At 40.9% G+C, this 576,716-nt stretch overlaps 2 protein-coding genes and 2 long non-coding RNA genes across 5 annotated transcripts; 1 reads left to right on the top strand and 3 right to left on the bottom strand.

The window, feature by feature from the left end:
• The first annotated feature begins 16,691 nt into the window (after positions 1 to 16,691).
• Positions 16,692 to 444,049, top strand: KCNQ1 (potassium voltage-gated channel subfamily Q member 1). Its single transcript, XM_089523097.1, has 18 exons — positions 16,692 to 17,137; positions 77,392 to 77,482; positions 123,454 to 123,580; positions 127,770 to 127,848; positions 127,995 to 128,091; positions 132,564 to 132,704; positions 146,766 to 146,876; positions 149,640 to 149,735; positions 150,946 to 151,074; positions 154,584 to 154,728; positions 155,915 to 155,941; positions 158,196 to 158,261; positions 163,347 to 163,467; positions 296,797 to 296,872; positions 312,307 to 312,401; positions 314,033 to 314,079; positions 317,583 to 317,644; positions 438,749 to 444,049. Exons 1-18 carry the CDS (start codon positions 16,692 to 16,694, stop codon positions 438,941 to 438,943), a joined length of 2,151 nt encoding a protein of 716 aa, XP_089379223.1. The 3' UTR covers positions 438,944 to 444,049.
• Positions 227,602 to 265,595, bottom strand: LOC149314382 (uncharacterized). Of its 2 annotated transcripts, XR_016281120.1 has the most exons (4): positions 265,454 to 265,595; positions 244,211 to 244,295; positions 243,506 to 243,667; positions 227,602 to 227,858 (listed from the first exon to the last, which is right to left on the bottom strand). It is a non-coding gene; the product is annotated as an uncharacterized LOC149314382 (long non-coding RNA). The 2 variants fall into 2 exon arrangements; XR_016281121.1 differs by lacking the exon at positions 243,506 to 243,667.
• LOC149314383 (uncharacterized) lies at positions 367,049 to 372,573 on the bottom strand. The gene is made up of 3 exons (XR_016281122.1): positions 371,297 to 372,573; positions 370,548 to 370,714; positions 367,049 to 369,280 (listed from the first exon to the last, which is right to left on the bottom strand). It is a non-coding gene; the product is annotated as an uncharacterized LOC149314383 (long non-coding RNA).
• Positions 444,050 to 539,075: 95,026 nt separating the features above from the next.
• Positions 539,076 to 543,908, bottom strand: CDKN1C (cyclin dependent kinase inhibitor 1C). The gene is made up of 3 exons (XM_089521005.1): positions 543,135 to 543,908; positions 540,773 to 540,902; positions 539,076 to 539,820 (listed from the first exon to the last, which is right to left on the bottom strand). Exons 1-2 carry the CDS (start codon positions 543,763 to 543,765, stop codon positions 540,778 to 540,780), a joined length of 756 nt encoding a protein of 251 aa, XP_089377131.1. The 5' UTR covers positions 543,766 to 543,908; the 3' UTR covers positions 539,076 to 539,820; positions 540,773 to 540,777.
• Positions 543,909 to 576,716: the final 32,808 nt, after the last annotated feature.

A 576,716-nucleotide genomic window follows, 5' to 3' on the forward strand; every position in this document is an offset into this window, starting at 1 on the left:
TGAGATGCAAAGAGTTGGTGTGATGAGTATCTGAGAAATTCAAACATCTACAAGGCCAGGCACAATTAACAAGGTGAGCCAGGAGTTTCAAGGTCCCATGCAGAATATTTTAATATTTTGCTGGCACATGCTGAAATAGTAAAGGCCAGCCCTGATTATAAAAAAGATAAAGGGAAATTTAACATGAATACAAAAAGTACACAAGAAAGTACAATGTAATATTTCTCTCAGACATAAAGAGCAAATTGATTTGTTTGGCAATGAAGAAAGGATATGACCAGATTTTGTAACAGTACATAGAAACACCTGTAACTTACAATACATCTGTGGCACTGGTAAAATGTGTTTTTAGATTCAGGCTTGTTATTGCAGAAGTAGAAAAATCTCAAGATAAGTGGCTAATGTAGGTCAATTCATGAAATGATGGGATGGATCAAGGCTAAACACAAGCATGACTGGAGTTCATTTCATAAAGTGCCCCCATAAGTGGAAGGGGGGGGGGAGAAAAGGTATGTTTTGCACATTTCCAACCGCCTTAAAAATGCAAAGAAAGGCAAGGGAAGAGGCAGGAGAAGGAAGGGAGGAATAACAAAAATTGACCCTTCTTCCCTACTGAGTCTCTATTGGGACAGAGTCCTGTCTGTGAATTAAAAAAAAATCTTTCTATGTGTAGAAGGGTATATCTGAATAATCCAATACATTATATTTCACATGGGAAGGAAAACTTGGACATGTACATATTTTGTAATTCTGTGTAAATCTAGAAAATTTACTGATCATGACACTAGTTGGATTTTAAATTATTATTACTGAGAATGCTGTGTCCCTGTAGCTGCACATGCATGAGGACAAGTTGCTAGTCCTTGTGCAAAGATATCCTTCAAAGGATATAGAGATAAGTAACTCCTTGTTTCTATTGTGAAACATTTTGGCAGAGAAGATGATGGTCACATTCCATTTTTCCAGAAGTGTATTATAACATCTGAAATGGATTATGCCCAGATACGCTTAAAGAAACACTGCATGCTCCTAAGCCTGTCAAATGACAAGAGATGGTGACAACAAAGGGGAAATGTCATCAGCATTCCAAGGTTGTGCTGGAAGCCAGGAAGCATATGAGGTGACTTATCTAGCACAGCAATGAAGTGCTGACAACCACACCATCTTTTCAACATCAACCCTTTGTCATGCTAGAGGCCTAGGTGAATCCATACAGATGGCTACCTATGCCGAAAGTGTCAGCATGTGGTTGGAGTAGAGTGCAGAATACATTCAGGATTCCACATTCACCTTGAATTGTATGCACAGGACAATAGGGAGCTTTTACATACATTGGTGCATAATGTACAGGATATCTACAAAATGTTTCTAATTTGTATGAACAGATACTTTATGATGCACAAGGAAACAGGAATTGAAATATAAGATATTACATAAATAAATGTTTGCATTTTAAGATACTGCATAATAATGAATGGAACATTCCATGTTATTAATAACTGCTCATTATAATTAAAGTCATTATTCCTTTGACTCAGAATGCTTATTATATTGTCACAACACAGTATTACTACTGTATATTGTAATAGGTCATTGTAGTTCTCAAGCCACTTACCCCAGAGTAATCTCTTTGACCTCAGTGATACTATTCCAAGATTATGGAATGGAGATTTGATCCCAAATACTACTTTCAATACCTCCTATGTTTTCTCCTGTACTTCCTGCATGAATTAGCAGAAATACATGAGCAGACTTGTTGACTGCTGGTATCCATTTTTTGACATATATAAGCTTTAAAATGTATCCTGGGAGTGTTCATATGAGATTTGAAGATAACGAGGAACAATGCAACAAAATAATTATTGAAAGAGAGTGATTACAGACAAAAATGTATGGAAGTATATTTATGAATATGGAGTCAATTGTTAAACTTGTCTGGTTTACTTATGCAATAAAAAAAATTAAATGTATCTTGGGAGTTTTCATACTCACTGTAACAAAATAGTCAATGCTTGCGTTAAATCTACCATGAAGAGAAAAATAAATTCAGTTATTATTCTGATAAGGTCTGAATTGTGTGCATACATCAGATCATATGGATCTATCTTTGTGAATGGAACACAATATATTTCACATATATATTAGTATATTGCATATTACTTTCACACAATAAAAAACTAAACATTAGTAGGAGCAGTGTGGGCCTAAATATCCTAAAGACACCAGATCCTGTCTGATCTTGGAAGCTAAACAAGGTCAACTCTGGTTAGTATTTGGATAGGAGACTTCCAAGAGATACCAGGTGCTTTAGGCTAAATTTCAGAGAAGGGAACTGGCAAAACCATCTCTTAGTATTCCATGCCCCCCCCCCCCAAAACCCTATGAAATTTATAAGCCAACAGGTGACTTGAAAGCAAGTGACATGTTACATTGCTGCTCATTGTAACTCAAGAGCAAAAGTACTTTTTGTTTTGTGCTTCTGACCAAACTCCAGCAGTTTTGCATAGCTGTCCAGCAGCATAAATCTAAGTGATACACAATAAGTAAGGTGGCACTATGGAGGCAGGGGATAATCTGTTTGTGCAGTATGTAAGCTTTAGAAGTAACATTAACTCTTTTATCAAGAAGAGGAGGAGTTAATTCCCAGCTGAATAGAAAACAAGGCAATTATTAATATAAAGGCAGATTAGAATCGGCCTAATCAGACTCCTAGAAAGCAATACAATGGTACAAGTTTATATAACACATTTGGGAAATCAGTGGCAGTAATTTAGCATAAATGTTACTCACAAGCCATGGGGGCAATATGATAACTCTCCAGCAGATTTCTGCTAGTCTAAATAGCCAATTACCAAGTATTTGGATCTGTGTTTTCATTTGACACAAGCCAGAACTGTCTGAGTTACAGAAAAGCATAGCATAGAGTTGCTATCTATTTCATTTAGCTTTCTCCCCCATTTTTGGTCAAATGTGATTCTTCTGTTGGGGTTAATTTAAACAAGTTCTCAAATGTTAAACTCCAGTGCTACAGGGCTCCAAGAAGATCTTCACATGCATTTTCTCTTCATAGTCTTTTTGCAACAGTCCTACAAGGTAGGCAAGTACTATTGTCTCCCCATATTGCATGAGACTGACTGAGAAAACTGTAACATGTTATGATGTAATGAGTACAGAGTTGGACTAAGGACTTTATCACATGGGGACAATTGGAAGTATAAACAGAGATTATCCCATGAAAATCATGCATTCGCAATTAATATTTTCACACAACATCGCGATTAAAGAGCCATTATCCCAGGAATATCATGCAATTACGATAAAGGTTTTCACACTACATCATGTTGAAAAGCGATTAAAGTGCCATTAACCCATGAATAACAAGGCAACAAACAGCAACAAATCATTCACAGGAAAATCCCCAAAATGCTTTCTTGCTGTTTATTGCTTGGTTATTCCCTGGTTGTTCCTGGGATAATGGCTGTTTTATCACACTGTGTCTGAAAATCTTAATTGCGATTTAATAGTAATTGCGCGATTTTCACGGGATAACCTCCATTTAAACTTCCAATTTTCCTCCATGTGATAAAGTCCTAACACTGAGTAGACTCAGGCTCAAATTCCCATTGAGCCTATAAATCTAATACAGTCCATCCTTGCCTTACACGGGGGATCTGTTCCAGATCCCGCCGCGTAAGGCGAATTCCGCCTATGCTCAAGCCCCATTGGAAACAATGGGGCTCGTGTGTGGTGGCGCGGCGGCGCGGGAGCGCGCAGGGCGCAACGGGGGCGCGCATCCATTCAATTGATGGCGTGGGTGCGCTGTATATGAATAAACAAATATTGTAGGAATTCCTTACCAATGGGTAAGTGAAAGCATCTCATCTTAACCAACACTGGGGCTGGGGAGTGACATATATTTTCCTCACAGATATCTGTCCTAGATGGTCCAATATCTTGACTCAGTGTATGCAATTTGCTCTTCCTTGCAAATGCTATAAAATAGATACCGTATGTGTGAACAAATTACATACAATGACATTTCTATGTGCAATTTTTTATATGGATCTAATATGTTGCTGCTGCTGCTGTTGCTGTTATTACTGTGTCTGCAAGACATTTTTTACTTATCATGATCCTAAGGTGAACCTATCATGGGATATTCATGGCAAGATATGTTCAGAGGAGGTTTGCCATTGCCTACATGCCTTCTCTTGAGGCAGAGAGTATGAATTTGGGGAAAGCTATGAGGATTAAAACTCCCATTTCCCTGGTATCAATTTATAGTGTAAACTGGTTTCCTCTTCTTCCACAAAGAGCAATTATGAGGATAAAAGGAGATTAGAATCACACACACAGGCACTCCTATGTAATTGTGCTAGTATGTGTCCCTGTGATGTCAGTATAATACAGCTCTGATTGTGATGTAACGTCATGTTTTGTTGGCACAGTAATTGTCCAGCATAATTTGCAGTCCTTAACTGTTCCATTAGGGTTCTTCCAGATGAGATTTTTATAGTGCAATTGCCCTGTCTGAGTCCTAGAATTTTAGAGCAGGTCCTCCCTTGGTAATCTTTCTGTGTTTTCCAATAATATCTTCTACTTTCTTATCACAAAAATCTATTAAAAGCAGGAAGAAGAATAGTTATAAAGTGCCTTTTGATGAGTAGCATTATGAGATGACTGGAAGCTAGGGATAGAAAGAATATTATATTCATTCTTTCACAAGTTGAAAAATAGGTTTTCTAACATGTGGGTAACTCTGTCATGAAGAATATTAGACCAGTGAGAGTTGTGCACAATTTTCTCCCTGTCATTGACATTCTGCAATGTTGTGGAAGAATTATTGTGTGGAGAAAAACATGTGGGGGTTTTGCCCAAAAAACTTTTCTTTTTCAGAGAATAGTTTTCCAGGAAACCTGTTTTCTGTGCAGAAAATACCTTTTTGTGCAAAACTCCATATTTTTCTATGCAAAATAATTCCTCTGCAACACTTTGGGTTTTTCAAATATGGGAAGAATATTATGGAGGAATATTCATTTTCTCGCAGAGCATGGAGAAAACTACCATAATAATTTGTCCTTTCATGTAAGGATAAAAGAATTGAGGATTTACATCACTTCTAGAACAACTCATTTAAATTTTTAAGAATGACTAGTATAGGTCTTACTATAACAGTAACAAAGGCCTGAATCTTATTGTTAGTTCCACCCAGAGTAAATCTGTTTAAGAAATTGGATTTGCAAAATTATTAACTCACAATTCAAGAGCTGATTCAGTGGAACTTCTCAAGTTCACAATAACAACAGAATGCAACCAAAACCTAATATTTTGTGAACAGTTGCTTCTCTGTCAGAAGCAGTCACAGACAAAGCATCTAAAGAACTTCCAAAGCACCTTTGAATAGAGCTGAAAATAACAAGATTGTTTTTTAACTTTATATAGCACCTTATCTCCCCACAATATTTTTGTCTAAGCACCAGTATAACCCTTGAACTTAGCACAGCTCTGGGAAAGTAGCTTGTTAACTCATTCTGTTCTATATTGAGCTCAAAAGGAAAACAGGATTTCTTCTGATCAAAGGAAATTGGCTCCTTCAACTCTGGGAGCAGAACTTGTTAGCTAATTGCTCACTGTCCTGGAGCACATGTATCTTATATCTAAGGTGTGAAATAATTTGTTTTATTAGAAACCATCATTGCTCTAACTATTAAAGCACATTACAACACTGCTCAGTCCCAGACCTTGAAAAAGCCTGGCATACAAGTTTAGCTAACGAAATGGAAGTTTCCACAAAAGGAAAAAGTACATGAGGAGGAGGCAGTGGCAGCAGCAGTTTGGGGTACCAATGTTTTTAAGAATGTTGTCACTATAACATTGTTCTTGGTGTATGCCTTCATGGTGTTTCCTACTTATGGTGACCTTAGGATGAACCTATTGTTGCATTTTGTCAGAGAGGCTTTGGCGGGGTCTCTGCAGTTCAGATCCGGGGCTTCTGCGGATCGGGCGATTCGCATTCACGTGATAATGAGAATGTATTTCCATACCTGGTTGCTGTTCTGTTGCCCTTCCGAACTGACGGGGGATCGAATCGAAGGAAGTCACGTGATGCGGATTCAGGCAAAGCAGAGTGAGTGCAAATTGTATTTCCACACCGGTGCATACCATGGGGGATTCAACGATTCGAACTGGGACCCTTGCACATGCTCAGTGGGGCCCTAAAGGCATCCTGAACCTTTGCACTTCTGGGGCTAAGAAGGGAGCCTGGCTCTACTTTCATGCGAATGCTAGCCTCACCTGAATGACAGCTCCCCCTTTTTTCTTCCTCCCTTCTAGTTTCCCTTCCCTGGCAGCCAAATTCAAAGGATCCTCCGTGTCAGAGCCCCGATCCAATTCATCTACATCTACATCTATCCCAGTGGTCCCCAAACTGTGCCCTTTAAAGGATCCTGGACTTCAGCTCCCAGAAGCCTCAGCCATGTTGGCCAATAGCCTGGGATTCTGGGAGCTGAAGTGCAAAAGCCCTTAAAGAGCTATATCTATATCTATATATATCTACATCCATCCTCCTGTCATTCAGTTGCCTTCTCTTAGGTTGCATCCACACTGGGGAGATAATCCAGTTTAACTCCAGTTTAACTGTCCTGGCTCAGTGCTATGGAATTCTGGGAACTGTAGTGTCCAGAGACATTGAGCATTCTCTGTCAGAGAGCTCTGGTGCCTCAGCAAACTAATAACCTAAATTATTATTATTATTTTTATTATTATTATTATTATTTTAAAATAATAAATTATTATTATTATTATTTTAAAAATAAAATATTACAATTATGGGAGTTGGAGTTTGTTGTGGGGTCCTTGACTCGAGGCTATGGAATTCTGGGTGTTCCATCTTTCCCTCCATCCTCATGTTTCATTTCCTTCACGAATATTTCAAAAACATTAGTATACATCCTTAGGATAGATGTACATGTGGATGAAATGGATGGGGCTCTGACATGGAGGATCCCTTTGAATTTGGCTGCCAGGGATATGTGTGTGTGTGTGTGTGTGTGTGTGTGTGCGTGCGTGCGCGCGCGCATATATGAGATAGATGAGGAGATTGACAGGAGGATAGATGTACATGTGGATGAAATGGATGGGGCTCTGACACTGAGGATCCCTTTGAATTTGAATATGTGTGTGTGTGAGAGAGAGAGAGAGAGAGGCAGGGAGGGAGAAAGCGCTTGCTGGACAGGCTGCTCTGCAAGGGAAGGAGAGGGAAGCAGAGAGAGAGCTACAATGGAGCACCGGTTGCCCTGAAAGTGAAAAGAGCCACCGGAAGAAAATGGGGCAAATTGCAGCAGGGCATCATGGGAGATTTGCAACCCAGGGGTCTTGCGATAGTGTTCAGGAGCACAAGCAAATTGGGATTCCACACCAGACCAATTCGCAGTGAGATCGAACAGAGCCCCAATGTGAATCGCGTCAACCCCCTTATTTAGCGCACTCGCCAAAACGCACCAAAATGAGGAGACAGTGAGGATTCAGTTCGCAAGTCCTGCAGAAGGGGTTCACATTTAAAGCTACCAGGTATGAAACTACATTCTCACGTGAATGCGAATCGCCCAATCCACAGAAGCCCCGGATCTGAGCTGCAAAGACCCCGTCTGATAAACGCCTTTGCCTTTGCCTTCATCTGAGGCTGAAAGAGTGTGATTTGCTTAAGATCAATGAGTTTCCATGGGTGAGCAGCGGTTCTTTTGGTCTCCAGATCTGTAGTCCATAACTCAAATTGCTACACCACACTGACTCTGCCCCATAAGATTATTGAATAAAACAAATTCTGTCACAGGTGGGGAGAGGGAATGGTTTAAACCAAAGGCCAAGATCCTGCCTTGTCACTGCCACTATGGTAATGGAGCACTGTCATTATATATAAAACTCACAATTTAGAACCTCATCCCCAAAACATACTTTCATAGCTTGGCAGAATTCCAACCAAAATGTTTCCAAGGTCCTGGGGATGGGGATGCTGGGAAATAACAGCCACAGTTCTTTCCTGGTCTTGAGAACAGGCAGATGGAGAGAACTCATGAGACAGGGACATAGCCTGGGGGGGGGGGGGCATGGGGTCTGGAACCCCCTCCATTAGAGACAATGAATGGTGTGTGTGACTGTGCCGCTGCGCCCTAGCCCCATTATAATGGTGGCACTTAGTCTGGACCCCTTCCCAAAATCTTGGCTATGTCCCTGCATGAGAGTCTGCCACAATTACTTGTTCCAAGGCACCCTGCAACCAGCAGTGCACTGCAGACATTATTTCCCTGGACCTTAATTTCCAGCACCTTGGAAATGCTTCAGCTGGGCTGCAAAGGTATGTTTTGGGGGGCACAGTTAGTCATTTATGACTTAAACATAAAATTGTTAACTGCTGAACAAACTTACATTGCACATTTTGTATTACTGGGCAGATGTCTTATTTTTATCACCTTTGCCAGCTTTGGGAATCAGCATTCTGAAAGTATAGTTAAAACTCCAAATGCTTGCATTTGTTGTGTTTCTCCAAGTCATTTTGACTTATGGTGACCCTAAGGAGACCCTACCTTAGGGTTTTCTTGGCAGGTGTCTTCAGAGGGGTTTACCATGACCATCCTCTGGGGCTGAGAAAATGTGACTTGCCCAAGATCACCCACAGATAACTTATATATAGCAATTGGAAGCTTATTTTGAAGGTACTTACAACACTTTGATTTGTATTATTTGTAGGGCTATTTAACATCAAAAGTTCTCAGCTTACTTTGAAGTCAGAAACTGATTGGTTTAGTATAAATGTCTAGGTCTGCCATCCTATACTAATCTGGGAGTAAGCCCCATTTTGCTGAATGGGATTTACATTTGAATTGACATCTGTAGGACTGCATTGCAAATGCTTGTTTAAAAAATATATGAATTATTTGTAGTTTGATGTGTAAGCAGCAGAATAGGCTAATATTTATAGAAATCATTCTGGGGCTGGGCATTTGACTTCCTCCTCCTCTTTTAAAAATGCAGCTGCACATCTGCTGTTGTCTTCTAAATGTTTGGAAGATAGCATCCACAGGCTAGAAAGGTATGTTACAAGCAGTGGCAAAGTGGCCTCAGTCTCCTGTTCAGATACACTTACAAGATCAGTGGCTAGTGTATAAATTGCACCATCCTGCTTTTTTTACACAGACATTGCTTGTGACTAGTTCAGATGGGTAGGTGGTGCTTACCTGCAACCAGCTATGAGTAAGCACCCCAGTTTCAGTTTACATGATTATTATTTCTTGTGATGTCTCTTCAGCCCCAGGCATGAAGGGCAGCCTGGTTTCTTATCAATACAAAGTCTAAGTTCCCTGCTCAATAGAATGATGCTTCTTGGTCTCTCACTGGTTCCTTTCTCTCTCCCCCCCCAACCCAAGCCAGCTCTGGATGGATGGATGGCTCCACCGTCTTCCTGTTAACAAGAGGCTGCAACTTCACAGATCAAAGTTACCTATATAACAAGCATTGTTCAATGTGGTTGCTTGAAAACTGTGTAGAATAGACAAATCTAATCTCTTGTTTTCGGACAGGAAACAAGCCAGTGAGATTACAACTCTTGCCTCACCCAGCATAGTTATTGGCTGGTGGCTGCTCTGATTGGGGATGATGATGGATGTGTGGTTGGGGAATGCTGTGATTAAAGAGAAAAAAATAGATGTTGACACTTTAAGGGATTATTACTGTGGACTGTATCATCTTAGAATACTAGTATACTAAGTGACTTCTCCTTGCACAAGCCTCTCAAACCTGATGGAAACATCATTCACTCATGTGCCAAACACTGGCAGAATGGATCTCTTTGTTACCATGCAGCTGATGCTTGGTAAAGTAGGTTGGGGTGGTGGTTTATATAATCATGACAATAGTGTCACAATCATGACTAAGAAAGGGATCATGAATACAAAGCAGTTAGCTAGGTTTACTTATTCGTAACTGTTTCATATTCACGATTGCTTGTTAATCATGATTCTGCCATGATCATCACTCCCTCCAAATCTACATTACTGGGAATCAGCTACATAAGGAGGAGGAGACCCATTCTGCCAGTGATCAGAGCATGAATGAATGATGTTTCAGTCAGGGTTTTTTTTTTGGGGGGGGGGGGGGTCATGCATGGAAAAGTTACAATTGGCCTTCTGTATCCATGGATTCTTCACCCACAGATTCAACCAACCACATTTTGAAAATATTTACAATCCCCCCCCCCCCCCAAAAAAAAAGCAAATCCTGTCATTTTATATAAAGGACATCATCTTACTATATCATTGTATAAAATGGTACTTGAGCATCCATAGATTTTGTTATCCATGGGATGTGGGTGGGTGGAATCAAACCCCAGCAGACACTAAGACCCACTGTATGCTTAACTAAGTAACTGGTACATGATTCTGATAAATGATTTTTACTGCCCTGTACAATGGTCAAAAGTATTTCACACCTTATTTCAGCAACTCTAATGAGGACATGAGGGGCACTGGTAGCAAGTCACATGGAAGAGGGTAAGCATGCTGAAAATGAAAAGTGTATATACAGGACTGCAGCCCTAATGTCTTTGTGGCAGAGGTAAGATTTAAATGGAGAATATTCTGATTTTTAGGAAAAAAATGTATTTATTTTTAGCTCAACTATCTGTTTTGCTCTTAGGTCTGTGACCCTTTCCCAGTGATGCTCAGAAATATTATGTGTGTATTGCCTTTCAAAATTGAATAACAAAAAATAATCTTGCACTTTCAATCACTCTATGAAGGGAGTGACAGACAAGGAAAAATGTAAGAATTTGGACTGTCGTTGCATCTCAGTTTGCTGTCACTATCTTGCAGTGATATTATGAGAGTAAAAGTAGGATACTATTAATCAAATCTAATGACTTTTTCACACGGGAGAAAATCAGGGGTTTAAGCTAACATTATCATGTGAAAATCACACAATCGCAGTGATTTTCACACACATCATGATTAAAGAGGACTTAATCTAGGGTTGCCATAATTCTCTACTAAAAACCGGGACAAAATGTAGGACAAAATTTAGACCAAAATATAGGACAATTGTAGGATAAAATTTAGCCCAAAATGTAGGACATTTAAGAAAAATGGAGGACCTTAAATGTCCTACATTTTGGGCTAAATTTTATCCTACAATTGTCCTATATTTTGGGCTAAATTTTGTCCTACATTTTGTCCTGGTTTTTAGTAGAGAATTATGGTAACCCTAACTTAATCCGGCAGTACCAGGTAATAACTAGCAACGAATCATTCACAGGTTATTGCCGGGATAAGTCCTCTTTAATCGCGACATCGTGTGAAATCTTCACTGTGATCGCATGATTTTCAGGGGATAATGTCCATTTAAACCCCTGCTTTTCCCCACTTTTCCCCATGTGATAAAGTCCTAAGTCATGGTTGATTAGGGTCCCAGCCACACTATTTATTATTATTATTAACCTTTATTTATGAAGCGCTGTAAATTTACACAGCGCTGTACATGCAATCTTTTTAGTTAGACGGTTCCCTGCCCTCAGGCTTACAATCTAAAAAGACATGACACAGAAGGAGAAGGGAGTGGTGACGGGAAAGGGTAAGAGGTCCAGCAGTTCCTCTCTACCTCCGAGGCCTGGACCAAGGCAGATGGACTGGAGGGAGGGCTTGGCTCCAAAATGGAAGGTTAATCATTATCCAGGGAAAATACATACTCACAAGTAGGATAATACATATACAGTACATAGCAATACAGGAAATGGATCGATAAACAGCCAACAACAGAACATCAGATAGTAAGCGACAATTATGCGATGCCTGGGAAGGCTTCTCTGAACAGGATGGTTTTCAGCTCCGTTTTGAAGCTGGTTAAAGAAGTGATGGCTCTTGCTTGTGGAGGAAGAAGGTTCCAGGAGTGAGGGGCAGCAAGTGAAAAGGGGCGAATCCGAGATGGGGCAGAGGAAATCCTGGGCTGAGACAGGAACCCTTGACTACCAGAACGGAGGGCCCTGGTGGGAAGGTGAGGAGAAAGAAGGTCTGATAAGTAAGGAGGGGCCAGTCCATGGAGGGCTTTGAATGTCGACAGCAGGAGCTTATACTGAATGCGGAAAGGGAGAGGGAGCCAGTGAAGGGATGCCAACACAGGAGAGATGTGGTCAGAGCGGTGGGTGGAAGTGATAATGCGTGCAGCTGAATGCTGGACAGAGATTAAGGGACGGAGGTGAGAAAAAGGAAGACCAGCCAGGAGGACATTACAGTAATCAAGTCGTGAGACCACTAGGGCATGGACCAGGATCTTGGCAGTAGAGGCGGAGAGATATGGTCGGATTTTGGCAATATTGTACAAAAAGAATCTACAAGCCTTGGCTGTGGTCTGGATCTGAGGGATACACGACAGAGAAGAGTCAAAGATAAAGCCAAGACTGCGGGCTTGCTGGACTGGTTGAATGGAGATGTTGTCCACAGAGACAGAAAAGGAGTGTTGAAGGTTGGGGTTAGGAGGAAAGACAAGAAGCTCCGTCTTGGACATGTTGAGCTTCAACCGCCGATGGCGCATCCACTGCGAGACAGCTGTAAGGCAAGACGGGACTTGCTGTTCAAGCCTTGGAGAAAGGTCAGGGGCAGAAAGATACAGCTGGGTGTCATCAGCATACAGATGGTAGGAAAAGCCAAAAGAGCTGATGAGTTTTCCTAAGGACAGTGTGTAGAGAGAAAATAGAAGGGGACCCAGAACAGAGCCCTGGGGAACTCCAACAGATAAGGGAACAGGAGAAGAAGTCTGACCCCCTGCAACTACTGCAAAAGATCTGCCAGACAAGTAAGATCTAAACCAGTCGAGAACAGAGTCTGAGAACCCAAGGTCAGAGAGTATGTCAATTAGGAGACAGTGATCAACAGTGTCAAAGGCTGCAGACAAATCGAGAAGGATGAGAACAGAGTAAAGGCCATTAGCCTTGGCCTGTAAAAGGTCATTCGAAATCTTAGTGAGAGTTGTTTCAGTAGAATGCCTTGGGCGGAAACCAGACTGAAAGGGATCGAGAATGGAGTTGGCTTCAAGAAACTCAAGACAGCGCGAATAGACAACCCGTTCCAAAACCTTAGAAAGAAAGGGGAGAAGAGAAATCGGACGATAGCTAGACAAAGAGGAGGGGTCAAGAGAAGGTTTTTTCAGAATTGGGGAAATGAGAGCATGTTTGAAGTCCGAGGGGAAGGAGCCTGTAGAGAGAGAGAGATTGAAGATATGGAGGAGCGAGGGCAGAAAGGAGGGAGCTATAGAGATTAGAAGACGAGTAGGAATAGGATCAAGAGGACAGGTAGCAGGTTTGGAAGAGTTCAGAAGTGTAGAGAGTTCATCCAAAGAGGCAGGAGGAAAGACAGAAAATTTGTTAGGCGAAGGCGATAGAAGATTAAGAGCAGAAGAATCAGGAGGGACTATCTCAGAGCGAATAGTGGTAATCTTAGAGATGAAATAGTTAGCAAAGTCATTAGGAGAGAAAGATGAAGAGACAGGAGGAGAGGGAGGTTTAAGCAAAGTACTGAAGGTGGAGAACAAACGCTGCGGGCACCTATACAACTATATCACTATCATTCCACTTTAACTGCCATGGTCATGTCCTAAGGAATCCTTGCTTTTGAGGGAAGGACATTTAGAATTTGCAGTCACAGAGTTCCTCTAGTGCCTCACCAGACTATAAATCCCAGGATTCCATAGGATGTTGCCATGGCAGTTGAAGTGGAATCATAGCGCTGTAACTATGTACTGTAAATGGGTTTCAGGATTCTTCTTAAAAACAGTAATCTGAAGGATAATTCTTTGCATATTTACTCAAAGCTACATTCCACTGGTTGGTGAGCTTTACTTTGAGTAAATATGCAAAGATTTATGCTTCATATTACTGTTTTTAAGAAGAATCCTGAAACCCATTCACAGCACACAGTTACAGTGCTACGATTACACTGCAACTGCCAAAGTGCAGACCTTCAGATGTTGTCGGACTGCAAACCCTTAGGCATCACAGCCAATAGTGAGGAATGCTGAGAGCTACAGTTCAACAATATCTGGAGGATTTCAGCCTCTATAGGATTTGAGCCTTTGAGAGCCAACTAGTAAGGCAAAGGTGTAAGAAAATGCCCCCCCCCCCCCCGCACCATTGGTGCACTGCTAGATGTAGCAACGGCAAAAACACCTGGCTGAAAATTCCCTTTTTTCAGTGAAAAATGTAGCTTTCATGGAGGAGCTCACCTCTGAAAGATGCCAGAAATAAGAGACCAAAGCAAAATTTTTGCACAGAATGACTTCCATTTATTTATTAAATAATAATACAGGTTTTATTTCTCCTCTGCAGTTATACAGAGATACTTCAAATGAGATCTAATACACACCAGAAGATAATTGGCAAATAATGGAAACAGAAATAACATACACTTTTCTAATATATATGGTAGTAATAGATAGCCAGCATGGTGCAGTGGCTTGAGTGTTTAACTATAACTCTGGAGACCAGGATTTAATTTCCAGTTCAACCATGAAATCCACTGGGTGACCTTGGACAAGTCCCATGTTCTCAGCCTCAGGAGAAGGCAATGGCAAACCTCCTCTGAACAAATCTTGCCCATAAAGCCCCATGATAGGTTTGCTTTAAGGTCACTGTAAGCTGGAAATGACTTGAAGGCACACAACAACAAAACATATAGTATATGTAGTTACAATATTTATACATTTATGTAAATATTATAAACAAAGATGATTCAATGTTACTTGTGTTCTTACACAAACTAAAAGGCAGAATTTATTTGTTGTAACTGTTGAGAACTTCTCATTCTTTTTTCTTTTTCTGCAAAAATTCCTCAGTTGTGGTTTGCAAGTCTCTACTGACACACCTGAAAGGCTTGTTAGGAGGATAAAATGAGGCATGAAATAGCTTTGATTTAGACTGTAGTCCTCCTGGTGGCAGGCATCCCCTCCATTTTGCAATACAGTGCCTGCCAGACTTTGAGTACAGATGATAACAATAACATGTGAGGAAGTAGACTCAAGTCTAGGAAAGTTCATGAGACCAGCTCCCCCCCCCCCCTTTCTCCCAGTTACAACTTTGACAAATCAGTGATACATGCCCGCTTCAGGGCAGAGTGGGGGGCATGATGTCCAGATGATGCAGTGCCAAAGGAGCGCTGAAAAGCTGTGGCTATGGCGCCCTTTCCGCAGCACAAAAAAGAGCTGCTTTTTGTGGCTCTTTTTTGCACGACAGAAAGGCCAGATCAGGGGTGCGGCATGTAGTTGCTGTGGCCCTGAAAGGGGTGGTCTGTTTAGCCTCTGAGTTTCCCTTTGCACTCTGGTTCCCCAGACAAACATGGCTATGGCTTTGAATAACCATAACAGTAGTATGTAAAGGGAGCCTTGGAAGGCCCCAGATTAACCTTTGGTTAACCTTCCAATTTTTCCTGTGTGATAAAGTCCATAGCCTTTGGAGAAGCAGGATGCCAAAGGATGCTGTAGCCTTCTCCAAAGGCTATGGACTTTATCACACAGGAAAAATTGGAAGGTTAATCAAAGGTTAATCCGGGGTCATCCAAGGTATTTCAAACAATGTCGTACAGAGATGGAAGGCAATCCAAACACAAGTGTGAGACATCCTAGGAATAGCTGAATTTGGGGAAAATATCACATTTCCAAATCCTTTTCCACTCTGAATTCACAGTCAGTTTGCATTTGTGTTAGTATGAAATGCATCTCCAGTTCCGCCATGGGATTACTGTTGGCCGTGGGATCCTCTCCTCCCTGCGCTTGGGCAAACATGCCAATCTGAAAGTGAGAAGCCGATGGGTATGTACTCCTGCCACGATGCCATCTGCATTCACACTGCTTTCTCTTTCGGACGGTGGCTGTGATCGCCTTCACGTGTGATGAGCGACCACGTCATCTCTGGTATTTTCGGATCCCCCCCCCCTTGCTTTCTTCTTCTTGTGGGTGATACATTCCTGCGTGTGGGAAAGCCCTATGTCTTTGAGTCAGGGTAGTAAACATTCAGGGGGGGGGGGGCTGTGTTGGCCATTTAACAAATCCCAAGAAAAATCCACCCAACAGTGATACTTTCGTGAAGTCAAAGGCTTTTGTGGCCGGCATCCCTAACTTTGTTGTGGGGTCTGGGGGCTCTGTGGCCGTGTTCTGGAAGAGTTGATTCCTGGCGTTTCGCCAGCATCTGTGGCTGGCATCTTCGGAGGATGCTGGCATGGAAGCCTTTCCTGAAGATGCCAGGTAGAGATGCTGGGGAAATGTCAAGAAGAAACGGTTCGGCACAGTCTGAAAACCCCACAGAAAAGCCTCCGGTGAGACCTTTATTGGCCACGGGAAGGATGCGCAGGGACACCTGTCGCAAGCCTCCCAAGCTCCATGGGCTCAAAAACAGCCCTAGCAAAAGGAGGAGGAGGAGGAGGAGGATGCTGATGCTGATGCTGATGCCATCCTCCTCCGTGAATCCTGCTGGAGTGCAGCCGGGCCAAGCAAGGGAGCCCTGAGCGGGGAGGGCGCCTTCCTTCCTTCCTTCCTTCCTTCCTCCCTCCCTGGGGCGGAGAGGAGGGCCCTTCCCCTGAGGGGGCCGGCCCAAGGAGCAGCCTCTCGCCTTCTCGCTCGCTCGCTCGCTCGCTGCCTCCAGAGCAGCCCCGTCGGGAGCCATGGCCTCGTCCCCGCAGCAGCAGCAGCAGCAGCAGCAGCAGCCGCCCTCCTCCTCCTCCTCCTCCTCCCCGGAGGCGCCGGGCAGGCAGCGCTGGCCCTCCTTGGGGCGCCTCTCGCTCCTCTCCAAGAAGGGCAGCATGAAGCCCTCCGCCCTGGAGCTGCAGGAGGGCCACCCCAACGCCCACTACGCCCCCTTCGCCCCCGGCCCCAAGGCAGCCGCCCCTCCGCCGCCTCGCCCGGGGCCAGAGGAGCCCAAGGCGGCGGCAGCGGCGGCGGCAGCGGCGGCGTCCGAGCCCTTTCCCCGGCCCTCCATGAGCCTGGACCCGCGCGTCTCCATCTACAGCGTCCGCCGCCCGCTCCTCAGCCGCAGCCACCTCCAGGGCCGGGTCTACAACTTCTTGGAGAGACCCACCGGCTGGAAGTGCTTCGTCTACCACTTCACCGTGTGAGTCCGGCCCCGGGAAGGAAGGAAGGAAGGAAGGAGGGCAGGGGAGGAAGGGAACCCGGTCTGGCCCCGCTTTAGCTCCTGGTCTGGCTCTTTGCTATGGAATTCTGCGAGTTGGACTCCCAGAATGCCATAGCAAAGAGCTAGACAAAGCGTTAAAGTCGTGCCAAGCCCGGTTATTTCTTCCAGTAATTTCGGGCATCTTTTTTCCTCCTGCTCCAAAAATGGAGGACGCTTTGGAAATGTCCTCTTGGACAGAAGGCGGAAAGGGAGGACAGGCCCCGGGAAAGGAGGACTGCCCGGAGCCGGAGCTCTTCGACCCTGGCTGCCTCTGAAGGCGAGCACAGCTCTGCTCCCAACACCTTTCTCTTCCTTGCTCTCAAAGGGGCTGCAAGAGCCCTTGGCATACTCTGTTGTCGTCGTCGTCGTCGTTGTTGTTGTTGTTCAGTGTCTTCACGTCGACTCTGACTTAGGGGAACCTATCCTTGGCATGTTGCTTCCTGGGGGGGGGGGGGGAAGGTTACCATGGCCACCCTCTGAGGCTGAGAGAGTGTGACTCGCCCAAGGTCACCCAGTGGGTTTCAGGGCCAAACTGGGACTCGAACCCTGGGCTCTCCAGAGTCGCAGCCCAGCCCTCTTCAAATGACTAGACCAGGCTGGTCCCCCCTCCAGTCTTCTCATACACACCTTCAAAAGAAAAAAAGGCAGGAGAGAGGAAGCTTCATTCTTGGGGATCCTGGGGCTTCAAGCCCTGAGATCCCCAAGAATGAAGTTTCCTCTCACCCTGGAGGGTAGCGTGGCTCATTGGTTGGAGCCCCAGTGAATTCCCTTTCCTCCTGGGGATGCTTTGGGTTGCAGGCAGCAGAGCCACTCCGCCTCCCATTCCCTGACAGGGGCATCTTGGCCTCACAGTGAGGCAACTGCTCAGCCTCCTCACACGACAAGAGGCGAGGGATGGCCCCTTGTGTCCCAGTGCCTCATGCTTCCTCCTCCTCCTCCTCCTCCTCCTCCTCCTCCTCCTTGTGTGCATTCAAGTCATTTCCCACTTATGGCAACCCTGAGGCGAACCTGCCATGGGCTTTTCTTGGCAAGTTTCCTTCAGAGGAGGTTTCCCGTGGCCTCCCCCTGAGGCTGAGAGAGTGTGACTCACCCAAGGTCACCCAGTGGGTTCACTTGGCCCAGCTGGGAATCAAACCTTGGTCTCCAGTGTCGTGGTCTGACACTGAAACCATGATGCCCTTTAGCAACTTTACAAATAACTCTCATTCTCTCTCCATAGAAGGGGCGTGTAAGAAGAGGAGAAGCCCAGTCCCTGTTGTGCTTGTTTTAAATGGTAACCTGGCTTAAGCCCCTACTTTGGGGGAAAGGCAAGATAAAAGTAATGCTAATGAACAAATAAAATAAGTGTGTCCATATTTAGAATTAGCTTCCATTAGGTTCGATAGGGTATTGTTGTTGCTGTGTGCCTTCAGGTCATTTCCGATTTATGGCAACCCGAAGGTGAACCTACCATGGGGTTTTCTTAAGTTTCTTCAGAGGTGGCTTGCCAGTGCCATCTTCTGAGGCTGAGAGAGTATGACTTGCCCAAGCTGAGATTTGAACCCTGGTTTCCAGAGTTCTAGTCCAGGGCTCACACCACTACACCACATTGGCTCAACTTCCAGGAAAATATCTGTAGGATTACAGACTAAACTGGGTGTACAGTAGTTCATTACCTAGATCCACAGATACGGTCGTCACACAGTTCACCTTATTCTCTGGTTTGTGATGTGTGCCCCACATAACATAGAGTGGGGTCGTTTCCAGTAATAACACCAGTATATGCCACATGGTGGGAGAACAGCTCTGTTTGATAGCAGTTGTAGGTATATCCCCTTCAGATGTGCACCTGTTATGCCTAGTGGGCATCTTCATTGTGGGTTGCTGAGGGCTAAAGGTCCATGCAGATGGAACTTGGAAACATTCCTTTTTTGGACTGCAATTCCCAGAATTCTCCTGAGAGAACTGCAATCCAGAAAAGTAACATTCCTAAGCTCTGGATCTGTTTGATGACTTGTGCCTTAACTTCTTTGTGTGTGTTCCATTCATTCATAATGTGTTTAGCAAAGCAAGGCATTGTGTGCCGAGAACTTTTTATGCTGGTTAGAGTACCAGAGCCCATAAATTGTTGTTCATAAGAGAGTACTTTAAACCAGTCATCTGTCAGCACCCTTTGATTCATTGTTTAGAGCTAGGGCCTAACTACATGCTGTACACAAGCATGTGTAGCAAAGGTTTGCGTGCTGTTTTGTTCCAGGTAGCAAACAGATTTTGAGGGAGACTCAGAGAGGAAGAGTGGCAGAGGGGAATAAAAGTCCTTCTCCCACCACTCTTCTGTCACTACTCATTTTGCACTCCCTTTCATGCATTTGAAGAAGCAAAATGTGTCTGAGCGCCCAGACAGATAGGCCAAAATGAAGCTGCTTCAGGTCACTTTGGAGGTATGCTGTTTAAATGATGCATCCGTCCTAAGAGTCCAGAAGCCGCACCAAAACCACACTCCAGTCCTACAACAGGAGTGTGGTTTTGGCACGGCTTCCGGACTCTTAGGACACATGCATCATTCAAACAGCATACCTCCAAAGTGACACGAAGCAGCTGTATTTTGGCCTGTCTGTACGGGGTCTGAGTTACTGCAGACTAGGAGGAGACTTGGAGTGGAAAAATGGTTCTTTTCTCACTCACTACTTCTTAATTCTAAAGCTCCCATCCCGCAAGTTTCCAAACATATGTCTGTCTTACATCATGTATATGTACATAGGGAGCCGAGAGATGATGTGCAATCTGGAGTAACAAAGTGGCCACGGAGAACCACTAGCTTTTGTCAGCTTGTGTTTGCATGTAATTGGAAGCTAGGCCCTAGCTTTGAATAGTGAATATACAGGCACTAACAGATCAGTGCTCTTGAAAGAGTACCTTAAACCCTTCCCTTTTAAGCTGTACTGTTTTATATAATCATATGGACTAGTACCTCACTCTTTTGACAGCAATTTATTTGAGGTAAGTCAGAAGTCAAAAAGGCTTTGGTAATCAATCAAGCTGAGAATACTTTTTATGTTAAGATCACAGGCCTTAACACATTTATGTGATCATTGGACTGTGACTCTGAAGACCAGGGTTCAATTTCCAACTTGGCCATGAAATCTACTGGATGACCTTAGGCAAGTAACATGCTCTCAGCTCCAGGGGAAGGCAATGACAAACCTCCTCTGAACAAATGTTGTCCAGAAAACCTCGTAATAGGTTTTCCTTAAGGTCGGCATAAGTTGGAAACAACTTGAAGGCACATAACGCATACATACAACTTCCACTTAAACTAAATAGATATTAACTTCTGTGGAGCATGCTTAGGATTATGGGGTAATACTGTCATTCAAAAGGAGCATTAATTGGAAGTAATTTCCAGTGACACTAACAACACATCAATGGCACTAACAACACATCTAAGCACACAATTTTAACCCATCAAAATGGCTGAGGACCAGATAACCTGCCATTAGGCCAGCTGAATCTGTGTTAAATCCATACCCTTTTCAGTTTAGGAATGTTGGAAATTACTACCCTGGTTCTGTGTACCACTTTGTACCAGTGGTTTTGTCCCTGGATGGCAGAAGCCTGAATTTGGCATAAGATGCTTCTTCTTTATTCTGCCTGCCCTCATTTTGGTTGTTTTGCTGGACGATCTCATCTGACAAAGTAGTTGCGTCTCATCTAGCTATGCTAGCTGGTCTCTGAAGAAAGGGGCTATGTGGCATAAAGGAGATGAGATAGCAGATAGCCTATTCAAGTGGCATACAAGGCTTTTGACTCTTCCTAACCTCCTAAAGCTGGCAGATCTTTGAGTTAGAACTGCACTACCCATGAGTATGTTGTTGCTAGTTTTTTTTTTAAATAGCCTAACTATAATTTATTTGTATGTAGTCTAGAGTGTGGAAATCCTTTCCCCTAAAACCAGTCTTGGTTTGCATATTTTAGTAGCTAAAATGGCTCTTGTAATGCATTTTCTAAAAAGAAAGTATGTACATATATGCAAACCAGTGTAGTGTAGTATAGTGGTTTGAGGGTTGGGCTTTGACTCTAGAGACCAGAATATATTTCTCTGGTCAGCCATGGAAACCCACTGGGTGACCTTAGGTGAATCACACACTCTCAGCCTCAGAAAACCACATGATAGCTTCACCTTAGGGTTGACATATGACAGAAACAAATTGAAAGCACATAACGACAACAACAACAACAACACATATACATATTCATATACATAGTGATCACCCTGTTCACCACTAATTAATTATTTTCAGACTCTTGTTTTATGGTTTCTTTGGTATTGTTACAAGTGTTCAGCACACATAGTCTAGTGGACATTACTGAAAATACTTTATTAATACAGAGATTATAATGAACCAAGAAAATGTAAGTATACATACTGGAACACATAGCATTAATAGCCTTTATCATTCTTCTTGGAATGAGCACAAATGAGTTATTTCCTTATGCTGGCATGTTTAGTGTAACATAATACCGGTTTCAAATCCAGCAAAGCTTTTCTGAGCCATGATTTTTAAAGTAATCAATGATAGCTATAAACTAAAAAAAACCCCAATAACTTGGGTGTATTATTTTGCATTTTGTTTAGTTTGAACTACTTTTCAAAGTGGAGTCTTGCATATCACACAAAAACAGAGCTTGTCTTTCACAAAGTAGTTTTTAAGCTATGATTTTATGAGCAATAGTCTTGTACTGTGGTATGATACATTATTTTTACGGCTTATGCTGGCACTTAAAGTTTGCTTTAGATTGTTCTAAGCAGCACACTGCTCAGTGGCTCAGCAGGTGGGACTTGTGTGTTCCTCTGCACCATTGCAAATGACTGGTGGAAAGATAAGTGTGTAGTAGCTCAGTAAAATAATGCCTGAGCTGTGGGGGAAATCTTGAAAGTTGTTTACAGATGGTGTCTGTAACATGTAACTAGACTTTATTCAGAAGTTATATGTTAAAATGTGTACAAGTCTTTGTTTCAGAACAGTGTCCAAAGGAACAACTAGGCCTAAATACCCTGAAGCTAAGCAGGGTCAGTCCTGGATAGTACCTGGAAGGAGGACCTCCAGGGAATTCCAGGTACTATAACCACTATTTCAGAGGAAGGCAAAGGCAACTATGGGTCAGTATAAATGTGCGGCTGGAAACTGCCCCTTCCTGCCCTGGGTTGGTGCCGCACCAGCCGCATGCTGCGGCACTGACCTGCTCCCTAAAAGAAACTGTTCTGAGCAGCTTCTTGGAAGGGCTGTCATAGGCATGCTTATGTGCCATGATGACGCCTCTTCCGTCCATCACCGTTTGGGCGCTGCATGCCTCAGATGTTATCATGGCACACACCAGGTAGAGAGGCTCGCCCCATGATGGCAGCGGAGTGGCAGAACTAGGGTTCGGAGCATGTGGATGCTTCGCCCTAGTTCAGCTGTCAAGCCGGCACAAAGTGCTGGTCTGTACTGCCTCGTACTAACTCTGCATAACCCTTCTCAATGCATACTAAAAAAAAAACCCTAAGAAATTCATGGTGTCACCCCGAGTCTACACACAATGTGAAGGCACACACACACACACAACATCAAATATAAAACAGAATGGAAAATATCCAAAAGGCAGTGGCGACAAACAATTATAATTAAATAAACAAAAGGCAGATCCTGCAATGATGTAGTTCACTGTCCTGTTTTGCCCTTAGAATGACTTGCACCCTGATCCTAACCATTATTTGGAACCCACAATCAATCCTGTAAGGTAGGGTATTAATATTCCACTTACACATATGGGGAAATGGAGCCCAAAAGGCTTACCCTTCAGCAAGCCAAGAGAGAATGACCAAATGGAGATTAGAGCTGAAATAGACCCAGCCACACTATTCCTGGTCTAAGGGAGCATCTACACCATGGAAGTAATGTATTTTGACACCACTTTAACTAGAATTGCTCCATCCTACAGAATGCTGGGACTTTTAGTCTTGTGAGGCACCAGCATTCTTTGGCAGAGAAGGCTAAAGACCGTATAAAACCAGAAAGCCCAGGATTCCATAAGATGGAGCTGTAGCATTTAAAGTAGTGTCAAACAGAATTATTTCTACAACGTAGATGCACCCACTGTGATCCCACCATCTACTTTGCTTTGCTTTGTCCTGCATTTTAACAGAAGTGTTTGTGAACAACTGAACCTTTGGGATTTGTTAAGAACTGAAATATTAAGGTAAGAAAAAGTGATGTCAGAATGCAGTTGCGAGGGCTGGCTCTGTCACGAGGCAGGGTCAAGAATCATTCCTCTCAGGCAGCAGATGGTGAGAGGTAGCAACAAGAGAGTCTACCACAACATCATTCCTGTATACTAATATTGAGTTTATTCTTCAAGTACTTATCCTTATGTAGCCAAAACAACTGCTTAAGATTGCTTTGAGCAAGTCTGGGGGATTGCCAAGATTTTCAGGACTTTTTTTTTAAGCCGAACAAAAACTGAGCATGCTGATGGAAGGAAAGTGGAAAACCATGGGAAAAAAATATCATGGAAAAGGGCATGACTGGTTGTCTGTTACCCTAATAATGAGTGCTCTACATCAGGGGTGTCACTAAGGGGGTTCAGGGAAGTTCAGAGTGCTCCAGGTGACAGCCTAAGAGGGGGAGGTGACACCGCTGCTTCCCAAACACCTGTCTTTTGACAGAAATGTGATGTGGCATTTGCCTGCGTCCCTTTAAAATGCTGGAGCTCATCAGAAGTGATGGGGTGAGTGGTGTGAGACTCATTGGGAGGAGAAAGGAGAGGCCTCAATTTTTAAAAACAATTTAAATTTAAAATTTCAAAATTTTCACATTTTTTACAATTTTTTTAAAATTAAGTTTTCTTTAAAACATCACCTCTTATCAGATTTACACTGTAACCACATGAAACTGTGTACATGCAAATACATTTGGGCTATGGATATGATATTGTAATTTAAAGATATAATTTTAATTTTGCTAGTTGCTTATGTCATAACTATTGTCATTACACCCAATAATATATGGGGATTACATTTTATGAGTAACATTAGTTCAAAAATGATTACTAAGAATTCTGCATGTTGTAGTAGGGGAGGAGGTCAGTGGAGAGGGGTGTCATCATGAGTTGCTGCATCAGGTGACACCAACCCTAGCGTTGTAATGTGCAATGCTACACTGCAATATTTGCATATCTACTTGGTAGTAACTGGCAAAGATACATCCACATTGCAGCTTCTGGCATTCTAGATCCATTGTAGTTGGATATGCAGGAACCAGAACCAGAAAAAACATAGCTATAAACTTGCATCAGTTTTTCCATATCTTTTATGTGGATTGCATCACTTACTCTAAGCTTGTAGAAAATACAGGAAGCCACCTTTTACCAGGTCAGATAATTTAATTGGCAGTGACACCCTAGGGATTCAGGCTAATGCTTTTTATTGGAGATGCCAGGGACTGAATCTGAAGGTGTACTTTACTCCTAAGTTATGGTCTCCCATTTCATCTCACCTGAGAATTCCTGTGGCAGCTGCCACATTGCAGAATTAATGCAGCTTGACACTGCTTTAACTGTCATGGCTCCATCCTGTGTAGTTTATTGTGGCACCAGAGCTCTCTGACAGAAGCCTAAATATCTCACTAAACTATAGACCCTAGAATTCTATAGCATTGAGCCATGGCAAGCAGTGTCAAACTGCAGTAATTCTGCAGTGTAGATGCAGCCTGCGGGATCAGTGCAGATCCAGTAGGGGTTTAGGCAGTTTTTATGCACTGGATTTATTGAATGATTTGCCCTCAGCATCATATGCAGCACTCCAAAAGTCTTCTTGTAAATAACCAAACTAAATATGAGTGACTTTTTCCCTGATGAAAGAAAAACTTTTCAGCTTTTAAAATAACCTAGTTAAATATTCACTAGTATTCTCCATCCCCTTTTCCATCCTATGTGGACCCTGTTATAAATTTCTTACAAATCTTCTATTGATTTTAATTGTTATTGTATACTATTATTTTAATGTCTTTCTGGTTTAATCTCTTCTTAGTATTACTATGTTTTTATACTGGGGGGGAGGGATAGTGGTTTTTAGAATTTTTAACTGTATCTCATTTTATTGTTGTAATCCACTTGGATTCCAAGTGATTAAGCGGAATATAAATAAATAAATATATTTTTCGTAGAAATCTCAAATTATAAAGAAAGGTTGTACAGTGGATTGTATATTTGTATCTTTCCTTGTATCATATTGTTGAAGTGTAGAGTTCATTTCAGCCAGTTCATTCGATTCTTAGTCTTTGTCCTTGTGCCCCAATCTGGTTTCCCATCCTGTGTCCCAGAATTCAAACCACAGAATTCAAAACCTGAACATCCAAAACAGAAGAAACAATGAAATCTGCTTCTGAATATAGTTAAACTTGCATTTAAGTCAACAAAGAATTGTTTCCTTTATGACAGCTTGATATGACTCTAGGACCATACAACACTGAACAGAGGAAGTCTATTCAGCTACTACTAGCCCTTTGAAGATGAAATGCAGATAGAAATATGGGAATAAATCCAGAATTTGTCACCCATTGACAGAAGAAGGCTTCTGATCTAGTAAAACAAATGGGTTAAGGAATCATACATATATTAATTTTTCATTTCCTGCTGCATCTTTTTTTGCCCCTTGCAAATCACTAAAAGGTGGGGGGACCTTCTGGAATGGGGATGGATGTTGGGGAGGGCATTCTGGGAGCTGTATAGAAAGTGAGAATTCTTACTTTTCATAACTGAAGTGTTTTGAGCAGCACTCAGCTTAAGGGACACTACTTGTCTTTCTTCCATAGCAGCTTTTAGGAATGAAAGGGATGGCTGATACAAATTTAGAAAGCAGCTCTAACAAGGAAGGGGTTAATTCCCCTTTCCCCAGTCCCACTGTTCTGATCAACTTTGGAATCCTATGAAATATTTTTTAAAAAACCTTTATCATAGAATCATAGAGTTGGAAGAGACCGCAAGGGCCATCCAGTCCAACCTCCTGCCATGCAGGAAATCTAAATCAAAACATACCTGACACATGGCCATCCAGCCTCTGTTTAAAGACCTTTAAGGAAGGAGACTCCACCACACTCTGAGGAAGTGTGTTCCACTGTCAAACAGCCCTGACTGTCAGGAAATTCCTCCTAATGTTGAGGTGGAATCTTTTCTCCTGTAGCTTGCATCTGTTGCTCCGGGTCCTGTTCTCTGGTGCAGCGGAAAACAAGCTCGCTCCCTCCTCAATATGACACCCCTTCAAGTATTTAAACAGGGCTATCATATCCCCCCTTAACCTTCTCTTCAGACTAAACATCCCCAGCTCCTTAAGTCGTTCCTTAAAGGACATATAAACTTTTTTTTTAAAATGTTAAAATGTGTGATCCATTCATGGATTTCCTATGTCATCTGTGGTTTGGTTCCATGAGTGGGTGATAGGAAGTCATGGGTTCAAATCCCCCCCCCCCTTTGCAATATGGGAATAATGATACTGACCTCCTGAGATGGCTGCTTTAAGATTTAGATCATGCACGTGAAAAATACTTGCAGCAAAATACAAGCAGAGATAAATACAGAATTCTGGGACTCGCTGTGGACAATTTCAGGCCACTGTCCTGATCATTCTTGTGATTTCACTCTCCAGTACTAAACACTGACAGAAACTGAAATGTTGTTTACCTCTACTGGTTTCAGCACATCTTAAACACCCTCTAATTTCTCTGGGCTGTATTTATTATGTAAAAACATTACTGTTGATAGAATTGGGACTTTCCATCCAAATACTAGCTCTAGTCTACTTCATACTGAAGCAGTAATAAACCTCCCATTGATTTTACTGGATTCAGCTTGCATTTAGTGTGTAAAGGGGCCAAGAGTTTTTTTTAAAATGAAACCTGGATTTTAAGGCATCTGTTGTTTAAAATACATTATCTGTGCAGTCGCTTTCTACTAGTCACCCTTCAGTTGGCCCAGAAGTAATCTTAGAATAAGTAGTTCAAAATGATGAATGTATCAGATTGAACTTGTCTGTGCCTTATATTATTTGTTTTATTTCCTGTCTTTTGTTGTTTGCCCTTATAGCCTACTATAGGCATCATTTCATAATCCCATCCATCCTCATAACAAGGTTGGGAATGAACGCTATGAGATGATACTTTGTCTAAAACATCCCAATGAGTTTTGGGTGGAACTACATTGTAAACTCAGATTTTGCTCTATTAGAACTCTTGCCTATGCGACTTGCATGTAACTTCTGCCAAAGAGAGAGGATTCTGCAAAAGTTGCTAATGGTACAGCCTTCAGCTGTATTGGGTCCTGAACTGAATAACTGCCTATATAAATGTCTGTCTGTCTGTCTGTCTGTCTGTCTGTCTTTCTTTCTTTCTTTCTTTCTTTCTTTCTTACTTTCTGTTTGTTTAATGCATAAACTGACCCTAAGGAATCCTGGCTAGTTTACATACAATTCTAAAAAGAAGGTATACAGAACTTGACAGAGGAAAAACAGCTACAGTACTGCACCAACACAATGGTGGGGAGATTCTGTTAAGTAGCAGCTTACAGATGTATGCATGAAAAATTAATGTGTTGTAATAGAGATGCTGAAAAAGGCTTATGAAAACCTTTCACCTGTTTTCATATGTTGCATTCAGGAAATAAGATTGAGCAGTGGTATACGGAATATGAGTTGTCTAAATAGGTCAAAAGTGATTCAGTGGCCGATTGCAAAGTTGGTGGCAGAGTGTCACTAAAACATTCTGCTGCATAACAGAGGTTTATTTGCCTGGTTTGGTTTAATTCCAGATAGGTTATCTGGCATTTTAACAGGACAGTAACTTCTTGTTTCCTTGCACAGAAGATCAGGGCCACTATAGTTATATATATATGCTATACATTTACATTCTCATCTGTAAAGTCAAGCACTATCTATAACTTTCAAGTCACAGTGGTTACTGAGTAATTTTAGTGACTTTGGTGGACTTAGTCTGCAGTGGATATTTGAAGAATTGCAGTTTAATGAATTCTGATGATGCTCCTGCTCTAGACCACCATCCTGCAAGGTTTTATACAGAAAGTAAGACAGTGTGTTTTATTTGGTCCAGAAACTATGTATAATGTGCCAGAGGTACTCCAAGACAAGAATCCCAAATCTCACACTGTTATGCTTGTAGATGGAGCCTTAGAATCCCTGCTCCTGACTGTTGGCTTCTGTACCACCAAAAGAATCTCTAGGACTGGAGTCTTTTGGAAATACATGAGACAGCTAAGCAGTGTTAACCATGGTTAATACTTGGATGGGAGACTGCCAGTGAATACCAAGTGCTGTAGGCTATATTTCAGAGGAGGAAATTGGCAAACCACTTCTGGCTAGCAATGCTTGCCTAAGAAAACCCTTTGACATTCATGAGGGCACCAAAAGTTGATAGGCAACTTGAAAGCATGTACACATACACACACGCCTTTACAATGAGATATCTCTCCATGCATATGTGGAAGTGCTTTGATTTGCTAGGCAATTTATTCAGCTTCAGTGAAGATTACTGCAGTAAAAAGTAATCTTAGTTTACAATACTTGGAGATACCGTGAATATAGAGGAAGTTATTTCCTCAAGTGGTGAATTTGCCTGGTGATTAAAAAGTAGTTGTGGAGTAAATTTGTTACATAATTGGGCAAAATTCCATCAAAGTTTAGCCAAGCTTGGATTTTTTTTTTCTGGCCAGGAAATTTTGGAAAACTGTTCTCTAAAAAGACACTTTCTTAATCTCTTAAATTAAACATTTTGCAGTCTAAATAATTTTATTGGGTGAGAGTTAAAAATATGCTTGATTTGTATATTGAAATAAATTAGGTTAGAAAGTGTATAACACTTGGCAGCCATAGTTTCTGGTGGGAATACATGCTTCTTTGCACACAAAGCACATATCTAGGGTTGGGGGTAGGGAGAATGATGCTAACGTTCTCTAGTGGTGAGTAAATTTCACTCACACATGATTTGGAATGGGCTAACTAAAATGGACAAAGTAGTTTAATTCTGATCAAGCCCAAATTAGCTACATTTTAACTTTGGTCTATACATCTCTTGACCCTGCTTATGCATAGACACATGTGAAATGGTCATAGAATGAAAACAGAGAAACCTATGCAGCTCTACTTTGAATACTCCAATTCTGAACTTGGAGCACTGTAACTAATTTTTCTTTTCTCACTTTGCACTCCTATAGTGGAGTGGCCCTCTTAATCCCAGGATGGTTTTTTCAGCCCACCAGGGACCACTGCCTGAAATGGAAAGTTGTAGCAATCATGAATTTAATCATTAATAGCCCTTTTGGATTCTAGCCTTCTAGTTAAAAAAAATATCTGAGGCTGACAAACTTTTGTTCAATAAGATATAGAAGATATAAAAGCCTATATATGTTTCAAGAATGTACTAGAACAGGGGTCGGCAACCCCCGGCCCGCGGAGGCGGCAGGACCGGCTCCAGCCCAGTCCTGCCGCTGCCTCCTCCTCCTCCTCCTGGGTCACATGACCGCGCAACCGCGCTGCCCTCCTCCTCCTCCACCGCGCGGAGGAGGAAGAGGAGGGCCGTGCGGCCTGGGGCAGAGGAGGCAAAGGGGGAAGCCCCACGCTGCCCCTCCCCGCCTCCCCGCGTGGCCCCGCGCCTCCCCACCTCCCCATGCGGACCCGCGCTGCCCTCCCTGCCTCCCCGTGCGGCCCCACGCCGCCCACCTCCTTCTCCTCTGCCTCCTCCGCCCTGCCCCCAGGCCGCACGGCACATGGAGGGGGGAGGAGAAGAAGGAAGAGAAGGAAGAGGAGGAGGGAGAAGGAGAAGAAGGAGGAGGGGGAGGAGGAGGAGAAGGAAGAGGAGGAGGGGGGAGGAGAAGAAGAAGAAGGAGGAGGAGGAGGAGGAGGAAGAGGAGGAGGGGGAGCAGGAGGAGGAGGTGGTGAGTGGCCAGAGCCCTCAAGGTTTTTTTAATTTTATTTTGTGTGCTTTAAGTGCTAACAAGTCTCCCTTGCTTTGACAATGATAGTGTGATGATGATGATGATGATGATGATATGAGTCAGCTTGAGAGGCATGCACGCACTGTTTCAGAAGTCGAGAGAGTGTCACCTTCCAAAGTGTGTTTTGGGTGCTTTTAATGCTAACAAGTCTCCCTTGTTTTGACAGTGATAGTGTGGTGATGATGATGATGATGATGATGATGATGATGATATGAGTCAGCTTGAGAGGCATGCACGCACTGTTTCTGAAGCCAAGAGAGTGTGACTTTCCAAAGTGCCTTTTCTGTGTGTTTTTGGTTCTTTAATGGTGATAGTGGCCTGTTACAGACTGCCAAAACAAAGCTGCTTCGGGTCTCTTTGAAGGTATGCTGTTTAAATGATGCATGCATCCTAAGAATCCGGAAGCTGCACCAAAGCTGCACTCCAGTGCTTAGGAATGGAGTGTGGCTTTGGCGCGACCTCCAAACTCTTGCATCATTTAAACAGCATACCTCCAAAGAGACCCAAAGCAGCTTCATTTTGGCAGTCTGTAACAGGCCATTGATATCAACAAGCCTCTGAGGCAAGGCCAATGTAAATAGCTGTGATTTTTACAAACTAACGTGCAGTGAAGAAAAACCAAAGTCCCTTGACCAAGTAAACACTTCTGAGAAGTACACATGTTCAGTATGCATAGCCATGTTAAACCATGCTAAGTGTTAAACCCAAGGGGTTTGGTTATGGAATAAGTCTCTGAAATATGCAAGAGGCCATGTTAAATAAAGCCATGTCAAATGCCCCAATGTGCTGTTTGGAATGGGGGGAGGGGGGTTGGCCAGAAAGGGAAGTCCATTTCTGCCATCTGTCTAGGAATAATGCCCAAATGTCCTCCATTTTGATCATGCCTAAGAAACATGCATTTATATTAACATTTTTTTAAACCATCATTTTTTTCCGTGTGTCCTCCATTTTAAAAAAATGTGTCCTACATTCGAAAATGTTGTCCTACATTTGTCCTACATTTGTCCCGGTTTGGAGGTCCTGACTTATGGCAACCCTACCCCCAGGGCCCTTGCGGCCCCAGGCCTCTCCCTCCAGAGGGAGGCTTGGGGCCGCATGGGCCGAGAAGGGGCCTGCGGAAGCGGCCTGCCGCCTCCTGGGCTCCTCCATGGCCCTTGGAGCCCTTTTGGTTGAAGGGAAGAGCCGAAGGGAAGGGCCTGGGATGGGTGCCCAAGCCCTTCCCTTCGGCCTCCCTCCCCTTTGGCCGAAAGGGCCCCTTGGAGCCCTTTTGGCCGAAGGAAAGGACCGAGGAGGAGAGGGCAGGCACACGCTTCCTCCTCCCCGTGGGGCTTTGGTGGAAGCTCTGCCCCAGGTGTGCAGCTCCGCCCTTGGAGGGTGGAAGCTCCATCCCCGGCACAAGGCCCCGCCCCCGGAGGGTGGAAGCTCCACCCCCCTGGCTTCGGCCCCCCAGTTGTCTGAGGGGCAGCAACCCGGCCCCCGGCTCAAAAAGGTTGCCTACCCCTGTACTAGAATGTCTTTTCTATTCCATTCATGTTGTGAGTGAGGTATCATATTTTCCATTAACAACTAATCTTATTGATTTATGATGTTGGCTTATTGTTTTCTTAAAGACTTTTTCTTCTGAGTTCTGTATGTTGGTTTAGCAGCTAAATCCCAAACTGCTGTCATCTGTAAAATGGGAAATTTTTATATGTTGTGGTCAATTCTCTGTCATACCTGCGATATTCTCATAACTCTGCAGGGTGCCTGTTCACAGTTTGGACAGTGAAGTCACATTGCCCCAATTTCTTCTGGAAAAACAAAAGGCCTAGATTAGTGGCAGCACTGTTTTGGCTCTAATTACCAGTTCACCCATTATAAGAATGGCAAAGCTTTGTGTTTTGGTGTAAGTAGAGTTCTTGCATATCTATGGATAGAATTCTTTCTCAATATATGTTATAACTGCATTTAGTAAGAGACACAGTTCATGCTTGATTTAGTTTCAAGTGCATTCTATCCATTTGTTGTAATGTTTCTAGCTTTAGTTAGGAGATGATAGTTGGATATAGGCCATGTTAGTAACATTTTTGTTTCATTGAAATCAATAGACTAAGTTAGATATAAGGATCTTCCAGACTACAGCAAAGAAATGAAGGCTCTCTCAACAGACAGTGCAGCTTATTATTGGTATCTCTTGATGCTGCTTTTGCTTCCGTTTGGAGTCTCCGGTTCCTGTAGAATCTGGCAGGGATGATGGAAGCTCTATGACATGACTGGCAATTTGGTCCAACAGTCAGAGTTCATGACACTGTAAGCAATTCTAGCTAATCATCATTCAGGTCTTATAACACTACAGGCAATTCTAGCCAATCATCATTCAGATCTCTTCAGTGCCCTTTGCTGACTATTGTGTCTGGACGTTGTAAGACCCATATGGGCACTGTTTAGAATAAACAGTCTTCTAAAAATCTTAAGTGCTGTAATATGCCATCTGAGTTTCCTTCCTCTCAACTATCAAGTAGGAGCAGAAGGAATGGCTAAGAAACCTGGTATGAATCACAAATCTTGAACTGCCCCCCCCCCCCCCCCCCCCCGTAATAATTATCTGGAACTAAAAAGCCCTCACTCTCCAAGAGGGATAAAATGTTGCTGCCTGTGCTGGGAATTGCCACTGAATGCTCCGAGACAGCAGAAGTGTTGTCTGGTTATTTAAAAAACAAACAAGATCTAAAGCAACAGATACAGCAGCCAACAGCAACATTAACTTTGTGTAGATATCTCCATAGTAGGGATGCAGATATGAGTAAAACGTAGATCCAGCTCAATAATTGTATATGTATTAAAGTATATCTTACATGCAGTTTATACTGAATAGTTATTGAACTTTCATGATGAGCCAACCAGCTACATTGTATTGGAAATGGGCTACGATCTGAGCTGTAGGGAGGAGGTGTTCCTCTTATTATAAACTAAGTAGACATGTGTAGCCATAGGCTTAAATACAAATGCTATTCTTAACAATTCTTCAATGGTAAGACAAACACTTATGGAAGATAAATCAGATTCATTCAGTGGGTCTATTCTAGTTGGGACTTCTAATTGGGTGTAGGCCACAGAAGGCAGAAGGAATACATTGGTGAGAATCTTTAGCCCCATCCAGGCAGTACTCACTCAAATAGACAACACTGATACCAGTAGAGATTCAGGGCATATGCTTTACTCCCTGTCTCAAGATGTGGGGTTCTTCCAGACCCCTCTGGGGTCAAGGAAAACTTTTGTGTTGCAGAGGTTCTTCCATGTATGGAGGCTCCCTGTGGAATTAAGAATCTTAGGAAATCAGGATTGTGGAGTTGAAGGCTTTCATGGCCAGCATCCATAGTTTTTTGTGGGGTTTTCGGGCTATGTGGCCATGTTCTAGAAGAGTTTCAGGGTTGCTTTGGTGATTGCTCAAATAGGTTGCTTTACCCATTGAGCCCTGTTAACATTTAGAGCTGCTTGGAATCCACTCTGTTTTCTTTCCAGTAGAAGTTAAAATGCGAATGAAATAATGTTTAGTTTATTATGTTATTACTTGTAGAAACATAGGTAGCTGTAATAGGGTGAGAAAAATGTTTAAAGTGTCAGCAGATTGTGAAACTGCAACAAACATACATAAACCTTTGCCCCTTTCTCGGTTTTACTACTACAAATCAAATCAAAGGAAACGCAAGATGTGGCTTGTGCCTAATATAGGAAACAAGTTGCTTAATGTCTTGTTTGTGCATCCACATGTGTTTGTGGAGTGTTTGACACTGAAAATATGGTAAATAATTTTAAGTAAGTTATGGCTCTCAAGGGAGAAAAATAAACTATTTACCCTAATCAATGTTATTTTATATAGCTTTTAAAAGCTGTAATTTAGTGTAGGAAGCTGCCACTTAGGCCTTGTCTTCACTTGCCAGGATATCCTGGGAGCAGTATGAAGTATCCTGGCACGACAGCTACCTTGACCTGCTCCTGTTACCACAGCCTCCATTTCCGCACAGTAGCAGCAGCTGCCAGGGATTGCTCACTTCTGACATCAGAACAAAGTGCCCCAAGATGCGCACAACACTGGGCGCCTTGTTCTGACCTCAGAACAAGTGACCCATAGTGATGGATGACGTGACAGGTGGCTGAGCAAGACACCCATTCAACAGCTGCCATAGCATGGAAACAAAGGCATGCACCCCTTTACTCCATGGATTGGCAGCCCAGAAGCACCTATCTGGTGCTTCTGCCTGGTCTCAAAAATGGGTGTCCTTGGGGCTTCATGCCCCAGGACACCCCGGGAGCCGCAGCCAGGGGAGAAAGGGGCCACTTGGCCCCTTTCCCCCTGGCGTTGTTCCCGCAGCTGTTTGGTGGCTGCGGGAACGAGGCGTGGCCTCAGAAGGAGCTCCGTTTGGACACGGTGTGTGTGTCATGTAATCATGGCGGTCCTGACGTGGATGAGAGGCCGCCATGATTATGCCCCCGTCACGTGCTAGGGTTAGGCCGCATGTGGCCAGAGTGCCCTGAGGCAACCCTAGCACGTGATGACGTCATGTAAGGCCGATCTGTACTGGGCCTTAGTGCTCCAGATCTTCCCAAAGACTCAGAGTAACAGAGTATCATCCTGGAGAGAAGTGACCAGTGGTGTTTCACATGCTTGGCTGGCAAAGAGAGGAAGGCCTCCAGCATTGGCGGCCCCCGCTGGCTTTTTTGCCGGCCTCTGACGGGGCCTGGGGCCCCATCAGGGGCCGGCAAAGAGGGGGAGCCGGCCTCTGAGAGGGCCTGGGGCCTCATCAGGGGCCGGCAAAGAGGAGGAGGCCTGGCCCCCAGAGGGTGGAAGCTCCGCCCCCGGCAGACGGCCCCGCCCCCGGAGGGTGGAAGCTCCACCCCCTGGCTTCGGCCCCCCCCAGTTGTCTTAGGGACAGCAACCCAGCCCCTGGCTCAAAAAGGTTGCCTACCGCTGATCTAGATACTATACTTTTACTGATGCAGCCTAAAATCGCATTGGCCTTGTTAGCTGCCACATCGCACTGTTGACTCATGTTCAATTTGTGTTCTACTTGGACTCCTAGATCCCTTTTACACGTAGTCTCGTTCAGCCAGGTGTCCCCCATCCTATATCTGTGCATTTTATTTTTCCGCCCTAAGTGCACTACCTTACATTTCTCCCTGTTGAAGTTCATTTTGTTAGCTGTGGCCCAACACAGCTGGAACATTCATCATCTGAACAAGACAATGCCAGAATAGTGAGAGATGGGCCTTTTGCCCTGTGCAGACAAGACCTAAGTTAGATTATTTCTTCAGCCAGGATCCCAAGCAGAGATCTTTCTCCTCACCTGCTGTCTTCACTTGGGACTTTCATCTGATTGTAGATTGTGGTAGGTGATGATCCAGATACTGAGAAGAATAGGTGTTCCCAGTCTGGGATGCAAGAAGGCTGGCAACACTTTAAAAAGATACATAGAAAAAGATGAGAGAGGAATGACATTTCGAAGGCCCGGTACATACTTCCATGAAGCAACGTTCTTGGGCCGATTCTAGGGTTCTGGGAGTGCGCAGCAACTGCACACACCTGAACCCTAAGACGTATGGGCACTGCCATGACTGTGCGGCCCCACCCACATGGGGCATGCGGTTTGATTGCTGTGACACCCCTGGGGGCAGGAAGGGGTGGCTGAAGCCGCCCCTTAGTTTATATGTGTGATGTCTGCAAGCACATACCAGGTTCTTTACTAGTTTTAAAAAACTGTGAGGAAAAGGTACTTAAAAAACCGCAGTGTTGAAAATATTATTCTCAGATTTGTTAATCCTCAAGGATCATAATGTGTGTGCATGTGCTTGTGTGTATGCTTGAAAAAGAGAAAGGACTGCAGCTTTCTAGCAGAAGAGAAGTATATTTTTCCTCACATACTTGGATGGCAAACCTGAAAGAAATAATGCAAGATATCCTCTTTTCCCTAAGTATTTTGATTCTGAGTCTAGAACAGGGATGCCAGTGTTCATTTGTTCTATTCTTGTCACAAGAACAAATAATTTCATCAATTACTGATTTCAGCAGATTCAGTAGTTTCAGCAGCTATCAGTACTTTCAGTAACTTCCTCCCCACAAACAACCCTGTGAAGTAGATCAGGGTGAGGGAGGTAATTGACCCCAAATTACCCAACATTATGCAGTGAATTTCCTGGCTCATTGGAGGCTATAATCTTTTTCTCCCTCATCCCAGTCCAACTTCCAGACTAATAATTCTTCTAGCAGAGTTACAAACATCAAAACATTTGTAAAAAGAAATAAAGGTAGGATGCTCTTTTGCTTCTATATATCTTCTGAAATACCGGCTCTGTTAGAGTCGAGGATCTTCATACTTCAGTCAGAAGTGTAAAGCAAGTCAATCTTTGAGCAGATCAATTGCTTGTCAGTCTTGCTTAATACAATATTTGCACACCTTTTGTCTCTGTGTGCCATTTATAATTTCAGACCCATGGTGGTGGTGGTGATGGTTGTGTGACTTCAAGTAATTTCTTACCTATGGTGACCCCAAGGGGGCCCTATCATGAGGTTTTCTTGGCAAGAATTGTTCAGAGGAGTTTTTGTCCTTGCCTTACTTTGAGGCTGAGAGAGTGGGATCCAAACCCTGTTCTCCAGGGTCTTAGTCCAACGGTCAAACCATAACAACACACTGGCCTCTGTAGACTCATGGCTTGATCCCCCCCCCCCCCCTTATATGATGATGTGAAAGAGCTTGCAACTTTGTCTTGGGAGTTGCAAATGAGCAATCATTTTATTTCTGGCACAGTCATCATAGCCCTTAAGAATGTATTTTTACTCAAGATTCAAGAAATCCTATGTTTCTTTTTTGTCTGACAAAAAAGTAGGCTTTTACTCTGTATTGAAGCTATGCTCCTACCACTGTGTGTATAAATTATAACCAGGACAACAGAGACTCAGCAAGAGAACTTGAACCCAGGACTTAAATCTCCTGTATCTCAGTGGGACCTCTAGTGGCCAAATGGTAGAACTTAATAATGACATATTGTATCAGGGACATAGCCAGGATTTTAGGAAGGGGGGGTCCAGACTAAGTGCCACCATTATAATGGGGCTTGGGTGCGGTGGCGCAGCAGCACACACCATTCTATTTTCTAATGGAAGGGGGGGTCCGGACCCCAAGATCCCCCCCCTTGGCTACGTCCCTGATTGTATATAGGGTTACACAGGTTCAGGCCAAAGTCATATGTGTGAGTTACTGGTATATTAACTGCATGTAGTTGACTTTATTTTGCATAACATCATATTTAATAATTTTTAAAATGTTTTATTTTCTATATAGGAAATGGGCATGTAAACACACATGTTGTTGGTCTTGTTGTGTGCTTTCAAGCTGTTGCCAACTTATGGTGATCCTAAGGCAAACTTATCATGAGGTTTTCTTGGCAGAATTTGTTCAGAGGGGTTTTGAAGGCCCAGGCGGGGCAAGGGGGGAAGAAGAGGAACAAGTGCATCCCTTTTCCTCCTCTTTCCCTGCCCTCTGTGTGCCACGAAAAATGGCTTTGCATGCCATCTCTGGCACACGTTTCATAGTTTTGCTACCATGGCCCTATGCCTAGAAAACTATTAAAGCAGGCGTGGATTATGCATGGCCCATCAGATGTTCTAGGACTGCAACCCCCATCATATACTCCCAGGAAGTATACCAATGTCAAGGCATAGGAAACTGCAGTCCGGAAAGATTACCCACTCCTGCTTTATAAAACCGGTTAGATATTGTCCACTGAAACATAGTTCAGGATCCCCAAAAGGCTGTGTGTGTGTGTGTGTATGGGTACAAAGTATTTGATCACATGGACTGAGAGGCAGTGAGTATTCACTTCTAGGTGTAGCTCCTCATGCTACATCCATGTTCCACTCTGAAGGGATTCTGACCTTCAGAAGCAGTCTCTCTCTCTCTCGTTCTCTCTCTGTGGTATATGTAGTGGAATCAGTGTACCACAGTAAAAAGGATGGGATAAATAGCTGCCCTGTGTGTGCTAAATATCACACAATTTTCAGACTTTGTTTATGGCAAACCTATATAATTTGAATGCTTAATTTTTAATAAAACCATTCCTTAAATCTTAACAGGCACAATTCAGTTTTTCATGTTTGCTGCCTGATCAATTTGTGGTGCTGACAAGAAGTTGTCTTTCAAAGACTTAAAACTTTTCAGAGTTCAGCAGCTGTGCAAGTCAGAGAGATGTGCCAAATATTATTAAAAGTACAATTAATTTGTAAACTTTGCTTTTCAAGGTAAAACTAATCAGCCTCTTATTCTGATAATAAAGCAACACAGTTTTTATCCATTCAGCATGTTTTGCAAAACCAATACACATTGATCTTTATGGGGGGTGGGAAAGAAAAATCTGGTTTCTATGTACTTATTTATTCAGATAACAGAAAATGTTACACAGCTATACATTTATTGTAAAAGCAATTGTGAGTTTCATTTTAGTGAGTGGCTGCTCTGCTAAATTATAAATTATTTCATATATGAAAACAGACATCTGCTTGATTAAGAGTTCTTGTCAATGGCAAATTCATTGAGGTTTTGAAACAAACATATTTATTTAATTTAGCAGGTGAATTTATTAATACATTGAAAGACCAAAAAATGACTATAGAAATAAGAGGCTTAATAAGAAGTATAAAAAATGTTGGCATAGGTCAGTTAACCAAGCCTTTGACAAACAAGTCATTTTACATCTGTTCTCTATTCTAACTAGAACTTTTTTTAGCAGTTTAGGCATTGGGAGAATGGTGAAGGATGGTTGGAAAAATACAGATTTTGGGTACTGGGTTGCAGCACTGAGTCTGCAGCAAACAATGCAATAAATGCCTGAGATGTGAATGCGGTTTTATGTTAGCCAAGCCTATGGTAATTGAGTGTGTTTGTATACAAGAAACAGTGTCTGAACCCAGGACCCATTATGAATAACAGAAAAGAGAGAAAAGAGGAAAGCAGATGACCTATTTCTCCAGCTGTACCCACCATGTTAGAAAATCATAGATCCATAGGTTTGACCACTAAAATGGAAATCATAAGAAAAGTGGAGGCTGGTGAAAGAAAAATCGATCAAATGATCTGTAGAAGGTTCAATATGTTTTTGTCTGCTCATGCAAGGCTTTCTTGACCTGGTTGTATCATTTCACATGTGCATATTGTTAGTTTTGAATAAAAAGTTTTTTGTTGAAACATATTGAATCGCTCCTCTTTTTGGTGGGGTAGAAGCCTATCAGAGTCTAAATACCCTAAAGGTACTTACTCTTAGCCTTCCCATTTGCACTGATTTTTTTTTATCCACTGATTCAGTTCCACAGTTTGAAAATATTTTGATTTTATTTTATATAAGGGACACCATTTTACTATGCCACTGTATTTAATAGGACTTGAACATCCATGGATTTTGGTATCTATGGGGGGTCCTGGAACCAAACCCTATCAGATACCAAGGGCCCACTGCACTTGGATGGGAGACTGCCAATGAACACCAGGTGCTCTATGCTATGTTTCAGAGGAAGGAACTGATAAAACTACATCTCAGTATTCCTTGCCTCAGAAAACCTTATGAAAGTCATGGGGTCATCATAAGTTGACAGGTGACTTGAAGGCACACAGTAACCTATCCCTACTGTTTTACACATTATTTCTCCCTCTGGTACCAAAACGTTTTATAAGAAAGAATGACCAGGAACATATTCAGTTCATTACCTGAGGACTAACTGTGTTTACTTTTGGCCTGATTAGAACTTTTTGAAACTTAAAAGATTTATACTGCAGTTATATGCATGATTACCTTGGAATAATCTCCACTTAATACAGTGGAATTTATGTTAAAATAGTCTTGTCCTGTGAATGGATAAACATCAGTAATATCACAGAACTCACAGCCAAGTGTGTTATGTGGTTAAAATTTAAAACACACCTGGCATGACTTGCATTATGTTTGCTATTCATTCTTTATATCTTGACTCCCTTCCCTCTTACCCTCCTATGCGTGTTGCCATCACAGAAAACAAAGCTGCACTAGTACATAAAGAGATTGGTGGAATCGCAGCAATGTGCGATTCAATGAGAAACTAGCACCTCTGTGAAAAGTGTTGGAATGTTCCAGGGTGTCCTTGGGGATTAGTTGATGTCTTTCACAACAATGAACCCCCTGTCAACAGTCTTGGTCATGGGCAAACACCAGCCAAGCATACACAAGCTTCTTATCAGCTCTAGTTAGACTGCGTTCAAAAAAAGCAATGTCATAAAAACCTTCAGTGGCTGGCAATTCCAGAGCTCACTCCTGGAGCTGAAAAAAAATCCCATACTACATAGGCCTCTTATCAACTTTAATTGCTAGGCAGTGGAGAATTGCTGTTTGTTCAATGTCATCTAGTATTAGTAACTCTATGATAGGCTGTGTTATAGTGACATAGAATTGCTTGGCTAAGAGTGTTTTCAGTGGAAATGCGGGAAATGCTGTGTTAATGATAATTGCCTTTATAAATGCATAGACTTCCATTTGCAAACACTGCAAATTGTAGTGTCCTCGGTGACATCAATAGAGCTAGGCTCATTTTTGGAAGGCAAATATGTTAGAATATGGAGCTGTACATTGAACTTGACAGGAGAAATACATGCCTGTGTATTCTAACCAGTAATAGTTTTTGGTGTTTTCTTTTTACTGGATACTCATTAAAATTTATAAAACAAAAGCAAAAATAAAATAAGCTAGGGTAAAGCTTGTTCCATAAAAAATTTATTAATCATAACAACATACTGTTGTTTTTTTTAAACTATGGGGCTGTTCAGATTGCCTCTGAGGGGCAGCAGGAGGCCGCCCCTTTCCTGGCCAGATTGGGGCTGCAGCAACCTCATGCTGTGGCCCTTATCTGGCCTTTGGAGGGCGCAAAAAAGGAGACACAAAAAGCAGCTCCTTTTTGCGCACTCCAAGGGGTAGCATAAGCACAATAGTGCAGCTCTATGGTGCCCCTTCGGCACTGTGTCATTTGGTGCCATGGGGCGGAGTTAGGGTGAGCATCATCAGAACACTGAGCCCTGACTCCGCCCACAGGCCACTACAAAGTGCCAGTCTGTACAGGCCCTTAGTGGAGCACCTTGGAAGGGAACCTATATAGCCTTATCATGGCTGACTTGTGCTTTATTGATCATTTTGTTGTGATCAAAATATCACGTTTGTTGTGACTGTTTGGGAGAGGGGTATCCAACCTACGCAGAGTAGTCTACCTATTCTAGTCATCTAATTTAGATAGACCTCAGGTCTGGGAGGAAAACAAGAAAGCATTATCATAAATATCTTCAGTGTCTAGCTGTCCCAGAACTCACTGCTGGAGTGAAATGAACCAGATATACATTTACCAATCTATATTGAGCACCCATGCTGATGGGTACCAGCGACTTATAAACAAAAAGTCATGGAGGAACATTTATTCATCTTTGAATCACAGAATCATAGAGTTGGAAAACACAGATCACAGAGTAGTCTTTGGCAACGCTGGCTCCATCGGCTTAGTAATGGAGATGAGGACCACCCCCTACAGTCGGGCACAACTAGACAATCCTGTCAAAGGGGAAACCTTTACCTTTTACCTTTTCCTCTGAAGCACCCATTGGTTGCATACATGATTTTCTCCTTCTGTCCTCATAATAACTCTGTGAGGTGAACTAGACTGAGAGATAATTAGCCCAAGGTCATCTAGTAAGCTTTATGGCCAAGGGAGGAGGGATTTCTCAGTGTCTGTGTTCTCTACAACACTGGCTGTCATCTGCAGCTGCTATGGGTTCTCTTTATACCCAGCTGTATCCAGTTTATTTTTATTGAAGATAAATTATTGGGAGTTGGAGGCTCAAATTGTTGCACGCAGTCTGTGGTTTGGTGTGTTTAATTTTAATATTTTTGGGGGGTACAGTCTCCTTTGCAGAAAGTGGTATATGAATTAGAGTGTAATCCAATGTAATCCTTCACATGACTACTAGAGGTTGGTGTACAAAAGTTGTAAAGAGTGATATACCTCTGTAGCAAATCCACAGAACTCCTGTCATTGTAGAAAGTTTGAAACCTGATGTCAGATTAATCTCCATGGTGAAGGAGATTCTCTGGATTTTTTCAGAAGTGGAAGGAATCCATGTTGGAGGTATAATCATTGTGCCAGCAAATGAAGGGAGCAAAAGTGTTTTCCGGGTGGGGAAGAGATATATGTGTACAAGATGTGGTGAGATGCACTCGTTTTGATGGTTCTAAAGGGTTAGGGAATTTGTGGAGGATAAGGCTGTGAGTCACAGCGTTTAATGTGATCCATCATATTACCACTCTAAACAGCTTTAAAAAAGCTATAAAGACGGATCTCTTCCGGCAGGCCTTTCCTGAATAGTTCTCTGGCCATCGGAAGGAAAATCTAACTGCTGAACCCTGACTTCACCACGGTTATTGTATTGTTTTTTAATATGTTCTTTGTTTTTAATTCCATACTGTTTAATTGTATATTAAGGGGGGTGGGTTGCAGGTTTGGATTGTATATTTTCACTTTGTAAGCCGCCCCGATTACTTTTTATAGAGAGGTGGGATATAAATAAATTTTATTATTATTATTATTAATGTTGTTTTGTTCTGACCTAAGGAATAATTTTCCCTGTTTTTATTTGTTTTAAATGTAATGTTACTGAACTAAACTCTGCATTATTCTAATGGGCAGAAAACTAATAAATAAATAAAATGCACTCATCCCTCCATATTTGCGGCTTTTGTATTTGCGGATTTGATTATTCACGGATTTGATTAATATGTTCTTTCTAGGAATATCTAGGTCCTCCAGTGCAACTCTATGGTCAACTTTAACTAAAAGTTGCACTGAAAGACCTAGAGATTCCTAGAGTGAATACTAACTTTACTAGGCATTTGTATCTCCTCCAGTGCAGTTTTATGGTCAGTGTTTGTCGAACGTTGACCACAGAGTTGCACTGGAAAACCTAGAGATTCCTAGAAAGGTGTTCTCTCAAGTAAAAACATGGTGTTTTTGTTATTTGCGGTTTTCCCATATTCACGGGGGTCTTGTGCCCCTAACCCTAGCAAATATGGAGGGACAAGTGTAGTGAAATCATAATCATTTTCACCATCATCATCTACTGGCAGACACATGCAGTAAGCCTCTGAGTTAGCATTTATTAGGGAACAATAATGGGGGAGGGAAGATGTCTGTTGGCTTTGCCTTTTATTGGTGGACTGTTTGGAGGCCACTGTAGGAAACAAGGTGCTGGACTAGATAGCCCTTTCATTTGGTCCAGCATGGCTCCCTCTTTATGCAAAGCAGTCTGCAGAGTTTCCGTGGATATCTGATACCCCCAATTTCATGGAAATAAAAGTTCATGTTCTACACATCTCTGTTTTCATTTGTTCATGGCATTGTGAACCTAAGGAAGGACTGGATTAATTAAAAAGATTGCTTCAATTTTTCAAAAAACATGGATGGCAAATGTTCCATTTCATTGAACTGGGCTGCTTTTGTGTGAAAGCTGCCTCTCCCTCCTGTTGGATTAACAGTTATACCACTTGTGCCTTACTGGGGCCCCAAGTGAGATATAATTATCTGGTAGCTTCCTGGTATGAAGAATGTGCCGGGCCTGTCCTGTTGCCTATGCTTTGTGTTCCTTTCAAATTCCTCAGTGTTCAGAGGATGAGAATGATTCTTTTCTTTCTTTAAAACAAGGGGTGAGTAGACATTTAAGGACATTTGCTGACTAGCTTGAATATTTGAGCTAGAATGTACATAGAAATTATTTTTAAAAATTTAAATTGTTTGTGTTTCACTGTCTTTAGAGGATTCTTTAGAAAGGAAAATGGAAAAAGTATAGCCTCAAGCACGGACATTACAAAACACTGCTGCCAACACACCGCACCCCTCACACACTGTGTGCCTTATTCTAGCTGTGGTGACTGACAGTTTGCTAGATCAAAATGTTAATTACAATATACATTAATTTCTGCTTATATTTGTAGGGTCTTTCATCTTAAACTTGCCTTTATTATTATTTGTTATTACTTCTCCTACCTGTATCCTTCAACATGTTGTGGTCTCTCATGCATATGCTGATTCCTTTCCTTAGCCTCAGCATTGCTCCTGCAACATCAGAGGCTCACAGGCCATTTGTTGGGTCTGTGCCTGCCACAAGATGGGAGTTTACATCACGTTCAGTGAACTCAGAGAATGCGATATCATGTTCTCCCATTCTTGACAATTAAAGAAAGCTTAAAGAAAGCTCACAGTGTAGGTAATTTTGATGATGGAATATGCTAATTAGCCTATAACAGCCAATGTGATGGTTTCGGATACACAATGGTTTGCTTGCATATTAAATGTCATGTTTTGCCTAGTTTCTTATAGCTTTGGCATTCTTTACAGAACTCTGATAAGGTGGAAATATCCACAGAAGGCAGCAAGTTAATCTCAGTTACTGGCATATGCTCTCTGTCAAATATACAGCAACCAAAGATCATATAAAATATGCTGCAGAAGTGCTGAAGTCTACTTAGTCCCCCCCCCCCCCTCTCTCTCTCCTTTCCTAAACAGGGTCATTGCTTTTGCAAGACCCCCTCCCCACTTCTCTGTTTATTTAGCAAATTTTAGATTTTTTTAAAAATAATAGGAAACTAATGAGACCACATGTATTCTTTGTTCATCACAGGCTTTGAAAATTCATAAAGTTAACTTTGTGTACTGAGTCCTTCAGTGAATTCCTAGACATATTTATACATAAGTGAATCTACTAATAACATTTACTCCCTAGTGAGCATATTTACAGTTACATCTTTAAATAGTTTTTCATCTTTAGTTAATTGTGTTTAAGAAGTAACTTGCTGCTAGCAGGCAGCCTGCTGTTGCATCAGTGGATGCTGTGTTGTATGGTAACCCTAAGGTGAAGCTACCACAGGATTTTCTTGGCACAATTTTAGAGGGGATTTTCTCTTGACTTCTTCTGAGGCTGGGAGAATGTGACTTGCCCAAGGGCACCCAGTGGGTTTCCATGGCTGACGGAGGATTTGAACCCTGATCTCTTAGTGTCCTAGTCCAACACTCAAACCACTATGCCGTGTTGGCTCTTCTGCTAAAAGTAAATATTTTAAAGACATAATTAATTTGTGTGACAAAGAAACTGGACATGGCTACATATTGCTGGTTAGCCTCAATTTCTAGTCACTGCTGATTCTTTTGTAATAAATATGGTTAGTGCAAGAATTAAAATATTTTTAAATAGGTACATCATTGTAATGTAAAATTCATATTTTATCCACATAATCCATTTTGTACCAGAGCTCTTTTCTCCTAAAATTATACCACTGGTTATTAACTTTTTTACACACTTACATCTAAATTCTGCCCTTCCTACAAATAGGTGAAGGCAAATAGTTTTTTGTGGGTTTTTCGGGCTATGTGGCCATGTTCTAGCAGAATTTCTTTCTGATGTTTCGCCAACATCTGTGGCTGGCATCTTCAGAGAATGCTTTGCCTGGAAAAATTGGGTGTATATATACACGGTGTGAGCCTGGGAATGCAGGAGTGATTTGCATGTGTATTGTTCTGTGTTGATGGCTGGCCTCAGCCTGGGAGGCTAATGCAAATGAGAATTAATGTCTGCTAACTGGTGATCAATTATCTGCTGGGAAAGCCCCTGACTCTGAATGGTTTCCCATTTGCATTTGCCGAGTCCTTATTTTGCTCAGGACTAGTAGCCAAATTTTGTTCACTTTAAGGGTTTCTTCTTTCCAGTTGAAATTATCCAGAAGTTTGTGGATTTCAATGGCTTCCCTGTGCATCCTGACATGGTAGTGGTTGGCATGGCCCAGAACTTCAGTGTTTTCAAACAGTATTTTCTGCCCAGGATGGTTTGTGGCATGTTCTGCTACTGCTGATTTTTCTTGCTGACCCAGCCTGCAGTGTCTCTCATGTTCCTTGATTCATGTTTGCACACTGTGTTTGGTGGGCCCTATGTAGACTTGTCCACAGCTGCATGGTATGTGGTAAACTCCTGCGGCTGTGAGAGGGTCTCTCTGGTCCTTGGCTGAGCGAAGCATTTGCTGGATTTTCTTTGTCAGTTTGTAAACCATTGGAAGGTTGTGCTTCCACACCACTTTGCCTATTCTGTCTGTGACTCCTTTGATGTATGGTAAAAATACCTTCCCTTTGGGTGGCTGCTTGTCTTCACTTCTTTGGGTATTCCTGGGCCTGGCAGCCCTTCTGATGTCTGAGCTGGAATAACCATTGGCCTGTAGAGCCCGGTCCAAGTAAGTGCTTCAGTTCATCTTCCAAGAAGTGGGGTTCACAGATGCGCTTTAGTCAGGCTACCAGTGTTTTGATTGTGCTTCTTTATTGTCCTGGGTGATGGTTGTAGTTCTTGTGCAGGTATTGGTCTGTATGTGTGGGTTTTCAGTATACTGTGTGACGCAAACGTAGGTTCAGTTTGCGGATGACAAGGACATCCAAAAATGGCAGTGTTCCTTCCTTTTCTTTTTCTATGGTGAATTGGATGTTGGGGTGGATGTTGTTCAGATGGTTCAGGAATACAGCCAGGTCTTCTTCTCCATGACTCCAGATGGTGAAAGTGTCATCTATGTATCGGAACCAAGTTGTGGGCTTTTTCAGTGCTGTTTCCAGGGCTTGCTTTTCAAAGTGTTCCATGTAAAAGTTTGCTATCACCGGGCTTTGAGGGCTTCCCATTGCTACTCCATCTCTCTGTTCATAGAATCCATTGTCCCACTGGACATAGCTTGTGGTGAGGCAATGTTTGAACAGGGCTGTGATGTCTTCTGGAAAAATCTGTTGGATGAGTGTCATGGTGTCCATTATGGGGACTTTGGTGAAGAGGGAGACCACATCAAAACTGATTAAAATGTCTTCAGGTTTTAGTTCCAGGTTCTTGATTTTTCCTATGAAGTGAGCTGAGTCCTTGATGTAGTAGGGGGTCTGCCCTATATGGGTTTGTAATTGTGTGGCCAGAAACTTGGCCAAGTCATATGTGGGGGATCCAATGGCACTCACTATGGGTCAGAGTGGAATGGAATCCTTGTGGATCTTGGGAAGTCCATAGAGTCTTGGTGGGCGAGCCTCAGATTTGCACAAACTTTGTCTTGTGGTTTGCTGAATTGAGGAGTTTTTCATCAGGGTGTTCGTTTTACTGGTGATTTTGCTGGTTGGGTCTTGCTTGGGTCGTGAAGGCAACATATACATAACCCTTTCAGTAAGTCTAGATGTTAGTTCTTTTTCCATTGTGTACTGTATATTCTTAATGTAATTCAGTGTATAGTGTATATAGTGTATAATGATGGATAAGCCACTCTATTTTGCTTATTTAAATCTTTAAGCACTTCTTTTTGTTGTACAAATGTGATTTCCAAAGTGAAAGATGCCAGAGCTGAAGCCTGGCTTACGCTGACAATCCCAGATTGGTTGTTGTTATTGAGTATTAACAGAAAAGCACAGTGCAGGCTTGCAGAGGTTGTTTCTCTTTAAGTTACCTCTCTTGCCTATAGTAGAGTCTTACACTGAAATGGATTACCAGCTAGGTTTTGATATGTTCTGCTTCAAACTGAGCTCTGGTTTTAAGTGATTAAAAGGGCAAATATTGTCATTACAAATCCAACCTGTGTTTGAAAGAGAGAGAGAGAGAGAGAGAGAGAGAGAGAGAGAGAGAGAGAGAGAGAGTGTTTTGTTGAAAGAACAGGAGCTGTAGTTACTGTTCCCTATCCAAGATCTAGAAGCAGTGCAGTTGCATAAACTATAGGTAGTGCCAAGAAGATAATAAATATCACAGTGCTCTGCCCAAAGAGAAAGAGCTGTCAACCAAGCCATGTTTGAATTTTTTTTTTTTTTTTAGGTTCTGCATACATCTAATCTAGGCTGGAGGTTTAGTTTCAAAAACCTCTTTCATAAGTGAGGCAAATAGAGATTTTTTTTCCCCCACAAGTGAATTTGCTGTGCAAATACCTCAGCAGATGCCAATCCTTTCCCCCCAGGATACTTGTGAAATGAAATTAACCATGGCCTAGAGCAAGGTGGGTGGATAAGAGTCATGCAGCAGTCTTGATCTTATTGAATTGCCAGTTCCATTATCCCTCACCAATAGCTATGCTGGCTGGGGATGCTGCTTTTGCAGTCAAAAAATATCTAGAGGGTTACACAGTTTGCAATACTGATCTGAAGAAAGGTTGATAGGTATAACTGTTCATAAGAAAAGGATTATTTAGTCTGAGGATTAGCTTTATGTGAGAAAAGTTATTCTGTATAAATAGTGAAACGGCAAGATTATTTATTTTGTAAAATTACATTTAAATTACTGGGATGGCTGGAGTTCAGCTGGAAAAAACAACTTGTGGCAAATTTGAAGTTCTTGTTTGGAGATTTTCAACCATAGTTCTCTCACCCTCATTACTAGGTCTGTATTTGTTGACTTTGTCTGTAATCGTGGATACAGTTGGATTTCCTATGTCCATTGACTTCAGTGGGTTTAAACAGACTAACTTTGAAGAGGTCAGGATGATCACTCATTTGCCACATTTAAAATAAGAAAGGCGCAGTAAAAACCATGCAAATGCGCTGTGCTGGCACCAATTTTAGGGTTAGGGACTGTGCGGCAACTGCAAGGTCCCTAACTCTAGCAATGTGTGGCGCTGTAACAATGGCAGCGTCCTGTGTTCATGGGCACCGCTATTGTTACGTAAGTGCAACACAGCACCTGCACATCACCATGCGTCGCTTACATAACGAGTGCGCCAGTGGCGCACTCGTTATATTGGCCCTGCGGCACAAAAATAACCCAGTTTTTCTGCATTCTTTTTCCTCCGGAGGGAAGCCGCATGGTTTGGCATCTGTGGCTTCCCTCCAGAGGAAATTAGGCCACTGGCAGGCCACCCTTTTCAGGTGGCTTGTCCTGCACCATAGTTAGATGTCTAAATGAGAGAGAAAGAAACTGTTTTTCTTGTTCTCCTGATCATGTTTTGATAATATTAACTAATACTGGTTAATTCCAACTTGGCCCAATGTCATGCACAGATTTACTTGAACTCAAATAATTACCATGTGAAGCTGTCTGAAATGGCTTCTGCATGATTGGTGATCTACCTGGCAGTTTGCATGGATATGGATAAAAAATATAAAATGATAACTTTAAATTACATTAAAAAAAAGTTTGACAACCCAAGTTCTTTGGTTGGTTGTTATTATTGTTTGCCATCAAGTTGACTTCAACATATGGCGACCCTATGAATGAGAGAGCTCCAAGATTCCTGGTCATCAATGGCCTTGCTCAGATGTTGCAAATTCAGGGCTGAGGTTTCCTTGGGCAATACAAATAGTAAACACATCAAAGTACTAAAAAGCAACAATGGAAAAAAAGAGTTCAGATAAAAACCAAAATGAAACCACCAGAATCACATAATAAAACAAGAAGTAAAAATAGAAACAAAGATTAAACAATTCAGAGATGTAAACACACTGGAAACAGTTCCCAAAATGCTTGGGATAACAGAATTTCCAAATTGTTGTGGATGTCCTGCCTTTTACATCCAAACTTATATTTCATATCTTCATTTAAGAAATGTAACCAGTTCCTCCTTAAATTTTTGTGCAATACTTAAAAAAATTGAAAGGAGGGAATTTGAGCTGATGTTGAGAGCCAGTGTGGCATAGTTTGGCCATGAAACCCACTGGGTGACCTTGGGGAAGTCAGATGCTCTTAGCCTCACTGGGAAGGCAATGGCAAATCTCCTCTGAACAATTCTTGCTGGTGATTGGGGGCCTGATCCTAGGGTAACAAAGCTATTGTCAGAACAGAATATGGAGAAACAGAATTGTTCCCAACTGGCAAAGGGGTCAGGCAAGGATTCATTCTGTCACCATACTTGTTCAACTTGTATGCAGAAAACATAATAAGAATAGCAGGTTTAGACTCAGAAGAAGGAGGAGTGAAGACAGGAGGAAGGAACATCAACCATCATAGATATGCAGACAATACTATATTACCAATGGAAAACATCACAGACTTGGAACAATTATTAAAGAAGGTCAAAGATGAAAGGTCAAATTAGACCACAACTTAATTCTGACCTTAAAGAAAACAAAAATGATGACCACAGAAGAAATACAGGAATTCAAGACTAGGGATGGAAAGGACAGCTATGAAAGAACTAGATAAAATCCTAACGAGTAAAGACATACAACTGAGGACTAAAGTCAGAATTATCCAAGTCGTCGTATTCCTCATCACCATGTACAGATGTGAGAGCTGGACTGTGAAAAAAGCAAAAAGGGAAAAAATCAATTAATCTAAGATGTAGTGCTAGGGAAGAGGCCTGGAGATACTGTGGAAACTCAAAAAGACAAACAAATGGTCCTTGAACAGATCAAACCAGAACTCCACTCGGAAGCCAAGATGATGAAACTGAAGCTATTGTACTTTGGCCACATCATGAGAAGGTATGACTCACTTGCAAAGACATTAATGCTTGGAAAAGTGGTGGACAGTAGAAAGGAAGACTGCACACCAGATGGCTAGACTCAGTTAGGCAGGTTGCAAGGCTAAATCTACAGGACTTAAACAGAGCAGTGGAGGATAACGAGGCTTGGAAATGTCTCATCCACAGGGTTGCCATGAGTCAGGGCTGACTCAAGGGCAGTTAACAAAAACAACATGAAGGCATAGGATTAAAGACTAAGGAACTGTACAGTCAGATCAGGGCTGTGGCAACCGCATGATCTGGCTTTTCCAGGGCTCCTTTTTGCACCCTGGAAAGGGTGCAATAGCCATGGTGCTGTAGCTTTACAGTGCTCCTTTGATGCTGCGTTGTGCTGACACAGCGCCATAGGAGTGCCATGACATCATGCACCATGCGGTGCAGCATGCAGTGTCATGCTGCTCTGGGGGTGGAGCTAGGGCATGCATTGTGTTAGACGCTACATCCCAACTCTGCCTCCAAGCCAGCCTTTAAGGCCTGTCTGCATGGGGCCTTAATCTCTGGCATCTTGCATTGAATATGTCTGTAAAGATTTTATTTATTTATTATTTATTTATGGTATTTATACCCCGCCCTTCAGCCCTAAAGGCTATCAGAGCAGCTTACAATTATTATTTTTAATTAAACGGTTCCCTGCCCTCAGACTTACAATCTAAAAGACATGACACAAAAGGAGAAGGGAATGGTGGTGGGAAAGGGGTGAGGTCCAGTGGTTCTTCTCTCCCTCTGAGGCCTGGACCAAGGCAGATGGACTGGAGGGAGGGCTCTTCTTCTTCAGGCTAGCCCTGGTGGAGCTGGGCCTGCCTGTTCATTCCTTCACAGGCTGAAGGATGACAGTTATCATGGAGAGAGGGCTCTCTATCTTCAGGCTAGCCCTGGTGGAGCTGGACCTGCCTGTTTACTCCAAGAAGGAAGGCTTGATCCAAATATACATGATAATTTATCTTATAAAGAGTTCTGCGACCCAACATGGTTGTTAGTTGATCCACTTAATTCAGGGGTTGGTGTTGGAAAAGATTGATGCAAACTAGTGTTAGGAATCAAATCATGGATACATCATAGTTTATTGGGGTTATTGCTTTCAACTATAGCTTCTGGAATCCATCAACTACTACTGGCCAATGATATCAGAGATTTGGGGAATTGTAGTCCAGAAAGGTAAAATTTCAGATTATTAGTTTTCTAAACTGCATTTTCAAGTTTATAGTATGATGCTTCAAAAGAAATCTACCCACCTGTAGTGATACCCCATGGCAGCCAAAAAAATAAAAAAAAAATCTGTGTTTAGATATGTGTATATGTTTAGTGTTTGGGGGATAATAGATGGCTGTACTGTGAGTATGGACCAATCGTCACCTTTATGTGCCATTCTTTAGTTCTTCTGGAAATATTCCTCTGGCTAACTAAGAACAGTTTAGGATGTTAATATAGTCATTTCCACAGTTAGAAGAAAACATTTCTTGTGACACTTGAAGAGAAATTTGCACAGACTGTGTGGATGGAGGCAGAACCCAAGATCTTACATTGCCCAGTGTAGTGTACGAGTTTTGAAGCTGAAACTCCATTATGACTTCCTGTTCACCACCCCCAGGACTCATGGTTTTGTTATCATAACAGCATCCATTTCTTGGCTGGTGGAGAGCAGCACAGAGAAGCATCTTGCTGTGCCTTCCTGTCAAATGCAGACAGATCCTTTGGTGGGTGTGGGGGTTGGTTATTATAGAGGGTGGAAGAGAATACTAACCTCAGCAGTAACAACAACAACAACAACAAAAAGACACATTCAGACATAATGTGGACTTATGCTTATGTTTGTCACTAGCAGGATGCTGGCCAGTGTGTGCAAGTTTCTTATAAACAATGGGGGGAGTGCAGGGAAATGGTGTCAGTCAAATATGGAGTTCTTTGGTAAGGATCATTCTATTTAGATTTTCTGAACTTTTCTTCACTGTGGTGCATTATAATTAATGAAGAATTTCTGATAAAATGCCATGTTGTTGTAGGAAGAGCAGGACTATATCATTCATGTGCTGTCAACCAAGCTCAGAGACCTGGCTAATCAGAGTATTTTGTTCTTTTTCTCAGATGTGACATCAAAATCAGTACTGAGTGAGTAGCATATGCCCTGTAACACAATAAGAATATACGTAGATTCCGGGGATGTTCACATTCATACTCAATCAAAGCCCAGGAAATATTTTAATCTCATCTCCTATTCCCTTAGTAAAATTGTTTGTGAACTTTATATCCTGTAGAGTAAAGTTCTCAGACAGTTTCAGGCAAATGGTGATGATAGCAGGATTTCCTTTCTCCTGAATGAGTGCTGGCATACTGCCCTCTGATGTTGTAGCTTAATGGGTACAGTTTTCAAGAACAAGTTTGCATAAAGGTTGGAGAGAATCATTCTGCATTTTTGCAAGGCACAGCCAACATAAGCAGAAATAACACATTTGTTTGGGCTTCCAAGTAAAGATTTATTTTAAGATAAGACAGCCTTCAACTGTGTAACTGTCTGTATGTCTTCAAACAATATTATTAATTATTATTTTAATGACTCATTCTGCAATGCTCTTGTAAAAATTATCTATTTTACCAAAAACAGAGAGTAAACCTGCAAGGATACAGTTTGTCAAAGGCTACCTTGCAAATATCTCTGAGCTGGAATTTGAACTCAAGTTCTTCCAGACTCAGCATGGAACATTCTGTTACTGACCACCTTGCTTCTTGAGTCCTGGTTCTGTACATGTGAAGAGTCAGAATGGGGAATGAATCCAAATCACCATAATCTCTCAAACTTTCTTCCTAGCAACCCCCATATCAACTTTAATACTGAAGCTTATGAGGTCTACATTGATTACTGCAGGATATGAGGCTTTATTCCTGTTACCAAGCATTTTTTCTCTCTCTTCCCCTCACAGCTCCTCTTTGTGTGTTTGTGTATGTATGTGTGAGGCACACATGTGTATTTTAGTGTGAGAAAAGGGACAAAAAGTGGGAGAAAGGAATTTATGCTAAGAGGGAAGAGACGTGTAGGGATGAAAAGAGTCTGCTGATACAACATGACAACATATGTTTTTGTACCAGAGTTTGAGCTAGTAAAAATTTTGGTCACCAACCCACAGTAAGAGGCTTGACACACTGCCCCTTTTAGCGCTGGATTGGGGATGTAGCAACTACATGCTGTGGCCCTGATCTCACCTTTCTGCAGAGCAAAAAGGAGCCACAAAAGGCGGCTCCTTTTTATGCCCTGGAAAGGGCGCCGTAGTCACTAGTGTGTGACTTTTCTGTGCTTCTTTGGCACTGTGTCATGTAGATACAGCACGAGAAGAGAGCCATGATGCCGCATGCTGTGTAATGCGGCGTGAGGCATCACACCGGCCTCATTGCAGAGTCAGGGCGTGTGTCATATGGATGCCACGCCCCAATTCTACCCCCAGGCCAGCCTTAATGGCCAGTCTGTACAGCCCCTTAGTCTTCAAATTAGGAACGAGCTGCCTTGGTGTAATTTATTGCTGTTGTTGTTTCACACCTGATCCAGAATACCTGCTTTATAGAACAATGTTTTTTCTTCATTATCCAGTTTAATAGTAGGGTAAGAACTAAGGATGTAGGCATTCCTGTTGAAATCATACAGACTATTGAAATTATTTTTTATAGAATCATAGAATCAAGGGCCTCAAGGGCTGTCAAGTCCATAATCAAAACACCCCCAACAGAGGGCCAGCCAGCCTCTATCTAAAAACCACTAAAGAAGGAGACTCCACCACACTTAGAGGAAGTGTGTTTCACTCTTGGACACCTCTTACTGTCAGGAAGTTTCTCTAATGTTAAAGTGGAATCTCTTTTCCTTAGTTTAAATCCATTGCTCCCTGCCGTGTTCTCTGGAGCAGCAGAAAACAAGTTTGCCCCATCTTCAATATGACATCCCTTCAAATATTTAAACAGTGCAATCATATCACCTCTTAACCTTCTATTCTCTAGGCTAAACATAGCCAGCCCTCTATGTCACTCCTCCTAGGGAATGGTTTACAGACCTTTCACTATTTTGGTTGCCCTCTTCTGGACATGTCCAGCTTGTCCACATCTTTCTGAATTGTGGTGCCCAGAACTGGACACAGGATTCCAGGTGAGGCCTAATCAAAGCAGAATAGAGTGGTACTATTACTTCCTCTGACTTAGACCCTATATTTCTATTGATGCAGGCTAGAATCGCATTGGCTTTTTTAGATGTTGCATCACACTGTTGATTCTTGTTCAATTTGTGGTCCGCTACGACTCCTGGATTCCTTTCACGTATACTGTTGTCAAGTGATCCATATCACATATGTTGTTCTCCCATCCTATATCTATGCACTTCATTTTTTCTCCCTAAGTGTTTATATTCATTTTCTGTGTTTATATTCATTTTGTTAGTTTTGGCCCAGCTTTCTAACTTATTAAAATCATTCTGAATTTTGATCCTGTCCTTGGGGTATTAGCTACTTCTCCTAATTTGGTGTCATCTGCAAATTTGATAAGCATTTCTCATGAACATTCTTAATCCTTCCACTAATAATAAATAAATTAAGTACTTGAGGAATATATTTACCTGCTCATTTACTTTGTAATTGTTGACTCGCAAAGTCTTGGAAGCTACCCTGTTCAAAATAGTTGTGTTTTCTTCAATAAATAGTAATCCATTCCTAATTCTGATTTGAGGTACTCTGCATCAGTATTGTGAGCAACAAACAGAAATCTATAAATAGCTTCTGTCTTAAACAGGATGGTGAAAACTTGAGTTTTGAAGTTTAGGTTCCTCCACTTAAGCTCCATATCAGCAGGGGCAGTAACAATGTAGCAGTGCATATGTTTACTTCAGTGACAAAAGGGTGGTTAAAATAAGGTGCACACGTACTTGAAGGTAAGTCCCATTAAATACAGTATAGTAGGACATACTTACAAGTAAACAAACACTAGGAGGAGGCTCAAGATTTCCTCACAAGTGGAATTATTAACGAGAGAAGCCCATAACCTCAAATTAAGTGAATGCTCCAGCAGCATATACTTGCTAAACAACACTTCTCAGTTTGTGAAATTGTTCCAAGGTCTGTGAGGTCTAAAGGCAAGTTTGTCTAGGTCAACACTATAAGTATCCAGGAAATGCAGGTAGGCATAGAGAGTATCTCCCCAAGATTTCTACATTTTCATATGGGAGAGTATGGAGAACACAAGGAGCCCTGGTGGCGCAGTGGTTAAATGCCTGTACTGCAGCCATTCACTCAAAACCACAAGGTTGCGAGTTCAAGACCAGAAAAAGGGCCCAAGCTTGACTTAGGCGTGCATCCTTCCGAGGTCGCTAAAATGAGTACCCAGACTGTTGGGGGCAAATTAGCTTACTTGCTAATTAGCTTACTTGCTGTTCACCGCTATGATCTTTAGAATAGCGGTATATAAATAAAACAAATTATTATTATTATTATTATTATTTATTGTCAACTTACACAGGATCTGGCAAGGGGAAGTGATACAATGCAATTGCAGACTGCTTGAATTTCACACAACATAATTGTATTATTATTATTATTAAACTTTACTTCTGAAGCGCTGTAATTATACACAGTGCTGTACAAAGTCAGTAAAATTAAGGAATATATAAAAGCCTGCCCGAGGTGTACACTCTAAAAGTAATAACAATTGGATAGAGGAATAGATAAAATTACAATATAAGAAAGGAAAAAAACAAGTTAAAAAACATCAGATATAAAAGCAAATCACATCAAACATTATCAGACAGCCAGATGACAATCACTAATTCCCTGAGAACGCTTCCCTAAACAATATGGTTTTCAGCTCAGCCTTAAAACTGGTTAGGGAAGTGATGAGCCGTGCATGCAGAGGAAGAAGGTTCCAGGAATGAGGGGCAGCAAGAGAGAAGGGACGGATCCGGGACGGGGCAAAGAAAATCCTGGGTTGAAAGAAGAGACTTTGGCTACCAGAGCGGAGAGTGCGAGTAGGGATGTAGGGAGAGACAAGATCAGTTAAATAAAAAGGGGCCAGCCCATGCAAGGCTTTAAAGGTGAGTAACAGAAGTTTGTACCTGATGCGGAAAGGAAGAGGGAGCCAGTGAAGGGAAGACAACAGAGGGGAGACATGATCATAACGGCGAGCGAGTGAAATAATGCGTGCAGCTGAATGCTGAACAGAAATTAATGGGTGGAAGTGAGAGATTGTAGCACTGTGTTGCCTTTTTAACTGCCATAGTTGTATCCTATGTAATCCTAGGATGTGTAGTTGACACTAGAGTTCTCCGGCTCAGAATCCTAAATGCAGCTCTTGGTTGTTCAAGTCCCAGGATTCAATAAGAACCAAGACACTGAGTCCCTCACAAAGGGACTCAAGGATGCAGTTTTATTTCAGGTGATAGCCAGGGTGAAATAGTGGTTTGAGTGTTGGACTGTGACTCTGGTGACCAGGGTTCAATTCCCTACTTGGTCATGAAAGATACAAGAACAAGAACAATCTGATACTTGACTGAAACAAACTTTGAAATTCAGATTTCATCAGACTGTGACTGATCCAGGATATGCCCTCAATGTGAGTCAAGAATGCTGGTTCTTGGGAGTTGGCCCCCAAAGTATTTTGACTCCATGCAACTACATACTTTCATTGACTCGGGTACTGCCCATACCCTATTATGGAGGAGTAATAGCATGCCACAGAATGTAATACTTCATCTTGCAGGAGTGTTTGCTCTTTTCTGCTTGATTTTTATTGGTTGAAATTTCTGTTTTAGCATACCACTTGTAGAAAAAGAAGAGTTAAGATGCATAGTGATGTTCTGCCATATGGAAAAGACATTTATTTTCATGGAAGCTTTCATTCAAACTGGAACCCTGGTTGCAGATGCTTCCATCTCACATGGAAGCTGTTGTGTTCTGTACCCAGACAAGCAGAGGGAAGATAAACCATTTGCACAGACCTGCTCTCTCCTTGCCAGTTAATCCATATAAGAACAAGGAACACTGGGAAAAGATTTTATAGTGTGTTAATTTTACATTTGTCTTTATTGAGGCTTGGTTTTCTCATTGTGGGTTCCATAATAACTTGGTTTGGCCATAACATGTTTCTACTGTAATGAGTAGTGTAAGGAAGCATAGTTCCAGTTTCTGAACATTTAATTGATGAACTGTAACTTTAGGTCTCTCTTGGTTCCTCTTTAGAACTAGATCCTAAAAATAGTTATCTTGCTGTACAACATACATAAGTTATGAAATAGGTCATTAGAGACAGCTGGTAATACTTGACAAATGGTACTGGTAATGTTCTCCCAGTAGTAAGGAACAGAGCTATTGTCAACTATCTTACATGTGGCTTAATTATGTATACCAGTGCAGGATTCATATAACATGACAGCAAGATGCAAGATGAACTTAACATAATGGTCTGTAGCTCACAGTGCTAACTTGAATACCGATGTTCAAATTACTACATTTGCATCTAGGCTACACTGATCACCTGAGCATGGACAATACTGAGGCAAAGAATGAAAGAAAAAATTAATATAGTGCTTTATTGCCATGTCATATTGTCAACTACACCTTATCATTTATTTTGCTGTTCAGAAAAGAACTGGCTGTGTGATTTTTCCAAACTTGTTGCCAATCTTTTGCAAGAGAAAGAGGAGAACATTGCTTGTACTGTAACACAAAAGGTGAATTAATAAAGGAAAGGGTTATTCCCTGCTCATATGGTTGTCCTTTCAGTGGCTTGACTGAGTCCTTGGCCAAAACTGAGGTAGTCACTAGAATCTGTAAATAGTACTTGGTTCACAATATGAATTTCTCCTTCTTTGGGATCCTTCTTTGCATTGTGAAGCAAGATTCATTCCTGATGCCTGATTTTTCTTGGCTTTTGATTATATGTACCTCCCCACCTCCCCTAGCATCCTGAATGCTGCAAGGGTAGAGCCCCATGTGAAAACGTGGCATTTTCTAGGGCAGTGGTTCCCAACCTGGGGTCGCAACCCCTTTGGGGGTCTCCAGGTTGGGAATCCCCCCGCCTCCCCCCTCCCCTTTTCCCCACGGGTGCCGGCGCTGGAGCAGGCATCGGTGGGGAAAAGGGGAAGGGGACGGGGCTCCCTCCTTTCCCTTTCTCCCTGCATGTGCCCGCGCTGGCGCGGGCACGCACAAGGAAGAAGGGGCGGGAGGGTCGCCTCTTCCTCTCCCTCCCCATGGGTGCCCTTTTTATCCTCCGTGAAGAGGAAGGGACGGGGGACCTCCTCCTCTTATCCTCGGGGCTGCCAGGCAACTGCAGGGAGAAGGGGACGGGACTGCAAGCCCCAGTGGGCTTTGCAACCAGAAGTCCCACCCCTTTCCCCTCTGCGGCCTCCCTAATTGGTTGGGAGGCTGGGAAGGGGCAGGACTTCCGGCCACAAAGCCCGCTGGGGCTCGTAGGTGGCCGAAAGTCCCGCCCCTTCCCAGCCTCCCAACCAATCAGGGAGGCCGCGGGCGTGACTTTCGTCCCCAATGGGGGTTTGTGGCCCAACAAAGGTTGGGAACCGCTGTCCTGGGGTATTTGATGCTCGGGATGTTGCCACTAAAACATTTCAGGTAGCAGAGAGCAATGATGTTGCTCTAACTAAAATTGTAAGAAATATTGAATTACTGGAGAATTGATCTTGAAGCAGGATGAACCTTTCTCGTTTGCACTTGTCCTGCCTGCATGCTCCTAAGTGCTGATCAATGGAGCTGTCTAGAAAGTGTGATTAGAATGGTGCTCTTTCCTTTCTGGTGTGGGCCTTGCTGTTTGCTTAAGAAAAGAGTAGATGTATTGAAACCCACTGGGTTATTTCAGACAAGTCACATGCTGTCAACTTTAGACGATGGCAATGGCATACTCCATCTGAAGAAACTTGTCAAGAAAACTCTGTGATTGTGTAACGCAACAAGATTTGAAAACAACAATAGAACAATACTATCAAAAATTATATACAGCAGATAGAACAACACAAGATAAAAAGGAAAAAAATACAAGAATATATAAAAGCTAGCCATCTTACATAAATATTCAAAACTCAATTAGAATCACTTAATTCTCCCATAACTTTGGCAGAAGTAGAATTAGCAATTGCAAATTTGAAGGAGGGAAAAGCCCCAGGTCCTGATGGATTCTCAGCTAAATACTACAAAGTATTTAGAGAAGAGTTGTTGAAGTAGCTGTATAAAACCATTAAACAAATTGATAGCAGGAAAATACCCAAAACCTGGGGTCAATCTTTGCCAGTATTAATACCTAAAGAAGGAAAGAGCCCCAAATATATATCTAATTATCGACCAATTACACTCCTAAACCTGGATTATAAAATATATGCATCGATACTAGTAGATAGGCTAAAAAAAGTTGTAAGAATTTGGTCTTCTGAGGAACAAACTGGTTTTGGGAGATATCAAAAACAACAACATATGAACTTATATGAACTTAATAAAGAGTGTAAATTGGGGGCATTGTTTTTGGATTTAGAGAAAGCATTCGATAATATAGATTGGGAATATCTGATGACCCTTCTAGAAGAATGCGAAATTCATGGCAGATACTTAAATGGGATCCAAAATATTTATAAACCCCAAAAAACTCAGATATTGGTAAACGACCAAAGAACACAATACTGCAACATCAGCAAAGGTACACGCCAGGGATGTCCCCTATCCCATCTCCTTTTCATAATGGCTATGGAAACCCTGATAAAAAAAAATCAAGAACGAGAAAGAAATTAAAGCCCCAACTATCAACAATCATAAATATAATTTGAGGGCCTACGCGGATGACGTAGTAATTTTTCTTGACAATCTGATGGTAAGCATACAAAAAGTGGGGGAAATTCTGAAGAAATTTGGGGATATTGCTGGGGTTAAAGTAAATAAAATTAAAAGTGGAATCCTAACCAAAAATTTAACGACAAGCGAAATTAATATACTTAGGACAAAAACCAAGATAAATATAGTGAGAAATTAGGAATAATAGTTACTAATCAAAACCGGGATCTCTATACAAATAATTACGATAGTACGTGGAAGAAGGTTAGAAAAGATTTAAATAATTGGAATAATAAACACCTCTTGCTTTTGGGTAGAGTGGCTACAGTACAAATGTGTGTATTACCTAAAATGCTTTTCTTATTCTAAACACTGCCTATACTCACAAACAAAAAAACCTTTTGCGACTTGGAAAACAGACATGATAAATTTTATCTGGCAAGGCAAAAAACCTAGAATCAAGATAGCAGTTATGCAAGACAAAAAGGAAAAAGAGGGGCTAGGACTCCCCAATCTTGAGCTATACTATAATGCATGTACTCGTATGTGGATAAGAGATTGGATTCTGTTGGAGAATTATCAATTATTAGAAGGAACTAGGTTAAAAGCACAGTTATGCTATGATTCCCCAGATAAAGAATTTAACTCCTATTATTTAAGGAAAGCAATATTCAGAGTATGGAAAGTATTTAAGAAATTTCTCTATTCCAAAATCCCATGATGGACTTCCCCACAAGAGGCCTTCCATAAAAGTGAATTTCAGGCATATATGGATATATGGATTAAATATCAAGATTTATTAATAGACATAAAGGGAACATATAAAGTCAAATCTAGAGAACAACTAGAACAAGAAGGGTCCAAAATAGACTGGTTTCACTATATACAAATAAAGGAAGACTTCAATAAAGACAATAAAAGTGAAGGGATAGAGACAGAAACTAAACAATTTAATATAATTCTTAAGGGGGGAATTAAAGGCTTTATTAAGAAAACTTACAAATTACTATTAGAGATTGATCTGAAGGAAGAAACCATTAAAGAGTCCATGATAAAATGGATGAAAAATAGAGGAAGACCAATACCCCTAGAAATGTGGGAACAAAATGAAATACATTAAAAGAAAATTATCTAAAGATATTTCATAGATGGTATCTAACCCACTCTAGATTAGTCAAGATGAAAAAACACTCGGAGGATAAATGCTGGAAGTGTGGCGAAAAAACAGGGACCATGTTTCATATATGGTGGCAGTGTGGGGGAGTCAAAAGATATTGGAGAAACATACATAAATCAATACAAGACATTCTAAAAATAAATCTCCTGCTCTTTCCAGAGTTGTTTTTATTAAATATAGTGGGTATAATATAAGACAAACTGACACAAAATCAGATTAGTGTTATACTATATATGATAACAGCGGCATGCATGGTATACACTAAACACTGGAAATCAAAAGAATTACCCACTACAGAAGAACGGAAATTAAAAATCGATGAAATGATAACAGTTGATAGACTAATTATGTACATAGCCGGGGAAACTAAGCAAAATTTTGAAAAGAAATGGAATAAGGCCATGGAAATGTGGTATTAGAACATGATAGAGGTGTGCGTGCCTCTATTAAGAAAGCTACAGAGAGGGGTATAAAGTCTGTTACATAGGAATCTATGTACTCAGTGTTGTAATAGGAATAGCCATACAGCCTTCTAATATTAATTAATGGTGAGAGACAGAAAGACAAAATGAGTCAATTATCCTTCCCCTTTTTTCTTTTCTAGGGCCGGTCCCCCCCCCCCCCCCCCAGTATATAGTACCCCTTAATGTTCTTCCTCTGTTTTTTCGTCCGTTCTTCTTCATCTACCAAGACAATAACAATGTATCCTACAATAATGTAGACCTTTTTGTATTTTAACTTGCAAAATTAAATAAAAATAAAGGACTGGGGACAAATACCAAAAAGAAAAGAAAAAAGAAAAAGAAAACTCTGTGATAAGTTCACTTTGTGGTTGTAAAATGGTAACTATGGGGCTGAACAGACCGCCCCTAAAGGGTGGCTTGCAGTCACCCCTTTCAGTGCTAGATCAGGGCTGCGGCAACTGCATGCTGTGCCCCCGATCTGGCCTTTCTGCAGCACAAAAAGGAGCCACAAAAGCGGCTCCTTTTTGCACTGAAGAAAGGGCACCATAGCCACCAGCACCATGGCTTTGGGGAGCTCCTTTGGCGTGGAAACATCTAGACACAGCACCAGAGAAGTGCTGAGGTGCTGGCCGCTGTGCGATGGGGCACGCGGCATCACACCAGCATGGGGGCAAAGACTGGGCATGCGTCATGCAGATGCCATGCCTTCACTCTGCCCTGATAATGGCCTTTCTTGCATTAGTCTGCACTGGAAAGGAGTCTGTTTCTATACATTTCCTTGGGCATTTCATTTTTAGTTATGTGGCATCACAGCATCATTTGGCTGCTGTTGTACTTTTATTGGTGTCTCTCCTGTGTCACCAACATGTGGGTGTCATTGGAAAGCAACTTCATTACTGAGGTGGTAAGAGAGTTATAAATAGTGCAGTGCAAAGGGTTGTTGGTCACAACTGTTTCTGTATTACCATTTAATTCTGATAATATTGCATTACTAATGTTGCTGGTGGTGGCACAAAGGCTTATAGGTGTGTAATGCCAGCACTTGCCCAGATGTATTGGGGCAATATAAATGCACACATGACACTGAATTCCCTTGGGTTCCCTTCCTATTCTACAGTTCTATGAGTTGAGAATCTGCTAGTTGTCCTAGATAAGCTCTTTGTCTTGTTAATTTGTCTCTATTTGAGGAAGTTTAGATGAAAGGATGCAGTGGCATTCCTTGTGTAGTCACAGCCCCACTTTGCTTGCTGTCATAACAGACCTCCATGTGTTATACTTTTAAAAAGCTTTACGGATACATTTTGGAACTTTTGGATTCTTCCAAGTATAACTTGGAAAGCATATATCTTAAAGCATAATTAGTTTACATCAGGAACATGTGTTGCCCAGATGGATGTTTTTGATAGGTTGGAAGATCATTTCAATACATTTTACCAACACTATCTAAATATACACTCTGAAGTAGCAGCTTAATCACCAGGACTTTGAACTTAGACTGAAACTGACATCTTGTTTTTGCTGATAGCATGCACATGGCCATTTGATTTCCCCAGGGCAGGCTGGCAATGCTGTAATCATCCAAAGGCTTCTTAAATGGCTTAATTTATTATAGGTATCTTCAAGTCTATTCAGAGAATAAAATGCATGGCCTAAAGTATTCCATTTGCAAAAGTTCTTTTACCTCATGTTAAACTTGTGAAGTACCAAATTAAATATGTAGTGAATTTTTCCAGATTTTCATTTTTATATTGAAGGTCAACATTTTTATGAGGGAGAACAATATGCCTTCTGTATGTGAAAGAGTGTGAGTGAAAAGTGATGTCTTCTTTGTGAGTGGGTGTTGGTGGGTGAGAAAGACCTGCAAAGCCCAAAGAAGATAGAGCGCCATGCAAATTCCTAGCTCACCTTGAATAGAAGCTTGCTAAAATTTGCAAGGCTGAATTTATTTGTTGCTGTAACTTACAAAATCTCCCCAAGGTGTGCATGTCAGTCTTAGTACTACCAGGACTCCCCCTCTCCTCTGGTCTTCATCCACCTTCTGCCTGGAAAGAAGCAGGTGAAGTTAAATGTTTCTTACCCCATTTCTCTAGGAAGGAATAATACCCTAATTTTACCTTGACATGGGAACAATCCTTTTACCTATGATTTATGTCTTATTTTCCAAGAAAATATGTTTTTCCCTCTCCCCCATCCCTCTCTGAAACTGTGGGGGTGGTGTGGGATGGGTATGTATATTTGAATGACAAACTATGAGCAACTAAGGTTGATACTTAATGCATAAAGGCTTAATGACATCACCAGGGACCATAACAGGTTTTGACTGTGATTTTTAGAAGTAAGAAAAAACAGTCAGTGCAAGTCCTTAAGAAAGAATGAAGATATTCTGGATCTCTACCAAAAATATACCCTGCATTACATATTATCCTGATTACTTCTGTCAAGCAGGACTTAGATCTCAAGATCAACCATTAATGAACTAAGCAAACTAGTTCAGAGTCATGTTATTATTTACTGAGAAGGAAGGATTCTGAATCAATATGTCTTGAAAGAAAGTTAGTTGGAAGTCATATTATTATTTACAAAAGAGGAAGGAATCTGAATCAGCAGATATTGAAAGATATAAGCAAAGTCTTTCTGGCTTGCTCTTTAGCAGTATGTATAGCTTTCATGTTTTCTTTCTGTGAAGCTAGCTTTGAGATTTTCTCTCTCTGAATATTGTTTACTTTCATATATTTACTCTTTTTCAGGGAGTGGAGGAGAGGGTATTTTTGGTGTAGTTCTAAGTGTATTGATTTTAAAAATATAAAGGCACCTAAAAGTGTTATTCCAACATGTTTCAGAAACAGGTGCCAGTGTACTTAGTGTACAGATGTTTCTATATTCTACAATCAGCTGTATGTTTTCATGGGATGTAGCATGTATTTCTGTACCATGTGCAGTATGTACTTTTTCTACTGTAGGACAGTTTAGGAATAGCTATGAAGTTGACAACACATTGAAAATGCTCTGCTTTTAACATACCTCCCATATTCTCCTTGATGAGCTTTCTTTTTGCAGTTTTTCCCCCCTTTTGCTTTCATATTAGCTTCTGAAGTCTGCAGATATTACAGTCCCCTGTCCAGGATAATCTTGTCCTACAGCTAAATAATAGCTTTTCCTACATTGGGTGGAAGGTCTTGCCTGATTAACAAAGACTTGAATATAAAGAGGGGAATCCAAAGAAGTAACAGACCTTCTTTGTAGCAGGACTCCCAGATGGATTCATCCAAATGCAATAATGTTAATAATAATCAAAACATAGTTCACTCCTTAAGAACCATACATTATTTTGTATGAAATTTTTCCTGCCACATGTCTTCCTATCTCTCAAAATCTTTTCCATCACCATATACTGCCACCCCAAGCTGGGTTTTTTTTTTCATGCAGGGAAAAAGATGGGAGGACCTGTATCTTTTGCATCTTTGGGAGGAAAGGTAAGCTGCCAGGACAATTTTGAGAGAGGGAAGGGTTAAGCACTAACTTCTCACCTCCCTTCCTTCCAGTTCAAAGATTCTGTGAAAATGTACTGTAGGTTTTGTAACATTTCCTTCAAATAGTAACAACATTTTTCTGTTTTGATTCCCTTGTTAACTTTGTCCTTTCTTTTATGGAGATCTCCTTCTCCGCTATAATTGCATTCCATTTGGTACTGTTCAAGGTGTAAAAAAAAAGGTTTGTGTACACAGGTGCACATTTCCTATAGCTGGATGGTTCTGGGGGTTTATTTCAGACTTAAGTGTAGTCTGAAGCTGGTCATCATATGTATACTAAGCTCTTGTAACTCATTTGCAGCTCTATGTAACTTTGTTCCTCCTCATGCTTATATTTAGGTTTTGTTGCAAGAGATAATTAGTTTGAGCATTTCTTCACTATCTAACCTACATTTAGCAAACTACATTTCTCTCCGTACCTACTGAGAGCTTTGTGCTATATTTGCCTTTTATTTTTAATTTATAGTTAAAATTTATCTGAAGAGGTAGGCATAAAAAGGTATTTTTTTCTCATCCTGCTCTCATCCTGTCATGTTGGGCTACAGTTCAACAACCCAGTTTGTCTGATCTCTGCCCATGATGTCTGCATATCATTTGAGCTAGCCAATGTATTCCAAGGGCTTGAGATTTAGCAAGGCTATAATGATTCATGCTGGTCAAATGGGTAGAATCTGTCAGTGACAAACACTTTCATAAATTCTGCTCTTTCTTCAGTATTAGTCTGGTCCAAAATACACTGCAGAAATAATCCAGTTTGAGACTGCTTTAACTGCCCTGGCTCAGTGCTAGGGAATTCTAGGAACCTTAGTTTTGTGCGACATTTAGCCTTCTCTGTCAGAGAGCTCCGGTGCCACAATAAACTACAATTCCCAGGATTCCCTAGAACTGAGCCAGGGAAGTTAAAGTGGTCTCAAATGGGATTATTTCTGCAGTGTGCATGCACCCTCTGTAACCAGAGCTGTGTCATATGTATGTAGTCCCACTCTTGGACAAAAGGCAGAATATAATCAACATTGATTGATTGACTGCCTATATAGCTATAGACATTTCTGAAATGTGGAAAAAAGAATTTTTGCCTAATGTGTAACTGAGTCACAGTTATACTGCTTTGCTATGCAAGATGGTACTAGCACAGCATGCAATATGAATGAACAAGACTGTACTCTCTGTTCAGAAATTGGAGAATACCATTTGACCCCTATTTGTAAACTAATGTATGACATGACATAGCTTTGCTTTACTCAGGGGCCTACAGAGCTCTTTGCAGATGCCGAATAGTTTCTGGATGCAAAGCAAAATGGGTGTACTTGTCAACTGTCTCAATTTATAGTTTTTGTGGGTTCTTCGGCCTATGTGGCCATGTTCTAGAAGAGTTTATTCTCGACTTTTTGCCGGCATCTCTGGCTGGCATCTTCAGAGAATGCTGACTTGGAAGAGAATGGTGTGTGTGTGTGTGTGTGTGCGTGCACACACACACACACACACACACACTGTGTGATCCTGGGTAAGGAGAAATGATTCCCTGTCCGGAAAACAGATCACATCAAGTGTATTTACCTGACCTTGAAGCCTACAGACAGTCTAGGGATTCTATTGGTCTACCGTCCACCCCGTAGCCTAACAGACTCCCTGGCCAAGCTGACACAGCTGGCTTCTCATCCTGGGGGACCTCAACATCCCCTTCGAGGCCAGCTCATCAGATCTATCAGGTGCAGCTCGGTTGTTCATGGACTCCATGAAAGCAGCCATGGGCATGTCTCAGTTGGTATCGGGGCCAACACATTGGGTGGGTAATACACTTGATGTGGTCTTTAATACGGATCAGGAACATCTGTGGACAGAGGTAACTCCAACCTCTGCCCTGTCATGGATGGACCATTTTCTGATCAAGGTGGGACTGAAGGTCATTACTCATGCTCCCCTCAGGGGTAGAGGACCTATTAGAATGGTCTGCACTCGAAGGCTGATGGAACTCAAACGGTTCCAAGAAACCCTAGAGGGTTCTATGGTTGAGAATGATGACGATTCTGTCAAAGCCTTGGCTGATACCTGGAATAACAATCTTTCCAGGGCTATAGACATTATCGCTCCTGAGCATCCTTTCCGGCTCGCTTCTAATAAGAAAGCATGGTACACTCAAGATCTTTGGAAAATGAAGTGAGCCGCGCAACGACTAAAGCGCTACTGGTGGAAACATCACCGCTTATCGAACAAGACACGCCATAGGGCTCTCCTTGACTCCTATGGAGTGGCAATCGACACAGCAAAGAACTCGTTCTATGCTGCTCGTATTGCATCAGCGGAGTCTCATCCAGCAGAGCTGTTCAGGGTGGTTAAAGAGCTAACCCAACTTCCTCCCAATGCCGGTATTACAACAGAAACTATGGGAAAGATGTCCAGTGACTGTGGACTATGTTAGACTGGATCACTTTGAGTTTGTAAATACCGATGAAGTGGACAAGCTTCTTGGTTGTGTAAGGAAGACAACATGCCCTCTCGATCCTTGCTCATCCTGGTTGACCGCTCAACATTATTTCAGCCTATAATCAATGCATCCCTTAGGGAAGGGAAATTTCCATCTAAACTAAAACAAGTGGTGGTTAAACCACTTTTGAAAAAACCCTCCCTGGACCCTTTGATAAGAAATAACTACAGACTGGTCTCCTTACCACCATTCTTGGGCAAGGTGATTGAGAGGGCAATTGCTTTCCAACTACAAGCCGTCTTGGATGAAGCCAATTATCTAGACCTATTTCAAACCAGCTTCAGGGTGGGATACGGAGTTGAGACTGCCATGGTATCTTTGGCCGATGATCTCCGTCTGGGCATCACCAGGGGAAGTGTGACTCTGCTGATGCTCTTGGACATCTCAGTGGCATTTGATACCATAGACCATGGTATCCTTCTGGAACGCCTGAGGGAGTTAGGTATCGGGGGCACTGCGCTCCAGTGGTTCCATTCCTACGTCTTGGGTAGATTCCAAATGGTTATGACATGCCCCCATGCTGTTTTAATATTTATATGAAGCCGCTGCGAGAGATCATCTGGAGGCATGGGGCGCAGTGTTATCAGTACGCTGATGACACCCAAATATGTTTCTCTATGCTTCCGACTCTTGAAGTGACCAAACATGGCATTTCTCCTTTGAATGCCTGCCTTGAGTCGGTAATGGGCTGAATGAGGGAAAAGAAACTCAGACTGAATCCAGAGAAAACGGAGGTACTAGCGATAGGATCCCTAGGCCCAGGCAGGGATGTTTGCCAACCTGACCTGTTGGTACCAAGCACTCCTAGATCCATCTCTGCAGTTGTCATCTCAAGTAGATGTGACGGCTAGGTGTGTATAATTACAGCACTCTAGAAATAAAGTTTAATAATAATAATAATAATAATAATAATAATAACAACTTTGGTTGATACACCAACTGCATCCTTACCTGGACCAAAAGGACCTTGAAGCAGTGGTACTCGCACTGGTAATCTCTCATTTAGATTTCAGTAATGCGCTCTACATGGGGCTACCTTTGTACCAAGTTCGGAAGCTTCAATTGGTTGAAAATGCTGCAGCCAGATTGGTCACCAGAACATCTAGGTTTGACCACATAATACCAATATTAAAATCTCTTCACTGGCTGCTGATCAGCTTCCGGGCCCAATACAAAGTGTTGGTTATTACCTTTAAAGCCCTATATGGCTTGGGCCTGAGTTACTTGAGGGAATGCCTCTCCCTACACAATCTGCCCCACATTCTCAGGACATCTGGGAAGAAATTATTAGAGTGTGCAAAAACTAGGTTAACAACAACTTCCCACAGAGCATTTTCCGCCATAGCCCCCAAGTTATGGAACGATTTGCCGAAAGAGATCCGCCTTATTACCACCTTAGATGCCTTCAAGAAGGCACTCAAGATGGATCTCTTCCGGCAAGCCTGTCCACCAAATTTGCTGTAAAATATCCCACCTCCATTAGTACTGTATGTTTTATGAAAGTTAATTGTATTTTATTAACCTTATTGTATTGATAATATGCTATTGTTTTTACTGAATGTATTTGATATGTTTTTATTGCTGGAATAATTTGTTTGTTGTAATTCCGCCTCGATCTGCAGGGAGAGGTGGGAAATAGAAATAAATTATTATTATTATTATTATTATTATTATTATTATTATTATTATTATTCTGTGTCAGGAATAAACTCTTCTAGAACATGGCCACATAACCCGAAAAACCCACAAAAAACTATGGATGTCGGCCATGAAAGTCTTCGACTTCACAATGTCTCAATTTAGCAGGGATAGTCCTGGTTAATACTCTGCTGTTCTAATTTTTTAGTTGCTTTTAAAATGTCCCAGTTTTTCTCTTTTCCTCCCACTTCCCCATTTCCTGCCCAGCTTATTTCAACTACTGTAAACTCAGTGCAAAGTACAAAAGAAGTTTGTACTCAATTAATATACTCAATTAACTAGAACACAATTAATGGATTCAAACTACAGGAAAACAAATTCCACCTAAACATTAGGAAGAACTTCCTGATGGTAAGAGCTGTTTGACAGTGGAATATTTCATTGAAGTGTGGTAGAGTCTCCTTTTTAAAAGGTTTTTAAACATGGGCTTGATGGCCATCTTTCAGGAAGGCTTTGATTGTGTATTCCTGCATGGCAGGGGGTTGGACTGGATGTTCCTTGTGGTCTCTTCCATTTCTATGATTCTAGTGCAGTGAGGGGAGAGGAGGGGATGGAAACCTGTCCTTTCCAGTAGGCTCAAGCAAGAACAAATGTCTGCAGTCTCTTCTAGTTTGTGTGTTCTTACTCATTAATAGCCTTTGTCATCTTAGTCCCACTGATGTTGCCTAGACACATGTATCTTGATTTTCATCTCTGAAAGGTTGGTGGTTATAGAATGTGTACAGGTTAAGTTTCTCTTATCCAAAATTCTTGAGACCAGAGGTGTTTTGGATTTCAGATTTTTATTTTATTTTATTTTATTTGGATTTTGGCATCATTGCATATACAGTGCACCTGCGCCATACGCGGGCGCACTATACGTAGCTTCCTGCTTATGCGAAAGCCATGCAGTAATAAAAACAATGGTGTGTATGCCCACTCGCATGTGCCGCATCGCCGCTGCCGCATGCACATGCCCCATTGTTTCCTATGGGCGTGAGCATATGCAGATTTTCCCTTATGTGGGGGAGGGTGTGTGTCCGGAACGGATCCCCCACGTAAGGAGAGGGCCCACTGTACATAATGAGATATTGGGGATGGGAGCCAAGTCTTAACATGAAATTCATTTATGTTTCATATACACCTTATAAACATACCCTGAAGGTAATTTTATACATAATATTTTTAATAATTTTGTGCATGAAACGAAGTTTGTGTACACTGAACCATCAGAAAGCATATGTATCACTGTCTCAGCCATCTATGTGGACGATTTTGGAGTATTTTGGAGTAGGGGAGACTCAACCTGCACTCGGTTTTCCTGATCCGTAGGCCAGGTGTGGAGAAAGTGCAGACTGCAGGCTACAGATCGCCTCAAGACCCCCACTTTTTCAGCTCCTGAAGCCCCCATCTATCCTTCAAAGCCCCACAAAGCCTGCAATTTAAAAAGTGTGAGTTTTGAGTGAAGATTACCTGAAAAATCATACTGCGAACACAAAAAATTGCATCCCTAATCTCCCAATTCCCCATGGAAACCCTACCTCTTCTCAAAAACCTTCTTTCCCCTTCATTTCCTCTCCAGAATGGAGGAAAAGAATATATTTTGGTAAAATTGTGTGTGTGTGTGTGTGTGTGTGTGTGCTGCAATAGGATTGGGAAATAAAACATTGGCCCTGATCCCATGTTGTCTACTCCCTGATTTAGACTATTTAACTATTCTGCTAGCAATCGGAGCCTGGAAGTACCATGTTATCTATAATAAGTTACTTTGGTAACTATTCATTTTTCGCAGTTAGCAAGCTGGAATGGTGGTACTTTTTTGCCTTTTATGACCAGGGCTTATAATTCACTCTTTTTCAACGTAACATGATAAAAGACAGATCTGAAAGGCCGTCTGAAGGATGGAGTCAAGATGTAGCATCTACACGAAGCATGTCCCAGCTTTGCCCTCAGGGCGGCATGACACTGTGTCTACATGATGCAATGGTGCTGTGTCTACATGACACAGTGCCGAATGAATGCTATAACGCCACAGCGCCACAGCTATGGTGCCTTTTCCATGGGGCAAAAAGGAGCTGCTTTTTCTGTATATATTAGGACTTGAGCATCCACAGATTTGGATATCCACAGCGTGTGTGCATCTTGGAATCGTAACAAAGACCAACTGTAATGAATAACATAACTCAGTTCTTTCCAAACTTATTCTAAGGTCTGCTGGTTGTTAACTACTGTTAAGTGGCAAATTTGGGCTTCCTATTTGTCTTAATCAGATACTTTGATGTTCAGTGAATTGATTTTTTAAATTCATATTTTCAAGTAACATATCTAGATGTTAATCTGTTTTAAAGATGCACAAAAGCAATGTCAATTGGGCTTTTATCTTTATTACTAATTGGCAGTTACTAAAAGGGTAATTTCATATGTGTACTTTTCCCATTTCAAGTCCTCTTCCTTAGGACAAAATTGAGGGTTCCTTAAATTATTGGCATGGATGAAAAGCAAGATTACTGATTTTCATATGGGGAACTCACATATCAATAAAATTCCTTTAAAGTGCATATGTAGCTTATATGAGACAGGACGGTTTGCTTAGTCCAGCCTCTTTCATCCACAGTATCTATGGGAATATTTTTAAAAAAATAATAAATATTTTTTTAAAAAATGAATTTTCCACAATAGGTGCATTAGCTTCATAACAACTATGTAATTTCCCCATTTTATTACATGGGGGAAACAATCTGTGGAAGTGCATGCCTCTTCTCTACCTTTCCCATGTTTTAAGCAACATCATCCTCAAATTACTGTAATTGCTCGGTCTAGAGAGGCTTACATTAGGTATTATTTGCAGTATTCACTTTCTTGAGTTGTGTAATGTCCAAATGGTTATTGGCTATAAGTCTAGAGGACTTCCAGGAATAAGTGTAACTTCTTGGGGAAAGTACAAAAATTATAACCTATGGATAACAGCTTCTTCCTAAGGTTTCAATTTAAATAAAACTCTTGTATGTACGCAAAGTTCTCGGGAATGCTGTACTTACACAACAACAACAACAATAAATAATAATATTTATTTATATTTTGCTTAATCACTTGGAATCCAAAAGGATTATACCAATAAAATGAGATACAGTTAAAAATTCTAAAAACCACTATCCCCCCAGTATAAAAACATAGTAATACTAAAAAGAGATTAAACCAATAGTATAAAATAACAGTTAAAATCAATAGAAGATTAGTAAGAAATTTATAGCAGGGTCCAGATAGGATGGAAAAGGGGATGGAGAAAAGGGGGGGGGGCAGGTAAATAGAGGTAGCCTTAGTCTGGAAAGGCCTGCTGGAAAAGATCAGCTATACTTTTGACATTTTGATCAGTTGTTTACTAATAGCCACCAAGTTGCTTAGATATTTATCAAGCACTCACATAAGAAAACACTTTTGGACTTAGTTGCTTTGAAATAATTGTATAATAATGCACTCTAGAGCCTTGAAATCAGCTGCATTGTGTTCCTTCTGGAAAACCTGTTCTACCAGTACAGCAGCCTCAGATTGCTTACCCACACACCACTCCCTATATCTTTTAAAATTACAGGTAATCCTTTATCAACTGATTATACAGTACTATGAATGTTGCCCACTCCTCACTTCTTATGAATTGTCCTTTTTCAGGTGATAGTGCTTCTTTTATTGGTCATTCTAATTTAGCATTCATAAAGATGTACAGTCAGCCATAGATGTTTTATCCATGGATTCCAACATCCACAGTTTGAAAATAATTTAAGGATATATAAATTCCAAAAAGCAAAGCTTGATTTGCCATTTTATATAAGGGACACATTATATTTAATGGCACTTGAGCATCCATGGATTTTGGTATCCATGGGGATCCTGGAACCAAACTCTAGCAGATACCAAGGGCCCGCTGTACTTCTTTTTGGGAAAAATATGGGATATCCACTGAAAACCTAGATCTCCAATATGATATTTCTCTCCTTAGCATAACATTAAGGACAGAATCATTTAACAAATAACTGCCAGCTGAAGGACTGTAACATTTGGCAGAGGTCCTGCTACATTTCTGGTGATATCTCTTTGAGGAATTATTACATCTTGGTGGAAGGACTCCAGGAGGCCAGTTTAGGATAAGGGAGCTGCAGGAGGGGGACAGAGGTAATAAAAGTAGGAAGCAGGAATTGAGTAGGTGAGAGAATAAAGGCAATGACATGAAAGATTACCATTATTTCTAAATAAATGTGTATAACTAAGTAAACTAGACAACTGAGAAGACAGTGAGACAGAACATAACAGTGATGGAATGCAGTGTGAGAGATGGGCCAGCAGTACAGACTGACAGAGCCATGGCTATGCGAATGGAAGAAAATGGCGCTGATGACGCAGAAAGAGAACAAAGAAGGTGACACCCCCAGGCCAGCCCTTTGAGCGCTGCTCCTTCCATCTCCAGGTTCCTGAATCAGACACCCTTGTCATTACCATTCGGATACCGCGAATCGGACCCCGGGAGCAAAAATAATCCGTTTTAAAACCTACATTTTTTTAAAGCGGTTTATAGGCTTATAATCCTGATTATACAATAAAACCCGATTCAGATTCGAAACTGAATGGGAATGATTCCGGGGCAATGGGGATCAGATTTGGGGTTAAATGAGAATGATGCCCCCTTAATTCGCATCCTAATCCACGTTTTAGGCCAGTGGGAACGCCACCATAGAGAAGTATATTTGGGTGTAATCAACGTACTGATAACACCCCACCCCATGTCTCTGGATGATCCCGCCCAGCTGCTTCATGTAAATGTTAAATAGCATGGGAGACAGAATGGTGCCTTGAGGGATGCCAAATTTTAACTCTCTCTGTCTCCCAGCATCACCATCTGCCAGTGTATCTGTGCAGCCAGTGTATCTGTGCCCTGCTATAGCTTCTAGTTTCTGTATTCTTCCTCATTAATCACTTTTGCCATGTTGTTCATAGTCTGATGTTGCTTTGTCATACATATCCCAGTTTCCATTTATGGAATTTTGGAGGGTATCCTACATGGTTCATCACCAGTTGGTCATAACAAATATTAGGGGCACAGTTCTCTTTTTAGGAAAAGAAATAGGCTCTCCTCCTGCATTGCACTATTAGGTTTTTCTGGTAAATGGTTTTTTTATGCTTACTTCATTACTTTGGTATGGACTATGACAGTGATGGTGAACCTTTTACAGACCGAGTGCCTGAACTGCAACCCAGACCCCACTTATTTATTGAAAAGTGCCACATCCCTCTGGCTTTCTAGTAAAACTCTATGCTAGTGTGACAGCATATGTGCCCACAGAGAGGGCTCTGAGTGCCACCTCTGGCACGCGTGCCTTAGGTTCACCATCACTGGTCTATGATTTTCAGATACATTTAAGATGAAAAAATAATTGGTTTTTTTGCCCCATTTGTCTTCCTTTAAGTCATGAAGAAAATTCAGATAGTATTGACTTGCTGCCATCTGGTGGTCAGTTATAGTGGGTGGCCCAAAAGTAGGTAGCAACAACTGTCTGTGGCTCCAAAATTGCTCTGTGTCCAGCTATCTGTGCGCTGTGTGTTTGCATGTCATCCCAGCAGTTGGGCATCGTGGTGTGAATGTGAGGGGTAAGGCCTCCTTTGCTGCTAATTAATATGTGTTTAATGCAGAAAACAGCATTTTCTGCTCAGAAAAAAACAGGAATTAATATTTTTGCATAGAAATAGTATTTTATATACATAAAATGCCTATTTTCTGCACAAAACAACCACATGCAATTTTGCAGAAATTAATTCCAAAGTGGTCTGATTTTTGAAAATTTTCTTGCAATGGGAAGAAAATTGCTGGAATTACTGATTACTTCCTTCGAGAAGAAACTTAGTGAAGAATTACTGTACAACCTAATTTACATAATTGATGCAACAACTATAAAGTCTGTAGTGGATCAGGCGCATGTCAGTCCATCTATCTGAGCATTGAAGCTAAACTGAAAATAGGTCGTGCAACATGACAATTATCCTCAGTTAATTCTTGGCACACACATGCATCCTGTTTGTGCATCTTCTTTTTTGTTTTCATAAAAAGTACAAAGATGTTTCATTGCTTAGAGCTGTTTCAGGAAATCCTTTTCACAGGGGGGAGGGGACATTTGTTTAAGCATATCTTTTCTTAAACCTTTTCAATGATAGTTTTTTATAAGTTTTGGGGGCTATGTGGCTGTGTTCTAGAAGAATTTATTCCTGACATTTCGCCTGCATCTGTGGCTGGCATCTTCAGCCTTCGACTTCACATCCACAATAATGCTTCTGTTCTGAACAAATAAACAGATGAGAACCAAATTGGGACATAATGTACAAAGTTATTGCATCTGGACTGGTCTTATTGTCTGAGCATTAGCAAATTTCTAGCATATTTCGAATCAAGATAGCCCAATCACATAGGCTGAATAATACCTTCTGGCATACTTTAGCCAGCTGGAATAGTTGCAACAACTTTCCTCTAGGAGCTTCAAGCCAATAGCATGGCAAGTGAACTGGTGCTGGCTGATAAGTGCCATGCATACCAGGCTATGTAGCATCTATGTATGCCTATGAGTTGCTGCAGCTTAATTACTTGTGTGGGGCAAAAAAAGGGCCTTGCTAGTGCCATGCAGCACTTTTGTGGTGGATTAATAATAATTGTCATTCAAAGGTTTGTCAAAATTAATTTGAGCACCTCTTTATTAACCCAGCACTAGTAGTTGGGCTGGAAAGTAGAATTTAGAACCAGGCATTTGTTTACTCATGCAATTCTTCATTCACTTAGGAATATTGCATGGACATCCACATCCCAAGCTGTGTTAGCACCATAAACATAGGTTTGGGCCAGTCTTCCAATACCCCTTTAACAAAGTTCTTCCAAATTATGAAAAAAAATTCCATACCCTACATTGCACTCTAGCTGTTTTAAATGTTTAATACAATTGTTTACTTAATGCTTTTTTAAAAAAACCTTTATATCATATATTGTTTTACTGTAGTTTGTTTTAATTTTATGCTGTAAACTGCTTTGGTTTTCATATTGGGAGAAATATGGGATATATATTAAATAATAATAATAATAATAATAATAATAATAATAATAATAATAATGCCATAATAAAAATAGTCATAGAGCCAGAGAGGAATTACTGCAGCTCTCCAGAGGTTGTTGGACTGCAACATTAATCAAGAGTAACCAAAATCAGGGAATGCTGGGAGTTACATTCCCACATCTGGAGGGATACATGCTTCCTACCCTTGCCATAGAGGCTTGAATTAGATTCCTGATACCCTCCAAGCTCCTCTCCTAATGAACAACAACCTTCATTTCCTGTCATGGTTATCTCAGCAGTGGAGGACTGAAAGTTCTCTTTTAAAAACAACAACAACAACAACAACAACAACAACAGTTTCTTGCCCTTAATTTCTGTCATAACAGATAGCTTTTCAAGGAAATATGTTTGTGATTTTAAATTTTGTTTTGTTTCTTCACAGCTTCCTCATAGTGCTGGTCTGCCTTATATTCAGTGTGCTTTCCACGATTGATCAATACGCAGCTCTGGCTACAGGGACGTTATTTTGGATGGTATGAATATGAATATTTACTTAACACAGATATGATTTTATGTATATTTCCTTGGAAGACGTAGGGGCTCAACAGACCACCCCTTTGGAGTGGCCTTCAGCCACCTCTTTCTTTGCTGGATTGGGGCTGTGGCAACTGCAGCTGCGGCCCAATCTGGCCTTTCCGCAGCACAAAAAGAAGCTGCAAAAAGTGGCTCTTTTTTGTACCATGGAAAGGATATTCTAGCTGTGGCAGCAGCGGCTTTTTGCTGCTTCTTCAGCGCAGCACATGCAAAGGCTGCGCTGAGGATGTGGCATGATGCTGCCTGCCATCTGGTCAAGCAGGCAGCATGGGAGTGGAATTGGGGTAGCCGACATTTGTATGCCACGCCCTCACTCCACCCCCATGCCAACGTGTAACACCGGTCTGTTGAGCCCCGAAGTAAGGAATCTTATTTTTTAAAAGTAATATATTTGAATCCTTCTGATTTGCTAACATATCTAAACATGGAATCTAAACTATTTTAAAACTAAAAAGGTCCCCCATGCTACGTAAGTGTGTGTAGGGGGGCAATTTTGGCATGATTTTTACCTTAATCAACTCCTTTAACACCCAGATAAAGCCTTTTTAAAATTAGGAAGTAAACTTGAAGTTGACATCTTGTCTATTTCCTGGCTTTAAAAGGCCTTTCTCAGACCTGCTACTGTCACTGAGGCCCAGAAACATGGCACAATTACCCTACACACTCTGGGACAGAGATGGAGGTTGTGTGGCCTTGTGCATGTTGCTGGATTGCAACTCCCAACATTCCTCACTCTTGACTCTGCTAACTAGGTCTGCTGGGCCATGGTATCTGCCAACATCTGTAGGGCTGCCTGATTCCCAGTTAGGGTGTAGTGAGTGTAAGGAGCATTTTAGAGGGAGGGAGAGAGGGTTTCAGTAACAAGAGTAGGCTGCAGGGTTCCCAGGTAGGGTTGCCATAACCTGGCTGCAACCGGGTTTTTCCCGGTTTTGGCGGCACCTGCCCAGTCACGGCACGGGTGCAGCCAAAACCCGGGAAAAGCCCAGTTGCAGCGGGGTTGCTAGGCAACCCTGGGGCCTCACTGCCCTCCTCCTCCTCCACCGTGCATGGCTGCGTGGAGGAAAAGGAGGGCAGCAAAGCCTGAGGCGGAGGAGGCTGCAGGGAGGCGGCGCCTCTTGGGCGCAGCCGCGCCAACCTCCCCGCCTCCCTGCAGCCTGCTCGCCTCCTTCCTGGTCTCCGTGGGGGCCAGGAAGGAAGCGAAGCCCCGGCAATGGCCGGCGCTCTCCTCGCCTCTTTCCTGGTCCCTGCGGGGGCCAGGAACGAGGCGAGGCCCCGGCGATGGCCGGCACTCGCCTCGCCTCCTTCCTGGTCCCTGCGGGGGCCAGGTACGAGGGGAGGCCCCGGCGATGGCCGGCGCTCTCCTCGCCTCCTTCCTGGTCCCGGCGGGGGCCAGGAACGAGGCGAGGCCCCGGCGATGGCTGGCGCTCGCCTCGCCTCCTTCCTGGTCCCTGCGGGGGCCAGGAACGAGGGGAGGCCCCGGCGCTCGCTGGCACTCACCTCGCCTCCTTCCTGGTCCCTGCGGGGGCCAGGAACAAGGCGAAGCCCCGGCGATTGCCGGCGATCGCCTCCCCTCCTTCCTGGTCCCTGCGGGGGCCAGGAATGAGGCGAGGCCCCGATCCTGGCCTCTGATCGCGGCGAGGCCCGGGGCCCAGGCGGGGAGGGAAAGCCTCCTTAAGTGGAGGCTTTCCCTCGCCGCTTGGCCTCCACTCCCCGCCACGATCGCGAGAGGAAATGTAGGACAAAATTTTCAAATGTAGGACACATTTTTGTGTGTCCTACATTTTCCCCGGTTTGGAGGTCCGGCACTATGGCAACCCTATTCTCAGGTCCTGCAGGGAGTCAACCCAGCCCTCCATCCCCTGACAGTTGCCTGTCAGATTGCAGGATCACAATTATCCCAGAGATCAAGAGATAATCATTTGTAATGTCACAATGGACTGTGCTTGTTACAAGGGCAATATTACAAGAGGCATGTAACATACGTGAGACGTTAAGTATTACCACAGATAGACAGAGTACATCATTCAAATACAAAAACATGAAATCTAACAACTGAGAAAAATACATGTACAATACTTTATAAGACAGTACTTTCACCCTGGGATTTCTCCCCTTTGCCCTGAGGACTGGAGACAAGGGGCTGGACCTTGAAATCTGGGAACCCAAGTTGTCCACCCCTGCTCTAATATCTGCAAAAATTTGGGGGTATCATTCTTGCATGACCACATGCCTTGGAAGAGTACTTACAGTGCCTTACATCCTCAAAGCATCCAATTTGAGAGAGGTATTCTGTTGCATGATTCAGTCAAATTGGAAACTCATTTTCATATGAGCAAACCCCCTGCTATTCTTGTTTTGTGCTCCCTTTATGGGCAGATTTTCCTTTGATAGTTTATACATTCTCTCTCTCTCTCTCTCTCTCTCTCTCTCTCTCTATATATATATATATATATATATATACACACACACATACATACATACATACATATATATATAAAATTAAATCCAGTGTTCTAAAGCAATCTGCTAGTTTATATATGCATTTATTTATGGTGTGTATTTTTTAAAACCTCAGAATGTATCCATTGGTCCTGACCAATACAACAATTCTAATGGTCTCGTTTGCTTAGCATCTGAGCATTCAGATACAAGTGTGTTCAGTAGAAAATTTTGCATTCTCTGAAGTAAACTGCTTGATGTTTATGAAATGCCTCCTGATAGGCACACCAACAGCCCAGTCATTCTATTCCTAACTAGCATTTCATCAGGAGTTAATGGTATTGCCTTACTTGACTCAATTTCTTGGGGCAAACCAGCATGCATATTTTATTTGAGTGGCTTTTCTTTGGGTACTTAATCCTGCAGTTGCTTTTTTCATGTTGGGAATTCCCCATTGTGTGTATATTAATATTTAATGTTGGCAAAACCTTAACCTCCTTTTTTTTCCAGAGACTCAGCTTTCACAGTTAATATGTTCAGTAGGGCCAATGTTTTTAAAGTCTTTTCAGATTCAGTTTGTACAAGGTTTGCTGTCTTTGTTTATTACCACTTGTTGAAAATGAATTATTGTATAAGCCTAGTAGTGAACTGTTACATGCACTGGATGAGCAAGCAGGAATATGCTCTTCTGTTTTCATCAGAAAAGAGATTAGACACATTCACAGTGAGGCTGGGAATGGATTCCATTAGCAGATCAAGGTGGCTGTCACTCTCACCCTTACAGAGCCCCATCAGAGAAATATCAGCTGGCCACTATCACACCTGGAGGTCGCACTGCATTGCTTTCACTATGGAAGAAGACAAACACTTGAACCAAAATCCATGGTCCAACAGAATGCTGGCAGAGTGAAAATCTCTGCTAACCCATTTGTGTTGGTTGTCCTGGGTGGAGCAGGGATGGAAAGAATATTTGAAAATATATTTTTAAAACATGCTTTTCAAGGGCTGAGAAACTCTTAATGAGAAGAATCCATGACTAATGTAAGTCTTTACAGTTTATTACTTATTCTGAGCAAAATTTGCATGTGGTGCTTTACACAGGAAATAGCATTTTCTGCCATAAAACATATCTACAGCTGGTCATCTATTCTGTATCCATAGATTCAATCATCCATGGCTTGAAAATACCCCCCCCCCAAAAAAAAAAAACCATTCCAAAAAGGAAATCTTGATTTTGCCCTTTTATATAAGGGACACCATTTCCCTACATTTTACTGTATAGAAAACCATTTTACTGTATGGTTTTCAAAGATTTTATTGCTGTGGAAAGACAATTGCTAAATTTACTTATTGTGTCATTTGAGAAGAAACTTAGTGAAGAATTACATTGCTGGGGTAGAAGGCGTCCTTTCCTTTCCAGCTCCTTTAGTTGGTGTGCAATAGCAGCCAGGAGAATCTTGCACAGAGCTACACCCTGCTGGCCACCATTCAGTTCTGGGGGACATTTAGGTGTGTTCTGGCTGCCTTTGTGTACCCAGTTAAAGAAGGAATAACCCCCACCCCAGTGTAAAGCCTTCCTTCACCTCCTCTTCAGATGTGAACAAAGCTGAAGTGTGTCCAGGTGTACTTCTACAGGTGAACAGTGGCTGAGGAGATAGAGGTGCACCTGGGAGCTTGGAAGCTGCTTTTTCCACCCCTGGTACAAGAGCCCTGTGCATGGAGTTACTGAAAACCTCCTTCTGTAACATCTCTAAAAATACATAAACTGGTGTAACTGTTCTTCTCAACCAACACAAGAGAGAAGGGTCTCAAATTCAAGAACTCATATCTAACAAGACCATAATAAATAAACAAATATCCCCAAAACTAATGATAAAAAACAATATGCAAAATGTCAAACCATTTTAGGTATTCACATTAACATTGTTTGAAAGATTATATATTGTTTCTATTGTTTGTCTGATTAACAATTTTTTGCATGGAAGAGTAGCTCTGGTGTGCCGACTGCCTGTGGTTTCTTTTAAAACGGGTGAACAAAGTGTGGTCTTCAGGTCCTGCCCAGGATCCAACTTCTTTGGATTGTTTGCCCCTAAATGCCTCATATAGCCTGCAACAGGCGGGGTGGGGGAATTGTCCATGTTGTTAATCCTTCTGGATCACTTCCACTTGTAAAAAATGATTTCTTTTGAGGCTAAAGTGGCCCAAGACCCATCTCTCCAAACATGGTGAAATTGCCCATAAGCCTCCTAGAGGTCATTTCAGGGGAAAAAGTTGGGGGTAATGAGACCTCCTAACTCCCAAGAGTGGAGCACCCTTGTTTTATAGTAAGGATTAGTGTAATGTTTAAAACAATAAATAAGATTTTCCCTGCTGACAAGAAAAAAAATTAAGTATTTGGAAGTCACTAAAGGTTAATGAAGATTCTTGAAAATACCTGGGACACGAAACAACTAAAGTTAATCAATTATTTAATGAATTATTTCAATGGGAGAATTAAGAACATACCTTAGTCTAGCTCATTTAATCAATAAGATTTCAGAGTGCTTAATTTTGATTGACATGCATCCACAGTTCTGTAATCATGAAGCTTCATAAGTAATGACTTCTTAATCTCTCCCCACCCGCCCCCGCCCAGTTCTGGGATTGACAAGAGGCTGTAGGATTAATTTAGTTCCACTAGGTGGTGCTGCCAGAAGGATTTTGGCTCTCAATCTTGTGCTGGAAATTATTCAACATAAACTGATGTTGAAGCCAAACCTATGAGTGGATCATCATGCTGCAGAGTATATGTACACTTGGCATGTTTAAGATATTAGTGTAAGAGAGTCTGGGCCATGACTCATAAATGGAATAAAGCTTATTTGAATAATAATTGTTTCTGAGAGTTCAGTATTTAAACGACGGAGAAAGTAAATTCACAGATGTATTCCCCTTGTGAAACTATATTTTTTTCTTTTATTTTCATAAGCAAGTTTTTATGCTGCCTGGACATGGCAGAATGTTGTTATCTCAGCATGATCTAAGAAAACCCAAGCACATGATCCAAGTGGATTAAACATTCTAACACACAGAGGGATATTCAGAGTGTCTGAAAAAGCCATTTTCTCTCAGGAATCTCATATTGTTGTCAGTTTTGGTCCCAGAATTATAAGGGTACATTTTTGCAAGCAATATATAATCTATGTGCAACATCACAAGTGGTGGATTACTTTTCCTCTCTTCAGCCTTAATTCATGCTTATACTGGAACAAATCATCATCTTGATTTAAAACGTGTGACAGGTTCTTGCAGATTTACTTTTCTTTGTTGCTTTACTATTAATGTATTTTGTTAGGAGACAATTGTATGAAGTTGGTGGGTTGAATCTTTGGAGTGTTTCTACTCTGTCTCATATTATTTGTCCATCCTTCCATTTACCAGATAATTTATATTATCAACAATAATATGTCTCTCTTCTGTATTGTAATCTTTGATATCAATCTGCAACATTTCATTTTTAAAAATGGACTAAAGTATTTATCTGTTTATTTCTGATACTTGTATAGCATCTAATCTAATGTTATTACTAAGTGATTTATATAGAAAATACATAAAATCACAGCTAAAACACATGTAAATACAGTGTAAATTAAAATAATACACAGAGCAACATCACAATCAGTTTTGCAAACCAGAGAAGGTTTGTTTGAACAGCTTAGTTTCCAGAAGGCCTCAAAAATTCTCCACATTTTCTGTCCACTGATCTTGATGTGGAAAGGTGTACTAGACATGAGGGTTTCATCTGTACTACAGAAATAAAGCAGTTTGACACCACTTTAACTGCTATGGCTCCATCCTATGGAATCTGGGGATTTGTAGTTTTATGAGGCACTAGTACTCTTTGATAGAGAATGCTAAAGACCTTATAAAACTACAGCTCCTAGGATTCCATTGGATGGAGCTATATATCAATATATTGATGATGCTGTGCCCCAGCAGATTCAGATAGATGTTAAATAGCACTGGGAGGGGCAAGATAGTGGCCTGTATCATCTCACAGTTCACATACTGGGGTGTTGTAGCACAGGCATATCTTTTCTCTGGAAACAACTCCATAAGTAAGAGCCAAATGACAGTAAAATGGTGACTCCATTTTCTAACTGAAATAGGTGACCCAGGATCAATGTTATCAAAAGCCCCTGAGAAATTGGACCTCAACCCATACTGGACGGATCAAGGTAGTAACCCTACTAAGTTATTTAGGAAGTGTGTTAAATCAACATGGAAGTAGGGGAGTATGCTAGCTTTGCCCCTCTGCCATCTGCACTTCTGACTTAATACACTTCCTAAATACCTTAATAGGGTTACTACCTTGATCCATCTAGTATGGGATGAGGTCCAATTTGGGTACAGGACTGGTGCTGGTCATCCATTAGGAGCAACTCTCAACAAGTAAACTGTTTTACTTCTTCTCTGTTTTTCAGTGGCTTTTGAGAACATTGATCCTGGATCACATATTTCACTTAGAAAATGGAGTCACCATTTTACTCTCGTTTAATAAGTGCAACATGATCAAAAATAAAATAAAATATTCTGTTTAAAAATCTCCCAGCAGGTACTGATTTTCAGAAAATACTGTTGTAGAAGAAGAGACTACTAGGACATAATATTGAAAAGAAGAAAGATAGTTTAGGGGAAATGTTAGTAATACAAGGTAAACAGGGTGGTGGAAGTCTGTGTAATAGCAAAATAAGCATCTAATAATATTTACTTAAAAGCCACTCCACATGTACTTTGTATGTGTTGTATTTAAGCAACAAATAGGCACAGGGAAGGAAGTTTTCATGTGCACAATCTTTAGGGGGCAGTGTTGAACTGTATAGTAAAGCACATAGAATATAGGTTAAATTTAAATGGCTACACAGCAAATTTTCATCACTATTGTGTTTTTTAAAAATCAAGCAATCAAGACAAAAGTGCTCTACAGTGAAATTATAAAGAGTAATTCTTGTATATCCCTACAATATTTGTAGTATTTGAATTTTATAGTGTCTTGGTAAGGCTGTCAGGTTCAGGAGGACAGAGGATGAAGAAAGGTGGCAGACAGTACCTGTATAAAACAACTCCTATCCAGAGTGTTTATATCCCTCCTGCAGTGCTCAGTTAGTTCTTTCAAAGCTTCCTCATAACTGTATTTCTCATTAAGGCCTTCATTGTGAAAATCACCCTAATATTGGGCCATCAAAGCTACCTGAGTAAAAAGCAGCCATATACATTTTGATGTAGTGATGGTTAGAGTGTTGAAATAGGCCTAAGGGGACAAGTTAAATTCCCTGGTTGTCCACCATGAGGTTTACTGAGTGACCATCTCTCAGCCTAACCCACTTCACAGGGTTGCTGTGAGGATGAAATGGCAAAGGATATGCATAGGCTGCCCTGAGTCAATGGAAGATAGGGTACAAGATTAAAAGAAAATAAAAGAAATAACAATATTTAAAATTATTAATAAATGAGTCAGTAAGAATGTATGCTACACCTTACTTCTTAATGAAAGTACTGTAGTAAAAGTGTATCGCATTAGAAACTCACTTTCCTCTTTACAATAACCTTCTGCTTGAGTTTTTGTATTAAAAAATGAAGTAAAGGATATAAAATGAATAAATACGTAAGTCTAATTGTATATGGGGCTCTGTAATGAGTGGCTCTGGCCAGAACCCTCTAAAGTGACAGATTGCAATCCAGCACAGACCAGTGGTGCCAAATGGTTGTTACCATCTGCTGGTGGCTTCATGGCCTATATGATATGACATGGATAATCTCACTGTAATGACTGTAATGGAGCATCTGTGGACTGCCATACCTCCCCCAAAAAAAAAATCTACCACCAATGCTAATATCATTGTTGGCAAATGAAAATGAATGGGTGGAGATTATCTGTTGGTGAAAAAAGAAAAGAAAATCCTTTCCATTATTCAGATGGAAGAACAGTTGGTGGTACGCATTGGGCAGAATGATAAGGGAAGATGAACTTGTATCAGGGATGGGGACATCCTGGATATTGGTGACCTGTTTTTGACTCATAGCATTTATGGGATAAAATGTGTTTTGTGTGTGTGTGTGTGCGCGCGCGTGCGTGCGTGCGCATGTATATGCATGCTGGAGTCTATTTTCAAATTTAAAAAGTGTTTTTGGCATTTTGGGGTTTTAGGAACATCTGGAGATCTGGTAGCAAGACAAAAGCCACACTAGATCCCTTCATGCAGCCTGGGCTGCATGTAGCCCACAGGCCACACAATGCCCAACCCTGCTCTAAATTGTACAGATTGCAATGTTCAAACAGAAACTGTGTTTTCAAACTGAGTTTTCTATTGACATTTATTGAGAATGCTTTTTGAATTCTGTGAGGAATTTCATTCTTTTGAAAGGTTCTACGTAGCAACTGAACCTTTTGCAGAGGTATTTGAGCTGTTAATGGGGAATTAATATCTAATTATTAAGAATATTGAATTTTTAAGAAGGAATGTTGCCGTGAATGAAACAATGGGTCTATATTTGAATGTGTCATCTGTTGATACAGATGTAATCTATCTGCCCGAATTTATCTTTATTCAGTGGGGAAGAATATTTACTTAAATATACATAATTTGTCTAAACTTTCTCAATATAGAACTCTGAAATTCATATATTTTGTTTCTCCTTGAAGAAATCCTGCCAGCAATATGAATTTTAATAACCATTTGCAGTTAAGTGTGCAACAGCAATTTTTTTGTTTTGCAGAGTGTCTCAGTAAGAATGTTTATGTAGATTTCAAATTCTTATTATATAATTTTTCTCTTGTTGAGGAGGGGAGAGGAAAGCTTAATTCTATTGAAAACATGGACAGATAGCAGAATTGAGCACAGAGTAGGATTTTTAAACTTATCAGGATTAGCATGTAACACTTGCTGTGACAGGTGTTTCCTTTATGTCTTGTCCAAAAAGTCTGGGAAGTAGTTTGTCATTAAGTGCTACATTCAGTGTGTATCTCAATTTCAATATAACTGGAGGGCCCAGGCTTTGTTAGGTCCTTGTTTTTACATCTGACCTCAGCCAGCTGGGGTCTATTGTCTTAAGCGTAATGTAACAGCTGACATAACATAACGGATATCAAGCTGAAAAGCCAAAGCAGCGTAGTGAACTGATGAAAATGAGAGGAGAAAGGAATTGAGAGGCTAGGGCGGGTATTACAGCATCCTGACTCAAAGTGGAGGGCTGATTTTTTTAAATTGTTTTCCCTGGGGGAATTAGCCAGGAAATAATGAGATGAACCTGCTGATGCTCTGTTTGCAATTGATTGCATATGATAGACTACCGGAGGAAGGTTTGGGTTTGCCAGCTGTCATTCGCTGGTAGCTATTGAATTGCTTTAAGTGGCCCTTGGTGCGGAAAGAGAGTCTGAAATTGCAGGTGTGCTATAATTGCATTACTGCAGTGAATACTGATGGATGGGCTTTCAAAAGCCTGTGAAATGCATATATTTAAATGTCTTAATTTCCAATATGTAAAATGCATATTGCGTATTGTTTTTTTATATACATAACATTGTTAGATTTATGAGGATGTTGTTATGATAGCTCAAATTTATTTTTGCAATTTTGGGAGCAAGATCAGAGGTTACAAAGGAAAGATAGGTCAGAATCCTATTGTTGCACTGTATAAGGTTGCAAGATCTTAGGGTCTGGCTCTGAGTCTCCAGTTTTTATGGATTATCTCTAGGCAGGAGATAAAGGTATAGACTCTCTGGTTTTGGTGGGTTCATCTCCATGAAAGAAAGGGCTCTGAACTCTGAGCTCAGCTATGAAAGCAGCAGTTTGCAAGGTTTAACTGACTCTCCAGATTGTTGTTGTATTGCCAGGGCTCACCCTCTACTCTGCTCTGCATCCACCTTCTGGCTAGAAGCATGTAGGCTAGATTAAATGTTCCTTATACCATCTCCATAAATAACTAAGAAGGAACAATCCTTTCATTTCACCTTGATGTGCGAACAGCAACCTTAGCTGTGTATGTTTGTGTGTGTACCATATATGCTCATCTATGGGGCTTGACAGACTGCCCCGAATTGGCAGCAGGATAGTGCCTATTTCCTAGCCAGATCAGGGCCCCTATCCGGCCTTTCAAGTGGCTCCTTTTTGTGCCCTCAGAAGGGCACTATAGCTGCATTGGCGCTGCTATATGACTCTCCTTTGGTGCTGTGTCATATGGATGAAGCGTCAGAGGAGCATTATGATGGCGCACGGCATGTGGAGCAGTGCGTGGCATCATGGTGCCCTGAAAGCGAAGTCGGGGTGTGTGTCATCCGGATGCAATGCCCCGACTCTGCTCCCAGGGTGGCTTTTCAAGCTGGTCTATACAGGGCCTAAGTTGACCTCACATATAAAACAAGGACAGGTTTTAGGGGCAAAGTTATGGATTTAGATATGATCTGAGGATAGGTGAAGGGTAAAACTTAGGGGCACGTAGTAAAGGATCTAAAGGATGAAACAATGGAAAATGAGGCAAAAGAACTTACAAAATTCAAGCAGACATAACTGTTTGTGTTCACACTAAAGGCAGGACAGATGAGTGTGTGGTTGTGGGATGGGGTTGAGGCTCAGTGCTTCCAGGACAGATTACACTTTTGCCTTTCACCAGGGCATGGTTCCTTTTTAAATAAGAGTTAAAATACAGAACTTACACTGGCTTGTAGATATGTCAACTCAGGTTCTTTGATCATTTTTTGACTAAAATTTTTAGATTCATACACGAGTACGCATATGCAATAGATATTAGGGTTTTTTCCTTCCCCAATTTTTCCAATTTATACTCTTCCTCCCCAGCCTCAAAATTTCTGTAATCCCAAGTGGCATCCATTTAGCACTGCATCTCCAATTACAATTTCGTTATGCCTATTCCCCCTCAAAAGACAAGAGGAATAGCACATTAATTTATGGCCTCACAAGAAAATCCCATTATGTATACACAGATGGAGTTTTCTAAAACATCAGTGGTGGCAATGATGTGTGAGTCAGACATGCTGTAGGCAGAACATAGAAAATGACTGAATCTGAATTACTGATATCACTGAATTACTTTTTATCTGTTACTTTTATGCTGTTAAACTTGAATTTGTCATTAATTTTTGCAGTCTTATAAAAGTAACTCTCTTCATTGTTCAGTCTGTGTGGATTTTTTGTTGTCATTTTTCATTACGGAGGGTGGACCTAAGAGAGATTGACATAAAATTTGGAAAAAATCCTGCCAGAATATGTAAAAAAACAAAAAAAACCCTTTTTTAAAAAACTAGAAAACTCTTGACATTGGTAAATATTTATAGCAGCATATCAGCTTACAGGTAAATGTCACACTTTGCCATGTGACAGTAATCTTGTCCCAATCATGGCTGTTCATAAATGGCATTGTAAGCGTTTTGATCCAGCAAGTTATGTACTGTAGTAGAACACAAACTTTGCTACTTGAAGTTGGTGTTGCCCTATTCAGTACTACTTTTTACCCACAAAGATTATTTCAATATTTGCAACTTGCCTGTTTTTAATCCCCCCCCCCCCCCCCAATATCACAGTCTACTTTTCCCCAAGTGGAGGTCTCTTGGTAGCTCTGTTAGTTTTGAGGAATGCTTTGTCTGGCCTGGGTTTTCAGGATGAGCTCCGTCCCAACCTACCCACTGCCTCACTTCTGCAACTGGAAGTCAATTTCTTAACTCTCTTGATGACTATATCAACTCACGTACTACAAGTTTAGCTGTGCGTTGTGGCACTACCTCATATAGTGCCACAATGCTCCCCAGTACCCAAAGCATCACTGGCTTGTAATAAAAAAAAGTGGGGTGAGCTCATTCAACAGTAGTACGATTAATTGTATTCCCCCTCTGCCCAGATTATGGGGCACCCCTGCCTAAAATGCAGAGATTAAGCTCAAACATGGCCACAATTGATTGTTTACTACCTGGATGTCACTACTAGACATCTTACACAATAATCCAGTTTAATGCCACTTTAACTGCCATGGCTAAATGCAATTTTGGGAACTGTAGTTTGTTGGCACCAGAGCTCTCTGACAAAGTAGGCTAAATGTCTCACAAAATTACACTCCCCAGAATTCCATAGCATTAAGGGATGGTGTCAATCTTGATTATTTCTGCAGTGCGGATGCAGCCAATGAAACCCACCATTTCATGTGGGCTGATCATGGTAGACAATGATCTTCTGGCTATAGTTGCCCAATAGTTACATTACTAGTAGTGATGATGGCATAATAAATATAGCAGCTTATCTTTAGCTACTCCCAGTACCTCACAAAAGTCCTCCTCCTCCAAGGGTAGCCCTGTTTTATCGAGCTTCTGTGGTTGATCAGTTCATGCTCATCTGGAATTTTTAAAGCACTAGTAAAACCTGTTACATCTCCCAAGTTTGTTTTGGTTTTCAAGGTGTGCTGGATTTTATAGTTTTGCTGCATGTTTTAAGTGTGCGGTTCTTTATCATAGCATCTTACTTAATTAATGCTATATTGTTCAATCCAACTGTGTGTAGGAGGACACCCACCAGTATAACAGAATTTTTTCTTCCTTTTCCTTTCATCAACCCATCCCACCACAATTTTCCCTCCAGATCTTCTCTGGAAAATTCCCAAGACTCTAGAACAGAGCTTGACAGCACAGAGGGCTTTGAGGGCCATAAGAGAAAAAGCAGTTTAGCCTGGAAAAGAGGTTAAGAGGTTAAGAGGTGATATGATAGCCCTGTTTAAATATTTGAAGGGATGTCATATTGAGGGTGCAAGCTTTTCTGCTGCTCCAGAGAACAGGACCCAGAACAATGGATGCAAGCTACAGGAAAAGACATTCCACCTCAACATTAGGAGCAGCTTCCTGACAGTAAGGGCTGTTTGACAATGGAACACGCTCCCTCGGAGTGTAGTGGGATCGCCTTCCCTGGAGGTCTTTAAACAGAGGCTGTATTGCCATCTGTCAAGGATGCCTTGATTGAGAGTTCCTGCATGGCAGGGGGTTGGACTGGATGGCCCTTGCGGTCTCTTCCACCTGTATGAATCTATGATTCTAAGTGGAAATATAAATAAATGCTGTTGTATATCCTATTAAAACATTCGTATTACGTACAGTAAGAAGGAGCTGTAGGGAAGCAGCCTACAATGACTTACATAATAAGACATTTACAAGGTTTATAAGAATAGGGAAATAGATAAAGATGTTGACAAACCATTATGCCCTTAGAAGCTGGCAAGTTGAGAAGTATTTACATGGATATATTTAATACAAAGAATAAAGATACAGGTTGAGTCTCCCATATTCAAAATCCAAAATATTCCCAAAATCCAAAATATTTGTTACCAAATATTGGCGATTTACAGACCGCCCCTTTGGGGCGGCCTGTATCCGCCCCTTTCCTCGATGAATCGGGGCTTCAGCTGCCACAGCAGCAGCCCTGAGGCCCCAATCCACCACTTTTCCAGGCCGTGGGGAAGCGGCAAAAGGCCACTTCCCTGCGGCCTGGAAAGGGGTGTCCTTGGGGCTTCAAGCCCCAAGGACACCCCAACAGCGGCGGGGAAAGGAGAAAGGGGCCACTCGGCCCCTTTCTCCTTTGTGTCGCTGGCACAGCCGTGTAAAGGCTACGCCAGTGACACAAAACTTGGAAGAAGCTCCAAAATGGAGCTCCTTCCTGTGCCGTGGAAAGGGCGCTACAGGGTCCATGCCGCTCCGTTTGGAGGCAGTGCGGTTGTGACGTCCCAATGGCGGCGCCCATGTAGAATGGGCGCTGCCATTTTGTACATGCTGTGTACATACTAGGGTTGGGGGCATCTGAAAAAGACTCCCCCAGGCAACCCTAGTACGTACACAGTACGTATTAAAAGTCTCGTTTGGAAAGGGCTATTGTTACAAAATAACTAATTGAATTTACTTTTCACTGTTCTAAATTTTTGTTGCAAGAGAAATTTCAAGATGCTGAAAATGAAATGACTAGGAAAAAAGATTTTTTTAAATCTGAGTCATTTTCTCACCTATCACTGTCAGAACTTTCTGCTTCTTCTGATCCTTCATTTTTGACCTCTTCATAGATATCTAAAACTGAAGTTTTAGCCAGACTAAGGTATGTTTCATGTGTCTATTCAGATGGTCCATTGCATGTCTGTGTGTATTTTTTAATTTGGTGTATTTTCAAACACGCACCAGAATTTTTCACACGGTACAGATGATGGAGGAATCTGAAGCAAATGAATAGCAAGAATCAGAGGCTATGCAACGCAAAGGCCTTGCCATGGGTGTATCTACATAATGCAGTCTGATGCCACTTTGAGTGCTGTAGTTCTCTCCTATAGAACCCTGGGATTTATAGTTTTCCAAGGTCTTTAGCCTTCTGTGCCAGACTGCACTGATGCTTCATTAAACTACAAATCTAGGATTCTCTAGGATGGAGCCATGGCAAAGTGCTATCAAATTGCATTATTTCTACATTGTAGATGCACCCTATATTACATTGTAGATGCACCCTATGTTTGATCTACAGGAAAGGCGGTATAGAAATCAAGTTGTTGTTATTATTATTATTATTATTATTATTATTTTATGCATGGTAGAATCCTGCAATGTATTCTTGGACCAAATACCCAATAGATATTGCACACTTTACAAGATCTGAAAGTTCCTTTCCAATACCAAGTCCTGTATGTACTTACAAATAATGTTAGAGAAATAAGACTAGTAATATATGCAATATGTTTAAGGCCCGGTACATACCTTCCTTAATGTGCGGAGCGATGGCAGCCTTTTTTCCACCAGAGGGAAGCCGCAGCCAGCAAACCACACAGCTTCCCGCTGGCGGAAAAAGAACCCGCAAAAAGCAGGTTCTTTTCACGCCGCCATTATGATGCCATTGGCGCACTCATGACATCACAAGCACAGTGCGATGTGCGAACGCTGTGCGTCCGTCACATAACAATGCCAGCGCCCATATACACGGGGGCGATGCCATTGTTATGGCACCACACTGTACTAGGATTAGGGACTGTGTGGTTGCTGCGCGGTCCCTTAACCCTAGTACGCCGCCAGCATGGTGCATTCAGTGCATCTCTGCCACACCAAAGACAGCTTGTCTTAAACTTTTTGCTCATCATAAAATAAAATCTTTTATAGATATTTTTTCTATTTCTTTATTTTGTCAAAGGAAGGCTGTGGGGGGATTCAAACTATCCCTCACATTTCTGTTCATTTTTTTTCCCTCTGGGTTTTCACACATCTAAGAACTGCTGTTCCCTTTTCCACTACTAGGAGATTGTGGAACAGCAACCTCTACAATCCTTAAATAGCCTTTGTGTGGAAACAGACCAAGACCTATCATTTAGTGGTGGAATGTACTTTAAAAGTCTTGTCTTCAGTTCCAAGCACTTTTCAGATATGGCTATAAAGGAGTCTGGAGAACCAGTATGAGATAGCATACTTTCCAATATTTCACAGATCAAAACCAGGACAAGCAACATCAGTTTGAGGTGAATAGAGCAAATGTTATTAATAAGGAAAAATACACCAGCTAGGAGAGGCTGCAGCAGTTTGCTTTTGACTGAGCCTACTGGGGAGGGCAGTACTCTTTCCCTTCCTCTTTTTTCCTCCCCTGCTTAGTTAACTCAGTGCTAATTACTTTTGCACATTGAAGTCATCTTGCAACCAATTGAAGTAAGCTGAGAACAAAGGGGGAGAGTGGGAGGAGGAGAGTAGCAATTGCAAAATTTTAAAAGTAGATGAAAAAAAAATGGAATGACAGAATTAATGAAGACTGTCCCTGCCAAATTGGGATAGCTGGAGGGTATGAGTCAGTACTGAGTTGGATAACACTGAGTTAAATGGACCAATGGGGTCTTTGTTGTTGTTAACTGCCCTCAAATCCATCTCAACCCATGGCGACCCTATGGATGAGACATCTCCAAGACCCTCTATCCTTCGCTGCTCTGCTTATTTCCTGCAAGCCCATGCCCATAACAGAGTCCATCCATCTGGCATATGGCCTTCTTCTCTTTCTTCTTCCCACAACCTTCCCCAGCATTATTTTATTTTCCAATAAGTACTCCCTTTTCATAATGGGAGAAGTATGACAGCCTCAGTTTGGTCATCTTGGCTTCCAGGGAGGTTTCCGACTTGATCTGGTCTAGGACCCATTTTTTTGTCCTTGTTGCTGTCCACAGGATCCTCAACCTTCTTTTCCAGCACCAAATCACAAATGAATTAATTTTCTTCCTATCATCTTTCTTAACTGTCCAGCTCTCACATCCATACAGGGTAATAGGGAATACGTTGGCTTGTATGATTCTAACTTCTGTATCCAGTTGTATATTTTTTGCATTTTAGAATCTTTTCTTTCATGGCTGCCCTCTCCATTCTTAATCTTCTGATTTACTGACTGCAGTCCCCATTTCTATCAATGTTTGATCCCAGGTATGAGAATTCTTTTACTATTTCTATTTCTTCAATGATTACAGTATAAATTACTTCTCTTTGTTCCTAACAGGAAACACAGCACTTACAAAAGTAAACTGAGTGGCTGTAAATGGCCTTTCTTCCCCATCTTGCTTGGTGAGTCATCAGATAATCTGCCTCCCCAGTCACCAAATTCCCAGAAAACTCTAAACTGTTTTAGATTTTTTTAAAAAAAGTTTGTACAGTGAAGAACATGTTGATTGAACAGTATTCTTTGCTACTTTGCTCAAACTATAACATGTGTGGCGAAAATAATCTGGGAATCTGTGTATTTCACTTTTTAAAACTTTTTTTAAAAAATGAAATGCTTTTATACTGTGCTGATTTTACCAAGAATAATCAGAAAAGAAATCTAAAGTAAAGGCTTCAGTATGTAAACGTTTCCCCCCTCCACCTATTGTTCATCTGAAAAGAAAAGAACATTTAAGAAATCAGTTTCCAGTTCAGTCAATAAAGTATTAATACAGTCCTAAGTAAGGTATACATATTTTTCAAGTGAGCCATTAGATTTTAAAAGACTCAAAACACTGTTGGCTGGGTATTTTCCCTCCAGATTTATTTAAATTTAGTTTAGCCTATTGTGCCATTAAATTGCTGCAGGACAATTAGATATTGAGCATTAGAAAATATAATCTATCTGTCACTTGGTATCAGCTAATTTAAGAGTGATGCCACTACGATCACATTGTAGCATCTGGGTCCCAGACTTGAGTGTTGCTGCAGTAGCTTTAGGCTCTCTTCCTTCAAGGCTTTCTTGGTCTTTTTTCCCAGCCATTTCCCATCTGCGTGGTGGCTGCCCCCATCCCTGGGGGCTGGACACCAATATGGCTGGTGCTGCCAGCAGGCTTTTTGCTCCTGGGAAAATATATCTTACTGTATTTCAGTAAACTAATAAATCTCTGGATGTTCTATCCTCCCAAATAATAAAGTAACAACTGGGGGAGGGGGGTTGAAGTGTGGCATCTGGGATAAAGCACACCATAAATTATAATGCTTATGATATAATAGGCGTTGGTACTTTTTTCGTTTAGGTGTTCCTTCTCTTTTTCTCAATTTTATTTGTATGAAATTGTATGGATGTATTATGTAAAATATAGATTAATTTAAAAATTTTTTTAAAAAAAACAACAAACCCTTGCTTCTCTTTTTCAATCTGTTTCTTTTGACCAGCAAAGGGCACAATTTTTGTTTGAAAGCTAACTGACTCAGTGCAGACAGGTTGCCAAATTACATGTAATATGTGAGGTGCTGTGTTTTAAAATGATCACAGGAATGCTTTAAGAGGTGCTCAGGGGTTTGTAAAATGTTATCTTTGTAGCTGGGTTAATATTATCACAGAAGTTGTGGTTCTGTTCCTTTCACACACAAACTTTGTCATCAAGATGAGGAAACCATGAACCGTAAAACAAATTTTTGGAAACAGAGAAACATACTGTTCAAAATCTTGTTGTCAGGATTGTTAATTCAGCAGCAAGTATATTAAAGAAGAAGAATAACGGAGATACTACTATCTCATTTGGATTTATTTTTTTTGTTTCTAGCAACTGTACAAAATGAGCCATGTGCAGTACAGTACAGCTCACATCTTGAGCACTTGAAGCAAGTAGGAGTGTCAGGACCAGCAGTGATAGCTATAATTCTTACTGTAATGCAGACAAAAATAATAATGCTGAACTAATCTAACATCTGTACAAGAATTGTCCCTTTGTGCTGTCTTTTAGATTGCCGTCATTTTCTTTTAAGTATTGCGTGGAAACTTGTAAGATGTTTTTATTTTAAGGTATGTGTGCTTTATATTTCACTAATATAAAACAAATATTCAACATACAGTTAAACCTTGACTTATGCAGGGGATCCGTTCCGGACCACCACCACCCCCCCCCCGCGCATAAGGTGAATTCTGCTTATGCTGGAGCCCCATTCAAATGAATGGGGCTCGTGTATGCAGCGGTGCGGCAGCGTGTGCATGCCATGGGTGTGCACCCCATTCATCTGAATGGGATGAGCCACTCCTTGTGCCCGGCACGCTCCCACGCGGCTTGAGCACATAAGCTCAAGACCGCTTATAGTTCACCCGCATATAACACGGGCGCACTGTATATAGTTTCATGAATAGATCTTCCAGATCCAGATCCTGTTTCCATTGTAGATGCTTTAAAAGGCATTATTAAGGGGCTTTTTAATCTCACTGCATGGCCAAACAGACAAATTATGGTAATAATGTATTTTCCAATATATTAATTACATATATCCAGATTTAATAGGAATAATAACTAGTAAAAATTATTGTTTTCTTGAAATACATAAATCATGTCAAAGCCTAATGGCTATTAAAGTTAGAAAGTATTAAAACAAGATTGATCAATCTTTCTAGTACCTAAAATAATGTTTCCCAGTATGAATATAATAAGTAGGATTCAAATATTTTTATTTTTTAAAAAATCATACAACATGCTTTAAACAAAAAAAGTGTTTTTTCCTAAAAAAATCCTAGTTTTTTTTTAAAAAACCCTGTTCCACCCCCCCCCACCCCCCATCTTGCTCAGTAGCGTCACCAGGGGTGCAGGGGATGCAGACTGCACTGAGTGACACCCCAGGAGGGGGGTAATACCCAGTCATCGTCCTCACCATCCCACATACTCCTTCCCCACATGCGTGCACTCTGCCCCCCGTATGCCACTCTGTTATGTGTGTGCCACTCCATGCCCCATGTGTGCACTGTTCTGTGCGCTCCACCCACCACATGCTCCAACTCCAAGGAGCACACTGGCGCGCATGGGTGTGTGTGGAGTGTTGCACGTGGGGGCAGCATGGGAAGAGGGAGTGCACACAATCCAGGAAGTCCCACCCACTAGACATCCTATACTGGAAGTCCTGCCCCCCATTAGTCCTACCCCCCTGCACCATGGTGAGACCCGGTGCGGGAATGCCGCTGACCTTGCTTATTTAGTGGACCCTTGCTATAACCTGGGGTTTGGTTCAAAGGTCCCCTGTGGATAACAAAATCTGTGGATGCTCAAGTCCCATTAAATATAATGACATAGCAAAATGGTGTCCCTTATCAAAAATGGAAAAATCAAGGTTTGATATTTGAAATTTATACTTTTTTTAACCATTTCAAACCATGGATGCTTGAATCCGTGTATAAAAAATCTGTGTATAAGAAGGGCCGACTATAACTTAAAAGAACAAACTGAAATGAACTTATATATAACATGGAATCTTTTATTTATAGGCCAATGCAGACCAGCACTTTATGCTGGCCTGGGCCTGAGCTAGGATTGAAATAGGGCTGAGTGTGCACACTCTCAAAGTCCTTCTGCCAGCATCCGGGCACCATCTAGGTGCACGCCCATCCATATGGGCACACCATGATGATGCATGTGCATCACAGCACCCAAATGATGCTGGCCAGAAGGGGCGTCATGATGGCATGCTAGCGCCACTGTGGCACCTTTTCCAGGAAGCTGCTCACAGCAGCTTCTTTTTGCTTCCATGGTTAAAAAAGGTGTCTCTCAAACACACCCACTACATGTTCCCAGTCCTTAAAGAGTAAGTTATTGGGATAGCTGTCAAATTAGTGTGTATCCCATATTTATCTTGAATAGATCTAACTTTACCCATCTTGACTTTAGCTTTTTTATAGGTCAGTTTCTTTTTCATATATGTATATATTCAGGACAAAACAAAATCAAAAGAAATCCCCAAAGGAACTGACTGTTTACAGTCTGGTGCTGCCTCTCCCTTTCTTACTGTAAATTACACCTTGCTTCATTCATGTTTACATATGGTTGGTACCTTGTCTAGGTGATGTGTATGTTGTGCTGTCTTTTAATCCTTCAAGAGGCTTGGCTTGGCAATGGTTTCACTGCATAGTTGCTGGGGATGATCTGTGCAGTGTGTGTGTGTGTGTGTGTGTGTGTGTATGTATGTTCTCCTCTGGGGGATGATGATTGATGTTTGGAGTAAAGGAGAATCAAAGGAAGAACTGGGGAGAAGAGAACTGTGGTTAGCAAGAATGTTGAAACATGAAAACATACTGAATATAACTGGTGGTCCAACCCTTGTTTATAAAAAAATAAATCTTATGAAAGATGCACTTATTGCTATTAGTCGGCAATGTATATGTCTAGACTGATGAGGCTATTTCCCCGCCCCCCCCCCCCCCCTTTCAATAAAAACCACTTGAAAATAGTAGTTTCTTCAAGGTGACAGAGTTTAAAAATCATGAGTGCAAAAACAAACATTCTGTTTTAGGCTGGTAAAGGAATCTGTTGTATTTGCAAAGATCTATGATTTATGAGACTGCTTCAGAGAAGAGGGCAGTTTATGAATTAGGGAGAAAGAATTTGCTTTTATAAATTCAGCCCTGTATCCTGCGCTGCAGTTACTGTTCACTTGTAGTGGATAAATAGTTATTTGGGGAGTAAGAAGATAGCTATGATTGTCTCAAACTGCAGTTAAATGTGTGGTAGGAAGTGTGTAGTAGTCAGTAGTGAGTGCTTTCTTATTCCATTATGGCTGTTAGATTGTGTTGTTACAAACTACCACTGTTAGTTACTACAGTATATTAATTTTGCATGTATTTAAGCTTTAGTTGAATTTTCACACTGTTTTTAAAATTTTGATTGCCATTTAATTCAACTACCCCTTCCACAAGTGTACTTCTGCTAATTGAGCATGCTGTACCAGTTCTTTCATCCAAAAGTACTCCATGTATGTGGTAATGAAATAAATGTTTGTCTTTAAGGTGGTAGAGGGCTTTTTGTTATTACTTTGTAGGCAAAATGTTGTGCTTGCTAGCTTGCTTGCTTGCTTGCTTATTATTTATTTATTTATTTATTTATTTATAGGATGTATATCCCACCTTTCTCCCACAATGGGATTCATTGCTTCTCTACCAGTGGTGTCTAATGTCTCCAATCTGTAGGTACAGCCTTAAATCCCCAAAGGCAGAATATACTTATGGCACTTCTCACAGAACCCAGACTAAACTGGAATTCAGATCTCCCCAAGAAGTTATGTAATGTTTCATGCTCCACGTTTCACATGGATACTTAAAGTGGCTTTAAATTAATAAAATCCCTGCCCATAAAACCCTAACACATAATTAGATCAGAGCACGGTATAATTACTATAATAACAAAAGGAGCAGCCTGTGAAAACAGACTTGGCTTACTTTGAATACCTACATTATTTTGTGACATTTTGAATGGTCTTAATTAAGCATCCATACACAAGGGCTATCCAGCTATGCTGGTGGAGTCCCCTACCAATGCAACAGTCCCTCCAACCCACTTAAAATCCTACACAGCATGGTGAGGAAGCCTGATAAATTTTTGAGTGGTGATTCATGGGATATAGAGGGTCAAGTAATGTACATCTTTACTTATTGTGTTCTCAAAGAACAACACTTTCAAAAGTTTTCTTGTTACTGGATTCGATAATGGGTTTTTGTGCATTTTTTATGTGTTTTCACATTTTGGAACATTTCTGCAAAAGTTTCGTGAAGCTTTTCTTGTAGAAAAAAATATTATTTTGTGATCAAAATTCATTTTGTGCAAAAAGCACAAACTTTTGTGTAAAATGTAATGGTAATACAATGTAGAGAGCCAGCATAGTGTAGTGGTCTGAGCATTGGACTACAGCTCTGGAAACCCAGGGTTTGAATACCTGCTTGACCATGGAAACCAACTGAGTGTCCTTAAGCAAGTTACATTCTCTCAGCTTCAGAGGGAGGCAAAGGTAACCATCCTCTGAACAAATCTTGTTAAGAAAACACTGTGATAGGGTTGCCTTGGGGTTGCCATAAGTCAAAAATAACAGCAACACAATGTAACTCAAGTACTGTATTAATATATTATTACTGATTTTAAAATTACTGGTCATATTACATGATAAAAAAATGAAGCAATTGATAGTTTGGGTAGCTGGTTAAGAAGGAAATAATCAATAGGATGAAATGTTCAATTCATCCTTCATATGAGAGCGAAGTCTTTCAGTGATATGTATTGGGAATGATACTTTTAAATTTGTTCATAGTTATTTTCAGTGAGGTGTAGCAGTGAGGGCTCATCTTACTTATTTAGAACCATGAGACCAAATTAGATTGTAAAGCGCTCCACATCAGGAGGATTACATGTTAACATGGCAAATGAGATTAAATGTAAACAAGTATAGAATGATGTGTATTGGCACCAACTATCCATATATGCAGTGATATAAACTGAACCAGCAATGATAGAATAACAAAATCTGAGGACTGGAGTAGGTAGCTCAGTGAAAATATCTACCTAGTGTGTGGCTGCTGTAAAGAAAGAGGCAAATTCTTTGTTGGGCATAAATAGAAAGAGAATAAAAAATAAAATTGCTAATACTATTATTGCCCCTACACAAATTTATGGTGTTACTGCATGTGAAATATTATCCACAATTTTGGTCCTACGCCTTAAAAAAGCACTTAATAGAACTTAAAAAAACTGCAGAAAGGGGCAGTCAAAATTTGGAAAAATTAAACTATTTGGAGCTGTTCAGCCTAGACAAAATGTACTGCTTATCTCACAAACAGCATGCCCAAAGATATGCCTTGTCTTTTAGATAGTGACACTGGATCCAGGATGAAATCCAGAACAAAATTTGGGTACCACTAGCACCCAAATCATATAGGTAATCTATTTTAGTTTTGTTGGGATTGTGTTTCTGTTTGTTCACTTTTTTCCAGTTGATCATTTCCTCTAGCCATTTGTTCAGAACTTTTGTGACCTCATTTGGCTCTATTGACAAGGAGAAAGAGAGCTGATTGAAATCACCATAGTATAGATACCTCAGTCCTAATTCCTGGATATATTATAACAGTTCCAGGTGGATGTCCAGTAGCATAGGAAGGAGAATAGGAAGTTTTTGCGTTAATCCCATATAATAAGAGGCAATGTAACAATTTCCCAGTACCATCTTCTGGTTTCTGCCTGACAGCAATGACTAAAAGCACAATACTCTGATACTTCCAACCCCATTCCTTCTGTACAGCTGAGAAGGCGATCATAGGCGGGGTACAGACTACCTCAAAAGGGTGGCCTGCTGATGCCTGGTTTTCCACTGGAGGGAAGCCTCAGTCGCCAAACAGCGAGGCTTCCTGCCGGTGGAAAAAGAACCCACAAAAAGCAGGTTCTTTCCACGCCACAGTGGCAGTGTAACAAGTGTGCCACAGGCACACTTATTATGCAAGTGCCGTGCGGCACCGTGCGGATGCCACACAGTGCTTGCATAACAATGATGGCACCCATGTGTACAGGGCGCCGCCATTTTGCTGCCCTCATCATGTGCGAGGGTTGCAGGGCATCTGGAAGTGCCACCCCGAGGCACCCCTCGCACGTGACGAGGGCATCCTTTCCGGCCCATCTGGACCGGGCCATAGTTGACAGTATCAAATGCTTCTTAAAGGTTCAGGAGAATCAAAAGGGCCTCATTCCCTTTTTCTGTCTTCTAGTGTAGGTTATAACTTACTGCTTGGAGACCGCCCCTTGAGTTAACCTGGAATTAATGAGGCCATAATCAGCATGGTTCAGAAATGGCAAACCAGTGTTTGCTGGTGTTGTATGTACTTCATTGGATCAAGGCCAGAGCTTCAGTATGTGCTGAACTTTATTAACTATGGAGACATCATGCAGCCTCCCCACCTTTACAGCCTATTCTCTCTAAATTCCTTGTGGAGTTAACACTGTAACCTCACTCCCCCTCCATCTCCATCATCTGTGGCTTGTTGTTGCAGCTTCAAAGACTTTCTAAAGCCTTTGTTGAATTGATCATTAACTCTTCAAAGTTATAATTAGACATTTGAACTTGAGCCCATTTAAACAGAACAGTGCAGGAATGAGAAACATGGCCACAACTGTTTCTAACCCCTCCTCTTGTGACTCATAGTAGGAACAAATGAATCAGTGGACTGAAAGAAAATCCAAAGCTTTAAAGGAAGTGTAGAGAGTCACTAATCTGAAAGATGCCTCTAACTTCTCTTCCCCTGTGGAATGAGAATAATTTGAAGAACAAGAATTCAGCAGTGTCTTGAGGCAGAGTTGTATTGGTACAATCCAGCCTAAAAGTAAGCACTTTTTAAATATCATTGATTTTAGTGGGAAAATATTAAGCAAATCTTGCACCTTCCTACTGAAATCAGTAGTATTTAAGTTTGTTTAATTTTGACTTCTTCTTCTTATCTAGTGACATCTGCCACAAAAATACAGTGAACACTTTATCTCTTATCCTCAAATTAAAATGGCCATGCCTCCTGCATGATTCTGGGAGCTTTAGTCCAGAAGTATGTTTTCCCAAGCTCTGGGTAGTAGACTCACATATGTTAAGGGAGCTTTAATAGATATAGTTTGTTATCTACAGTGGCTAAAGGGGCTGGAAACTGTGATAGAAGAATCTATGAGAGAGGCTGGGAGAAGTTCAGCTTTGGGTCTCCCACTTTGGCCTCACTTTCTTCAGATGGAGTATTTGACTAGACAACAGCTGGTAACACTGCTGCACAGTGGATGGGAAAACTCATCTCTATGGTAACAGCAAAGGCATTGGATGTGCCTCACCCTCCTTACTCTGGGGACCAGCTAGCTAAAGACATCTGGTCAGTGTAGATAAATCTCAAGGGAAATTAGCTCATTTCATCTGATAGTAACTACAGAAACATTTGGCCCTGTTTAATAGTGTGACAATGAAAATAGGAGACAGGAGACCAGCCCAACAGTTTTGAATGTCAAAGGTGATCTAAGCTGAGCTGTTTCTATAGAGATTTTAGATAAATGTCTCCCTCAATATATCTTGAATGTAATTATTATTTGATTATTTTGAAATAGTATTTCTATAATTCCTAGAAATTGAATTATATGAGTTTGTGAAATTACTTTGTAACTTTGTAAAAACCAAACAAAAAACCTCTTGAATATTTCCCCCCAAACTATGGATCTGCAGCTTCCAAAATTTAATATGCATATTTCTTTTAAAAATTTGTCTGACCCTGAACATCTTTTGCCAGCTATTATCCACCTGTTAATCTACAAAACCTCCATCAACTAGTAACTGATCGTAACTATTTCATATCTAACTGTAACCTTAAGGACACATGCACAATTGTTAAAGTTGCTATGTGGCCTTTCTGTTTTACCTGTCTTACCATGCAGGTACATGAATGTACATGTATGTTTCTACAACATGGCCCACAATATAGAAACCTATTACATTAATAAACTAGATTAGGTGTAAAGTAATATTTGATAGGGCAGAAGTTGTTGTGCTGAACAATTTAGATTTCTCAGATGAGGTGAAAGGCTTTAGAGATTTCTTAGCTCCAGTATTTTTATTTATATGAATATAAACTACTGTCTGTATGACTTTAAGATTGTAGTATGAGATTCTGGAATAATAAAACATAATGACCTGAAATAACATACCGCAGCATCTGTTTCCCACCCCCCTTTTCCTTATTTTCTTTTCTGCAGTTGTGAGTCTCTAAGGAGCGAAAGCTACTGGACTGTATTACACAGCTTGCTTGCTAACATTCAAAGAGAAATAATATACCTATGTAAGGCTTTTATTATGTCTCCAGTGGCTGAATATTTTGTCACGTGTGTCATTCTGGTGACACATGCATTGAGGTTTAGCATGAACTTGCATATGATACATTAGTCTCTAAAAATAAGCAGAGTGTGAATTGAAGGCAAAAGGAATCTGTAAATAAATTAACTGATTTGCAAGATAGATTCAGTGTAGTGATATGAGTGGCTAAATATACAAAAATCTCATGTTTTGCTGCTTCAAGAGTGCATATGTGTATGAGTGTGGGTGCATGCATTCATTCCAACCTTCAATTCCTCCTTCTGAAGCAAATCCATACAATATTCAGTACAGGGGGATAAAAGTATTTAGCTTTTAAACATTATTCTTAAAAATCTGGCAAAGCAAAATCATATGGAGCTTCATACTGTTGCTAACGTCTTCTCCTATATGAAACACTTACTGTTTCCTGATTCTGAAAATAATATTTTTCTCTCTTGTTCTAAATGTCTCCAGTTTAGAATAAATTTTGCAACATGGTAAATGTCTATTAGCTGCTTGTTAATTTATTTGTGTACCTATACAAACGTTGAAGGGTAAGCCCTAAGCATTTGTGACTTTCTAAGCACCAGGATCCATGTTGTATATAGGGATGCAATGTTGCCAGCCAGAGGAATTTGACCTTTTGAGACCAGTGAAGTGGTGTCATGATAATGGAATGCGATGATGTAACACTATGACCTCTGCCAGGCCAAGGGTCAAAAGCACAACATGGTGTGGTATGTGTGACTGTAGTTCAGAAGAGAGTACAAGATCTGTTTACCATTGCTAGCATAAGCATCAAGTAGTTTTGGGTTTTGTTCTATTTTTCAGGTTGTACCTCCACATAATTTAGGTTTTTAAAAAGTTATTCACTCAGTCCTTTGTTTTGGCATATTATTAGAAATTAGTTTCTTTGAGTGAGTGAGTGAGTGAGTGAGTGAGTGAGTGACGGGGGGGAGGGGGGCTGCACAAACAGCCTGATATATTTTATTGTAAAGCCTTTATTGAAAATTTGAAAGAGACTTCTTTTCAAATTTTACTGTCATCTTTATTAATCAAAATGCTTCAGGGTTTTTTTTAAATCTTTATACACTTCAGCTAAAGACCCTCTTCTGTTAAGCCACTTCTGATATCTAAGAGTACATCTACACTAACAGGAAAATCCCATTTACCTTTGGGTTACCCTAGAATCATAGAATCATAGAGTTGGAAGAGACCACAAGGGCCATCCAGTCCAACCACCTGCCATACAGTAACTCTCAATCAAAGCATCACTGGCAGTTAGCCATCCAGCCTCTGTTTAAAGACCTCCAAGGAGGGAGACTTCACCACTCTCCAAGGGAGTGTGTTCGAATGTCAAACAGCTCTTACTGTCAAGAAGTTCCTCCTAATATTGTGGTGGAATCTCTTTTCCTGGAGCTTGCATCCATTGTTCTGGGTCCTGATCTCTGGAGCAGCAGAAAATAAGCTTGTTCCCTCCTCAATATGACATCTCTTCAAATATTTAAATGTATCATCTATTAACCTTCTCTTCTCCAGACTAAACATCCCCAGCTCCCTGAGTCTTTCCTCATAGGGCATGGTTTCCAGACCCTTCACCATTTTAGTTGCCTTCCTTTGGACACGCTCCAGTTTCTCAATGTCCTTTTTAAATTGTGGTGCCCAGAACTGGACACAGTATTCCAGGTGGGGCCTGACCAAAGCAGAATAGAGTGGCACTATTACTTCCCTTGATCTAGACACTATACTTTTATTGATGCAGCCTAAAATTGCATTGGCCTTTTTAGCTGCCGCACCGCACTGTTGACTCATGTTCAACTTATGGTCTACTTGGGCTCCTAGATCCCTTTCACATGTAGTCTCATTCAGCCAGGTGTCCCCCATCCTATATCTGTGCATTTCATTTTTCCGCCCTAAGTGGAGTACTTTACAGTACCTGATCTGCAGCAACCATGGGCTTTGTCTACACACACTGAGAAATGTTCAAGAGAACTGTCCACAAAAATTCTCCCTTTCAAACACACCATGGTCTGATAAGTTGCAGTATGCGCAGGCACAAGGCCATGGCCAGTCTGGTCCCCCCCCCCCCCCCGGCATGGTGGCAAATGCTTTCTGAACTCTTCCTCACAGCCTCCCATGACATTGCTATGGAGTGCAGTCCACATACAAGCATGGATAACTTGTTTTTCTGATCAAAGCTAGGATAAATCATTACCTTTTCCACTTTGAATTACAGTCCTGAGGCAATGAAAATGCCCAGATTCAGCCTCAGTTATTCCGTACATCATTTGGGTATCTTGCTGTGAAAACTAGGTGAGAATGCTTTATTCAGGCCGTATAGATGGACCCATAATGATGGCAAAGGATAGGCAAGTCTCAGTTGTGGCTTCACAGTTCCACAAATTTATAATCCCATGATTCAGGCAAATGGCCAATAAAGCAGCAAATATAGGCTGAGCTGTGAACTCAACTGAATTTCCATTTCTAGAGAAGGTGAGTTTAAATTTCTTCTTTTTTTCCTTAATGAATTTTCCTTCCCTTTCTGCTTCCACATATCACATATGAAGTAGAACTTGGGAGGGGTGAGGCTAAAACAACTTCTTGAGGATGGAATAAATGTGTCTACCATATGAAACCTCAGTTTCAAAAACTGACAAAAATTATCAGCCCACTGAACATAACAAAATTGGAAGCGGAACCTGCCACTACAATCCCACTCTTCCCTTTGGTGAGATCATTCTAGAGTTTAGTCAAACAAGTAAGGCTACTGAGTATTACTTTTTCATTTCAAATATAATCTAATTCCCGAAAAAGGAATGTATTTTTAAGTGACAGGTAGATTTGTTGTTGTTGTGTACTGTACTTTCAAGATGTTTTTGACTTATGGTGATTCTAAGGTGAACCTATCATGGGTTTTCTTGGCCTATTTCTTCAGAGGGGGTTTGCCATCCTTTGAGACTGAGATGACATGATTCACCCATGGTCTCCCATTGGGTTTCATGGCTGAGCTGGGAGTCCAACCCTGGTCTACATAAGTGTAAAAATGCAGAGCACCCTTCCTCAAACTGGAGCCCTCCAGATATTTTGGACTACCACCAGCCTCAGTGGTCATAGCCAGCAAATAGGCATCATGGAAGCTGTAGTCAAAAATATCTGGAGAACATGAGGTTGGGGAAGATCATTCTAAAGTTTTCTTTTCCTCAGGCTTATCTTCCAATTCTTTATCCCATTGTTTACACTTGTTAATAGCAGTGTAGTTTAGAGTAGCAGACCATATAGGAATCTTTATTGCTTTGATAAAGCAGACTTACTCCAAAAACGTGTAGACTGAAGGCTGATGATTTACATTGGAGAACCAGTTAATGCCAAGTAAGTACAAAATTTATTATGTGCCAGATTAACAAGTTGCCTCATTGAGATGGAACTACAGACAATATAATGTGTGAAAGTTATTATGTGAATAAAGAAAGTTTCAGAATTTTATTTTCTCTCCTAATTTTGGAGAAAACATTTGTATTTATAGAGGCAAAAGCACTTGTACTTGTAGTAAAGTGTGAGCTATTTTCCCAGCAGGATATGCAGGCATTGTATCTTACTAATAACACAGAAAATAGCTGTGTCTATAAGTGGATCAAACTTAAAAACAAATACAGGTAAGCATGGCCTGTTTTTTTAGACAAGGGCTATACTCTCAGTTTTCATATGTGGTTTAATCTCCACTGCAGAAATAGTGCAGTTTAATACTGCTTTAACTGGCCTGGCTGTGGAATTCTGGGATTTGTATTTTGTTGTGGCACTAGAACTCTCTGACAGAGAAAGCTAAATCTCCCAGAAAACTACAAATCCCAGAATTCTATAGCACTGAGCCATGACAGTTGAAGTGATATCAAATTGCATTATTTCTGTAGGGCAGATTATACCAGAGTCTTATCACTCAGAGTCATGAATATGCAAAAGAGGGCTACCTTGGCTGTGGTGGCCTACCTGAGGAATACACTCTGTTGGAGGGCCAGTGGCATGAACTATGTACTCATTTTGACACCAAGTTAAATCTTGACTGCTGTCCCTCCAAACTTCTGGACTCAAAATGGTGATTTTTGTGTGAAAAAGAAACTGGTTTCCAGAAATACATGGATTTTTGTGTGTGCAAAAATCATGTTTCTTGCACACATACAAACCCCCCATTATTTTTGTACAGAATAATGTATTTCTGGAATTGTTATACTTCCCCCCCCCTTTTTTTTTAAATATTTTTTATTTCTTACCAAAAAGGCAGAAAACAATAACAAATACAAACAAAAACAAGCTAAAATACAAATCTTTAAAAACCAACTTCAACTGGAATTGTTATGCTTTTTCAACCCCCTTCCCACACAATGTTTATGCAAGATATAGACATGTATTTCTAAACCAAATAATTTCCCAAGACACTTTGGTAAATATAAGTACTGAGCAGAATCTGCACATTATTATTATTATTTTTCCTTTGAAGTTGGGAAGAAGCTACAGAAATTATTCAAACTCACATACAAGTATGAAATAGTCAAAGATTTGCATCCATACATTGTCCCCAAAATCCATGTCAGACAACTGTCTTTCTACCCCTTTTTGCATTAACCATAATTATTGAACACTCTTCGGGGGCAGCTCCATAAAGCTTGCAGAAAAACATATGTGCCAGTAGTACATTCCAGTAGTCTAAATCATGAATCCCTGTGGCCATATCTGCTTTCCCAAGGAAAGGACACAGCTGGCTCACCAGGTGAAACTAACCACAGCAATACCTGGCCTTAGAGATGCTACTAGTCTTTTTTTTTCTTAAAGAAATAAATGAGTAATTTTAGCAATTTTCTTCCCATTGCAATACAATCTTCAAAAACCGCACTGTTTTTGAAGCCTATTCATAATTTCAGTTCTATTCTGTGCAAAGTTCACACATGGTTATTTTGTACAGAAAACAGCATCTTCTGTGCAGGAAATAATATTTCCTGTTTTCTGCACAAAACAACAACATGTTGATTTTGCCCAGAATATGTCCCCAATTATTATTATTATTATTATTATTATTATTATTTTATTCATATTTTCCCGCTTCTCCCAGGTGGATCGAAGTGGGATTACAACATGATAAAAATATACAAAACTCATCAATAAAATACAATACGATACAATAAAAAGCAATAAGCTTCGTCAAAACTAATTAGACTAATTAAACTAATTCTATCTGAGTGACAGTGGGGTAGAATTGTTCCAGTCTTACTGAGGTACGATGGGACAGTGTTTCTTAGATGAGGTCGGGTGGGTAGGCTCGTCGGAAGACATCTGTCTTGACTGCCCCTCTGAAAATCTCCAAGGAGGCAGCCAGACAGATCTCCTCTGGGAGACTGTTCCACAGTTTAGGAGCTGTTGTGGACAAAGCTCATTGGGAAGTTGAGACCAGCCTGTTTTTTTGTATTTCCATCTGGTACTTCCCAGATATTCTGAGAGTGCGGGGCGGATTGTGTAGGAGAGGCATCCCCACGAGTATCTTGGGCCCAAGCCATATAGGGCTTTATAAGTAATAACCAACACCTTGTATTGTGCCCAGAAGCTAATCGGCAGCCAATGAAGATCTTTTAAGATTGGTGTTATATGGTCAGACCTTGTCGACCCAGTAACTAATTTGGCTGATGTATTTTGAATCACTTGAAGCTTCCAAACTTGGTACAAGGGTAGCCCCATGTAGAGCGCATTACAGAAATCTAAATGAGAGATTACCAGAGCATGTACCACCACTTCAAGGTCCTTTCGGTCCAGATAGGGACACAGTTGGCGTATCAACCAAAATTGATACCAAACACTCCTGGCCGTCACATCTACCTGAGATGACAACTGTAGGGAGGAGTCCAGGAATACTCCCAAACTGCAAATTTTGTCCTTTAGGGGAAGTGTGACCCCGTCAAGGACAGATAAATTTCCTTCCCCAGGGTACCTATTGCGAGTACCTCCATTTTCTCTGGATTCAGTCTGAGTTTGTTTTCCCTCATAACATTTTATGCACAGAAAATAGTACTTCCTATGCTGAAAATTCTGTTTTCTTTGCAAAGCAACCTTATGCAAATTTCCCCCAGAAACAATCCTGTACAGCAAAGATTCTCATCGGTCCAGGATTCTTCTCAGAAACTTTTAAGGACATATGAAAAACATGTGTTTTGACCATTTCAAAACTATTTTTGAATATTCTTTTCACCTCTTTTCATGTGGAACAGTTACAGTTTTGTGCCTTGTAGGCTGTTTTGTTTGTTTGTTAATAGTTAATGAGTAGATTATCTGTATTGCATAAATTGAGCACATAATTATTTTAAAATTGTTTTAAGACTGTTCTGTTGATTGCACCTTGCTCTGAGATCTTGTGATATAGGATAGGATATAAATATTAATATAAGTTAATTGTGATACTCTGTGAAGCTCCAATCATAAATCAGCTGAAGAGGGGTCTTATTTTTCATGAATAGCTGAATCTTACCAGTCACCTCTTAATGCAGGATGAATTGCATTCAGCTTAGTATATTTTGAATGGAAATATTTTTGTACACCTTGGCTAACTTTAGAGAGGGAACATTAAAATGTTGACTGAATGAGCTTTACGCATTTGTAGCTTGAAGGAGAATTTTTCCTGCCTTTCCTTTTTTATTACCATTGGTGCATATGTTTTTCTGCAAGCTGTATTAAGTGCCCATGGACTACAACCTTAGTGTGTAACTGTTATTGCAGCTGTGTGGAGGAGCAAGATCACTATTCCCTAGAGCAGCTTAGGAGAGAACTCAAATACATTGAGCCAAAAGCAGATTGTGTTTATGTAAATGTCAAACAGAAATATGGTACCCGAATGCTTATCATACTGGAGTGTGATATCAAGAACAGTTTAGGGATTGTCTAGATGTGAGGGGAAAGACCAATTATATGGTAGATTTATTTTTAATTTCATAACTGCTATTTTGCTTGCTCATAAGGGTTTTTTTTCCCTTTAAATTCAGGAAATAATTCTAACTGCTGTCTCATTTGGCTGCAAATTGCTAAGCCTTACAATAAAGGCTGAATGTTTTTGAAATCTTAAGACTTCCTTATTTTGGATTACATTAACAGTTCATTACAGAATTTGAAAGGCTGAAATGTTCTGAAAAATCTAGATACCAAGTTTAGTTCCATACTCCACTATGTTTTTCAAAAATAATAATCTTTGGTAAATGTCTGACATTTGTCAGTTGCTTTTTCTTCATATGTAAAATTAGCTGCACTTTATTCTTGCCAGTGAGGAATAAATATGTAATCAGTTTTTGAATTGTTAGTTGTTGAATTTTTTTCTGTGAAAATGCTACAACCTGCAGTGCTGAAGAAATAAATGATCTTGTTGGCATTTAGACCACCATGTTTCTCACAGTAATTATTTCTCCAACAATCAATTTATTTATATTTATTTAGCCTGGTCTATGAATTTAAATTAAAAGTTCTCATACATTTTCAGCCATTTTGTCAGCCAGCTTCCATACCCTTCTTCCCTAAATGCCCTTGTTCTTACATTGTTATGGATAAGAGTTAGCTGTCCATTGATGGAGCTGGGAGAGAATGATGCCACTGCACAACTGAATAGAGATTTTGTCTTCTACATTGCAATTGCTGTTGATGCATTGTTTACTTACTTGTTTTGGTTACATCACAACTTGTTTCTGCAGGTGTGGCAGACATTAGATTCATTGCTGGGGCATAAGCAATGGATATTAGAGAACCTGTTCCTCAGCATGGGATACTGGCATTTAGCTTCAAGATGTCAGCCTAGCTTGGGGTCCAGCCTTAATAGCTTAGCCTTCATGATGAGAAGGGCTTGTTACTGCTGCCATTCTCATTATGATCCAGCATATGGGATAGATGCAGATAGTACTTCAACAGTTGGGCTGCCTCAAAATGGGATCTTGACTTGTGTGATCTGTTCAGTTATCCATCTTAATGCCCCTAATTGGTACTTTTGACTTTTGGAAATGTTACCATCTTGCTCCATTTGCAAAAACACTATGTGCTTCTGTATGGTGGATCAGATCCTTAGTAATGTGAACAATGAGCTCATCATTTCAGAATAAATAGCAGTGTTGCTCATAGCCATGTCTGTAAACAAGTATAATTTAGATTGAAGGTACAAACTCTGATTTAAAGTGTAAAGGATAATACTGCATTGATCTGTGCAATTTGATGCAACACAAATGTTAGGTTTGAGTAAAATGTTATATATTGTCTAAATTCAAGAGCCTATCTCTAATGCAATGGTTGGTGCTTTGCTAGCTCGTATCTAACTAGTTCCATCCCCTCCCAAATGATACTGTTTGTTTACATTTAAGGTTACATTTAAGTTTAGCATTATTTGAGCAACAGGATGAATATTAGAATCCTGATGCATTTTGAAGCATGCGAAAGCTTTTTTTTTTAAAAAAAGATGCTCTAAACCAGTGATCCCCAAAGTGGGTGGTATGTTCCCCCCTTGGGGGCACTGGAAAAATCCAAGGGTGCAGTCTGGGGAAAAGGGGATGGCAGAGGGACTATCACTCAGATTATTGATGCGCAAGAAATACAAGGGAAACCAATGAAACCTAGGACCATGATGGGTTGCATGAAATTTCTTTTCAGGGTCCCTTTAAAACACTGCACAGCAACTGTGGCGGGATACAAACGGGCAGGGGAAGACGTCTTGGAGGTGTATTCTGCTGAATACGGAGCCTCCAGACCGCCCACCCCGGGGACGTGGCTCAGGAGATGGGGCTCCCACATGGGGAGCAGTGAAGACGCCTCACCTGGGGCCGTTTCTGACCTGCAGTTTCCAAACCGCCGCCTCGGAGGACGCTGCAAAGAGAGAGGCAGCTTCCTCACGGGCGGCCAAAAACGGGGCTTTTTTTTTTCCTTTGCCGGCTGGCGGATGCGCAGCTGCGCAGCTGCAGCGCTAAGCAGCGGCGGCAGAAAGCCTATGGGCACATTTAAAGTGCCCAAGCCCCTTTAAAACTTTTTTCCCCACTCTGCCCAAGAACAATGGTGGTCTCCTGCCAGCTGGTGATCAGCTGGTGTTGGCATCCTTGCCCGCTTGCACTTTGCCAGTGTCACCAGCATCATGGATGCCTCCTCTCCTTTGGTCCCCGCGCTCCTGCTGAATCTGCAATGCACAGCCACAGCTGTCGCCGCTGCCACCGCTGTCCCCCTGCCATCCCCCATCACCTCCCTTGTACATATGTAAATATTTACAGTTTTAGCGGTTTTTATTGTTAGGTGAAAATGACACAGGAATGTGTGTAGGGGCTCACTTTAAAGTCCAAACTTTCCAAGCAGCGCATGCGTACATGTTGCTCTAGGGTTAGGGTTAGGGTTAGGGTTAGGGTTAGGATTACGAGTCTTAAAATGCGCTGCAGCTGTGCTGCAGTTTCCACACCTGCATGGCAGCTGACGCTGCAATTAAAGCCTGACTGCAAACTGCGCATGTTCCAGGACCCCGACTCATTATGCGACGCAGCAGACACGGAGCTTTTAAATGGGCAACTTAAATTAGCGGCGTAGCAATTCTGGCGTACCGGTGCAGCAGCTTACAGACGGAGCTGCGCAGCTGTGCATCAAACGGAAAAGAAGCGGAGAAAAGCAGCACCTTTTTAATGCCGCCTCTTCCCGCTTGGGGCGTGAGGGGGGCGTGTTCATGGCGGCATTCAGGTAAGGCCCGTCTGAAGGCTCTACCTTCATGACGTCATGAATACACCCCTTTTTGCCCGTCTGTATCCCGCCATTGATTGCTTTGTCTGGTGGTGTCTCCCACTCTTCACTTCCCCACATATAAACTCATTCCCTTAGTCACGTATTTGACTAGTAGAGGTGGTTAGGAAATTCTCACAAGGCTTGGGTGCAGGGTATTGCTTTTGTGGTTTGGAGCAATGCCATTTTGGGAAAGACTGACTGACTAACTAGTGAGGTGCTAGCGGTGCTTTGTGAGCTTTGCCAGGATGTGGCCAGATTAGCTGGCAGGACTGGAGTTGCACTGTTGTTTCTGCTTTCTTTTGTCAGACAGACCAAGTGAAGAGGTAGCAGATGAAACAATGTTGTGTGTGTGAACAGTTGAAGCTGTGTGAGGAAGGCACATCTCTGGGCAAGAAGGAGGAGGAGTATTTGGGGTCAATTCTTGGAAAGAGTTTTTGTCTTGGAGCAGCTCCAATAGTTAAAATCTCTTCCTTTCCCCATTCATGCAAATCTCCAGTCCATAGCATGTGGCCTCTGTAAACCCCGAAGCACATGCTGGCTGTAGCCCTCTCCACCCCAATACCCTTCCTCCCTAAGGAGAACCTTCTCTCTTTGCGCCTGGTCACCTTGGAAGTTGCAGCTAAGCAGCTGACTGAGCAGTGACCAAGAAGCCTCTTGCCCACACTGGCCTTTGCCACAAGGCAGTGGTGTCACTAGGATTCTAGAGCAATAACTCATGGTGTCACCCCCATTAAACTCCTCCCCTACCAGACCATACAGAATTCATAGTAATGTTTTTTGTACTCATGTTTGTACTAATACTTCCATATATCACTGAATGTAACGGCAATAATTGTGACATAAACTACTTCTAAACAACTTCTTTATCCTCCTAACTCCTGAAGCTGGAGGCTGCTATCTTCCATTTACACAAGAAACTCCAGGTTCATTAGTGGGATGCAGGAAGAATCCAGAGATTCTTCCCCCTCTTAACTCCTAATGCAGAAGGCTTCTGTTAGAATGGGAGACAGCAGTCTCTAGCATTAGGAGTGGAGTGCAAAAGGAAGCCAGGGATTGTTTGTCCTTCTAACTCATGAAGTAGAATTCCTGAACTCCTCCTTCATCCCACTCCTGAAGCTGAAGACTGCTGTCTCCCATTCCAATAAAAGCCTTCTCTTTTGGGAATTAAAAGGAGGAAGAATCCCTTGATTCCTCCTGCACCCCATTCCCAGAGTGAGAGGCTCTTGTGCCAATGGCAGACAGCAGCCTTCCTCACACTCACTCACTTCCTGATTGTCCTGCCTGATTGTCCTGTCTCATGGATAGGGCCAGGCGATACCAAGAGGATGGAGAAGCCCAGAAAGCCCTGCCCTGTCTTTTCCTCTTCTCCCAGAGGGTGTTTGAAGCTCAGGGGTCAGAGAAAGGAGAGGCATCATTTGCCCCACTATCTGGCCACATCTGAGCTCCTAATGTCTTACAAGATATGTTAATACTACACCCCCATTTTGTCCAAAAGGCAAACATTTAGGGAGCAATAGTAATGTTACTAGGATGGTGGTCATGGTGGCATCCCACTTATGGTATCACCTGCTGCAGCCTGCAGCCAGCATGCCCCCTAGTGACACCTCTGCTTCAAGGTCAGCATGGGTGAGAGGCTTGTCAACCACTACTCAGCCAGCTACTTGGTTGCTGCTCCCAGCGTGACCGGTAGCAAAGGGAACAGTGGCTGAGACTCATTGTTTTGAAAGTGTGCAGTAGAACAGTAGACCTCATATCAAGAAATACACATGTGTGTCCGGGGGAGGGGCTAGGGTTGTCATCCAAAAGGAAAGGTGGCAGTAACGCCCAAAAACCACTGTTCTAAACTAAATTGGCCATTGCTATTGCAAAATATGTTGTTTGTTAGCTTCTCTAATCTTCCCTTCTTCTCTCTACTGTCCTCGTTGTCCTGGAGGGTGCTCATTCAGGGGCTGGGGAGGCTGGGGTAGGGCTTGTTGGACTGAAGCCCTCCCTCCTAGCTTACTCCTTTGTCTCTTCTGTCCTCATTGTCCTGGAGGGTCCTCCTCCAACTGTCATCGAGACAAGAGAGGAAGGTTAGGGAAGCTAAAAAACAACAGTGGAGGCATCACATAGGGAGGAAAACAGCTACTGGACAGCAGCAGTAGTAGTGGATGTCACTGTGAGAGAACAGCAGTGACACAATAGCTAACACTTGTTAGTACTGTGCAGAGAGAGGTGGAAGTGGCTCTCTTTGGGTATCCCCCTCACCTAGGAAACCCTATGATGAGATATACCAAGTGAGACACAGACAAAATCAAAGTACTAATAGGAAGAAATAAAGATGGTGATACAAGTAGTAAGAAAGACAAATGCAATCCAAAGCAGCAGCACATATAAAAAAGGGACATGGAATTGGGAAGCATGAGCCAAGGGAAGCTAGAGATAGTAAAAATGGAAATGGAACGCATGAACATAAGCAGTACTGGGGGTGAGTGAGTTAAAATAGACAGGAATGGGTCACTTTGATTCAGACAACTACAAAGTATTCTACTCTGGGCATAAAAAGACATGAAGAAATATTAAGAAGAGAGGACTGCAGCCAGCAAATCGGAGGAAGATTAAGAAGGGGAGGGTGGCTATGAAAGAACTGGAAATGATCCTAAAATGCAAAGCTATACAACTGAGCACAAAAGTTAGAATCGTACAAGCCACTGTATTCCCTATTACCATGTATGGATGTGAGAGCTGGACAGTTAAGAAAGATGATAGGAAGAAAATCAGTGCATTTGAAATGTGGTGCTGGAGAAGTAGTGCTGAGGTTCCTGTGGATGGCCAAAGGACAAACAAATGGGTCCTAGGGCAGATAAAGACAGAAATCTCCCTGGAAACTAAGATGATCAAACTGAGGCTATGGAATTTTGGACACATCATGTGCAGGGGCAACTCATTGGGAAAAAAAACAATAATGCTAGGAAAGGTGGAGGGAAATAGAAAGAGAAGAAGGCCACATGCTAGATGGATGGACTCTATGAAGGAGTATGAATGTACAGGAACTAAGCAGAGCAGTGGAGGACGGGGGGAGATGTCTCATCCACAGGGTGACCATGAGTTGAGATCAACTCGAGAGCAGTTAACAACAAATTGCAAAATACAGGGCTTAGTATAGTTTGCTTGCAAATTCCAACCAAATGTCCTCTAACTTAGGCGCGTTACAGATCGCCCCTTAGGGGCGGCCTGTAGGCGCACCTTTCCCCGCCGGATCGGGGTGTCAGCGGCCAGAGCGGCAGCCGCTGAGGCCCCGATCCGCCGCTTTCCAGGCTGCGGGGAAGCGGCAAAAGGCCCCTTCCCCGCAGCCTGGAAAGGGGTGTCCTTGGGGCTTCAAGCCCCAAGGACACCCCGCAGCGGCGGAGAGAAGGAGAAAGGGGCCGTTTGGCCCCTTTCTGCTTTGGTCCGCTGGGCGCAGCCGTCTGAAGGCTGTGCCCAGCGGACCAAACCAAGAAGGAGCTCTGAAACGGAGCTCCTTCCGGGGTCGCGGAAAGGGCGCCCTAGGCGCCCTGCCGCAACCCCAATACGTCACAACTGCGCCGCCTCGTTTGGAGGCGGCGCGGTTGTGACGTATCAATGGTGGCGGCCGTGCGGAACGGCCGTTGCCATTTTGTGCACGCACAGCGCGCACTAGGGTTAGGGCGGTGCAGAAGCACCGCCCTGCCTTAAGCCTAGTACGCGCTCTGGACTACCTTTTAGCCCGTGTGTAACGGGCCTTAGTCAGAAGTTCTAAAATATTACCACGGAGTCCTGTGCCAGTAATGACTGCATGTGAAATTTGTCAGGCACAGGTGCACTATGAGCTTTTATTGGCAGGCATGGCTTTTCCTCAAAGCAGAGGAAAAGCCATTAGCCCAACACTTGCTGAAGTCAATCTTCTCATTTGGGACTGGATTTGAGATTAGTGTTGGTGATAACCAAATTATGGCTGCAGTTTGCAGTTGACTCCTGAAGAACTGATTGACGTTGCCTGCTTTTCCTGATGTGTAATGAACTCAGTGATGTAGAGTTAGTGGATAGCTGGCTGGTTCTGTGTTTGCTTTTGAAAATAAAGAGCAAGCGTCTCACTCTCTCTCTCTCTTTCTCTTTCTCCCTTTCTGTGTGTCCCACATTGCTCTTTTCAACTTATCGTTAATGTGCTGAGGGAATTCCGGTCAGAGCTTATAGCCTCAGAACTTTCCATTCAAGGGAAAAGAGAAATTGGGAGGTACTAGCCTGAATTGTTTTAAATGTTTCTTCATGGTAGAGTTCCTCCATTATCAGGGATAAACCACTTGATACTTTTTAAGCCTTAGTTCCTTGTGCATAAAAAGTTGGTGTGACATATTTATCCTTAGTAGCGCTGACAACATGGATATGGGAACAGGGATGATTTGTTTATTCTGTCTGGGTCTATTCCTGTTTTGGATGAAGTCCAGCAGGATGGAGGGCTGTAACACTGGGATTTGTCCTACAGAAAAGGGGCTTGTTTTTAAAATTCACTAGGCAGGAGGATGTGATGGATACTCAAAGAGCTAAATGGACTTCAGGATGGGTGATTGCTGGAGTTTTGGCATTATGAGGTGCTCAAGGATAAAGCATGGATACCTGCTAAAAGGAGAGGAAAGGTAAATGGGAAAGCTGGATCAATCAGGTACCAGCAAAGACTAATAGCACAAGTGACTGTCTATATGTTTCAGCTGGCCACAGATCTGTTGAGATGTCTCCCTACAATAGTGTTTTGTGGTTTTTTCAGACTATGTGGCCCTGTTCTAGAAGAGTTTATTCCTAATGTTTCACCTGCATCTGTGGCTCCCTCCCTCTAATAATTTAGGATATTTATCCTTGCAGAAGTTAATTGATATTGCAATATCACGACTGTACTCAAATGTTATCATACATCTACACATACATTCTTTAGCCATCTACTGTGTCTCCTTTCTGAAAAGGCAATTTATATTGGAGAAGGATTTGTATTAGAGAAAGGTTAGCTCATTTTTGTTCTGTCCTTGTGGTGGCTTCAGTTAATAGTTTAATAAATTACAGATTAAAGTGAAAAATTTAAATCCAGATTTATACTTATCATGACAGTTCTAATTCTCTTTTAGGAAAACATGTCACACACCCAAGACTTTGTCCAAATATTACCAAGTCCACATATGAAGCTGACTCCTGCTTTTCAATTTTTAGAAGTCCAGTACAAAGTCAAATTTGTTTGAGCAAGTTACAGGTTTCTCCAATTAAAAGGAGATCAAGCAGCTTAGATACCATGAATATTTTCCTCTTTGAAGTGTGGAAGTGACATGCCAGTATAAATAAATGCACTGCAGGTGTGTGTCCCAGACCTCCTATTTATCACTGTATCTTTCTTCAGGCAGTGGTTTCCTCTTTGTAGCTGACTGTATAAACATTCGATTCTGAAGGCATACAAAGATGCTTAACTTGTGTCATACAAATTGAGAACATCTCATACAAAGACTTGAAAAAACAGGCATTGATTACCACATGCACAGTTGGACACATATGCTATGAACATCATATAAATTTGGGAGGAGAGTTTCCATACTCATGTCAAACTCTTAATGGAAATGCTGGCATGGAATATCCTCATGCCAAGATCTGAAGACTAGTGCTACATATTTCAAACCTGATGTCTGTAGCATATGTCCATATAGCCTTAGTTCCAGAAGTGTAGGTAACAAATGTCAGTTTTTTCAACAGTGTTGTGTAGCACCTTAAAGATTACCAAATGTATTTATATAGTATAACTTTTTGTGAATTGTAGTCCACTTTGTGAGAAGTATGAAGTATTATCCTGAGCTGTAGACACAAACTGCTGCAGTGTATTGCAGTCCATGAAAGTTTCTGGCACAACGAATTTCCTGGATATGTGCATGAATTAGGTTGCCCAAATTAAGAAATATTGAGATGTAAAGAAGGAATGGATTTTTTGTGCAGCAAAGAAGCACCACCTCCCTTTTTCTAAGTTTCTGCATTTTGTTTTTGCATTTGTTGGTAGGTTATGGGAATATAGTATGTGGAGGGAAACCACACTATAGTTATATATTTTATTCTTCTGATAGTATAATCAGACTTTATTAGTATCTTTTCCCTCTCTTGCTTTTGCTGATCTTAATGCTTCCCTTTGCCTTTTGCTTACGGTCAATTTAGCTTGACTGGGATGCTTATTCCCTAATAGATATGTTTAGGATTCCACTGATAAGCAGGTCAAGTCAGTCTTTGAGGACTTAGACTGGACTTCATTAGCAGATCAAGTGGAGGACTCTACTAGAAATTTATCTGTGTGTTTTAGTGCTTAGCTTGCTTCTGAGAAGTTGTTGGTCCAACATGACAATGGCAGAATTCAAAAAGGATCTTTGAACTTAATTAGAACTGTTTTTGTAAAAATAATAATAATAAGTAAACAACAGAATTACCAAAACTCTAGCTCAGTGAGGAATGGTACTAAGCATGGTATATTGAAGTAGTTCATGAGGACTTGTTTGTTTGCCTTTCTAATGACTCTCTCAACTTATTTTAAATGTAAATAGCATAGCCTTTTGCCTGTCTGCAACTGCTCTGGCAGCTGTGTCTAAATGTAGTGACAAAAATCAATCAGCTCCACCCCCATTACTTATTGAGTTTATACAAGGCAAGATATTAAAAAACACTTTTGTTCGACACCCAGCCACGGGCAGAGGAGGGGGAATTTGCCAGTTGCTAATGGATACCTAGCATTTTTGTGTATGACCATGAAGAACAGCTTGTGCACTTTCACCTCTGATGTTTCCTGAATAACATGGGTCTCATTTAGGTCAATAAGCCTTTATCAAAACGTCAGGAGTGAAAAATGTGTCTTGGTGTAAGCCGACTGGTTGTTCTCTCCAGTTGCAGGAGTCTATAGAACAATCAATGTTCTCTAAGCTTGTCTGCATGTCATGCAAAGAACTCGATGACAGTAACCATTGACTACATGTCTGTTTCATTGTCTTTAGTGCAGCCCAAATTTGCATATTTGTCAGTGTTCCTGTTATCCAATGAACCATGGAGGGTATTAAAAAACACACAACTCTCATGCAAATTTCACTCATGCTCCCCCCTCCCAAAATTGCAAATCTGAAAGCACCCATAACTTAGCCTTTTGTTTCTTTCTGTTTTTTCTAGTCTGCTTCGTCTTCCACTCTTACAAAAATAAACTCCAATTTGCATGTGTGGAGTTTTTGTTCAAAGCGTACACATCCTTTTCCTTTCTCAGAATTTGATTTTGGTTCATCACTATTTCCTTGTATTTTGATACAATGAAAGATGTTAGTTTTTGTAGCACATATTTATCATGTATTTATTTACTCTCTCTTTTTTAGTTTTTAATTTTTTAAAAAGAGCCTTAGTGGTTTTGCGGTTTGCCTTCATCCAGAATTCTGGAGAACCTAGAGATTTTGTACATATATGCACTAAGCATCTAGATTATAGAAAAACAAATACAGTTATTTTCAACTCGATAAGAGATGAGAATGTATCTTAATATTTTCACGTGTATAATTGTATCATTAGCTGTCTATAGCTAGTAAGTCCTATTAAATTTAGTAGTATTTACTCCTAGGAATGTGCATGTTGGAGTGCACTGTAATTCAGTAGGGTGTTTTTTTAAAAAAATTACAGCACATGTTTTGTTAAATAAAAAAAATAATGTAATGAAAGGAAAAACAGATGTCCTATTAAATAGAAAACTACAATTTGTCTCTCCCTTATCCAAATGCTTGGGACAAGAAGTGTTTTGTATTTTGTATTCTTTTTGTATTTTGCAATACAGTGGGCTGAGGATAGCTGCTGAGGTTTGTTTCCAGGATGCCCCGTGGATACCAAAATCCATGGATTTAAGTCCCATTAAATACAATGGCAGAGTAAAATGGTGTTCCTTATATAAAATAGCAAAATTGAGGTTTGCTTTTTGGAACTCATATCTTTTTGGAATATTTTCAAGCTGCGGATGCTGGAATCTATAGATAAAGAATCCATGGATATGGAGGGCTGACTGTACTTATATTTGCATATACATGCATAGAATCAAAGAGTTGGAAGAGACCACAAGGGCCATCCATTCCAACCCCCTGCCATGCTCTTAAAGAAATCCAAATCAAAGCATCCCCGACAGATGGCCATCCAGCCTGTGTTTAAAGACCTCCAAAGAAGGAGACTCCACTACACTCCGAGGGAGCGTGTTCCACTGTTGAACAGCCCTTACTGTCAGGAAGTTCCTCTAATGTTGAGGCGGAATCTCTTTTCCTGCAGTTTACATCCATTGTTTCGTGTTCTAGTCTCCGGAACAGCAGAAAACAAGCTTGCCCCCTCCTCACTATGACTTCCCTTCAAGTATTTAAACAGGGTTATCATATCACCTCTTAACCTTCTCTTCTCCAGACTAAAAATCCCTAGCTTCCTAAGTCATTCCTCATAGGGCATGGTTTCCAGACCCTTCACCATTTTAGTCGCCCTCCTTTGGACGCGCTCCAGTTTCTCAATGTCCTTTTTGAATTGTGGTAACCAGAACTGGACACAATATTCCAGGTGGGGCCTGACCAGAGCAGAATATAGTGGCACTATTACTTCCTTTGATCTAGACACTATACTTCTATTGATGGAGCCTAAAATCGCATTGGCCTTTTTAACTGCCACATCACACTGTTGACTCATATTCAATTTGTGGTCTACTTGGACTACAAGTTGAATATGAGTCAACAATGTGATGTGGCAGCTAAAAAGGCCAATGCAATTTTAGGCTGCATCAATAGAAGTATAGTGTCTAGATCAAGGGAAGTAATAGTGCCACTGTATTCTGCTTTGGTCAGGCCCCACCTGGAATACTGTGTCCAGTTCTGGGCACTACAATTCAAAAAGGACATTGAGAAACTGGAGTGTAATAAGGTGTCTTGGAAATGGGACCTATGTCTAAACCCAAAATTCATTTACATTTCATATACATATACACATAGCCTGAAGATAATTTTATACAATATTTTGCATAATTTTGTGCATGAAACAAAGTTTGTGTACAATGAACCATCAGAAAGCAAAAGTGTCAATATCTCAGCCACCCATGGTGACAATTTTGGATTCTGGAGAATTTTGGATTTTGGAATTGCAGATAAGGGAGACTCAACCAGTATTATGTGATGTGATGTATTCTTTTTGGAATTATTTGTTCTAAATGGATTTTCAATTTTTGCAAAGTTTTACTGTGAAATGAAAAAAAAATATAAACAGTATCTTCCTGCTTTTTTCTCAGTAGATGTGAGACACAAACCTTTCCAATAGAAAGTTGGTATTTACACAGTGCAGTGACATCTTTCTTTTACGGTCTTCATCACATCTCCTAAGTGAGCATTTGATGAGAATTTGGGAGATGTGATTACTAGTTGATTCTAATATGGAGCTTTATTTTATTTTATCACATGTCCAGATTCCATGTAATAGGTATAAACTGTATAATTTTTCACCCAATTATTTCTTCCTGTAGATCCTTGCCATATAATGTCTGCCTCGCATATAGTTTAGCTTCTCTAAATATGATCTGAGAAGTATTGAAAGCTTGTTAAATTAATCTGGCTCCCTATTTGTTTCCTCTAGGAAATTGTATTAGTGGTGTTTTTTGGAACGGAGTATGTGGTTCGATTGTGGTCATCGGGTTGCCGCAGTAAATATGTTGGTTTATGGGGAAGACTTCGTTTTGCTAGAAAGCCAATATCTATCATTGGTGAGTATGCATAGCTTTGAATGGAATTTCTTTTACGTTCAGTAAAGAAAATTGTTTTCTTTGCTTTATCCAAAAAGAACTCATTGTTTCTGTTTAGTCCTCCTGTAATCCAATGAATTACAAAAGATGAGAGGATATATGCTGTTTAAAGGGATATAAAATGGACAAAACACACCACAAAAGGCCCTCTTCTATCTGGGAATAGCTCCAGTTTGGGATGCTGGATGCAAGCAGTTATATTTGTAGTGTGTTGCCAGTACTGTCATTGATTTCTCAGTCTCTTTGCTGTATGGGTACTAAAATGGGTAGGACTTACATGTTCCCCCAAATGTTGTTTTAATGCCCCTCCATCAACCCTATCCAGAACAATTGTGAAGAACGATGGTAATTGCAGTCGAGCAACTTTGGGAAGACTGCATGATCCCTGGCCTTATGCTAGAAGAACTATTTCCCACTCCAAACCTGATTGTTCTGACAGAGCATGGGCTAGTGGGCTGTATACAGTAACAGAACTGCTCTAGAAACCAGCACATTTTCCAAATGCAAATATTCACAATGTTAATACATTTGGATTATATGGTCTAGCAGTGTGCCCTGTTAATGCTGTTTGCAGAGCAACAGAGCTGGAATCAGGGATTTTCTGAAAGTAGAATTTTATTGCTAGAGCAGCATAAAATGGCACTTGGCAATGTAAAGGTTGCAGACTGTCCCAGGGATAGAAGGCAAAGGCGAGGATTGGTTTTTTTTTTTTTTAAATAAGTTTATTGGTTAAAAACAAGCATAACACACATAACAAAACATAAATAAACATAAACCGTATCATACTATCCATCACATATATATTACAACTATACATACAGTTACTACAACATACTACATTTAAAAACCCTTCCCCTCCCTCAAATCAAAGACAGCTGTCTATTATGTACTTTCCTTATTGACTTAACATTTACTTTATACTTGATCAGAAAAAAAGAAAAGAAGGAGAAACATATATATATATATATATATATATATCTTCTTTCGCACACTTCTCATCACCAGTATTATTATTTCCTTTGTGTAGAATCTGTCCCATCTTTGTGACTAAATGTTGACTTATAAGTTTATATCAGCGAGCACCTTGTATATATCCAGAACTCACGTTACATTTTACTTTCTACTCAAATCCCCTTATACAGATCTATTTTGGTGCTTTCTTTATTTGTTCTTCACAGTGATTTATAATAGGTGCCCAGATACCCTCCCATCTCAATTCATCTCTACCTTGCAATGTATTTGTGAGTTTATCAGATTGAAACATATCAAATATTTTCATATACCAGTCCTTTAACAGTAAAGCGTCTTTGCTTTTCCATTTTTTTGCAATTACCATTCTTGCGGCTGTAATCATGTAAAAAATAATTTTACCATAGTCCTTTTCTAATTTTGAGTCATTTACCATCCCCAACAGGAAAAATTTAGGCTCGAATTTTATTTTTGTATTCAGAAGCACCTCCAATTCCTTATGAATTTGGTGCCAGAAACTGTTTATTTTTTTACACTCCCACCACATATGAATATAATTTGCATTTTTATCTTTGCAATTCCAGCATTCTTTCCTATTATTTTTGTCTATCTTGCTTAACTTTTCAGGCGTTATATACCATCTATATTGTAATTTTAAATAATTTTCTTTTACTTCTGTACTCAATGTATATTTCAGCCTAACCTTCCAATTTCCAATAAATCTCCAGGTCCTGATGGTTTTACAGCCCTGTATTATCAAAAATTGTCATCTAATTTAGTGGTCCCTTTACAAAGAGTCATGAATGGAATTTTAATTGGAAAAATACCAGATACATGGAAATCATCATACATTACGCTGATCCCTAAACAAGATAAACAATTGGATGACCCAAAAAATTATAGGCCAATAGCACTATTAAATGTGGACTACAAAATCTTTACATCAATTTTAGCTTCAAGATTAAAAACTATATTGAAAGATTGGATTGATAGAGATCAATGCGGGTTTTTACCAAAAAGGCAAATCAAAGATAATATAAGAACTCTAATAAACCTAATTGAATATTGTGAAAAAAGACCTGACAAACATGTGGCCGTAATACTATTAGACGCTCAAAAAGCTTTCGACAATCTGCATTGGGACTTTATGTTAACAGTACTAAAGAAAATGGAATTAGGAGAAAATTATGTAAAATGGGTAAAGGAAATCTATAAAGACCAAAATGCCAAAATATTGATCAATGGTGAAAAAACTAAAAGTATCCAGATAGAGAAAGGGACCAGGCAAGGCTGTCCATTATCCCCCTTATTATTTATTACGGCATTAGAAATCTTAAATAACAAAATTAGACAGGATAATAAAATTAAGGGAATAAAGATCAAGAGTTTTGAATACAAAGTTTTAGCATATGCAGATGATTTGGCGATTATCTTATCAGACCCTGTGAACGATATCTCACAATTGCTAAACACAATAGACGAATATGGAAGATATGCGGGTTTAAAGATTAACCGAGAAAAATCGATTATATTACCCTTAAACATAGATCAGAAAGAGTGTGAAAAAATTAAATCTATTTCCAACTTTGAAATCAAAAATAAAGTTAAATATTTGGGGATTAACATTACCAGAAAAAATTCAGATTTATTCAAAAACAATTATATACCCTTATGGAATACTATTAAAAAGGATTTAAAAAACTGGGGGAAACTGCAAATTTCTTGGTTAGGGAAAATAGCTGCAATACAAATGTGTATCACTCCTAAATTATTATTTCTATTCCAAAATTTGCCCATCATAACAAATGATAGTCCATTCAAAGAATGGGATAAAGAGATAACCAAATTTATATGGGATAAAAAGAGATCAAGAATCAAACTCAAAATATTACAGGACAGTAGAGAGAGAGGAGAAGTAGGGTTGCCAAATTATAGATTATACTATCATGCGTGTTGTCTTGAGTGGATTAGAGACTGGGTCCAGCTTAAAAAAGAAAAAATTCTACAATTGGAAGGTTTCGACAATGTGGTAGGTTGGCACGGTTATTTACTATACGACCAAATCAAAATAAACAAAAACTTTAACAATCACTTTATCAGGAAATCATTACTAAGAATCTGGCAAAAATACAAACCTTATTTTGTAACTAAAATTCCCATCTGGGCTTCGATAAACGAAGCCTTTTTTAGAAGAGAAAGGATGAAGGACACAGACTGGGTAAGATATAAAGATTTATTGAAGTTAGAAAATGGGCTTTTGAAAGTAAAAACAATGGAGGAAATGATAGAAGAAGGTTTCAACGTAAATTGGTTTTTGTATAGACAAATTGTAGAGTGATTCAACCTGGATAATAAAAAATACCAAATAGAAAAAGAGGATACAATATTTGGAAGATTAATGACGGACGATACCACACAGATTATCTCCAAATTATATAAATTGTTATTAAAATTGGAAACGGAAGATGAAACGGTTAAACAATTCATGGTAAAATGGGCACAGGACCTCAAAACACCAATCATGATGGAAGAATGGGAGGATTGGTTTTGATATGACTCCGTATCTATTGATTGTTTTATCCATGGATTCACCCTCCTATGGCTTGATTTTTCATTTTATGTAAGTGACAGAATTTTACTATGGGGCTGTACATATGGGCAGTATGCAGCTGCCCCTTTTTGCCTCAGATCAGTGCCATAGCAACCGCATGCAGCAGTACCAATCCGCTCCATGGAAGCAGCTCCCTGGAAGGGGTGTCATAAGTGCTGCAGCATGGCATTATGATGCCCCTTCTGCGCTGCACCATTTGGGTGCTGTGCCACAGTGGTGTCATAGCACATGCTGTGTAAACAGGCGCATGCAGATGCTACACCATGCTACGCCGCCCACAGGCCAGCCTTTCAGCCCACTCTGTACAAGCCCAGTGCCACTGTATTTAAAGGGACTTGAGCTTTCATGGATTTTGGTATCCACGGGGGGTCCTGGAACCAAACCCCAGCAGATACCAAGGGGCCACTGTATAATTTTTTTTTAATATTGATGACTTCTTGGACATAAGTGTTAGCAATTATTGGGATATGCACATGCACACAGAAGCTCAAACTGATTTCTGCATAAAACATTATAAATATATAAGCAATTTGCAGGAAGTTTCTAATTCAGTTTTTTTAAATCTTTCAGATCTAATTGTAGTTGTTGCTTCCATGATAGTGCTTTGTGTGGGTTCTAAAGGTCAAGTTTTTGCCACCTCTGCTATCAGGTAAATATAATATCATTAACAGTTCCCTTCATTTTATCGCTTATAAAATGGATTCCTCTCCATCCTCCTCCTCCAGAATCACTTCTCTACTTTCAGACCTGTCCAACTTTTACAATTTCACTTTCTTCTAATGAAAATTCTTGCAGAGGCATTCGGTTTCTTCAGATCCTGCGTATGCTTCATGTAGACCGGCAGGGTGGCACATGGCGGCTGCTGGGATCTGTAGTTTTCATACACAGACAGGTACGTAAAACCTTAGAGGGGAAGTGGGAATAACAGGGTGGTTAGCTTCTCTAAATTGTCAGCATTTATCTTGACATTTCTAGGGCTGAATGAAATCTCCTTCTCTCAGCTTCAGCACAGTACCAATACTGGCCAGAGGTCCTGGCTGGAGAGTTACGCAGTGCAGACGGTAGTAAGGCCTTCTCTGCCTCTTTATTAAACATGTGTTTAGCTTTTGCTGCTCATTGAGGGACTGGAGGTTTGTGCCAGACTATAGTTAGGTGTTTCTTAGGAGCAAAATTCAATGACAGTCTTCATTGCCAAGAGCAGGCTGCAGTGTTAGCTATAGTAGTGCAAACCAATTTATGTGCCAGTGCAGGGAGTGTATCTCCATTTGATTGATACAAAAATTACTGGTGTTGTGACTTTGTTCCATTCACCATACAGATGTGTATATATGTTTATGGGTTTGAATGAATATGTTAACTTATTTAGCCAAGGTATTGATGAGCGTCTTGCATGTGCAGACAGCCCCTTGCCACACATTTCAGTTAAATAGGAAACTTCTAATGAGACATACTATCCTGTTTTATCTGACAAGGGAAGTTAAAGATACTTAAAATACGGTATAAAACAAGTACCGTTTTAAAAGAAGCATCCCCTTTTCTCTGTTACACAGGAAGGAATTGTGATGTGACCCATGTGGGCTTCTTCGCAAAACAAAATATATCTTTCAGTTCAGAACTACATACAAAACAGTTAATGTACTAAAACACATACATTTGGCCCTCCATATCCATGGATTATCCATCCACGGATTCAAATAAATGGCTTAAAAATATATTTTAAAAAAATATATCCAAAAAGCAAACCTTGATTTTGCCATGTTCTATAAGGGACACCATTTTATTATGCCATTGTTTAAATGGGACTCGGGCATCCATAGATTTTGGAATCCACATTGGGTCCTGGAATCAAACCCTACCAGATGGGCTGGATGAGGGAAAACAAGCTCAAGCTGAATCCAGAGAAAACGGAGGTACTTGCGATAGGAACCCCTGGACCGGGTGGGGAGGTTTGTCAACCAGTATTGGACGGGGTCACACTTCCCCTAAAAGACGAGGTTTGCAGTTTTGGAGTGCTCCTGGACTCGTCTCTACAGTTGACATCTCATGTGGAGGTGGTGGCCAGGAGTGCTTGGTACCAACTTCGGTTTATATGCCAGTTGTGCCCCTACCTGTCTCAGAGAGACCTTGAAGCAGTAGTGCATGCACTGGTAACCTCTCGCTTAGATTTCTGCAATGCGCTCTACATGGGGCTACCTTTTTACCAAGTTCGGAAGCTTCAGTTAATCCAAAATGCTGCAGCCAGATTGGTCACGGGAACATCAAGATCGTACCATATTACACCAATATTAAAATCTTTACACTGGCTGCCGATTAGCTTCTGGGCACAATACAAAGTGTTGGTCGTTACCTTTAAAGCCCTACATGGCTTGGGCCCGAGTTACTTAAGGGAACGCCTCTCCCTACACAATCCGCCCTGCACTCTTAGAACCTCAGGGAAGAAACTGCTGGAATACACAAAAACTAGACTGGTCACTACTTCCCAAAAAGCATTTACAGCCACAGCCCCAAAATTATGGAACAACTTACCGGAAGAGATCCGTCTTTTTACCACACTAGAAGCCTTTACGAAGGCATTAAAGACGGATCTCTTCCGGCCGGCATATCCACCCAATCTGCTATAGTTGAATACTCCCACTCTGATTTGATAATATGGAAAACAGACGACGATTCAGATGCTTTAATTCCCTTATCGCAACACTGCTGGTTGATTAGTATTGTATTGTATAGTATAATATTGTTATATAATGTTGTTTTTAATCTGTTATGCACTTTGCAATTTGTATTCTCGATATTGATGTGATCCCGCCTCGATCCGTAGAGAGAGGCGGGAAATAGAAATAAAAATTTATTATTATTATTATTATTATTATTATTATTATTATTATATCAAAGATCCACTGTTTGCTTTCTTGGCTAAGAATTCTTTTACTGGGTGGCAGACCTAATAATTCTGTAAAAAGTGTTACGGAAGGGGAGAAAATGAACAAAATGAACAAAATAGTTTCTTAGGGGCTATACAGACTGCCCCTAAGGGACGGCCCGTAGCTTCCCCTTTTAGTGCCAGATCAGGCCGCAGCAACCAGCCCTGGTAACACCAGACCTTTATTTACATTTGGGCTTTGCACACAGACCAAAACAAGTCAGTCTGTTTGCAGGATTGTATACATTTTATCTTTTTAATTCTTCTCGCATTCCATCATTTCATTTTTTCCTAATAAAACTACTGTGTTTTTATAGTTCTTTCCCCTAGACTTTCTTGCTTTCAAAACCATTGGCACTGATGCCATGGCTTTTTGGCACTCCTTTGAGGAGCCCCACGCCAGCCTGGGGGCAGAGTCAGAGCATGTATTGTGTGGACGCCACACATTGACTTCGCCCCCAGGCTGGCCTTAATGGCTGGTCTGTACAGCCTCTTAGTTCTCTGGTGTATTCTCTTCAGGTCTGTTACAATCTGCCCAGATCCACCCCAGTACTTCAGTTTATGTCAGGGTTGTCAATCAATCAGCAATTTTAAAATTCAGACTGCAACCCTATATGTGCTTACCTGGGAGGAAGGCCAATTGAATTCAGAAGGTCCCACATTTCAACAGAGATGTATAAGATATGCTATAGATGAATCACATTTCAATCTATGTTATGAGAATATGATTGATGCATCATTCCTCCAACTTTACTTGGTTATTCTGAAACATGATAGCTACCTTCCATCCACAAAAAATATAATAATATCGAGTTTGGATCAAGGTGGGTTACAACAAACAGAATAATAATAAAATACAATATACAGTACAAGTAAAAGTCACATTTCTAATTAATCCCCTAGCCCAACCCCCTCCCAATCATAAAAAGTAATATACTAAAAACAATAACAATATAAAATAAATTACAATATAAAATACTAATTAAAGGAAAAAAATAAAATTAGTTAAAATTAATTGGAGGCGAAACTTCTATCATTCTAAGGGTAGATGGGGGCCATCAATATCAGTGGAGGGAAGGCTAATCTGGAAAGGCCTGCTGGAAACGATCAGTCTTAACAGTCTTTTTAAAGGTTCTAGAGTGGTAATGTGATGGATCTTCTCTGGCAGGTCATTCCATAGCCTAGGAGCAGCAGATGAAAAGGTCCTCTGGGTTACTGCAGCCAATCTAGTTGTCTTAGGCTGCAGCAAATTCTTCCAAGAGGACCTGAGTGCGTGAGGTGGATTATGCGGAGGAAGTCGCTCCTGCAAGTAGTCTGGACCCAGGTCATGTAGGGCTTTAAAGGTTATAACCAACACCTTGTACCATGACTGGAAACTAATTGACAGCCAATGGAGTGACTTTAGGACAAGTATTATATGGTCGGTTCTAGATGTACCTGCGACCAACCTGGCTGCCATGTTTTGCACCAATTGAAGTTTCCGAACTTGGCGTAGGGGTAACCCCATGTAGAGCACATTGCAGAAGTCAAGTTGAGAGGTTACCAGCACGAGTATCACAGTTTCAAGGTCGCCCAGCTCATGGAAGGGTCAAAGCTAGTGTATCAGCTGTAGCTGATGACAGTTTCATCCATAACCAACGTAATGCTAGGGTGAAATGGAGTTGGTGGGGCTTTCCAGACTGGTGCTTTGAGCCGGCCTGGATATGTGCTAGGGTTGCCTGAGGGTGGCACCACCACATGCCCCGCAACCCTAGCACGTCACAGCAGCATGCTAATAGTGGCGCCCCGTATACACAGGTGCCGCAATTATGTCGTCACAGCTGCACCGCAGCCAAATGGCATGCCGTGGGCATGACATCTCCGCAACGCTGCAGGGCGCTTGGGGCGCCCTTTCAGTGTCATGGGAAGGAGCTCCAAAACAGCTCCTTTTTGCCACACGCATCACTGGCACGGCCTTTACATGGCTGCACCAGTGATGCGGAAGGGAAAGGGGCCGAGCAGCCCATTTCTCCCCTTCCCCGCAGCTGTTGGGGTGTCCTTGGGGCATGAAGCCCCAAGGACACCTCTTTCCAGGCCGCAGGGAAGCGGTGGATTGGGGCCTCTGGGGCTTCCGTTGCGGATGTCCAGGCCCCAATCCGGAGGGGAAAGGGGCCGGTGCAGGCCACCTCAAAGGGGCGGTCTGTATCCCGCCGGTGTTAGCTTTCAGTTTGAATCTTTATGAGAAATATGAACAGATGTGTTGGCAATGGATGATTAAAGTTCATGGTATTTGAAAAAGATCACCCTGGATGTGACATAGTTGATCATTTTCAGCAGAAGACTGAACCCAGTGTAGGAGCTGAGTGTACGAATCAGTTGCTACCTTTATAAAATAACACCACGTAACTTCAGTTTGTTCTGATATCCCATACTATCCATTGATTTGTTCTTACTTTTCTTTCTAGGAGCTGATAACCACCCTGTACATTGGATTTCTAGGTCTGATTTTTTCTTCCTACTTTGTGTACTTGGCTGAAAAAGATGCTGTGAATGATTCAGGAAACCATGAATTCAGCAGCTATGCAGATGCCCTTTGGTGGGGAGTAGTAAGTATTACTTATTGTAGAATATAAAAATGAGAACTAGTATTTTGTTCTAAGGAGGTAAATTTCTAGTACAGTCCCCCCCCTCCTAAGTCCGCGGACTTCAAATGTGCAGGCTTGGAAATCCGCAGTGGGGCAATTTCCATTAATGAGAGTGGGGCATGCGCCTATGGGGCTTGAATATGCACAATATTTGGAAATGGGGGGGGGGCGGAATGGATCCCCCGTGAGTTCCAATGGCCAACTGTATACTGAATGCATCACCACATATGTTAGGGGGGAGAACCCAATTTGTTTTGTAGGTTTTCACTACAACTTGTCTGAACCATGTGTTATGAAAATGACTCCTAGAGTTAAGTGCTCCCTTGTCCAACTGCAAAACATTCAGAAAATTTTTCTTCCCTTTTATATTAGTTGTATCTAAGGCCTGTTACAGACTGCCAAAATAAAGCTGCTTCGGGTCTCTTTGGAGGTATGCTGTTTAAATGATGCATGCATCCGAAGAATCCGGAAGCTGCAACAAAGCTGCACTCCAGTGCTTAGGAATGGAGTGTGGCTTTGGCGCGACCTCCGGACTCTTAGGACCCATGCATCATTTAAATAGCATACCTCCAAACAGACCCGAAGCAGCTTTATTTTGGCAGTCTGTAACAGGCCAAAGTCTGGAGAAGCTGATTTTAGTCCCAACCTAGGAAAAAGGCATGATGCCAATAAAGTGATGGATGCATGGAACTGTTTAATCTTAATTATGGTTTGTTTATGGAATTATAGAAGCAATACAATTTCAGACAAATCTTAAAGTTGAACACATCCCAACATTTGGACAACGTAGTTTTATGTAAAATAGCAGGACAAGTTTCTGATCTCTTCACTGCTGCACTGAAGGGGAGACAGAAGTACGGAAGCCAAAGGGTAGCTGAAGCTCACTTTTTCAATTGTGAAATAATAATAATAATAATAATAATAATAATAATAATAATAATATTTATTTATATATATCCCACCTCTCCCTGAGGATTGAGGTGGGAGTACAGCACAATTTTAAAATTACAGTTAGTTAAAATACATTCTCATAGTTAGAGTACTCATGATAAATATATTCTCCAGACATATGAGAGCAAAATGACTTTCTTGATCTTAGATCAAATTCTTCTACTTTGTTTGGTTCAGATCTATTTCCTACTTTTGCATTCCAGCCGCATATGATTATCAACATGTCCTGTTTCTTCTTTGATTATTATTTCCAGAGTAAAACACTATTAAATTATCTGACTGAAAATGTCCCATTCCTGTTCCACTTTAGACCTTTATTTCACTATGTGACTTGCAGTGGCGGCAGTAGCGATGCTTCATCTCCCTCTCCTCCTCCTTCCCCCTGCCAGCTCTCTTGCAAGCTGGCCTGAGACCTCCTTGCCTGGCTCCACTTTAGACCAAGGGGTTGGGAAAGGAAGACGAGGAGGAGGAAGGTGGCAGGGAGGTAGGTAGGAGAGGAGCCAGGGAGAGACCTCCAGAGGAGCAGGTCAGGCTGAGCCAGCTGAGCGGCCCTGATTTGTCTAAGGCGGCCGCTTGCCCACTCCTACGGGGGTATCTTCCTTGCTCCTCTCCTCCCTCCCTCCCTCCCTCCCTCCCTCCCTCCCTCCCTCCCTCCCTCCTCTTCCTTTTCCAAACTCTGGGGTTGAAGTGGGGCCAGGGCAAGGTGGGGCCAGCTTGCAAGACAGCAGGCAGGGGAAGGAGAAGGAGAGAGAGATAGAGCACTGCCACCACTGCTGCTGCAAGTCATACTCTCTGGGCAAGTCACACTCTCTCATTAGTCACACTCTCTCAGCTGGACAGGTGAGGAGGAGGAGGAGGCAAAGAAGGGCCCAGGAGTGCTCTGGCCAAGCTCCCTGGTGAGGCTGCTGAGGGCAGGTTGGGGTCAAGGGCCTGGAGAGGCAGCTGAGGATGAATTGGGGCAAGGAAGACAGAGCTCTGCCATTGCTGCCATGGTGAGGGGCACACCACAGGGCAGCCCATCTGGAGGAGGCAGAGGAGGGAGCTGCCAGGGACCAAACTTTCCCACCATGCCACTGGCCTGCAGGTTTGTTGTGGGGTTTTCTTTGGCAAGGATTGTTCAGGAGTTTACCTTTTCTTTTCTCCTCCTTCTCTCTGTGGCAGCAATTATCCCCCCCCCTTAAGTGTGAACAACAAAGGGGAGCAAAAGGGCAGTAAACAGCTCCAGAGGGATTCGATTACAAAATAATCCAGTTTCCACACCAGATTATTTTGTAGTGGGAATGAGCCCTAAGTGTTTTATCAGCATACTTGGTTATGGCAAAGGTCTTCAACCGTACATCTTCCATCTGTTTTGTCCACATGCCTCTGAAAACATGGCCAATGATGACAGATTATGGGAGCTGAGGTCCCAAACACCTGGAGGGCCAAAGGATGAGAACCACTAGTCTATACTAAATCAGAACAGGATAGAAAGTTGAAAATTTATCTATTACATAGTTTGTTACATAAGCTCCTCTATGTTTCTGCCTGCAAATAGTAAATATTAAACAATCTCATGAAAGAGCAAAAAACTTTATATCTTTATAATCTTAGAAACCTTTTTAGAGAGTTAGATAGGACCATAATATGTTCATTTTTCCCCCAGGGGACTGACTCACATTGACTCATAATTAATGGTGGAAGATAAAATCACATGCCAACCCCTCCCCCCAAAACAAAAAAGCACTGCTCTTGATTATGACACCAAAAGTATACTTTTATTAGACCTGAGTGGTGCTTTGTAAATGTTGCAAAGCTTTTCTCCATCGGAATGGGAAAAAATTAGGCTATAAAAAGAAGGCAAACCAAAAGAGAAACTACAGACCCCACTAGGTATGCACTCATAAACACACAATTTGAATGTAATCACCATTGCTGAATACTCCCAGGCCAAGAAATATAAAACAGCCACCTATACGTCCCAGTGATAGACTGCTACAGATCAGTTTGTAAAATGAAGGCACTTGAAAATAATGATTACTTTAAAATTATAATTATAAATAAGGTTGTGATATTAATTGCAGGTATATAAAAATTAGATAAGAGGAAAATATTTAGAGTCTATTAGGCTAAGTAAAAACAGGGATAATGAATAGTCATTAATACGGAAGGTTATGAAGAATATTTTATTTAAGAAAATTTGAAAGAATCAACAGAAGTAATATGATTATTTAGAGTTCAGTAGGAAAAATAGTGGATAATGTTAGAAATTAGTCAGTGGCCAAGGAAGTTGGGAAGGAGGGGGAGAACACTGTAATGCTTATATTTCTATTTTGGATTATATTTGGTATATGTATTTTTTTGTCTTTATTGTATGTTTTTAATATTTAATAAAATTTATTTTAAAAAAAGAAAATAATGATTTAGAACAAATTTCAAGGTAGAAATTTGACAGAAATAAACTTGATATCCTGGAAAGTTTATTTATTTACTTTATAGCATGTTGTTGGTTTTTTTTACCTCTCAGCCCACCAGGAACCCCAAGGTGATGTACAGGGATAAAAGCATTCAAAGCAGTAAGTGCATGACTAAAACACAACTAAAAACAACCCTAAAACTCTACTCTTTAAAATAGATTTAAAACTGCAGACAATTAAATATAGCTAAAAGCAGACAGAGCAACCATCTTTAATTTTAAGAACCAAGGGCTACCAGAAACTCAGAAGGGATGCAGCCAGCCTGACCTCCTTTGGGAGGAATTCCATAGTTGAGGTGCCACTCTGTCTTTTGTACCTACCAGCCTAAGGTTGGAAGCTGGTGGGACATGTACCAGGATCCCTGCTTAGGAAATTTTGGGCAAGGTCATCTACGTTCTGTGGATGTTCAGCCAAAAAGAACTGGAACCAACTAAAACAATTCCCCCATTGTGCAATTGGAAAATGGACATCTAAGCACCACGCTCTGTCAAAAACCAATTGATTGCTGCACATACTTACATGTCTCCAGTTTCCACCAGAAGCCTTCAGATCCAACCACATCTGCTCAGACCCTCAAGACAGAGACTCAAAACACTTGGATTTACAACAGGCATCTATCAAATTACAATACCCATCTAAGGGGGTGAAGAAACAAATCAACAAGGCAAGTTTAATAACCAGGAACCAGCTACAAGATGGGGGGGGGGGGGCACAAAATGACACAATATCCCTAGTTGTCACCTACAACCCCCAGCTGAAACAACTCAAATGCATCATAAACAAACTACAACCATTTCTGGAGAATAACACAGTCCTCTCACAAACTCTGGGAGACAGACCATTATTAGCCTACAGACAGCTTCCAAATCTTAAACAACTACTCACTTGCAATAGTTCACAGAAACAAGATCCTGCCACAACTCTGACTCCACATCTACTCTGGGAGCAATATTACAGGGGCAATAACATCACCATAACAAAAGAAATGCATTTACTTGCTCTTCCTCCAAATATGATATCTGCCATCCTATGCCAACAATGTCCCTCTACACTCTACATTGGACAAACGGGACACTCTCTGTACACAAGAGGATAAATTGACACAAATCTGATATTAAAAATGGCAGTACACAAAAAATATTGCAGAACATTTTAATCCTTGAACAAGGAAATTAAAAGAAAGACTAAAAAGAAAAACAGCTGGATTGAATTAAATTCACAATTTCCAATCTGGTAGCAGAGGTTTGAACAAAGACAATGGATTTATGGCACACTACAAGAGTTCTCACCACTGCACATATAACAAAAGGAATCTTCTCAGAGATTTTTGAACCCAGGGAAATTGAATTTTGATAAGCAGATTCATTGCTTTCACATATCAAGAGTAACTGAGCATTGTAAAGATTTAAAAGACCTGTATCGCCTTGCAAAGCACGTAGAAAACTTAGGTACAAAACAGATCGGCAGTAAGCACCGGCTTGGAGGCAGCATGGGGGCATGGCATTTAGATAATACATGCCCCAAGCTGGTGTCCTGCTGCCTGCCCACCCAGATGGCAGGCAGTGGTTCAACGCTCCGGCAGTGTTCAAACACTGCATGGCAGGAATACAGAAGAGCTGCCGCTGTGGCGGAAACGGCAGTTTTTTTCTGGCCCAAAAAGGAATGGTATTTTGCCACTACTTTTTGGTCCGGAAAAATGATGGATCAGGGCCACGGCAGTTGCTTAAAGCCCCACTGCAGTGCTTAAAGGAGTGGCATCAAGCTACCCCTTTAGGGCCATCTGTACTGGCCTTTAGTCATGATTATCATCTTTCTGTGTTCTATCACATTTGATCCCATCCTCACAACTGTGGCTGTTGTTGTTTGCCTTCAAGTTGTTTCCTGGTTATGGCAACCCTAAGGTGACCCTTTCATGGGGTTTTCTTGGCAAGATTTGATAGAGTGGGTTTGGCTTCTCCTGAGGCTAAGAACGTGGGATTTGCTCAAGGCCACCCAGTGGATTTCATGGCTGAGCTGGGAATCGAACCTTGGTCTCCAACTCTGGTCTCATAGTCCAACACTCAAACCACTATGCCATACTAACTGTGCTTTATACCTGCACATTTATTACACGCTGTACTTCACCTGAAGAAGTGAGTTTATATCCACAAAAGCTCATACAAAAATAAAAACTATTGAGTCTTAAAGGGTGCTGCCACATTCCTTTTTTTCTCCCCCTTCCTGCCTCATTTTCATTCTTCTGATTCACCTTGTACATTTCCCCAGTATTTTAAGAGCTAAGTGGCTTTACCTGGGATTACATTTTACATTTTTGTAGTTCCATAGATGAGAAAACCAAAAAGATAACTCATGATCTCTTAGAAAATTTGCTCGTTTCTTTTTTTATCTAAAAAATTAAAAGGAATCATGAAAGACGTATTCATAATAAAATAAATATTTAATAGAAATGTGGATAAAGCTGTCTAGACACACATAGGCAGTTTAGAATATTGAGCAAATTTGCTAGATTTTAATTTTTGTATTTTCACATTTCAGTACAAGAGAGACAACATCACTGATTTCAGTGAGTGAATTTAACATATTTTGAACTTTCCCCCATTCATTTATTTAAGCGGGATTCAAAAGTGCTTAATTGTGACTACAAAACCTGTATTGAGTGATAATGTATAGCCAAACTTCAAGGGTTTCTGGTGTATTTAAATAGTGAACACAAAGGCTTTCCTGTACTATTAAGCTTTTACTGTGTAAAATGTAGCCAAATGACAATAAACTAATAATCATACTTGAAATCGAAGTGCATATTGCATCAAACAATGCTGCTATGAAACTTCCATGCATTTGACTATACTTCTCTTAGATTCTTATGGAAATCTGAGTTCTGTGCCATATTAGTGCAATCATATTTCACACATGGGCACATAAAACATATTTCTCAGAATTCCCAAGAATGATTGTCTGAGCATATTGCTATAAGAGACTGAATTTTTTTCAACTTTTGTTTTGCATTGTAGGCCTTTGAGGGAGAAATTTGTTTGCATAAGAAGATGATACTTTGTTTCAATATATCCTGTTCTGTGCAAATAAATAAGCTGTATTTGCACAAAAGTCTGGGCAAAAATGCACTATTTTGTGAACAAAAAGTCAGTGTTTATGCACAAAACAACCCTCCCCAAAGTGCAACAAATCATTTTTAAAAATTGAAATGCAATCCTAAAATATCACCTCATGGGGAGATTTTTAAAAAAATTAAATGTAATATGCCAGGATTTATTTGTCGGCAGAGCCAGTGTGATGTATTGGTTTGAGCACTGGACTATGACTTTGGTGACCAGGGTTTGAATCCTTGCTCAGTCATGAAAATCCACTGGGCGGCCTTAGGCATGTAACACTCCACCTCAGAGGAAAGCAATGGCAAGCCCCTTCTGAACAAATCCTGCCAAGAAAACCCCATGATAAATGGAGTCACCATAAATCAGACATGACTTGAAGGCACACAACAACAAATTAATCCATGCATCATTTCTGTACCTTATTTTCTTTTTGTTACTGTTTCCAATGATAGTCTTAATTTTTCTGTACTTTCATTTCTGATTATTTAAGCAGGGTAAGATTAGTCATACAACCACTCTTGTGATGATCTGTACTAGATCAAAACTTTGCAGTGAGGAATGACTGTGGGTGACCGTGCTTTTAACTGAAACATTTAATATATCCTGTTGAGTTGTAATTAAATTTTAATGTGATAAGTCATGGATAGGTGTTTGTTACATTCCACTATATTTTCAAAGAAATAGCAAGAACAGTCTTGATCCTTGTCCCAGAACTTGCAAGTCCACAATTGTAAAAATGAGGTGATTTGTTCTTGTTGTTGCTCTTATTGGAGTTAAAATACCAAGAAGAAAATAAAATCATCCACAAGGCTGGGTTTCAGGCAACATGTTAAGTCTTAAAATGTCTTTCTTCCCTTTTAGGACTACATCTCTTAGAATAGAAGTAGGCAGCACAATATTTAGACAATGTACTTTGAGATATTCTAGTTGAGTTTGTGTTGTTGTTGTTGTTGTTATTGCCATTATTTCTGCTATTATTATTTTTTTCAAGACAATGATTAAGTTATTTTATTTTATCTTCTTTTTAACCCTTAACAAGCCCTTAAGGTAGTTTACAAAATTGATTTTAAGGTCAATTTTAGAGAAAGTGTGTATGCTCAAATTTACAAAATGTTATGCAACATTAAACATATAAATCTTTAAACATAAGGGGCAACTTTGTTATATTAACATAGAGTATATCTGAATGGCAATGAGCACCCATCAACAGGGTTGTAACATTTGAATTAAATAGCATAATTATTTATTTACAAGTGACTTTTCATATTATTTCACAAGTCATATTTGGCTTCCCTTTTGGTTTTTCTTTTTCTTTTTCTTTTTTTCTGAGCTGCCTTCCTACAGCTCTTTGCTAAGTTGGCCTTTCCTGAGAGCTGACATCATCAAAGTTTTTACAATGCCAAATGCCAAGTCTTAAGTTGTTGGGATAGAAAGTACATCATTACATAGTGCTGTAAAACTATCCAGCTGATCAAACAAAGCTATGCAAATATTGTCTCCTCTTTTCGAGTGTTGCTATTCTAATTTTGAAGCAGTAAATGCAGATGTAGAAAAGAGACTTTTAATTGTAAACAACATCTAATGAACAAGCCTCTTTACTTACACTTTTTCAAAACATACAAGTAATTTTGTGTTCCAATGGTATAACTGTTTGAAATCAGTTGAAAATAAAATGGCTGATTGTCCCTCTTTTAAAGATTGAATAGTCATTGGCACAATAATCATTTCTGCCCCAGTTCTGTTGACATTGACAGGGAATTGAACAGCAGACCGCTCAAAACACTCTGGTTTACTCTCTTTCCATTCCTTGCCAGTTTTGTATGTGTTCCTTCACAATTTTTTTCTGTCCTGTTTCCATATAAATCTGCAGTTTTGTAACACTGCAGTTTAAAAGCAGTTTAAATTGTAATGTGCAATTGAAAAACATTTAAATGTATTTAAGTATACATTTTGAACATATCTTTCTCACAAAGTATGCATTATTCAGAAGATGCTAAATAATGTAAATCAGTGATAAATTAAATTGATGACTCAAAATCTATCCCTTGTATATTTAATATCTTTATAGGGATGCTGCCACATTGAAGAATTAATGCAGTTTAACACCACTTTACTGCCATGGCTCAGTCCTAGGGAATCCTGGGATTTATAGTCTGTTGTGACACCAGAGCTCTCTAACAGAGAAGACTAAATTTCATAAAACTACAATCCCAGAAGTCTGTTGCATTGAGCTATTGCAGTTAAATTGTTATCATACTGCATTAATTCTGTAGTGTAGATGCAGCCTAGAACTTGATCATATCATACCATGGCTTATAGTGGCTTTTTTCATATCCATTGATTCCTATGGGCCAGGGATGGGAATTATTTACCTCTCCAAATGTTGTTGGGAAATTGAGCTAGGAGGGCTTATACTTGCAGTCATAAATGTATTCAGGGCCACAAAGTTCCTGTCCTTGGTTTGGGGATAGTAGTCATATATTCAAGAATACTTTTTTGGCTGAAATATTAAGTACCGGTAGTGATACAGCATTTATGTTGAGTTGGCCTGGTACAATTTTCCCTGAAAAGAAGAGTAGGATTTGGGCAGGTTGCCCATACCCTAAAACCTCATGCACTGTAAAAATTTCCAAGTCATGGAGGCCTAAATTAATGGTCTGAGTTTATAGCATGTTAACATGAGCTATGTTGTAATTCAATTTCCTGTTCTCTTTTCTTTCTCCTGAATTAAGTTTCTTCCATACACAAATTCAGTATAGTGATAGGTTTCTTTTTTATAACATGTATTCTTGTATTTGTGGAGGTTAAGAAAGTAGCTTTGATACAACAGCTGTTTAAACATTTCTAGTTGTACGAATTAGATGCTGACACCTAAGGTTGGTTACTTTGGCTACTTATTCTGGTTGCAGCACTGGGCACACAGTCTGAAATATTTGGGCAGGAATAATAGGAGTCAAGAAGAAAGTGGGCATGAACATCCTGGCATGTTGAGATATTGTAAGAGGTAGGAGACAGCAAGACAGATTTGTGTGACTATATAATAAATGAATTCAGCTCAGGATGAGACCTAATAATGTGCAGTCTGATGCCAAGAGCTGTCTTACAAAAGCATTCCAATTTCTGTGTTTTGAGCTTCCTGGAGGTTATACAAATCCCTGTGGGAATTAAGAAAAGAACATTCACTCATGAGAGTTATGAATAAGTCCCTTAAAAGACAGCAACATGGGTTGTCTGAATTTGGATATTTCGTTAAAATAGCATTGGAAACATTTGGCTCACCATGTAAAATTTTGAAGAACCACACCCATCATTATTGGTGTCATATTCCAAAACACTTGGACAAATGTTCCCCATTCTTTCCCTCAACTATATGTTAATTTAGCTCCGATCCTACCTCTCGGGCAGGTTCCAGATGGTGAGGCTGGGGGACAGTTGCTCTTTTAGAAAAGAGCTGACATCTGGCATCCCTCAAGGCGCCATTCTGTCCCCCATGCTGTTTAACATTTACATGAATCCGGGGACATGGGGCGCGGGGTTATGAGTATGCTGATGACACCCAAATATGCTTCTCTATGTCCCCGACTGCTACAGTGACTAAGGATGACTTGTCCCCTCTGAATCCCTGCCTTGAGTCAGTAATGGGCTGGATGAGGAAAAACAAACTCAAGCTGAATCCAGAGAAAACGGAGGTACTTGCACTAGGTTCCTTAGGTCTGGGGAGGGAAATTTGTCCACCACCCCTTGATGGGGTCACACTTCCCCTGAAGGATGAAGTTCGTAGTTTGGGAGTACTTCTGGATCCATCTCTACGTTTGTCATCTCAAGTAGATGCGACGGCCATAAGTGCTTGGTACCAACTTCGATTGATACGCCAACTGCGACCCTACCTCAACCGAAAGGACCTGGAAGCTGTAGTACACACTCTGGTAATCTCTGGTCTCGACTTCTGCAATGTGCTCTACATGGGACTACCTTTGTATCAAGTTCGGAAGCTTCAACTAGTGCAAAATGTGGCAGCCAGGTTGGCCACTAGCTCTTCGAGACTTGACCATATAACACCCATTTTGAAAGAACTACACTGGCTCCCAATTAGCTTCTGGGCACAATACAAGGTGTTGGTCATTATCTTTAAAGCCCTACATGGCTTGGGTCTGGGTTACTTACGGGAATGCATCTCCCTATACAATCCATCCCGCACTCTTAGAACAAGTGGGAAGAATTTGTTGGAGATACCATCATCAAAACATGTTTCTACTTCCCTGAAGGCATTTAGCATAGCTTCTCCCAGACTTTGGAATGGACTCCCAGAGGAGACCTGCCTTATTACATTTTTAGAAATCTTTAAGAAGGTGGTAAAGACAGAACTCTTCTGCTGTGTTTATCCTCCTGACCTCCTATTAAGATCACTAGTATGAAATGAGACCAGCTGACCCCTTGATTGATTGATGTTACTGTTTTTAGATTCTTATGTTTTTATGTTTTTATTTTTTACTGTGGTTTTAATGGTGCTGTAATTTTAACTTTGTAATTTTAACCTTGCTGTGATCCCGCTTCGATCCATTGGGAGAGGTGGGAAGATAGAAATAAAAATTATTATTATTGTTATTATTATTATTTCATTTCATTTTTATGTTGTCATTCTCCCAGAAAGGGACCCAAGGCAGCTCACAAAATAAAAAAGCTTTAAAAACTTTACAACAGAAGTTTAAAAACGATTAAAATAATCCAGTTAACATAAAATTAACATTAAAAATTTATAAAAGATACAAACTTAACCAAAAACACACCCTATATAAAAATCACCCTGCAAAACCTGCCTGCCTTCATAAAAACCTTTTTACTTGCTGGAGAAAGGAAAGCAGGAGGGGGCCAGTCTAGTTTCCTGCAGAGGTGAAGTCTAGAGAGTGGGAGCAACCACCAAGAAGGCTTTCCCTCATGTCCTCATGAAGCGAGGCTGTGATGGTGGCGGGACCAAGAGAAAACCTTCTCCTGAAGATCTTAGGGCTCTAACAGGTTTGTATGTGAATATGTGGTCTCTCAAACAGTCTGGACCTAAGCTGTTTAGGGCTTTATAGGTCATGACCAGCACTTTGAATTGTGCTTGGAAACGAACCAGTAACCAGGGAAGCTGTTTCAACAAGGGAGTTTTATGCTCCCAACAACTGGCCCCAGTCAGCATTCTAGCTGTGGTATTTTGTATTCACTGAAGTTTCCAAAGGCACCGCTATGTAGATTGTGTCATAGTAGTCCAAATGGGATGTAGTTAAGGCATAAATCACCATAGCCAGATCTGATGTCTCAAGTAACGAATGCAGCTGGTGTACTATTTTCAGCTGTGCAAATGCATTTCTGGCCACTGCTGAAACCTGGGCATCCAGGCTGAGAGTTGAGTACAGGAGCACACCCAAACTGTGAGCCTAAGATTCTGGGGGAAGTGTAACCTCGTCCAGCACAGACAAAGTCCCTATTCCCTGATTTGCTTTACGACTGACCAGGAGCACCTCTGTCTTATCTGGCTTAATTTTCAATTTGTTTGCCCTCATCCCCATACTGACAGCAGATACTGATACTGATACCAATAGCAAAATTGATTGATACTATCACCCCCCTCCTCTAGGGGAAGACTCATTTCTTGCGCTAATCTGCCCGAAATTTCAATTTCCTATTGAACAGTCTTAAATTTTTCGATGTTTAATATCTTTTTATGGGTTGATCACTGTTTTTATGATGGGGGGAGGGTTGGGGTTTGGAGGTTTTTAAACTGTAATTTTTAATTGTTGGATGTTTTTATACTGTTGAAATCCACTTTGATTCTTTTGTGAAAAAGCGGAACACATTATTATTATTATTATTATCATCATCATCATCATCATCATTTTGCTTCAGTACAGCTTCCTTGGAATCAGATCGAAAGGAGAGATAGTCAGGGGTCCTCCGCATACTGGTGGCATTGCACCCCAATGTGATGTGAATGAGCCTAGTCTAGTCTCATTCTGGTCTCATGAACCACTTCCTTCCCTTTTCTCTCCCATACAGCTTATAATGCACATTTTGCTTTTAGTTAACGGCAGCTTCCTGTGTCATCCTAACTGAGAATTGTTAATTTCAACAGTTGTTATTTAATATTAAATGTAGTTATTTAAAAGCAAGCACTGGTTTGAAATTGGCCAGTGTTTCTTTTATAGCTTCCAGTGTGCTAGAAAGGCAGCTTCTTAGTTCCATAAGGGAACATTGTCAATAAATTTTTCCAGGCTTTCTGAACAAAACCCTAGAACAGTCCAAATTTTTAGAGGCTTAATTGATTATAGGTATAGGTCATCTAAGAAAACAACCTCAATTTTATTGTAAGCATCTAAATACAAAATTATTTCACCTACTATATAAGTCTTTTAAATATAGTTTGGTTCTGAAAGATCTGTTTTTGTCTGGAAGGAAATTATACAATACATTTTTCCTGATTTTTTTTAATTGAAATTTGAAACTGCAGGCAAATCAAAAGAATAAATGGAAGCTGTTAAAATGACCTTGTAATATACCAGAACAGGAGGAAATTGTATAAGGAATTAGGAAAAGGGCATTTGCCAAATTAAATGTTTGGAGGTTGCCATAAGTACTAATGTCTTATTAAGCCTGAAATCACCCTCTGTAACTGACAGATTCTTTAAAAAGATCTGACCATGGCTTCCATGGACATGTATTCTTTAAAAAAAATCTGACCATGGCTTCCATGGACATGTGTCTCAATGCATGAGAAACACAAAACTTTTTCAGTGTCAATGTGAACTCAAAACAAAAATTGTGGTAGAAGTTGATAATTTTTAAAATAAACAATAATAAAATGCATACCTGTACTCAGGTACATGCCTGCCCATCCATCCATCCTTTGACTATATAACATGGATGAGCAGCATTAGACCCGGAGGTCCCTGGGACACCCAATCTGGCACAAATGGTGCCACTTCTTTAACCAGTTTCAAAACTGAGTTTAAGATTATATTGTTCAGGGAAGCATTCCCAGGCATTGTGTGACTGTTTTTCTGACTGTTATCTGATATTTTATTTTATTTGATCTCTGAAGTTCTCAAGCTGTTGCCTCCTTATTTTATCTAATTGTATCTTGTATTACTATCTATTGTTTTATATGTATTTTGTAGAATGTACGCCATTGGCAGGTTTCATTTTTATCAATTTTATTGTCTATATGTACAGCACTATGTAAATCTACAGCACTATATAAATAATGTATAATAATAATAATAATAATAATAATAATAATAATGGTGGTGGTGGTGCTGCTGCTGGGCCATTCATAGCTCCCCCATTGCTTGCTGTTCTCTAGGTCGGCATTTCAAAGGTCTCTGGACTGTAAGGCCTTCGGCTCCAGCCTTGGCTCCCTGGTTGCTGCTAATTATAGCACATTCCGTGACTACAGTCTCAAGTGAGAGGCTGAAAAATTATTAAAGTTACAAGCTTGTGTTGCAATAATGTTTGCTTCTTACTTTCAGGTGACTGTTACAACCATTGGCTATGGAGACAAAGTGCCTCAGACGTGGATAGGAAAAACCATTGCATCTTGCTTTTCTGTATTTGCAATTTCATTTTTTGCCTTACCTGCGGTAGGTGGCTTATCTTTACACTGTTTTCACATACTCATTTCATTACCATGCTAGTTTCCTATATATACTTAAAATGAAGTAGGTTACAATGAAATCAGTGCAACTTACTGCAAAAACAAATTATTATAGACATCTATGTACTGGACTATGTACTAGACTCTGTGCTGGTGTGAGCATTTTGGATGCTCCTCATCAGCATGCACATTTCCTGTCATTTCATTTCAGTTTTATGCCTTTGTAATCTTGAGAGTCACTGTCATGCTCTTTAAAGATCTTGTTCCTTTCAAAACTGAGGGTTTCAAACCAATACTTTTCTGGAGCTCCAGTATAGTGCAAGCATAAGTTTCTTAGTCTGTTCATGTCCAATATGATGTATTCACAGTGTCATAGTACACTGAGCAGATAGAGGTCTTGATACTCATCACTGAGACATTGTACAGATAAGTCCAGATACTAGTCCAGTATTTGTCTATCATCACCTCTTACCTGTTCTTGCTGCTGGCAGTCAAGCAGTTATGCCTTTTTTGTACTCCATGCATATTCAGTCTCTTGATTCTGCAGGAGGTACATGTCCACCTCAGATACTTTGCAGTGCTCAAGATATTGTTAGATTGGGAGCTAAAGTGTGCAGAAATGCTAAATGTTACTATTATCAAATACTAGTGGAAAGGTTTAATAGTCCTGGGATATGATAAATATATAGCCAAATCAATAATTTGTACTCAGGTTTTTAAGAAAAATTTGGTTATGTTGTTGAGTTGTGGAAACAGTTCCTTCATGTAATAACAAAGCAGAGAGGCATTATTTTCTTTCCCTTCTGCACTTCCTATGGGCCTCCAAATTCAACTCCAGACAGCTAGGAATCCCTCTGGAGCAGATTTTTGGAGGAGGCAGGGAGAGGTCCTATTTTGTGAGAGGAAATTTTTAGACTCATAAGCAGTACCGCCCATTGGATTGAGGGCCTCAACCTGAATGAAAGGTCTGCCTCACCACAACATGACCATCTGTTTAGAGTCAGCTTGAGACTGGTTCTAGACATTTGATGGAATGGGGTTGGCTGATTATTCAATATTGCACTCAGTCCAAATCAATTATCTCTATAATTGGGAAATGGGGAGTTGGGAAATGGGGAGGCATTTTATTTTACATGTTGTTATGATTATTTTTGTTTTTAACTTTATTTTACTACACCACGGGTCTCTTTGAGAAAAAGCTTGCCAAGAAATGCAAACTATAATAAATATATGCCGATATTCTAGATTGACTACTTAGTTGCATATGTGTAACCAAGGCCCTGAGCAGACAGGCAGGATAGCACAGGCCAAACCCATTCTATTCTGTCCCCATTCCTGATCCAGATCTGTCCCTGGGTGGGGACAGAGATGGACAGGTGTTTAAATGCATACATGCCACCGCATCATAGACCCACTATCATCATGTTCCCTGTACCTGCCTTTGCCATTGTGCCTGCTGAGAAGACTCTCGTTGCAGCCCATAGGATAGAAATGGGGATCTGGCCACTCTCATATGGCCAGGTGCCACCATCTGAGGTCACAGGCTGTGACAAAGGTCTCCTCAGCATAAATAACAGAGGAGGCATGTATGGGACATACGGGGCATGTCTAGTTTGCCAGCTGTTGCCAAGGAATTTCCTAGAAACTCCACAACAAGCAGCTGGTCTTTTTTGATCAGGTTAAGCCTCCTTTGGGCCAGGACCAGGTCAGATCCACCTGATCCTCATGTAGTCTGTCTGATCCCATCCCAGAGCTAATGGCATGCATCATTCAGACAGGACAGTGCAAGGCCAGGGTGGACATGGACCTTTTGGCCCATGTGTGCAAGCCCTAAGTAATGTTTCCTGGGCCAATTTCACGACCCCCCACCTCCAGTCCATCATAGCCAGCAGCCAGATCAGCCAAATGATGTCTGTTCAGCTGCCAGTCAAGGCACAATGAGGATGATATTTCCAATCTCCTGCTACCAGCAAGCAGGACTATAGCCATCACAAGCTGGACCCCGGTTGCAAGTCCTTGTCATAGTCTTGCTTGTGTGCCCTAACTAACAACTGAGCAGACCACCTTCATTAATTCCAGCTGCTGGCTATTAATGTGTACTTGGTGGTATTTACACAGTTTTACCTTCTTACATAGCAGTTACAGATCTGTAACTCTGGTAATTGCAGTACTGAATTCCAGGCAATATATTGTTTTGTAGATAAAGAGATTTACAGTTTTTTATGGGTTTTTCGGGCTATGGGGTTGGCCGAAGGTGCACCGCCCGTACTGGCCTCACCCCTAGCATGTGATGGGGTGTCAAAATGGCAGCTCCCTGTACACACGGGCACTGCCATTTTGATGTGACGGATGGTTAGGTCCTGGTTCGTTTGTGACGCTGCAATTGTGCCATTGGCGCACTGCGGTGTCACAAATGCGCCGCAAGAAGAACCTGCTTTTTAAGGGTTCTTTTTGCTGCACAAGGGAGCTGCGCGGTTTGTCCTCTGCGGCTCCCTTGCACAGCAAAACAAGGTGCGGATAGACTGCCCTTTTGGGGCAGTCTGTATCCCGCCTATATAATCTAAAATGGAGGAGAGATGGCTCCTCAAATAGGATTAGCTGAAATCTGACTAGAGCAGAAGATCAGGCCCCAGTTGTGCATAATTTCATTCTACTCCAAATTTTATTTCCAGAAAATTACATTAAAATAACAACTCTACAATACAATTGAGTGATTTTCCCATTTAACACAATTTTCTCTGTTCCTCAGGGAATTCTTGGTTCTGGGTTTGCTCTGAAGGTGCAGCAGAAACAAAGGCAAAAACACTTCAACCGACAAATTCCAGCAGCTGCATCTCTCATTCAGGTGACTAAATTCTTCATTGAGTTAAGTGATTCATAATCGTTATGCTACCTTCCTTCCCCAAACATTAATACACAATGGTTTAATGACTGTTGGTCATTGAGTCCACAAATTGCTCTGGGAGATGTCCACATATTTCTCAAGAACTGTTTGGGGTGTCTTTAATATTCATTAGTGGGAAAGCCCTATGGAACTTTCATCTTAGAGCCAATCTCAAGTCTCTGCCACATCTCAACCCAGGCATGTAAACATTTTAAAATCTTCTTCAAGCACTTCGGACTTGAACTGATGTAGTTCTACATTTTACATAGCTAATGTGCATTTTTACTGTTCCCTCTTTCTTTGCTTGATATCTTTATTTTTAAAGAAGCACTCTCATTCAAGCAGTTTTTCAAGTTCTTCGTGGTTAGACATAGCAATGTGGGTGAATTTGTATGTTCTGTTCTTTGTTACTTTCGATTTCTCGCCCTCCGATACATATGTACATTACTTATTTTCTTTTTATAAGAGGCTGTTCCTTTTCTTTTTTTATTAGATAGGGAGTTGTTAAAATTAGTCTCAAGAAGTTTTAGCGGATGGTTGGAATTAATCCATATGAATTTTGGATCCAGTTTGGCGCTCTACGGATGGGCGCAATGGGATGCTGTTGTTACGTGCAAGGGGCGGCACTTCCATACGCCCCTCGCCCCTCGCATGTTATGAGGGTGTCAAAATGACGGCGCCCTGTATAGATGGGCGCTGCCATTCTGACGCAATGGACGCTTAGCGTCTGCACATCTCAGCGCCATTGTGATGTCGCGAGTGTGCCATTGGTGCACTGTGGTGTCACAATCACACTGCAAAAAGAACCCGCTTTTTGTGGGTTCTTTTCACTGCGCAAGGAAGCTGTGTGGTTTGTCCGCTGCAGCTTCCTCACGCAGCAAAACAAGGCGTGGGCAGGCTGCCCTTTTTGGGCGGTCTCTACCCTGCCATAGATTCATTCTAAAAATAAAAGTTTGACTTGCCTCATAACTGCCACAAGATTTTTGAAGTCTTGTCTCCATTTCAGTTTTGAAAAGTCCAGCATCCATAGATTAGATGCATATTTACAAATAAACAGAAATATGTATCATCTTGTATAAATGAATATTTGCAATTTTGACTGTTTTAATGTGATCCTCATTTTTTTTAGTAATTCAGTTCTTCTTTTGTGCACTTCTAACAAATATTTTAGACTGCCTGGAGGTGCTATGCATCAGAAAACCCAGATTCTTCTACTTGGAAAATTTACATTAAGAAGCCTTCCAGAAATTATCACTTGATGTCTCCTAGTCCCAAACCAAAGAAAACTGGAATGGTGTCGGTAATGACTTACATTTTTGTTTTCCTGTCACATTTTCCATTTGATAAGTTAGTCTTTAAAGCTAGGTTGAAATTGCTTTTCCATTGAATATGTTTTCTTCTACACAGAGTAACTTTTCAGGGAAATACATTTTCATATCTCTACAAAAAATAAAATAAAAACAATAAACAGGATTTCCATAATAAGTTATACCTCAAGGTGCCATACCTACATCAGAGGTGAGTAAATACCCCTAGGAAACATAATTCCCCCACATGACCTGGAAGGGCTGTTCACATAGAAACACAGAAGCATAGAATTGGAAGAGACCTCAGGGGCCATCAACTCTAACCCGCTGCCATACAGGAATACACAATAAAAACACCCTCAAAAGATGGCCGTCCAGGTTCTGTTAAAAAACCTCCAAAGAAGGAGACTCCACCAAACTCCAAGGCAGCATATTCCATTATCTAATACCTCTTACAGTGAAATCTGTTTTTCTGTGACATCCATCTATTGTCCTGGGTCCTATTCTCTGCAGCTGCAGAAAACAAACTTGTTCTATCTTCAGGGTTATCATATCACCTCTTAACCTTCTCTTCTCCAGGCTAAACATACCCAGCTCCATAAGCCTCTCATCATAGGATATGGTTTACAGACCTTTCATCATTTTAGTCATTATAGCTATGATTTTCTGCCTAAGTACAATACCTTACATTTCTTTCTGTTGAAATTCATTTTGTTAGATTTGACACAGCTTTCTAATCTATTAAGGTTATTTTGAATTTTGATCCTGGTATATTGGGTACTCCTCCTAACGTGGTGCCATCTGCAGATTTCATAAGCATGCCCTCTATTCCATCATTCAAGTCACTGATAAAGATATTGAATAGTACTGGGTCCAGGACAGAACCCTGTGGCATCCCACTGATCACTTCTCTCCTGGATGAAAAAGAATTACAAATCCCCCTAATAGTAGCTTTGCCTAGCCCACATTTTACTAGCTTGTTTGTAAGAATGTCATGGGGGAATCTTGTCAAAGGCCTTACTGAAATTGAGGTGTGCTCCATCCATGGCATTCCCTTCATCTACCAAGATTAGTGTGACATAACGTGTTTTTGAGACCCCCCTGTTGACTTTTAGTGATTATGACATTCTTTTCTAAATGTTTTCATACTATCTGTTTAATGGTTTTTTGTGGGGTTTTCGGGCTATGCGGCCATGTTCTAGAAATTTTTCTTTCTGATGTTTCACCAGCATCTGTGACTGGCATCTTCAGAGAATGCTTTGCCTGGAAAAAGTTGAGTGTATATATATATTGTGTGAGCCTGGGAATGTAGGAGTGATTTGAATGTGTATTGTTCTGTGCCAAGATGATTACATTTAGTCTGTTGTACTTTGGCCACATCATGAGAAAGCATGAATTATTGGAAAGGCAATGATGCTAGGAAAGGTGGAGGGCAGCAGAAAGAGAGCTAAACCATGTGCCAGATGTTTGGACTCAATTAGACAGGCCATGGGCCTGAACTTACAAGACCTAAGTAGTGCAGTGGAGGATAGGGGAACTTGGAAATGTCTCATACACAAGGTTGCCAATTGTCAAGGTCAACTCGAGGATAGCTAACTACCACAACAAGCCTATCCTTGCTTGCTACTGTGTGCGCGCACTCACACATGTGCCTTCAAGTCACCTGTCAACTTATGGAGAGGATATTAATTCCATATACAGGCATGGGAAACCATTGTCCTACCAGATGGTGTGGACAACAGCTCCTACAGTTATGTACTGTTGGTCCTGCAGACTGGGGCTCCTGAGAATTGGTTTAAAACATCTGGAAGGCCAAACCTGCTCATCTCTGATATATCTGTTTCTTTCTCTATTTGGGGAATCCCTTTCATGATTTTGAGCTGGTCATGCTCTGTTATCATTAGTACTTGCCACCAAAGTGGAACAATAATCCCATTCCAGAACTTTGTATGATGCCTACCTTTGAAGAGTTAAGATCAGCTTTAAGATCAGCTTTAGCAAGTCAAAACCATATTTTGGTGGCAGGAAGGAAATGCTTGCAGGCATCTTTTTCAAATAAGTTCATATAAAACAATTCTGTTCTTTTGGACTCCTAACATTCATGTGTAAATATCTGTATTTAATAAGTGTTCTTTATATCTTTAGTTCTGCCTGTTTTAGTTCTGTCCATCACAGTGTACAATCCCCTCATCAGAATTGTTGCCAGGCTTGATGGTTTGCTTGTGAGAGACACAAGATCCTTATAGATGATGACAACTGTCATCATGCCCTGGCCCTCAAATCTAATTTTCTGCTGTACTGAGTAACAAAGTGGATAAAGTTGGAACAGTGCCATCCTGCCCAGTTCAACAACCCAAAACCTCTCTTTGTTGCCCTTTCATTGTCTCTTGGTTGTCCCTTTGGGTCTTATCCTAGGATTTGACCTGCTGCTGGTGACCATCATCAGTTTTTGGCTCTGCTTTATGTCTCCACACTACCCAAAGAAATCCTAGGATGGGAGGAGCAGTCAGCCCTAGTCAGCAAATCTGTCCTGGGTTTCTGCAACAGCTATCACAGAATCTCACAGCCAGCAAGTCCACTAGCAATTGTAGTCCAAAAAGTTTTTCAAGATCAGGATAAGACAAGAAGCTCATATAAACCAGTGTCCTGCTGAAAGTGTCATTTAAGGTTCCCTTAATATGTGTGCTTGCTTACTAGTGAAAACTTTGAAGTGATACTTCTTTTCATTACAACTCCCAGAATTTCCTAGATAACATGCTCAGTAGCCATGATGACTGGGAGATTCTGGGAGGTGCAGACCAAAAAGGTAACTTTTCCAAACTCTGAGACAAAGTCCAAGCTGGTTTAAGTCAACTTTTCATGTTTCCAGTGAGGAACTTGATTCAAAATTGTGTTTACACCATTACTCTTGAATTAAAGTTTTGACCATTGAAGTGCTTAAATATAATAATATATTGCAAATACAGTATAATTAGAATTCATTTTAGTCCTCATACCATAGGATGTCATCTGCAACTTACCACTGAAGATGAAAACTAGTATGCCGGATCTTTATCTCATGCAGATTCTACTGAAGCCAGTAGTCATTGGCATAAATAGCTGCAATCCAATGAATAGTTAACAAATACAGGTACCATGAAAATAACATTAACAAAAATTATTAAACAAATACCCTTTTTTTGGACTGCACAAGTTAAGATTCCCTTCCATCATCAAAGGAATGGAAAGGTAGGGAAAATTACAATATTGGTTTTTGTGGGTTTTTCGGGATATGTAGCCCGAAAACCCCACAAAAAAACATGGATGCTGGCCATGAAATCCTTCGACTTCAAGTTACAATATTATTTTCTTCTTCAATAAACTGTCATTCTAATTTTCTTTCTATTTTGTCAGATGTTTTCATATTTTAAGTTATCTTGTTGTGACAGGAGTAGCTTCTTATTAATGTGGTTGGTTTGTTGTTTTTTAAAAAAATGAAGATTCAAATACTTGTTCTTATTAGGTGAAAAAGAAGAAATTCAAGTCAGAAAAAGATAATGGATCAACATCTCCTGATAGAATGTTACCTGTTCCACAAATCACATTTGACCATGCTGTGGATGATAGGAAATCTGACAATTTTCACTTGGATCCCTATGATAATTCTGGTAAGAATTACAGTTAGCATTTCTATGAATTAAAGAAGACTATGATTTAACCAGACCCTATTGATATCTGTACGCTAAAGTGATACAACACCTCAGTTGGCAAGTTTTTAGTGGATGTTTTACCCTGCTGCCTATTCTTTTGAGCTCTCTTCTAAGACATTCCATTCTGTGTGTGTGTGTCTGTCTGTCTGTTTGTGTGTTTGGGTGAGTGGGTGTGTGGGTGTGAACAACCTGTTTCAAAATATTTTAGTTCTGATAACAAAAGTCTCTATGATCTGGAAATACTTCCTAGAGATAATTCTTCATATTTGAGGATTTTAGATGGTGTAAACTTCTGGATTTGTAGACTTAACACCTTGGTATATTAATCAGGAAGATAACACTTTATCTCTACCTGTTCTTTGGGGATTCTCCTCCATCCTTAGCACTTTTTAATAATCATCTTTGTTTCTGACAACTTTTTAAATAATGCTTACTTCCTCCCTATGCTTAAAACTTCCAGCATTCATTTGAAATCTGTGAAACTAAGTAGATGGAAGCTAAAATGTTTTTTGAAAAAGTCTTAAACCTATCTCTGCTTGACAGTATCCCCCTTGTTTGTTGTGCTGCTGAGTTGTTTTCTGCCCTCCTTGATCCCTCAACAGTAGCTTTCATTAATGAATTACATTCTGATTTTTTGTTCTTGTGATGCTTTTTACAACATCCTATTTAAAAACACCTAAAGAACATTTGGTGATAGAGACATCATATATGTAAAATATTTGTATTTCTTCCTGTATAACTGATACTTAGATATTCTGAAAATTCAGATCTGTTTACCTTGAGAGCCTGTTTGACAAGTGCTCCTGCAAATAAATGGTAATTTTACAAAATGTGTTGTAGGAAGCAAATATCAATGGGAAATACCACATCTGAATGCATATCAGGTAGAAAGCTCACATGCAATTCTAGGCTTCTCAATAGATGATGTAGCACAAAAGATGTTGTAACTCTCTTTCACTGCTTTCTATGCACAACTGACATTAACCTTTAACTGTGATTTTCACCATTTAAAGGGCAATGTAATCTATAAGCAGGTACTAACTCCAGATTGTAAACAAAGGGTTCCTTTTCCTTCTGACATCTATTCTCTTTTCCTCCCCTTCTCCCTGTGTTCTGTTCTCTCGAAACTCTTACAAGTATACAGGACAAAAAGGAATGTTTAAATTTTTTGGTAAGTTAAAGAAGCTCTGTTTATCTACAGCATGCAAAACTCCAAAAACTTAGCAATTGTTTGTAGTGGTTTTCATATCTTCCTCTTGGCTGTTAATTCCCTATGCTGCAGTAGTAGTGAAACAAATGAAAAGGTGCATCCTTTAACATCTGTCCATTATCACAATTAAGTTACTATGGCAGAAATGTAGGAAATCGTTATCTAAACATCTTGTTTCATTAACATGATTTATGTTTAATATTCTGCTTTATAGTTGCATTATAACACATGAATTAATCTACAGTCTTTACTCAATGCTATTTTACCCTTTGCTTATTCACTCACATTAGAAACTATATAAACAAAATAATAGTAACTTGTTCTGTGTTAAATTATTTTTATTTGATAACTGCTCAAAGTATATCGTGCATTATGCATGTTTATTTGGGAGTAGGCCCCACTGTTTTCTACAGGGCTTACTACTATTTAAATGTTTACTAGATTGCATCCTAAAAATCTCAGTTTATTCCTCTTTTCTTTAACTTATTTAGAATGTTATTCTCCTATTTTTGCTATGGCAGAATGAAAAGGGAAGAATATTAGCGCCTGGTATAGCCAAAGCTTAGCTTTTAAGTCTCATGTATGACCTGGAGAAGGTTAAGACTATGTCCGTTTTTCTCATTGAAATCAGTGGGGAAATTATTTGGTGGAAAGTCCCCTTCGTGTGCATATTTCTAAATCATTTAGTTTACTGGAACTGAGAAGTATATCTTACCTAATCAAAATTATATACCATATATTCTCAACTATAAGTCGACCTCATGTATAAGTGGAGGGCAAGTTTTGGGGCCAAAATTATGGACTTTGCTATGACCCGTGGATAAGTCGAGGGTAAAATTTAGGAGCATAAAGCAAATGATCTAAAGGATGAAGCAAAGCAAAACAGTGTAAAAGAACTTATAAAATTCCAGCAGACATAACTCTTTGTGCTTACTCTTAAGGTTGGATGGATGAGAGAGTAGAAGGGGTCAGTGCTTCACACATTATGCTCTTGCTTTTCATTGGGAGATGGTTCCTTCTTTTAAATAAGAGTTAAGATACTGTACTTACATTGACCTGTGGATAAGTCGAGTCAGTTTTTTGGGTTCAATTTTTTGACCTAAATTTCTAGACTTATACATGAGTATATACAGTACATAGAGATTCACTTTCATAAGATTCAGTACCTTATACATGGCCTTCAGTTCTATTTAGGGGGAAATGAATGGAAAAGTGAATAGTTTGTTTAATTTAGATTTACTGTAATGTACAGTTCAGGCATAAAATGAGTGGCTAATGTTATATATAGCTGGAAAGGTTTTTTAAAAAAACCAAACAAATGCACACAGTTAAATAATAAAGAATGCTTCACAAAGGCCCTCCTAGACCTTCACAGATCTTGCCATGGGTGACATCTCAAACCTTTGCATCGAGATTGACCAATTTGAAGCTGGGAATGAAGTTTAAATTTTGCCCAGAGGTGAATTGTTACACATTGTTTATATGTCGAAACCCACTCACTGCTTTTTTTAAAAAATCCATTTATGTTGGTGTTTTCCTCCCTCTTCCACAATTTGGAGAGGCTCAAATTTTTTTTATTTGGGATAATAAGCCAGAGTTTTAGAAGTGGCAACTTGGGGGACTGACCCCTCTCTCTATTATTCTCCTTATCAACTATGATGCTGTTCCTAGGGAAAGGAGGTGGATGGAAATGGCATGAGAGTAACATAAATAGACAAAACAGATCAGCATACAAAGCTTTTCCTTCCCTGATTAGCACAGAATAAAGATATCTAGGCAGTCATGAAAATATTACCTTTTGTACAGGTATGGGGGACTTCTATGTATGGATATAGTATTTACCCCCTTCCCCACTTGGCCCTCTACCATCTCCTCAAGGTAATATGAGCTATTTGATTCACTGATATGGTGAAATAAAACTGGTACAACTTTTGAGTGTTGCAGAGTATAAAAAGGAGACCCTTTGTTATCATATAGCACTGAAAAACTGTTATGTCTGATGGGTAGAGTTCAAGGATGCAGAAATCCTCTGTTGTTAGTTTAGTTTTAAGTGATATGAAAGAGAAACAGGCCATGTATTGTAGTAGCATTTATGTAATTTAAAAAAAATGATTGATGCATTTATCACTTCTCTAGTTGACTTTCTCCTTTTCTGTTTCTCTGTCCTGTGCCTTCTGTTTTGTTTGTTTTTCCCTTTTCACGTGTTGAATCTCAGTCCGACAGCATTCCTGGTCATCTTTTTCTACAGAGCAGCCGTCTCCCAGTTCTCCCCCTTCTCCAGGTAGAACTTCAATCCCTTTGAGCTATTTCTCTTAAACTCTGAACTGTTAAGGCTGGATTTTGACTCTGATGTAATTTATGGGATGTTTATTTTTTTCCCCCTGTCTCAAAGGTATTAAACAAATATGTCTTTACCCAAACATTGACCAAATTTTAATTTTAAGCCATAACAAATAAGAACAACATAATGTCAACAGTAACGTTGTAACAGAAGGATACAAACATGTTGTTATACAGTATGCAAAGGGATCTTATAGCCTCTTTGAGACTAACTGAAAGAAAGAAGTTGGTAGCATGAGCTATTCAGAAATTCAGAAAGGACATTGAGAAACTGGAGCGTGTCCAAAGGAGGGCGGCAAAAATGGTGAAGAGTCTGGAAACCATGCCCTATGAGGAACGACTTAGGGAGCTGGGGATGTTTAGCCTGGAGAAAAGAAGGTTAAGAAGTGATATGATAGTCCTGTTTAAATATTTGAAAGGATGTCATGTTGAAGAGGGAGCAAGCTTGTTTTCTGCTGCTCCAGAGAACAGGACCCGGAACAATGGATGCAAGCTACAGGAAAAGAGATTCCACCTGAACATTAGGAGGAACTTCCTGACAGTAAGGGCTGTTCGACAGTGGAATGCACTCCCTCGGAAGGTGATAGAGTCTCCTTCCTTGGAGGTCTTTAAACAGAGGCTGGATGGCCATCTGTCAGGGATGCTTTGATTTGGATTTCCTGCATGGCAGGGGGTTGGACTGGATGGCCCTAGTGGTCTCTTCCAACTCTACGATTCTATGATTCTATGATTCATAGACTTTAGCCTACTTCCTCAGATGCATGTTTGGACTGGAGAATCCAGAGACAAACTTCTATAAGCCATTTGTGTGTGAGAATGTCAGTTCAAATTCAAAACCTTGTGAGACACCATCACAGGACTCCTGAAAGTTGCTTATCCAACCTCTCTCTCTCTCTCTCTCTCTGTGTGTGTGTGTGTGTGTGGCTTATTGACTTATGGTGTCCCTATGAATTTCATAGGGTTTTATTAGGCAAGGAATACTCAACTGTGGTTTTGCCAGTTCCTTTCTCTAGAATATAGCCTACAGCATCTGGTATTCATTGGCAGTCTCCCATCCCTGCTTAACTTTAAGGTCAAATAAGATCTAGTGCCTTTAGGGTATTTAGGCACTAACCTCTGTTTAAAGACCTCAAAAGAAGGGTAGTCCACCACCCTTCAAGGCAATCTGTTCCACTATTGAACAGTGCTTACAGTAAAGAAGTACTACCTAATGTTTAGTTGGAATCTCTTTTCTTGTAATTTGAATCCATTGATGTGTTCTTGTTCAGTACACATCAGATGGACCCAGTTTCCAGTCACTGGTATATGTAGATGTTCTAAATAACAGATAACAAAAGGAAACTATTATAGTAGTCAGTGATGCACAGGTGATCAACCACAAAACTTTCATCCCATTCCTGATCCCCCCTTCCCTTCCAAAGATCTCTGCAGCACCTGAAATACAGCGCTGGAGAGCTTAGTATTGCTCTGAAGCAGGTTTCTGAGTGCACAGAGTGCTAGAGTAGAAAGAGGTGATACCCCTTCCAAGTTTTGCTGGTGTAAAAGATCTATCTGTGCAACCAGTCCCTTGGATTTTGACCAATGAAAAATCTGGATAGAAGAGACAATGATGGTACTTTCACAAGAGATAATTGTACCTGTTCCTGAAAACACTACTTCTAAATTACTGACAAATTAGTGCCAATGAGACATGTGCCTCAGAGTTTATAAGAAAAAAAGGAGGAGGCAGTAAAAATACAGTATCTATGCCAGGCACCAGAAATGGGAAACTGTAACACTCTGACTAACCATAATCTGCCACCAATGGCTGTGTTGGTTAGAGAGTTGTTAAGTCATCTGCATAAATAAATAATCAGTCAATCAATCTGGAGAACCACAGATGCCCACCCTCTGCTGTAATCCATGTAAAATAGGATTTCATAACTGAAAAAGACATTTCCATAACTTTGTATTGAAAATATGTAATTGATTTTATGGCTCCATAAATCAAACACACACACAAGCTGTCTTGTAAAATTTCAGCTTGTTCTCATTTTAGTTTTTTCCATTTTCTGATTCTGCCCATCCTTTCCCCCTTTTGCAGGGCTTTGTTTTTTTCCTTTTTACAAAGTAACAATTGCATCATTTTTGTTCCCAGCTTTTGACAAGAGAAATAAAATTGTCAGCGGGATGGAAGCCCAATAAACTATATTCTCCAGTGCTGAAAGGCATTCCTGCCTTAATGCAGGTTGTCTCCCTTTCAGCATGTTTCACTACCTCTTCCTTAAATCTTCCTATGTAGATCCTATGTACATCTAATTTCCATTTATTGATGATGACTAGAAAATAAAATAAAATTGTATTAAAGCCACACTTTGCAAGATCATGGAAATAAAAAAGTACTTTCAAGGATTTTTTTCATGTGTCATTTCCATCACTTTCCACTTCACATGAACAGTTACTAATTTTTTGCTGGGTTAGATCAAGGTTTATTCATAGTTAGAGAAGACCCACTAAAATCATGAAAAAACTGAAATCTCATTGATGCAATTCACTGATTTTTAAATTCATTCTGAGTCATTACAACATGGTGGCTCTCTTAGGGTATTTTAAGTATATCTAAATTAGGTACTATTCACAACAGGTTATCTGTTGTGGATGGTACCTAATCTAGGTATACTTAAAATACTCTGAGAGAGCCAGCATAGTGTAATAGTTTGATGATAGGACTTAGCCTCTAGGGCCCAAAACAGATGGGCCAAATAGTGACTTCCAGCTGCTTCGAGGGCGTGGTCTTTAGGACCCCCCCCCCCCCCCCAAAGAAGCTGGTAGCTCCTTCAATGCTGCTTCAGTCGCCCTGAAGCTGCCAGTAAAAGGAGCTAATTTAATCACCTCCTGCCAGTGGCCTGTTTGGGACCACTGCGGCAGCTCACTTCAGAAGCAAAGCATGCAGTTGTCATAGTCCTGGAGCAATTGCAGCTGGAGCAGCCAGAGATCACTCCTTCCAAGCTTTGGCCCTTGAGATCAGGGTTCAATCCCCATTGGGTGATCTTGGGCAAGTCACACAATCTCAGCCAAAGAAAATTCTGATAGCGTCACCTTAGGGTTGCCATAAGTTGGAAATGATTTGAAGGCGCTCAGTAGCAACAACAACAAAATACTCTTAAGGCATGAGATCCTGCCTAATTTTGGAAACTAAGCAGGAACAGCTCTAGCTAGTACTTGGAGACTGTACTGACCAGAGACTGCCCATGAATACCAGGTGTTCTAGGCTATATTTTAGAGGAAGGAACTGACAAAACCACCTTTGAGTATTCCTCATCTTAAAACAACCCTATGAAATTCATGGGCTCACCATAAGGCTATAGGCAACTTGAAGAAACATACACATGCACACAATGAAATAAGAGGTTATCATAAGCCAACAAGCAACCTGAAAGCACGTACACAGAAATGAATTAAGGGTAAAAGATGAAATTGTCAGGGGATTGAATTTACATATCACTTTGTGTACTAATAAGAGATAGGCACTTTGACAAGTAATAGGAGCAGGACAAGTAAAATGGTGGTGGGCACCTCAGGGTGGGTGGAAGGCACTGAAAGTTAGTGATCTCAGGAAAGACATCCCTTTACACACACTCCTGTGGTACACCTCTGCAAAAACGTACCTATGCTTGAGTATCAGACAATTATTCTGATGCAAAACACCCAAGAGGATTCCAGTCTTGTATCCTATAGTACATCTTATACTATTAGAGTAATAAGACCTTAAGGCAATGTATATCCAGATTGCCTTAGCCACCATTTCATTGGCATGACGTAAGACTCTGTGGCAATCATTTCCCACTCCATCCCATCCCTTTCTAGCACAGAGCTTTGATTAAGGACGGATGTGCAATGAGAAGGACACATTACTCATGAGCACTTTCTCTGGATAATTCTTACCATGAAGAATGTAATGCACTGCCAGTAGTGCATGAAGTATACAACTTCTGCTTGAATGAAAAGGGATACTTGATATCTTGTGTCCACTAATTTGAGGAATTGTACTACAGTCGTCCCTTCTGAATCGTGGGGGATCCATTCCGGACCACCCTCTGCAAGAATCTGAAAACTCTCCAATATTGTGGTCCCATGTATTTCAGTGGTTGGGTGCGTGCACGATTTTTCCCCTCCCTGCTCACCATCTGCAAAGAGCGAGGTCGCAGATCCCAGGACCTCAAAAAGGGTGGGATGACTGTATTATATTCTGTGGCTTTGGAGCAACTTCAAGGTCCTTTATGTCAACCTATGTTATTCTTCATCTAAGTCCACAACGCTAATAGGAATTAGTGGAAGATCATCTCTAGTCATGCAGTCCAAGGAATGGCTTTTCCTCTTTTCCATTGAAGTTTTGTCAAAACACCATCCATTTTCTACTTTCACACTCCTGCTTGGCTGTTGCATTCATAATCTGCTTTCCAAGCTCTATGTAAAGAGCTTGGACACCATCTCTGTGAGAAAAACACAGAGGTTATCCTTCATGGCCAAGGGGAGATTTGAACTTGGGTTTCGCACAGTTTAGTACACTGGCCATACCAAAAACACGGTACAGTATTTCAGGATAGTTGTATTAGGTGGAAATGTCTGGCATACCATCAAGATAGCATTCAATATTTTTTTTAAAAATATATATTTTTAATATGTCATTGCTCATATAAAATAATGTTTTTGAGGGTTCTTGGTTCTGCTTAATATTTTGAGTATGCTTCCATCCAAGTCCACAAAATGCTACTTTCTATATAAGAAGAGATCATTTTTATCCCTTAAGTATTATCATATCAGATTTGTTAGGGGAAAAGCAATAAATCCCATAATCTTCTGTTCTTTGCATATACCCTAATCCCATTTAACATACTTGTGGCATTATAAGCTTTTTTCTGAGTTTGCCTTTTTGTTATTTTACTCATACTTTCCATTGAGGTCTCTGAAATATCTTAGGTATTGCCCTTAAAATATATATGCAACAGAATGATTTAACCCTTACCTGCCTGTTTCTTTTCCACAGTGAAAAGGAACTCTCCATTTTTAGATGCAAACACAGGACCATTCATTAGGACTAATAGCTTTGCTGATGAACTTGACCTGGAGGGTGAAACACTGCTGACCCCAATAACACACATCTCACAGTAAGTCTTCCAAATTCTTCTACCATCAGACAAGTTTAATCAGTATGTGCTAGAACAAGCAAATCTGTAATTCAAGAAATACTTCAGTTATTGGCAAAACATGATCCCAGGTTATGGGTTATATCTAACATCTTGATAGTATTCATTTAAAAATATTCTTGAGTAAAATGAATGATCATTCTGCCTGTAGAACTAGTTTGTTTTTTAGGTAATGCCTAGCATTAAACCTGGTGTTCCACATTTCAGTGAAAGGTCTTCTTATTCATTACTGAATAACTGGATATTCTTTTCATATTTATTTTATAATGTAGATAGAGGTTGAGTCTTCCTTATCTGAATTGGGTGAGACCAGAAGTGTTTAAGATGCTCCATACACATAATGTGATATCTTAGAGATGAAACTCAAGTCTGAACGTGGGAATTCATTTATGTTTTCTTAAAAATTTTATACACAGAACCAGCAGGTAAAGCAGAATGTTTTCAATAAATTTGTGCATGAAGCAACATTTGTGCACACCGAGCCATCAGAAAGCAAAGGTGTCACTATCTCAGCCACCCATGTGGACAATTTGGGATTTTTTTTTTAATTATTTTTTTTTAGTATTAGTACTGTACTTTGGATTTCGGAATTCCAGATAAGGGGACTCAACTTGTATCCAAAAGAAGAGTGTTCAGGGGCTTTATGCCCCCTCCTGGGGGTGGGACTTGATTGGGCTGCCAAAAATGCAATAAAAATAAAATAAAAATGTTAAAAAGAAGAAGAAAAAGAAAACATCCAGAAGCAGTCAGAAGTCCATTTCAGGTTTTGTAAAATGGATGTTTTTTTAATGATGAACAATGAGTGAGACTTATAGGAGCATTACTTTTCATTTCCTTGTTTGAAAAAGAAAATGGAAGATTGCCAAATAAGGATATTCTGTTAAGTGCTGGAAGATTAGAAATAGTGAAATGGAAAACATTAGAAGGTCTTCCAGTACAAAAGTAGATAAATAGAGTGTGGTCTATAGCACTATTAGAAAATCTGACATATAAAATGATATTAGCAAAAGGAGAAATCATATAGGATAATTTTGAAGTGATCTGGAAGGCCTTTGTTACGCTGTGTGAACTCTAGATTTAAACCATTATTTAATTAAACTCCCCCCCCCCCTGAAAAAGTGTTTTTTGATTGTTATTGACAATATACATCCCATTTGTGAATCCTCTCAGCATGATTTGGAGATATGGTGATAGACAGTGAGGGTTATTAATGAAGATTATTAAGGTGGGGGGAGAGGAAATTGAGAGATACTATAAGGTAAAAGATATTTGTCATGGGAGAAAATTTTAAAAATAGGGGGGCATGCAGTGGGGCTTTGCCACCTTTTTAAAAGGTGAATTGCCATTCCACAGGTTGCCTAGGAAGGGCAATGTAATCCTTGTTTGACTAGAAAAGAAGGGATCTGGGGAGTCTAAAAAGCTCATGGGTTCCAAAGACAGTAGTGGCACATGGCCTCAAGACTGTTGACTGGTTTAGGCTGTTCTTCTGTTGAGCAACATGTTATGTTGTGATTGCATTGCTGATGTCCCTCTTAAAGTGTTCAATGGAAGAGAATAAAACAATTCCTTCTAAAGCATCAGTGGCATTGCAAATCATGTATGTCAGATGCACAGACACATACAGTTTATTTCATACAATTGTGTCTTAAGCATGATCAGTTGAAAATCCACCTCAACGTTCCGTTAAAATATCTGTGCAATATTTGATTTAAGTTTGCTACATTTTGTATGTATCCTTATCAGCATGACAGTCTATCTATATATCTATCTCTCTGCCTATCTAGCTAATACACAATCACAGAAGTGTAGATTTAGCACAGATTGCACAATTTGCAATATGATAAAAACCCATTGCCTGTTATTAATCTTTGGCTAAAGAAAGTCTTAAATTGTCATAATAAAGAAAGATTATTTATTTTCAAAGATAATCCATAGATGAATGTTTGTGATGCTCTTGTAACTTTGACTTAGAATATTCCTTTTCCCCTCTTTCCTAAATAGCTCTGTGAACCAATAGCTCTTCAGAGTTAATAAGCTAGGATGGTAGAACTCATGATACAAGTATTTTAAAGCACTTTTTTGGCAGGTCCCAAAAATATTTAACCAATCCATATAAACAAGATTAAAATATTAGATCAAAGGCAGCTTCGTTTCAGGCTGGAAAATTGGTTCATGCTCTATAAGACACATATAAGCATGGAGAATATTTTACAGCCCAGCTGTATAATACAGAAATGTTTAGTCAGAGAGGAAGGACTGTGGAATCAGTACGAATAATGTGCTGTTGAATCTTGGACTGTAGAACTGCATATAAATTAATTTGCCCCAGGGACCATGAAAATGAACACGTATATGTATATAAAAAACACCCATGCTTCCATAACCACAAAGGCATGAGTAAGGGCCACTGTGTGAATTGGAGGCATGCACTTGGCAAAATACAGCTTTCACCTGAGAGCATAAAATTACTTCTCTTTGACAAGCTACATAAATCACCTGGCAAAAATATTGGTTACCTACTGTACTATTAGGAAGCTTGCCTGGTAAGAGTCAGATTAAGGAATGTGTTTAAAATCTCTGTTTCCACTTAGTTTGGAAGGACAGAGAAGCTTTTGCAAGTGGTGCTTGTTTATTTCATCACAAGTATGGCAGGAACATCCTATGGAACCAGGAGCCGTAAACCAGCAGCAGGCTGCATCTGAATTAAAGAAAAAATACAGCTTGACATCAAAGCAGTGGAGGATAGGGAGTCTTGGAGGTGTCTCATCCACAGGGTCACCAGGAGTCGGAGTTGACTCAAGGGCAGCTAACAACAAATGATTCATTTTCCAGAAATGTGCTAATTTCCTGTTTGCAATGAGGTTTTCATCCCCCCATATATTCTTTTATACATTGGGGAATATTCTAATGATACATCTCTTTATTTTTCTGTATTCTGTCTTGGTATTATCCTTTCTTGCTCTTCCCTCTAGGGCAGGAGTGAGCAAAGTATAGCCTGTGAGTTCTTTCAGCTTTTTGACCCACCCAAATAGGGGAAATACAAAATTGTACCCCCAGAAGCCTCTATGGTGCATGTTTTGCAACTTTACATAATTTCTTCCCAATGTCTGTTTTAGGCCAAAGAGAACATGAGTGATCACTTCCATTTTCTATTTAAAAGAAAAAAAGAAAAGAAAAGAAGAAGACATTCTCAGGGTGGCACAGAGGAGCAATCCACCATGATTGGGTTAATCCCCACATGCCTTCCCTACTAGGCAGGACCCCACTTTTTCTTTCATTTACAATTGTTAGGACTCCTTCCTTCTTCTGTCAGTTTTACATTTCCTGCCCTGCCAACCTGATGTGGTTTTTCCCTTCTCTTATTCTGTTAGAGTAGTATTTAAAATGTTTAGAAAGTAAATTAGTAGGAATAAACAATGTAAAAGAAGGCTAGAGAAGAGAATACACAGGAGGTTAAACAACAACAGGCAGAGATTTTAAAAAACTCCAAAGGGTATTCCATTTCCCAGTGGCCAGACCAGCTAACCAGGGGATGTGAATAAATAAAAACCACTTCTGCCCAGATGACCTCTGCTGAGCAGATCTCTGAGGACACAAAATAAAAACAGAGTTCAGAAAGATATTCTAATCCACTAGTGAGAGTGAGGTGGAGGATTTGAAATTGACTTATGAGCATTGAAGATGGTGAACATAAACAAGGCTTTGAAGTTAAGGACATTTCTGATCTAACACAGCAGTCTAAGAGGCATGCTAATCATGAAGACCACTTCTGTTAGTTTGGTAAAACAGGAGAGGAGCTCTGTAACAACAGCAAAGTCTCCAAAAACCTCTTTGGACTGACAGACCCTTAAAATCACTACTGCTGACCATTTTAAGTTAGAGAAGAATGCTGCTGCAGAAGAGGAGTCTCCAAGGGTTGTCTTAAACCGCCATTTTGAAATTGCTGATTCCAAGCCAAGGGCTGTAGCTATGTCAATACACAGCTGCATAGTTGGAGCAGGCTTGATCCCTATGGTGTCAAAGTAAGTTGATCCTCCAAATGGGGACATGGGAGCGAAGGAGCTGCCTAAGGGGAACTGTTTAAGTTACACAGTAGTTCTCCATATTTCTAGTGATTTTATTAGTTACTTAAAGAGAATGTTTAGAGATGTACTAACTGTAAGTTATATTGAATATGAGAAGCAAAAGGGAGTTGCATTGTCATACTGAAGAGAAGTCAGGTGATATGCTACTAGAGTCAAGTGAATTAGGAGGTCTAAGATATATCTCTCTGAGAATATTTCTAGGGTGGGGGTAAATAAGATAACCACAAATATTACAACTTCTGATCTTAACAGCATGGTTAGAGGGGCTCTTAATAAAGAGGTGAATGCAGTGCTAACCAGTTGCAGCAGCGAGGCAGGGGCTGAGATTAAGGAGTTTAACAAGATTAATCTAATGAATTTGAATGTAATGAATTTTATACCATTTGATTGACAGTCACATAGAAATACATTAAAGATGATGAATTTGACAGGTCAAGGAATTCAGCAGCACAGCAAACCAGTCCTACAAGGCAAGTGTGATAGGCAGAATTTTGAAAATGTAAGGATTAAGAATGAGAATTTAATGGGTAAAAAGAGGAAAATTACTGAAGTAGACTTTACAGATTTCTTTACAGAAATAGTGGGCAGTAATAACAACTGGGATGATAACCTAGAATATGAAGATGTAGTGACAGAGGAATTTAGTTATTCTGATGGGGAGGAAAGAAAGGAAGTAAATTCAAATAGATTATTTCAGAGTGACTCATTTAGGAGTTTATTGAGGAGAGTGTTGTAGACGTTAGGATTAAATGACTGAAACAGGAGTTCTAAATAAGATGGCTCTAATGGTAAAGGCAACAGGATAGCATCAGTTCTCAAGAGACAGGTACATCTGGGGCTGAGGTGATATACCTTTATTGGAGATGTTAAAAGAGTTAATTGAAATGGAATGTGGAACTTGATTAACACCAGGAGGTTTTTAGGATATAGTCAGAAACGTTATTCCTTTGATAAGGCAGAAGTGGAGTTTCTGAAAGTCCCAATGATGGGGCAATTCCAGCTCTTGTTTATGGAGCCGTTGTCCCATGTGAAGAACATTGAGTTCTTGAGGAAGTTGCTGAGGAAAGAGTAAACAGAGCTCTGAGAAAGGCTCATGAGGCCTTGGCATTAACAGTGGTGGGGTACAGCCACGCCACAGCAACCAAATTGTGCAATGCGGCTATGTGGGAAAAAAAGGAGCACTGAAAAGTGGCTCCTTTTTGTGCCATCGCAAACTGCTGGCGACGGCACAAGTATGTCGCTGCTGCGCGGCTCCATCTGGAGGCTGTGCAGCAGGGACATCATCATTATGCACACCATCTATTCGGCACCATGCAGCAAGGATGCCCTCGTCACGTGCGAAGGGTGAGGGAAGTGTGGGCGGGTTGTCCCTCGCATGTGACGAGGACATCCTTCAGGGCCCATCTGTACCGGGCCTATAAGATCTTCAGTAGCAGCATCAATGCTTTCTTGAGCAGCTGGGTTATGGAGTGTTTGAGACAGGGCACACAATATAAACTATCTGGAGATAAAAGCAGTGTAGTTGGCTCTGCTCAATTTTGTGTTAGTAGTACATGTTTATGTTTAGGCAGATAAGATGACCATCCAAGCACATATCTGCAACCAGGGAGGTTTGTGCTCACTCACTATGTACTTGAAAGCAAAATCACACAGATTGTTTAGATGAGCTGAGAAAAATCTCAAGTTAATTTCAGCAGTGTATCTCAAGAGCAAAGTAAATGTTCATGTGGATTGCTTAAAACAGAATAGAGTGCATCCAGGAGATTGGACACTGAATTATGCAGTTTTTGAGCATTTAAACAATTGTTTGGGGCCATTTCAAATAGCCTTGTTTGCTTCTGCAAAGGATTTCAGATTAAGGCCTTTATTTTCAATCAATGGAAGCAAAGATGCAGAAGCTATTGATACACTGGTGGTTCTGTGGCCAAACAGCTGCTATTATGCTTTCCCACCTGTACAGATACTGCTCAGAGTACTTCTCAAATGGCAACAAGAGAAACCATTGGTGGTACTGATAGCACTGTATTGGCCCTTCAGGCCATGGTTTCCCTTACTAGTACAAATGCCAGTGGTGCCTCTGTGGAGGTTGCCAAAACATCCAGACCTATTAAATCAGTGATCAGTCAGTCACCCAAATCTGGATTAGTTAGACCTAGCTGCTTGAGTTTTGAAAAGAAAACTTTAGAGTTGCAGGGTTTTTCATGAAAAGTAATTGACATTATTTTGTCATCTAGAAGAAAGTCAACTCAAAATATTTATAGAAGGACATGGAAAATGTTTGAAAATGGATGTACTTCAAATAATTTGAACATGAGAGGAGTAGATGTGAAGCATATCTTGCAGCTACTACAAGAGGGCCTATCGAAGAGGTTGAGGCCAGAGTTGTGAGTGTTTCTTTGCATACACACTCTCATGTTAAGTGATTTTTAAGGGGTGCAACAATTATAACATATCCTACTGCACATTGTTTCACTACATGGGATTTAAATTTAATTTTGAACAGACTTACCAAAATTTGAGCAAGAGAGATTAATACTGATTTTTACCTAAGTACATTCCAGAAAGGGGAGTAATGAAAGCAATTTATTTGCCTACTTTCTGTCCATGTCCATAGCATCCAGTGTAATATAAATGGCATACTTTGGATATAGGAAGGGTTTATATAAAAAGATATTTACAATTTAAACACATAGGAGCTTTATTTATTTCACGTTACTGTATTTACAAATGATAGGTCAAAAAGCATCTAAGACTGTGCTTGCTAGATGGATTAAAGCATGTATTCATTTGTACTGTGATTATGACAAGTCAAGGCTATAGTCAGTTTGGCTTCATTCAATGAGGTCTGTGGCTTCCGGTATTTGCATCTGGTTGGAAAAAGCCAATGACCTTTATTAGGCATTTTAGGTTGGATAGATATACATCAGCTCACACTACTTTTGGTAGGACAGTGTTCTGGTGATAGTATCATAGAAAGTTTTAGTCCCACCCATTATTAGAGTCTTGAGTATGTTACTTCTCTGTGCCATCTCAAGAATGAGAGGTTGGCCTTAGTCATTCTGAAATGGCAGGGGGAGCAACCCACATCCACCTAGGATAAAAAAGAGAGGTGAGAATAAAAAATAAACAAATAGAAGTAGGAATTGCATTTATAGACTTAGGCCCGAGACACACCAGCCAAAAGTGGTGTGCCAGTGCTGAAACTAGGGTTCCAGAGCACTCAGCAACCACACGCTCTGGAATCCTAGTCTGTACGGGTGGCGGCATCATGGCAGCATCCTGTCCACATGGGCGCCGCCATGATGATGTCACTGCCGCACAGCATCTGTACATCACTGCACGTTCCGTACATCATGAGTGCACCTTATTGCAGCTAAGATTTTCTATTTATTTAGTTACTCTCTTTTACCTGATCATATTTATTTCTGTTGGCATACAGTTGTCACAGCTGTTACCACAACTGGGTGGTTAATGTTACTGTGAACACTAATCAGATACATTGTAAGTGTTGCTATGTCCTTACCTTGTACAAAAGAGTATGAACTAGGGAGCATCCCGTAAAATCCATAAGAATAAAAGGAAACCCATCTCAGGATGCTTTAAAAGTTGTCATTTATTGGTTTAAAATCTTACTAACCTTTTCATCCACCAAGGCCTGAAAGAACTAGGCCAAAAAATGCAGAGCACAGCTGTTCTGGCACCAATTCCTCCAGGACTGCAGCAACCGCATGGCTCCAGCCTTGATCCGGGCTGCCACCACGGTCCTGAGCTGAGCCAGCAAAAGAAGAGGATTTTGTTCTCTCCTTTTGGACCCAGTTCTTCCATGAAGACATGGCCTCGGCACTGCTTCTGGCTGCACTTGGGGTGTGCATCATCTAAACGCTAAGCCCCAAATGCGGCCGGAAGCCCCATCAAATGCCCTTCTGTTTCAGGCCCTTCTGTTTTCAGCACCTTGAGATGGATCTCCTTTTCTCTTGTGGATTTTCTTTGTGTAAGCCTCTGAGTCTGAACATTAGACATTTTGCCTTAAAAAAAATAGTTAGCTTTTTAAATAACAGCTTTTTAAAAAAAGTTGACCTTTTTGTGTTTTGTATTTCATGTGTAGTCATTTTAGATAATTAATAAAATATATGCTATTTAATATAATACCAAATGTTTATAAAATCTCACATCCAAAGAGATGTTGGGTTGGTGACAACTATAATAACATACTTTTTTTGAATATTTCATCCCTGTTGTACTCTTATATATTCATGGCAATTTGATTATTAAAGGAATCTCTTTTATTTCTGTGATGTGGAGTCAGCTCCTTGGTTTAAAGGGTTCATGCTGTCCAGAGCAAACATTTGTACTCAGCTATGTTGTGGAATCCTTATTTACATTGACTGGATGGCTCATATTGTAAATGATTCCTGCTTTTATCTTCCTGTCTTATTTCTAAAGGCCCTTGTAAAGTCTGAACAAATACAGGTTGTTGGGTTTTTTTTTTACTTTCAAGTGGTCAGATACAAGGACTGACCTGCTGTCACCACATCTGTGTTTGCATTGTAGCAAACATTTGGCAGACAACCTTATCATTGATTGCAGAGGGGATTTGAATAGTAGTTTTCAATGGAAGCATATAGCCAAATATCGGGGAAGAGAAAACAAACAAACAAAAAAGCCCTGTTTTCTTACATGTTGAGATGTTCTGTGGAGAAAGTGTGATTCTCCCTCCTTTTGCATTAAGTAATTAGAAAATTTTCACATGAAAAACAATTCTTACTGGTTTTTCAACAGTTACCGCCCCCCCCCCCCCCGCTTTTTTTTTTAACATTCACAATATAGCAAAAATGAAGGGGATAAAAACAAAACTGTCCTCCAGTGTTAGTTACAAATTAGTGTTAGACTGGCCTTATTTTTGCCCCTTGTGTCCCTTTTGGATTACATTAAACAGTAGAATTAATATGATTAATAATTTCTCCATATCCATAGAGGAGGAAAGGAGGACATCTTTAAAAACTGTCTGTTGTGTGGGTTATTTCCATTCATTAGATGTAATGAATCAGCAGAGGAGAGGCTGTATCTTTAAAAGCAGGTCAGTCTGGGAGAACTGACAAGAAATAGGAGCCCACCCTATAATCTGCCAACAGAATTGTAGTAGAATAATCAAGATACGATTGGTTTTCATGCTTTTAATTATTTATTCTAGTCACTGAAATCTATCCTGTTGTAAATACTGTTTTTGAAAAGTATGGAGCAACAACAATGAGCAGGAAGAAAGCAGTAGTTTCACAATCCAACAGAAGAGAACAGTCACTTTTTTACCTATAATTTTAAAAAAATACATCTTGTAGTGCAAACATACATTTGTATGTTGATTTTCTGCTTCCCTCAAGTAGCCAAGAGATCTGCATCTTTCCCATTGTAAATTAATATTAATATTAGGTTCCTTGTTCTCCAGGAGTTGTTATACAGCTTGACTGATGTTAAGTAATTAAAGTAGACTCCAGCTGCTTACTTATTGAGAAGCACAGGGCTCATCTAATGCAAGGACAATGAGCAGCTGCCTATGCACTGACTTACCAATGTTTATTTTGGACATCACACAGAGGGGTATGTGCAAACACTAAGGTTTGGGAAGAGCGAGGAGAAGGGACATTAAAAAAATTGCACTGAGCTCATCACTGTTGTCCTTATCATCATATTGCTGTACTCAGAAAATGTTTTTAAAAATATGTGTGTGTGTGTGTGTGTGTGTGTGTTGGGTATAATATATATATATATATATATATATAGCCTTTTATTTCAAACATTGCATATAGTACTATTGGTCATTAATACTCCAAGAAACACTTCGCTGTGACAGTTTATTTTTGGCTTGATATTTGTTTCTTAAAGATAGTGGATTTAAAGGTGACAACGGGTCATGCTCTCCCTGTCTTTTATTTCTTTCTTTTCTTTTCTTTCACTTTTCTCTGTGCTTACCTCCCTCCTCCTTCCCCTCCTCCTTCTTTGAAACTTCAGTTTTGGTCATACAATTACCCCAAATATTTTTTCCTAGCTGGGCATGATATTTAAAACAATCCAACAAATTCTAAACTTAGTCTATGCACCCCATCCCCCTCCACATGCATGGTTGTCCACATTAGACACATCCCTATGAATTTAGTTGAGTTCCTCTTTTGAAATTAATGGGGAAGCTCATGTAGGCAGGTGAGTTCTGTGGATGCCGAACTCCCATATCCCTGAGGTGAAGTGCATTACTAACTTTGGCCCGGTACATACCTCTCTGAAAGGGACGCCACAGCAGCCAAACTGCACGGTGTCCCTCCACCCCAAAAAGAACCCAAAAAATGGGTTCTTCTTGGGATGCCGCATGGATGTCACAAGTGCGCCATGGATATAAGCGACACACAGCGACATCTATACGCTGTTTGTCACTTACATCATGATGGCAACCCCCGTATGGATGGGAGGCCACCATTACGCCACTGCCATGACATCCTAGGGTTTGGGACCATTCGGTTGGTGTGCAGTCCCTAACCCTTGAATCGCCGTCTGAATGCTGCTTCTTGGCAGTATGTACCGGGCCTTACATTTGTTTTCTGCTTCAGTTGAACATGAATTATGTGATTTTAAAGGTGATCATTACTCCATAGAAGGTGAAAAAAATCAAGTTATGGGAGAGCTCAAGTGAGTAATTTGTTAGGGTTATATTGCTACATTCCTGAATACCTTAAAGAAGCTAAAATTGTTTAACCAGTCCAGATGATAAGCTTAGAAAGTCTCTTTTTTGCATCCAGTTTCTAACCCAGAATTCCTCACTGAATTTAGTGGGAATGAGAAAATCATTGCAATGAGCAGTTGCACTCCTGGCCCTAATTCCGTTGGCCTGAATTGCAATAAATGAGGAGCAGCTACTGAGCTGTCATAAAGCTCTAGTGATTTTAGCAGTTATTCTGAAACCATCTGCTCTTCATTTCAGAAATCTAAACCAAACCTGCCCATATCAAATTTGAGGCACACATTTAAATAGTAACAACGGAATGCAACAATCTTGCTGTTGTGTAAATCAGGTTTTTTTTTTAAATTAAAAACACAATTATTTCTAAAAAAAAAAATTAAGTAAGCACATTAGGACTTTTTCCCTCTCCCCAGTCCTGCTAAACCATTTTGTGAAGGGAATGAGAAGGAATTCATCTGACATTTTCCACAGCTTTCTAATGCTATCTCCTGAGACTGTAAAGTACCACCCATTTTATTTTTGAAATAATCTGAAAACACACACACACACACAGAGTTTTTAAAAACTGGTATGCACTGGCCTTCTTGAACACTTTGGAATTCTTCATAGGTTGTACATCATAGTTGGAAACAACTTATTTACTATGCTAGTAAATACACAGGTTTCTCTGTAGAGACGTGGGAGGAAGAGACCCATGTGTGCCACTGAATTTTTGTGGTCATTTTTAAAGCAGTAGTTGAAAAGGGAGAGGGGGGCTGAAGTTTGAAAAAGAGAAACAGAAATCCTGTTCTACATAATAATCCCTACCACAACTGAAAAATCATTTAGTGCATAATGGTATTTATATAGAAATAGACCTATGGTACTACACCACAGAATTTCCCTCTTCAGTTTTGTTCTTGTGGCTTTTCTCCTTCCTTATTTGATGGAGATGCCAGTCATGAATCATGTGGTGAATGCTGTAATGTCACAGCTCAAAGAGCCAATCAGATTTCACCTATGGTGACAACATCACAAGAAGAAAATCAAGCCAGTTGCATGACCTGAAGGAAGAATGGACATCTCAGACTGGAACATATTTCATTGCTATGGCAATCAGGCTGATGCACACTATCTTAACAGTGGATTAACACTTTCACATACTGGCTCAAATTGAACAAAAACCCTGGAGGGTTGATCAAATTTGTTTTGGCGGATACCTATAAATTTTCTTGGGAAACAGCAATAAATAAGAAACTGAGCACACTGGGTTTTTCCAGGGACACCATCCTGAACCTAAATTTAGATCTTGCAAAATTGACTATTAAACAAAGATTGCTAGATATTGAAGGCCAGTTGGAAACTGCTGCTTTCCCCAACTATATTGTAGCTGATAAACAAATCCGGGTCACTTCACCTGCCGCATATCTGTTCCAAATTACTTTGCCTAAATTCAGGAGAGCTTTTTCCCTGGTCCGGTTCAATGCCTTACCTACAGCAGTATTGGAAGGCAGGTTTAAAAGAGTGCCTTATAAATCCCGTCTTTGCCCATGTGACACAGGTGTAATTGAAACTATTGAGCACGTTTTTTTATATTGTCAATTTTACAAAGATATCCGTCTCCAGTTGATTGCCCCCTTGCTGGGAAAATACCCTGGTCACTCCGACGCTTTTTACATCAGCAACTTACTAAATAGCCAGGTACCCGAGGTGGTATTTAGGGTAGCTAAGTTCTGTTACATTGTATGCAAACTTTGACCCCAAATGGTAAATGGGAACTAACATAGGCAAGTCTGTAAATCTGTTAGGTTAAGACATTTAGGGAAGAACCTAGGAAGTAACGAAGTTCGACCTAGGACATGTCTGAGTTCAATGTTAGTCGACAAAAATTGGGATCATAATATTTTAGAATATGATATCCGCTGTTTACCATTTAAGTTGCCGCCTTACTTTGCTTATGCCTCAAAATCTGTGCATACTATAGACATAAAGTTTTAACGCAAGGGAACTGGGAACTAACAAAGCCAATTTTGTATAGACCGTATGATTTTAGGAGAACCCTAGGAGAGTTGGCGGTTGGCACCAGATTTGCCTTAACTATTTTTTGAAATGGTAAGAGCCCTTGCTTTTATTTATGATTTTAATGCTTGTATAATTGTGTATGATGTTAATGTTCATAATCGTGTATAGAAATCTATGAATTTCTATTGTGACTTTCCATATTTATATGCTGTGATTTTGTTGGTCAATGACCGAATAAATTTTATACATACATACACATACATACATACGCACTGTCTTGTCACACTTTGCTGAGGCACTTTCTATACCAACCCTTGCTGTTTTCTACATTCCATTGAGATAATCCATCCCAAAATCCATGGCCAGGATCCCCTTGGTGCACTAACTAGAGACATGGTCCATTATGCTAACTGTTCCACTGTTTAGAGTGTTGCACAGTGGTGGTGAGGAAAGGAACAAAAAGTCATCATTGCTACTATCAAGAGAGAAAGCTTCTGGTTATGAACCCCTCTTGTCTCTATTGCCTGGCTTTCATGTGGGTCCCCTTAGCCAAGGTATTATGATCAGGCTGTCTTGGAAAATTCTTTTTGTCAAATAAGAGGTGGTCATCTAAACCACCTTTCTGAGATCAATCATGGTTCCATTGACCCACCCAGAAGTCCAGCATTAGTGAAATAACTTGCTCAGAGCTGGTAGTCTTCATTCCTGCTTATGCTAGCTTTTACTGCCTGATTTCACAGCTGCTGGCCTTTTCCTCCTTTCCACCACATGAGTATTGTGTACAGTGGTATAGCTAATGCTAGCATAGTACAGGAATAGAATTGTGGTGTGTGTCAGCAGCGGGGATACTCCTTCACACAACCCATCCATAAAGAGTGAGTTCTGCCCTGCCTAATGGCAAAATGCTTTTATGCTATTTCTCAGATGCCTTAGGAGAATCACCAAATATCAGCACACTTTTTAGAGGGGCTGAAAGTATAAACCTAGCCCCCACCCTACTTAAGATTGCTTACAACTGGAAAGTGGACTTTTTTGGATGTCCCCCTCCCTGCTATCATAATCACTGAGATTTTGGGAATTGCAGTCCAGAAAAGTAGTTTCTTATTGCTGATGAAAGTCTGTGGAGTTGTTTGTTACCACCAGTATGCATTGGGCATTAGACAAGGGCAAAAAAAGTTACAATCTAAATTTTGAGACAGAAAAAAAAAATCACCCCAAAAGAATGAGGAGGGGGAGACAAGGTAAATGAAGCCCTGGTGGTGCAGTGGTTAAATGTCTGTACTGCAGCCACTCACTCACAAACCACAAGGTTGTGAGCTGGATTCCAGCCAGGGCTCAGGGCCGACTCAGCCTGGCATCCTTTCAAGGTCACTAAAATTAGTACCCATCTTGTTGGGGGCAGTTAGCTTACACATTGTAAACTGCTTAGGGAGTGTGTAAGTGCACTGATAAGTGGTATAGAAATGTGCTTGATATTGGTATTGCTAAATGAAGAAATATATTTCTATATGTATTTAGATTTGGTTGCAGGGTTATTTTAAGATTATTTTAAATGACTTTAAGTTGTCTGGTTTTAAGTGAGAAATTATTTAATACATTTTTAGTCTTTTAAAATTATTATTACAGCCATTCCTCTGTATCCATGGATTATACATCCACGGATTCAACTATCCATGGTTTGAAAATATATTTTTTAAATATCCCTAAAACATTTTTATCTTGTTATTTTATATAAGGGACACCATTTTACTACTTCATTATATATAATGAGACTTGAGCATCCATGGATTTTGCTCTCCATAGAGGGTCCTAGAACCAGACCCCAGTGGATAACAAGGACCCACTGTTTTGTTTTTATCATCTGAAATTGATCTTATTGTATTCCTTCCTGAGACTTTCAAATATAGGGTAGGTTATAAACATTTGAATAAATAAAATAAATACTATAGAACCAGCCTACTGGAAATAATGCCCTAACCTATATGTTCCACTACCATAATGGGTTAAGGAGAGTTTTGAAGTAAGCAAGAAAGTAGAGTCCTTTGAGGTGGAGGATGGAGGTGGAGTAGAAAAGGCTGAAGGTACAAATATATTGGTATATCATAATAGAGAGATGGTGGAGGGCAGGGGAGACCACGTAAGGCTTTGGAGGTGAGAATAATAGCTTTTGTGGGATCAGGGAGAAGACAAGATCAGAGTGTAGTGATTCAAGGAGGGTTGGCATGCAATCAGAACAGCAAGGCAGGTGAACAGTTGTGTCAGCAATAGATCTGGGAGGACCAAGAAGAGACAACAAATATTGACAGAGGAGAAGGTTGCAACCATCTAGGTGACAGATGAGCAGAATTGAAGGTACAGAGATGAATAGATGTGTTTCCGTAAAGGGAGAAGTGCCTGATGTACTCATAGGGAACTTCATTATGTAATTATTCAGTATGCCATCATCTGCAAAGATTTTCTTTAAGATCACAATTACATTATCTATTTTACAGAAGTGACATATTAGCTGAGATCCAATTAGGTGCATCTGCTAACAGAAGTGCTTCCATCAGTAATACTGGGAAGGTAGTTGTCTCCCCCTTTCCTCACAGCCTGTGCAATGCAAAACAGAGGCCTGTTACAGACAGCCAAAATAAAGCTGCTTCGAGTCACAGTGGAGGTATGGTGTTTCAATGATGCATGCATCCTAAGAGTCCAGAAGCCACACCAAAGCCACGCTCCAGTCCTTAGGGCTTTATTTTGGCTGTCTGTAACAGGCCCTAGTCAAGAAGGCTATAAGGAGGAAGGGAGGGAACGGATGCTCTGTTGCACTGATACTATAAGACCAACACAACATTAGTGTCTGACTAGTATCTGGTTTTATTTGATTTTGCTTTCATCATGCAGATGGAGAAATATACTGCAAATTGTGGGGGATATAACTATTTCCTGTAATAAACAATTGCTCTCAAAATGCAATTCTTCTTCATATAATTTTTTCCCTAGTACAAAATTATATAGTGTCCATGGAGTGGGAAAAAGCAAAGGGTTCCTAAACAATGGTTGTGAGAGCCTCTTCTCACCTGAAACCGAACTCGGTGCAATGTAACACTAGGGGGCAGTAATGTCATGCAAGAAATTTTTACCAGTTTATATTTAAGTGGATTTCATCAAATAAATGAATTATAGTAGTAGCTGGATAAAAATATACTTGTTAATCTTTATTGATTAGTGTAGACTCTTAAAGCACAGGCCAGCCAAAGTTCTGTGTTTTAGTTTAGACATACAAGCATGATAAACTCTTCCTGAGAATGGGGCATATTTAAAATGTGTACCTGTGCTGCTACAAATATGAGTACAAAAGATTTTGCTTTTTTATTTTTATTTTTTAAAAAAAACAAAAAAACCTCAAGCAGCATGAAGAGTGTTGACTTTGAGAGGATGTGCAGTTCAGGTTGATCAGGATATTTCTATTTGTATAAGTAGTATAGTAGCCCTAGAAAGGGCTTGCTTCTGTTCTTTTCATCATTTTTACCACAGTTATATTTTTTATTGTTCAGATAAGGCTGATCAGGTAATCTTGTGGCATGTAGGAAAGAATTTTAAAAATTGCTCTGCCAGCCTCCAAAATTATGTTCTAGGATGTGTGACCATAAGATTTTACCTAGACTGTAGTCCTACAATGCTTTAGTGCAAGTGTGGACAAACTGTATTTTTCTAAATTAGATGTTATTGGACTGAAAATGCCATCATCTCTCACCATGTGATATACTGGATAGGTCTGGTGGTAGCCGCATTCCAGCAACATCAGGAGGACCACATGTTGCCCACCTAAAAATATTAAGGCTTTGGTAAACTTGGGGTAGTGTGCATTAAATGTGCTTTAAATCATACATAGCTTCAGTTTAATCTCTCTCTCTCTCTCTCTCTCTCTCTCTCTCTCCCCCTCCCCCTCCCACCCCAGTTGAATAATTATGTTTATGCATTTCAGTAGTATAATTATGATATTACTTGTTTCTTGTTATTGGCACTGTAATATTATCTGGGCCGTTGGAATTTTTAAAGCAATCACTTCTTGGAGGAAGGTTAAAAACAGTTTTGAAACAATAAACAAGTGTGTGGGGTGGGGAGTGGCTTTTAATTGTTAGTCAAAACAAAGCTGAATTCCCAAACTAGATGCCTTTTAACAATGTAGTGAGATACCTTCTTTGCAGAAGTAATGGCTTGCTAAGTAGTGTGCAGGACCACTGGTGGGGTGATGAGATAATGCATACTTGCCTGGTCACTGCACCCTGGGGTTTTAGACCACCTATGATTTATTCCTCAGGGGCATGTCTATTTCTGGTCAGCTCACTAGTTCTATACATTAAGTGATTATTTTGTATAAAGTGTGCATGGGACTGCCCATAAAGTCACTTTTCAAATGCAGATAGTTAAGAATGTGGTTTCAAAACTTCTCACAAGGCTATAACCTGTTGTTGTTGCTGTTGTTGTTGTGTCCCCTCAAGTTGTTTCTGATTTATGGCAGCCCAAGGCAAACCTATCATAAAGGGGCAGTTCTTGGCAACATTTGTTCAAAGAGGAGTTCTGTTTGCCTTCTTCTGAAGCTGAGAAAGCATGACTTGTCCAAGGTCACCCAGTGGGTTTCCATGGCTGAGCGGGGATTCAAACCCTTTTTCCAGATCCTTTTGGAAATGGTGATGCCACAGCACTGAAAAGACTCTTGACTCATTTTTCTTTATTAAGTGTATCTTGAATCCAGAATGAAAAATGTGATTCTGAAGTTTTGTGTGTGTGTGTGAGAGAGAGATTCTAGTTTTGCACAGAGGAGATGTAAAGAAGACTTGGAAATTTTCTTGTGCATGGCAAGAAAGGATTTATTTTCTGACATACTGGGACATCCTGTCAAAAAAAAAAGATCAATCACTTGGTGAGATTTTTGCATTTTGGATTCCCCCCCCCCCACTGAAATTATTGCAAAAAAGTCCCAAAATGTGAAAAATCATCAAAAATGTGCAAAATCCCTTGTAATCTTGCTGAGTAAGAAGAAAACTCTTGAAAGTCTTTCTGTAAGATAAATGAAGATTTACATCCCTAACACACAAAATTTTCAGGAATGCTCTTTTGCACTGAGTTGCCATAGATCATTATGAGTAGCAATGAGTGTCTCTAAAGGGGATTTTAATTAGCTCAATTAATTAATAGGTTGTGCTACAAGCAACCCTTATGGGAAAGCTTCCCACCTGTATACTGAGAGAAAGGGAACAAAGAAACGTAGCAGAGGCAGAATTCTCTAAATGAAGTATTTCTTTATTAAGGGGGGAAATTACACAACAATCCATGTTCACTCACACATACATGCCAGGACTAAGGAAATCAATAGTTAGCTTGGAATAGTTGGAGGCTGAACTAACGGTGATACTTACACAAAACAAGGCTTGACTCTGAATCCAATTGAGGAAGATGATGTGGGATATGGCCATTTGGGTGAACAGAGGGGGGGGACAGACATACTGGGGCTGGTCAGAGTTCACAGTGACAGAGTGTCCTCATGCCTTCTAAATAACCCACTAACACAGGACTTTGGAGATATTTGATAGGCAAAAACTAGCTGAAGGCAAAGGTGTTTGTCCTACATCAAAGGAAATCAAATCTCTATTGTAAAGGTTTGCTTGGTCTGGCAATGTCCAGGGTGAGAATGAAGTTGTAAATCAGCCTTATTAGGCTTGTCCGACAAAACATCCTGCCTCAATCGCCTGTCTTCCTGACTTCGGAGGTGTTAAAGTTTCTCATCTGCAACTCCCAAACTATCCTATTTGATCTGCATATGGGGCAATGTGGATGTGACAACTTGCCTCAGAGATTATGGTTGCCCAGAGTATAGTGTCCGTTTGGGGCCATAGGGAAAGCAAACACATCAAAATTCAGCTTAGTGTAACAGTGGTCTATGATTGTATGGATCCTGTCTCACTGTCTTGCACTGATCATTGTAAGGTCATTTCATTTTTAGTGCAATGAAAATTCTTCCTAGAGTAGTGTGGGTGTGGGTTCAAAAGCAAGATGAGTTTAAAATAAAATAAAATACCTCCTACTCGTTTGCACACCTAATCTTAAATTCATGTGCCTCAATTTCCATATTCTATGGTACGGACTTCTGGGGATCCAAAAGATTGCTCTGTTTCAGTGGCCACTGAACTCTAGTGACCCTGCCCTCCTTCTTACCAGCCCAGTGGGTAGCAGCTGCCAATGACTGTACTTAGAAGATCTCCACTTTCTCATTGTTTAAGAGGCTGTTCACTAGAACTCGCTGCCTGGCAAGGTGCAGCATGCAGCTCTAGAGGAGAATGTCATCTTGGGAGAGCTTCCTCTCCTTTCAGAGGAATGGATGTTATTGTTCGTCCCTAGACTATAAAATATCTTGGGAGTCTTGCTAATTTGTGTTGTGCTTTTTGCCGGACAGATCAGTGAAGAAATTTTACTGAGACTAACTAGTGATGCCTATATATGGTTTTAATGCTTTTACTGCAGGGCTTTTTACTACAGTCTGGGACATATAACAAGTCTTTTAGGTGTAAGCATGACAATTTGAGAAGAGGGACGGGTGGGAGAGACAACATGCCTCAGAGTTTCCCTACTGTTAGGACATGCCAAATGGTAAGGATAAGTCATCCTGTACTTCCATAATTACCAGCAGTATAGGGAAAGCAAAATTGCTGAGTGAGATCATCTGGAGATTTGGGCTAGGGAGGCACCAAAATGTGAATTTGTCATCTCCAGCATTCATTTCTGTTCTCTGATGTTAGGGAAGCAGAAGTTCTGAACCAACAACTATCAATCCAGTTTGGGATTGGATGTGGGTGAAAAGGGCTGAAGCATAATCTAGTTCTCTGATGTTAGGGAAGCAGAAGTTCTGAACCAACAACTGTCAATCCAGTTTGGGATTGGATGTGGGTGAAAAGGGCTGAAGCATAATCTAGTAAAGACAGAGGTACTGTTCACGACGAATTCACATGATCTAAGATTAGGTATATTACATGGGTTGCTAAAACTGAAAAGCATCTACAACCTAGAGCTATTATTGGATCTTGCTGTGCTCGTGGCAGCTAGAAGTGCCTTTCAGCAGCTTTAACTTATGTTCTAAATGTGCCCTTCTTGGAAAAAGTGGATCTAGTCTAAAACATTCATGTTCTAATGTGAAGTCGAAGTCTTTCATGGCCGGCATCCATGGTTTTTGTGGGTTTTTCGGGCTATTTGGCCATGTTCTAGAAGATTTTCTTCCTGACGTTTCGCCAGCATCTGTGGCTGGCATCTTCAGAGAATGCCAGCCACAGATGCTGGCGAAACATCAGGAAGAAAATCTTCTAGAACATGGCCACATAGCCCAAAAAACCCACAAAAACCATTCATGTTCTAGTCACTTTGAGGATAGATTATTTTTAGCTACTTTAAGTGGGGCTGCTTTTGAAGACAATTTGTAAGCTTCTCTATTAAAAATGCAGCTTATTAGGTGATTTTCATGCTCAGCCAGGCTGAGGATGAGGAGGTTGAGTTAGAGTCCCAGTTTGAGGCTGAGCCGGGCCCTAGCTCTACTATGCCAGCTCCAGATGAGTCTATGCTATGTCAAGAGGCTAACCAGCCCAGCTTTCAGGCAGCAGAGATTCCAGGCACCAGAGATATGGAAGAGCAGGATGCTGAAATGCCTACCTTTAGCCAGCAAAGTTCAGAAAGGGCGTGCCTCTGCCAGTTATGGAGATTTTATGAGAAATGTTCAGCAATCAGAAAGCACCTGTGATCATGAACTGGGAAATATAAACAGGTGCAGAACTGGGAAATATAAACTTGTCAGAGATTATCTGAGCTTCTTGGTGAAAGCACATTTCTCTGACTCCCTTTGTCTTCTTAGCCTGAAACTTTGACCCTTAGACTGCTGACTGATCTGGACCCCCTGGTACCCTTGACTTTCAAACCACCTTGCTAAACCTACCTTTTCAGAACCGTTGACGCTCAGACTTCCTGACCAATCTCTATTGGATGCTGACTTGGTACTTTGAAAGTGTGCTTTGGCGGGTTATAGACCGCCTGTTTGGGGCAGGCTGCACCCGCCCCTTTCCCTGGTGTATTGGGGCCTCAGCAGCAAGACCGGCAGCTGCTGAGGTCCCGATCCGCTGCTTTCCAGGCTGCAGGGAAGCGGCAAAAGGCCGCTTCCCCGCAGCCTGAAAAGGGGTGTCCCTGGGGCTTCAAGCCCCAAGGACACCCCGCGGCAGCGGGGAGGAGGAGAAAGGGGCCGCTTGGCCCCTTTCTCCTTTGATCCGCTGGGTGCAGCCGTGTGAAGGCTGCGCCCAGCGGACCAAACCAGGAAGGAGCTCCAAAACGGAGCTCCTTCCTGCTCCGCGCTATGGGCGCACTAAGCACCCTGGCGAGGAGCGAGGACGTCACATCCGCGCCGCCCCGTATAGAGGTGGCGCGGTTGTGACGTCCTCATGGCGGTGGCCGTGTGGAACAGCCGCCGCCATTTTGTGCGCACGGAGCGCGCACTAGGGTTAGGGGATGCAGAAGCACCGCCCCTTTCTAACCCTAGTACGCGCTGCGCGCGTACTTTCCTGCCCATTTGTAACGGGCCTCTGTTTCTTTTCTTTGCAAAAAAAAAGAAGACAAAACAAAACAAAAACCCCTTTTGTTTTGTTGTAAATCTCTGCCAGTCTGTGTGACCTGTTATGTGTTCCAGCATCCTTAGCCAGCATAGCCATTGGTGAGGAACGATGGGATTTGCAATTCAACAACATCTGGAGGGTCACATGATTCTCTTTCAAAACAATTCTTTGCACTGATCACCAGGGTGTTTTTAAGCTGAGTTCTAAATGCTGGTTATGCATGTTAAAGCTTTTAGTACTCCACAGTCTAGGCGCCTGAACAGACTGGCAATAAACGCTAACCTCAGGGCAGAGTGCGGTCATGGCATCCACATCACACATAACCTGACACCACCCTGACGCCTCCGGCATGCCATGTGCCCGACTGCACAGCAGGCAGCATCACGAACCTCCTTTGGCACTGTGTCTAGATGATGCAGCGCCAAAAGGAGCACCAGGAGGTGCTGCGATGGCAGCAAAGGTGGCCTTTCCATGGCGCAAAAAAGGAGCTGCTTTTTGTGGCTCCTTTTTGCACCGTGGAAATGCCAGATCAGGGCTGCGGCATGTAGTTGCTGCAGCCCCGATCTGGCGCTGAAAAGGGCGGCAGCAGGCCGCTCCAAAGGGGCAGTGTGTTCTGCCCCTAAGTATCTCAAGAAATCCCTGCCCTTATTTGTGCCTTCCAGAGTTCTTTCATCTGCATTTAGGGTCCTTCTGTATAGAAAAAAAATATTAAAAACAAAAGTTAAAGTGGCAACTTGTTAAATGTCTCCGTTTCCTTGGCTAACAAATCCATCTTGTTGGACACAAGTAAAGTTGCATATATTTATTCAACTTCTTTCCATTATCAGTTCTTTGTTCCAACACATATAAGTAAAACTGTCCATGTAAAATTTATCAAGGGACATATTTCTAAATACTGGGGCTTATCGTTTCAGAATCTGGGAGGGGTTAAATGCTGGGTTTGTGCTCATTTAAAATGTTCATTGGACAATGAATTTGTTCTCCTCGACGGTTGAATAAGGAAGGGAAAGACATTTTGAAAAATGTGTACCTGTCTTTCTGATCTCTGTGCCTTTCATTGCTGAGAGAAGAAGCCCTCAGGATATCTTGAACGGTAGCTTCTAAAAAAGAGATGGATACCTGACTAGACTAATGTTTTGCTGAAAGGTCTCAAGTAATTTTTGTGTAGGCTTACTTTTGAGACATTTGTCAGCCAGTTTTAAATACACTTCAGCTGTGAAACCTTTTTAGAAAGCCCTCACTTTTTTGGTAAACATAAAGTAACTTATCTTTGTTAAAATGTATAATTGATAAACAATAAGTATACAGTAAGGGAACACTTAGGGAAAGATCATCCATCATCTAATAGATTGTTACAGTTTGCACAACAGCAGATAAATAGCTGTATTAAAAAGTGTTAGAGCTTAATCCATGTTGTCAGGAGCTACTGCAAATCATTGTAGTTTTTACACTTAAAAATATTAAGTGCTGTACTTAAGTGCAGTAGAGAGAAAAAATAGCTTTTGAAATCCCAGAAGAGGATAACTAGGCTATTGTTTTGTAAGTGGTTTGCTGTATATATCTGGCCTTTCATTGTTCATGCTGTGTTTTCACCTACAGGCTATCTTCTTGTCTCTAATTTATTCAGTAGATGTTCACTACAAAGGTGGAGTCAGCTGTGATTCTCATCAACATTATTGCACTGTGAAAGAAATTGAAATTTCAAATTTGATAGGAAAGAATAAAATGCAGCACTACTATGCATTCTATCTGATTTGGTATGTAGCATTTGCCCTGCTGTTATCCATTTTTTCTGAAACTAGAGGTGTGGTCATGAGAGGGTCTCTCCAGTCCTTCACTGAGCACAGCATTTGCTGGGTTTTCTTGGTCGGTTCTGTAGATCATTGGGTGATTGTGTTTCCTCATCAGTTTCCCTATTTTGTCTGTGACTACTGTGGAGCGTCATGGCCAGCCACAAGGAGGACTCGGAAGACGCGGAGGAAGACACGGCTCCTCAGGTGCAAGAGGAACCTGAGGCTGTGCCAGGCCCCAGTTCTGCCCTGCCAGGTCCCAGATGTGGTCTCCCAGCCCCAGTGGTTGTGGCTCAGCCAGACTCTAGCTCTGTGGGATCTCCTCCAGTGGAGTCTGAGGCTCAGCAGCCCAGCCTTGCCCAGTAGAAGTGCCAGACTTGGGAGACATAGAGCAGCAGAGCATTGAGGTTCCTCCTTTTAGCCAGAAAAGATCAGAAAGAGCATGCCTTCTCCTTCCAAAAGGCTTGCAGAGAAATGCTCATTAGGCAAGCAGCAGCTGGGTTAAGGGAGTTAGATATAAGCTACCTGGGAGACGCTGAACTCTTGTCAGAGACTATCTGTTCTATTAAGCGAACACTGCTGGACCTGACTTCTAGATTCTTGACTGCCTTGGAATCCTTGACCTTGGACTGGACACTTGACCAACCCTCTGGTATTCTTGACCTCAGACTGGACTGGTAGTGTGGCTCTCTGGAATCCTGAATCTTGGACTGGCTAGTGGCTTATTCTGTTGGACAATGTTTGTGCCCTGAGGAGGAATTGCTGCTGGGAGCTCGGCATCTTTATCTCTTATCAGCCGTGTGAGTATCTGTGTTGGTAGCATTCCTGGACATGGAGCCCTGTTTATGTGCTTCAGTTCATCTTACAGGAACTGGGGTTCGCAGTTCCTTTTTGTGCAGTCTACCAGTGATTTTATTGTGCTTCTTTTTTGTCCTGGTTGATGGTTGGAGTTCTTGTATAGGTATCTGTCTGTGTGTTTAGGTTTTCTGGATATACCGTGTGGCCCAATTTTTGGTTTGGTTTGCAGATGACCAGGACATCCAAGAATGGCAAAGTTCCTTCCTTTAACTGAAGCAACTAAAGTGAGCTCTACAGGCTAATGGTTACTCCAGCTCAGTCATCAGAATAGCTACCAGACCCAGAAAAAAACATAGGAGTGAAGAAAAACAACCACCAAAATGAAGGTATTTTTACTATACATGAAAGGAGTCACAGACAGAATAAGGAAATTGATTAGGAAACACAATCTCCAAATGATCTACAGACCAACCAAGAGAAACCAGCAAATGCTGTGCTCATTGAAGGACAGGAGAGACCCTCTCACAGCTGCAGGAGTTTACCACATACTGTGCAGCTATGGACAACATATTGTATGGTGGCCTCCATGAAAACTAAAGATAATATAAGATTGAAGTTTGTGAGACCAATTTTATATAATTATTGTAGTTAACTGCCCTTGAGTTGATCTTGACTCATGGCAACCCTATGGCTGAGACATCTCCAAAACCCTCTGTCCTCCACTGTTCTGCTTAATTCCTGCAACCGCGTACCAGTGATCTCCTTAATAGAGTCCATCTATCTGGCATTTGGCCTTCCTCTCTTCCTACTTCCCTCCACTTTTCCTAGCATTATTGTCTTTTTCAATGAGTTCTTCTCATTATGTGTCCAGCTCTCACATCCATACATGGTAATAGGGAATACAATGGCTGAATGATTCTTACTTTTGTTCTCAGTAGTATTTCTTTACATTTTAGAATCTTTTCTAGTCCTTTCATAGCCATCTTCCCCATTCTTAATCTTCTTCTGATTTCCTGACTGCAGTCCCCATTTCTATCAATGTTTGATCTCAGGTATGGGAATTCTTTTACTATTTCTATTTCTTCATTGTCTGGGTTGAACCTGTGAAGGCCTTAATGGTCATTATCTTGATTTTCTTTGGGGCTGTACATACAGACCCTAAGGGGTGGCCTACAGCTGCCTTTTCTTAGTTAGATCGAGGCCACAGCAACCTCACACTGCAGCCCCGATCTGGCCTTTCGGGGCACAAAAAGGAGCAGCAAAAAGCAGCTCCTTTTTTGCACCCTCGAAAGGGTGCCCTAGTTGCGTTGTTGTGGCTATATGGCGCTTCTCTAGTGCCTTTTCCTTCCCTAAATCCCACTTGAACCTCTGGGATTTCTCTCTCCATGTATGGTTGTAGTCTATGTTGCACAATTTTGAGCATGATTTTTGCTTGCATGGGAGATCAGTGCTATGGTCCTATAGTTGCTGCAGTCTCTTGTGTCTCCATTCTTGTGGGTGGGGATGTATATTGATTGCTTCCAATCTGTTGGCCATCATTTTGTTTTCCTTATCTGTTGACATATGTTGGTCTTTATATAATGTTGGTTTTATATAATGGTCCCATATCTTTATAGTTGTATGGCAGATGGTACTATATGGGTTGTAATTTTTTCTTCTTCTTCCCTAACTAGTGTTGAAGAACCTGTACTTACATTCCATGATCATGATGAGTTTGTTTGGGTATTAGGCAGAAACGTAGCTACCAGGTTGGGGGGGGGGGGGATACATAGATGCTACCACATAAGATTTCTACCCCCCCCCATGAAATTCTCCTTCAGTTCCTAAATTTCTAGCGTTGTCAACAGTGAGATGTTGAAAATTGTTCACCCCTAGAATTCTCACATTTGCTGCATCCACATTTAATTAATGGTGTGTTATGAGGTCATTTGCATACTCAGAGGTATTAGGTATCCAGCTGTACATTGCACTTTTAAAATAGGTATCTTGGTTACATTCCACTTTTAAAAATTTGCCACATAACACCTTGCAACCATTGTTGGCCTAAGACTTATGGTATATATATTTTTGTTTTTGTGATGTTGTGGCAGAGCAATTTAAAAGACACTTGGCTACTTTAAACTGCTCTAGAATAATGAATGGCAAGGGATTATATAGCCATACTACTGAGAAGTCCTACTGGTTATCTTACCAAACACTTGAAGTTTTTCAAATTATTACAACCTGAAATTAGGCGTCTTATTAATAAAAGGGAAATAGAATGTAATAACAACAGATATCCTACATATGTTTGGGAACTGGTCTCTCACAGCATATATTGGTATTGATTAAACAGTGCTATCATGTTAAAAACTGCTTTAGGCAGTTTTTAAAGCCTAGTGAGATGGGATCAAAATTCACACATAGAAAACAGATGGGATTCCAGCTGGGATCTGATTCCCACATCTTCTTTTTAAAAATAAAAATAAAAATAATCTGGACTTTCTACCTAACTCTTGTTGTCTACTTTAGCATCACCTGGAGGCAGCAGGGGTGAACAATTTCCTTTCTAGCATCTCTATTTTATGTACACAGATTCTGTATTAGAAAGAATGCAAATTATTGACAGGGGAACTTCAAAAAGACCTTCTCCCTCCAGGAGGAGGAGGGGGAGGAGGAAAGAAAAAGTTTCAGTATGTACAAATGTTTGATTTCATAATAAAGATTGAAATAATTGATGCAACAGATAGATAATGTACATATATAGTAATTACAGGTTGCATGCTACTTATCCAAAATGCTTGGGACTAGAAGTGTTTCGTGTTTCAAATTGATTTTGGATTTTGGAATACTTGTATTTGTATGTACATAATACACAATACTCAACACAAGTAGCATAGGACATGCTGTATTTGCAAGACTGGAGAAAGACTGAGGATCTGTGAAATGGCAGAAATCCAAATGTAGTACTCAACATGAATTAATGCCTCCCATTTCACAGATCCTCATGTCTCTCTCCAGCTTCAAGTTTCTTTTGTTCACTATTTGTCTTGTGTATGAGACACAAGGCTGGAGAGAAACTGAGAGTCTGAGAGATGAATGAGAAGGGGGCTACAGCTTCTGCCTCAAAGATGGAAGTTGGCAGCTGGTAGCAAAAAGTTTCAGATTTTTTAAATTTTCATATTTTGTATTTCTGCAACCTGTACTGTTAATACAATGCACCCGCACTATACGCGGCTTTCAGCATATGCTGGAAGCTGCGCTGGAAGAAGCATCACTGCGCACCACCATGCACCACTGCGGGCATGAGCCCCATTATCTTTAATGGGGCTTGAGCATCTGCGGAATCTCCCTTATGCCGGGGGGGGGGGGGAGATTTGGAATAATACCCTCCAACACTGGCTATATCTAGAGGAGGGTATAATCCATGAATAAAGAAGGCCACACTGAAATAAATAGGTTTGTGCAGCAGAGCCTCTCAGTGGATTGGATGCCAACACTCTTTGCTGTTGTTGTAGGCTCTGTTCTTTTTCCAGTACATTTGCTAAACTCTGTTTTTAAGCTGATTTATTCTTCATAATTGCTGCTATGCTTTTGGTAGTTTAACTCTCCTTTGCACAAAATAAATAAATCTGATTCTGTTCTGCCTCTAATCTTTGGCTTTGGTAATTAGCAAGTATATTAGGAGGGCAAGGCAGCTAAGGCCTTTTCTAGAGTGCTTTCATTCTCTTTCATTGTCAGCTTTCACATTTAATGATCTATTTCTTTCTGAAGGGTCCCAGTACCATTATGTTTACACCAGAGTGTGTGTATGTTTGTTGTAAGAGAGAACACAGGAAAAAATAGAAGGGAGAAACTAGCAATACACTAAAGTGTAATACGTCAAAGGAATAAATGTGTCCTAAGAAGAAAACCACTATTCTAACATATAAGTAATAATACCTTGTTTATATACAGTACCCACATTGTAGTAATTCCGAAAAACAATAAATACACAACCAAAGTAATATAGAGAGCAATATTTCCCAAACTAAGGGGCTGTATACACAGCCCCTAAGGTGTGGCGGGACTCCTCCCCTTTCCTTGCTGGATTGGGGTGGCGGCAACTGCATGCTGTGGCCCCAATCTGGCCTTTTTGCACCATGGAAAGGGCACCATAGCTGCCAGCGCTGCAGCTTTTCAGTGCTCCTTTGGTGCAGCACGTGTACATGCTGTGCCAAGGGAGCACTGTGACACCTCCTGCCATGCAGTGGGATACACAACATCATGCTGGCATGCGGGGTGCAGGGGGTGAGTCGGGGGTGCGGTGTGTGGTCGCCATGCCCCCACTCTGCCCCAATGCCAGCATTTATCGCTTGTCTGTTCAGGGCCTTACTCCACATGTTTCCTCAGGTCCTAACAATTGCTGCTGCAGTAAAGAAGTTTCTCTAAGTGGAGGCTGGCAAAAGATTCCACAAATGGTAGATTAGTGCTGTGCCTGTGTCTGGAACTCCCATTCTTATTCCCACAGCTAGGCCCAACACCTACTAATAACAACAACACAAAACAACAGCAAAAAATAATATCAGTGAAGTCATAGAATCATAGAGTTGGAAGAGACCACAAGGGCCATCCAGTCCAACCCCCTGCCATGCAGGAAATGTATAAAAGATTGAAGTAATAATGCAATAATAAGAGAAAAACATTGTTTTAAAGAAAATGTTTTTAGCTAATGTTGTGAGATGTTTTCCCCTTGAGGCAGATTCCAGCACAACTATTGGAGAGAATAAAGTAGCCATTTAAGGTAGCAAGGCTTTAGGAGTGACAATCTGTGCCGATCCCCCTCAGGAGAGTCCTGTTGAGCTCCTGTTGCTGCTTTGACTATTTCACTCCTTTTGCAGAAGACTTCACACCGCATCTTGTGACCACCACTGTGTTTCCCTCCTCTGGCTGTGCAGCTTTTCCTTGCCACCACTGTCTCCCAACTGGGCTCTGAAACCAGCTTGGCACAAACATAGACTTCTACTGATATGGGACAGACAGACATAGGGAAGAATTGGCATGTGTGAGATGGGCTAACCATTCTCGTGGTTTCATCTATGAAACCATGACAGTGTATTGCCTTTATTAGAATGAATATGAGATCACATTGCAGAGTGAGAATTATCTTGTTCTTTGCTAAGTACACTCATCCCTCCATATCTGTGGATTTGATTATTCATAGATTTGATTAATATGTTCTCTCTAGGAATATCTAGGTCCTCCAGTGCAACTATATGGTCAACCTTTACTAAAAGTTGCACTGAAAGACACATTAGAGATTCCTTGAGAAAATACTCTACTAGACATTTGTAGCTCCTCCAGTGCAGATCTATGGTCAGTGTCTCTGGGACGTTGACCACAGAGCTGCACTGGAGGACCTAGAATCATAGAATCGTAGAGTTGGAAGAGGGAGTTTGTTCCACTGTCGAACAGCCCTTACTGCCAGGAAGTTCTTCCTAATGTTGAGGTGGAATCTCTTCTCCTGGAGCTTGCATCCATTGCTCCGGGTCCTAGTCTCTGGAGCAGCAGAAAACGAGCTTGCTCCCTCATCAATATGACATCCCTTCAAATATTTAAACAGGGCTATCATATGACCTCTTAACCTTCTCTTCTCTAGGATAAACATCCCCAGCTCCCTGAGTCGTTCCTCATAGGGCATAGTTTCCAGACCTTTTACTGTTTTAGTCGCCCTCCTTTAGACACTCTCATTTCTCAATGTCCTTTTTGAATTTTGCCCAGAACTGGACACAGTATTCCAGGTACGGACTGACCAAGACAGAATAGAGCGGCACTATTACTTCCCTTGATCAAGACACTACTATTGATGCAGCCTAAAATTGCATTGGCCTTTTTAGCTGCCGCATCACACTGTTGACTCATGTTCAACTTGTGGTCCACTTGGACTCCTAGATCCCTTTCACACATAATTTCATTCAGCCAGGTGTCCCCCATCCTATATCTGTGCATTTCATTTTTCCACCCTAAGGGCAGTACCTTACATTTCTCCGTGTTGAATTCCATTTTGTTAGCTTTGGCCCAGTTTTCTAGTCTGTTCAGGTCATTTTGAATTTTGATCCTGTCCTCTGGGGTATTAGCTACTCCTCCTAATTTGGTGTCATCTGCAAATTTGATAAGTATTCCCCCAATTTTGTCCTCCAAGTCATTGATAAAGATGTTGAACAGCACTGGGCCCAGGACAGAGCCCTGTGGGACCCCACTGGTCACTTCTCTCCAGGATGAAAAGGAGCCATTGTTGAGCAGCCTTTGGGTTTGGCCGGTCAACCAATTACAAATCAATGTAACAGTTGTCTTGTCTAGCCCACATTTTACAAGCTTGTTTGCAAGAATGTCATGGGGAACCTTGTCAAAGGCCTTATGGGTATCCTCTCAGGTAAAAACATGGTGTTCTTGTTATTTGCAGTTTTTTCATATTCATGGGGGGTCTTGTGCCCTTAACCCTAGCGAATATAGACAAGTGTAATCACATAGTTCTGATTTTTGATGGGTTTTCCCAGTTACCCCCTTCACACCATTGTTAGATTTTGTGAAGTAACTTAGAACATTTTTTAAAATGTTCTAAAAAATAGAACACTAAATGAAAGAATAACTGTTTAACTCTATGGTACAAAGTCACATATAGATTCCTCATTTTATTAGATCCTTTGTGTGTGTGATGATCAATTGCACAATTATTCCTCCAAAACCATTTTATATTACACCTATTTTGTCTTTCCTCTTTTCTAATCTGTTACTTTTTCCTTGTCAGCATGTCACAAATCTTGTTATATGCTGTAGGACACAATGTAACAATGCTACAGACAGTTTTCCTACTAGACTGAGGATTAACTAGTTTTTACAGTCCTTGGACTTTCCTCAAGAGAATTAGAAATTGGGCCAAATAATTATGAAAAACCGCAATAATTTTTAGAAGGCATACCAGAGTTTGGGGGGGATGGGGGGTGGGAGTGTGTTCGAATGACTGGTAACAAAATCTAAATTTGTTCTTCCATACTTTTATTTGAAGTGGAGATTTAATACAAAACAAAATACAAGCATATATGTATTTTATATAGAATTCTCCAAAGCATAACCTCATAATACACAAAGGCAAAATAATATCTTAACTCTCCCAATTAGAATGTTTTCTTGTGGTGGAGTCACTTTGGTAGAACGAACATATATTTTCAAGTGTGTGGTGTGTGCGCGCACTTGAATGAGTGAATCCAAGTTTTGCTGCTTGTGTATTCCTTTGTCCATTGCATCTAAAACTCAAAAGATTTTGCTCAGGGAGCAAAGGATACAGAAAGCTGAGAATAGAAATGAAATTAAAGAAATGAATACAAAGGATGTGGCTCCAAAATATGCCACTGCCCTGCTTCATTCACTGAATTTTATGGGGGCTTCAGGTGGTGTCTTCCTCTAGTTACAATTTTCCTTCTTTTCCCCAACCTTCTTCTGTCTTTTTTCCTTGCTGTAGAAATTCTGTGAAGGATAAAGGATAGCCCGTTAGTCTGAGGAACCCTCTGATAGTAGCCATTTCCACCCTCAACCCTAACATTCCATTCAAGGTTCAAATGGCAGTGTAACAGAACAGAAATAGCAATAGCAAAGCAGCAGCTTCCCCAGAAAGGGGAAGGAGTAACTGTAAAAAAATAATAATGGTGCAAGTAAATTGGAGAAGGCTTGGTACAACTGAGCAGAGTGAATTATATTTTTATATATACATATATACAGTATAGCAAAATCTTTTCTTTTCTTTTCCTTTCTTTCTTTCTTTCTTTCTTTCTTTCTTTCTTTCCTTTTTTTTTTTTTTTTTTTTTGCATGAGATATCACATTTAAAAGTCATTGGAAAGATTGTTTCCTTAAGGGTGAGAATTAACATTGTAGCTCAGAGCTATCACGTGTAACGGAAATGCACATTTAAAAAAAAATAAAGTCTTTTATGTGATGTTGAAAATCATTGCACAGTTCATCAAAGGATGATAAATTTCTAGAAATAGCTGATGGCAAGCTTACTTTGACTCCTTCCTTTTGACAATTAAGATTTGATGTCTGCTGTTTGTTGTGTAATGCAATCTGGTCTAATAGCCTGTGAGAAAGATCTATACCTGAAGCTTTTCATGTCAGTTAAAAGGAATTATGAATTATGTTAGTGTTGGGTGGACCACATTTCAATTTTGTAGAAAGCAATTTTATAATCAAGTACTGCCGGACAAAATTCTGTCCATTAAAATGGTGAGAACTTAGGATTTCCTAACCTTATCCAATCATGCACATTCAGATTTGATTTTGGCTGTTTCTACTCTGTTCTCCAGAACCCTGGGCAGAATTAATTACAATTCCTGCTAGTAGGAACACTAACTATATTGTGAAAATGATGAAATTCTTCTTGGATCACCCAGTGTTATTGTCAGTTTTTAGCTCATCAGAAATACTGTGTATACTATTTAATTAGAATGTAGCTTTCCTTATTTTCATCCACATATGCCTAGCTAGTTTCTGTGAGTTTGTACCCACTGCCATAATGCTTAGTTTAGAATAATAGGCATGTTCTAGACTAGCATTTGTCAAAGTTTATGATTTCATACCCTCTTTGGAAACTTCTATACTCCTCTGTTCCCAACCCTCCTCGGGTGCTTCGTTTCCAAAATAATCCCTGATCATCCAGCGCTGGCATCCTGTTTGTTACTCTCTGCTCTGAATAGACCTGTTTAATTGGTTGTTGAATGGTGAGTTAGCACATAGATAAATCTCATTGATTCAGTGGGTCTGCTCTAGTCAGGGTTAACAATAAATCTGAATCCAAAATTTCATTTCTTCCTCTTTTTCAGCAATTCCAGTAGGCCCTTCAACCAAGTTATTTAATTACCTATAGGTACTTACTTCTAAGACTAGTTGGAGGAAGAAGTCTCCTCCTTCCCTTGCAGCCTCAAAATCTGTTCCAGAATCTTGGAAACCTCCAGAAAATATTTTCAAGCAAGAACGGGGGGGGGGGGGGGGGTGGAACCCATCCCATTGCAAGTGTGGTATACATTGGATTCCAGCCCTTGTATTATTCTGGGATTGCTTTGAGTGAATCCACATCCATTCCCAGATTGGTTGGGGATTAAATATATATTTTTATGCATGAGATGGAAATAGAAGTTGACTGATCATAAATTAATCTGGTTGTTCACATCCATGGGAGTAGGTGGTTCAGGGCATTGCCCCTTAGATAAAAATTCTGTCTGTCAAGTGTTTTTTTTTCCTCCAACCCCCAAATTTCTTGCACTTCAGAGTGAGATGCTGAAAACTGTTCACACCTATAATTCTTCTATTTCCCTGTGTTCACATTCCCTTGGCAACTCTGCCTGACCTTTTTCTTTGGATACTTAAAGTGTATCTTGTAGTTCATTGTAGTGTATCATGTAGTTTAACTGAAGTTTTAATTACTGCAATGGTAGAATTTGGGGGGAGGGGAGGGCTGAAGGAAAATGTCTTATTTTAGGGGACAGTGCCCTCATTTTACCCCTCTAGCCTCCTCTAGTAGAGAAATAACCCAATTCCAGTTGTTATTTCTCTGCCCTTTCTTGTATTCTTCAGCTGGTAGCTGGGTATGTAAAATCAGAATTTAGCTGGTGTATGTCTGTCGCACCTGTCTTATTGTTTAAAAGTTTGACTTTCAACCTACACATGTTTTGTTCTGTATAATATCAAACTAGAAGAAATCTCTGGTGTTTACAAAAGGCTTTGTTACATGGAGAGATATTTGAATAACCCAGGACAAAGGCCAAACAGTTAAACACAAATTACATTGTGTTTATTTTAAGTCATTTAAAACCATGTTCTCTAACAGAAATAAACTATAAGTGCTCACCCAGTTTACTGCTGCTGGAGCAATCACCAGAATGCAAGAATACTGTCATTCATTCCACATAGAGAGAGCTGTAAATCATTAGTTTATCGTTAGTTGATCATTAGTCCATTAGTGCTGAAAAGGTTAGGTGGGGATTTTCCCTTGTAGAGTGATAACTACTGTTAATGTTTATTCCCCTTCTTGAGTAATAACTACTTTCTTGGACAGGTATAGCCTGGACACTGGTTCAAGAATTTGGTAATTTCACATTTACATTATTAGAATGCACTGTATGTGGGTCCAGAAGTTGCATTACGTTTAGATTATAGTGGCCATGATGCTGTCTGCACACACGTTATGGAGACAATTGCACCAGCTATTTATTAGCTTCCGAGTCAAGATCAAGGTCTTGCTGTTGACATACAAAATCTTGAAAAATATGGGACAGATTACCTGCAGATCACTTTCCCTGATACAGATCTTTGGGGTAGCTGAATAAGAGTTCTTGCTGGCTGTACTGTGATATAAAGACGAATGCTGCCTGGTACCAGCTATCCAACATCTACCTTTTCAAATGCCCTTTCCCCTGTATTCTGGATATGCCAACTCCAGAGTGCCTTTTAAAACATGTCTCTTCACCCAGGCCTTCTCTGACTTGCCTGTGCCACTCAATTTGTGAAATGTTTGTGTTTTCTCATTTTAAAAGTTTTAATTGAGATCATAGTATTTTGTACAGTTGCCCTTCCTAACTCGCGAATCTGTGGAGGAACGACCCCTCCTATTTTCAATGCACACCCAGCACACATGCAAAGACGCACACCTCATTCAAGCCTGTGGGGTTTGAATATGCGTGAGCCTCCTTTTTCACTGGGGGGGGGGGGAGGTTCAGAATGTTTCTCTCACAAAAACTGAGGGCCAATTGTATTTTACCTTGGGCTCATTCATACTTACCTTTTGTACCAAGGAGATTCAGGTCTCCTTGGTGATGCCATTCCAATTTGACATTCCCACTATGTTTGCCACTATCAAATCTCTCTGTGGCATTTTATCCCTATTGGCACTTGAGGGAGGAGTGGCAATAGGGATAAAATGCTATGGAGAGTCTATCATGGCAGTGTGGCCGGGGGGAAGAGGAAAAGGAGGATGCAGCAGCGTGGGGGGGGGGGGAGAGGAAGAGGAGGAAAGAGGAAGAGGAAGGAAGAGGAGGAAGAGCAAAGGCAGAAGCTGCGACAGCGGCAAGATGCTCTGAATGGGATTAGCAGCTCCTTCAAAAAACCCGGTGCTTTTGAAAAGAAGCGGTAAATACCTTGGTTCAAAAGCGCTGGTTTACGTGGGTTTTGTGCCCCCCCCCCCCGATAATTGTATCAGAGTCTATTGGCGAGATGATGAACAACCCCACTTTAAACTGGTTTCCACACCAGTATATATTGTAGTGTGAATGCAGCCGTTGTATTATGACCTTCTTCTAGACCCTCTTTTCTTTTTTAATATATTGTAGGAAGCAGTCTGTAAAGCTAATATAAAGAAATAGTGCTGCCCTTTCTGGTTGTTATTATGACCTGTAGCTTGAAAATAATTTGGGTTGTTGGTTTTGATCCACCACTGGCAAATGAGGATTGACTTAGAATCATTCCTCTTCATTTTCTACATGCAGAGGTTGTAGAAGAGATAAACATAAAACTACAGAGACTATCAGACGATGAAAATCAGGGGATTAAAAAGGCATTTTCCCAGGAAAGTTGTGCAGTCACAGCAAAGCTTTTCAGACAATGTCATGATCTAAGAGCCAGGAATGCTCCAGCAACAAACTATCCATGGGATTTCCCTGTGAATGGTTTGTTGCTGGAGCATTCCTGATTCTTCCCAAGATAACACCTCTCAGATTGCAATGTTTGTGAAAATCTTCACTGTGATCTTGTGGTTTTCCTGGGAATATACCTTTGTAATCCCCTGATTTTCCCCTGTGCGATAGTCTCCTGCCATGTGTTCATCAGAAGGAGAAGGTGCTTTCCTGCCCTTTTTTGTAGCAGAGTGAGCCAGGGGACTCCAACAAATTTGGGATGCTATTACAATGCAAATCAGCATATACAATGCAAATCAGCAAAACAGCATATGTGTGTGTGTGTGTGCACGCGTGTATATATAAAAATCTTGAAGAGAGCATCCTGTGGATTTGTTGCCTCAGCCTCCTCAGTGTCTTGATCGAGTCCTACATATTGACTGGTTATTGAAATGCAATGACGCATCTTTGGGATCCTGACTCAGGGCCCAAACAGACAGGCCAAAATAAAGCTACTTCGGTTCACTTTGGAGGTATGCTTTTTAAATGACACACACATCCTAAGAGGCCAGAAGCTGCGCCAAAGTTGCACTCTAATCCTTCATTATAGCGATAAAAATGGATCTCTTCTGGTGGGCCTTTCCTGACTGACCCAAGAAGAACATAACTACTCACTGTCTGAACAAACTCCCCTTCATAAGGCCACCTCGCTTTAATTTTTATAACTTCTATTTTTTCTTATTGTAATTAATTGTTATTGTGGATTACATGATTTAATTGTATTGTCTTATTTTTTGGGAGGGAGGGAAGGTTGATGGGATGAGTTGTTTGGGGAATGTTTTTATTATTGTTTTTGTAATTTGTCATTTGAATTGCTGTTACCCGCCTTGATCCTCAAAAAGGGAGAGCTGGGATACAAATTTTTAATTATTATTATTATTATTATTATTATTATTATTATTAGGCCCTCAGTCTCCCTTATGCAAATGCAATATATACAAATGTAAAAGGTACTATAAATCCACCAGAAAGCACAGCCCTTAAAAGTGAGTGACATTCACACAAGCAATACAAGTGTGAGAGCAAAATTCTGTTTTTCAAAAGGCCAATGTAGTGGATTGGAAAGGCAGAAGAACAAGAGACAGGCTTATGGTTTGATCAGATAGGCTCTTTTTATGTTCCTAAATAATAATATAGGAAAATAAGTGATGAAGATTGGAGGTTTAAAAATCAGAGGTAGTCTTTTTCTGACAAACACTTCCTCATTGGCTATAACTGGAACTTTTTGTGGAGTTTAAGGTCAGATTGTGTACTTGGTGTTATTCCCCACCCCACCCCATCCTCCCACCCCCCATTGCAATTGATTCTATCTCCTAAATGTACAAAAGGGAGAAGGGCCACTGTTGTGTTGGAAAGAGGGATTCTTTGGATAATGTTTTAACCTCAAGGGTGAATAAGAGAACATGGTACAATTTTCCTTTTGTCTTGACTCCAAGTGCTGGCTGAAACAACTCATCATAATTAGAAGCTTCTCAGCAGCTGTGGATAACCTTGAAGGTTGCTCTGGGTCCTTTTTATTACCCTTGGCTCTCCACTGCATTGTAAATAATGTCTCATTAAAAAATGAAAAGCTTTGTCTTCCAGAATTAACTTTACAAAAAGGTTACACTCTACATCCTGAAATGTATCTCTGGCTGAACCCTGTGCTCTCTCCCTCTGCCCCTTTCCACTTTTTAAAAACTATTATCATTATTTCTGAGGAATTTGTCAAAAGCTTTTAGTAGAATCAGTCTATTTAGCTTAGCTCTTTCGGTTTTCTGAAACCAAGTCAGAACCCATATTTAATGACAATAATATTTCTGGAGGGGAAAAAAATCAGAAAGCAACTGAAATTAGAGTGAAGGGGAAATATTTATTCAGGAAAAAGTGCAAGTCTGCAAAGGCTGAGCACATGCTGGAACATGTTAGTGAGTCGCTACTCTTGTTACCCCTTGCTTGCATTTAGCAGTTTTTTCTTACCAGTCTTGCAGATTTTCATTCTTTTATCCCCCTTAGTACAAGGTAAATGGACGGTGCTAGAAGAAATGGCAAGGTACTAAGAGAGTATTGTTTTTAAAGCACAAGATCTAGAGGGAATAAATGAGTTTATATATAGCCACATTCCTACCTAGGTACACAGCCAGTTCTTTAGTTTTGCAAATTCTTTTGCCCGGGGACGTAGCCAAGGGGGGGGGGGTTCTTAGGGTCTGGACCCCCCCCCCCTTCCATTAGAAAAATGAATGGTGTGTGCTGCTGTGCCGCCGCACCCAAGCCCCATTATGGTGGCACTTAGTCTGGACCCCCCCTTCCTAAAATCCTAGCTACATCCCTGTTTTGCCTACCCTCTTAAACAGAGTATTGCAGGCAGCCGTCAGTCATTCTTTGGATGGGAGTATTGTTTATGGCTTGAAAGAACTGACCAAGAGTTGGCTGAGAGTCTGTTTTTATTTTCTGTGCAGAGTCTCCTCTTTGGTTAGCATAGCCTAGTTATGACAAGTGATTTTAGCAGAATGCAGTCAGTTCCATTCTGCTTTTCTACTTTCAAAACTAATTTAATATTTTATGCTGCAACATGTCTTGTACCAAAGAGAAGTAATGTTATGTAGCAGAATTTTACACAAAACAATGAGAGGGATTCTTTAAAAAGGTCTGTGCACATTGCAGTGCCGGGCTCATAGATAGCTTGCCAACTGTGCATTGTGCTTTTCTTGGATTAAATCCTCATTCTTTGTGTCCTCTCTGTTTGTCATGCATTTCATTTTGCACCCGTGGCTCACATTTCATGACTGGTGGGCTTATCCAGACCTGCTAAAGAGGTTTACAACTGTGTCTAGGAAGCCTGAATCCAAGCAATCTGTTGATTCCTGCTTCATGTCCCATTTATTAGGAATGAGTGAGAATGAGAGCTATGGTTTCAGAAACTGCCTTAATTTTTCTTTGCAACCAATAATAAGAATTTGTATTGCACAGTCTTAAATTTTTTTAGTAAAAGGGTACCATAAAAAGTACTGAATTGTAATATTGAGTATAAAAAAATCAGTGCTAAATCCATTTTTTCCCCTGTTTCTCCACCTGTATGCAGACAATTACTTCTTCAGTAAAGGGATATTTGTGCAATAAAATAAAGTTTTAAGACTGAGTTTAAAAATTTAATGTTGTTAATGGCTTTGGAATTGGAGGAAGAAGTAGAAATAGAAGGCTGAAATCCAGTATCAGAAGACATACATATACATAGCTACTTCTCCAGAACTACATATCCTAATGCTTGTGGTTTATTGTTAGCTGCCCTCAAGTCAACCTCGATTCATGGGGACCCTGTGTATGAGACATCTCCAAGTCCCCCTGTTCTCCACTGCTCTGCTTAGGTCTTGTAGATTCAGGCCCATGACCTCCGTAATTGAGTCTAGCCATCCAGCATGCGGTCTTCCATTTTTCCTAGCGTTATTGTCTTTTCTAATGAATCATGTCTTCTTATGATGTGGCCAAAATACGACAGCCTCAGTTTGATCATCTTGGCTTCCAGTCAGAGAGACTTCATGTCTGATCTCTTCAAGGACCCATTTCTTTGGATTTTGGGCTGTAAACTGTATTCTCAGTACTCTTCTCAACTTCTTGTTGTTATTGTTGATGTTGTTGTTGTGTTCCTTCAAGTCCTTCCCAACCTATGGTGACCCTAAGACAAACATATCATGGCGTTTTTATGGCTACATTTGTTGCGACGAGATTTGCCATTGCCTTCCCATGAGCCTGAGAGAGTGTGACATGCCTCAAGTCATCCCAGTGGGTTTTATGGCCAAGCTGAGAATTGATCTCCAGAGTCATATTGAACCATTTCCTGTATTGCTATGTATTTTATATGTATTATCCTATTATTTCTTAGATTGTACACTATAGGCAGGTTTACTCTTATATATTTATTGTTTTTATGTACAGTGCTGTGCAAATCTACAGCGCTACGCTATATAAATAATAATAATAATAATAATAATAATAATAATAAATAGGCCCGAAACAAATGGGCCAAATAGAGAAGCTTCTGGCCACTTTGGGGGCATGGCGTTCAGTTGATGCACACCCCCAAAGTGGACAGAAGGTGCTCCAAGGCCGCTTAAGGGTGCCCTAAGCTGCTGGCAAAAGGAGCTGATTTAATCTGCTCCTGCCAGCAGCCCATTTGGGACTGAGGTAGAAGGCCACATCATGAGCGGGCCATCCAGTCACTGAGATCACTCTTTCCAGGCTATCTGCTTTGGCCCATAGTCCAACACTCAAAGGCACCACATCTCAAATGAGTTTATTTTCTTTTTATCCTCTTTTTTCTTTGTCCAGCTTTCACATCTGTACATAGTGGTGGGGAATACAGTGGATTGGATGATTCTAACTTTAATACTCAGTCATATATCTTTACTCTTTAGGATGTTGCCTAGTTCTTTCATGGCTGCCATTCACATTCCTATTATTATTATTATTATTATTATTATTATTATTATTATTTCTTGATGGCAGCTTCCTTACTGATCAATGTTTGATCCAAGGTATGGGAAAACTTTATTTCTATCTCCTCATTGTCTATGTTGAATTTATGCTGCACCCTCCTAAAAAACTTAACTTGTAAGCAACACAGTCCCCTCCCCTTGCAATACATACATTTCTTAAGAAACTGTAATTCTGAATTTTAACTAGAAGCAAACAAATAGCTGTGAATTTCCAATATCAGCAGGCAATGTCAAAAATGTAAGTTAGATTTCAATATGTAAAGGTCTTATTCTGCAATGCATGTCTAAACATTTCTATCTCACCTGCGTATTTCTGACTATCACACCCAGCCACTGCTAAAGACAAGAAGGGCGGATTCATATCCTGCCCTCAAACGGAAGTGGCACATGTCATCAATACTTTCTGCATTCTGCCCAGAGTCTTTCATCCCCAGGTAACCATTATAGGCAGGGCTGGCTGGAGAACACTTTGAAGTGCATATTATTCTTCCCTCCTCTTGTGCAGGAAGGAGAGATCCACAGATGTCACTGCCTCTGTTTAGTCATCCTGCACTAAGCTGCCTTCCCTGCAAATAGTTTGCTAATTCTAGTAGCAGCTGCTCTCCATGGAGTGAATGGGTCTCCCTCTTTCTCCCCCTCCCCACATTTTTTACAAGTCTTGGGTGGAAGGGGAAAGTGGCTTTTATCAAGATAAGAGTAATGCTTGATATGTGCTCATTGAAAGACCAGTGGCATGACTAGATATATTTTCTTATTTGAGCTGGTGAAAACTGAAAATGTCATGGAAATGGTACTTGGTAAATTTGTCCACAGAATTCCTGTTTTAGATTCTTCCCATCCATCACCACATTTCTCAAATAAAATAGCAGTGTTTCCTTTAAAAAAAGAAAACAACTTGGAAGAAACTACATTCACTTTCTTATGAAGAAATCTAGTAATTAAATGTTGCTTTGTGGGTTTTTAAAAAGAACAATTTAAAGTACTGCTTTGGTGTTTTTACTTATTCTTCTATGAATCTCCAAGCCTTGACTACATACAATCATAACATATGGCTATAGTTATATGATTGTGATTTCAGGGTGTGTGTGTGTATAATGAAGAAGGAAACATCTGGGTTGGAGAATACTGTAAAGTGAAAAAGATTTTGCTGTGTAACTGACCATAGTATTAAAAGGTATAAGAATAATTTTTAACATATGGGAAATATTTTTTAAAGAGTTTTCAGACCTCAGCTCTCCTTTTAGAGCTAAGACTTTTTAAAAAACCACTAAATTAATGAGTTACCTTGATCTACAACAAATGTTCCCTAACTGATTTAGATTTATATAATCTGTTTTGTACAAGTAGGATATAGATGTATATTATAATTAAACAGTATATAATAAAACCTTTTGATTAAAGCATTATATTAATAATATAAATAAAGAAAATTATAGTTAATTAACCATGGAATCATGTTGTCCCTGGGAAGGTACTCCATGGGGCATAGCATATCTCAGATTTCTTTCTCCCACCACCAGAATAGAAAGATAAGTCCAATGTCAAGAGAGGGAAATTCAACCTCAGAACCTCATTCCCAGTCTTTTGCAGAGATTTCTGCAGGTGGAAATTATCCACTGTTGTCCAAAGAGAAATGAGTGTGTATGTGTTTGTGTGTGTGTATTGGGAGAGGCTTTTGGGTCTAAACCTTTAAAAGCCTGAAACTATGCCCCCAACATGGAGGATTCACACCAACCCTGGAGCTGCCATAAATATTTTCCTTTCCACTGCTTGAAGAGGGAAGGAAATAGCTCAGAAACAGAATTTGGATGGAAGAGAAGATGAATGCCACTTTTCCTTCACTTTTAATGTGCAGGCTTTAAATGTGCCCTCAGGGTGTTACATGTCTTGGAGGCTCTTACCAGAGAACACTGTGAATCTTGTCTTTCTTCTGAATTAATCATCATACTTGCTGACATATACCAGAAACTCTAAGAATATAACAGACTGTAGTTTTTGGCATGTTCAGACCAATGGGTAACATTCCCTTTCTGCAGGTTGAGTCTATGAATCTCTGAATGGTCCCACAATGCATAATATATCTAGGGTTATATATATGTTCATCCCTCCCACCCCAGCTTTCCATTTTGGTCCCAAAGTCCTCGCACCTTGTGCCCATTATTTCAGAATTTTCAGAAATATTGCTATGTCTGGATGTTCACTGAATGCATACCATATCGGTTGGCTCTGTGCTCCTTATGGACAATTCACTGCTCTAGGTGCTAGCCTCATATTTTAGAGTTCCCTAGTTTAAGTGAAAATCCCACATCTGACAAGATAGTGAGCGTCCTGTTAATAGTTATAGCCAGTAAGTGATAGTACTTTGATTCATTAAATTGATTGATAGTAAAAGTTGTTACTTTTGGATCACACAAGCTACATTGTTAGTGATGCTTCCTCCCCACCCCAGGACCCCTTTTTCTCTTTCCTTAGCACATGTTTTTCTCATTTGATCCCAGTAGAGCTGATGAACTTTTGTTTGTACAATGTTCATAGGTGCTACAAGCAGCTTTCTGCCCTCAGGGCCATCAGTCTGCCTATTTTTTTTTTTAAATGATTACTATTATCAATAGCTGAAAGGACTCGGGAACAACAGTGCTTTTGTCCTGGGTAGTACTGTATACATCCATCTGGATGGATTTGACACATGTTTCTGGCTATTCTGTACTGTGATAGAGATCCGTGCATGTGAGACAACTTTCCCTAAGTGGCATTGATACCATGAGTGCAAATGAACTGTCTGCTACATTGGGGAACAAGTGATTAGCTCCTCTTGAATTTTGATGATACTGCCTTTTTCTTCCCTATCTGCTGAAAGCCCCTGCCTTAAGCTGGAGGCAGGAAGTCCATTTCTGAGTTTGCTAAAAGGAATTAAAGTGGGTTTGTGTTCCCATGGTAGATGTACTTACTTATTTTTGTCCCACTTTCACCTCTGGCCAAATGAGTTTGGCAGTGTATTTAAACAACAGTGACACTTTGCCAAACACATTTACCACAGTCAAAAGTAGACTGAGCACATACATCCCAATGAGCAATCTTTCTTTCAAACTACCCAGCAAAAAATGTGTCAGTCCTAGAAGTTTATCGCACTGGGGTTAAAATGTTCCCCAGTGTGTTCTAACGTGCCCGTGTGGGGGCACGCATGGGACATGACGGGAACACGATGGGGCCAAGAACCCCATTTTACTGCACACTGGAATGCCGCCTTTGCCGCTGGGCGTTCCAATCGCGTTCCCGTTGCATTCCAGGGGACGCCATTTCTGAGAACGCTTTGAAACAGTTCTCAGAAATGGTGTCCCCTGGAATGCAATGGGAACGCGATTGGAACGCCCGGCAGCAAAGGTGGCATTCCAGTGTGCAGTAAAATGGGGTTCTTGGCCCTATCGCATTCCTGTCACGTTCTGTACATGCCCCCACGTGGGCACGTTAGAACACACTGGGGAACGTTTTAACCCCAGTGCAATAAACTTCCTAGTCTTTGGTTTCAATGATCCCAACTTTGAGCAGTAATATAGGTATCATTGGGTCACATTTAAAAAGAAGAAGTAGTAATAATGACCTCTGAAGGCATTTATGTAATGGTGGTGAAAGTGAGGTCATGTTGCATATTTATTTACCTGTTTCATTTGTATCCTAGCTTTACTCCAAGATGTACATGGTTGTCATTCTCTGTTTCTATCCTCACAACAACCCCGTGAGACCTGACAGGCTGACAAGAGAGTAGCTGGGCCAAGGTCACCGATAAGATCCATGCCCAAATTGGGATTTGACCTTTCCAGTCCTGGCCCAACAGTCCTACTGTTTGTTTTCTGTTGCAGAGAACATGAGAGGCAGTGACTGTGGGTGTAATATCTAAAGGTCTTAACTTTCCACAAACTTATTGCATTCTACTTTCCTGTTTGCCACGATTGATCTCATCAATACGCAGAAGGGGGGGGAAACAAAATTGTTAGCTGTTACTAACTCGCAAGAAAGTTATAATGTACATCAATGAAATCCTGTTCTACAAATAATGAAAGCATTTAAAACATGTTATTGTTATTGGTGTGATTTTATGTACATGGGATATTTATGTACAACCTATATATTTGTACATGAAGAAAATTACAAAGAATGATGTCATACGCTATGTATACGCAGTGGACCCTTCACATTTGCTGGGGTCAAATGATGCAGGGCCCCAGTGAATGGGGAGGGAAATGCAAATTTAAACAAAGACTTTTTTTTTACCTGAGAAAATACCTCTCTATGAATCTGTAGGTACTCTAGCACATCTCTGTGATCAACATCTGAAGGAAGTTTGCCATAGAATTGTGTTGGAGGACCTAAAAATGCCTAGAGAACTATTCTCTCTAATAATCTTTAGATCCTGCAGCACAACTTCTGGTGAAAGTTGGTCATAGGGCTTGCTGGAAGACCTAGAGATTCTTAGATAGAACATATTAATCAAATCGTTAAATAATCAAATCCGCAAAAGTCAAAGCCACAAATGTGGAGGACTGACTGTACTCCACATTTTTCTGTCATCTTTGTTGAATCAAGAAATCAACATGTATTGGCTTGGCTTACTATCTATTTGTCTGTCTGTTCATCTATCCAAAGATATTTAACTCCACCCTTCAACCAAAAAGGCTCCTAAAAAGTCCAAAAAAGATGAAAAAAGAGAAAGCCCCTATGTTCAGCTTTATAATACTAAAGGGAATTGAGTAGGGAAGTGGGGCAAAAACAGTAAACTTTGGCACTAGTTCTTAAAGATAAATAGTAATTCTTAGAAATGACCATCTGGAAAGAAAACATTTCAGATTAGACTATTGAAGCCAGTTTTTAACAGATATATTGAAATGGCCCTGTTTTCACTCTTCTTTTACTACAGCTAGATAGAAAGGCTGTTGTCGTGATTTGTCTTCTTATATAAAATATGTCTCATTACTTGATATACTGTTAGATGTGGGAAGCAATATAGGCGGGGTACAGCCCGCCAGAAAGAGGCGGCCGGTGTCCGGCTCTTTTTTCCGCGTAACTGCGCCACAGCATCCAAATTGCACAGCACAGCTACGCAGAAGCAAAAGGACCGCTAAAAAGTGGCTCCTTTTAGTGCCGCCGCAAACTGCCTGCACCGGTGTGAGGACATCGCTGCCGTGTGCGCCTGTCTGGAAGGTGCGCGGCAGTGACGTCACAGCTGTGTGTGCCGTGTATACGGTGCTGCACAGCTGTGACGTCCTGGCAACATCCTAGGGTTGTGGAGCATCTGGAAACAGCGCCCTGAGGCAACCCTAGCACGTCGCCAGGACGTGCTAAAGGGCCCGTATGTACAGGGCCATAGAAACTGATTAAACAGTAGTAAAATAAGCAGCAATAGAAGCATCATAGGGCTTTAATAAGAATCAGGGGTTTCTCTTATTTTTCATTGTGATAGAAAGAAAGCAGGGGTCTTTCCTCTTCCTTTTCTTTCACAAGTGGAAAGAGAAGATAAACAGAGAGGGCTTGGAGGAGAGATGGAATATTGTTTAATGGGTATAAAGAGCTGAGTAAGGGAAGAAACAGCTAGAGAAATCATAGGACAACTGCGAGGCTGCTTCAAGTTCTTCTGTTTAATGGGACAGAGAGGGATGCCCCTGGCAAAAGATATAGATGCCTGGTTAGCCAGCTTCATTCACAAGTTCAATGGGGCCTCATCTGTGGGGTTGCCATCTGCCGATTTAAGCATCTGCAGACAGCAAGTTCAGTTGTCCCTGATGGCAGTGCACATGCACATTACACCACCATTAGGGATGACAGGACTTGAGGCCTCTTGGAGTATTTTGTATCCACGGGGAGTCTAGAATGGATCCCCCATGGATACCCTAGATTAGACTGTATTGAGTAGGAAACAAGGTACCTTTGAGAATTTATGTTATATTTTTACTGTTTGTTGTTAGACATTTTTGTATACTCCATAAGAAGGCAGAAATGTGAACACCCAACTAGATTTATAGTGGATTTAAAATAATCATGATCTACCAAAATAAATTTTAAAAGCATTGAAAATCTTGGCTGCATTTTGTCTGTGCAAGAATTAGTGATAGTGTACTGTCTGCTTGTTTCTTATCTGTTTGCGAAGTACAGGGCCCTTCTATTTCTAACCCCATTAATTTGTCTTAAGTATATGAAGAAGCATTATAAATGAAATTTTACTCCAGACTAAATGCAAATTGTGTTAATTATTTTGTGATCCTATGCTTTTGCTGTTTGTTTTTATGGAATATAGTGATAGATGTGTTTGCTTCACATTTTTTGTTTATATAAAAGAACATTTTTTAAAAAGACTTTAATTCTCAGATAATTTTAATGTACTAGCAAAGATGTTGGTCACATTTGGGTGGAGTGGAGAAGCTGTTGTGAATTCTGAAAATGGTAGATAACTGCTTTCATTTACTGCTATGGAAAGATCTGTATTGTGTGTCCAGCATTACCTCTTCCAGATTGTAACTAGATACATTGTGTGTTATGTTACATTTCAGGCAGCTGTTCTTGATGTACAGCCAAAGAGTACAGGCTCATATGTGAGACAGAAATGGAGCTTGCATTGAGTTTGTCTGCTTTTGCTTCATACAGAAGAATTAACCACATTTACTCTTTAGGCATGAAACAGTATTCTGAAAGTTTTAACTATTTTGTTGCTTGTTTGGAAAAAAAAATTGGTTCATGATAGCATCACATGTTTGACAACCCTTTGGAATGGAGTTATTTCATGCTTCATCAATGGCTTGTAGGCTAGAAATCTAGTTTCTATTTTCTCCCCAACCCCCTCCACTTTCTGTCATAAGAAAGGGCAGAAACGTCTTTTGAATTCACTTTGCTTCATAGCTGGAACATAGCTTTCTTTTCTTTCACAGATCCTTTTCTTAGTGTGTCAGGGTTTGTCTGCTAGATACTGCTAAGGAAAGTAAAACTGTTTACTTGACAAAACTGAGAACTGGTTCAGTATTTAGAGCTGCTCCCAGGGGAAGAGCTGGAGAGACGACAGGAGCACATGATAGGCTCTGCAGATTCTCTTGGGAAATGCAGCACAATGGACTTTTTGAGGACTCCTTTACCACCTGGCATTACCAAGTGACAGTAGAGGCATCAAAAGAAGCTGATAGCTTAAGAAGGGATATCAGGTTCTTTCGTGACTTTTTAAAAAAATTTAGGGTGTGAATATGGATCCCCTTTCCCTGCACATTGAGTTGACCAAAGCTGTGTGCCCTGCTCTCCCTGTCCCCTCTACCAAGGCCTAGCATCTAACAAAGGAAAAGCTGGGACAGGGGACTGAATACCTTGCCTTTTCTTTGCTAACCAGCTGGTGTGAAGCACCCAGAGTAAACAAAACACTTCTTTGTCTTTGCTGGATGGTTAACCTTTTCTTGAAACACAATGGTTTAAATGTTTTTGAGGATCCAAAAATAATTTTCTTCTGCTTTTGTTTTTTATGGCAGGGATCTTGTTTGCCCTTCCTTTTGTTTCTTCATCTGAAGCTTAGTAAAAGGATGTTACTGCCAGATTCTTTGGACTTTAGGCAGGGATCTCTCCTGGCCATTTAATCTATCGTTCGTTATTCTGTTGAAGCTCATTCTTGTGATTTAGTGCCCTGGTTCATTTCTGAAACTTTTATAGCACAGTCCTAGGCTTCTGTATTTGGATCTAAATCCTACTGAATTCCCTGGGAATTGTGTTTACCATTGCAACTTGTGGCAAGGATGGGAATCTCTGGCCCATCAAATGTTATTAAAACACAATTTCTATTAAAATAAAATAATAAAACTTTTATTTATATACCGCCCTTCCATTGATCAGGGCAGTGAACAACATGGTAAAAACAATACATACATACGACAAATTAAAAACAATATAAAAGCCCCCAGTCAGCCGTCTGTCTTGCCGTCAGCGGAGAGAGGGAGGCCATCTGGGACTTCACTCGGGGAATGCAGTTTGAAATAGAAGGGTTTTTAAATCCCTTCTAAACTGGGCCAGGGAGGTGGCCGAGCGGAGCTCTGTGGGCAGCGTGTTCCAAAGGGTCGGAGCAACGATGGAGTATGTCCTCCTCATAGTAGAGGAGAGTTTGGCCCCAGGGACCCTAAGTAATTGCTGCCCAGAAGTTCTGAGGGTGCAGGGCGGAATGTATGGGGAGAGGCGGTCCTTCAGGTATCCTGGGCCCAAGCCATGTAGGGCTTTATAGGTAATCACCAACACCTTGTACTGTGCCCGGAAGCGAATAGGCAGCCAGTGTAGCTCTTTAAGCACTGGTGTAATATGGCTGGTCCTGGAAGTACCAGTGACCAGCCTGGCCGCCATATTCTGTACCAACTGTAGCTTCCGAGTGTGATACAAGGGTTGCCCCATGTAGAGCGCATTGCAGAAATCCAATCTAGAGGTTACCAGAGCATGTACCACCGTTTCAAGGTCCCTCTGGGCCAGGTATGGGCGCAGCTGGCGAATGAGCCGAAGCTGATAACAGGTGTTCCTGACCGTCGCATTCACCTGAGATGTTAGGTGAAGCGACAAATCAAGAAGCACCCCCAGACTGCGCACGGAGTCCTTCACAGGAAGCGTGATCCCGTTCAGGACAGGTGGAACCATCGCCATTCCTGGACCAGGGGAACCTATCACGAGTACCTCCGTTTTCTCTGGATTCAGGCTGAGTCGGTTTTTCCTCATCCAGCCCATTACTGACTCCAGGCATGCCACGAGAGGAGAGACGCCATCCTCGGTCACTGCATCAGTCGGAGACATAGAGAAGACTATCTGGGTGTCATCAGCGTACTGATAACCCCGCGCCCCATGTCTCCGGATATTGTCCTTATCCTGTGGCTGATGGGAGAGCCACAGGTCATGCACCTCTGACCTACAGGCTGAACACAGCAGATTTATATCTGAGTAGATATTTTATGGTTTATACTATTAAATCTTACTGTCTCAGTAAACCTTGACCCAGCACTGACTATACACAGGGCTTCTCTCATCCCTTGTAAACTAATCACAGTGACCTCACCTTAAGGGGTTAAGAAATATAGCTTCTCAGTCAACTACCACTGACTTCCCAACATTTTCAATCTTGATCCAAATGCATTTCTTTCACTACACCTGGCTTTAGGTTTTCCAGAGGAAAGCGCAAGGTTTCTAAGTGGCTTGAACTGATCCAATGAAGAATAGCATTAGGCCTTTCTCAAAATTAAAATGAAATGTGGTCATTAGGCAATATCCCATTGCCCTTTACATATACTGTAAGCTGTTATTCCTCTAATGTACCACCTTTCAGCTAATTATTAAATGTTCCTGTTTCTCTCATCTCCTTACAGTTCCCCTTTTATCCTCAGCTTATTTCAGTTGCTGCAAACTGAGTTCAAAGTGCAACAGTAGTTTGCATACTATTAACTTTGGGGGGGGGGGGGGAGAGAGAAGAGAGGGAAATTCCTATTAGTCTTAGGCCAGGGACGTAGCCAAGGGGGGGGGGGGGTCCTTGGGGTCCGGACCCCCCCTTCCATTAGATAAAATGAATGGTGCATGCTGCCGCACTGCCACACCCAAGCCCCATTATAATGGTGGCACTTAGTCTGGACCCCCCCTTCCCAAAATCCTGGCTAGGTCCCTGCTTAGGCAAAAGCAAACTTCTGCAGCCTCTTATAGTTTGTCTGTCCTTCCTCATTAATAGTTTTTGCCATCTTGATCACACTCCAGTGTTGCTTCGCCACATGTGTCCCAGTTTTCATCTGTGAAAAGTTGGAGGTTATGCAAAATGTTGGATCTTAAAAAATAATTTGCAAGTAATCCACACATAGATGATATGCGGTTCAAGGAATGTTGTGGATCTACACAACTCATTTCCATACCAACTTTTTACTACCTTTTCTCCTTGAGGATTTTTGTACCATCAACAGCTATAGACAATACAGCAATGGATGCAAGCTGCAGGAAAAGAGATTCCACCTCAACATTAGGAGGAACTTCCTGACAGTAAGGGCTGTTCGACAGTGAAACACTGTTCATTGGAGTGTAGTGGAGTCTCCTTCTTTGGAGGTCTTTAAGCAGAGGCTGGATGGCCATCTGGGGGGTTGGACTGGATGGCCCTTGTGGTCTCTTCCAACTCTACGATTCTATGATTCTATGAATACAGATATTCAACTCATTCAGACTTTCCAGGAATAGGGATTCTGCAAAAACTAAGACTGTAAAACCCATTTCAGAAGACGGAAAGTTGTCAGACTCAGAACATTGTCACATGCAGTAGCATCACTGAAGCAGTGCAGGGGATGTGGACCACACCAGGTGACACCTGAGAAGGGGGATGATATCCAGTCAGCCCCCCTGCATCATCCCCCATGCTCTGTCCCCTGTGCACTCTCTCCATCATCTCATAGTCTGCTCCATGCCCCCCTGCATGCACAGCTCTATGTCCTGCACACACTCCATCCCCCATGTGCCATTACTCATTGTACATGCAGAAGTGCATTGTCCATTACAGTTATGCATTTTACATTTACGTTGACATGCCCAGTGTTGCAATTTACTAATGCACAATCATCACATAATTCTACTCTGTGAGTGTAAAGTTCCACTGCATCTCCTTGATGCTAGATCTCAGCCAAAGTGATCAAGAAGATCATCCAAAAATGAGTTGCACAAACATTTTGATGTGAATCAACTACTACACATAAACATTTATACCATTTGTTGTTGTTATGTTCTTCCACGTTGTTTCTGACTTATGGCCACCCTAAGGTGAAACTATCATGGGGGTTTCTTGGCAAAAGGAGGTTTATCATTGCCTTCCTCTGAGGTTGAGAGAGTGTGACTTGCCCAAGGTCACCCAATGGGTTTCATTGCCATTCATGAAACCCTGGTTTCTAGAGTTGTAGTCCAACACTGAAACCACTATATCATGCTGGCTCTAATTATTTTTAGTGTATATATATATATATATATATATATATATATATATATATATCATGAGAGAGTATGGCATAGTGGTTTAAGTGTTGGACTGTGAATATATGTATCTTTTTGTATCTTTTGAGAAGGTATAAGCAGATGAGAGAGAATGCAAGAGAGAAATTAGAGAAGTGGTAGATGTGTACATTAATGCTGAGGGAGAATGCAAGAGGAAAATTAGGGAAGTGGCAGGGTCACTGAGTCTGGGAAGTGGGTGAGTTTTTAGTGTCAATGAATGGACAAGAGCATTTCCATGACTCTGAAATGGGGTTTCTAGTAGAGCTTGCTTCACTGAACGTAGCACAACCTTCCCCACCTGATACCCTCTAGATTCATTGGGTTGCAGTTTCCATCAATTTTTGGGCATTATGACATGAGATCTATAACTGAACAGAAAGAAGTTGTAACATGAGCTTTCATAGATTTGAGTCTATTTCCTCATATGAATGATATGAAAGCTCAAGCTACAACATCTTTTGCTTAGTTTATCTCCAAGGTGCTGCAAGATCCCTCTGCATACTGATATTCTAGCCTAACCTGGCTGTGTCTCTGAAGACTGAAAAGTTATTTATATAGTAAAAGTTACTACCTTTGAATTTGTAATATTTTTAAATGTCAGTCTGCAGCCAGTGGAGTTTAGTTTTGAGCAGACATGTATAGAATTGCACTGTCAACCACATGAGTTTAAAATCAAATATAAATAATTAACCTGTCTAAGACCTTTACAGATCTTTTAAATATGGCATCAAAATGGTGTGTGAGTTTTTAATAATTACATTTATTTTTCATTGTGTGTGTTAAGGTCTGTGGACAGTTTGATTTGAGCCAGTTTGCATTCTTTAATAAAAATATTTTATATAAATTGAAAAAGAACAAAAAGAAATAGCTCTACAATAATGTTTTTTCTCCTTCCTGGGAACTTTTTCAGTTTGTTAAAAATTTTAAATTTTTAAGATAATTATAAAAAAAACTTCTACCAGAAATTTATTGCAACATGGATAACTCATTTATGAAATTTAGTAGTGCTGAAATGATGCCATGTGTGGTTTGTGTTTAACAGTCTTCTGCAGTATTTCTGTTAATCCAAAAGCCAACCTCCTCCTTTAAATTCGTATTTTCCAGATCATATTTGGAAGAAACAAAACATAAACTGAAGGAGAAGACTTGGCTTTAGGAATAAGAGGACTATGTCCTCTTACTGTACTTTCTGTATTTTATAGTCTAGCAGCCTAGGATTTCTGGACCAGAAATTATTTTTCTTGGGTGCTTCCAAGTCATTTTTGACTAATGGCTACCCTAAGACGAACCCTAAGGCTTCTTCAGAGTGGGTTTGCAATCTAGCCAATGCCTAAACAAACTGATGTCCTCCAGATCTTTTGAACTACAATCCCAGGCCTAGGCATCATGGTGAATAGTCAAAGACTATGGGAATCTAAAGCATCTGGACAGCACTAGGTTGCCCACCCCTGCACTCCTCCTTTTCCAATTGTATGGGCAGTACATCTAGATACACAGAGCATCAAAATTCTTCTCTTTTCCCATTGAGATGTACAGCATTCCTGGCATGGGAACTGTGCAGAGGAAGCACTACAGATGGTGTATGGGTGCCAATCTTTGTAATGTATGAGAAGGCTGGAAGGCGCATACAAGCTGCTTTTCTCCTTGCTTAGCCTTTTATAAGAGAAGGAGGACAAGAAAAAAGGGAAGGCCACCTCCTTCTCCTCTTGCTCATTTTTTCAATTGCCTATGCCTTGCCCTCTGCAAAGAAAATGCAGGATTCAATACTAAGCAGACACCTTAACAAGGATGAAAGACCTCCAGACTTTATATTTTCACTCCTTTACATCTCTGTCTAGTCATCTATCTGAGAGAAGCCAGACCTTTCTTTTTATGCTTTTTAACATTTACATGAAACCGCTGGGAGAGATCATCCGGAGACATGGGGTGCGGGGTTATCAGTACGCTGATGACACCCAAATAGTCTTCTCTATGTCTCTGACTGCTGCAGTGACTGAGGATGGCATCTCTCCTGTCGTGGCCTGTCTGGAGTCGGTAATGGGCTGGATGAGGGAAAACCGACTCAGTCTGAATCCAGAGAAAACGGAAGTACTCGTGATAGGTTCTCCTGGCCCAGGGATGACGGTGGTTCCACCTGTCCTGAACGGGATCACGCTTCCTGTGAAGGACTCGGTACGCAGTCTGGGGGTGCTCCTTGACTCGTCTCTCCACCTTACAGCTCAGGTGGACGCGACGGTCAGGAGCACCTGTCATCAGCTTCGGCTGATACGCCAGCTGCGTCCCTTCCTGGACCGGAGGCACCTTGAAACGGTAGTACACGCTCTGGTAACCTCTCATTTGGATTTCTGCAATGTGCTCTACATGGGGCAGCCCTTGTACCATACCCGGAAGCTACAATTAGTGCAAAATATGGCAGCCAGGCTGGTTACTGGCATATCCAGAGCCAGCCACATAACACCAGTGCTCAAAGACCTGCACTGGCTGCCTATTCGCTTCCGGGCGCAATACAAGGTGCTGGTGATTACCTATAAAGCCCTAAATGGCTTGGGCCCAGGATACCTTGAGGACCGCCTCTCCCCATACAATCCGCCCCGCTCTCTCAGAACATCTGGGCAGCAGTTATTGAGGGTCCCAGGGGCCAGGCTAGCCTCTACGTCTAGGAGAGCCTTCACCATCTCGGCCCCGACCCTCTGGAATTCTCTGCCCATTGAGCTCCGCTCGGCCACCTCCCTGGCCCACTTTAAAAAGGGGCTTAAAACTTTCTTGTTTAGGTCAGCATTCCCTGACACATGCCCCAACTAGCTCTTCCCCCCCTATGCCAGCAGTGGCAAGCTGGTTAGATTGTTTTAATTCTTGTTGTACTGATGTATTTTAACTTTAATTGTATACTTTGTTATGGTATGAATGTTTTATAATGTTGTACACCGCCCTGATTATATAGAAGGGCGGTATAGAAATAAAATTTTTATTATTATTATTATTATTTCTGCCAAAAAATAATGGCAAATAAAAGCTAATAATGAAATCTTTTCATTCTTACTGGTTTGAAGACAATAGGCACAATCCACAGGAGATGAGACAGTTTTTCCATTCCCACTTTAGTCAGTGTAATTTAAGCAAATAGTTAAGCATTGATGAAGGTGATGATGATGATTTTCAGTGGGCCTGAAGCACATCCAAGTTTCTTTGAAGGCTTTGGCTTCACACTTCCTTTATGAAGTGAAATTACCCTCTTGTATATGGTGAAATGTTGCATCGTATGCAGAGTATTTCTTCCCTCCTGCAAAAAGGAGGCCTCTGAACACTAAGGGCTGCTTGTGCCCAACGAAGCCTTTGGAATATGATCAATGTTAGTGACATGAATTATTTCATTACTATTTAGTCTCTTAGGGTGCTGCTCTCCTCCTATTCAAATTGACTTGGAAGAAATCCCCTACCCTTAAATTCAGTAAGACTGGCTTCTGGATAAACATATGCAGGATCAGACTGTAAATCCCATAAATGCTCTTAAAAACACACCTTAAAATCTTTATTTAATAGTATTGCACTGGAATACAGCCTCAAAACACAAACAAACACTCCTCCCTCTACTTTATTGGGTATCTTTTCCTGGCATGGCCACAGGAAAAGCTGAGGTCACGGCCAGGGCATGTTTTTCTCCAAGGAACACATTGCAAATCATTTCTTCTTCTTCTTCTTCTTCTTCTTCTTCTTCTTCTTCTTCTTCTTCTGGATAAAGGAAATGTTATTAGACACTTAGTTAATTAAGTTGGATTACTTGTGCAGCAACTTCTCACTGGTTGATTCATTTTGCTGTATTGCTAGTGGTTGAGATAAGCCAGGATAGTTTGGGGGGGGGGGGGGGGATTACAGTGTACATAACCCTCAAACGGGTTTCTACTTCTGTTTATTTGGATGGGCAGAATAAGTATTGTAAGGAGGTCTAGATTTTATGATAAATGATCTAGCCGACTTGGCTAGATCAACTTTCTGGGAAATGGAATATGTATGTGTGTGTATGGTGGTGAGAGAGAAAGCAAAAAAACTTAATGACCAGCATCTAACTACTTTCTGAACTTGTACTACAAGAGTTTTATAGTGCTTCAATTCACCCATATTTATCCATGTGTTTCTTAATGTTATATGTTTTAATTTACAGGTGTGCCACTCTTTAGTGGCTCTTTTGCAATTGATGAGAAACCAGGAAACATTCAGCCTTTAGGGATGGGGTGAGATCTGTGTGCATAGTTTCACCGAAGAAGCATTAAAGTCAGTCTTTAGGGACTTATTAGCATATGTCCTCAACTGTAGGATCCTAAATGATCTGTTAGGACCTTTGCCCAGCAGACACCATATGTAATTGGGAAAATAAACAAACCTTGGTGGGGAGGGACTAGAGAAAATCAAGTAAAGCTCAGGGTACTTTGAATATATTTGTTGTTGTTATGGCCTCAAAGTCAGCTCTGACATATGGCAACCCTATCATGTTTTTCTCTTGGCAAGATCAAGAGGACATTTACCATTGCTTTCCTCTAAGACTGAATGAGTGTGACTTGTCCAAAATCACCCAGTTGGATTCCATGGCTTAGCAGGGATTTGAATCCTAGTTTCTGTAATCCTAGTCTGAAATTCAAACCTACCAGCTTCTTTCTGTCAGTCTCAAAGATGCTACAAGGTCTCTTTGCATACTGATCCAGACTAACATGGCTATGTCATTGCATTCATCTACTAGTATATGCAAAGGGATATTCTAGCATCTTCAAGACTAACTGTATAGAAGATGTTGTAGCATAAGCTTTTGTAGACTTGATGTACTTCCTCTGGTGCATCTGAGGAAGTAGACCATGGCTTCAAACAGATGGTCCAAAAGGGCCGCCATTGGGCCAATTCAGGGGCAGGGCATGCACATGATGCATGCCCTCAGATCACACAGAGGCTGTGCTGGGGCCACCTAACATGGCCCAAACCCAGCCACAAAAGGAGAGGTTTCTTACTGCTCCTTTTTTCTACCTGTTTGGGACCACAGCAGTGACCACTCTCAGGACCATGGCATCTGGTCGTCACATTCCTGTGGTGATCTTTCTGCCCCATCTGCTTCACCTCCAAGTCTACTAAAGCCTATAGTACAAGTTTTTCTACACTGTCACAAAGATCGCTTTGCATACTGGTATTCCAAACTAACATGGTTGCTTCTTGTATAATCCACTAGTGTGGTGAGGAATTTACTCTATTGTTGTGTTGGCAAATGAATATGCCTGCTGTCAAGTGACATTGACAGTAAGGCTGGAGCAACTAAGAGAGAGATAGAGAGAGATAGAGAGATTTACTACAATGTTTTTTTTTTAAAAAAAAAAAATAGGAGCGGTATCAGAAATATGCAGCTTAGGGATCACATGAAGTCCCAAGAATATTTCTGTGGCCTCTGATACCTACCCTCGGGTTTCCATGGATTGTCTTTTTCCTGGCAAAAAGAGAGGATGAATTGCCTCTTTGGGGAGTTTCCAGGAGCAATGACTCACCTTTCAAATAGGCCACAGAGGTTCCTTGAATTGGTTAATTTTAAAACTACAACTGCTTTTCAAAAGCAGAAGTACACTTCCTACCACTTCCATTTAGTTTTGGGGTGTTCCCCCCCCCCGTAGTATTTGTGTGGGTGTGGGGAGCATTTTGGCAGTCTCTGTAACCCTCAGAGTATCAGGGCAGAGGATTGTCCCACTACCATCTTACCAAAGCTGCTGACCTCTAGCAATAGGAGGTAGGGGAAAGAACATCAGACTTTCTAAACAACTGGAATGTAGTATTCTCAAAATTAGATTGACAGCATATGGTAACGTTGACAGTGTGGTTCCAGCTTATAGTATGACTTAGTTCATGTTACTGTGTTGTGGATGTAATCCTTTTTTTGGAACAGTATCTGGAAAAATTGAACCTACTGTAGTACATCAGCTGTTTATAATCAAAGAAACATATGTTTGAAAGAGCTACAGGGCATTTATAAACTATGTGTGCAAATTACCTTTGGAATTGGTTTATTACATACAGTTGTTGAGGCTATTGCTTTGGGTAACAGTATGAAAGCATTGTTATGAATTAATTGCAACCTTTTGATCCATTTAGCTTTGCTTAAGCCAGTTAATCAGAGGTGCATGTAAGTTATGCAGTCAATGAGCCTGCAGTAATTAATGCCTATTGTTGCCTTTGTTTGCCTAGCAAATATTCCTTCTAAAAATAGAGCATGGCCTGACTAACAGTAATAAGATAATATGGTTTTTGTTATTCTAGCACTTCTTTGCTCCTTTTCACTTCTACCCTCCAGCAAATAATATTTGAATGGTCCAGGAGACAGCAACAACACGTCATTTGTTAATATGCATACTATTTTGGATACAAGAAAAGTGCCAGCCCCATTGTGTTTCTCTGCAATCAAATAAGAGCATTGTAAACCTAATTAGTGATATAGAGATTTAGGTGCATATTTATTAAGACTATTTATCTACAAAAAATATCAATTTACTTATACAGATGTGTATGAGACTTCTGAGAGTCTTAAGTGGAGGGCAACTAGCTCTACTTTTATGACTCTAATGTTTTCCTTCATATATGTGTGTATCCCATGCTGGGTGTGCAATGATACTTCTCCAGCTTTTGACTATTTATACAAACAGAACGTATATAAAGAACAAAGTATTTTGGCTTCTGCCTTTTTCAATTGCCAAAGATGAAACTGAGCTATATAGCAGGGACATAGCCGGGAGGTGGTGGTTCCGTGGGGTCCAGACCCCTCCTCTTCCATTAGATACAATGAATGGTATATGCTGCCGCGCCGCTACACCCAAGCCCCATTATAATGGTGGCACTTAGTCTGGACCCCCCCCCCCCCCCTTTTTCCAAAATCCTGGCTATGTCCCTGTATATAGTTGGTGGCAGTGAAGAACACTATTCAATGAGCATTCTTAGTTGATGATGATATCTGTCATGTGTGTGTGTGTGAGAGAGAGAGAGAGAGAGGGGGGGGGGAGATTGTGTATCTCATTAGGCACCTATCTGGGCTACGTTCTATACAGAAGGGGTTTGGAAAATCAACCAGCCTCCTGAATCACATGGAAGTGAAGTTCTCTCAATGTCTGTAGAACCAACTTCCAAGCACTGATTTCTCCTATGTCCACTCCTGACATCTTTTTCATTTCTAATTACAAGTTGAGTATCCCTTGTCCAGAATTCTGAAATCCAAAGTACTCCAAAATCCTAAACTTTTTGATCTACAAAACAGATAGTGTAGTATGTATCTGTACTATATTTGCAAGGCTGTGAAGAGACGTGACTGGAGAGAGATGCGAGGATCTATGAAATGGTGGGAATCCATGCCTCCCACCATTTCCTAGATCCTCAGTCTCTCTCCAGACTCATTGTGTCTCGTTATGCATATGCAAATACAGTTACTCAAAAATCCTGAAAAAATCAGAAGTACAGAACAATTCTGTTCCCAAGCATTTCAGATAAGGGATACTCAACCAGTGTTTATCTTCTCATATGAAACTTTTTTTTCCTTCCTAAGACCTTGTTCTGTTACTTCTTAGCCTTTGCTTGTGCTTTCTCTCCCTCTGTCTCTCCCTCCCCCTCCCTCCCTGTCCCCCCCCCTCCTCTACTCCACCCAGCAGGCACATTCCACATGATAGATTGCTGGTGGAATCAGTCTTGTTTATATAAAAGAACTTCATAGTCCTGCCAGACAGCTGTGTTGGCAGGTCGCTTTGAAAGACCATTCATGTGTATTGCAACTGAAGCCTTGGACCCTGGTGGCAGCGAACCTGAAATTAAATAGTTGCATGTGCCTCTTCAAAAGTGGTAGAATTTTCTTTTAGCTGTACCTTCTCTATTCCAGTTACAAAGTTTCCAAAAAAAGAAGAAGAGGGAGAAAATGCCAGAACTTTCAGCTCTGAAAACATTTGGGAACAAAGACTTAACTCTCCAACTGCTTACGTGGCAGCATATTCTTGAGTTGAAATGTAGATTTATTTACTCAAGGCCAGGAGAAAAGAGCTGAGCAAGGACTTCTCTAAGGGGCATTGTATCTAATATCAAAAACATAAGCTAACTTAAGTTTATTTACGTAAATCCTACAGCATATCACATAAATGAAAGTTAGCATTTCATATTCTAGACTCAGGCTGTATCATGTGGTATGTTAAAGCAAGTCTTCAGAAAATTTCACCCCTCAGCAGGATCACTCTAAGGCCAGCAGCAGCTAATACTGTGCAAAGATCAAAAGGTTGGATTCAGGGTTTTTTGAAGGCTGAGGGTGGTAAGAATCGTACACATGGAGATGAGATCTATATAAGAGCAAGTTGGGTTGTGCTTTATATATTTAGGTGCTACATCTATCGATTAGTAGAGGCTACATTATCCCATAATTCTGTAATTATTTGAAAATGTTTCACAGTTACATGTAAATCTAATCTTTGTCTTATATGTGTTCCTTCATATCTCATTTGGTCTATGATATTTTATTCTTTGTTATTGTTTCTAAAAAGAAATTTCACTGCTGCATTTGGAGATTTATGTATTCTGGGATGCATTCACTCATCCAAAGCACTTCTCCTTTTTTGCACCAGAACAATTGTTGTAGAAGTGACTTAACTCACACGTGTTGCATAAACCTAGAGCAAAGACCTTGGTGAGCAGGGATCAGAGCTCAATCCAGGTATTTGAGGTTGGAGGGTGGGTGGAACAAAATGTCATCAGTGAGGACCCCTCTAACTCTCCACAGTTGCCCTTTCCCATTCACTTCTTTTGCTCCCCTTGGCCAAAGCCTCGAGGCTACAAGAACAGCATGATCAACAGAGACTGTTGCTTTTTTTCTTTGCTTCTGTCACATGATCACCAATAGAAGGCTCATCTACACCTTCCAGAATACTCTGTGATGTCCCCAAAGTATTCTGGACCCAAATTCATCCCTTACCTGCTTCACAGTGATGAACCTGCCTTCACTCAAGCAGTGTTAAGCTGCCTGCTGCCTCCACTGCTGCGGGTGCAATACTCTGAGGGCAAAACAACATGCCTAGCCATGCTAACAATGTTGGGTGCCTCATTCTGACCTTAAACGATGTGCCCACAGTGATGACAGTGGTGGGTGGCTCAAGACCATATGAGTGAAGGCATCCACCACCGTCACCATGAAGAGACCAGAAAACCTGCAGCAAAAAGTGAGTTAAGTAAATGCAGTTTAGGGGATGGAAACCCCAAATCGGGTCCAATCGCCATGTAAACAGCCCAGACACCATGTATGCACACCATGGCGTAAATCCACTTGCTAGTGGTTTGGGATGTAGACACCATGCAGCCAACCTGGGAGGAATTCAGGGTATAAGGCTAAAAGAAAGAAGTTCAGAGAGAGGGGGGAGGGAGAGATGAACAGGCAATGACAGTAACAAAGGGGATGAGGAAGTACATCTAGGACAGCCTTCTTTAAGATGACTTCCATATGTGCTGGACTAGAACATCCATCAGCCCATTGACACCATAGCCAGTGACCAAGGAGATGTGATCCAGCACAAATGGAGAGTCAGGTTGGAGAAGACGGCTCAGGGGATCTAATATAACTGTGTTTGAATCAGAATCATACATCTGACATACAACTGGAAGAAATCCATTGTCATGTAAACAAAGAATCTCTAAAACATTACTCATGTGAATTATTTATTTTCCCATGGTCATTTCTTCTAATGTGTTTCTTTTTGTGGGGAGAATTCACTAACATACCACTGTGACAGCAAAGGTTGTTCACTTTACAAATGTATAAAAAAATAATCCAGTATCTACATGTCTGGTATGTTTCACACAGTTGTCAAGCAAAATCTACCTGATTGGACTGAGAGATGTGCAGGCAAGGTTTTGTTCACCTTCAGTACAGTTGTTGCCTTAGTTGGGTCAAGCGGTTGTTGTGAGACTCAAAAATTTTCACTTGGTGAGATTATGCATTTATGTGCCTGTTTAGTGATCTTTTTTCCATTTTTGCATAAAAAAGTATTTTGCACAAAATATATTTTTACACAAAATCTAGTACTGGGGCAAAAACTAGTAGAGAATAGAGTGAAAAGCACTGGTCCATTCACTTCCAAATGGGTGTAAATTACTACAGATATTGATAATTTGTCATAATGGGATTTTTTAGAGATGCTTCGAGATATTATCAGTGTGCTCTTTTTCAACAGACTTCCTTGGTGGTCTTGATGGGCAGAACTGCAAGTCTCTATGTACTTCAGTTATTAATTGGCATACTGGAAACAATAGCATGTGTCTTGTCTTGCCGGTATTTTGGAGGATAATTACATTAAAAATATTATGAGTAATGGCATTCATAAGTGCTGGGCCACAATAACAGAGAGCATATAAATGCCCTGCAGACATTTTCTTACGACTTCCCTAAAGTTTGTATTTAATTTGGGAATGCTGCCATTTTTGTACTTGAAAGTATAACTGGCAGAACATGTGCCTTATCAGAGATGTTCATTCTTTGCCAAAGAAATTAGAGATACTCCAGCAAGGAAATTCCAAGTTATGTAGCAGAGTATATTACACAAATTAATACAGTGATGGGAAAAAACCCTTAATTGTATTATTCTGCCTGAATGAGTTCTGTCAGCATATTTTGCCAATTTTTCTTGCGGGAAGGAAGTAGAGAGGGTGTCGTAAGGTGTAATATTAAGAAGCTGTGATTCAGTAAGTAAATGAGGCACATACTAGGTAAGCATACATGAGATAATTTATAGTACAGTGGGACCTCGATATCCACACACTTGCTATTCACGGATTCGAGCATCCATGGATGGCAAGACTGCATTGTCCCCAGTGGTGGCACATGCATGTGGCCATGCCACATTAAGGACCACCCCATTGTCCCTAGTGGCAGCGCATGCATACAACAATGCCACCATTAGGGACAACAGGAATTCAGGTCCTGTGGTGCATGCACCACCATTGGGAACAACAGAAATTGAGCTGCAGATTTTGGTATCTGTGGGATGTGTGTGTGTGTGTGTGTGTGTGTGTGTGTGTCAAGGACAGACCTTCCATGGATATCATGGGACCACTGTATTGTGTGGAAGAATCTCCTGAGTTCAGTTCATTATTGGTCCATCACAGCAGACTGATCAAAATATGGTGAGATTGTTAGGTCTCAGTGCTCATAAATGATGGGAGGATACAAAATCCTATAGGTTGTGCTTTTCCCAGCTGGAACTGAGCACTACTCACCCTCACCCCCATCCTCATCCCCACTGCCCTACCTCATAGGACTCTCAGGAGGCAGGAGCAACAGAGAAGCCTCCATTCCTGCAAGTATGGCACAAGTTGCAGTGAGGCATCATCCTGTGTACATGCAATGCACATGACAATCACCAAAACTACAACTATAGGGAGGGTTTTCCTTTTATATGATTCAGTAATCTCTTCATGCTTGAAAAGTGTCAACTGCTGTACATTTTCACCAGAGTTTGGAAAAATTATTTTTATGGCTCACAACTCCCAGAATTCCCTGGACAGTGACCAGGGTGTCTGTTGGTGTGATTTATTGACCTGCAGTCCAAAAGGTAACACTCCCAATCTCTTAAGACATAGCCATAATAATCTAGAAAATATCAGTATTCAAAAGGATCTTGTAGCACCTTTGAGACTAAGGGCCTGTACAGACTGACAGTAAAGGCCAGCATTGGGGTGCCGTGAGGGGCATGGCATTTAGATGATGCCACCCCAATGCCAGTGTCATGCCACCTGTCTGACCTCACAGCGGGTGGTGTTGTGGCACTCCTTTGGTGCAGCATTCACATGCTACATGCCAAAAGGAGCGCTGAAAAATGCTGCCATGGTGACAAAGGCACCCTTTTTCCGGGCCAAAAAGAAGTGGCATTTTGCTTCTTCTTTTTGCTCCCAGAAAAATGCCGGAATGGGGCTGTGACTTGCAGTTGCCACAACCCTGATCCGGCACTCAAAGGGGCAGCAGCAAGCCACTCTTTCAGGGTGGTTGGTTTCACCCCTAACTTTGCAAAAGATGTGGTAGTATCAGCTTTCATAGATTTAGTGCATCTGAAGAAGTAGACCTTGGGCCAGTATACACTATGAAAAATCTCCTGGTAGAATGTGTGTAGAATATGATCTGGCCATACATGAGTCAAGCATATTCATCCCATTGTTGGAGTGGGGGGGGGGGGGAGTGAAAAAGTGAAAAAGCCCTCAAACTCTGAAGAAAAAGGTATTACATTTTTTACAGTAGTAACCTGAAGGATGCACATTATTGTGTGGATGTCCTTTTCAAATGCCCTGGTGGCACAGTGTTTAAATGCCGGTACTGCAGCCACAATGTTGTGAATCTGTGAAAGATCCTTCAGAACTATACCATGAAGTATTTTAAGTTCCAAGTGAAGTTTACCCAACAGCTTAGGTCAGTAGACCGCATTCGCTTATTTTCAGATGTCTGTGAATAGATCTATTGACTGTTAGCTTCAATATACTGCAGATCCAAGATTACATTTGAATCCTGATTACTCACAGCCTTGCCTTGCTTACTGCTTTTCATATGAAATAGGCATGTAGAAGGCCCACTCAACCTTCCATCCTTCCATAGGTCAGTAAAATGAGTACCCAGATTGTTGGGGGCAATTGGCTTACACATTGTAAACCACTCAGGGAGTGATAGTTCACTGATAAGTGGTATAGAAATGTACTTGCTATTGCTATTATTATTATTATAAATTCACAATTCCCAATAAATTTTAGCTTTTAGTCAGGATGGATGGAGAGAAATATGGACAAATGTTTTTACCTTTTACAGTATATAGTGTAGAAAGGGGGATAACAAAAAAATGGTCTGAAAAGGCAGAATGAGAAACTTCATTTGTTATAGGATTTTAGTTTTATCTGTCATCCTTGGCCACCAGCTTTATTTTGCTAGAGATGTTGAACATACAGGTAATACTTTGCATAATCTTTCAGTCATAATCTCCAGAAAGAAAGATGTGCTTCCCTCACTTCAGTAATGCTCCCATAGCTTTATGTCTTCAGTGCTTTGTGCTGTATAGACAGGCATGAGTGTGCATCTGTCATTCCATGGGTGGTGGAAGGTAATTAATCTTCATTGTATCGTTGTGGTCCAAGTTAACTTTTCTGATTTCTTTCTGTTGTTGGATAGAATAACATTAATAAGTTTTAAATGGCCATTCCTGAGCTGGGCAGCTGCTAAGATTACAGTATGGGGGATTGCCTTCTGGCAAATTCATTGAAGGGACCATTGCAGAGCCAAGATTACATCACATAGGCAGTATGTAATATAGACATATTCCAGAATCAACACAGTACATGATGCCATATCCTACAGAGAGTGATCTGCCATAAAATAAAATGTTAAACTATTTACACACTAGAGAAAAAATCTTAAATGTGTAATGTAATTTGGTTTAAGGGAACAAGCAAAGCATGATTGTTGCTTACCTAATATTATAGAAAGCAGCATGCAGCATGGCATAGTGTATGATGCTATGCTAGGCTAATAAAGAAAATAAGAAAACATGTGTTCCATATTAAAGGATCCTTCAAGATATGGAGCAGGAAATGCAAGGATACAGTATAGAAGAAGGGAATGCACTAGAAAGATAGGGTTGTCAGACCAAGTAGCATGTTATGCCTATGTAAATAAATGGAAAGATATTCATTTATTTGGTCTTTGTTTCATAGTAAGTGTTTTGTTTAATTATGCCTGAATTGGTGGTGGAGCATTACAGGAGACAAACTATTACTCTCATTACAGTTCTCTCCCACTCACGGGCCACATTCTTTATTGAGCACAACAGAGTGCCAATGTTGAATATAAGGCTTGTTCTTCAGCACCCAAACCTCAAATTGCCCTCCTATGAAATCATAGCTGACTGAATTAAAATAGGCCTAACGTAGGGCATAATTGTACCTGGCCTGCCTACCAACATCCTACTCTACATTTTCTCATTACCATAATAGACAAGCCTACCCCTGAAATGAAAGCAAAGACTTATTTGACTGTGAACTTTTCCCTTCCCACCAGTTGTCTTGAACTTTGACAAGATCGAGACACTGGCCAATATTGCAATGTCACAAATGGGTTTTTGGAAGATTCTTTAGATGCCTGGCTTACTATTACAAAAGTCTCCTTACAGTTCTACGGAAATCAGACTGCAGAAAGGCCTGGTGAATGAACACTGTGATGATTGTTATCATTATGCTAATGTTTAAGTATTGTGTTTTCATAATTTCTGTATTTATGTCCAATAAAAGTCCAGTGTGTGAGAGCAGCAATGTCTTAGCACACAGAAAAAAGATAGAAAGGAAAGAAAGAAGGGAGGGAGGGAGGGAGAGCTGGCATTCCAACTAGGCCTCATCAAAACCTGGAGAGGTTCCGCAGGAAAAAAATCAATTTATATGTTTAAAAATGTGTATGGGGTTTCAAATTATATTAAACATGAACACTTAAGTATGTGTTCTATATGTTGGTATGTACTGTAATGTGGTGCAGTAGGTTGAGTGTTGGACTACAACTCTGGAGACCAGAGTTCAATTCCCAACTCAGTCATGAAACTCACTAGGTAACTTGGGCAAGTTACATGCTCTCAGCCTCAGGGGAAGGCACTGGCAAACCTCCTCTGAATAAATCTTTCTAAGAAAACCTAATAATAATAATAATAATAATAGTAATAATAATAATAATAATTTGTTTTATTTATATACTGCTATTCCAAAGATCATAGCGGTGAACAGCAAGTAAGCTAATTAGCAAGTAAGCTAATTTGCCCCCAACAGTCTGGGTACTCATTTTAGCGACCTTGGAAGGATGCAAGCCTGAGTCGAGCTTGGGCCCTTTTGCTGGTCTTGAACTCGCAACCTTGTGGTTTTGAGTGAATGGCTGCAGTACAGGCACTTAACCACTGTGCCACCAGGGCTCCATACATGTTAGATACATGTTAGTATCACCATAAGTCAGAAATGACTTGAAAGTATGCAACAACAAACAACAAAATATAATTTCTGTATATGAGCAAATGAAAGTAGTTATTTCAACAGTTCATTGCTCATTAGTGGTACACAAGATCCTGGTTAAGGCTAGCTCAAAGTTAGAATAGATACTTGGCATGCCTCTACCTACAGCTGCCCTGTCACAATGGGACATGTGTGGCCTCAGTTCCTATGTCTTATCCACCCACCCCTTCATCTTATTGGTGTTGGCAGTCATAGATGAGTAGTGAGGCAGAGCCTCCATGTATTCATCTGGGAACCAGAGAAGGCTGGGGCAGTAGCACATCCACAGGATGCAACAGCATCATTACATCCCAGAAGGAGGTGATGCCAAGCCATAGGCCAGCTGCCTCTTTTGACACAAGGTCCCCCTAGACTCAATACCAACAGGTTTCCTGACCTCAGGCATTTTCCAATGATGATTAGTCTAACGAAAAAGTGAGAATCAAGCAGTCCTCCAAATCTTACTGGGCTGCAACTTCCAGCAGCCCTAGGCAATGAGATGTTGGATTAAAGCTGGAAGCTTTAATCCAACATCATATGGAAGACAATATGATTTGCCTCTGTAGTTCTAAAGCATCAGATTAAGAATCCAGGAAGCTTTACTAAATATACCAGCAAGGTATAAGAATAAATACAGAAGGCTGTGAAACGTAAATGTAGAAAGAGGGGAAGGGGAAAATGCTATGGCCTTCTAAATAAATTTCCCTTAAGAAAATTATTGAAACCCCAGACGTTTTTAATCCATGAACTTCAGGCTGCAGTTCATGCTTCGTTTAACTTATCAGTTCCAGTACTACATTGCCAACCCCACCCCAAATTACAGTTTTGGAGGAAAGCAATTTAGAGGAAACCAGAAAAAAAACAAAAGCTAGAAGAGGCCATGTTTCCAGAAAAGACTTTTTCATCACAAATATCAGGCATTCCTTTCTTGGAGCAAGGTTATACATACGATTGTATATAGGCTTCCCATATGATGCTTTCTGTACAAAGTGGTAATCACAGTATATAGAAAACAGAGTGTAAATACACTGATAGAACAGTTGAGACAAGAAGCAGGTGTTCAGCTGGTACAGCTGTGGCAGAAAAGAAGAGCCTGCTGTATTCCACATGTTTACTTACTTATAATTGTTTAAAGCATTTTTACATTGTTGCTGACTGGAAAAAAAATGGCCAGTGTGTGTGTGTCGGCACACACATGTATATAAAGAAGGAGGAGATCTTGGGAATGGACTTTTGTCTCAAGCTTTTGTTGCTCCTGGCCCTATTTATATGAGTGAAAGTAGAAATAAACAAATAGACAAGAGAGTTGTGTTTTTATATGTAGGATCTCCTCCGATGGATGGATGGATGGATGGATGGATGGATGGATGGATGGATTCACTCACTCACAATCTCACTCACATTTCCACATAATCAGAGGAATGAAGAGCGTAGGAAGGAATCACAGTTTGGCCCTTGATTTCTCTTTGGAATCCAGAATGAAAAGGGTGTGTTAGAACTGTGTTTTGGAAATACTATAGATATAAAGTTTCCCACTGTATGAGTTGCAGGATGTGATTTGGAGATCTGGTGTTTCCTAGAGCTATGCTATTGAATGGCTTTGTAGTGGTTGTCTGTGGTGGGCACAGTGTACGGGGGTCCTTGGTATGTGTTGTGGTTTGGTCCCAGAATCTCCTATGGATACCCAAATCCACAGGTATTCAAGTTCCATTATATATAGTTGCATAATAAAATGGTGTCTCTTATATAAATGGCAAAATCAAGGTTTGCTTTTTGGATTTTTTTTTTTTTTTTTTTTTGGGGGGGGGAATGTTTTCAAGCTATGGATGGTTGAATCCATGGATCTATGGTTATGAAGGGCTGGCTGTACTCTTAAAAACATCTGCTCAGCTGCAAATTTCAAGAACACTACAGACAGTTTAAAATTTTCTCTGAAGCCGTTTGCTGGAGTCAAGCAGTGGTTAGGAGAAGGGAAAACAACCCAGCTTCCCACTGGTACTTCTTCCCTGCACACTCACACACATATCTTGGAACTGGCCAAGACATGGAGTAAGGAACCCTACATTTAGCTGGTAATAGGGCCCAAACAGACAGGCCAAAATAAAACTGCTTTGGGTCGCTATGGAGGTATGCTGTTTAAATTACACACACATTTTAAGAAGCCAGAATCTGCGCCAAAGCTGTGCTCCAGTCCTTAGGATTGGAGAATGGCTTTGGCGTGGCTTCCAACCTCTTAGGACGCATGCATCATTTAAAAAGCATACCTCCGAAGTGACCTGAAGCAGCTTTATTTTGGCATGTCTGTTCAGGCCCATCGTGTTGTATGCTTTTGACTGCATAGATCATGAAAGGCTATGGAACACCCTTAAGACATGGGAGTGGCAACACATCTGATAGTTCTAATGAGGAATCTGTATTCAAGAGGCTACTGTCAGGACAGAACACAGAGAAACAGAATAGTTCCCAGTTGGCAAAGGAGTCAGACAAGGCTGCATCCTATCATCCTACCTATTCAACTTATATCCATAAATATTGTAAGGAAAGCAGGCTTGGACATGGAAGAGGGAGGAGTGAAAATAGGAGGAAGAAATATCAACAAACTGAGATATGCTAATGATACCATAATACTAGCAGAGAACCTCACAGACCTGGAACAATTACTAAGGAAGATCAAAGAAGAAAGTGGAAAGGCAGGCTTACTGTTGAACATAAAGAAAACAAAAGTAATGACCACAGAGACCTGACACATATTCAAACTAGACAATGAAGAAATAGAAATAGTAAAAGGTTCGCATATCTGGGCTTAAACATTGATCAGAATGGGAACTGCAGCCAGGAAATCAGAAGAAGATTAAGAATGGGGAGGGCAGCTATAAAAGGACTACAAAAGATTCTAAAATGCAAAAAATATACAACTGAGCACAAAAGTTAGACTCATTCAAGATATTCCTAGAGAGAACATCGTATTAAAACCCGTGAATAATCAAATCTGCAAAAGTTTTGGACTTCAATTCCCAGAAGCCCTAGCTGACTTGGCAAATAGTCAGGAATTCTGGGAGGTAAAGTCCAAAACACCTGGAGGACTAAAGTTTGAGAACAACTGCAGTGATCCTGCATTGAGGAGGGGTTGGACCTGACAGCTCACAGGACCCCTTCCAACTCTGTGATTCTGTGGAGTGTCTATCTGCAGAAAGCAAAGAGTTTGCACTCTCCCTTCAATTGTGTCAATTCCTGTGAAAATTTTTGATGCTATCTACAGTATGCAAGCCCAGCTTTCTTTCCTCATTTATGCCTGCTTCTATCAAAAGCCAGATGGTGTATTGTTTCTAAGTAGTACAAAGTGTGATAATGGATTACTTCAAAATCTGTTTAAGTGGTATTAAGTATACTTCAGTTCTGCAAGAACCTTTAGAACAAACTGTACTTTCTAACACTAGAACAGTGTATGCGGAGAAGTGTTGAACAGGTCAGATCAGTCAGAGTGCTTGTTGCAGTTTCAGGATAATAACTGGGATGTGGAGCTCTGCAAAACTACTCCAGTAAAACTGAATTAAAATTCACTTTGCAAAAAGAAAAACCAGAGCATGTTTGTGCAAGTTGCATGAATTGGAGTATGGTTCCAATTGAAAATCCTATGAAGTTAAGTGCCTTGGCAATTGGAGTTGATCTCTCTTTTATTGAAAGCTTGGGTTCTTTTTAACCTGAAACTCCAAAATTGTGCTTCTAGAAAACCAAAAATGGTCAGGTGTGGGAGCTCAAGCTAAACCTTGTACACTTAAGCTGCCAATATTAGTCCCTGAAATTCTAAATATGGATAATCCATCCAAAAGCCAAAGAAGTTTCTGACTCTTGGCTTAATTAGACAAGGGGGCAGGGAGCCACTTGTCTATATCCTGTATGCATCAGAACCCCCTTCTGCTGCATCATATCTCTGTTTTAAAGTTATCCTATGAACTGAAACTTTTTCAAAATTGAGAAAACAGGTAGATTGCACTGGCCTTTCTGGAAAGAATACAGAGGCTTTGGGAAAACCAGTAGTAAGTCTGCTTCCCTTTTCAATAGGACCCAGACTTTGAATGTAGTCTTGGCAGTTCCCTTTCGTTTTGCAAATGGAGCCATCTGTACCACAGCCACATCCCCTCCCTACCCACAGAGCCTTCTCTTCCAAGACATGTGAAGAATGTGCCTCTCATTATTGACAGAAAGATGGCAATCCAATAACAGCTGGGGAAGATAATTCAAGAATATTAATTTTTGATAGTATAGTATAAAAAACCATGTTTCTTGAAAATCAAGAAAACTTGATGAGAAGAATTCTAATGAATATCTTCTCAGTTCACGACTTACTGTGCACAAAACTCACACATGGTTGAGTTGTGCAGAAAACAATACATTCTGTACTGAAAATACTATTTCTGTACAGAAATACTGTCAGTTAGTCTGTAGATGCACTTTTCATCTTTACAAAATAAAGTGCCAAGTTGGGGTCTGATAATGTTGGGTTAATATCCCAAAGGGTGCCAAATACCAGGGGGTTTGAAGTGCATTCTCTCTTTAGTGACTGCAACAGATTCTTCCTATTGTTGCTTCTGGGATTTTTCTTAAGGTTTCTACCCAGTTCAGAGCGTATTGTCCTGGCCCGTATTTCCTCATCTAGGCAGGCTGATGGACTGAAACGATGAACATCTGTTACAATTCTGGTCCACTGATTTATACTGCTCCTGATTGAGAGTTCCTGCATGGCAGGGGATTGGGCTGGATGGCCATTGTGGTCTCTTCCAACTCTAGGATTCTATTCTAATGTAGCCCAGGATGAAAGATGGAATTGCATTTGTGCATTTGTAGTTGCTGATGCATTTGCTTGTTATTTTATCTCAGGATTCTAGTGAATGTTGGGATTACTGTGAGCAAATTGCAGGCTGATGCATACAGAAGAATCATTCTGTGTTCTGCTTCTATTTTGAACAGCTAAATAAATGAACAGTTTGAACAGCCACCTAAATGAGAAATTGTTTGCCTGGTATATCATCTAAATCTGGGATTCTATCTTAGGCCCCATTCTCACTAGCCCATTTGCACTGGATAGAACTGGGCAGATCTGATTGTCCCCATACTGAATCTCCCCAGGTAGAAGTTCTGACTACCCTTTACCTTGATCGATGCAATTTGCCCCTCTGAAGTTCATGTTTGCAGTACCGCTTTAAAATGGAGCCTCCTTTGTTGTCAATCAGATTCACTTCCGCTTTCATCAAAGGTGACATATCCTACAATCATGGGCCAACGGAATTGGTTCTTTCCCCCCTCCTTTTTTTAAAAAAACTGGTGGCAGTGTGCACATATTCTGTCAACTTGTCAAATTTAAAAAACCTCCAGGTGTGTGTGTGTGTTGTGTGTATTTGGGTCATTACAGATTATAGCAACCCTAAAATGACCCATCCTGGGTTTTTTTTGGCAAGATTGGTTCTGAGGAGATTTGCCATTGCCTTTCCCCTGAGGCTGAGAGAGTGTGACTCCCCCAAAGTCATGGGTTTCCACGGCCTTCCCTCTGAATACCAGCCTCTAGCTTCTCCTTCGCTTCCAGCCCAGCATTTCCTCCTCTTTGGAACCTCTTCCCTTCCCTTCAAGCCCAATGCCACCCCCAAAGCCCTTGCCTCCCCCCATGCCATCCTCTTCCCTTCCTTTCCAGCCCAAAGCATGTGCATAATCTGTCACAATAATAATAATACTTCACCTCAGAATGCCATCTCTGTATCCTCTTTCTTTGCTTTCCCTCTGATTGTAACACAATGCCATCTCCCCTTACATACATATATGTAGCAAAAGCATTCACACATTGTATCAATTTACCAAAAAGGAAATACAAGCATTCACATATTCTGTCACATACACAAAAAAAAATAATTTTTAAAAATGCCACTTGCCAAGTGACGTGACATGCTGGCAGCAAGCAAACGAAAGGGAAATGTGGCACAAGCAGACACATTCTATCAATATGTATCAACCTGTAGCACAAACATTCGCATAATCTGTCAAAAATAAAACTACAAAAAAGAGAGAGAGAGAAAGCTGCCTGCAAGAAGGGAGGCATGTTCTCCCCTCTAACCTCCCTCTGACCTAAATCCCCCCCTTGAACTTGACCCGATTATGACCAGGGCCATGTTCACATTTGCCAGCAGCAGGGAAGAAATGGGTTTTCCTAAAAGACATGGGAAATAATCCACTTTCGGAAAAACCAATCTAAGGGGGATTTGCCGTGGATCGGGTGTGCAAGACCCTAATTCCGGTGCCAATTGGAACTTCCATCTTTTAATCCAGGTTACAATTCAATACAAAAGGTAGTCTGAATGGCCCCTTAGTGTACGTAAATAAACCAAGAAGTTAACTAATAATATCACAAATAATTAAAAACAAGAATAAATAATACATGGAAAACAAACTGCTTTGCAACAACAGCTTGTCAAGAGTATAAACAACTATGACCATTGGTTTGACTAGCCCACTAAAGAAAACAGTTCTGGTTTGATTAGCTGCTTACAATGGTGTATTAAGAAAGCAGAAGTAAATAGGCTGCATGTGCATATATGCAGCACATTCACAGTTAGTTATAAGTCACTGTTTTTTGTTTGTTTGAAATTCACAGTTAGCTATACATCACTGTTTCATCTTCATATGGGCTTTGGTCCATATGGCCCAACAATTATATGTTTTCTCTTCATGGTGTTTGGTTTCCCAAGTGGCTCATTTGTGTATTCATGGCTCCACTCATATGTATTTCAAGTTTATTTTGGGTTTTTGTTTTTGTTTTTAAATCAATCAAAGCTAGGCAGATGTCAAATGGTGTCTGAAACAATATGGATGCGTGGTAAGTTCTTCTATTTCACCATGCTGCTTTGAAAATAAATGCATAAATAAATGCATACATACATAAATAAATCCCCCAAAAAACCCTTTGTTTAATTTTCTGAGCTGTAGAACATTCCATTCCAGGAACTGCCACAAAACTGCTAACAGACAAGGATCTCCCTTCCTCCCCTTTTCAAGTTGAAAACTGTCAGACTGTATTTGTTTATGGATGGGATATGTGAGTGGAGTATGTTTATTTTAGCACATTCAGTATATGGCAGACCCACCTAAATTACATTTAACTAAAGCATTTTGACTGCACTTGAATTAAAAGCCCAGCTCTGGACTTTGTCCAAGAGGGAAATGAGGGTGTCTTGTTTGGTGCAAAGTCCATTGCAACAAAAAAGGAATGTTTTGGTGTGCCTGCATATGCCCCATTCATTCATGGCATTTGAGTTTACAGAAGAAAATATTTCCCATGGATTGTACCATAGTAAATAAGTAGATCACTGTCTTAGGGGCGAAACAGACCTGCAGTAAGCGACGGGTTGGGGGCGGTGTCTGAGCATGGCATTTAGACACCGCATGCTCTGATGTAGCCCCCACACCACCAGGGACTACATGTGCAGTGGCTTCATGGTGTGTTGGCGGCATGGTGTTTACACATGCCACGCTGCAGAAAAGCCACTGTGGCAAGGACACTCTTTTCCCCTGCATTTTGCAGCTGCTTTTTGGGCTGGAAAAATGCCAGATCAGGGCCGCAGCATGTGGTTGCCACAACCCTGATCCGGCACTCAAAGGGGTCCCTTTAGGACCATCTGTTTCAGCCCTTAGATTCTCATTACATTGCTCTCATTTATTTTCTTTCCACAGGTTTTTTTTTTTTTTTTTTTTTTTTTTTTGGTTTTTTGAAATGCAAGTTTGGCAGAGTAACACAGTATGAGTAGCAAAGGTGATCTTGTAGCACCTTTGAGACTAACTATGTAGAAGAACTTGTAGCATAAGCTTTCATAGACATGATTTGGTTCCTCAGGTTTATGGAGTGAAATGATGTCCATACATCTTAGAAAGTAGACCGGGGCCCGTTACAGACCGCCCAAAAGGGGCGGTCTCAGGCCGCTGCTGGTTGCAGTGCGGAGGAGTCGCAGCAGCCAAACCGCGCAACTCCTCCGCGCTGCAAAGAAGGAGCGTGAAAATCGCACTCCTTCTGGCAACCCAGAAGCGATGCCGCAAGTGCCAAAGCGCGCACTCACGGCATCACTTCTGGGCCGCAACGTGCAGACGCAAAGCATCCGTTACATCAATATGGCGGCGGCCGTGTGGAACGGCTGCTGCCATTTGTTACGGACTCTGTCCAACAGGGTAAGGGGCGTCTGGAAGAGACGCCCCTTTTTCAAAATGGGATGTCCTAAGGACATCCCTTATGGCGGTCTGTAACCTGCCCAAGTCTACAAAAGCTTATGCTACAACTTCTTAGAATAGTTAGTCTCCAAGGTGCTACAAGATCGTCTTGTAAATACTGATATTCCAAGTTAACACTGCTTTGTCTCTGAATTCTACCACATTATGTGGAAAAAAAATTGCTCAAATTACAGCTCACAACAGTAAAGGAATAAGAATAAGGCCACATTGAAACACAGAAACAAAGCTACTGTGTAGAGAAGTTATGTTGTAAGTAAAATTCCATGTGGACTTTGCTCGCTTACAGTAAGGGAACTTAAAGATATATGTATTTAAATATATTTGCACAGTGTAACCATGGCATAAACATAATATGTAAAGTAACTTTATTTTTAAATGAAGATATCATTCTATGCTGCTATTATATTTTAGCTCTTTCATTTTATTAGAAGTAGGCGTTTTTCAAAAATCTTTCTAATAATTACTGTATGAATATATTATCATATGAGCAGCATTTTAATGTTTTTGACAGACCTATAGTTAACATAGGAATTATTATGTCATGGTTACATTGTGTATTTCTGAATTTGAAAGCTGGACGGGGTAGAAAGCTAACAGGGGAAAAAAAACCTCATTTGAAATATGGTGCTGAAGGAGAGTTCTACAGATACTGTGAACTGCCAAAAAAGACTAATAAATGCATCTGAGAGCAAATCAACCCCGAAGTCTCCCTAGAAACCAAAAGTACTAAACTGTGAGTATTGTACTTTGGACATATCATGAAATGACATGACTCACTGGAAAAGACAGTAATGCTCTGTTAAGTGGAAGGCAGTATGGAAAGAGGAAGACCATATTACAGGTGGATTGATTCAATCAAGGAAGCCACAGCCCAAAATTTGAAGACCTGAACAAGGTGGTTGATGACCGGGAATGTTCTTGGAAGCCTCTCATTCATTCAGTCATCCTACGCTAAAGAACAGCTTGGTGGAACATAAAAAACAACAAATATATCCCTGATGAAGACTAGTGAGATGCATGGGGAATCGCTTATGAAATAGCAACTGTACCTTATTGGCTTTGTGTGATGCATTCTTTTAGAAGAAAATATTGCCAGTTCAGAATTTGACCTGATAATGGGCATTTCTGTTTTAACCTATTTCTTTTAAGATATTGTTAATGAGAACATGAGAGGTTGGAAGATGCTCTCTTTTGTAATGTTACATACTGTTCAGAAATATGTCTGTCGTAAAAATAATCTGAGAAAATATAGACATTCAAAAATACGAAATTATATTTCCAGCGAGAAAATTAGTTTGCATTTCATAAATCAGGCCTATGTGCAGGCTGCACTCAGGAAAACAAAAATAAAATTTTACACTAAGAAAAGTTGGACCTCTAAGTAATATATATTAAGCACATTGATCTGATCCCCCCCCCCCTGCAAATGTATGCAGTTTGCACAATTTAACCTGTTGATGCAAGTCATGAGGATGGACAGGGATATTACAAGTTGCTGAAGCAAACTTTGTACAGCAACCCCATTGTCTTCTGAGGTCTTATAAATAGTTTGTTTTACAGGGATTTTCACACACACACACACACACTTGCAGTGCAGAGGCCAGAAGCTGAAATGCATACTTGAAAGCCTACTTATGTTTTTTCTGTGTTTATGGGAAATTGCTGCGTGCACAGATAGCTCTGCACCTAAAAGACTTCAGTAGAAAATTGTTGGGTAGCTAGTATGGTGTTGTGGTTTGAGTTTTGCACTAGTAATCTAGGAGACCTGGTTTGAATCCCCTGCACAGCCTTGGAAACCCACTGGGTAACCTTGGGAGAGTCAGTCTCTCAGCCTCAGAGGAGGGCAAGATAGCAAATCACCTCTGGACTAATTTTGCCAAGATAATCCTGTGATAGGGCCACCTTAAGGTTACCATAAGTTAGAAATTACTTGAAGGCAAATAACAAAAATGTGCCTTGAGCAGAGTGTAGGGAAACACAGAGAAAACAGGCCAAAGGCTAGTCATGTAGTGGCATTGTAGCCTCCCCTGGCAACAAGTTACCTAGATTGTGGGAAGCAGCAGAGTGCTGTATGGTTGCTACAATACTAAGGAATTATTTCACACCAGAAGCCAGACTGATAACTATCCTGCAGGTAAAGACTTTTTTTATTTGAACAGGCATTTGGTGGCAGATTGCACAGAATTGTTTATAATTGTATGTGTGTGTTGCATATTCATTTTTTATTGTTGTTTCTAAAAGATTTTGCACTGGTTGAAAGTACAAATGTTTTAATAGGATAGTTTGTTTAATTGGTGTGTATATCTATGTCTGGGGATGCAGTGACTCAAGTGGTTAAGAGGCTGACTTTGTTGATTACAAGGCTGGCAGAACTGATACTATCAGTGAATCAAAAGAGATATGATCTCCTTTTCTCACTGCAGCCCCTTCTGCACCCTAAAATGCTTTTCATTAGACCCTTTTAGGTCCTTTTTCAGGTGATTCAGATTAAGGTGAGAGTTCCTGCAAGGCAGGGGGTTGAACTGGATGGCCCTTGTGGTCTCTTCCAACTCTATTATTCTATGTCTATGATTCTGAGAAGTGCAAAGGGGAGGGGAAGAGTGGTCTGTAGCACATGTATTGCAGCATCCTCATGACATTGGCTCAGTGTCCTCTTGTTTGGTGATTTCTATTTGGAGTATGATCTCCACAGACACATTTTATATGAAGTATGACTTTTCCAAGACAACCAGGGGTGAGTCCCTTCCTGATAAACCAGGATAGGCACTGGTCCAGATGTATAGTAGTGATGCATTCCATTTAGCCATTATTCTTTGCATTGTGCCTGGTGCTCTTGAAAAGGGAACAGAAGCCAATATTTGTGTGATTATGGGAAAAGTGAAACAAAACAAGTACCCAAAATTGTGGTTTATTTGAATAGTTTAACATTGACCTCACTTTCCACCCACTGAAATTACAGTACAGTTAAAATTATAGTTGGCTTTAAGTCTTGATCTAAGTCTTTTGGAAAGTGCCTCTTTAACACAAATGCCCAATTGTACTGACATTCAGTGGTAGCCAACATTTTCCAGAGGATACGTAAAATAGAAGCATCTGTACCAGTTCTGTTTATCTCTGCTCTTTGCCAAAACCTAGGGGCTTTTCTGCTGTGTAGCACTCCAGTACGCATTGCAATGTTGAGATGCATCTTAGCAATGGGACCCCAACTAGGTATTCCCACCTTTGGATAATCCTTGTTGCATATATTAGAATATATTACATATTTACATTGCTTCTTCCTAAAAATAACAAACCTGACATTTCCTGTATTGTTATGTATTATTTATATATATTATGCTATTATTTCTTAGATTGTATGCCATGGGCAGGTTTACTTGTATCTATCTTATAGTTTGTATGTACAGTGCTGTGCAAATCTACAGCACTATATAAATAAAGCATAATCATCACCATTATCAGAGGTACAAGTAGGATGTGCCACTGAGATAATGCCACATTTGCAGATTCACATGGAACTGAAGACATAGTTTCAAAATCACAGTAAACTGAGAGGTTACATTCTTTGTTAAAAATATTGACAGAAGGAAACAAAAATGAAATAAGCTCCATATATTTCTACAATGTTATTAGTAACCCCTTGGGCTTTGATTTATTACAATGGCTATAATACCATTTTCTATAACAAGTTGAAGAAATAGGGGCCCTTTTCCTCCTCCTCCTCCTCCTCCTTTTTCTTCTTGTTGGAGACCTAAATGTTACATGCAGTTGTGTTCCTGTTAGTCTTTAAGGTGCCAGAGGACTCTGTCATTTGTGTAGTGTGTAACAGAAACAACCACTGGAAGGTACAGTCTTGAGATGAGTACTAATAAAGATGGAGAGGCTGCCTAATCCTTTGTCCATTGGGGCCATTGTTCCGCTCATGCTACTTTTCCATTAGTGGGAAGGGGGGGGGCTGCTTAACCCTTTCCTTTGGACAATACTTTTTATATTCAGAAATGGAAGTAAAGAAATGGGGAGTTGTAACTGTATTTTAGATGATGATTTAGTTAATGTATTGCATTAATAGTAATGTCACTGTTTTATTGAACATATTTTATATGGTACTGTAGTGTTTATTGTTGTAATGCTGTTTTTATTGCTGTAATCCAGCCTCAATCTGCAGGGAGAGGTGGAAAATATAAATAAAATTATTATTATTATTATTATTATTATTATTATTATTATTCCCAATGGGAAAATGACTTAACAGTTTTGAACAGTCTCTGCCAATCCTCTGCTCAAAATTTGAACCTCTTACAACAGTGTTTTAATAAACAAAACAAGACTAACATGTCAGGGTCAAAGCTACATGCACATAGAGTTTTGTACTGAGATTTAGTTTGTGAATTATAGCATTTATATCTGCTTCTTACGTTGATCTGGAAACATCCGAACAATAAAAATAAGGTGGGCATCATTACTTTATACTCCAGTCTAATGTGTTATTGTACCAAAAGATCAATCTGTGAAGTCGAACTGAACACTTAAGAAGTGTTTGTTTTATCTTCAGGACTTTGGTGATTAATGTTAATGATAAGATGTTAATTGTTACATGGGTTATCCATTCATGGAAACAATACCCTGTTATAGTTCTCCCCCAACTGAGATATAAGAGTGTTTAAAGCTTTCGCTTCTGTGATAATAGCCCTATTTATTACATTATGGTCAACTGCTAAAGCTGCCTTTTAGTTCCTGGTTTACAATTTATTTTAAAGTGTACACAAAGCAGCAAGATGTTCAGACGTGTACAAAAGTAAAAGCTGTGTGCCATTAAACCTAAAGCACCATCCTATTCCTAAGGGAATGGTATATAAGAAGAGAATAACTACAGTAATTCCAGAATGAGAAATTATGGGAATACATGGTTCCACAGCTTTAAAATATATAAAAGAACTTAATGGGCCAATCAAACAGGTTCAGCATCTGAGGAACAGCACTTTTAGAAACAGTGGTTGGATGGATTCGTCGAATGAATTCCTTATGCAAAAGCAAAACTAGAACACACTAAGTTGGAACAAAAATCACTTAAATTCAATAGGGCGTTTTGTAAAATCTTAAAATGGGAAGGGCCCACAAGTTTATCTAGTACAACCCCCTGTCATGCAGGAATGCACACTTACAACATTAATTCTTCATCTGTAAATGAAATTCTTCATCTGTAGTTACAAATACCTTCTTTGAGAAGGGGGCAGGAAGAAATCTGTGAAAAATACTTTAAATCTGCATTTACGATGCTGAAGACAAAAAATGTATGTTCTCAGTCTTCAGAAACTTGACTTATAAGTAAATGGAAAGGATGCTTACCTGGAATATAGTGGTAAAACCAACATAATCTGGAATCTTCCCATGTCCAAGAAATAGAGGACACTATGTTGGTTTCTTTCTGTGTGCAATTCAAATTGTTGGCTTCAGCCTTTAAACTCCTAAAAAAGCTCAAGGATTCACTATTTTAGTGACTTTTTGTCTTATTATGTACCTGTCCAGATGTTAAGACCTTCAGGAGAGGCTGTCTTGAAAACACCATCATCTGTGGAGATCCACTTGTTATGCTCATGGGAGAGAGCTTCCTACTGTGTTGTTCCACACTGGGGAATGCACTTCTCTCACAGTTGCAGTCAGTTCCCACCTTTGCTGCTTTCTAGAAGGGCATCAAGACTCATCTCTTGAAATTGGTTTTTACATGTTCTGAAATTTTACATTTTAGGGAACTAAATTCTTGATTAATTTATCCTTGTATGTGTCTCCATGGAGTAGTTTCTCCTTTATGCATAATCCCTCCATATACAGATTTCTCAGTGTTATCGAGGACTTATTCTGACATTTGTTTTCTTTGCCCCCCCCAAACTTGTTTTCTGCATAGAAATAGAATTTCTATATGCCACCACCTCATGTGTTTTCCCCCTGCAGAATAATTCCTCTAAATTGGAAATGTCAAATACCAGGAATAAATTGCACATAATTCTTGCTGATATATTATTCTCCCCAACTGTCAGGAAAACATTTTTGACCTGGAAACAAATAATTACAAATATTCTTTCCATTCCTAGCATTAATTATAGTGATGGTTTTATTGTTTAATGTGTTTTTAATTACATATTCTAGCCATCTTGAACACTATTTTCCCCAGGGGAAAGTGGCAATAAAATGCAGTAAATAAATACAATTTAATTCATATCTTCACCTTCAGGAAACATTTCTTCCTTTTGATGCTAAAAGAAACTTGCATATTGGCCTGCAGCAACAGCAATAGACCTGTTGAGTAGTCACTGTAACAAGTAAATAATGAGTTCCTTTTAAGAACTAATAATCCACATCTGTTATTATTTTATAGTTTCCCATTTCCAAGAGAAAAGAGACCCCTTTCCTATCAATCCTGTTCTCTCTGAGAAAGATTTCATTTCTCTTTCCAGAAAATGGACAGGAACTATTTTTAAAATAACAGTTTAATTCAGGGTTTTCCCCAACAATCTTCTCCTTTTCCAGCCCCAACAATCCCTTCTCCTTAATACCTACCCAAGTGGCTATATGGTTGCCCAACCATAACCTTTCCACAGTATAACTGCTGGTATTTCCCCTAGGTTCAAATAAACTACAATTATTTGCTAAAAATATCCTATACTTATTTGTACTTTAGATCTGATAGACAAAGAAAACAAAACAAAAATCAGACCTGAACTGAACCCCTTTTGGTGTGTCCACACACGCATTTTTATTTTGTTTTGGTTTTTTACTACTACTACTACTACTACTACAACTACTACTTCCTACTCATACTCCTCTATTCATTTATATCCTGCTTTTTCCCCAATGAAATTCAAGGAGGTTAACAACATCTTAGAACATATTGGTTTAGTTCGCCAGACCACACACGCATTGGGACTATCCCCATGGCAGTCCTTCCTAATTTAAATGACAGATCAGGACCTAAAACTATCAGTGCACAAGTCATAGTCCTAAATGGCTACTGTTGTCCCTGTACTCCTGAAGTGGCTGGTGCTTCTTTGTTGTGCTATCTTTTCTCTCACATAAAATATGTAGAGGAAAGCCTGCCATATGGATGAACCCTTAGCAAAGTAGCTACATTAAAGTTACTGCAACCTGTTCGGCTACCCTTTTAAATCTCAAACAATCCAGATGTGTAGACCACTGTGACATACTTAAACATGATCTTATTACTCAGACTTCAGGAAAGGAAGTGACTGTCAATTAAATGTTGTGTATCTTTGGCAAAATGGGAAGGAGCACACTGGGTTTTTTAAAATATTGATAATAGTTTTGTTAGTTTAAATATGTGGTACAATTGCTGTTTAATGCAACATTTATTTCTTTTTAACATGCCTGTTCTTGCTTGATAGTTGAGGGAAATAATGGTGGCTTTGGTAGTATATATGTGCACTGAAGTCTAAGGAATAACAGTTACTTGCAAGAGAAAAAACAACTTCTTGAACAAATTTGAACATAACTCAGAATAAACTGAAATAAAAAACTGGTATCCTCCACTTTTGCTACTGCTGCTGCTACTGCTGTTTTTAACTGGTACAATTTTCTCTGATGAAACTATGCACTGCAATGCAAATATGATCAGGGTACAGCATACTCCCAAATAATGTTGGCAGTACAAAGCCTTTAATCTTAGCTTTAAGAATCACAGGAGTCTGGCAGTTAAACTCCAGTCGACGGTAGATACGACGCTAGAGAGCAGTGCTGTAGGAAGCCAAAGCAGTGCATGTGGAATGAAGCCAGACTGGAAAGAAGCCACAGGAGAGGGTGGAATACGGTCAAAATAGCAGGAGTAAGATGACTCCTCAGGAAATGCAAAGATAAGTGTGCAGAAGAGAGGAACAGGCTGTGTCTTTTAAGACTGATGGGAAGTTCTCTTTGGTTCCAAGCTAGATAACCTAGTTAACAGAAAGATTAGTGAATGTTGGGTTTTGAAAATTCAGTTCTTTTTAAATCAGTTTTGAGATTGGGAGTCAGCATTTGCAAACCACAATATTAAATTGTGCATCTCTTTTATTAATTAGAAAATTAATAAAAGAAAATATTTCACTTTTATTATTTTTAAGAGAGTTTGCTTCACTGTTGTATTTCATAAACTATGGGCAAAACACAACACAGACATAATACATAAAATTGTGTGGGGAGGATGACTTCTCTGTAATCTAAACTGCAACAATTGTTTTCTGTACATTGGATCTACAGATGATTTAATTACATTTCCTGTCTTCCCTGAGGAATAATAATAACAATATGCATTATTAATCCATCCTAATGAATGCAAATTCTGTACAATGTTCATGTTCAATAATGATGTAGAAATTCTAAAAACAAAAAACAGAAACCACATACCAGTGCATATCAGTCAGGGATGCTTTGATTGAGAATTCCTGCATGGCAGGGGCTTGGACTGGATGGCCCTTGTGGACTCTTCCAACTCTATGATTCTATGATCTGATTAAGAATAAGATAGCTTGGGCATCCTTTTGTCTATTTGGAGCCACATTACCTTAAGAATAAAATACTGATGACCATACGTTGGCAAGAGATGAAACTATTGGTAGAAGTAAGTAAAAATGTTCCTTTTTCTTTTTTGTACTACTATCCTCCCTCTCTCAATATCCCCCTTTCACCTAGTGGGCTGCATGGTAAAGGACACATTTATTTTGTAGAGACCTGACTTATGGAATAAAACTGAAGCCCACATACCATCAGGCCAAGGACAACTTTTTGCCTTGTGGCTGTGGGTTGCAAACCCCTGGTATGGATGGGTATCCTGAGTTGTATCCTTTCAGGGGGGGGGGGGGGGAGGGGGCTGGAACTGGTTGTTGTTGTTGTTGTTGTTGTTGTTGTTGTTTTTAAGATGGAAAGTGCAAGACTCAACATTGACAGGAAGGTTATTAATTTTGCTTAGTTACAGATATTTCCAGAGGAGGGTGAATTACTTTCCTCCACCATTATCTTTCAAACATACAGAAATATGAAGACTTTTACTAGCACAATGTGTACATAGAAGTGTCCTCCAAGTATGCAGTAGTATACTTTACTCTCAAGTAAGTAAATGTATAGGATGAATTACAAGCAGCCTTTATTATTCTTGGGAAGGCTCAGTAACAATCACAGTCTTAATAGTTTTCATTGCTTGATCATGTATTACACTTGGAACTGATTACTCTTCAGAAGGAACAACTGTTTTGGTGATCCAATTTTGGCAGATTAAGAGGTGGCTCAGTCCATCCTAGCCAAATCTTAAAGAAAGCTTGTAAACCTCATCTTGGTCTCTTGTTCTGGAGTACATATAACTCTCATGTCTCCAATTTAGCATACTGTTGTTACCAGTGCTGATGGTTCCTCTTTTGATTCACAGTATAGTAGAAGTTGCAGTGGGCCCTTGGTATCCATTGGGGGTTTGGTTCCAGGATCCCTCATAGATACCAAAACCCATGGATGCTCATTAAATACTGTGGGATAGTAAAATAGTAACGCTTATATAAAATAGCAAAATCCAGGTTTGATTTTTGGAATGAATGAGTGTGTGTGTGTGTGTGTGTGTATTTCAAGGCATGGATGCTTGAATCCATGTATAAATAATTGGTGGCTACAGAGAGCTGACTGTACTTTCTATCTTTACTGGTAAAAGAGCCAAAAAGTCCCTTTTGGTTTTGAGTGACCAGTTACCAGTAAGTCCAGATGTTTTGCATTTTTTAAAAATGAGCAGCTAATGCTGTGAAATACAAGCATTATTAACAGAGCAATGAGGTGTGATTCCAAGATAAAGAGTTTATATTAAGAAAATTATCTGCACACTAGCATATGTTATTGTATTTTCATAACTGTTTGAGGAGCCTTTGGCTAAAAATGTGGTATACAAAATATAAAGTTAATGTTACCTACTACTTGTAGTAATGGTAATATTTTAGAAAGGGGGAAAATTGGTCAGTACCTGTCAGAATATTATTCGCTATCTTCACTTACCAGTTGTCAGCTTATTGATGCCCCATTTTGTGTCCCACCATCACTGGAAAGGCAGTTGATGGGAATGCAGGCCAGGATATTTTCCACTGTAGTCTGTTGACTGTGAAAGCCCTTACCCTACATAGCCTCTTTGGTGCCCCTCTTGGTTAGAGTTTCAGTGACTCCAATCCAATGTCAAACAACATGGGACTGGGACAGAATTCAGAGACATAGCCATGTTAGTCTGGAGTATCGGTATGCAAGAGGATCTTGTAGCACCCTCGAGACAAACTGTATAGAAGAGGAAGTTGTAGCAAAAATTGAAGCTTTTGTAGGCTTAGGGGCTTGACAGATGGGTGGCCTGCAGGCACCCCTTTTTGCTCTGGATTATTGCCAAAGTGGCCAGACACCACAACAATGATCCGCTCCCTCTCGGAAGCAAAAAGAAACTTGGAAGGGATGACATTATTGTGCAGAGCACCATTTGGGTGCTCCGTCCACCATGTGGCAAAAATAGGGCTGGGTGCATGTGGACGCCCAGCCCTACTGAGCCCTACTTTTGGCCCTGGCCGGCACAAAGTGCCGGTCTGTTTAGGGCCTTGGTCTATATCTGCATCTGAGGAAGCAGACTAAATCGATGAAAACGTATGCTACAACTTCTTCTACATAGTTAATCTCAAAGATGTTACAAGATTCCCTTGCAACATGAGATTGGCAAAAGTCAATTTGAGCATTTTTCTTTTTTCCACTTGTGTTTCAAGGTTAACATATATGAAAAAGATTTCATACTTAATATATATGCGCTTGTGTGTTTGTGTGTGTGTGTGCATGCGCACCTTCAAGCTGGTATGGCAGCCCCATGAGCTTTATAGGTTTTTCTTAGGCAAGGAATACTCAGAGGCCATTTTGCCAGTTCCTTACTCTGAAATATAGTGTACCAGGTACTGATAGTTGCTCTCCCATCCACGTACTAAGCAGAGGTGACCCTGCTTCCCTTCTAAGATCAGACAAGTTCTGGTTGCCTTGTGTTTTGGTAGTTACTATCCAGTTATGTAATGTAACAGTCAAAACCAAATCATAAACAGAAATCACTTGCCACCTGCCTGCTAGCATAAGTTTCAATCTTATAATCAAGCCATCTAAGCAGTTTCCCTTGAATTGTATATGTGGAGGTTGCATGGCTGGAAAAGTAACATCACAAAATGAATGGAAGGACTTGTGCACTGAATCTGAAAGATTATTTTTTTCTCTCTCTCCAAATCAAGGTATCTTATTTATTTGATGATAATTCCCATATGTATAATAATCCACTATTTCTATGGTTTTCAATTACTTTATGATTATGAATGCACAAAGAATATGATACTAATAATTTTATGTTGTTAGATAATAGATATAACCACACACAAACCCTTGCCTGCCTTATGACTTTTAAGTCACAAGCATAATGGATACAATTAACCATTTTGCTTCAAGAGAAGAGTACCCTTATATTTTTATTTTCATTTTCATTCTCCTTTCCTAACTCTACAAATAAAGTTAATGCTTTCTTTAGCTCTGCTTATTAGGTGCCTCATTTGGTATCTAGCACTTCTTTCTCGGCTTTTTTCTGTTAAAGGTCATCACATTTTAAAGGTGTTAGAGTGATGTGGTCATTTCCTGCCTTTCCACAATTGAGACGTAGATTCCCTCCCCATCCTTTTTAAATCTTGGTAACTATGCATAGTAGCACCAGGTCTTTTAAGAACAAACAATTGAAAGACACCACTGAATTGTGTTGTTGTGGAGGTAATAGAAGATGACATCATTCACTTAAGCTAGACAGTGACTCATAAGCATTTGACCTGAGGTTGAAACTCGGTGACAAGGGTTAACATGATGTCATTTGTGGATAGCATAGGGTTTTTCACAATTCCCCCTTTTATCATCTCAATAACTGTAGGGAGCATGATATATCAAAGTACAGCTGTATAAGGGTAAACATAGCTTTGTTTGTTTTCTGATCAAAAGCACTGGATTTTGCTCTTGAACTTAGAAGCAGCACAATTGTCCTGTGTATAAAAATCCTTCAAACATAGCACCCCTATACCTTTTTGATTCTTCAACAGCTGCTTTTCTCATTTGAAATATTTTCAATGCTAAGATTTTGGGGGAGTTTTAAATATTTTATTTCTGGATACAGAACCTGTGCTTACATCTTAGCTGGCTGCTTTCTTCTTCTTCTTCTTCTTCTTCTTCTTCTTCTTCTTCTTCTTCTTCTTCTTCTTCTTCTTCTTCTTCTTTTCTCCTGATCCTCTTTGTTCTTCTGAATAACTTTATTTATCCTTGTGTTTATTTTGAATTTTAACTTAATAACTCTTGCCTTCTGCCCATCAACCAAACTTGTTTTGGTTCTGATTTTATAGATTAGTAGCAGCTATACATTGCACAGAATGTAAGTTAAACAATTATATACAATATGAAAAACTAAACAGAGAGAACATTGGGTCATATAATTAATGTTACACACTGTTGTAACAGTTTTAGCAAGTTTGTAACATGCTGTTGTTACAGTTATAGCAAAGTGTATTTAAAACTTTCTTTGGTTTTTGTGCCTTACTACAGCTGCCTTCCTTTTAGAAGGCATTTGCATGACTACTAAAAGTAAAGCCTTTGGAGCCATAGCTCCTCACTTGAAATTGAACCTTTCACAGAAGAAAACATTAGAATGTGGTCAAGAGAGCAAAAGCTACTGATTAGGAAGAGCACACAAACTAGGAAAACCTTGCAGCAGTTTGCTTTTGACTGAGCGTACAGGGAAAAGCAAGACTCTCCCACTCTTCTTCTCTCTCCCCACCGAGTGAAGGGCAAACTATTTCTGCACTTCTGCACTAACAGAATTAAGCTGAGAACAAAGGGCAGGAGTAGGAGGAGGAGAGAGAAAAGCATCTGAAAGGGCAGGAGTGGGAGGAGGAGAGATAAAAGCATCTGAAAATGTGGGATGATCAAGGATTAATAGGGGTTGACTCTGCCAAATCAGCACACTTGGAGAGTATGTATTGTCCTCTTTCTTGACTTTTGCAGATTTGGCTAACTGATACCACTAATCATTTGTTTGGCATGATTCTGTGAAATACATTTTATTCTATGTGCTGGAAGCATTTTTCCCCCTTGACTGTAATTTCCAATAGGTTTGAGCTATTTTTAAGAATGTTATGAAACAATTTTAGACATTCTCATTTTTATTGCTAGTATGTTACTTAAAACTATTAACCCCCCCCCAAAAAAAAACCCACTATTAATAAATATTGGGTTAGAAATACCCAGTGGCATATGTAGCATGTTGTTGTTGTTTGCCTTTAAGTTGTTTCCATGTTATGGTGACCCTAAGGTAACCCTATCATGGGATTTTCTTGGCAAGTTTCATCAGAGTGGGTTTGCCATTGCCATCCTCTGAAGTTGAGAGTGTGACATGCCCAAGCTCACCTAGTGAGTTTCCATGGCCAAGCTGGGATTCGAACTTTGGTATCTAGAGTCACAGGCCAACACTCAAGCCACTACACCATGCTGGTCCTAGATATAGCATATACATGCAACCATTTCACTGCTCAGCCGTGACACAGAGTACTTTGCAAGAGACAAATCTGCAGTGCTGGTGAACCAGACACAGATTGAGCAGGAGCTTCATTAGCCATTAATGTGCTAGCCTCTCATAACCTCAGCTAATTTATTTCATCATTCATTTCATATATATATATATATATATATATATATATATATATATATATATATATCCCCTAAACAATACAATGGAGAATGTGCTTTCTGAAGTGAGGATGGGTCATAGGCCATCAGAATGAAAACTGGAGAGGAATCCTGTACCTTTAATGATTGTGTGGAAGAGGAAATTTCAGCAGATATCCCAGGTGTTGCCTCTTAGTCTTACACAACCAGGTAACAATTCCCTCTTCTACACAACCATTAAAAGTACAAGGGTCCTGTCCACTTTCCACTCTGGCAACCTGGGTAGGGGGACACTGCTGGACACATCTGATGGTGCCAAAGTCATCTATAACAGAGAAACAGCCCTTTTCAACGGACTTGTGAGGTAATCTAGCCCAAATGAGCACAGGCACCAAAACAAGTGGCCTTGACTGGCTGCCAGATGCAGAGATTCCTGCTTGATAAATAGCTACTCCAATGAATAATAAGATATTTGTGGGAAGAGCACTCTTAATGGACTTCTGAAGGCTTAGCCTTAAAAATCCTAAATTCTAGGCATTGGACCTTGGTATTAGAATTTGGATTTTAATGTTAACTGAAGACTGTTTTACAAACAGAACAGATTTCCCCACATATAGAAAGGGCCCACTGTAGTAAATTTTATTTTTTACTATCTGTTGAGACATTGAAAACGATACCAAGAAAGGGAACATCAGATTTATCTAGTATTTTATTTCTGTTTTTATTCAGATTTTACTTACAAACTGTTTACTATTAATAACTTCATTAAATAGATGGACTAAAAATAACTGTTTAAAAGAATATGCTATTTTTTACAAGACTTACAGTGTGGAATGCAGTGTGCTCTTTCACAAGTTTGTTCTGCAGTACAGAGTCCTGTAAATGTGTTTAAGGACTAAACCATATGTTTCACTGAATACTGTACATAACACACAGTTTTCTAATTTGCTTTTAGCTAAGCATCCATAGTCCTGATCGAGATTGAGACCAGTTTTGACAGAAGGCTTAAGCCATTCCCCAAACTAATTTTTATTTCAAAATTCACTCCATCCCAGTTAGGAGCTTTAAAAAAAAACTCCGGGGCTGTACAGACCGGCCATTAAGGCTAGCCTGGGAGCGGAGTCAGGGACTGGCATCCATATGACGCATGTCCCTACTCTGCCCCAGGCTGGTGTAACACCGCACACCACACCACATGGCATCACAGTGCTCCTCTGGGCCCACTGTATTCTACTGACACCAGTTGAATCTTCCTGTGATTTAATTACTAAGTTTACAACTTTAAAACAAAAATAGTGGGACTTTCAGTCTCCCCCCCACCCCCCCATTCATGCATGTTCAGGCCAGCCTAGGCCAGTGTATATTTGGTAGAAAGTAAAACAGAAAGTGCTCTTATATTGCATGTTCTGTATTTAGCACTATGTGTATAGGTTAGTCCCAAGACTGTAGACCAGATTGGCCATATCCTTCTCCCACAACCTGTCAATACTAACTGCTATTTCCTAGGATCAATTCATTTATTGCTTTGATGGGTCCTTATTTCTACAACCCCTAAGAAAATGGTTTCCTCTGTCATATGATCATAGAGTTGGAAGGGACCTCATCAAGTCCAAATCCTGCACAGTGCAAAAGCCCCAGCAGGTAGCTGTCTAACCTCTTTCTGATGGTTATGATGCAATCTCATATTGACAAGTTTTCTCATTAATACTTAGCAGGGAGTCCCTCCATATTGGTCACTGTCACACTACACAAATGTAGCACTTTGAGACCACTTTTACTGCTATGGCTTCACCTGATAAAACTCTGGGATTTATCGTTTAGGGAGCTCTAGTGCCTCTCCAAACTACTAACTACATAACATGCTCTTTGGAATTGAGTTAAAGCAGTTGTGGCAAGCTTGGTTCCTCCTAACTTCACATCTCCACCCAAACTTCAGAAGAGCTGACAGCCACAACCTTTAAAAAAATAGCTAGGAGTATAACATGCATATCCATGCATTAATTTATTATTTTATTGTCTTATTTAGTTTTTTTTCCCTCCAAATGAAACTTTTATGAAAGTACAAAAACTACTCCAAGAGTTTGAAGATGGGTAAGAAAAACCCATCTTAAGCTGTAGTTCTTCTTGGAAAACTCCCTCACTATGTTCAGATAAAAGTCCCATTTCTTTTCAGTGTGCAGCTCATTCAGTGATGCATTGAGGGCAAGATTCTCCAGGTGTCAAGGAGAAGCTGAGTTTGCATAGTATTGATTGAAAAGCTCCACTCTCATTTTACACCAAATAGTTTTCCTGGAAGAAGGATAAGTAATAGCCAGTCAGCACTGTGCACAGCCAGCTTCTCCTTGGCACTTGGAGAATTTTCCCATCCTCATCCCATCTGCACAAGATGCTGGATGGCAGCAGGATTTTGACTGGAACAAGATAATGATACTGTTCAGAAAAAAGTTATATATGCTTCACTCTTACTCTAAGTTCTTGCTTATTTCTTTCCAGAAGCATAGTTCATTTACACTGGCAGACTTTGATTTGCTAAAAGATAATATGCTTAGCATATTCTTCTTCCCACATCTAGTATTCCGCTCAGAAGTTACTGTCCAGAGATTAGGATGCAGTGATAAAATATTGTTGAATGCAAAAGTTATGAATGGTCTTCTGGCATTAAGTTGACCACAAAATAGGGGCAAAATGAATGTCTTTTGCATAAATGTGAGCTGCCTCTAGGCATTACTGACTCCTTGAAGGAAATAAATCTATGTGCACAGTGACCTTGGCAGTATTATGGGGGCAGTTATTACGTAAGCATGAACAATTTTTCCAATGTATTAAGTGAAAACAGGCTTTTCTTTGACGTCAGGCATGCAAGATTCATTCCAAATCTGTGTTCCTCAATTTTAAAAAAATCACTATAAGAAAAGCACAGAAATAGCCTCCTCAGTTCACAGCTTTGTAGACATTTATTGCAGATTTTCTTGCCAGGGTAATCCATTCTTTAAATTTATATTTTCATCCACCCGCCCATCCATCCATCCATCATCTATTATAGTCTTCCTGCAGGAAGTTCAGAATAATGTGCGTGACACTCCAAGGCAGCCTTACATCTCAGCAAAGAGTCCTCAGATCAGGGCTATATCAATGCTACAAAATTATCACATTTTGCTATCACTTTAACCAATGTGGCTCCATCCTATAAAATCCTGAGATTTAATTTGGCAAGATACTTCATTCTCTAGAGCTCTCCCATGAACTACAACACTGGTGCCCTCTAGCAGAGAATTCTAAGTACCTTGCCAAGGTACACATCCCAGGATTCCATAGGATGAGGCCAGGACAGTTAAACTGATAGCAAAGTGCTATAAATTATGCAAGGTGAATAAACCTCCATCTTATAACATTTAAAACATACACAATTACTGTTCTGTCCTTTCAAGCTTGTTCTTGGTAATCTGCACTATGTAGTAACAATACAAGTTGAATCTCCCTTATGCTCGGGACTGGAATTGTTTTGGATTTCAGTTATTTATTTATTTATTTATTTATTTATTTTATTGGATTTTGGAATATTTGCATATATATAAGGAGATATCTCAATGATGGGACTCTAAACAGGAAATTTCATATGCACTTTGTAATCATAGCCTGAATATAATTTTATACAAATTATTTTAAACAATTTTGGGTATGAAACAAAATTTGTGTACATTGAACCATCAGAAAGCAAATAGTTCAGTATCTCAATCACCCATGTGGACAATTTTAGATTTTAGAGTGTTGCAGATTTTGGAATTCCACAAAGGAAGACTTAAACTGTAACAGGTTCGATAAAAATAATGTATGTGCAGTGGTGTTACTATATTTGGTGTCAACAGGTGCGGTTACTCATGGTGTCACCCCCCATTACCACACCGTAGAAAAGCTTTAGTAATGTTTTTTGTCCTAATGTTACTCATAAATCTTAACTCCTGTATATCCTGTATATATTTCTGTATATAACTGAATGCAATGGTAATCATTCTGATGAAAACAACTAGCAAAATTAAAATTAGACCTTTAAAATTATACAACCTAAATGTATTTATATGTACATAGTTCCATGTGGTTAAAGTGAAAATTGGGTAAAATGTGATGTTTTTAAAGAAAAATGTAAAATAATATTTTAAAAAATATATTTTTATTAAAAATTAAAATTTTAAAATTTAAAAGAAACCTGGGGCCTCTCTTTTCTCCTCACAATGAACCTCATCCCACTCACACCAGCTCTTCAGTGTTTTAAAGGGACACAGGAGAGTACCAAAGCCCATTTTTGCAAAAAGGCAGGTGTTTGGGGAGCAGTAGTGTTACCCCATCTTAGGGTGTCACCTGGTGCAGCCCGCACCCCATAGTGACTCCACTGCACATGTATAGTTTGTACAATGAAGATCATAGGAGGATCAGCTAAAGCCCTATCTAGTTCAGTATTTTCTTTCCTAACTAGCCAACCAAATGCCTCTGACAATTGTAGAACCAAGGGTATAGTGGCAGTAGGACATTATTTCTGTTCAGTAGCTGGTATTCAGTTTCATATTATCTGATACTCTGGATCCATATAGCCACCAGGAGTACCCAAGGACAGATTGTCCTCCATGATTTTCTCCCACACTCTTTTAAAGACACCAGTATTAGGTGCTGTGACCATTAGGTAAGGCACTTTTAAGGGCTGATGTTGATATAAACACTGGTTCCTTCTTAATTGCAATGAAGCAATTAGGAACCAAGGAGCAGCATAGTATAGTGGTTTGGGTGTTTGACTAGGAGTCTGGGAGAGCAGTCCAAATCCTTCCTTGGGCATGGAAATCCACTGGGTGACCTTGGGCAAGGCACACTCTCTCATCCTAAGATGAGGGCAATGCCAAATCCCCTATGAACAAATTTTGCCAGGGAAACCCTATAATACATTTGCCTTAAGATCGCTGTAAATCAGAAATGATTGGAAGGCACACAATAATAGCAGCAGCAGCAGCATAAACACTAAGAGCCAGATAATTTCCTGATCATTGCCCACCTCCTATCCATCTTTGAAAGAAACTGCCTCACATTTTAATAGAGAATGAAAATCCAGTGTCTATACAGTACATGTAGTATTTCTGTTTTTGTTAAAATGTATCTTAGCTACAAAATGAAAATGAGCTTTCATGTCTTATAATGATTTAAAAAAAAAAAATCAGACAGCCAAAGTTAACTCCATTTTTAACTCCAGTCAGAAACAATGGGGAAATGTTAAACTGCAAATTAAACTTTTTCATTCAAATCATTCAACCCTTATTCCTAAACCCTAACCCTAGGGTTGGGACTTACAACTGCTTCATTAGACTAAATCACAGTCTTGAAATTCTAATATCCATTAAGATGAATTTCAGATAGCAGCAAGTTAAGTCAGAGTATTCAAATCAATCCAAATATTGTGCCATTTGAAAATAGATACCTCTTGATAATTACGCAGTGAATTCTAAAGTGCCTCTGGGGGCAAACAAGAACTATTCTATTAGCTCTGTTTCAAAAACTCAAATGGCTATAATTATCTTGTCTAATATTTATTTTAGCAAACAGAAAACATTGGGAGTCCAATTACATTTTAATATTACGTTTATTAGAACTTGTATATTCAAAATTTCCTATCACATAAGCATGAAGCAGGGCAGAACATAGTTCAGACTTCCCTTGTGGCTTTGCTCCTAAGGCCTCATACTTACCGTACATCTTGTCCTATAATTTTGTCAGACTGTAAGACGACTGTCTAGGTATAATTGCCAAAGAAAACAAAGACAGAACTATTTTAAGAACAGAATTGTATTTCCAGATCAGAATGAGAAGCTTCCAAAAACCATGCCCACTACTGCATTGTAATTTGCAACGACAAATCTAAACTCTCTTCGACATATTATTTTTTTCCCTTAATTTATCAATGAAAAGCATTATAATTCTAGCCCAGAGATTGGAAAATTATCTTTTAAAAGTTTTTTAGTGTTTAACTAATTTTAGAGGAGACTGTAAAAGTAAATTTTTTGTGGCCAAAAGAGGGTTGTTTGGTGCGGGGGTGAGAAATATCCTCATGTTACTTGCTACTTTCTCTCTTCCTTAGGGATAATAAGAAAATGACATAGAACCTGAAAAATTTTGCTCAAAATGCCTTTTAAAATGACCTTTATTGTTCTTGTTTCAGTTCACACCCACCCACCGCAAAACGAAGGAAAGTACAGCCTTTCATTATGTTGCCTTTGAAATATATTGTTGTTATACCCTTATTACCATTTTTTTTGAAAAAGGTAGTTTGTTATAACTTAAGTTGAATGTATTTGCCAAGGTTCATGTTTTGTTTATGGACACCTGAAAATGGGTACTAGTTGTATGCAGAACATTCTGCCACTAATTGCAGTAGCATTATCAGTTCTAGTGTTGTTTACATTTAATTGACTACAGTATATATTCTGAACAGCATGTGAAGAGCTGCTTTGAGAGTGTCCAAAGGCCACTTAGTGGTCCAAAGACCACTAAGGTATGCCTTAAGATAGCGGGTTGCCCCCACTTCAGTGACAATCCTTCTCCCTCCCTTCCCCCCCATTTGAAACTGCTTTTGAAATATATCTCAGTTTCTAAAGAGGTCTGCGGCATTCATGGTGCTACATGTAGTTATACTTATTTCAGAATGAGTTCTTTCTGTATATGTCTTATGAAGTACAAACACCTGTAAAATGTAGAGTAGTGATATACTTAAGGATAATTTTGTTGTGCTTTGGAAATAGCTATTATTATGTTTTAAGAGGGAGTTCTCTATTTTTTCTTGAGTGGGAAAAGGGATATCTTTAGCACTTTGAAGTTCAGAGACATTGCTCAGCTTATCTCTTAAGCCTGTGTTTATACTTTGCACATGCATGGATATGTTGGTTGTCTAAGCATCAGTAGCACACCAATGCTCAGTGAGCCTGCACAGTCTGTTCTACACAAGAATCTTGTTGTTCCATGGCCAGCACAATTAGTTGTAAAATTGCCTTTCTAGGATCCATGTTGCATCTTCAGTGTTGCCAATATTCTGGATTTCCCCATGTTTCATAATCAATGTACTGTACATATTGAAACATTTGTCTTGGAGGAAGCCGATTATCTGAACCCATTTCAAACTGGCTTCAGGGTGGGATACGGAGTTGAGACTGCCTTGGTTGCTTTAGTCGATGATCTCTGCCTGGGCATCGACAGGGGAAGTGTGACCTTCGATACCATTGAGCATGGTATCCTTCTGGAATGCCTGAGGGAGCTAGGTATTGGGGGCACTGCACTCCAGTGGCTCCATTCCTACCTCTCAGGCAGATTCCAGATGGTGATGCTGGGAGACAGCTGCTCTTCTAAAAGAGAGGTGACATCTGGCATCCTCCAGGGCGCCATCCTGTCCCCCATGCTGTTTAACATTTACATGAAGCCATTGGGCAAGATCATCCGGAGACATGGGGCACGGTGTTATCAGTATGCTGATGACACCCAAATCTATTTCTCTATGTCTCTGACTGCTGCATTGACTAAGGATGGCATCTCCTCTGGATGCCTGCCTTGAGTAGTAATAGGCTGGATGAGGGAAAACAAACTCAAGCTGAATCCAGAGAAAACGGAGGTACTTGCAAGAGGTACGTCAAGTCTGGGAATGGAGATTTGTCAACTAGTCCTGGATGGGGTCACACTTCCCCTAAAGTACAAAGTTTGCAGTTTGGGAGTACTCCTGGACTCATCGCTACAATTGTCATCTCAAGTGGATGCGATGGCCAGGAGTGCTTGGTACCAACTTCGGTTGATATGCCAACTGTGTCTCTACCTGGACCATAAAGACCTTGAAACAGTGGTATGTGCACTGGTAATCTCTCATTTAGATTTCTGTATTGCGTTCTACATGGGGCTGCCTCTGTACCAAGTTCAGAAGCTTTAGTTGGTTCAAAATGCAGCAGCCAGATTGGTCACCAGAACACCTAGGTCTGACCATATAACACTAGTACTAAAATCTCTTTATTGGCTGCCGATTACTTTCCGGGCACAGTACAAAGTGTTGGTCATTACCTTTAAAGCCCTACATGGCTTGGCCCCGAGTTACTTGAGGGAACGCCTCTCCTTACACAATCTACCCCGCACTCTCAGAACATCAGGGAAGCAACTATTGGAATATGCTAAGACCAGTTTAATAACAACTTCCCACGGAGCGTTTACTGCCGTAGCCCCCAAACTGTGAAACAACTTGCCAGAGAAGATCTGTCTTATTACCACCTTAGATGCCTTTAAGAAGGCACTTAAGATGGATCTCTTCTGGTAGGCCTATCCACCCTATCTGTTATAAGAGACTTAGAAATATTCTACCTCTATTTGTAATGATATGTATTTTAAATGACAATTTAGTCAATACATTGTATTGGTAAAGGTATATTGTTTAATTGACTGTATTTTATATGACATTGTAGTTTTAATCTTGTAATTGTTGTTTTTATTGTTGTAATCCCACCTTGATCCGCAGGGAGAGGCGGGAAATAAAACTAAAAATTATTATTATTATTATTATTATTTTAGTTGGTATGTACATTTGAACATAGCACAGCAAAGTGGTTTTGGTTGTTGAGCAAGTTGCAGTACCTAGGTTAGGATGGAAATTCCAAATGGGGGCCTTTCCTTGAAATTATTATATTGAAAAGGAGGTAACAAAATCACTTTCTGCATTGGGGGTCTTGTTTTCCACAGAGGAATTTTGGGTGGAAATGCCTACCAAAAGTACCAGTGTCCTTTTCTTCGATTGCTGAAGTCTTTTTTTTAAAAGGAATTCATGTTTAGAGCTTTGCTTCAGGCATTTAGTAAGGTGAATTCCCTTGCTATGAAATTTATAAAAACACACCTAGCTCATCAAATATTCTGTATTTTTAAATTTCTCTTTCTCATCTCTTCAGAATACTTAGCAACGTGCTAGATATACTAAAGAGTGAGAAATCATATAAGCCCTTTAATATTGCTCAATTATAACTCCCAGCACTTCTTATAATTCGGTAAGATGCCCAGGGAAAATGGTAATTGCAGTTCAACTTCACCTAGAGCGCCACATGATTGTTTCTACCCCTGCTATAGTGCATGGTTATAAACTGGCAGTAGCAGTAAAACAGCAGGAAGACTCAGTACTTAAATTTCTGCTTCTGTAAATAGGTCTGCTTGTAGAATGGTGGGCTGGAAGGATCCTTCAGAGCATCGCATGGTGCAGTAGAAAGTAACAGTAGTGAATAATTACAATATTCACTCCATATCTGAGAAGAACATTGGCTTATGCTGGAGGCAGTATTGTTGGAACCCACAAAAATCTATTAGATATACTAGTATTTACCTTTATTATGCAGGGTTCACCATGCTTTTGATGTAATAGAAAATTGGCTTTTTAATTGTTCTTCCCCAGTTATCATTCCCTTTTATGAACTGCTGATTGCAAAGTAATTGCCAAACTGTTTGGAGTTTATTTTCCTTTGATATATATTAGGATGTAGTGGAGAGATGAGGCAGTACAAGTCTGGTAATCATATAGCCCTTCAAATGTTAGACTGCAGCTCCCAGCATTCTTCACCAGTGGCTTCTGTGGCAAGTGGTAATGGAAGATCTCCAAAGTCATAGTCCAATGCTCAAACCACCAAAACATGCTGGTTGTTGCTTAGATATATACCCTCCTACATTTCATACATATCTAATATAATGTAATAGTATACCTGTGTAATAGTCCACTGAATTACATATGCATGACTTTCTTATTGTTCATTGCTCTAACAAAACCATGCACGACAACTTCCTCTCCTCACCATACATATACTTAAAGTCTGTTTCAGAGATCACAAAGCGATCCCCATTTTTCCAGGTGTCACCTATGAATCCTTTGTGCACCTTTTTCTATATTGCTTCTGCAAAAGCTGACTATTGCTCTTGCCTCCCTAACCTGTTTATGTGGTGGTGGTTGTGTGCCTTCAAGCCATTTCCAACTTATGAGGACCCTAAGGCAAACCTTGCATGAGGTTTTCTTGACAAAATTTTTTCAGAGGTGGTTTGCCATTGCCTTCCCCTGAGGCTGAGAGCATGTGACCTGCCCAAGGTCACCCAGTGAGTTTCATGGCCAAGCTTGGAATCAAAGCCTGGTCTCCAGAGTCATAGTCCATCACTCAAACTACTATGTCATGCTACTGGCTTTAAAACATGTGTGACTGTATTTTATCATCACCAAAAAGTTCCTTTTGTGGAAATATATATATATATATATATATACTGATTTGTCATTTACTTTGAGATCCTGGATAGTTGGAGAGAGAGTCCCTCTAATTGGGCTCTGCTTCTGCAGTGCTACCCCTTCTCTGATAAGTTTTCTGGCTGTTAGTATGTGGAATGGTGAGAGGTGAAAGAACATTTCATAACTCTTCAATTTGGGAAGGCTTTATTTTATTCCTGCATACCCTCCAACATTTCACAGATGAAAACTTAGACATATGTGTCCAAGCAACATCATAGTGTGATAAATATGGCAATAGTTCATTAATGAGGAAGAACTGCCAAACTAGGAGAAGTTTCAGCAGTTTGCTTTTGTCTGAGTCTACAGAGTAAAGCAAGATGCCACCCTCAACCCCTGCTGAGTTAAATGAGTAGAAACTACTTTTATACTTTGAATTCAGTTTCCATCAATTGAAGGAAGCCAGGAAGAAAGAGGAACAGTGGGAAAGGAGAGAAGGAACTGGGACATTTTAAAAGCAGCTGAAAAAATGCAACGAGAGAGGTTTCATTTTAGGACTGTCACTGCCAAATCAGGACAGTTGGAGGTACAAAGCTATTGACTACAGATCTCATTTTTCTCTTTGCACAAAGGTTTACAGAGTGAGAAAACCAGCTCTGGTAATCTCTGAAGCATGGTTTACAGATATGTTGTGCCCCATCACTGCTAAAAAGCACAGCACTGCGGTAGATAGTTAATGACAAAATGAGCACTTAAGCACTTAGAGGGTGGAGGAGGAAATAGTGGGATGGTTTAATTTCATATTGAGCCACACTTAATTTAGTCTGCACCAGCCTATTTAGCCTATACACATTCACCTTCTTTGTAACCATTTCAACAACTTGTCTCACCCAGCCTAAAGCTCTTTGTGAAGATGAGAGAGGCAGCAAACATGATCAGCAGTGTCAGGCAGGCTCTTGAACAGACAGTTTCTGCTTTCTCTGGACCTTGGCCTAAGGAAGGGTCTCCTGGTCTTAGAGATGGGATTGTTGCACAAAAAGGGTGGAAATTGTTTTTGCATGTGTCTGTCTCTAGCTTCAAAATCAGTAACATTTCACCATTCTAGGATGCCTTTAAAGACTATCTAAAAGAAGGAAGATGCATTTAGGTCCACCTAAATGCACCCCATCTCTCTTCAGTTACTGATGCTATGCAGATGTTTAAAAGGTGTACATAATTCACTGCACATTTAAATATTTGATATCAGTAATTTCTTTCTAAAGTGCAAAAGACACGAAAACATACTGAAATGATTTATTATGACTATACATTCACAGAGAACAGTCTTTGCTCTTGTGGATAAAACACTTGGGATAGTGAAGATATTTGAGTGCTACAAATAATCCATTACACTCAAGCAAATTTAATTTTCTTTAGAATTTTTTAAAACTGCTAGTCATCCACAATCCAAGTCACAAAGTTCCATGGAGTCAACTGCTCCCAGTCAAGGAAGTAAAGGAAGTATTAATTAGTTGAGATGGCAAACACTGAAAAATGCTATAATTTAAAACTCTCCTTTCAGGTTCTCACATACAAATCCTCGAGTGTCATGTAGAATAAGGTTTGTCAGTTTAAACACATTTTATTGGGTAGTTCAATTGAACCCAGATGCTTTCTGAAAGAAGTTTTACAGGTGATGACAAGATTCCACTCGCTACATATGATTTTCATTAATGCACATTTCTGGCAAATTTTATTCTAGGATCTTAGCTTTTATTGAAGAATAATACTATGAAAAATCTGAAAGGTTAGAAAGAAGAAACTGAAATATATTTTGAGTTGGATCCCAACTAAATTAGGTTCCATTTAAATCAATAAGCCACTTAAGTCAGTCATGGCTTAAAACACATTGATTTAGCAGGAATTAAATTAATCTTAATATGCATCTCTCTCTGTTTCTTTCTCTCTCAGTGTGTATGCAGATCTAACCTGATATTTATAAAGACAGTATGTGTATGTGTCCATGTGCTTTGGATCAAATAATTATGTTTCAGAATCGTTGTGCTTGTTAATCTAAATCCTGAGAGAAGGAGGAAGTATGTTTCTGTTTTGAGGAAGTGGATAGAATGGGGAAAGTTTATTATACTGTACTGGATAACTAATGAACTGGCAGATAGATTTGTGACTTTCTCTCCTTTGCTCTTAAGGGAAAGATATTGTGGTATTAGTTGACTTAATGAAAGTTAAAACAGTTCATGGTTAGTATGCAGCTCAGTAAATGAAAAGTACAAGATCTCATTCTCTCCAGGTACCATTATGTAAACATTAAACCTGGGATGAGGAATATGTTGCACTTCCTTTACATACTGTTGGTCTGCAACTCCCATCAGCCTTATCTAGCACAGCCAATGGTGGGGAACAATTAGAGTTGCGGTCATATACATATTCCCCATTCTGGTATTAAAGTAAACAGAGTTTTAAAAGCTCAGTTACTAATGGGATTGACACTATTTAGCACCTTACCTCTAGACTTGAAATCCTATCCCTATACTTTTAGTTCTGTCAGTTCCCCCTAATATTTCTTCTCTCCCTTTCGGTAAGTTAGAAAATAAATTTCACATATCTTGTCTTAATATCTTAAAAATATTGTAACTAATGTTTCCATGATCCAGTAAGAATGAAATGTTCAGGGAATCTTCAGATCCATCTTGGTTAGCATGTAAGATGAATTAGATGGTTAATATATAATTCTAACAGCTGCTGCATCTGATGAAGTGGACAATGTCAGCGAAACATATGCTAGAAATATTTTCTTCCCCGTTAGTTTCAAAGGCATTATTGGATTCCACTAAAACACAGCAGAACAGGTATCTCTTTGAATACTACTGTAAATATTTTATTATACTGTACTTATTATCATGTGGAATTCTTCACAAACTAGAATCCATGGCCTGTTACAGACAGCCAAAATAAAGCTGCTTCGAGTCACAGTGGAAGTATGGTGTTTCAACGATGCATGCATCCTAAGAGTCCAGAAGCCACACCAAAGCCACGCTCCAGTCCTTAGGGCTGGAGCATGGCTTTGGTGAGACTTCTGGACTCTTAGGACTCATGCATCATTGAAACACCATACCTCCACTGTGACTCGAAGCAGCTTTATTTTGGCTGTCTGTAACAGGCCCATGTGTAAGTTCTGTATATTCACATAAATGTACAAGCGTGTATATTTATTTTGTGGGGCATGAAATTAATTATGGACACTGCATGTCTGTGCAAAAGCAATGCAATGATTTGTTGTTGTTTTTCCTGTCCGCTAACAGTTTAAATTACTGTTGATTTGCTCAAGTATTTTGATTGCACGGCCCTATGATATCCCAATAGCTCGATGTCCTGAACAGCAGAACACTGTGCTTCATCTAGCTTTTTGTGCACTGTACAAAAAACTTTAATAAACTTTTGGCAATTACTCATTATTTGTCAATGATCCCTTCCCCTCCCCGTTTCCATAACCATCCTACTTACTGAGAAGCAGCAAAAGACTATGATCTGTTCTTTGTTTAGCTTCATTTATAACTCCTTTCTTGGCTTCTCTCCAGAGAGGTTGATGTCTGCTTGGTACATCTACCAGCTCCTCTACGTCTTCCATAGAAATTTTTTTTCTCTTTCTCTTTCTCTCTCTGCTCTGCTCAAACCTTTCTTATTTCCCTCCCCTTTGGCTTATGCTTCTTGTTTCTGTAAATCATTTTGTGGTTTTTAGTGTTATTGACAATGTAAGAGCACAAAAGTATTGGATTTCATTAGGCATTCAGCTCATAAAAGGTCTACAGTGGAAAGTGGTAAACATGTCCCAGACACCATTAAGAAATTAACTAACTTTGAACAGTACATATATATATCACCTATGAAATGAGTGCAGAAAAGAATGTTCATCTTTCCCAAATGATTCATAAATGAATTGAAAGCATGCAGTAGTCACACTATAGTGGGGGTGGGGTGAAGGTGTTTAAGACTATTCAAGTCAAAACCGAATTCATTTCCCCTTTATTCATTGTACCTTTTTACAACTTACTGATTGGTACCAAATAGGATAATTTTAAGGTTCAAGCAAGAGAGGGTTTTACCCTAAAAGGTTTATAAATCTTTTAAAGAACTACATGATGAGAGAGAGAGTGAGTGCTTGAAAAAAATTTCGTATGCACTACAGTTTTCAGAGGCCCTCAGCCAGCAAGTTTTCAAAGTTTTGATTTACTTCAAGCCTTCTTGCCCTATGGTGGCGAAATACTAAGACAACAAACCATGATACTATCCTTACCCAATAAAAACTGCAATAATTGAGCAGAAGGATAAGGAATAGAAAACAAGACTGGCATAAGCTCATCTCATAATACAAACCTAAACATGTTAAAACGTAATATTGTCTAATACTAGCATCATAAAATACCAAGCCACTTACAGACTGATAGAAAGAAATATAACGAAGGGGGGAAATACAATGGATGTGTTAGACTCCATGGGTTCTTTTTGAAAGTAATAACTTCTCCCATAGACATGTAGACCACAGTGAATCATTAGTGTGAATTCAAATTCAGCTATAATGCAACCAGAATTTAGTTGTGCGAAAGCAATTTATTTTACTGTATACATCTAGAAATTTTAATCAAAAAAATTGACTCAAAAATCTGAGTCAAATTATCCATAGGTAAGTACTGTAACTTTATAAAAATAGAAACTATCCCCTTGTGAAACACAAGATGTAATCTGTCCTCTACTCTTTCATCTATCCATCTTCAGTGTGAACACAAACAGTTATGCCTCCTGCAATTTTGTAAGTTCTTTGGCACTGTCTTCCTTTGCTTCATCCTCCAGATCCTTTGTTACGTGACCCTAAGTCTCTTGACTTATCCATGGGTCATATCAAAATCCATCATTTTGGCCCCAAAATCTGCCCTTGGCATATACATGAGGTTGACTTATAGTTGAGAATATACAGTATACTGCAATACATTCTCCAACCTGACTTTGAAGCCTGGCCCAAAAGCATAAAACATTCAAACTTATGGGACTGTCCCAACATAGAATCAAGCCAATGTCTTTCTCTGGAATGATTTATCACTAAAATGTAAGTAGAAGGCTCTCCCATTAATAAATGAAGAGAAGTTAGTGCTGTGCCTTATTTGTATTTGTTTTAGGCAAACCTGTTCGGTGCTATCTGAAATGGTACTCTTAAAAAGTAATGGAAAAAATAGAATCATAGAATCAATAAGAAAAACACCTCTAGCAGCACTCAAGGTCAGACTAAGACTTGTCAAGGCCTTAAACTATTTCAAGATTGAGATGTCCATAATATTACATACAACTTGAATTTAATACTAATTTTTGGTATGTTGTATTTGAAGGCCTCTTATAAAAAAGGTATCTTTCATGTAGCTTCTATCTAAACCAGGTACTGGGAATACCTATCGGAGGGGGAAATTTTCAGGAATGCTTCTGAAGCGTTCCTGAAAATTATCCCCTAGGGAACACACCCAGAACACGATGGGAATGATTGGTGACAGCGGCGTCGTTCTTACTGTGTGGTAAACAGCGTTCTTTGCCGCCTCCTGTCCCCATAACTTTCCCTTTTAGAACGTGACAGGCCCATTCCAGGACCTGTGCGATAAAGTTCAAAGAAAGTAGAGAAAATTTAAAAGCGTACTTAGGGCACTTCAGAATAGTGAGGAGGGGATGGAGGACATTGTTATTGCATGCCTCAGAATCATAGGGTCCATTCACACTAGAAAATAACCCAGTGTGGAAACTGGGTTATTTCTGTATATTTGCCACAATCGAATCTCTCTATGGCATTTTATCCCTATTGCCATTCACATTTGGGAAAAGCGATAGGGATGAAATGTTACTGAGAAATTTGATTGTGGCAGGAGGGGAGAGGAAGAGAAGGGAGGAGAAAGGGGGACAAGGAGGATGTGGGGCAGCAGGTGTGGGGGGGGGAGGAAGAGGTGGCAGACATTCCTGGGGTGTCAGATTGTTTTGAAAATGGAGATGCCTCTATTTTTAAAATGATTTCCTGCACAATCTGGATCTCTCCAGATGTGAGTTCTCATTACTGAAGATCCAGATAATTGCAGTGTCGCAAAAAAGACACAGCAGGTAACCCAATACAAAATGCACCAGGTCACATGGGTTTGTTTTGTTTGTTTTTTGACACACACACACACCAAAAAAGTGAACCAAGTTCAGTCGGAGGGAGTGTGAATGCCATGGAAATAACCCAGTTTCCACACCTGGTTATTTTCTCATGTGAATGGCCCATAGAGTTGGAAGAGACCACAAGGGCCTCCCAGTCCAATCCCTTGCCAAACAGGAGCACACAATCAAAGTACCCTGGACAGATGGCCATCCAGCCTCTGTTTAAAAACCTCCAAAGAAAGATAGTCCACCATATTCCAGAGAGTGTGTTCCATTGTCAAACCGCTCTCACTGTGTGTAATGGTGTTGTTCTTACCAGAGAAAGCTCCTTTTATTTGCTTTTTGCCAACTACACCTGCAAATGGCTCTGAAATATTAATCTAAACAGTTGGAACTGTGATCTCAAGCACAGTTCAGGAGGAAAAATAGGGAATGTTTTATGTAGGATGGTCTGAAAGCAAGGTGCTAAAGTGGACATGAAAGTGATAGGAAGGAGCTACATATAATGTGTTTCTTTTCTTCTTTCTTTCATTAAAATGCTGAATTGTACCTCCTTCCCTCACTGTGCTTCTAGGGAAACCCACATTGGATCTTTTCAAAGGTAACAGCTAAGGGGAATACTTTGGACAAAATTACACAGTCCTTTGGCAAATACGCTTCCTAACCAGACAATGGCTCAAAATAATAGAAATAGAGGGAGAAGGAAATATCGGTAGGGGTAGGGGTAGCATGGGTGTCATTTCCACCCATAAATACTTCCTAAATTGCCTATTTTTTAAAAAAAATTAATTTTATTAATTTTTTTATTATAAAACATAAAATCGTAACATCCATAACACACCTACAACAATACAAAAGATACAACCTTACTAAACATAAATTCCTATTCTAAAAAATAAAAAAAACCTAAATTGCCTATTTCTAAAACTAAAACAGGTAGAGAGAACCCATTGGCTCTCTCCCACAAATCCCTAGAGTTTGGAAAAGTTATTTTATGGACTACAACTACCAGAGTGTCCCTAGATCATGGCCATGCTGACTGCAGGCCATGATCAAGGAGTTGTACTTGGGGGGGAGGGGGTGTCATTTTTTTTCAACTTTACTCCTATGAGCCCTGTGTTTGTCTTGTTTGCCTAGCTCTATCCTTAGTCTAGAGACAAGGCACAAAGATGGAATAGTTAGTGAAGGGTATAATGACCGATTGTGTATGCACACATGGTTGCTTCACATCAGACTAGTTTGAGAACAAAATGAACCATTGGCCAGATCATAGGTGAATGGTGAAAGTGTGCCTGCCACAGCCAATGATCGTTCTTTCGAACCCCTGTCAGCTCTAAAACATATTTTAAGCACTTTCTTTCTCTAGCCTTAATCATGCAAGGAGAACTTGCTCAGTACATAAACACACTGTGTGTTCTATGGTATCTTAAATTGTAATTCAGAGCCTCACGGCCTATGAAGGGTGGGGGTAGAGAAGAAAATAAAACTGTGAATTGGAGTTAAGGCAACATTGACTTGCACTCGAAGTCATGTTCAGTTTAAAAAGAAATATTTGATTATGTAGGAAAAATAAGGAATCTCCTCTCTCCAGACCCACTCTCTCACACACCTTGAACATGTTTTGTTTCATTTAACTGGAGGAGAAATGTCATTCTGTGCCTGAATGCGTGCAGGTGTGCCTTGTGAACTGCCTAAATAAACTGAATAAATAGATACTGATGTCAGTTGACACAGGTGCAGACATCATTCAGTAGAATGCTATTTGCACACAAACACTCTGGTGTTTACCGTCTGTACTGCAATCAGAGCAGTGCCAAGGAGGGACAGAGGCAAGACTGAACACAGTTTCCTTTCTGCCATACGTTTGCTGCCAGCAGACTTTCCTTAAAAAATTGCCTTCCCAACACAGGGGCTAGGAACTGGTTTTCTTTACTGAAGTAGCGTGCAGTCATATATTCAAACAGCGAGAGTGAGACAGAAAAAAGGAGAGAGAACATTTCTAAGTATTTCTGTGGTGTAAAAATGTGAATATGCAGCAAGTTATGTTGTATTCACCTAGTGACCTTTTTAATATATTTAAAGAAGGATTAGTGGGAAGCATAAATCCTGTGGAAAAGGTCTGCAAGGATATATTCAGTTCAAGACATATGTTACTTTTTCCCACCCTAAAATAATATCCACATACAAATATTGTAATGTTGGGATGGTGGTACAAATAGTTATTCCCTTGCCCTTCTTAATTGCAATGGGCATAATTCCTATTTGGAATATGAATCACCAGAACGTTTGATCACTTGACCCTGTAGTTGGCCTAGTAATTAAGCAGGTGCTAAGCTGGAATTTTTCTGCAATTGTTTACATTATATAAGTGATAAAAACTAGTTCTAGTCTCAAACATCAATTAAACTAAAAGTATAAATCAACTTGCTAGTCTCAAGTGCAATAGTTGAACACAAATGTAAACTTAGGCTTTATGTAACTGTTGCCTTACCATAATTGCTGGTTCAATGAGTCTGAGTTATTTGGGGCTAGCAATTAGATTTGCATCATAAGATCACAGAGAAAGTGTCTTGTTATAGTACTGTTGTTGAAAACTCTCTGTTTGATGCACAGCGCAAGTGCATTTTCTTTCAAATAACAGCTTGGAGACATTTTGTAATAAATTTGTTATCCCTTTCATACTTATCAAAGCATATGAATCCATATCCTGAATACCACCAAAGAGATGTGTACAAGTAGGTTCTTTGAAGGAGATTTTGAGTCTAAGTGAACTCCCGGCTCATTATTTGCTGCCACACACTAGCACAGTAGAGGGAATGGGCAATTCTCAGGTCACCTGTGGCTTCCAAGGGTGTTAGCAGCTGAAAACCCATTCCCAGAGTTGCCTGGACCACCCTTTCTCTGGGAAAAAAAGAAGGAGAAGAAGGTGAATTCTCTCACCTGGAAGTCTCCAGGAACAACAGTTTGTTTTTTAAATATGTTGTAGGGGTTGCCTTTACTGCTAAACATTTTTAACTTTATTTTTTAAAAAATCAGAAATTTATTTCCTGCCTTTTGCTGTTTTGTTTATTTTCGGGAAGTTTTTGCAGGCCAAGGAGGGACAGAAAATTGTTCCCTGTGTCTTCTGAAGTATGCCACCCATGTGTTAAAACTTGGGAAAGTGTTTGGAGTGAGGGTGCTACAGCATCTAGAATCTGTCAGCCAGAATGGCCATTGGCTATCCTGTCTGAGAGGGGGGGATTCTGGGCACTATAGTAAAAAGAAAAACTTCCAAATGCTCTTCCAGCCTGCCCCATACTTAGGTTATTGCCAGCTCCATCAACTCCAATCACTCTGGAGCAAAGGAGGCCTGCAGTGGATCCTTCCTAGGATCCTAAGGATAAGCCCTGGTTAGTTTTCATTCCAGAAAGTATGAGTAAGTAAAAAAGATTTGCCCAGATTTGCCCTCTTCCTTTTCTTCGTCTTAAAAATATGAATTAATATAGTCAAAGGTGGATTAAGGGCAGTTGCCAGGAGGGGAGACTTCCAAGGATGTGCCTCACACATTTTAATACTGGTTATCCTCTGAGAATCTTATTTGTCATCTCTCAAGTCATGTGTAGCATAATTCCTGTATATTTTTACCTCTCTTTAAACCCAGAAAGGCAACACCATTACTTTTATTATTTTTATGTATTTTTAAAATTTTATCCAGCCTTTCTCCTAGCATGGGACCCTTTCTTCTTTTTACAGCTATTTGGCATATATAAAACTGCTTTCCCACACATATACAGCTTCCCTACCATGATGGCTAACAAGCATGTTGACTGACAGCTGCAGAACTAAGCTCTTTGCCTACTATAGCTTTACTTTACACGTAAAATAACTTTACTGTAACTTTACATGTAAAATAAGACCTTCTGACTCTGACACTTAAGAAAGCACACCAGGTGAGAGGCAGAAGGTACATAAACATAACAAAACAAAAAGTAGAAATTAAGAACAGATGGTAACTGAACAGTATTTTAAACAAGGGAATAATAATACTAATGTGGAATAGGTTGCCATGAAAGTTGTTAACACTGACACCAGGGTCATGTAAAGTGCACTTCAGTCAATATCCAAGGAGATGGAAATGGAGAAGATTAGAGCTAGATGAGCCAAATTAATTTTGTTTTGTTTTGATCCCTAAACACAAAGGTCAAGATGGTCTTGGAGCATATATATTAAAGCACATTTGTCCCAATCATAGAATTTAATATGCATTTTAACCTATTAAAAATACAGTCTTCAGGGATAGTAATACCAGGTGTCCTAACTAGGTAGAAAGGAGCAGGGTAGAAGCCAATCAGCTGGATCCATTTTTTAATTAAAAGAGGCTTATGGAGGCAAGCTGTAAAGCATGATAATTTCTGTTGCAAATTGGGGGAAGGGATATGTTAGGACAAGAGTATTGAATTCTCATTCCCTTTTGTAGAGGATACTTCTACACATATACTTCAACACATACGGAATGCTGTTGTAGAAACAACTTTAGTGACTGTAAGAGCCAGGGTGGTATAGTGGTTTAGTGTTTGACTATGACTCTGTATTGGACAGGGTTGAAATCACCATTCAGGCATGGATATACACTAACTGACCTTGGGCATGTCCCACTCTCTCAGCCTCAGAATCAAGCCTTGGGCAACCCACCACTCAAACAAATCTTGCCAAGCTGACCCTGTGATAGGTTTGTGGTAGGGTCATATTGTTTGAAAACACACCACAATAAAAATGTTAGTGCCTAGTGACAACGGAAAGCTTCCATTTCAGTTACCCACCCAATTTTGTTCTACTGTAAAGCAAAAAATGTTTCCATATTGTTGGCTTATAAATACCCCAGTGCCGCCTTCAGGCAAGAGCTTTAACCTTGTCCTTACAAAATGGTAAAGTAGCTGACTAAGAGATATGAGCTTCTCTTTTGACTTTGGGGTCCCCAGAGCCTTATAAAAGACAAGACTTTTTAAATGTATCCTGAGTTGATGTTTTATGATATATTATAGTGACCCATTCAGTTGCTAATAGCCACTCTTATAAAAGACAGCCCAAAACAAGGATTTATAAGGGATGTCTTGATGATGCCTCATCGAGGGAATGCACGGGAGACCACCTGTGTGTATGTGTATACATGCAGATACTTTGTAGGAAGAGATGTTTTCTTGGCAGCTTAAAAAGCAACTTCCTTTCTTTGTGCAGTATCACGGAAAAATCAACATATAAACTGCCTGTGTTTGTTTGCACACCCACACATTGCAAATATTTTCTGTCTAAGAAAGAAATGAAGACTGATAATTGAAAATCCTCATCCATTTTTGTTTAGCCTAGAGTCTCTCTGGTGAACCTTTCTTGAACAAGTTACTGTCTCTGCCAGGTACTTTGTTGATCTTAATCTCTTTAGCTCAACCAGGGCCCCAACCTGGTAAGCCATAAATTTCATTAGGTCAGAAAATAGTCTTCCAGTGTCATTGCTAATTGCCCTCTGGGAGGTGAAACTGGATTAGGACATAATTGCCTGGCCTTACAGTTCCATAAACACTGTCTCCTCACTCTCCTTTCTCCCCACCAAGCTTCATCACTGCTTAGTAATAAATTGAACTGCAAAGCTGTTATAAATTACAGTATTTCTGCTGCTTTTAATCCCTGGTCTAATTGGAATGGAAAATACACATCCAAACAGTTTTCTATTCCAGACAGGGGATAGGGTGAAGACTTTGACAATATTTTGCCATGTAACTTGGAATTTGTTAAAATATGGGATCCAAGTTCTCCTGGGAGCAATAGGTACAAAAAGAAAAAAGAAAAACCTCCTCCACAATTGTAGGTGTGTTCCAGCAAAGAAGACATTCAGCCAGCAAAGAGGTATTGTGTCTTGGAGCCAAAAACAGAAATGTTTCAAGGCAGAGTCTGGGGTGGTCCCTTGCCTTTCAGGTTTCACTGAATGGGGCCTTTTAGTAAACATGCTTCTAAGGAGAAACCAACAGCCTTTAAGACAAAGACCTAGGCTGTGATTAGAAATTCTCAAACAATATTGTTGACAAATACTCATAGCCTGTAACAATTTTAGCTCTCTAGCAAAGATATTCAGAAAATGCATGTTTGCAAATGTTTGATTGTCAAATGGAGAGGCAGCAGATTGACTTCTCCAGAAAGCTTCAAGATGTGTTTGCACTCAGCATTTTTTCCATTATTACTGTAATGATCTCTTACTGTGCATACCATGCTATGTGTCCTCTCTTGATTTCATCCATTCTTGCTACTGCTGTGTTTGTGATTTCTACCTCTAATCCCTCTTTAAATAGGTATAATGTTACTTAGCACTATACCTTGATATCAGAGCCCATCAGCCACCACTCTATGCATGAACTAGTGAACCCTCCATAAATCATGCTTTCTTCCTATGATTGAGGACAATGGGCTTTGCTGAATGGCCACTCTGTGTCAGTAAAGAGAAGGATGAGGTAGGGGGAAGTGCTTTACTAGTTTGTTATATAAGCAAACAAAGGAAAATGCTACATATATTCCATGCAGCTTTTGCACAGTGGGAATGGCTTATTCATCAGCATTGCTCTGTTTTTCCTGTACATCTAACAAGAAAGAAGCAGGCAGAAAGAATCATTTAACATTTCCCCAAAAATAAAGATTGTGATTCTCTTTTGGTTTATGGGAGTAATTTGTAGTTTTGCATAAAATACTAGATTTTCCAGTAAGAAGTGCTCTGTGCATGCAGTGTTACTTTTTCCATTGTAGGTACTGTACTTTAATATTATTGGTAACTCAACAATTATAGTTAAAATTAAAAGTTGGTGGGGAAAATGTTTTGAATGACTTTTAGAGTTATTTCCTCAGAGCCAGAAAAATATTTGTGGGGTAGGAGTTAATATTAGTTTAAAAATTAAACTTTAAAGCCATTATTTCTGAATGGAAGCTCAAAGTTCTCAATCTATAGATGCTGGATATCTGTTCTTTCTGTTAGGTTTCTCTCTATTGTTTTGCTGCAGGGGAAGATATTGGTTAAAGCACTGTCTCAAGCCCCCAAATAATAATTTGAAGATACAGGGCACTGTGAAAGATCTGTATGAGTTTGTGGCCACCAGGACTGCAGTGGTAGTGGAGCAGAGGTGCTGATGAAAGTCATAATAGTGCTGTCCACTCAGGATTTTTTTTTATAGTGGTAGGATTACCTGGCATTGTGACCTACAATATGTTCTTCCATTATGATACAGGATGTCCCTCACAATCCACCTGAATTTGCAAACAATGAGGGACTTATATGATATTGCTTAGCTTGTTCACCTGTAGTCTTTCAACTTGTTTAAATTTATGATCAAACTTTGAGGTTCTGTTAACAAGTAGCACCATCAGGAGAGAATAGGTAAGTTGGTTCTTGTGATAAGACCTTTTTGGTAGCACTCTGAATGTAGAACTGAAGAAGACAAAACTAACTCCCTACCATTCTGCTTTAGCTAGACAGTAAATGCCACAAGTTGTCAATGTTTAATGTTCTTTCACTCTAATTTTAACATTACTCTTAAATTTTATTTGTATGGTGATGTTTCTGTAGGGGTGTGTGTGTGTGTACCCATAAATGCACACACACAACTTTAATTTTTTTTAATTGTACCTTCCACTGGCCCTTAAGAGATGAGTAGGTACAATTTATACAATAAGAAAACCCTTGAAAAGTCCATGATGTGTATTTTAAGTCATTAGAAACATTAGTTGGCATTGTTCTGGGTGCCTTTTAGGATGAAGTGACGTCACCCACACGCACTGGCTTTGCCCTTGATCCCAGTGTTTGGGGAGGAAAGAAGTCTGCTTCCTTGCCAGCTTGCTTGCTTGCAGCTTGCTTGCTTGGCTGAAGTGACATCAAGCAATGTAAATAAAATAAAATAAAATGCAACTGTATGTCTACATTCCTAGAAATACTCACCTAGAAATAAATTCCACTGAACTCATTAGAACTTAATTCTGAGTAGATATGATCATGCTACATTGTCAGTTTTCCTTGTTTTAAAGAATGTTTGACCACATGGTTTATGTTGTAGGAGTAGTTGCAGGCATCTACAGTTATCTCAGCTTTTAAAAATTCCTTCTCTATATATTTCTATACTTATATTTTGTTTAATAAATAGGTGTTACCTTTTGAAAATGTATTTTTCATCATATTACTGATCTTGCTATTATATCTGTTAATATTTTAATAAATTTTGTTCAGGGGTGTATTGTGCGCAGGTGCAGAGAAGAGAAACTTCCTCATTTTTCCTTTTATAACTTAGAAGCTTAACATGAAAGTCTTGTTTTGTAAACATTATGAATAGCAATCAATGAAAATCTTGATTTTGTTTCATTTTTAGCATAATTTGTTCTGCTCTGGAGCATTTTGAGAATAGGAAGAGATTGCTTCATTCACTATTCATTTGTACACAAAGTTCATTAAGAGAAGAATCAGGGGAACCATACATGTTGGACAGGAGTGAGTGTGTGTTATTGTGCTCTTATGGGCCCATCAATGCAAACCTTTTGGTTGTTAAGAATGACTTTTGTTTAAGAGAAACTGCATGTGTCTTTGGTCATTCCCACATTCTAGGCTAACCGTAGATGAAGGGAGTTTTTCTGTGCATTTCTTAACTATAATCTCGCCAGGAGCTGCCTCATTGTATGCGAACACTCTGGTAGATGTCTGGCTCTTTGGGAGTTTACAATTGGAGGAAAGGATGGTGGCATTACCTCGAGCATACTAGGCATTGTGCCAGTGTAACTGAGCAGATGGTGACCTCTTGGGTCATGGGACTATATTTCTGAGCTAGATGGGAAAGGAAATTCTACAGTTTGCAGACCAGATGGGGAGTTCTCACAGCACCAATGAGAAGGAATGTATACACATATATGGGTGTGCAAGAGAATGTCAAGGGAGAGTAAGAAAGCCACATTGTCGAATTAAGTAAAAGCTAGCTCTGCCTGCTTCAGAAAATGTGTGAAGTTGTAAAGGTGTTTTATATGTGTACCAATCATAGCATCGGTTAGGTGCACGCTTGCCTCACTAAATTTAGCTTATTGAGTGTTAGTCAAAATAACTAGCTAAAAATACCAGGCATAGCTTTTATTACCAAGCTTACTGACTAGATTTGCTTGCTTTGAAAATACTACTCCTGCTCAGAGTAGTTTGGGGTTGTTTCCTCCCCCTCCTCCCTTTCATTTAGCTTTGATCATTGAGAAATCATTAATTCTGTGTCCTTAAGTGTGAAGTAGAAAAGCAGAGTGTCCTTTTCGTTGGAAATCTAATGGTGAACGCCAATGAGAACAACTGTTTATGACAAAGTGCAAAAATGAGCTTGCGCTCCTGTGCCCTTTTATGGGGCAATAAACTGTGAGATTCACTTTCAAGTGATCATGCTTTTATGATTTTGTTGTTGGAATATTCTGCTAGGCGTGATGTTATTTTCCTTTGTTAGATCATTTGTGGAAGTATTATTATTATTATTATTATTATTATTATTATTATTATCCTGTTCTTTTCCCAGAACTGGGACCCAGAGCTGCTCACAATTTTAAAAAAACAGTACAATTAAAACAGAAAAAGGGTACATTAAAATAGAATTAAATTATTACAATATTAAAATATATTATTTGTTAAAAGAATAAAATACAGTTTAAAAATAAAACTGTTTAAAACAATACAACAAGAATCTTTGTGATTTAAATGATGCAGAGCATTTGAGTCTTTACCAAAGAAGTTGCCAAAGTGCAGCATCCTCTGAGCTATATGAACATGTGGAAAATGTGTACTGCAAATATAGTGTGGCGAGGGAGTGGGATTAAGGGGAAGAAAAAAGTAGGTAGAACTAATTTAAGTTAAGCTTTCATGAGACTGAGAGGGAGAGCATGGGATTCTAAAGCAAGCAATAAAGCAAATGCACTGGCTAGGCAGATGTTCCAGTGTGAAACTGATACATGAGATGAATGCACTAGCATCTTCCCAAACATTTTCCCTAGCAAGCAAGCAATATCAAGTACATTTCTATACCACTTATCAGTACACTTAAGCACTCCCTAAGCGGTTTACAATGTGTAAGCCAATTGCCCCCAACAAGCTGGGTACTTATTTTAGTGACCCATGGAAGGATGTAAAATTGAGTGGACCTTGAAGTCCCTGGGATCGAACTCACAACCTTGCGGCTGTGAATGGCTGTAGTACCGGCATTTAACCACTGCACAACCAGAGCTCTCAGGTTCCCTGACACATGATAATTACTAGAGGTGATGGCCTATAGCCACTGATAATCCTATCCTACATGAATTTATTTATTCCCTTTTCAAAACACTTCAGTTTGTTAGCCATCCCTGTGAAAATGAATACCATAGTATGATTATGTGTCACATGAAGAAATATTTAATTCATGCTGCAGTCCTCACTGTCATTGTCTGCTCTGAAGTGAGATGCTTGTTGTGTGCAGGTACACTGGATGACAAAATGAGGGAAGGGTAGAATCACAGAAAGTCCCTACATATGGAGGGGAGAAGCATGAAAGACTAAATTGGATTCAATGTGGTTTTGTTAACAACCAGTTTAGATCCAGGTAGCAATAGCAATAGCAGCTTCATTTATATACCACTTCATATTGAACTAAGCAGTCTTTAAGCAGTTTACAACTGTAAGTTAATTGTCCCCAACAAGCTGGGTACTCATTTTAGTGACCTCAAAAGGATGCAAGCCTGAGTTGAGCTTGAGCCCTGGCTAGTATTGAACTTACAACCTTATGGTTTTGAGTGAGCGGCTGCAGTACAGGCATTTAACCACAGTGCCAATAGTGGTACTAAATAAATAGGAAAAGATGCATATTTTTCCTGACCCCTCTATCCAAATTCCCTGTGAAATGCACAAATCTTCTTGTGAATGTTTGGAGACTATCCAAACCATTGCCCACAGTGGTACAGGAAACCCAAGCTACATTGGGTAGCCAGCCATGCTTCTAGTACCTATTCTGGCTTTTTTTTTTTTTTTTTTCATTTCCATGATCCAGAAATGGATTGCAGAAGTGCAGCTGTGAGTCTATGTTGTGTAAAACTGAATCAATCTTTCCCTCTTAAATGTACAATTAATAATGTGTCCATCACAGAAGACAGCTTGGGGTCATTTTTTGAAAAAGCTCTCCCTGCCTATCTGTCCTGCTGGTGTCTTATTAAAAATGTGTATTATTCATGTGGCAAAATACACTGGATGCTATCCCTGCTGATAGTCAGAATGGAATTTCTGGTTGCTACTAGCTACCAGGTGCCATATGTATGAACTCCTGTTGATAGACTCTTTGGAGATGCCAAGAAATAGAATCCTGTCCATTTTGTTTCTCGGGAATCCATTTCAAGCACCATGAGCAAATGGGATACTCACTATAGCTCTGTGGTCAGTTGGAAAATGCAGTCTACGAACCTGTGAAGCTACTGTGCTTGTCTATCCTTCCCAAATTAATAAAACATGCATAGACACTACCAATGTTAAATGGAATAAATCTGAATGAGTGAATGAAATATTTAGTTATTTTAAGGGGAAACCCCTCAAATATAGATCAAACTTTCTGAAACCATGTGAAAGAATTATTTCCCCAAACTACTGTGTGACTGGAAAATCCTTAAAAATATTGTTTGCTCATACCATAAGAAAACACTGCTTCTGAAATGAGTCAGAAATAGTTTCTGTGCTTCTTACTAAACTGAAATATAGATCTAATTAGCCTGGCACTCAAACTGTTTTAAAAATAGGAATGTGACCCTATAAATAACATGCCTTATTTGGATGAAGAAACAGATGGTATATATTGACAGAGGTCTAGTCTGTTATGATGCAGAATACCATGAAAGGAGTGTTAATTGTGTATTACATCTCCAGTCAGAAAGGGGGGGGGGGGGCAGATATTTTTCTCTTGCTTTATTATTTTTAAACTCATTTATATCCCACCTTCATCCCTATAATCATGTTATGGCACTGTTGAAACAAAAAACCCTGCTACAACAGTTTATAATAAGTGTTAAAAACCAATTGAATAAGTAGTCACATTGAAAACACTAATCCAAACAGTTTTAAAAATATTTAAAACATAGTAATGATGATAAAAGTACAGCACCCCCATTGAGAGATACTTCTGCCACAACCAGTTCATGGCAAAAGGCCAGTCTAAACAAAAAGGTCTTTGCCTTTTCAGAGCAAAGACACTAGCTTCCCATGGGAGGAGTTCTCCAGGATGGAAGTAGCTACCAAGAAATTGGGGGGGTCCAGGATGTTCTTTCGGGCGGTCTTGGGCAGTGTCGGTCCCATGCGGCATATGAGCCTCCAGGCCCCGCTGGTTGGCTGGCTGGTGGTGCTCTTGGCCCATGTGCTCAGTGGATTTCAAATGTCAACTCCCAGGTTTCCTGGGAGTGGAAGAATTGAGCCGCAGGGCCGCCAGGCCACTTCCAGGGTGTCGAATTTCAACTCCCAGGCTACCCTGGGAGGGCGGACGTGGACTGAGATTGGTGGCCCTGGGATTGTCCAGGAGGCCGGGGGTTGGTCCCACCCCAGCTTCCTGGCTTCCTATTGGCCAGCCGGCCTATTTTGGCCTTTCCTGTGTCGATGTTGAGTGCCATTTTGCCAGCTCCCCACCCTCCCTCCCTTGTTTCAGGGTTGGTGATCCGCTGTCACAACTTTTCAAGGGTGACGATAGCATAGGTCTCAGATCTAGTGGGTGTGGTTTCCTATGCTGCGGAGTACTGTATCGGGAGTACCACTGGGACCCAGAGGTGCTGAGAGTTAGCGATGTCACCAGTGTGGGGGCGGCATTGATTCAGCGTTCCCCGGTGACATGTGGCGAAGATGCGCATATGCACATAACCGGCTCCCAAAGTGGTGGGCACACTTAAAGCCATTTACCCCTGTCATCCTGAAGCTTGGCCATGACCAGGCTGTTTGTTTCTTTGACCAACATGGGTTGGTGCATGGCAGATCCAGACCTGAATCTGCTTTCGAGCCAACCCTCTTTTTTCTTGCCTGTTACATTCAATAAAGTTGTGGCCATTTTCCTTCCAATAAGTTGTCCTCTGTGTTATTTGCACCTTCTTTCCTACCTCAGCACTGCCATATCCTATGCCCATCCTAGGTCAAATGTTGAAAACAGGACTAACCTACTTGCACAGTTTTCATAGCTACTGGGGTGAAGAGCCATTTAGCCAGCAATGGAAATTTTGACTGTCAGCCAGGTATAGTCTGGGTAGAATTAGTTTGGGGGCCCAATTCTAACATTGAGTGTGAGGAGATGCTGGACTCCATCAGTGAAGAGGCTGGAATGTTTCTCTGTTTGCTGCATCATTTGCCATCAATAAAGTTTATCTTATACCAATAATGTGTCAGTGTTCAGCACTGAAAGAAGTCCTCGGGAAGCCTGAAGTTGTTCTAGAACAAAACAGTGCTATGTGCTTAAAGAAGAAAGAATGGAAACAGTTCAGCCTGTGCTTCATTAATTTCTTCATTCTTTAACATCCCATAGTTGGTGGGAGATGAGAGAAAATGAAGAATTTAGTCAGCTAAGCTGGTGCTTTAGGAGGCAACATCGTTGTTTCTGTTCTGGAAAAAAAGTTCTAGGGCTGTGTTTCCTATTCTAGTATACAGTATAAGTATATGGTCTAGTATAAAGCAGTATTTTCATTGACATACATCATATTGTACAATGCACTTCTGTGCATGGTCCTTTTTATTTTATTCTTAATTTACACATCTCTCTTTCTTTCTATGTGTTACATTTATGTCCCATCTCCTTGGGTCTAAAGCAGCATTCATTGATACCTTACATGGTTTCTCATTCAGGCACAGAGATAAAACAAAGCAATTTAGTTTTTTGTACAGATGCTACATTGTGTCATTTCAGACAATGTGCTGTGTATTATAATGTTCATCTTTTACTGGACTTGTATCAGTTTTCTACAGAAATTATTTTAAAAATACCTTAATGACATCTATTTTCATACTGATATCATTCATTTCTAACTGGTTGCTTTTTACACATTTGCATCTAAATATGTATTATTGCCATTACCAAAAAGGTAAACAGGAATTGGACTGTTTTGCTTAAGAGCAAAATGGGAAGAAGATTTCTTGCCAAGTGGAAATAGATGAAATCAGCATGGAAACAGTTTATTTGCATAGTTCTAAAATTACAGAAAAAAAAATCAAAATAGAAAAATAGCTCTTTCAGAAATATGTATCCTAATAGGAAAGACATTTTTCTAACATGACTGGGGATGCTTACCATAAGCAAAAGTAAGGACATAAACCAGAATACTATTCTATGTTTGTGAGGCATTATGACCACTGTCTGGGTGGGTGACATGAGACAGAATGAACACACACACACTAGTGAAATCCTATCTACAGTTTACCCACTGAGCGGGGATAATTTATCTATTCAGTTCCATATACTAGCAATATATGTGTAGCCAATGTACAGTGCAAGTCTATGCAAGTTTACTCAGAATGATGTCCTGTTCAGTAGGGCTTGTTCCTGAATTAGCATGCATGGAATTATAACCTTACCATAATGTAACTTTTAAAAAAATCTTTTGTCAGCCTCTGTCTGTTCCAGATCATCACATCTTGCAGCATTTTCCCTTTCAGAATTCCAAATGTATTTTTGCTGTTTTGTTAGATTTGTTAGCATGCATTATATCTTTAGTTCCCAAGTATGCATCTTTGGAAAAAATGAAGTGCAGAAACTGAACCATGTTTGACATTTTTGCTGGCCCAGATGTCTCTTCAAAGAGTTATGTGTTAGTGCAAAAATGCATACTTTTTCACATTTGGTTTAGCTGGTTACTGAAGTTGGCTTGTTGTGTGTTGAAATCCTAGTAACAGGATAAAGCTTCCATTCATAAGAGGAGAAACTAGTGTTTACTTTTTTGGCAGGATTCACAAATCAGTCACCAGTAACTGCAAAGCAGAAACAGGCAGATTCAAATATTAGAAGTAAGGGTGGAAATGGAAGAGGATTGGGTAATTTATCTGAATTTGTCTCTGGCAAGAAATTGAAGGCTTTACTACTTGAAACTAGAAAGATGAGAAATGAAGCAGTGAGTTTGTCCATCTAAGACTGCATCTACACTGTAGAAATTATGCAGTTTGATACTACTTTAAAGTACTATAGCTCAATTTTGTGGAATCCTGGGAATTTACAAGCTCTTTAGCCTTCTCTTCCAAAGAATGCTGGTGCCTCACAAAACACAAATCCCAGGAGCCATGGCAGTTAAACTGGCATCAAATCACATTATTTCTGCACCCCAACTTTTTAAATGGCATATGTCTGTACAGGGACGTATCCAAGGGGGGGGGTCCATGGGGTCCAGACCCCCCCCCCTTCCATTAGATACAATGAATAGTGTGAGCATTATAATGCTCAAGCCCCATTATAATGGTGGCACTTAGTCTGGACCTCCCCCCCCCCTTCCCAAAATCCTGGCTATGACCCTGGTCTGTATCAGGTATGTCTGCTTCTCTTTAGTGACAATCTTAGCAAAAAGCTGGATTTTTTTAGTGTTACTCCTTCTCACATCTGAAATGTTCATAGCAGTGTGTTTTTGAAAACTTTAATGGTTAGATCCCTCCATACTGCAAATTATTCCCCAAAATGAGAAATTGGTGGCAGCTATGCATTTTCATTTTGCCGTGGTACTGTACGTCCTACTACAGACACACAAATATATACTCTTGCATACATTCACCTCAGAATCCTGGCCTAAAACAGAGTTCTCAGATGTAGCAGATATGTTGGGATCATTGTTATAAAAGCACAAATGCACATATGCATACATTTTATGTGTTTGCTGCATAAACCATTGGCACCATATTTTATGCTGATAGGCTCAGTGTTTGTGGTATTACATATCAGGGCCAGTGCATATCAGAGCCAGTGTATATCAGGGCTGTACAATCCTCCTATCCAATGGTATCATCTCAGTTTCAGTAAGGAAAGATACTTGTTTCAAAATGGTTTTCAGTGAAAATTGTGCCTATTCCAAACCATGTAATCTATATCTCTTTCCGGTTGCAAGTTTTAGGGTGGGATGGGATATCTTTGATAACATTTAGATTAGATTACTGATATAAAAGTTCTATGATTTAACACTGTTATACTATAGCATATTTTTGACTATGCACTATTTATTTTAAAGATTTTTAAAAAACCTTAGGAACAGTTGTCCAAATATATATATATATATATATTTTCCAGGCAAATACCCCCTTTAAGAGAATGCCTCCTTATACAAATAAAGTTTGCCTCAACTATTGATGTTAATCAAGTGAAAATCAGGATATCCAGATTGTATACAGCTGGCAGTCTAGAACTAAGGATAGAGAAGTTTTGTTAAGTTGTGCTGTCTTTTCACTTGGCAAAGTAAATAGCTTTGAAGAGGTGTAAGTACTGAATGTTCACCTTAGTGGACTATGCCCAATTTCACCACAGCTACTGGTCTATTAATGAAGTGCATATAAGTACCCATACACTCCCTCCATGAAGTATACTCACTAGGTCAGATTCATGGTTCCTGAAATGGAGGGAACTACATCTTCATAAAATGAAAACAAAAGACAAATTGGTTTAAGGGGTGGTGAGACTAAGGGCCAGTACAGACGGCCCTTAAGGGGCAGGTTGACACACTGACACACCCTTTGAGCACTGGATCAGGGCTGCGGCAACCTGCCCAAAAAGAAGTGGCAAAATGCTACTCCTTTTGGGGGTGGAAAAAAGCCGCCCTTTCTGCTTCAGCAGTGGCTCTTCTGTGCTCTTGCAGTGCGCGGTGTCTGAACACCATGCCGCCAGAGCACTGCAAAACTGCCTGCCATCTGGTCAGGTGGGCAGCGTGGCACCAGTTTGGAGGCAGCATTGGGGCGTGCATCATCTAAACCCCATACCCCTACACCGCCCCCAAGCCAGCGCTTACTGCCAGTCTGTTTTGGCCCTAAGCCTTCCCATCAGTCTGTGGTAGTCAAGGCTGATTGGTATTGTAATAAGGATGAATCTATTTTTATGTTGATTATTAACTACTTATTAGTTGCTTTTTCTTTTTAATTAAAAATAATTTAAATCAAAATATGTGTGACTGTGATAAACACATTTCACAATTGCTTGCATTGGGTGTACTAGTTCATAATGTGATTCTTTGTCCATTTATGAAAGGGCTGTTATCAACAGCAAGGGCTGTTGGGAAATGTTTATGTATGACTCAGGCATTTAAGTCCAATAATCAGTAAAGTTACCATAGGATTTTAACTCTGCAGAAAAGTGGTTCCCAACTTTATACTATTCACAGATTAAGCACCAATAAAAGTAATTTAAGACAACAGTCAATACTTTTGGTAATTACTAGTGCTTTTTAAATATGATATGTAAAAATTTCAGACTGACCAGCTGGCATAACAGCTAGTCTCTTACATTTCTAATAGTTATGGAGATTAGGAAGATTAGTTAATAGTTAGGAAGATTCAGCAGATGATGGTCATTGTATTGCAAGAGTGAGAAAAGAGAGAGCCAGCATGTGTAGTGGTTTAAGTGTTGGACTGTGACTCTGGTGATCAGGGTTTGAATTCCCACTCAGTCATGGAAGCCCACCAGCTGATCTTAAACAAGTCACACTCTCTCAGCCTCATAGGAAGAGAAAGGGAAACCCCCTCTTAACAAATCTTGTCAAGAAAACCCCATGATAGGTTCACCTTAGGGTCATCATAAGTCGGAAGCAACTTGAAAGCACACAGTAGTAGCAGCAGCAACGATAATGAGAAAAGAGTCACCTGCTGAAATTTTGTCAACAACAGAACCATTAAAACTTTGACATTTCAATCAAAATGAGCAAAGAAATCTGTCCAGAGCTGTGGAACTCACCTCCCCGTCCTCATTTACCCTTTACCAGAGGAAGAGAGAGAAATAGCCAAGCCAGTCACTGCTGTGTTTTCACATCAGTGCCCGTTAAGAACAGAATCAAACTTCAACACACAATTATAGCAGGACCAGGCCAGCAATCTGCCCTGCACAAATACTTTGTTTCTTGCATGTTCACTGAGGGAGCTTTTTTTTTTTTTTTTTTTTTTTTGGGGGGGGGGGGGAGAGGAATAGGAATTTTCTACTAAAACCAGTAGAGAGCTTCAATAATTTATCGCAAATGAGATTGTGTTCTCTGTTGCCCTTTCTGTAGTTTGCCTCCCTCCCATTTTGCTCAAAACTCCTACATAAGGATTCAGTCACAGAAGCATTTCCATCATACATGATGACTCACAGGTGTGCATACACATGACCTCCATTTGAGGTGATATCAGGTGATGCAAAAATGCTGTTTGCTGATTTCTATGTGACACTCACTTAATGTAGTAGCAACAATGAGGAACATGCATGTATGAAATTGGCCTGTCGTTTCACAGCAGCCATTATTTATAGCTAATAATCTTCTAGAACAGCCAAGATGAAACTGGATCCCCTTCCCTCTTTAGCTGAAACCCCTTTTCTTTCTCCGTATGCTGGAAAGAAGCCAATTTACCAGTTCCATTAACTTAATGAGGTTTGACAGCCTGCAGCAGCTTTTCTCATAATCTTTCTTGGTTTTAAATTTGGTGCTCTACAATCAGCTGAATAGCTTTTTCTGCTCCTTTTGTTCTTAGAAAAACAAAATTCTTATCCTTGTAGCAAAATGTAGAGGCCTCTCGCTTTCCTTTTCTCTCCCTTTCTTTCTTTTCATTTTATTCAGTAAACTGAGTGCCCAAATGATATATTTACTGATGCAGTTGTTGTTAAATTAGTAAATACATTTAACACTTGCAGGTAAATGACTTTCTGTGTTACTGTTAAAGACTATGGTTTTCAGTCATTTAACACTGTGAAACCTGAAACTTTTAATTGTAAATGATAAAATTCAATAATTATGTTTTGTAAGATTATAAGATTTACAATGTCTAAATAAACATTTAGAAAGGTTCCCAGTGAGCCAACAGCAGTTACAATGAAAAGTGAATCCTTTGGCCAAGTTTTATTGTCTGATTAGTGGTTGCTGTGTGCTCTGGGTTCCATTGTACTGCTAAATTCACATAAAACCACAAGGCATCATGAAGTTAGGTAAAGCCTTCTTGAGTTCTCCCAGTTGCTGAAAGATGGTGGTGCTGGAGTAGGGGAAAAAGAGGTCTAAACCACAGCAGTCTTTCTTTCACATATGTTCTCTCTCTCCAAGCTTAGGCCTGTTACAGACAGCCAAAATAAAGCTGCTTCGAGTCACTTTGGAGGTATGGTATTTCAATGATACATGCGTCCTAAGAGTCCAAAGGCTGCACCAAAGCCACGCTCCAGTCCTAAGGACTGGAGTGCAGCTTTGGTGAAGCTTCCAGACTCTTAGGACTCATGCATCATTGAAATACCATACCTCCAAAGTGACTCGAAGCAGCTTTATTTTGGCTGTCTGTAACAGGCCTTAGACAATTAAAGTTCAGTTCACTTTGCAAACTGAAATTCTGAGTGCTGCTGTTGGTACTAAGCATCAATAGTGTACTAGCGTAATATGAGGTCTTTGTTGAGCCAGTGTGCAGATATATTAATATGACCTGAAACCATAGATCAAAATAATTTTGTTGCTGTTGTATGTACTAATTTATTTTATCTCAAGGGTGGGGAAAGTGTATTCTGTGGGCTGCATGCAGTCACCTTGGCTTAATTTTGGCTCCCAGGCCCCCCTCTCCCTCCACACACACACATACACACACAGCAAAAAACATTTCCCTCCTCACCCCAGAAAATGCTCACTAGGTGCATGGGGAACGTTTGCCATGGTTTAGATCCATACAACCCAGGAGAAGCCTGTTTAACAACAGAAAGTGAACTGGGGGTAACTTTAAAATGCTCAGTGTGCTTTAGAAGGCATTGCAGTTTTTTAAAAAGTTTTTTGCAGGGGGTGTAGTAAGAGGACACAACACACCAGGGTTACCTGGAGGGCTAATGTGGCTTCCTAGCCTATTACAATTGTCCATTCTTGATTCATATAAATACAAGATAGACCCAATAGCCAGTATGATGTAGTGGTTTGAATGTTGGACTAGGAAACTGCAAGACCAGGTGAAATCGAAGGCTTTCATGGCCGGCACCCATAGTTTTTTGTGGGTTTTTCGGGCTATGTGGCCATGTTCTAGCAGAGTTTCTTCCCGATGTTTCGCCAGCATCTCTGAAGATGCCAGCCAAAAATGCTGGTGAAATGTCAGGAAGAAACTCTGCTAGAACATGGCCACAGCCTGAAAAACCCACAAAAAACTATGCAAGACCAGGGTTTGAATCCTCATTTGGCCATAGAAGCCCACTGGGTGACCTTGGGCAAGTCACACTCTTTCAGCCTAAAAGAAAGGAAAGGGCAAATCCCATCTGAACAAATTCTGTCAAGAAAACCCCATGAAAGGATTGCCTTAGGGTCACCATACATCAAAAATGACTTGAAGGCACACAACAGCAAGGTAGTCCAACTCTCACTAGCAAGAGTAACGAACAGTCTCCATCTCTTGCTGTCAGGGCTGACATACTCTGAGTTGTACAGTGTCAACAGAATTGGGGGGGCAGTAAACACAAACCAGTTACGTGGGGCTTTTTCGTTTGTTCTTTCTTGGTGCTTAGTAAAATGTACAGTGAGGTCCTATCACAGGTTTTATGTCTTGTGGTAGTAGTTGTTTGAAAATAAGGGTACAAACTGTGCTGCTGTACTTTGACAGTCTTTTCTGAAGAGAAGTAGGTAATTCTGGAGATCAGTAGTGGGTTCCTAATGGTTCCCCTGCTTGCCGTTTCTACATCCCATGTACCTCTCTTCCATACTAGGTTGCCCCCTGACGTTCTGTTAGACCATATGTGTATGTAGTTGCATTGTGTTGTGTGCCTACAAGTCATTTCCAATTTGTGGCAACCCCAAAGTAGTAGTAGTAATTTTTTATTAATGCTTAGACCAAAGATCATTCACATACAAAGTATTAAAATACAATACAACATGTAAGAGCAGCATTATAAAAGTACTAAATAAAATAAATAGCATAACAATCTTGTATACAAAGAAGAATTTAAAATTCAGTTCAGTTAAAACACATAAAATATAAACAATAATGCTATAATTAAATGAGGGCATCCCCAGAACAATCAACAGTAGTATCAGCAATATGTTGTGCCCAAATTTTCATTGCTGCCAGGGCAAAGAGAGAAACCTTACGAGTTACCATAAAGTCAATATCAGACAGGAAGTAAAAAAAATCTTTTCTGAAACAGCAAGCCTATAGTGAAACAATCACACCATTACATCACAGCAGTTATCTAGTTTCTTGCTATATATCATTTGGTTAAGTATCTACAAACCAGTACCAAAATGCAATTGCTAGTTCTAAGTACATTAGGTACCTGAATGGTGCAGTGGTTTGAATAGTGGACTAGGACTCTAGGAGTCAAGGGTTCGAATCCCTATTCAGCCATGGGAACTCACTCAGTGATTTGGGGCAAGTCATGTTCTCTCAGTCTCATAGGAAAGGGAAACCCCCTGTGAACGAATCTTGCCAGGAAAACCCCATCACCATAGCTCCGAAATTACTTGAAGGCACACAACAACAAGATTAGACTTCCCTGAATCAATGGAAACCTGGGGCTGAAACAGAATGGCCCAAAGGGGTGGCATGATGCCGTCCCTTTGAGCACCCGATTGGGGCTGCGGCAACTGCATGCTGCAGCCTTGATTCATTCAGTTTTTTTCCTGTGCAAAAAGAAGCGGCAAAATACTACTCCTTTTTGAACCAGAAAAGGGGCTCCCTTTCTGCCACCACAGCTTTTCGATGCTCCTGCAGCATGCACGTCTAAATGCTGCACTGCATGACCACCAGGAAGCTGCCACTGTGTAAATGGCCAGGTGACTTCAAGGCGTCTTCCTGCCAACTTTGGGGAATGCATTGTGCATACGCCATGTTCTCAAGCCACCATAAACTGCTTAACCGGTCTGTTCCGGTTCTTGGTAAATCAATACTTAAAGTATTTTCCATTGGATGAATAGGTCTACCCAAATTGAGACTAGTACTTGTCTTTCCATCTTGTATCTTTAAAGGCATCATGTTAACTGAATAAAAAGTCAGAATAATAGGATGGGAGCTTCAGGACAATAAACAACCTGCCTTTGGATCATCCCCAGTACTAGAGGAATTATCTCTAATGTGTTGGCATTAGTTCTCCTGTTGCCTGATAAAGATTATGTTGAGAGAGCATTCTGCCATTCAGAGCCTCTCCCATTCTTGCTCCTTCATTGAAATATGGCCTGACATTCAAAACCAGAGGCCTGCTTTTACCTGGTATTTCTTTATAAAAGAGATCTTAATCTCAACAAGATAAACTGCTTAAATAAAACTTGGTGAAAGAACAGGCTGAATAGTGGATTATGCTCTTAACTATTTTAAAATACTTTGCATTATTACAATTCTGTACTTGTGTCCTCAGGGACAGTTGTGGTTTTTAGACCATTTCAGGGATGTACTGACCTTGGATTATATTTAGTCTTTATTTGTATAATGTATATATGTGTGTAGAGGAGTGTAATTTTTGTTTTGTTTGTTCTATACATGGAGAAAACTGACATGGAAAAGGTAAATAGAGCTTGTTCTTCATCTTTTTTTGAATCCATTAAATTCACACCACTGTATTGTTTGTTGGTTTCAAATTACACATTCTGATTTATGGATGAAGCCTGTTCTTTGCTAGATGAAACTGCTGTCATTTTGAATCACTGTAAAATAATTTCTTTGAATAGGACAGCTTCCTAGAATATTTTACTTCTGACACAAATGCATAGTCAATTCTACCACCATAAGAGTGACAGAGACAGCTTTATTGCTCTATAACATATGTACTTCCCCACTCCCAAGGTAGTTCTCTATTTTTAAAGAGGTCTAGATTTTGAGGTAGCTGAATCAGCGCAAGATATCAGACACTTGAGGGTACTTATTATCTGGTAGTTCTGTCATCTTTAGCTCCCAACTAAATATTTTTAACATGTTTCCCTTTGTGTTGATTAAGAGATCAGTTTATTATTCAGCCATTTCATTCTTGACATTTTACATAGACTTTTAAAAACTAAAATGTAAAAATGCAGTAATAAGCATAAATAGGTGATCAAAATTTAATAAAATAACAATAAAACAAACAGTAAATAAGAGAGCAAATGACAAACCATTCACCAGCCTTAATAAGCCAAAATAAGCCTGATTCACCAGTATCTGAAACTGGGTTGCCAAGTTCCAACAAAGGATAAAAAGAAAATAAAGTAGGGTCCATGGTATTCAATAACTAGTTTACTCTGATTTCAGTCCTCCAACACTGTGGTCACTCATTTCCTGTTATGCAATATCTGAAAGTGCAACTTTATCCACATCAATCCATTGCATATAAGACACAGCTCAGCAATGATAGGCTGTATCATGAATACCTTCCTGGGAATGACAGAATGTGTGAAAAGATTAGACTAACCTTGGACTACAGCAAATTCAATACCAAAATTCTCAGGAGACCAAATGCTGAAAGATTTCATTAGGCTTAAATGTACTAATGAAATGGCTTCATGTGGGTGTTCTGAAACTCTTCCACTAGATTTTGTTACAAGGGAGGAGATTTCACAGCCTGCCTGCACAGAAGATGTAGTTGCAACATCTAACATTAGATTATGGGGTATTAAAATTAAACAATATGTAAACAATGTTGCTTTCTTTTTCTCATTTAAAATGTTTTATTGCACTACTTCAATCTGTTGAAAAGGGCAGAAGGTGGCATGAAGATTCTATTTAAAATAACTTAAAAGAACTAAGTGGCAAAATAAATGACTAACTTATATTAACTGTTAAAATAAACAAATCAATAAATTTGAGAAACAACATAATCATACTAAATATTCAACAACAAAAAAATGTGAAGTGCTTAGTTCCAGGCAATTGGTTAGTCTCAGTCTTATCAAATTAGTCTCATCAAAATTAGTCTCATCAAAATGAATAAAATTGAAATTAGTGATGACTAAATTAAATGAGTGGGATACTTGTGCTTCTCTTGTGCTCCTACATATCTTATGATTTCAGTGGCCCAAATCCAGTGTTGTCGACAACAGTACCAAGCAAGCATTATGGAAATGTTTAGCTCCAGTTGTGCATCTTCAAGTTGTTTCCTGCTTATGCCAACCCTATCACAGGGTTTTCCTGGGGCTGAGAGTGTGTGACTCACCCAACATCACCCAGTGGGTTTCCTTGGCCAAACAGGGAATCAAACTCTGGTCTCCAGAGCTATAGTCCAATGTTCAAACCACAACACCATGCTGGTTCTCCCTACAGAATAAGAAGGGATGAGTAGATTAATACCGAAGCAGGTATTCTCCAAAGTATACAGTAGTTAGGCTGTTTAAGATGTGAATACTAGCACCTGAAAATAACCCAAAATAGCAACAAAAAGAGAACATACTCTGTTTGTATTCAGGCTTAGACCAAAAATCCAGAAATTGGCAAGTAAAGAAGGATAAATCTTATTATCACCCACAGTATAATGATATTTTGTAAATATGTTTTAAATCTGTTATTAACTTCCCTGGTCAAGTGTCATTATGAAAATAATATATGAACTGTAAATCTATCTCTCTTGTAAAAGACTGCAAAAAGTACTTTGCATGTCAAGGACAAGAGAAGGTTCTAGAACGTTTTACTAATATCACTATTTCAATGGCTTCACTGGGGGATGCGGACCACACCAGGTGACACTCTAAGGGGGGGAGTGACACCACTGCTCCTCAGACATCTGTATTTTGGCAGAAATGGGCTGTGGCCTATATCTGTTTAAAATGCTTAAGAGATTATGTGAATGGGGTGAGGCTCAGGGGAAGGAGAAAGGAGAGACCAGGGTTTTTTTAAAAAAAATATCAAATTTTAATTTTATTTTTTTAAAAAAATTTTAATCACATTTTATCAAATTTTCACTTTAACCACATGAAACTATGTATATGTAAACACATTCATTCCGTGTGTATGATATTGTATTTTAAAGGTATGATTTTAATTTTGCTACTTGTTTATGTCACAACTATTACCATTATATTAAATGATAAATGGGAATTATGGTTTATAAGTAAATTAGTAAAAAAAATTACTAAGAATTCTGTATAGTGTGGTATAGGAGGAAGTCAATGAAGGGATAACACCATGAGTTACTGCACCAAGTGACACCAATCCTAGTGATGCCACTGCACTATATCAAAACATATTTGATGCCTAAATAACATTGAACTCTTTTCCTGGTTGGAATGCATCTGTTGCTGGTCATAATGCTAAACAAATAAATATTAACAAAACAGATGCATCACAAACACAAAACGAAAAGGAAAGCAAACTAGACAAAAATACTAAATGAAAACATAAAAGCAAAGAATATATGTTCTACATAATTTTCACATGCATTCAGACAATGATTCAGATCAATCAAAGGCAGGATATTCAAACTTTAAGCTAAATGTAGACTTGACATTTGGAATTTCCTGTCTTTGTTATAGATGTGACAAGTTTACTTTATGAAGTAAGAAGTAAAAAGTATTTGTTAAAAGTTATTGGTTAATAGTTTTACAAAGCAAATTCTGGTTGTGTCACGGCACTATTGAGTTAACTCTGGTCAATAAATTTTATATATTGATGAAACCATTTAAAATAAGGCACCTATATAAGGCTTCCCTAAGCTATATATGCATTGCTATTGTTCCCTATTGTTCATTGCTCTAAGAAAATCATCCAGCACACAGGAATGCTATGAGAGCAGTAAAATAGCACCACTTCCTCTTTTCATCATTGTTGTTGTTAACTGCCATCAAGTCAACTTCATATGGTGACCCTGTGATTGAGAAAGCTCCAAATTTCCCTGTTATGAGCAGCCTTGCTCAAGTCTTGCGAACTCAGGGCTGTGGCTTCCTTGAATGAATCTGTCCACCTGTATTTTTTTTCTACTGACTTCAACCTTACTGATCTTTGCTGTCTTTTCTTAACAAATTCTGTCTTCTCATGATATGTCCAAAGTATGATAGCCTCAGTTTGGTTATTCTGGCTTCTAGGGAGAGTTCAAGCTTGCTTTGCTCTAATACCCATTTACTTGACTTTTTGTCAGTCCATGGTATCCTCAGAAGTCTTCTCCAGCAACCAAATCCAAATGATTTGATTCCTTTCCTATCGCCATACATATATTTAAATTTGTGTCAGAAGACAGAGAGTGATCATAGTTTTGCCAGGTGTTCACCTATGAATCCTTTGCTCATTTTTTTCTGTTTCTTCTGCAAAGGTTGGTCATTGTCTTGCTCTTACTAATCTATTTATACTGGCTTTAAATACTCTTTGGTAGCTGATTATATTTTATCCCCACCCACTCACAACTTCCTTTTGTGGGGAAAATTTTTATACTGAATGGTCAATCACCCTGAGCCCTTCAAAACCTGGAAAGAGAGTCCATATAATTGGGACCTGTTTCTGCAGTATGGAATGCAGAAAGTTGAAAGAATAGGCTATAACTTTTCAGTTTAGGAAGGCTTTTTTCCTTTATGCATACCCTCCAACATTTCACAGATGAAAACTAGGACATTTTTTGTCAAGCAACATCAGAATGTGGTCAAGATGGCAAAAGTTTGTTAATGAGGAAGAACAGACAAGCTAGGAGGAGTTACAGCAGTTTGTCTTTACCTAAGCATACTGGGAAGATTAAGATTACAACCCTCTCCTCTCTTTTCCCTGTTGTGGAGTGAATGGAGTAGAAATAACTTTTGCACATTCAACTCAGTTAAAGTAAGCTGAGAAAGGGAAAGAAGGAGCAAGAGAGAGAGATTGGCTGAAAATGTTATCTGACAAAGGATTAATTGGGACTGTCCCTTCCAAATCAAAACAGTTGGAGGGTATGCTTTTTAAATTTGCTGTCTTAAATAGTGAAATTGATTTATCATATTCTCTTGTAGTTCTCTTATATTTTAATATGTGTTTAACTGTATGGGGTGTATTGGGGCCCATGAATGGTCTACAAATAAACTACTGAATAATAATAATAATTACACCAATGTACACAGCAATTGTACACAGCAATTGAAATAATGCAGACAGTTACTGTATTTTCACTGTTGAACACGGAGACGTAACTTAACTTTGGGTGTAACTGTGGTACATATAAATGTTAAGATCAGTTTAAAGCAATGCATTTATGACTTGTGATTTTGTATTTGGAAAAAACTACTGTCCTATCTCATAATTTTACCAGGATGTATTCTTAATATATTAAATAAGGGTCCATAAATTGCATAAAACCTTAGCTGAAGAGCTACTGTATGTAATAGAAGAACATTTTCCCATCTCTTTAACATGCCACTGTATTTCAGATGAAATTTATATTTCACACTTCCACCAATATGACTTCAAACTAGTGTCCTCAATCCATTCTGCACAAACTGTTGTCCAAAGTGGCACTATGTGGGACATTTCCACTAGTCCTGACTCCAAATAATAAATGGGAGTATGCCATCCTCCCCAGCTCTAGAACTGAAGAAATGTGTAATATGGCTGCTGTGACTCTGTCTGCTTAGTGATAGAACACAGTTGCCTGTCTCTCATCTTTCACTAGCATTAAATTGACTTTGCTGAAGCTATTAATTATTGTCTTGAATGAAAAGAACAGTCTTGCTTGGCACACATCCAACAAAATTCAAACTGATGTATCACACAAAGGCAGTTTTCTTCTGTTGAAATTAATGTGATAGGTACTGCTTGTGGCCCAAAGTGTTTGCAGTCCTCTCAAGCCACATGCTCCAGATCAGTTCTTTTAGCAATCCAGCCGCATTTACTGTGATAGAGTTTTACTCTAGCTTTATACTTCCCTACTCAAAATAATTGTGAAACAAACATTTATTCAGATTCTTAGTATTATTTCTGCTTAACTTTTATAACATTTATGATTTTTTTAAAATCCCTCTATTTGTCAAAAATTTCATAATTGACTAATTTTCTCCCATCCTTGGATTCCAATTAAATGTGACCATTTTGATCATTTCCACCTCATGTTCTGATTTCTTCCCCAGGATGGTTTACATATGTAAATACTGTATTGTCTTTTAGCTCGTCTTTCATTCTTTCCAGGCAATATATATTTTCTGAAAAACAAGGTGGGGCAAAGAAGCACTTTTAACGTTGCGGCTGTTCTCTATTAATTGACTTTATAAGGGGAGTCATAAAATGTGTGAGGTGTGCTTGTTTTCTAGAGGTACAGAAATCTGAAACCTTTACTTTTCACCATGAATTACTGTGACTTTTGAGGGAAGGAGAGTGGGAAAGATAACTGGATGGATTCAGTTGAGCTAGGGGTAGGTTTCATATGCTCTTGACTACTTAATACTGTGAAAAACATTAAGCCTTAGCATAAATTGCAGAGATAAAACTTTAGGTTTTAGTTGCTTTGTTCTTTGTACAATAATAGTTGTGTGTTTTGTCCTTAGAAAGAATAATTGCCCCTTGTAGAAACATTCACATGTTACCAAAGCACTTACTCAAAGGGTCATTATCGTTATTATCTGAGCAGAGATGCTCTTTTTCACCTGACTCGCCCTTCTCATTTTTCCCACAGCTTGCGAGAACATCACCGTTCTGCCATTAAGGTGATACGTCGAATGCAGTATTTTGTGGCAAAGAAGAAATTTCAGGTGAGTTAATGAATAGAGAACTACTTTTTTTTTCTAAATAAAGCCCTTTATTCTTGTGCTTATTGTTTCTTTTATGGGCTTAAGAAAGGAAAGGCCAGGGCAATTCATTTTAGTAGTGGTGAGCTACACCCACCGTTCTCTCCCTTCTTGAATAGGGTGGTTGTTTAGCAGCAGGTTAGCCAACACTGGATGCATTGGGAATAGACTAAGCCCCTAAAATGCAGCATGAATTAAAATGTCATTTTCTGCTAATGGACTTGACCTTTCACCTTTTGTTATCTCTGTCGCCTTGCAATGCAAACATTCTCATGTGTCTTCATTAATTCTGAGCTGTATATTATTGTCAGACTGACTAAGTGGGCCCAGAGATTAGAATACTACGGTAACCTTGTTTTTATCTCTTACTTGCTGAATGTTCCAATAAGAAACTGGCATAAAATTTGCTAACACACTGGAAGGGTTCTACCACTTTTCTCATGCACACTCATGGGAAAGCCCATTTTGAGAGGACCACCTGGCTGTATATTGCAACATATTGTTCATGTACTTCCAGTGTCTGTTTCACTTGCTGAGATTCTGGCATCTCAATAGGCTGCCTTCTCAAATTCACACAATAAGCTTTTGGCATTTCTGCAGGATACAATGCCTTTTGTGCACTGTTTATATACATATGTCAGATCTCAAAATGTTGCCCACAAACAAGGTTAGTGAGATAATTGACAAATTGTTGGAAATAAAATCATAGTTACCTGTATATTCCATAGACTTTGTCACTAAGGGGCTTTACGGACCACCCCAAAGGGGCAGCTTGCAGCCGTCCCTCATGCTGTGGCCCCAATCTGACTTTTCAAGGGAAGGGAGCCTCAAAAAGTGGGTCCTTTTTTATGCCCTTGAAAGAGCGCCATTGCTGTGGTGGCATGGCTATGTGGCGCCCCTTACTGCGTGATATGGACACAGCACCAAAGGCATGCCATGATCAGGGCACCCTGGGGGGGCAAAGTCAGGCATGCGTCATCACGACACTATGCCTCAACTCTGCTCCCAGGCTGGCCTTTTAGGCCGGTCTGTAAAGACCCTATGTCACAGATTCAGAGACTGGAATTGACTGGCGTAGACAAGGCTGCATTTAATCTATATTGAAGTAATAAAATATATTTTATTTAATTTATAACCTGCCATTCTCCATGCCCAAGATCCAGTGTGGCTTGCCATGGAATTCTGTATCAAGACACTCCAAATTCTAATTTTTAGAAAACTGAGTTCTGTGATCTTTTACATTTCATCATTTGTTTTCCTTCTTTTTTAAAAAAGCAACTATCTAGCTTATTTGTTCTGATTTTGTCAGTCAAAGAGAAACAAAAGATATTCCATTGCGTCCTACCCTTCAGTAGTGGAAATTTCATTCAGCAAGACATTAGCACCATGATTGAAAACATACCTTCTCCTCAGTCATAATGGATACATACTTGTTATAAACCATGACAGTTTATTCTGCACTTAATGCCACCACCGCTGTTTCCTTGACCCTCTTGTCATTAAATTTGTGGCATAAAATGGTCCTGTCCAGAAAGGGGAGCTTTCAGAAGAGTAATTGTTATCTATGTAATGGTACAGCAACATCTTTACAAAGCTGGGGAGAAGACTCTACTCTAAAAACAAGTTTTGTAGACATGTCCAAAGTAGGGATATACAGGGCTATGCAGTGGTGTGTAGCAAATAAGGGAAGCTTAGCTCACGTCTTGCAAGAAGATGGCCTCTTGTGAGAGGTTCGGGTCCCTATGACATCTCTGATCTCATGGGAGCCTGGAACTCTCACAAGAGCCCTCCCTCTTTTCACAAGATGTGAAGCAGGTTTTATATAGACTTGCCTCCTATTTACAATAAACCTGACTTTGCACTTTCTTCTTTAATTTTCCTTAGTGATTATTCCAAGTCTATGATGTTTTTCACTAGTAATTATAGTGTAATCTACATATCTTAGATTGTTGATGTTCCTTCTGCCTGTCTTCACCTCTCTTCCGTCTGAGTCTAAACCTGCTCTTCCTATGATATTTTCTGCATATAAATTGAACAAACAGGGTGATGCTATGCAGCCTTGCCTGACTGCTTTGCTAGTTGGGAACCATTCTATTTCCCTATATTCTGTTCTGAAACTAGCCTCTTGTCCTAAGTACAGATTTCTCATAAGGACTATCAGATGTGGTGGCCATCCCATTTCTTTAAGAGCATTCCATACCTTTTTGTGACCTATGCAGTCAAAGGCTTTGTTGTAGTTTATAAAGCGCATGCTAATTTTCCTCTAGAATTATTTGGTTCACTCCATTATTCCTCGTGCCTCTTCCTTTCCTGAACCCCAATTGCATCTCTGGGATTTCTCTCTCCATATATGATTGGAGTCTATGCTGCTGAATTTTGAACGTAGTTTTGCTTGCATGGGAAATTAATGCTATGGTCCTACAGTTACTGCAGTCTTTTATGTCTCCTTTTTGTGGACAATGTATATTCCTCATTTCCAGTCTGTTGGCCATTGTTTTGTTTTCCATAAAGAGATCTGTCCCATATTACTGTTACTGAAAAACGCTAGTTGCAGGAGGTATTTCCCAAATCCACTCTCAACAGACCTATGTGAAGTAGGCAGTCCCTGCCCTCCTTTAGTGTTTCTGTCTCCTTCCATATATGGAGGATAGCTTTCTAATTAGTAGAGTCCACTGTGTTCATAGAAAATCAGTTTTTCATATGACAGGATGTACCTTCATGGATACAGCAGGCTGTCCCAGTCAGAAAGTCATCTTCCACATATAGAGAGGGTGAGTTTAGCATGCATACACCCTATAACACAAATAGTCCTTGTGATGAAGCTTCCATATATTGCTAATGCAATGTAGACCTATCCCAGCTCCAAGAATGCATACCATATATACTCAACTATGTCGATTTCATATATAGGTCGAGGGCAGGTATTTGGGCCAAAATTATGGATTTTGATATGCCTCATGTATAAATCAAGGGTAAAACTTAGGGGCATGTAAGAAAGGATCTAAAGAATCAAGCAAAGGAAAACAGTGCCAAAGAACTTACAAAATTCCAGCAAGGATAACTCATACTAAAGGGTGGATGGATGAGAGAGTAGAGGGGGGTTGGTGCTTCGATAACAGATTACACTGTTATCTTTCACCATGAGTTGGTTCCTTTTTTTATAAGAATTAAAGTACAGTATTTACACTGACTTGTAGATAAGTCGACTCAGGTTTTTTGGGTCAGTTTTGTGACGAAAATTTCTAGACATATAATGAGTATATAGTTGCCTCTCCAAGTCCATGAACTTGAAATCTGTGTACAGTGGTACCCCGGGTTACGAAATTAATTCGTTCCGCCGCCGCTTTCGTAACCCGGAAACTTTCGCTAGCCGAAAAGCCCATAGGCTTTAATAGCGAAAGCCGCGATTTCGTGCGAAATCGCGCCAAAAAGCACCAAAAAATTTTTCGTAACCCGGAATAACCTTCGTAACCCGGAAACATTTAATTACATTGATTTTTTTCGTAACCCGGAAATTTCGTAAGGCGGCGCATTCGTATCCCGGGGTACCACTGTACTTGATGATCTGCAGAGGGGTGACCCTCCATTGAGGTGAATGGGGTGCGCTCTTGCAATGCACACCCTATGCTTGCGCGCAGGAGCACACCCCATTCATTTCAATGCAGCTTGATTATCTGCGAGTCTCTTAACTCATGGGGGGTGGGCCCAGAATGGATCCCCCATGAGTTAGGAGGGGCGACTGGATACAGTAAGTAGGATTTGGGTGGCAGCTCTCTCTACCACACCAGTGAGTCCTTGTGAGAGGAAGCTTTAGTAAAAACATAGTTTGAGTCAGTTAAACTAATTGTTAATTTCATCATTGCTATATATACACCAAATTATTCTTAAAATTACATTATGTGATAACTGATATGCTAATTTTGTATCTTTGCATTATTTTTATTTAAAGCAAAGATAGATTCAAAGTGGATTACAAATGTTTAAATACATACAGATAGAAAAACTCACATATCTAAAAATAAACAAAAAGTTATTCTTAACCAGTAATTAAAATGCCATCATGGTGTAGTGGTTTGAGTGTTGAGCTAGGACTTGTAACTATGGGCTGAATCCCTGCTGGGCCATGGAAACCCACTAGGTGACCTTGGGCAAGTCACACTTTCTCAGCCTCAGAGCAGGGCATTGTAAACCATCTCTGAACAAACCTGGCTGAGAAAACCCCATGATAGGTTAGCCTTAGAGTCACCACAAGTCAGAAATGACTTGATGGTGTTCAACCACAACAGAATTTAAAACATGTCATTAAAAAGGAAAGAAATAAAAATAGTATTGCACACTATCAAATGTCCTTTCCTTGTATATTTTAGAAAATCACCTCTCTTATAAACATTTTCCAAATGCTTCCAGCAGACAGAAAGCAGAGTGGGGGCAACTTATCCGCCACCCCACCCCCATGAGAGGGAGCAGTCACTGAGAAGGTTCTTTCCCATAGTACCAGCAAATATGCCTGAGGATGATGAGGCTGAGAGAAGTACCTCTCCCGAAGATCTCATAGCCTGTGTGGGCTTGTATGGAAGGAAATGGACATTCAGACAGCCTGAACAAAAGCTATATTGAGCTTTATCAATCATAACCAGTAATTTGAATTGTGTCTGGAAACAGCACAGTGGCTGCTGGAACTGTTGTAACAAGGGAAACATGTGCTCCCTGTAAACATCCATGGTGAGCAATTTCACTACAGCTCTTTGAGCACTTTTCAATGGAAAGACTACTTGGGCCCGTTACAGACTGCCCGAAAGGGGCGGTCTTGGGCAGCTGCCGGTTGCAGCGCGGAGGAGCCGCAGCAGCCAAACCACACGACTCCTCCACGCTGCAAAAAAGGAGCGCGGAAATCGCGCTCCTTCAGGCAACCTGGAGGTGCCGCCATCTTGACGTAGTGGACGCTCTGCATCCGCACGTCCCAACCCAGAAGAGACGTTGCGAGTGCGCGCTTTGGCAGAGCGTCCACTACGTCAAGATGGCGGCACCCATCTGTATAGGGCGCTGCCATTTTGACGTATCGATTACGCGCGAGGGGCAAGGCGTGTCTGGAAGCGCCGCCCCTCGTGCGTAATCGCGGCACGATGACGGCGCCTCTTGCGCCCGTCTGTAACGCGCCATAGTTTGCATTCAAACAGCATGTAACTAAGTTATATCACTGTAGCCAAATCAGATGTCTCCAGAAATTGACACAGCTTGCACACTCACTTTATCTGTGCAAATATGCTCATAGCCACTTCACAGAAGCCTGGACATCCAGGCTCAGGACTGAGTTAGACAGTATCCAAGACTGTGGAGCTGCCTTTACAGTGGGAATGTAATCCCATTTGGTAGAACCCGAATCCATATTCTGAAAGTCTGCCTTTTAAACAACCAGAAGTATCTCTGTCTTATCTGGACTGACCTTGATCCAGTCCATTACTCATGATAGACACTGAACATAAATCTAGCATTTGCATGGTGGCTGCCACCTTTCTAGGGATCCTGTTCATATCTGGGCTGAACAACCTGAAAGGTATCTGTCATTACTGGAGAAGCAGTGAACAAAGTTCCTCCCACTGGGACTAAATCAGCTTTATCATCCATGTTTGACTACATCTGCAAAGTACAGAACAAATTGTTCACGGTGGACTTCTGAGTTATTAGAATTTTTTCTTATGGGCCAGAGAATAAAAGACCCCTGATCACTCAAGGCAGGATGGCTCTTTGGAGATGCCATGGTGGCTGAGAAGGGTGTGTTTTCTCCTGTTCGTTTGTTTTAGGTTACCCACATTGTGACAAAGTCAACCTATAAGTAAGCCATGTTTTGTTGGACTTGTTTTGGGAATTTTGCCAATATTGTTGTAGTCACATCTCACTCGTTTCATCACCGACCGGTTGCCTAGAAAACCAAGAGGCTAGTTTGGCTGCCTCAAGAACTATTATGTCCACTACATGATTGTTCCCCACTGAGTGGGAGACCATGATGGAACTGCCTCTCCGCAGGGCCAATTGACGGACTGATTTAATTTCATCTGTCTTCAGCAGAAGGAAGGGAGGGGAGCAGAGCCATTCCATCACCTCTGTTGAAAGACCCACTTCATCAAGCTCCTTATCAGCTTTCATCAGGGAGCAGCCATTCCAGTGATTTAATTGAGCAAACTAAAAATCTTTGCAGGAACATTTTTTTATTAGCTTTCTTCCTATCAGGATTCTTTCCCATCTTTCTAATGAAAATCAATGTGAGTTGGGAACGCACAGTCTCTGATTGTGCAGATGCTGTTCAACCAACACAACTAGGTAGTGGAGGATTGATAGTGATAGATAATAACAATGATGATAACTGAGTAATTGCTGAATTAAAAAATGGGGAAAAAATGCCTTTGATGGCCACTGATTCACTGGTAATGTTTCAGTAGATCTGCTCAGTAACAGAGGACCTTATCACACGTAGGGCGAAACGTCATGTAAGCGTTGCCAAAGTGCCAGGGATGTGATCATCCATGGCACTTCTAAAGTGTAATTGAGGCATCCCACTATGTTTACGTCATGGAATCGTTCACGGGGAAACCAAGAGGAGCCATTTTCTGAATAACAAAATATCCCGTTATTCAGAAAATGACTTCCCCACAAACGATTCCATGACAGGAACATAGTGGGATGCCTCCATTACACTTTAGAAGTGCCACCAATAATCACATCTCTGGCACTTCAGCAATGTTTCCATGACGTTTGGACCACATGTGATAAGGTCCATAGCATTGGGCCTTTTGGTGCCTCAAGAACAGTGGAGTTCCATGGAGTCCTTTGATCTTCAGGTTCATATAGTATTGTGATGCATTTGATCCATAAGAGAATTCTGCTAGATTAGACCAAAGCCCCATCTTTTGCCTCATATTCCTTCGCACAGTGACCGGCCAGCTGCTTCCATGGAACCCACAAGCAGGGTAGGAAGGCAAGAACTTCTCTCTTGTCATTGTTCCCCTGTAGTTCACACTCAGTAAGCTCCTGTCTCTGAACCTAAATGGTCCATAAATCCACTAAGGGTAGTAGCCATTGATAGATGGATCCATGAATTTTCCTAATCTTCTTTCAAAGCCATTAAAGCTAGCAGACATCATTAGATCTTGTGGCAATGAATTCCATAAATTAATTGTACATTGTATAACAACTTTGTTGCTGTGTGCCTTGAAAACATTTACAAAATATGGTCACCCTAAGGCAGGGGTAGGCAACCTTTTTGAGCCGGGGGCCAGGTTGCTGTCCCTCAGACAACTGGGGGGCCGAAGCCGGGGGTGGAGCTTCCACCCTCCGGGGGGGCGGAGCTGCATGCCAGGGGTGGGGCATCCACCCTCCAGGGGCGGAGCCACATAACAGGGGTGGAGCGTCCACCCCCGGGGTGGAGCCGCATGCTGGGGGTGGGGCTTCCACCCTCCAGGGCAGAGCCACATAACAGGGGTGGAGCTTCCACCCTCCAGGGGCGGAGCTTCCACAGAAGCATCATCATAATCATCACTACCACCACCTCCACTGCTATCATTGTTACAGCAGACCTTTCAGCAATAAATGCACCAAAAATACACAGAAATGCACTTTTGAAAGTCACACTCCTCCTCCTCTTTCTCATTGAGAGGGGATTTTGCACATAGAACACCAAGGGCAAGTGAAAATAATAATAATAATCAGTTACAAGCATGGAAACTACTAAAATGCAATTCAAAATAAAAGGCAGGAAACATGCACTCTTTCAACCCAGAAAAGCCACAAGGTACTACTGAGAGGGCATTTTGCAAAGAACACCAGGGCAATTAAATAATAATATTAATATTAAAGTTACAGGCATGGAGATTACTAAAATGCAATTCAAAATAAAAGGCAGCAAGCAAAGAAAAGCCAGAAAGTACTACTGGGAGGGCATTTTGCAAAGAACACCCACCTAACCCCCTCCCCCAATGAACCAACCTGTGGCTGCAGCTGCTGCTCTGGCTCCGTTTCTCCCTGGCTTTGCCCTCCTTCTGCTGCCTCCTCCTCCTCCTTTCCCTGCTCTTGGGAGGAGGAGGGCGGAGGGCGAGGTGGAGCCTGCTGCAGGCCCACTGCAGCCCCTGGAGCCCTGTTGGAGTGCTCTAGGGGCTGCAACGGGCCTGCTACATGGGCGCCGCCATTTTGTTTTTCAAAATGGCGGCGAAATCTCGTGTGACATTTGCCATCCTGAGGTCTCGCGAGATTTCGGCCGCCATTTTGAAAAACAAAATGGCGCCCGGAGCAGCAAAAAAACGGGGGAAATCAGCGGCAATCGGCGGCAGGAGTGCTCGGGGGCCGCTTGGAAGGCCTTGGCGGGCCGGATCTGGCCCGCGGGCCGCAGGTTGCCTACCCCTGCCCTAAGGTGAACCTGTCATGGGGTTTTCTTGGCAAGATTCATTCAACCATTGCTGTCCTCTGAAGCTGAGAGAGTGTGACTTGCCCACCATTACCCAGTGGCTTTCCATGGCAGATTGGGGCTTTGAACCATGGTCTCCTGCAGTGCTAGTACAGCACTCAAACACTAGACCACACTGACTCTGGTATAAGAACTTTATTTTACTAAATGGATGACTGAGCTATTGAGTGGTTCCAGATGAGGCTCTTAGCAAGCCATCACCCTACTTCTGAAATTTATAGGGATTTCTGACATTTTCATTCTCTGTTCATAATTCTCCCCTGGTTTTCTGCTGCTTCTTTCAGTTTCCCCCCTTACCATGAAATATCCATTAAGGAGAAAACCATGGAACAGCCACAGAGCGCCTTCTAATTGCTAGTCTAAAAATACCCCTAGATTTGTGGAGCACAGAAAAACAGCTTTGTTGTACTTTCCCCACACCATGCATACTTTTTTGAACCTCAGTCTTGTTCCTCCTCTCCCACCTTCTTTCTAGACTAAAACAAAACTGAACAACCCCAAATGTTGTAGTCTTTGGGTAGAGTGCTTTGCCCCACTGATGATTTTGTTTGCCATTTTCTGCACTTTTTCCAACTCTATCAGTATTATTATAATTCCATTTTCAAATATTCCCTGGTATGGAGTTCACTTTTTCCCCAGCTGCCACAGCTGGGACTGACTTCTTTATTGAGCCATCTGCCACAAATCCAAGATCTCTGACCACATTAATCATCACCGTCTCAGACTTCATCCATGCATATGTGAAGTTATTACTGTTTCGCTCCAATACACAAAAAGATAATGAACCTGAGCTGCCATTTGGTTGTCCATTTCCCCACAGAAAATTAATTTGGTGTCATTTTCACATGTGCCATTTCACTCCTCACCCTGAATACAAATAGTATGATTGATATATATTATCGTATTTTATTTCTGTAATTGCTGAGATTGGTAGTTTTGTAAAATACCCTGGTGTGTGTTTGTCATATATACAGCATATGCGGATTTTTAATAACATATAAAATGAAATAGTTTTATACGGAAAAGTAAATAGTTTCTGTCCTTAGGGGATTCTTCTTCATCATCATCTCCTTCTCCTCCTCCTTTTATCAGTAGAGTCCACTTCATCAGCTGTCTGGAATGTTATCCTGATCTGTAGACATGGGTACATGGCTGGGGAACAGGGAAGTAAACTGTTAGATCAGAGGGGAATATCATGCTGAAAGTAAAGACACTGACAGTTCTGTTATTGACGTGGGCTACTCATAGAACAGTTGTTGCTGATGAGATAAACATCTTGGAATTTGTGTGAGCTAACTGGCATCTTTAATGGCCACTTTTAATAATATAACTGTCTTATATGATTAACCCTCCAGAATACGCTTACTCATAAGCGTACCCCCAGTTTTCAGTTCACAGTTCAAAGGTGTATCTGTCTATTTGTCTGTCTATCTGCCTCTCTTATTGTCGTAGTGCATAAGAGACGTCACCACGCTGTTCTAGGGCACTAATGGCGCCTTGGCAGTGGTGTGGAAAGGAGCTGCTTTTCACGGCTCCTTTTTGGAGCAGATCATTGCTGAGCCAGTGCGGTTACTGTGGCAATGATCTGAGCAGAAAGGAGCAGTGTCTCGGCATCCCTTCCTGTCCATCTGTACCGGGTTTTAGTCCTTGCCAAAACAGATTTTTGATATATCTGAACATTAAAGCCAAAATGGCTCGAGTTTGCTTCCAAGACCCAAAATATGTGGATGCTCAATTCCCATTAAATACAATGGCATGATAAAATGGTGTCTGTTATATAAAATAGCAAAATCAAGGTTTGTTTTATGGAATTTAGTGGATGGTTGAATCTGTGGATGCCCACAATGGAAGAATGGTTTAAAAGAGTATTGGATATGAGAGAATCAGATAAATTATCCAGAAAGTTGAAAGAAGAAAGGGAGGAGGAGGAGGAAGAAGAAGAAGACTGGAACATAGTTATACAATATTGGAAAAGTATAGAATCAGAGTGAATCATGAAGGGAAAGAGAGAAAGTACCCAGGTTTATGTCTGTTAATGTACTATGAAGAATGAAGTGGAGAGAGAGAAATGTATTTATATCGGGTATGGGGGGAGGGGAAGAGGGGGGGAAAGGGAGGGTTATGTTTGTTAAGATATGTTATAAATGACATGAAATATGTAAGTGTCTATATATTGGTTAAAATAAAAAAAAGTAAAAAAAAAAAAAAAGAATCCATGGATAGAGAGGGCCAACTGTAATTGTACCATACAAACTTACATAAAATGTACGTGCATATCCAACATGCAACAAGATGCAACATCTATTGATGGACAAAGAATATACATGTGACATTTGTGTACAATGCACACCTGCATGTACATGTGCAACTTTGCTTCTGCAACCTTGAACTGAATGTAAATAATTTTAAAAAGATAAAGGTATTCCCTGTTGACAAGGTTGTCAAGTCGTGTCCAACCATGGGGGAACGGTGCTCATCTCACTAAGCCAAAGAGCCAGCGTTGTCAGAGACTACTCTGTGATCATGCAGCCAGGATGATTGCAAAGAACGCTGTACATTTAATAAATTTAACAAAAATATCAACTGCTTCTATATGGGAACATCTTGTTTTAAAGTAATCTTTCATGGTAATGAATCTAGCATTTCATAAAAAGCTTGTTTTATAGCCATATACTTCATATTACTAAAATGACTGATAAAATCTGCTTTTATGGTGAAGAAAACTAAAAATATAGTTTGGGATTCCACTAATGTTAAGAGAAACTGGCATGTCTGTTGTGGCTTGCAGTGATGTCACCAGATGCTCTTGATGTGTTTATAGCTTTAGATTTCAAAGTCTTAACCACAAATTGTACAGTGCTTTTCACGTAATACAGTTACCTTACTATCAATCATGAATTGTGTATGTAATTTTCTGTAATCACTTCAGAGGGCTTTCTGGCAAACAAAATAGTTCAAAGTTCTTTATACTTCAAAGAATGCTATATCCACTTGTACTTAGCCATTGTTTGCTGATTCTGCTCAGAAATTCTTGTAAGCTTGAAATTTCTTCTCTTTTTTCCCATTTTGACTTGGAGTAAAACATTGGGCCTGTGGCTGCTACACTTATGCACACACATATAACCAAATGGAAAATACTAAAACTATGCAACAGCTACGTACATCTCTAGTGTATGCCATCCATTATCTACTGTGCCTTTTGCAAACAGTTTTCCTGTATAACAGGCAAAAATTCTAACTCATTTAATATAATTGTTACCATCAGCCATGTTCTTAATTAGAAAAAGTACCTGGAAGAATGCAAACAATAAGTAATGGAGAATAGCTAAACCTAGCACAGAAAGCTGGTCTGCATCAACAGTTAGAAGCAGAACATGCAGAGTTGTATAGTTTCACACACACCTTAACATCTTACTTTATTTATTTTTTATGAATACAACGTATTACCTTACATGTCAACCAATTATTCACATCCTATATCAGTGCTCAGCTATTAACTAATCCTTCATATACAGTATATATGTAGTATTTCCTTTATATATTTCCCTTCTCCGCTCCCACCCACACACCCCAGAAATAGTGTTTCCTTATTAATTTCCTTTTTCTCTCATATGGAAGATCACTTTAACTGTTTTATTTACATTCTTATACCTCTTCCTCTCCTTAACAAACTCAATCTCTATTCTCCAATTACGAAGCCAAACCTCATCTTTCAATTGATCAAAACTGTCTCTTTTTTTCCATTATAAAGTCAAACATCATACACTCCAATGTATTTTGCCTCCAAATATTACAGTTCCACTTTGCTTTATCCTTCCACCCATATGTAATCACTGCTTGTGCTGCTATAATTAATTATTTAATTACATATTTCTTCTCCTTCTGTAATCCCATATTCCTAACATTACTTGTTATACATCTTTCATTATTTAATTGAAATGTTTCCCTATCATTTTATTAATTTCTAATTCTGTTTCTTCCAAAATCTTTGTAATTTGCAACACTCCCACCACATATGAATATAGATTCCTTTTCTCCCACACTCATGCCAACAAGCATGTGATGCATTTTTATTGATATATGATAACTGTTGAGGTGTTCTATATCATCTTCCTATTATTTTCATTTATTGTTCTCTAACCTCATTAACATCTTATTTGGTCAGAAGAAATTTCTGGCCATAGATATTTTTGGAAATTTTGGACAGTCGTGTGCAAACTTGCCCAATAAAAGTTATATTTCTTCAGGATATGATGATGATCTGACTATGTTAAGGTGCATGGAGCCAAAACAATTTATTCTCACATTCATAATGAAGTGAAGTCATTTTGTGATCTTACCACATTATGAAAGGTCTGTGTAAATTATCCCAAACTTTCATGGTTATATATAATTTCACACTATTCATTCTTTTCAGGTAGAGGTGCTGTGGTGCCAAAGATTTATAGGATTGCAAGTTTGAGGCATACAAGGCTTTTTATGTTGCTACAACATTCTGGCCAAGTAAAGTACTCCCAAGTCCCATTTATTTCTATGACTTTCTGCAGTACATTGGATCCTTGGCATCCATTGGGGTTTTATTGCAGGACCCGCTGTGCATACCAAAATCCATGAATGTTCAAATCCCTTTATACACAGTGGAGTACAGTTGGCCCTCCCTATCTACAGATTTTTTATTCACAGATTCAAGCATCCACAGTTTGAAAATATTCCAAAAAAGTATAAATTCCAAATAGAAAACTTTCATTTTGCTATGCCATTGTATTTAATGGGACTTGAGCATCCATGGATTTTGCCATCCATGAGGGATCGTGAAACCAAACCCCAGCAGATAACAAGGGCCCACTGTAGTAAAATTGTGTTCCTTATATAAAATGACATAATCCAGATTTCCTTTTTGGTTTTTTTTTTGGGGGGGGGGTGGTGGTGGCATATTTTCAAGCCATGGATGGTGGAATCTGTGGATGCAGAATCCATGGCTATGGTGGGCTGACTGTAATTAGAACAATAACTATGGTAAGATAGGGAGTATACAAAGTCTCCAAAGCTCCTGACTACACTTAATTTTATATGTAATTTGTTGTTATTATGTGCCTTCAAGCAGATTCCAATTTATGATGGCTGTATCCTAGGCAAAATTTATGCAGAAGATGTTTGCCATTGTCTTTCTCTGAGGCTGAGAGAGAGTGGCCTGTCCATGTTCACTCACTGGGTTTCCATGACTGAATGTGGATTGATCTTAGCCTCTCAGTGGTCCTATGATCAAACCACTACAATACTTTGGCTTGTGATTAATTTATATCACTGTATATGACTAGTCATACCCTGTGTATCTCCCTTCTTGCCCCCACGTTTTCCCCTTTCAGTTTTCTGTTTATGATTCCAAAGAAAAGAAACAGAAAAATAAAATGGGAAAAGAGGGGGAAGTGAGATTTGATTTTGGCTCAAATTTGTCCTGCCTTTCTTTCTGGGTGCTGAAACAGCCAGTTAAATGAGAATCTCATCTTAGGTTTTTTGAATGTGACTTGCCTAAGGTCACTCAAGGGGTTACCATGACTAAGTGGGGATTTGAACTCTAGTTTCCCAGATCTAGACCAAAAAATCCTATGGAGATCCTTGGGCTTCCAAGTGGGTTTACAGAATCCTTGGGCTTACAGAAGGATTAGATTGGGCCCTGATTTAGTATTAAAGATTAACAGCACTTTTAGGCCTAAACCATTTAAGACTTGTAGACAAGGCAGACTTGTAGCTTTCCAGATGCATACACAGTGCTGGTTTCTAGCACACGAAACCTGATGTTGGTGCACTTTAATGTATATAAAGCTGTTACAGTAATTTTAAGAGGTGTTTTATATGCATTGGTTTAATTTATTTTTTCATCTCTGATCTATGTACAGTATTTATGGTTACTAGGGCACTTAATTTGACACACACTCACCACTTTTAAAATTCTTACAGCGTTTATAAAATTCTGAGTGTTTTTGAAATATTACTAAAACCACCTTTCCCAACCACATGTAGCATGTCAAAGCACACTCTAGCATAGTGTGTTAAATTTGAATGCTTCAGCTGATTTTGGTACTGTTCAAGTGGATCATGCACATTCCAAAGGCACTGGGTTTTATAAAGCACAGTACATTGTAGTTAATAAAATGAGATTTGCCACCAGAAGAGGAACTCACAGGCTCTGTACTGCAAAAACAGGGAGCAACAGACCCCAGGTACAATCATACCATGGCTTTTGTTGGGGGCGGGGGGCAGCAAGTGGAGAATGGGCAACAGTTTCTGTACAGAACATCCACAGATGAGTGAAAACACTAGCTAAGAAACTAACTTTTTCTTATTGGAACATACAGTTCCTCAATTTGATTGGCTTCCACTGTCTTTGGACTCAATTCAAAGAATGTGTTGCTTCATTAAAGCACTAAGTAGCTCAGGACCTGGATATATTTGTCTCCTGTTCAAGTCTACCTGTCCCCTCAGTTCACTTGAGGAAACCCTTCTGTATGATCTCCCACCATCTAACATACCTCTTTGGGAGTAATAATAAACATGTTTTAAGAAATTAGTAAGATTGGTAGTGAACCATGACTGAAGGGCTGGGTTTGAATCCCTGCTCAGCCATGGAAACACACTGGGTGACTTTGGGCAAATCACACTCTCTCAAACGCAAAGGCAAACTCGCTCTGAAAAACTTTGCCAAGAAAACCCCATGACAGCTACACTTTAGAACTGACATAGTGGGAAATGACTCAAAGACACACAGCAACAAGATCACACACATTCGTCATTCCTAATTCATTTTTTCTTTTACCTGTATAAAGTTGTATGACAAATCCTAGGGAGGAAAAAATTAACTTTCAAGTGTTTCTGAGCAATCAGTTGATGTGTTATCTATGTATTATGGGATTTAACAGTGTTAAATTCTTTTCCTTTCTTACAGCAAGCTAGAAAACCTTATGATGTCCGTGATGTCATAGAACAATATTCCCAAGGTCATCTCAATTTAATGGTGCGAATAAAAGAGCTTCAAAGAAGGTGAGTAATAGAATCCTCCTGCCCAAACAGATAAGGAGTAAAAAAGAAAAGAAAAGTATGTACTGAGCACTTAACATCTTTGGCAACCGCAAATTCTGTACTGATAAACATGTAACAAATGCATTACCCATTGCTCTAGACTTTCATTTTTGAACCAGTGATCTATAGAATATACTAAAGAAATAGTGTTGGCTTTGGCAATTGGGATATGTAATAATAGAGAGAGAGGTTGAAGTGGTCAAAGAGAAAGTGAAAAGGGGAGAGATTTTTCTCTTAGGAGATTTTGTTTCAAGAGGATGGGTTAAGATTCATTTAGATGACTTGTCTTGAGAGTTACTCAGTCAAGGTGAAATGACACTTTAAGCTGACAGGCATTTGTTTGATGGCTAATACTATCAGAAGAAAGAATCAGGAGGTAGAACAGGGGATGCTCAATTTTTCCCACCCAGAAATTCTCTGCAAAAACTCCTTTGGCCTGCTTTCCAATGTCAGAGCTGCCTGAGGTTGTGGAGAGGAAAACTGTGTTGAAGAAAAGAGTTTGGGTAGAGATGCATCAATCAGTGCCCTCCTGCCTACATTTTCCCCTTCACATGTTCTTGATGACCACACATTAAGCCTTAGGAGGCAAGCATGAGTTCAGGAATTCTGCATTTGTTTTAGATTGTTTTATTCCACAAGAGTAAGATTGAATTGTATTGGGCAACAGAAGAACAATTAGAGAATTTGACAATATGCACTGGGATATGCCATTTCAGTCCCTTGTGCCTTTTTTCTTCTGCCCCCCCCCCCATCTTTGATTTGTGAGTCCATTAGGATCAAGGAAGTATTGAATAAATATTTTCTTTCCTAGGCCTTTAGGTATGGCAGAACTATAATAATTCAGAAGGGAACCGTGAGTCTTTGTGGTGCATTTTCAGTGGGATGCTATTGGGAGGAGGAGCTGGTGAAGCCCCTTTCCCTAAATCCAGATTCACATGTCTAAATATGATTCCTATTCAGTGTTGGATGCAGGATCTGTCGGGTATGGTGCCTGCATGTGATTTTCAGAAGTCCCCCCCCCCCCTTTCATCACATCTCACCCTGTTCAGCAGAGTCCCCTGGTTTTCTGTATAGGCTCCTGGAGGGATTGTTGTGGGGAAGAGGGAATGAGGAAGTATTCCTTCACCAATCCAGTTGTGCATGGCTTAATTTTGTCTAAACCACTGATTCCGATTGTGCAAAAATAAAATTAGAAAAATTGTTTTATTGCTGTTAGCAGACTCTTTTTATATAAACATTTCCATTCTTTAAAAAGAAAAATAGATCAGAAAGAGAAAAAAAAATCCAATACCTCACATTTCTTTGTTAAAAGCTGAATTTCTTCCCAGGTGAAATCCTGCCAGTGTACTGTTTTACAGAGCATGGGAGACTGCAATAAGTTTTAGGAGACAAATGACTTCTTCACAAATACCTATTTGGATTACACAGTCTCCATACATTCACAAATGTATACATTCAAAGGAGTGTTGCCAGTGAGCCAGTAGATCTTCCTGTGTTATGGCTGGAAAAGCAACCGTTGTTGTTTAGTTTCTTTGGTGGAGTCTGAGAAATGCTGTATCCTGTTACTGATTCACAATTTTCTTTCACTTTAGATTGGATCAGTCTATAGGGAAGCCATCACTGTTTATTTCTGTCTCAGGTAAGTCAACATCAATAAAAAATTAAGAAAACTAGTATTTAGGTGTGTGTATATATATCTACATCTGTTTGGATGTATAGATATGGTCTACATTAGATACTGCTCCTGTTCTACATATTGCCTGGAAAAAGAGCATAGTACTTTATAATATATCAACAAATACCTTATTAACAATATTAGTTTTGCTAATTGTTTGTTTGTTTTATTTATATTATTCTTCCAGAGTGGGACCCAAGACAGCTCACAAAAAGAATTAGCTTGAAAACAAAATACATTTTTACACAGTTCAAATTGCATTAAAGCAATATATTATATACAATATAAAATCATTGAAAAGCATACAAAAGTTAAAATAAAGTGCACATGCACACCACACACATGCCATAAAAAGCTCCCTGTAGGCAACTACTAATTAAAAATTTGCTTGAAAAGAAAAGATTTTGCCTGCTGGCGAAAAGAGAGTAAAGAGGCGGCCAGCCTACCTGTCCATGGAAGGGAATAATAGAGAGTGGGAGCAGTCAATGCAAGCGCATCTACACCGGTTGTTTAATATGGGCCTAAACTGAACAAACCACAATCATGACCACATGCACTGGGCCAAATCCATTGAACTTCTGCATCCTTATGCACACAGCCCAGCCAGGCCAGCACCACATCACCCCCACAAAAATCCCCTGTTGCCTCAGATGCTGCTGCAAATAACCACACATAACAACAAGCTTGGAAGAAAGGCCACAACTTTATTAGCAAGCAGTTGGTAAGGGTTGGCACCAAGCATGAGGTCAGGATCTGCAAAATCAAACAAACCCACGTTTGTCTGATTATCCAAAAATCTGGCACCCACCACGCACTTGGGATGACCTAGGGGCTAAGGAACACAACTTGACCGCAAAACATGCCATGCGTTCACATATTCACTAAGCCCCTAGTCACCGGGAGGCGCTCCCGTGTTATGGCCCCCGCAATGGCCATACGCCTGCCCTATTCACCCCCGGGTACCTATTGACTCCCAACCAGAGCTCCATAGCCCTGGTACCACACCGTGCAGATCCTGGCCTATGCTGCCGCCCCAAGTTGTGACAACCCCCCCACACACACACAAAACAGTGGTGGGTGGGCAAGGGAAGCTGCTCCTGTCTTCCTCCCTTCCTAGCTTGGCTCCACACCGTGTGAAGCCAAGTGCCGACTGGGGGACGGGGCCTGCAGCACAGCCTTATATAGGCCTAAACCCCGCCCCCCACAACGTGTGCTGTGGAACTCCTCCTCCAAGGCAGCCCAACCAATGGGCTGCCCTGGAGGACCAGAAGCTCCGCATCACTGAGCCCGACTCCCAGAGCGTCTCGGGGCGGAAGGACCGCCCCTTCCGCCCTGCGCACCAATAGGGAGCCGGGGCAAGCCCCAGTGCATACTGGGGCCTGTAGTTTTTGCCGCCTCTAGCGGCAAAATGGTCTGCCCGGCTAGCAGGTGACAGGGGTTTTTTTGGAGCTGCCACCGCCATCACTGTCAGGAGCTCTATGTAAAGCCTACCTGGTGTGCTGCCACTTCTACTAAGGTTAAAAATGGTTGTCCAGACACATAATCTACAAGGAGTCTGGGTAACCATTTCTGATGTTAGCAGAAGTCGAGGTGTGCCAGGCAGACTTTACATGGAGTTCCTGTCTGTGAGGAAATAACGGTGGTGGCTGCTTCAAAAATAAGCAATCTCCTTTCCCTGTACTGCTCTGTACAAAGAACAGAGACGGACCAGCTTTTTGGCATATAGACAACTGGATCAAGCCAAATCGGACCCGATCCATCTGTCCACAATGTCAAAAGAACCCAAGGTCATTTCAGGGTTTACCCAGACTTTCCTTAGTTCAGAGTAATGTTGGTTTAAAGACAAAAAACATGGATCCTTCTGGAAAGTAGCCATATGACATCAGGAATGCCAGGACTGGCTTTGGGGTGAGTATGGTGTTTTTCACCTGTGTAGACAAGCCCTGAGAAGTCTCTCTAACATGTCCTCACCAAACGAGACTGTGGTGATGGTGTGACTAAAAGAAAGCCTTCCCATGTGGATCTTAAGATTTTGGTAGGTTCATATAGGGAGATAATGGATATTCAGTTAGTTTCGACCTAAACCATATAGGGATTTATAGTATGCACTTTTAGTTGTGCTGAGAAAGTAGTTGTGAGTGAAGCTGTTGAAAAAGGCTATATGCTCCCTTTCCCTGGCCCCTGTGAGCATTCTGGCTGCTGAAGTTTCCAAACATACAAGGGCATGACCAGTCACTCAGTGCGGCAATTGTAACTGATGGGCAAAACAGGCCAGCATAATACGCTGGCTTGGGGGCAGTGTGGGGACTTGGCGTTTAGATTATGCATGCCCCGACATTGCCCCCAAGCCAGCATCACGGCACCTGCCCGAATGACGGGCAGTGTTGCGGCACTCTGGCAGCATGCCGTTTATTGCCACATGCCGCAGAGGTGCCCTAAAGTTACTGCTGTGGCGGAAAAGCCACCCTTTTTCTGGCACAAAAAGGAGTCACATTTTGCCGCTTCCTTTTGCAACAGGAAGCCATGGCCCTGATCCAGCACTCAAAGGGGTGGTGTCAAGTTGCCCATATATGGCCATCTGTTTCGGCCCTGAGTATCCGTTCTTTCCTGTAATGAGACTTTTAGTGACTTGCACTCATACTTTATTTCCATAAGTTACAATGCAACTTCACTATGTGTATACTTCACCTATATGGGAAATGGTAAACACCATTTTTGTTTAATCATAGACATATGACAGGGATGGTCTTTTCATTTTGATTTCATTCTTTGACCCATTCACCAGATGAAAATTTCATTTTTCCCAATAGCAGATTTCCCTCACTGTATTTTGTGTATACTTGTCATTTAAAGTCTGTATATACAATGTGCTCTGATTTTAACAATGTAGAAATCAAAAGACAAATTAGAGCAGAATACTTAAAAAATAAGATCAGCAATGAAATCTCCAAATCAAATAACCACCAAAACAGAAAACTGTTTGAAAATATCCCCCAAAAATACAATTGACAAGGCATATTATTATTCATATTCCTAACTTTCATTTGTCAGGATTATTTCATTTGTTAGGATTATTCGAATTCCTAACATTCATTTTCATTCATACATTCTGATCTCCTGCAAGTTCACAATGTATTTCCTGATGCACAGCTCTTGCAGCAGCATATTTTTAAGCTAAATGATTCTAAATAAACTCAACATTTGTTCAGTTGAATGTAATTTAATTCCTTGGATTTGAAGCATAATATGAAGTCAGAGTGTACTGGGTTCTTGAGACCGTTAGAAGGCAAGGCTTCAGCTGATACTATTAAAGTAATTAAAAAGCTTCTCGTAATGTAATAAAATTACTCATCTGTCAGCAGCATTCAATTAAGTAGCTCTTGTAGAATAGTTAAATGCAGTCACATGGTTTCATTCTATACTATTCTAACACTCGATATTCATCTAAAAATGTTCTTTCTATGCAGAAAAAAACAAAGACAGAGGGAATAATACAATTGGTGCCCGTTTGAACAGAGTTGAAGACAAGGTAGGCCTGAATTGAATTATCAACGAATGACGTTTTTCCTTTTCTACATGATACAAAAATGAGCACACAGATGCATGCACATCCTCTTTCCTAATTATTAAAAAACGATTTTAAAGCAGATCTTAGGTAAGACACTGCAGTGAGAAATAAAAATATCTATATGTGAAAACATGAGCAAGGATAACAAGTTTCTGCAAATTTGAGAAAACTGAAAGAAAGAAGTTGGCAGTATGAGCTTTTGTAGACTTAAGTCTACTTCCTCAGATGCATTTAGTAGAGTGGAAAGCCGGGGACAGTCCCATATATGCCATTAGTGTGAGAGAGCAGAGTATCCCTTTCTCACACACTATTGGCATATATGAGTCTGTCCCTGGCTTTCAACTCCACCAAATGCATCCGAGGGAGTAGACTTAAGTCTACAAAAGCTCATGCTGCCAACTTCTTTCTCTCAGTTAGTTTCAAAGGTGCTACAAGATGTCTCTACATAATGGTTTTACAAACTAACACAGCTGTATCTTTAAATTTCTGCAAAACCACTATGGTTTTGATGGAGAGCAGGGTGGTGTAAAAAGATATTTCCAAAGTCTATACAGTATGAAACCCCAGAGATACATTCCCAAGCTTACCTTGAAAACACAAAACACAGATAAAGCTATTGATAATACTGAACCCTATTGAAATCAATGACTTCTGAAGGAAGTTGACCATAGTGTCATGTTGGAGGATCTAGAGATTCTTTGAGAGAATACCTTTCTGGGCATTTCTAGGTTCTCAGCACTTCCACCAGAGGCATACCATAGAATCATGCTGGAGGACCTAGAAAATGCTTAGAGAGACCATATTTTTTGGATGAGAGTAAGTGAAACTACTGGTACCCATCCAACAAAAATGGAGGCTGTGCTGTATATAATTGCAATGAGATGATGACAGATTTCATTAATAAAAGACCTGCACTAGATCACATACCACTGATACACTGTATTTGGTTGCAAATGCAAAGGGCCTTAAATGATTTACTGAGTATGCCAGAATTAATAAAGCTTTTCTCATATGTTAAAAACACATCAGTCTACCTATTGGCTTTATTAATACATTATTCTTTTTGCAGTCCGATTTTCATAATGAAACTGTGATTCAGTTATAACATATAGTTAATATGTCGCAGACAATATGAAGTGGAAATACATTCTATTATCTCAGTCTTTTTATATACTGTTGTCCTAATTATTGGAATTCTTCTGATTATGGTAGAGAAATACTTCATATTAGAGCAACCGGCTAATTGAAACAGTAACAGATCTTGCCAGATGTGGAATCAAACTTAAATGCAACACAGAATGCGAGGGAAGAGAAAGGAAACTCATACTTAGCACACCAAACAAAGTAACTGAAAAATTGTCAATAGTAAATTAATTAATTAATTAATTAATTATAGGATATTCACAAGGATAAAAGGGCTCAGAATGAGCTATTAATTTTGAATGTTCAAACTCACTCACTTGTTAGCATTACCGTTTTGCTGTACCCTGTTCTCTTGTTTCCTCTTGCCTTCTCTCCTCATTCCTGCTTTTAGCTCCATCTCTAAAAGCAGAAATGACAGGTGTACTACCAGAAGGAGGGAGGAATAACTGCCCACTTTGTTTCAGGACTGTTGATTGGTGACAATAAACATCCAAAAAGTACTTAGACATACTGGGCAAATTGTATAATCTCTGAATCTTGATTCCCAAACTGTCCTCTTTTCTATCTGATTCAGGTTATGTGCATTTTATCATTGTACTGAAAAGTTGGAGATTGATTAAGAAACAAAATGTGCTCTGCCTCAAAATGTTGTAATGTGTGTATCCTCATTCTTTAAGACAAATCTTTCTATCTATGGCTGTAACCAGCAAGAAACAGGAGTCATGTACTGTATTTCTTGACTCTAAGGATAACCAGGGGGGCAGGGGGGAACGGACCTTATCCCCACCACCACTGCAGCCTTTCTCTGCTGAATAATAGAGGGCTCAGCTGAAAAACTGAGCACTTTATCGCTACAGAGTGAGATGAGAAGGTGTCTGGGGGTAAGAAAGGAGGAAATTGTAGTTTTTATATTTCCTTCCTCCTGAGGTATCGCTGAATAGAGCTGTAAAGGGAGGTTTCATATAACATGGTGTGGTTTCGAACAATCATGATCCTACTCCCACCTCAGATAATTAACAAAGGCTTGGAAGAACTGGATTAGAATCAGGCCATTTTTTTCACTCTTAGGTTGTTTTTTGCTGACAATCTAGCATCCCATGCCTCAGCTTCTCTGAATTTAAGGGCAAAACAGAAGGTCAAAATAATCAGGTTTCTGGCCAGCTTCACAGTGGGGCATTTAGATAATGCACACCTCAAAGCTGACCGGAAATTGCTCCCAAGCCATGCTACAGGGAGAAAAGCCAGACTAAAAAGGAGCTGAATTTTTCTGCTTCTTCCCAGAAAGTGTGCACCTTCACTTTTATGTCTAAATGCTGCGATGACAAAGCAGCTCTAAAGGGGTGTTCTGTCCCAAACCCTAACCCTACTTGTGCATATAAATGCCCTGTCACAGGAGCGCATTTAGAAGGGATAGAGGTACCCAAGCATGGGGGTGGCAATGCCCAAAAGACAAACCATGGCACCTCTCATGGAAATAAGTAAAACATACACAAACCAGACAGTCAAAGAGGAGGCATGGGGTGAAGGGGGGCATAATAATAATAATAATAAATAAATAAAATCTTTATTTCTATACCGCTTTTCCAAAGAGATCAAAGCGGTTTACAAATTCGAGGAAAAAATATACATCACATCATATTACAATACAATTACAATCAGAGATACACTTCCATAAAACATCATATAAAAACAGTTTAAAATTTCACAATCACAGGTTAAACATCTTGAGGTACACTTCAATTAGGGGATAACTTTCTCTATAAAGAGTCAGTAGGGTATGCTAGGCGGAAAAGATAAGTTTTCAACGCCTTCTTGAAAGCATACAGAGAGGAACTGTGTCGGATCTCTTCAGGGAGTTTATTCCAGCACACAGGAGCTATTGCTGTGAATGCTCATGGGTGAGTTACAGCCAGTCTCACCCTGGAGTACTCAAGTAAAGTACTTTCCTGTTGTTCTGAGAGTGCGGGGCAGATTATGTAAGGAGAGGCGTTCCCTCAAGTAATTCAGGCCCAAGCCATATAGGGCTTTATAGGTTATAACCGACACTTTGTATTGAGTCTGGAAGGTAATTGGCAGCCAGTGAAGAGATTTTAATACAGGTGTTATGTGGTCCGACCTTGAAGTTCAGCAACCAATCTGGCTGCAGCATTTTGAACTAGCTGAAGTTTCCGAACTCGGTACAAAGGTAGCCCCATGTAGAGCGCATTACAGAAATCCAAGCGAGAGGTTACCAGTGCGTGTACTACTATTTCAAGGTCCTTTCGGTCCAGACAGGGACACAGTTGGCGTATCTGCTGAAGCTGGTACCAAGCACTCCTGGCCATTGCATCCACTTGGGATGATAACTGTAGGGATGAATCCAGGAGTACTCCCAAACTGCGAACTTTGTCCTTTAGGGGAAGTGTGACCCCATCCAGGACTGGATGACAGATTTCTCTGTCTGGATCTGGGGTACCTATCACGAGTACCTCTGTTTTCTCTGGATTCAGCTTGAGTTTGTTTTCCCTCATCCAGCCCATTACTGACTCCAGACAGGCATCCAGAGGAGAGATGCCATCTTTAGTCACTGTATCAGTTGGAGACATAGAGAGATAGATCTGGGTGTCATCAGCATACTTATAACACCGCACCCCATGTCTCCGGATGATCTCTCCCAGCGGCTTCATGTAAATGTTAAAGAGCATGGGGGACAGAATGGTGCCCTGGGGGACACCAGATGTCAGCTCTCTTTTCCAAGAGCAACTGTTCCCCAGCCTCACCATCTGGAATCTTCCTGAGAGGTAGGAATGGAGCCACTGGAGCGCAGTGCCCCCAATACTTAACTCTCTCAGGCATTCCAGAAGAATACCATGGTCTATGGTATCAAAGGCCACTGAGATGTCCAAGAGCACCAACAGGGTCACGCTTCCCCTGTCGATACTCATGATTGTACCTTGCCATCATCTGCATGGGCACACCTCTGCTCCCAATGCCCTGTCCTGGCAGAGCATTGCACATGTGTCTGTGTGTAGGTTCACAGGAAAAGCCATCTAGTGGGATGGCAGTTGCCAATGATTTGATCCTGCAGTGGTGTACAGGAATGGGGGGGGGGGGGGGGGACAGTTAAAAAAAAACTGGCTTGAAGCCATGCCGTGCAGTCAGGACATGCACACTCCAGCCACATTGCAAGCCAGCAGTGCAGTTGGTGGGGACTCAGATCACTTTCAGAAAAGGCAGCTTCAAGACACTTTTTCCTGTCATCTGTTTCACTACATACTTAATAAGTGCATGCAGCCTGTCCAACTCCTGGTTTCTTTAGACTTGCTTTTCTTCTGTCATTTGAGCAGAAGTGAGAGATATCCACAGCAAACAACAGAAACATCAAGAATTTATGACTGGGCTGAAGTATGCCATTTTTAATCCCTTCCATTCTTCAAGGCAGCAGCTACCTCCAGTAGTTCAGTGTGAGGTTGGAAGTTCATCTCTAGGCAGTTTTCTGACTGGATCTAAATTTATTATATCTGTAGGCTCAATTACCTTTAACATTCCATAGGTCTTGGAATTCTGAGCCTTTGATGCCTGAATCCTATAGGTTGTCCCAACCAACATAGACCTATTGAAACAATGGGATTTACATAAGTGCTGGATCATCATTCAATATTCATTTATTTTTTTAGATATTTTTATTGATTATTTACATAATTATACACATACAATATCATACATACTGTATTACAATAAATTTCTTTCTTCATTTTCTTCATTTTTAATTTCTTCTTTCTTGTCTCGCACTTCCTGCTTCAAATGTACTTTTTGCGTTACTTGTTTTCTTTTATCTTCTTGCTTCTCCCTCATAGAAAATACATTCACACACACACACACACACACACACACACACACACACACATATATATATATATATATAATGTCTCTGTTCTTACTATACCTAGAATATAATTCTTGATCTCTCCATAAGTGCTGGATCATCATTCAATATTCATTTAGTGTGTATAGTCTAACTGGGAGTAACCAGTAGTATTCAGGCCCTAATCGTACAGTTGTAGGAAACGCTCAGGGAATGACACTATTAGTGCTTCTGTATGGCTTTTCATCAAGCTGTAGGGCTTGGATTTTGGCTTTCAAACAAGACTGGTATAGAAAGACTATAGAAAATACATATCAAGTTTTGATTGGTGCAGAGTGGGAAATTGCCACCATTCTCAAGAGCGTAGATTTAAGGAGGCACTGTTTTGATTGAGAGGTAACAATGTTTAGTGATAATTATACTGGAAATAAATTCATATTACACTGTAAACCATTACTTCCAAGTTCTGTTCATGGCCATTGATAATACACTCTGTTAAGATCATCTGTTTATTAAAAACTTTGTAAATCTTTTAAAAATTCTCAAACATGAAAAATCCATAGTATTCATATTCAGTTCCCCAGCCATATCAAAAATATTAGTATCAGTTTCTTGAATTTTTCAGTTTGTATTAATATTATTCTTAATATTATTCTTAATATAACTGTAAATTACCTGAACTCATATTTACAAAATCCCCTTTTCAAAAATAAAGTACAGTATATTTCTCTGAAGATGCCAGCCACAGATGCTGGCGAAACATCAGGAATAAACTCTTCTAGAACATGGCCACATAGCCCGAAACCCCCACAAAAACTATGGATGCCGGCCATGAAAGCCTTCGACTTCATACAGTATATCATTTTATAATCCCTGGTACTCGCACTGTTGTTTTACCTGAGTCTTCTCCACCCACAATCTCCTTTCCTCCAAAAGCAGTTGCTGTTTTTGTTTGCATGGCTTTGATCATTTAATCATTTAGTAACCATTTCATCAACAAAAGCACCCACAGTCGATATCAGTCCCCATGGTTTCCTGTGTGGCTATGATTCATGCCTTGAGATTGCTGTGATAAAGGAGCAAAGGAAGGAAGTTATAAAAATTAGCAGAGATACCAGATGAGGCAGCTAGGGTGTAATGACCACAAGAGAGACTGTCTCCTATACAGTTAGGTGTGTGTGTCACTAGTGATGGCAGCAGCCAAAAATGGTTGGAAAACACACTGTTCTGCTGAAAGAGTTGTATCTCAGATGTGTTTCACTTTAGTGTAACCATGGTGGGTAACATGGCTGTGATTCACATTATAATTGCTGCACTGCAAATATAAAAACTTTTAAAAGAAAAGATCATTTTTAACCATATTTTTGTCCAGATGTCATAAAAGCCTACATGCATTTAGAATGCCAAAATTAAAATGGAATGGTATAGGAAGATACTAATAATTCAAATAAATTATGGTGGAGGTGTTTAAAAAAAAAAAACAATACTACTATTCTGAGAATGACTTGTTTGTATTTTTCATAGTTAACAGAGCAGGCAATAAGACCTACAAATCTGAGGTAATTCAATAGTCCTTTAAATGATGCGATTCCTGTTTTGTCTAGCACCGTAAAGATAAACTGATGACGATAACAGGATTTGAAGCTAAGCCCACACCATTCTTGTGTGTAATCTGCAAGAATGGAGTGGAGTAAAAAATGTACTGTGAATATGCAAGAAAAATAAGTATCTAGATAGGATCATGACATGGTGATGGAGGAATGCAAGGTAAACTATCTATCCTTCCATGTCCATGTGTTTACATATACAAGAGACTTCAAACGCCCACACTCCATGTGTTGTGCTGGAAACTAGTCCATTTAATATGATATTGAGATAAAATGCAGCTGGGCACTATTTGGTTGAATGATGTACAGTGGGCTCTTGGTATCCATTGAGGTTTGGTTCCAGGCCCCCTGTGGATACCAAACTGCATGGAGGCTCTAATCTCATTAAAAACAATTACATAGTAAAATGGTATCCCTTATATAAAATGGCAAAATAAAGGTTTTCATTTTGGAATATATATATTTCATCTATGTAGTTGGAAAACCTCTATTGGATCAAACCTAAGGTCCACCTAATCCAGCATCCTGTTTTGCACTGTTTCCTAACAGTTGCTGCCTGCAGTATATAAGTGCAGCTTGAAGGCAATAGCCCTCTCCCACTGTTATGCTCCAGCAACTGGTAATATAAATTTTATATTTATATTCATATAAAAGATGATACTGAGGGTGAAAGTAATTAAATCTTGAATGCACAGAAGTGCAAATGAAGAGACATTCATTTGCCATTGCACATCACATACATATGGTACTTGACTGAGTTCTTTCAGTGGAGCAGAGCAATAGACATAGCCTCTGGAGGAGCTGAGAGAATATTCCTTTGTCAAGGCTGGGATCAAGTGTTTTGCTCAATCAGAATGAGAGTCCCCCTATTTGTGTGTCCTGACCCCAAAGGTAGCCAGCAAGAAGCTACTGGTGGTCAGTAGTAGCTAGAGGCTTCCATATCAGTGAGATGGTGAATCCACCCTGAGTTTTAGTCCAGAGTTTAAAGGAGCTATCTAAGGTGCTGAGCCTTGTTTAGTGGGAGTAGTGTTTAGCACCTTTATACAAGTGTTGATAGCAATTAGCTTCTAAGAACCTACACCATTATGGGTCTAATGCAGTCTTCAAAGAAATATTTTATTCCCATCACATGTTCCTTTCCATGGGGTATGTGAGTGTGTGTCTCTGTAAGTTTGTAAGAGGAAGACTGCCAGAGGGATGGAGAAGGGAAAAAATGGCATTGGAAACTCAAATGCTGTTACTGTGCTCAGGCCAATAGGCTAGTAGTGGCTTATAGCCGCCTTTTATTTAACATCTGGAACTATGCCCAGCAGTTTTAAGTTTCATATATAAAAAGCAGCCTGTATTCATTCAGGAAGTTACCAGGCTTTATACATGGAGTTTGCAGGGAGGAAGTTTTTTAAAAGGAAGGAGAGAACCTCTTTCACCAATTAAATCAATTTTGTTTTTCTTCGTTTACAAAATTCCACTTGTTTTAAGGCAACCCCGACCCTGCAGAAAATTGGAACAAGAATGTCAAGTTTTATCTCTATGTTATAAAATAGATCTGGTGGAAACAATGTACTAAAGAAAGTCCCTTTGGGATTCATATTGCTGTGATGGGACTGAACTAATCTTCTACAACTGATAAAAACTAGTGTTTGCCACTCTTGTCTGTGGTGTGAAGGGGAGTAACATGTTAAAAGATATGTCCCTTGCCCCCAGCAACTCTTTGATCCAGGTTTTAAAGACTAACAATTATTGTTAAGTTTCATAGACTAAAGTCCACTGTTTCGTAAATTTTATAAAGTTGCATCTTAAATTGCAGGTGTACAGTCAGGTGTGAAGGAAAAATGGAATTGCAACCAATAAGGGAGATTATCACATGGGGTAAAGCACATAATGCTCCCGTCCTTACACCATCCTTTTGCTGCAATTGCGCAAAAGTTATCAGATGCTGTCTGTCCTTATCCTGTCCTTCAATCATTCTTATCTCACAGTCGCAATAAGATTATTAAACAACGTTGTGCTCCTTCTCCTGTCACTGAAGTGGCATGTCCCTGTCACTTTTTGTTAACTGTTACTCCTGTTAATACAATGATGGGTGCCACTGACGGGAGAAGGAGAGGATAAGTGTGGAAGCAAAAAGGATGGGGTAAGGACTGGAGTGATCCCTCCATACCCCATGTGATAATCTCCAAGGTCAAAGGAAAATGAAATGCAGAAAGTAAAAAGAGTGACAATACAAAGTTGGTGGATAGTTCTGCCTTTCACAGAAGGTGGTTGTGTTGGATAGACTTTTTAATGTCTTCCAGTTTTGTGATCCTGGGCAAGAGTGCCATTCAGCCTCCAAGTAGCTTTTCCACCTCTTTGGCTTTTTTGCATAACTAGCAGAGGCTGCAGGTTACAGTGAAGTTTTCTCTAGAGAGAGTGAAATCTACCTCTTTTTTTGTTGTTCCTTTTCCTTCATTGTTTCTTGACACTCTTGGGTAACATAAATATCAGAGATGCTGGTCTTCAGTATACACAATTAATGCTTTTGTGCGGCTGCACATTGCCTATGTAAAATTAATCATACTTTATTTTTCCCATGCAAAGCAAAGAGCTGGTGAGGGAGAGAACAAAGTCAGAATCTTGAACGTGGGCTAGGTAAAAGGTATGACGCAATGTCAAGTGGTGTCATATAATCTCTTCCAGGAACAATAGGCTATTGTTCAGAGTTATCATCTAGGTTAGCTGTTACAAAGCTGTTTCTAAAAACATGTTTGATTTGTGATGACACTGCTGGCAACAGCCTTTAGCTGCATTTTACAGGGTGCATAGTCAGCACTTTAATTTTCCTATTAATCTGATACTTTAGATTCTCCCATTAAGTCATCTTATTTGCTGTTCATACAACCATGTTCTATCCAACTTAACACTTTGACTCTGCATTGTGACAGTTAAATCAGAGAATTTAATAATTGTATTTATTTGTCTTATTAGGAAGTATCTATTGAGAGAAAAGAAATAATGGAAGTTTAGAGGAAAATATTTATGGAGCAAGTTGGTTTCTCTCAGCCCACATCCACATAGAGGTTCCAAAAGGAAAGTGTATATCTGTAACCTGCAGTTGATGCCTAGATGCTTCCACCCGGCCTAATCCCATGCTTGCTCATGCTTGTCAAAGCTACAGGCTGTAGTGAGCATGCAATCAGTGCAGTTCATTAATCATATGAGAATATCAAGATTCAGTGGTAGTTACATCGGGAAATTGGTTCCATATTTTTTACAGAGATTTCTTTTCCTTTTAAAATTTAATTTGCTGCACTGTCCATTGCCTTGGGGTTTTGTGCTGTTCACTGAATCCATTTGAGATGGTACTAGCTGCATAAAATAGGATTACTCTTTGTCATGAAAGAGGTGAGATGGAAAGTCATCTCCAAATGTGTCTGTTCTCAGCCAAGGTCAGGCCTCAGGCAGTGGGCTGCTATGACTGAAGAAGGTGGCTGTCAGATCAAATGGGCTAGAGGCAAATGTAAAATAAAATTTAAGCAGTTGAGCTAAGATCCAAGGTGGCAGATGGCAAAGGAATGGGGTTACGTGGTGTTCTCACACTTGTCAAATAACAGACTTTGACACCAGGACTTTATAGGGGTTATTGGAGATGATTTACCATATATACTTATGTATAAGATGACCTCATGGGGCCAGAATTACAGATTTTGACTCAAGGGTAAAACGTAGTGGCATGTAACAAAGTATGTAAAGGAAGATTGCCTTTTGATATCCTTTGTTCATCTCCTTCCTTTGGAAAAAAAAATATTTCACAGGCAAACATGCACATACACTCTCCCTTTTAACCCTCCATAACAATAGTCCCCCCCCCCCACACACACACACTGTTTTCCTTAGGGGGGTAATGGAAGAAAGAAGAAAGCCTCTTTCCCCCCAAGAACTAGTCTCTTAATTTAGATTACACCCATACTCACAAATCCATATTTTAATCTTTCTATTTCGTTCCCTCCACTGACCTATTTCCCATCCTCCAGTGAGGACTATCCCACAAAATCCCCACCCTTTGTCACAACCCCCACACTTAAAAATTGTAGAGGAGAATGAAGTATGGAAGCCATGATCCTCCAGGCTCCTCTTCCTTCCTTCCACATGGGCATACTCACTTGGCTCGGTCCAGTAGCAATAAGATAGGAAGAGAAGAGGAGAGCCATCTCCCTCCCAACTCCTCAGATGACCCAGGCGGTCATCACATGTTTATGGCAGCTCTTCATGCCCTCCCCTCTTTCACCCTTTCTTTCTTTCTTTCTTTCTTTCTTTCTTTCTTTCTTTCTCCCCTTCCTTTGGACCTATGATGGTGAAGCAAAAGATAGTGGAGGAAAGCAGGAGGAGATTAATAATGGCAGAAGGACAAAGAAGAGGAGGAGGAGGCAGAAAGAATAGAATGGGGAAAAGGCTCTGCTTTTTCTCTCAGCTGAGGGTTTCTTTCTCTACCTCCCTCCCTCCCTGCCTGACACCACCACCATCTATTTACTGCTTTTCTCTCTCCTCACTTTTCTTTCCTTTGCATCCGCTCCAGGCCCCTCTCCCTCCACAAAGTCAGGCAATTCGCTCCCTGCTAATAATAATAATAATAATAATAATAATAATAATAATAATAATAAATTTATTTGTATCCCGCCCCTCTGAGAACAATCGGGGCGGCTAACAAAGTTAAAAATACAGCATATATAAAATCCCTGGTGCCCTCCCCTCCTTAAAAAAGTATTAAATCCAATGCAAAATTAAAAACAAACAAACAAACAAACAAAAAACATACAAGTTAAAAACTGACCAGAAGGTCCACAACATCACATCAGCAAACAATCAATGGGAGCAGCAGTATCTTATTCCCAGACGTTTTTCTGAGGCCGGGTTCTCTATTCTGGGAAGGCCTGCCAGGAAGGCCTGCTTCTGTCCCCCACACCTCCTTCCCTGAACCGCCCCTTTCCTTCCAGCCATGGAGATTGCATTGGAGAAAGGTGGGGATGGGAAAACCAGGAATAATAATAATAATAAAAACTTTAATTTATATCCCGCTTTTTGTTTCCACAATCAAAGCGGCGTACAACCTTTTTAAAAAAAACCCAATATATACAATTCCCACCCCCTTAAAAAAGGATTAAACAGTTCCATCCATTAAAATTACAGACGATAAAAATCTAAAAACAATACTACAATAATAAAATAACAGTGGGCAGAGTCTTCACTTGTATATGACTGTGGGGGGAGCATTACATGGCTGGGATCTATTCCGGGAAGGCCTGCCGGAAAAGATCCGTCTTAACAGTTTTCTTGAAGCTCTCAAGGTTGGCAATTTGACGGATCTCGTCCAGCAGGCCATTCCATAAAGTGGGAGCGATTGTGGGAAAAGTCCTCTGGGAGGTCGCCATCAATCTGGTCTTTGTGGACTGCAACAAATTCCCCCCAGAGGATCTGAGGGTACGAGGTGGATTGTATGGAAGGAGGCGATCCCTTAAGTAGGTTGGGCCCAAGCCATGGAGGGCTTTAAAGGTAATGACCAACACCTTGTACTGTGCCCGGAAACGAATAGGCAGCCAGTGGAGTGATTTCAAGATAGGTGTAATATGGTCACTCCTAGTTGTTCCTGTAATCAATCTGGCTGCCATATTCTTCACCAGTTGAAGTTTCTGGACTAGGCACAAGGGTAGCCCCATGTAGAGCGCATTGCAAAAATCAAGTCTTGAGGTTACCAGTGCATGTACTACAGTTTCTAGGTCACCCCGTTCCAGGAAAGGGCGCAGCTGACATATCAGCCGGAGCTGATAACAGGCACTCTTGACCATTGCATTTACCTGATTTCTCATCTGAAGCGACGAGTCAAGAAGCACCCCTAAGCTGCAAACACAGTCCTTTGAAGGGAGCGTGAACCCCTCTAGGACTGGAGGTTGCGGCCCGATACCTGGTTTGGGGGCCCCTACCGTAAATACTTCCGTTTTGTCTGGATTCAGCTTGAGCTTGTTTTCCCTCATCCAGTCTATTACTGCTGCAAGACATTGATTGAGGGGAGAAATGCCATCTGTCATCATTGTTGATGACCGAGACATGGAGAAGTATATTTGGGTGTCATCAGCATACTGATAATACCCCTCTCCATGTCTACGGATGATTTCTCCCAGTGGCTACATATAGATGTTGAATAACATTGGGGACAGGATGGCGCCCTGAGGGACGCCGCAATTAAGCTCTATTTTTGAAGAGCAACTGTCCCCGAGCATCACCCTCTGGAATCTACCTGAGAGGAAGGAACGGAACCACTGCAAAGCAGTGCCTACAATTCCTAGCTCTCTCAGGCATTCCAAGATGATGTTGTGGTCTATTGTGTCAAATGCCGCTGAGAGGTCTAATAGTACCAACGGGGTCACACTTCCTCTGTCTATGCTTAGACGAAGGTCATCAGTTAAGGCGACCATGGCAGTCTCCACCCCATATCCCATCCTGAAGCCAGTTTGAAATGGATCTAGAAAATCGGCTTCATCTAAGACCACTTGGAGCTGAAGAGCGACAGCCCTCTCGATCACCTTACTCAAGAATGGCAGATGGGAAACAGGCCTATAATTTTTCATGTCCAGGGGGTCCAGGGAAGTTTTTTTCAGAAGCGGCCTAACAGCCGCTTCCTTTAAGGCAGATGGCACACAACCTTCCCTAAGGGATGCACTGATGAAACGTCTAAGAAATGCCATCAAGGCATCATCCCCCTGGATGGCCAGCCATGATGGGCAGGGGTCGAGAGGGCATGTCGTCTTCCTCACCTTTCCAAGGAATGTCAGCCCTTCCTTTCTCCTGTGCTTCCTCCACCTTCAACTCAGGAGGCTTTTCTCCTACAACAACCTTAGTCCTGTTCTTCTCCCTCCTCCTGGTTGGCCAGGAAAGGGAAGGGGGAAGAAAACAATTTATTTTCAAGAACAGCCCAGAGTCCCCCATTCTTTCTAGATCATTTCTAGAATGGAAATCAGCATTGACCCATGGGTAAGATGACTCAGGTTTTCAGGGGCATTTTTTTTTTACTAAAATTTCACAATTTATACATGAGTATAAATATGTGGTGGCTTAGTGGCTAATTCTGATGATTGTATGGCTGGAAGGTTGGCAGTTTGAGGCCCAAGTGCTGCTCCTGTCACTAATCCCAGCTTCTGCCAATTTAGCCATTTGAAAGCAGGCAAATGCAAATAGATTAATAGGTGCCACTTAAGTGGGAAGGTAACAGTGTTTCATGCAGTCATGCTAGCCACATGACCATGGTGTCATCTTTGGACAACGCTGGCTCTTCAGATTAATAATGGAGATGAGTGCCACCCCCTACAGTTGGTTATGACTAGATATTCATTTCAAGGGAAAACTTTTACCAGTATACAGTATCAGCACCTGTGGTGCTGTGTTATTTTTCATGATTTGTTTGGTGGTTGAGCCTATCACATGTTGTTCTTGGCAAGATTTGTTCAGAAGGGCTGAGGGAGTGTGACTTGCCCAAGGTCACCCAATGGGTTTCCATGGCTGAGTGGGGATTTGTTCCCTGATCTCCTGGAGTCCCAGGTCCAAAACACACTGCAGAAATAATCCAGTTTGAGACCACTTTAACTGCCCTGGCTCAATGCTAGGGAATTCTGGGGACTCTCGTTTTGTTGGGCATTTAGCTTTCTCTGTCTGGGGCCACAATAAACTACAATTCCCAGGATTCCCTAGCACTGAGCTAGTTAAAGTGGTCTCAAACTGGATTATTTCTGTAGTATGTTTTGGATCTCAGTCCAGCACTCAACCCACTACACCACACTGACTGACACTCATGAGAGTAGTGAGAACATAATGACAAACATTTATTCATTACTTTGTATTGTTGGTTTTTGAACCCTAAAAATGCTTTTGTGGGGAGTCACAAAAGTGTGGTTTTCAGAGTTTCTAATAGTTCCTGATTCCCAAACAGCTTGAGCATTATCTTAATTATCCTACTTATCTTCTGTATCCAAAGGGGTCTCATTTTGGCATTGTTGTTGTGCCTTTAAGTCATTTCTGACTTATGGTGACCCTAAGGTGAACCTATCACAGGGTGTTCTTAGCACGTTTCTTTGGGGGGGGGGTGGCATTGCCATCCTCTGAGGCTGAGAGTATGTGACTTGTCCAAGGGTTTATATGGATGAGCAGGGATTTGAACCCTGCGCTCCAGAATCATCGTCCAGTGCTCAAACCACTACACCACTCTGGCTCTTCATTTTGGCTTGCTCAAAATCATGTTCCAAGCCACCAGTTGGAAGTATCCTTTTCATTCTAAAACTGTTATCTGCATGAATTCCCATTCAGGGTGAAGAGCAAGAAGCACCTGGGCTTCAGGCCCTCCAATGGATTGAGACCAATGTAGACATATGAATTATGGGTATAAAAGAAGCTTTGCCCCTTTCTTACTCTCTCACAATATATGCTTTGTTATGCCCATTCCCTTGATGTGTAGAGTATTGCACTCTGTGTGTATTCTGGTCCTATATCTTGCTTAGTAATTTCAACTTGTTAATATATATTTAGCTTAGCTATACCTTTACAATTTTGTCTTTTGTCATAGAATCATAGAATCCTAAATTTCCCAGTGCATATACTGGTTATATATATATCTATCCCTTTCTCCGTACCCCATGTAAATAAATCCATATCCTTAATTTAATAGTGAGTGAGCAGATTCAGATGGATGACTTTTAAACATCCTGAACATATTTGCCTCTCATATCCCCTTCATACTACTTTAATTTGTTGCATTCTAAGTTAACCTTTCCTTCTATTGTGGGTTAGTTGTTCTTTGTGCAATGAATTACTATCTTCTTTCACCTTTATATCCATTGAAAGCTGCTGTGAGGCAACTGGAAGAAGGAGCAGGAAAGTTCGCTCTTTGCTGGCTACCCATTTGGGACCACAGCAGTGGCCTGCTTCCAGAGCAGGCAATCTGGCTGCTAAAGTCCTGTACTGATCAGGCATGGACCAGGTCTGGAGCAGCCAGAGGCCACCCCAAGCCACTGGTCTGCTTCACCCCTAAGTCTATGATCTTGACCAAGACAGGCACTACTGACCACATGATAGCCCACTTTTTGAAACTAACATGACATGGCATAAAATGCACTTTAAATGAAACTTTCGGCCTCTGAGGGAGAGAGAAGGCTGGCCCAGTTTCATCAGGGGCTAGCCTGAAGAAGAAGAGCCCTCCCTCCAGTCCATCTGCCTTGGTCCAGGCCTCAGAGGGAGAGAAGAATGCTGGACCTGATTCCCTCCCTCCCTCACCATTCCCTTCTCCTTTTGTGTCATGTCTTTTAGATTGTAAGCCTGTGGGCAGGGAACTGTCTGTTATCCCCTCTATTGTAAACCGCCCGGATTCCCAGTGATTGGGCGGTATATAAATAAAACCTATTATTATTATTATTAATTGTATAACCATGTGGATCCATGCAAACTCAGATCTGTAACTAAAATAATTGTTTGAGTCTAAGCACTTAAATCTCTGTTAAGTCAAGAACTAAATTGACTACCTTGAGCAAGTTACTGTCTCTTGTATACTCTCTGCTTTGTGAAGGAGAACAAAACAAAAACCTTAAACTACTTTGCAACTAACACACACACACATGCGTTTGTCAGAGCCATGTCTCTAAAACCATGAAACCTGAATTTTGTAATCAATAATAATTTGATTCTAGGGTGTGCTATAACACACTCATTTAATTTTAATTTAATGTTCTTGTTCATGTGTTTGAAGATTGCAGTACCAAATGCATTCATTAGGTGGCAGAATTCCCTGTCCAAGTGCATCATTTTTCAATAGATGGATTTTGAAGCTAGACCAATGAGCCATGAATGGGCAGATGTGCAGGCCGCCGCCTCCCCCTTCTCTGGCTCAATTCTCCCCCCCCCCCCCCCCCGGCAGACATGGAGGAGTCAGACTCCTCCCTCAGGAGGGCTGTATGCTTGCATCATACCAGTAGACATGGCTTTACTCAAAATAATGCTGTCATACTGTGCCTAATTCTAACTGTTGTGGAATGTTAGCTTGAAGTCTTTGATGGATCAGAATAAGAGCTGTTCTAACCTGTGCAGAGCTGAGTATTTTCACCAGTGGTTAATAATCTCTAGGAGCAAAAACAAACAAAAAAAAATCCTGTTTCTCTGATGTGATGAAAAGTCTCGTTTCTCCGGTGAATTCACAGTTCACAGAGCACTTAATTTTAAAACACTGAAAGCTCCGTGAAATTTGGAAGGAGTTGGAAGGGAAGAAATAATCTAACAGGGCAAGTTTTAGTGAGAGAATTTGGAAATTATTTTCCTCTACTTCAACTTTTAGCTTGAGTGGAAACAAGATATAATCCCTTATGATAATACAATGATTAATAAAGGATTTAAGGGTGATTAAGGGTATTACAGGGTGGAGCCATGTTTCTCCTTTGACCTTTTGCTTTCAATTTAATTAGAGTGCAGTTTCAACCACATTTTTTTTATTCTGGAAGCCTTTTACAGAGGCTGCATGAAAGTCATGTGAGTAGAGTTTGCTTGTTGTTCTTGTGGGATAGTGCCAAAGGCCCTGTATAGATGGGCCTTTTGGTATATCCTAGTGACATACTAGGGTTGCCTCGGGGCATTACTTATATATGCCCCACAACCCTGGTACGTCGCTAGGACGTCATAATGGCGGCGCCCTGTCTGCATTGGTACCGCCATTTTGACGTAACGGCCACGCTGCATCCAAACAGCATGGTGCAGCTGTTACGTCTTGGCGCCACTGCAAGGCGCTTGTGGCACCCTTTCAGCGGCACAGGAAGGAACTCCAAAACAGAGCTCCTTTCGCCGTCTGTGTCGCTGGCGCAGCCTTTATATGGTTGCGCCAGCGATACAAAAGAGAAAGGGGCCAAGCGGCCCCTTTCTCTCTTTCCCTGCTGCTGTTGGGGTGTCCTTGGGGCATGAAGCCCCAAGGACACCCCTTTCCAAGCCACGGGGAAGCAGCATTTTGCTGCTTCCCAGCAGCCTGGAAAAGCGGCAGATTGGGGCCTCCGAGGCTGCAGCTGTGGCAGCTCAGGCCCCGATCTGTCGGGGAAAGAGGCGGGTGCAGGCCACCCCAAAGGTGCGGTCTGTATCCCGCCAAAGAAAACAAAACTATATATTGCAGAAAACTGCACAGCAAAGGATTGACAACAATGTATGGAAAACTATTCATGACTTTTAGCTAATGAGGGTACTCTTCAGAAACAGTCAAAGTTTCTAAAGTTCTCACTTATGGCTAGAGGAAGTGACTCTATTATAGCCCCAAAAACATTTGGGAGATGGAGGAGAGCTCTCGGGGTTTTGTACAACATTTAAACTTGAACATTAAAGCTAAATTCAATCCTGTTTCTAAGTAGAATGGTTCCTGCTGAAAGGATGAAACGTACATCAAGTGTTGGCTGTTTGATGAGTCTATTCCAGCTAGGACTAAAACTCGACTTATCCTTAAAGCTCTTGATCAAGTGTTTACCATGGCTTGTTTCATATTACATAACAGAATGGTAAGACAAGAGCAGTCTATTTCAGTAGACGTGGCTGATCAGATAAAACAAGTTGAAGTGTCAAACATTTGGAAATAACTTTGTAGAGCATGCAAACACATCAGATGTGTTTGTGGGACTAATGAGATCATTTAAGAGAGATTTCCTGCCAAAGAAAAATGTAATTGTCCAAATATAATAAAATTATCAACAGCAGTAGAATCTGTACATTTAGCCCTTCACCTCACAAAACATGTGAAGAAGAACATACAGGTCTTCTTATAACTGAGAGAAGTCTAACCAAAGAGGAGTATTGCAAAAGGGCAATTCCAGATCTTGTAAACAAACCAAGATGGAAGAAGTACTTACTTTAAATAGGCAATGCCCTATCACCAGCAGCAACATAAACTTCTCCATCTCCCACACAGTGAGATGTGTGAATTTCAGCAATAAATGTGAAGCATGAATTCAGGCCTCCTTGTTTAGCATGCTTTTGTGTGTGTATTAATATCCAAAACTACACACGGAGAACACAGCTAAACCTGAACAGTGACCCAGCTTGCAATGGCCATATATGTATATTTTAAAACTTGGCAAATAAAACTGAACTCTTAAATAAAGACAAGAAAAACATTACACAGCTGAACAAAGGAAACAGGTGACTACTGATGCCAATGAATCAATGACACTCCCTGTAAAATGTCAAAGAGCAAAACAGACAAAACCCTTTTATTCGCAGAGAAGGAGAAGGAGATAACTGGCCTCATGATCTAGTTAACAGATAAACAAATCAAAATATTTTAAAAGTCATTTTCTGGAAACTTTTGAAGTAAAACTGAAGAATGCTTGAGCAGACTAAGAATAGCATCATTTTACAAGATTACCTTTTAGAATAATGCCCACTGACAGAGCCAGTAATTAAACATGGCATCTGTATTCACTGTGACTGTAGATTAATGGTGACGATGTCTCTAAGTGAAACATCTATTCCATTTCACAAGATATATGCTTCCAAATTGTCAGATTAACTGGTTGGTAAAAGTGAGGAGCAGACCTTCATCAGTCTTTGTATGTTGCTGGCATTATCAGCATAGTAGACTAGAAAATGATTGCAGAGACATTTGCAACCATCAACCCTTGAGAGTTAATCCAATATTATGGAGGTTGGAAGACATTTGAAGGTGAATGCCCATATGTCTGCACTGAGTCTGAATCCTTTCATATTCACATATCACTAAGAGATTATCCCATATCCACCTCATTATATTTCTGAATGAACAGATAATTAGAGAGGGACCCAGGTGCGCTATACAAAGCAAGTCCAGATGGCTAAGCCAAGTGAGCTATGCCACGTTCAGCACCTGAGGAAGGGTAGCCTGGGGGGAAATTTCCTGACCCAAACACAGCAGCAACTAGCTAGACATTCATTATGAAAGTAAAATCTCTTTCCCAAAGCCTCTAAGAATATTCTAGTCCAAAATAAGGGATGCAGATGCTTTGTGGAAATAATTATGTTTTGCCATGTAATGCAGAGTACTCGGCAGCTTTCAGTTCAAAATCCTCAGGGGCACTAGGAATCGGGGGGAAATCTTTTTCAATTGCATTCCACTAAGGAGTATTCTAGCCACTTTCTTCAGGATTCTGTGTTCAAATTATAAACTGATCCTCCCAGTGAATTGTAAAAAATTTCCAGCATACAGACAAGCTTGACTGTTATTTGTTCAATTACCCTGTGTCCTCAAGTATCAAGAGATATGTGGCTTGGGTTCTTCATATGTGATTCCAGTTTGGAATTATGCCTGCTATATTAAAGGGCAATGGAAGAATCACTCATGCCATCATTTTATAATATTCATAATATCCTGACCATAGCTTTGAGGTGGCCTAGTTCTCTATATGTTTTCAGTGTGCAAGAAGCATAGAGAGGACTGGAAGAAGTGCTGCAGTACTATTGCTACATTGTGTTTTCGCAGCACAGTGCTCAGGTCAGAGAATGGATAGTAAGTTGAATATAGGTGAATGAGTAGTCTGTCCTTGGGAGACATTATTCACAACAAGGGGATGCACATAACTTGGAACAGTTGCTTTCGTGGACAACAATTTCCAGAACCTCCAGCTAATATGTCTGACATGGGTCTGGGAGTTATATCCAAAAAGATAAGTTTTCCAGGATCTGAGTGGGATCTGTTATCCCTGTCCTCTTAAGATAATGCCACTGATCTTCTTCCTCTGACAAAAGCTGGTTCTCAAAAGTAGAGAAATAGGTTGGCTACTGCCCATTCTGTAAGTATAATTTCTCCCTGCCAAACAACAGTTTGAAGTTTGCTTGTATTTTAAAGAATTACATTGATGGTTCTGTACACACCCTTTTCCTATGACTTCGAAATCCTCATTGCTGTTCTGTTAGCCAAGAGTGTAAGAGGTTTAGTGTAATAAGCAAAAATTAATGCCTTCACCTTTTTCACCCCTGAGAAATCATGTATAAAAATACTATTTCTACAGTTTCATTCTTCCAAGTGTGTTGGTGTTGGAGATAATTCTGTATAGGTACTTGGAGGCATTACAAACCGCCGCTTTGCGGCGGTCTCCCAGCGCTACTGTTTGCTCCGTAAGGGAGCCGCTGCAGCCAAACCGCGCGGCTCCCTTACAGAGCAAAAAAGAAGCTCCAAAATGGAGCTTCTTCTGGCGTTGTGCTCATGACGCCGTGAGGCGCCAATGGCGCACTCGCAACATCATTAGCACCGCACGACGTGCGGACACAGAGCATCCGTTACGTCAAGATGGCGGCAGCCGTGTGGAACGGCCGTTGCCATTTGTTACGGACAGAGTCCGTAACAGGAAGAGGGGCGTCTGGAAGAAACGCCCCTTTTTTAAACTGGGACGTCCTGAGGACGTCCCAAGTGGCGGTTTGTAACCCGCCTTGAACACCTTAAAACAGTGAACAGTGATGTACTGTATATACTGATGTATAAGTCTAGAAATTTTAGTCAGAAAATTGACCCAAAAAACCTGGATCACCTTATCCACGGGTCCACTCTTATAAAAAAGGGAGCCATCCCCTGGTTAAAGGCAAGAGTGCAGTGTGTACAGCTTTTAGTCAGGGACTAATTATTTTAGTTACAGATCTGAGTTGCATGGATCCAGCTTTTAGTTGGGGACATAGCCAGGATTTTGGGAAGGGGGGGGGGGCGGTTCAGACTAAGTGCCACCATTATAATGGGGCTTGGGCGTGGCAGCGTGCACCATTCATTATATCTAATGGAAGGGGGGTCCAGACCCCCCCCCTTGGCTACGTCCCTGCTTTAGTGTAAGCACAAACAGTTATGCCTACTGGAATTTTGTATGTTCTTTGGCATTGTTTCCTTTACTTTATCCTTTACATCCTGCCTTGAATCCCCTTGTGAGAGAAAGGTGGGATATAAATCCTTGAGATAAAATTAAATGAATAGCCTTTGTTACATGCACCTAAGTTTTACCCTTGACCTATCCATGAGTAATATCAAAATCCATAATTTTAGCCCCAAAACTTGCCCTCAACTTATACATGAGGTCAACTTATAGTCGAGTATATATATTATACTTGACTATACAAATATATCACTTTTACTAGCCAGATTGATACAAATGATATCTGTATAAATAAAATGTCTAGACTTATGCATGAGTATATACAGTAATTTCAGTTTAGTCCTCTGCATATCTCAACAGCAGGGAGGAGAAAGTGCCCTCATTTCTACTGCATAATAATTTTGAAGAAACCTGATAAATGTGGAAAGGGGTTGTTAACATGGAAGACATAGTAGTAGTATTTATTTATACAGGATTTTGATGCCACATCATCTCTTATGTGTCAAAAGAAGCCGTAGAGCAGGGGTAGGCAACCTTTTTGAGCCGGGAGCCGGGTTGCTGTCCCTCAGACAACTGGGGGGCCGAACTCAAAATGGCGCCCGGAACGGCACGGAAGCTGCGGCAGGGGCGGCAATCAGCGGCAGGACCAGGCTGGAGCCAGTCCCAAGGCCTCGCCGGGCCAGATCCGGCCTGCGGGCCATAGAGTATTGGAACATAACATATACAGTTAAAGCTGGGGAACAGCAATGTGAGCGAAAGCAGACACGCCTTCAACGTGTTTAAGCACCTGGAAGACCTGCACACAATGAGCATGAAAGCTAGGGAGCATGGCTCTGTAACCATGTTCAGCTGAATGCCCTCACTAAAATCCCCATGAAATAGGTACATTTCTCCTGTATTCAGTACTTGGGGCAATCTTACCGGTAAGTGGGTAGCTGCTATCCCACATATCCAGTCATTCCCTCTGTGACGTTTTTCTTCTGTTCCTCAGATGTAATCATAGAATTTGTCAATCTGATCATAGCTGAAACAGTACCTAAGAAATCCATACATGCCTCTGCACACATAATCTTAATGCATGCTTCTCTGTGTATGCATCTCAGTGTCTATTCAATAGCAGTGGAGCTGTCATATATGAAATAAAACTGTTTATCTTCAAGTTGCCACAAGTCAAGGCTTCCCCAGCAGTTTTTGAGTCATAACATCTTTTCGTGCTGAAAACCTACACAGTTCTCTGTTTGAAATGTATGGCAGAAGCTCTAGGTACATCTATTCATTTAGATGCAGTGCCAAGCAGGGGAAATACTCCTTCTACTTACACCCATAACCTTATCTCCTGCCTTACACTGAAGACAGCAATACATCCCATTGTTCCTGATCGGAAAATTATTCCCTCAAGCACTGCAGTTGACAGGCTGGTGTAAATAAGCATCTGAATTGCAAATATAATGGCTTGCAGGCAGAGAGGGACAAAGAAAGAGGTTTGGCTACACTACAAAGCCAGCCAAAGGTGAAACTTGTTTTTTAAGCTGTTTACTTATGGGTCACTGTGATAAGCTCCGAATCCTGATATGCCCCTACTTCCCACTGGAAATTGATTCTGATCCTCATTGGATCAATTCCAGCGGAGATAAAGTGGAGCAAATTCAAAAAGGCCAGGCCGGGGGGGGGGGGGGGGCAGTAGCTGTTATTTTGAGGTTCTTTTGAGAAGAACCGATTCTCACACGAGTTCAGTAAGTGGGAATGACAGATCAGAATCGATTCATTCTGGAGGGGAGGGACTAATGGCAGAGGGGTGCCTCCTCGCTGCCTTGGCCTCCGCTGCAGGAAAGGCTGAGGGAAAGGCTGGATGGTGCCGCAGGAAAGGCTGGGAGTCCAAGCCTCGGTCCTCCTCGCTGCTGCCACCTCCGCAGAAGGGCCAGGTGGTGGCCTGGAGGTCTCTTGGCCTCCAACACCACCACCTGGCCTTTCCCATGGCAGTGGCGGCAACGGGAAGGTAAGTACTGTAGGGAGGGAAAGAGGGAGTGAGGCGTGCCACCATTGGGGACAACATCTGGGTTTGCCATGCATGTATGCTCAAATCCGTGCATGGCAAATCTGCGTATAAGGAGGGCCAACTGTACTTCTACCCCAACGGATCCCCCGCGTATACCAAGGGCCGACTGTACCGAGACATCCATATTTTAGGGTTTTGGCTCCCGACAAATCTGTTAGCTCAAGAATTTTCGGTAGGGGTTGCAGACAGAGAGGGCAGGTGCAAAAAAATCATTTGTGAATTCAGAGATGTCTACTCAAAGAAACACGGTTACACTAAGCAGCCTGTTATTGCAGAATTTTGTGCTCAACACATGAAGGACTAGGGATTTTACAGTGCATGGTACAGTGCATCCTTCAGAGGTCGCTAAAATGAGTACCCAGCTTTTTGAGGGCAATTAGCTTACAGTTGTAAACTGCTTAGAGACTGCTTTTTTCATTCAGTGTGAAGCAGTATATAAATGAAGGTGCTATTGCTAGCTGCTATTTCTATGGTTTATATGCACAATGACATCCCTGTCCCCCATTCCTGTGAATATCTGAACAGAACTAATTTTGTGGCCAAGCTCAGAGAAAAGTAGAAGACTACTCTCCAAATAACCAAGGCTGCATCCACACTGCAAAAATAGTCCAATTTGACACCACTTTAACCCTCACAGCTCAATGCTAGGGAATTCTGGGGTTTGTAGTTTTGTGAGACATTTAACCTTCTCTGTCATAGAGCTCTGGCACCACAACAAACTACAGTTCCCATAATCCCACAGCATTAAGCGATCGCAGTTAAAGTGGTGTCAAACTGGATTATTTCTGCAGTGTGTGTGCATCCATAGTCATATTGCTCATAGTACATTTTTAAAGTAAAAGCAGTGCTTGTATTTTCTAGAAATTTAGAAGAGTGTAGTAGCAGAGCCAGGAATTCTATAGTGGGAAATTCCTTGAACCTGTCATAGCCCTCTTGGTCTGTGTCAGGTAGCACGTTTCCTTTCTTAAGTGCTGTAGACAATGCATATCATGACTGAGTCCTTGTGTCTCTTTCTAACTAGCTAGATAGCATCTTCAAAGAATGGGGATCTGAAGTGGAACTAAAATGCCAAGGGGAAGCAAAAAGATAAAAACAAGCTTAGTACATTATCTTACTTTAGGTAGTTTTAAGGCAATCCAGTTATGGAAAATTGCTCTGTTCTTTCCTGTTTCTTAATGAGGAAGTTCCAAACAAGTGCTTCAAATAGTCTGCTATTATGAGTGAATTTTCTGCTCCCTTTTATGTATTGTAATGCTTGTATGAGGTGAGTAAGTCAAATGCCTACTGCCTTTTTCAGTTTCCCAGAATCGATTTTAGATGCTTTTGTAAAAGAAGAGCACCACATACTTACATAGAATTGGACCCAGAAACAGCCTCCAGAACAGAACTTGGAGGACTCTGTTCCTTCTTCCCACACACCACTCTTGATTTTTAGAACATGTTTATTCACAATTTGCTCACAATATCTACCTGCAATGTCTAGAGGATGAAGATGAGATTTTGCTGTGGTCCCTCCTCCAGTTGTTTTAAGTCCAGGAAAAAAATTTTATCCAAAAAAAAAAAAAAAAGTCTATGATAAGGTTGCCTTAGGGTTACCATAAATCAAAAATGATTTGGAGGCGCATAACAACAAAACAAGTGAACTAAACTGTACAGTAACTGCTGTGGCTTGATTCCAGGACCCATCGTGGATAACAAAATCAGTGGATGCTCAAGTCCCATTAATGGCATAGTAAAATGACGCCCCTTATATAAAATGGCAAAATCAAGTTTTGCTTTTTTTGAATTTTTAAAAATACATAGTTTTCAAGCTGTGGGTGGTTTAAGCCAAGGATAGAGAGACTGTAGATAAGGGCTGACTGTATTTTGAGGTTTTTTGGGTTTTTTAACAATGGATGGTTGGACACCTTTGGCAGCCACAAAAATGGCCTCCAAGCCACATCATCAACCTCACATTTCACATCTATGGCTTTTCAGTATTTCTGTTCCTGAGGCTTTGTGATGCTACTAAATCACATTATGTTAAATGGGGTTTAATCCCAAATAGAGGATTACAGTTTAAATTAGTCAAAGTTCCTACTGAAATTGGTGGGATTTAATTTATTCATGAGGTGATTTCAATGCAAATTACATATGTCAGTTTGTATTATTATTATTATTATTATTATTATTATTATTATTATTATTATCTTTATTTATAAAGCACTGTAAATCCAACTCTTTGTTATACAATTCCAAATATATCACATATAGTACAAGTTAAGATGCTTTTATAGATTCGGCATAATATAAGGGAATGGAAATCTGGCCAAGAGCTTTAATATCTTTCATTCTGGGCATGTGAGTTATATAATGTGCTTCTGACTAGGGGAAAGCCATGAGATCCCTTGTGTCCCATTCATTCACATGTGACACCTGAGTTTTGTTTCTGACCCTTCACCACATTTTTAGTAGTCAGTGCTGTTGTAGGAAGTTGTTGATACATTTCATACAGCTATGCTGATTAAGGAAAACTAGGTGTGATTATAGCTGTGTTTGGAAAAGTCAGTGTGGAATGCCAGTTTAGAATTATTATTTTAACTTAGTTCCAAAACCCTATCTACCTAGATCACCTCAAGAGACTTCATGGTAATTTAGAAAAATATTCATAAAGCATTAAAAAAAATCCAGATGTATTCACTTAGAAGGAAAAAAATGTGTAGAATCACTTCTACAGATTCTGCAAGTTTACCTTTATTTCCACAGTATGAGCAAGATGGTCTGTAAATGAGCAGATCCTCACTTGTGTGGCAAATTTTCACCCTGCCTAACAAAATCGAATTCCAGGGGGTGTGAAAGGATCAGAATGTCATACACAGTTTCTTACTGTGAAAACAGTAACTCATGTTTCTGTATAAGATTGGTTTTCATTGACTGATTGAATCAGTATGACCTGTGTGTAAATATTTGTTAGCATCAATTTACACAGGATTAATTGTGAACTACTTCAGATATTCTAAAAGTGGACAGGGTAAAAGAACAAATAAAAATTAATTTGAGCTCACAATTTCAAATTCAGTATTCTTCAGGTACTAAAATAGAAGATACATCCCTGCAGAGGCAAAATGTGTATCTCCTGTCTTGGCACATGTTTTGACAGTTTGGAGAGAAGCATAGACCACTCAAGTTTCCTTTCTGATACTTTTTTGGATACCTAAAGCAGCTTTGAGTCACTGACATGCTACTCCAACTTTTCCCAGTTTGATGCCCTGTAAGCTGTGGGATGTGCTTGTTGTGCCATTATGGAAATTATATCAAATACATTTGGAGGGCACCAGGTTAGGGTGTTCTAAGACCAAGGAAAGGCACACTTTTGCCTCTTTTTAATCTTTTTGATCTCTTTCTCACACACACCTGCCATCAGTCCTCTCTCGCAGCCTCTCTTATTAGCATTTTTATTGGGAGATGTAAGAGTAGTTCTCTCGATCAGAGTAATCCATTCACAATGGAGAAGTTGAACAATGAGCAGTCCCGCACCCTCTGCAAAATATCAATGAGTACAGGCATACAAAGGCTTGAAATGGTAGATGCTGTATGAAGAAGGAAAATCAAAACCATTGCATAAAGGATGGTGCTGTGGTTTTGAATCTCTGCCCCTTAGTGAAGGAAGGTGTTAGGTCATAATGATGCGTGGATATTTAGAGAGGTAAGTGGAATACTCAAGAGGGCTCCATGGTCAAAGACAGAGCTTGAAAAGGTATCCACGCTGTCTGGCAGATTCCACGAGTTGTAGTCCAAAAAGTAACATCACCAAGCTCTGAGCAAAACTGATAGGCAGTAATTTAAACAGGTAAATAGGAAGTTGTACCATATGTCAGTTGTGTCGGATTGAAGGTTGTAATAACACTTGAAATATGGCTCTGGTCCATAAAGATTTCATCACTCATCAAGAACGTATCCCAAAAACCTAACAATGATCATCCAAAGTTTTGTTTTAAACAGATGTTTATTTCATTTTCTATTTTTAACAACTTTTTTGCTGTTCAGAAGTTGTGTAAAAATGCATTATTTGTTCTGTAACAGCCCTTTGATACAATACAGGCTAGCCATCTAGCCATACAGATCAGAAACTGGACAGTACCTCAGAAAATATTTCAGCATTTAGTTAGAAATTGACCTGTTGAAAAAATGATAGATGTACACAGATGTATATTTTGCTCCCAGTAGGCAGGCAAGCAGGCCTGTGCATATTTACTGAAAAATTAGTCTGCATTCAATGGGATTTGCTTCCAAGAAAGCAAGCAAAAGACTGTAGCCTTAGCAACTCAAGAACCATTTCCTACTCCTTTGTTTTTGAAAAAGATATTAGTTAGTGGCAGCCAAGGTACCTTTGTGAAAATTAGTGCATATAATTTCATTTGTCTGTGTTAAAAAAATGTCCTGACGTTCTGAACCTTCAAACATCTGACAGGCAAGCACCTTGAAAATACTAAAGGGGTTATATACAAACACATGAAAATATGCACAAAATATATAAATATACAAAATATTATATCCCTATAGAAATATACAAAAATGGGCACTATCACATTCAAGAAATTAAATTAAGCCACAGCTGCAGTTGTTGAACATCAATACATATATTAATTTCCTACTCAAGGCCAGTTGGGCCAAATAAGTTTTTGAAACTTTCTTAAAAGGCTGTACCAGACATGTAACGTGAAAAGCAACAGAAGGGAGTTCCACAGTGTAGCAGCCTCTGTCAAGAAAGACATGTCTCTTTCATTTACCAGTCTAATTCTTTTAACAGGCACGTGCACAGATTCTCTGACAATAACCGAAACATACAAGCAGGATTGTAGAGGGTAAAAGCAGTCCTGCAGGTCACCGTGCCTCAGACTGAATAAAGCTTTTGTTGTTATGTGCCTTCAAGTCAATGTGAATGGGGAGCGAGATCACCTTCTTCCTGTGGATCTCACAATTCTATCAATAGACGTCTACCAACAAATCCTGATCATAATTCCATTTTGAGAATATTCAAGTGAGGCAATCATTTCTAGAAGGACAACTGATTTAGGGGCAAATCATACTGCCCCTAACAAAGCCACATAGAGGCTGTGGCAACCGCATCCCGCTGCCCCAGTCTGCCTTTTTGCTGGTCAAAAAAGGAGCATCAAACAGCTTACACATTGTAAACTACTTAGGGAGTGTTAGTTCACTGGTAGGCAGTATAGAAATGTACTTGCTATATTGCTGTATATTTTTGCACTGGCAAAAAGCCTGTTTTTCTGTCCCACCATGATAGGAAACCAGCTTTTAGGCACATTGTTGGTGGGCAGTGTATAAATAAATAAATAATAATAAATAAAACTTTTATTTCTATCCCGCTTTTTGTTAAAAACAATCAAAGCGACTTACAAGAGTTAAAATACAGTCATATATACAAAATATCCCCCCTTAAAAGACAATTAAACAGTATAGAATTTAAAATTAAAACCAATAAAAGTGGCAGAGTCATAATATCTATGTGGGAGAGGGAGGCAATCACCACATGGCTGAGTAGTTTATTCTGGAAAGGCCTGCCAGAAGAGATCCGTCTTGATAGCTTTCTTGTACCTGGCTAAGTTGATGATTTGACCATGCTGCCGGAATGCCCAGAAGACAGCCCCCATGCAAATGGCCAGGCAGCTTGAAGCTGGCTTCCGGGTGTCTTGGGGCTGTGCATCGTCTGCATGTCATGACCCTAAGCCAGCTGGAAGCCGGCTTTTTATGCTGGTCTGTTCTGGCCCTTTGTCTGTTTTGGGACTTGGAAATTAGGATATATAGCTAGGTTTTCTTGGAAAAATTTAGGGGCTGTGCAGACAAGCCCCAAAGGGGCAACATCCAACCGCCCCTTTTATAGTCATATCGGGGCCGTGGCAACCACACACTGCAGCCCAGATCTGGCCTTTCTAAAGCGTGAAAAGGAGCTGCAAAATGTGACTCCTTTCTGTGCCCTGGAAAGGGTGCAATAGCCACAGCACCGCAGCTTTATGGTGTTCCTTTGATGCTGTGTCATGTGGACACAGTGCCAGAGGAGCACTGTGATGCCACCCACCGTGCAGTTGGTGCACAGCATCCCACCACCCTGGGGCAGAGTTGGGGCATATGTCATGTGGATGCTGTATCCCAACTCTGCCCCCAACCCAGCCTTTAAGTCTGAGTCAAAGGACGTTTGCCAGTGTCTTCTCTTTAGACTGAAAGAATGTAACTTGCCCAGGGTCACCCAGTCAGGTTACCAGTCTGAAAACTGGACAGGTTTCCTGTACTTCTAATAGTTGTGTGGAAGAGAGAATTTGAGAACACATACTTTGTCATAGGGGCTTACATGCCCTGAGGCAGTGATCCCCAAACTGTGCTCTTTAAGGGATTTTGGACTTCAGCTCCCAGAATCCCAGACTATTGGTGAACATGGCTGAGGCTTCTGGGAGCTGAAGTCCAAAATCTATTAAAGGGCACAGTTTGGGGACCACTGCCCTAAAGGTACCAAATCCTGAGTGATCTTGGAAACTGAGCAGAGTCAGTCCCTTCCTCAGATGGGATACAGCCAATGAATGTTAGGTGCAGCAGGCTATATTACAGAGGAAGGAACTGGCAAAACCATCTTTGTGTATTCCTTGCTTGAGAAAACCCTATGACAGGTTGACAGACAGCTTGAAAGGACATACACACAGAAACATTCCTTGTCATGCAACCAAATAACAAGCAATACCTGCTGAAATTCCCTCTTCAAGCTGAGACAAAAATATATATGCCACAACCAACCATTCAGTTAAGAGTTTGGAAGACTTTTTTGTCCTATGTGTTTTTTAAGGCAAACTAAATATTCCAGTGGGCATAGTGGATGAAATTCGGGGATGTTTATTAACATGCAAATGACATTTTTTTATGAAGCACTACTTTGTAAGCCTACTGTGCAAACTGGATTGTGTAAAGAAAAGTATACCTCAAGCGAAACTTATCTACATTGATAGATGTTAGTGTTATTATACTGTGGGCCCTTAGTATCTGCTGTAGTTTGGTTCCAGAAAAGAACCTGCTCTCTGTAGATACCCAAATCTATGGATGTTTACGTCCCATTATATACAGTGACATAGTGAAGTGGTGTCCCTTATCAAGGTTTGCTTTTGGGGAATTTTAAATATATTTTCAAGCCATGGATGGTTGGATCCATGGATTCAGAATCTGTAGATGTGGGCGGGGGCAACTGTATTTATTAAGTAACAGATGATGAATACCTGAGACAGGATTTTCTCTGTAGCAGCACCTTAACTGAGAAGGTCCCTTTTAAGAGAAGCAAAACCACAGTCCTGCTTCCCTTGAAAGGGAACTTCTCAACCAAGGTGCTGTTACAGCTGAGCTTCATGCAAGCATCAAAATAATAATATTTTGAAAGGCCTTTGCTTTAAAATTAGCCTCAATATGATTTTAAATAAAGTTTTTATCTATTATATTGTATGTTATTATATTTTATTTGTTATATCTATTGGAAGCCACCATGAGCAGAAAGGAGATACATCCAATTAATTAATTAATTAATTAATTAATTAAGAAAGAAAGAAAGAACAAAAAAATATTAGCTGGCTTTAATATCTTCCTAATTAGATTGTAGCAGCTGTTAAATGGGTATATTTTTGTTACTGTAGTTAGTTGGATTAAAGAGGTGAATTTTATGGAACTTTATGGATACACAGAAAACACATGTTGACTTTTGGGTTCTTCTTCGCTCGAGAAATAGATTCCTTAAAGGAACGTCTAAGCCTGCTCATGCCGGAGCCAGTATTCTTTACCACAGGACTGTACCTCAGAAAATCAAGTGGGAGAAAAATATTCCTGCTTTTTCACTTTCACATTTCAAATGCACATTTGAAGTGTGAATTTCTGTTTATCTGTATTTAATCCCACACTCTAACTATATTATTGCAGGTTTGTTACTACTTTGCTCTGACACCAGTAGTAATAGCAGTAGAATTTTTAACAAAAAGAAAGAAAAATTGATTTCCTGTTGTTTCCAGTCTTCCCATACTCTCCAAAATGTTTGTTTAATGTTGGTCATATCCCAGTGCCTTGAAGCAAGCACAGCTTCTTTTGTGTGTTCTGGCACTGCTACCTGCAGCAAATCTCTGCTCCTAAAGCCTACTTCTCTCTGATTATAGTCAGTCACGGAAAGAAGTGGAATATCTCAAGAAAGCCCAGGCTGTGCCTGGTTTCTTTAAGAAGCCAGATGGTACATGCCACGTGCAATTTATGTCAAAGCCAGTTAATGCCGAACTGCTGCAGGAGGATTTCTGCTCTCCTCCTTCCCCCTCCCCATTCCATCTTAAATCAAATAGTGTATTTCATTTTGTAACAGTTAATGTATTCTGCAGCTGTTTTGGTTAAAGGGCAGTAAGTGGTCCTTGAGTAGAAGAACAGATACTCCGTTACCAAGGCACAATTAGATAAGCCAGCTGTCACTTTATACTTTCTTCTTTACTAATACTACTATTTTTGGCTAAGGGTTTAGAAGTAAGAGGGAGAAAGAATGTGAACAGGAAAATTTTATATCATATGTAGTGGTGTTAGATCAATAATAACACTCATCATGTTGTTTTTTTAAAGACATGCCAGCTGAGGAAGATAAATTACAAAATATTTAGAGATCCTTAAAGGTTTGGTATAGCAACTGGTTCTTTTTAAAAAAAAAAAAAAAAGTTTGTGTTAGTGAATAGAAAACCTAAATCCAGTTGTTAGTCTAAGAGAGAGTAGACCCATTGAATCAATGGGATTTACATAAGTACTGACTCACCATTCAGTAGTTGATTCAATAAGTGTAGTCTCGTTATGGATAGCAATTGGATTTAAGTCAACCAACTTGTTAAGTCCACTGCATCACCGAGTCAGAAAAATAATTAATGGCAATGGTCATTCTTAAGCCTCCTTTTCATTGTTCCTTCTGATAGGAAATTTAGTAGCTCTATCTTGAATGCAAACTAGGGTAGTTGACAAATATAATGTATGGTTCTACATTCCTATGAGAACCCCAAGGTCCCAGAAGTAGGTAGGGGTGTGTGTGTGTGTGTGTGTGTGTATAACCTCATACATGTAGGGCAGATTTGTTTTGTTTTTTAGAAAAAGGAAACTAGTGCACATGTTGCTGCCTTCAAGCACTCTGTTCACTGATCATGTTTACTTCACCGGGGATTCAAAATGGTTGTGCAATGATTGTCATCAAACAGACTATAGTTCATAGTATTTTACGTCTTTTTGTCACCACCAGGTGGGTTGTTTAGGGAACTATAAAGCGGTTTCAGCTTTGCAGGGCCAGCACTAATATTGGTAGCTCTCCTTAGGAAGAGTTTTCCAGGTTTCCCCTTCTGTTGGAAGACAGATCTACATATGTCTCATAACCTGTCCTATGCTCTTTAAGTTTGTATTGCTACCTCTGGTATGGAAGAGATCACTATCCTGTCACCATATTGAAGTAAGATTCAAATGCCAGTCCCAACCACCACAGTAGACAGTGATATCTTCTTGTGCATACAGTTCTTGTAAATGCATTAATTTATATGATGCAATGTTTAATACAAAATACTAGAAATATATATTTTTCCAAAGCACCAAATATTAGAACATACTGTAAGTCTAGAAATTTTAGTCAAAAAATTGACTCCAAAAACCTGTGTCAACTTATCCACAGGTCAGCGTAAGTATTGTACTGTACTTTAATTCTTATCGAAAGGGAACTAGCTCCTGGTGAAAGGCAAGAATGTCATCTGTTCTGGAAGCACTCACACCTCCATTATATTCTCCCATACATGAAGCCTTTAGTATGAGCACAAACAGTTATGCCTGCTGGAATTTTGTAAGTTTTCTGGCACTTTTTTCCTTTGCTTCATCCTTTGCATCCTTTGTTACACAGCCCTAAGTTTTACTCTTGATTTATCCACTAGTCATATCTAAATCCATAATTTTGGCCCCAAAACCTGCCCTCAACTTATAGATGAGGTCGACTTATAGCCAAGTATATACTGTAAATATCACACTGAGCTATCAGCTTAATTCATGCTTCAGTCCTGTGAAGCAATTTTATGCAATCAAATGGGTTACAGGCAAGATTTCTAGATCTGCAGACTTAGACATAAAACCCTATTAACTTCATGTGGATAACAATTTCTATTTAACCATTGGGGAGTTTTAAAATTGTCTTGCACACTCCTCAGAATTCATAAAAATGTCACCCTGAGTCCATTTGAAATACCCATTTTTTTTTACTTGAGAAGGTTTGTTGTTGTTGTTAAGTGCCTTCAAGATGTCTTTGACTTATAGCGATCCTGTGAATCAGACATCTCCATGACCCTCTATTCTCAACCTCTCTGCTCAGATCTTGCAGGTTCAAGACTGTGACCTCCCTGATAGAGTCTAGCTATCTGGCATGTGGTCTTCTTTTTCTACTGCCCTATACTTTTCCCAGCATCATTGTATTTTTAAAGAGTCATGCCTTCTCGTGATGTGGCCAAAGTATAACAGCCTCAATTTAGTCATCCCACACTAGTCTTTGAGCAGTTGCATTCAGTAGTTTTTTATGGGTTTTTTGGGCTATGGATGCCGGCCATGAAAGCCTTCGACTTCACAGTTGCATTCAAGGTTCTGGTCCTGTTCCTGTCTCACTTTTCTTTTACATCTTGCTTATCCTTTACTGGTTCAAGCTTCCAATTCTGCCATGATAATCTTCACTTCTTTCTTCTTCAGATAAAGTTAAAATAGTTCCCAGTCTTTTAAGAAATTATCCAACAGTTTTCCTTTGATCAGTGTCACTAATTTACCCATCCGAAACTTTAACCGTCCAGTCCTCTTCTGGAGGTAGACAGTCAGTTTGTCAATTCTGGACAAACAATAATCATGCTGCTGTAAATATGTAATGCATTATTTTGTAATCTACATCTTTAAATTTCACCTTTGAAGATTATTCCCTATAAAAGAACAGAAATTTGCCATCTTTTTTTTCATTTATACCTCAATCTGACTGTTTTAGTGGCATACTTGCCATTTCTTATAACATACAAAGTTGGCATCTGTTCCGTGACTGATGAGTCTGTAGTAAAATTACCACTGACTGTTAAAGGGTGCAATTGACTGAAAAACAATGAAACATAGAAATTAAATGTCTTTTGTACACACCTGTGAGCAGTCAGTGACCAGGGTATTACCAGCTTTAAGCATTCAGTCAAAAGTAGAAGGCTACAATTTGAGCAATAGTACTATGAAAACATTCATTCATCTCCCACCAAGCCTGGCATACTGCTAAAATCCTTAAATAAATATGGAATGAAATGTCTTACTGCATAGCACGTCAAGGTAAAACAAACACACTTTCATATCCACTTCTTTCTGCTCAGAGGTGCCCCAGGTCACATGGAGGTATGTTAATTGATGTGGATTTTGAGAAGATTGCTTGCCAACCTTTGAGTTACTACAGGTGCATCTCTCTTGTGGTCAGTGGTTATGTGGTACAGAATTCTTTGCCACACCAAGTGAAAACACAGCACCTATATAGGAAGAGTCTTTGTATTGCAGAAAACAACAACTCTGTATTTCCCTCAGACCTAATTTCTGAGAATTGTTAGCAAATAAATGTAAGGGCTTTGTGTCCTATTAAGTCCCTAAACTAAAGCATGTGGGTGTTTCAAGAGAAAAACTCCAAGATTAAAACATGTATACAGATTTTAAAACTAGAGTCCTGCAGTTCAAGTGACCTTACATGATATTAAGGACAGCACACAAGGGGAGGTTGATTTTTTCTCTCTCCCATAATGATGGCTTTATCTATACCCATCCTACAGAAGAACTGATAGCCCTCCATGTTTTTTTCTGATTTGTAACCTGCATGTGTTTTCACATGTCTCAGAAGGAATTATTGCTCAATGAGATCCCACATTTAGTCCATAATATCTTCACCTTAGGCTGGGAAAGTAACTTCTCTGAAGCCTTGGAGAGCCACTGCCAGTAAAGTACAGTGAGCTAAATGGACTACGAGCTAGATATACTAATAGTCAGACCTGGTATCAGGCAGCTTCATATGTTCATTTATGTACTGGTACAAGAGATGTGGACCACCCCCACCCCCATGTGATTCAAGTGCTTATAATAATCTCAAAGGGTATATAAAAAGTGGTCGGTACCACTATCCCTTGTTCCTAAACCATAGTATGGGGGGAAATGACAGAGCTTGTTTCCCAGTTCTGATGGATCCCAGACTGGATGTGGAACTGGAATTGTCTCTCTGTATGTGCCTTCAATTTGCCTGTCGATTTATTGTGACCCATACATTTCATAGGGAAAATGCTGCTATTTGTGTCATTTATGAAAGGGAAACTATCAGTTTTTTCCCCTAGTAGTAATTACATGCGTCCCATGCTAGGATAAAAGCAAGATATTGGATAGATGGACAGGTGGATTCATTTTCCTGCCTGGATTCTGTAGCTGTTACACCTAATCCCTTGGATAACAGGAAAAGATGCTCTCCTGACTGCTCTCTGTGGCCCAAGGTAGATTACTGGGGTTTTAAGAAAGAGGGGAGCTTGTGGCCTGCTTGCCTCAGTACTGTCTGTGAGGATTTAGTTTTGTGAGCATACATTCCCAAAGTCTTGTGACGTCTTTAATTCACACAGAGTTTCACTCTTGATCACTCCAAAGGTACCATAGGATACTAGGGTATATGGTTTACATCATCTGTAATCATGGTTGGAATTTAGCTGTTTCTTGAGTTTTCAGAGTGTATGCATGACCTGAACCTTATTAAGTCATGAAAAAAAGAGAGAAGGGAAGGGAAGACAAAATAGAGAAAGGCAGCTCAATTATCTATACCCAACTATCTCTACCCCATTAAGAAACTAGGTCAGTTTAAAGAAAATGAAGAACAGTATGAGTTCACAGTATGCATTCATTTCTGTGAAAATAATGTCCAGAAAACACAGAAATGTGTGAAAATTAAATATCTAAAATATCCACTGTCTCAGTGAGTACATTCTCTCTCTCTCTCTCTCACACACACACACACACACACACACGCACACACTATAATCATTCTTATTTTGGAAATAACACAGCACAGTCACAGAAACTGCAATAAGCACCAGAAGACTTTATGGATATATGGAGAAGAGCTTTCCAGTTTATGTGATCCTAGGCACTCTTCATCTCTTAACCTCCATGTAGGAAAGGGCTGAGAAGCTTCACCATACCCATTTTTTGTTGCAGATTGTTCTGTGTCTGAATTCTGTAGGATGTAAGGAAGGAAAAATGGATGGGAGGCATCATGCAATTCACATAGTTGACATTTTTAGTCTTGTATCTCCCATTTGAAGGAAATCCCCATTTTCAGACTTTTTGGAGTAGTACAATTAACTTATCCATATCCCAAATTTAAACTTTCTAAATGATAAGAAATATTCTACCAATTTTATCATCCTTATTTGTCAGTGCATCAGTCAGAGAGGCCTAAGCATTTGTGAATTAATGTATATAATACATGCATATATTGGATAATATGTAATATGTGCACACACCTTTAAAAATCACTTTCTGTGTAACTGCAAGGTTAATTGGTGGTGATGGAAATCCACTTACCATGATCTATGCATCAGGCTGCAGAGAAGCCAAAGATGTTAGCTGATGGAACAATTTGTATACTCTTGTCTGCAACTGTCAGGAGATAAGATCGGTGAACAGAATCCAACATCCCCTCTACAGGAAATTTAATTTTTCTTCATGCCAGGAAAATCAGCATGAGACACAAAATGAGTTACCAGGTTCAGGAGTTTTGGAGAATGGTAATCTCCCCCCCCCCCCACACACACACACCCTTTTTTTCTTTTCTTTTTTTCTTTTTTTTTTGGGGGGGGGGGAGAATGGTAATCTCCCACACCACCTTTTTTCCTCATATTCAACCCCCCCATTTTTTTTTAATAACAATGACTATTGATACAGAGTTTTGACACTGTGAAAAGGAGCAGCGATAGGAACAGACAGGAAGCAGTGCACACAATGGCTAGAAAATGGGAAGTAAAAGCAAAGAGGTCATGAAAACAATTCTTGTGCATTAGGCCTTGGGTTTTTGATGTACTGCAATTATAATTATTCTTAACATCCTGCAGATTGTTTCAAACATTCTGTAGCTCACAGTATGTTTTTGTATCAAAAATAGTATCTTGGGCTATAGTCAAATGAACTCCATACTACAAATGGAAAGACTCTTCATAGTTATTCATTCCCATGTTGAAATTCATAATTATTCATTCCTTGTCAGGAAGAATAATGAACCAGTGAAAATTTTGTACAATTTTATCCAAGTACTGGATGTCCTGAGTTGTAGCAGAGGAAAGATTATGTAGAGAAAAACACGTAAGGCTGTTTTGTTGGAAAGTTTGTTTTATGTGCAGAAAAATGGGTCTCCTGTACAGAAAACACTGTTTTCTATGCAGAAAACCTATTTTCTGTGCAGGAAAAAAAATGCACTAAATCCTCCATGCTGGGTCTACAGCATAAGTTCTCCACAACACTTTAAAACATTCAAAAGTGGGAAGAATATTGAAAGAATCATTTTCTTTCTGCCACACTGTGGAAACTACCGTAATTCATCCTTGCATACAAGGATGAAATAGTCAAGAATTTACATTCCTGTTCCACACTGATGTAAGGAGAGAGAGGAAGTTTTACAGTAATGTGCTGCTATACAGTAAGCCCTCCACATTTGCTGGAGCACAGGACTCCCTTGAAAGTTGCAAAACTGCAAATAAAGAAACCACTACTTCTTTAATCTGATGGAACACCTCTCTAGGAATCTCTAGGTCCTCCAGTGCAGCTCTATAGTCAACTTCCAGCAAAATTTCTCTGAAGAACTTAAGAGGTTCCTAGAGAGAACATATTAATTGAATCCGCAAATAATCGAATTCACTAAAGTCAAAGCTGCAAATTTGGAGGGCCAACTGTAGAGAGAGCCTTGATCCTGCATATGGAAGCTGCATGTCACATGTCTACACATGAGCAAATTCAAGGTTATGCAATATGTGTATTCTGAATGCGGAAGAAACTTTGTATCCCAAACCGCTGAATTTTTTTTTTAAACAAAACAGTTTTAATCTTTAACTTTCTAAATACCAAACAATACAAATAAAAAATCTTGACTGGGTTTTTAATGAAAGTTGTGAGGCACTTAGTACATTGAAGGAATTTGTTCTAGACCAGTGGGTCTCAAACTTTAGTACTCCTGCTACTTTGGACTTCAGTTCCCAGAAATACTAGCCAGGAAAAGACATGGTGAGGAATTCTGGGAACTGAAATCCAGAGGGTTCCCAGCACTACCAGTTAGTTCAGCTTTTCCATATTTTCTTCCTTCAACTGTGTTTTTTTAAAAAAAAGAAAAAAAAGCAGGGGGACTTTGGCTTATTTTTCTGCTGAAAAGCCTACTCTGAGCCTGAACCAGAAAGGGGAAGAGCAATAGGAAGAGAGAGGGACTGCTTTTCCCCTTTTCTTTGGCTGTTTCCTAAAAAGCACAAAATGTTAAAAGAATCTGTAAATAATAAACAAAGGGCTCCACGCCTTTAACAAACAGAAAGAAAGAAGCTAGTAGTATGAGCTGTGGCACACTCTTCTTTCGTCTGAGGAGGTCTGTTATGAAAGTTCATGCTATACTAGCTTCTTTTGTTTAGTTCGTCTCAAAGGTACTACAAAATCCCTTTGCATACTGATTTTTCAGCCTTAACAAAGATATGTATTTGAATTTGGCCACTGTAAAGCTATTCACATCTATTTAATCTTAAACAGAGGGGGACAAAATAGCTTAGCATAATCATTAAAAACTTAACTTTTCCTTGTTATGTGACTTACTGTTAGATTTTGAAACTTTTATAGAGGAAAACAAATAGCACCTGACAAGGGACTACTAACCTGTTAGATGAGTTAAACGAGGAAGTGGGCCTGGATTTAAAAAAACAATGTTATGTTCAGTGCTTCTGGAAAAGTCAATGGGTCTTAAGCAAAGCATATCACCAGTAAACCTTTTTATTGGGAGTGCTAGATAACATTCCTCATCCAAGACTTGATCATTTGGTCACTATAAATAAAGTGTTATTGTTGTTGTTACTTATACAAAAATGGTTGTAACTAAAAACTGTTCTGCAGTTGTGAAAATGCAAGTGCAGCACTGTATTTCATCTAGTATTCCAATATAGTCAAGAAGCAAAGTCAAGAAAGGCAGGCAGGCTTGTCATGAAATAGATGTTTGTGTGCTTATGCATGATCGCGCACACGCATCATCAGATGAGGGAACTTCTGTCTTTCTGTCTTTTGCTTACCCCAGAAATAGGGTGTAAAGAGGCTGAGAGTAGAGGTATGGGAATTAGTTTCACAAAGCTTTGGCAGGAATATGTCTAGCTGAGGAACAAGTCAAGAGATGCAGTATATTTAAAGGAAACAGGTATTTAAAGTAATGTTTGTATTCCTATTTTTTGGTTCTAAGCCACTGTCATTTCAGCGCACACAGCATCTTTTACTATAACCAAGCTACACGTCCCTCCTTCCCCCAAACACCCATTGTATTTTAATAAACTAGTTCCAGAATCTAGTAAATTTAATTGCCACTGCACCAAGGACTGCAATCATAAGAAATAAAAACAGAAGGAATCTTAACACTACTGTGTCAGTAGTGTAATGCATTCCAGCCCTGTAAGTCACTTATTTGTTGTCCAAGCCTTAATGTACATTCATTAAAATTTCATGGGAGACACTCCTCCCCACAAATGTGTTTTATAAATTCCCAAGAACTTGCTGGCACACTAGAGAGGCTGCTCACTTATTGCATTAAGTTTTGACAAACAAAAAAAAAGCCTTATGGCCTAATTTTCTAGACTTCTGTGCCAACGCATAAATGAACTACGAGCAGGCACAAGAACTGCTTCCTTTAGTATCTGTATTCTTCTTCTTGAGCAGCACCTGCACTGCAGAATTAATGCAGTTTAACATTACTTTAACTACCAGGGGCCAATGCTATGGAATTCTGGGATTTGTAGTTTTGTGAGTTTTTTTTAGCTTTCTGTGCCAGAGATCTTTGGTGCCACAACAAATAACAAACCCCAGGGTTCCATAGGATGGAGCCATGACAGTTAAAGCCATGTCAAACTGCATTAATTCCAGGGTGGAGCCCTAGAAGGACCCTTGCCTCCACCAGACAACCTTCTTTTCCTCACTGAGTTCCCTGTTTTGGATTCCATCTCTGTTGTGACTTTGTGTATGTACGTTCTTGAAGTTGCCTGTCACATTGAGGCAGCCCTATAAATTTCATAGGGTTTTCTGAAGCAAGCAATACTGAGGTGATTTTTACCAGTTCATTCATCTTAAATATAGCCTACAGCACCCGGTAATCCTTTGTGATCTCCTATCCAAGTACTAATGAGTCTGACCTGTTTAGCTTCCAAAATCAGACAGAATCTGGTTCTTTTAATCCTCCCCATACACTCAGGTCTTCTGGGGGACATTTACTTCGACCACCCAGAATTATACTGGCAACTGTCACTCAAACGACATTTTCATTGGCCGCCCCAGACTATGGAATGACCTTCTGAGAGGGATTCAGCAGCTAAACATACTGTAAGAAATTAAAACAGTTTAAAACATTATCTCTTCCAGCAGGTATACCCAGTTGATTTTAAACTATGAATCTTAAATCTGAATTTTTAAATTTTAAGCTAGATCATTTTAATGTGTCTTATATTTATATGTTTTAACTTAATGTATTTAAATGGTTTTATGTCTAACAATAAAGCCATATTTTGTCTCTTTGGCCATTGGTATCTCTGCCCCTTAAAGAAGTTGCTAGGGCCTAAATACTCTAAAGGTACCAAATCCTGTCTGATCTTGGAAGCTAGGCAGGGATAGGAGACTATCAACAAATACTGAGTGCTGTAGGCTATATTTCAGAGAAAGGAACTGACAACACCACCACTGAATAATCCTTGCTTAAGAAAACCCCATGAAATTCATGACGTTACCACGAGTCAACAGGCAACTTGAAGGCACATACATACACCAAGTCACAACAGAGATAGAATTTAAAGGTGGGAACTCATGATGAGGGAAAGGTTGCCTGGCAGAGACCAAGGATGCTTCCAGGACTCCACCAATGGCTTCATCCATTTATAACAGGCACTGTGATGCAATTCTATATCCCCACTTCACATATTTTCACTGGTAAGAAAACCAATAGTAGAACTAGTAGGAAAACTCAGGAAGGTTGCAAACTGAAACGCACATCAAACACACAGCACTGCGCACTCATACTCTCCATCAAGGGGGAAGCAGCCTAAGTGGCTGTGGAAAAGAAGTTAGTTCAGTAGTGCTATGTTAGAAAGAAGGCTTTGTTCGCTTTGGGGTGAGTTGATTGCTTCACAATTAAATAGGTCATAACTGGCAGGAATAGGATGACTTGTAGAATAGAAAGTTTAAGTAAGTTTAAGTTACATTTGATGAGCATGCTACAACAGTCTGTGGTAGAGTTAAGTAGTTTCAGACCTGGGCCTAATGGTGCCAGTGTGTGTGGGTGGAGTGGTCCTTCACTGGTTTTTATTGCTTTGTGCCTTCAAATCATTTCCAACTTATGGCAACCCTAAGGCAACTCTATTATGGGGTTTTCTTGGCAAGTTTCTTCAGAGATGGTTAGCCATGTTGATGCAAACGTGAGCGCGCAGAAGTAAACTTGGAAGCTTTGTGTTGAAGATAAACAACTGTTAGCTGCTGGAGCATGCCAGGAAAACAGTTGCTTGAAGAAAGGCAAACTGACACCTGGCTTATCTCTGTAGAGGCGCTTTGTTTATTCTTGTTGCCAAAAACACACACGAGAACAATCAACACCATCCACCAACTACAAAACCCACACTGTACAAACAGACATCTGAGCTTATATACACATTTGCCATGTGGCAATCCAGCTCAACCCCTTCCTGTACAATTTCCTGTGCATCTTGGAATATCTTCCCCCTTGCAAAGATGACACAGTATATTTACATCTTGCTATGTATTCTTTGGCACACACTGTGACCTTGGACATCACTGCTGGTTTGAGTCCCAGCTGCAGCCAATTCTAGGCTTCTGCAAAGTGAATAACCAAAATGTTACATCTGAACATTTTCATACACTCTATAAATTAACAAGCCACTGCATCCTCTGAGGCTGAGAGAGTGTGACTTTCATGGCTCAGTGGGAATTTGAACCCTGGTCTCCAGAGTCATAGTCCAATGTTCAAACCACTACACCATGCTGGCTTCACTGGTAAAGTCTGTTATATCACTTACTTTAAAATATATCAAGCCAACTCTGCTGTGTTTGAAGGCTCTGCTCCTCCTTAGAATGAATGGGGCTCTGAAAGGCTACCACAAAGCCCTGGAGCATCACTGGAGACATCAGATGAGAGAGCCACATAGTCTAACCAAAATCAGATTTTTGGGGTTGCTTGTTTGAAAGGAATAAAATCAGAAACAATATGTGGCCATCTGGCTTCATCTACTCAAAAGTAACTTAGCCATGCCTCTTGTTCTCAACTGGAACTAGCTGCAGTTCCAGGACTTATCAAGCCTTTGTTTAATACTGAAACCTGGTACATGTCACTGTGACAGGATATGTTTTGTTGGGGGTAAATAAATGCAGCAGGCAGGCTACAACAGAAACCTTTTGCTGATCATTTCTAGTGTTCCCCCACAGCAAATGGTGGAATCAGGCCTGTAAACAATGACCAAAGCTGTAAATCCCAGTGGTTGGATAATTATTAATGTGGGCTGTGCTACACCCTGCCCCCCAGAGCAAAGCAACTGAAAGATGGAACCCCAAGGTTAATATAGGGCAGAAGCAAAAGAAGGAAATTGAACTGTGCATGTGTAGCCTACGCCACCTCCCATCCTAACAGGTATGAAATCAGTAGAAACAAGTTACCATTAGGAAGGTTTCCTCCCTGGGTTTTCTTAGCAACTCTACATGCTTAAACTGCCAGGCTAAGGCATAAACTATTTAGCAAGGTGTGATGAAAACAAAATACCCCTTATTATGCCACCCGACAGCTGTTAACATTTGGCCGTGGTGCTGTTAAGGATTCTAGAACCTGCCTGTCTGATGGCAGGGGGCCATATCTACAATACCTCTATTGGTACTTGTTTAGAACAGTAGACTGAAGAAAAAGGAGCTCTTTATAGTCCTTCTTTCCTTCCCTCCTTTGCTGTTACTTAAGGAGTTCAAGCAGAACATGGGGGGGGGGGGGTTATGACATATATATTTATTATATATGTAATCACATCCTGCTGTTTGGTTTAAGAGTTTAAGATGCTGGGGGGGGGGTGACAACACAACAGTCATCCAATAATAAAGTTGGATGGAACCTCCAAGGGCCATATTGTCCAGCTCCCAGCAAAGCAGGAATGTAATGCTAAAGCATCCCTGAGACATGGCCAGCTAGATTGTGTTGGTAGGCTATTTCACTGCAAGCAGTTCTTGCTGTAATAATGTTCCTCCTAAGATTTAGTTGGAATTTCCTTTCTTGTAAACTGAATCTATTGATTCTGGGCCTCCCCTTCACAACAGCAGATGACCACTGAAGAACAAGAGATGACACACAGAGCAACTAGTGAGTGGTTGAACCTCAGTGGTAGAGCAAACACTTTGTATGCAGAAGGTCTAAGTTCAGTCCATAGCATCTCCATACAAATTGAGAACAAGTTATGCCTGAAAACCAGAGTACTTTTGTCAATCAGTATCAACACTAATGGAGTACATATAAGGGAACTTTCTATGTTCTTAAAATGCCAGCAGAGTTGAAAGGAGTCTGGGTATGTTCTTCCTCTCCCTTCAGTTTTGTGAGGCAGGTGACTGATCAAGATGTAGCCTGGGCTCACTAACTGAGCTTCATGGCTGAGCAGAGATTTGATTGTGCATCTCCATAGTCACAATCCAATTTTTTTAACCATTACATAGTGCTGGCTTTGTTAAATATCCCCACTAAGGATTGAAAGTTTTAAGAAAGCATTTAATAATCCTACTGCTGAGTATGTTAAAACCACGTTAAGACAATCCAGGTTACTATTTTTACAGTACACATCTTGTCTCTTCCTTCTCCATTCAGATGTCTATTCTTAAACTTAATTCAGCCAAGGGTAGATCACAAGACAATTAGGCTCAGAACAAGGAGGAAATAATTTTTTTGTTGTTTGTGGCAGTTACCTTTGTTCATTGAGGTAAAACCAGCAACACTTGCTTATGCAGAATGAATCACACATCCTATGCATCATAAGAGTGAAGAACAAATAGGTTGGGATCTTGTGATGCTGTAGATTGTCAGCCCCCCAGATACTGGACTGCAGCTCACCACAACCTTCATCTTTGACTTTGATAACTCAAGCCGTTTGAAGTTACAGCCTTGATTTAGGTTGGTTTTGTAAAGTTAACTGAGCTGGGGGAAGACATGAATGTTCAAGAGTCCTGGCCCCTGCAAGCCCCTGTTTTAGATTATTCTTGACTAGTCCACACACCTTATCAGTAACTATGAATATATATTTCACCATCATGATTGTGCTTAGAACAGGGGTGGGAATCATGTGGCCCTCCAAAATGTTAGATTGCAATTCTCAGCATCCCCTGACATTGGCTTTTCTAGCTAGGGCTCCTGAGTGTTACAATCTAAAAACATCTTTCCACCTCAGGCCTAAAGACTGGTGTGCAACCACAATGGAATGAATCTCAAATGTGTGTGTCTAAACAGAAAATGCAGTAAATCCACTTGAACAATTTGAATGGGCGGAATTTGGACCTATCAAGAAAATTGAAGGGGAAGAGCTTGTTGTTTGGCTTTCCGCTCTAATGTGTTTCAGCTTTATCAGTCCAACATATTTTGCAGCTTAGAATTATATTTTTAAAATTACAAGAACAGGTGTAAGGACATTTGCCAGAATGCAGAAACAGTTATCAAAGGACTTGATCCTACGCTCACCAGAGGCAACTAAAAGATCATTCATTAACTTTAATAAGGTTTCCATTGACAACGGTGGGACTTGGATCTGGGCCTAAAAAGGAATACTCTGATCCTTTAAAATATCAGAGTGATACAGTATGTATGATATTTATCTGTTGTTTTTCATTCACGTGAGAATATTATACACTTTGATGTCATGAACTAAGTAAAGGCTGCCAAAAAAGATCTGGTAACTAAGAAGTGCTTTTATGCTGTAGTAAGCAAATACTAAGAGTGTGTTTGGCCTTTTTTTTCCCCTTCCGGGAATGACTCCAAGTAAATGTCATTGGGGTAAATGCACAAACAGTACTGACTGGGAAAAAAATAGGCCTTTGTTTCACTAACAAGCTCAGCTTCAGAACAATGGCAACAGACTCTCAATTTTCCTTATGTCTGACAAAATAAAGGGGCAGAAGTTTCATTTTAACAGGGTACAAATTAAAACAGTAGAAGCTGAGCTTGTTAGCAAAATATATTTGTTGAAAGCACATTTTAAAAAAAGTTGTCGATCACACTGAAATTCTAATTGAAGGAATTCTAACCATCCTAACTTACTGGTCTTTCTTTCTTTCTTTTTCTTTTTCTTTTTCTTTTCATGTAGGCAACACTATAAATTCAATAGCATTTTATCTTAAAAGATTCCATGGGGAGAACAGTGTCTAATTTGTGAAAGAATGTGAAGCACAGAGGATCTTGCTGTTGGAAAAAACCAACAGTGGCCAGTATCTAATCTTCAGTACTAAGCATTTGTAACAAGGAAATCTCATTCAACTAAGTGAGACTGACTCAGAATGAATGTATTTAGGACTGGGGCCTAAGACTTTGATGGCATTAAATTTCTTTAGTAGTTGTCCAGGGGAACTGTCCTCATACTGAAGAAGGAACTGAATGTGCTGACTCCATTCTTCAACTTGCATGTGTAGCTGGTGCCTCCCATGCTAGAAAGATGGTGAATCCACTTTATGTTTTAATATAAAGAGCTGTCCAAGGTTCTGAACCTATTTAGAGGATTAGTTTCAGAACCTTGGACAGCCCATTTAAAGTTTGGGCTTCACCGAGGAAGCAATTTCCTCTCACACCACTGGTTGCTTCCCTTCTTTTGGCCGTAATGCCTAGCATCCTCCTACATGCTTTTCTTTGTTTTTCTTAATGAGGTTGTCATTGTACCATAATGCCAAAGCCATGGAAAATGGCTATGGAAGCAAACCCTTTGGCAAATTAGGCACTAGCCCAGCCTAGTTCTTCATTTCAAGCCACAAATAAGAGAACTGACTGTGAACACAAGCTTGCTCTTCCTTTAAGAGAATTTATTATGTATAAGTTCACCATGCAAACAAGAGAAAATGTTAGTGACCTATAAGTGAGAGTGTGGTTACGTGTTTGAAGGAAACCAGTGTCTCACATGGAGACAGTATATGGTGCAGTTGCTCCTCCAAATTCGTGAGGGATCCGTTCTGGACCACCACCACCCCGCAGGTTCGGAGACTCGCATATAATCAACCCCTTTGAGCATAGGGCGTACACCCCGGGAACACACCCCATTCACCTCGATGGCGGGTCACCCCTCCACAGATTGTCAAGTCTGCTGATTTCAAGTCCGTGGACTTGGAGGAGAGCCTGTATTTTTTTGTCTTTTACTGTGCCAGTGAACTTGATTATCTATCTAAGTATATGTAATTCACTTTTCTGCTCATCAGCAACCCAGAACAATGTACTTAGTATTACTGAGGCTTTAGCAGTTTTTAGTTCATTTGTTTAACTGCAAATATTACAAGGTTTGGGACAACAGACCTGCTGAGGATTTCTCTCTTTAACAAATCAAAACTGTGACTAGATCCCACAGATCCATCTGACCAGTAACTTTTGGATGCTTCCAATGATGTTTTTGTAGAGGTCATTTTCCTTCATCATGGGATGTGTTTCATTCTGTCTTTTCTGCTGCTTGAAAGTTTACATGGGTTGAAAGTAAGTGAAAGGTGACTTTTGCTGATTTCCCCCCTTTGTTTTGTCACTCTAGAAGCCCTTCCTTTTTCATCTTCTCTGGAGGGGTAGAGGAATCTTTGGAATAGCATGTGAAGCAATGTAAATGGCTGCAGAGCAAAGGTAGAATTTGTATAAATCACTTCCCCTCCTGCCCACTTTCCACACATGATAGCCTCCATTACATAACAGAGTGGTCTGTCGGCAGAGCAACACAATTGTCATGCAACCTCAAATTATTGATTATTTTTTATTTTTTTATAAATGAAAATGGACTCTCTCCAGTAAATATGACTTCAGTACTTCACTGCAGCAATCAAGTTCCAACCAGAAAAACACTCTGTTTTAAATAAGTGGCAAATGCCTTATAGTTGGTGTTTGCTAAAGCAGGAAAGACTATAATTAAAGGATCAGTTCACTAATATATTGTAAGCTGAATTTTGATCTATATTTCCTTTCCTTAATGTTCTAAAATTGGAAGGTAATATCAATGGAAAAATGTAACTGAATGATTTGTTTTTATTGCTCATTTATAGTTAATTTCCTGTACTAGTAGTATGGGGGGAAATGATTTAACTGAGAGTCTAGTGTGAATTCCTTACAAGAAACCAAAAGATAAATAGTGGCTGACTCCCTGTTGCCTAAAGGTTTCAGAGTACAGACATAGCTGTTTTAATAAAATCTCTGAAATCTTCCAGCGAGGAAAGTGTGAGAGCTGTATCTGCTGCTCTTCAGCTTCTTTTATGTGGATTGTATCTAAGGTGGTGGATTACTTCGATAATGATTTTAACAGTCATGGTGAAAATTGACATGTTATCCTCCATGTCTGTTCACATCCACATGAGGTCCTCATGGTATTGTCAATATGCAGACAATACTTAGGTTTTTTTCCTCTTTGACATCTCATTCAAATAAGGGCATGAAAAGTGTTTGACATCTGTAATGGTTTGTAAGAGGGCCATCCAAGTGAAACTCAATACTGAAAGGACAGAAGAACTGTTGATGGGCATATTGTTTATCTAGTGTAGTGGTGGTTATCCTATTTAGGGCAGTGTTCAGTTAAAAATATAACATAGATACTCGAGTAACCTTGGTGGCATAGAATGTTTTACACCAGCTAAACAAGGATAGTTTGGCTATCATGACCAGCTCTCCAGTAGCATTCAAATTAGACTCTCATAATGGGTTAAACGATGTGGATCTGACTGTGGAGATAGTTCAGAAGCTGCAGCATTTTCAGAACATGGCCAATGAACTGTTGTGGCTAGGCAATGGGAACTTATTGGCCAGTTCTTAAAGAAATGCATGATCTGCTTCCAAACAAAGTGTGATGTGCAACTGAGGGCCTTATGGGTCATCCACTACAGGGGTGGGAAAATGCAGCCCCAAGTTCTCAGATCCCAGGGGAGGGGGGATCACAAAAATGGCCCATTAAATGCCCTCATCCACTGGCTGGAACAGTGATGGGTTTCAAGACACATCTCAGTTCATCACACATGGGGGGAGAAAACAGAAAGTAGCCAAAACATTAGGCAATAAACCATGAAATTTGAACAAGAAATTATTTACCGTAACTTCTGGGGTGCATTTTGGCTAGTTTTGAAACAATGATGTGAAACTGTGGCCAACCACAGGGGCAAAAATAATCTGCCACCCATATGTTACTATCTCATAAGACTGCATATACAGTCAGGTCAACCTAAGGGCTCCAAGGAGTATCTTGATTGTTTAAAGCAGGTATAGAGGACTTTTCTGTTCTCCATCTAGTCTGCAAACTTCTAATGTTGTTATCTCCAGTCAGCAATCAGAGAAAAGAGAGCTTTGCAAGACTAGCAAAGATAAGGAGGGCTTGGATAAAAAGACCACATTAACACACATAGGAGACACAGTTGGGAAGTTTTTTGGTTAGAGCTTTTTTATCTTTGGCATGGAAGAGGGCAAGGATCTTAGTATCAGAAGACTCACCTGCCCTCCATTGATGCCCAGCCCCAGCCCACCTGTTGAGGAAGTTCCACATGATGGCAGTAAGTGGGATCCAGATGGGCAGATGCCACTATATCATTCATGCTGCTACACAAGGGTGAGACAGTAATTATAAGCCCCACATTGGGCCGGATCCAAATGCTACAATCCTCAAGACCCCTAGGGGTGCAAAGGGGGTAAATGTGCACACAGGCTTCAGTCCTACCCACCCCAAAATAGATCATCCTCACACTGCCAACCCAAAAGTTTTGACAAGGATAAAACACCCACATTTCAAAAGTAACAATTCATAATAGGACATGACTACATCAGAATCTACACATATAGCTCAAGTCAAGGGAAGAAGAATGGAGAAGCTCATTAAAATAACACTAGCTGGAATCACAATCAGAGAACACTTTTGAGGTACAGAGTACTTGAACCCCTGCAGCCAGCAAACGGCAACACCATTCTTTAAATGAAAAAACACATTGCATAAAACTGAGCTGCCATTTGCAGGCAGAAAAGCTATTGCCATGGAGTTCACTTGTGAATGGAAATGTATAGATTTGAACTATGCTTATACTCAGTAGGACAATGTCGAAATTGGTAAGAACTACATCTAGCCACACCTATTTGTTGACCCTGTCAACTCTTAGATGTTCGCCATGCCTATAACTCCATCCACTACTGAAATGGGTGGGACTCTTCACAGTTTCAGTTCATCTGTTAGCTTTTTTTTTTTAATCTCCCACTCTAGGTCAAAGCAGGAATGGGAACTTTGCAGCCCTCCAAATATTGTTGAACTGTAATTCCAGCATTCCTCACTGTTGACTATGTTGGCTATAGATCTTGGAAGTTGCAGTGCAACAACATCTGGAGAGCCAGAAAACTGGAAGTCTTCTGTTAAAGATAACGATATCTCTAACATGTTACTGGTGATGGGGTGGCCTTTTTTGTTTTTATTCTAAATGCAACAACTTGTATCAGCATTATATTTTTAGAGTAACAAATAATGTTTACTCACTGTGCCTAAAACATCACTTTGGTGGGAGGGTCATGTGGAAGTGTGTGTGTGTGTGTGTGTGTGTGTGTGTGTGTATGAAGTGCTTTTATAGAAAGCAATTTTAAAAATGTAGTAGTAATTCACCAGAGTGGATTACTTTTTTCACACTACTACAGTGCCTAACTAGATGAAAGTACTTTTTCAATTATCATTCCAATCTCTACTTTTGAGTTTAAGAAGGAAAAGAAAATTGCTGTTTACTTTAAAAAGAAAATATTGAAAAGCGATGTCTTTTCTTTTTTCTTTCCTTTCCTGTAAAAAGTGGATAGTGCAGTTTAATCCATAGGATCATAGAACTGGAATATTAATTAGAATAGTGCCTGACTTATATCAAAGTCCAGGCATTTGGCTAAAAGTTTTCTGGACCAGCTTTCAGCCTTTAAGTAAAACAGAATCTGCTTTAACACTCACCTAAAACTTCTGGTCAAAATAGGTTTTCACATTAGTTAGTTGTGCAGAATGTTACAGGATTTCAGTCAACCACGTTAGTTGTGATGTTCTAGGTAGCCATTTTAGTTTTGGGTCATGTTTAATTGGGAAATATATCCCCAGAATAAAACTAGAATGAATGCTTTGAGAGAGGGGCCATAGCTCAGTCGGAAGGCATGCAGTTTTTTAAATTTTACTTAGAATATTTTTATATCTCCCTTCACCAAATCAAATTCCAGGTAAGATCTATATCATAATAGAAAACACATGTTTTATATACATCCAGTAAAGTCCAAGTTTCTGTCCTAGCCATTATCAGGTATGATTTTTGGTAATATGTTCAGTACAGAGGTCTTTCTTTCAGATGTAGGAGAGTAAAGTTTATAATACCAAGCTAGATGACAAAAATCCATGATCTGCCTTGAAGTTAAGGCAGCCTCCTGCATAGGCCAGTATTCTCCAATGTAGTGCTGACCAAATATGCTGAAGTACAGTATCATCCTTAGGCAGTATGGACTGGGGAAATAAGTTTGGGAAATGGTGACTTCCACTTTCTTCCATATTTGTTCTGACTTGTGCCTTGTTCAAGGAAGCATTCCTCACACTATATCAGGATAAAAGACAGAACCTGTGACTTTTTAGAATAAGCTCACTGAGAATGTTTTCCTATTCACTATACAATAAGCCTCCACATTCTGTGGGGTTAGGGGCACAAAGCTGGAAAAAATGCAAATAAAAACACACTCTTTTTTTTAACCTGAAAGAACACCTCTCCAGAAACCTCTGGGTCCTCCAGCACAATTCTATTGTCAACATCCACTAGAAGCTGACCACAGAACTGTGCTGGGGAACCTACAAATGCCTAGAAAAGTGTTTTCTCTAGAAATCTTTAAGTCTCCCAGCATGACTTTATGGTCAACTTCTAGCAGAATATATTAATCAAATCTGTAAATAATCAAATCTACAAAAGTCAAAGCCACAAATGTGGAGGGCTAACTATACGCAGAATTGTCCACCTATGAGTGCCTACAGGATTACTGCATCTAGCCATCAGCTCTATGTCTTGCTATTGTGTGCCTGCAAGTTGTTTCTGATTTATGGTGACCATTCCTGGCAAGATTTGTTCAGAGGGGGCTTGCCATTGGATTCCTATGAGTCTGAAAGAATGTGACTTGCCCAGGATCACTCAGTGGGTTTCCATGACCAAGTGGGGATTCACAACCTGGTCTTAGAGTCCTATTCCAGCACTCAAACATATCTATCCTCTTTTGTAGGGTAATAATTCTGAACGTTACACGAGTGTAAATAAGAACAAATAGTCTAAAGTTATTCTAGTTGGTAATCTGAGTCAATATATAGTAACTGATTTTAATAACATTTTTGTGGGTCAGAATTAATTGCTTTCTAACAATGTATGGAATCCAATTTTCTTTGCCCTGTAAGAATGATACCAACATATGTAAACACAACAGGGGTTGGTGTGCCACAGCCTAGCCTAATCTAGAGCTGGCTGAAACAATGGAAATATCTTTCTGAGTACATTGTGGGTTAAATCCAATATAGTTAAAAACATCTGAGTGCAACCACAAATATGCTGGTATTCAGTTGTGCTATGAAAACAGTTTTATGTCAAATTCAAGTTGGACTAATACAGTAAACTGCTAGTACAGTTAACCCTTCTTAAGAAAGGTTGTCCTTAAGAAGCCTATTGTTGGGGAGGGAACAACACTGTGTTCAATTGCTTAAGGCTGAAAAGTGCTTCAGGTACAAAAAGAAATTATCTGCTGTTAACAGGATGCTTGGCATTTAAACAATACTTTTTATCCTATGCATTGGCTATATTCTAAAGCCCTATAACTTAATGTAAGTACCTAGGCAGTTGTTGTGTCTCCAAGTTGTTTCCTTCTTATGGTGACCCTAAGGTGACTCTATCATGTGGCAGGTTTCTTCAGAGGGGTAATATTATATATATATATATATATATATATATATATATATATATCTCCAACCTCTCCCATTTAAGGATCGAGGCAGGTAACTGCAAAGAGAATTCCGAATACAAATCACAAAAATAATAACAAAACAGTCCCCCAAAACCCCCACCTTTCTACCCTCCCTCCAACTTTCTTACAGTTTTAGTAAAGCCCTAATCAGATGGTGCATTCACATGATACCGGACATCACCACCAGAAGTTCACTGGCTTAATTGGTGCTAATGTTCCAAGTCCCTCAACAGCTAGGGCTCCAGTGCTAATGGAGGAAAACTGTATCTTGCTTTCTCATCTGTCCCAGTCACTTCATGATTTGCCTGATATTTCTGTTATATTCAGTATTTTGTGTGTTAGGTGAGTAGCTAAACTAAACCAGAAGACATTAGGTTGGTAGTTTTACTGAGGTTGCAGGGCTAGCAATGGATTCACACATAAAGATATTTGTGTTTCCATCTATTGTACTGTTTAATTTTTTGCCACATCTCCTAGAATAGTGCAGTCTAATGCACAAAGGGGGAGGGCTGCTCTAAGACCCAACTGCCTTAATCTGGTCCTGCTGGATAGACTCCCTGTCTTAGACACTTATTTCTGTTGATTCTTTGCCTGAACTCCTATCAGTGAGGACTTACCAGGGTGCTTTCATCCAGTCCACAAGCAAGAAGGAGATATGACAGATAAGAACAAGATCTTTCCTCTTCAGTCTTCCCTCTTACACAGTGGTTGACCTTGAGTTAATTAACTGTGTGCTAGGAAGCCAAAAGATAAAAGTAAAGAAATCCATGATGCTTCCTTTATTCTTTTGCCCAGAAACATTAACCTGCCTTACTGACAAAAATACTGGTGTTCCACACTCATGCTTCTGCCAAATGGTAGGCGGTTCGGAGAGCAGCTGTCACCAGTCTAGAACAAGGCTTAGGAAATGGACGGTGGAAACAAGTGCACAAACTCATTGCTTTTTGGATACAGTTAAAGTATCTTGGTACAGCATAGGGCTGTGAATAAAAACACTAGAAGACCTGCATGATGACTGATGAACTGCTGGCATTCTGTTAGTTGTATATGCAATCTTAAGTCCAATTACCATCTATGTTTGCCTCCCCTCTCTTTTTTTATCAGCCCTATTTAGCCCTAATTTTGGGCCCAGGCCAGCGCAACGTGCCTGTCTCTACTAGCCCAAAGTTAGAAGAAGGTGCATGTCTTCCATCAGCGTAAATATGGGTCACTAGACACCAGTGCTCTGTTACTGACTTAAGAAAGTATGGGTTGGGTTAATAGAAAAAAAAGTTCAGCCACGCTGACACCTCCAATCTCCTAAAAAGAGAATGAAGGGAATATTTTGCTGCTCAAGTACGATTTCTTATATTTGTGTCCAGAAATACTTTTCCTTGAATTATATGTAGTTTATGCCCAAAATGTGCAGTGGACTTAAGATTTAGATGCATTTTAAGGAATGGGTTTGTGGGCTTTATATAGTTCCCTTGTGGCCAGCCTCCTGGTTTCAACTGAGAGAGAATTCCAAACCTGTGTAGATATTACATATGTCTAGTAAACTGTTATTTCACAATGTTTACTGACAGAGTGCAGCACTATGAGTGGAATTTCTATGCTCTGTACTCTTGCATGCTTGTTTGGCAGTCTGCAATGGAAAACAAGGAGCAATTATGTACAAACAACACTGTAATGGAAAAAAATGGAAGACAGTATTTTTAACAGTGCAAGCCAGATTTTACAAGAGAGCCTCCCCTTCTCCCTCCACTTCTGGAATAAATTCAGCCCACACTAATACCTAATATGAAACCACAGTTCTAGGACTCCATCTTCACAGCCAGCTGGAAGTGACCAAAACAACATCTGTTGCGTGTAAAATTTGAAAGTGTTTTCTCATTCTGTCAAATTTTTCTCTGAAATCAGATAGCAGTGCAGTTACTGTTTTACAGCCATTTCAAGTGAATAAACGAGACAGCTAACTTGTTTGCTTTGGTACTTCAGCAGAACTGCATGATAATTCATTATTCTTATGCCAGTTCTGAAAATATCTGTTTTTTTCTGCAATTTGTTATGTCACTTTTTTCATATGCCTCTAGATCCACTGTTGTCATGATTCCATATTACTCAGTTTTTAAGAGATGGTCAGTGGAGTCTATGGTTAACCACTGTCCTAAATTGCCCTTTTTCTTTTTAGAGATGCAAAGTGTCTGGAAATATTGAAGTCATGAGAGGAAAAACTGTTGCAGAGGAGCAGGGTCAAGAAAATAGGGATATTTGGGGAAGGGAAACAACTGAAATATATCTAGTACACATACTTTCTTATCAAACCTGAATTTAATTTGTCACTTTAAGAAATTGGAATGTTTTATATAACATGTAGATGTGTCTACATGCACATCAAGCAGTACAATATATGTGACATTTTAAAATATGCATGCCTTACTTTTTCTGAAACCAGATTAAGGAAAGCAGTATCAGTGCTAGAGTTAAAGCTGAACTAGAGTTGCTTCCAGAGGTACCTCGGTTTTATGTGAGTTTTTCAGGCTATGATGCCATATTCTAGAAGAGTTTGTTCCTTACGTTTCTCCAGCAGCTGTGGCTGTCATCTTCAGAGAATGCTGGCACAGAAGAGGGTGGGATATATATACTGTTGGTTGAGAGGAAGTGATTTGCATGTTAATCTGTGTATTGTTCTGTGTTGAATGGCAAGGTCTCAGGGTGTCTATTTAATTAATGACCTGTTGTCTGCTGGGAAACCCCCCTCCACCTGGGTGATTTTCATTTGCATTGGCTGGGTCCTGGTTTTGGTGTTTTTCAGGACTGGTTGCCAAACTTTGTTTACTTTAAGGTTTTCTTCTTTCATGTTGAAATTATCTAGGTGAAATTGTCCTGGCTACCAGTCAGGGCCACCATAAGTTGAAAATGACTTGAAGGCACACAACATACACACAGATTATACAAAAGGAACCTACAGACCTCTGTACATTTACACAGTTGTCCTAACCCCTCTGTATGGCCTTCTGAAGGAGTAAGGGTGAAATGATGATGCCCATCCATATGCAAAGAGGATCCATGATGACTTGAGCCTTCATTTACACTAGTGCAAAACTCTTTGGGCCTAAATCTAGCTCCAGCAATATTTCCATCACTGATGGGAGTTGAGTTTCTACGTCAGTCTCAGGTTGGTATAGCTAATTTCATCCCTCACTGGCATTACAGAGGCGAGGGATGCTAAAATTAACATGAAGTGATACGAAATCAGACAGCTTCTACACAAACACACAGAAACCTATTTTGCCCTGTGAAGTGGTTGCTTTGGTTGGCATGCATAGCTTTTTGTGGGTTTTTCAGGCTATGTGGCCATGTTCTAGAAGATGTTCTTCCTGACGTTTCGCCAGCATTTTGCCCTGATTGGTTTCATCCAGCAACTCTTTGAAAGTGGTACATTTGTTATCTCACATGCAATTTAACTCCACTTTGAGCACCACAGAACTCTACAAAGGCCCTTATGGTGTCTTAAAGGCTGATAAATTTACATAAACTTTTATAGCCTAGAGACCACCACAAAAGGTGGTGTTACAGTACAGGTACCACTGGCCTTCCTGGTTGGGTGATTCAGGGAACTGTAGTGGCAACAGGAATGTTGCACCCACATACTCACTGTCAAAGCAATAAGTAGTAGCCTGTTATCATGCTCGATTTTTATGCCAGCTGATAATAATGCCCAAGATCAAAGCTAGAAATGTGAGAAGATAAATCTTAGGGCTCTAACTATTAAAAGGATAGCTGTGTGGATGTAGTTCCAGACTATTGATGTGATTATTATTGTACATATAATAATAAATTACAATAGAAGTGTGATAAATTGAGGAGGTACTAAGAATATTCAAGGATAGCCCTGTTGGCTGTGCAGCAAAATACAACAAAATACAAAATCCACAAGCAGTGAAAGCTTAACTGGCTTTTTTATCAGGCAAAGATATTAAAAATCATACAGGACAAAAATGGTGACCTACATTCTGCCTGAGATGTTGTCAGTTAAGATGGTATTGAGGGATTTCAATGCAGGCAGAGTCTGCTTTCCTTATGGGCCATGTAAGGACTAGAGACCAAGAACAATAAAAGGCAGGTAATAAAATTTCATCTCCCATTAGAAACAGAAAAGTAACTTTTCTTGAGATCCAGCTGTCCCTGTGCTGTGCAAAGCTAACTGCTCATTTCATAGGCAGAAAACATGGGATTTCTCATGGAGTCTCTGTACTGTTATATCAGGAGGAACTTTTATGTGCACTATATGTAAAACCTGCCAAATTGTAGTCCTAAACTGTAGTCCAATAAAAGCATTTTACCATTGCTGGAAGTAGAAAACCTCAAAGAGTTAATTAAGTTCCAGTCCTGCAAAGGGATCTTGTAGCACATTCAAGCCTAAGAACTTTATTGCACCCGTATTTTTTACCGTTATGGGAACTGGAGGAGGACGCTCGTGTCCTCCTCCAGTTCCTATAACGGTAAAAAATATGGGTGCGATAAAGTTCTAACTGAGAGAAAGAAGTCGGTACATAAGATATTGTACATGCATATATAATTTTTAAAAGTTACCACTTTAAACACAATAAAACATTTACTTCTGTAAACAAATCCAGTTGGTTCCATTTTAAATTTGTTACAAATTATTCACGTCCCCATATTACAAGCACATGCAGATAACATTCACCTAGTTTATCAGCTACTGTCTCCATTGTTTCTTCCATTTCATCAAATAAATCATTAAATCAATTAACTTCTTAGAAAGTAAATTACCTTTTCCCCCTTTTCCCACTTTTTTTATACTGAATTCTGTTCTTTCACTGTGCTTATATACTAAACAAATATATATTAATTTTGCTTACATTTGTATTCCTTATCCATTTACCACATCATCTATTTGTTCTTTATTTGTTTTGTCCTTATACATTTAAATAGACCATTTCTTCTGGGCGTGTGTAAAAACAAAAATGTTTTGGATAGAGATAAGATATAACAGATAATTTTTGAAATTAAAATTAAGTTAAAACCTGAATTCTTTCTCCTCAATATAGTGGATGTTAAAGAAGAAAGAAAGCATCTAAAATGTATATTATACTTAATAACAGCTACAAGAAAGACCATTGCACACAAATGGAAAGATTCTGAACTCCCAACAATTGATGAATGGCTTATGAAAATGTTGGATATGTTACAATTAGATATATTAACAATGTTAATTAGAGGAAAATCAATTGAGAAATGGATAAAAGATTGGGTAGCATAAGGTTTCATAGACAAAGGCCTAATTTTCACTGCAGAAATAAAGGCCTAATTTCTACTGCTCAGTCCTATGGAATCCTGGGATTGGTAGTTTGTTGTCACACCAGAGCTCTCTGACAGAGAAGGCTAACTATCTCACCAAACTACAAATCCCAGAATTCCATAGCATTAAGCCATGGCAGTTAACGCAGTGTCAAATTGCATTTACACCAGAAGCATGGAGTACCTAGGAGTACCTAAGAACAGACATTTATATCCATAAATGAGCAGGTTTTGTGTGTAAATAGCAATAGAAATACAAAACTGTTGATGAGATGATAAACTAAGTTTCAACAATCAATGGTCATTGAGAGACAAAGGTGGGAGGAAAGATATTCCCTAAAGCCAAAGTAGCTAACCATATGGATGGAGAGAGTTATTTCAATGTTGTACGCTGCTGGATGGGAACCAGAAAGGAGATGTGATAAAATGGGCATGAGAGCCCTCATGAGGCTGGGGTGTTACTTCATGTTATAATATGTCCACTATGCCAAGAAAACATTGTCTCTGTTCAATGGGCTGGAGTTTGTGGATATAGTCCAGTTCTGCTCTTTCTCTTTCCAATGAGGGAAGAAACACCATTCTCGTCTTCTACTGACTAATCTTGTTTGTTCATCCTGAAGGAGCAGCAATAATAAATGGAAAACCTGGCAACTTGTAACCTCCCTGGTGGGGATGGCTTTGGTTGATTTTATTTTTCAGTAGGGGACTCTATGTTCAACACTGAGCAATTCCATGTTCTGGATCATGATCACTGAATTATGACACCAGCAGCAGTGTGATGTCTTCATTTCTTTGAGGAAATTAGCCAACAATGTTGATCATTAGCTATTCAAACTTTGTTGGCATAAACTGTATGGATACAGTACAAGACTTCTAGGCATCTTGATGAGAAGTTTTGAGGGGGGGGATTTTGGCAGTTGTTAAAAGGAAGAGGAGGGAGGAAAGGACTGTAATTAGAGGAAGTATAAAATTGTACACATAAATAACAACACTAGGAATTGATTGATGAGCATCTGCCAGTTTGTTTTTTTCAGGGTCCTGTTTCAACTAATAAGGAGGATCACATTTCATAAGATCTTCACAGGAAGAGATACATTAGCCTCTAAAATAGTCTTTGTAAGGGTTGTAAATTGTACAGTTGTTCACTTATAGGTTGTTTCTACAGTTTTACATATGGGGATGCGCGTGTTCAGAGGACAAGCAGGACCTCATAAGAATCTCTGAGATACTTAAGAGCTTTGTCAGCAACAGCTAAAAGGCATCTATCTTTCTTTGTTAAAAAGAGCTCTGCCTGTTACTTTTTTGAGAAATCATTCCTACCAACACACCAATCCTTCCTAATGGCAAACAGCACATTCTCCAAAAAAGTGTCATGGCTATGTTATTGAAGTTCTCATACTGGATCTCTGCAATTTCTGTCTTGTTGGCTTCAAGGGAAAAAAAAACCTTTTGCCAAAGATGACTTTAAGAAGCTAGAGTGAGTTTGGAGGTTGGTAACTCTGGTTTACTATGATATAACATGCCCTTTAGCACTACAGATTTTGTGGCATATAATATCTCAACACTGGTCCATCACTGGAGTTGTGTTTTAAAAAAAAACAATTTCTTGAGGTTTCAACACATTCTTTAAAGAATATTTATACAGTGAGCCCTTGGTATCCACTGGAGTTTGGTTCCAGGACACCCCATGGATACCAAAATTTATGGATGCTCAAGTCCCTATACAGTACAGATGGTCAAACACTAATCACAGATAAAGTTTCCATTCTGAACCGATGAGCTGAACATTTTCAAAGCCTCTTTAGTGCCAACCGAGTAGTCCAAGGCTCAGCTATTCAACATATGACACAATAATCGATGAAAAATGAATTGGACATAGCTTCCACTTTGGAAGAGACCCTTAAGGCCATACAACAGATGAAAAATGGCAAGGCAGACGGGATTGATGGAATTCCACCTGAAACTTGGAAACACGGAGGTCATGTACTCCATGCTAAACTCCACGAGCTCCTTCTGAGTTTATGGGGAAAAGGTGAACTGCCATCAGATCTCCAAGATGCAGGAGCAAAATCTGATTGCTCAAACTATTGAGGTATAACACTGCTCTCCATTGCTGGAAAAATCCTTGCAAGGATCCTCCTGAACAGATTAATTCCTGCTATTGCCGAAGAACTTCTCCTTGAAAGCCAATGAGGCTTTAGAGCTAATAGGAGCACTACAGATGTGGTATTTGCCCTTAGACAACTGCAAGAGAAATGTAGAGAGCAGAACAAAGGACTCTATGTAACATTTGTCGACCTCACCAAAGCCTTCGACACTGTGAGTAAAAAAGGTCTGTGGCAGATCCTGGATGCCCCCCCCCCCCCCAAATTCCTCAAGATGATTATCCTGCTACATGAAGGCCAGCAAGGTCAAGTCAGATATGGCGAAGCTCTCTCGGAGCCCTTTCTAATAACTAATGGTGTGAAACAAGGTTGTGTTCTCGCTCCAACTCTATTTACAATCTTCTTCAGCGTGATGCTCCAAAGGGCTACGGCAGATCTCTAAGAAGAAGACAGCATTTATATACGTTACCATACTGATGGTAGCCTGTTTAACTTAAGCCATCTGAGGACTTGCACTAAAACTCTAAACTATCTAGTCCGTGAGCTGCTTTTTGCTGACGATGGTGCCCTCGTTGCCCACACAGAAGCAGCTCTGCAGCACCTAACATCCTGCTTTGCAACAGCTGCAGAGCTCTTTGGGCTGGAAGTCGACCTGAAGAAAATGGATGTTCTCTACCAGCCGGCACCTCAGGAAGAACACTACCATCCCCACATCTCTGTAGGCAAATCTGTGTTTAAGTCTGTTCAGCAGTTCACCTATCTGGGAAGCATCATCTCCTCAGATTACAAGATTGATAAAGAGATCAATCACAGACTAGCAAAGGCATATAGCGCATTCAGAAGGCTTCACAAAAGAGTCTGGAGTAACAAACACTTGAGGCGAAGCACAAAAATCAGTGTGTATAGAGCCATTGTACTGTCTATTCTCCTTTATGGGTCTGAAACATGGGTCACCTATCGCCAACACCTACGACTCCTTTAACTTTTTCATCAGCGCTGTTTACGCACAATTCTAAACATACACTGGACTGACTATGTGACAAATGTTACTGTCCTTGAGCAAGCAGGGATCACCAGCATTGAGGCCATGCTATTGAGGATGCAGCTGCGCTGGGCAGGACACGTTTCTAGGATAAAGGACCATCGCCTCCCAAAAATAGTATTCTACAGTGAACTTGCCACGGGTCAGCATAAGAGGGGTGCCCCAAAGAAGAGATACAAGGACTCCCTGAAACAACATCTCAGGCTCGGCCACATTGATGATCAACAATGGTCCGCCCTGGCCTCGCATCGGGAGGCATGGAGACGCACTATCTACGATGCTGTAGCCTTTTTTGAATTCTCACACCGAACGAGTCTCGAAGATAAACAACAACGCAGAAAGAACCACAACCCGGAAACATCACCCAAGGAAACTTTCTGCTGTGCTTTCTGCAAGCAGACTTATTTATCTCGGATTGGCCTTTTTAGTCATCAACGCGCTTGTAGAAAGCACAGGATGAGTCCTTCCTGAATCTTTGTTCGCGAAGTAAAGCCAGAGAGCTTCTGTGTACTCTGACCCTGATTCTAAGTCCATGTCCTCAAATGCACCAAAACTGATTTCTGGACAGTCGTATACTAAACCATTATTAGATTTTCCTGCACCCATTCATCAAAGTCTCCACAATAATTCTGAGTTCTTTTCTTCTTAGAGGTTGACCTGTGGTCACAATCCCTAATTGTGAGTTACACTACATCACATAGGTACTGTAATAATATAGAGGAGCTTCAGAAGAGGCAAAGGGGAAAAATACTTACTGAAACCTAAATCTGATTGGTGGTACTAATGTGAGTAAGCCCATCAAATTAATTGTTGAAAGGTAAATCAACAATAATCTAAATTCCAACGGATTCATTTAGTCTACACTAGTTGGATTGCCAATGGGATTTATGCCTGAATCATAGCAACTGGTGTCTCCTGGATCATTTCTGGGATGTGGTATTAACATCTGGGCCTCCTTTTCTTCATATTCCCTATCATCACTCTGAAGCTGTGCTTGTCTAAGAGGGTGATCACACTGGCACATAAATCACCAAAAGCTGAAGCACTCATAATAAAGCCTAGCTAATTCAGGAGAACCTAGTTTTCAATTTCTGTCATGGTATCTCCAAGGAGCACTTCATTGGACTGTGGCTGGCTACTTTGGCTCTAAAACATTCTTCTTGTTTGTAGCTATTACCCATCAGATCTTTCCAGCAGATATTCTCTCTTGGTATATCTCAACCTATTGTCACTTTGGCTAAGAATCTACACCCTCAGTAAGTCCACCTTCCATAACCACATCTATTGTGTGCGTACATATTTCTCTATTCTGATTATATATTTTTCATATGAAATGACCACACAAACAACCCTGATTAACTCTGGCTCAGCTACTTTCACCAAGTACATTGCATCTTTTCCCTCTATGATAAGGGGGTTTGCTTTCCCCGAGACAAAGAAGAATTATGACACTGTAGATGGCTTCCCACCAAATCTTTCCAAGAGAAAATATAGAATGACATGGAGAGCATTTGATCAGGTCCTGTAGGATCAACTTTGTGCCATGAAAAATAAAGGATTCAAACAGCACTATACAGTATGTAGAACACTCCTTCTCTTTTCTTGGCTGCATGAATTACTGAGCATCACCACTGCCAAAGGGATTGATTGATCCACTTGAAAGAAACAATTTGCAGCACTAGGCTGAGCAAGATCTTTTCTAATCTCTTGTCTATATTGTACCCCCATCTGAAACTTCTTGCCTTGAGAGTTGTGGCCCTATAAAGGATTTTTTAAAAAATAAAGCACATCCCTGCCATTTTCACTTCATGCCAGATGTGTCAAACACTCTGGGCTGCTAGCAATCTAACACACTCTGCACAATGACTATGCTTCACCAACAACAAACCACTAGAGAAAAGGAATATAGAGGAGAAAAGGAAAGAAACACATTGTGGTTGCTAACAATTGCATAGTATATTGACCTGATTCACTTCCAGACTAAACCCTAATATGAACAGAAAGTGTATTTTCCAGTGACTTGCAAACCACAGAGTACATCTTATTCTCCACGGACTCCAGAAAATGGCTTTCTGAAACTACATACATATTGTCTCTTTTCACAGAAAGGGACATTATTGGAGAACTGTCATGGCCCATAGCAGGCATGTTCCTTTATGACTTTGTGGTCAAATCATGTGTAATGTATCAAGTTGAGCTATGAGAAATAATCCCACAGAAGCAGCATGACCATCACTTCTATGGTAGACACACATGTCTGTGAGTGTGACTGTTGTGATTGCCTATTGAACTGTATATTGGACAAACAACACCATTCTCTTTATTACTTATACCCAGAAAGCATTTAGAAATGTATTTTGTTTTGTGTTTTTTTTCTTAGTAGTAAGTGGAGGGATGGTAACTCTCCTCTATCTATCATGAAACTCTTTAAAAAGAAAAAAAGGATTGTTGATCATCTTTCAGGCTGAAAGTGACTGTGCTAGACTGCAAAGGGATGGCAGTTTTCTGAGCTAATTTCTTTTGAAAGTTTTTTAAAAAGATAATACCTTGTACAGGGCGTATCATGAAAGGCTATGGAACACCCTTAAAAACATGGGAGTGCCAACATATCTGATAGTCCTAATGAGGAATCAGTACTCAGAACAAGTGGCTACTGTCAGAATAGAACATGGAGAAATAGAATGGTTCCCAATTGACAAAGGAATCAGACAAAGCTGCATCCTATCACCCTACCTATTCAACTCATATGCAGAACATATCATAAGGAAAGCAGGCTTGGACATGGAAGAGGGAGGAATGAAAACAGGAGGAAGAAATATCAACAAACTGAGATATGCTAATGATACCATAATACTAGCAGAGAACCTCACAGACCTGGAACAACTACTAAGGAAGATCAAAGAAGAAAGTGCAAAGGCAGGCTTACTGTTGAACATCAAGAAAACAAAAATAATGACTACAAAGAACTGATATACATTCAAACTAGACAATGAGGAAATAAAAATAGTAAAAGAGTTCTCATATCTGGGATCAAACATTGATCGGAATAGGGACTGCAGCCAGAGGCTCAGAAGAATATTAAGAATGGGGAGGGTGGCTATGTAAGAGCGAGAAAAGATCCTAAAATGCAAAGACATACAACTCATAATCATACAAGTCATTGTATTCCCTGTTATCATGTATGGGCGTGGGAGCTGGACAGTCAAGAAAGAAGATAGGAGGAAAAGCAACTCATTTGAGATGTGCTGCTGGAGAAGAAGAGTGCTGAGGATTCCATGGACAGCCAAAAGAACAAACAAATGGGTCCTAGAGCAGATCAAGCCATAAATATCCCTTGAAGTCAAGATGACAAGACTTAGACTGTCATACTTTAGAAGGCATGAATAATTGGAATCATTGGAAAAGACAATAATGTTAGGAAAGGTGGAGGAGAGAAAGGTCACATGCTAGATGGTGGATGGGTTTTATTAAAGAGACCACGAATATGAGTTTGCAGGAGCTAGGCAGAGCAATAGAGGACGGGGGGGGGGGGGGGTGCTGGAGATGTCTCACCCATAGGGTCACCATGGGTTGAGAATGGCGTGAAGGCAGTTAACAACAACAAAGTTGCTGCCTTGCATATAGCAAAGGTATGTGTTGTCTTACACACCTTACATCTGCTTACTGAACGAAGATCACCATATCTCTTACCTCATCCTTAGATCTCAGCCAAACCTCAAGTACTTGCCAGGATGTGTTATCCAATCCCTTTAAAAATCTTGTCAGTTCAATACCAAAAGTGTTGCCCAGCTCTTTTTCTTCAGATGGCATTTCTCTGATCTTTCCATTCCATTCTATGTGGAGCAGAAAGAGTACTTGAGAGTGGTCGTGGCATCAAAATAGGTAATTTCATGGAACTAAGGGGAAATACACAGAATATTAAAGCACATACCCCAAGGAGGTTGCATCTAGAGTCTAGTTACAGAACAATATGCTAAATTCTAGCTGAATGCTACCCAAAATTATAGTCCATGTACTGGTGTGGGTCCACAAGTCATAGGCTGCCTTTATACAGTACATTTCCAGGAAACTATGGTTGCTACCACACTGTAGAATTAATAGAATTTGACACTCCATCCTATGGAATCCTGGGATTTGTAGTTTGTTGTGGCACCAGAACTCTCTGACAGAGACTGGTAAATAGCTGACAAACGTACAAATCCCACTATTCCATAGCATTAAGCCATGTCAGTTAAAGCAGTGTCAAACTTTGTTGTGCAACCTATGTGAGTACAATAATAACATGGAATAAATATGGTACTGGTCTCTGGCACATGTGGGGGTGGGAGGAACCTTCCAGTATGTCATATCAGATATATTAAGAAGCACTGTGCTAGACTACAGAATGTGTGAAGGCATATTTTAGTGGTGGAGCTCATGGGACTTTGCTCAAAGAAAAAGAAACCAGGTCTAACCCTTGGCATCACCAGCTAAGGGATCTAAGATAGCAGAGAAATATCTGTCCCTCATCAGAGCTTGGAGAAGTGACTTTTTTCCAAGTTGCCTTTTGCATTAGCTAGAACAGAGTGCCATTTAAACCAAGAACAGCATAACTTATCAACAATGATAATATGGCATCCTTTGATTAAAATGAGAGAAGATTTCTGAATTATAATTGTATTTATTGTCTAAATGCACATGTAATTTCAGCCTCAAAGTTGTATAATCGTTTCAAATCTGGTGATATTTTAAGAACAAAGCTGCACCTGAGAAGTTTTGTTAAGCTGCTATAGCTGTGATCTAGTTAACAGATTCAGTAAGCAGCTCCTTGCTATCTTGTATGTGCAGAACTTGAGAGCAGGAAAACGCTTCATGTAAAAGCTAATTGTTACATACAGCCCTGATTGGAATTGAAATATGTTGGCTAATATGTTAAGCGTGAGTGAAAGTTCAACAGGTGAACCATATTGTAAACATACATGCCAGCAGGAGGGCAGGGTTGAAGATAATATTAGAACCATGTGCTGTTCCATTTCTCATGAGGTTTTAAGGTCACAGCTCCAGCATCTCCCAATAGTCCCTAAGCGGGGGTGGAGGAAAATGTGTAGTGATGTTGTATGCCGTGGGGGAAGTGCAGCCTTTATAAATTTAGTAAGGTACACTCGGTACTTAAGAATAATGTTTTCAGCTGAAGAGAGGAAGAAGTTTCTTTTAATGACATCTGTTTTTTATCAAATAAAACTGCCTGTAAGTCAAACCTTAACACAATGCATGGAAATACAGTTGGAACTTACAGTGAACTGTAACTGAGCCGTCAAACTGAAAGATCAGCACAAAATCACCAAACATGATTTCTGGGTCAAGTAATTACAAATCATCTGATAAAAGCTTGCAAAAGCCTTCTCCTTCTTCTTTTCCTTCTCTTCCTCCCTCTTCTACTTTCCCAATTTAAGACCTGTGTGAAAGATATTCTAACTAGATACTGTTGTTCCCCTGAAGAGATCTTTAAGATCTGACAGCAACAAGCTTCTAAAACACATAGAGCCTACATATTTGCCCACCCCTTTGCTGGCTTTTATTGGAAAAAAAAGTTTCTTTCACTAGTGTGATTTATATACCCATTGCTTTGTGTGTCTTGGAAGGGGGAGTATAAATTTGGCCTTTGAACCTGCAATCAGATTTGCAATCCGATCTTTAACTCAAGTAGTGCCCCTTTGAATTCAGGTTCAGGGACTTGGGGCCATGTTTTGAAAGAAATTATACTCTGAACTACTCTTGTGTGTGCACTGGCTGATGGGTAAATAAGCCAAGCTCTTGAGGCTTGTAGAAGTGTTTATCAAATGAAAATGTATTGTTTCTGCAGCTGAAATTAGAAATGATACAATGCTACTGGTCATGCTGAATCATTAACAAAGCAGTGAATGGAGGGAAGATTTCAAGTGCCAGGCAGGCTGCTGTGATGATGCTAAAACAGTCTCCTGCCTTCTGCTGTTCTCTCCAAAATTAATTTTAAAAATTCTGTTAAAATGGCTTCTAGTCACAGACCCCAACAGTGAAAATAAAATCGTGTTTTACAAAGGGCTTTCAGGGACATATGTACAAGTCTGGCTTCTTCCCTCTTGACCTCCAAATCTCACATACACATATGCAAGCTCCTGCTTTTTAGAGATTTGGCAGTGATCAGATCCAGCCACATGAGTCTGCTGCTATTGTGTTTAAGGGACTCAGCAGTAAGCGTCATTCATGTCAGTGGAATTTACTGCTAACTTTAGTTTTAAGTATTTCTTTTAGAAAAACAAACAAAGCAGTGCAGTACACAATTATGTACCTTTCTGCTTCTAGCAGTCAATGACCAAATGTCTGTCTAAAATGTAAAAAAAAAACAAAAAAAAACCCACCTTTTTTGCATGGCAGACAATATATAAGGAGCCAAGTTAGCCTCCTGTGGGAGGGAGTTCCAAAGCCTAGGAGCAGTCAGGAAGAATGCCTGTCTTATGTCTTCACCAAACTTGTCTGTGAAGGAGGTAGGAGTAAGAGAAAGCCTTCTGCCAAAGATCTAAAAACTCAGGTGGAATGACATGGAGAATTACGCTCTTTCAGATAGTCTGATCATAAATCATATAGGGTTTAATAAGTCTTGAGCAGAACTTTGAATTGTGCCTGATGACTGTAGCCAGTGAAACTGTTGTAACAGGGGAATTATACATTCCTCGTCAAAAGCATTTTAGATCTGAAATTTCCAGTTTCCAAAGGCAACCCTCCATAGAGTGTATTACAGAAAACCAAATGGGAGGTAATCAAGGCATGTGTCACTATGGCTATATTTGGCAGGTGCAGCTGGCATACTAGTTTTAACCGTGCAAATGCTCTCCGGACCACTACTAAAACCTGGCCATCCAAGCTCAGGGCTGAGTCCAGCAGGGATGTAGCTTCAGCAAGGTATATAAAATTAGGACATTGCCACCATAATAATTCTGTCCCCCATGGATTTTTTCTTCAGTTCTTCAGTACCCAAATTTCCAGGACTGCAGCAACTTAAAATTTTAGTATTTAAAAATATAGTTTAGACATCTGAAGAAAAGAAGCCTGTAAATTTATAAAGATAATGCAAACACAGCCAATGTAAGAGTTCTAGGTGTGAGCAATTTTCAAATTCCTGCTCTCTGCAGTGACAAAATTTTGGGGGCTGAAGGAAATGTCATGGAGAAAGGCAGAATTTTTATAGTGGAGACATTTCCTCATCCCCACACCGCCACCATGCATTGCTATACCCTTGGAATCCAGGAGTACACTCAAGCTGGGTTTTCAAGGGGAGAATATCCAGCACAGGCTGAATTTATGTTCCCTTATGTACCTTTCAACTGACCAGAAGCACTTCTTTCTCATCTTGATCATGCTATAATTTGTTCACTTCACCCAGTCCACTGTCAATAGACATTGGTTTAGCAACAGCACAATTTCCTTGAAATTATATGGAAAGGAGACACAGTATCACAGGTGACAGGAACTGGTGAAACCAAACCCCTGTCTACAGACCATCTGTCCCAGTGGTTTTATGTAAAATGGCACAAGGAACCTTGTTCAATTGGCCACAGGCCAATAATAAACAGGAATCACCCAGCACATCTTCTGAGCCTTCCCTTCAAGTCCCATCTCAGAGATGTGGTCCCAAAGTATACCATGGTTGATGGTACCCAAATCTATTGAGAAGTCCACCAGAACAAAGAGGGACCCTATGTCACTCCCAGACTAAATTACTGGTCAAAGTGATCAAGCCTGTTTCTGTTCATGACCAGTCCTTAAGCCAGATGAAAAGGGATTTTGATAATCCATCTCATCCAGAAGCCACTGGAGCTGAGAGGTCACCTCATGCTTCAGTACCTTGCAAAAGAATGGGATATTGGAGACTGGCCTACAATTATCTAGTATGCTGAGTTTCAGGAATGTCTTTTTGCATTAAGGCCTCACCATCAAGGAAGGCCAGGACCCTGTATAGCAGTAATGAGGTATTCAGAGCTTCACTTGCCCACTCAGCCATTCTCGCTGGGCTGTTTTAATGAAGAAAGAAGGGTAAGGATGCTTCTTGTGTGGCAGAGCATCATAATAATAGGCCCCTGGCCACTCAAGACTGCTTTGCTGGATGTCTTGATGTGGTGGTGAGAAGAATAATGACTGTAGTACCACTGCTATAGACGAGGCCTTCCACTGGGCCTAGGAACCAACATTGAGTTGGATCTCCTTTCTTCATTAATGCTCTAGTTTCTGCCCCCCTTATTTCATCAGTGCCAGCTCCCAAATAAATCCAGGGACTAGCTTAGTTCTATTTTGTTGTGAGTGGGGAACACTCAGTTGTAATAATGTTCACTGTTCTAGATTTTTCCACATGTTTTCCACAAGATTAGTTAGAAGCATAACCTCCAAGGCAGGGGTGGGCAAACTGTTGGCTGCAAGTGCATACTACCCCCAGGGCCATTTTTGTGATCCCCAGGGCTCCCAAGGAGTCAAAAGTATTTTTTGCAAAAAATATATTATCAAAAACATTTTTTCAAAAATATTTTATTGCCCCAGAATGCTCTCAAATGCACTCTAGGGGTCTGGAGAATGTTTCCACCATGGTTGGAGTCTCCCCTGGGTCAAAAACATTTTTTGCAATAAATTTTCCAAGCAAATGTTCTCAAAATGTCCATGAGGGCATGTGGTGCATTTCACCACACTTTGCGCACACACACCTTGGGCAATTGTCCACCCATGTTGTCCACCCATGTTCTGAGATGAGTAAGATACAACTATGTTCTTTAATCTCCAATTTCTGATAAGGCTAAGAAATTCTTCCTTCCATTGTTCTCCTTTTCTGTGGACCTCTCTCCTTTCCTCTCCCACTGCCTATATATAGTTTTGAGCCTGGTCTTAAACCTGTTTATTTTATTTAGAAGTAAGTTTCAGTTATTTCAAAGATATTTACTTCCTAGTAAGCATGGTAAAGTTTTCAGCCTTAAATTGACATTAACCTGCATTTTGATGAGCTCTTTGGTTCCACCTTGTATCTGTTGTTGTAATGCAAGTTTATTCACTGTAATTCAGCTTTGTTGTTGTTGTTGTTGTTGTTGTTGTGTCCCTTCAAGTCCTTTCTGACATCAGAAAGGCCTAAGTATGTAAGACTGCATGAGTGTCATTGGTTGGTGGTTGGTGTGTGCCTTTAAGTTGTTTCCGAATTATGGGGTCGCCTCAGGCAAACATATTACAAGGGTTTCTGAGACTAAGAGTGTGTGACTTGCATAGGTCACACACAGTGGATTTCCATGCCCACGCGGGGATCTGAACATTGAACATTCACTTCTAGAGTCATAGTCCAATACTGAAACCACTACTTGTTTATGTCTTCTGAAAAGTAAAGCTCATTAAATGCAGTAGTGCTTTTTGCAAGTTAAATGTATGTAAATATTGTACCCTCCTGAAACAGGAGCATTCCAAAAGTCTCCTTCGCTAGTAAATATGAAGAGTAACTTGTGCAAAGACTCCATTTTCTTCTTAGACTCTTCGTGAATTGTTGCTGAATCCTACATCAACAATGCAGAATGAATATTTCTCTGAATTCGCCATCATATAGACAAAATCTCATCCTGGGGCCGTTTCTGACCCCCAGTTTCCATACCGCTGCCTCGGAGGACGCTGCAAAGAGAGAGGCAGCTTCTGTACGGGCGGCCAAAAACGGGGCTTTTTTTTTTTCTTTTGCCGGCTGGCGGATGCACAGCTGCGCAGCTGCGGCGCTCAGCACCGGCGGCAGAAAGCCTATGTGCACATTTAAAGCGCCCAGGCCCCTTTAAACTTTTTCCCTCACCCTGCCCAAGAACAATGGTGGTCTCCTGCCAGCTGGTGATCAGCTGGTGTTGGCATCCTTGTCCGCTTGCACGTTGGTAGTGTCACCAGCATCATGGATGCCTCCTCTCCTTTGGTCCCCACGCTCTTGCTGAATCTGCAATGCACAGCCACAGCTGTCGCCGCTGCCACCGCTGTCCCCCTGCCATCCCCCATCACCTCCCTTGTACATATGTAAATATTTAAAGTTTTAGAGGTTTTTTATTGTTAGGTGAAAATGGCACAGGAATGTGTGTAGGGGTTCACTTTAAATTCCAAACTTTCCCCAATTCTAGCAGCGCATGCGTACATGTTGCTCTAGGGTTAGGGTTAGGGTTACGAGCATTAAAATAGAGTGCAGCTGTGCTGCAGCTTCCACATCTGCATGGCATCTGACGCTCTAATTAGAGCCTCGGTGCAAACTGCGCATGTTCCAGGACCCCGACTCATTATGCGACGCAGCAGACACGGAGCTTTTAAATGGGCAACTTAAATTAGCGGCGTAACAATTCTGGCGTACCGGTGCAGCAGCTTATAGACGGAGATGCACAGCTGCGCAGTATATAGAAAAGAAGCGGGGAAAAGCAGCACCTTTTTAATGCCGCTTCTTCCCGCTTGGGGCGTGCGGGCGGCGTGTTCATGGCGGCATTCAGGTAAGGGCCGTCTGAAGGCTATACCTTCATGACGTCATGAACACACCCCTTTTTGCCAGTCTGTATCCTGCCTTTAGTACAAAGCTGGATGTTGCCATGATCAAGCCATCTAGAAACACTGATAAATCAGAACAGGTAGAGCAGAGATACTCTTTAGTTACATCAAAGGGGAGGGGGATACATTGTCACTATATTGGTAGAGTACCTACTGTATCCTATACATGCTTAGTTCAGGAGGAGAGAGGAATGCAATATTCAGAAAATCCCAAATTAAAATAAGGCTGCTATTTTTCCAGTTTCCATGGAAAGACTGCTACGGCCCACCATTAGGGACTGTACCAATGAGAATGCTCACTGGGAGTCAATGAACTCACACCAATGAAGATGCACCTCAAGCACACCTTCTCCCATCACATTATACCCAAAATTATGCCACAGCGCACCCTTTCCATGACTTTCTGCATCATGATGCTCACAAGCATTGTTTTGGATCAAAACACACAAAGCAGAGGAAGAGTTGGCAGTAACAACTATTTTGCTACCTTTCATCATGACATCTTTTGATTGGCAGCAAACCATGCCGATGATGCTGTGGAGGCTTGTACTCATTGATCTGTCTGGTGAAAAGAGTACTGGGTAACTCTTAGCTGAGCATCAGCACTTTCCTCAGAGATACTCCCCCAAGTTGTATGGGTGTAAAATGTTACAGAACAAGTTTTACTGCCTGGTTTCCTGCCAGTATAATGCTACTGAAAACCAATACTGGGGTTTTTTTTAAACAAAGTCACAAAGGTGCGTTACAAACTGCCATATAGGGCCGTCCTCAGGACGTCCTAGGTTTAAAAAGGGGCGTCACATCTTGACGCCCCCAAGCCTAATATGTCCTGAGGACGTACAAGATGGCAGCACCCCATCTACATGGGGGCCGCCATGATGGCGTCATGAACGCGCTGCCTCCAAACGAGGTGGCACGGACGTGACGCTGTCGTGCTGCGCGAGGGTGCTTACTACGCCCTTTCATCGGAGCAGGAAGGAGCTCCGAAACGGAGCTCCTTCCTGGTCTTGCGTCACTGGGCGCAGCCTTTAGATGGCTGCACCCAGCGACGCAAGGGAGAAAGGGACCAAGCTTGGCCCCTTTCTCCTCCTCCCCGCCGCCGTGGGGTGTCCTTGGGGCTTGAAGCCCCAAGGACACTCCTTTCCAGGCCTCGGGGAAGTGGCCTTTTGCCGCTTCCCCACGGCCTGGAAAGCGGCGGATCGGGGCCTCAGTGGCTGCCGCTCTGGCCACTGAGGACCCGATCTGGTGGGGAAAGGGGCGGGTGCAGGCCGCCGCTTTTCGGCGGTCTGTAACACGCCAAAGAAACGTTTATAACTGTCCACCTGTCTGTCCACAATGATGCTCTTATGTTGCATGAACTAAGAGGTCAACTGGGACTATGTGAGGAGATGAGAACATGTTTATAAACCAATTTAGGAGATTGTCAGACAGGGGAAAAGCCAGGAGTAAAAGGCATATTCCTGGCAAAGCCATGTGATCATGCTCACCCAGGACTTATCCCGTGAAGATCCAGGAATGCTCCAGAAATAAACCATTCATGGGGAAGACCCAGGTTCAATATGCAAAGGCATCTTTAAGACCCTTGCTTAGTAAAGGAGAATTATTATTGTTATCTTGGTTTCACATTCTGTAAGAACATACTGACTGGATTCTATCCAAGAATCTAAGAATTAGAGACGTATTGCCAGATAATGTGGCACATTCCAAGTAGTGTCATATTTTGCATTATTATTCTAATTATTGTTATTAAAGTTATAGTACACTTTTACCCCAAAATTAGGACTGGAGGTGGCTTACAAATTAAAACAAGAATTTGTTTATAAAGCAATTTATCAGCTCCAGTTGACACTGCCATACCTCCTGGGTGTATTTGCCATTTCCTATTGCTAGTAAATGGTGTTAGTGGTTACAGAGAATAGAAGTTACACATCTCCTGCCACCATAATTTCTATGGCCAAACAGGTACTGACAGAGTGCCAACAGGGCTGGTTTTATGCTTGTCCAATTAACACAGTTCCAACTATTTAAAACCTTTGTACTTTCCAAATCTATTGATTATGAGAAAAGCATAATTCATTAACAAGCTTTTCCAAAATCTTTGGCAAGTTTGGGAAAAGATCCAAGTCATGTTTTAGTTGCAGACTCCATTTCATCTATAAAACCATGCTCACTGAAGGACCACACAGAGAGAGAAGTTTCAAAGGGATGGAGGTGGGTGTATGCCCCCTTGATCTTGTTTTAATATGTGAAAGGAAAAGCTAGCCACAGTTGGGGAAAGGGGAGAAACAAAAAATGGCCTTCCCACAGGAATAAGGCAGCTCTGTGTTCTTGTGCCCCACCCTAACCATTTTTAGACCTATTTAAAAGCCAACTCAAACTACACATTGATTCAAAATCAAACCGCAAAGTGGCTGCTGGCACTTTAGAGGGTTGTATATTTAGGTGCCACCCACTAGAGATGGAGACCCCATAAAAACCAAGCCTGTATTATTATCATCATTTATTTTAGAGTTATTACTGCTTCTAGCATCTCACAGAGCTATTTGAAACACAATTAGCAGGTTGAAAGGCAGATGGAATTTAGATTGAAAAGATTCTTTTGGTGAGCTCCACATTTCTCCATAGTTAAGCTTAATGATAAAGCTTTCCACTGTAATTTCAATTTTCCTTCTGTCCTCAAACCACTCTCTTTTCTCACAGAAACTCATTCAAAGAACCCTTTGGATACAATCTCTGTGTGCTCCCAGGCATATTACTAGGGAACCCACCAAAGCAGAGTGGTTCTTTATTTAGGAACTCACTTTTTATCCATCGAGCTCTCTGACCATTGCTCTTCCTAGTTTATAGTTCTTCTCTAGGGACTTTATCACATGGGAGAAATGGTGGCTTTAAACAGTAATTATCCCATGAAAATCGCACAATCACAATTAAGATTTTCCCACAACGTCACAATTAAAGAGCCATTATCCTGAGAATAACCAGGCAATAAACAGCAACAGATCATTCACAGGAAAATCCCATGAATGATTTGTTGCTATTTATTGCCTGGTTATTCCCAGGATAATGACTCTTTAATCATAATGTGTATGAAAATTTTAATCACAATCACACACTTTTCATGAGATAATTGCTGTTTAAACCCCCGATTTTCCACGTGTGATATAGTCCTATCTCACACCATACCTACTGCTTAGCATCATCAAGACTCTTATGGAAATACACCATTTGTATAAACTGCACAACCTCTTTTCATCATGGATGGTGTACTGTCATAGATGCAGAGAAAACTAGAGATGCCTATTAATTGCCTTCTTCCTAGGACCCCTTCACACCTACACAGTTATAGTGCTAGGATTCTACTTTATCTGCCTTTGGAACATCCTATGGAATCTTGGTATTTGCAATTGGGGTGGGTGTATTTAGAAATTTCTTCCAGAAGGTTCTAGTGCTTCACTGAACTATAAACTCCAGAAATCCATAGGGTGCAGACATAGTAGTGAAAATAGAATCATAGCACTATATGTAGTGGGTAAGGTCTTTTCATTTAAGGCAACTTGTCTAGGGGCCCATTCACACTGAAAAATAAACTGGTTTCCAAACCGGTGTAAATTGAGGAAGTTCACACTTGTGCCGGTTTTTCTTGGGGGTATTTCACATTTGCACCAGGTTTCCCTTACCCGAATTCAGGGGGGCCCGGTGAAAATCCCCCTTAATACAGGGGTTTTTAAAACAGGGAAAAAGTGGTTCTTTTTAAAAGAACCGGGGGTTTTGCGGGAGCCGCCAATAGGAACTTACAAATCAATCACATTCACCATGCTCTTCCTCCCTCCACTTTTCTCCCTCACCTGCTCTTGCTGCTTTTCCTCTTCCTCCTCTTCCTCTTGCCCTCGCTGTGGCGTCTTTTGTCCCTCCTCTTCCTCTGTCTCCTGCACCTGCCCTGGATCAGCCTTCCTCAACAGCGTCCTCTTTCTCCTCCTCATCTGTTTCCTCCCACACCTACCTTGGAGCCTTCCTCCCCCTCAATCTCCTCTTCCTCCACCTCATCTGCCCCTGCCCTGGAGCCTTCTTCCCCCTCGATCTCCTCTTCCTTCACCTCATCTGCCCCTGCCTTGGATCCTTCCTCCCCCTCGATCTCCTCTTCCTCCACCTCATCTGCCCCTGCCTTGGAGCCTTCCTCCCCCTCGATCACCTCTTCCTCCTCCTCATCTACCCCTGCCTTGGATTCTTCCCCCACCTCGATCTCCTCTTCCTCCTCTTCATCTGCCCCTGCCTTGGAGCCTTCCTCCCTCTTGATCTCCTCTTCCTCCTCCTCATCTGCCGACTGCCAGATTCGAATCTTCCATGGCATTTTACCACATTCCAAGTGTGAACGTGAATCTGGAATAAAATGCCATGGAGAGATTCAATCATGGCAAATCAATGCCATGGACAGATTCGATCAGGACGAATGAATGAAATAACCCCACTGGGTTATTTCTGAATGTGACTGGGCCCTAAGTGTGTCTTAATCATTGAAATTACTTGTTTTGTGTGCAAGCTTCTCTGTATGTATGTATGTATGTATGTATGTATGTATTTAACATTAGCAGACCTACATGCAAGAATAAGCTTGCTATGTGTACATTTGTGCTTAAAGAATGAGAACTCTGGAGTGATCCTAAATTATAAAATGTAAAGGTGTTGAATGGTAAGTTCAAGGACAGACCAATGTAAACCATTTTTCAAGACTAAAATACTAAATGCTGTGAAGCATGCTCAAGACCAATGGTTCTCAATCTTTGGACTATTAGTTGTTTTGGACTTCAACTCCTAGAGATTATGAACAAGTTTCAGAATCTCTGGAAGTTGAAGTCCAAAAAATCTGGAAGTCCAAAGTTTAACAACCATTTCTCTGGATCAAACTGTCCTCTCTGTGTAGCTCCATTACTGTTTTTCCCTCTGGGTTTTTCAGCTTTTCTCCCATTTACTTGAGGAGAGGACACAGGCTGTGGTAAAGTGCAGATGGAAAGGAAGTTGAACAACCTCTTTCTTCATCAGTTTCAGCTCCTTGTGACCCTTACAGAAGGAAGAAATAAGCCTGAATCGTCTATTCCATTTAATTTCACTGCTAGAGTACAATTGTGCAATTCTTTGTTACATATAATGTGATAGCAACCGCTAGATATCTATGAGCAGGTTCACACTGCTATACCTTTTTGCATACACACCCATTATGTGTACATCCACCCAATGAGGCTTACTCCTAATGAAATGGGTATAGGATTACAGGCTTAGTACCTGTTGTGGGACTCAGTATGCAAATAGTAGTGTGGAGGAGATTATATATCTTATACAATGCCCTTGCACCATAGGCAGATGTACCATACGTGGTTTTCATCTTATAGTGAAGATGCACTGTAATACAATGAATTGTTTGCCTGTGATGCAAACCCAAGTCTAACTGTATTCAATGGGGCTCAAGCATATGCGTTTTTTGCCTTATGCACGGGGGGATGAAACGGATCCCCGTGTAAGGTAAGGGCCGACTGTATATGTTTGAATACTGATCTCAAGCAGATTTCAGTGCATATACCAATCCTTCTGTTGCCGCCATGCCTAGTTACATCACTCACTGCAGCTGAGTAGAAGAGCCAGGTTCACAAGGGGCTTTTGGAGGAGGGGGAATTACATATTCCAGAGTGAAGTCCTAATGGTTAGTTGACATGATGGCTGAGAAACATGGGAGCTGTAGCTCTTCCAAGTTTTGGGTGATAGTCCCCAACCATGGTTCTTAATCTTTGGTTTTCCAGATTTTTTGGATTTCAGTTCACGGAATTCCTGACCATTGCACAAACTGGCTGGGTCTTCTAGGAGAGGAAGTCCAAAACACCTGGAAGACCAAAGTTTGACAACCACCGGTCTACACTGTGTTTGAAAACCATGTGATGTTCCAGTCTGAAACACACCCTTCCAGGCAGAGTTTTTAAATACTTGCGGTTTGTCAGGGCTTGAAAGAGAAATCAGTGTTGTCCTGCCAGGAACCTTGTAGCTTTGTTCTGGGGCTGGCGCCAGATGCTGTACATCTAGACCTAGTTCTCATTGCTCTGTAAGGTTCTGTACTTGCAGGACTTTATAGTTTATTAGCATTTTTTTTTGTGTTCTTGTATGTCTCTGAAACAAAAATAAAGATATTTTTTATGAACATGTTGACCTCCCTGTCTTACACTTGTGAACAAAATAACAAGAACATCTATTTATAGCTTCCTCTTCTCACTCTCCACACCCACAGCTACTTCAGCCATTACAGGAAGAAAATATCTATGACCATTTAGTTTAAAGTGCACATTCCTGTTCCAGACTATGAGGATGTGTTAGCTTTGTGGATTCTGCAAACAGTTTGTGTGAGAGCCTTGAATATGCAGAGCCCTCAGCCATTCTAAAACAGGGTCTACATCTTCTGTCTCCAAAAAGAAAAGAAAAGAAAAACCTTGCTATTATGGGGACATTCTAGCGCAATTTTCCAAATAAGCAAAATATATTGAAAAGCTGGTAGAGAAATTCCATTTTCTCCCAGCCAGAGTTCCCATTGCCTATTAAATACTATGTTGCTTCTAAATGCACAGGTGTCTATTACATAGGTGGGAATTACATGGCTCTCTATCTGGAATTTCCAGCACTCCTAGCAAATAATAACCAGAATGCTGACTGGAGCCAGTTATAGCTAGCATATAAATCCCTTGTTGAAACAGTGTCACTGGCTTACTCATTCATTTCCAGGGACACTTCAGAGTGCTGGCCATGACCTAAAAAGCCATATATGGCTTAGGTCCAGACTATCTGAAAGACTATGGGCCTGGGGCTGGAGTCAAGGCGTGGCATCCATACAACGCACACCTCAACTCTGCCCCCATGGCAGTGTGACACCGCGCGCCGCTCTCTTAATGAGATTATTTTATTTGTTCTTCTAAAATTTATTGTACATTTTTTAAAACTTTTTTCCTGTGAGCTGCTTTGGGTTCTTTCCATGAGAAAGGTGGCATATTAGATGATGATGATGATGATGATGATGATGATGATGATGATGATGGCATATTAGATGATGATGATGATGATGATGATGATGATGATGATGATGATGATAGACAGGCAGCATAATCTGCAGTGGGGAATGCATAGCTGTTCTTTGTTGCTTGTATCTCAGAAGGTTTGGTTGTCACTGCATTTTACTGAACTAAACTCAATCTTTCTTGCCAGGAACATGATATCTAAGTATTTTACCAACCATTGGAAAGGGAGGTAACATGATTAACCAGGCAGCAGAAGAGAAATTCTGTTGAGTGTTTAGCACACGGGTACCCTAAGGGCGGCTGAAATGTCAGATAACTTGTGAAACCTTTATGCTAACACTTAGCAAGAAGCACATTACTAATAGCTTCAGTTGCCTGCAGGTGGAAAGCCATGAACAAGTGAGCAATTGTATGAAGGGTTGTCAGAATAGCAGAGATTGTTGATGTATCTAGCCATAAAATCTTTCCATATTCATGTTTGTTTTTTGGCCGAAAAAGTTAAACAGTGGTCTGGCTGCTAGTACAAAGTGTTCTCTCTCTGTTCCCTTCCTGACTTCCTGTACTTCCATGGCTCAAAAGGGAAGGAGGAGCCAGAGTCTGAATTGAATCAAATGCAGGTGGAGAGTTTGTACTAAGTAGCCAAGACAAACAATGCTCATTCCTCTGCTATCAACGTTTTAAAAGACTGGCATACTTTTAAGACCATTATCAGATGGTGCTGGCCTTCTTACCATGATCCTCACTTGCTCTGGTGCATGTGGAAATGATGTACGCCTTTTCAAAAAAAAAAAGGGGGGGTGTAGTATTTGCTATTACTGCTTTCCAAAAGCTTCCTTCACAATTATGTTTTTGTCATCTTTGAAAATAAAATGTGTATGGTTATCTTACAATGTAATGATGTGTGCAAAAGACTGGCAGCAAACCCTGGCAAAAATGAACTACCTTCCAGCTGTCTTATAATCTCCCCCCCCCCCCCCGAAAAAACCTCCATCCAAACTTGTGGAAAGTTTCATTATGGTTCACCATCTCTCAAGCAAACCTGGGCTTGGTTCCATGAAGACCTTGAAATGATTTCTGATTTTTACATTGGAACAAGGTGGAATTTAGTTTCCAGATGAGGTTTTGCTTTGAGCTGATGGGTCTAACTCAGGATTCTGACTGGAAAGAATAAATGGCAGCTTTCTTCAAAGGTCTGACCCCCTGCCAATGCTGTGCTCGGAGCTGAAGCACCTGGACAGAATTTAGAAAGTGACACCAGACATTCTCTTGGCTGCTACCAACTTTGGATCACGTGGGGAGCCATCCCTGAGTAGTGTTGCTATGCAACCTCATGTGTGGCATGTTCAAAAGGGCAGCACAAGACACTTGCAAAGAGGGTTGCACAGCAACAGGGACTAGTGGATTGTGTCCATAGAAAGCATGTTCACAGACAGCATTTGAACTCCAACAGAACAGTGTGGATGCCTTTTTCCTGAATCTAAAAAGGAAGGAAGGCAGACTGGGGTCATCCAAAGACTCCATCATACTACAGCAGCTGTCATTACTTCCATGTAATCTTTATGAAAATAAATGAGAAGAATACTACAGTATAGGACACGGGCATGTTCTGTACCTGTTCTTAGATCTGTGTGCCTTTTTTGTGGGGGGGAAAGGCATGCACACAGAGAGAATGTCAGCTCATGCATATGTGTTAGAAATAAGACTCCTTGGAATGTTACCTTTCTGTAAAACGTTGGCCTCATCTGCACTGCAGAAATAATGCAGTTTGACACTGCTTTCACTGCCATGGCTCAGTGCTATGGCATTCTGGGATTTGTAGTTTGGGGAGATATTTAGCCTTCTCTCTGAGAGAGCTCTGAATCTGCAACAAACTAGAAATTCCAGAATTCAATAACATTGAGCCATGGCAGTTAAAGCGGTGTCAACGTGCATTATTTCTGCAGTGCAGATGAGGCTTTCTCTTTCTCTGAAGAAATAGATAGAGAGGAATTGCTTTCTTTCTCTTCCTTCCCCCCCCCCCCCCCCAATAGAGAGAGAGAGAGAATGGAATCTATATAGCTTTGGCAGTCTTGTGGTTTTCTTGACAGTTTAAGAAGATTCTAAAAATCACCTTTCACTTGTTTAGTACTTTTGAGTGATCTGGTAAATATACACATTGTCCAAACCCTAGGCACATTTTTTACAAGAACATCATTTTTAAAAAAATATCTTGAACTAACAGCTAAGGACTCTAAGAGTCCATTTAAATATAAAGTTAAATATAGCAATATGCTAATAAAATAATTGATCAGGATATGAATGCCAACATTTACAATTCTGTTGTAATGCATCAGAAAAAAATACAGTTTTAGCATGAATTTAGTGGAAAACGTTATTAAAATATTACTGTTGTTTCCTTGGATATGCATAAACTGCTGTTATTTTCAACCTCTCAAAATGTCTCTTCTCCCAGCTAGCACCACTAAGTGCTCAACTGGTTTCCTGGCAACACCTTAGAGAGTATTTCTGTTTACTTTTTTTCTGTGAATAATGTCCCACCCACCCCCAAGAAATTCCTTAGATATAGAAATTAGATTAAAAAGAAAAAGAGAGCAAGCATTGCCTTGAGTGTGTCTGGACAGGATCAGAAAATAAATTTTAGTAGGTATTCATTATGAAATTCTTTACAGAAAAATATAGTCCAAATTTCTGAAATTCTACTGTTTTGTAGGATGTTTAATATAAATGAAATCTGTGGCCTTTAGCATAAAACTATTTTGGACTATGACCAAATTCTTTCCTTTTTAAAGTATTTTGTAAAAAATCTTCATACAGTAAATGTATCATAGGGAATATAATGGACACAGTTCAGTGATACTGCTGAGTTGCTTTATTATATTTAAGCTATGCATGCCTGACTTACATGGAAAATAAATGTTTCATTGTCTCTTTCTTTTAACCTTTAAAACACTGAGATTTTGCACACAAATATGGGCATCTACTAAATATTTTAATGTCAAAAATGACGTAAAATCTTTGCTCAGGGAGTAAGAAGGGCACAGCAGCTGTGTTTAAAATCAGCTTAATGCAAAACGTTGCATAAAGAAAACTAAGTGTTGTTACGGGGACATGCAAAAAAGGTTGTTTCTCCCCCCTCTGCCTGAGCTTAAGAATGGCTTTTAGAGGTTTCATTCGGGTACCTTTTTTGGTAGTTTTCCTTGTGGATGTATACATTTTTGTGCACCTCCGCCTGTACATTTGCATTCTGTGGAGTGCAACCTCCCAAAGATACCTTTATGCCAGTATTTATTAAAAAAACGATGATTTGGCAAATTCATATCAAAAGGTGAACTGCATGAGGGTGGTTCAACAATTGATGGGATTTTAAACTCGTGAAATGTTTATTTAATCACAGTTGTAAATATGGTTGAATTCACACTACAGTACTATATTTTTCCACTGTGATGTTAATTTTTTCAGTAAGATTAATCCAAGACTCACGGGGATTATTAGGCAGAAAACGTTTGGCAAATTTTAAGGTGTGTGTGTTGCTATTTAAGATTTTAATAGAGAGAAGGGATTCACACCTGGCTTCAAAGAGCCTACCTTTGATATATCAAAAAGTAAATTGGAAAACAACAGTATATTTTAAGAAAATTAGTTGGAGCAAGTAAGTGAATGAGAGCAACAGCACTTTTCTCTGTTCTTTTCTTTTCTCTTTATGCTGCCAAAAAAACAGCATTTAAGGAGGCTGTCAAACATCACTAAAAATAAATTGAACAATAAAGGCATTAACAATAAGCACAATAATCAGTAATAACCCAAAATAGTTTAGAAAGCCAAACTAGGGATGTAAATCCTCAACTATTTTATCCTTACTTGTGAGCATAAATAATTTCTGTAGCTTTCTTTTCACTGATGAAGAAAATTAATATTTCCACACAGTTTCCTTCCAGAATTTCACACATCTGAACTGTACTGGGAAATGATTCTGTGTATAGAAAGTTATGGGAGTGCACAAAAATGGCACAAAAACCTGTGTTTCTAAAAACAATGTTTTGGATTTAAAAAAAAAAAACTGTGCAAAAACCCTGTTACCAGAGACACATTTGGGATTTCATGCAAAAATCATGATCTTTTCACAAACAAAAAAATCCCAAAAAATTCCTGAAACACTTCAAAAACTGCAGAAAATTATCACCTCCATATTACTGGTCCCCATTTTTCATCCAGAAAACAGTGACTGTTCCTTGTTCACACCCTAACTAACACATATTTTTGTAATCTGTGATAATCGTAGCAAGAATTATCATCTTTATCAATGACTTGGGTGACAGAATAAGGGGCATACTTATCAAATTTGCAGATGACACCAAATTAGGAGGAGTAGCTAACACCCCAGAGGACAGGATCAAAATAATAGATTGGAAAGTTGGGCCAAAGCTAACAAAATGATATTCAACACAGAAAAATGTAAGATACTGCACTTAGGGCAGAAAAACAAAATGCATAGATCTAGGATGGGGGACACCTGGTTTAAGGAGACAACATCTGAAAAGGATCTAGGAGTCCAAGTAGACCACAAGTTGAACAGGAGTCAACAGTGCGATGCGGCAACTAAAAAGGCCAATGGAATTTTAGGCTGCTTCAATAAAATTATAGTGTCTAGTTCAAGGGAAGTAATAATGCCACTCTATTCTGCTTTGGTCCGGTCCCACTTGAAATACTTTGTCCAGTTCTGGGCAGCACAATTCAAAAAGGATGTTGAGAATCTGGAGCGTATTAAAAGGAGGGCGACTAAAATGGTGAAGGGTGTGGAAACCATGCCCTGAGGAATGACCTAGGGAGCTGGGAATGTTTAGCCTGGAGAAGAGAAGGTTAAGAGGTGATATGATTGCTTTGTTTAAATATTTGAAGGGATGTCATATTGAGGAGGGAGCAAGCTTGTTTTCTGCTGCTCCAGAGAACAAGACCCGGAAGAATGGATGCAAGCTACAGGAAAAGAGATTCCACCTAAACATCCTAAGGACTGGAGCACGCCTTTGGCGCAGTTTCTGATCTCTTAAGATGTGTGTGTCATTTAAACAGCATACCTCCAAAGTGACCCGAAGCAGCTTTATTTTAGCCTGTCTGTTTAAGCCCATACTCCCTCGGAGTGTCGTGGAGTCTCCTTCCTTTGAGGTCTTTAGACAGAGGCTGGATATTCATCTGTCGAGGATGCTTTGATTCAGAGTTCCTGCATGGCAGGGGGATTGGACTGAATGGTCTTTGTGGTCTCTTCAAACTCTACGACTCTATGATTCTATGATTATTGAGATTGGTGCATCACACTTTTGAATAAAATTATGTGTGTGCCTTTAGTAGATGTGTCAGGACCAGGCCTTGGATTAGGCAGAATGAACCTTTGATAGCTATGCATGGGTCGTCCTCAAAACAAGGGCATACAGTTTTAAAGAGATGCCTGCCTATTACTAAGCTAGTCCAAGCAAAGTTTGTGCATCCTCCTCCTTTTCCTTCTCCTGCTTGAGAACCCCCACTGTAAACGGAAATGGCAGCCACATTTCAGTATCTCTGACTCCACATAAGGTGTCTTCTACTTGAAGAATATTTCATTCCTATGTAAAGAACGTTTCCTTCTGGAAGTGATATTTGTAAAGTTCTTTTTAAAAAGTTGCTTGACTATGCTTTTAGCCTGTTGCATATGTTTTTGAATACTGTCTGCCTTTTCTTTTTCAATTACTTAATATCTCTTGCTCCATTAACATTGTTGGCAACTATCTTGAAGCCCACATATATATATATATATATATATATATATATATATATATATATATTGAAGGCTTATAGTAGCTATTGAATGCCCACATTATAATAAAACTGAACACTCCCTCTCTATACACACACACACACATGCACACACACACATTTAGCAAATGTCTGTTCTGCCAACAAAACCTTAAAAGCCTTTTTAAAGGTTTCTTTTTACACCCAGAAATGACTCGATTCTTTCTCTCTGTGCCTTTTTTTAAAAGACAGAAAAATAATCTATGTGAAGTTGCTCTTATTCCTAAAAATATACACTATCTCCTTCTTTCCATTTAAGATTTAAAAAATGAACTAGTGAGAAGGATAAGAGGTGTTCATTTTTTCCAGTAAGGGGATTTCTTAATATTAACAATCCTCCCTTGACAGAATAAGCCAAGGCAAGTGGCATATGGTGGAGAGGCTACACAGGGAAGGGCAGCTCTTCAGCCCTCCTTTGGCAAGAAGGCTAACATTGGCCTCAGTCTCACTACAAAGTAAATCATTTCTTGAGTCTAATCGATGAAACAATTTAGCGCTTAATAGATGTTCACACTAATCGAGCTGTGATCAAAGCTACCCATTTCAATTTAATCCACTTTGCATTCGCATTCAGCAATGGATCGATTCAACATGGAGTGCCTCACGGGGTGATCACGCCACAGGAACCAAATCAAATAGACAGCATGTTCACACTTGTGCTGAATTGATTCATTTCAAAAGAAAGGGGAATGCTGCAGGTCCGGAAGAACTGGTTTAAATGAGTTTAGCGCTGCACCCCCCATGGCAAACCACACCAGATCAGTTTGAAAACCAGTTTATTACGTAATGGGAATAAGGCCATTGTCTGCCATAGCGGCTTGAGAAAAGTGGTGTGGCACATGGCCAATTTGTTAAGTGAACTATAATGAAATGGTGACTTATAAAGAACATAAACCCAAGTGTCCCCAAGATATGTATTGAAGAGGCAGATATGTGTAACCAATATATAAAACAACTACCTACATTTTTGGACTCTCCTTGGGTATGTGAGCATGGGAGCTTCCAGGCAGATTTCCTGTACTGCAAAATTGACCACCACCGCACTGACCAGCACAGCTTTCCCAAGACCATGATCAACTAAAATAGACTACTGATGATCTTCACAAATATAATTTGATTGTGTTATGATGAATTGTGAAGTGCAAGCTTTCATCTTGGCAGTCTCTATAGCAGGTTGGACAACGTGCATGCTGTGGGCTTCATGCATTTCCCTGGGACTATTTTTGTAGACATGAGGGTTTTTAAAAAATAGACAAATTGTTCCCCCCCCCAAAAAAAAAAAAGCCCTCTAGGGAATGTGGGGGACTTTAACCATGTTTTACCACCTTCCAAGACTTTTTAGGCTAAAGAGAGTTTGGCGGCTGTGGCTTCCCTCAGGCGGAAAAAGAACCCGCAAAAATCAGGGGGGGGTTGCACCGCGGCAGCAGCGTAACAAGTGCACCACTGGCACACTGGTTACGTAAGTGCTGCACAGACATAACAATGGCGGTGCCCATGTATACAGGGCACCGCCATTGTTACGTCGCCATGACATATTAGGGTTAGGTCCCTAACTCTAATGCCGGTATAAGTTGGCGGTTTGTACGGCACCTATATTTTGCTGAGGTTTAAAATAAGCAGGAACTTTTGTGACACCTACATTTTAAAGGCAAGAAACATTATGTAATGTCAAATTGCCTGAATTTTTACTCTCTTTCCATTTTTAATATACATCGGGGGAAACTACAGTTTTTTAGTCAATGCACTGGGAGGGACATGGGGAATCATATAATAGTTTGTGAACGAATCCTAAACATGGCTAAATATGCCAGTACCGGCAGTCTTTATTTAGCTGATGTGACTTCCTTCCTTCCTTCCTTTTTTTTAAAGTACCTCCTACAATGAATCATATGTGAGTGGGAAAGGCAGCCTTAGAAGAACAAAATCATAGGCCTAAATCCAGCACCACAATAGTACCTTACCACTGGCATGATGACATGACACAACTACTAGTGTGAGGGCAAGAAGACACTGCCCTTTTCCGGATGCACTGAGGGAAGCAGAACCCCTCTGACAGCAGAGCCACATCCTGGCTGCAGTTCATAAAGAAATTTCCCCTTACAATCCAAGCCTTACTTTCCAGTTTGCTTTCTTGAGTACATAGATCTCGTCACCAATACAAGGGCTACAGCAAAGGCAGAAAGGAAAGGAAGCTGCTGAATAATACCATATCACAATGTTGCCTTAAACGGAAGAGCATAAAAACCCAAATAGGGGTTGGTGAGGTTTCCTCCCAGTTTTCCATAACCACATCTACATTTCCATAAGAACATAAAGCAGAACAGCTTACAAAAAAAAGCAGTGCCAAGTTTTGGAGCAGTGCCAAAATTTGTAAATTAAACATCATCTTCACATTTTCTTAATAGTTAAACTCCAACAAACACTAAAGCACAGCCATATGGGTTTGTTTAATGACAGGGACAGTACCATAATACCAGTGAAAGAGACTAAGGATCATTTGTTTATTCTGCCTTTTTGTTTTAGTTCCATCCCATAAAATAGAGATTTTTGCGTACTCTGCCTTCCTTAGAGGAGTGTTGTGGAAAGGCAGATGTTAAAAGAATAAAAGTTATTCAGATACTGTGGAAATGGAAGTTCATATATGTTCAGCTTGGTTATGATCGGGAGTAAAAAGTGTAGCCTAAAACCTAAAGAATAGAAAGGAGATGATTATCAGACTCTCTTATCAGTTCGCTTAGTTAAAATATCATGAGCTAACATGTTCTAGCAAAATTGTTTCACACTTCTCATCAAAAGAGGCAGCTTTTCTTTCTTCACTTCTCTTCACTTTTAGTGGAATACTTCTTTTTTCAACAACAGCAGTTCCAACATTTCTCCCCCTCTGGAAACAAGTTGGAACAGGTTCATGAACTTAGTGTGTGTATGTGTGAGAGAGAAAAGGTGGGGGAGAGAAATCCCTCTATCCAGATAAACTGCTCATGTTTGGAAGATGTGTCCCCAGTGTAATAACCCAAGCCAAGTTTTTCATATTTATTTACATGAGCCAATAGAATGAATGCATAGTTTACTATCTTAGTTGTAAAGAACGCTTCACACTTTAAAAAGAGACTGTACACTCAAAGAAATATGTAATAACAATCTGTATGAAATATGAAATAGCAGCCATGCAGCTTAAGGTCATGTATGTGAATATGAGCATGAAATTTAGCTTAAAGTACCTCTTCCTAATGTACTGCCTCCCAGATATTTTGGACTGCAGGTCCCATTGTCCCTCACTCTTTACCATGGAAGCTGGTTGCATCTGTCATTGGGGTAGTGTATCCAGACTTTACAAGAACTATCCAAGGCGCCCTATTCCTAAAACAGGTCTGGCACCTTCAACAACTCCTTTAAAGTTTGACCTAAAACTCAGAATAGGTTTTCCAACACACTAACATGGAACCTATCCATTGCAACAAGTTTAGAAGTATAGTCCAAAACACAAGGTGGGCACCAGAGTAGGAAAGACTGCTCTAAAGAATGATCTGAGTGTGTGTTTTGTTCTGTTTTGGTAAAAGAATAACTCACTTGAAAGTTGAGTTTTGTTTTAATACTTACTACCTGTACTATGTATCTTAAAAGTAGGAGAATGTGAACATCTGCTTTGGTCAGACCTCATCTAGAATACTGTGTCCAGTTCTGGGCATCACAGTTCAAGAAGGATGTTAAAAAACTGAAAAGTGTCCACAAGAGGGTGACCAAGATGATAAAAAGTCTGGAAACCAAGACCTATGAGGAATGACTTAAAGAGCTGGGTATGTTTACCTTAGGGAAGAGAAGGTTGGGAGGAGATATGATCTTTAAATATCTGGAGGTCTGCATTGTAGATAATGGAGTGAACTTGCTTTCTGCTGCTCTAGAAATTAGGACCCAAAGCACTGAATTCAAATTACAAGAAAATAGATTTTTGGGGAGGGATTAGGAAGTATTTCTTGATGGTAAAAACTTTTCAGTGGTAGAATAACCCATCATTAGAAAGATGGTGGATTATCCTTTATTTGAGGTTTTAAACAGAGATTCAATGGCCACCTCAGAGGTCCTAGAGCTGTGAATTCCTGCATGTGAGGGGGTTAAACTAGATGGCCCTTGTGGTCTGTTCCAACTCCATGATTCTTTAGCCATGGCAAAACTATTACCATTGTGATTATGGCTACGAGTATTGTTGCTGCTACTGCTTCTAACATCAGTGTTGGTTTTTTTAAGCACCCAGGGTATGGTAAGCACAGTACAAAACACTGACATGGGAGGGCAATCTATGATCTAGACCAGTGGTCCCCAAACGGTGCCCTTTAAGAGATTTTGGACTTCAGCTCCCAGAAGCCTCAGCCATGTTGGCCAGTAATCTGGGATTCTGGGAGCTTGAAGAGCATAGTTTGGGGCCCACTGATCTAGACAATGGTGAGAAAAAGGAGCAGGAATGGTTTGGACTGACAGGGAGCAAACAGGAAAGAGAGTATCGCAGGGGAAAGAACATGTGATTGGCTGTGCCTATCCTTGGCTGATAAAAGCAAAACTCTTCCCCTTCTCTCATGATATAGATCAGTGTGGCAAACATAGCAAGCAGTATGGCTCTCAACTGTCAAAAAATGGATGTAAACTCAAAAAAGTTGCTCCCATAGCAAAAAGATTGGTAGATAATGCTGTTTATTACATCAGCAGAATTAGCACCATAACAATGATAATTGGGGGGGGGGGGGGGTGTTAAATATCTGCACATCAACTTTTTGAAGTGATGGAGAAATTGAAAACTCATGGATGCCAAAAGGAGGGGTGTTTAGAATAGAAATGGTTAAAATGCTATCAGTGGAAAGTAGTAGTCTTTCACAGTGTACAAAACAAACTGATTAAAATGAATTCAACAGAATTTCTCAGTCAACAGTGTTCTAAACGTTTGGTTGCTCTGTTCAGAGGGAGTGATCAGGGGAAGCCTCCCTAGAAACCCTAATAAGGAATATTATCTGATAATGGACAATTTTGAAAGTTCCAGTACAGACTAGCTATGATACATTTAAATTGCCATGTGCAGGAATGTCCCCATGTTTTACTTTCATCAAAAATGGGAGTGATCAGGGTTTAGGTAGGAGCAGGGCAGCGCTGGAGAACTGGTCCCACTAAATGGCAGCCATTTTACAATGTAATTGTTTGCAGGATCAGTGTCAGCTAAATACTGACACTGTGTGAGTGTATGAGTAAAATCTGCAGCTCTCCTTGACAAATAGCTAGAGAACAGTCACTTTGAAGGTTGCTACAAAATCCAAAATGAGTAGCAGAGCTTCAAAAAGTTAAACCCAGCTGTTAATCCAGAACAGAATAGACCTATTAAATCAGTGAAGTTTACATAAGCATTGTTGTACTAAGTTCTCATTAATTCAGTGCTCTATTTGGGATTAAACATTAGGTTTATGTGGGAGATTATAACATCTAAAATCACCTCGCCAATATGACCAAATGGGTGACAGAATTCTGGAAGGTGAAGACCTATCTATCTATCTATCTTTTGAGATTTGATCAGTGGCAAACAGTTTACATTAGACTATAGCAGTGATGGCGAACCTTTTGGAGACCATGTGCCCAAGCTGCAACCCAAAACCCACTTATTTATCGCGAAGTGCCAACACGGCAATTTAACCTGAATACATGGTTGGTGGGAGGGGGAGGAAGAGGAGGTAGGTAAGATGCAACAGCCGGGATGGGAGGAAGGAGAGGAAGAGGAGGCAGGTTGGATGTGATGGCTGGGGGGGGGGGGGGGAAGAGGAGGGAGGAGAAAGAATGACAAGGAGGATGCAGCGCGGCAAGTGCACAGGAGAAAGGAAGAGGAGGAAGAGGCAGCAGATGTTTCCGGGGTGCCAGATCATTTTAAAAATGGAGGCGCCTCCATTTTCAAAACAATTTCCTGTGGAATCCAGAACTCTCCGGTAGTGAATTCTCACTACTGAAGATCCAGATCAGTGTTGTGCTGTGAAAAAAGACGTGGTAGGTGACCATGAAAGGGTCACCTTAGAGTCGCCATAAGTCGGAAATACTTGTAGGCACAGAACAACAGCAACAGAAAGCTGTGTTGGGGCGATGGTGCACATGTCCACAGAGAGGGCTCGGTATGCCCCTCTAGCACACGTGCCATAGGTTGGCCACCACTGGACTCTAGTATCCCAAGTTCCATCAGAAGCTCTGCATAGCCTCAGCAGCACCAACCCCAGCCCAATGATCTTGCCAGGGTGAAATAACTGGCCATTCCTCCATCCTCCATGATGAGTCTGCAAAGACTCCATCACTTTTGTTGAGAAATTGATCAGAAAAGCTAATAACCACATAGCCAAAGGAACCAGTAGATACAAAGGAAACTGGCAGTGAGGGGTAATGAAAGGAGACAGAGTGTCAACAACTCCAGGACAATCCATGCCAACTAATCAGGGGAGGAGTGTACTAGTGTTGTAAATATTTACACTTTGAAAAGATTGTGATGCCATTATAATGAAAACAAGACTCCCTTTCACACTGCACAGTTGTAGTACTTTGACAGTACTTTCACTCCTGTGACTCTATCCTTTGGAATCCTTCAATTTGTAGCTATGTGAGATATTTGGAATTCTCTGCCAGAGAACTCTAGCGCCTCCCTAAACCACAAATATCAGAATTCTGTGAGATGCAGCCAGGGTACTTAAGATGGAATAACAGTGGTATAATTGTACAGTGTGAAAGGGGTCAAGGTGATTGCACAATAAAAGTCTCATCTGGGTACAACCACTGTCTGGGATCTTCAGGGTGGGGAAATGAGGAATGGAATCCTGTCTGTAACCAAGGAGAAGACTAATATGGAAGCATTCCTTCTAGCTACAAATTTTAAACCCTTTCACAAGTTTTGCCAGAAGGTAAAGTCTGATTTTACAGTCACTATGGGGAAATCAGCATAGTTCTGCTCTGGTCATATCTCCAACTGCCTATATGCATGTGGTAAATTTTTCAAAAGGGGGAAAATATCACAAGCAAAAATAAAACAATGAAAATAATTTGGAGACAGTCAAGAATTTTTTCACACAGTACTCATTGTACGTCTGCTAGAATGGAATGAGTTTACAGTGTATTGTAAATACTGAGTTCAAACCTAGACTAAACCAATTCTTTCTGTCCGGCCAACCCCACAGAGTGCTGGTAACTGATGTCTAATTCAGTATGGGAATGCAACAGCATATTGTTCCAGCAGTAGATGGAAAATGGAAAATATACTTTTAAATTGCCTCTTCTATTAAATGAGGCATGAAAATGTTGCTTGATGAATAATTTATTTTTGCCATACAACCTGATCATAGTATGATACAAAGGCTGCCAAACTGCACAGAACCAGTGAAGGCAAGATAATTTTTATAAGCCTATTCAGGCCTTTACAGCATTATATTCAATTCTTTTTTTTATATAAATGAGTGATTATTATGGCTTTCTAAATCCTGAACTGATACAGTACAACTATCATCAAGTGCTTTTTTACATTTGCTTTTGGGACTACAATATTTATATTTATTTACTTATTTAAATATATTTAGATAGCGTGAGTGCCAGCATGGTGTATTGGTTTGAGCTTTGGATTAAAACTCTGGAGACCATGGTTTGATTCCCTGCTTGGCCATGGAAACCCACTGGGTGAACTTGGGTGAGTCACACACACTGCCCAGAAAACCCTGTGATAGGGTCACCTTAGGGTTCCCATAAGGTGGAAACGTGAAGGCACACAACAACAAATGTTTATGTAACATTTTCTGTGTGTGTGTGTGTGTGTGTGTGTAAACACTTACTTTACATGTGCATTTTGCTTTTTCCTGTTGTTGCATGTCTTCCACCTCCACAATTGTTCTCCCATGGTTTACCCAAGGCACATTTGGTCATAGTTTTTTGTGGGTTTTTCGGGCTATGTGGCCATGTTCTAGAAGATTTTCTTCCTGATGTTTTGCCAGCATCTGTGGCTGGCATCTTCAGAGAATGCTTGTCTGGAAAAAGTGTGTGTGTGTGTGTGTGTGTGTGTGTGTATACACACACACATACTGTGCGTAGAGTTGCCATAATTATCTACTAAAAACCAGGACAAAATGTAGGACAAAATTTAGAATAAAATATAGGATAATTGTAGGATAAAATTTAGCCCAAAATATAGGACATTTAAGGTCCTCCATTTTTCTTAAATGTCCTACATTTTGGGCTAAAGTTTATCCTATAATTGTCCTATATTTTGGTCTAAATTTTGTCCTACATTTTGTCCCGGTTTTTAGTAGAGAATTATGGCAACCCTAACTGTGTGAGCCTGGGAATGCAGGAGTGATTTGCATGTGTACCTGTGCTGATGGCAGGCCTCAGGCTGGGATGCTAATGCAAAAGAGGATTAGTGTCTGCTAATTGGTGATCATTATCTGCTGGGAAAGCCCCTGACTCTGAGTGGTTTCCATTTGCATTTGCTGAGTCCTTATTTTGCTATTCCTCAGGACTCAGCAAATGCAAATGGGCCACATAGCCCGAAAAACCCACAAAAAACTATGGATGCTGGCCCTGAAAGCCTTCGACTTGACACATTTGGTCATGCTTCTGAGACTTGCTTTTTTATTTTTGTGCAGAGATGCTAAGTGATTTTGTAAAGAGAGAGGACAGTTGCATGACATCTTTTATTGATTTAATCTGTTTCCATTAAGTTTTCAAACAGAGGCTAGATTGTGATCTGTTATGATAATTTGATTGTGTATTCCTTCATGGTGGGGGTGAACAGGATGGCCCTAGAGGTCTCTTTCAACTCTATGAAGTTTATCGCATGGGCCCTGAAACGGGCCCATTGCGTTCCAAAACGGGGGCGCGCATGGAATGGGATGGGGCTAGGAATGCATCTTACTGTACAAGGGAACGCCGCCGCTGCCACTGGGCATTCCAATCGTGTCCTACATCCATTCCAGAGGGTGCGATTTCTGAGAACGCTTTGGAACAGTTCTCAGAAATCGCACCCTCTGGGACAAATGTAGGACACGATTGGAATGCCCGGCGGCAGCGGTGACATTCCCTTGTGCAGTAAGATGTGTTTCTAGCCCCATCCCGTTCCATGCGTGCCCATGCGCAACCCCGTTTTGGAACACAACGGGCCTGTTTCAGGGCCCGTGCGATAAACTTCATAGATTCTATGTCAGGCAACATACAATGCTGTACAGGAACTGGCAACAATGGAATTACTTGGGAGGCTATAATGTGATATAAACTGTTTGCAATTGACCAGATCTCAGAATATCTATCTATCTGTCTGTCTATATGATTCTGGTCTGGTCATCAGGATATAGCCAAAGGTTTTTCTAATTTCCCCCTCCACAGGCAGAAAATATCCACAAGAAGCTGCAACAATTCTGCCAGATGTCCAGGAGGGCTTTGGTCAGTATGGAAGGGGGAAGGGAATACCATCCTCCATATTGACCAAAAAGAGATGTACACAGGTGTAAAGTTGACTTATGCCTGTAAATGCCACTAACAGGATGCTGCCCTGTGTGTGTCTGAGATGATGGGAATGATGGCTGTAGTATTACAAATAGGCCTGGTATGCCATATGTCCTCCCTCCCCCTGCCTTAACTAGCAACTCGTCATTTCATCCAGTCCCCACGACCCATTATGCAGAGATATCTATCATCTCCATCATGATGGTGACTGGCATGTTACAGCTAAAGCAAATGGTAAGGAACATATATAGCTGAAAAGTATAAGGATGAGCAAAGGGCATGAGTGTGGGCACAAGTAACAATCAAAAGAAGCCGAAGCTGGGGCCACAGAAGAAACTGGAGACATGTCTCAAGATGTTCAAAAGATTTTTTTATTAGTTAAAAAAATACCCAGAACATCTTGAGACATGTCACAAGTAGCAACTAATCAAGAGAAGGGTACAGTCCCAATAGGCATCCCTCAATGTACATGTACACATGTATAAGTTTAATGTGGCTAGCAGGAGAAGAGGGAGATCAAATCTACCCCAAAATGAGACGCTATATGATTTTCACTCCTAGGATTGATACAGAATGAAACCAGCCTATATGCCCTAAAAAGAACAATGCTGGTTGAAAAATACCTCAGAATTTGGTGTGGAGTCTCTGAGTTGATATTCCCATGTAGTCACAAGGCTTCCTTGAACCTTCCAGTTCAAGGTTGCAATAAGATAAAATATAAAGAATGAGGGCATATGTGCTGCTCTGAAAGCCTTGGAGGAAGGGAGTGATAAAAATGTAATAATGCAAGTCTTGGTGCAATTAAATAGATCCAGAATGGTAATCTTGCAGTCAACTAAAAAAAATTGATTTTGGGGGAGGGTAGGAGAAAGGATCCATGGATATTTTTCTTTGATTTTATTTTTTAAGAATTGATTTCTTCCCTCGTCCCTTCATTTCAATTTACAACTGGGAGTATTTTCAAGAAAGTTCATTATAGTATGTAGACTGCTTGAAGTGAGGCTAGGAATCTGAAAAGGAGTTTTCCTTAATTAACTAAGAACCAACACACAGTCAGTTTAATATGAAAAATAGCCCAAATTACAGTGGTATTCATAGTCCCCTGGAATGGTGGGGTTGTTTAGGAAATTTTTTGTGTCATGTTTGCAGAGGACGTTTGCCAAGAAACCATTCTCTCAGGAAATGATAAATGGCAGTTTTGAGACTTGAGTGGCCTGCACTGTATGTCTTCATAACTGCTGACTCAATCATGTATATTCCTGATGTCTGTCACATTCTGAAAATGGGGGATTTATTATCCTAATTCACAAGCCTATTATTGTTCTGCAGTTTGGGGCTTTTGCATGTCATCTCCAGAGTGTTTGTTTTAAATACATTTGCAAACTGGTTTTGTTTTTGTTTTTTAAAGGCTTTTTGCATGAGCTTACTCTCATGAATTTAACTTTCAGTTCCAAAAATTCACTGCAGTTTCTTTTGAGAGTTTTAGATGCTTGTTGTTTTTTCTAGCTAATGTTATTCTCTTTTGCCAGGGCTCAGAGCCAATTCCAAATATTTGTAGGCCCAGTCCAGCAAGACATCCCCCATCCCCCAGTGGAAACATGCTGTTCACTTCTCTATTCTTGCATCTTCTTTCCTTCCTGATCTTTTACACACTAGGAGATAAGGAGTGGAGATGGATTAGGAATCTTTTTGGAACACAAGAGGCATAACTTCCCGGTGTTCTTATAAAAGAAAGAACGTTCTGTCCAAGGATTGTACCATTCAGTGATTATAGAGAAATTCTTTATTTATTATTTTTTATTTTATTTAGAATATTTATACCCCGCTCTTCAGCCAAAAGGCTCTCAGAGCAGCTTACAAATTGTTAATTATACATTTCCCTGCCCTCAGCCTTACAATCTAAAAAGACAAGACACAAAAGGAGAAGGGAGTGCCAGTAGGGAAGGGGAAAAGTCCAGCAGATCTTCTCTCCCTCTGATGCCTGGACCAAGATGGACTGGAAGGAGGGCCCTTCTTCATACTGTGGCTAGACCTGAGGGAGCTGGCCTGCCTTTCTCTCCCTCTGGATGGTGGTGGATAGAGGGAGGCTTATGCAATATCCACACCAGGCTTGAATGCCAGAGGTGGAAGGAAAAATGGAGAAAGCATAGGAATAGATCCTCAGTTTAAGCCTGAGTTCTCACACAACATTCTCTCTTTCCCAACTGTGGATTTTGCTATGCAAGCTCACACCACTTTTATAGCTGGTTTTGTTGAAATGCATTGCTGCCCTTCAAAGATTAGATGCTGTAAACCAGGGAATACTCTCTTGATACTCTCAGTCACATCATAGCTGGGCAATTTTTGGTGACTTAGATGCAAGGTAAGATTTGGTTTGATATGATTGTAATTTATCTGATCTCTTCATGACTAAATGCTCTTCAAAATGGCCAAGGATTTGAAATTGGGCCCTTTATATTACCCATGATAAGTCTAAACAAATGTTTGAGCTCTAGAACCTAAGTATGCTATTCTGTACATTTGTAGCATTAACTAATGTTGAGAAATCAATGCATTCTTACCACTGGCTCTGATTCTGCCAGACAGCCCACATCTGGTATTGTGTAAAGTTGTTCCATCTTTTCCCATCAGCTTTATAAAATCCTCCCTGTCTTCACCAAATTTGCTTTCAGCTTCATTCTGCATAGGTTGTGCCTCATTTTGAGCATAATGTTCAGGTTGAAAGACACACAGTGAAGCACATAAGGATAGCTGCATACTTGATGCATGAACAGTTCCATGATCACACATGATTTTGTTGGGTCATCTCACCTGCTGTGTTTGATCAAAGCCTTATAATGAAACACTCCCCCTTTAGCCAGTCGAGTTCAAAAGGAAAAGTTGTTGTTCAGTCTAAAAGACACTGGTCATAATAACAAAATTTAAAATCTTCCACTTCATTCATACTTTCCATCTACTGTTTTAATCAGCATTGCACCAAGGGACTGCAACTGATCTCTGTTCAACTACTCAACCCTTTTATAGCATTTCTATCTTGCCATGTAGTTTATAGGCTTTTTAAATTTTATTTTTCTTTCCACTTTCTGAAGAATAGTGCTAGTAATATAATGCTGTCTGTCTCCTGTGGTGGCTGATTTAAAACTTTTGCCACAAATCGTGACCCTCAAGTTAGCAGTAGACATGATTAGTACAGGTGTTCACTGTGTGCACAAAAGCACTTGTAAGCTGTGGGTCTCTTGGCAGAGGTCAAGTTCATGTCATCTTCTACACATGGAAAGCTTCTTTGTCCAGCTCTGATATACAAGCCTGTTCCAATAATGAAATTAGCCATAGAATTGTAAATAGACTGCAGTTGCAGGGAGAGGGAGAGAAACCTCATGTTGACCTTTTTCTATTATGTAATCACCACTGTGCACAGGAGTTGTAGGCTCAGACTCCTATTGGCAGCTCATGAAGTGCAGATTCAGCCTATAGGTGACCCAATATTCTCAAAGAAAGGAGGCAAATGACTGTAGGAAATCCAAACATTAGCTAAAGATCAAAAGTTTGCATTTAAAAATAACGCATGCTGTTTTGTTTTTTTTTTAAAAAATCTAACTTGATGAAATAGCATTATTTCTAAAACACTGTTGGAACATGAACTCATGTTCAACTTTCAACCTGCTTTTGCACATAGGTTACCTCATCAAATATTTTAACCACACAAGGGCCCTTTGAGACTGGAAGATTAACCCTGGCAGCTCCAAGCCACTCACTAGATGTTCAGGTCCAAAGTAATAAAAGCCAACAGTTTGTTGTTGTTTTTTAAATGACTGAAGTAACACCTCAGACTAGAAAATATTAGTCAAATGCCATTTTGTGTTTTCCTGTACCAAAATAAACTGAGTGAACCAACTTAAATTTGGATGTCCCCCCACTAGCTTTCATTTCAGATGTGGCTAAAGCAGGAGATGGATAGTAGTTCTCTAAGACAGAAGACAGTGATATGATGAGGCATTCTTTCTGTTGGTGTGGACATATTTCTTGTATGTTATTTCTATCACTAATAAGCATGTTTTTAACATTCTAAAACACCTTGTAACCCTGTTTAGCAGAACTGATAGTGGGATGGCTACCAGAAGTTAACTTTCATACCACTTTCAACACTCTGCTTTAAGATGTAGCCATCAACTGTGGGTTTGGCATTCTGCAAATGAGCTTCATGCTCATCCCTCATCCAGTGAAACCAAGAGAAACAGATTAGGTGGCTTTGCTTCCATGTCCAAGCAACTGCGGTTTAGTATTATATTAGCACCTAAACTGTAGATGATGATGATGATGATTTTCTATCCCATCTTCTCCCCAGCTCAGAACTCAAAGTGGCTTACAACAAATTTAAAAACATATTATGAAAAATACACAACATACAAAAGTTAAAATAAGATTAAACAATCAAAAAATTAAAAACAAATTAAAATATATTTAATTAAACACACACACACACACACATCATCACAGCAGTTAGAAAGATCCAGTGCATTATTTTAGTGGAATGGGTCTTATATAGTCAATCATCAAACACCTGTTCAAATAGAAAAGTATTTGTGAAAAGTATGGAGAGTGCCAGACTCAATATCTAGAAAGGGAGTTCCAGAGCCTGAGGGTAGCCACTGAGAAGGCCCTCTCTCTTGTTCTTACAAGATATATCTGTGAGGGTAGTGGGACAGAGAGAATGGCCCCCACAACATATCTCAAAGCATGAGCTGCTTCATAAGGAAGAATACAGTCCTTTAAATAACCTGGACCTGAGCTGCACAGGGTTTTATAGGGGGAAACCAGCACTTAGAATTTTGTCCAGAAATTGACTGAAAGCCAGTGAAGCTGTTGCACCAAGGGAGTTATGTGATTGCTGTTGCCAGCTCTAGTTAGCAATCTGGCTGCAGCTCTTTGGACCAAATGAAGTTTCTGAGTACTCTTAAAAATCAGCCCCATATAGAGTATGTTACAGTAATCCAACCAGGATACCAAGGCATGTGACACCATGGTCTGATTTAATGTCTCGAGGAATGGGTGCAGCTGGTGCACTTTCTATGACTGTGCAAATGCAATAGCAATAGCAAGTATATTTCTATACAACTTATCTGTGCACTTAAGCACTCCCTAAGCGGTTTACAAAGTGTAAGCTAATTGCGCCCAACAATCTGGGTACTCATTTTAGTGACCTTGGAAGGATGCAAGCCTGAGTGAAGCTTGAGCCCTTTTGCTGGTATTGAGCTCATAACCTTATGGATTGTGAGTGAGTGGCTGCAGTACAAGCATTTAACCACTGTGTCACCAGGGCTCCCTGCCACTGCTGAATGCACTCCTAGCCACTGCTGAAACCTAAGTTTCCAGGCTCAGAGGAGCATATCGAAGCTTCAGACTTGTGTATTCAGGGTAGTGTAACCCCATCCAACATAGGCTGAATCCCTATTCCATGATCTGCTTTTTGACTGACCAGGAACACATCTTGTTTGGATTAAGTTTCAATTTGTTCTCCCTCATCCAGTCCATTACTGATGGCAGGCACCAGTTTAGGACCAAAAATCTTCCTTGGCTTGTGGTAGAAAGGAGTACCAGAGTCTTGGTACACACTGATGACATCAAATTCTGGAGAACCCCTCCCAGCGGTTTCATGTACATATTAAATAGCATGGGAGAAAGAACTGACAGTGGAAAGGAGAAGCCAGGCATAGTCAGACACGCATCCTAGACTTTAGGAGAGCAGATTTTGGTAAACTCTACTATTTCTCTACAGGAGGTGATCCCATGGTCAGGAATATTAAAAGAGAAGGGAGTTCAAGATGGATGGGAGTTTCTCAAAAGGGAGATACTGAAGGCACAAATTAAAACAGTTCCAGTGAGAAAGAAAAATGGGAGGTGTCGCAAGAACCCAGGATGGATGACCAAGGAACTTTCAGCTCAGCTAAATTTTAAACGGAACATGTATAAGAAATGGAAAAATGGGGAAATCACAAAAGAGGAATTCAAAGAAATAGCTAGCAAGTGTAGAGATAAGGTCAGAAAAGCTAAAGCACAGAATGAGCTCAGGCTTGCTAGAGAGGTTAAGAACAACAAAAAGGGCTTTTTTGGATATGTCCGCAGCAAAAGGAAGAAGAAGGAAACGGTAGGGCCACTGCGTGGAGAAGATGGCAAAATGCTAACAGAGGACAGAGAAAAGGCAGAATTACTCAACACTTTCTTTGCCTCAGTCTTCTCAGAAAAGGCAAAGGGTGCTCAACCTAAGGATAAAGGAGCAGAGGACAGAATAGGGGAATTACAGCTCAGAATAAGTAAAGAGATAGTACAGGAATTCCTTGTTAATCTAAATGAATTTAAGTCTCCAGGACCAGATGAACTACATTCAAGGGTATTAAAAGAACTGGCAAATGTAATATCGGAGCCATTGGCAATAATCTTTGAAAACTCCTGGAGAACAGGAGAAGTCCCAGCAGACTGGAGGAGGGCAAACGTTGTCCCCATCTTCAAAAAGGGGAAAAAAGAGGATCCAAACAATTATCGGCCAGTTAGTCTGACATCGATACCAGGAAAGATTCTGGAGCAGATCATTAAAAAGAGAGTCTGTGAACATCTAGAAAGCAATTCCATAATCACAAAAAGTCAACATGGGTTTCAGAGAAACAAATCATGCCAGACAAATCTGATCTCTTTCTTTGATAAAATTACTAGCTTGGTAGATGAAGGGAATGCTGTGGATATATATCTTGATTTCAGTAAGGCCTTTGACAGGGTTCCCCATGACATTCTTGCAAACAAGCTTGTAAAATGTGGGCTAGACAAGGCAACTGTTACGTGGATTTGTAATTGGTTGACCGGACGAACCCAAAGGGTGCTCAACAATGGCACCTTTTCATCCTGGAGAGAAGTGACCAGTGGGGTCCCACAGGGCTCTGTCCTGGGCCCAGTACTGTTCAACATCTTTATCAATGACTTGGAGGAAAAAATTGGGGGAATACTTATCAAATTTGCAGATGACACCAAATTAGGAGGAATAGCTAATACTCCAGAGGACAGGATCAAAATTCAAAATGACCTGAATAGACTAGAAAGCTGGGCCACAGTTAACAAAATGAACTTCAACAGGGAGAAATGTAAGGTACTGCACTTAGGGCGAACAAATGAAATGCACAGATATAGGATGGGGGACACCTGGCTTAAGGAGACAACATGTGAAAGGGATCTAGGAGTCCAAGTAGACCACAAGTTGAACATGAGTCAACAGCGCGATGTGGCAGCTAACAAGGCCAATGCGATTTTAGGCTGCATCAATAGAAGTATAGTGTCTAGATCAAGGGAGGTAATAGTGCCACTATATTCTGCTCTGGTCAGGCCCCACCTGGAATATTGTGTCCAGTTCTGGGCGCCACAATTCAAAAAGGACATTGAGAAACTGGAGTGTGTCCAAAGGAGGGCGACTAAAATGGTGAAAGGTCTGGAAACCATGTCCTACGAGGAACGCCTTAGGGATGTTTAGCCTGGAGAAAAGAAGGTTAAGGGGTGATATGATAGCTCTGTTTAAATATTTGAAGGGATGTCATATTGAGGAGGGAGCCAGCATGTTTTCTGCTGCTCCAGAGACTAGGACCTGGAGCAATGGATGCAAGCTGCAGGAAAAGAGATTCCACCTCAACATTAGGAGAAACATCCTGACAGTAAGGGCTGTTCGACAGTGGAACACACTTCCTCGGAGTGTAGTGGAGTCTCCCTCCTTGGAGGTCTTCAAACGGAGGCTGGATGGCCATCTGTCGGGGATGCTTTGATTTGGATTTCCTGCATGGCAGGGGGTTGGACTAGATGGCCCTTGTGGTCTCTTCCAACTCTATGATTCTATGATTCTAGGACTCTGCAAGGCAATGGCCAAATGGTTGAGAAGAAATTTCCCAGCACCATCTTCTGAGTTCATCCCTCCAAAAAGGAAGAGAGCCACTGTAAAACAGTGCCCCCAAGTCCCATCCCAGCAAGGCAACTCAAAAGAATACTATGGTCGACGGTACAGAAAGCTGCTGACAGGTCAATCAGAACCAACAGGGTGACACAGAGGTAGTTATTCCATCCCTATTATCTTAGAAAAGATTAACAGATTCAGACTGGTCCGAATCTGTTTTGATTTTCTAGCAGTTGCCATGTTCGTCACCTAAGCTCCCAAGGTTGCTAAACCCAGTTGTATCCAACGGTCAGATCAAAATCTGTATTCCCATTAAGCTTTGGTCTACCAGGAAATTAACAGGAGAACAAGTTGTAGGTTTATACCAAGAATTGTTCTAATAACACAAACAGCACAGATAAATACGTTGCCTTCAGCATTACAGCTTACGTAGACCTTGAATCAGTCTAGGTACATTCGTAAAACAAGCTTACACATTTATTAGAATTATAGAATGGTTACACTCCATCTCCTAGTTTATCTGTTTAAACTTACTTCTTCACTGGCGTTAGGTTGGGTATTAGATAAGGAATATCTTACCACATTGCCACCAATTGCTTAGTGGTGGCATCAGAGATGGACATGCTTTGCCAGGAACAAAATCTAGTGATGTCTTGCTAAAAATGGTTCTATTTTATACCCGCTGTAGTCTTCATTTAACCAGTCGGCTAACACTAACTCCATCTAGGGTTCAGTAGGAATTGTCCTACTGAAACAAGCCAGTTCCATAAACCACCACAGAATCTTAAAAAGTACTCCATTTTCTTTTTTTTAATTCAAGCACTAAGCTCAAGGCTGTCCTTTGTCCTTCTAAATAATCATTTCTTTTCTCCTGTATATTTCATCCCCAGACAACAAGGTTTGTACCTAACAGTGATGTCCATCTCCTTCTAAAATTTTTCTCTGGCTACATAATGCCAACATGCTATGATTATTAGTCTCTACAAGCAGTATTTTACTTTGTTAACTACCATTATGGAAACAGAAGGCTTATGTTTTCAGTTATTCTTCTATTGATAATCAGTACAAAACTCCTCTTGACATAGAGGAACTTAATTTTGATCAAAAATTGTAAAAAACCATTACAGTATTAGGAAGACTAGTTTTAAAGCCAGAAAATGGCCTTCATAATGTGCCTGTGGTTGTCTCTGGCACGGGACAGATAGCCCCGAAAGGGTGGCCTGCCGGTGGCCTTTTTCCCTCCAAAGGGACACCACAGCCTCCAGACTGCACGGTGTCCATTCGGAGTAAAAAGAACCCAGAAAAACCGGGTTCTTTTTGTGGTGCTGGGCAGATGTAAGGAGTGCGCCAATGGCGATGTGCAGATGCCACACATTGCTTACATCACAATGGCAACACCCGTATGTATTAGAGGCCACCATTATAGCACCGCTGCACCATGCTAGGGTTAGGGACCATGTGGTTGCCATGCGGTCCCTAACCCTAAAATCGGTGCTAGCACAGCGTATTTGGGCCATCTGTTTTGGCCCTCTATCATCCACCATTTCCATCCAAAACAGTGAGGAAAATATTGGCATCTTTGCTGGAAGGGTTGGAAAATACAAGATTCTGGTTCTGACATGTTTTAGGAAGATGTAGTATATTACTGAAACTGCAGTCTTGTCAACTTTCATTACAGAAACAAAGGGTTACATTTTCCTCACAGAAAGTATAATTATTTCAGGTTCCTTTCTTTGGGGAATTGAGTTGCAAGACCTTTTAGAATCTGGTGTTTGTTGTTGGTTGGTTGGCTAGCTACCTTTTTACGAAGGATTTGTCCACCCACTCAACCTTCCCTTTGTCCTGTCTAGCTGAAAGGGGTATATGTGTGTGTTAGCAGCATTGGCATTGGGAGGAAGCTGAGAGAAGACTGGAGAAACACAGATTTTGAATGGTGGGTTGTAGCAGTGTGTCTGTAGCAAGCCATTCAATAAACAAAGTTTGAGAAAGAGTAGAATTCTACTCTAACCAATCCTACTATAGCCATTTGGGCCTGCCTACAACCTCTAGATTGTATGCCATAGGCAGGCTTTTTATATATTCTTGATTTTATTTGGTTTTTGTACAGCGCTGTGTACATTTACGGTGCTTTATAAATAACGCTAATAATAATAATAATAATAATAATAATAATGAGGCAAACCACAGCTATTTCCAGAAACCCTTAGTGAGCATGTGGAAAAACGGGGGGGGGGGGATGGAAAAGCAGATAAGACTGGCTCATAAGTTACCCCCAATATGTTTTTTTAAAGGCAGGGGCTCTGGAACGGTCTTTGTAGGGAGCTGGAATGGCTCCCTCCTTGCAGTCCTTTCACCAGAAGGTGCCAGTCCTCTACTCTGGCAGGCGTTTGAGAACTGAAAGAAAGACCTATTAGGAACATGTTATACTGTCTTTATTGTTTTACATGTAATGACGTTATCATTGTAACTGTATGGTATATTTTAAATATTTTGAAATGTTGCTAGTAGTTTAATTTCCATTTTAATGTTGTATGTTTTAAATGTATGGTATTTTAACTTCTAAGCTGCCTTGAGCCCCAGGTTTAGGTAAAGGCAGAGTAAAGATGATGATGCTGATGACTACAATAATATTAGTAATTGTTAGATCTACAAATAGAGATTCATCATCTTGGTGCGGGGGTCAACTATAGTATGGTTGCTCTGGGAACAATTCCACATGGTCTGATAAAACACTGGAGTGAAATCATAGAATCATAGAGTTAGAAGAGATGGCAAGGGCCATCCAGTCCAACCCCACTGCTATGCGGGAACTCTCAATCTAAGCATACCTGACAGATGGCCATCCAGGGGGAGTGTGTTCCACTGTCAAACAGCCCTTACTGTCAGGAAGTTCTTCCTAATGTTCAAGTGGAATCTCTTTTCATGTAGCTTGCATCCATTGTTCCGGGTTCTGTTCTCTGAAGCAGCAGAAAACAAGCTTGCTCCCTCCTCAATATGACATCTCTTCAAATATTTAAACAGAGCTATCATATCACCTCTTAACCTATTCTCCAAACTAAACATCCCCAGCTCCCCAAGTTGTTACTCATAGGATATGGTTTCCAGACCCTTCACCATAGATGGGGTCACAATAGCTTATTTACTAAAAAGGGACACTGCTTGAAATGTGAACATTAGCTGATGATATCTCACTGATTCCCAGATTGTTGGATAGAATCAGAATCATTGATGATCCAGGATTCCAGCTGATAATTCTTGGTAGAATAAAAAACTGATATAATAACAATGGTAGTGTGCCAGTTTGAAAACAATATTCTACTATTCTTCATGATGCCAGCATTGGTGGCCAGATGCATGGGTCACACTAGCATGGGAAGAAGAAGTACAATTAGTTATCCCAATGTGAGTTTCAGAGTTTCCAACCAATGCCTTTTGAGACAAAGCCATGAGAGTGCTTGTAACCCTGTATGTTTAAAAATCATATCCTTTATAGATGGGTACACTGAGTGGCGTGTGTGTGTGTGTGTGTGTGTGTGTGTGTGTGTGTGTGTGTGTGTGTGTCACATTTTTAACCTGCCTTTTAAGATACAAAATTCTTCCAAGGCAGCAAAACAGTAACCCACCATCCAGCAATTGCAATTTAAAGAATCCCATTAAAGAAATAACTCTTAAGAAAAATCCATCTGTATTTATCTGCTTACAAAAAGGAATCAGATCAGATTCCTCCTGTTCCTGCTTCTACTTGTAGCCTCCTCACCCACTAAAAGAGACCTGAATCTACACCAAACACTGGAGAGAAGCCAGATGGGTAGGCAATACTAGCATGGGAATAAGCAATGCAGTCTGTTGTCCCAGTGAGAAGAGAGAGGACAGGGAAAGAAGGAACCTTGTATGAAGAGAAGCCTGCTTTTGTCACATTGGACATAGTCCTGTAGAACCTCTTGAGACACAAACACCAGGGTTCTGTGATGTGGTTAACTAAACACAACAACATCAATCTGATTAACAATGTTGGGTAGAGAACATAAGTGTGACTTTAGCTATTGCAGGGAGTTTGTAAAGAGAATGCTGCAGATTTGTATACCATAGGGGTTTAGAACTTGTAAAATTGGCTAAGAAATTAACAAGGAAAAACAAGTTTAAATATACATGTGCATCAAGTGATTTCTCATAGCCTGATTGAACAACATTTAATGGCATACAACTGGAGGCATGAACTCACTCTACTGAAATGGATGATATGCAATCCTCCCAGCAAAATTAGATTTGTGGTAGCTCATTCACACATACAAAACATTGCTTAAAGCAGCATTGACCACACTGATGAACAGGCATGAGTAACCAGTTTGTGGGCTGGAACTACAATTGAGTGACCAACAAATGAGTTCTTAGCAAATTAATTGTGTTATGCTAATTTCTACTTATGAGAATGTACCCCAAAGTCACATTTTCATAAACACTGCTCATACTGTGTGTTGTAAAATGGAGCTCTGGAGGTGTAAATAGCCCGTTTAAAAAAAAAAAAGCCTACAAAGTAAACATTCTTCACTTACTCTTTAAAAACTACACTGTTGCTTGAGAATAGTGAGATGTGAAATACAACATATGCTGTGCTGGACTAACCCGACGTGATATATGGCATGTTTGCTTTAAAAGATGAGAACAATCTCAAATCTGCTTTGAATTAAAAATGTATGTGCAAGACACAGAGGGGGGAGTTAGGGGGAGCCATTGTCTTAGCCAGCATCTAATAAAATAACTTTGAGAAAAGGGAGAATGACTGCCTTGTAACAGCATAGCTGTTAAATGCATCAGATGAAAAAAAATGTATTTATAACATTCTCAACCTGCAAGCATTTTATCTCATTCTTTCAATCTTTTTTTTAATAATAAAAACAATCTTGGCATCTTCAGGATGTACTATGATGAACCAGAACCAGAACAGCTACTCAACGGTGAAATTATCAGCAGGCAGAGGCAGGGGGTTATTAGTCATAGCCTTAGTATCACAGTGGAATGAGAGCCAAGGATTCAAGAAGCGTAGCAGTTCACTTTGGAAGGGAACCAAGGGTTTGTTTTTCCCCCCCATGTATGTGTGTGTTTTCTGCAAGAGACTTTTTAAAGAGATTCTTTTATTCCTGCTGGAATCGTTTTGCTTTTTTTAACCCCAAGTATTCCACTACACCAAATCCATAGTAGGAAATCAGAGCTGAGAGAATATTGTGATTAAATAGCAAAACCTCTTCCAACAAACAAAAACAAGAGTCAATGGCCCTCAAAAAGCTCCAGCCTAATCATTTTATTAAAAGTAGAGAAGGAATAGGCAAGTATCTCCCCTACATTGCTGGATATTTAAGGAAATTCACATAACTCTACTGAGAAGGCAACAGCACCTGGAGTTCATTGTTGTACCCAAATAAAAGGCCATTTTGTCTTTACTGGAGGGAACTCTGGCAGAAGGCAGTGAAAACAGAGAGCTGCTTAAGAGAAAGATGTGTTGCAGTAATCTGGGTACATGTCTAAGACTGAGTTCCCAAGCCAGAATCACTGCTATGACTTGACAGTCTTGGGAAAGAAGCAGTCCAATTTCTCTTTGTTTATTCAGATATGAATGGAGGTATAATGCTTCTGTTGCTGCTGCTGCTGCTGTGTGCCTTCAAGTTGTTACCACCTTATGGCAACCCTAACACAACTCTATCATGAGGATTTTCTGGCAAGATTTGTTCAGATGAGGCTTCCAATCACTTTCCTTTAAGAGTAAGAGAATGTGACTGGTCCAAGGTTACACAGTGGGTTTCCATGGCCAAGCAAGTATTCGAACCCTGGTCTTTCAGAGTCCTAGTCCAACACGAAAACTACTAAAACATACTTTCTCATAATACTCCTAGATTTACTAGTACTTGCAGATGTTTCCTTTAAAACATGTTCATTACTCTTTCTTCTAACATTTGATCCGTTTCATTTTTTTAAAAATTGTACACATGTGCATTGGGAAGCCAGTGGAAATTACCCACAATGTAAAGCAAAATTTACAATATTTATGAAATCAGTAAGCTTCAGAACCAGTTCCATTGTCTTTTTATACAGCAACCTTCTTTTGCTGATAAATAATATGCATTTTAGTTTGTGCACTGTATTTTTCACAATATTCAGAATGGATGCAAATAGCATATGCACCCTTCTCTCATACAAGCTGAGCTATGATGAGAACTAACTGTTGGTGGAACTGTTTGAGTGGAGGTGCTTTTAAAAAGAAGAAGGGGAGAGAGAGATGCTTGCATGGCACATGGGTCCTGTCTGCACTGGGCCAGTCCTGGAGCATTATGTTCCACCCAGTGCAGTGATGCAGCATTATTCATATAGGCCCGCAGGCCAAAATCACATCAGCATTGTCAATTTGTCCCCTCTTCCTGGGGTAAGCACTTCTGCTTCTGTTCCTGCAGGATGTCTGTGGACAGGCTGCCCAGTATAGCACAACATTTCTTGAGGGTGGATTTGCCCATGTGAACAATGACGAGAGAATAAAGGGATCTACCCTCTGTACAGAAGCAGCAGTAGTAACTCCGGGGTCAGGCCATAATCTTTCCATACACTGCTCAGGGTGGGGAAGGGGGATAGAGTGTTCAGACCTGATCCAGTTGTTCACACACCACAAAACCCTGTGTTCATCCTAGGATTTTAGGAAATAACACATTTTCTTCAATTTTGCCAACTCCTGGGCAAAGTCAACAGGAAAAGCCCACTGTATCCCAGCAGATGTCAACATGCATTGTGCAAACAGGCAGCACTGGGTGAAGATGGGATCTTTCACCCATGCAGACAACCCCTAGTAATTTTTCTCTTTCAGTTGCACTCCAAAGTATTTCTGGGAAAGCTGAGTAGTGAGGACCTTTTTCCTACTAGCAGTCCAGTGAAGTGAAGCACACAGCTTGGAATCTATGCTTGCCCTGCCACTACCCAGCTTACCAGTCATACTGATTGACATGACAACCTAGCAGCTGAATTTTGAGATTAAACACAGTGTCATGTCTCTAAACTAAAGACTAGTAGAATAGACTCAAGCTCTTGTTTGGCATTAGTGCAAGACCACCTCACTGAGCTGACTGGTGTAATGTCCAAATATTTTCAGCCATGAAGGGATAGTAATCAAAATGAACAGATACATTAGTGTGGAGGGGGGGGGGGATGTTCAGGCACATGTACATTTTCTTGTCACTTTATATGACACATTCACTGCTAAGTGCAGTGTAAGAGGCACTTGTTCCTGTGTTACTCTCCTCTGAGCACACATAATTAATCTTCTAAGCACAAAGTGTTAAATCTGGCCATTTTGTGTGCTTTCCCATGCCTGTATCTAGACTGTGTTCAGCCCAGGATCTATAGATGTGGACAGTGTGTTAGCTTGACAATTCCCAGACGTTTTTTGTAATGTTTGATTTATCTACAACAAAATTCAACCACTATCTGTAATTACTTGAGGACTTTTTGAAACATGAGATTAATTGTTCAAGTTCCATGTTCTTTTGAGTGCTGTGATATTTAAAAGGTATGTCTCAGGATGTGAACATAAGGAAGAAAAGCTAGTAATGTTGCTATCTGTAACCAAATCATTAGGATATACCTTCATCATCCTATTTCCATAAACTGGGGAAGTTTTGAGAGGATTCGTGGTTCCATGGTGGCTATGAGTTAGTATGTTTCTTCCCGATTTTGGAGCCAACCAATTTTGGGTGGCTTGATGGAACCTATTTTGAACTCTTGTATATGGGGGGTTTACAATAATGTGGGTATTCCTAGGCCCAGAGATAAGAAATGTTCCCTAAAATAGCTAATGCATAGTCATTCATTTAAACTTTTTATAACATATGGCTGATTTAGGAAACTAAGCAGGATCAGCCTTGGTTAGTACTTGGATAGGAGACTGTCAGTGTATAGCAGATGCTGTAAATTTTATTCCAAAATACTCCTTGCCTAAGAAAACCCTATGAAATTCATGGGATTGCCATAGGTCAACAAGAGATGTGAAGGAGCATGCGCGTGCACACGCACACACAAATGTTGCTCTGATGTTTTGGGATAGCACAGGAAACTGATATATACTGAGTCAAACAACTGATCCCTCTAGCCATTGTCAGCAATTCTGCAGGCTCCAAGTCTGTAGGATCATCCTAACCCTACCAAGAGATCTCCTGCATTCCTTGATGATCTGCCATCCAAGTACTAACCAGGGATGACTTTGCTTAGGAACCAGATGAGGCCAGCTGTGTTCAGAGTAATATGTAAAGTGTCATCTGGTAAAGTAATATACTTAAAAGACATTATATTCTTTATAGAAAAATGATCTCTAGCTTTTGGGAAATGAGAGCCAGCATGGTGTGGTGATTTGAGCATTGGACTGTGACTCTGAAGACCAGAGTTTGAATCCCTGCTTGGCCATGGAAACCCCCTGGGTGACTTTGAGCAAGTCGTATTCTCTCAGTGTCAGGGGACGGCAAAAGCAAAAACCCTTAGAACAAATCTTGTTAATAAAACCTCATGATAGGGTTGCCTTGGGGTGTGTGTATGCCCTTCAAATCGTTTCTGACTTATGGGTGACCATAAGGCAGTGATCCCCAAACTGTGCCCTTTGAGGGATTTTGGACTTCAGCTCCCAGAATTCCAAACCATTGGCCAATGTGACTGAGGCTTCTGGGAAGTCCAAAATCCCTTAAAGGACACAGTTTGGGGATCACTGCCTTATGGGCACCTATAAGTCAGAAATGACTTGAAGGCATACTACACACATTCACATTTAGGAAATGCAGATTAAGATTTGTTTGTTGTCCCAAAACCCACTGATAATAAACTGTCTGGAAGATTTCATCTCAGAGAAAAGTAGTGTAACAAGTAGCATTGTTACTTTTTAATGTGCTACCTTCAAGCTCTGTCTGGATCAGTGGCATGAGGCATGTCTCATTTTGAGGAGGCAATTGTGACTTGTTTCCACTGAGAGCAGGAGAGACTGTATATACAGCATAGGCATCCTTCCTTTGAAACAAGCCATTTCAGGCAAGCAGGCTTTCAGGAGCTGCTGACAGTAACAAGCCGGGAAACTTAAGTGATGGTTAGCCATTACTCTGGTTCTGTTCCCCTTTAATTGTTTCCCTTTTCATTACTTTGGTTGCCCCATTCAGTAGGAATGGGTTAAGGATGTAAAGAATAGTCACAGGTTTTCTCATCCTCAACTAGAAAATGGCCAAACAATGAGAAATGTCCATAATTCAAAATTTTACTGCTGTGGCCTCTAAGGGAGAAAAGGCCCTCCCTCCCAACTGCTACTATTGTGGTCTCAAAGAGAAAGAAGAATTGGCAGTATCTGCTGGACTTAATCCTCTTCCCCACTGCCATTCCTTTTTCCTTTTGTACCATGTCTTACTTAGGCTGTATCCACACTGCAGAAATAATATAGTTTGAAACCACTTTACCATGACTTGGTGCTGTGGAATTCTAGGATTTGTAGTTTGTTGTGGCACCAGAGCAATGTGAAGGCTAAATGACTCAGAAAACTACAGTTCTCAGATTTGCCTAGCATTGAGCCGTGACAGTTAGTGGTGTCAAACTGGATTATTTCTGCAGTGTGGATGGAACCTAAGACTGTAAGTCTGAGGGCAAGGAACTGTCAAATAAAATGCTTATGTAAGGTGCCATGTACATTGATGATGTTATATAAACAGAAAGCAACCACAACAATTTTTGTGTAAAAAACCCTCCTCTTTTGGCACAAAATAACAACAATGTATTTTGCACAGTTGTTGAGCTTGGTAAAAAACAAGCAAAAAATCAAAACAACACAGGCTTTTCACAAAAATGTCCCTGAAGCATGAGGAGTCATTTAAAGATGTCCTAAAACTCGCTAAAACTCTTGTAATCATGGCCAGCACAGAGAAAACTTTTGAAGTTATTCTTTCTTGCATGCAAGAATGAAATGAGTAAAGACTTAAATCCCTAGATGGGTAAATCATAATTAGACATTTCTGATGCTGGTGTTTTCCTACTTGTTATCCGATTTCCCAGCCCCAGCCCATTTGCTTTGCTTGCATATTTCAATTAGCCTGAATGCTGTCCCCCCCTTTTTTTTTTTAATACTATATGTTTTTCTTATATTTATTTCACACTGTTCCTTGCATTATTTTCTTTCCAAAGGGATGTATTCAGGAGTGCATTCCTCCTTGTAGCTTCAATAGTAGCTTCCTCATCATCTGTCGCTGTAAGTCATCAGCCAGTTGCACCTTTTAAAGAAAGTACTTTTGGGGAATGGGGAAGATATGAGGGTCATGTCTCAACCTGCTTCCTTTCTTCCTTCATGATGGGCTGAGTGAGATAGAAGAAGTTTTAAATGATAGGTGAATTGAAGCACAACTAAACAAAATTTTCAGGTCCAGTTGCAGCTTGGTCATATGACCTATTGGATGAGAGAAGAAAAAAAACTACAAAGATGTATGTGTGTTGTGTGCCTTCAAGACATTTCCTACTTATGGGGACCCTAAGGCAAACCTGAGTTGGCAAGATACAGTCACAGTCACACACACACAAACACACACACACAACCAAACGTACATATACAGTTTCAAGAATGCTTTCAGTAACCAGTTGCTATTTGTTGAGGCTGCAGGATGTGTGTGTGTGTGAATGTAGAAAGGATTTCTATTTACACAATCAGACCCACAGATTCTGAATATTCACTATGGAGAGGATTTTTTTGTTGTTATTATTGTTGTTGTATGCATTCAAGTTGTTTCTGACCTATGGCAACCCTAAGGCCATCATGGGGTTTTCTTAGCAACATTTGTTCAGTGGAGGTTTGCCATTGCCTTCCTCTGAGGCTGACAGCATGTGAGTTGTCCAGGGTCGCCCAGTGGTTTCATGGCTGAGCTGGGAATCAAAGTCTAGTCTTCAGAGTTGTAGTCCAACATTCAAACCACTATGCCAAAGGCACATGTGTTTTAATGCCCTAAAACTCATACATGTTGATGTGGACCATGCTTTGTGTCAGCTGCCACATATCTCAGGGCAAAAATTGATTTACTGTATATACTAATGTATAGATCTAGAAATTTAGGCCAAAAAATTGACCCAAAAAACCTGAGTCGACTTATCCACCAGTCAATGTAAGTACTGTATCTTAACTCTTATTTAAAGGAAGGAACCATCCCCTGATGAAAGCAAGAGTATAGTCTGTCCTGGAACCACTTACCCTTTGTATTCTCTCATCCAGCCAGCCTTAAGACTAAGCACATAGAGTTATATCTGCTGGAATTTTGCAGGTTCTTTGACATTGTTTTACTTTACTTCATCCTTTAAATCCTTTGCTATATGCCCCTAAGTTTTACCCTCGACTTATCCATGGGTCATAGCAAAATTGATCATTTTGGCCCCCAAACTTGCCCTCAACTTATACATGAGGTCAACTTATAGTCAAGTATATACGGTAATGAATGAGTAGAGTTTATTGACTAGCAGCTCAAAACTATTCATTTCTATAACCAATGCTGGTTATGTTATTTAAAGCCTTATATCGCTTGGACCCTGACTATATGAGAGCCTGTATCTCCCAGTATGAACCTGCTCAAATTTTAGGATCTTCAGGCTTTTGCTTGTCCCCACCATTTTCACAGGCATGTTTGGTGAGGACACAAGAGAGAGCCTTCTCAGTGGCCACTCCCAGGTTATGGAATCATAGAAGGTTGTGTTATTTTTATTTTTATTTTAGTTATATCTAGGGTTGCCATAAGTCAGGACCTCCAAACCAGGACAAATGTAGGACAACATTTTCAAATGTAGGACACTTTTATAAAAATGGAGGACATGAAAAAATTTGCTGTAACAGGGGGAGAGGGAGCCAGAGAGAGGGTTAGAGAGGAGAGGGGTGTGTGTTTGGAGGGCCTTAGGGAGGGGCTTCCAATGTCCGACGGGGGCGATCCTGGGGGGAGCCTGGGGCCCAGGAGGGGCCTGGAATGTGCCCTCTTGCCTCTCCCGGGTGCCAGCCCCTTCCTCCTCTTCTGAGCTTTGCCGAGGCTCTTCCTCCTCTTCCTCTCCGACGGCTGGGTCCCTGAGGTGCCCCTCCCCTTTAGTGAGGCAGCTCTCCCGGCACTTCAGAGCCCCTTCCTTGCAAGAGCAGGAGGAGGAGGAGGGCTGGGGGGCAGGGGTTCCAGGAAAGAGCCCTTTCCTTCCCCAGGCCGGGCTGCCCCAGAGGCCAGGGCCCTTTCCTCCCCTCTCCCAGCAGCCTGCCTGGATGGGCGGGGGCCACTGCTGCTGCCTGCCTGGCCCTGCTCCTCCTCACACCTTGTTGCCCTGCCTGACTAAGCCTGCTCCTTGGGAGGGCTGGCCAATAGGGGCAAGGCAGAGCAGCAGAGCCCTCCCCTGCCAGCTCCAGCCTTGGCTGTTGCACTCATCACAATATAGGGATGCAGCAGGGCCAGGAGCTGGGCAGAATTGAAGAGGGCGTGACGGGACTGGGAACGCCCCCTAGAAAGCGGGGAGTCACGCCTCCCACCGGGTTATGGCAACCCTAGTTATATCCCACCTTTCTGCCCAATATAGGGACTCAAGTTGGCCCCCTCCCTGCTCTCTTTCCACTTATAGGCAAAGATCTGTTTTGTTTTGTTTTAAGGCAGGTCTTTAGCTCTCAGTTCATGTAGCAGAAAGGTAATTTAATTTAATGGAGTGTGCTGTGCTTTTGTCTCTTTTGCTTGTTTAATTGTGTTTTAGCTTTTCTATTAATAAGTCTTATAGTGTACTTTCTTTTAATTTGTTGCAAACTGACTGGGTTCATGTGCTGGGAGAAGGGCAGGATGTACATTAAACAAACAAACACATTTTCTGAATATTGTAGATGCCATTTAACAACTAAAAGAAAACAGTGGATTTTGCAGCTCCAGGTAACTGAGTTGTGTAAACTTTACGGGCACTTTTGCATGACACATCCATCTGCCAAGAATCTGCCTCTCTTTACCATTTCATATGAAAAGAGCAAATCAGTTTGAATTATTTTTATATTTTATTAGTATGGTTTGCTGTTTTTAGTAAAAGGCTCAGAGCTGTCCAGAGAAGCTGACATTACAGTGGAGTCAGCATTTTTTCTCCCTGCCTGCCTTGCTTTTATTACACTCTTGGCATTGTAGCTAATTTTCTAATCAAGGAAATGTGTTTGAATGCCTGATTCATGGAGGAGTGTAAGGTACACTCAGTGTAAGGTACATTAATTTAATATAGTTTATGAAACACCGCACTACTTGGAGTAGTTTTTCTGGACGTGATTCATACTATGGAACTATGCATTTTAGTCCTGCAACATTATAACCAAAGGCAGAAGTGATTGTAGAGGCATATGTCCAGTTGTCAGCCCAACTAAAGTGGGCCAGTTGAATCAAAGCTGTAACCTAAAAGCCTGATTTTAGGGTTGTTCAGAGTTTTAGAAGAAAAATAAAGTGAAAATATACACAGTGTACATGTAACATATAGTCTGGTCCTGGATGTAATGAAAGATGAAGGGCAATTTACTCAACATCCTTTTTAGTCCAGTGTGATACGCAGGCAATCACTCCATAGCTGAGATCTACCTGGAGCTTATCTTTATGAATGAATGCTGTCATCCCACCACCTAAAAGGGGTGATTGCATAATCCAGTAAAGTTTCCTAGCCATTTGGAGAAAATGCCAGTCTTGAAAGAGGCTACAAAATTAAATATTGCAAGACTCCTTGAGGGTTTTTGATGGATGTTGGGTAGCTGGAGTTATAAATGTTCCAAGAGAACTGAGACAGGAATAGATGAAGGCTGGTTTGTCTGCACCATTTTGTAAGCACCATTTCCCAAAGTTTTCACTTACACCCCGAAGTACTAGATACATTTCATTATCGTTGTTGTTGTTTTCCTTCCTGAAAGTTAATCTATCAATCTATCAATGTCTTCCCCCCCCCCCAATGTTTCTTAACCATGTTTTTTTATCATTGTGCAAATAACTTCCTTTTTATAGTAGCAATAATTTCTACTATAATAATTCCTGGGCCTGTAGGATTCCATAAGCATACTATCTGGGATATTTTGATTACAATCCTCTCACTACTCCTTGTGGAGCTGGTGAATTGAGGATTTCAGCTTTTGTCTAGTGTTTGTGAGGGGAGGCCCAGCTGCAATGCATCGTCCAGCACCTCGTATTTTTGTGGTCTCTGTATCTGCTTCCCAGCAAGTGTCCAAACCGTTTGACAAAAACAGTATTCTTTTTCACTTGAGAAATATTCAAGCCGTACTTGAAATTCTCCAGGTTTGTTGACATTCTGTTCTGACTTACATCTTTTACTATCCTGAATGATGTTTGGACGATAACCAGACATAGGTAGATTGATTCCTATGAAACTGCATTAGTAGATGCATCAGCACTTTTCCTGAGTTCTTCAAGGGAAAGGCAGTGAGGTGCCTCTTTCTAGATTAAGGCCTGTAATCTAAATCCATTGTCAAATGTCATTTTAGAGAGAAGGGTATTTTGAAACTGAGCAGGGGTTGAATGGTCAGCAGCATGGATATTACCCATTCATTCATTCTCCAAGCTTTGAAAGATTACTTTTTTGGACTGTGGTTGTGAGAACCCTCCAGCTGGCATGATCATTGGCCATGTAGTCCTAAAAAGTAAGTTTTCCCATTCTTTGCATTCTACAGTCTCCTATAGGACATTACCCAAAGGGGTGTACATCTACTTCCTTCCATGTGAATGACCACAGAGCCATTGGCTGCTCTGTTTGAATGCCTCAACTGTGCTGTTGACACATGGGTGAGAGACAAAGAGACACATATAGTAAAGGATAATGTGTGTGTGTGTGAGAGAGAGAGAGAGAGAGAGAGAGAGAGCCCTTTGACTGTGTTCTGGCTGGTTTGTTTAGAAGAAAGCATATTAAAGTGATCATGATATTGTGGGCCATGTTGGCTCTCAGACTTGCTTCTCTTTGCAGCCACTTGCTTTACACCTAATTTTTGCTTAGAAACATTACTCTTTGGACCACAGCCTGTAGAATACCTCAGCCAGCATGACTACTTTTCTAAACTTTTCCTCATGGCTGGCAGCTCAGGGGAGGGGGGATGCGGTGCTAACTATGTTGCACCGCATAATTAACACATTTCTAAGAGAGGGACAATTTCCATCTAAACTGAAATTAGCAGTTGTGAAACCCCTGCTAAAAAAATCCTCCTTAGACCCCCTGATTTATAACAACTATCGGCCTGTATCGCTGCTGCCTTTCTTGGGGAAGGTGATCGAGAGAGCGGTCACTTTCCAGCTTCAATCGATCTTGGATGAAACAGATTTTCTAGACCCATTTGAAACCGGCTTCTGGCGGGCTATGGAGTTGAGACTGCCATGGTCACCTTAGTCGATGATCTCCGTCTGGGCATGGACAGGGGAAGCATGTCCCTGTTAGTGCTTTTGGATATCTCAGCAGCTTTAGATACCATTGACCATGGTATCCTTCTGGAACGCCTGAGGGAGTTGGGTATCGGGGGCACTGCACTCCAGTGGTTCCGTTCCTACCTCTCAGGTAGATTGCAGATGGTGCAGCTGGGGGACGTCTGCTCTAATAAGAGGGAACTGACATCTGGTGTCCCTCAAGGAGCTATTCTGTCCCCCACGCTATTTAACATTTACATGAAACCGCTGGGAGAGATCATCCGGAGATATGGGGCGCGGTGTTATCAGTACGCTGATGACACCCAAATTTGTTTCTCTGTGACTCCGACTGATGCGGTGACTAGGGATGGCATCTCCCCTCTAAATGCCTGTTTGGAGTCGGTAATGGGCTAGATGAGGGAAAAACAAACACAGTTTGAATCCAGAGAAAACGGAAGTACTGGTGATAGGTTCCCCGGGTCCGGGTGGTGAGATTTGCCATCCTGTCCTGAACGGGGTCATGCTCCCCTTGAAGGACTCGGTTCGCAGCTTGGGAGTGCTCCTGGACTCGTCGCTCCAGCTGTCATCTCAGGTGGATGTGGCGGTCAGGAGCGCTTGTTATCAGCTTCGGCTGATACGCCAACTGCGCCCCTACCTGGACCGGAGGGACCTTGAAACTGTAGTACATGCTCTGCAATGTGCTCTACATGGGGCAACCCTTGTACCAAACCCAGAAGCTACAGTTAGTGCAAAATATGGCAACGAGACTGGTCGCTGGGTGTTCCAGGTCAGACCACATAACACCTATCTTGAAAGATCTCCATTGGCTGCCAATTTGCTTCCGGGTGCAATACAAGGTGCTGGTAATGACCTATAAAGCCCTAAATGGCTTGGGCCCAGGGTACTTGGAGGACCACCTATCCCCATATAATCCGCCCCGCACACTCAGGTCGGCAGGGAAGAACTTGCTGGAGGTCCCAACGGCACGTTATGCGAGGACCTCGCAACGGGCCTTTTCTATCTCGGCCCCTAGAATATGGAATAATCTCCCAGACGAGCTCCGCTCCACCACATCTTTAGGTCTCTTTAAGAAGAATCTTAAGACCTTTTTCTTCTCCCAAGCCTTCCCTCCATGAGATGTCATTTTATGTTTTACCCCCTCTGTTGATGACCTTGCAATGTTATGGATTCCCCCCACTCAGCTGATCCTATTGTTGTTATTGTGATTGTTTTTAAATGCTGTTTTAATTGTTTTATCTTGATGTATTTTTTATCTAAATCTGTACGCCGCTTTGATCAAAAGTTGGAAAAGTGGGATAAAAATAAACTATTATTATTATTATTAAACATTGAATCTATATTCTGACATTCCTCCCAACCCAAGACACTCTCTCTCTCTCTCTCTCTCTCTCTCTCTCTCACACACACACACACTTGTTGTAGTTTGACAAACCTGAAACAGTTTTTACCATCTGATTGTACTCATGTTAGGTTCCTATTATCACTAGAATTAAACAGAAGCTAAATCCGGGCATGAGAACATGAGGTGCCCTTGCACTCTATTGTCTGCAGCACCCATTTGGAGACAAAAGGCATCCTTTCCTGTGTGAGTGGTCAAGGAATTTAGCAGGGCTTTTATTCCACCCTCCCCTCTCTAAAGTGCCAGCCAGCATCGCTGAAGTGGAATAGAAGGGTAGAATATCTCATGCCAAGTAAATCCTGGTACAGATTATTCTCCCATGCTCTCTTATCCTTTAAGAACAAAGGAAGGCAACAGGGGCGAAACGTACTCTCCATTCTTCTATTCATTTTCTGAGGTTCCACAAATCCCTTGTTGCTGGGATCGTGAAAAATCCAGTCTTCCCAACAGACTCTCTCTCATCATTTCCCAATTACCGGCATTTGTTTTGGTATTGTTTGTAGTTCATAGCTGAAGAGGTCAGTATTCCCCTCATGCCAGCTGGTGTGCTGGCATTACAACTATTTGCTCTAGGCATGTAGCTCCCCATTTTAAAATAAGGCACACCCTCAAGCAGAGTGAGGCAGCAAATCTAATAGAGCCAGTGCTATGTAGAGGTCTGCCCACTGAACATCACAGTTTTAAATTTTCATGCATTCATATATTTTCTATTTACTGCATGATTGAAAATCCAAACAAATACCTGCCCCAATCCCCATTTTTTCATTCTAGGTCATACTGTGTGCCCCTTCTCCATTCCTTCCACATGTTATACTGTAGGTACACAAGCTGTAAGAAGAGAGGAATGTATTATGGGAAACCCTTCCTTCATACTGCATTGGGGTTGTGCAGAACAGATCAGTATTGATGCAAGAGAGCAAAGGTTAGGAATCCTGGCTGAGTCACTGGTTCTTTTGTGGATCATAGCTCAGTTTACATTAAGAGATTGATTCTGTCATAGCAGAATCTGATACAGCAAATATCTTATTGGCATCATATTTCTTTGAAAAAGCAAGTGGTCTGTTAAAATGCTCATGCAGATTTCCCCTATGTGATATGCCCCACTGCAGAGCCAATACAAACAATGAGACTAGATTAGGTAAACAGGGGTGTTCTTTTGGTTTTTGAACTCTCTTTTGCTGGAGGTTTTTAAAGTCCAGCTGTGAAACTTTACCACAGAAAGGATATTCTCTGACAATTCATAGATGAAAATTGGAACACATGTGGCCAAGTTAACATCAGAGTATGGTCAAGATGACAGAAGAGTATGGTCAAGATGACAAGCTGTAGGAGTGGCTGTAGAAGTTTACTTTTCCTGGAGCTTACTGGGAAGGGCAGGATTCCACCTGCTCTTCTCCTCTGAATTAACTGGTCTTCTTCTGAATTAACTCAGTGCAAACTGCTTTTATACTTTGAACTCAGTCTGCACTAATGGAAGTAGGCTGAACACAGAGAGAGAAACTCAGGCATTTTAAAAGCAGCTCAAAAAGTGGGATAACCAAGAACAAATCAGCACTGTGCTGCCAAATCAGGTGTATTTTTTATATATTTTTTTGCTTTTGCTAATATAACTTTCACTCTCGACTATGATTACTGACTACTGATCAACTGTTTTTAGGAACTAATAGGAATGTGGTAAATTCAGTATTAGTGTTTTATCAATTGTATCTGTATTGTATTATTTTATTGATGTAATCCTGCCTTGATCCTTGGGAGAGGTGTGAAATATAAATAAACTTTCATTATTATTATTTTATTTATAAATACTTCATCACTATATTTCTGATTATGGAGATAAGGTGCTCAAGGAATATAGTTATGATAATTCTGCTGCTTCTTTAATATCTGTGTTGAATTTGAGTTTATTTTATTATCAACTATGGTATGTTCTCAGAATGGCTGTTCTGTTTGTCTCACAGGTAGTTCAAATGGATCAGAAGCTGAACCTCATCACAGACCTCTTGCATCATCTGGTTTCCATCCAGCAAGGCAACCAAGGCAGCAACAAATCATGTCACGGGAATGAAGTTAACCCTGAACTCTTTCTCTCTAGTAACACACTCCCTACTTATGAACAACTGACCGTTCCAAGGGGAACTGATGATGGTTCTTGATGCAGCCGTACCTTCTTTTTCATTGACACTGAATGTTGTGAATCTTGAGGGTTGGGAAGAAATTAAAATGCATAATCAGCCATACAAAGAATTAAACAGGTCTGCTAAACCAATGTTACTAACCTCAGATGTATTCTTCCAAAGACAGTGATTGAGATTACCACAAAAACCTTAAAACCTGCACTGTGGTGGTGTTGTACTTGCTCTTGTTTAATAATGTGGTACACTCATAAGCTCTGCCTCCCCCCCTCCCCTGTGTGAATATGTTTTATCTTACTACAATCTGTCACTACACTGAAAGACCAGCGATGATGATGATGATGATGACAATGATGATAATGATGACAATGATGACATAGACAACATGTCAGCCAGTTTCTATGCACAATTTATCAAGTCTGCTGCTTCAGGCAAGTCTCTGAAGTCCTGTAAAAACTTGTTTGAAATAGTTTCAAAACTTGGCTGCAGCTCTGTTTGGTAGAATGCACCTTGTGGTTCTTCAGTGATATTGATACTTGAACTTAGATGGCCAGGTGTGTGTTCTGTTTATGACTCTGCTGATAGTAGTATACAGGTAGATATGCTACTTAGATTTCTTAAGGAAAGTAATGTATGTAGGCTGTACTGTGTAAACATATCACTACTGTTCTAGAAAATAGCAGAAGCATGCATTGAATGATTTCCCAACCTTACTCCTGTGTTCATTTTTTTTAGCCTGTTACATAAATCTAATGACTTCAGGTTTTTTTTAAAAAAATAACTGTTTTTCTTCAGGGAAGAACTTTTGCTTTAGCCTAAAACTTATATCTGTAATGCAATGCAATGTAGATTTCTTTTTGTATAATACTGTGATTTCATGGGAATGCTGAAATGTTACATAGAAAAATTGTTTAATTTTTTTAAATCATACAACTGCCAAATTATTTATACATACTATTTATCACAACCACCTGTGTGTGTGTGTGTGTGTGTGTGTGTGTGTGTGTCCTGAACGAGCTTTCAAAACCCATTGCTTTTTATACTGAGGTAGGTCTAGCTTGTTTCTCAATGTACTGTAATGGGCAGAGGTCTGCAGTAACTGGATCTTACTGATCAGGGGCTTGAAATGACTATTTGGGGGAAACACTTTCAGCAGCTTTGGACATGGGTGCTCCAGCCAAATGCACATTCATTCCCATGTTGGCTGACGCACTTCTTCATAATGCCCCAAAGGGAAGTGGGTGCATCTCCCTCATGCTAATATTCACAAACTCTGTAATCTGTAAGGCTGTGGCAAAGGAGCACTGCTCACTAGGTATGGAAGTGCCTTTATATTTATCTGGCTAGTCAGCCCTAAGGGCTGGTGCTGCTGTACACATCAGGGAATTGGAAGCAAGAGTCACTCGTGCAGGCCCTGCTGTGTAAATATAAAAATCCACGCTTCTTCAGGAAAATATCTTACAATGTGGTATCTACAAGGGCTATCTCTGTTCCTCTTTATAGCATGGAGTCTTGAATGAGTTTTCAGGAGGAACTTGTTTTGTGTCTTTCAGAGCAAATTACTATCTGCCCTGGAAAATTAGTGTATGATCTGCACATACAACAAATCAGTGTCAGAGATAGGAAGTCTCCATTGCCTCACTTCATCTCAACTGTAATACTTTTCAGCAGAGTGGATTGGCACACTCACCTGTGAATTTTCAAGGGTTAAGTCATCAAGAAATACCCACATCAATGTAAAACCAACCCTGAGAAAATCAGAGGGAACATGAAAAAGAAAAGGCATTTCATTGCAATTTGAAGAATACCCCTAGGGGCTGCATGAGTTCACACTGAATTCTAGGAATAACTAAATGTTTTGATAGAATAATTCACAGACATTATATAACTCTTCTTAATAAGCACAAACTGAAAGCTTGGACTTTCTATAGCAAGGAATCACGGGTATAGAATTTTTACTTTATTTTATTTTCATTTCTTGGCCCTGAGTATATCACTTAAATATGTGATACCATATTAAGGTGCATGAAGAACTGATCCAAGCATTATGACCTGTAGCGGAGAACACAAGCACACCATGATATTCTTAGCAATCCAGAAGGAATGTGAGCATGGAAAATCTCCTGCTACTCATTCCACCTCATCCCCTTGAATATATCATAACTGAATATAATGACTTGGATTGGGGGTGGGGGGGTGACCCGCTTTTCTCTAGTAGTGGCTGTGATTATACTATATTTTCTTGGCATGCATGACTATAACTCCTTTCTCAGCAGCAGATTACATACAGTTAACCCAAACACCATGATATTAAAAAGTTCTACCTCCTGGTCCATTATTTTATGTCCTGGCAGACCCTTATCTGTCTGGCACTGATGACCTACAGAGCCACTACTCACTTAAGTGTATGACCAACATACCTTTGTAGAGAGAGCCACTGACTGAATGGTTTGCTGAGTTTGGCAGCCAGGAGACAGGCACTTCAACGTAAAGAGAGGTACAGATTGTTCTCATGCCAGTGGCCTCAGAATCAAGCAATAAAAAGACTGTGTGGCACATCCTTACCAAAGAGCATTCCTTGCATTGTATTGTAAAAGAAGGAACAAACAGTTCCTTTCTGTAGGAACTACTTGACACATATGTTAGCAGGTACACAATGGACTCACAGTGTGAATCCATTCCCTTCGAAGTTTGATGCAGTGTTCTCTTTTTCAACTCCAAATAGCCATACTGTATGTGCAGTTAAGGGGGGGAAACAGTTAATGCTATTTCAAATGTCCCTGTTCTAACATTGTCAGACCAACCCTATCTTCAGGCAGAGTGAGGCCATCTGCCACAGGTGGCAAATGATTCTCATGGTTCCTCCTCTTCCTTTTCCCCTCTTTTAGAGGTTAGAGCTGTGTACCTGCCCTGGGGCCTTTAAATTAGCTGCTGCCTGAGGTGCGGTGAAGAACCCTCTCCTGAGTGCTGACAAAATTCAGCTATCATTTCAGCCCTTTTCTATATGTAGGCAAGGAATGGTGTGGCTTGTTCTTCACCTCTAGCAGCAGCATGTCATGGGATGATTCTGCATGGCTCACAATGATGTGGTGGTTCATCTGCAGAAAATGTTGTTGTTGTTGTTGTTGTTGTTGTTGTTATTATTATTACTATTTAGTTTTATTATTATTTCTTACCCACCTCTCCCTATGGATCAAGATGGGCAGCAACAACTGATCAAACAGGTAACATTAGTTAAAAGATTATATAAAATAAATAAATATTAAAATCAATACTTTAAAATTCATAATTTAAAAATAATCTGGATAGGCCTACAAGAAAAGACTGTTTTCCACTGCTGTTTTGAATGCAGATAGCATATCCTGCCCTCTGGCAGGTCATTCCACAATCTGGGGGTGGCTGAAGAAAATGTCCTCTAGGTAATAGTCATCTTAATTTTTGCTCACTACAGTAAATGTCCCTCAAAGGATCTGAGTGGATGGAGTGGGTTATGTGGGAAAATTCAATCCCATAGGTAATCTGACCCCAAACCACGTATGGTTTTCAATGTAACAACCAACATTTTAGATCTTGCCCAATATAATATAATATATGAAGCAGTCCCTACAAACAAGCTTCATTTATATATTGCTTCATACCGCCTAAAGTCTAAGCAGTTTACAACTGTAAGCTAATTTGCCCCCAACAATCTGGGTACTCATTTTAGCGACCTTGGAAGGATGCAAGCCTGAGTCAAGCTTGAGCCCTTTTGCTGGTCTTGAACTCGCAACCTTGTGGTTTTGAGTGAATGGCTGCAGTACAGGCATTTAACCACTGGGACTACCATGGAAAATTCATTACCCAGTAGAGAGCTAGCTAATCTATACAACATTGATATAATGGAATATTTTGTAATAGGTTATATCAGCAAAGTTCTACCATAAGAACCACTGTATTTTGGAAAATCCTTTCCAAAATCAAGTCTGAGAAATACTGATCTAGCAGGAAAAAATTAATGTCATAAAAACTAAGCTGAATCTCTTATCTACTTTCCATTAATTTTAATGTGCTGTGGCTAAGACCTGAAAACCTAGCACTTTCTGCAGATTCACCCTAAATTGACATTTCCTCCTGTTTTGCCTAAAATAATTCCACTTGTTTTCTACTTCCTGTATAATTTGGACTTTTAAAAAAAAGCAAGCACTGCTGGAATCCTCACTGGAACACTTTAATGGAACACTAGGGGATTTCTAAAATATTGTGCAGTTCCCTTTGCATAGGATTTTTTTTTCTTTTCTTTATGTGGAAATGAATTTTGAAGGATGACACTAAATGAAACCTCTGCTACATCTGGCCAATTAACCATCAAACCTAATAGCCTATTTCCAACAATGGCCAGGCAGATACTTTGGTGAGAACCAAAATCAGGACCTGAGGACTATTGCCCATCACCCACCACATATACAAGTATATCATTATAGGTCATGGCGTAGTGGTTTGAGTGTTGGAGAACAGGGGTCGATTTTCTGCTTGGTCACGAAACCTATTGGGTGACCTTGGGCAAGTCATTTTCTCTCAGCCTCCTGGGAAGGCAATGGCAAACCTCTGAACAAATCTTGCCAAGAAAACACCATAAGGCTTAGACTCGCCATAAATCAGAAACAACTTGAAGGCACACAACAACAACAAACTGATAGGCCTGTCTTCCATTATTTTATCTAATCCACTTCGAAAGCCTTACACACTGGTGATCTCCACCACAGCCTGTAGCCAGAACAAACCCTCTTATTTCCCTTTAGGGCAAGACTGGTGTATTTCAGTGAGATCTACACAGACAACTTCCAGGTGCATCAAATCTGCCTGCCTTGTGCTCTATAACCCTTAGTGGCATGCAGCATGCACTACCTGAGCCTCCATCTCATTTTGATTCATGATTGCCTCCTAGGTGCACAACAGATCTACTTGGGGCTTGAATTTTCTAGGGATTACTTTAAGCATTTCATTTTTCTTTTCTAGATAGCAAAATACATCCTCAGATATCTCAGAATGAACTATGGAATATATTTAGGATTACTCACTTTTCATGTGTACAGTAAGCAAATTTTTAAAGGACGCAGAAACTTTTTAAAAAACTAAGTGGGAATTTCTTGGTGGCATTATATTTTATAAGAAATCAAAAACGACAAACTTGATTTTGAATCTGCTGTTAAAATTATGTTCACCTTTGTAATTTGAGGTTGTTAATTTCCTAATAAAATACAGAACAAGACTTTAATTTTTTTGTTTGTATTTTTTAAAGAAATTGATCTGAATTTCACTGGTTCAGTTTGCGTATCAGGAATTTGTCTTAATTAGGGGCAGGGCATCATTTGCACTGGGTGTACAAAGACCTGGATCTGTTTCATGGAGTTGCAATATAAATGGTAAAGCAAAATACTGTACCTTGTTACTAGTCCCTGCTATCAAGCTGAATATTCAGTAACAGGGATCACTGGGATCCCTACAATAAAAAAAATGTTGTCTTCTCCATTGGATGTGCTTTGTTGCTGCCAATGGAGAATAAAAAATGCATTTCTTTTACTCTCTTTGTTCCAGTTGTATCACATGCATGGGTGTTATGGCCTAATCTTTCATCTGCATTGACCCTCCCTTAAGACCATCTTGAGCAATCCTCTCAAGCAAGATGCAGATCTGTGACTTCAGTTCTCCTGAGTGATTTTGACCCTTTTTGCCTAATGAAGAAGCCACTGGACTTCAAAAGCTAGTGTGATGCATATCCTCCAAGATTTCACAGATGATAACAGACCTATGTGTTTTAGCTATATCAGAATGTGGTTAAAGTGGCAGAAGTTATTAATGAGGAAGTACAGGCAAGCTGGGAGACACTGGAGCAGGTTGCCTTTACTTGAGCATAAAGGGATGAGTGAGATTCCATGGATCGTTAAGGAAGTGCAAATTAGCTTTTCAGTTTGAACTCAATGTGCAGCAACTGAAGTAAGCCAAGGACAAATGGGGACAGTGGGAAGAGGCAGAAAGAAAAACTGGGACATTTGCAAAGCAGCTGAAAAAGTGGGACTCTAAAGTATTAACCAGGATTGTTCCTGCCAAAACTGGGATGGTTGGAGGGTATGATAATATATTTAGTACCTTTTGATCGGCTGAATAAGGATATACCCACAATTTGTATTCTGGATTTTGTTTTTATGGTCAGTACTATATTCCGACATGTGTCATTTTTTATCCAGTTTAAAATCAAATGGTATCATATGTTTGTAACAGATTTTGGTGAAAACTATTGACATACTTTATTCAGAATGTCAACAAATGCAATCTTGCATTGATTTAGTGAATTTTTGAGTATCATTTTTACTTACGACAGTAACTGCTGACAAAAATATCTCCCGCATGTTGTTTTATTCTGAAGCAACAACACTATCAGTACCCAGTGTTTTGCAGGGGATTGTGTGCTGCAGAGGGAATCCAGTATAGTCTGTCTGTGATACCTCTTCCTTTAGTTAAGGAATGTGACCCTGTTGGATTATGGCTAGAGTCCCTGGGTGTTAGCTCCTTCTCTGGGAAAGATAAAGGCTCCATTCCCACTTACAAATAAATCAGTGTGCAATCCGAATCGATGGATCGATTCGACAGTGGAGCATGGTTTTCTTTTTCTCCCACAACATTTGCTCCAATCACTTTTTTCCCTCTAAAATAATCCACTTGTGGTTCCCATTCATGAATTAATGGATTCAAAATGATTCAGATCCAGCCAGCTGAAGAGGAAATTTAAATTGATTCCAATCTGCATGTGGTTCTCACTTGTGCAGATTCGATTTATCAAAAAAGAAGTGGAAAAAATTAGTGTCAAAAAGACACGGGTTAAATGGGTCTAGCACATGGCCCACCTCTCAGAATTGCTTCAGTGATTCAGATTTAGTGGGAACCAGGGTCATTTGAACCAGTTCAAACTGATTCACGATATGATTTAAAAGGTATTATTATTATTATTAACCTTTATTTATGAAGCGCTGTAAATTTACACAGCGCTGTACATGCAATCTTTTTAGTGAGACGGTTACCTGCCCTTGGGCTTACAATCTAAAAAGACATGACACAGAAGGAGAAGGGAGTGGTGGAGGGAAAGGGTAAGAGGTCCAGCAGTTCCTCTCTACCTCCGAGGCCTGGACCAAGGCAGATGGACTGGAGGGAGGGCTTGGCTTCATAATGGATGGTTAATCATTTTCCAGGGAAAATACATACTCTCAAGTAGGATAATGCATATACAGTACATAGCAATACAGGAAATGGTTTGATAAACAGGCACCAAAAGAACATCAAATAGTAAGCAACAATTATGCAATGCCTGGGAAGGCTTCTCTAAACAGGATGGTTTTCAACTCCGTTTTGAAGCTGGTTAAAGAAGTGATGGCTCTTGCTTGTGGAGGAAGAAGGTTCCAGGAGTGAGGGGCAGCAAGTGAAAAGGGGCGAATCCGGGATGGGGCAGAGGAAATCCTGGGCTGAGACAGCAGACCTTGACTACCAGAACGGAGGGCTCTGGTGGGAAGGTGAGGAGAAAGAAGGTCTGATAAGTAAGGAGGGGCCAGTCCATGGAGGGCTTTGAATGTCGACAGCAGGAGCTTATACTGAATGCGGAAAGGGAGGGGGAGCCAGTAAAGGGATGCCAACACAGGAGAGATGTGGTCAGAGCGGTGGGTGGAAGTGATAATGCGTGCAGCTGAATGCTGAACAGAGATTAAAGGACGGAGGTGAGAAAGAGGAAGCCCAGCCAGGAGGACGATACAGTAATCAAGTCATGAGATCACTAGGGCATGGACCAGGATCTTAGCAGTAGAAGCAGAGAGATATGGTCAGATTTTGGCAATATTGTACAAGAAGAATCTACAAGCCTTGGCTGTGGTCTGGATCTGAGGGATACACGACAGAGAAGAGTCAAAGATAAAACCAAGACTGCGGGCTTGCTGGACTGGTTGAATAGAAATGTTGTCCACAGAGACAGAAAAGGAGAGTTGAAGGGTGGGCTTAGGAGGAAAGACAAGAAGCTCCGTCTTGGACATGTTGAGCTTCAAACGCTGATGGCGCATCCACTGTGAGACAGCTGTGAGGCAAGACAAAGCTTGCTGTTCAAGCCTTGGAGAAAGGTCAGGGGCGGAAAGATACAACTGGGTGTCATCGGCATACAGATGGTAGGAAAAGCCAAAAGAGCTAATGAGTTTTCCTAAGGACAGTGTGTAGAGAGAAAACAGAAGGGGACCCAGAACAGAGCCCTGGGGAACTCCAACAGATAAGGGAACAGGAGAAGAAGTCTGGCCCCCTGCAACTACTGCAAAAGATCTGCCAGACAAGTAAGATCTAAACCAGTCAAGAACAGAGTCTGAGAACCCAAGGTCAGAGAGTATGTCAATTAGGAGAAAGTGATCAACAGTGTCAAAGGCTGCAGACAAATCGAGAAGGATGAGAACAGAGTAAAGGCCATTAGCCTTGGCCTGTAAAAGGTCATTCGAAATCTTAGTGAGAGTTGTTTCAGTAGAATGCCTTGGGCGGAAACCAGACTGAAAGGGATCGAGGATGGAGTTGGCTTCAAGAAACTCAAGACAGCGTGAATAAACAACCCGTTCCAAAACCTTAGAAAGAAAGGGGAGAAGAGAAATCGGACGATAGCTAGACAAAGAGGAGGGGTCAAGAGAAGTTTTTTTCAGAATTGGGGAAATGAGAGCATGTTTGAAGTCCGAAGGGAAGGAGCCTTTAGAGAGAGAGAGATTGAAGATATGGAGAAGCGAGGGCAGAAAGGAGGGAGCTATAGAGATTAGAAGACGAGTAGGAATTGGATCAAGAGAACAGGTTGCAGGTTTGGAAGAGTTCAGAAGTGTAGAGAGTTCATCCAAAGAGGCAGAAGGAAACACAGAAAATTTGTTAGGCGAGGGCGATAGAAGATTATGAGCAGAAGAAGAATCGGGAGGGACTATCTCAGAGCGAATAGTGGAAATCTTAGAGATGAAATAGTTAGCAAAGTCATTAGGAGAGAATGATGAAGAGACAGGAGGAGAGGGAAGTTTAAGCAAAGTGTTGAAGGTGGAGAACAAGCGCTGCAGGCGCCTCTCATTGGCGGAGATCAATGATTTGTAATAATTCTGTTTTGCCATAGAGAGGCCGCATGAGAAGGAAGAAAGAACAAATTTGAAATGGATAAAATCAGCCCACTCTTTGGACTTTCTCCAAAGACGTTCGGCCGCTCTAGAGCAGGACCGGAGAAACTTAATGTTGGGGGAAAGCCAGGGCTGAGGTCTAGTCTTAGAGGAAGAAGTGCATACAGAGACGGGCAAAATGGTCAAGAGTTGAGGAAAGAGTGGAGTTAAATAAAGACATAGCTGAATCAGCAGAATCCCCGAGATTTAGGGAAGAGAGAGATGAAACCAGGGTCAGACCAAGATGGTTAGAGTCAATAGATTGAAGATCACAAAAATGAAATTAAATAGTATGGCGAGGAGGAGGAGTATAAGAGCAAAGGAGATTAAATGATGATCAGATAGTGGAAAGTCAAGTGCCAGGTAGTCAGAAATGGTGCAGTTTGCAGCAAGAACTAGGTCAAGACAGTGACCAAGAGAATGAGTTGAAGAGTTGGAATGTGGTTGGAGGCCAAAAGAAGCTAGCAGAGAGTTAAAGCGAGATGTTGTAGGGTTATTGGAATCGTCAACGTGGATATTAAAGTCACCTAAGATCAGAGTGGGGACTGAATCTGAAAGAAAGAATGTCAGCCATGATTCAAAGTCTGAGAGAAACTGGGTGGCAGAGCCAGGAGGGCGATAAATAACTGCGACCCGGAGCTGTAGAGGAGAAAAGAGTCTAATAGGATGAAACTCAAAAGAAGAGAAAGGATAGCTAGGGGGAAAAGATAGAACTTGAAACTGGCAGGAGTTAGATAGCAAGATACCAACCCCTCCTCCTCAACCCTCAGGACGGCTGGAGTGGGTGAAGGAGAGACCACCAAAAGAAAGGGCAGCGGAGGTAGCAGTATTATGGGCTGGGAGCCAGGTTTCGGTGAGAGCGAGGAGGTTAAAGGATTTAGAGAGAAAAAGGTCATGAATTGTTGTTGCTTTAGGGGCAGCAGAGCGGCAGTTCCAGAGGGAACAGAGGAAGGGAAGCAGGGAGACAGGGAGAAGCCGAATGGGGATCAGGTTAGGAGAAATGTGGCGAGCCATGGGAAGGATGAGGTTCGTAGAGAAAAGAAAGAGGTGTAGCTGGCTCTCTTACTGGGGTGGTAAAGGAGTTTGAGGGCTTTACAATTAAAGGTCAACAACAACAATAACAATAATAACGAAAATAATAATAATATTGCCAGCTCAGTCCTTCTGGGGACGAGTCCGATGCAAGCAGGAAGTTCTTCCAGGGAGCACAGGTTATACTTGTCCTTCTTCCTGTGGAGAATTCTGGGACCAGCAGGAGAGTGAGATGGAGCCAGGTGCCTTCTGTTGGGGGGGGAGCAGAGTTCTCCTTTGTGTAGGGCAGATGGGAGGCCCTGCCTTCTTTCCCCTCAGAGGTAAAGATGGAGTCAGGTGTCTTCTGGGAAGAGAGGAGTAGTGGGAATAAGTCTGAAGACTGGTTCAATCAGTCTCCTTCAGCAGTGTTCACTAAACAAAACACTGAATCTCTTAGGTCCCACTGAAAGTAACTTCAGCAAAATGAAACAAACAGGCAGTATGCAAATTACTTAACTAGAGTTTACTAGCTGCATTGAAATGTATATTTTGAACATCTGTATACAGATTGGCTAAACCCTTGTTAACGAAAGGAAAGTTTCAAGTAGAGGAGCAGCTCAGCAGAGCTGGCACTCACCATTTTCAGGGAGGAAGAAAAGAGAAGATGAAAAGGAGGAGTTTTTATATGGTCACAGATACCTGGAGGTTTCTATGGCTACATAGTGTCATTGCTTAGCTACATGGTCACACTATACCACTGGAGATTGAGCAAATGAGGAAAGCTCTAGAAAAGGGTCTCTTATATTGTCCCTAATGGCAAATGGGAGAAAGGGATGGAGCGAGAATGCTTCATTGAGCAGTATTTTCCACCAAAGGAAGATTACACCATACTCTCTGCAGGTGCAATACTTTGGCCTGAAGATTGCCACTGGGGTTTGGGAAATAATTTTTTGTCAGCTCATTATGAGAGAATGGAGCAAGGGCCAGAGAGTGAATAAAAAGCAGCAGCTGACTGAGATAACAGAGGAAAGAACTGTTGACAAATGGCCTCATACAGCTTTCATCTAGCAGCAACTCTGAGGCTAAAAGCTATACAGAATGAGACCTACAGATGCCTTCTGTCCCAGGGAGGCCTAATAAGAGGGACCCTAATCTCTCTGTAGGGTTTGATAACAAATTGAGCAGATTCCATCCACTCCTTGTTTTGCTTAGAGGCTTGCCTTATAATTATACAGTTATATAAATTGTTCCTAATGCTTGATATGCTCTGTCGCTTCTTTTTGAAAACATGAACCAGAATCGTGTATCAAGGTAAACTTAAGTACGTAATTAAGTAACTTCTCCTGACTCATTCCCATCTTAAACTTGACAATTATGGTTAGATAACTGTTTCGTGTTCACTATTACTACTTACCATTATGACACAATTCCCACAATTGTAGTTTGCCCCGCAACCTACTTTACCAGGTGTCAGCTGCACGGGGAAAAGGAGGACTAGTTTGCTTATGATCAGAGCATGTTTGAATGATGCTTCCTTTACATTTGAAGGGAATGGGCCAGGAGAAGTTACTTAGTTAAGTATATGTAGATACAGGATTCTCACCATTTTCAGCCTTTGGCTAGAATTGACAAAGGAAGTTATGAGTGTATAACTGAGGAGATGTGAAAAAAGGACAGGAATGAAGCAGATCGCTCCCATCTTTATCTCGTCCTTGTCACGCAATTGCATGAAGAGTATCACACACGTCGCTCTTATCCTATCATCCCATCAATGAAGTGGAATTGCCCTGTCACTTTTCATTAATGGAAAGTGACATGACAATTCCACTTCATTGATGGGATAATGCCAGAATATGCACAATGTCGTCTGATAATCTTCATGTGATTGTGTGATACGCACAGGAGTGATCTGCTTTGCTCCTGTCCTTTTTCTTGTGTGAAAATCTCACAGGGTTATACATTTGTGACTGGTTTGTATTCATAATCCCAACATATTTGCTAGTTTAAGAAATACATAGGACTTTTTCACACGAGGTGCTTCTATCCCAAAAATGGTTAAAGTGTTGACATCCCAGAAAAGCAAGCAAATTTGCTAATGCTTATCACACACAGAGCACAACAAGAGGATAAAATCACATTACTTATGCAGTAAAGTGGGTTGAATGCGAATTTGGGTTTCAAACTAATGAGGACAATTCGTATTGCTTGGAAATACCTTTTTTGCATATGCTCCAAACTGTCATTTCCCCAAGTGCATACACACACGTGCTCCAGAGATGGAAGGGAAGCCAGGGAGGAAAGTCCTCTTTGTCCCAGAAGCTGTTTCAGAGGATGGAAGGCTGAGGTTTCCCTTTGCAAACTCCCTTAAAACACACACACAAACACACACACTAGAGGGAAAGAGGAGATAGCTGGTCCATAAACTTGCCTGATTTCAGTGAGGGCTGAACCTCCCAGATGCCCTCCTTTTCCAGGACATATCCTCCATTTCTCCCTCCTGTACAGGAGGAATTCCAAAACCTCCTCTCTCTTGATGTCTCACCAGCTGTTCCCTGCTGCAGGAGGAGGAGAGCAGCCATGCCAGGGAAAGAGGGGCATGTGTGTATATCCCTTTAAGAACAAGCCTGCCTTCCTCTGGCACAGCAAGGAACCATGGAAAATCTGGACACAGGGAGAATCCAGGACATGGTTTTCAGATGGCTGCTATTACGTGAAGAAAGAAAATTCGTGAATGAACTGGAAATGAAAACACAGTATTTTTGTGAAAATGCTTATCCCCAAATTCACCTCACTTTCTGTCTTGATTCTGACTGGTTTGTGCACAACATCATCTGAAAAGCAATTGCAAAATTGTTCCTAATACCCTGGATGAATCATAGAATCATAGAATCATAGAATCGTAGAGTTGGAAGAGACCACTAGGGCCATCCAGTCCAACCCCCTGCCATGCAGGAAATCCAAATCAAAGCATCCCTGACAGATGGCCATCTAGCCTCTGTTTAAAGACCTCCAAGGAAGGAGACTCTATCACCTTCCGAGGAAGTGCATTCCACTGTCGAACAGCCCTTACTGTCAGGAAGTTCCTCCTAATGTTGAGGTGGAATCTCTTTTCCTGTAGCTTGCATCCATTGTTCCGGGTCCTGTTCTCTGGAGCAGCAGAAAACAAGCTTGCTCCCTCCTCAATATGACATCCTTTCAAGTATTTAAACAGGGCTATCATATCACCTCTTAACCTTCTTTTCTCCAGGCTAAACATCCCCAGCTCCCTAAGTCGTTCCTCATAGGGCATGGTTTCCAGACCCTTCACCATTTTAGTCGCCCTCCTTTGGACACGCTCCAGTTTCTCAATGTCCTTTTTGAATTGTGGCGCCCAGAACTGGACACAATATTCTAGGTGGGGCCTGACCAAAGCAGAATACAGTGGCACTATTACTTCTCTTGATCTAGACACTATACTTCTATTGATGCAGCCTAAAATAGCATTGACCTTTTTAGCTGCCGCATCACACTGTTCACTCATGTTCAACTTGTGGTCTACTTGGACTCCTAGATCCCTTTCACACGTAGTTTCATTCAGCCAGGTGTCACCCATCCTATATCTGTGCATTTTATTTTTCCGCCCTAAGTGCAATACCTTACATTTCTCTGTGTTGAATTTCATTTTGTTAGCTTTGGCCCAGCTTTCTAGTCTATTCAGGTCATTTTGAATCTTGATCCTGTCCTCTGGGGTATTAGCTATTCCCCCTAATTTGGTGTCATCTGCAAATTTGATAAGTATGCTCCCAATTCTGTCATCCAGGTCATTGATAAAGATGTTGAATAGCACTGGGCCCAGGACAGAGTCCTGTGGGACCCCACTGGTCACTTCTCTCCAGGATGAAAAGGAGCCATTGTTGAGCACCCTTTGGGTTCAGCCAGTCAACCAGTTACAGATCCATTTAACAGTTCCTTTGTCTAGCCCACATTTTACAAGCTTGTTTGCAAGAATGTCATGGGAAACCTTGTCAAAGGCCTTACTGAAATCAAGATATACTATATCCACAGCATTCCCTTCATCTACCAAGCTGGTAATTTTATCAAAGAAAGAGATTAGATTTGTCTGGCATGACTTGTTTCTCTGAAACCCATGTTGACTTTTTGTGATTATGGCATTGCCTTCTAGATGTTCACAGACTCTCTGTTTAATGATCTGCTCCAGAATCTTTCCTAGAACTGATGTCAGACTAACTGGACGATAATTGTTGGGATCCTCTTTTTTCCCCTTTTTGAAGATGGGGACAACGTTTGCCCTTCGCCAGTCTGCTGGGATCTCTCCTGTTCTCCAGGAGTTTTCAAATATAATTGCCAATGGCTCCGATATTACTTTTGCCAGTTCTTTTAATACCCTTGGATGGAGTTCATCTGGTCCCGGAGACTTAAATTCATTTAGATTAACAAGGTGTTCCTCTACTATCTCTTTACTTATTCTGTGCTGAAATTCCCCTATTCTGTCCTCTGCTGACCCTGCATTGTGATCAGTTTAACCTTCCAATTTTCCCAGTGTGAAAAAGTCCATAGTGACTGTGAAAGTCTCCCAGTTCTCAGTTACTGGACAGCAGCCATTGTGAGTGAGAAGGCTCTTGCCACTCATGGATTGGGAAGCAGCTGACTGATGTTTCCACACATATCCCTGTGAGCAATCACTGGTGGGAGGGGAATTGCAAAAGGGGGTGCATCTACATTACAGGGATAATCTGGTTTGACACCACTTTAACTGTCCTGGCTCCATGCTATGGAATTCTGGGTGTTATAGTTTGCTGTGATCCCAGAGGTTTGGGACCACACAAATTACAGCATCCAGAAGGAGATTAAGTATTGAAGTAGGTGATACAAAAATCGCATCCAATATTTTTGACTCTGTAAGTGGTATTGTTTGTATTTCAAAGTTTCCTGGTGGTGTTTTTCATGAAACAGTGGTATTGTTTGGATTAGATAAAATCCTGGTGGTGTTTTTAAATGATTAACTTCATTTAAAAAAACCTAAAAACTAAAAGAGACTGAACTACTTATATTTGGGTAAAACATGACTTTTTACAACAACAAAAAAGCACAATCCTAGGCAAGCTCCAATAAACACACCAGCTTTTATTTCTGTGTCAATTGGTAGCAATAATGTGATAACCATGGCTTGAATTTAAAAAGAAAAGTAAACCGTGCAATCAAGTTGCACAAAGTTCTTATTTCTACTGTTTGTCAAACAGGAAATGCAAATACAAAAGTAATGCAACATATATGGTATTTTGTCACACATTCTTCCAGGTGAATGAATGTAGACTGGGCTATCATGCAGGAAACCCTGTGTGTGAACATGTATACCTTTAATCACATGTGAACATCTGTACATGCATACTGATTTACAGTCAAAAAACAAAGCATATGTGCAATGTTATATTACCAACTGTATGCGTGTACAGGTCACCAAACTATACATATGCTGAAGTTAACATCTGTTCTACTGTTCTTTTGAGCGCTCCAACACCACTGGCTTATTGTGAAGAAAAACAAGGAGAGGAATAAGTCTCTTTCATTGAGACTAAGGTTTGCTTGATATTTTTTTTCTGTTAGTTCTTAAGGATCCTAGTTCACTCAAGTCAACAGGCTATTTGTACCACATGTTAAACATATCCAGTACAGTTTTCCTGACATTGGGGGAGCAGTAGCAAAACACTTGTCAACTGAGACAAAGTAATTTTAAAGGCTGGGTAAGTTACTCACCTGACAGAGAGATCACTGATGGAGGGATATGAAAAGGATGAACTGGGATCTTGGGCAAGTCTGTATTGAACTAAGGGCTGGTTTACACACCAGTGCATTATGCGAGCTGGTGTGGATTTTCATGTCTTTGTATCAAACATTCAATTGCCTACACTTCTTTGAATGCATTCCTACCTATTCACATGTATATGTATTCTGCTGGCCACATGCAGTTGCAAATCAAAGGGGTGGACATGGCTTCTTCTGCTTGTATTGTTACCTGTTCCCATTGGTGTTGTATGATATTGGCTTTAAATAAGTTTTTCATCAAAATGTGGTATTCCCCTCTTGTCTCAGAACAAAAATATAAAGCCTTCACTGGTGTTCTCTCCCCCACCACACCACACCACACACACACACACCGGCTTATGATCTTAAAGAACTAAGGCAAGGTTTCAATATAATTAGCCCTCACTTCTTCCAGGTGGTGAACTAATAATAAAATCAACAGAGGGATCTAGGAAAAATCAGTGCTTAAAAGCCCCTTCTGTTTAAGACCAGTGTTAAGGCTGTTTCATGTAGCCAGGAAAGGCAAAGCTGATACCTTAACAGACATGTCCCATGACCAGGAATGATGATGTACGTACAAATAAACTGTGCTGCTTTCAACTTTTCCTCCATACATCCACTTTGTGTGCATGTGTGTTTTGTTTCTTTTGGTGGAAGGTGATCTTTCAGGACCCAGCAAAGATGCTTCACCTTGTCCTGTTTTGTCCTGTGAGTTGACCCATCTGCAGCTAGAAAGGTGGTATAATAAAAAGTAGATGGGGGCTAGAATCCTATTGGTTTGTCCCAAGTAGAATAGACCCCTTTTATCAATAGTTGAATATGGAGTCAACTTGGTGTTAAATTCCATTGATTCAATGGGTCCATTCCAGTTGGGACTAAAAACGGGGTTCAAGTCAGAGGCTTCTTTCATGCAGTAGAGATGAGAAAGAGAGTCCAGTGAATAGTTTGGGTTTAATCTGTTTACAGCGGCACCACTTAGCACTGTTTTAATTGACAACAATGCCAGTTCTTGAAAAATCAAAGCTACTTTAAAAAATCTCTTAAGGGGCCTCAAGAAACAAAGCATCCTTGCAGCTTGGAGAAATTACTGATTCTGAGCATAACTGGTTTCTTTCAGAAGTGTAGCTATGAGGGCATTGCCTACTCAATAAGATTTCTGTCTCCTAAATGAATTTTTCCTTCTGTCCCGAACTGCTAGCATTGGGGTGAGTTTGAAAATCATTCACACCTAGAACACTTTTGCTGTGTTTTATTGCTAATTTTATCAGTCTCTTTTTGTTGTCTGCATGACCTGTATTTCTAAATGTTCAACTGAAGTTTTACATTATTGCAATAGTAGAAAAGTGGGGCCTGAAGGACAGTAGGGGCAGAATTCTTATTTGGGGAGCCACCCTACCCCATGGCTACAAACCTGGTTTCTTTAATTAATTATATTTCAGTGCATTTGTGAACCAGTTCATCTGTTTTTAAAAGGGAGTGACAGAGAGCCACTTTACCAGATGAAAATTATCCTGATGGAAATCTGCAAGTAGTGGTCGATGGATCTTTTTCTCCATTCATCATGTTGCACATCTAGAACCAAAAGAAAAAAAAAGGAAGGCTCATATAATTCTTCCTTATTGTATTCTGTCTTGTGCCAAACACACACACACATCCTTTACCTTCTGCTGGGTAGAGGACCCCATGAGTGATATTATGCTTACAGGACATCTGGAGCCAAGGCATATAATACAATGTAATGCTTTACGAATATCCTTCTTGAAGGAAGCAATGACTAATTTTAGCAAACCTCACTGTGAATAATCTCACTTCTTAAATAAACTGTGGAAATTGTGCTGTTTTCAAATATTATTTGATGTTTAAGATTTATTCTGCACAAAATCCACAGATGGTTTTTAGTGCAAAAAGCAGCACTTCTGCACAGACAAAAATGTTTCTGTACAGAAATATTATTTTGTCTGCAGAAATCCTTTGCAGAAAAATGTTGTTTTCTGTGCAGACAACCTTTGTGTGGATTTTGCACAGAATATGTCCCCAATTATAGAGTTTTCTGTACAAAAAAATATTACTGTGCAGAAATGTTATTTTCTGTGCAGCAAATACTGGCTAGAATTCTTAGTCCCAGCTAGAGTAGACCCATTCAATGAATTATTGAATGGTAAGTCAACACATATGCAAATCCCATTGATTCAGTGGTTCTACTTTAGGTAGGGCTAGCAACAGAATTCAGGCCAGTTTTCTGCAGGAAACAACTATGTCTTTATTTTGCATAGAATAAGTCCTAAACTGTGAAAATTCTCACCAATCCAGGTTTTTTTCATCCATATTTTCAAATGTCTTTATCATCCCTACTAAATAATTGCAGAAAAACAGTAATTTTACTGACTAGCATGTAATAAGGTGAACTCCATGACAAAAAAAATAGTAGAGGAAACCTGGGGGGGGGGGGGTCTACCTCTGTTGCTAGCGGTTGTAAGATCTCTGAGTCAAAACTGGCTCAGCTGCTGAGTGTTTTGGAATGTTTATCCATATTCCAAATGTGCATGCTTTTTGCATGTGTAAAATCCTTGAACACAACAAAGCCAAGGAAGATGACTGATGTTAAAGAGATTCAAGCAGAGAAGGGTCTATAAAATAAGGTTTGCTAAACACAATCAGGCCCTCTGTCTACCACCACCAAGACATCCTTGTGTCTGTGATTTGGAAATGAATTATTATGTAAGTGGGAGGAGGAAAGGAGTGTTAAGTATTGAACAATAATAACACCCCACACACATACACACATTTTTGCATGGGTCTCTATTTGTTTCCATGTAAATTTCAGCCTTTAGCTAGAACCTAAACTTTAGGCCCTAAAGATAAAAAGTGATGGTTTGATACTGGGCACTTTGCTGCCTGCTGCATTACGATCATGGAAAAAGTGGATAAGGAAAGTCAGCCTTAAAACCTTCTTGGCGAGGGAGTGGATTTTTTGTCCCCCTGTCAGTGTTAGTATTACTCTGGCAAAATGCCCAAGGCTTTAGCTTGAGCTAATCCAACCTTGGCTTTCCATAGCAGGCACCCGCAGAACAAAGAAAATAAAGCTTCAACAGCCCCATTGGTTGGGTTTCTGCTAAATCATTCAGCCAGGTGCAGCAGAAGTCAGATCAGCAACGTTCTGCAGGCTTTTGGGGAGAAGCAACTGTTTCAGACACAAGCAGCATCTTTGGTGAGGGCCGTAATTCATTCTATGAGAGAAAGCAACTAGACCTTTCTCACTTCAATTTGTTTTGAAAACCATTGTCCTCAGCATCTTCTTTCTCAAATAACAGTAATTTGGTGAGAGACTGTAGCTTTAAAAGCCAAAGCTTCCCATAATTTATATCCTTGGTTTAATTTTTTTTGATACAGGAAATATATTGACCATCTTTAAAATCTCTTGTACCCTCAACTTAAGTAATGTCTTGGTCAGTGAAACTCCTATTTATTTATGCTGATTAACCTAAACACTTTGTTTAAATGCCTTGATTTGATAACTGAATGTATGTGATTTGAATTATATACAAAAAAGAATCAGTTCACCAGCATCACACTAAGAGGTCAAGGAGAAGCCTTTGTACACGATTGAGCTATGTGCAATTGTGGCTGCAGACCCAAACTTCTTCATCTGGAAGTTAGCTCCGCTTAACCCATTCATTGCTGTTGTGTATTCAAGTCATTTCTGACTTATGGTGACCCTAAGGCAAACCTATCATGGGGTTTTCCTGGCAAGTTTCTTCAGTATAAGACATAACAGTTTATCAGGCAGAGATGGGAGTGAAGCAGATCACGCTCCTGTCCTTATCCCGTCTTTATTCCGTTTGTGTGAAAGACTATCATAAATGTCGTATTTATCGGGCCATTATCATGTAAGAGAAGTGCAATTGTCCTGTCACTAGTATTAATGGGTTATTCTGTTGTTCAAAAATGAAAAGAAATAACAGGATAATTCTACCTCACTGATGGGACAATGACAGGATAAATATGACATTTATGATAGCCTTTCACGTGATCGGGATAAGGACAGGACAGTGATCCACTTCACTCCCATCTCCATCTGATAATCGCCTATATCTTATACTGAAGAAACTGCCATGATTTTAAATCCACTAGAGAGCATCTTGTCTCCCACTGGCAGTATTTCTGACTTGGATCAGTTAAATTAATACCCAGATATTTTACCAAAATTATTAATTAATTAAAATGATTAATCAACTGCATCAAAATGGGTATCAACTGCTGGGGCTTTGAAATGAACAAAAAATAATATGTGAAATGAGTATTTTAAATTCTAAACTAAAATCCTCAAATACATTGATCCTGGAATTTTGTCTAACAGCACATGCTAAGAATTCCAAGAACAAATTGAATATTAAAGGGGGCAATGGATATCCTTGCCTTGTACCCTGCTTCAATATTTTAAAAGGATGAGTAAACAAATTGGTACTAATTCATGCTCTTGGTGCTGAATATGAATTTTTTATCCATTTCAAAATTAAGAAACCCAGAATTTACCTTTTGAGTATCTTGAGATGTGTCTTCATTTTATTCTCCTGGTGTTAAAGGAAAACTTGTCTGAAGTAAGAAAACATCACCTTATTCTAAAGCTACTCAACTCTACTCCACTGGAAATTATTTTCAAAGATAGGTAAGTTTTCATATATTAAATTTCTGTTCTTTATCTTGACTGAAAACAGAGGGTTGGGGAATTTTGAAGTACCTCCATGGGATCTGAGAAATGCAGTATTGTTAGGAAACAAAGCATGTAGAGCATGTTTCTCAGCAGGACATACCTAGGTTTGAATGGTGACAGATGGCCCTTTCATACACAGACATATAATACCATTATTCCACTTTAAATGCCATGATTACATCCTATGGAATCTTGGGACTGACTGTGTCAAGAGGGTCAAATTAGAATTCTCAACTAGAATGTTCCAGTATCATTGCTGTTGTTGTGTTCCTGCAAGTCATTTCCAATGTAAGGTGACCCTAAGGCTTTACCAAACTACAAACTCCAGGATTTCACAAGTTCCAACACTGGCAGCTAAAGTGTTATAAATGAGCCCCTGAACCATAGTGATGAAGACCTGATGGGGTTGCAAAATTGTCCAAACCTAATTTGGGACTGTACACATTAACATTAACAGGAGCAATACTCTAAACCTGGCCGAATAGCAGATAGGCAGCCAGTACAGTCCCCTCGGCAAAAGCGCTGAAAAAGGACAAACCCATCCCACACCAAACAGACAAGCTCCCACATTCTGCACCACCTGAAGCTTCCCAACCAGCTATATGGATAGACCCTGATGTCGAATATTTTACGTGCATAATTTAATAAGTAATTTATAAAATAGCCTTACGGTACATTTCTCCAGCTTGTTTTTGATGGGTCAAAATCACTGCGATGTAACCTTACCTTGTTTATTTGACTTTAGGAATGTTTTTGCTAGAATGAGCCCTCATGTGGAGAGGACTGGTATTTATCTCATCAAGGATTAACACAAGAAAAAAAGATGTCTTGACACAGGCTGAATCGACAAAGGCAAAATAATGCATCTTGACCTCGCCCTCAGTCCGGTTGGAACACATAATATTCCTCTTATTTGGATTATTTTTGAGGCCTGGGGGTTTTAAAGCAATTTTAAAAAAAAAAAAAAACTGGTTTTCTCCATTACTTTGGGGTGGTAACTGGCTGGTGGGTGGCTGGCACAGAGTCACCAGAGATGTGTCACTGCAGCCATTGCTCACCAACGAAGGGCTGGAAAAGTCAGCATCATTTCTTTCTTTTTTTTCATCTTCTTCTTCTTTGCACTCCGGACATATGTGCAGCTATGAAGCTTTGATCTTTGAATATTTCCTTGCCTTTAGATGTCCTTCTGAGTAGGGTGATGGGATGGGGGGGGGGGTCTCATAGGGCAAACACTATAAACCACTTTCCTGGGAATAAGTACTATTGAAATGCATAGGACTTATGTCTAAGTGTACCACATGCCATCAATCCTACACCCACTTTTCTGGCAATTACATTTTAAGAATGAAGCAGCAACAGTGTGAGACTTGGCCAGGTATTTACCCAATCCAATAGAAGTGTAGGTGGGAAGACAGAATGACAGAAAATAGTGAAAGGCTGTTTGATAATGCAAATATGTACATGCATGTCAGGAACAAAAAATACCCTGCAGCCACTGTGGTCGTGTGACCAGACATAGACCAGTGTGGGGTCCCATGTGGATGTACCATTGTGTCTACGTGAGTTCCCAGTGGTTTTCCAAACTGATTTAAGTTTGCATTAAAACAGGTGTTGATAGGATGTAAAGGGATCAAACTGGGGTAGGATACTAGGCAATGGAGCGAGGGATACAGCCCTTCTGTAGATTTGGCCATAATTACCTACTTGTCCTCAGCAAATGATGATGCACTCAAAAATAACAAAATGAAATCATCTCATGGAGACAGAAATATATTTTTAAAATAACTTCGGAGCTGGAGCAGGTTTTGTACCGTAAATACCCAGATGAAGACTAATACTCCAGAATCAACTGCTTTTGCACCACTCTTGGTTGTTTCTTTATATTTTCTAGTTCATTCGTTCCAGGAGGAAAAGGGCTGGTTTTCTTCTCCATGTGCTTTTGGTGAGATCTAACCGTATACTTTGAATTATTGCATTCTGGGAGTCACTGCTGGGAGGAGTCTGAACCCTAAATTCTACAGAAGGCTGGTAGAGGTGCACGCCTAATGGCACACGAATTTTATTTTTATTTTTTCTACATAGTCAGGGAGGTTTGGGAGAATAGAGGAGAAGCTGACCTGAAAACAGGGGGGCTCTTTAATTTTTTCACTTTTCTTTTCCCTTTTTCCTTAAGGGGCTTGTGGGGACTTTTCCTCAAAGGAAGCGAGTCAGAGACTTTCCTCTGGAAGGAGCTTGTAACCAGGAGCTCTACATAACTATAGGCCCAGTGAGAGATCTTGGGGACAAAGGCCAAGTTTAGCAGGGGAAGTCCACAGTCTTGTTTCAGTGTCTCCTTAAGACTTCTCAGTATGGACACTGAAGGCCCTGCTGCAGTCACCTGCAACACTTGTGGGATGTTTGTCTTCTTGCCTAGAGTTATGGGGAACTTCACCTGCCACGAGTGCAAGTTGGTAGCCCCCTTAGAAGAGAAAGTACAGCAGCTGGAGGCCCAAGTCGCTACACTTCAGCATCATAGGGAGCAAGAGGTTTTCCTGACCAGAACGGACCAGACGGTCCTGGACAGGAAACACGCAGAGGAAGTTGCTGGGGAGGAGGAGGTCACTTCACACACAACAGAAGTAGATAGTTGGAGGAAGGTCACACACAGAAGGAGGGAAACCAAGGAACATTCTGTAAGCTTGCAGCTACAGAATCAATTTCAGTCTCTCTCTACTATCAAGGATGATGAGGAACAGCAGCAGGGACAGACCTCAGAGACAGAGCAGGGGACCCAGAGAGCTCCACCAAAGGGAACAGCCACTGCTAAGCCTCGGAGGAGGCGTGTGGTGGTCGTTGGGGATTCTTTGCTGAGAGGCACTGAACCAGTGGTTTGTGGGCCTGACAAGATGTCTTGGGAGGTGTGCTGTCTCCCTGGGGCAAAGAGCCGTGATGTGACAGAGAGGCTGACAAGACTTGTCAAGCCTACTGACCATTACCCCTTTCTTTTGGTTCATGTGGGAACCAATGATACTGCAAGGCACAGCCTTCAGAATATCATAAGGGATTATGAGGCTTTGGGTAGGAAGTTGAAAGAGGTGGATGCACAGGTTGTCATCTCCTCTCTTCTCCCAGTTGAAGGGCATGGTCCAGGAAGGGAAAAGAAAATAGTGGATGTATATAACTGGCTCCGTAGATGGTGCCGCCAAGAACGGTTTGGATTCTTGGACCATGGGCTGCAGTTCCATGAGGAGGGACTTCTTGCAACAGATGGGTTGCATCTCACACCAGTTGGCAAAAACGTTTTTGCCAATAGTCTCAAGAATTTGATCAGGAGGGCTTTAAACTGAGTTATGTGGGGGAGGGAGACAGTATTCTGGAAGGCAAAAGGGCTGGAGAAAATAGTCAAACTGACACAGAGGGAACAAGGCAAGCAGTGCAAGGACCCAAAAGTGGGAGGCAAAAGAACTTGCACAGGCAGCAAGTAAAGGGAACACATGGTCTTAGATGTCTCTATACTAATGCACAGAGCATGGGAAATAAGCAAGATGAACTTCAACTCCTAGCACAACAAAGCAAATATGATATAATAGGCCTCACTGAAACCTGGTGGGATGAGTCTCACGATTGGAATGTAGAAATAGAGGGGTATAACTTTTTCAAGAGAAATAGGCCAAACAGGAAAGGAGGAGGAATAGCACTATATGTCAGGGACATTTACACCAGTGAAGAGATCCAGGGCATCAATCCTGGAAGCCAGGTGGAGAGCATCTGGATAAAAATTAAAGGGCAGGGAAACAACAAGGATGTTATTGTGGGAGTCTACTACAGATCCCAAAGTCAGATGGAGGAACTAGATGATGCCTTTCTAGAACAGATGACCACACACTCAGAAAGGAGAGATGTAGTAGTGATGGGTGAGTTCAACTATCCTGATATTTGCTGGAAGGCAAACTGAGCCAAATCCTCAAGGTCTAGTAAATTCCTCACTTGCCTTGGAGACAACTTCATTATCCAAAAGGTGGAAGAGGCAACAAGGAGATCAGCTATTTTGGATCTGATCCTAACCAACAAGGATGACCTAGTTAATGGAGTGCAAGTGGTGGGATCATTAGGTGGAAGTGACTATGTTCTCCTGGAGTTTGTTATACAATGGAAAGGAGAAGCCAGGCATAGTCAGACACGCATTCCAGACTTTAGGAAAGCCAGTTTTAGTAAACTTAAAGAAATACTGGATGTGATCCCATGGTCAGCAATGCTAAAAGAGAAGGGAGTTCAAGACGGATGGGAGTTTCTTAAAAGGGAGAAACTGAAGGCACAATTTCAAACAATTCCAATCAGGAAGAAAAATGGGAGATGTCTCAAGAAACCAGGATGGATGACTAAAGAACTTTCAACTGAGCTAAGTTTTAAATGGGACATGTATAAGAAATAGAAAAATGGGGAAATCACCAAAGAGGAATTCAAACAAATAGGGACCCTGTGTAGGGGTAAAGTCAGAAAAGCCAAGGCACACAATGAACTCAGGCTTGCTAGAGAGGTTAAGAACAACAAAAAAGGCTTTTTTGGATATGTCCGCAGCAAAAGGAAGAAGAAGGAAACGATAGGGCCACTGTGTGCAGAAGATGGCAAAATGCTAACGGGACAGAGAAAAGGCAGAATTACTCAACACCTTCTTTGCCTCAGTCTTCTCAGAAAAGGAAAAGGGTGCTCAACCTGAGGATAATGGAGATGAGGACAGAAAAGAGGAATTTCAGCACAGAATAAGTAAAGAGATAGTACAGGAATACTTGTTTAACCTAAACGAATACAAGTCTCCAGGACCAGATGAACTACACCCAAGAGTATTAAAAGAGCTGGCAAATGTATTATCAGAGCCATTGGCAATAATCTTTGAGAACTCCTGGAGAACAGGAGAAGTCCCAGCAGACTGGAGGAGGGCAAACGTTGTTCCCATCTTCAAAAAGAGGAAAAAAGAGGATCCAAACAATTATCGTCCAGTTAGTCTGACATCTATACCAGGAAAGATTCTACAGCAGATCATTAAAAAGAGAGTCTGTGAACATCTAGAAAGCAATTTCATAATCACAAAAAGTCAACATGGATTTCAGAGAAAGAAGTCATGCCAGACAAACCTTATCTCTTTCTTTGATAAAATTACCAGCTTGGTAGATGAAGGGAATGATGTGGATATAGTATATCTTGATTTTAGTAAGGCCTTTGACAAAGTTCCCCATGATATTCTTGTAAACAAGCTTGTAAAATGTGGGCTTGTCAAAGTAACTGTTACATGGATTTGTAATTGGTTGACCGGCTGAACCCAACGGGTGCTCAACAATGGCACCTTTTCATCCTGGAGAGAAGTGACCAGTGGGGTCCCACAGGGGTCTGTCCTGGGCTCAGTGCTATTCAACATCTTTATTAATGACTTGGAGGACAAAATTGGGGGCATACTTATCAAATTTGCAGATGACACCAAATTAGGAGGAGTAGCTAATACCCCAGAGGACAGGATCAAGATTCAAAATGACCTGAATAGACTAGAAAGCTGGGCCAAATCTAACAAAATGAAATTCAACATGGAGAAATGTAAGGTACTGCACTTAGGGCAAAAAAATGAAATGCACAGATATAGGATGGGGGACACCTGGCTGAATGAAACTACGTGTGAAAGGGATCTTGGAGTCCAAGCAGACCATAAGTTAAATATGAGTCAACAGTGCGATGTGGCAGCTAACAAGGCCAATGTGATTTTAGGCTGCATCAATAGAAGTATAGTGTCTAGATCAAGGGAAGTAATAGTGCCACTCTATTCTGCTTTGGTCAGGCCCCACCTGGAATACTGTGTCCAGTTCTGGGCACCACAATTCAAAAAGGACATTGAGAAACTGGAGCGTGTCCAAAGGAGGGTGACTAAAATGGTGAAAGGTCTGGAAACCATGCCCTATGAGGAACGACTTAGGGAGTTGGGGATGTTTAGTCTGGAGAAGAGAAGGTTAAGAGGTAATATGATAGCCCTATTTAAATATTTGAAGGGATTTCATATTGAGGAGGGAACAAGCTTGTTTTCTGCTGCTCCAGAGACTAGAACACGGAACAATGGATGCAAGCTACAGGAAAAGAGATTCCACCTCAACATTAGGAGGAACTTCCTGACAGTGAGGGCTGTTCGACAGTGGAACAAACTCCCTCGGAGTGTAGTGGAGTCTCCTTTCTTAGAGGTCTTCAAACAGAAGCTGGATGGCCATCTGTCGGGGATGCTTTAATTTGGATTTCCTGCATGGCAGGGGGTTGGACTGGATAGCCCTTGCAGTCTCTTCCAACTCTAAGATTCTATGATTCTTCCAAAATCCTGAAGGCTAAAAATTTGCCTTTTTAAAATTGAAAGCTGACTGCCTTGCATTGTCAGTTGTGGACCTAGGGACTTCTAGAAATACACTTATGGGTGTGGCCTAAATCCAGCTAGATGTTTGTAAGAATAAACCTTTCAAGAAAGTGGATTGGAATAAAGCTTGCTACGATTTTTATAACTGTCATTTGATGAAGTTCTGAATTCTTGGTCCTAAGACCCCACTTGACTGTGCATTCCTAAATACTCTTGGGTTAAAGCTAAAAATGCTCTCCATTGTGCACCTTCTGCTCCCAGAAGAGCTGTTTTAATCTTGCATTAGATCATAATGAAGGAAAAGTGAAAATCTCAAGCAAGGGATGCTCTTCCATTTGCACAGGCACTTGGACAATCTCTTGCACAACATGAGAACTAGTAGAGACCTGCATAGCTATGCCACTCTTTTGCACAAGCATTTACAAGATTGCAATTACTAGCTACTTGCCTTCCATTCAGGATTCTTTGGCTTCAGACCATGATATTCTTATTTTCTTTTACTTTCAAAACTACTTATGAAAATTGATTAATGGACCAGTGAAATCTGTTACATTTTCCATTCAACTTGTAGAGCACTATAGTTCTTCCCATATAGATTTGTTATATTTTATAGGCTAGATAAGCCATTAGCTCAGGTTTTTTGGCCCTGTTCCATTTCCTTCTTGCATGATCTAGATTGCCAATTTATTTTCCTTTTTTTCCTTTATCACATTTCTACCATCTACAAACTGGGGGGAGGGGGGCAGGGAGAGAAAAAGGATTCTGCAGAAGTGTAGAAATGGCTTTTTCCCCAACTTTGACCAAATCCATGTAAATGTCCAAGAAGGGAAAGGCATATTCAGGTTAGAAACTGAGTTTTCTCAGACCATATGGTGAAAATTGCTCTGTGGTTTGCTGTTGCTAAATGCCCAAGGAGGTCTCACAGGAGTTTTATTTCTAAATGATAGACTCGAGAGAGAAAGAGAGAGAGAAATAATTGCTGATTGTTCCTGCATGGAGATGTAATTCACCTGGAATAAATCCCAGTGGTGAAATTAGCCCCATGAAAATGGAATATGGTTATGAAAGTGGGCATTTTAAAAGGTACAGACTTTAAAACACACACACACACACCTCCCCCTTTCTTACCCAAAAAAGTGCCTTCAATTCTGAAGGAACAGATGGTGCCCTGCTCTCCCTTCTGAAGAGATCTGTAGTGCACATTCCTTTACTCTGTCTTCTCAGATAACTGAGTTATACAGCACACGACCATCTGGTGTATGACACATCTTGTGTCCCCCAAACAATACCCTGGCAAACCTCTTCAGGGGAGAGGTTAGTTTCTAGGGTAACAGCAGCATGTGCAGCTCTAGGCCTAATTCAGATGCAGGCCTCCTAACTTGTCCCTATTCTTTCCTTGCCTATTGTTGTCACTTGAGCTTTTGCTGCTTGGTTACTCTGAGACTGACAATATCTGCAAGTATTTTGTCCCCGAACCCCAGAAGCCATTGTCTCCAAATTTTGTTTCATTATTTCTGTTTTCAATATCCAAGGGTTGAGTGAAGCATCTGCTGGAGAGTGATAAGGCAAGTGCCTTTTTAGAAGGAAGGCTTTTGCTCTCGCTTAAGGACAGAGCTTTGAATTATTTAGGTGGCGGACGGACAAGCCTTTCCAATTGGCAGCCTTTCAATGGAGTGCCTGGGGCTGGGGGGCTGGGGAGGGCCAGGGAGAGTCAGGGGCAGCTTATTTATTTGTTTGCTCCATCTGAGTGGGATTGTGGCTGTTGTATGGAAAGGGGGGATGAAACACAAGGAACGTTTTTTTCAAGAGACACCATTCACCACCAACTTCAATACAGGACTTGGCACTAACAACGTATGGCTCAGGATTGTCCCAAGCAAGCAAAACTCTTTCCATAAGATTTTAGGAGCTTTTTCCACAGGTTTGTATGGGGGTTTTTTGGCACACAGACAGCACAGTTTTATATAGCCAGCACCAGTATTAGGCAGGGTGACCAGATGTCATAACTACAAAAGGACTGCAAAAGGAGGAGAAGGGACATTTGAGAAAAATGTATGACATTACAATATCAAAGCTAAAAATGCTCATATAGATATAAATTCATGCTTCTTAGTCATACTCAGAAGGGAGGACATTTGGGAATTCCTCCTGGACAGAAGACTGAAATGGAGGACAGGTCCCAGAAGAGGATAACGTCTCATCACCTTAATATTGGGTCTATCCAGTTGTTGTTGTTGTGTGCTTTCTAGCCGTTTCCAGTTTATGGTGATCCTAAGCCTTGGGGTTTTCTTGGCATGATTTATTCAGAGGTTTGCCATTGCCTTCCCTTGAGGCTGAGAGCATGTGACTTGCCCAAGGTCACCCAGTGGGTTCCAATGGCTGAGCAGAGAGTTAAACCCTGGTCTCCAGCATCAGACTCCGTCATTAAAACACTATGCCACGCTGGCTCTCAGGAATATCCTGTGCTTTTATGTAACCAGAAAACTCCTTAGGTATGCAGTACTCCGGGCCCATTTGTACTACACAAGTATAGCACTGTGAATGCACTATCAATGCCACAGCTGCATCTCATGGAGTTCTGGGATATGTAGTTTGGGGAGGCATTAGAGCTCTATGGCAGAGCATTCTAAATTCCTTGTGAAATGATATATCCCAGAATTCTATAAAGTGGAGCCATGGCAGTTGACCTGGTATTAAAGTATTGTACTTGAGTAGTGTCAAAGGGTCCCAAATGCTCTCCTCTTCTTACAGGGCCCATTCTTATAAATTCCCCATTGTCAGAACTTCACTTTTCCATCCCTTGAATTCACACCACAAAACCATTAGCCTCCTCTCCCTCCCCACCAAACTTTGAAAAACTTCTATTTCCGCATGCATAGATCAACATGTCAGTGCATCAACAGTATTGTTCAGGAATGGTGAGAAGATTGTTATTGTTGTGTCTCTTCAAGTCATTTTTGACATATGGCAACCCTAATGCAAACCTATCATGAGGTTTTCTTGGCAAGTTTCTTTAGAGAAGGTTTACCATTGCCATCCTCTGAGAACGAGAGACTGTGACTTGCCCAAAGTCACCCAGTAGGTTTACATGGCTGAGATAGTCACACTTTTCCAGAATATTCATATAATGGTGTAGTAGTATTAATAACAAAATATTTGTTTTCAATGGGAAAGAGAAAACTATTTCCAGATCCACCCAATCATGTCTCATCTACCTAGCTGTTTCTCCAACTTATCCATCTATCCAGTAACCCCAGGGTTAATGTAGGAACTTGAGGCTCCTGTAATCTGAATCTGTTGATTTATTTATTAGATTGCTAGCTTTCCTATAAGGAGACATTTCCTGCTGATTTGACATTTTGCCAAAATAAATAAATAAATAAATAAATAATCAATCTGCAATGCTGGGCAGGGCTGCAAAAGCTGCTTTTAGCTTGGCAGGGCACATTGCAGAGTGTTTGGCTGAGCTAGGACTTTCCAGAAAGTGGGGTGTCTCAAAGGTGAAGGGAAGTGGAGAATTATTTTTAAATGGAATTTTTGAGCCAGCGTAGATTAAAAAGGGCTGAACATGGAGCTTCTCCAGCATTTATTACTTACTTGTTTTATTTATAAAATGCCTACAACCATCTGGAAAAGTTCAAATTGAAAACAGGCTCTGCCTACAGGGTTACCATTTAATCACAGACAAGACAGATTAGTGAGGAAAGGGGGGAAAGGTAAAATTGCGGGGCAATCAGAGTGAAAATTGTGGCTTAAGGACATGCTCCGTGGTCCCTTCCCTGTAAGACATTTCTGTAAGTAAGCAGATCACAAGCAGACATTTGCTCTTGGGTGACATAGGGTGTGATTATGCTGCACAGCTCTCTCAATAGATGCAGCTACATGGTAGAAATAATGCAGTTTGACACCACTTTAACTGTATGGCTCTATCCTACAGAATCCTAGGATTTGTAGTTTTGTGAGGCACTGGCACTCTTTGGCAGATAAGCCAAAAAACCTTGTAAAACTATAAATACCAGCATTCCATAGGATAGAGCCACTTAAAGTGATGTCAAACTTCATTATTTCTACAGTGTGTCCCATGACATCCTTGAATTTGTAATGTGCTGAGATCATGCTTAGAATAGTCTCTTACAAAGCTCTGGTGCCTGTCTACAAAGAACTTCAAATGCCACCAAACTGCAAATCCCAGGGTTCCATAGGTTAGAGCCATGAATTTTAAAGTGGTATGAAACTGATATAATAGTGTAATGCAAAATACACCCAGTGAAAAACTGGCTTCAAATGGGGATATTTGGATCAGCATCATAAGCAAATTGGCTGCAAGACATCTTTGTGTAGCACCTCTCTCCTGGATTCTTGCACCTGTTTATAAATTTATGTCAGTTTCAAACCATTTTCCAACAGTTGCCACAGGTATTAGCTTGGTACCACAGAACCCTCTAGGGAGGTGTTGATGCTTTGCCCCTGTGAACTGATGATAAGTTAGATGATATCAGGGCTGCTGTCTACAGTCTCACTGCACATAATGTGAACTGCATGTATAACATCTGATGAAGTGGATTATAGTACAGAATAGTTTATGCTATAATAAATCGTTACCCTTAAGAAGGTACAGGAATCTTTGTCATTAAAGGATTTTAGGAGCAACAAATCCAGAGCACCCCAAAGTTATATCCATGAATCATACAGCCAGCATGGCGTAGTGCTTTTAGTCTTGGACTAGGACTGGGAGACCAGTGTTTGAATCCCCCATTGACCATGGAAACCCAATGGGTGACTATTGGCAAGTGACACACTCTCAGCTTCAGAGGAAGGCAAAGGCAAACCTCTTTTGAATGAATCTTGCCAAGAAAACCCAGTTATAGGTTTTCACCTTAGTGTTTCTGGAAACAATTTGAAGACTCACATGAACAACATTTCAAAGCTATATAACAAGGTATGTATGTGCGTGTTTATAGAATTCCAAGTTGGAAAAACTTATAATCATAAAACTGAATGTAGTAATGGAAGAAAGGAGTTATATATTAGGTGGTAGAGAATTCTCACAAAGGAGAGTAAATTACTCAGGACAAGAAAGAGGATACTCTTAGCTTTAACTAGGAGAGTGGATCTGTAGTGCAAACTTTGTTGGAGGAACACAGAAAAAAGGATAGAAAATGGATATAGAAATTAAGAATGCAGATATTAGAAAGGTCATACCAAAAATATAAAGTGAGAATGTTAAAGAAGTACTTTTGTTTCACTACAAGAGGAGGGTATAAAACAGGTGGAGAATTAAATGAGAATAGCAAACAGTATCAAGAAGACAAGAAGGTTGTTATAATTCTATTTGCAGGAAACAGTAAAAGAATGGATTAAAAATCTGCTATGGAAAAAGAGTGAATTCTAGTTGCATTGATAAACTGGAAAGAACAGAGTTTGGCAAGAGCATTAAACATGAACAAAAAGAAAGAAAGGTGCTCGACAGACAGATGGCTCAACGCTGCCCCTTTGAGCCCACAGCAACCAGATGCTGCAGCCTCCGGAAGGACCAAAAATAACCCTCTTTCCATCAGATTCTTTTTGCATCCCAGAAGGCGCACCACAGACGCGCTCGCATGCCATGATGATGCCCCTTCCTCAGAGTGACATTTGGGCGCAGCACCACCTATGCGTCATCATGGCACACCCCGTGTGGATGGGCATGCACCATAATGGTGCATGGCCAGCGGAACAAGGGCTTGGAGCGTGTGAACGCTCAGCCCTACCGCAGCCCTAGTATGCGGTCAGGCCAGCACAAAGTGCTGGTCTGTACTGTCTCAAAGGGATGCAAAGAGTATTCAGAGACCTTGCTTACACTGATGGAAAAAAACCTAACTGAGGGGCTCAACAGAGGGGCAGCTCAACACTGCCCCTTTCAGCCCTGGAAGCAGGCCATAGCAACCACACACTACGGCACAAAAAGAAGGGGCTTCCTTTTGTGCCATAGAAGGGTCGCCATAACCACTGCAGTGCTGTGTAATGACGCCCCTTGTACGCAGCGCTGTTTGGAACATCATCGTGGAGCGCCCTGTTTAAATGGGTGTGCCAAGATGGCACCCCAGCAGAGGAAGAAGGACTTGGAGTGTGTGAACGCTCAACCCTTCTTCACCCCTAGTACCCAGTTAGGCTGGCACAAAGTGTCAGTCTGTACTGCCTCACACTTCATAGTGACCATGAGCTGGGTACATGGTCTTCTTGATGATTCACTGGGAAGTTGCTGTGAATTCACAGGGAATGCAGTTCAGAGGGCTTTAATCCAATTTCTAAAACGTCACCTTTTACCCCAAACTTTTTCTAAAAATCTGGCACTCCAAGGTGACTTTGGTGTAGAAGTGTGGGCAGGAGGAGTTTTTGGTGGGCAGAACTGTTTGAGTTTGGAAAGGTTGGTATGCATTACCATGTTTTTCTATTTCAGCCATGAGATCAGCATTAAGGGCTAGATCAGGCAACCCTTTCCTTCTCTCTACTCCACACCCCCACCCCAAATGTTGCATTTGCTTTCACTCTTTTCACTTTGCCCTCACCCTAATCCTCCCACCACCTGATCAGCATTATGTCATTTCTTTTATTTCAATGTACGCATTCCCTCTCCTTCCCCTGACATCATTCGCGCACTCAGTTGTGCAAGATGTCACAGCCTCTGTCCCCTGACTCCCTGCCCATCATTTACTTGCTCGCTCACATAGAGATCTGCAATGTATTATGGGTTGGAGAGCTCCACTTTAGTGAGCATTCAAATGATTGGGGGAAGAGAGGATGTGTATGGTTCATTCGCTGAAGTAAAAACAATAACAACACACTTCTGATTGGGTTAGGGGATAAAAATAAATGCAACAAGAGGAAAGGAGAGTCTGATCTAACTCTTCACTGCTGGTCTCATTGCTGAATATAAATAAAGTACAGCTTTATTTTTTCTTTCTTTCCCTGTTGTGTGTGTCTGTATATGTTTAAAACTCTCACTCACTGGGGAGATAAAGGGGGAATGGGAAAGCATCCAGTCCAAATGCAAAGTGATTTAGATTGACAGGCAAACAATAACAGCTATTGGTTGATAGGTTGATGCATGCTGAGAAGGCAAAAAACAGCGGAGCAAAGTGAGTTTGCCAAGAAAAATATATGACCAGTTAAGTCCAATGTCACCTTGCTGTGTTTGATAGTGTGTGGTGTTAACTGGTCACTGCAGGGTTGTTGTGGACCAGGAAAATGCGAGGTGAGGCTGATTTTTTTTTTTTTTTTTTTTTTTTTTTTTTTTTTTTTGAGGGGGGTCAGTGTAGACAATTCCCAAGATTCCAAATCTGAGGATAAAAAATAAAGAAAGCTATCAAGAACAAGAGGAAGGAAAATGCTGAGAGAAAATGGCATGCATCTGTATTAAAGGAAAATATAAATCTACTCTTTCAGTTACAACACAATCTACTCAGAACAAAAATGTAATTTTCAGTGGCTCTTGCTCCTAGGTAACTACTTATAAGATTGCGGCCATAGATATTTAACATCTAGCACAATCTTACCCAACCAGCTGTCCTCTAGCTTTTAGCACCCTTTCAATAGCAAGCAATAGCACTTTACATTTCAATACCTCTTTATAGTGAACGCAGCACTCTCTAAGTGCTAACACAACGTGTTAGCCAATTGCCCCCAACAAGCTGGGTACTCATTTTGCCAACCCATGGAAGGATGGAACGCTGAGGCAACCTGGAGCCCTGCAGTTTCGAACTCACAACATTGTGGCTACAGTACCGGCATTTAATCACTGTGCCACCAGGATTTTCACACTACACAATTATAGCATCACTTTAAGTGCCATGAGTCTATCCTGTGCAATCTTGGGATCTGGAGTTTCAGGAGGGACATTTATACTTCTCAGCCAGAATGCTCATTTGATGCCTCGCCAGACCCCAGGATTCGATATAATGTAGCCATGGCAGTTGAAGTGGAATGATTGTGCTATAAGGAGCCCTGGTGGCACAGTGGTTAAATGCTGGTACTGCAGCCACAACGTTATAAATTCAATCCTAGAGGAGGGCTCCAAAGCCCACTCAGCCTTCCATCATTTCGTTGGTTGGTAAAATGTGTACCTAGCTTCTTGGAGGCAATTGGTTATGCATTGTAAACTGCTTAGGGCAGTGATCGTGAACTTGTTCAGGTTCACGTGCCGGGGGCGGGGCTTCTACCCCCAGGATGGGGGCTGGGTGCCAAGGGCGGGGCTCCCGCCCCCAGGGGGAGGGGCTACCATCCCCCAGGGCAGAGCTTCTGTCCCCCTTTTCAGAGGGAGGGAGCATCTGGCTCCTCCCCCAGGCATTTGCCAGCCTCTGAGGATCCCTTTGGGACTCTCGGAGACCAGCAAATGGGCCTTGGAGGACAGCACGCTGTCCTCTGGGGTTTGCCAGCCTCTGAGTGTCCCTTTGGGGCCGTCAAAGGCCGGCAAACAGTCCTTGGAGGACGGCGTCCAGCAGCGGGAGCCGTTGGGCTCCGTCCTCTGGGGTTTGCCGGCCTCTGAGAGTCCCTTTGGGGTTGTCAGAGGCTGACAAACAGGCCTCAGAGGATGGTGCGCTGTCCACCGGTGTTGCCAGCCTCTGAGGGTCCCAGGGAGACACCTCAGGACCAGCAAAGGCCCTGGAGGGAGTCCAGGACCTGGCACGCCGCCATCCTGGGCTGCCCCACGGGCTTTCCCTTCTCGGAGCTCTCTCTAAGGAGGGAGCTCCGAGAAGGGAAGGGCCATGAAGTAGCCCAGGATGCGGCACGCCTCCGTCCTGGGCTGCTCCACAGCCCTTCTTTCCCCGGAGCTCTCTCTAAGGAGGGAGCTCCAAGAAGGGAAAGGCCACGAAGCAGCCCAGGACGCAGCACGCCACCATCCTGGGCTGCTCCACGGCCCTTCTTTCCCCGGAGCTCTCTCTAAGGAGGGAGCTCCAAGAAGGGAAGGGCCGCGAAGGAGCCCAGGACTGGCTCCTTTTGCTTGGCGCCATTTTCTTGCTTCCCGCTGTCTCCAAGAGACAGTGGGAGGCCCGAAAATGACAGGGAGGAGAAGGAACGGGCACGCGCGTGCCTGTTTCTCTTTCCCCAAGGCCCCGTGCCCAGCGAAACAGCCCGGAGTGCCACTTCCGGCACCCGTGCCGTAAGTTCGCCCTCACGGGCTTAGGGAGTGCTAGTTCACTGATAAGTGGTATAGAAATGTACTTACTATTGCTATAAGTGTATTGTGTGAAAGCACCTCTGAGTACAGTGTGCCCATGTCATATGCGGGTGCGCTGTATGCAGATTTGAGCACGCGCTCAAACCTGTGTAGAGCTGCGCGGTAGCGCATGGGGTGCAAGGGGCGGCCCGTCTCATTCAAAAGAATGGGGCGTGTCACTGCATCGCCTCGTGCACGAGCCCCATTCAAGTGAGTGGGGTTTGAGCATACGCGTTTTTTGGCTTACATGGGGGGTCCGGAATGGATCCCCCAGGTAAGCCAAGGGCACACTGTACTCCCATTAGTCTTACCCATTTTTATATTTTAAAACTTGTTATATTGTACTGAAATGCTGTTAAAGTCTGAAAGAATTTGGAGATGTGTCTGGATTTCAGTTTAATAAACAAAAGACAAAGATGTTTACAAAGAATATGAGAAAAGAAGATAAAATAAAACCAATGGAGCTATCCAGTTTTGTGATATAGAAAAAGGTGAAATATTTAGGAATAAATATGTCCAACAAGAATTCCATTATTTCTAATTATTTAGAAGGCTAAATAATTAGAAGACTAAATATTTCACAGAATTACAAATCTCAGAATTCCATAGCATTGGACCATGGCAGTTAAAGCAATGTCAAACTCCATTATTGCTGCAGTGTACATTATCCCTGTCGTTTAGTGTTTATTTTAATAAAAACAGAGTTGTTTTTTTAAGTGTGTGTGTAAATAAATAAATAAAGATGGGGAGGCCTGACTACATAATTTAATGTGATCCTGAGAATTATGATATTACTAAGATTATATATCAGAGCCTAAGAAGCCACCCTAGTACAGAAAGCTATTTGCACTCTTGAAATGAGACTGAATCCACTCTGGTATTTCACCATCCGCTTCTGCACAGAAAACGCCCAGCGGAGCTCTGCAGTGCCACTCTGCAAAACCTCCAGGACAAAAGTGGTAAGCAGAATCCCCACAAATAAGCTGACAGTTGCTGGCCTGAACTATCTCATGCTAGGCCTGCAAAGAATAGTTGACAAATGCTTCATTGTTGTCTATTCAGCCTGTCTCAATATGATGAAACGCCTCAACAACAGGTTTTCAAGCCACATGAGATTTCTCACCTCTACAGCAAAAGCAAGGTAAAAGGTGCTTTAAACACACACACACACACACACACTCGGGTCTTCATAATTTGCACAGAATGTCTATGCATAAAACAAAGATTCCTCCCTCATTTGACAAACAAACCAGGCAAAGAACACCTAGCTATTTTTTCAAAAAGGTGAAAACAACCCAGACAGTGCTAAAATTCCATGCCATTAAAACAACAGCCATTGTAGTTTTGCATAAATCAGTAATCTGTGCAAACATTATTCTCACCAATGGAAAAATGTGAGCATCAAGAAATATCTTGCTGTCTTATCCTTTTATCCTCAAGTGCTAATATGAGACAAACATGGGTTTACATCCATGTATTATACTGCAGGTACAAGAACAAAAATGTATAAAATTCTCCTAGCACATTCACAGTTAGCATGTGAAGAAGAAGATTCTCAGCTAGCATTGACTTGTTGCTCACTAAACTAATGTGAATATTACACTACACTGTGATAACACTATTATTCCACTTTTCCTTCTCTGGCTGCCTCCTGTGGCATTCTGGGCTTTGCAGTTTAGTGAAGCCTAAGAGCTCTCTGGCTGAGAAGCCCTTTCCTCAATACCAAATCCCAGGATTTCACAGGAGGCAACCACATCAGTTAAAGTGGAATAATAGCACTGTAACAGTGTAGGGTGGGACTGTCCTAATGCACCCTGACTCATAGAAAAACTGGCCCCATCATTTTCTAAGCAGGTGGTGCAAGTGCCATATGTTTGGGGTAGGACTGCAAGGCGAAATAAGGGACAAGGCTCCTTCCCTGGCATCGTAAAACTTTCTATGACTTTTTTGGCTCAAACTATCTCACTAGCAAATAACAAAATAATGGGATACTTGAAGGCCCTTGTCTAAACTGTGTCAAGTAATGATCTGTCTCTTATTACAGATGTGCCTTTCACTTCCACATGGACAGATCCTCTTAATCCTGCCCAACAAAAAATTATATGAAGGCACAAGGCAGTTATTGGATTTAGTGGAGAAGCACTAGTTCTTACTCTGAATGTGGCATGATGCCCACTGACGAGAAATGAGGAGCACTAGAAACATTAGCCACCACTGGCAAAATGTCTCACGTCTTGCAAGAACTCAATGAAGGAGTACTCTACCTAGAGGTGATTTAGGACCTGAACAAATAGACCAAAATAAAACTGCTTCTTGTCACTTTGGAGGTATGCTGTTTAAATGATGTGTGCGTCCTAAGAGGCCAGAAGCCATTCATAAGCACCGGCACAGCTTCTGGTCTCTTAAGATGCATGTGTCATTTAAACAGCATACCTCCAAAGTGACCCGAAGCAGCATTATTTTGGCCTGTCTGTTTGGGCCCTTAGATTCCCTTTTCTTGGAAATTCTAGGGCAGCAGTTCTCAATCTGTGGGTTGCGACCCCTTTGGGGGTCGAACAACCCTTTTTACAGGGGTTGCCTAAGGCTATCATAAAGGTGCTCCTCTATCCGTCTCCAGCCATAATTTTATGGTTGGAGGTCACAACAACATGAGGAACTGCATTAAAAGGTTGCAGCATTAGGAAGGTTGAGAACTACTGTTCTAGGGTGAGGACAATTTGGATAGGCATCAAAGAATCATATACAGTGCGTCTGCATCATACACAGGCACATTACACACTGCTTTCAGCATATTCTGAAAGCAGCACCGCTTCTTCTGGCACGGTGCACTGGAGGAAACAATGGCATGAGTGCCACCGTAAGCACAAGACCCATTACTTGTAATGGGGCTCAAGCATACACATTTTTTGTTTTACGCAGGGTTGTCCAGAACGGATCCCCTGTGTAAAACAAGGGTGCACTGTAGTTGGAAGGGGCCAAAAGGCCAGCTACTCCACCTTCCTGCCTTGCAGAAATACACAACTAAAGAATTAATGAAATATGGTCTCTCAAAGTATATTGAAGAAGCTACATAACAGGGTAGGTAGTTTGATGCTCTTCATATGTTTTGGCTGACAATGCAACAGCTAGCATAACCAACAGTAAGGGAATGTGGGACATAGTCCAAAACTCCATGTTGTCTACCTCTGCTCTATAGAATGCTTCTTCTAAGTATATATATTTGATATATAGGTATTGGTAATTCCTCCTATGCCAAAATAGCAAAGAGAAATGGGCAGAGGAAATCATGAAAATCAGGACCCATTTGCATCTAAATGCCCATTAGGAATGAGAAGAGCATGCTCGGAGGAAAGCACAGTTATTGCCAGTTCACAAGACGTATTTTCTGATATCATTGTGGGAACCAAATGAATTACAAAACATCTGCAAGGTCCAGAGTGTCAATTATGCCTTTATGTACACGGGTGAAAACGTCACATGATTGAGTCAGTCATTGGACATGGTCAATTGTAAGTTTTTATCTACTGCCTAACCTTAAGGCTTCATTCCACAGTCATGTTAGACAAAAGGACTGTCAGTGAGAGAGATGGATCAGTTTGACCATTCCTAGGAGTTGCTTGTTGGCACATAGACTATGTCTACAATGGTGGACAGCTTTGTCCTTTGGCCTGTTCATATCCTAGCTGGCTAGTGCTTCTAAAAATCTATTTGAAATTCAAGCATTCAGTAGGTAACTAAACTGAAAGGCCTTCAGCACACAAAGCAATGCCATCAACCTGGAATTTAAAAGACAGTGTTAGAGCTGCTGGCATTCAGAGATCCTTAATTTTATTAAGCAAATGTTCTATTTATTTGATCAAATGCCTTCCTAGATTAATCTCCAATGAATTCCAGCAATTTATTTAAATATTACAGCATTATCGCTTAAAAGAAAGCAATAGTTAATTGTCTACTGCTATCCATTCTCAAAAGTTGTTTTGAAAGTTGCATATATTAAATCATTTGCCAAAAAGCTGAACAAGAAGTTAATACTATCATTTCTCAGTGTCCCAGACTGGTCAGTTCCAGAAAGAGACTCAAAATGCTTGCCTTTTGAATTATTTTTGTAAGTCTCTCATGCACTAAAAGTAACAAATATTTATTTTATTTTATTTTTTTAAATTTTTAATTGTCTGGATATAAATTTAGGAAATACAGGAGATGCCTGCCACAAATGCTGTCAAAACATCAGGAATAAACTCTTCTATAACATGGCCACATAACCCAAAAAACCCACAAAAAAACTATAGATGCAGGAGACTTTTTAAAAAGCCAACTGAAGCCTCACTGGGAGTGTCACCTAGTGTTTGGTGCTATTGAAAGAGACAGAGAACTGCAAAAATCAAGGGTGGCTTTAATGAAATCCACAAGTCCTCCTCTTCCAATCCTCCCTGCTTCAGTCTGTTGGCAGCTATCTTGTAACTTTATGTTTTTAAAAAAATAATAGTAGCAGTAAGGGAAGGTTTCAGAAGATTGGGAAATCTAAAATGTTAGTACAGGGAGAAAGGGAAAGAGAGACTTACACTATCACTGTGTCTGTCTCCCTGAAGTGACATTTGAGGGAGGATATGAGAGAGGGGACATGAAGCATCCAAGGCTTTTGAATGCAAAGGGGAAGGTATGTCACATGGGGCAAACACCTTGGTGGCACATGAGAGAGGAAAAAGAGAGGAAAGTGAAGGAAGGAGAGAGGCAGAGTGCAAGCGTGCACTGCACTGCTTCTTTAAGCACGTGTTTAGATTGGTGGCACCTCACCTCACATTCCCACTCAAGCAGAAGAGGTGCTTCCTTAGGCAAATGGGGATTTATATCATGAATACACAGAGGAAGAAGCCTTTCAGGGTGTAACAGTTTTGCTTCTCCTTGACTCCCGCTTCATCTCTCTGGCTGTTCCCTGCTTTACCGCTTGGCTGCCACCACACTGCCAGAAGCAACAGCCATTTGGAGAGGTTGGCCTAGTACAAGATCATCTATCAGACAAGCCTGGTGAGTAGGAGGAGAATGAAGCAGAGGAGAAAAGAGGTGGCCCTTATACCAAGGTATAAAAGGACAACCAAGACAAAACAATCAGCAGAATAGCTGAAGTTTAAAGTCCAAGGGTGGGAGAAGGAAGTAGGAGCGACCTAGACTAAACTATAGAATGGAGAAACACAAGGGATGGAGTCTCACCAGCCAGCAAGCCCTACATGCCAGTCATTTTGGTGTCACCTGCCCCCCCCCCCCGCCCCGATTGCTTAACCCAGTGTGGTCCTCTCCCCTCGCACTGCCCCAATGACACCACTGCATGGAAGCATGCACCTTCTTTTAAATGATGCTGTTCCCTAAAGCACATCCTGTTACTTAGCCCTATCTACAAGTAGTCCCATGCAATCAGTTGTTCAGTGCTGAGTCAACTTGTAGGTAAATCCCATTGCTTTAATATCTCTTTCTACCCAGGATGAACAATTGGATTTGGACCCCTGTGTGCCTGGTTTAGAACCAAAAAAAGTAGAGAGGTTTTTTTGGTTTTTTCCCTACTCCTGTCATCAAATTTTGGCAGTGTATAATGGACTGGGATTTGGAGATATGAAATCAGATATATCCTAATTGTGCACACCACTGTATATCATAAGTGTCATTGAACTCAGTGGGACTTGCTTCTGAGTAAACAGGTAAAGGACTGTACTGTAAGTATCTGCAATATTTGTTGTTACTGTGTGGCTTCAAGTCATTTCCAGCTTATGGCGACTCTAAGGGTTTTCTTGGCAACCTTATTCAGAGGGAGGTTGCCATTGCCTTCCCCTGAGGCTGAGAAAGTTTGACTTATCCAAGGTCACCCAGAGAGTTTCATGACTGAGACTGGATTTGAACCCTGGTCTCTAAAGTCGTAGTCCAACAATCACACCACTACACCATAGTGAATATACCACCTGAAATATTTCCTGTCACATTTTTACAATCCCCATTAAATTTACTACTTTTCAATTCGTGCCAGCTTCTATTTGTCTTACACAGGGGTTGGCAACCTCCGGCCCTTTCCGCCGGCCCCCGGTCCCTCCTGCCACTGAAATCGCCGCCGATTTCGGCCGCTTCGGACGCCATTTTGTCCTTCAAAATGGCGGTGAAGTCTCACGCGACCATAAAGGTCGCGCGAGACTTCGCCGCCATTTTGAAGGGCAAAATGGCGGCGCCCATTAGGAGGCCCGCTGCGGCCTCCGGAGCCCTGAAACGGGGCTCCAACAGCCGCACCGGGCCTCTGGGAGGCCCGCTGTGGCAGCTGGAGCACAGAAACGGGGCTCCAGCAGCCGCACCGGGCCTCTGGGAGGCCCGCTGTGGCCTCCGGAGCCCTGAAATGGCCTTCCAATGGGCGCCGCCCACCTCCCTCCTGGCTCCGCCCACCTCCCTCCTGGCTCCGCCCTCCCTCCTCCCTCCTATAAATGGAGGGGTGGGGGGGAAGGAGGAGGAGGCAGAGAGAGAGAGAGGGAGGGAGGGAGAGGAGGAGGAGGAGAAAGAGAGAGAGAGAGGGTGGGAGGGAGAGGAGAGAGAGGGAGGGAGAGAAAAAGTGTAGGAGGGAGAGGAGAGAGAGAGGGAGGGAGGGGAGGAGAGAGAAAGGGTGGGAAGGAGAGGAGAGGGTGGGAGGGAGAGGAGAGGGAGGGAGGGGAGAGAGAGAGAGAGAAAGGGTGGGAAGGAGAGGAGAGAGAGGGAGGGAGGGGAGAAGAGAGAGAGAGAGAGAGAGGGTGGGAGTGAGAGGGAGGGAGGAAGGGAGAGAAAGAAAGTGGTTTGAGACAGTGGCATGCGTTTTTTGCTGCTTTGTGGCCTTGCCTAGTCGCTTCCATTCTTGCAAATATTGCTATTATTATTGTTGTTATCCTTTGGTATTCTCTTTGCAAAATCCCCCCACATGGACTTGCTTGCTCTTTTCTGGGTTGAGACAGTGTGCATGCATTTTTCCTGTGTTATGGCATTGCCTAGTAGCTTCTTGCAAATATTGTTATTATTATGCGGCTCTGCCCCCGGAGGATGGAAACTCTGCCCCTGACATGTGGCTCCGCCCCTGGATAGTGGAAGCTCTGCCCTGGCATGCAGCTCCGCCCCAGAGGGTAGAAGCTCCACCCCCCATGTGCGGCTCCGCCCCCGGAGGGTGGAAGCTCCACCACCCCGGCTTCGGCCCCCCAGTTGTCTGAGGGACAGCAACCCGGCCCCCGGCTCAAAAAGGTTGCCTACCCCTGGTCTTACAGTTCCCTGAATTACAGCTATTGTGAAGGTTTGGATATACACTTTCCAGCTCAGCAAGGCAATTTCACCTTTTTGTGAAAGTGTGTATGTGTGCACATGCACGCACGCACGTTTGTTAAAAAACAATGTTTCCATATTGCTTAGTGATTTCTATGGCGGTCTTAACTAAATATGTTAGACATAGCTTAATTTTATTTTGATTCTGAAATGAAAGCACTGATGTTGCTAAATGATTGCAAATCCCATTGTTAACCATTTTAATCATGTAGACTTTATCTGTTTCCACAGCTGTGATCCACATCCTTTTAATTAATTATGATCTCATGCTGGTTTTTTGGACAGTAATTAATGCTCCATTTGGAACTGATCCAATTTCTATCAATGTTGTGTTGACATAGGATATCTAACCATGTCATACACCAAGATGTTACAGAGCTTTCTAATTTGTGGATAAATTTGGGTACCAGCATGTTAGCGACACAGCAGGGGCCCGGCAAAATAGAAATTATGATCAATCTAGATTCCACTTTGAATATGAAAGGACAGATAGTTAATCTGAAATGAAAGTGACAAAAAGGCTCTGCTACACTGAACAATACAAGGCCCAGTCTGTGTATCCATGACAAAGCAAATGGTCTTGGTTGTTCCATTGACTATCTGCCAACATGTTCACTGTGAGCCTGTACATTCAAGTTTTTCAAGATGCAATATGACAGCCTTCTGAAAACTAATCCATAATGAAATCCCATCTGAAGTTTTTTTTTTCCTCACAGAATACAAATTGTAAAATCCTTTAAAAAAGAGTCATGGTGTCATGTGTGTGTGTGTGTGTGTATCTAAGTTCCCTATTTCAACCAAAATGCAATGGCCATCTTAGGTTCATGGCTCTTCAACTGGAATGCCATTATTGTAACAACATACCCTCTATGTATCCCAACTTGGTGAAGACTGTCCCCATTAACTCTCTGTTGTCTCACTTTTACAACAGCTTTCAAAATGTCGCAGTTTCTTGCTCTTCCCCTCATCTTCCCCCTTTATCGTCAGCTTACTTCACCTGTTACAAACTGAGTTCAAAGTGCAAAAGTAATTTGTACTCACTTAGCTCAAAAAAAGGGGGGGGGGGAGGAGAGAAATCTTACCTCTCCCAGTAGGCTCCAGCAAAGCAAACTGTTGCAGCTTCTCCTTGGCAGGGTAGAGACTGCCCAAAAAGGATGGTCTGCCGGTGCCTTGTTTTGCTGCATGAGGAAGCTGCAGCGGACAAACCACACGGCTTCCTTGCGCAGCAAAAAGAACCCACAACAAATGAGTTCTTTTACCGGCGCATTTGTGATGCCTGAGTGTGCCAATGGCACACTCGCAACATCTCAAGTGGGCCACGATGTGTGGACACTTAGTGTCCGTCGTGTCAAAATGGCGGTGCCCATGTGTACAGGGCGCCACCATTTTGACGTACAGAATACGTGCTAGGGTTGCGGGGCATCTGTAAGCGATGCTCCGAGGCAACCCTAGCATATATTTGTTACGTGCTAAAAGGCCCATTTATCCAGGGCCCTAGTTTGTCTGTTCTTCCTCAGTAGTAGCCTTTGGCATCTTGACTGCATTCTAATGTTGCTCAACCACACCTGTCCCAGTTTTCATCAGTGACATGTCAAAAGGTAGCCAGTGTGGCATAGTGCTTTGAGTGTTGGACTATGACTGGAGACCAGGGTTTGATTCTCAGCTTAGCAATAAAACCCACTGGGTGACCTTGGGTAAGTCACATGCTTTCAGCCTCAGGGAAAAGCAATGGCAAACTTCCTCTGAACAAAACTTACAAGAAAACCCCATAATAGGTTTGCCTTAGGTTCTCCATCAGTCAGAAACAACTTGAAGGCACACCACAACAACAAATGTAACTGTTCCATATATTTCTGCCCGATCTCAACTGATCTGTAACTATTTATCAATGCTTTCAATAAACTCTTGATTCATTGGGCTTGCAGGGACAGACTGATCTGTGGCTTCATCACCATTGGATTACCAATGTACATTCCCCATAGCGCATTGACAAATAGTTGCTTGTGCAATGCTGGCATTCAGGAAAAGGTTGGAGTAGCACAACTCACACATACTGTCATTCAGTTACTGTATATTTATGGTATCTAACCATGATAGTGGGGTCTAAATACCCTAAACGCACTAGATTTCATCTGATCTTGGAAGCTAAGCAAGGCCAGCCCTACTTAGTACTTGGGTGGGAATCAATGAATACCAGGGGCTGTAGGCTATATTTCAGAGGAAGGAACTGACAAAAGCTTCTCCTAGTAGCCCTTGCCTAAGCAAGCCATATGAAAATTATGGGGTCATCACAAGTCAACAGGCAACTTGCAGGCACATACACATACACCCAAGATGTAGAATCTCATACTCTGTCTCCTCAAGACGAAATATGACTTGCCATATAAGCACAAATACTTATATATGATGCAGTGTTGGAAAAGAGCTTGCAAAGGTTACTTTTTGTACTACAACACCCAAAATCCAGGTAGGATCCTCCCTCCTTTACCAACACCCTCAGTGAAACCCATTATAGACCTTTAAGAATCCTTCCCATGGAATATAAATGCCCCTGTTTGCCATACACACAAAAAATTGTAACATGCTTTTCTGAATAGAAAACCAGTTTTAAAAGATTATTACTGGTAATTTGCAACTGGATAGATCTACAGTATAACTTTTTGATAGACGGAATCATTAGAAAAATACATTTCACTAGGGAATTGTTCATTTTCTTCAGTGTTAGGAGGAATGTTAGGAAGAATGGCATCCATTTGAAATTCAGCATTATTATTAAAGCAGCTTAGAAGAGTCATTGACTTTACAGAATGCAGGTCACAGGAATGTAGGTAAATAATGTCTATAATGTGATTAAAACTAACAGCTTGGTTCAGGGATCCGAACACAACCTTTTGGCAAAATCAACGCTGAAGTCAACATAAAATTAGCACATACCTTCCCCGGGGATTCCCTGTTCTAGATTTTAAAAATCAGCAGATAAATCACCTCAATAACTCAAAAAGAAAGAGAGAGAGAAGCAAGCTCCTGCAGCCATTTTCAAAAGTTTCAGGTTAAAACTATAAATCATGTTCTGTGGAGAAGATCAAATCTGCTCCGAGTCCTATTAACCTTTATGTTATTTTAACCTAGTCTCTTGTGTTCACCAGTTATATTTATTATGGTTCAAATGCATTCTGTGACTGATATTATCTTTAGTTGACATCACTGCCCCCAGTGAAATTGCTTTAGTTTCCCTCACTCCTCCATCTTCAGTGGGACTACATGGAATTTCCTGTTCTCCCAAAGAATGCATATACAAAAACATAAACAGGGCTGTGTGCACCGAAGGAGAAGAAGAAGAAGAATCCACTGCTTCAGCAAACCAAATTCTCCTCTTTGGATAGCAGAATTATGTGACTGGTGCAAATTGTAGAAACTGAACAAATTAGTATAATTTGCTGGGATTTTCCCAGTCATAGAAATTATTAGGCAAGAACATTAAAAGACAGGCCAGATGTTGGTAAAGTTACCTTTTGGACTGGAACTACCATAAACCCCTAGCCAGCATGGATTCACTGCTCTTGCTGGGTGGGAGGATTCTAGGAGCTATAGTCCAAAAATAACTTTTCCAGGCTCTGCCTCTGCTGAGAGAAAATTTTGTTCAGCTTTGCTTCTGAGATTTCAAGAGGAATAATATTTTGAAGTATATCTTTACAGTCCATAAGGTGTAGAAATGCATTTTTTAAATAAAATTAAAACTGAATTCAAATGAAGACTGGGGAAGCAAGATGCAAAGCCTGCTCCACATTGTATGCTCCTGAAATAGACACACAGCCCCAAACATACACTGTTAAGTACATGCATATACTCAGAAATACATTTCTCTATGCAGTAAGTTGTTGTTGTTGTTGTTGTTGTTGTTGTTGTATACCTTCAGGTTGTTTCTCTAAGGCAAACCTAACATGTGAGTTTCTTGCTGAGATGTGCTTGAAAGAGTTTGCTCTTGCCTTCCTCTGGACCTGAGTGTGATTTGTCCAAAGCCCCCCATTGATTTTCCATGGCTAATTGGGAATTTGAACCCCAGAGTCCTCGTCCAACACTCAGACCAGTACACCACACTGGCTCTAATCCATGTGTGTCATTTGGCAACCATACAACCATCTCAGTTTGTGGTATCGTGATTACAAATAAGAGGCTAAAATAATGAATACCCACTTGTAAGTGGATTCTTAGTGTGCATCTACAGTAGAGAAATAATGCAGTTTGACACCACTTTAAATGTCATGGCTCTGTCCTACAAAATGCTGGGATTTATAGTTTTGTGAAGCACCAGAACTCTTTGTCAGAGAAGGCTAAAGATCTTGTAAAACTAAAAACCCCAGGATGTAGCTACAGCACTTAAAGTGGCATCAAACTGCATTATTTCTACAGTGTGGATGCTTAGCTTGATATAGAATTTACATTGGATAGCAGTTACATCAAAGATGGGTAACTTTCAGCACTCTGCATGATGAACTACTACTACAATTTAGCCTGGAGAAGAGACAATTAAAAGGTGATATGATAGCCCTATTTAAGTATTTGAAACGGTGTGACATTGAGGAGGGAGCAAGCTTCTTTTCTGCTGCTCCAGAGAATAGGACACGGAACAATGGATGCAAACTATAGGAAAAGAGATTCTACCTCAACATTAGGAGGAACTTCCTGACAGAACTGTTTTACAGTGGAACACACTCCCTCAGAAAGTGGTGGAGTTGCCTTCTTTGGAGGTTTTAAAACAGGCTGAAGGGCCATCTCTCAGGGGTGCTTTGATTGTGAGTTCCTGCATAGCAAGGGGTTGGACTGGATGACCCTTGTAGTTTCTTCCAACTCTATGATTCTATGATTCTATTGCTGCTTACTAATGGCCAGGCTAATGGGAACTGGAGTTCTTCAGCTAATGCAGGTTCATATCTTAGGACTTTATCACACAGGGGAAATAGGAAGTATAAACAGTGATTAGCCCATGAAAATTGCACATTTGCAATTAAGATTTTCACATGACGTTGTGATTAAAGTGCCATTATCCTGTGAATATCCTGTAAAAATTGTGCAACCGCGATAAAAGTTTTGACATGACGTTGTGATGCAAAGTGATTAAAGTGCCATTAAACCAGGAATAACCAGGCAATACACAGCAACAAATAATTCATGGGAAAATCCATGCTGTTTATTGCCTGGTTATTCCTGGGATGATAGCACTTTTATCGCATTGTGTGTGAAAACATTAACCGCATTTTAATCGCGATTGCGCAATTTTCACAGGATAATCATCATTTGAACTACCAGTTTCCCCCCATGTGATAAAGTCCTTAGTCCCAAATGACAGGAACCATCCAAAAACAACTTTAGGAGTTTTACACCTAATTGTTGATGTGACGTCAGAGATGGCTTTCTTGCCACCTAGACACAAATTTGCCAGTAATACACACAGAAGATGTTTTGCACAGTCCAAATGAGAGCCATAGAATCATCGCACTGGATTCATGTACACTTAATATTATGAGAACATAAGAAGCCCCCTATTGTATAATTCAAAGGATCCATGTAGTTCTGCATTTTGCTCCTTTGACGGGGTCATCCAAATACTCCTGGAAAACTCAAGAAGCATGACTATTTCCTTCCCAAGGGCAAGACATCTTCACTGGTGTGTGTTTCTCACTGGCAGCAGGTACTAAGAAGTAGGTGGAAGTTCTATTTACCTGTCACAGCAAATACAGAGCTTGGAAATGTTACTTTATTTTATTTATTTTTTAAAAATCTCTCACAAACACATGAATAGCCCCTCCCATCAAAAAAGAAAGAATAAAATATCACAAAGGAATCTCTTTTCATAAATCCACAGGAAAATCAGGGAGGGAAGGATCAATAATATTGCAGTTTAACATAAGAAATAAAAGGAGATAAGATAGCAATTATTTTTCCAAGTGTGAAACATGTTAGGACAGTTAGTTTTGGGGCAACTACTCCCAGGATCACTGAGCATTGGGGATTGGGAGAGCTGTAGTCCAAAAGGTACTTTTCCAAGCTCTGAGGCAGTATCTGAAAGAGCTTTTTTCAATAGATTCCTTCTAGGCTATCCCAAGGTGTGCAAATGGGGTTTAGGTTTGTACAATCTCCTTTGCAACCTTTGGAGTGTGGTAGAATCTCCTTTTCTGGAGATTTTAAAATAGAATCTGTTGAGGATGCTTTGTGTCTTCCTGCATGGCAGGAAATTTAACTGGATGGCCCTTGAGATCTTTTCCAATTCTTTGGCCCCATTCCCACTGGCTTATAACGCGGATCAAGAATCGAATTATGGGTACATCGTTCCCATTTGAACGCGCATTTGATCCTCATTGTACCGATTTCGTTCCCATTGGAATTCGGATCTGATCCCCATGTATTTGATTTTTCCTTGGAAAACCCGAATCAGTGGTGGTTTAAAAAGGGTGCACATTTTTAGAGGTTTTTCCTGCGCCTCCTGAGTCTGATTTGGGGCAAATGAATGGAAACGACAAGGGTGTCTGATTCGGGAACTTGGGGATTGGAGGAGCAGTGCTCAAGGGGCTGGCCTGCATTACTGGCACCATTTTCTCCCGTTCGCATAGCCTTTCCTCCGGTGGAGTGGGAAGCAGGGTAAGGCGATCACATGTGTAGACAATTTTTTTTTAATTAAGCTTTTGATCGCTTAGGGCGCTCTGTCAGGTGTCCAAACATAGCAAATTGCTACAATGACCTCCAAATACAGTAAACACATTAAACCCCCCTGCAACCTCCCCCCTGCTCCACATGCATGGATCGACGTGTGAGGAGACCCACTGAACACCATTTTTAACTATTATTTCTTCTTTTTTTACATGCCTGCTTGATCGCCCCCCAAACAGTCCAGGGAGAAATGGGGGAGGCAAAGAAACTTGGGGGGTGGAGGCTCCCTTTTCCCTTTCCCAGAGGGGAAAAGCACCTAAGCGATTGATTGGCTGTGATGTCAAGTGCTTAGGCGCTTGATTGACAGCTGCTTTTTTTAAAAAAAGAGGTTCCGGAAGGGCAATAGGAACGGGGAGCAAAAAAGTCCACTTCAAATTACAACCGAGAAAATTTAAATGGGAATGAGAACATGGGTCAAAAAAATCTGAGTCCGTTTGCACCCTTTCGTAATGGGAACGAGGGAGTAGATTCGAATACGACTCGGGGGGGGGGGGGGGGAACCAAGTCAGAATCACAGTAATATAAGCCACTTTTTTTTTTTGCCCAGTGGGAATGGGGCCTTTGATTCTGTGATTCTAACTCAGAGATTTGCTTCAAATACCAGAACTCACTATCTTTCAACACAAAGAAATCCAGGTAAGCCCAAGCCTTTATTTATTTCAGTGGTATAATTTGACAGTGTATGCAAGCATTTTGCTGCCATTATTAGAAAACTAGGAGTCAGAAATCTTTGTCAGTCTGTTGCCAATTACACAGAAGCTATTCACTTCTTATGTAAGGATAGGCCTTTTACCATATCTTGTACTGATAGATTTTACAAATTCATTATGAAGCGCATGGAATACTATGAATTATTTTATGTTTGACATTTCATAGACATTTTTAATGTTGAAATTAAAGATGTTATCCTTAAGCATCATTGCTGAAACTAAGCCAGTAGAGGGAGCACATACAACAGTGTGTTTTGTGGGTCTCATAAAAACATTTGTGACAACTTGCTGGCGATGACTGAATACCAAAAGTTCATTTTGCACATGTCTCATTTTGACCTTTGTGATCCAGGAGCCTCAATCCCATTTCTTTCTATGAGTCCTGTTTTCCCCTCATTTTCACCAAGTGTTTCCAAGATATTGGATCCTTTCCACTAGATGACAATTTTGAATACAGTTTCTCTGTTTCTCAGCTCACAATATTATTTACAATATGTATTGCAACTTGGTTTCTTTAGCAAATGCAGAATAAACTAATGTAGATCCATCACTTCAATCTCCTGAGAGGTGCAAGCACTTAGATACACACTTCAATGTACATTTCCATTACTTAATTTCTTTTATGTTTTTGCTGGTACTAGTGAAACTGATATTATGCTAAATGCATCCCTTCCACCATAAAAAGCAAATAAATCCAATGACTGACTCCATCTACAGTAGATCCACTGAATCAACTGCAGAGTAGTAAGTCAATCCTAATGTAAGCCTCATTTGATAGAAACATAGAATCGTAAAGTTGGACGAGACCACAAGGGCCATCCAGTCCAACCCCCTGCCATGCAGGAAATCTCAATCAATCTCATCCCCGACACATGGCCATCCAGCCTCTGTTTAAAGACCCCCAGGGAAGGAGACTCCACCACTCTCTGAGGGAGTGTGTTCCACTGTGAAACAGCCCTTACTATCAGGAAGTTCCTCCTAATGTTGAGGTAGAATCTCTTTTCCTCTAGCTTGCATCCATTGTTCCTGGTCCTAGTCTCTGGAGTAGCAGAGAACAAGCTTGCTCCCTCCTCAATATGACATCCCTTTAAGTATTTAAACAGGGCTATCATATCACCTCTTAACCTTCTTTTCTCCAGGCTAAAGATCCCCAGCTCCCCAAGTCATTCTTCATAGGGCATGGTTTCCAGACCTTTCACCAATTTCTTTAACGGGTCTACTCTAGTTGGGACTAGCAACTAGAGCAATGGATTTTGGCCAATGTCAACATGAATTTATGTATCTTATACATATCTGAAAAGCTTCTCAATGGAAATCACAGGTGTTGGACATCAGATCAGTATAGGTTTAATCTGTGTACCTTTACACAACCTAAGTTCATTTGCTTATGCTGTCATATTTTTAACATCAACACTGTCTAACTATGTTGAGGACCTTGTAATAGTAGTTTGGCCTGAATCCTATTTTTAGAGGCTAGAGTAAAACATTGACTCAGTGGAATTTACCTATACGTTGACTCACAATCCAACAAACTCAATGAGTCTGATCTAGCTGGGAGTAACCAATAGTTTTCTGGTCATTATCAGCTTTCACAAAGCAAATATGGTTTATTGGTTTATACTTGTGGCATCAAGTTTGCTTAGCCATCTGTGAGAAATCAGTACAGGTATCCCAAAATGAAGACTATGTTTTTAAAGCTTTATTGCCTTTACTTGAATTGTAAGTCTACATAGAGCCATAAGCTTTTTCCCAGCAGGACCATCCTGTATCTTCAGTAGCTGTCTGACAAGCAGAAATGTAGCAGGTTATCATTTTTTTCACCCCATTGTGGCTATAAGGTGGTGTGGAATGTTTCACTGCTAAATTCTGCAAGGCAGTGGCTGTTTCAGGTATGAACGCTCCACAAGAAAAACACTGGTAAGTATTTTGTCCAAATTACATCTCAGATTTCAGCTTCTCTATAACAGAAAAATGGTACGGAGCACAAACCCATCACAGGTCTATCAGGTGAACAGGTCTTGCTACATTCACCCCTTGAATCTACAAAAATCCTCTCCCCCAAATAACTTTGGAGGCTAAGAGGCCACAGAATGAAATTGAAGCCACGGAGTGGGGCTAGTCAGGCTCTGGCTCATACAGAGGGGATGTGGCAGGTGGTTTCCACAGGGTGTGCTCAGCTCCATAGGAATCCTCTAGACCTGAAATGGTGAGAGGAACAAAGTTGAACTCTATGGGGCTACATATTGCCCATCACCCCTCTACCCTCAAGCCCAATGCAAATCTCTGCTCACACTGGACACTTTCCAGGCAGCACTACACAAAGTTGAGCCAACACTATTTTGCTGGGCCAGACACAGCCATCCAAACTGCTCTGCTCAAGAATAGATGAGTGAGATCTTCTTGGATCCATAAATTGAGGTCACTGTCAGTTTCCTCACAGTCATCTCAATGGAGTCAGTGATGAAGAAGAGAGGGATGAAGAGCAGGTTGGTATCATTTTCACCGTAGTATTCTTTTGCCCCTGCCCTCATGCAGGTACTTTTGGGTTCTTATCTTCTTATTTCTTCTTCCCAGTCTGTACTAGGACTGTGCAGAATTTTACACCAATAACTACATTAACACAATGGGTCCAGTTTGCATTGGTCATCGTCCTCATGAGAGCCAGCATGGTGTAGTTGTCTGAGTGTTGGACTACAACTCTGAAGACCAGGGTTCAGTTTCCAGCTCAGCCATGAAATCCATTGTTTAACCTTGGACAAATCACATGCTCTCAGGCTTAGGGGAAGGCAATGGCAAACCTCCTCTGAACAAATCTTGCTAAGAAAACTCCATGATGGCCTTAGGGTTGCCATAGGTCAGAAACAACTTGAATGCATACAACAACAACAAATCCTCCCCATAGTGAATATTCAGAATCTGTGGGTCTGATTGTGTAAATAGAAATCCTGTCTACACACACACACACACACACACACACACACACACATCCTGCAGCCTCAACAAATAGCAACTGGTTACGGAAAGCATTCTTGAAACTGTATATGTACGTACGTGTGTGTGTGTGTAACTGTGACTGTGACTGAATCTTGCCAACTCATTTATAGTGAACCTGAGGTTTCTGCACGGCATGCAGAGAAAGGACCCAAGGAAAAGAAAGTCAGGAAAACAGCTTAGGCTGGGACGTTTTAGGGCCATCTGCTACCACAGAAAGTACAATACTGGATTCTTGAAATGTAAAAATAGATCTTAGAAAGAGACATGTTTAATGAACTGAGTACAAAGAAACATGGTTTAAATAAGCTGAAAACAGAAGCAAGGTTCAAGGATCTGTTTGTCAAATGAACACCCTAAGCCAAATTGTGTTTTTAGTACTGGAGAGTGTTGGCTGTCTGGTTTCTGCTGAATGTCCCAGATCTCGCTCACTGGGATTCATGTGGGAGAAGCAGGGGGTGAATGGGAGCCTTTGTTTGGCTTTTCTTGAGGAATCTAATTATCATGTATCAATTGATTGCAAGGACCAGAACAGTGACTCTGGAAAAGCGCTATGCCAAAGACACTGAGCTCATCTCATCTGCATGGAAAGGCAGGGCAGAGGGGTGGAAAGGAGGGTGTTTCTTTGCATCTCTAGGGGAAAATGTAGCACAAGGGAGAAATGGAAACCTTACCTTGTACTACCACTGAGATTTAAACTAGAGTTGCCAATTGACCTGAAATAAAATGGACAGAGTTGTTCCCTTGCCTCTGACTGCAGCTTGTTCTGCAGAAGTCTTTAGGACAGGAAAATAAACTTTTGTCAACCACCAACAGCAGCAAATCAAAGCACTCCTAAAGACATGACTGTGGGGGAGGAGTATCAAAAATAGGCAACCAGAAGATAAATTCAGTTTCTCCACCTGTAAAATGGGAATGTTATACCGGGAAGTTTGTTATGCAAAGGCTTTGTTGATGCTTTCAAGAATGAATGAAGTTCAGTAAGTGACTGGCTTTATCCTCAACTCAGTTTAGTAGCTCATAGAAACTAAGAAAGTGTACCACGCATCCTTTTTATAGCATCCATCACATTTTATTGTGACATCAAGTATAGGAAGTGGTGGAGGTGCATCCTTGCCAGTGACTGTGACCAAACAGAGCATTCAACTTATCAATCATCATATCAAAACATAAAATCACCCTATGGTGGCTTTATCATCTTATATGTGCAGTGTGGTGATTAGAGTCTTGCACTAGAACTTGAAAAATAAATTTTTTAGTGCATCTTAAGCCATAAAACTCACTGCTTGACCATGGACTCATCAGCCTCTGTCACAGACTGACCTACCTCACAGGGTGAGACCACTACAATAAACAGAACAAACATCCAAATAAGAGCACAAGGGGATGCAGCAATTGTGTATATAGGTTTCAGCTTTGTGCCATAATCCTGTGCAAATTTATCAGGACGTAAGTCCCACTGAACACACTGAGACTTCTGAGTGTATTCAGAATGCAGAGGGTTAGACAATCAAAAATCCATTAAATCATGGCTGCAGTCCTAGGCATGCTTACATGAGGATAAGTCTCATTTAACTCAGATTAACTTCTGAGTATACATTCTTAGAAATGCACTATTCATCAGTGGCATCACCAGGCTTGGTGACACCAAGTGTGGGTGCTACTGGGAAGGCATTCACATACACCCTGCAGCAGGAGAAGGCCACAACCAGATATCAACCCTCCTCTGGGGTGTCATTTCGTGGAGTGTCCATCCTTCACACCCATCTGGTGATGAGACTGCTGTACATTTGCTTGCATTTGCTTTCTTCCTCTTGAAGATTAATATAGCTTCAGTTGTGGCTTCACACTTTCTTATTTAGTCTTTGGTAAATGGAGGCACTGAGGTTTATCGTTTGATCTTGGATGTAAAGGATTAGTAAAGGTCAACCTTTGAGAGCTGGGATGCTTTTCAGCTCAACATTTAGGAGTTTGTCTTCCATGGTTGGCATGACATTAATTTATCTATGTATTTGTTACATTTTCATCCAGTGAGCTCACTGTGGTTTGCATCTTCTCCCTGCTTTATCCTCAAATCAACCCTGTAAAGCAGATCAGACCAAAAGAGAGAGCGTGAGAGTGACAGGTCCAAAGTTACCCAGTCTGACACTGTAACCAGTTCACAACACAGTACTGAATCCAAGTCCCAGTTCTAATCCAGTACTCTAACCAGTATATCACAATCTATACACAAATGTTTTCTTTATTAATCAGAAATTACACATAAGGAACATTAATATTCCAGATAATTAATCTCTACAATAAACATATTTATCTCCCTTTCCCTGCAGAAGATATAGGACCTCAAAATCTTGGAGAGGTTGTGATGCTAAAAGTACTTACACCCACATGCAGTTCAAATGCCCTAAGGTTAATCAAATCTGGCATGACGTTCAGGACATTGTTTCCAAGATCGCAAAACAAACAATAAAACACTACCCATAGCTTTTGTTATTGTCTTTTTTTTTCTGGAGAAAATAAACCCTTGAAATATAACTATTTGATCACCTTTCTTGTAAGGACCTGAAAATTCTGAGATTGCTAAGTGCTGGAAAACTGGTGAGCTTTCAATGAACTGGTGGGGAAGAGTTTGGGATATCTGGTTTATGGAAAAGCTTTCAGACGCCCTAAGAACCCACAAGGGACAAAAAGGACAAAACACCTTTATTGAAATACAGTTTCATTTTATTGAGTTCATAAATGCAAACTTATTCTAACAGAGACCATCTCCACACATATTGGATTCTGGAAGGATGCTTTGCATGCTTATGTGCCCACACCCACTTTGAAAGATTCACCTTCCCTGGCCTCTCATGAGGAATCTGCACTGCAGAAATAATCCAATTTGACACTGCTTTAAATGCCCAGAGCTCAATGCTATAGAATTCTGGGAAGTGTAGTTTAGTGGGGCACTGCTGCTGCAACAAACTGCACCTACCTGAATTCCATAGCATTGAGCCACGGCAGCTGAAGCAGTGTCAAACCAGATTATTTCTGCAGTGTGGATGCAGCCTTAGTATTCCTGTACAATGATTGCTCAGACATTATGGCACATGTATTGTTTGCTGTGTCCATTTTCTTTTACTTGGTAATGAATTTAATTGTTAACTTATATTGAATAATAACAATACAAGTTGAGTGGAGGGAGATAAAGAAAGCCTGGACTCTAGGGTAATAATTCTGTGTCCCACCACTTAACTGTCCAGGAAGTGAGTCAAATGGCAGGCTGCTTCCCTTCCCCTTCCCTTCTGCAAGCAGTGGAGCCACGAGTCTCCTGTCAGTCAGGCTTCTGCCCGGCTGATCATTGTGAAAAGAGCTACCCTGATGACAGAGGCACATGAATATTGACTGTGAACCAATGGGGATGGAGCAGTTCCTGGAGGCCCTAAGCACAGCACCAGAGCCTGGAAGGAGTCAACTGAGAGAAGGGGGGAGGGGGAAGCCCACTCATGGCATGCCCTCCTGCATTCTGTAGGACGATTGACCTGGGTGATTCAAAGCCCAGAGTCTGCCCAGATGAAGTTTCCCCCAGACAGCCTGGGAGAGTAGTTTTCCATTGCTCATAATCCCCCTGCCATTATGGCCACTGGCCTGCTTGGTTAGGAAATTCTGGGAGTTGTAGTAGAACAAACATAACTTCCCCACAGGAACAGCTCATACATGCCAGAGGCACAACAATACAGGGTTATAAAGTGAATGGGCAAGTTGCTTCCACTTGATGAAGGATGAGTTGCCATTAGATGGGAAGACAGTGCTGCTGCCTTCCTCCATTAACCTATATTGGCTCCTTTGCATATGTATATAACACTGCTACAGAGTGTGTGACATCATGTCTGCAACCCCACTCACTGTTGTTCCTGCATTGGCCAAGATGGATGTGTTCTTCTGCTCAGCCCACCAAACTCCTGTAATGTTTTTCCAGTTGAGAAACATTTAGTTGTACTTGAACCTCACTGACATTACTGCCTGGAGGAGAGCTATTCTCTTTCCCACTACTTTGAACCATGACAAATTGCCTGATATTCTCAATAACTTTATGTATTATTATTATTATTAGTAGTAGTAGTGGTAGTAATATCATCGTCGTCATCATCATCATCATCATCATCATCACTACTACTCCCAGAAGCTGTGTTTCTCCACTGACAGGAAGGATGTGTCATTTACTTACTTGGAGACCTTTGGCTAATTCACTGGCAGATCATGAAAAGCTGGCTCCCAATTCAAGAATGGCATCAAGAAGCTGATCCCAGACAAACCTACAAAATCCCCTAAATCTAGGTCAGGCAGAGACATCCCTGCACCTGCCGATACTGCCCTCTCCTGCACCCATGATGGCATCTTGGTATATGTGGTTTATAAATGTTTTTTTTATTAAATACAACATTTTTATGTGTCCATCCTGGCCTACTGACAATCATAAGGAAGAAAGGGAGCATAATTGAAACACACAAAGCTCTCCCTCTCCCCACCAGGAATGAAAGGATGGATCCACTGCTTCTGTCTGGGGATGGCGACAGGTGGAGAGTAAGCTTGGAGATAACAGGATACCTTCCAATTGTCCTGATTATTCTTTCGTCATCCCACTTTTTCAACTGCTTTTTAAATGTCCTGGTTTCTCTCTCCACCTCTCACTTCCCCCTTTGTCCTCAGCGTACATCAGTTGCTACAAACTGAGTTGAAAGTACAAAAGGAATTTGCACTCCATTAACTCAGCAAAGGGGAAAGGAATGGGAAGAGCAGAATCTCATTTTTCCCAATAGACTCAGGCAAAAGTGAACTGCAGCCTGTTTTACTTTGTGTGTTCTTCTTCATCCATATCTCCTGCCATCTTGACCACAATGATATTGATTGGCCACATATCACAGATTTCACCTGTGAAATGTTGGGGCAGGGGATGTAATAGTGAGGCTACTCAGAAAGGGCTGGCATGGCTGCATTCTATGGAATCTTAGGATTTGTACAGTGGGCCCTTGGTATCTGCTGGGATTTGGTTCCAGGACTCCCCGTGGATAACAAAATCCATGGATGCTCAAGTCCCATTAAATAGAATGGCACAGTAAAATAGTGTCCCTTACATAAAATGGCAAAATCAACATTTGCTCTCTGGAATTTATATATTTAAAAAATATTTTTATGCTGTGGATGCTTGAATCCATGGATAAAAAAATCCTTGGATATGGAGGGTTGAGTGTAGTTTGGTGAGACTTTAGGGCTCTGTTGCTCAGAATCCCCACTGTGTGTGTGTATGCCCTCAATCTATTGACCTTCTGGCAACTCCATGAATTTCATAGGGTTTTCTAAGGTGGTTTTGCCAGTTCCTTCTGAAATATAGCCCATAGCATCTGGTACACTGGCAGTCTCCCATTCAAGTATTTAAATAACCCTCCCTATATTGCAGATTCCAGGATTCCATAGGATGTTGTTGCCATGGCTGTTAAAGTGGAATTATAATGTTTTAACTGTATTGCATGAAAGGGTCTCTGGTTTGGGCTGAGGGTGGGAGAAGGAATTGAGAGGACCCAGTTTGATGGGTTGCTAACAGTAACAGCAGTGATTAGGGAAAGTTGTGTGGCAAGCAGATGAGAGCAGGCAAAGAGGATGGTTGTGTTTCAGGGTGGGGTATACAGACTGGGTGTTTGTGAAAAAGAGAGCGGGGAGAGTCTATGTTTGTTATCACACGATAAAAACTTCCAAAGTCTATTCCAAAGTCATCCCAGAGTCAATCAGGGGTATTCACGTTAATGCACGAGAGATTATCACATGCAATTGCTGACATTGCAGAGTCATTCTGAGGCTAATCCAAAGTCAACCTTTGAAAAGCTAAATTCGGTGAACTACTGAATTCACAAATCCTTCTCCCAGGCTGATTTGCATTCAGTTCAAAGTTGTGTTGGTGTGGAATGCATGTTTGCTTCAGTCCTGGTATTCCCCCCTCCCCCAACCTAGACAATCTTGCTTCTATTTTGCTTCCAGTAGTCCTTCCACTTCCAGTGCTGGCGAGGGGGAAAAGCAGATGTTTCCGATGGTATGGGTGGAGAGCTAGTGGAAAATGCATATTTGTTCATTTTAACATGAACAGAGCAGTGTATGGTTTGTGCCTCCTGCCCCCCCCCCCCCAAGATCTGCAAATGGGGGTTTCCTTTGGGTAGTCATATTCTGATCTCCCTGGGTGTGTTGCCCAGCCGATGTGATGGGGCGGGAGGTGTATTATTTTGCCAACACATGTCATGTTTGTGAGATGTGTGTGTGTGTGTGTGTGTGTGTGTGTGTAGGAGTGATGTATGCATGTGCTCACACACACATATACATGTACATATGCATATACATACTCATATGTATGCATATACATACATATGCATGCCCATGCCCATGGCATGCCCATGTGGAAATAATGTGTGTGTATATATATATATATACCAGGGGTAGGCAACCTTTTTGAGCCGGGGGCCGGGTTGCTGTCCCTCAGACAACTGGGGAGCCGAAGCCGGGGGGTGGAGCTTCCACCCTCCGGGGGCGGAGCCGCACATGGGGGTGGGGCTTCTACCCTCTGGGGCGGAGCCGCATGCCAGGGCGGAGCTTCCACTATCCAGGGGCGGAGCCACATGTCAAGGGCGGAGTTTCCATCCTCCGGGGGCAGAGACGCATAATAATAACAATATTTGCAAGAAGCTACTAGGCAATGCCATAACACAGGAAAAATGCATGCACACTGTCTCAACCCAGAAAAGAGCAAGCAAGTCCATGTGGGGGGATTTTGCAAAGAGAATACCAAAGGATAACAACAATAATAATAGCAATATTTGCAAGAATGGAAGCGACTAGGCAAGGCCACAAAACAGCAAAAAACGCATGCCACTGTCTCAAACCACTTTCTTTCTCTCCCTTCCTCCCTCCCTCTCACTCCCACCCTCTCTCTCTCTCTCTCTTCTCCCCTCCCTCCCTCTCTCTCCTCTCCCTCCCACCCTCTCTCTCTCTCTCTCTCTCCTCCTCCTCCTCCTCCTCCTCTCCCTCCCTCCCTCTCTCTCTCTCTGCCTCCTCCTCCTTCCCCCCCACCCCTCCATTTATAGGAGGGAGGAGGGAGGGCGGAGCCAGGAGGGAGGTGGGTGAAGCCAGGAGGGAGGTGGGCGGCGCCCATTGGAAGGCCCGCTGCGGCCGCTGGAGCCCCGTTTCAGGGCTCCGGCTGCCGCAGCGGGCTTCCTAATGGAGGCCGCCATTTTGCCCTTCAAAATGGCGGCGAAGTCTCATGCGACCTTTATGGTCGCGTGAGACTTCACCACCATTTTGAAGGACAAAATGGCGGCCGGAGCGGCTGAAATCGGAGGCAATTTCGGAGGCAGGAGAGACCGGGGGCCGGCGGAAAGGCGCCCGCGGGCCGCATCGGGCCCACGAGCCGGAGGTTGCCGACCCCTGATATATACAGTAGACCCTTGTTATACGCTGGGGTTTGGTTCCATGATCCCCCGTGTATAACAAAATCCATGTATGCTCAAGTCTCATTAAATATAATGTAATAGCGAAATGGTATCCCTTATAAAAATGGAAAATCAAGGTTTGATATTTGAAATTCATACTCTTTTTGAAAATTTTCAAACCGTGTATGCTCAAATCCATGTATAAAAAATCCCTGTATAAGAAGAGGCCGACTGTATATACAATTGTGTGTACATATATACATTGTTGTATATATGTATATGTGTGTGTATACATGTGTGTGTGTGTGTTTGGAGGAGGAGCTGAGGCACACACATTCTATTTACAACTACATGTGCTTGGAGCATATAGTGGCATACCTGCTGACACTTTTCCTGGTGGCACATCTATGCATATAGATGGATGCACCTATATATAAATATAAATATACATATATGCATAGGTGCGTCCATCTGTATGTGCGGATATACATGTATAAAGTGCACTTATAATGTGTGTAGAGCAAGTGCCTGAGCCCACAGAGATAGATAGATAGATAGATAGATAGATAGATAGATAGATAGATAGATAGACAGACAGACAGACAGACAGACACACACACACACACACACACACACACACACCTATGCCCACATCTATATTTCACATGGAGCCTGCATTCACACGAAACAGGACACAGGAAACAGGGGAAGTGGCTCCCTTCTTCACCCCGGAAGTTCACGATACGTTCAGAGCCCCACTGGACATGCGCATGGATCCCAATTCAAATTGGAGAATCCGCATGATATGTACTATTGTGATAATTTACTTTGCGCTCACTCTGCTTTGCCTTGGGAATGACTACAATTTCGGTCTTCACATGTGATAATTAATCACGTAACTTGGCTTATTTTCATATTGGCCCTGCTTGGCATTTCCTTCGGGATGGGGACACATATCCCACGTATGATAATTGCCTAGGAAGTAAATGAGTGATATTGAAAAAGAGTGGGAAATTACTATCTGGGTCTTGGCCAACGTCCAATTTAGTCCAAATTAGAGTAGGCCTATTAAGTGAATGGGGACTTAGTCAACATGTAAATATATGTCATTCATTTATTGGATCTACTTCAGTAAGGACAAGCAATTTGAGTTAGACCATAGTGTCCTAGGAATGGGGGAGAAAATTTTTAGGTAGTAGTGAGTGACAGGGTGTAGTTTGGATGTGGGAGCTCTAACCCACATCTCTCTTATGTATTCAGGTTCTTGGATAAATTACATGTCTTTTGGCTTCACCAGTTTACCTTTCTATAAACACTGGCTTTTACTGAAGGTGAGAATGGTGGTTCCAAGGTATAGATTTGTGATTTGAGGACTCAGAGCCCATCCACCCCTCAACTTTGAAGAGATTGTTTGCCTTTTAGCCTGAACATCTTGCCTATATATGGAACTGAGGGCACAGCCCTTCTACATAAAAAATCCACTTCTGGTTACCCTAGGTAACTAGAAGGCTGCAGGCAAGCTGTATCTCAAAAGCAGCCGTTTTGTGAATTGTGCACCTGTGGGAATTATAAACGTGCCCACCAGCATCTCAAAATTGGAGAACCTGCTCTAAATTATTTTGTTGAAGGAGGAGAATACCACTTCAGGTAACGATTAGTGGATTTTTGTGTAGAAGGGCTGTACTGTACTTAAAACATTTTCCTGGGCTCAGATTTTTCAAATTCTACTTCACACATTACTCACCCTATTTCGATAGGGTGTAGGACCCAATCCCCATGCCTGGTTTGAAGCGTCTGGACAACATCCAGCCAGTTCAGCACCTAATCCAGAGTATATACATGTTTTGTTTAAAAAACTACCTTTTGCTCCACTTCTTTCAGAGGCCACTGGAACAACAGCAGGGCGCTGTTTACAATGTCTCCTGCTGTGCTGCCATGTCCTTCCGTGCCTTGGAAACTCTTTGGTTGGAACACTGCCAGCCTAAAAAAAATAGGTTCTTGGTGTCACATTTGATCAATGACAACCATAAATTGTGAATCCCCAGCAACAAAGTCCATTTTACAACCTCATAAGTATTCAACAGGATATCTATATTTTCTGCAATTCCAGACCAGTTGTGTTTGTAACTAATTTTTCTGATCCTTAGTAAGAGTTTTTGAGATTTTTCTTCTTTGTAATTCAGGTGTTTTCTGGTGGTGGTGGACAGGTTAATTTTTTTAAAAAAGCCAGAATAGTAATGTGTAGACATACCCAGTAATAATTTCTTTTTAAATGCCCTGGCATATCAGCTATGGTAGGGTGGTCCCAGTGCTATGCTTTGAGTAATGTTTTGGTGTGTTTATCTGTTTGTTAGTATACACTGATGGCATGTTATAGTTTGTCTGGAAATATTTACATGAACCCCTTTGGATATAATCCCCATGTGGTGGTGAAAGATACAACACTAACCCTGTTCATTCAGACCTAAATCTGTTGATTTCAGTAACTCCAAGTAAATATTGTATAGTTGCAGCTTTTAAATGCTTTTTCTGTTTCTGTACGTATATGGTAACTGTAAAGTCTTCAGGGTCTTGTACACATAAAATGAGCAGAATGTCTCATCTCCACCCTGTAAAGCTTTTGGTATTGGCAGGCTTGGATTTCTGCATCTAGAATCAGCCACAATCTCTGTATCAGATCTGTAATGTAGTGAATTCTAGCCATTCTTGAACTAATGTGATGGGGGGGGGGGGGGCAGTAATCCATAATGGAATGTACAGAAGAGTTTATGAGTCAAGAAACAGTTTCCAGTGTGCATGTATAGCCAGCTGGCTCTTTATCAGGGGAATCCACATTGAATAAAAACAATAAAATCAGTCACACATTGGGCTCATCAAATTGTAACACGGCCTCATCACAGTTATAAAAGAGAAAATATGTACGTAAAACCTGCAGCCTCTGTAACAAAGAGCAAGATTTTATTGAAAGACATTGAATGTGTAAACTCTCTAGAATATTTACATTCAAAACAAGCACTCCATTATTATTTTGTGTCTCTGGGAGAACATTAGGTATACATTGGATTGGATCCAGATTGGCCATTCTGTGAATGGACGAGCTCCAGAGCAGCCTTTCAGGAGGCACAGGGGGCTACCGAGGGGGAGGGGGAGAATTGCAAAGATTACCTCCCTGTCTGCTTCCTCTTTTGTGAGTGGAACTCTGCAAAGACCTACCCTGGATCCAACTCACTGACATTTGCAAATGCCTTGCTCTTTGTTTCAGAGGGTGAAAAGTGTATATATGTATCATGCATGACAGATATACGGATGGGGAGAAAGAGAGAGAGAGAGAGAGAGTGCAAACTAATGGGAGGTGTATATATTTTGTACAAGTATATGCTTATATGTGTGGCATGAGTGACAATTTGTAAAGGAGACCCATGTGACTGCCCTCGTTATTTGCATGTCTAATAATGCATCTCTCACTAAGCAGTTAATTGGCTTGAAGTCAATCAGTACTTGTTTGGGGTACGAATATATTGGCTGCAATCCTATTTTTAAGTCCAGGTAGAATAAACCATTGAATCAGTTGTGGGGCAGTGCGTCAACATGTAGGTAAAGCCAGTTGAGTCAATGGCTCTGTGCTAGTTAGTACTGAAAACAAGATTTAGGCCATTATTTTCTGCATTTTCTGTCACTGGGATCCAATTCCCCTCTAATGAGAATAGTCAATGATAAGGGATAATGAGAACTAGTCCAATAATATCTGGAGAAGATGATGTTCCCCATACCTGTTATACACCCTTTTAAACACTTTATACAGGTACAGAAAACATATCCACTGTGAGCACTGTCAGAAGAAGGCTAGATAAAAGACCTTCATTTTGTTAGACCCATGAAACCTTCTCTGTTTTCTCTATTTGGGATTCTTGGACTATGACTCTGGAAACCAGGGTTCAATACCCAGCTCAGCCATGAAACCCACTGGGTGACCTTGGACACGTCACATGCTCTCAGTCTCAGGGGCAAGCAAAGGCAAAACTCCGCTGAACAAACCTTTTCAAGAAAAAAACATGATAAGTTTGCCTTAGGATCGCTGTAAGTCGAAAATGACTTGAAAACACACAACACAGAGTTGCAGCTCTTTTCAGACATGGCTCCTGTACACTATGTATTTATCAATGATGTGACTGGAAGAAATTCAATACTTGCCACCTCTCAAAGTACAAGATGCTCTTATGGGAATGAACTGAGTCTCAGCTTGAATGTAATTTTGCTGCAACTATGGCTGTGCTATGTGCTCTTCCAAAGCAGCTCCTCACATAAGGCCAGTGAGTGAGTTGTGTTGCTTTGGAGCACTTGCTCTTCTAGTTTCTTTTATCTTTTCTTCATTTCCTTCCAGCAGAGCAATCCTCTGCTTTCCTAGACAATTTATATATAGTGGGATGCTCAGGCACAAGTCTCGCTGAATGCAAAAGGACTTGTTTCAGAATTAACATGGAAACAGGCTGAAAGGTGAATGAATGGAAATTAAGTATTCTAGAAATTAATGCAGCTAACTTGCTTAAATTCTAAAGAAACATGTTTAATCAGGTGGAGAATAAATAGATGTTTTTACCAGATCTCAAGTCACTGAAGGTTGGATCTCAGTCTGAAATAAACAGATGTTCACGTGGAAATGGCCATCAAAACAGGCAATGGGAGCTAGGCTTTTTTTTTAGTATTGTTATCATAGTTTCACATCTAGCAGGTGTTACTGACTGGAGTTGCGAACCATTAAGCCCTTATTATTGCCCATTATTGTCATATTGCTGTCACTTCTTGCCAGATCTGTTTTAACTGATGTTATTGCAGTTAAATTCTTTTATTGTTATTATTTTGTATTGATGGGAGGGAGGGTGGAAGGGTGGGAGTTTTCTGTGACTTGTATTTGAAATTTTCCTTGCTGTTACTCACCTCGATCCTCAAACGGGAGAGGCAGGATACAAATAAATATTTTATTATTATTGTCGTTGTTGTTGTTATTAATGATTCAGATTCTGTTCAGGAACTGAAGGCTGCATCTACACTGCAGAACTAATACAATTTGACACCACTTTGACTGCCATGGCTTGAAGCGATGGAATTCTGGGATTTGTAGTTTCGTGAGATATTTAGCCTTCTCTGTCAAAGAGCTCTGGTGCCCCCTCATACTCTGATAGTCCATGAGGAAGCATGGGAGCATGTGTCATGTTCCAAGCAGTGTCACTTTTTTGTGACTGTGCTAGTGGGCAATTCCATTCAGGTGTCTGGCCAGTCCCTTTGGAATTGCTCCCAGAGCACTCATAGCCACAGGAAACACCATGGTTTTCCTGGAGGTTATGACTTTCAATGTGTTGATCTTGATATTTCACCAACTTTTCCTCCTCTCTGTCCTCAATTTTGCTGTCCCTAGGATTGTCACATCTATGCTCCAAGGTGGACTGCTTCTTTTTCTTTTTCACAACTATGATTAAGAAAAAAAAATCAGCCTGGGTTATAGATGTGGCAATGCTGGAGGATAGCAGAACTGAAGAGAAAGAGGAGATGAGGGAAAGGGTGACTATTTTAGTTCAAAGATATAGCTGTGTTAGGATGCAAAAGGATCTTGGAGCACCTTTGAGACTCAGTGAAAGAGAAAAGTTGATGGCATGAGCTTTCAAGCGAGTTTATCACACGAAGGAGATCGGGAGTTTATCCCGTGAATATCTCTGAAAAACCGCATACTTACGCAAAACCATTTCACACAACATTGCACAAAACCCACCATTAAAGTGGTCACAAAGAAGCATTAACTTTTTACTTTTGGGATTTCAATGACAATGCAGTTCCGATATCATTTTATTTGCACAATTGTGTGTGATAATCATACTCAAAATTTTTGCTTTATTTGCGGGATGCTTTAAATGCGCTTTAATCTCTCTTTAATGCCGAAATTAGCCTCAGTCTGATAAACTTCCTAAACTTGAACCTACATCCCCATGCATGTGAGGAAGGAGACTCAAGTCTGGCAAAGCTCATGCTACCAACACATTGCTCTTTCAGTGAGTCTCAAAGGTGCTATGGTTCTAGTTCAGTTTCTTTAAGATTTCTAATGCTTGAAAACGTCTGCCCTTGCGCCATGTCCTGCCTGGAGTCCCTTGGCTTGCTTTTCTTTTCTAATTGTACAGAAAGTGGGAAATGTGTAAGAACTCTGGAAGAAGGAAAAAACATCCCCCAAGTCCTACTGAACCAGGGTGCGCAGATGTGTCCTCAACGCAAAGGAGGACAAGGCCCTGCAAAGGGAGGACATTCCAGAAAAATGGCCAGACAACCAAATAAAAAAATAAAAATAAAGACACTCATATAAAGGTAAAGTCGTTCTTCTTAGTCCTGCTCCAAAAGGAGGACCTTTCCGGATTCCTCTTGGACAGAAAGCTGAAATGGAGGACAGGTTCTGGAAGAAAAAAAAGGGCCTCTGCTCGCCCTGTTCTTAGTCTTGCTCAAAATGGAGGACCTTTTGGGACTCCTCCTGGACAGAAGGCTGAAATGGAGGACAAGTCCTGGAAGAAAAGGAGGCGCTGTGGTCTCCCTCCACTAGAAAGCCCACCTCCCTTTCCTTTCTTCCAAAACCAAGAGGCTGCGGAATACAAACATACAACCAACATTCTTTTTTTTCCTCTGCGAGCCGCCTTGAGTCTCTCCTGGGGGAAAGGCGGCATACAAACAAAATGAATTATTATTATTATTATTATTATTATTATTATCATCATCATCATCTCTTCCTCCCCGCCCCTTGCAGAAGAAGAAGAAGCAGCAGCAGCATCTGGGCTGAGGCTTTGGAGTTCCTGGCTGGGGCTGGTAACGCGTTACTGCCTCCGTTCCCTTGTCCCCGTTCCCTTGGGGGCCCCTTTCTCCTTCCTCTTCCAGGCAGACAGCTTTGATGAGGGTTGTTTCGGTGCGGCTGGTTTGCTCTGGGGGCTCCCGGGGGGTCCGGGAAGCTTTAATTCGGGGACAAAGGCTCATTTGCCGGTCAATGGGGCGGCACACTCGCCTCCCCCCCCCCTCCTTTCTCCTGCTGCTGGCCCTGGGTCCAGATGGCCTCCCTCCCTCCCTCCTTGCCTTGGCTCCAGCAGCCAGCTTGGCTTTCCAGGCACGTCTCTCAGCGCAGCCATCATCCGCCCAGCCCTTGGCCAGGGAAGCCAGGCGAGTCAAGCCCCCTGCCTTCCCCAGCACTGCAGGCCCCCAAAGCCTCGCCTCTCCCTCCAAGAAAGAAAGAAATGGAGGAGGAGGAGGATGTGCCAACACAAAATTGGCTCCTCCAGCTCTACAGGACTTCAGTGGCCCCATGGGATACCTGCGCACCTAGGAGTTTATCACACAAGGGGAAACTGGAAGAATACATGGCAATTAACCTATGATTAACCCACAATTGCGCAAATAGTGTTCACGCGACATCAGTGAAAGTGCTATTATCCCATGAATAACCAGGCGAGAAACAACAGTAACTCATTCACAGATTCCCCCCCCCCCCCCCATGAATGACTTGTTGCTGTTTCTGGAGTCTCCTTCTTTGGAGGTTTTTAAACAGAGGCCACTGGTGCCCCTGAACCCTTCTCCAAGCCTACAAAGGACCAATGGCATCACTAGTGCTGGTATCACCAAGTGAGGTAACTCATGGTGTCACCTCCCATTGACCTCCTTCCATATCATACCATACAGAATCCTTACTCATGTTTTTGTGCTAATGTTACTCCTTAATCACAATTTCCATGTATCACTGAATGCCATGGTAATAGTTGTGACATAAAACAACTAGCAACATTAAAATTATACCTTCAAATTATGATGTCCCCCACACAGCCACAGTGCCTTTACACAGGCATAGTGTCATGAGGTTGGAGTGAAAATCTGGTTAAAGGTGATGTTTTCAAAGGATACGTTTTTAAAAAATTAATTTAAAATAATGTTTAAAACATTAAGAAAATTTAAAATTTAACTTTAAAAAAACAACCCTGGGCCTTCTCCTTTCTCCTTCCACTGAGCTTCACCCCAACTCACACCATATCTTCAGCATTTAAAGGGACAGGAGGTTGGACGAGATGGTCCTTGAGGTCTCTGATTCTAACTCACAGAAGCCTCATTCAGTTTGGTTAACCATTGGGACTTCTGGGAGCTGAAGTGAAAAATATCTGGAAAAACCAAAGTTTGGAAATCACTGTTTTAGTGGCACCCTTGCAAAAACCTTGAGATCAAATCCCTACCTTGGATCAAGCTTTGATCAGAACAAAGACTGCAGGCAAGAAATAAGAAGAAGACTAGGAATGAGAAGGGCAGGCATGAAAGAACTAGACAATATCCTAAAGTGTAAAGGTACACAACTGAGCACTAAAGTTAGAATGGTACAAGCCATTGTATTTCCCTTTGCCATGTACGGAAGTGAGAGCTGGACAATGAAGAAAGTGGGTAGGAAGAAAATCAACTCATTTGAGAAGTGGTTCAGGAGAAGAGTGTGAAGGATACCATGAACAGCCAAAAAGACAAACGAGTCCTAGAACAGAGCAAGACTGAACTCTCCCTGGAAGCCAAGATGAGGCTGTCATACTTTGGCCACATCATAGGAAGTCATGACTCATTAGAAAAGACAGAAATGGTAGGAAAGGTAGAAGGTGGCAGAAAAAGAGGAAGACCATACACCAGATGGTTTGGCACAATCAAGAAGGTCATGGGCCTAGATTTACAGGACCTAAGCAGAGCAGTGGAGGACAGCAGGTCTGGGAGATGTTTCATCCACTGGGTCACCATGAGTCAGGGCTGACTTGTGGGCAGTTAACAACAACAGTAAACTCAAGAACTATCCAATGTGGTGACCCCAGCCCACCAAACTAGCTTCAGCACTTTGGACAGCTCTTTCATAGTCCAGAGTATATTCAAACACACAAACATGGGAGCCACAAACTGCCACTCTGCGGGTCCTTCTCTCCAGGGCTAGGATGGTACAGATTGGATCCAGTGCCAGAGACAACTTTACAGACACTCAGGATTTTCTCTGAGTGTTTCCTGCTTTCAGAGGGTGAGTCATGCTGGATTCAGATATCAGAAGCAGAAAAGAGGTGGTGGGCACTGAGATGTCAAGGTCCCACCATCATGTTGTATGAGGTGAAGAAGCCTTGTGCATTGAGGAAAGGTTGCATGATCTTCCCTTTTGGAAAAGATAGAGGGCATGAGAATCAATAGATGGGACTGTTGGTGAAAGTGTGCAAGGATTTATATTCCCTGTCTACATCAACCACTCAGGCCTAAATCCTATTGTGAGTCTCAATTGAGTAAAGCCTCTGAATCAATGGAATTTACCTACAAGTTGACACAACATTCAGTAATTGAATGAATGAGTCTAACATCAATTGGGAAAGCCAGAGTGGTGTAGTGGTTTGAGTATTGGAATATGACCCTAGAGACCAGGGTTTGATATCTCTCCTAGCCATGGAAACCTACTTTGGGCAAGTCATACACTCATTCTCAGAAAACTCCATGATACCTTAGGTTTGCCATAAATTGGAAAGGCACACCACAACAACAACAACAACAACAGCAACAACTCCAGTTGGAACTAACCCACAGAATGTCTGCGTTGTTCTTTCTTTCTCTGTTTCTAGTGATCCCACAAAAGCTGTACTTAAGCTAAAACACTGGAAGAGGAGTCAGCCAGAGAGTGACATGTAGGGAACGTATCCGCTGCCCTACAGAACATTCCTCAGAATTCCTCATGAGGTTTTATTTAATTTAAAAGTTATTCAAAACTGTTAACTTCTTCTGCCTTGAAGTACAATGAATTACTAGTGGCCTCTACATAAGAAGATGTGATGGTAATGTAATGGTGAAACAGTGGAACAGGGCACTCTATTTTAGATCAGAGATAGTGACTTGGGGCCCATTCACACTACTCAGTTGTAGTGGTATAATTCCACTCTAACTGTTGTGGCTCCATTCCATGGAATGCTGGGATCTTGCTGTTTAGGAAGGGACATTTAGTAATTCTCAGCCAGAGAGCTCCTCTATACTACAAATCCCAGGAGCCCATTGCCTCACTAGATTACAAATCCCAGGATTCCATTGGATGGAATCATGGCAGTTAATTTGAAATAGTAGAGCTTGGTATGTGGCTGTGAACCTAGACATCTAGATTGCAAGATAAGGCTGGAAGAAAACCCTGCCTGAAACCCTGGATTTTTCCCTTCCAAGCATTGGTGGCAGGACTGAACTAAATGAGCCAGTGGGTTGGTGCCATCTACAACAGCTTCATCTGCTTTGGATTTGAATGTTCCTCCACATTTACAGCTTAAAAAGCCCTCATAATAAAAATATAGCACAGAAAGAGAATGGGTCTATTCTGGTTCTTTATCTGCTCTGCTCCTTTTCTATTTGCAAGGTATTTTTCAGTGGCAAGGAACATTTGAAAATGGGTTTCCTTGCCCCAGATCTGAAATGATACAGTCAATTCTACCACTTCAACTATTTCCCACTTCATTCTACTGGTTAGGTAGACCAAGGCCTTCCTGACAGTTATAGAAGACACTGAATGTGATTTTAAATATGCTTACTAAAGCATTAGCTCTATCGAGTACAGTGGGATTTCTATGTAAATATCCATAGAATTTCACTGTGGCTGTGAACAGAGATATGTGCTTTTTATTAGAAGCAAGTTTGTAAGACTATTGTTATGGGCCTTCAAGTTGTTTCTCACTTATGGCGACACTCATGGGGCTTTCTTGACAAGATTTGTTCTGAGGGGGTTTGTCTTTGTTTCCCTCTGAGGGTGAGAGACTGCGACTTGCCCAAGGTCACATTCTCGGTTTCGATTGTCAAGCAGGGATTTGAACCCTAGTGTCGAGAGACATAGTCCAATGCTCAAACCACTACAGCATACATGCTGCATCCAGGATTCCATGGGATGGAGCCTTGATAGCTAAAGGGGTGTCAAACTGTATTAATTATGTAGTGTGGCAGAGGCCAAAGAGAGACACAGTGTATGTGCAAAGGGTGCATATGTGGATCCATAAACAGATGCCAGATAAGCCTTTTCAACCTGGTTCCCTCCAGTCATACTGGACTACAACTCCCAGAACCAACCAATATCATAGACAGGATAAAATGGTAGTTGCAGCCCAACACATCTAAAAGACAACAAAGTAGTGAGGGCTTTGCTAGATAAGAATGCTCTATTCCTGGTTAAATTCTTACATATGCTTATTCTTTATTTTTTTTTAATAATCCCCATACAGCTATTTAAACATTGTTCAATATACTACCTGCATCTACAAGAAGGACGTAAGGCCCTGCGTGTACCCAGACTTAATATTGTTGGGTAACAGAGCTACTCAAACTACATTCATTAAATTGCAAATTCAGTGGAAGTATCTGTTCTAATTTAGTAGCCTGTCCATTCTGCAAATGAAGCACAACCCTGGGAATCCTGGGTGAAGCCCTCACATTAATCTCCTCTACACTGTTGTTGGACTACAACTCCCACCAGCACTATCCACCACAGGCAATGATGAGGAAAGCTGAGAGTTGCAGTTCATCAATATCTGTTAGACCATACAGTATTTAACTCATTTCTGGGATAATACAGGATGGCATTATATGTGTTCTCTTCACATTATATGTAAATGTGTGTAACAGACTCCAATGCTTCTTCACTTTAAAAAAAAAAAAAAGGCTCCAGAATGAGCTGAAGAAAAGGATTGACTTCTCTGACTTCTATTTCTCAGCAGCATTATCCCACCACACACTGAGATTACTAATGCAGGTTTTGTTGGTAAACATATAACTGATCCCCCACCCAAGACAAGGGAGTAGTATTTTGGCAGAGCAGAGATGTGGGGGGGGGGGGGGTCCTTCCCTAACAGAGCAAACTCTCCTAAAGTTATATTATATTTTATATGTAAATGATCCTTTAATTGTTGTCCTGTGTGATTTGTATTAGCCTGGAGTAATCTCTGAAAGGGAGGAAGTGTAGAGGCTTCATTCCCATGAATATATTTATGTTGTCCTACTGATACTTCTAATAAAGCAGATCCTGCAGGTTTTTCTAAACAATATAAATACTCGTTCCAAGGAGTGAAAGTGGAACAAGTGCATACATTGTTCTCTCCTTAAAATCCTTTCAATTGTCTTTTTAAAAACATAAAAACCACCATACCATCATACTGGGATGGCTGAAGCCCCAATTATAATTAGAGCAGAACCACCAAAATCAATGGGATTGTGGATAGATGTAAGTAACTTAACCTCCTCTGACCCCAATGTGTCTGCTTTAAGTATGGCAAAGGCTGAATCCAAGCCAATATCTGAGTAGTATTAGCAGACGTAAGTCAAATGTACATCTGTATATATCTCTTTTTGTTGATGAGAAGGTTAGCATTCCTATCCCATTCCCTCTGCAACAGCCCAAGCACATCTCTTTTGTAGACTTATTGTAAAACTGCTGCATGCCTGATGGACAGCAGGGATGTGGGGGCTGTAACTAAAGAAGCATCTAGCTATATCCCTGTAGCTAGATGTAAAATGGCTATATTATCTGCTGAAACCACCCAAGATCCTCAAAAAGTTTCAACAGATAATGTAGTTATTTCATGTGTAGCTACAGGGATATAGCCAGAGACTTCCTTGCCACCCCCTCACCCCCTATGGGCCCAGCTCTCCGCCAGGCATGGCCTGGCTGTGGGAGGACTGCAGTGGCTCTATGGTAAGACAGATGGGTGAAAGGCACTGGCAAATCTCCTCTGAAGAAAGCTTGCTAAGAAAACCTCATGATAGGTTCATCTTAGAGTCACCGTAAGTCAGAAATAACTTAAAAGCACACAACAACAAAGTATAGATCCACATGTGGAACTACTGTGCTACACTGAGCCACACAGGAGACCAATCACTGTCTTCAGACTTGGTTTGATTATACCTCTTTTACTGTGATGTATGTGATATAACGTTTGATATGGTTTAATGTCAAACATTCTCATTTCTGACCTATGGTAACAAATAGGATGAGATGAAGAACTGAAGGCTTTAATGCATGGCAGTCATGGCCACACTGCTTAGAAACTGAAGGTCAGTCATAACCCTTTTGTGAGACTTGTATGAAGCAGACCCACTGAAATCAGAGGATCTCTAATAGAGTGCTTGAAAAGGGTAGTCTTTCCTAGATCTGACATACAATGGTGAAGAAAACTGCTCCTCCTGAAATCTTCTCTTCTGTCCATCTGTTAAAAAGTAACGCCTTTTCCTCTGAGGTCACCATGTACCACTAGTTTTATTCTAAATAACTGGAATGGGTGCCTGAATCCTGTTGAAACACTACTAGGGTAAAAATAGTTGTGCAGATGGTTGCACTTTCTCAGAGATTGTGTAAGTTTGTGCTTAGTACAGTCAATCTTTCCACAAAGCACATACACAGCCTTTCTCATACACTTTTGACTTGGTGGTTGGAGAGCCAATCAAGTGTTGCATAATGAAAGACATGTCTGCTGTGTAACTGGTTACATAGCTGCGGAATCCATCTTAGCAACCTTGTCATATTTATACTACATTAAAAGAGTATGGAATTTTGTAGATAGAAAGTGTCATGATAAAAGTTATCCCATGTTAAAGGCACAACCTGATGCCTTTCATTGGCTTAATGATCATCAAAGTTTGGGTGAAGCCTAATTCAGGAGCCCCTTCACATTACATAATTATAGCACTATAATTCCACTTTAAATACCAGGCAGCATCCCATAGAATCCTAGGGTTTGCAGTTTGGTGAGGCACTAGCCGTCTCTGGCTATGAATTCTAAATACCCTTCCCTAAACTCCAAATCCCAGGGTTCCATAGAATGTTGCTTTGTCTGTTCAAGTGGAATCGTAATAATACAATCATAATATTGTAACTGAAAACTGATAGGACTTTTGCCAAGATAAATTGAGTTTTGGACTAGAAATACCCTAAAATATTATAGAAGAAGGAGGGACTATTTGAAAAATTTGGTTACCCAACGGGATTCATTTGCACTGCTTCTGATGCAAGGATGAGCAACTATGGCTCTCCAGGTGTTTTTAGATTGCAACTCCTATCAGACTTAACCAGCATAGATATTGGTGGAGGATGATGGGAACTACATTCCAACAACTTCTGAGGGGCACCACATTCCCCATCTCCATCTAAATGAGAAAGGAAAAGCCTTGGAGTCAATGCCTAGCTCTGCCATTGATTTATTGCTTGACTCATGTGAAACAATCGCTCAATGCTGATGTGGCCCCAGACTTTTAAAGTATATTATATGCAGAATAAGGCATTAAGGCTGCAGCCATGTACCCACTTACTTTAAAGTAAGACCTACTGAAGTCAGTGGTGCTGACTCCTTAGGAAACATATATAGGATTGCACTGTTTATGTAAAACAACCCTTTCCAAGGTGCTTTGTTCTTCAATGTAAGGTGCTTGCCAGGTGCTTCGAACGTTGACCTCCATTGCCCCAGTGAGCATGTCCAATTGTCAGGAATGGTGGGAGTTGTAGGAAATGGGAAGACTCAAATAAAATGTCATGGAACTAAGAAAGAAATATATGATTGCTTTATTCCCTTTAGTGCCACTACAAAGGCAGTATTCAATTATGGTAAATTTAAGTGATGCATATATTGCTATAACATGGTGCTCAGAAGTATGAGCTAGGCAACCCGCATTTCAAATCTCATCTTATTTGAGAGGATGTATTAAGTCTCATTTCCCACTCATCATATACAATCTAGGCATCATCATCATAATATCAAATGATCAAGCTTTAAGAAAGGTTCCAATAACATTTCTGTACTTATGAACATTTTTATGCTTCCAAAGGGTGTGTGTTGTATTGTTGATATTTCTCTTTTAAGTTTCTGCACTCTCAGTTGACATAAGCAATCAGTGCCACATGTCAAAAGATAAAGCTTTTGAAAATGTGAATATTCAAGGGGAGAAGTTTGGGAGGGTGGAGGGTTAAACACCATTTTCATCAAATGAAAAATCTCTCACTGAAAATTCAAAGCCCCTGATAATCAGTATGAGTACCCACAAGCAATTGTGTTTGGAAGCAGAGTAAAACTATTACAAACATCTCAGTTCCTAAAATCAATGCACACAACTGAGGGAAACATCGCAGACATTTTTAAAACCTACGTATTGCTCCCATTCTTATTAAAATACTTCAAATTGATTTGTTTACTGTTCAGTAGGATACCCTATAGGTTCTTTGAAAGAAAATTATTCAAGAACCTGTATTTGCTTAAAAGCTTGCCAGTAAAAAGGCTCCCAAGTCTTAATCCCTTTTCTGCTACACACCAATGAAACTTAGGAAACTCTTTGACTATTGACTTTTTCACGTGGAAACCGATCTGCTGAGACTGGAAGTGAAAAGAGGCCGTTCCTTGAAAGAAGGGGAATAAAACCAATCCTCTGAAGCACTGAAGAAGTCGTCATCCTTGGCCTGTGTTTTATCAGCAGCAGCAGCAGCAATGGCAAAAAGCTTTCTGATCCTCAGATTTGTAAACTTGTAGACATAATAATGCCATTTTTCTAGTGTTAGCAGGTGTCCTGTCTGGACGTTGTTGCCTCAGCCTCCAACAGGGCTGGGAATTAGAAAATTGTCTGTCTTTCCTGAACCGTGAAGTGCTTCTCTTAAATAAAGGCCAGGTCAGATGTTAAAGGGACATTCTTGTCTCCTGAAGCTGAAATAATCTACAGTCACATAAAGAAATGAAGGCATCCTCTGCCTTCTCCTTAAATGGTCACTCTCTTGATCTGCCATGCCATTCTGCCATGGAAGAGAATGGGTGAGCAAATAAAGCAATAAAAACACCTCCTGATTCCTTGACATCTCACAGTATTTCCCCCCCCCCTCATATCTCCACCTTTCATTGCCATTACAGTTTCTATATCATTGAAACCGCCAAGAGTTTTCCTGTTGAATCTTGACTGTTACAGAAAACATAAAATTTCACTCAGAATATTCTCCAGATTTTTTAACTACATGCCTCTCTTTAATCCATTCTGTTGCTACCATGGAGTCGCACTGCATCTGCTAGGACTAATGACATAAAAATAATAGGCTAAGCTGTCATCAGTTATACTTTGCATCCAGTCCTCCTTCCGATTCATTCGCATATAAAATTCATACATAGAGCAATCCTGTGGCGGTGCTGGTCCCAAGGAGGTTCCACAATAGACCTATCATGACTTCTTCAGCCCTGATGTTTATCTGTGGTCAGGGCCAGTGATGGTGGAGCAGTTTATCTTGGTTGTCTCTTTACTTTCTCTCTGCCATTGTGATCAATCTTAAGGAAATAACTCCAACACCTTCATGGTTGGGGTAGCTAGCTGCTCTTTGTGGTGATACATTGGGAGAACAAGAGGGCCTAGGCTTCTGTGGGCCTTCAAATACCATTGGCATGGCCCCAGAATGCTCCAATTCCCACCATGACAACCAGACGCATTGGTGGGGGCCATCTATGCCTGTAAAGCTCTCTTTCTGTGTGCTGGGGGAGGTTCTTTGTTGGTATAAGTGTCATCCTGCTGGTAGGATTTCCTCTGTACTGATGAAGCTACTCTTTCTGCTGTTGGTTTGGCTTTAGACTAGCACCTGAAGCCAGATGTCCCAAGTATATTTATGTAGTAATCAGCTCCACTGAAATTAGATTTTGTAATGAATATGGATAATCTTCTAGAGCATGAGTGGGCAACTGCAAACAGGGCAGACATCATTTTTTCTTCCAGACCCCACTTGGCAGCCCCAGCAGCACATTTCAGCAGGCTTAAACTGACATGATGTCACTTCTGGCTGTCATTTTGGCCAGCTTTCGGCTGATTTTACTCTCTCTCTCCCTCCCTCTTTTTAGTCTGTTTTAAGGTTTGGATGGGCCAGGGAGCAAACTGTTGCCTTTTTAAGTGGTTTTGGGGAGATTTGGAATGGTTGGGAAGGGGGGAAATTTCCCCCAACTCATTCTGGGGAAAAATATTAAAATGGGGGGAGGGTTCTGGTGGCTTTGAGGGTCTTCTGTGGGAGGAGGGTTCCACAGGCTGCACTTAGGGGTCCCAAGGACTGTATACAGCCCACAGACCATTCTTTGCCCACCCCTGATCTATAGATCTGTGACTGATATTCCTATAGACTCATGACTGTCCTATTCTTTTACTTGTGACTATAAACTTATGCATAAACGTGGAGTTCTTGTGCACATGTACACCATTTCTGCTCCTGGCACATGAAATAACAGCTGTTTTGGTGGTTCACAGGAAGGAGAACCTTTAAAGAGAAAATATTTGTTTGAACACCATGGTGCAAAAATCCAACTTTGACTTCAAAATTCGGAAAGCAGAGATACTTGGAAATATCAGTCCACCAAGTAATCCATGGCATGTATACACGAGTTACTGAGAAATCTCCCCCCTCCCTATTGTTCTTACCTCTTCCAAGAAGAGCTGTTATCTTTAATCAATTGATTAGTTCAGAGCATTTTACTTGACTGAAAGGCATATCCAATTAATGTGAACACATGATGTGAAGTTTAGAGTCCTTATAAACCTGCCGATGGCAAGTGCCACCTAAGAAAAGGCATTTGCCCCATCTGTCTCTCATCACAGGAGGGAATTCCTCTCCTAAGAGAGCATTTGTTGCAATATATGCATGACATCTGAAAACAAAGTTGCCCTTTTCTTTATGATTATACACAAATAAACCAGATTTGATCAATTAATTGATTGATTTAAGAATGAAAGCTCATTTGTCTAATTACTAGAACTGTCTAAAGTTTCAAAGTTAAAGGAAAGTGGATTTAAATTAAACATTAGAAGGAAGATGGGTTTGGCAATGGAACCAATTGCCTAGAGAGGTGGTGGGTTCTTCTCTGGACATCTTCAAAAAGAGGCTGGACAGCTACTTGCAGAGGATATTTTAGCTGGAAATCCTACATTAAGCAAAGGGTTGGACTCGATAGCCCATGAGGCCCCTTCCTACAATATGATTCATAGAATCATAGAATCATAGAGTTGGAAGAGACTGCACGGGCCATCCAGTCCAACCCCCTGCCACGCAGGAAATCCAAATCAAAGCATCCCCGACAGATGGCCATCTAGCCTCTCTCCAAGGAAGGAGACTCCACTACACTCCGAGGGAATATGTTCCACTGTCGAACAGCCCTTACTGTCAGGAAGTTCTTCCTAATGTTGAGGTGGAATCTTTTTTTCCTGTAGCTTACATCCATTGTTCCGGATCCTGTTCTCTGGAGCAGCAGAAAACAAGCTTGCTCCCTCCTCAATATGACATCCTTTCAAATATTTAAACAGGGCTATCATATCACCTCTTAACCTTCTCTTCTCCAGGCTAAACATCCCAAGCTCCCTGAGTCATTCCTCATAGGACATGGTTTCCAAACCTTTCACCATTTTAGTCGCCCTCCTTTGGACACGCTCCAGTTTCTCCACATCCTTTTTTAATTGTGGAGTCCAGAACTGGACACAATATTCCAGGTGGGGCCTGACCAAAGCAGAATACAGTGGCACTATTACTTCTCTTGATCTAGACACTATACTTTATTGATGCAGCTTAAAATTGCATTGACCTTTTTAGCTGCCGCATCGCACTGTTGACTCATGTTCAACTTATGGTCTACTTGGACTCCTAGATCCCTTTCACACGTAGTTTCATTCAGCCAGGTGGTCCTGGAGACTTAAATTCATTTAGATTAACAAGGTATTCCTCTACTATCTCTTTACTTATTCAAGGGACGTAGCTAGGATTTTAGGAAGGGGGGGGGGTCCAGACTAAGTGCCACCATTATAATGGGGCTTGGGTGTGGCGGTGCAGCAGCACACACCATTCATTTTTCATTTTTCCAAGAACCCCCCCCCCCCCGGCTATGTCCTTGCTTATTCTGTACTGAAATTCCCCTAATCTGTCCTCTACTCCATTATCCTCAGATTGAGCACCATTTTCCTTTTCTGAGAAGACTGAGGCAAAGAAGGTGTTGAGTAATTCTGCCTTTTCTCTGTCTTCTGTTAACATTTTGCCATCTTCTCCATACAGTGGTCCTACCACTTCCTTCTTATTCCTTTTGTTGCGGACATATCCAAAAAAGCCCTTTTTATTGTTTTTAACCTCTCTAGCAAGCCTGAGTTCATTTTGCGCTTTAGCTTTTCTGACTTTATCCCTACATGTGCTTGCTATTTCTTTGAAATCCTCTTTGGTGATTTCCCCCTTTTTTCATTTCTTATACATGTTCCATTTAAAAGTCAGCTCAGTTGAAAGTCATCCATCCTGGTTTCTTGAGACACCTCCCGTTTTTCTTTCTCACTGGAACTGTTTGAGATTGTGCCTTCAGTATCTCCCTTTTGAGAAATTCCCATCCGTCCTGAACTCCCTTCCCTTTTAGTATTTCTGACCACGGGATCACCCTCAATACTTCTCTAAGTTTACTGAAATCCGCTCTCCTAAAGTCTAGAATGTGTGTCTGACTATGCCTGGCTTCTCCTTTCCATTGTATAACAAACTCCAGGAGAACATGGTCACTTCTACCTAATGATCCCACCACTTGCACCCCATTAACCAAGTCATCCTTGTTGGTTAGGATCAGATCTAAAATAGCTGACCCCCTTGTTGCCTCTTCCACCTTTTGGACCATGAAATTGTCTTCCAGGCAAGTGAGGAATTTGCTAGACCTTGAGGATTTTGCTGAGTTTGACTTCCAGAAAATATCAGGATAGTTGAAGTTGCCCATCACTACTACATCTCTCTTTCTGAGTGTGTGGTCATCTGTTCTAGAAAGGCATCATCCAATTCCTCAGTCTGACTTGGAGGTCTGTAGTAGACTCCACCATAACATCCTTGTTGTTTCCCTCCCCTTTAATTTTTATCCAGATGCTCTCCACCTGGCTTCCATGATTGATGTCCTGGATCTCTTCACTGGTGTAAATATCTCTGACATATAGTGCTATTCCTCCTCCTTTCCTGTTTGGCATATTTCTCTTAAAAAGGTTATACCCCTCTATTTCCACATTCCAATCATGAGACTCATCCCACCAGGTTTCAGTGATGCCTATTATATCATATTTTATTTGTTGTACTGGAAGTTCGAGTTCATCTTGCTTATTTCCCATGCTTTGTGCATTAGTGTAGAGCAGGGATCGGCAACCCCTGGCCCGCGGGCCGCATCCAGCCCGTGGAGGCAGCAGGACCGGCCCCAGGCCGGTCCTGCTGCCGCCACCGCCTCCTCCTCCTCCTCCTCCTGGGCCTCTGCGGGCTCGTCCTTGGGCCCACGTGGCCCCAGGCCTCTCCTTCTGAGGCCCCCTGAGAGGCCCCTCAGAAGCTGGGAAAGAGCCGGCGAGGATGCCCGCGCGGGTGTCCCCCTCCTCCTTCCCGGCCTCTGAGGGCCTCGAGGCCCCTCAGAAGCCGGGAAGGAGCCCTTGGTGTTCTCTGTGCACAATCCCCTCTCAGCACCTTGTGCCTTTCTGGGTTGAGACAGTGTGCATGCTTTCTGCCTTTTATTTTGAATTGCATTTTAGTAGTTTCCATGCTTATTATTATTATTATTATTATTATTATTATTATTTACTTGCCCTTGGTGTTCTTTGTGCAAAATCCCCTCTCAGCACCTTGCGCCTTTCTGGGTTGAGACAGTGCATGCTTTCTGCCTTTTATTTTGAACTGCATTTTAGTAGTTTCCATACTTGTAACTATTATTATTATTTACTTGCACTTGGTGTTCTCTGTGCAAAATCCCCTCTCAGCACCTTGTGCCTTTCTGGGTTGAGATAGTGTGCATGCTTTCTGCCTTTTATTTTGAATTGCATTTTAGTCGTTTCCATGCTTGTTATTATTATTATTATTATTATTATTATTATTATTTACTTGCCCTTGGTGTTCTTTGTGCAAAATCCCCTCTCAGCACCTTGCGCCTTTCTGGGTTGAGACAGTGCATGCTTTCTGCCTTTTATTTTGAACTGCATTTTAGTAGTTTCCATACTTGTAACTATTATTATTATTTACTTGCACTTGGTGTTCTCTGTGCAAAATCCCCTCTCAGCACCTTGTGCCTTTCTGGGTTGAGATAGTGTGCATGCTTTCTGCCTTTTATTTTGAATTGCATTTTAGTCGTTTCCATGCTTGTTATTATTATTATTATTATTATTATTATTATTATTATTTACTTGCCCTTGGTGTTCTTTGTGCAAAATCCCCTCTCAGCACCTTGTGCCTTTCTGGGTTGAGACAGTGCATGCTTTCTGCCTTTTATTTTGAACTGCATTTTAGTAGTTTCCATGCTTGTAACTATTATTATTATTTACTTGCACTTGGTGTTCTTTGTGCAAAATCCCCTCTCAGCACTTTGTGCCTTTCTGGGTTGAGACAGTGCTTGCTTTCTGCCTTTTATTTTGAATTGCATTTTAGTAGTTTCCATGCTTGTAACTATTATTATTATTATTATTATTATTTACTTGCCCTTGGTGTTCTTTGTGCAAAATCCCCTCTCAGCACATTGTGCCTTTCTGGGTTGAGATAGTGTGCATGCTTTCTTCCTTTTTTTTTTGAATTGCTTTGTAGTAGTTTCCATGCTTGGAATTATTATTATTATTATTATTATTATTATTATTACTCCGGGGGCGGGGCATGTGGCCCTGCCCTTGGAGGTTGGAAGCTCCACCCCCAGCTTCAGCCCCCCAGGTGTCTGAGGGACAGCAACCTGGCCCCCAGCTCAAAAAGGTTGCCTACCCCTGGTGTAGAGACATCGCAGGCCATGGGTCCCATTTACTTGCTGCTTGTGCAAGTTTTTTTGTCTCCCACTGTTGGGTCCTTGCACTTTTTTTCTTGTTTCCTCTATGTCTGTTTGACTATTTTCTCCAGCCCTTTTGCCTTCCTTAATATTGTCTCCCTTCCCCTCAGAACTCAGTTTAAAGCCCTCCTGATCAAGTTCTTGAGACTGTTGGCAAAAGCTTTTCTTCCAACTGGCGTGAGATGCAACCCGTCCGTTGCAAGAAGTTCCTCCTCATGGAACCGCAGCCCATGATCGAAGAATCCAAATCGTTCTCGGCGGCACCATCTGCGAAGCCAGTTGTTCACATCCGCTATTTTCCTCTCCCTTCCTGGACCGTGCCCTTCAACTGGCAGAAGAGACGAAATGACAACCTGTGCATCCATTCCTTTCAGCTTCCTACCAAGCACCTCGTAATCCCTTTTGATGTTCTGCAGGCTGTGTCTTGCAGTATCATTGGTTCCCAGGTGGACCAAAAGGAAAGGGTATTGGTCAGTAGGCTTGACCAGTCTTGTCAGCCTCTCTGTCATGTCACGGATCTTTGCCCCTGGGAGACAACACACCTCTCGAGACATCTTGTCAGGCCTACAAATAACTGCTTCTGTACCCCTCAGCAAGGAGTCCCCCACTATGACCACACACCTCCTACAAAGTTTAGCAGCGGCTGTTCCCTTGGGTGGGACTCTCAGGCTTGCCTGCTCTGTCCCTGAAGTCTGTCCATGCTGCTCTTCTTCGTCCTCCTTGATAAGGGAAAGAGCTTCGAATCGATTCTCTAGCTGCAAGCTCCCCGAACAATCCCTTCTTGGCCTACTTCTCTGTGTGACATTCCTCCAGCTGTCTGCCTCCTGTGTATGTGAAGTGACCTCCTTTGCTTCAGCAACTTCCTCTGCGTGGTACTCGTCCAGGATTGTTAGTTCTGTTGTGTCCAGGAAATCCTCCTGCTCCCTAATATGCTGAAGTGTAGCTACTCTGGACTCCAACTGCTGCACTTTCTCCTCCAAGAGGGCTATCAACTTGCACTTGGGGCATGTGAAGTTCTCCACTTCTGTGGGCAAGAAGACAAACATCCCACAAGTGTTGCAGGTGACTGCCGTGGTTCCATCAGTGTCCATACTGAAAAATCTTAAGAAATTACTGGAACAGGACTGTGGGGTTCCTCCTTAAAAAAAAAAATCCTCCAGAAAACACCAACGTTAAAACCCCTGATGTTTCAACAATTTGTGGCAATGAGCTCAATCAACTCTGCCACTGCTGTAGATCTCCTTGGATGAAAAAGAATTTGCCCTCCGTTAGGTGTGCGGCTCTGGGAGGAGTGATATAGAGCTAGTCTGCTAGCTCTGTTCCCTAGTGACTCAGATGTGAGTCACTGAAGCTCCACTCCCTCTGCAACAAGCACACTCTCCCTAGAGTTTTTTTAAAAAAAATAAAGTCACCACTCAAAATGGCTGCCCAGTTACCTCTCCCCTCCTCCTCTCTGTAGCAGGAACTGCTCTGGAAAGGCTCTGGGAGGAGTGATATAGAGCTAGTCTGCTAGCTCCACCCCCTAGTGACTCACAGATGTGACTCACTGAAGCTCCACCCCCTCTGCAACAAGCACACTCTCCCTAGAGTTTTTAAAAAAATTAAACAGTCACCACTCAAAATGGCTGCCCAGCTACCTCTCTTGTCCTCCTCTCTGTAGCAGGAACTGCTCTCAATTCTATGACTCTATAACTGACTATGCCACAATTTCATTGGATGCCAGTCCTACTTTTATTCATTACACCTGGAAGCCAATACCTGTAATTAATTCTGCATAAGGTAGAACTAATGGGGTAAATTGAATTTTTGTCTCAGAGCATATTTCCCTGCATGATGAAGAAATGTTACCATTACCATTATTATTAATTTGTTTGTATCCTCTGTTTTCTCCAAACCTAGTACACTAGTTTGAGATACATTTAGCCTTCTCTTTCAGAGAACTCTACTGCCATAACAAATTACTATTCCCAGAATTCCATAGCATTGAGCCATGACATTTAATTTCAAACTGCATTATTTCTGCAGCCTTAGTGGTGTCTCATTTTTAGGGCTGCCATAACTCAAGGTTGACTTGATTGCAATTAACAACAATTTCCATTCAGTTGCTTGTTAGCTAAGACAAAGTTTTATTGGTAACAAACAACCACAGTTGAACCTAATGCTGACAATGAATATTCAGCATTACAACTAATTTACAAACTGTTGGTTCCAACATAGCAGTACAAGGTTCCACAAACTGTACCATATGTTCCCAAATGGGGTAAGTTGGTCATGTATGTCACAATTGTCTGATAAAATCCAAATAGATCTTACTTGGGTCAAATAGATGTGATTCTCTCAAAGATTGGTGATTATCTCAAGAATTTCACAAAGATGTTATGACCACAGTCAGCTTAATATTTGAAAGAGCTGATGAGACCACAGGCCTCTGGGCTGAAATTGTCCCCAAATCAGGGGAATGATCTTTGCCAAAAAGAAAATTCCTTTACGTGAAGATTAAAAGTCAATAAAGAAAAGCTTTTCTCTGATAAAACTCAGAAAGATTTTGCTAGAGCTGCTACCACTGGGGCCAACAAAATAAAACTGAGGATATGATAGCTGAGATATTCACATAAGGGAGGAGGGTGAAGCTACCTTATCACACGTGGGGGGTTTACAGTTCAGATCCGCAGTCACTCCTGTACTAGGAACATGAAGCGTGATGTTTTTTCACACCAGATCCAGAGTCACTCCTGTCTACCAATGCGAATTAAGGTTAAAACGTGATGTTTTACCACACCTGTTTGCCTTTCTGTTGCTCTTCCGAATTGAGGGGGAAACGAAGTCAGTTCTATTCCAAACAAGTCACGTGATGTGGATTCAAGCAAAGGGGAGTGAGTGCACATTGTATTACCACACCGGAGGGTTCAACGATTCAAATCGGCATCCTTGGGCATGCTCAGTGGGGCTCTGATGCTGTCATCCTTCCCTGCCCCGTCCTTAGCTGTCATCCTTCATCAGGATGAAGATGCAGTCAGGGGATGACGGGATAGGTCACTGGGGGTTGCTGTGGCCAGGATTGGGATACAGGAGAAGGCAGAGGATGATGGGATAGGTCTCTGGGGGTCTCTGGGGCCAGGATTGGGATGCAGGAGAAGGCAGGGGATGATGGGATAGGTCACAGGGGGTTGTTGGGGCCAGGACTGGGATGCAGGAGAAGGCAGGGGATGATGGGATGGGTGGCAGGGTGGCATTGGGGGCAAGATGGGGTGAATGAGGAGGAGGGGAATGGCGGAGCAGGACGCAGGGGGCCAAACCACATTGGAGTGGTTTTCCACACCAGACCAATTCGAAGTGAAAGTGAAGTGAGCTTGAATGCTAATTCTGTGAATTCCCTTTTTTTCTGAATTCATCAAAATGAGGAGTCACTTTGGAATCACTGCGGAAGCAGCACGGAAGGAGCTCCCATGGAAAGGAATGGCATCTGATAACACATTCATGTTATAACGTGAATTCGCATCGTTGGAAGCGCAGTGACGTCAGAACTGACCTGCAAAAGCTCTAAAAATCTCTGTGTGATAAACCTCTTAGTAATCCAGGTGGTTCCAAAGGTTACTTTTTGCACACAATCCCTTATGTGTGATGTACGGAGACCAAATGAAGATCTTTTAATTATAAGGAAGCAGCCAACGGGGAGGGGGCCAGCATAAAGTAGTGGACTGAGTATTGCACTGAGACTCTGGGAGAACAGGGTTCAAATCCCCAATTAGCTGTGGGAACCTATGGGGTTAGTTGGGCAAGTCACACTCTCTCAGCCTCAGATGAAGCCAATGGTAAACCTCTTCTGAATAGATCTTGCCAAGAAAACTATAGAACAGGGTTGCTATAAGTCAACCTGAAGGCACATAAGAACAACAGGACAATGGTGCCATCAAGGTAAGATTTGGGGGCAGATGTTGAAGTTGGTTACCCAGTATTAGAGGAGCTGAAAAGACCAAAGATATTGTCATTATTATCACTGGTGTGGTTTATTATAATATTTATTCCTAAATTTTTTGTTGTTGTTAAGTGCCCTCAAGCCTAAAATAAATATTAAATAAATAAAAGATGTTTTTTTAAAAGAATTGAATATCTGAGTAAGGAAAAAAGAAAGGATTTTTATGAGATGACAGTGAATCAGACCTTAGGAGGGATAGCTGTGTAATGAATTCTGCATTGTGCAGAGAGGCTGAAGCAAAATTGTAGTTGTTTCATGAGAGACTGGCCGCCTACCCACCCTAACTGCAGTAACCTGATTAGTTTTGTATATATTGGCAGGAGTTCCCCACTATATCTATTTTCCTCCCCATAATCAATTCAGTTTCCAAAGAAGCCCCAGATGGGCTCTTTGCTAGGCTTTTGATTAAGTGGCATACATACACAGCAGCCTGTCCATCTCCACCTCCACCAACCCCCACGCCAAAAGACACAATGCACTTGCTATGAACTCACTCCTTTAACAAAGATCCAGGAAGGTATATTTTGGAGAGAGAGGATTTTTTTTTATTATGTCATGGGGTTTTGCTATTGCATTGCACATCAATCTGGGTACTTTTAATTAATGAGCAGAATTTTAATTGCTATTTTAAAATTGTTACTATACTATTGATATTATGTACCCTGAATATATTCTGATCACATTTCTCCTCAAATTAACCTGAAATAATAGATTAGTTCAAAAAAAGAAAGATGAAAAATATGGCATAATGTTTTCTTGGGCATCTCCCCAAAAAATTTCTCTGCCAGAAATTTAATTTTGATGTCAAGAGTTCTCATTAAAAATGTTGAAAGTGATGAAAGGATCAGAAAGCAGCAACTGCATAATTGATGGACTGGTAGGGTTAACCTGTGTATTCCTGATGCACAAATAAACAACATGGATTTCTAGCTAGATATTAATAGGATCTGCCCTCTGTAAAGTGAGGCACAATGTATTACATATTTTGCTTCATCCATTCATTGATACCAATTTTGAGAGAGAGAGTATACCAGAAGAAAAGCTATAAAACCAAGAAAATATTGTTTTCATTAATTAACCCATATTATCAATATAGAGATAGTTTAGAGAATGTTTCCTTAATAAAAAATAAAGATAAAAGGAAGAAACACCACTGTGTGTCTGTGGTTTTTTTAAAAAAATATTCTAAGTTTAAGGGCATTGATATTATTTAATTTACACATAGGAATAGCAATCACTAGTAAATACATAGGGAGATCTTGTAGCACCTTTGAGACTAACTGATATTCTCTACTAGGGTCTGTATAGGCTGTTTGTTTTCGGGAAGGAAGTATCTGACAACCACATTGACAGGAGGAAAAAATGAATTAAGGTTCCCCTCAAATTAGCATTCCATTTAATTTCCCTGTGTTTTGCATAACCTTTTGGGAAAGAGCTGTAGGATTATCAGTTAAGGACACTGTGAAGTCGAAGGCTTTCACAGCCAGCATCCATACTTTTTTGTGGTTTTGGGGGGCTATGAGGCCATATTCTAGAAGAGTTTATTCCTGGTGTTTCACCAGCAGCTGTGGCTGGCATCTTCAGAGATTCTGAAAATGCCAGCCACAGCTGCTGGTGAAACGTCAGAAATAAACTTTTCTAGAACACGGCCTCATAGCCCCCAAAAAACACCAAAAAAACCCTATAGTTAAGGACACTCCTTCCATTCTGATTTAGGAGGGGTTTTAGTATTTTAAATTCACTTTCCAGCTGTTAGACACGAGGAGAATATTTTAAAAGGAACGTTGCAAGCTTGGAAGAATGAGCAAAAACAAAAAGAATTCCTATCACTCATTAACTCCAATGTTTACTATTATCCCAGTAAGTACCATGATAATATTACCGTACGAACACTGTAGAAAATGCCTCCTAAAGTCATGTCTCTAAGAAACTTTAAAATTCTACCATCTCCAAAATGCAAGGATTCTGATCTAATCAGAAGTAAACATGCATGCTCCTACAGAAATATACACACACGTCTATATACTTCTGACAAATGGCACTTTAAAGTCCCCTGACAAATGAAGAAGCCACTGTTAAATATTTCTCCACAACATGAGTTTCCACTAATGCATGCACTGTTGGGAGACATCTGTCTTCAGCACCTAATAAAGTAGTCTAGGTATAAAATGAACTTCATAGGATTGCTTTGACACTAAAGGCACATATGGCTCATAATTAGCTGGATATCTCTTATAGTTAAATGATTTTTCTTTCACTCTCGTTTCTCCCTCCCTCTCACCCATTCGCATCAATAATAGAAGCAAACAAAGTTCCAATTGTTCCCTGTTGCGGGACATTGTGTGCCTGAATAAATGGATGTTGGCTGTGTCTACACAGATTTGCCATATGGCTACAAAGGCCAGAAGAATAGGGGCAGTGTGCTTTGTGATGGGAATAAGAAGGAGGCAGTACCATGCACAATGTAGCCAATCCAACACGAGCAGAAAAACAGAACAACACACCTTCCAAAGAGATCTGCAAGACAGAAAGTAAGTTTCTCTCTTCACCTCTACTAGAACAAGGCAACATGGAAAAAACTATTTCTATCTTTTTCAAGTAGGTAATCAGCCATCCCTTGAAATAGGCAGAACCACCCAACCTGGATACCCTTGTTAAGGGATGCCAATTGAAAGTGCAAGATTTTAAACAAAAACCAGGTAGAACTAGGCTCAGATTATCTCAGCAGATGATTCCAGACACATATAAATATAGAGTAATGGGCTTCCATATCATGTAGACCCTAAATTATGTTAATTTGTAGTGGAATATGACCTGATCCAACTTTCTTTCTTTCTTTCTTTCTCTCTTTCTCTCTTGCCTCTGATAGGGACCTTTGCCAGCAATAATTTTGACTGCATCCAGTGTGCAGTTCTTGTTCATTTGTTTTGGCCTAGCCAATCCTTTGGTCTCTGCGTTGCTGTTGCTGTTGGAAAAACACATTTGTCTAGCTCTCATTTGCTGTTGTCATTGTCCAAGTCCAGAATATTTTGTCCAAGGGAAAAGTTTTTTTCCCCTCTCGCCCACAGTTCAGATGATACTGTGAGGATAGACCATCCATTCATGAATCCACTCAAATATCATGGACTGTCAATTTATCATAATTTGTGGATGCCAAAAAAGCTATTGGCAAAGCTTCTAACCAAAGCATCCGGAATAAACTTTGTGGTTGACAGCTAAGAAGATGTCCTTTTATGAATTAAGAAGTTATTTTAAAAAAACAAGCAGAATAGCAGCAGACAAGTAGTTCTTCCAATAGAAGTAAGTGCAATGAAGAAGGGAGGTCCCTTAGAAGTCTATAGGAGGACCAGTGAGATTTAACTTTCTCATAAATGATCTGAAACTTGGAGTGAAAAGTGAAGCAGGCAAATTTGGAGATGAATTATTGAGGGGGTCAAAAATCTTCTAAGCTGTTTTCTAAGAGCTCCCAAAGGACTGGGTGAATGGACAATAATGTGGCAAATGAATTTCAGTATAAAAAGGATGCATCCTGGAGCAGAGCAGAAATTTCCAACTCCATATACACTTATGGGGGTCTGAGCAGTGGGTGATTAATCAGTAAAGAGCTCTTGGGGTCCTGGGGAAGAGCACGTGGCAAACATAAGCTCAGTGAGTAGCAGCTGGGAGAAAAGGCAATTCCATGCTAGGGATTATTAGAAAAGGAATGAAATTAGAGTTGTCCTTATCTAAATGCACATGTATAGGAAGATGTTGCAGCTGCATGCAAAATATTCTGTACAATTCTGGCCACCGCATCTTTTAAAAAGAAAAGAAAAAAGGATGAAACCAAGCTAAAAAAAAGGGAGAGGCAAGCAAAACTCATCTGAAGAGGCACATGGTAGAGGTTTATAAAATTATGCATAGCATGGAGAAAGTGGAAATATTTAGCACCCCCTCTTACAATACTCGAACTCGCAGTCATCCCCTGAAATTTATTGGCAATAAAGAGAAAAGAGAGCACAACAGTTAATGGAATCTGTCACTACAATATACACTGGTTACTGAGATTACAATACTTTAATTTTACAAGGGGAGACTTTACATAGATTCATGAAGGATAAGCCAATTCATGTTTATTAATCAAGCAGGCATGTGGGTCCTTTGGAATCAAAACGGAGAGCTTGGAAAAATTACTTTTTGTAGCAGATCCCCCCCCCCCCCCAGCGTCAGCAAGGTGGAGGGCTACTGACTTCATGCCCTTATTTCTGTGTTTTCAAGAGACAACTGGCTAGACTTTTGTGAAAAACAGAATGGCAGACTACAGTCTTTCAATGTGATCCAATGCAGTTCTCACTGTGCTGCTATGAAACCTTTTGGGGGAGTTTGTCTGATAAAAAAAAACTTACTTTGTAAAATATATTAAACCTCCTCTGAATAATTCTTGCCAAGAAAGCCCCATAGTAGGTTCACCTTAAGGTTGCCATAAGTTGGAAACCACTTGACGACACACAACCAACAATTTAGGAGAGCCTGCGTGGTGCAGTAGTTTAAGCGTTGGGCTATGGCTCTCAACACTAGGGTTTGAATCCCAGCTTGGCCGTAGAAACCCACTGGGTGACATTGGGCAAGTCACACTCCCTGAGCTTCAGAAGATGGCAATGACAAACCTCCTCTGAACAATTCTTGCCAAGGAACCCCATGATAGGTTCGCCCTAGGGTCACTATAAGTTTGAAATCTAGCCTCTGTTTAAATACCTCCAAAGAAGCAGACTTCACCACCCTCCAAGGGAGTATGTTCCACTGCCGAACAGCCCTTACTGTCAGGAAGTTCCTCCTAATGTTGAGGTGGAATCTCTTTTCCTGGAGCTTGTATCCATTCCTCTGGGTCTTATTCAGTGAAGCAGCAGAAAACAAGCTTGCTCCAACCTCAGTATGACATCCCTTCAAATATTTAAACAGGGCTTAACCTTCTCTTCTCCAGGCTGAACATCCTCAGCTACCTAAATCTCTCCTCATTAGGCATAGTTTTAGACGCTTCAATGTTTTGGTTGCTCTCCTCTGAAGTTCCTTAACATCCTTTTTGAATTATATAACATTATAAAAATTAATATAATATAATATAATATAATATAATATAATATAATATAATATAATAATATAAATAATTGTGGTGACCAAAATTGTGGTGACCAATGCAGAATAGAGTGGCACTATTACTTCCCTTGATTAGACACTATACTTCTATGAATGCAGCCTAGAATCACATTGGCCTTTTTAGCTGCCACATCACCCTGTTGACTCATATTCAACTTGCAGTCTACTAGGACTCCTAGGTCCCTTTCACATGTATTATTGTTAAGCCAGGTGTCCCCCAACCTTTATGCATTTTATTTACATTTCTCCCTGTTGAAGTTCGTTTTGTTAGTTTTGGCTCAGCTTTCTAATCTATTCAGGTCATTTTGAATGCTGATCTTCTCCCCTTGAGTATTAGCTACTCCTCTTAATTTGGTGTCATCTACAAATTTGATAAGTGTGCCCTCTATTCCTTCATCCAAGTCATTGATAAAGATGTTAAATAGCACTGGGTCTAGGACAGAACCCTGTGGCACCCCACTGATCTCTTCTTCAAGATGAAGAGGAGCCATTCTTGTGTGTGTTCAAGTTGCCCTAAGACAACCCTGTCATGGGGTTTTCTTGTCTAGATTTGTTCAGAGGGGGGTTGCCCTTGCATTCCTCTGAGGCTGAGAGCATGTGACTTGCCCAAGGTCACTCAGTGGATTTGATGGCCAAGATGGGATTTGAACCTTGGTCTCAGAATTCATAGTCCAAAGCTCAAACCACTACACCACTTTGGCTCATTCTGACTTTGGTATTTAATGCTATATCTGGACAGGCTATCCATAAATGCATCTCACCTAACTTTGGATCGTGGCCTAACGTCTTACAATGCAGGTCCCACATATAAATGGATGGGCAAAGAAAGTGAGAGCAAATGGGAAGGGGAGAATGGGGGAAAGAAAGATAGCCAAAAGTGCTGCAGTTGAACCAAAAGAGAGATGCAATCTCTGAAACAGGGGCAAGAGCATCCCAGATTCAAGGTTAGCTGCTGCACTGCTGGCCTGGCTCTTTGTGTGCTATAGATAAAGAGGATGCTTTGAAAGGAGCTCAGCTCCTAAATCGGTTAATAACCGCCCGAGGGTGGCTTCTTGCACCTCAGGAGAGGGCTTGGGCGGCCCATCTGAAGTCTCTGAAGGCCTAGCCTAGGGCTTTTTTCCTTTCAGAAGCCCCTATTCTTTGCCAAGGGGGAGGGCGGGTGGGCCTGAGACAATGGGACTCCCAAAGACACCTGCTTGCCTGAAAGCCAGAGGGGAAAAAACCCGTAAATCCTAGAGGATCCAGCTGCCTCCCTCCCATGTATTGTTGGCATTAGAGAAGGAAGGTGGGGGAGCCTTTCCCCTTTCCTCCATTGACCGCCACTTCTCTGATTAAGTGATCAGACCCTTTGGGATGTAATCAATGTCATCTTTTATTCTGAAGGGGCGTTTCATAAACCTTAATCCCTGCAGGCCACTCCAGATGATTTTAAAACTGTAAATTTTAAACAATGAATTTTAAACTTAGATTGTTTTAATACGTTGGCGCCTTTTTTGTTCTTTTCAGTTGACATATGTTTTAACTGAGGATGCATTCTTAACTCATGCATATTTGTTGGCCTGCTGCAGGGTGAGCAGACGATATCTCCTACATTTCCAACTTCTGCCCAGGTGTCCTCCATTTTGAGCATGACTTTGTATTTTGATGGCCTAAAGCACATTTCAGAAATAATCAAGTTTGCAACTACTTAAACTGACCTGTCTCAGTGTTAACTAATCCTGGGAATTGTAGTCTATTGTGGCACCAGAGCTCTCTGTCATAGATGACTAAATGTCTCACAAAACTATAGCTCCCAGAGCACAGCGCCAGGACACTCAAAGTGGTCTCAGACTGGATTATTTCTGCAGTAGCATTTTGGACCCATGAGTGTTTTAGCTATTCTTTTGGAATGTCCTCCTTTTTTCTTGAATGCCCTACATTTTGTGATGAGCACATCTGGTCACTCTGGGTCTGTTGTTATTCCCTGCCTCAAATTATTATTATTATTATTATTATTATTATTATTATTATTATTATTATTATTGAAGCTTGTGGACGAAGAGGAGGCAGCTGGGGCAAGGGGATTTTGGTTGGAGCAATGTCTCTTGGAAGAATTGGTACCAAAAGAAAGGTGGAAATTGTAGCAGGTAGACCCCCAAATTGAGCATCTTTCCTCCCCAGGCATTTACATCCAAGAGCTCACACACATTTCTGCCGCTGTTGTTGTTATTGGTGGGTGTCTTCAAGTTGTTTCTCACTTATGACAACCCTAAGGCAAACCTATCACTTGCTTTACTTGAGAAGTTTCTTCAGAGGGGTTTTACCATTGCCATCCTCTGAGTCTTAGAGAATGTCACTTGCCCAAGGTCATCCAGTTTGTTTCGATAGCTGAGTGGGGATTTGAACACTGGTCTCCAGAGTCAGAGTCCAGCACTCAAACCATACTAGCTCACAAGGCAAGCCTATCCTGGTTTTTTGTAGCCAGATTTGTCCAGAGGAGGTTTGCCCTGGCCTTCCCTTGAGGCTGAGAGAGTGTGACTTGCCCTAGGTCACCCAGTGAGTAGGCTTCCATGACAGACCAGATTACAGATGGATTGATCCATCTTGGATTGATGCAAGCCACTTTGAATCCCATTTTGGCAGAAAGGCAAGAGATAAATCCAATAAACAAACAAACAAGCAAACAAACAAACCCATCTAGTAAAACCCTATGTTTGCAAGACTTGAGCAGGGCTGTTGATGACTGAAGCTTGCGGGGTGGGCGGATGTCTCTTGTTTGTAAGACTGACATAAATCCAGTCTAAATACTCTAAAGACACCATATCTCCTGATCCTGGGAACCAAGCAGTCAGCCCTGGTTAGTTCTTGGATGGGAGACCACCAATAAATGCCAGGTGTTGTAGGCTATATGTCAGAGGAAGGAACTGGCAAAATCACCTAAGTATTCTTTGCCTAAGAAAACCCTATGATATTCTTGGGGTCGCCATAAGTCAATAGGCGCGCGCGCACACACACACACACACACACACACACACACACAGGTTGAAGCTGACTTGACAGCAGAAAACAACACAATGAAGCACCTGCTTCAGTTTAAGGGTCTTGATTTTTATTAGACTGGCAATGCTATTCCAAGTAGTGGTCCCTGAACCAATGTAGGTTCCTGAGGCTTTGCTGGCAGTCCCTGGCAAGAAAACTACAACTGTAGCCAATGGGCTCAAATATAGTACTGACATGGGGCAGGGGAAGAATGCTGGTCCCCCACATCAGGTAGCTTGAGATGCACTGCAGTTGAACTGCATCTCCTAGCAGCCTAAGGCAAGATAGGCAGTGGTGAAAAGTGCTGGAAGTTTGCAGTCCAACAAGATTTAGATTTGTTCCTTTTGTCCATCCCAGATTTAAAGAGACAAAACACTTATGTCTGAGTTTGGCTGCATGGTCCATTGATTAATTGCTCCTTTGATTTTACATTTATATGAAAGTAAATTTCCATTTAAATGAATGGTTCTTTTAAAAAAAAAACCTACAAGCCATTATTTGGAAATGTTACCTCAAAGTGTGTTGCATTCATTGGATAATAAGGTCTTTTCAAGTACATTCAAACTGTCTTTAGGAGTAAGGGCAAGAGAAGCACGTTTTACTGAAAGCTAAGATTTTGACATTTGGGATGATTTAAGAGAGGCAATTCTCTGGAGTTGCTCAGAAGCGTGCACAACAGATGCAATATTTTGTAAAGATATAAACTATTCTGAACAAGACTAGAATGACTCTCAGCTATTGTATGAAAGATTAAGGGCTCCCTGAGTGCACTGACACAGCAGAAGAGCCACTGTGGTTTTGGGTGCCAACGATCCATAAATAATGGGTCACTAGGAGATTCAATTGGCCAGTTCAGATCTTTGCAATTGGGTATGAGGGGTGTGTCAAAGCATGGCACATGTCACTAGAAATGGAGGCCCTTGAGAAGTGTCATCAGACCTACTCCTTTCTGCACAAAGAATGTGTATACTTTTGTTCCTTGAATGCTGCATATCATAAGTCTTCATTTAATATGGGCTCTGATCCATGGAAGCTTCTCTTGTCACCACCATCATTATCAATTTGCTGTGATGCTTTGTTGTTTTTGTCCAATATGCCTGAACTTCCCATATGGCTGACCCTCCTGAAATTTGACATGTATAATTAACAGTGATGCTCTCATCATTATTCATTGTAAATGATCTTTGAAACACCCCTCTGAAATTTGTTTGTTTATTTATTATGTCATTTACATTTCACTGCAGAGTCAGTGTGGTGTAGTGATTTAAGTGTTGGAGTACGACTCTGGAAACCAGGACTGGATTCAAGGCTCAGCCATTAAACCCACTGGGTGATGTTGGGCAAGTCACATGCTCTCAGCCTCAAGAGAAAGCAATGGGAAACCTCCTTTGAATAAATCCAAGAAAAACCCCTGATAGGTTCACCTTAGAGTCACCATAAGTCGGAAATGATCTGAAGGCACACAACAGCAAACATTTCACTGGAGTTAGCAGTTAAAATATTCACTGTATTCTTTGGATAAAAATATAGTTGTTTTTCTTCTTTTACTATTCCTTTCTGAAATATGGAATTAAACCACATGTTAGTATGATGATGGCCTGCATATGTTGTGCTCAAAGACATCTTTGTTATCCTAAGTGCAGACTGGAGATGCAAGCAATCACAGGTCTTCCCGATGGACCTGAGTTATAAGTCGTAGTTCAAATAAGGTGTTTGCTACATTAACAATACTGGATTAAATCTAGATGTAGTCATATTTAGACTGGGCCATTTAAATCAAGGGACTGGTTCACTTGGGCTACTCTAAACGTCAATATTCTGGGTCTAATGCACCAGTTTGGATCCATTTCAATGAATATACTCTATGAGTAGATCAAATCTGTGTGTGAAAATCATGCAGCCTTCTATATATTTTTGGACAGCAACCCCCAACAACTATAGACAGCATTGTCAATGCTAAAAATGCTGGGAGTTGCAGTCCAGCAACATCTGAAGAGCTACATAATTCCTACCCTCAATCTAACCACCAGGCTGGCTACATGTAAATAGGTCTACTTTGACTCAGGCTGGATCTAACACATTTCTGGATCCAGGAAAATTCTCTACTGGTGGAAGGGCTCCTTCTGTCCTTTGGGTGTTTATGATCCAGTGGTTTCTGTTAGCAAAAATGGGGTTCTTTTCTGGTTCCCACATCCACATTATCCTTCTGTGTCCCTGCAAATTTGCTTCAAGGAGCTGGGAGGAGAATCTCTGAAAAAGTAAGGGTATGGCATTGAACCAGAGGGGGGGTGGGGTGGGAGTCTAAACTGGGAAACCAGTTTGTAATTATATTGTGCACACAGTTATGGTTACACTTTAAAAACACAAGGCAACGCTCCCAGGCATGATGCAGGATGCAACATCATAGTGTACAAAAATTTCCACTGACTCATCAAGTACATGTGAGCCATTTTCTTTCACACTGGCTATAGTCAGACCACATTTACAGCCATAGAAATGGAATAGACCTTGTTTCCAACTGAACGGATATCAGGAATAGGATGTCGAAGTTAGATATTAGTTCTCAAGCAACTGGCAACAAAAACTGGACATTGGCGTCATTCAGGACATAAATACCTGTAGTCATTTCAGTGGCTGTAGCCAGGATCACACAAGAGTGTACTTCCACCTGTTTAATGGAACCTCCCCATGTCTTCTCTCTCCCAACTCCTTGTCTCCAGATCATCTCTGGATCCTCCCTCCCTCCCTCCCTCCCCAATTATCTGAAGCAGGTCAGGGTGGGCTGAAAGGGAAGATTCATTCTACCAGAAGAGTCTAATTGACTGTTGGACAGATATCTATAAAAACTACCTACCAACGCCACTCCCAGAACACAATACAAACTTTCTCCCTTCTTTAGGATGGCTGTTCTGTCAAGAAAAGAAACATCTGCAGCATAAGAGTGGCACCTGCATTCCACTTCTTCAAGATGGAAAGGATAAAAAAAGGATAAAAACAATCCTGAAGCAGACTCAGCCAAGTTCCAAGGCCTTATTTAAATGTTCCCTATTTTCTTTCCCACTGTTCTTTCAGGAGACACCCAAGAAATGTGTCAGCCTGTTCCTTTGGCAGCTGAGCACAAGTTAACCTCCTAAAGCTTTACGCTTTAAAGTGAATATACTCTAAGCTAGAAACAACTGCTACTGAAATCAATTATCCTTTCTTCCAAACCATGTGTAGGACTGAGGAGCTAGCAAGAGCTGTTCGACAGTGGAACACACTCCCTCATAGGGTGGTGGAATCTCCCTCCTTGGAGGACTTTAAACAGAAGCTGGATGGCCATCTGTCGGGTATGCTTTGATTGAGAGTTCCTGCATGGCAGGGGGTTGGACTGGATGGCCCTTGTGGTCTCATCCAACTCTATGATTCTAAGGTTCCCAACTTTGTAACCAGCTTCTGTAACTGTCTTTAATAGCATATTAACCAGCAGGTCACAATACTGGTCTTCATACCAGGTTATGCTTCGCTTGCTAATTTTCGCAAATGAAGCAACTACTATAGAGATCCTGTTAATTGATCCTGAGGTTAACACTAGTTTTTGGTTGTTGTGTTTAATCCCAATGACAGTAAATCCATTGTTATCTTCTGTGAAAGTCAGCAGCAGATCCTGCAGGCTTCATTTAGAGATTTTATATGATGACTTGCTTCACACTGGTTATCAATGAATTGTTCAAGAACTATGGATTGTGGAAGATGTGACTCCAGAAAACAAATCAATACCAAACATGCTGGTATCAGTGAGACACGTCCATTACAGCAAGGGGATGGGGGACATCTCCACCTCACAAAAGACCTGTAGTCATGACAAGGGTATTTGTGTCCATCTCAATGGGACATAAAGGTGCTTAAATTCTTTTGGCTCCTGCCACTTGCAATACACTTCTTCCAGCAAAGGAAACTGTAGTCTTGTACAATAGGTCTATTCTTAAGTTCTGGATCTAGCCCACCACTTTTAATCCATTTCAATGAATCTGCTCTTTGACTAAATCTAATTTGTTGTGTGTGGCTTTGTTTCTTACTTATGGCAAACCTATCACAGGGTTCTCCTGGCAAGATTTGTTCAAAGCTTTCTCTGAGGCTGAGAGAGTGTGATTTACCCAGATGTGTTTCTATGGGCAAAGAGATTTAAACACTGGTCTCTACAACTGTAATCCGGTGTTCAAACCACTTCATGACACTGGCTCTAAAGATTTCTCAGCCAGGGCTCCCCAAGAGGTCACTAGAGGCTTTTTGAGAATATGATGTTTTTTAAAAAAACTTTTTAAAAGCTATGCATACAATTTTAATGCAGGGGTCCCAGAGATTCAAAAAACATTTCATGGATTCCTCCAAGATAAAAAAAATCTTGAGAAAGGCTGCTCTAGATGGTATTGGACATGATCTTGTTTAACTTATAGAAGTGTTTTAATCTTCACCTATTACATTTAGCTATTAATGTACATTAATCTGAATGGAGTTTCCTCTCCAAATCCAACTTTGTTAGGGCAAAATCCAAACATAAAAGGTTTTTTTTCCTGGTTACTTTTCAACTCACTTCCTCATGGGGCCTCCAGACTAAATTTGGCTGAAATCTCCTGTCACCAGACACAACTGGAGGTTTGCAGAAGCCGTTGGTTTTACTATTAAATAACAACTTAATGTTGCATAACATTAGTATGTGGGATTTTAAAACGCCAAGGAACTGTGTGTTGTTGCAGTTAAAATCAATGTAGAAAAATAAAAGCTACAGACACCAAGAAAGATCATGGAGATTTGATTCCTTTTTATTTTAACATTGTGGAATAAATTTGCAATGGCAGTGGTACAGACTGGCTCAGGAACCATTGTTACCAGATTTTTTTCAAGTAATAACTAAAGTAATTTTGATTCATAGCTACATTTTGTGAATGCAAAAAAACCCACTATAAAAATAAATTTACATTTTTGTAAATAACAAAAAAGCAAATATATAGTGCCCTTTGGCTTAACCAAATAAGGAAAAAAAACACGGAATAGACTACTAGGTGTCAACCAAAGTTATCCACCTTTTGACATAAATAGAAAATATAAGTTAGTAGAACTCTTAAGTTGTTTGTATTTCTTTTTTACAAATATACAATTTTTATTTTTATTTTTTGCACTGAGAAATCAGCAGAGATTAAACATTTATATAAGTGACTTTAAAGCTTTTACACTTCTGGCCAGTGTACTCACATTAGGCATAATACATTTTTTTATATATAAAAAAAACATAATACATTGCACAGTTGTAAATTAACACTGCTCCGTCAAGTGGCTTGCAAGTCAGCCACTTTTGCTACATGGAGGTACAAGCAGTTCCTTCTGGGGGACGAATGGAAGAGAAAGAATGAATAGGAAACCAGGTAACTCTTCTTCCCGCCACTGTGGTCTCCTTCTCTCCCAGTCCCTTTGACATGTGGGGAGGAAGGGGCCTCTCTCCAGCTCTGGCGTTTCCAAGGAAACAATCACTTCGGTGTCCTATAGTGCAAAATCTGCAAGAGAAGATTACCATTAGGAAGCTTGCAGAGAGGAAAAAAAGAATAGGATGGCAGCTCAGAATTACTGGCAGATACACAAAAGCCTGGCCAACTACTGCCCCACTTCTCCTAGACTTCCCACCCCCACCCCAAGCAGTAGCAGGAGACAGAAAAAGCTCCCCAGAGGAGAACAGGTCTTGGTTCTAATTCCCCACAGAAGTTCTCTGGTGACCTTGGGTGAGTCACACACTCTCAGCCCCTGAAAATCCCACGTCAGAAACAAAGGCACACAACAACAAAGGTGAACTTATCACAGGGTTTTCTGGGCAAGATTTGCCTTTGCCTTCCTCTGAGGCTGAGTGTGTGACTTGTCCTATAGGATCTCTGACCATCCAGAAGAGCTAAGTAACCAGCTAGGACATTTCTCTCTGCAAGTCTCAACCGGCAAGTTTTCCTTTCAGGCAATGGCTCCACCAATTCTTTTCACAATCTCGACTGTTTTTCCAAGTGGGTCCCCACCCCATCCCTCTAAATTTTCCAACTGCCCAGGAAACCACACACACCCAAAAGCCCTATAGCTAGGGCACACACCCATTCATTCCCCGCCATCCAGTGCCATGCTAAGGCCTATCAGAAGCTCCACCAGCCCAGGGTGACCTAATGTCCAGCCTTCTGCCCAGGAGCAATTCCAAAACATCTTCCCTTTTCAGCAAGCACATATTTACATTTCTATGAGTGTTTTTAGCTTTGATTTGGTCACATTCTTTTCCCTTTTTTTTTTTTAAAACACCCTCCATTTTTCCATTTTGCGGCACTTTGTCCTCCTTTATGGGGGACAAGGACACATCTGGTCACCCTGTGCTAGCCCCTTCTTTTATTCCAACCCAAAAGAAATAGAGCGATGGGGCTTTGAGACTAAAGTGTGAGCAGGGCCTATCCTCCCAGTACTGCCTGGGCTTCCTCTCACCTCTTTCATCGGAGCCTTTTTCGGGGTGTCTGCTCAGTGGGCAAAGCTGCCACAGAAGATGACAAGGCAGTGGCAGCGGGGTCCACAGCCACTCGCAAATCTGCCACTTTTTTCCGCTTGGCGTAGAAATCTACAAAGAAAGAAAGAATGGATGAGTGCTTGTGGTCTCCTCCTGCAGTGCTCCCCCCTCCGATTCCCTTGAGCCAGGAGTCTTTTCTTCTGCAAGTGGGGCCCGCCCAGTCCAAGCTGGGAAGGGCACAAAAACAACTGTGCGACGCCCCTCTTGCTTGCATGCCCGTCCACACGTACAAGGCAAAAACACCGGCCAAGGCCTCCCCCTATCTGCCACAGGGGCCCACTGCAACGGGTCGGGTTTGTTTACGTCGCAAGGGAAGAAGGATGTGCTGCGTAAGCACTTTCCAGCCCAGCCCAGCCCAGCCCCAGGGCTTGCCTTCTTGTCCCAACTTCTGGCCGCCCTGAGGAAGAGAGAGGCACCTCCAAAAAATCCCACTGTCCTGCTCAGGTCCTGCAAGCTCAGGACCTCCTTCATCTAGAGGGACCTGTGGGCAAGACCCATCTCCTCCTCCTCCGCTGGGCAAAGCTTTGCTTTTTCCACCCCTCTCCCAGCACAAAGCACAAGGGCAGAGCCCTCTTCCTTCCCCAGCCAGGCTGTCCTCCTTTTGCCCCCCTCCAGGACATGTCCTCCCTTTTAGCCTTCTGTCCAGGAGGAGTTACAAAATGTCCTCCTCTGTTTTGACCATCACTATGAACCCCTTTCCAGGACCTGTCCTCCATTTCAAGCTTCTGCCCAGAACCCAGGAGGCATTCCAAAATGTCCTCCTCCATTTTGAGCATCACTGAGAACTCCTTTCCAGGGCCTGTCCTCCATTTCAAAATTCTGCCCAGGGTTCAGGAGGCATTCCAAAACGTCCTCCATTTTGAGGACCACTAAAAAGCCTGAATTTAACATTTCTAGGAGTGCTTTCAAAGCTTTTGTGCTGGAAGGGCCCCCATTTTGCGTTGCCTCATCCTCTCCTTTATGGGGATGAGGACACCTCTGGTCACCCAACATCAGGGTGACCAGACATGCCGTCTTTTCCACGGACCTGTCCTCCATTTCCACCTTCAGTCCAAAAGTAACTCCCAATACACCCTCATACATGTTGAGCATCACTAAGAAGCCAGAACTTAACATTTTGAGGAGTGTTTCTAGGCTTGGTTTTGGCCAGGGCCTCCATTTTGCGGTGCCTCGTCCTCCTTTGCGGGGAGAGGGCCCCTCTGGCCCTCCGGTCCCCAGCCTCACCCTGCCTTGCTCCCTTGAGGAGGCTGGGGAGAAATAACATCTATTATTGTTGCTACTGTTGTTATTGCTGCCATTGCTACTACTGTTATTGCTATTCAAAGACATAGCCATGTTAGTCTGTAGAATCAATACTAGAGAGATCTGGTAGCACCTTTGAGACTCTGAAAGAAAGGAATTGGCAGGCTAAGCTTTCATACACTTCTACAAAACCTCATGCTGTTATTATTACTGTTACCACTACTACTGTTTTTGCTCTTGTTACTACCACTCCACCACCAAATGCATCTGAGGAAGTAGGCTTAAGCCTAGGAAAGCTCCTGCTGCCAAGGTCTTTCTTTCAGCCAGGCTCAAAGGTGCTACAAGGTCTCTCTACAGACTAGTATTACTATCGTTGTTACTACTACCACTATTTATAGCACCTCTGAGACTACCTGAAAGAAGTTGGCACTATGAGCTTTCCTGAAGTCTACCAGAACTCTCTACAGAAGCGATCCTACAGACCAACATGGCACAATTACTGTCCTTATCACTACTACTACTATTATTACTACTACTATCATTACCACCACCACTATTAACTATACTAATACGTCTATATTCCACTAGTACTATTCTACTAACACTATTACTATTGTTATCACTATTACTACTATTATTACCACCACCACTGTTATTACTAATGATACTACTACTGTTATTTTCTCTACTACTACTACCTATACTAACATGGCTATATTCTACTAGTACTACTACTATTTTTCTAGCACTCTTACCATCGTTATCACTACTACTAGTAGTAGTAGTACCGTTATTGCCGTCACCACTGTTATTACTATTGCTACTGTTACTACTGCTAGTAAATGTACTAAGTGGGCTACATTCTACTAATGGTAGTACTATTTTACTAGCGCTATTTCTACCGTTACCACCATGACTCCTAGTACCTATTACTAGTATTACACACACACAGAGACACAATGTTATTACTACTACTACTACTACTGCTACTCCCAGGATGACGATGATGACGATGGCTCTTGCTCTCCTGATCCTTCTTACCTGTGATGCGGGGGAGGCTGGGGGCGGCTGCCCGCTTCAGGGGACCTTTGAGGAGAATCCCTGAGTAGCTGCGGAGCGGAGCTAAGCCTCGGTGGTTCTCCCGGTCCAGGCGCTGCTGCTCCTCCTCCTCCTCCTCCGGGGGCTCTTCGGGGCCCTTGTCCCGGGGGCTGAGCGGGGAAGGGGGCTCCGAGGCGCCTCCTCCTCCTCCTGGGCTCTCCTCCTCCTCCTCCTCCTCCGTGGTCCGCAGGGGCGCCCCCGCGCCGCCGCCTCCTCTGGGCAGAAGGGCCTCCCGGTAGAAGGCGGGGACGTCCCGGGCGTCGACCTCCTCCCAGAGGAAGCGCCCTCCGCCTCCCTCGGGGCCCAGGAGCGCCAGGGGCCTCCCGCTCTGGAAGTCGTACTCCCACCGGCGGCGCCCCTCCTCGCGCATGGCCCGCAGCTGCCCCTCCAGCTCCCGCCGGAGCTCCTGGTGGTCCACGGGGCCGAAGAGGCTGCGGCAGGCCCCCGTCCTGGGCGCGGACACCGGCACGAAGCAGCCACTCCGCCGGTGGCGCGGCGCCTGCTGCTGCTGCTGCTGCTGCTGCTGCTGCTGCTCCAGGGCCCAGGCCTGGCTCGGAAGGCCCACGCCCGACATCACGGCGACAGCGACGGCGACGGCGGTGACAATAGCGAAAGCACAAAAAGCGGGCTCCCGGGCCTCCGTCCGCCTCCGCCGCTCGGCTCCGCTCCGCTTTTTAAAGCCCTCGCCGAGTGAGCCCCAGCAAAACAACGATTAGCATAATACTACTCCTCGGCAATAACACGGCTCCCATTGGACGGCGGCGCGCCCCGCCCACGCACGACGCCCGCCCCCCGCGGCCCCTCATTGGACGCACGGGGAAGGATGGCCGGGCGCCAAACGCGGATCCTCGGTCGCCATTGGGCGGCGGCGCTGTCAATCCAAGGGGCGCGTGAGAGGCAGGGAAGGGAGGGGGAGGGGCCTGGGTTTAAAGAGAGGCTGCGTAACTCGACACCCGGCCGCCGCCAGGATCCTTTGTTTGCCCTCGAAGGAGGAGGGCCTTATGGTCGCTGCATTTGTGCCTGCGCCTGTTTTTTAAAGATATATACATGTACATATAAATATACGCAGTAATAGTGGTTTGTGCCTGTGTATATATGCTGTGTGTGTGTGTGTGTATATATATGTGTATATATATATATATATATATACACACACATACACAGTAGTATTTGCATGTATGTGTTTTTCTCTATATATATATATATATGCATATATACACACAGTACTAGCATATGTGTGTGTGTATATATATATATATACACACACACACAGTAGTATGTGTATATATGTGTAGCATGTATGTGTAGATACTGTATATATATATATATATATATACACACAGAAGTTGTATGTATGTATATATACACACAGTGATAGCATGTATGTATGTATGTGTGTATATATATATGTATACACAGTAGTATGCATGTGTGTGTGCGTCACAACAGTAGTATGTATGTAGGTGAGTGTGTGTATAGTATGTTTTAAAAACACGTGTGTATATAATATGTTTTGAAAACGTGTGTGTGTGTGTGTTTTAAAAATGTGTGTGTGTGCATATATGTGTGTGTGTTTTACCTATATGTATGTGTGTGTGTATAATGTTTTCAAAACACATGTATGTGCGTGTTTATAATATGTTTTGTAATATATGTGTATGAAAGCTTTAAAAAGCATACCGTCTATACATTACATATCCTTTGTGGAACTGAAATAAATAGAAGTTTAATACGTATGACGTGTGTGTGTTTTAAAATTTATTTCAATTCTACAAAGAACGTGTGCATGTGTTTTGAAAACATATATATGTGTAGGAGGTGTATAGAGAGAGAGAAAGCGAATGTTTTAAAACATATGTTATACTTTGTGAAACAAATAACATTATTAAAAATACACATTGTGTGTATTATGTGTTCAATTTTTTTATAAAAACCTTCTGTTTATTTCAGTGCTACAAAGTGTGTGTGTCTTTGTGTGTGTGTTTAACTTCTTTTTTCAGTTCCACAAAGAATACTAAATCAAGAACAACAGCAATAAAATGTTCAAACAGCTTAGGATAGGAGTTAACAGAAAAGCCCATCTAAGGGATGCTAAACGAACAATTGCATTTGTGTGTTTATCCAGGGATGAACACAGAAGTTCACTGAGGGATCCTGCCATGATGGGGTCGGTTTCAATCCAGTCTTGGGGGACTGGTGACCCCAGATATCAGGCTCTAGCTTTATGCTTTCCAACTGGCCCAATTTACCCATGTTGGTTTTTTACATATATGTGTGTTTGTGTGCATTTGCGGGCACACATACATGCGTGTATATATACAGTCAGCCTTCTGTACCCACAGGTTCAACCATCCATGCTTGAAAAACTTTTTATCATTATAAATTCCAAACTTGATTTTGCCATTTTGTATAAGGCACATGACTTTATTGTGCCATTGTATTTAATGGGACTAGCATCCACAGAGTTTGGTATCCATGGGGGGGGGGGGGGAGGAACCAGACACCAGCGGATACTAAGGGGACACTGTATATGTATGTGTGGCGTGTATGTGTGTGTATGTATATGTGTATATAAATACTGTGTGTGTGTGTGTGTGTATATATATATATATATATATTTGCATGCATGCACACCATCAGTCCTCCGTATCCACAGTTTTTTTTATCCATGGTTTGAAAATAATTAAAAATATATAAATTCCAAAAGGCAAGGCTTAATTTAGCCATTTTATATAAGGGACACCATTTTACTACCCCATTGTATTTAGTGGAATAAGCATTTGTGGATTTTGGTATGCATGCAGAGTCCTGGAACCAAACCCCAGTGGATACCAAGTCCTACTGTATATGTTTGACATTTAAGGAAACCAGTAGAAGTACAGAATAACTGGAGGGTCATTGCATATATATATATATATATATATATATATATATACACATACACACACACACACACACACACACACACATACACATGTTAACGGCCTTTGCATCGATCTTGACCCATTGCAACCCTGCTGATGAGACATCTCCAAAACCCCCTGTCCTCCACTGCTCTGTCCAACTCCTGCAAACTCATATTCGTGATCCCTTTGATAGAGTCCATCCACCATCTAGCATGTGGCCTTCCTCTCTTTCTACTTCCCTCCACCTTTCCCAGCATTATTGTTTTTTCCAACAATTCATATCTTCTCATGATGTGTCCAAAGTATGCCAGCCTAAATGTTATCTTGGCTTCCAGGGAGATTTCTGGCTCAATCAGCTCTAGGACCCATTTGTTTGTCTTTCTGGCTGTCCATGGCATCCCCAGCACTCTTCTTCTCCAGCACCACATCTCAAGTGAATTGATTTTCTTCCTATCTTCTTTCTTAGTTGTCACATCCATACAAGGTAATAGGGAATACAGTGGCTTGTATGATTCTAATTTTTTGTCTGAATCTAACTTTGGTGTATGTATGTGTATATATGTGTGTGTATCAAGGAAACCAGTAAAAGCACAGAAGATCTGGTTGGTCGGGTTGTGGGCATACATGATCATGTCTGTGCAATGTTAAGCCCCCCCATCACCCCAGCATTTGAACGGTTGCAAAGTAAGGCGCGTTAGAGACCGCCCAAAATGGGCAGTCTCGTGCCGCTGCCAATTGCGGTTCCCGGGCGCAGCAAGAAAGAAGCGCCAAAATGGCCCTTCCTGCGACCCTGAAGAGGCGCCGCGAGGCGCGCACTTGCGGCGCCACTTCCGGTATGCGACATCCGGACGCTGTGCATCTGCGACATCAAAATGCCAGCGCCCATCTGTATGCGGCGCCGCCATTTTGACATACTTGTTACGCGCAAGGGGAAAGGCGCATCAGGAAGCGCTGCCCCTCACGCGTAACGATGGTGCCCCATAGGGCCCGTCCAGAACACGCCTAAAACTCTTCCTAGAAGCCAAGAGGACTAATCTGAGACTGGTGTACTTTGGCCACATCATGAAAAGATGTGACACTAGAAAAGTTGATAATGCTGGATAAGTTAGAAGGAAAAGTGGAAGGCCATATTCTAGATGGATCAGACCCTGAGTTTGCAGGGCTGTTGATGACAGGGTTACTTGAAGGTCTCTCATTCATAGGGTTGCCATAAGCTGAAGTTCACTTGATGGCAGTTAACAACAAACAACAAAGTAACACTGCGAAGTGAGAAAAACAAAGCTTGTCTACAAGGGGGCTCTGGACTCAGGAGCCAAAAGGATAGGTTGAATCGCTGTAGGGGCTTGTGCAGAAGTCATGCTTGGCCTGAAGAGACAAACCCACATAATAGAAGCCAAGCTCTAACCTTGCTATGTAGATTATCGCACTACACTCTTGAGTTGCAGAAGACACTGTTTAGGATGCATTTTTCAGGTCACTACTAATGTTACTCTCCGTGGTTTTTTTGGGTGGAAGTGGAGTTTGGCTATGCGGTGGCATAGTCAAACATCCTGCCTAAAAACCTGAAGGGCACCAGAGCTTTTCTAGTCTTACTAGCTAAGCAGGGTCAGCCCTGGTTAGAACTTGGATGAGAGATGACCAATGAATAACAGGTGCTGTAGGATGTATTTCAGAGGAAGGAACTGGCAAAACCACCAGTTACTTAAGAAAACCATGTGGTCATCCTAAGCCCATAGGCAACTTGATGGCATATACACACGTAGTCAGATGTCCTGGTGCAGCTTAAGGCAGAGTTTGCAACTTTACCTTAGAGAGATTTTCTACCTGCCACCCACTTTTTTCCCTTTGATAGTCCATCCCAGCAAGAGGAAAGGGGGGGGGGGACCTCATAGTTGGCTTGTTATTCATTGGGGAAGATGCAAGTTCCCCCTGTGCCAGCGAGTCTTCTTTTTCTATGAATCAGGTACTTTTAAACAGTTACCTCCCCCCAACCCACATGTAGCCCACAGTGTTTGTCAATGTGATGTTTTTGATATTAGTCATTGCTGAAGTCCCTTGGGAGCTGGCAGTTCATGCATGCCATCTCTAGTGGTGACTATATAGTTCTCCTATGGCTTAAGACCAGCATGGCCAGTAGAGATGCAGGGAGTTCTGGTCCAAAATGTAACTTTCCCAAGCACTTGAGTTCTGCTCACTATCAGTGGTTTCCTGCCATGGGAAAATGTGGAGCAGAGTTGTCTAAACCTCTGTTGCTATTCATAAATTCCATCACAGGAACAAGGCTTAGTTGATCCTGTGATGTGTAATCCAGGAGGGAGGAAGTTTTGATCCTCCAGATGTTTTGGACTACAGCTTCCATAATCCGTTATCTTTAACCATGATGTCTGGGGCTTTTGACAGTATCTAAAGGTATCTCGAGACCAAAGGTTCCTCCCCCCAGATACATACTGTTGTTCTGGTTTGCATTTTTGCAGTGGAGTCTCTCTTATCAGATATATCCAATGAATTAGTTGTTTACCTCTGATTGTTCATACCACAATACATGTTTTTTAGTATTTGAAACTCCATAGGACTTGGCTTAAATATCCTGTTGCTGAGAGTAGAGTTCTAATGTCTTTTGGGGGAAAAAGACCCGTTTGCTTTCCATTTTAACAGTTGTGATGGAATAAATTTGTTTTTTCACTGGTATAACAGGAGAAGAAGAAGAGCTTAGTCTGTTCACAATAAACTTAATCAGGCTGTCATCAGCCAAAAAATCCCCCCAAAAGAAGTGGAATAGATTTGATGTGGCATAAGCAAACATAAAATGATTTGAGATGGCCCAAGGTGTTACTACCCATTTGAGTAATCTGGACTCTTAAATCAGCTGGAATTCAGATAGTGTTTAGGCCAAATGTCATTACAGCATTGGCTCTTATAGTTATTCCCTTCACTGAAATTAAACTTCCATGAAGACCATATGGCTATTTGCAAGGTGGTCTGCAGGCCAGAAAGATGCTGCTCAGTGAAGAGTTCATAAAAAGGCTATCATGGTTCATTGGCACTGACAATGCACCTCATTAGGCAAGATGTAAACCTCTATTGGAAGGGTTTGCGATGGAATTGAGAGAAGAAAGGTCAGGCATCTAACCAGACCTTCAAGTGAAAACAGGTGATGAAATATTAATTCCCTTGATTTAACAACCTATCAGATCTAGTCCACAAAGGAGAGGATGGGACCAAAGCCACTCCAGTTTCAGAAAAATAAATGATCATAGTATACAGTTATCCTTTTAATAATTGGTCCTCTACCAAAAGAATATAGAACTTCATTTCTTTGCATGGTTTGGTAATGATTAACCAATCAAGTAAAGTCCCATAAACTAATCTTTGTTCCATTCACGGTTTACCTAGGTCCCTGGCAAGCTTTCCTATCCTATAGATATGCTTCCCTGTATCCGGGAGCAGATAACACACTCTCCAAGGCAAGTGGGGCAGTTAAATAAATTATGCTGTTCATCAGTTGTAGTCCACGTGAAAGTTTACTTGTTCTGTATATTTTTACAGAAAGGTTACAGAAAGGCTAACATTCTTGGTACCAAAAATGTCTTAAATTGAAAGCACATTGGTAACTTGTTTCTAATATTACCCCCAATCAAACTGAATCCTGTTGTTGCCTTGTTCTGTACTGCATGGCTACCTGCCAGATTATGCCAATCTTAAGAGTTCACACAACTGTCAAGAAGATGATGTAGTTAGCACTTCTTGAACAACACTTGAACAAATAAGACATTGCAAAGACTTTACAAGTCCTATTACTAAAACTGAGAAAAGCTAATCTTAATACATGGTACTGGAAATCAGAAAACACTCACCATACTAAATGGTACTGGAAATCAGAAAACACTCACCATATGTTTATGCTAACTGCTTCAGTGCCCTAAGTAGTCACCTTTGAAAGCTGTATGTATCTCACTTGTATTATTCTCTTGCTTTGTGTTTTAAAGAAGTGAAAGGTCCGGTGATCATTTTGTCCTTCTGACTCAAGGTGCAATGCTGCCGCTGAGCATCCAACATCCTTGGAAAAACCATATAGATTAGCAGACCAAGCTTCAAAATGCACTGCAGAAATAATCCAGTTTGAGACCACTTTAACTGGCCTGGATCAGTGCCAGGGAATACTGGAAATTGTAGTTTATAATGGCACCAGTGCTCTTTGACAGAGCAAGCTCACAAAACTACAGTTCCCAGAGTTCCCTAGCACTGAGCCACGGCAGTTAAAATGGTCTCAAACTGGACTATTTCTGTAGTGTGTTTTGGGTCCAAATCTAAGCTCCAGATCTGCAGGCTGGAAGGGAGACACATTTACCCTGCAGCTCCAGTTATGTTCACTGAAAGCAATGTGGGATAAATCTGCCACAGACAGTGGCATCAGATTGGTGTCACCCGGTGTGAGGGTGAACCTCCCCACACACCCAGACCACTCCAACTTCCCCACATCACCCCAAAAAGCATTCAGGATCCAGTGTGGCTGTAGCCATGCCAGACCCTGAAGGCTTAAAACCATCCCTGCACCTGAGAAGACCTTCAGTGTGGCTGCAGCTGTGCTGGATCTTGAAGGCATTGCCATCCCAGCAGCCATTACTGAGGCTGCAGCCTCTGGAGGTCCCATTTAGGGTCCTGTGCAGGTGCTGCATGAGCTAGACAGTGCCCTTTTTTGCTTGCCCAGTAGCCATGCCAGTCCTTCCAGGTGCATCACCCCACCAGGTGACACCCCTTCTGGAAGTGTCACCTAGTTCAGGCCATATCCCCCACACCATTTGTAGTGGTGCCATTGGCCACAGATGGTATTCCTCTTCAAAATGGGACAGGAGAGAGGGATCTTGGATCTTGATCTAAGTCACTCTGATCATACTCAGTGGGCTCCAGTAGTGGATCCCTCAACTATGCTAGCTAAGTTGATGTGGTAACTTTATTGTCAATGTGTGAATTACGAAATAGATTTCTTGCCAAGTACCAAATAAATGTAAGGTAAATCTGCCTTTTACATATCTCCCATCTTAACTGATGTAATTTTACCAAGGTTTGGAAGTGGCAGGGGTCCTGCCATTCCCCATCTCCCTCCAGCTCTTGTGACTGTAGTAAGAGATACCCAACTACCATCCTGACAACCGTTCCTTGCTTAGCAATAGAAACCATAGATAACTATAGTACTTCACATGATGGCAAACTAATTTGGTATGTCAATAATAATAATAATAATAATAATAGCGGTATATAAATAAGTTTTATTTATATACCGCTATTCCAAAGATCATAGCGGTGAACAGCAAGTAAGCTAATTAGCAAGTAAGCTAATTTTCCCCCAACAATCTGGGTACTCATTTTAGCGACCTCGGAAGGATGCAAGCCTGAGTCGAGCTTGAGCCCTTTTGCTGCTCTTGAACTCGCAACCTTGTGGTTTTGAGTGAATGGCTGCAGTACAGGCATTTAACCACTGCGCCACCAGGGCTCCTTTAATATAATATAATCATGCAATAAGGAGCACAATGATTCCCATAACACTATGTGCACAAAGCATTCATAAATATTCACTTGCCCGCACAGCCATGCAAAGGGCCAAACACTTAAGATATATCCATAGCTTTCAAACAATTAATGAAAGTGGGCAAATTCTAATGACTTCAGATCAATGTGATATTGCCATTAGGTTAATGACTTAATATTAATTTCCAAGAAGTCAGATGTTTCATGTTCTCTCCGAAGATCCATAGAGGGAACAAAATTGCAACTGATCTTTCTGTTGCAAGCAGTGTCCCACTTCACTGTTAATATGAAGAGAGGTAATACAGAACATTTACGACAGGGGTAGGCAACCTGCGGCCCGCGGGCCGGATGTGGCCCGGCGAGTCCTTGGGACCGGCCCCAGCCCGGTCCTGCCGCCGATTGCTGCCGGGGCCTTTGGCCTCTCGTGCGCAGGGGCAATTGTCTATAGAAGCCTCAGAAACATGCATTTATATTAACATTTTTTGAAAAATCAGCAATTTTTTTCGTCTGTCCTCCACTTTTTAAAAAAAGTGTCCTCCATTTGAAAAATTTGTCCTACATTTGTCCCAGTTTATTTATTTATTTAAATCTTTAAAAAATATTTAATTATTTATTTTTTGGCTTCGGCCCCCCAGTTGTCTGAGGGACAGCAACCCGGCCCCCGGCTCAAAACGGTTGCCTACCCCTGATTTACGAGATATAAATTTATGATGAACCTTATACAAATACAACTCTACAGCTGAAGTCAGTAAATTCCCTGAAAACGTTTCAATTCTCCTTATGTGAGAATCCCAGCAGCAATTGAAAATTAGAAAACCATATTCATATATACTGTACTTAAAATCTTTGATTATTCCGCTGTTTTCTCTGAATGTCTCTGTTACATCCATCTCCTCATGTTCTCTTTAACTGTTACTCTTTTTAGAACAGGGTGGGCAACCTTGGCAGGGCCAAGGGCCAAGGTTCCCCTCTGGAGACTCACTGTTAGTCCATCTGAAACTTTTTTTAAAAAAAGTAAAATAGAAGTGGTGGGATGTTCCCTGGAGCACACACTTTTTCAGTAAAGCAAGAACTTGTGCTATGCTTTAGAAAGGAAATGCTGCTCCTGGAAGTTTCCAGCAGTTCTCTTTGTTTTGAGTGTATGTATGTAATATAGGGGACCAATTCTGATGATCAGAAGATCAGAAGGTTGGCAGTTCAAGGCCTGAGTGCTGCATGTTAGGGTGAGATCCTGTCACTAGTCCCAGCTTCTGCCAATCTAGCAGTTTGAAAGCATACAAATGCAAGTAGATAGATAGAAACCACTTCTCAGTGCAACAGTAACAGCGTTCAGTGCAGTCATGCTGGCCATATGACCACCAGAGCAGTCCTCGGACAACACTGGCTCTTCAGCTTAGAAATGGAGATGAGCATCATCCCCTACAGTCGGTTACAACTAGACATTCATGTCAAGGAACTACCTTTACCTTTAAATATTGGACCATGTGGGTGATGATGTAAAGGCCACAAAACAGGCAGGTCGTCATATGGCCCATAGGTAGGCTTGCCATATCCCTCCTGGAGGCGGGACTTTCCAGGTTTGGGGCGGGTCCCGCCCTGGTTTGGCCCCGCCCCCAGGATTCCCCCCCCCCAGAGAGGCCTTGGAAGCGGCTCCAGAGCCACAGAGTCCTCAAAGACCTCTCTGGGGCTTGGGAGATGCTGTCTCCCAGGCCCCAGAGAGGCCTTGGAAGCGGCTCCGGGGCCACGGAGGAGTCCTCCAAGACCTCTGTGGGGCTTGGGAGACGTTGTCTCCCAGGCTCCAGAGAGGCCTTGGAAGCGGCTCCGCGGTCACGGAGGAGTCCTCCAAAACCTCTGTGGGGCTTGGGAGACATTGTCTCCCAGGCCCCAGAGAGGCCTTGGAAGACTCCGCGGTCGGAGCTCTGGCCGCAGGGTCCTCCAAGGCCTCCGCGAGGCTGGGGAGGAGGAGGAGACCGCTTGCCATTGCGGCAATCGCCGCGATGACAGGCGGCCCCCACACTCCTTCCCGGCCTGGGAGCAGGCCGAGGCTTCCTCCCAAGCCAGGAAGGAGAAGGAGGACAAGGTTTAAAAATGTAGAACTTTTTTTTTTAATTTCCTGGCCAGAAAATTTTTTAAAAAGGTCCTACATTTTTAAACCTTGTCCTACATTTGTCCCGGTTTGGAGGTCCTCAGCTATGACAACCCTACCCATAGGCCATTCTTGCCCATCCTGTTTTGGAATTTCCCACTCTTTGAACTAGAGACAGGAAACCTGTGGCTTTCCAGATCTTGGGATTGCATCATTCCTTACTGTGGTTTATGGTGGCTGGGGCTAACAAGAATTGCAGCCCAACAACATCTAGGACGTCACCAGCTGTCCACCCCTGCTTTATCTTCACTTATTCTTTCTTGCCATTTTGGTAATTGGAGGAGTTTTCCCTGGTGAAACCTGAAACACCACTTCCATTTTCATGTTCATATTTCTCCTTAAACTATTCTCCCCTTTGTGGAATGGCATTCCCATTTATATCCACCGTCTCCCATCATTACAGGCCTTCATTTATAGAGAATAAATAGATAAAACCCATTCTGTTCATCCTGGTGATGCTTTTGGGAGCAGAGAAGAAGTGTGCCACAAGGCCATCACAAGACCACAGCAATCTGTTTTGCAGTAAATATGGTCCCGTTGGACTATTTTTGTCTCTGGTGCTGAACCAAGGAACAGAGGGCTTCACTCTATGCAGTATTCAGAACTACCACAGACTCTCACTTCCTCTACCACAGACATCAGACATGACCCAGTGGGGAAGTACACTCTGAATGTTTTCATATTGAAGGGCAGGATATATATTTAATAAACGAAATCCACACTGTCTGCCTATTCTATAACGTCTTTCTCCCAAGAAGACCTAGATTCCCTCTTTGATTTTCAAAAACAGACATACAATTTACCATAAGCAACAAGGGTGTTGTTCTCCCCCTTTTCCATACTTAGATCACATGTGATTATTCCTCAGGTATGCATCTTTCTTTCTAGTTCCCTGACTCTGTCCACATAAGGCAAAAATGGTGTTCACAGCTGTGGTTGAAAATGGCAGTTGCACTTTAAACTTGTTCATTAGTAAGATCTAAAATTAGGCAGATGAGTGAAATAAGATATCGCTTGTATGTGGAAATCTTGCTTTCCCCCTTCTGTCCAGATTTGATTTGAATAAATATATGAAATTTTAAATATTATTATAAATTAATATATACTGCATAATTATATAACAATTGTATATGTAAGTTTATAATATTTAACTATTTAACAAAATATGTTTAATAATTGTACATACTATAAATGGCAGAAAACATGACACCACCTAACAGATTTCTACAAAACACAGAGTTTGTTTGTTAAGCAACTGAATATGATTTTTTTGGCAATATGTATATAAAAACTTGTTATTTTGCAACTTTAAAATATAAGTGATAAAAAGAAGGACATTAGTGCTGGACATTAGTGCTACAAAAATTGCACAAGGCTTATTAATCCAATAGCTGGCTTTATTCTTAGAAATATGGGTAGAAACAGCTCCTAGTCATTGACAAGTGTCCAGGAAAGCAAGAAAAACCATAGTAGCCTATGGGCACAAGTGTAGTGCCAGCCCCTGGCACAACAGAGGGAAAGGCTTTGCTGTCCACCAGATTAGCTAGCTTAAGAAGCACTGGTACAGAGAATGAAGGAGCAGCTAAGAAGCTGTTGTTTGGGGTGATAGTCCTACATTTAAGTTGCAGTTCTACACAGGTGCCTGTGATAAATCCTATGAAAGGCATTGGGGCTTACTTCTGGGTAGACAAATATAAGATTATACAACAATTATCATGCCTCATTTGGGCCTGAATAACTGTTATAAGCAATTAAATGCTCCTACAGACTTGGTGTGCATGCCAAAGCATCAAAATCTGCAGCGCAATAACCTTGTAAAATTGTGAACTCTCATTCCTTCAGGCTAAATGCAAAAGCCAATGACTGTAAAAAGACTATTCTGTCAAAGAATGTTCCATTCAAACAGGCTTTTAGAACTGAAAGCTTCAAAAGTAAGAGCTTTTAAGAGAGATTTTTGTTGCTGATGTGTACCTTTAAGTCATTTCCGACTTATGGTAACCCTAAGGTAAACCTATGATTGGGCTTTCTTGGCAAGTTTTTTCAGAGGAGGTTTGCCATTGCCATCCTCTGAGGCTGAGAGAGTGTGACCTGCCCAAGGGTATTCAAACCATGTTCTCCACAGTCATAAGCCAAAGCTCAACCATATGCCACATTGGCTCTTTCAGAAAGTACAATGTTGTTTTTAAAGATACTGCTTTTATCTGTTTTTAAATCTTTTTAAATTGTATGTTTTAAATTGTTTTACAATTGTGAACTGTTAAATGTTGTCCTTTGTACATTTTTAGCTATGTTGTAGTTGCTTTGAATTGTAAGCTACCAGGAAAGAAAGGGTGGGGTACAAAGTTTAATAATAATAACAATAATAATAAACCTCAATCACAACCCTCCTCCTCCTCCATTTATTTATTTATTTTACAGTTCAGTATTAAAACAACTGGACTTAACTGGAAGCCTACTAAGGCTTATACTGTAGGAACAGTAACAGCTATGCTGACTCTTGGCAGGCTGCCCAATTGTGTTCCACATATGCAATGTAATGGTTTAGGCCTCCGTTAGAGGTAAACTGCCAACCTTTTCACCTCTCACAGTTAACTATAATATCGTGTTACAGAAGACACGCTTCAGTTTTAAATTTGCACAATATTTAAACAGTCTTCCCCACCAGGATTTCTTGATTCTGTACAATGGTGGTGTGTCCTAACTTTATTTTGCAGTTTCACATTCCATTAGGAGGAGAACATTTTGGTGTAACACTTGGAAGGCATAACGGGGCAGTGTTTTGTGGCTCTTATAAACATTCTTCACAGGTTGTAACACATTTTATTTAGCCCTATGCAATGAGGATCTTGTGCAAAGTATGGTATGTGTTACAGGCCACAGTAAAGGACTCTAAAGTGCTTATGTCCCCACACCCCAGTTAGAATACAGTATAAGCTGACAGAAGAAAAATGTTGGAAGCAAATGTGTGATGATGTTCCTGTAATATTGACTATAAACATGGATACAATGTAATTCTGATTACATGGGTACAATGTAGTACTGATAGCTGCCATGGACTATGGCAATTGACTGAATTCCTGACTCTGTGAATGATATCCTGTCTACTATGTTGGGGAGAAAGAACTGTCGCCCCCTGGATTTTCTTGTTTTTTTAACTACAACTCGCATCAGCACTAACCAGCATAGACAGTGGTGAGGGACCATGGAAGCTGCAATCCAAAAATATCCTGAGGGCCAAGGTTGCCCACTCCTGGAGTACACCAAGAGGAGACTATCAGAACTGGACTCTGATGCTGGTTCCATGTAGGGTTGCCATACTTGTCCACTAAAACCAGGGACAAAATGTGGAACAAATTCGAGACCAAACTGTAGGACAACTGCAGGACAAAACTCAGCCCAAAATGTAGGACATTTAAGAAAAATGGTGGACCTTAAATGTCCCACATTTTGGGCTGCGTTTTGTCCTGCAGTTGTCCTACAGTTTGGGCTAGAATTTGTCCTACATTTTGTCCCTGGTTTTAGTGGACAATTATGTAAACATTTATATTGTGCCAACTTCATGATTAAGAATATGACTAAACTGTGTCTGTCTTCTGAAACTTGTTAGCTTTTGTAATATCTAATATTGCCTTCATACATAAATAAATTATGCTTTTTAGTAGCCCAATTTTAAGGAATATGGGATCAGTTCTGTGCTATATAAAGTAAAAATAAGTTCCACAACCCGTCTGATCATTATCATTTCCTTGCTATTCATTATTTTGCAAAACTAGGCCTAGGAGGAATCTTTGTGTTGAACTGGGCGTTCTGAAGTCACCACTATGTTGATGAAAAGGTGGTCTTCAGAAAGTTACGATGGTTTGATTCATTTATTCCAAAGAATTTTTTTAAAGCCTTGCTTATAAAATTGAAACTGTGTCTATAATGGATTAAACTTAAGGTGGAATCTGCTCTGTAAACAGTGGAGTATTTTAAAAGCTGTACTACATACTTTAAATCATCAGAATGACTTGTTGATGTACTTTAGATTTGATCCACCTGCTTATAATATCATTCAAGGTACTTTATCTGGTTGAAATCATATCAAAGGTTTCAGTCAACCAGTGAGATACCTATGTGAAGATCCAGTTCAATGCTATTGGGGTTTAAAAAAAAAAAAAAAAGAGGCTTTGCAAATATATGTATGTATACAAAGATGAAAATTGTCACTCTAGTAAAACCTTAACCACAATGACAGATTTCTGAATTCACAGCTAGTGAAGGCATTACCTAAGAAAGAACTGTGTTCACACACACCCTTTTCAAACAGCAGTTTATTCCCAGATTAATGTCAACAGTTTTACTTCAGTACTATTTCTGGTTCCACTCCATTGCAAAGTAAACTACAGTGTGTGCATAAGTGTACATGAGTGCTTTAACCTCACTGCCCTTCTGCAGAGAACGGGAGTTAGTAGCAAGAGAAGGAGATGGCTGGTGCCAAGCTACATATTCTGCAGATGCCTAGTCACTGGGATCAGGCAAGGGAGGTCCATGGACCCAAGACAGTTGGGGGGGGGGGGGTAGCCTGGGCAATCACCTGTCCTGTAGCACAATCAATTGTTTATCTGATGTTGAGAGACCAGCAATTATTTGTCTTCACTATGCCAGAGACTGGCACCATATTTGTGCCCATTGGCTATGGTTGTTCCCTGGAAACTCACCAAGGACTGGCAACCAATGGCTCAGGGGACTGGCACTGGCCCAGGAATCACCACTTTGAATAACACTAGTCTAAGGGTGCATCTACACTGTAGAAATAATGCAGTTTGACACAACTTTAACTGCCATGGCTCCATCCTACAGAATCCTAGAATGTGTAGTTTTATGGGGCACCAGCACTCTTTATCACAGGCTAAAAACCTTGTAAAACTACAACTCCCAGGATCCCATAAGGATGGAGCTACAGCACTTAATGTGCTGTCAAATTGCATTACTTCTACAGTGTAGATGTGCCTTAATAAAGATGCATTGGCCCGTTCCGCACGAGCACCCTAGTATGTGGTTAGAAAGGGGTGTCCTTTCTGGACGCCCCTAACCCTAGTACTTGCTCGGCGTGTACAAATTTGCAGCGCCTGTTCTACACAGGCACCACCATCTTGACGTAGCGGACACTTAGCGTCTGCACGGCACGTGGCGCTAATGACGTCACGAGTGCACCATTGGCGCCTTGCGATGTCATTAGCACGCAGCAAGAAGAAGATGCATTTTGCAGCTTCTTTTTTGCAGCGCGGAGGAGTTGTGTGGTTTGGCCGCTGGGCTCCTCCGTGCCGCAAATGACGGCGCTTTTCAGACCGCCCTTTTGGGCGGTCTGTAAAGTGCCATTGTACCAAAAATATACACTGGGTTGCATCTGGATTCACTACACAAAAGATCATGAGATCCTGTTCATGAACTGTGTTGCATGGAGGTAGGGAATTTTAAAAAATAGCATCCATTCCATCATTCCATCGGCAGAAGGTAGAGCCCAGGTCCAACCCAATGTCCCTTTCAATTACCCTGGGGAAATAGCAGAAAATCATGAAGAAACATTCCAGCTATATAACCTGATTCCTAACTTCTAGCTATACTTTAACTCCTTACTAGTCAAGCATAGTAAGGGACACAGTGGCTCAGTGGTTAACACGCTGACTCCAACAACTGCAAGATTGGCAGGTCAGCAGTTCAAGACCCAAGTGCCACATGACAGGGTGAGCTCTCGCCACTAGTCCAAGCTTCTGCCAACCTAGCAGTTCGAAAGCATGTAAAAGTGCAAGGAGACAAATAAATACCACTTTGGTGGGAAGGTAACAGCATTCTGTGCAGTCATGTGACATACCGTATATACTCTACTATTAGTCGACCTCATGTATAAGTCAAGGGCAAGTTTTGGGGCCAATATTATGGATTTTGCTATGACCTGTGGATAAGTCGAGGGTAAAATTTAGGGGCATATAACAAAAGATCTAAATGATGAAGCAAAGCAAAACAATGTCAAAGAACTTATAAAATTCCAGCAGACATAACTCTATGTGCTTGTTCTTAAGACTGGATGGATGAGAGAGCAGAGGGGGGTCAGAGCGTCACATATTATAATTTTGCTTTTCATCAGGAGATGGTTCCTTCTTTTAAATAAGAGTTAAAGTACAATACTTACACTGACACGTGGATAAATCAGCTCAGGTTTTTGAGGTCAATTTTTTGACCTAAATTTCTAGACTTATACATGAGTATACAGTAATCACAGAGTTGTTTTTGACAAAGCTGGTTGTTTGGCTTATTAATGGAGATGTGCACTGCCCCCTACAGTCAGACATGACTTGACAACCTTATCAAAGGAGAAACCTTTACCTACCTTTAGTCAAGCATAATATAAGTTCAATTTTAAAAAAATATAAATCATACAGTGGTAACTGTGGCTGCAGTTTTAGCAGCAGACTGTTTGCATGAATATGCCATCTTTTACCCATAATGCTAGGATTTTCTCAACTATACTAGGCGGCTGAGGTAAAGAGGTAACAAAAAAAGGATTTTGTTATTGCTGTTACTGCTATATTAGCTGTAGATCTGTTCTGTATCCCACATATACACACAGAGAGATTTTTTGTTGTTTGCTGGAAATCAGAATACAGCCACAGAACCCCAAAATAAGTCTCTGAGGCTGGCTGAGGGTTAAAGCAATAGGTCTTATTGAGAGAGTGAGAGAGTGAACTGTAATCTTATTTACGCTTTCCTTGAAGTAAACTTCATTTTAAATAATTGGATTTCTGGATTTCCGGACAGACATGTATTGTGGCGGTACCCTATAGGGATTTCCCAAGGAACGGCTGCCAGGTGTCTTTCCCAACTGTGCACAGTTGTTGAGCTTCCTCTTTCTTGATTACTCCCACAATCACCCATTCAGAGCAACACAACGCTTTCCCATCCCTCCTGCCCAAGATGTGCATTTTGCTGGTGCCTTCTGCTCTCCAGGACTCCTCTGGATGTGCAGGTGTTAACTTATGTGTCTGGAGGATGGGAGCCAGCAAGCAATTAGGCGAGGGAAAGTAGGCAGACAAGAAGAAGGTGCTGATGTCAGCATGGCCTCAGGGGAAGTGAATGAAATTGCAATTCCCAGGCTGCTGGAGTCCCACGATTAACCTGGAGCCTTGGGCCAGGGAATTGAGTAGTTGCTTTTCTCTCAGACAACCCACCCATTTCCCCAGTCACTGCTGCTGCTCCAAAAAAGGAGAGGGTAATTTTTCATGTTACTGGTACTCTTAGTGAGAAATAAATTGAAAAAGGATGGGACCGGATACATTGATTCATATGAGTGCAAAGTAGTAAAGAAAAGGAATAAGATAATATGATACAGGAAGGTGTGAACACACATATTACTGTTCTGTCAATCAAGAAGAGACAATAATTCATGCCATGAATTTATCAGATCCTTTGTTAATAGTTATTTAAGCCAGTGACTGTCACCACCCCTTATGTAAGTACTTTCCATATATTAATTATATGAAGCAGTACTTTCTTTTAACCTCCACTGTTTGCATGAAGGGCTATCATACCCAGTAATGGAGAAGAAGGAAACACAAAAATGTAAGCCCCCTTACATACCATACTAGGATCCTCCCCCTTCTAGGGCAAAACCCAAAGAGGGGGAAAGAGAGCTCTTTAAAGAATCATCTGGCTTGATCTTCACTTTACTCCTACTGCCTGTTTCCTGTTGTTTCATGAATTACACTGAAATCCAATTATTAGTAGTCCCAACACTGCAGAAATAATCCAATCTGACACTACTTTAACTGTCATGACTCAATGTTATAGAATTCTAGGATTTGCAGTTTTGTGAGATATTTAGCCTTCTCCGTCAGAAAGCTCTGGTGCCAAAACTACAATGCCTAGATTTCCACAGCATTGAGCCATAGCTGTTAAAGTCAAACTGGATTATTTCTGCAGTGCGGATGCAGTCCTAGTTAATCAGCACTTACCTAAATTTGATTGCTTCATTGGGTCTAATATAACTGGCATTAACTGTTGGATTTTACACTTTAGATTGTAAGCCTAAAAGCAGGGAAAGGTCTAATTAACAAATTGTAAGCTTCTCTGATAGCCTTTTGGCTGAAGAGCGGGGTATAAATAAATAAATAAAACCAGAAAGACTGGTTCCCTTATCTCTTTAGTACTAAGATTGTTCAGGAAGGACATTTTGAAGTCCAAATATATTGGGTCTGCTAGTGACTAATATAGAATCAGCATAGCATAGTGGTTTGAGTGCTGGACTATGACGCTGGAAACAAGCATTCAGTTCCCAGCTCAGCCCTGAAATCCACTGGCAAGTCACATGTTCTCGGTTTCAGGGGAAGGCAGTGACAATCCCCCTCTGGACAAATCTTGCCAAGAAAACGCCATGATAGGTTCTCCCTAGGTTCAAAAGTTTTAGTGTGATAACTGACAGAGTAATCAGAAGTGCTAAACCTATTTTGAGGACAGGGCTGAGCATGTTAGATAGCTCAAGTGAAGCTCAGGGCAGATTAATTTTCCCACTGATATCAGAACCATCAGCTGCCACTGAAGCGTATAATAACAAATCCCAGAATTTCATAACATTCAACCATGGCAGTTAAAGCAGTGTCAAACGGTATCAGTTCTGCTCTGCAGATATAGCCAAAGAATTATATGAATTGCAGTAGGCTGTGCCAGTACAACGCGGTAAATTGTCAATCACTTCTGTCCAACAATCACATCCCTCCCTCCACGAAACAGGGAACAGGATCAACATGTACTGTGTGTGAAGCCTCTTTATTTCCCTATGTCCAGACTTTTGTCAGGAAGCTTGAGTTCAATCAATCCTGAGCTTTGGGGGACGCTAACTGGGAGATCTTAGGTAGGTTTCATCTGGGAGTTAGGTCCAAAATACACTGCAGAAATGATCCAGTTTGAGACTGCTTTAACTGCCCTGGCTCCATGTTAGGGAATCCTGAGAATTGTAGTTTATTGTGGCACCAGAGCTCTCTGACAGAGAAGGCTAAATGTCTCACAAAACTAGTTTCCAGAATTTCCTAGCTTTGAGCCAGGGCAGTTTAAGTGGTCTCGATTATTTCTGCAATCTGTTTTGGACCTTTGTTACAGAGTCTCATGTATTGCCAACTTGGGATCTTAAATCAGTAGAACCTGATTGTACTCTACCCCCATCTTTTATTTAAAAAAAAAAACTAGAGAAGGAAAGTTTTTTTGCTGCCAATAAAAACCTCAGACAGGTGTTATCTAAAAGCAGCTCTTTTTGCTAAACAAGCCTGCTGAACTTTCCTTTACCTTGTTCTCCCTTTGCTGTTTGGCAGAATTACTTCCTGGTTGTAGTTTCCTCTGTTTGTGCTTTCCATTGATTCACTGAGCTAGTCTTCATGTCTACTTACCCTAAGGCTTTCTCTTAGTTCCATCTATACGATATGTCTTTCCCTGTACATAGTCAACAAGGAAAATGATTTCAAAAGCAGCACTCAAATTTAACAAATTTGAATATGGCCAAGTGCAGGTCATATGCAGATCCTCAGAGCCGTTCATCACCCACACTTTTGTCCCCAAACATGATCTCTAGGATGTGCTTCCAGCCATTTTGCCACATGTCTCCACAATCTATTTTAAGTGTGTATATGGGCCAGTGTGTGTGTCAAAATTAGAAGTGACTCTGTGGTCATTTGCTGTTTTTAAACCAAAGCCCCTGGAAATATGGCTAAATGAATAACTGTTCACCCTGCAAGCCGATGTTTGCTCTTTTGGAGAGAAAAAAAATGGTGTGTGTGTGGAGATTGGGGCAACTCTCCAAGGTACTTTGAGATTGCAGGACCTCTGGAAGTTGTCCACCTCTACTTCAGGGAGTGGGAGACATGGAGCTACTGTTATGTAGAATGAAACAAGTTGCTCCTGAGTCCCCTGGCGAGTCACCCTCTCTTGAAGATGTGTACCACACACCCTGTTCTGTTCCCTTCCCGCTAAACTAGAGCCCTTTCACACTGCATGATTATAGTGCTATGATTCCACTTCAACTGCCATGGCTGCGTCCTGTGGAATTCTGAGGTTTGTAGTTTGGGGAGGCACTAGATCTCTCTGGCTGAGAATTCTAAAGGCCCTTTCCTAAACTAAAAGACCTGTAAAAGTGGAATCCCTATATAATATCTGTTGCCCTTATGTGGGTTGGGGGACCATATCCATATGACCAATACTGAAGTAAGATTAGATTTCCAGTCAGGCAGCTTCTGTATATAGAATGGAAGGGGACACTATTTTGCCTCAGGCAGCAAAACGTCTTGCGCCAAAGCCTGGACGGTAGTCTTTCTACTCCAGTCAGCTCTGCCTGGTATGTCTCCTCCTCCCTCTTCTTTTCCAACTCTATACTATCAAATTTAGTTATTTATTCACATTTATTTCCAGTCTTTTCCCTGGAACTCAATGCAACTTGCAAAAGTTAAAATGGATACAGTTAAATATATGCATTAGACAAAAGGTATAGAGTTATTAAAATATAATTAAACTATCCATCTAATTAAAATCAATTAAAAATACACATTAAAAAGAAAAACAACAAATATAAAACACATTATTAAAGGCCATTTCCTCATGAGTAATCAGTCCTGAAACAAAAAATCTTCACCTTCATATGGAAAGATAACAAGAAGGGTGCCAGTTTAGTTTTATTTTATTTTTTTAAGAGATGGCATCCCAGAGCCTGTGAGCAGCCATCCTCAAAGCTTTCTCCCAATGTATCCGTGAAGACAGTCAGACAGAGAAACTCCCCTCCCAGAAGATCTCAAAACATGGGCAGATTCATATGTGAAGATACACTTTGTCAGATAATGTGGAGGATCTAAACCACGTAGGGCTTTATAGGATGTTATTATGCTACAGGAGATGTTATAGTTTTCTGATGACATCTGGTGTCTTTTCTGGCAATTGCATAGGTAGAAGATCTCGTAGATTTCTTTATTTCAGGAGGGGACCAAACCAAGGCAGCTTCCAAAGAGATTCCGTTAAAAAAAACCTACACAATAAAATGAAAAAATAATCATAATACCACATAAAACAAAATTAAATCATTTTTAAAAGATCCAAAAGTTTAAAAAGATAAATAAAACATCCCAATAAGAAGCTCCCTTGCTTACATATTACAATCCTGGTCTTTGCCTACCTGTGAAAGAAAAGCATAAGCCTAGCCACTTGTGGAAGTGATCCCACAAAAACTTGAGAAGTCTCCCTGCCTCCCTGTGTCTCTCTCTCTCTCTCTCTCTCTCTTGTATCTTCACCAAGGGAGCTCATGATGGTGGCAGGACCAAGAGAAACCCTCCTCTGTAGATTTTAGAACTTGGACAATTTTGTATAAGGAGAACATGGGGCCATTCAGACTACAAAAAAACCTGGGTTTGAAAGCGATTCTTGCATGTGAAGTTCATATTGGATCCGAATCCGTCACAATCCATGTCAGGACTTGCACAAGGAAATGCCCCATACACCGAGGTATCCAGATTCAGGCTAAAATCCATCTTTTCCCAAAAGACTCGGGTTGCGCGAAATTTGAACTTGCCCTCGATCATGATCGGGGCAAATTAGGGAGGGATTAGGGTCAGGGGGCGGGCAGAGGTCAGAGCATTCCCTCCCATCATCAGAAGGGAGGGGGGAGGAGAAGGAGGAGGAGGAAAGAGCCGAAAAAAGGGGAATCTGGATGCAAAGGGTGACAGGAAAAAGGGGGAAATCAGGGGTGACTTTTGGGCTGCAGAAGGCTGTCGGAGAGAGGTGGGGGGTGGAGAAAGTGATGAAGGAGGAGGAGGAGGAGGAGGAGGAGGAGGAGGAGGAGGAGGAGGATTTCCAGGGGTAATTGGGTTGTGGGGCTACGCTGGGGCATGTAGGGAAATCAGGCTGCTTGTTCTACTTTCATCTTGCTCCTGGATTATTGTCAGAGGGAGGTGGGGGGTGGTGGAGAAAGCTCAAAGGGAGGTGAGGGTCGGAAGGAAGGAGGACTGCCCAGGGAAGTAGGGCTGTGGGTCCAAGCTGGGAGATGTAGGGAAATCAGCCTCTTTTGACAATTTATGCGCATTATTTTTTGGGTGCTTGCTTGTTCTACTTTCCTGTTGCTCCTGAATTATTATTATTATTATTATTATTATTATTATTATTATTATTATTATTTGTGTTATATGAGGATGCTACAGGAATGCCTGCACTGCATTTCCATTTTATTCCCAGTTCATTCCATGGGTCTACTTTAGTTGGAACTGACAGGTCACACTCTCTCAGCCTCACTGGAAGGCAATGGCAAAGCTCCTCTAGCAGGAGGAAAAGGGTCAGGTCAGGTCAGGTCAAAGGCAGGCACGAACGGAGCTCACATCAGGCACCCCCCTTTTCATAATTTTTTAAAATTATTTTTAACCCAATATGCACTTGGTTTGTTTTCTTGAGGCAGATAGAGCAGGGCTAGCAGCTTGTGCACTTTCCCTTTCATCTGCTCACTTCCAGAAAAGGGGAAATGTTACAAATGTTGCAAAGGGCTAGACTTACAATCGAACGTTACATTTTTTGCTCTTGTCAATTAGACAAAATGATATATGCTTTCGCTACTGAATTCAGAGGCAGCCCTGAATTGCTTTTAAAAGCAAAAAAAAAAAAAAAAAGAATGCATGGCAATCACATCCTTTTCTGGCATTTCCGAGGTGAGGAATTCATTATTATTATTATCATTATTATTATTACATGTGTAAGAGGCATTCTGGGGGGCAAGGAGTGGGGGATGCATTAGCTTGCATGGGATTGAAAATGGGGACAGGGGCAGATCTGACCCAAATGCCCACATATACACACAACACACAAAAAAGAGGGTTTTTTAAAAAATGACACTTGGGGCATTTTGTGCATGGCTCTTTAAAAAAAAAGGAGGGTGGAGGACACTCCGATGCCCCTGCAAAACGTCACCATGACGATCGCTTGATTGACAGCAGGCACCTTTGGCAGCAGGCACAGAATGCATTCGATTTAAAATGCCCCTCTTTTGTAGTGGGCACTTGCTAAAGGAGAGATTCGAGGGAGGGGCATCCGAATCAGCCCAGTTCCTTCCAGATCTTTGATGCCAGTCTGCATGGGGCCCATATGACTTATCCAAGAGAATTTCGTGGCCAAGTGGGGAATCAAACCCTGGGCTCCAGGGTCATAGTCCAGCACTCAAACCACTACGCCACACTGATGCCACACAAAACTACAAATCCCAGAATTCTGTAGGATGAAGCTATGGCAATTAATGTGGTTTTAAACTGCATTATTTCTACAGTGTAGATCCACCCTTTGTCTTCCAACCCATCAGTCCTTTTGGTAGAGTTAAATTAAAAGGAATAAAGGTTGATGTTATAAGTCGACTTTATGGCAATTAACAACACCATAGTAAAGGGATGTTTTAGTTGTCCAGCACAGTGGGAGCTGAATTTTCTATCTTTAACATTATGTTTGCTATTTTGATGTCATTCAGCTTTCCCTTTGGTGTGCAAAAGAAATTTGATGATCAAATTTCCAATAAGCTTGGAAGGCCCTTAAGGCTTCTTTGCCAGTTGATTTGAGAATACGTACTATATCAGCTCTTCTGCAGTCAGTAGATGGCATAGTTTCTTTATGAGTGAGATGTGGTATCTGACATTTTCTTCATCTTTCAAAAACCAGAATAGTAAGAAGCCCACAGTTATGAGAAAATCCTTTTGTTACAAGTTGAATAAGTTTACCTCCATTTTTTCCTTTGGGGTCAGCTTTTTACCTTGTGAAACACTTGGCTTCCTCTTTAATATCAATCTATGACACTTAATATGTGCACTTTCAGCTGGATATTCATGCTATACCAGTACACAGATTCTCCAGTTTCCATGCACATTTGTAGTTTGTGTTTCATTTTGTCCAAGTCAATTTGAAACTCACTGAGAGTCAATAAATATAGAAAGACATATGAAAAGCAAGCCACATGAGGACGTATGTAAGGAAGTGGGCATATTTTACCACAGCGCTCACAAGGTTGAAGCCCTAGGACTTAGCCTGTACTATGCCACTATGCCACACCATTGGAATCCCTTTTTTCCTATTCTGAGATTATCTGCAGTCCTCAAAGCAGATGAAGGCAAATGAATTTGCCCAGCAACAACTTACTGTAAGGTACTATCCCTATTGAAAAAGATAGTATGTTGGAGTAGCTGAATTTTGATTATGCAGGTCTCATTAGCCTTACAAAAGAAATGAAATCTTCCAGAGGGATGTCTGTGTGTATTTAATATAGATCAACACAACCATGTGTTTATTTGAACATAGAATCATAGAGTTGGAAGAGACCACAAGGGCCATCCAGTCCAACCCCCTGTTTGTTAGGGTTTCTCTAACAAACCCTCATCACTAGGGGTCCATTCACACCACACAATTATAGTGCTATTATCCTACAGCAACTGCCATGGTCCCATCCTATGGAATCCTGGGTTTTGTATTTGGTTAGGCACTAGAGTGCTGTGGCTGAAAATTCTAATTGTCCCTCCATAAACTGCAAATTCCATATCTGAATAGGATGGAAGTTAAAGTGGAATAATAGCACTATAACTGTGTAGTATGAATGGGTCACTGATTCTGTGAGGTATGCTCTACTTAAAATACATAATTGCCAACATTTCACTGATGAAAACTGGGACACATGAGGCCAAAGAACATTAGAACGTGGCGAAGATGGCACAAGTTATTAATGAGGAACCTAGGAGAGGCTGTAGCAGTTTGCTTTTGCCTGAGCCTACTGGGAATGCTCCCCCTTCTCTCCTTTTGCTAATTCATTGCAATCTCCTTTTACACTTTGAGCTAATTTTGAGGAACTGAAGTAAAATGAGGATGACATGGTTTAGTTTTATATTCTTTTATCTTATATATAACCTTTTTTTAGTGCTCTCTGATTAGATCTATTTAACTATCTCATCCGAGTGATAGGATGTCATCAGGAAGGACAGAATAGTCCCCTGTTCTTGATTCACTTTTGGCACGGGGCTGACATCCACCAATAACCACCTATGCATCTTACAGCGACAGGACAATAGTCACTAAAGAATATTTAATCAATAATGTAGCGTAAGAAAATAACACAGGCCTGCAAATTTGGGGAATCATAAAAACTTTTTTTAAAATGTATGCTGCTTTTGTAGGAATTTGGCTTTCTAAATCAAAAAATGACCTCAATTTTGCTCCATCATGTACAGTTTATTCACAACCTGCTTTGGCATTTCTGTGTTGTAATATGTGACTGAATGAAATGATCCTGCAAAGAATTACCCTGAAAAGAGTAAGAAAGGGGTTAAAGTCTTCTAATAGACTTTCATTCACTAATATGAAAAACTTTAATTCACTGATATGAAACACAATAATAATCCATCAAAAAATACCAAAATAAATTGCACTGGAACATCAGCATCCATGCTTAAAGTTGAGTATCAACTGAACTGATAAAAAATAATAGTAAATTTTTTAAAGAATTGTGTGTAGTATAACCTTTTTATTGCGTTTTTTTTTTAGTTCAGTACCCAAAAATACATTAATAGCAGCTAAAATATTGGGGGAAAGGTTTGTTTTTCATCTCAGGCCTGTGTAATAGAAGGCAAGCAGTAAAAAGCCATGGACCAAAAGCAGCTCAAAGCTTTGAAATAAAAACAGCTTACATTTTTGTGTAAAGAACATTATCAAGCGAGACAGCTGGATTTCCACAGAAGAGTTTCAGAGCTGCCAAGCTGAATTGCATAACACAGTTTGCCCACTTCTATGTGCCAGATTCCATTATTCATGTCAGGAGAAGGAAAGGTCCCCACTAAGACTGGTTTTTTTATTGTTACCAGTCCCTCCAGACTTACAGGACCACTCTTTTTTCTGGCCAAACAGAGGGGGGGATGAATTTTCTTTCCTGGAATCCTCCAGGAGTGGCAATCTACCTTTTAAATTGATTACAGAGATCCCTGTGTTTAAGGGTTTAAAAAAACAAAAAACAAATGTTCTTTTTGAAAGCCAGAAGTTTTCTTCTGACTTCTCATTTTGTTTTGTGTTTTCATTTGGAGGCATTTTGGCAGTCTGAAAAACCCCTCACAGGTTCTCCTCCCAGGAGAGAAGCTTCCCACCACCACCTGCCACAAGTGCTTACCCCTGCTTTATATCAAACACTAGGAAGAACTTGGCTTTGGATAAGTCACATATTTCACATCATGAATGGCAGTTGCTGAATTTCAGCGCTATTTTCAAAGGCCTCAAACTGATAAAATGCATAACTTGGTGGGCTGGAATTAATTTGGATTCTGAAGGAATTTTTGAGATTTGCATATGAAAAAACTGAATTGCTAAAATTTTGAAGGTATTGGTTTTAAATATCTTACCAGTTCATTTCCATAATTTCTCAAATTATGAAATGCCAAACTGATGCAATTCCTCCACAAAATGGTTTTGTAGATCAAAGGGGACTTTAAATCCCTTCAGATTTTGTTCCTTCAAAATTAACTTTATTCAATTTTTTTAAAAAAACTAAGTGCATCAAAGATCTCTCACCTCTTTTTGTAGTACACACAAAAACTATTGCTGAAGCCTAAATGACAACCAGTTAGATAGATCATAGTAGATTTTTGCAAGATTTTTAAAAATTAAATCAAAACTTTGTGTAGATAGATACAGACATAGATCCAGATCCAGATATTTCTATATTTCATGTGCTGGATTCTCCAGGTACATGGGAACTTTGGTGTTCCTATGTCCTTGTTCTTAGGATTGTAGATCTGAAGTATGCACTTGCTCACAGGTTTTAATATATTTTTATGTTTATTCTATTTTGTATGTAATAAATAGCTATACAAGGTTCAGTGTATTTTCTTTTTAGTAATACAGAGATAGACAACATTTGGCTCTCTAGAGGTTCTTGGACTGAAACTCCCATTATACTTCACCACTAGCTGTGCTGGCAAGGGTTGGTGGGAACTGCAGTCCAACATTATCTGGAAACGAGGGCTAAGGATGACACCTTGAAGCTGGTGACAAAACCTAGTCAGAAATAAACTAGTTGTCTGTTCGTTATACAGGTTTTCTTATAGGTCTGCTTCACAGTATACAGTTATAGCACTTTGATACCACTGTAATTCCCATAGCTACATTTTACAGAATTGTGGGGGTTTTAGTCTGATGAGGCACTAAGCTCTCTGGTAGAGAATTCTAAAAACAAAATTACAAATTCTAGGGTCTAATTGGATGGTGTGAAAGCAACCATCCTGATTTTCTAATCACAAACTCTGAATTAAGATGTGCTCACAAATCTCAGGGTGCATCTGCATTGTAGAAATAATGCAATTTGACACTACTTTAACTCCCATGGCTCCATTCTACAGAATCCTGGGGTCTGTAATTTTGTGAGGTGCCAGCACTCTTTGCCAGAGAAGGATAAAGACCTTGTAAAACTCCAAATTCCAGGATTCCAAAAGGATGGAGCTACAGCACTTAAAGTGGTGTCAAACTGCATTATTTCTACAGTGTAGATGCACCGTCAAACTCATGCCTGTCTTCCTGCACTGCTTTTGCTTTCCATCTTTGAGGTTTCTTCATACGTGTGATTTAACTTTGGAAATGGTTTGGTTTGCTACACAGTTTACAATATTGTACATTTTCTCTTCTCTTTTCTGGTTACTTCCTCCATAGGACTGGCGTGATAGTCTGAGCACATTTCCATAAATCTAAAGTGCATGTCCTGCTGATGGAGCAATCCTGAATGTTGTCATACAGCATGAACCTACATAACTCTGGTATGTTTCCTTCTGGGATAATGAGTTTCTATTAAGAAATTTCTGCTGGACATCTGCTTTTCCAGACAGTGAATCTTGAGGCAGAAACCTGCTTCTTGTAACAGCCACTCATGAAGGCATATTCAGTTTTATCTCTGATAAGAAGAGTTGTCATTAATGGCTGCTCTTCAAATTGAAGTCCTGAGTGAAGTTCAATTGGGTTTTATTCTGGGGGCATTACTCTTCAAAAATTTTATCAGTTACTTGGATGATGGGTTGGATAATCCGTTTCATCCAGAAACTCCTGGAGTTGGGAAGCCACCATACATTCTAGTACCTTGCCCAAAAATGGTAGGTTGGACACTGGTCAATAATTATCCATTATAGTGGGATTCAGGGATGGCTTTTTTAACAAAGGTCTCACAACTACCTCTTTTAAGCACATTGAGACTTTGCCTTTTTGTAGGAAGGCACTGACTCATTCAGCCAGTCCGCCTCTGGCTTTTTAATGAGCAAGGATCTAAGACACATGTGGTGGCTTTCACCTCTCCAAAGATACTGTCCACATAACCAGGCTAGACAAGTTGAAAAGTATCCATTAATGCTGGACAGACAGGTGCGGAAAGGGTGAAGGAGTTGGATATGTTAATAGAATTATCGAGTTGGAAAGAGCCTCATTGGCTATTGAGTCCAACCCCTTGCTCATTGCAAGATCTCCAGCTAAACTAAAGCATCCCCAGCAGATAGCTGTCCAGCCTCTTTTTAAACATGTCCAGACAAGGACACCCCACCAGCTCTCTAGGTAAGTGGTTACCTTGCCAAAGCACTCTTGCTGTCAAGAAGCTCCTTCTAATGTTCATTGGAAATCTACTCTCCTGTAACCTCAATCCATTAGATCTGGTCCTACCCTCTGGGGCAGCAGAGAACAAATCTCCCCCTCCTCTCTGTGACAGTCCTTGAGGTATTTAGAGAATCCAATCATTGAGTCTTCTCTTCACCAGCCATTGACAATGACTATTTAAACACAGTTTTCCAACCAATTATTGATCCACTTAACAGTGTTCCCATATATTCCACATTTACAGTATTACCACATGAGCCCTGTTCTCATAGCAATTGTGTCAGTTAAAAAAAAAAGGGGGGGGGGCTATACTGGTTTCAGTGCAGCAGTTTTGAGTTCTTTTTGTTTTGATTTTACCTGCATATTCTTAGGTTTGCATCCAAACTCTTTCTTGAAACATCTGGGTTTCCCTCACTCACCTCTGGCTGGTATTTCTTGCTCTCCCTCTACCACTGATAACATGTCACATTTAGACATGCAAAATTTCAGAAATTGGTGTTCACCAATTTTCACTGAGCCTTCTCTATTCTTTATTATTTATTGAGAGCCTGTGTGGTGTAATGGTTTGAGCGTCGGACTACTATTCTGGAAATCAGGGTTTGATTCCTCACTGAGCCATGGAAACCTACTGGGTGATCTTGGGTGAGTCATACACTCTCAGCCCCAGAAAACCCTGTGATAGGTTCACCTTATGGTCACCATAAGTCAGAAACAAATTGAAGGCACATAACAACAACAACAGCAACAACCATATTAAAAGAGCAGTTACTAGCAATACAGAATCAGGCAGGACAAGAGTGCTCTAAATCAAACTCTTCAGCCATCGTGCTGATTTCCTTCTACTCTGGGTCCTCCTTGTTCTTTCTCTGTCTTGCCTTGTTGAATCATTTGTTTGCTCTTGCTCCCTCTGTCTGTGGGCTAGTCTACACATTTAAAATACTCCTCATTCTAGTCCTATAGAATGTGATCTGCCCACACACAATTCCCAGGAGTTTAGCATTTTTTGCCGGGGGGGGGGGGGGGGGGCTCCTTAAACATGGTGGGGAAAGGGGATTTGCAGTTTTTACCCGAGTATCCTCTGAAATCTGCAGAAATGTGCATTTTTGCACGTGTGGCTGTCCATCCACTTCATATGCATTCACAGAGCTGGACATATTCTACAGAAGGAGAATAGGTGCAAATAGCTGCAAATTTGAACAGGAAAGTGAAGACAGTTAACTGTCAATGCAAATGTGCGAAAATGTGCACCAATTTGCACAGATACATGCAGACTAGCCCACAACTCTTTTCTGAATCACTCACAGTGCTGTCTTAGTTCAAAAACTCCCACATGATCGCTCTAGTGGTCATTGGGGGGTGGGGCATCAAGCATAGTCCTTACTGACCCTAAAATTGACACATGAACTAACAATTGCAAACTTTAAGCGCATGATTTATTTTTTACTTGAATTCTTTATAAGATTGGTTTTGTTGTCCAGGTATATTTCTGGTTACTCTTAAGTGTGTTCTGTACACCTACCCTGTAGAAATAATGCAGTTTGACACCACTTCTGTAGTTCCATCCTATGGAATTCTGGGAGTTGATGTTTTAAAAGGTTTTTAGCCTTGCTGTTTTGTATTTTGCATTGTACTATATTTTTGCTGCCAGGAGAGAGTTAAATATTGTTAGTTAGTCTAATATGTTATGTGGTATCTTAACTATTATTAAGTCATGTATTTCGGTTTTTGTATCTTGCATTGCTATGTTTTGTATTTTTGACTATGTTTGCTGTATTTTCTATACTTATTCTGCTTAATTATTATTATGATTATGTTAGTTAAGTTTTATTTGGTGGGGAGCATACTTTGTATCTAATGCTTTTGTTATAATCCTCTTTGATACGAGAAAAAAACAGAATAGAAATAAATTATTATTATTATTATTATTATTATTATTCTCTGCCAAAGAGTGCTGGTGCCTCATAAAACTACACATCTCAGGATTCTGTAGGATGGAGTCTTAGCATTTGAAATGGTGAGAAACTGCATTATTTCTACAGTGTTGATGCACTCCCTCTCTTTGTGTCACACATACACACTTTTTACATCGTATTTTTATGGATGTGACTATGCTTTAATTGTACACCAACCAAAAGATCAAAGTACTTTTGTTAATTCTTAGATCTGTCAAACAAGCAAACAAATAAATGGTTTTTCCATGGAAAGGCTTATCTGATAACAGCAGTGGGGCAGCTCTTTCTCTTCTTTTCCCTTCCATACCCATGGTTTGGCTATTCCCTTCTTGCCAGTGCCCCCTCTTGGAACAAATACTACATTATTAGGTAGCATTGTCATAGGCACATACAAGGGACTGATGGCAGTATTTACTAATGGTCATCATTTCCCTCGCCTCCATGTTTGGAAAATGATGCTCTGTAATGAAGGAGGGAGGGAGATCAGACCCTTCCATTCTGAGAGGGAGGGCAGTCCCTACCAGTAGAGAGAGCAAGGCAAACATTTCAGACAGAGTTTTGGGTACCATAAAACGGTAACTAATTGTTAGTTGCTTACCTTTTTATTGCTACATTTTTACTGTCAGCAGAAAAAGTATGGTCCAGCAAAACTCAGCAAGAAAGGTATCCAACTGAGCCTCTCCGTGAACTGGGCCTCCATTACTGAGCAAGCTGAGGAGGAAGCAATCCCCTTTGGTCTTTCAAATTGTTTGGACTAAAATTCCCGTAGTCGATTATCATTGGCTATGGTAGCTGGAGTCCTGGAAGCTGACATCCAAGAGTATCTGAAGGATCAACAGTTCCCCATTCTGGGCTGAATTCTTGTGGGCTTTTAAAGGTAATGACCAACCACCTGAATTGATCCTGGAAACACAGCAGTCACCAGTGTAGCTCTTTCATGACAGGTGTGAAAAAATTATGTGAGCAAAGTTCCATCTCTGCTGTCACATTCCAAACCAAAAGGAATTTCTGAATACCCTGTAAACAGAGTTCATTGTAATAATTCAGTCTAGATGTAAATAAAGCATGTGCTACAGTGGCCACATCTGACATATCAAGAATCAAAGCACTTACTCAACCAGCCTGAGAAGGATGTCACTGTCCACCAACTGTTCTTCCTTTAAGCTGCAATTTGAACATCAGATTCAATCATATATACATGTTTTCTTATATTGAGATTATTTTTGTGTAGAGGAGGGGGGAAAGTAATGAGTGAAACAGATTTTGTGGTGTTCCTATTGCAAAATAAGAGTGAGCATTTAGAGCCAGAGGTAATTAGCTATGTGTTGGTCTTTGGTGCCCTCTAATGTTCACAAGTCATGAAAATTACTATTGTAATTTTCAAGGAAAGTGCTAGCATCAGAATCTACAGAGTGCTGTATTTTTTTAAAACTGCATAGAATAAAAACTTCTTTGGTGTAATTTGTTTTTGCAGAACTTTGAGAAGAAAATCCACACTTGCCAAACTCTGCCTCCTAGCAGCCCTCTCAAAACAACTAGCAAAAGGAGAGGTGCCCTCTTCAGAGTTATTATCAAGGATGGATTATCAGAGGTGCAAGAGAAATGCCCAAGGGCTGGTAACATTTACTGCGTACCCCAGAGACCCATTTTCTAGCAGTGGTGTGAAAAGGCAGGTAGTGCATTGGTGCAGATGTCCTATAGACCCAGCTTCAGTCACGCCAGCAGGAATGTACACAAAGAGGATATGCACCCCTCCTAGCCCTTAAAGGGACTGGTTTTGTTTTCAGGGAGAGACCCCCTTGCCTCACACAGCAGCACTAACCATCTTGCTCCACTACAGCACCCAAACTGCCTTCCAATAGGAGATCATATACAGGTGCCCAAAAGGGTTTTTGCTTGTTTGTTTTCAGAACTGCTTCAAGCACCCAACCACTTTAATCCACCCTTGGCTATTATGATCCCCTGATAGTGGAGAGAATTAGGACATGCACTCTAGCACCACTCTTTCTGTCGGATTGTTATTCATGCTCTTGCCACCTGCCACATAGTGGGAAAATGTAGTGAAGAAATTTATCTACTTGTTCATGTCCCCTGTGCCTCTTTAAGGAGATTATTGCATTGAATTTAAAGTGACTTATCACTGACAGGATAAAGTCACATTTAAATTTAAAGGTGGGTGTTACCACATGCAGCTGTGGCCAGGTGAATGTAACCCATACGCAGCCTGGATCCCAGCAACCCTTATCCAGTGGCTTTTCAAAATTAGGGGCTTGCCATTTTTGAAAAGCCGCTGTATAAGTGTAGCTAGGCTCTCGGTTATATATGGGTTGCGCTTATCCATCCGCAACTGCAAGCAATAACA

The sequence above is a fragment of the Sceloporus occidentalis genome, unplaced genomic scaffold (genome assembly GCF_023333645.1).
Source record: "Sceloporus occidentalis isolate IW3139 unplaced genomic scaffold, rSceOcc1.0.p SCAF_4, whole genome shotgun sequence".
Classification (NCBI taxonomy): domain Eukaryota; kingdom Metazoa; phylum Chordata; class Lepidosauria; order Squamata; family Phrynosomatidae; genus Sceloporus; species Sceloporus occidentalis.

Bases quoted from the DNA above. Each gene is read 5' to 3' on its own strand.
- KCNQ1 (XM_089523097.1), top strand. From the start codon at position 16,692: ATGGCCTCGTCCCCGCAGCAGCAGCAGCAGCAGCAGCAGCAGCCGCCC. The intron at 154,729-155,914 runs GTAAGAATTACA...ACAAGTATACAG, and splicing joins GGATCCCTATGATAATTCTG to GACAAAAAGGAATGTTTAAA. The intron at 163,468-296,796 runs GTAAGTCTTCCA...TTTTTCCCACAG, and splicing joins CCAATAACACACATCTCACA to CTTGCGAGAACATCACCGTT.
- CDKN1C (XM_089521005.1), bottom strand. From the start codon at position 543,765: ATGTCGGGCGTGGGCCTTCCGAGCCAGGCCTGGGCCCTGGAGCAGCAG. The intron at 540,903-543,134 runs GTAAGAAGGATC...CTTTCTTTGTAG, and splicing joins CAGCCTCCCCCGCATCACAG to ATTTCTACGCCAAGCGGAAA.